Source organism: Sabethes cyaneus, chromosome 3, assembly GCF_943734655.1.
Source record: "Sabethes cyaneus chromosome 3, idSabCyanKW18_F2, whole genome shotgun sequence".
Classification (NCBI taxonomy): Eukaryota; Metazoa; Arthropoda; class Insecta; order Diptera; family Culicidae; genus Sabethes; species Sabethes cyaneus.
In genome coordinates this window covers 84,008,514-84,563,636 of record NC_071355.1, presented here as the reverse complement: position 1 = coordinate 84,563,636, position 555,123 = coordinate 84,008,514, and the positions used below count along the sequence as shown (strand labels likewise).

The window sequence follows — 555,123 nt, the reverse complement described above, 5'->3', positions numbered from 1 at the left end:
TCTGGGGAATCTGAACACTTCAAATATATTTTCATGAACAGAATTTTTGTCTCAAACAAAAAAACTGCTTTTGAAATTGGTAGAATTGATGACGACTAATTTCACCTTAACGACAATATTGAACATGATTTCCAAGGCTCTAATAAAGTTCTTTCCGATTTGTACCATCAATTTTCATCTAAATCTATACCAATAAAAATGGATTTGTGTCTGTTCTGTCTGTCTGTCTCTCTGTCGGGGTGTTCCTTATAGAATCGAAAACTACTGAAAGAATCCACGTGAAAATTTGCCTGTAGAGGTTTTTGGGGCCAGGGAAGGTTCTTATGATGGTTAGAGACCTCTCCCCCCACTAAGAGGAGGGGGCTCCCATACAAATGAAATACAGATTTCTGCATACCTCGAGAACTGATCAAGCAAATGGAACAAAATTTGGCATGTGGGTGTTTTTGGAGATAAGAATTTTTTCTATGGTGAATTGAGACCCCTCTTCTCTTTAGAAGGGGAATTATGACTCCTCTCCCCTTTAAGAGACAGGGCTTCCTTACAAATGACATACAAATTTCCTCCCAACTCGAGAACTAATCAAGCAAATGGAACCAAATTTTGCATGTGAAGGTTTTTGGAGGCAAGAATTTTTTCCATGGTGAATTAGGACCCTTCCCCACTTAAGGAGGGGAGTCTGCTTCCACAGAAGCCGGTGCTTCTGACGGCGGGTTGCCGGCAACACTCGCGGCATGCGGCCGTCTCGCCCTGAATCATCTAGTGCTACTATTGATAGTTTTGCGTGGTCTTGTTATTGACTAATGTTTTATGGAAGAGTCTAAAATTTCTCGAGTTAGATTAGTTTTTAAGTTACGCAAAAATTTCTGTTTTATTTCTATGAGAGTCCTTATCCACCACAGGGGTGAGGAGTCTAAAACCATCATAAAAAAATTCCTGCCTCCAAAACCCTCCACATGCCAAATTTCGTTCCATTTGGTTGATTAGTTTTCGAGTTATGAGGAAATTTGTATTTCATTTGTATGGGAGCTCCATCGGGAGGGGTCATAATTCCCCTCCTAAAGAGGGGAGAGGTCTCAATTCACCATAGAAAAAAATCTTGTTTCCTAAAACACCCACACGCCAAATTTGGTTCCAATTACTTGATTAGTTCTCGAGTTAGGAGGAAATATGTATTTCATTTGTATGGAAGCCCCCCTCTTAGGGGGGAGAGGTCTCTAACCATCATAAGAACCTTCCCCGGCCCCAAAAACCCCTACATGCAAATTTTCACGCCGATCGGTTCAGTAGTTTTCGATTCTATAAGGAACATACGGACAGACAGACAGAAATCCATTTTTATAGAATAAGATGAGAAATAACTCATCTGACTTTGAATTTGTCTGCATGAGTTATAAGTAAACTTTCTAAAAAGTTATACCCAGATTAAGCAGGACCCCCGCAATTACAGAGTACTTTCAGGAGTACTGCGTAATACTTTCAGGTTCAGAGTTAAAAAAGCGGCAAGTGTCGGATGATAAAAAAAATAAAGCCTAGGGTGCTACATTCTATTATCGAAATTTAACCTTCTGTTTCTAGTAGTAGTAGTAAGAGGGAAATCCACCATCATTTCAAGGACTTGCCAGTGTATGTGGGTAGACTTACAGTAGATCCAAATTTGATTATCAAATGAATATCACACTAATGCTGTTATAGAAGGACCAAAAGGGGTTTGGCGGACCCACAAGCAGAGACACTTGTGCGCATTTGAGATTTTAAGATTTTCCTTCCAACATTAGGATCCTTCCATGTAATAATCAATTTCGCTGCACCAGCTTTAACCCACGTGATGGCTTGTTTGTGAGAAGAAGAACTTGGCATAACTGTTTCAGACCTTAATGACTCCGGTTGGCAATCCACTCCATCATCCAGCCTTCCACAATTATGCTGTTCATAACAATGATAGCAATCATAACAATTATAATATGATATATAGTAAGGTTATAATAATATTCTGGTAAAAGTTCTATATCATACCTTCATGTTTGAGTTTTACCTACAACCCGTTAAGTAATTTCCCGTTTTGTAGTCCTCTCATCCTTCCTGTCCTCGCCATAGTTCTCTCCTCTCCACTTGAGCTAGCACTAATCTACAAAAAAAACCGGAAATCCCTTGCCGGTTTTCGTCTGGCTTGTTGTTGCAGTATGCAGATGTTATTATATTCTCGTTTGTACCGATATTATCAATATTTTGTATGTATTTGGTAATTTGGTAATTTTCAATAATATAAAAAATTTACATGTGATTGAAGGTGAATTTAATATGGATATTTTGCTCACCAGTACCGCTGATCCAATATGGTTATTAAATATTATTATTAGAATAAATACCTGCATGGAACGTATCAACGATACTGGCAACACTCACCCGCCTTGCTATGCCAGTTACCAATACTTAAAAATACTTCCTCACCACTCCGCTATTTAGCGCCGTCTTAGCTGTCGGTGCCGCGCTCTTTCGTTTCAACGCCTACTGTGCGAGCGCAAATCAACGAAATCGGGATCCGATCCGATATGTACGTGATTTATTTGCAGTTTTCCTTTGCATATATAAACCAGCCTCTGCGCCGGTTATGCCACCGCACTTCGATGTGTGCGCACAGCCAGTATTCTCTTCACTCTCCCTCTCTCACTATCGCTCGAGCTCGAGCAAACTTTAACCTTCTGTTTCTATATGACAAACTTCGTAGCTATCTGTTAGAAAATACAGGACAATTGCGAGGCTAGTGCTACGATGCTAGTAAACCTAACAGTCTCTCGTAGCCGAGATTCGAACATTCGACGATTTGTTTGTTAGACCAGCATCATACCTCGAGGCCAACTGGGAGGTGTGTTGGTTGATGCCGATATTCATTAAATAATAAAGAGCGGGAGGTGGGACAGTTGAGACAGTTGAGATCGTGATTGTGCGTAGTTCACTACGAGTTAAGTACACTGCCCATAAATGCATAACAGTCCCATCTGACTTTTCACCACTTTTGAGATTAACCTGGGAATCATCTCTAAATTAACTGTTCTTTCAATATTTCAAACAAAAAAGTTATGTTTGTTCCCAAGATGTTGAAAAAAATATCAAACTATGTCAGTCCCATATTACAAATAAACGCATAAACAAAACAAACAAATAAACAGTCACAGTAGTAAAAATATATCAATAAGCATCTGTTTTTGGGAAATGCCTGGACCGATTCGCCTGCAGCAACTATCAAACGGAAGATTTTATGGCCTAGAAGAACACTATTGAGGAGAATTTGGATCGGATGTACGATTCTGAAGTTACAGTAGTAACAAGTTCCGGAATATATGGGACTTGAACATAGAAGCACCATGAATCACAACAAACCCATCATGTGACACCTATAAATACACGCATATGCAAATCTAGACTATTGGGAGTCGTATCAAGTGTTCAAGACGTCATTGGCCACATCTAAACATGTCCGTGAATGTTCCAGATACCTCTACGGGGATCAATTTCTGAATTTAACTAAAATACCACATCTGACATCTCTAAGTTGGTACTCGAAATTGCAAAACTAGTTTGAAATAGTTCATTTGTTGTCACATATAGTGTCCAGGATCACATTGGTCATACTCGGACACGTTCTGGGAGTGTTCCGGACACACCGGAAAGCGACCAGCTTCTGAGATCTCAAGATAACAAATTACAATACAGTAAAACAACAACGACACGTGGTCTTGAAAATAATGCCGAGTCACCGACAACGTTATGTGTTTATTCTTGCTTATTCAAGCACAAATAAACGCATATCAGTAACTTCGGCAGTTTTTCTAAGTTTTGGAACAAATTTTAGGTCGCTTGTAAACAAATTGCTTGTAAAAGTATACTGTTATGTACATTCAAGTGATTTTAAGACGATTTGGACGATTTGTTTCCAAAATCGATTCAATATTAAACAAAAATTGTCGTGGCTTCAACAGCGTTTTTTGCAGTTGCACGTTTTTGCAGATGTGACTGTCTTCCATTTATGGGCAGTACAGCAGTTTTTTAGCTACTCCAGAATTTGGGTGGATATACTGTAGAGCAGCGGTTCCCAACGCCCATGTGTTCGCGAGTTCCTGTAGAACGTTGTTTCTTCGTGTGATGGTTACTGTTTTATATTTTTCATAGTTGAGGTGTATGCCGTTATTATCACACCAAATTTATATAGTTTATATCTTCAGTTAAAAGCAGTCCGAAAATGATAATATTACTCGAAACATTCTCAAATCATCAGGGAACGAAAGTACGGATAATGACCAGTTTTTAGTACCGCTAATTCGCTAACCGACCAATCGAGAAACGCTTATTTATAAACTCGACAAAGGTGCACCCAAGTCCTTTGCAAGAATATTGAAAAACAATGGTCCGAGCACGCTTCCTTGTGATACGCCGGAATCAATAAAAAACGTTCAAAGGGAGCGGAGCTCAGTATCAACGAATGTAGTGTGCATCATCAGATGTTCGAACAATTTGACAAGTATTGGTTTTGATCCGAGAAGAGCTTTGTAATTGTTGTTGTAATTAATCCATTTTCAATCTTAAATCTAATATTATAAGCGACTTATTTAGGCTGTAACCAAAACCAGGCCCTTGTCAACACGCTCTATTTTCGTGGTAATAATCGCAGCTCGCTCCCTACACGCCTTCTTCAAAGCTGAAACTAATACATATCTGGGGCTGCATTCGCTATGGGTCCGAAAAAGCAGTTATAAATATAACAAAATTCCTGGAAAAATGATGTACAGATGTCAGTGCTCTGGGTAAAACCTAAAACCCCAGCGCGGAGTAAGCGAAACCTCAATCCAATTATACCAGATTGCAGTCAAGTCAAGCATAAGCAACGTTGTTGCATATATCATTAGAGGTACATTTAGGTGCTTTGGTTATACATTCCAGTTATCGCCATTATTACAGATTCTCTAGATACAGCGAGCGAGGTGGTAAGACCAGGTGGAGCGAGATCTGGCGAGCACTGGAAACCCGCGGAACTGGAGATCAGCTGTCATGGACCGAATTAGATGGAGGAATTGTACTACGCAGGCCTGGTCATACGACTTAAGACCAACTAACTAAGTAAGTACGATTAATAAGCATAAGCAGAAGCATAAGCATAGGATACCACCCGTGTGCTGCTACTCCGTTATTGACAAGGACCGATGAAAATTGCAAAATGATGGCTGGAAAAAGCATGCTTGGGATAACACACTGATCAATACCGACGTCGGTCACGTCCGAATGCGGGTCCTGGTGGGATGGGAAGGAATGTTAGTCCAATACTTGTTACTACTAAAGACCAGGGAATCCTCTTCATCTTCACAAGCATTTCGGGAAAGTAATTGTTGTTAGTAGAAGGGGGAGCTAGATTTCTAGAGATAGAGAAGATCTAATTTAATTGAAAAGTAATTTGTCGAAAACTATGCGCGGTTTCAGTGTGGAATAATGCAACAAACGAGGCACAAAAACAAACGATGCTAAATTGCCATACCAAACGATGCTCGTTATGTAAACACCATTTATTTGAAACTAACCTGGATATTCAATAGTTTTCTTGTAGTCAGTAATTACGAAAATTAAGATCACAAATACACCTTTTTTGTAAATTTAATAAATTTAATATAATGTAAAGGTACTACATAAACAACCATGATTTGCTAATTTATATCGAAAAATACTATGCACATGAAAGATTCATGGTGGTTTGAAATCTACCTGAAAATAAAAAACAGGCACAATAAAACGATCCAATACAGTCCCTAAGTTGATAAGCATTTCCTTTTATCAACGCTAATATGCAGTGATATAGCGCCCTACACGCTTAAGCAAGTATGATTAATATAGTAAAAAGTGTTCTTTCATCAGAGTTATAGAAAAATTGGTTGAGAACCTCCAATTCGCTCTCTTTTAAACGCGAGGCGATGCACGTAAGCTACTGTCAGTATTCTATAATTATTTTATGCTTCCGATGTTGGGAAACAAAAGGGCGAGGGCGATTCGGGGTTGTTTGACAAGAACTTTAAAAATAATTTCCAATGGCTTTAATTGATAGGAAAAATGATGTCATATGTCTCCTCACTAGTACGTAGCGTCGAAAAAAGAGAGCAAGTCGACACTGTATATGTGGACTTCTCAAAGGCCTTCGATCGTGTACCGCATAGACTCGTCGTAGAAAAGCTGAAACGGAGCGGTTTTTCCGATTGATTGACAACGTGGATTTCTTCATACCTGAGTAACCGAAGCGCGTCTGTACGAATTGGAGGCATCTTGTCGCAACCGTTTAATATCTGCTCTGGCGTCCCACAAGGCAGCCACCTGGGTCCGCTGCTTTTTGTTTTGTTCGTCAATGACTTATGCAACTTACTCAAAGCACCGAAATTTATGTTCTCCGATGGTCTCAAGTTTTTCCGTGGGATTACTTCAGTTGATGATTGTATCGCACTCCAGGAAGACATTGATCTGCTTGTGGAATGGTGTGCAACAAATGGAATGGAAGCTAACGTTAAAAAGTGTCACATCATAACGTTCACTCGCCAGCGCAATCCAATCTATTTTAACTACACTATGTCATCAACTGACCTGGACAGAGTGCAGACCGTCAAAGATTTGGGAATCACATTGGACAGTAAGTTAAGCTTCTCGGAGCATATTTCATCATGTGTGGCAAAAGCATTCTCCGTGTTAGGTTTCATCAAGCGCAACACTCAGCAATTTAGCAACATATACTGCTTAAAGTTGCTATATTGCTGCCTGGTACGAAGCATCCTACAGTACGGAGTTCAAGTTTGGGCACCATACTAAGCCATCCACATCAACAGGAATGAAAGAGTTCAGAAAATGTTCATCCGCTACGCACTTCGTTCGCTTGCTTGGAATAATCCCATTGCACTTCCACCGTATGAACAACGTTGTCAACTCATCTGTCTGACTACTCTCGAATCCAGACGGTTGCTGCTTCAACGGCTGTTCATTTTTGACATTAATCGGATCTTCGCCTGAGATAACAAATTCGAACGTCACTTCATGCAATCGAATCACAACGGATATTTCCAGATTTTATTTAAAAGAAAACTTACGGAAACGATGCAAAAAATGACATCGGAAGCTGTTATAAAAACAAATTTATTTTTCTTTTGGTATGACAGCTAGTGACAACTGTCAAACTTGCATAGTAGGCCGGTTTTATCGAATTTTAAGGTTTATCGTTGGTTTTGCATTTCAATTTGTGCTAGTTTAGAAATAAACGAGCTGGGGCATATTGCCCAGCTGGGGCACATTATACACATGTCCCCTATTTTTTTCTTAAAAAAGAACATTTTTGTGTACGAAAAATAGGATTTAAATTTAAATTTTATGTCGACAGAATTTTATAACTCGCTTTCGTTTCTAGTTTGCAAACACACACTATTTATAGGTTTTTTTCGTTTTCGGGAAATATGCATACCTTCAGAAGCAGCATTCCGCGTTCAGATTCAGGCTTATTTCAGTCTACAACAACTTAATTCACAGTTGATGTTAAATTATCTGATTTCTGCAACTGTATTTGTCTACTGAATTAAAGTACATTCCAGCAAGTGATTAATAACTACTCCAACAGCTATTAATATAAACAAAAGTACCTCACTTATTCAGATGACGACGGGCAATGGATTTATTCAATTTAACGTTTGAGAGCATGCTTCACTTTGACAATGCATGTGCTGTGCAAAAAGTGTACTAGCACAAAACTAAAAATGCCCCGCGAAATATTTAATTCGATTAGCTTCAAGAGGATCGCTTGTTACCACCGACCTTGATAGCAACGCTTGCCGCCTTTTGTTACGTAGACATGACATCTTCTCCAAAAGGGATTCGCGAACATAGAAGGGTCCTTCAAAATGGACTCGGATGAGCATTTGTATGAGGTATTTTAACAATTCTATCTTGAAGATCGGTGTGACATACCCGGCTGACGTCAACGGTGACTGTAATTTGTGTCCAACCATTACACCCTCGTGCTCCGTATAGGTTTTAGCCGGAGTAGCATGTACACAGCTAAGCCCATGCTATCACTGCGTGAATATAGGTAGTTAAGTGTTTAGTGGAATGGCGAAAAAATTGCGTTTATTCTATTATGTCTACTTTAACAAGCAATTGCCAAAATTGCTCACCAGTTTTTGACGGCGCTGATCGCGATTTCAATGTTGCTAAGCAGAACGCTGATCATCCCTAAGTGAGATAGCATATTATCACCTTGGGAGCATGAATCGATATGTGAAATGTCAATTTTTGCATGTATTTTTATCAAAAATCAAAACTGTTTCTAAAAATAAGATGAAGCATTGGAGTATGATTTCTAAATAGAAATTAAATAAATGATAAACTTACACGGTGCCAAAAAGCTAAGTATTTGCTCACTTATATTTAGTATGAGGTTGTTTATATTCCCTTTTGGCGGAGGGTGACTTCGCGGCTAGGGCGAAAGAAATACCGTGTGTCAGCAATCAAACAGAGATATAGGTACCAAAAATATCACCAATAATATTATTGGAACGCTTACACTGTAACAGTAACGATGTAGTGTGACTGACGATGGATCTTCGTACGGTGTACTTGTGTGTAGAAGCTACTGAATGGAGAGAGGCGTTTAATTTTCAAAATTGCTTCCATGAACTGTCTGAGGTTTCACTGCGGTTATTCGTTCATCGTTCGCCGTCGAGTGTAGGAGACGTGAACCGCGGCAACCAACTGTGCTGCGAGGACCTTCGGTCATAGTCGCAATTTTCCGGTATTTTTGAGGAGCACATGTCCTGGAGAAACGAGGGGTGGTTTTAGTCAGCGTTCGTTATCGGCACCGGTGTTCTGGATTTTCCCTAGCGGAGTTTAAATTGTTTATCCATTAAATGTTCCTTAACACTAGCCGGCAAGAAAATGGGTGCAGAATCTAATATCGAAATGCGTAGCCAGTCGGAAAATAGCGGTGAGTAGAAAACTAATTGATATAAACAGGCTGATATAAACACCGAAGCGGTACGCGGGCAGGTGGGTAATTGCAAATGTTGAAGTGGACTGTTTATCCTAGAACTGATGTGCTGATGTGCCATTGTGTGAGCGTAATTCGTTGATTAGAATCAGATAAAAATATTTAGCTTAGAGTTTAGACCAGCCAATTATCACCATCACGTTTTAGTTATTTATCTCAAAAATCGTGCCAATAAATTAGTTTTAGCCACAATCAACGATCTGAAAGTGGTTGCGACAGTTGGATCGCTTGTGTCATTAAAAAAAGTAAATAAATATATAAATAAATAAGTCTATTAATGCTATTTAAAGTAAGTTTATACATGTTGTAAGGAAAGTACCGGCTATTTTTTATGTTGATGTTTAGTATTTTGGTACACAATTACGCCTCTCATTTGTATTGTTCTTTCAAAACTTTCTCACATCACGACATCTACAGTAGCAGTTTATTTACAATTGATAAACAGTGGGGGTTTCCAAGACAGCTTGAAAAAATTGGAATATTTTCTGGCAACATTTCTGGGACTTGTTGATAAAGTTTTTTGCATATCGGGTCGATCGACTAGGAAGCAGCACTTATTTTACATAAATTAGTTATGTCTTGATTTTAACATAGTTTGTATTTCCTGATTTCCTCTACAGTTTGGATTTGAAGCTTTGAAGTTGGCTGTTACACGGTAAAAATAACAATAGGTGTATTACTATAGTTTTATAGTGATTAAAATGATCAAATTTGGTTATAGAACTTCAATAAAAGTACAATAAAAATCAAATGGTACTTGATAGCTGTTTTCTTTACTCGACTTGACAACTGTTTTTACTCGGCTTGAAAGTTGTTAGTATATCCGTTCACAAGGCATTTATATAAGCCTCAGATATGTCAAGTATATCTGTTCTTCGATTTTAAAAACTTTTTTGATGTCGTTTAATAGTACAGTTCTGCGTAGGAGATGAAACAACTAGGTAGCAAAAAGAACGCTCAACGGGGTAGCAGCGACATATAACCATGAATACAAATGATTAAACTATACTTTCTTCTACTATACTATACTATTAACTATACAATTGCCCCCTACACTAGTTTTAAAAATTCTGTTTCGTTGAGGCGCTGTAGTCAAATGAGCATCTACTGAGCAAAAAACCAAAAATGAAACCTGATGATAACCCCTACGGTGCGCTTTTTTTGTTAAATTATAGTGATTTTAACAGCTTGGGTCACTTGTGACTTCTGCGGGCTTGATTCTGGATCGGCGTGAGAGGTGTGTACTGATCCCTACAGTGCCATGATCACCGACTTTTTGATGCCAAAATAGATTTTGGCAATGTGGAGTAGCTGTGATTTCAACAAGACGGCGTAACGGACCACACAGAGCAAGCAAAAACTCCTTTATTGAAAGGTTTAGCGGATGAAAAATTTCACCTAGTGGACCTGTGTGTTGGCCTTCAATATCATGCCATTTTAAGCCATTGGACTATTTTTTGTGGCGCGATGTGAAGTCTCTGGTTTACGCCGTTAAGCTGCATACTATTGATGCTTTGGAAGACAACATTTATCATGTTATCAATAATATACGGCCTTGATTGCTGCAAAACAATGCTTGAACTTCCTTGAAATACCACGAGCCACCCCGGTTCTATGCTTTTTTTGTTTGATTATAGTCACTTTAACAGTTTAGGTCATTCGTGACTTCTGCGGGGTTGGGATATGAACCCGGGTCCTCGTCGTGAAAGGCGTGAATACTAACCACTACGCCGGGATACGCCGGGACCCCCGGCTCTATGCTGCTGATGACGACGATGACGACATTAGACCTCCTTCATGCCAGCCAACGTAGTAATAAACCGGAAAAAACAGCAATTTTCATTCAAAACCAGAAAAAAATCAAATACTTGCTGAAGGCTTAATTACTCATGTTTCTGTGTCCGCCGGTTTAGCTGAACAAAGGGATGAAGTCAAATTTCTTCACTGTGGTCGGTCATTTTCCATGGTTTTCGCCGATCGCAGCCAAAATCTGAATATAGTTGGATAAGTTACACCGCCATTAGTAAGCCTCTTCTGCGCTGTCCCTATTTGCGGATTCCAGTTGAGTGTCATTCTGTAGATTTCGTTCGCTCCTCTCCCCAAAAAATGCCCGAGTGACCTCCTCATACGCTCCCGAATCTCTGTTTTTATCTGGCGCTGGTTATCTTGAGGATGGAGTTCTAAATTGGAAATGCAACTGTTTGGCCACCAAGCCCTAAGGACGTCCCGTAGGCAGCGGTTTACGAAGATCTGAAATTGTGTCCAGCGGAATGCATCGTAAGTAATAGAACGGATTTCACGATTAAATTGAAAATTCGTGTTAGGGTCGGTAAGGTGATTTAATTTGAGAGCCGACCATTCGAAGATCCAAAATGTCACCTCTAGCAACCTCTGGTAATTCGTGTGTTTGTATCAGTGTTGTTATCACCGTATGGGGTTGTCTTGCTACCAGGAAAATTGAAAAGCTATTGTCTCGCTTCTGTGAAATTGGAGTAATCTTTAATGTTCACTCCCACTGACTTGGTGACTAACTATGATACCTGCTGCCTTGGAGTAGAGATCATCAAGCTTGCTCAGCATATCAGATCGCCGTTGGGAGAGCAAGGGAAAGTCGTAGGCCAGGTCGAGGTCATTTAATTACTCCATTGTAATCAAAGGGTTCCAGGGTAATCCTTGGTTTGATTTATTATCAATGGCACCAACTACAGTCTCGTTCATAGCGAGGAGGGATGGTAGCAGTGAAAGTATGCAGCCTTTTCTTACTCCAGCATCAGCACTGTGGCATTTTGCGCGAAACGCATTATCAGGAACTTCTCTGCTTCTTAACGCGCCTCAGATGTTTTTGTGGTTTTGTGATTTGCTCCAATATACCTAATATGGAGCGTCGTAATATGACCGACACGTTTCAAGCCGGCACGGAGTCCAGCTTGCTACCACCGGAGAATTCTTTACAGTTATTACAGAGTACAGAGTAACATGAAGCCGTCCTAGTTTCAGATAGTACGTCATGCGTAATGCACTACTCATTTTGTTGCCTTGCGACACATTTGTGAATCGGAAAAGTTGTTTAAAATGTTCAATTCAACGCTGAAACTGGTCTGTATAATCAGGCAGTAGCTGGCCTACTCTGTCCTTAGGTGGCAAATTCGCACTGGTCCTGATACCACTAAGACAGCGAAACATATCTACAATAACTGCAATGTTCATTGACAGCGGTCCTTTCTCCCTTCTCAGCTAGGTAGTTGACGATCGAATTTATTATTTATCGGTTTCCATTTCATTAAAGCCACGTGAACCCCTGGGTTCACAGGAATCAAAATCCTCATTTCCGAGTCGCAATACCTCGTGTACCAAAATAATAAGACCTACTGAGACAATGACTTATATTCACCAGTGTCCTGGCAACGCACCTCGCTCAGTTCTGGTATTTGGAGCTTCAGGTGGCCAGCTTTTCTTGTCAATTGAGCTAACTTACCTTGCATTGCAAGGATGTATAAGAAAATCTGCAGCCACATTCCACTGAATTTAAAAAAATAATAGAAATCTTTCATTTCGAATCGTAAAACAATTTAGGTTTGAAATAGAAGTGAGGAATCGTATCGTAAATGAATTAATCGTACTAGATTAAGGAAACTTATAAGTGAAATAAGTGTTAAGTTACTCAAATATTTTGTTCAAAGTGAAAAGATAAAGGAAGCGACCTCTGACTATTCATGCCCATAATAAAATATAAAATATGCGGCAGCGAAAACCAAGCCTGGTCCTTACACCAGTATTGTTCGCATCTCAAATAACAATATAAAATCACATTTATCATGGAACTGTGAATATTGTCTCTATTATAGCAAACATTCTATTCATTGTGCCTAAAATTTGAAATAGAAGAAATGGCCTATTCGGCAAAACGGGAGGCCCTGTAGCCACAAGGTCTGCCTATTACCAAGGAAAGTGATAATAAAAGTGGTACTTGGTTGAAGCGCGAATGAAGCCTCTTGTTCAAGGGAAAATTATGACTAGTCTCCGTATTTCCTGGCTCTAGAGTGCGTGACTGGTTGAAAAGTAGTAAATAAATTTGAAAAATAAAACGGACACTTGAGCATGGATAATAAGCAGCTCTCTCACTCCATAGCGATGTACTGCAAAAAAAAACGAAGTGTGGAATACAACACTTGGACGTTATTACGATAGATCAAAATACTGATTGCAGTGATATTGTACACACAGGAAAATAAACACGGGAAATAAGTCATTCTATAACATAACCTTTTTGCAATCCGGCTGATCAATTCGAATTTCAAAATTATATTCGATAACTATTTGCCGTTTGGTATCATATTGCACATAAACTTAGGCTAATTTTGAATTGTAACTCAGCTAATGGTAAAAGAAAATGTTCAATATCTGCGATTCACAAGTTTACACGAATAATTTAAGGCTTTATGTCTTTAGAATTTGATTTATAAATCGTTTGGCGTCGAATCTTTACTATAGTTAATTGGTAAAGGATGATTAAGATCAAAATATTTCAATTTTTTATTTTTATTATCACTATTTTTAATATATTCCTAATAATCCTATTATTTTCACTTAATTATACCTGAAGTAACAATATTCCTCCTTCCCATTTAAATATTTGATAGCAAAATACCTGCGACTGTTTGTTTTGCCCGAGTTCATTTGTTTTGTAAAGGTTTACCATCTCTTGGGATTGAATTGAAGATGCATCTGTAGCAAATTGAATTGATAACAAACGGTATGCCAAATGACCGGACGGTCACTTCAATCTTGTCCGTTGTACAGCATTTTTTGTCGAGATTAAATGAGCTGTCGCGCTTAGAAATCAACCGTTCGACTTTTTTTCAAGGTGAAGAGTAAGCGATAACATTTTGTTTGGTACCAAATGATAATGTTGAATAAGGCTAACATCATTTAAAAAAAAAATAAACAATTGTGTCTTTTTGAGCCTAAGCCTCGAGCTATGTCGTACTTTTTGTGCAACACATTGCTGATAGTACAGTTTCTTCATGTCGCACCGTGTCCTGTTTCTTGGAAAATATTACATGAAAAACAGTTGTTCTACAGTTGGCTAATGATTTAGTATCAGTCATATTCAAAACAAAGTAAATGTTCGCTTACCGTCATTTCACAGCTGATATATTACAGCGACTTAATGATATATTTACTATTGACCGAGAATTGTTCAAAGCATGTCTATTTAACAATTTAATTTAATTTTGAGCGCATCATCTACTACTCACGAAACAACTATTACCCACATCATTAGATGCTACTAAACAAACATAACGTGAAGCATCCGAAGCATGGAAAATTGTAGGCTAATTTACTTTTACTAGCTATCAATTTAAATGACAGAATGACAGAACGTAACGCCATGAAATTGGCTACAGAAAGCAATAGGCCGTATGAATAAAAGAGATAGAGCAAATGCTCCCATACGATTTAAACGAGAAAAGCAAAGTATACTGTTTTATTCATACGGCCTAATGACAAAATGTACCTAAATGCTAGATTTTCTGCAAAACTTGCTAAAATATGGTCTATTAGAGACGATGGGATACCTACTGATGCATGAACCGGTCTAAACTGAATGTGCGCTGCTAAGATTGCCTCCTGTCTTAAGAATGTCGAATTAGTTTATGTATTTTATAGGCTACTTATCACAGTTGACGGTCAATCTCTGTCTAGACCATTTTGCCGCAGATGTTGCTTATCCTAATGCACATGGTTACTGATAGGCCTCGCACTCGTATACGTGTCACTCTTCCCGGGGCAATTTCAAATTTCCAGCATTGTCTGCCTGTAAGTGGCCACTGCTTAAGTAATAATTGACCTCATATATACCGCGATAAACGTATCTAGCAGCTGTTACAAATGATGGAATGTGCTATTTAATTTATATAGATTAATTAAGTCATTTGCCTGGTGGGTTGTATTTTCCCTATTCTGGGTTGGGAGATATAGTTTATGAGTGGATTAGGTGCTGAATTATTGCCTGTTTTGAATGAGAGTGTTAGAAGGGTAGTCAATTCATCTTTCATTCATCACTGACTGTTTTCATGATAACATTTCAGTTAGTGGTTGTTTGTCATTTTCGAAATAATACTGCGACGTGAACTTAGTATTAAAAGAGAGTTTTAGAATAGTTATGGATTATTCTGTTATTCTGATTAAAAGAAGAAAAGCTCACAATGAAAGCATTATTGGCTGACATTTTTTTCTGTAATCAACTTTTTTTGACTGTAAATTAATGATCAGAGTTCAGGTGTTACTCCAACTGTGAAACATGCGCCCATATACGTTGGAATATTATTTTGTTGAAAAATAAAGCGAGTCTCTGGATGTAGGTATAATATTATTTTCCTATATTATTTTACTGTATTATTTTCCATCAAGTAGCCGAATATTTCAGTTTGTATCAACGTGTGGTACTCAGATAAGTCGACCGCGTTATTTTTTCTAGATCATCTCAGCTGTAGACCATCTGGATGATCCCATTTTTTGAAACACGTAGTGTCGAAACACAACTGAGTGTCGAGAGACTTTGTGTTCAACTTAGTTAATTTGTATATGAAACTTGGTTTTCGGCCTTGCATTGCTTTTGTAATTTGTTATCAATTTTAATTTTTTTATTGTAAAGAAGCAGTCCTTTGAAGCTGCTCTGTACAGGGCAATTAAGGGGTTAGCTTACTTACTTACTTACTTACTTATTCAGCCGAGAGCCGGGGTGGCTCTTGCCGTATCAAGAATTCCTCTCCATTGTACTCGGTCCTGGGCTACTCGTCGCCAATTCGTTGCGCGTCTCGACACACGCAAGTCGGCTTCAACCTGGTCAAGCCATCGTGCACATTGAGCCCCTCTATTTCTGGTGCCGGTGGGGTTCTTGAAGAGAATGGATTTCACTACACAGTCGTCCGGCATCCTTGCGACGTGGCCGGCCCACCGTAGTCTCCCAACTTTCGCCAGGTGTACGATGGGAATCTCTCCAAGCAGTGCCTGTAGCTCGTGATTCATACTTCTCCGCCACTCTCCGCTTTCCGTTTGCACTCCGCCAAAAATAATCCGCAACATTTTTCGTTCAAAAACGGCAAGTGGACTTATGTCTTCCGTAATGTTTCAAGTCCGTAGAGGACTACCGGTCTTATTAGCGTTTTGTACATTGTCAGCTTTGTGCGGCGGCGTATGCTCCTAGATCGAAACATCTTACGGATGGAAAAGTAGTCTCGATTCCAGCTTGAATGCGTCGTTGGATCTCCTTACTCGTATTATCGTCGGCGGTGACCAGAGATCCCAAATATACGAACTCATCAACCACTTCCAGTTCATCGCCGTCAATAATCACTAGCCGTAGGAGGCAAACGTTACTTTTTCGGGAGTCTCTTCCTTCCATATATTTGGTTTTCGACGCATTAATTTGTAACCATATCCTCCTAGCCTCCATTTTTAGTGTGGCATAGATTGCCTCCGCCGTCCCACGGTTTCTAGTAATGATGTCGAGGTCGTCTGCAAAGGAGTTTGGCTACTCTTGCTGAAGATCGTTCCTCTCGTTTCGATGCCCGCTCGCCGGATCACACCTTCAATAACGATATTGAATAACATACAGGACAGTCCATCCCCTTGCCGTAACTCTCTGCGCGATTCGAAAGAACTTAAGAGTGTCCCGAAACGCGCACGTAACATACCACTCGTTCCAGAGTAGCTTTGATCAGCCGCGTCAGTTTGTTCAGAAAGCCGTACTCGTGCATTATCTGCCATAGCTGTTCGCGGTCAACAGTATCGTATGCTCTCTGAAATCCACGCAAATATGATGCGGGAGTACGTTGTACTCTCGACTTTTCTAAAGGATTTGTCGGAGAGTAAAAATTTGATCCGTAGTAGCATGGGCCCCCATAAAGCCCGCCTGATACTGCCCTACGAAATCTCTTGTTATTGGGGATAGACGACGCAACAAAATCTGGGAGAGCACCTTGTAGGCAGCGTTGACCAGCGTCTAGCCGGTCGCCCTTTTTGTAGATGGGACAGACTACGGCTTCCATCCACTCCTCCGGTAGTTTCTCTATTTTCCAAATCCTTGAAATCAGCCAGTAAAGTGCCGTTGCTAGCGGTTCTTGGCAATTTTTATAGAGTTTAGCCGGTAGTCGGTCCTTTCCGGCGGCTGTATTATTCTTCAGCAGACCGATTCTCGCCGGATCTCTTCGAGATCGGGAGCCAGTACGCTGTTATCGTTTGTAGGTACTCCGAGGTTTACTTCCATTGCGTCTCATATAGTAGCAGAGGTCGCCGTTGCGGTGCTCATCGAAGAACTGCTTCCACCTGTCGACCACCTCGGGCTCGTTTGTGATTAAATCCCCTCCCTTGTCCCTACACATGTCAGGTTTTGGTGTGTGGGCCTTGCGAGTTTGGTTCACCTTCTCGTAAAACTTGCGGGTGTCATTAGTCCGGAATAGTTATTCTAGCTCCTCATGATCTCTGTCCCCCTTCTGGCGCTTTTTCCTCCTCAGGATCGTGGTCAACTCATTGCTCGCTCGTCGATACTTGGCCAAATTCTCTCTCGTGGATATGCTCAGATAGTTTTCCCAAGCTCTTTTTTCCTCTCTATCGCTTCTTGGCATTCCCCGTCAAACCAATCATTCCGTGCACTCGAGGTTTCCACACCTAGCGCCGCGGTTGCGGCCTCGTTGACAGCCGAGCGTATCCTACTCCATCCGTTTTCGAGGTTCGAAGCATTTAGCTCCAGAGAGGAAGGCAGAGCTTCATCCAGTACGCGCGCGTAGTTTTCGGCAGTTCACGGGTTGTCTAGTTGCCGAATGTTTAGCCGAGGAGAGCGATTTTGTCGCGAGGTATAAACCATCGATAGTTTTGAGTGCATATGTACTGCTACTAGGTAGTGGTCCGAGTCAATATTCGCACTCCGTAGGGGGCGTACGTTGGTGATGTTCGAGAAAAACCGACCCTCGATGAGAATATGGTCGATTTGGTTCGAGGTTCGTTGGTCAGGTGATCTACGGGTGGCCTTGTCTTTGTGGGGAAAGAAGGTTCTTTGATCACCAAGCCTCGGGAAGCCGCAAAGTTGATGCATCACTGGCCGTTATCGTTCGTGTCAGTGTGTAGGTTATGGGGCCCGATCACCGGTCTATACATTGCTTCCCTGCCGATTTGGGCGTTCATATCCCCGATGACGATCTTGATGTCTCGTGGTGAGCAGCTGTCGTACGTTGCTTCCAGCTACGCATAGAACGCTTCCTTCTCGTCGTCGGGTCTACTTTCGTGCGGACAATGCACGTTTATGATGGTATAGTTGAAGAAACGGCCTTTTATCCTCAACACGCACATCCTCCCGTTGATCGCTTTGCAGTCCATTACACGATCCTGCATTTTGCCCAACACTACTAAGCCCATTCCCAGCTCGTTGGTCGCTCCACCACTTTGGAAAAATTGGGCTTTGCCGCCACGGATCCTCCACGCCTTCTCGCCTTTGCGACAGATCTCCTGCAGTGCCACGATGCCAAACTTTCGGGTTCTAGCTGATCGAGCAGCACCCTGTCGCCACCAGCGAAATTTAGCGATCTGCAGTTCCAGGTACCAAGTCTCCATTCCATGTCCTTATTTCGTCGCCTTGGTCCATGCCGAATATTCCGAGAAGATGTTTCTTGACTCTTGTTGTTAGTTGTTTGGGTTTAGATAGGTAGCCGTACTAGGACTTACGCTACCGAGTCTCGGGATGGGGCTGCCATCTTTCAGTGTCGAGACAACACTGTGCCTCCTCCCCTGTTAGTATCCCAAGTAACCATTTGGGTTTTATTACACTCTTATGATGGCATTTCAGACTAAAATTGGTCATGAAAACCACAATAAGCGTACAATAAAACTCACATTGTTGCTTGGGATACGACCTTAGTTTCCACCGGGGTTGGTTACCCGATCTCCGCTAAGGTTGCTCGTATTCCGGCTGGTACCACGTGGAGGTAGGGGTCGGAATTGCTAGATAAGAGGCTAGAGACCACAATGGGGTCTGTTTTACACATTATCCAACCATTTACCAACCAAGTGGTTCAGTGGTTCGAAAGTTCTTAATTTTACAAATGTCTGGTCTGAAGGCAAAATTGTGTAGAAACGGAAACTTTTAGACCTAGCCTAACTTGAACAGAGTACCCTAAATACAAAATAAAAATTCGAGTGTAAAATTTACAGTGAGTGACAAGTATATAAGTATTGAATAATATTGGAACACTTTTATATTCTAAAAAGATACTTTTTCATGGAATTGATGCAAAAATAAATAAATTTGGTAGTTTAACTGTTTGCAGCATCGGGACTTCACTCAGGAATTCACTCTCCACATTCCGGCTTCTTAAACACTGTCCGAAATTAAGTATAGCGTCTATTCGCGTTGATAAAACAAAAATGTTGAACTTGATGTCTCTTCTGGTTCCCTCCTTTGCTGACACAATACCCACGAAAATATCAAACTTAAACATCGGCTTAGCAGATAAGTTGCAGAGCTGCCAAGAGAAACCCATTCCATTACTTTTGAATTACAACAATGGCGTCAATGCTGGATATACAGCAAAATTAATTTGCAGTTTTTCTTTAAAATCTCAACAGCGGTGGCGAGCTTCACTTAGTTTATGATCCCTTCGTGGGTTGATGATAATAAACAGGATGGCACCTAAGAGAAGCCACCTAATGGTGCAATGACCTTAAAAAATATTACTGTAGAATAAAATCTAACAGAACGATCAGTTCTTTTTTATTGATGCGCAACAATAATTATATCTTTGAACGAGGTGAGATACAAGACATATTTGGGCAATGAGTGTTCATGTTCAAGTATAGGAAAATGAGATCGAAGTCCTGTCAAAATTTATCAGAAAAGCATAATTTTTTTTTACTAAACCGTTATGTCTTCGATAAAGATTGCACTTAAACGTGAAATAGTTTGATTTTTTTTCTTAATTTTTTTACAGTTTCATATATTTAGAATAAAAAAAAATTACGTTATTGTGCAACCGTTGGCAAAATACCCTACGTTACAATTTACCGTAACAGAATACTAACCGGTTCTGCTTTGCGGCAATAGCTGCTGGTTGGGCAGTATGCAAGATTTCCCAGCAGCCACCAAATAGCACCACATTACCGCCTGTGTCAAGTGTAGTATCCAACAGGTTTTCATTGGACTCACCTAGCAAAAGCTGAGTTATATTTAAGGGAGTTTGAGGTACTGCTTTGTGGTTCACTGTTTTAACGTATGAAGAAATGCACGTTTTCTTGAGAATTCAATTAAAGTTCGTTTAAAGTTTTTACAACTCTAGCATGTTTAAAAATTAAAAATTTTAAAACTGAAATAGTTCCGTCGTGTTTGCCCAATTTTCCCTAATTCATTGCTTAACTATGCTATATACAGTGAATCTATAGATCCAAAAAATAATCAAAGACTGACGGTTTTCCCCGGTTGATTTCCTCTCTCACCTGGTTAGTACAGCGTAACTGTCATGGAACGCGACGTTCAGCGTTCAAAATCGCTCGGCCGTGTGTAGCGTTCACATAGAGATCGCACGTGAGAGTAGAATGTTTTTTTGGAGAAACATATGCAGCTATAAAAGTAAAGGTAAACAAATTGATCGGCCGCAGTGTTGTGCCGGTTCGGAGCGCGATCGGATCGGAGATTCGCGGATTGTGGTACCTATGCTGTGAATTGCCGCCCCCTGAATGCCGCCAAGAAGCGTTCCCGCAAGTGTTGCTCCACCTGTCGCAAAGAGTGGTGCGCTGGAATAGTGAAGTGAACTGTCGGTTGATCTCACTTATGCGGGCTTGAAACGTGTGAAGGTCGTTCCAGTAGTACGATTCGACCACTTGATTAATGTTTATGCATTAGCTGGAAACGAAAGTATGAGTACATGATTGACGTTTTGTGCAGTCACCTGAGGACTGAAGCACAAGAAAAAGTGTTCATCGTACGATTTGATGTGATTTAACCGGCTACTGGCAGTAAAGAAACGGAAGTGCTCGCGTCTTGCAGTATTATTAGTTATAGTTCAACAGTGATTAGTAATATTAGTGGAAAACCAGGAAGAGTAAGTTTAGATAAGTGTAATAGAGTTGTATCTGTTGCCAGTTTTCATGATATAATTTTAATTTTTTTTGTGATTTCACAATCACTTTACAGAACATGATTGATATTAGTAAAAGTGGAAAATATATTTAAAAGAACGTTAATGTATCGATAGGAGGCATGCACTGTTGACACTTGAGTTTTAGTTTTTTTGAAACGGGGGCTCTACAATTAATGAAGGGACGGTATGGGAAAGTAATAATTTTTTTTTGGAATGGATGGAAAGAGTGTAAGGGAGGGGGGGGGGGGGTAATTGATCAAGACTAAAAACCTTGAGGTTAAGTTTTGTTTTTTATAAAAAAAACTTCTTCATTGTGATCACATGTTATGAACTTTTTGCTAATATTAAATCTTCGTTTGACAAACAGTAATGAAAATGACTGGGAAGTAAAATTAAAGAAAAAAATAAGAACTAAAACTACAATTGATGAAAATATTTCAGAGCAATATTTTACTGAGCTGTGATACTAATTAACGGACGTTTTGCAGACTTTTTGTTTCTATAAATTTTTACATATATCTTGATGAATTAAGTTTTAATCTGTGGTTATTTATCTACCTACATGTGGTGGAAAATTTATTTCTGGAGATTAAAGTGCACATATAAACAATATAAAACATTAGGATAGATATATCTGATTGGATTGGAAATTAGTTTGTTTCTTTAGTTTATAACACAATTTAAAAATAGTCTATAGAAAAATGATCACCGTAAAATGCCCATGTTTAACATTCAACAGTTCAATGGATTGATTCAAAAAGTTTTGGAAAGTTTTTATTTTCGCACTTTGTGAAGGTTCCGCGAAACAATAATTGAATGCGTAAAGCATAATTGCAAAAATAAACACTCGCTTTGCGTTCCGCTTCGTGAATGTACTCAACTGTGTATTGCAATGTTTACGAACGGATAATATAATAGACCAAACCGCGGATCAATTTGTGTATCCTCAAGCCAATCCTAATAGATCGCTACCATCGGTAATAGACCAAGCTTCAATTAGCACTCCCGAGCTTCAAGTGATTGCTCCCGCATAAGTCGGTCAGTTCGGATAAGATGGTTTGCGGTACACGTGATGTTAGCACGTTCTTCCCACTGCACACCAGTATCCACTGCCGAGCCAAATGTATTCGTTTCCCATATCAGGTGTTTTTCCCATCAATCCCTGCAATCAACTTGTGGAAAGGTTCGTATGAATGATGATGAATAAAACAACATTCAACGTTAGTATTGCTAAAGCGGAAAAACTTTCCCCACGCGAAACAACTTTACGGTTGTCATATCTCTTCGTTTCAATCGATCTGCCACCAATGATTGTGGAAGTCATTATCATCTTTCTATTTCATTTAGTTAAAATCCGAAACGATTGACCTTGGATGAGATTTGCGACTAAATCAAGTGGTGGCATCTACACTTGAATGGCTGAGTCAACAGCATCTTTGACGTCAACCGTTGCAGATTACATAAAGTTTTCTTTTTTGGAATGCAAATAACGTATTTGGAAATATTATTGTGTGTCATATTTCGATGACATATGGTTTTCGATCTTCGGCAAAATTTAGTACATAGTTTATGCACAATTTAACTTGTATTATTGATTTGTGCAAATATTTTCAATTATGTCGTTAGCGTGTACAATATCATAGTTATGTGAATAATAAAATTACGAAACGGTCTCTTACTTTTTACTTACTTATTTATTTCTAGCAGCATAGAGCCGGGGTGGTTTTGCCGTATTAAGAATTCCTCTCAACTTCACTCGGTTTTAGAATACTCGTCACCAATTCGTTAAGCACCTCGACACACGCAAATCGGCTTCAACCTGGTCGTGACATCGAGCACGTTGGGTCCCTCTATGGTTGGTGTCGGCGGGGTTCTTGAAGAGAACGGATTTCATTGTACCGTCGTCAGGCATCCCTGCGACGTGGTCGGTCCACCGTAGTCTCCTGGTTTTCGTCAGGTGTAGGAATCTCTTTAAGTAATGCATGCAGCTGCAGCGTGGTTCACACGCTTACGCCACTCTTCGCTTTTCGTTTGTTCTCTGCTTAAAATAGTCTGTATCACATTTCGTTCAAATTGGCAAGTGTATGTATGTTTTAGCAAAGTTACAATCATAAGTCCATAGAGAATTGCCGGTCTGATTAACGTTTTGTACATCGTCAGCTTTGTGCGGTGGCGTACTCAACTTCCTTCCAACGTTTGAAAGCGTCGTTGAATCTCATTACTCATATTGTTGTCGGCGATGACCGGAGAACCCAAATATAGGAACTATTCACTACTTACTACTTCCAGTTTATCGCCGTCAATAGTCATTGTCCATGGCAGGTGAATATTGTTTTCTCTGGAGCCTCTTCCTACCATATATTTGGTTTTCGACGCATTGATTTGTAACCAAATCCTCCTAGCTTCCGTTTTTAGTCTGGTGTAGTTTACCTTCGCCGTTCCAAGGTTTCTACTAATGATATCGAGGTCGTCTGCGGCGGCTAGGAGTTGGCTACTCCTGCTGAAGATCGTTCCTCTCGCTTCGATGCCCGCGCATAGGACCACACCTTCAATAGCGATGTTGAATCGCTTGCCGCAACCCTTTGCGCGATTTGAAGCGACTCGAGAACACTCACGCAGCACATTAGCACGTCAGTTTGTTCGAAAATCCGCTCTCGTGCGTTATCTGCCATAGCTGTTCGCGGTCGACTGAATCATATGCTGCCTTGAAATACACAAAAATATGATGCGTTGGCGTATGGCGTATATAACTACTTCCCACATTCGCCATAACTTTCAGATAGTCTTTACAGTATTGTTTCGTTTTGTATTAGTTTCCGATTAAATCTGTTCAGGATTAAAACTGGTGTTTAAGCAATTCTTTTAGGATTATATGAACTGCCTATAGAATTTTTCAGGCTTTTTATGCCTTTGTGGATTGTGGTCTGGAACATTTGGAAGGACTTAGAAAATCACCTGGTCACCCAATTTTTGGGTACTTTTTTTCAAACGGCCAGCAAGATAACGAGAGTCACTGTATTTAAGAAAATTTTCATAATTAATTCAATGCATTAATACTTTAATAATTTAAGAAAAATGTCATAATTATTCAATGCACTAATACTTAAAATTGTTGGGAAAATAAAATTGCAGCCATTTTACGAGTCCTACGCAAATTAATATTTGAATATTAACTATTCCGGTCTCACCAATACATTGGAGAAATGCTTGTCAAACAAGGAAGTGTACAGAGATAAGGCCATGATGAAAAACTAATGGTACATTGCTAAATTGTAAATGTGTGTGTGTGATGCGCAGAATACAATCACGCTAATAAATGGCCCGTGAGACTCCAAAAAGATGGAATCTCCACCATATTTTTTTTGTATTTTTTCTATGAAACCAAAATAGTGTTTGATTCAAAAACACAGACATAAAATTTTTTTTATTTTTAGATGAGAGGTTTTTCACCAGTTTAGTTTAATAGTTTTTCAGTTTAAAAAAATAAGACGAAATTTATTACTATGAATTAAGAACGTGCTCAGAGATGGAAAAAATCGCTTCTAGCGAACAAGAACATAGGAGCGATTAGCGACTTGTAGGCGACAAATACTTTGTCGCGATCTGTACAGATTATGACAAATGTCATACCAGATCACATTCATTGATTGATTGCGTTGAGAAACATAACAGATATAGACGATGAGTTGTATGTTATGTGTGAATTTCAATACAAACAACATGAGTAAACTTTTTTCTTGTAGTTAGGTGAAATTAAACGCTGCGATCGAAAGCTACGAGTTGTTAAAAGAACAAAATCTTGTGATCAAAGCTAAAGATTCACTGTTTGTTATGGTCTGTACGAATCGCGATCTGTGCTTATGGCGTAAACTCACAGATCTGATCAAAATCACTGGTTTTCCATCCCTGAACGTGCTTGAAGATGAAAATATGATGTCATGGTTGGTCAAAACATGACCAATGTTTTAGTTACGTTTGATATAAAGCTAAATCTTTTATTGCTCCGGCGCGTTCCCTGTCTCCCATTCCAAAATCACAAATTTGTAATAGCATTTGCGATACATTTTTAATAGAAGCTTTTCTAAAAGTTTCACCTGATCCACGAATCGACGCCTTAAGGCCCGCGTAGAATTGATACTTCATGGAAGCGGTTTCGTAGATTTGACAGATTATCTGTCAAATTGTATGGGTGAACTATCAGATTACACCAAAGGAAACCGTAAAGTACCAATTCTGCGCGGGCCTTTAGTCGCAGTTTGTTGGGATGGAAAACAAAACCAAAGCTTTTCGTAAATGATACCATGCTGCATCAATATCCGGACACTTAAGCAGGTCATATGTTTGATATGCTCCGTAAACAATAATTTCGCAACATTCTAGTAACTGCTTTGTACTATAATCAAATGTAAAGCTTAAATTCGCAATAACACGTCAATTTTACAACGAAAACTAAATAAAATACATTAAAATAAGAGAAATAAACTGGCTTGTCTTGTTCATAAATTCGAACACCTCACATCTCAGTGAATCAATATCCGGACACTTTGGAATCATTTTCCGGACAGGCAAAACTTTCTCATGTTTTGTTTAAGAAATGTATGCCTATAAGTAAACAACTAATCACTTCTAAAATGTAGTATTAAAAATCATAACTTTATACATTTTTTTTACTTTTAATGCCACTTTGGTGTTATTAATGGTACGATTTTAGTCAAGTGTTACACTGACCCTTACATAACCAGAGAACGAAAGTGATTAAGTATTTCTACATTAAATGCCTTAAAGTATTTTGGATTACCAAATATTTTGACGGTTCCGTGGATCGAGCCTCTTTCTCTTATCACACCTTCTACCTTCAACGTGTCCTTTCATTTTCTAAGAAAAACATAAGGTAGTCACCATCATACATGTCCGGATTTAAAAACATGGTTTTAAACCCGGACAGCGTAATTATTTATAAAAATACACTTTATTTCACCACTTTAATCAATGACACCGTCTCAATTAATTAAAACTAACCTTCTTTGTTGATACAAAGCCTAAAAAGTTGGTTTCTTCGTAATAATAAGTTCCCAAAACCTTAAATCGCGAAAGCACTACTTTTTAGTAATATGAAGAAACTCGCAGAAAAAAGGCACTGTTTGACACCAACGTTACGTTTGGATTTATTAAAGTTATTTCGCGCAGCCTACTTAACCACCGATTATGTTGAAAGGATATTAGATATATTTGCAAAGTAATCCACATAGCTACACCTCATAAATTGTATATATTATTGCTTATTAAGGATAAAATAGTGAAGGTGTCCGGATATTGGTACCGTCCGGATTTTGATGCAGCATGGTACTAAATATGAATGTATCCTAAATTTCAATATTTATGTCCACTTAAAATAAAGGCACCGATAATAATAATAAATCACAAATATTAGGCGGATGAGCACTTGAAGAATGTCAGTTGTAACTGAGTTAGTGCCATCTATTGAGCATTTGAACTCTTGCTATTGCTATGCATTAAAATTCACGGTCGTGGCATCCACAAAAACTGCCATATCCGAAGTCCTACGGCATGCATATTTATACTATCATTTCATTACCGGTGCCTAATTATACAGTACCTTTGCTGTTCATTGGTTTTCTAAAGCGGCGTTAGTGTTAACTTCGAAATGATTGGCGGTATTCAGCAAAGATTTATAATATTAGTATAAGGTTAGCATTCCAATTATGTTTGCTATTTTCGTAATTTGCTTGTTTGAGATAACACAACTGTTTTCATAAAATTAAAATGTTTTTCTTTGTATATTTCTGTGTCCGCCTAAAAATACAAATACTATCAGCATTATTTCACTCGTTGAAGGACAAGTAAATATGCAAAAGAGTTTCCTATAAAAAATAAGGTTTAAACTTGGTGCAATGATTTGAATTAGGTAACCTCCCAGTTTGCCTCGAGGTACGACGCTGGTCAAACAAGCCGACGCTGGTCACAGCTGGGAGAGTATGTTAGAATCAATAGAATCGTAGCACAGCACTAGTCCCGCAATTGTTTTGCACTCTAACAGCTGGCTGCAAAGTCTGTCGTATAAAAACAAAGAAGGTCACGTTTCGATACCGGAATGTAGCACTTAGGTTTTGCTTTGCTTTTGATTTGAACTAGGTTTTGAGGTGGGATCTTATTAATTTAGTATGGATGTTTATTATTATTGTGGGATCCGAAAGTTTAATAATTGATTGCAAAACACCACAAATGTTTCCAAAACCGTGTCACCAGACGGGGACGGGAAATCTGTAGTAAAACACAAGAGGTGTGCTAAATTTTAAATACTTTCAAATTTGGCCCTGTATTAACCTTGATGAAAACGGTAATCAAATATCGCGGAGCAAAATGCAAACTTTCGAGTGTAAATCCGAGACATAAAACGGATGTTTTCAAGTTGTTAATTGCTGTGATCATTGTACTGTTGGCAAAACCAAGAGCTCAAAATTTAAGTCAAACATTCCATTGAGAATGAGTCAACGAGTGTTGAGGAACGCAACATTGAGTTTACATCACTTTTTTAAACCATTTAAGCGATATAATGGTGCTAACGTTAAGTGTGATAAAATGTATAATTGACAAACGAATAAGAGGTATTTAATTTAAATCAAAGCTATAAGTAAAAGATTTATGTAAACAATTAATTTATGTAAGATATTGTAAATATCTCCCTTTTTTTAAAAATAATTTATGAAAAATGACGCCTGTTTTTGTATTACTATATTCTCGCTACTCAGTATTTACGGTCTCTCAGGCAAAGAAAGTTACATCATTACCTTGGACGTTTGTCACGTATTTTAGTTTTCCTCTTACCCACGTGAAATCAATTACTCTACGAGATCGCGTGACACGTAAATCACCGGTTGCGTTGCTATACTCAATTTAGCTAACAATTCTCATCTGATAATACAGTAGACACTCTTTACAACAACTATCATTATAGCGACAGAATCTCTCTACGACATTTTTCAGACTGCCTATTTATAAATCCAATTCTATTTCTTCGCAATTTCTCTAAGAATGCATCCCTTGTCACTGTAAAAAGTTCCGATTTTTTATAATGTTTAATACCCGAGGAATCATCGATCGTATGTTGGAGTTTTGTAAAAGTTTTTCACAATAAAGTAACAAGGGACATACCACGATATTTATTCATGATTACCGTTTTGTAAGCCATTGATAGCGAAACATGTGTTTTTCCAAGCATGCAAATCACGAATTGTATGGAATAACAATTGACAAGCAAGTCGGAAGGGCAGTCTAAAAGTGTGTTATATCGGCTTTGCAACGGATTGAATTATAGTGTGGAAATTGATGTTGACACAAATATTACGGTGATATGTTGAACTTTGAATAAATTAAACAATTGTAGGGCAACTCACTTAATAAATTGGGTTTATCTTGCCACCATCGATTAAAATTTTGAAACCCTATGATATTACGCAACGAAAAATATTGAACTATAACCGTGATGTACGACTCTAGAATAGCCTTTGCCATTTCTCGATGGTCTTTGCAAGATGAGCGAGTACAGTGTGGTTCATGTATGCCTTGAAACATTTTGAAACAGTAATGTCTCCAACCGTTTTATACCCGGTTGACATGTGAATAAAAATAAAAGTCAAGTCCGTCTGGTTTTGTACTTGCGGAGTTTTTTCCGCTTAATATGTTCGCATCATTACATTAAAACCGGTGTTTGGTCTGGGGCACGTTTTTGGCACGTGTTTTGATCGGGTATTCGGTACTTTCACGTAATCGGCAAGCGAACTGGATCTACAATTGCACATTTATGTCGAAAATGGGGATTTTTCAATGAAATGCAGTTACCGTAGGGTTAGTTTATCTCTCCATTGTGAATGTCGTACGCTTCATCGTTGCATCAATATACGGTAGGGGAGACTGAGGTATTTTGAAACATGTATGGAATGATAGAATCTGTGTGATTTTTTTTAAATGACAAGAGTATGAAGATGACTTATCATTGGCATTTTGTGGTAAAAATAGAATGGAAATAATAGAAAATGCGGATGAGACTATATCGTATGACAGTATTCCGTATCCTCGCGAATGTACCATCATTGCCGCAATTACTTTACTGATTGTACTCTTTACAAAAGCTCTCTAAAAACGGTCTGTAATTTATGTGATATCAATCGATTTTCGCATGTTTGTTTTAGTATTCGATAAGTTTTAATAATGTAGTGTTTGTCGTTCACGAAATCTGCCTATTCTATCCTATTCGAAAGCAACAATTTCGTAGCAACTTTGTAATCTCAAAATAATTTATGCCCATGTAATAATAATTGTTCAAATACTTTAGATTATGTAATTTACCAGTACTACCTCCCAAAAAAAAGTTCACTTCAAAAAAATTATTGAAAAGCATAAAACATACGTCCTACAAAAAATATATAAGGGTTACTCCACGTGTACAAGACCCGTGTGATCGTCCTTCTCGGATTTGAACCAAATTTTGTCGGCTTGTTTGTTTTAGGTCAGAAAGTGAAAATTCAAAGTTTGGTATCAGTTGGATCTCCCCTCAATTAATGGGAGTATCTCATTTGTTGAATAAAAGACCTGTTTTTGGCCACTCCTCTTATTATTATTATTATTATAATCTTATATTTCGCTTATATCTCCGGAAATATTAGGTTTGGAAAGAAACTACTTTCAAATTTTCAAATTAAATTGTCCAAAAAATTCGATAAAAAATCTTTCTTGGCGGTAGTACTGCCAATATTTTTTAATTCACTTTGAAAACAAAATTTACATTTTTCTCTCAAAGAGCATCTCAAAAATTCCAACACGATCGGGATTCTTTTGTAGTAGCCCCGTTTACTGGGTAACTTGCAACACCTCTATTTTCGGTTCATTCTACAGATTCATTTAGTTTATATTTTTTCTCATAATCATAAATCAAAAGTACAGACCACTGTTCAAGTTTTGGCCCCTAACGCTTGCACCTAAACGGTATACACTAGAGTGTCCCAAAATAGCACTATGTCAGAAAATCCGGGGGCTCACCCCTCAAATGATAGCTTAGGGTGTCACAATAAAACTTTTATATGACGTCAACATTGCTTGCCGCGATTTAGGGGTCGCACATTTGAGTTTTATGGAAAAATGGAATTTTTCAGGAGTAAATTCAAAATAATATTTTTAGAAATGTTATAATAGATGAAACAAGGTACCTAACTATTTTTTTCACAATCATTGGGATCTCATACATTCATAAAAAAATTATGGTGGCATGTCTGGAGTCATATTTGGTTGCAAAAATTTATTGAATTTGTCAAAAATTTAAAATTTTCGAAATTTCATTTAAATAAACGTCAAAACAGGGTATCGAACACTATCTCAGAGTAACGTACCTATACTGTATAGATGGGAAATTTTATGACGAACAACTTTGCCGAAGAAAGTATGGACGTATCTTCAAATCTCGCTGAGGTATTCACGTTTTTCTGAAGGCGGGACCAAACATATTTTCGTAATTTTCAAATTTTAGTAGTTCCACGTCAAAAAGGTAAATGATAAAACTTGAAGTATGTCTTTCAAACGTTACCTACGTGTTGGATAGGAAGAAATATGCACCTTCCACAGAATTTGGCACCATTTAGGCTCAAGAATCACTTTAAAAAAGGGCGTATTTATTTTAATAGGTACTATGTTTGAAAAATTGTATCTCGAAACTAGGGTTGCTGCAAAATGATGCCTAAGCGTGAGTTGTAGAAAATTGATTTTTCAAACTGAAAAAATAAACACTGAAATTTTTTTTGACCCTTTTTGTACTATCAGTAGATGGTAGAATCAGCAAGGTGTATTCAGGCAAATATTAATTCTAGTTGCTAACATGGTAATATAACGCGGATAACATATGAAAACGGCACGTTTATAATAAAAATATAAAATATTTTAAACTTTTTTTTAAATATCCTAAATACGGCTGCATTTAGAAGCTAATTACAACACAAGTGAACGTGAACGTTTAGAAGCTAATTACGACAACACGTGTTGTCAAGCACATATGAAGTTGTTCTAAAATTCAAATTACATATATGTATAACGAGAAATATAAGAATAGTAATAAGAAATATAATAAAAATCTTAGGTTACAAAATATTCATAAAAGTCGTTGTTCTACAAAATCCTTTGATAAATGTTGCTCCATTTCAGAAAAAGTCTCAAAATGTATCAAATCACCACTATTTTTCCAAAAATAAATCGAGGTTACCATTTCCTGAATATTTTAATTTTACATTTTTTCCTGACTTTGGAGCATAGTGAATCTTTTTTCAGTCTTTATTTTTTCATGTTTAAAATTCATTTTTCAAAAACTCACGCTCAGGCTTCATTATGAAGCAAACCTAGTTTCAGGAGATACAATTTCTCAAACATAGTACCTATTAAAATAAATACGCCCTTTTTAGAAGTGATACTTGAGCTTAAATGGTGCCAAATTTTTTGGAAGGTGCATGTTTCCTCTTATCAAAAACGTAAGTGACGTTTAGAGTAAACAGTTCAAGTTTTTTCATTTACCTCTTGCACCTGAAACTGCTAAAATTTGAAAATTACAGAAATGTGTTTTGTTCCGCCTTCAGAAAACGGTGAATATCTCAGCGAGATTTAAAGATACATCCTTACTTTCTTCGGCAAAGTTGTTCGTCATAAAATTTCCCATCTATACAGTATAGCTACGTTGCTCTAAGATACTGTTTGATACCCTGTTTTGACGTTTAATTAAATGAAATTTTGAAAATTTTAAATTTTTGCCAAATTCAATAAATTTTTGTAACCAAATATGACTCCAGACATGCCACCATAACTCTTTTATGGATGTATTAGGTCCCAATGATTGTGAAAAAAATAGTTAGGTACCTTGTTTTATCTATTATAACATTTCTAAAAATATTTTTTTGAATTTACTCCTGAAAAATGCCATTTTTCCATAAAAGTCAAATGTGCGACCCCTAAATTGCGGCAACCAATGTTGACGTCATATAAAAGTTTTGTTGTGACACCCTAAGCTATCATTTGAGGGGTGAGCCCCCGGGTTTTCTGACATAGTGCTATTTTGGGACACTCTAGTATACACTCAAGTCGCTTTTTACGCGAAGTATACGTCCCGCGTAAATCAAAACCGTGTAAATTCCGAAATTTGTGTAAAAATAGTCGCGGAAAAACCAAACCGCGTAAAAAGCGACTTCAGTGTACTTCGAAAGTTATACTAAGTCAAAGTTCAAAAGTGTTGCAAGTATCCCCGGATGACGGTAGTTAAAAAGCGTCAGAATCACAACGATTTTACCGTACCCGACTGATATCTATGCCATGTTCAGCTTGGCGAATTCAGATCGTTTATCTTTAAGTATGGAGTTAGAGTTGGAGCTCTGTACACTTTAGAACGAATAATATTTGCGCTGGTGTGCAAAATGTTATGAACCATTTCTTTATAAACTGTTAGATTCGGAGTAATCTATAACTTCAATAGTGAGATAATTTTTAGTCAATTTTACAACGGATTGTTTAACTCTCGTTGTTACCTTCGTATTTTGATTGTGGCATAGTTTTCTGAATCCTTTAAATAGTTACTTATCACTTTATCCAATCTACATAGCTTACGTTTGATTTCTCGAATTGATACACCTTCCTTCTTACAGGTTTTAATCATTTCCTTTTTATTTTCATTCAAAAGATTTTTTTTTGGCTTTTTTAAGCGGTCGAAACGAGTAAATTTCCAAAACCAAACCAGAGCAAAAATGTGTCAAACCACTCCGTGGGGTTATAATGGCGAATGGGCACCTATTTTTATTGCAGATACGTATTTGCAACGAATACCTACACCCGTGTTTAGTTAGTGCCAATGCGTACCTAATTTTATGAATGTTTATTGTAGTATTTTTTCTCTGCCTTCTAATGGTGGTGCTTAAAATGAACATCGGTTGGGGGCTCACGACGAAAACGGTGATTTTTTAATAAAATGGCCACCAAAAGTTGTTTACTCCATTTGAAAGCCCTTTTCTTCTTCATTACAAAACCATATGCCATTTGTTAATTGGATACATCACAAAAAATAGATCTCAAGGTTCAACTGTTTTCAAACTTGCCCTAAGCGAACGAGGAGTCTTTTGGGTTGAGGTAATAAAAGTGAAATTCTCATTGTTTAACCATTTTCATCCATTAAAGTACAAAAAGTTTCAATAATTGAAAACCACGTGTCAGTAGTGGCCTCGTTTGAACGAGAAATACTCACTATTGGCTATACATGTTTATTGATTGAACCGTAAACAGTGTTATGTGTATTAAAATAAGGTGCGGTTATAAAAGATATTCGCAGTGTTCGAACTATAAATTCCACATCAAAAATGTCGTTGAGGTAGTGTTATGTAATATTTTATAGCAATAAATTGTATATTTTCAATCACTAAACCAGTTATTTTGCACCTGTTCTACAAAAGATACAATGCTACAAAAAATAATGATAATAATAATTAATAATCAACAGCTTTCTGATAATACGTAAGTAAGTTCCCAAAAAAATCGTGAGTAATGACAGCGGATTTAGGTAACCAGGTCGGTCCCATCCCATCGGAATAGCCCCATAGTCCCCTACACTTGGATGTCGTTTACGTAACAATGGAAAGCCTATCAAACGGGGATATCGTATGCAGCAGAATGGTTCAATTAATTTTGTCATTGTTTGATCTGGCTTGTTCCAAGGTTAGTCAAGAGAGGTTTTCTGATGTTCAAATTTGTTTTTCACCCCCGCTGGGTTACCCTTGACGATCACCGAAATTTTCAAAGCGGAAACTGTTGAATGTATAAACAACGTCGATGGTTGCTAACCAATCGTTCCGCGTACTTCTGCTCTACAAACTGTGAAAACTAGATCACCTATTTTAACTCACCTTTTTATTGTTCAACAATAAAACTCTTCGAAATGATTAAAAGTCTTGCAATTCAGAAGATTTATTTCAGGTAAACATAATTTAAAAAGACTCAAATACCTGTTGAATATAGCAGAATAGATAATCCGAATCATTACGATTCATTCTAATAGATATAATGAGACGATAACAACAATGTGACCGAATTGTAAACTCCCCGCTTTTGGTCATTCTAAAACCAATTAACGGAAATCTACTGCGAGATTCCCTAGATTTTAAATCATTTTGTGTTTATTTTACGATTGCGGTAATTTACGATGGTCAATTCCGAGTAACATACAAAGAACCTACACTTATCTAATTTAGAGGAAAACTGAGTGTTACTTCGCGTTTTACTTGGTGCACCACGAAATTGGGAATTGCCTTCATGTAAAAGAAAGCATGTTAGAATACGTTATCAGTTTCTCACAGTTTGAGCCTGTCCTTTATTGTGTAATGTAGTAATATTTTGTAATAACGCCGTGCCTTAAGGAGAAATGAGTCGTCATTGATTCTGTGAATTTAACAGAGCTTTTGTTTTGGGCCCAAAGACTAGCTTCCGAAATTCGAGAAGTTAATGGCTGCTCATTTTCCCTTAAGGCCGTCACAATATGCTCATTACCTCCGCTAGAAGTATAACTGTCCCATGTCACAAAAAACGAAAAAGAGAAAATCGCACTCAAAGTTGGAAAACTGGATTTCCTAAAATTATTTATTTTGCTTTCATTATTTGTTCCTCTTTGAGAATACGTTGAAAAACATTACCCTCTGGTGCCCAATTTTTTTCTTAGTTTTCATATTAATAGTTTTTTGAAACGATGGTTCTGCAATTGATGAAGGGACGGTAAGGGAAAGTAATGAAGAAGGATTTTTGAGAATGGACGGGAAGGAAGGAAGGGGGGAATAGGTAGCTACGCTTAACAAGTTGTCGTTGTGACTCCTACTTTTTGTCCAATGCTGGAAGGTGCATGGGTCGAACCAGGCTATAATCTGACATTATAACCGGATTCGAACCCACAACACCCGCCAGGGCATGTGGCTCGCTGGTACCCGTGTACCTATGAACCACAGAGGCGCTGGACAAAAGGAGTCTGCACAACGCCCCTTATTAATGTAGCGACGGGTTGGGCTATTTTTAGACACAAATTGTGTCTCTTCCTCCACCTAACTGTAGAAACCACCGACAGAGAAGCTTAATCTATCTTTATATTGATACTTTGGTCAATATATTCCTGACCGCATTTCAAAGTCATGACAAAAATAACGAGAGTTGGTCAATTAGTTTTCATAAAATTTGAAATTTTGCATGAAATGTTTCAGATGAACGAAATAAATCAAACTGTGTATTTAGTTGGATTGATTAGACTACAATAAGAAGGTAAGAGAATAATACAACAGGAAGAAGCATCTAAAATTAACAGCGATTTATAGAGATTTACATCCATTTACATAGGAACTGGGCACCAGAGATTAATTTTGTAAACAATTTGATAACATTTTGCAAGAAATGATATATGCAACGACAACCATGCATCAATTTTTTCCAGTGGGAGAGTCTTTTTCCAGTTTTTCTAGTTTCTAGTATTTGGTTCAAATTATTCGATTCGAAGGAGCATCACATGTTATTGGCTCAACTTGGTATACACAGCCTTAATCAATGATGGCTAACATTACCACAGTTTTAGAATAACTATGAAAGGCGCAAGCGTGCTCAATTGGATAAGTGTGTGTTATATTAAATTGAATCAAAGCGGGTTACTGAGAGTTCGATGGTACCATGCTCAAACCATAGACATTACGGCCAACTCGATGAATATTTACTGATAAAATTTAAGCATATTTACATATTTTCAGCATATTTTTGCTGATCATTTACCTTCAAATAAGATGAGCTAATTGAAAAAATATGAGGGTTTGTTGCTATTAAAGATTTATTCAAAGACTTTTCATTTTTTTAACAGGACTTACTTAAACTCTTAAATAGCAATTGCCTATTTAGCATATTTCTGGAGGATTTTGTAATTCTCATAGTAATATAATAATACATACGGAATTGTATTAACATGTATTTTTATTTCCATATTTATTCAACAGTGACAGTTACGGCAGCGACTGCGGCGGCGGCGGCAGCGACGGATGCGGCAAAGAAAAGCGATTCAAAATGGAACCTGGATCCGGTGCAGCGGGCCATGGGCCAACTCGGCTGGTGGCACATCATGGTGTGCGCGGTTGTATTTCCCCTGAAATTCCCCGTGGCGTGGCATCAGATGGGAATCATTTTCCTGGGAGCTGCCATGAATTATTCTTGTTCTTCGAACACAACACTAGACAGGTGTTCCAAGAGTTGCACAAGTTGGGAGTATGATACCAGTGTGTTCAGTTCAACAATAGTCAGCGAGTGGGATCTGGTATGCGAAAAGGCCCACCTGGTGAATCTATCTCAGACGATCTTTATGTTTGGTATCCTGATTGGTGGTGTACTATTTGGAACGCTGGCAGATAAGTAGGTTTAGATGACTAAAAATTATTATTATTTTTAATAACAAATGCTTGTATTCAATAGATTTGGTCGGCGACCACCTCTGGTGTTTGCAGTTATGATACAGCTCGCTGCTGGAGTTGCTGCTGCTTATATTCCTTGGTTCTGGGGCTTCGTGATACTACGTTTCCTCACAGCTGTAGCTACCGGTGGAACAATGGTTACAAGGTATTATAAAAGTATAATAAAACGATATAGTACCTAATAAATTAATTCCCTCTTCAACGTTTCAGTTTCGTCCTGATTATGGAGATCATTGGACCGAAGTGGCGTGAATTGTTCTCCGTTCTATATCAAATTCCATTTAATTTGGGACATCTTACACTCGCAGGATTTGCATACTTCCTACGCGACTGGCACCATCTTCAGTTCGGAATATCTATCTATTCGGTTCTACTTCTGACCTATTACTGGTTGGTGCCGGAGTCACCGCGCTATTTGTTTACTTCTGGAGACACTGCTGGTGCAGTGAAGGTTTTAGAAAAAGCCGCCAAATGCAACAAACTGCCTAGGGATACAATTCAGAACGATCTGGAGCAGTTCGCAAAGGCAAAACACACTGGAGTAATTTCCAAGGGCAATGTGATAGATTTGTTTAGAACACCAAATATGCGTGCCAAATCTCTGTTCATGTGCTTCAACTGGTTCGTGTGCGGGTTAGCATTTTTCGGAGTAGCCCAATATGTCGGACATTCTGGTGGTAACATATATGCTAATGTCGCGGTCGGTGCCGCGCTGGAGCTCCCAGGAACGGTGCTATGTATTTACATGATGAAAACCTATGGCCGACGAAAGACCTTGATCATCTCCAACACACTCACAGGCTTGACCATGTTGGCGATTGCATTCGTTCCGGAGAGCCTCACTTGGCTAAATGTCGGTTTTGCTTCGATTGGTCTGGTCGGAATGAGCATTTCATTTCCAACAGTTTATCTGTATGCCGGCGAACTATTCCCGACCGTGGTTCGTAACGTCGGAATTGGAACGGCGTCAATGATTGCCAGAATAGGTTCAATGATTGCGCCATTCGTAGCTGGGATGGGAGAAGTGGCCCATTGGTTACCGCCCATAATATTCGGTGTTGTTCCTCTGATAGGTGCCTTCTTTGTATTTTTCTTGCCTGAGACGCAAGGTTTCCCGTTGCCAGAAACTATTGAAGACGGCGAAAATTTTGGCAAGCGGCACAAAAAAACAGATACTGTTGAGGACGCGAAATAAACGGTTAGACTATAACCCCGTCTTCGTTAGCCTCTCTCGTAAGCCGTTTGTCCAAAACTGTCGAAACGTCAGTCTTCTGTATGGCCTACTTCATTTTAATTGTATTATTTAAGTAAAAAAAATAGCATGACCATTGAACAGTTTGAGCAAGAATTCTTCTCTTCTAAGCGTACAAAAGACAGTCCAGATGAATAGATAAAACTGATAAACCGTAAATTTTTGTACGTGTAGACACTTTTCTACGTGTTTTGTTAATAAAATACGATTTAACAATTTTAAAACAATTCTGATTGTGTATTTTAAAAAGAAAGCCTCCATATAATAATAGGTAATAGATTGAAATTTTGAGAATAAAGCGTCATGACGTTGTTCTTTTAAAATCACTAGGTACTTTATCGAGTTTTGTATCTGATAAATCTGATATACGCCCTTTTTTGCTGAACCTCCTGTGTTGTTCTTGAATAGGTAGGGTTTATTTCTAATTCCCGTCGTAGTAAGTAAAGCCATTCTAATTTTCATCATTTATTGGATGGATTTAATGAATACTCCAAAAGTTCTTGTGCTGATTTGACTTAAACACATTTACCTTCCGATCCGTAAACTTTGAAATCACTGAAAAGTGATTATTAAAGCATATTATTAAAATCACGCAACTAACTTTATTTCTTAAATTCGTCGTACCGTTTTAAAATCCGTCCATCAAAATTTTTCATCGTCCGAACTAAAAATCACAACAATGTTTACGAAGCTAATGCGCATGTATTAATGTAGGACGACATGACAAATGTTATTCTGCAAAATTTCTGCAGGTCAGGTAAGTTTTCCTGGCTGTAGAATAACGACAATGCCTTGCTTGAGTTATTTTTATTTATGAATGACGGAAATCAAAAGAATTACTAGAAATTTTCTCCTTCGTCGCACGAAAAAACGTAGGAAATTTGGCTGGTAGGACTTCTTTAATGATAAAAAGCATTTAAATAGATCTCAGCTCACTTTGATTGATCGCGTATGATAGACAACAAACTAAAATATTAGGGAATAACTAGTTTTGCATTGTGTGTCATAAAAATGCTGATATTTTTATATAATTTGTGTTGGATAGGACGGGAATAGGCAATTACGACGAAGCAGCCACATACCCTATATGCGCTTCTTTCAGTTCTCTACCGTCATTCTCATTGTTGATACAATTACATATTTTCTTTGTACTGTAGAAAGTATAACTGCATTGGACAATATTTCGGTTTTGACAAACTACTCAATAAATTTAAGGTAATATGCTGGCTAAAACAAACTTACTGTAAACTAGTGGTTTCCTAAAAGCGATCTGACCGATCTGATATCTGACCTAAAAGCGTGGTTTAACCATATTAGTTTCCTGTCTTGCTTCTCATTGTTCATCTGTTACCAAAAATCTCGACAATATTTTCTCTCGTGCCGATCCCCACCAATCACTTTTCTTTTCGTTTCATTTCATTCTCATAAATCCTTGTGAAGTGGTCGAGTTATGATCAAAATTCACTATGCATGAAACGCAGAAAAATCTTTTGAAGATGCTTGATAAATCCAGCAGCTATCTCATTTTTCTGGTAGCAATAGTTTGTTACTTCTTACGATTACAGCAAATACGCTGAGAAAGAACCAAAGTAGATCAATCAAAATTGATTCGTTTGTTTGAGAAACCCCGCAGGTGCCATTTGACATGAGTCAAATTTAGTGAGTTTTTGGCAGTTTTGATTACTCGAGGATTGCTGGATTGCCTATCAAATTCTGGAAAAAGGTTAGTTCCATAAACCCCTTTTAGTTGGGTTTGAAAATATTTCGAGAAAATCCGGTTTTAGTTATTTTCCTTCGATTGTGTCAAAAGCGCAGGTGGGGTTTCTCAAACAAACGATTCAATTGGTCTACTCTTATAATTAGAATTATTATACTTTCATAGTGTCTTTGAATAAAACGTGTAAGTATTTTTATAACACACGATATTTTGTTTGTGAAATGATGTTAAACAACGTTTAGATGTGAATTTATACGAATATTTTTTTGTTGAAGCTGATATTACTTGCTATCGAACATAGAAGGTATATTTAAAATTTGCTTATTTTTGTTGCTTGCATAGTGTAAACGCCTGAAGTTAGGCCGCCTTTCAACGGCTTTATGATTTATCGTAAGATGCTGCCACAGTCGCGTCGCATTGCTGTGCTACATGTAACATGAGAACAAATATTCATGCCATTCGACACTGCAATTGCTTTAATTCACAAGTGTAGAAGCTGCACATATGTACAGCTTCGTAAAACTGTTATAATTTTTTAAATTTATAAGCCGACCACAGCCTGAAAAACAAAATAAAGAAAAAATTGACGAAAAAATACAATTTTGTTCACAAAGCTCAAATGCTATAAATGTGTTCATATTTACCAAGAAATTTTTTTCTAATAAACCGTTTATTTTCCTAGAAAAAGGTACATGAAACTCGAAATATACGATTTTACAGAACAGGCATTTTGTTGCATAGAGTTTATTTAAAACTAGTTGAGCCCGAATCTTACGATCCGGAAAATATAAATGTCTGTTCAGAATTTCGAAAACTGCGGATGCATTCCTTTGGCCAGTGTTTGCGAAGATGTTTAATCTTTGTATTAGTTCTTTGAGTTCTTATATTGCATAATATAGCTCTAAGATGTTGTACATAAAAGAGTCATAGCCGGAAACTGAATAAAAACTTCTGGTTGTTTGCAAGATTTATGTAGTCTGATTAGAGTAAAATGTTGCTTAGAAAATTCTTGATCGTTTGCTATAATTAACTCATTTTTTTTTAAATATTGCGACTTGGTCCGGTCTGATTTAACACCGACCATATGATATCGCGCCAAGCAATCGAGTTGAGCTGGCGAGTGCACGACATAAAGCAATTGGGTCGAGCAGTCAAGCTGTTCAGTCAAGCAGTCCAGCCGAGTAGTTGCATCGAGCAGTCGAGTTGGGCAGTTGAACCGAGCAGTCGAGTCGAGCAGTTAAGTCGAGTAGTCTAGTTGAGCAGCTGAGTCGAGCAGTCGAGTCAAGCAGTCGAGTCGAGTAGTCCAGTCAAGCGGTTGAGTCGAGTAGTCCAGTCGAGCAGTTGAATCGAGCAGTTAAGTGGAACTGTCGAATCAAATAGAAGTCAAGCAGTTGAGTCGAGCAGCCAAATCGAGCAGTCTTATCGAGCAGTTAAATCAAGCTGTTCAGTCAAGTAGTCCAGCCGAGTAGTTGAGTCGAGCAGGCGAGTTGGGTAGTTGAACCGAGCAGTTTAATCGAGCAGTTAAGTCGAGTAGTCTAGTCGCGCGGTTGAATTGAGTAGTCTAGCCGAGCAGTTGAGTTGAGCAGTCTAGTCGAGCAGTCGGGTCAAGCTGTTCAGTCGAGCAGTTAAGTCGAACAGTTGAGTCGAGCAGTTCAGTCGAGTAGTCCAGTCGAGCAGTTGAATCGAGCAGTTAAATCGAGCTGTCGAATCAAACAGTTAAGTCGAGCAGTTGAGTCGAGAAGTCGAGTTGAGTGGCTAAGTCGAGCAGTCTAGCCGAGCTGTTGAATCAAGCTGTCAGTTGGGTCGAACGATCGAATCGAGTAGCCTAGTCGAGCAGTTGAATCGAGCAATCGGGTTGAACAGTTGAGTCGAGCAGCCGATTTGAATAATCCAATTGAGTAGTTGAGTCAAGCAGTTCATTCGAGCAGTCTAGTCGAGCAGTTGAGTCGAGTAGTCCAATCGAGCATTGGAATCAAGCAGTTCAATTGAGCAGTTGAGTCGGGCGTCGAATCGAACAGTTGAGTCGAGCAGATAAATCATGCTGTCCAGTCAAGCAGTCCAGTCGAGCAGTCGAATCGAACAGTACAGTCGAGCAGTTCAATCGTGCAGTTAAGTCAAGCAGTCGTGTCGAGTAGTAATTCAAGCAAATGTGTCAAGCAGTCTAATCGAGTAGTTAAGTCGAGTAGTCTACTCGAGCAGTTAAATCGAGCTGTTCAGTCAAGCAGTCAAGTCGATCTGTCTAATCAAGCAGTTGAGTCGAGCAGTCGAATCGAACAGTTCAGTTAAGCAATCCAGTCGAGCAATCAAATCGAGCAGTCTAATCGAACAGTTCAGTCGAGCAGTTTAGTTAACCAGTTGAGCAATCGAGCAGTCCAGCAGTCGACCAGTGAGGTGACTGAGAATACAATGCATTGCTACGAAAGCATGACGTCCTGTCAGGGCCCTGTTTTTAGTTACCGATAAGCCTCTTATGAAGTCCTGCCAGAGACCTGGTTTTCGGTACAGATATAAGCCTCTTATATAAATAGATTCTCTCAAAATGTCAGACAGAAGTTTTTATAGGAAATAATACGGAAATCTAGATGTCTGTGAGATTAGAGCAAGTTGCATTTGATTTTACTACGAAAATAAAAGCGTCGAGCTCGGGTTTATTATACTTTTCTAACATTCTAAGTTGTCCCATATTATTTTTTGTTGTTTATGGGGTTGGAGAAAGCACTAAGCGCTTAGTGTTCGCAGTATAGCTACAAAGCAGGAAAAGTTTTCTTAATAATTCAAACTTATGTACCAACTTATGTATCTTCCATGACCGTGATATGTACACTCCCCAAAATAGAACAAAAGACGTAAATGATATTACTCCTTGAAAAATCAAATCTATGTCTTGATATTTTCTGAAGCCTGCCTATGCCAATATTTCAATAGTTACAAGTGAATCCAGTTGACAAAAAACACAACCAATTTATTTTTATTTGAAAAATAAAAATTTGCATGTAGGGGTTTTTGATGCCAGGGAAGGTTCTTATGCTGGTTAGAGACCACTCCCTCCACTAAGAGGGGGCGGCTCCGGTACAAATGAAACACCAATTTCTGCATAACTCGAGAGCTAATCAAGGAAATAGAACAAAATTTGACATGTGGGTGTTTTGTAATTTTTCTGAATTCTTGTTTTTTAAAGATGCTAATTCTTGAACGCATGGTAGGGTTTATTTCTAATTCCCGTCGTAGTAAGTAAAGCCATTCTCATTTTCATTATTTGTTGGATGGATTTAATGAATACTCCAAAAGTTCTCGTGCTGATTTGTGCTTGTGCCTCTTGTGTTCTTGTGCTGCTTTGTCTTGTGCTTCCGATCTGTGAACTTTGAAATCACTGAAAAGCAATTATTAAAGCCTATTATTGAAATTACGCAGTCGACTTTATTTCTTAAATTCGTCGTACCGTTTTAAAATCCGTCCATCAAAATTTATCATCGTCCGAACTAAAAATCACAACAGCTAACGCGCATGTATTTATGTAGGACGGCATGACAAATGTTATTAAAGTTTCTGCAGGTCAGGCAAGTTTTCCTGACTGTAGAATAACGTAGAATGTAGAAAAAACGTAGGAAATTTGGCTGGTAAGACTTCTTTAATGATAAAAAGCATTTAAATAGATCTCAGCTCACTTTGATTGATCGCGTATGATAGACAACAAACTAAAATATTAGGGAATAACTAGTTTTGCATTGTGTGTCATAAAAATGCGGATATCTTTAAAAATTTGTGTTGGATAGGCAATTACGACGAAGCAGCAACATACCCTATTAATATTAAAATATCAAAAAATCTGTTATAAACACATTTTTCTTATTGTCAATTCAAAACAAGCTGCGTATTTGGCTCTGAAGCCCAAAAGTAAGGCCCGACTGTAGAACCGTTAGGTCTGCAAAAATTATCGTTTGTGTTATCATATATGTTTCTATCAATCACATCAACTTACAAACTTATCCAGCCGAGAGCAAGGGTGGCTCTTGCCGTATCAAGAATTCCTCTCCATTGTACTCGGTCCTGGGCTACTCGTCGCTAATTCGTTGCGCGTCTCAACACACGCAAGCCGGCTTCAACCTGGTCGAGCCATCTAGCACGTTGAGCCCCTCTATTCTATTTATCAATCACGTGAATATTATAAAACTAAATAAGGTGTTCATAAAGTAAATTAAATGACGTTTACCAGTATTTACGCACCCTAGGAAAGAAAATATAATTATTGTTCGCAGTACGTTGGGATAAGGTAGATAAGGATTTTGAGGAATAAGGAACGCATATTTAAATATATAATCAATTAATTATAGATATTCCTGAGAAATTAAAAAATATAGGGGCAGTAGAAAGGCTAGGTCACACCGCTAGATGGATTAATTCGGGTTTTTTACCTTTGTTATACAATATAACAAAGGTTTAGGAATTGGTCGAAAAACACGAAGTCGATCTGAGGCCCGGAGGGCCGTGTCTCATATACCAATCGATCAGGTTCGACGAATGAGCAATGTCTGTGTGTGTGTGTGTGTGTGTGTGTGTGTGTGTGTGTGTATGTGTGTATGTGTGTGCGCTTCAATTTTCAATCGCCTATTTCTCGGAGATGGCTGAACCGATTCGTCTGCTATAACTTTTATTTGAAAGGTATTTTTACCTAGTATATCACTATTAAATGGTTTCGTGGTCTGACTTTTAGTTTAAAAGTTATAAGCAAAAATGTGAAAATTACGTGACACGATTTTCTCCGGAACCACATAACCGATTTCATCGATCTTAGTACCAAATTAAAGCTCTTACTATTGCTAAACTTCACGCCAATTTTTATTGAAAACAAATAAGTGGTTGGAAAGTTATGCTTAAAAAACCAGTTTTGACAAGGTTCAAATGATCGCCTGTTTCTTAGAGATGGCCGAACCGATTTACGTGCTATTAGTTTCATTTGGCAGGTAATATAGCCGGATAGATCACTATTGAATGGTTTTTTGATTGGATGTTTAATTTGAAAGTTATGAGTAATTCAATACACCACACCAAAATTAACAATAATTTATAATGATTTTAACCAAGAAAAATAACCTAATTTCAATTATTTTAATATCAAACGAGAGGTTTTCACACTACGAATATATATGCAAAATTTCATAAGAATTGTTTCTACCGATCAAAAGATATTAACTCTCGAACACTCGCGCCAACTATATTAACACGGCGTACTTGCGCGCACAATAGCCCCAAACCGAAGAAAATGTGTGCGCTAGAGTTTTGACTAGGAAAACTTGGTTTTAAGTTTATCGAACCTTTGGAAGAGTTTCTTGAAATTGAAAGCTCTATCGTCTGGTAGAATTCGTATTTTGATTAATCCCCCTAAAAGTGAAATAAAAAAATTATTTTCCTTCAGTTTCAATATAACACATTCATGTGTTCTGCAAAGTTTTAGGTATACCTCTATGTTTCCTTGTTTACGTACTGTAGAACTTTGATTATAAAAAATACCCTGATTTTGACCCCGAATTACTCGACTACCAACAGACGGATACATTTTAAACATTTTACATTTGCTGGTAGTTTTGCTGCACATAGACACCATTTTTCCATATGAAGAAACGAAAGAAAATTCCAGTTGGGGCCAATTGCGGTACACCTCACATGCTACTTGCTTCGTTTATGTGATGTCGGTTTATGCTAATCTATTTTCCTAACAATTTAAAATAATAATGCATTGAATAATTCTGACATTTTGCTCAAAACAAGTTTATTGAAGAATATACGTTGGTATATACGTAATATACGATTTGTAACTATATAACAATATGGCATTCAAAAACCTACATATGGTGTACAAAATACAACAACGTGAGTAACCGAAGGTTCATAAAAATTGATGAAATTTATTCAAGAAAACTTTATTGTTGTGAATCAAATAGAATGGCGTTACAGGAAATTATGCATAGTTCAAAAACCTATTAACTAGACCTTTACTACGCAATGTATATGTTAAAGAATTATATTTCATCTTACAACTTACTTTTACTTGCACTTACCCTCATTAGTAACAACTTACTCAGCAATTTCATGAGAAAAGAAACTATCAAAATTTATAAGTGCTTCTATTAGTTTCAAATTTTGTAAACTTATTCAATTTCGAAAAATTTCATGTAAACCAATCGTGTCGATTTCTATCTCAAATTGCAAGTAAGACGGTATAACAAAGGTTCCTTTCACCACTAGGTGGATTAAATCAGGTTTTTTTATTAGTTACAAGATTCTAATTTTTACTTCCTAAAAGACTGAATATTGGTCTCGTTGTTGATTTTTAGGCAACCGAAATTTCTGATTAATACATACATTCGTATTTGTGTAGGGGAGTGTCGTCGTGGTTGGGCCACGTTTTGGAATTCGCCCATAACATTCGTTTCAAAAGAAATTTTGGAAATCTAAATACATCGTTGCAAAGGTCTAAGAATAAGGTATATTTTTGGAAAGTTTTGAATTGATTGCTTGAAAAATAAAAAAGTTATAGGCATTTACGTGAAGACAAAAAATGTTGTCATAGTCGGGCCATGTTGTAGAGGTTGGGCCACCGCAGAAAATCTAAGACATACGTATTGAAATTCTATATAGAGACATGAAAAGTATGAATTCCGTGAACAACTGCTCATATAGGTACAAATACCCTATTTTTAATTGCATTTTTGCGAAATTTTGGCGATCTTGTAAAATCAGTATTGCTACAATCGCCTTTTCCGAAGTGTACAACTACAATGAAAAAAGCAACAAAAATGTAGGTTTTTATCGCATTAATTTTGTTTTATTTCATCAAATTTTACGTGACTGACATTCTCTAGCGATTATTGCGCTTCTGCGCTTAAAATTATGGTGGCCCAACCATGGCTACTTAAGTAGCCCGACCTTTACAAATAGCGCTTTTCTAGTATTTCACCTTAGCCTTCCCAAACACCTTACTGGAGGGGATTTTTCTATAGTCTTAGTGTGCAGCATAACACACTTCATACATTTTCAAAATTTCTCTCGATAATTGCATTTCATGAACCATTTCTTGAAGAAAAGTTCGTTGCGCCTGGAAAACTTTTTTTGTAAGATTTAGTCACTGAATTCAGTACGGGTGTTTTGAATACACGATTTAATCTCGCAATATTGTGAAAAGTTAGCTATCACAGTAAGAAGTTTTACAATGGTTGTAGCATAGATATCATGAGTTACTAAAACTGTAAAATCGTGATGGCCCGACCATAACAGTGGCCCGACGATAACGACAATACCCTACAAAAGATATTGATTTGATTTTTAAATTATTAGCTCAATTCAACATATGGCAGCCATAAGAGCTATTGCGACGTTATGTATAAATTATTTCGAAAACAAACCAATAACTGTCCTGTTCCAGTTTAGTCCACAACACCGCTAGTTTGTCTGAGCAGACGTAGCACTATAATTCTCGCCAAATCATTATTGCCGTATGCGTGCACCGTAACCGGAAGAATCATTCACATATGTAAATCAACCGACTGATGCTCCAATCTGATTCGCAAAGCCCATCCGTTTAGTCTTTCCCCAATGTTTGTTTTATATGCAACAACAGTTTACAACAGCTAACTTTGCATCCCCCTTCGATGGGGTGTACCGACACGGCAAACAACTTAGTATACTCACGTATTTATAAGCGCGCTTCTACTGCACCAGCCGGCTAAGCCCAAATCAATTCCTGGTAGTTTGAGCGCAGTTTTATTCTACACCTCTCCGCGATGTGACTCGGATATTAAAAGCGGCGCCTGTGTTCGAAAAGTTTCGCCGAATCGCGATTGAATTGCGTATTACTATTTATCGGGAACGCACATATTTGCCTTAAATTGGAAAATTCTCTGCATTTAATGTGCATGACTCTGAATACTATAGGATTGCAAAGTAAGCTGACTGATGTGAGTTGACCATCAAACTATAAATGAATTTTAATTACCGTGAACAATTAAATCGCCGACGTAGTCTGCGGTAACGACGCCGCCTTCGCGTATCGTCTTCTTTTCTCGACCTGTTGTGAATGCTTGTGGTCAGCGAAGAACGGGTTAACGATGAATGGCAGCCAGCAGCATAAACGGTGTCAGAGTGATCTCGTGAATACGATATTGAACAGGGTTGTTGCAATGTAACCAGCTACGTCCTGCGAGACTTTTCAACGGCTATCAGCAAATAGTTCAAGTGTTAAATTAGTTCAATTACTGGCAATTAATAACTTTATTTTACTTGGCAGCCAGCGAGCAGTGAAATTTCAGTACTCACAGTGTATCGAACTTATTCAGGAGGTCTTTTTTGCTACACGCCAATGTGCTAAAAACGTACGTTCAATTTACTCAATGAACTTAGATTACGGCTTCCTAGTGATTGGCTCTCGCCCAGCAGTGTTTAAAAAGCCACTCCGGAAATCGCCCCTTCTGGTCTATCAGGGCAAGTCATTGTATGTATTGTTTATACAAAGTGTTCAAGTCCCGCGCTACTTAATCAGGTGGAGCAGCCGCCAGAGTTTCACACCCGTTTGTTCGTGGCAGTGCCAGTGTTTTCACCGTTCAATGGGAATCAAGGCGAAATCTAAGTGGTAATTCAATCACTCTAAACTGGCTGATAAGCTCCACTATTTTGTCTCGGTTGAGGCACCCGACGTGCCGTTGACGACGAGGGCGGTATCGCACAACGGGTAAATCGAAAAAATAAAAAAAGATTTGAAAAGTCGCCTCACATGAAATAGGTACTTTCGAGTGAAAAAATCATGCCAGGTAGCAAAATCTTAAACATGAATAAAGGAAAAAGCACATCTAACAATCTAACAATCACAACACAATTCAAAGTTTTAGGTTAGGCTCGAAGTGTATTTTAAATAATTGTAATTTAGATTGAAAAAAATATCAATTCAAGAGTAAAGGTATTTCCACAATTGATTGCGAATTTAGAATCCATATTCTTTTCATCATAGATTTGAGATTCAATAACTATAACATCTATAACTAACTCAATTAGAATCAAAGGTTTAGAGTAATTCAAATTTACGAGATTTGTGCGAGCTTTACAGCTATCATGAAAATTTACATACGATCAGGATACATATTGGTTGTTGATACAATTCAGCGAGAAGTAATGCAAGCAAGTTCTGAATGCATCCTGCTACGATGAATGAATTCGAAATTCAAACAATTGTATTTTGATGTGCAGTTGCATGACACAACAATGATTAATTATATTAATTATAATAATCGCGTCAGTCGATGTACATTCTCAGAATAGTTTAGAACTAAAAGTTCTGGACATGGCAATCGTGAAGCAGCTGTGCTGTAAACATGCCTCTTACAGTAAGTAAAACGGTTTGGGATAATCTATTCATGAATACACGCGTGACTTTTCAAAAGGTCCAATGTAACAATGAGAAATTCGACAGAAGGTGAGGAGCAAACCTTTTACAATCTATATCGGATTCATTACATGTATAACCCAACAGTATTGGCTCCATTCGATACAGTAGTCTATTAGTGATTATTTTATCTCGGGCTTTATATTTATCAAATGTTTTCGATTCAGTTTTTTGGACTGTCTCTATGTTATATGTTCATCTTTATTTTCTTAATTACGTGTCAACTTTTTGTCATTTTACTCAAATTTGTGTGACATAATTTTAATAGAATTGATAAATAACATCAATTTTTTGTACAGATCCCGTACCGTTACCAGCGCTTTTATCTGTAGTGATATGTTTCGAATACTTGAAATATAAACATTAGTTATTACTAAACCTCAGTGACTACCGTCCAGAAAACTTTCGATCCAAAAAAACGTACGCCGGATCAAGAATATAACCTGATGTCAGTACAGAACAGACTCTACTGTTCTGTAGTCCAGTGAGAAAGTTGAGTCGACAGCTATCACTAGCCACAGAGATACTGAATAACAAAGGATAGTAAATGGCATTTCTTCCTTTTTTGCAAACTTAGAGCCGGGGTAGCTGATACCGTATCAAGAACTTGTCTACATTTTACTGGGTTCTGGGTTATTTGTCACTAATTCGCTATGCGCTCACTCGATACTCATAAGTCAGCTTCGATCTGATCGAGACATTTAGTAGGTTGGGCCCCTCTATTTCTGGTTCCGGTGCGTTTTTGAAGAGAATCACTGTTGTTCTTGGCGACGTGGTCGACATTCGCCAAGTAAACGAAAGAGAAGATATAGCTGTAGCTTGTGTTTCAGGCGCTTACGCAACACTCCGATTTTCCGTAACACCGTTCTTTCGTATGCGGTAAGTGCACGGCAATTTCGTAATTTGAAGAGAACGGATTTCACAGAAGAGTCGTCCGGCATCCTTGCGACTTGGCCGGCCCACCGTAGTCTCCCAATACTAGTCAGGTGTATGATGGCGATCTCTCCAACAAATACCTGCAACTCGTGACTGTAACGTTCTCGAGACTGTAGTTTCTTAGCATCATATAACACGAATGCACAACAGACAATGATATTGTCTCTACTTCAAAATGTTGGGACAACATATAATGACAGTTTGTCACTATTGCATGAAATTTAGGACAACAACAAGATATTGTAGCTGTTTATCTTGGATATAAATGATTCATGACAACCATGCTGTTGCTTGCGGAAGAGACACACTGTTGTATGCAATACGTATTTTATGCATCAAAAGCAAACCTAGTCATGTCACACTGTGTCGGCAGTGGCAATGTCTGGTAGTTACCAAAGTAACGTTGGTAACTTACCAGTGGTATACATTGTACGCCAGAGTTTGGGTCAAAGCAAGTTAGTCTTTTTCTTAAGTTTTTTGCTGTTTGTTCCTTTTGTTCAAGTTACTGATAAAGTATTGTCTTTAGTCGGCCGGCTTGCTACAAACACATAGTTTATTGTATATCTGCTACACGAAACCAGGCGCTTGTGAGAGCGAGAATGTATCAAAATATATTCTCACCGAAAGTTATCCTGCTCATACCAGTGAGGTAACATTTGTTTGTCCTGTTATTTTGTTATGGTAATACATTCTGGTTGCTTCGTACGTTTGTCTTATAGGCAGAGAATAACTGGCTTATCGCTTTTCGTTTTTGTCGTTTATTTCTGAGTATGAACAATAATATTCTGATTCCCTGCTCTTTTTTTTCCTGTATGGACTCAACACTGCGACAAGTATCGTCATATCGCCGGGGTATTTACTGTATAACCCGCACTGCATTTTTATTTTTGCTATAATCGCTATTGAGTGATGTGCTTATTGAATTGTATGCGTGCTTGTGTGTAATTGGGTATCCTTCCTTCAATGTTTTCTCTGCTTTACCCACCTCGTGCCATATAATTGGGCACGCTGTTCCCAGTTGTAGCCATCCCTGGCGCAGCTAAACCAGTGCATTTTACTTTAAGGCTCATTTTTGCACTGAATAAACCCATGCTAAAGTCACTTTTGACATCGAATGGCACGATTCTACTAAGATTCGAACCCATGACCATTCGCTTGTCAAAACAGACTCGGTAACCTTGCGGTTACAGAGCCCCCTTCTTTATTCTTAGTGCAATCCTCCTAGCCTATCCTAGCCTAGCGTGGGCATGTTGTATTCCCAGAGCCGGCGTTACAGCTCGGGAGGCCCTGTGCAGATTAAGCAGCGAGGCCCTCCTTGTATGCTAAAATGGCATTGTGTTCAAAGGCCACCGTGGCAGTCTTAATGATCATTTTTTGGGGCAGGCTTCGATTGCTGTACACAGTTTAAGGACCGCTTATGCTCATTGATGAAGTTCAACTAGATATAGTTGTAATCCTGTGTCCCAATTCGGTACTCACGGTTAATAAAATCAATGATCTTTTGGAATTTGAGTTCTATTCTCGGTATGGAGTAAGAAGGAAACTTTCGTAGAAGTTATACCTCGATGAAGCAAGAGCCCTGCAATTGCAGAGTAGATGCGCTACTACTACTACTACTACTACTACTACTACTACTACTACTACTACTACTACTACTACTACTACTACTACTACTACTACTACTACTACTACTACTACTACTACTACTACTACTACTACTACTACTACTACTACTACTACTACTACTACTACTACTACTACTACTACTACTACTACTACTACTACTACTACTACTACTACTACTACTACTACTACTACTACTACTACTACTACTACTACTACTACTACTACTACTACTACTACTACTACTACTACTACTACTACTACTACTACTACTACTACTACTACTACTACTACTACTACTACTACTACTACTACTACTACTACTACTACTACTACTACTACTACTACTACTACTACTACTACTACTACTACTACTACTACTACTACTACTACTACTACTACTACTACTACTACTACTACTACTACTACTACTACTACTACTACTACTACTACTACTACTACTACTACTACTACTACTACTACTACTACTACTACTACTACTACTACTACTACTACTACTACTACTACTACTACTACTACTACTACTACTACTACTACTACTACTACTACTACTACTACTACTACTACTACTACTACTACTACTACTACTACTACTACTACTACTACTACTACTACTACTACTACTACTACTACTACTACTACTACTACTACTACTACTACTACTACTACTACTACTACTACTACTACTACTACTACTACTACTACTACTACTACTACTACTACTACTACTACTACTACTACTACTACTACTACTACTACTACTACTACTACTACTACTACTACTACTACTACTACTACTACTACTACTACTACTACTACTACTACTACTACTACTACTACTACTACTACTACTACTACTACTACTACTACTACTACTACTACTACTACTACTACTACTACTACTACTACTACTACTACTACTACTACTACTACTACTACTACTACTACTACTACTACTACTACTACTACTACTACTACTACTACTACTACTACTACTACTACTCGGTTGCAACCTGATCGACACATCTTGCGCGTTGGGCCCTTCAATTACTGGTGCCAATGGGGATGTTGAAGAGAACGGATTTCACTGCATGGTCGTCAGGCATCCTTGCAACGTGACCGACTCACCGTGGTCTCCAAACATTCGCCAGGTGTACGATGGGAATCTATCCAACTATTTAGTCTACAACTATGTATTTGATTCTAACAAGATAACAGCATAATCTAGGTGGGTAACCAAGTTCAGTTTTGACGTAGGACTACGTCTTTATTTATATGTCGTTGGAAAGATAAAATGGCCAGCAATTTTATTGAGGGGGCGAGAAAACAATTTAATGGACGGCGTAAGAGGGGGGGGGCTCCTATACAAATGAAACACAAATTTGCTCCTAACTTGAGAGCTAATAAAGCAAATTGAACCAAATTTGGCATGTGGGGGTTTTAGAGGGTAGGAGTTTTCTCTATGGAGTACTGAGACCCCTTCCCGTTCTAAGAGGGGGGGGGGGGGGGTTTCCCATACAAATGAAATACAAATTTCTTCATAAATCTACAACTAATCAAGCAAATGAATTCAAATTTGGCAAGTGGGGGTTTCAGAAGGCAAAATTTTTTTCTATAGTGAATTGAGACCCCTCCTCTCTTTAGGAGGGTGGGCTCCCGTACAAATAATATACAAATTACCTCATAATTCGAGAACTAATCAATCAAAAGGAACCAAATTTGGAATGTGTGGGTTTTTTGAGGCAAGAATTTTTTCTATTGTGTACTGAGACCTCTTCCCCTTCTAAGAGGGGGGCTTCCATACAAAAGAAATACAAATTTCTTCATAACTCGAGAGCTAATCAAGCAAATGGAAACAAATTTGGCATGGGAGGGTTTATGGAGGTATGAATTTATTTTATGATGGTTTGAGACCCCTCACCCCTGTGGTAGGAGGATGAGGACTCTCATACAAATAAAACGGAAATTTTTGCGTATGTGCCATATTTTCTGCTATGTAACAAGCGGTAAGCTGTGAAAGTAAACTAGTAAAACCTTTTCGGAGCAAAACACAGTCAATCGAAGCCGTTAACTTTCGTGCCTCTTGCCATTCATGTCAAAAGAGAAGGACATTCGATTTTTTTTTACTATGCGATGAACGTGCTTTGGCTTTAATGTTATATGTAACCAATGCCCCTTTTAAAGGCCACAAGCGAGTAAAAGTAAGATTTTTGAAACATGTCAAGCTGCGCATAATCATATTTAATACAATAATCTGTGGGCTGGTCAGTCATTACTACTACATTACTACACACAAGTGATTTTTTAAAGGAATCTTCTATGTCTCAATGGCTGCAGGCGTTGTACTTATGAACCCCCGTCCACGTATTTTCAAAGCCACCATTGCATTCAATGAAGAATTGAATCTGAATATTTCGCTCTTCTCTTTTAAACAATGGCACTCATAGATTCTTATAAACGTATAGTCCTACGTCACCCATTCGTACAACCCTTAGGGCTGTATACCTTGTAGTTTTTTATCCAGAATTATTCCGAGAAGTTTGATTGTATTACTGAAGCTCAGCAGCCACCAACTAGTATAGGGGGAGTACCAGAAAGTTTTCTTTGCCTAGTGAACGGTATAACGACTTGTTGCGGTAGAAAGCCGCATTGTAATATTCCCTGGCAGTTAGCTTCTATTGTCCTGCCGAATCTAGTCACAAAAAACTAATGTCCGTTCGACCGAACGGGATACGCAGGAGCTATTGTTCTGAATGTGGAAGAAATCTATTTGCTACTAGTGTATAAAAGGCGTTCAATAAATAGCAATCAGTATTCAGTGCAGTAGCAGCCACCTCCGCTGGCGGATGGTACGCACGGAAGATTCACGAGAAGTTTTAGAACTCGCATAAAGATTATGTGCCACCTGTGCAACACACGGATATATTGTCGAGATTTGAAGGAAAATCTTCTCACTAACGAAAGATCGAAGCTCCACTACGATGACGAGGAGTGGATGAAAAAGGCAGTGGGCGAGTGGGAATTGGTCTTTAAAATGGCCCTAAAAGTTACGCTTACGCAATGGGAAAGACGGATCGACCAAGTCGGTAGTCGGCTTGCAACCGCTACAATATTTCGGTTTTTTTGTTCGAGAAGCTTCACAGCTTGACTTGTTACTGTACAATACAATTGCGATGGTACAATCCTATTGACTCCAAAGGTATCTTTCAATCAAGCTTCGCTCATAAACCGACTGGTTTGTTAGACTAGTATCATAATTTAGAGTCAACTGAGGATCTTCACCTGATTAACCAAGTAGGTAGTGGGTGTGAATCGAGAGTATTGTATTTATATCCATCTATTTTTCCAGTTCATTCATTTTTCCAATCTTGCTAACTGTATTGATTCTTCCAATAAATAATGGATATTAGCTGTTGACTTATATTATGAGCGATAAAAAAATGAAGATTTAATATTTGTCCACATCTTAGTTGTTGATGTTCCACTGTGCAGTTAAGACAGAAGCGAAAACAGAGAATGCAAATATTTAGGTTCGTAACAATCATCCCTGATTACACTACTGTGGACATCCTGAGAACATGGTAGCAGAACCTATGTAGACGGCATCCAGTATTCAAACCAATTATTGCATGCTGACCGTAACTGGTCAATGAAACTCGGCATCGTCAAACAAACGGCTGTTATAACGATTTGTGATGCGGATGATAAAGTTTATGCCCCCCGCTGGGGTGATATTGGGGAAGCAGATTCTGGTTGGCTGCAAAGCAACGATGGGCGGTTCGGGACTAGCTATCAGCTATAAGCATCATCATATAAGCTGTTGATTGTTGTAAATTGTTCGATTCACATGCAATTTCTTAGAACTTAGAAAATCTTATTCCGCATGGCAAATGATTACAACTCTGATGATGGCATCAAGCACTTTGTTGCAGTTGAAGCATTTTCCAAACTGATAATTTCGTTGGAGTAGTTGAGCATTTCATGCACCGTTTACAGCTATCTGTATCACTAGCTAAGATACTATAATCGGGTCTTATCTGCCTTTATGCATCACTAAATTTACATTTTGTTGGTTATGTTGCTCGGTCGTACGGTTCACCTTAGTACGTTTGTTTCCTTGGGTATGTCTGCCACAATGAAACCAAGTGGAATTGCACAGTTTTGCACTGAACTCTGTGAGCATCACATGCAATTTGGTTGCACGATTTCTGTCGTCGGTTCGGATGTCGTGATTAGCATGTGACGTCTATGATTAAATAATGATCACTGTTTGTGCTCGTTCTCAATCCCGTCTCTCGATGCCATTTTGCTAGCAGCTTCTCCTTACGTTTTCTCCCAGCCCCAGCAGTAAGAGGGGTTAATTGATTCGACTCACCGCGAGTGAACCAATATCGTGGATATAATTAAATTTGATCATGTGCGCAGAAATCAGATTTGATGTTTGAGGGGGATCGTGCTATGATTAGTTGTGGATGTTATGCCAAAATTTTAAAAGCTAAAATCACGCGATGCTAGTGCTGTGATAGGATTGAAAACGATCCAAGCTTGTTTATTAGTTTAGAAACAGTTGGTGATCATGACCTAACCTAACTTCTTTGCTTTACGTTCTATACAATCACTAGTTAGTATTTGTTGGGAGGTAAATATGCATTTAAGTTAGACACAGTTTCTTCGAATAAAAATAAAACAAGTAATACGCTATTTGTTTCGTGCTTATACAGATACACTCTCCTATACTGTAAAATATGTTCTCCAAAAGGTAAATTTAGTTAATTATATTGAACTTGATTTTTGTTTTTCAATTTTTGAGCACGGTGAACATAGTAATAATAACTAGTAAAAATGTGTGTAATTTCTCTATCATATAGCATTAACTCCATATCATCTAATACAAACTAGTGATGGGATAACTTTATAAATAAAGTTAGCTGCATTACTAAAATTTATTTTTCATAAAAAAATAAATATTGATTAAGTTGCATAGTGTCAAAGTTAGCATGAACGGAACGAAATGAATGAATGAATGTTAAATTAAATTGGAATCTTTTGCAGCTTTTGCAGGTCGATATTAAATTGTAAGACTTTTTTTGTTCCAGTGGCTTTCCATAAATAGAATTCCCTAACTATATTAACACCCATTAGCGTTCATATAAACACTTACTTCTGTCGACACCTCTTAATAGTAAACAATGATTTATTGGTATGATGTGACGATTACTAGCACGTTGGCAGAATGGATCGAGAATGTAACAGACAGTGAAACGATTCAACGGGAGAAATATTTGCGCATTGCTAAGAAACAAATAATCTATAAGCGCTAAAATTTAAATGCCGATTGCAAAATTCGATTTCGCAGCGTAAAGCGTCGAAACATTGATCGCGGCTGATTAGCTTAGGGGTCGAGGATGATCACAATGCTGACGGATATTATTATTATTATTATTATTATTTTTATTGCCATTATTATTATTATTGCTATGCATGTTTTCAGTCCCGCTCAAAAGTAAATATTGTGATGTACAAATTGAATAATGCGAAAACAAACCGCGAATGACGTGACTTTGCACCGCGCCGATTCATTAATCAATGCCGTGTTTGATCAGAGCGCTCGTTGTGCATATAAAGTCGCTCCTTATTCAGTATGTTTTAGTGACGAATTAGGTAAATATTGTTGGCAAAGTGTTGTCGAGCAGCTGGTTGGCGCTTCCGATAGTGATGAGTGTGGAATGCACAGTTTTCATTCTAGAAATGGTGTCTTGTTTGGCATTTGTATACACGGTATGTGCATTTAGCATATGAATTTACTTGAGCTTGTGAAAAAATATTAATGAATAATAAATCCTAAATTGTGTTAAGGTAAACGAAACAGCAATATGTACCCATAACAAACGTCATGCTAATTATTGCGCATTCATTTGTAGTTTGCCAAATAATATTACATAATTTATGATATCGTTGAACATTTTTTTAATTTGAACCATTGCTTCAATTTATTTGCAGGATTCATTACTATCTCTTCGAACTTTGAAAATAGACAGTGATGAAGCCTGCAAGTCGTATGCAAAATACGTTTGTTTATTAGAGACACTTAACACCTTCCGGTGCATTCGTATCTGATAGGGTTAGGTGAATTTCAATTAAGACCGTATGAAAGTCGCGCCCAATTCTGAGCTTACCAATCAACTGGGTTACACTGTGTTCTAGTCATACATATGTTGGCATGTTTTTTCGCTTTCACAATATTGATAATGCTCACAAACACATATATTTAAATTTTGGCCTAAATTTAGTTTCAAAGGAAAGAATAATGTATGCTGACATGAGGCGCCGCATACTGAGTGGTGCACTCTCATTTCAAACTGGGTGGTGCGCAGGGAGCGCTCTTGGTGCACTGCCCAGTGTGAACTGGGAGTGCGCCGTAAATACTTAAGATAGAGCAATAGCACAGAGCAATAGGGTTTATTTCTAATTCCCGTCGTAGTAAGGAAACCCACTCTAATTTTCATCATTTCTTAGGTGGATTTAATGAATATCCCAAAAGTTCTTGTGCTGATTTGACTCAAACACATTTACCTTCCGATCCGTGCAATTGGAATTCACTAAAAAGCGATTATTAAAGCATTTTATTGAAATTACGCAACTGACTTTATTTTTTAAATTCGTCATACCGTTTTAAAATCCGTCCATCAAAATTTTTCATCGTCCGAACTAAAAATCACAATAATGTTTACGAAGCTAGCGCGCATGTATTTATGTAGGACGGCATGACAAATGTATTTCTGCAAAATTTCTGCTGGTCATGAAAGTTTTCCCGGCTGCAAAATAACGACAATGCGTGGCGTGAGTTGTTTTCATTTTATGAATGACGGAAATCGAAACTAATAGGGTAAGGAACGAGTTAAGCAGTGTCACCTATTTTAATCAGTTGAACATAAATGAGCCGAAAATGCACTTTTTTATTCATATTTTCAAAATCTTTTGATAGGATCATCTTCACAAATTACTTAACCATACATTTGATTCACACAAACACAATTTATTGGGTTTCCGACAAGAAATATGATGAATTAAAAATTGTTGTCCAAAACGTACATTTTTCAGCTGCTGAAGGCAATCGCCACCTCGCTACTAACGAATCCATCACATTTTTCAGCACTGATTACAACCACTCTAAAAGTCAAGCACTCAATTGTCACATACCATATTATTCACTCTCTTTTTTTCTATTATGTAAGGCTTTGTCACTAGCCGAAAGTTTTATTATTTTCTAACAAAACTGAAAAAAAATTCTGAATTGACGGAACCTGTTCACCACTAGCAGCAGCTGCAGCACAACCGATGAGCTATCGTATCAAGACACTGTTTCGGTTCTGGAAATAAGAATTTTAAGTTTGAAATTAACTGAAACCTCCTATGGTGAAAACGTGGTTCAATACTTTCAAGAGAAATGTATGTTCATAATTAATTTTTCTTTATTAAAAACAACACAAAAGACAGCTTTTTCAATAATTTTCGAAGATTTTCTCAGTGATTTAATAAAGCAACGATGTGTTTCAATGTTATTTGCTTTGACAACACTGTTCTGAGTCGGATCGTTTGTACTGCTATATGTTTACCTCTTTTGTTCTCCCACCATCCTTATGAACAGCGAGTGAGACGTCAAACTCGCAGTTTCCCATAAGAACACCAGAGAATAAAAGAGACGACGAATACGGTTTGCCGAACGGTGCGGTGAGTGTATGCCCCGATAAACAATTTAGACAGATGGCATTTTACGCATCTATGCCGATTACTCATCAGATGCCGATTAGTAGGTCGCGGATAGGGACGCGAACTTACTGAATAGGGGGAAAAGTTCGAGGGATTTTTTAAGGGGACGTAAAAAAAATCAGATTTCAGGATTGCTTAAAAAAGCACCTTGCGGGTGAAAATGGGTTCGGTCTGTTCAAAATTAGTTCCGCCGCTCCAACTTTTAAAGCGAAAAGTCAAAAGTTTAGCTCAACAATAGTGTCTTCCTATGGTAACAGCTTGAAGAACTAAAGATAGCAAGAAGATTGGTATGCTGATATCCCCCACTTAGTCAACCCATCGCTTGTAATAAGGTAAAACAATCAGTGACCCGCTTAGACTGCTTAAAACTAGTTCTTTACCCTAGTTGATATTTTCTTCTTCGTTGCACGAAAAAACGTAGGAAATTTGGCTGCTAGGAATTCTTTAATGAAAAAAAAGCATTTAAATAGAACTCAGCTCACTTTGATTGATCGCGTATGATAGTCAGCAAACTAAAATATTAAGGAATAAGGGTGTGTCATAAAAATGCTGATATTTCTAATAATTTGAGTTGGATAGGACGGGAACAGGTAATTACGACAAAGCCTCAACATATCTTCGTTGATTTTCGCAAAGAAACCTCGAATTTTATTTAAACCTTTTACACCATATTGATATATGTGTAGCGTAAAGTAAGAGCAAACAACATAGTCTTGCTTAATAAATTGTATCATATTTTTGGTAGGTGAGCTATTTTGTAATATCAAAACAGAATATTTTTACCAGTGCCAAAATCGGAGTATTTCAGGATAGAAATCTGCCTCACGCATCCAGCTACTAACAAAGTTCTAGGAGGAAACATAATTGAGGACTTATGTTATTGTTATAATAAGAGAACAGGCATTAATAAGATAATCCGTAACTGCACTGTCGCTATCGTTTTTTTGCAGCGTTAGAAAAGCAAAAAGTCTGAGCCTTTCAGTTGGCCTCAGGGTACGGCACTGGTCTAATAAGCTAGACGTTCAAATCTCGACTGAAAGAGGCTGTAGGAGTCAAAGGATTTGTACCACTAATCCTACAATTGTCTTGTACTCTCCACAACCGTCCTTATTAAGTGTGCGACGTGGAGTCTCTTTTTTGTACAGTCCCCCTGTGGTTCAAAGGATCATCGTTTGTAATGCTCCGATTCATCTTGGTTAGATCCTTGAATCCCCCAGCTTGGATAAAAGATTGCGGTACACAGCTTCTTAAGCGCTGCTTCAACGGGACCTCTCTTATCCAGTCATCTTTTGCTCTTACACCTTCTTGCCTGATCTCAATCTGTTAGATCCTTTAGACTATGTATTTCATTACTTTCTTCTACCGTTCTTTCTGTTAGTTGTTAAAAACTACCGTTATAAAAACTTAATTATATGCCTGACCTCAATTCAAGATCATGACAAAACACTCGAGGTTGGTCTATAGTGAAATTGACCTGTTTATTTCTACAAAGTTGGCTACAAAATTGGCTTAATGAACGGCTGGATAACACGCAACACAGACTCTATAGTGGTCCTTAGCTACTCTTATCCCTATCCTCTATTAGTATCATCCAGAATACGAGCAACCTTAGTGGAGATCGGGTAAGCAAGGGGTAAGCTAAAGTCGTATACCGACAGAGTAGGAGGCACTATGTTGTGTCGACATTATAAGACGTGATGGGCATGCAGGATCGCGTGATGAACGGTCAAAACTGGTCAAAAACAAGCGCGAGGTGTTCGATTGGTGAAAGCAGTTCTTCGAAGGCAGCTCAATGGCAATATAACAGAGGCGAGAAATCGTGCAGCTGAAAACTTATAGAGCCGCCGGAAAGAACCGACCGGAAAGAGCAACGGTACTTCACGCTGGTTAACGTCGCCTACAAAGTGCATTCTCAGATCTTGTTACGTCGTCTATCCCCAATAGCAAGATATTTTATAGGGCAGCATCAGGTGGGATTTATAGGGGCCCATGCCACTATGGATCAAATTTCCTGTCTCCGTGAAATCGTCCAGAAATGTCGCAAGTATAACGTACCCACGCATTATATTTTCGTAGATTTGAAGGCAGCATACGACACAATCGACCGCGAATATCTGTGGCAGATAATGCACAAGGTTTCCGGACAAACTGACGCGGCTAATAATAACTACCTGCGAGCGAGTGATGTGCTACGTTCGTGTTTCGGGAGCACTCTCGCGTTCTTTCGGCAAAGGGTTCCGGCGCGGGGATGGGCTGTTCTGTATGTTATTTAATATCGTTATTGAGGGTGTGAATCGGCGAGTTATTAAGAACGAGGAACGTTCATCTGCAAAAGTAGCTAAATCCAAGCTTTCGCAGATGACCTCGACATCGCCACAAGAAACTTTCGGACGGCGGAGGCAATCTACGCCAGACTAAAAACGGAGGCTATGAGGATTAGGTTACAAATCAATGTATTAAAAACCGAATTGGTAGAGTCTCCAGAAATAAACACTCATTGCTTTCCGTGGACAGGGACTAAATAAATTGATGGCGATGAACTGGAAGTGGTTGATGAGTTCATAAATTAGGATCTCTGGGCTGCCCTTTAAGTTGGTCTCGAGGTAAGACGCTGGTCTAACAAGCCAGTCGTCGTATGTTCGTGTCTCGGCTGGGAGAGGCTGTTCCTGTTAGAGTCGTAGCACTGGCCCCGCAATTGTCCGGTATTCTAATATCTGGCTGTAAATCTGGCTTTCGGTAACAGAATGTTGGTTACCGCCGACAAGTACGAGTAAGAAGATTTAAGCTGGAAGTCGGGCCTACTTTTCCCACCACAAGACGCTTCGATCAAAGAGCATACTGTTGTGAACCGAAACGACTGGCCTGTGTCTTCAAACCAGATCTCTCGTTCTTATCCACTGCTGTGAAGCAGCAAGTGGAAGATTCCGGCGCAGCTGGTGGGTCTCAACCATCTTTCGCTGTGGTGCTTTCGGTCCGAAAGTGCACTCGACTTCCCAGCCATCGGTATTACCACCGATTTTCCCTTTTGCTGCTGCCGCTCTAATGGATCCCAACAAACATTTATGCTGTATAATTGCTTATTAAGCGCTTAATTTCTTAACATTGGCTATATAACGATTGAATAATCTACTGTTTAAATAAAATGTTTGTTGGGATGTCCTTTCTGCTGCCACCTTAGGTCCAGTTTTTGTTGTTCCTCCAACGTTCGTCACAAGAATGAGGCTCCGTACGGCCGGCTTCTGTTTATATAGTATCGCTCGGCAGCATTCTTATTGGATTTTTTTCCAATTGACGAGCAGTTGCCATGTTGGACTATATTTTGCACTGACAGTGTTGTCAGAACACATCAATGTGACATGACTATTATTATTGTAATTTTTAAATTTTTTAACGTCACCGCGCAGAGCTAACGATACATCTGGCGAAAGTCGGAAGGCTATGGTGGGACTATACAGTGAAAACTGTTCTTTTTAAATACCCCACTTGCACCATGAATAGATGGGCCTACGCTCGACTAGGTTGAAACCGACCTACGTGTGTTGAGATGCAAAATTTATGTCAAAAATCGATTTTTTTAGTTTGAGAAGTTGCCGTTTATTATTGATTTCTTTTTTGATTTTTTTTATTTCAAATGGGTCCATGGATATCGTGCTCGCCGCAAGACGCCTTACTGAAGAACTCGCAAGTTCGAAAACAGACACTGATGAAGCCTGCAAGTCGTAAGCGAAATACGTATCAGGCGGGAATAAATGCGGAATTTAATTTGGAAACAGTGTTCTTCTTTTCTTTAATTTCATAGAATATTTGTAGAAGATTAATGCAATTCTGAATATTCATTACTGCTTAATGGTAAATGTCGTCGAACATTAACGTCAAACTATTCTGTAATGCTACAATTATTTTTGTACACATTACAGAGCCACCCATTCCCATAGTTATCTAATTAGATAACAAACCAAAGGACCTTTGGTTCAACTATTTGCCATTTGAAAAAAAAAATCTTGCAATGTTTCAAAGACATTGTCGGTATAATATATTATCCTGCTGTCGCGAGAGCACATTCTTCTCAATCATCATGCAATGGAGGCTACATATGGCATCCGTTCCGTCCGTTGTCGTCGTCGTCGTCGTCGGTACAGTGTTGCAGTTATGTTTGGTATATTTACGTGCACGATCTAACCACACGGTATGTGTTAGTCGCTACCGTTTGGTCCGACATGATGCAATGCTCACTGCCCCGCGCACCGACAATCCGATTAGTCAATATCTAGGTAGATGGGCGGGAATCGGCACCAATCGCTACATCACACTTGCAAAATCAGCCGCGCATCCCAAGTGTCGTCGTCGCGAGTGTATCACCATGATGCCGGTTCGAATTCAGTTTCGTTGTGGTTTGCCATCGTGATGGACGGAGCAGGAAATTTCGCGTGACGAACGTCGAGGAACAAAATTGAAAAACTATTTGAAGTTCGATAAAGTATTATAATTTCTTAATTTCAATCGAAATAAAACGCTACTAAACCGCGTGTCAGTGTTGGCCTGTGTACTAGCCGTGATTTGTTTCGATGATTATTGCTACGCGGCAGGTTAGAGACTAATAAAGACATTATTGTTTAATGATCGTCGTGCTTTGCAAGATTAATTGCAATCGGAATCTTGATAAAACCGGGACTAGCGGTGATCGTGAGCGAGCAGACGGTTAGCGCATGAGCATGATACAATCCGAACTGCAACGAAGGGAAGAATTTGCCGTGCGCACCAAAGATTCAGATCGATTCGATAAGATAAATCTAGCTGCATTGAGAGCTGTTTGTTTTGAATTAGTGAAATATTTGTGTTGACCCCCTTGTCGCTACGACAAACGAGTACTTGCGCGAGTGTTGTTATTCTAATACAAGTAGGTATTCCGATCAAATGATCTGGGTACAATCGATCAGAAAATAGTGCAGCGAGGGCAGGTTGAATGATCTTGCACTTGGATCGTTAGGTTGAGATAAATCACTGATAGATTTCAATTGATGAATAATGTGTCTAATTAAAAGATTCTAGAGATAATGTTTTGATATTGAGTTATATTATCATAGGTTGGTGATTGTGTTGCAATCCAGTTCGTGGAGCATTTATACTGGAAACTAAAATCTTTTCTCATTTATTATCAGCAGCAAAGTTAAAGTAAGAAGTCCAATTTGCGATAACAAAAAAGCAGGTTCGAAATTGATAACGGAGAAACCTTTTTTTAGAGTGATTAGTCTTCCGGGAAAATCGACTGTGTAGATTTTTTTTATGTTACAATGTATTTATAATTTTCAAACAGGCCGCTTAGTTAGCGGCGTAGAGATACGATGGTGGTCTAACAAGCCAGTCGCCTTATGTTCTAATCTTGCCTGAGTGGTGCTGCTAGAGTCAGTAGGATCGCCACACTAGCCTCGTAATTGTCCTGTACTCCATTAACCGGCTGCGAAGTCTGTTCATAAAGAATCATTTCAAGAAACAATCAATATAAAATTAATTGCAAGGCCTTTTGCTACATATTTAAGAATTCTTTGCAAAAAGTATGATTCCATAATTAGCAGATGATCTATAACATAATCATAATCCCATTTTATTTTGTTGTTTTTCCCTTTATGTAGATCATCACCCGAATTTGGCACCTCCAAGTCAATCAGTCAGCGTTTCCTAAACCGAGATATCCAGAATAAAATGACATCGAACAATTATGCAAAACTGGGCAAAGCCGCGAACGAATGTTTGTCCCAATAACGTACCAACTGGAACATTTAACTGGCCTGTTCAATATATTCACGGCTTATCCCGGCACACTGTGAGCGACTTTGCATACAATTGCAACTGCAATTAACTCTAATTAACAGCGTATGACGACGGGTATGCCAGTGACTAGACTCTGACGCCACGACGCGATGGTTTGGTTCAAACGTTGTAGGAATCGGAGAGACATTGTCGGCTGAGACCCGGCCCTGCTCGGCGTACCTGCTTAGTGGCAATTTTCAGTGCACAATTATTATCAACGGATTCCCGTTTACGTTCCCGATGTGCATGATTTGCGTGCGACAGGAGCGAACTGACGCCCTTTCTGCATTACATTAGGTCATTCGGGATCAGTGTTTTGAGTGAATAACAACAGCTCAATGAAAAGCAACAGTGCACTTAGTGTTCCGAAAGAGTGATTTAACCTTTATCGTGGGTGCTCAGTCGGTTGAATTCACAAGAGAACTAATATTTGTGACCACTTGTGATTAGTGCGCTACTGAGAAGAACATAAATTTTCAGTGTTGTTTAGGGGAATATAAAAATTCAACCATCAAAATAGATCAACCGCCGTTGGCAAGTGTCCTAAATAAGCTACAATGTCAAACAGGTGGTCGTTGAAAGGTACTGGCGGGGATAGTTCCGCCAGCAAAGAATGTGGTGATGAGTTTGAAATTACGGTTCTACTGGATAAATCGGAATCTGCGTCCTCTTCGCTGCCCGCTCGAGTAGTGTTCGTGCGCACTGATGACGGTGATAGTATCGGTGATTTGAAAAGGGAGATGGTCAGCGATGATTGCGATGAGGACGTTGTTGATGGCAACGATGATGTTGGCACTAACTGCCATGGCGGATTCCACCAGTGTCGCTCGACTAATGATCAAGCTTCCGGTGCCGAATGCGGCACCGACAGCAACGACGAGGACCGGATTATGATGCTCGACGAGTGGTCGCAGCGGTGCAAGCGAAATGGAAATGCAAAAGGTGAGCCATTTCGGTTGATATTTTTTACTTAGTGTTGCGATTTGAAATTTAATGAATGGCTAATAATTAGATGTCGAGGTTTGTTTTTATGCTCAGATTTTTTTAAAATACTTTTTTAAGTTAGCTGGCGCTAGAGCCCAGCCAACAAGCTTGAAACTAGCATACGGGCGGTGGGCACTAATACGCTTGAAGCTTGACACGGTGAATTTTTTTTCATGTAAGGAAGTTAATCTGTGGCGAATGACCAAATGGTCAAAGCATAAAAAAAAAATAAAAATATAAAAAGAGTTGGTGCGGTTTGGCATTTCTTAAAAATATGTGTATGTAACGATGTTTGGTTCGAGAGAAAAAACCCTTATCGTGAAATTTTAGCATCGAAATTGGATTTTTCAATTTTTCCAAGGAAGTGTTTTTTTATTTTACATGATAGCCGGTCGTTTTCTGGATGTAGTAGTATTTTATTTGTTACAATTAAGTCAACATGGTCAAATATTGATGACTATAATTATAAATTCAATAGAAATCAAAAACAAATATATTTGCTGTTTGACAGATATCGAACAAACTGATCAATCGATACGATGTGAGAAGTCTTCCTTTCTTCTATCCTTTTGATTGACAGAGCTTTTCATTTTGATCGACCCCCCGGCACGTCACCAATTTTCTGTAACTGACTTTGTAACGTCAAAAACATTATATCACTTCAATGAATGCGACGGCCATTGTTGTTTGGGGTTCAGTATTGAGGGGTTTATCTTATTGGGTGTACCGTGGACCCCCGTCCGTTTGCCCGTTTTTAATCTGAATACTTTTTAATTTGAACCACGCTGGTTTGCACAACGTGAAAATTAAAACTTGTTCAAATGTCATTCTCAACATGCCATCATTTGCTTATGCAGACAACGCACATAAAAACCACTGTCCACTCTACTGTTAAACTGTGTAGACCAAGATAGAGATTTCGAGGAAGTGATTTTGATCTACCTTCTAACAGCTCTCAGTTGAAACACGAATCACACGAAGACCATGGTGTATCTGTTCAACTGTGTCGTTTCACGCGTGCTAAGGAGAAAAGTCTTTCACTTACCAATTTTGTCAAATTATTCTTACCCCCATCGCACTTTTGCCCCTTACTACTTACTTCTACCCTAGGACAAAACGTGCCGAGTGTCAACCGTGGTGTCGACCCAAAATTGACCCGATTTCTGATTGGCTGACAGTGATATGCAACCGTTGGCTGGAAAATATAACACGGTATCGCTTTCAGTGCTGCTGAAACTCTGTAGTTGTATGTAAGTTTTGTTTGTAAACGAATTTTAATTTTCAAAATAAAATGCAAAACATGATTTTAGTAGTAACGTTTACAAAGAATTTTCAATCGGGATGGCGGTCATAATGAAAAGAAGAGTAAGAAGCCAGATGGTACATCCTGCCATAGTTTCTACCAGCATAGACTGGCTCTTGCCGTATCAAGAATTCCTCTCCACTGTACTCGGTCCTGGGCTACTTGTTGCCAACTCGTTGAGCGATAGCTCCGCTATCCGTTTGTACTCCACCAAAAATAGTCCGCAACACCTTTCGTTTAAATACGGCAAGTGTACGTATGTCTTCCGTAAGCAAAGTTACAGTCTCAAGTCCATAGAGGACTACCGGTTTGATGAACATTTTATACATCGTCAGCTTTGTGCGGCGGCCCACCGTGGGATGAAACCCAAATCTAGATGGACAAAAGTAATTACGCTTTAACTGTTAGTCCTAGATATATAGTATGTTCGGAGTAAATTTGTTATTTTAACTTCCGCATTTTTTTATGTATATGACATTAGGGTGACCATCATAGTAATCGAGTGCAAAATATAAACTTTTTTATGGTTTAAGTTAGCTGCATAAAATGTTCAGCAAAGTTAAAGAACATTAAATTTTAAGTAACTTATATCTCTTATGGTTGATGGATTGGAGCTATTTAAAGTTCTTTGGTTGGGATGGACCTAAAAAATCCGTTTTTTCTTTATATCTTTTTTCGTGTTTATTTCTCACAATTCATGTCTTCTGAGCACTTTCACACGCATGGAAAATGCACATTTTGTTAGAAGGAATCAAGTTGCTATCTCCTTCGGTTCCGAAGCTACAGGCATTTTTTCTAAAAAAATATGGTTTTTTCAAATGTCAATAACGTAAAAACTGCTCAAAAGCAGCAAATTAAATTTTGTATAAATGTTTAGTAGTATATTGGTCTCCGAAATTAATTGAGATCACATCGGTCCAGGTCGGCCCTTTTTTGCTAGACCGTATTGAATATTGAAGTAAAAATTACCATTTTACTTACCAAAATCACAATTTTTACGTAAATGGAATGGATTATAAAAACGAAAATAAGTCTAAATGCATGTTTTTATCCCCATTGATCAAAGCGCCTTGCGGAAAAAAGTAGGTTCGACTTCCAGCTTAAATGCGTCGTTGAGTCTCGTTACTCGTATTATTTTTGGCGGTAACAAGAGATCCCGAATATATAAATTTATCAATCATCGTTCATCGTCGTCAATAGTTATTGTCCGTGGGATGCAAACGTTGTTTTCTATGGAGCCTCTTCCTACCATATACCGTGTACCCCCGCTGGAATGACCTTCCTTAATCTGAACATTTTTAACCTGAAGCCCGTTGGTATTAATGGGTTCACATTAGAAACTGATCAAGCGTCATACACAATTGACGGTTAAGATGACCGGGCAAATTGAAAAAAAAAGCAAAAAAACTTAATACGTTTCCTCTTGCTCAGCAGCTTTGGCAATATAGCTCATATGCAACTTATTTCTCTCCAGCACTCAAAATAGACCATTTTAGTTGATACTGTCGAGCCAATTCCCTCTTCTACAATCTGGATGTTCAGAATTCGTGCATATTTGACATGTTTTCAAAACGTTTGTTTTCGTCAAATCGAAGCAACAAGGACATAGGGTGCGTGCCTTGCGCATATGTGAAAGTAAATAGAGGTACAGCCATCCGGGGTGAGATTGTGCCACGGGGGTGAGATTGTGCCAAAAACCAAAAATGTTTATTTGTGAAAATTTATTATATCTATAGAAACTGGTGACCTAAATTCAAAATGATGATGAACATAACATATTTATTCATAACTTAGAATGGAATACAGATATTAGCAAATTATTTAGCCTAAACAGGGTTTCAAAGTTCGCGATCAAAAATACGCGGAAAAAACGCTTGTAAAAAATGTCCCGCCTAAAACCAACCCAAACAAGAAATCGCATCAACTTGCTATCTTGATGTATAAAAACTAATCATTTATAATGTATTGAAAGGTTATTATGCATTGGATAAGTTTAGACTACGAAAATAATATTTTTCGAAACTTTGTACTTTTCGAGCTTCACGGGGGTGAGATTGTGCCAAGCCATAATGATCGATCCAATTTGTGGATTTCACATACACAACGAAAATACGTCAGTATACACCAACACACTCACATTCTTTATTATTGAGCACAATATTTTGACAGATTAGATTGCATCATCCATTTTGGAGCAAACAGCATCATAGGTCTGCTAAATAATTTAAACTAATTTTTACTTTTTCTCTGGAAATTTCAGATACTTTGAATAAACACTCTAATATAAGACGAATATATTATACTGTGTATAAACTACAAGTTTTAAGGAGGGGGAGGGGGGTGGGATAGGCCACATGTTCTGCGGCCGCGGGTTCTCGAACGAAGTAATGGTTACTTTTGTTAAATTATCAAGTAGGTATGCCCCCTTAGGATACACCCCTTCATATGTCTCCCACTTGTTAACCCTAGAAACGCTACTGGCTATATAAAGGCTGTCCATTGACTACGAACTCCTTTGTAGTTATTTCAGACCTATCCGGGTTATTTTCGTTCATACTTTTTGTATGATGCGTTGTTTTTGGCCGACCCCCTACCCCTAGTTGTCCACTTAGTTCATGGACGGCCCCATGTGAACTACTTTATACTGATATTTATGTGTATTGTTTATAAACATGCAAATGTTCACTGTTTAGGGTTTTAGCCTAACTTTATGTTTTTGGCACAATGTCACCCCCTAGAAGTGGTGAGAGTGTGCCAAAGTGCATGCACTTCCAGTAAAATTAGGTTTCATTGTAACTAAACCATCTCTACGGTAGTTGTTAATTGAACAATTTAGTATATATTGACAGGTTTGAAATCAACTTAGTTCCTAAATTGTGTGTATACTGAGCTAAAGAACAAAAATATATGCTTTTTTGGCACAATCTCGCCCCGGATGACGGTACCAAATATTCAAATTAAATAATAAAAATAAATTCGCCTGAACGAGGTGTTTTTCATATTAGCGGGGGTTGAGTGTATTTGATTTTGGCGTCTGGCGTAGATTGTCTCCACCGTCCCAACGTAATGATGTCATCTGCGATGGTTTGGAGTAGGTTACTCATTTCTCTCGCTTCTATGCGTAGTTAGGCGTAGTAAGAAATCCTGTTTTCAGGAGCTATGCCGCGATGCGGATTCGAAACCCTGGGGTGGTGCATGAAAAAAATGACGGGTGCAACCACTCCGCAGGAAACCTGTCCCCCAAAAGCTGAAAGTCATCGTGGAAGGGCTCTTCCCGCAACACGATCCAGTTTGGTGGCCTCCGACCCCGTACGGTCAATCGAATGATGTTCTCATTCCGGTCACGAATTGCCAGGGGTTTAAAAACGAAAAAAGCGTCCGGTCCTGACGGGATTCCACACAAGGCACTCAAAGCGGCGATTCAAGCATATCCCTATATGTTTACAGAGTCGCCTAGAGGTATGCGAATTTCCAGACAAATGGAAAGTCCAAAGATCGGTACTGCTGCCGAAGCCGGGGAAACCACCTGGCGATCCCTTATCGTAGAGGCCAATTTGCCTATTGGACACGTTTGGCAAATTGCTAGAGCGGGTAATCGTAAACAGGCTGACGCCTGTGGTGGAGACTGATGTCGGGCTGGCAAGCACGCAGTTTGCCTTCCGTAAGGGGAAGTCCACTGTAGACGCCATAAAGTTCGTGGTAGCACCTAGGCTTTGCTTTGCTTTTTTATACAGTAGAGTGAAGGTGAAGTCCTGTATAGCCGAACAGGCCTCTATGCCCGGACACTGGCGATTTCTCAAAAACAAAAAAATGATATGTATCGCCAAATTTTCATTTGCTTTGTACCTATACATTTAAATATTCTCACTTATTAATTGGTTGGGTTTACCTAACACTTGGTTGAAACTATTCTGAATCCTCCCAAAGCGTAACTAGCCAACCAGTCGTTTTTGCGACTATGGATTCATCTAACTTGACTCACTGTGGCACAGAATTGAATTTTGAGACGTTATCGATCATAGCAAAGCATAGTATCATAAGTAACATACGCGATTCGAAACATCTCTCAAGTAATAAATTTCAACCTGGCCGTGGCTGTATTTTCTATCGCTCACCTTCATTCTTAAAAAATCATACCCACCGAAAGTCACCGAGCCGAAAGGCAAACGACATCGACTCTGGTTGGTGTTGCGTAAAAATATGTACATATTGAATCACATTTATGCGGTGATTATGCTAACTCGTTGTGCATTATTCGCATATCAACAGGAGAAAATCATCACAAGACGCTGGTTTGCTTCATTGCAGTACCATGTACATGCTCAGTTTCTCCTCTGCTCTACATAGGTGGTAAATAGACCTGAAGCATCACCAGCGTTAGGAGAAAACTGAAAATCTATTAGGGTTGAAAATGTTTAGCTAAAGAATAAATTTGAATATGCTCTTGGATAGAAATCTACTCATCGTTTAATGTTCGGATATGCTTGAGATTACATTCAATTCGTTATTTTGCAATTCCGGGAAAAATCACCTTATAATTCACTAAAACCGCGACACCGTTCGTGATTAGATAACCTTTACTGGCACCGCGATGGTAGGGAGATCGTCACTTTCCGGACCGCGGCGTTGGTTGCTAGAGCAAAGTTTTGCAGCGTTGATTTACCGCACACACATTTGCCAAATGATACAGCGGTATGGCCGATTGGTACATACATACTAATGGATCGCAACCACCACTGATCAGCTGATTATTTTCTGTAATAGAATAAACGCCCTTAACGTACTTCTATTAGAAGATTGGACTCCGCCCCACTGGTATTTCCGTACTATCATCACATGCGCCGTTCGTCGTAATAATACAACGAATTATGCGTAATGTGACACTTACGAGTTGAGCCGATGATAAGGCATATTCTATGTAGCAATAAACCGACAATAAATAGTGGTCATTTTCGCTCATTACCAGATTTAGATTAACATGCTAATCTCCATCGGAAGACTCTGTTTTAAACTTCGGTGAGCACTAGCAGAGTGGTAGTTTTCACAGTACATAATTATATTTACGGTATTAAGGTACGGTATTTACAGTAATTAAGTTTACGGCATTGTAGAACTTCTCATTTGCAACTTCATTTAAAACTTTAAAATCAGCATACTTCAACACATACTGATGTGTCATATTGTACTGGTTCTCTACAAGTTATAAACGAAAATCTAATCTACCTCTACCCAATAATGTCTTGTTAGGTCTAGTCTAGCTTGTCTAGAGTAAAAAAACTTCTTTTCTATTATCAAATATTGCGGTTTTCGACCAAGTGCTGAAATTAATGTATATTACAGTGGATTGTCATCAACTTGGTGATATTGACAAGCGTATTATTTAGTTTGTATATTTTGAAAACGGACTAACTGATGATTAATATTTGCTACAATTTGTACAATGTAGAAATTATATAAACATATTTATCAAATGATCTCTTCATCTAAGAAAGCTAACGACTGCAACTTAGAAACCTGTTCGGCATATGTTAACCTACAATCGAGTATCACTTCTCTGGAATGCAACATTGCGTTACTGTTCGGTTGAATAAATTATCACTTGCAACTGTTGCCATTGAACAAGCACGTTGCACGACACAATTTAGCGTGTATCATCTATTTGCATCGCGTCTGTTTTTTTGCAATGCGACACAGCACTGTTTGATGCGTTGCAATACCCTCCCCTATCACTATTTAAACCACCCCCGTCTTCCTCATTCTCACGATAGCCACGATGGGTGGTAAGCGATTAACGTTGACCTTCTGAAAACTCACTCCAATTTTTTGTCCGTTCGCGCCGTCCATAAATCAACTGATAGTGTTTTGGTTTCATCTCGCTCTCCTGTACCGCGTGTTGGCGAAAACCACATGCAATCGGAATCGGTTTAATTTGTTCATTATTCGTTACAATGTTATTGCTCTTGCTCTTGCCACTCGTGGAAATCCGGAGAGCTCTCTCGAGAGTTTTACTTTGTCTGTCGTGCAGTGCTGCAGGTTGGAGGGACGCGTTGAATATTTTGTACTATTTTAGCTGAGCAAAGTTAAGTAAATAAGTTGCTATTTTTTCAGACAGTTTGGATTGAAATATGAATTACTTTACATATTTTCAATGTTCTTCCTGCATGTGTGCACACATGTGGTTTAGAGAACATGCTTTTTTTCAAAATGACTGGTTTTTGCATGGACGATGGAATTGGCGCAACTGTCTCGTCTATTTGTATGTGCTTATACTAAACACTTTTGATATACAGTTTACATTGCTGCTGGATCAGTTATGAGTAAAATGATTTTTTTTTAAATTAAATTGGATATGAAATGATTAAAACTAGTGGATCAAACAATTTAATTGTTAATGGCAGCATTTTTAAAAATAGGGCAAAAACTACCGACAAGATTCAGTTGTCGTGAAATTCAACTCAATACTATGCTTTAATTGAACGCTAGGACTGTTTAAGGGTTTATATAGAGTTGAAATTTTTAAAAAATCTACTTCCTTTTTTTCAGATTCATAGTATACCTATATTTCAGTATGCTCAATACAAATTTTATGTCAATCCAACAAATATTCATGAAGTTACAATATGTTGAAATGCAATTGAAAGTTACTGAAACATATATAGAACTTTATACTTTAATCTGTCAAAGTGTTTTCTCTAAAAATGTATGTAACCTCTTAAGGTACTGATCGACACAGGAATATTGATGTTGATCAAATATTAATAAAATATAGAAAAAGTGATGGAGCAAATCCGACCTATTACTTTTGGGTATGTACTTTTTTCGCATTATACTAAAGTAAAGGTTGAACTTAAAAAAATTTGGACTCACAAAAATGCTGCTATTTATTTATTATCCATGTTAATATTTGCGAAATTTCATATTATTATAAATTATATTGAATCACTCATTTGTTATCAGGATAATTGTATCCAACTCTGTTTTATTCTCCTAATTTCTATCATTCCACACACGCATGTTTGACCGCATACAAGGCATCAAAGACAAGTAAAAAAGAAAAAAAAACACCGATGGTGGTACGACGTTCGGCACCAGACTGCCTGTTTCTATCGCACTGACCGAGTAGATAACAGTCTATAATATTGAAACAATTTTGTATAACAAACAATAAAATACGACGAAAAATGCAACAGAAATAACATGAAAACACGATGAAAAGGCGACAAAAACATGCCGTAATAGGGACAACAAAGAAAAAGACGACATAAAAAGGCCAAAAATATCGACTGAAGTTTTTTGGAGCGTCTTAGTAGAATACGAAACCTGAAATTAAATTAAAAAGAAAACTTTCCGATTAAATTCTACTATGTATTCTTGACAGATACGTATACGAACTTAGTTCGAGAACAGACACTGATGAAGCCTGCAAGTCGTAGGCAAAATACGTATCTGTCAAGAATAAATAAACATAGTAGAATTTAATTAGAAAGTTTTCTTTTTAATTTAATTTCAGGCCAAAAATATGCTCAAAAGCGCCGGAAAAATGCGACAGAGAAACGAAGAAAAAACAGCAGCAAGACAACATTTTCGTCAACGGAGAGTGACACTAAAATGGCAAGCAATAACGAAAAATGGCGCATCGACGACAAAAGATGATGATTAGATAGCAATAAGACGAAAAGAAAATGATAACAAGACACCAAAACAGCAACAAAAAACAACAAAAATGACAAAAAGTTGCGGAAAAATGCGACAAAAATACCAAAAACAAAAAACGACAAATAAGGCGATAAAAAATGCTCAATAGCCATGAATAGACGATAAAGATACGATAAAAACATGACAAAACACATGAGAAAATTTCAAAAATACGACAGAGAGGTGGCAAAAAGATTACGAAAAACGCCAAAGGAGCAACAGTAAAGCTCCAATTAAAAATGAGTGAAGAAAAGGCGATGAAGAGATGATAAAAAGAAAGCAAAACAGATCTTGTCCCACAAAAAAAAACTACAAATGACGGTAAAAAGACGCCATTAAGAGCAACTAGAATCGCTTAAAAAGACGGCATTGGTCTAACAAGCCAGTCGTCGCATGTTCGAATCTTCTGTAAGAGTTAATAAGATCAAAGCATTAGCCTAGGACAAATGCGAGTCCTGTACTAGCTGTTAGGGCTACGAAGTCTATCGAATAAAAACAGGTATCTTTTCGAAACCATTTTTGTATTATTTTTCTTTTCTATGTCATTATTTTTCCTCTCATTGATTTTTATATAATTTTGTGCTATTTTCCTTTAATTTTTCTAGGCATTTTTGTATCTTTTCTGTGTCATTTTTCATTTTTATGTCAGTTATACTTAGTTAGTTTGTGTTCCATTTTCATTATTGCCCTGTTTTGCGCTGTTTTCATGTTACATTTGGTATTATTTTGTATCATTTTTGAATCATCTTTACGTTATTTTAGTATCATTTTCCGTGTCCATGTCATTTTTGGACTAATTGTACCCTTTGGAATCTTTTTTGTGTCTGTTTATTTTTCTGTTGTTTCATTTTGTGTTATTTATGTATCATTTTTGAATCGTTTTAGTGTGATTTTCGTATAATTTTCAAACAATTTTTATCAATTCTGTACCATTAGTATTCTTTGGGTAATTTTTTTGCTTTGGTCTTTTGCCTTTTTTGTTTTATTATTGCATTGTATGGATTGTAAAAACTTTTGTATTATTTTACTGTATTTTTTGAATCTTCCCGGGCCAACATAAAACAAAATTGACATCTAAATAGAAAATGACACAAAATTTTCTATTAAGCTGTCAATTTTGTTTTATGTCTTGTGCCTTTTTGTGTTTATTATAATTTTTCTGTTTCATTGTTTCACTGTTTTAGTTTTGTATTATTTTTTTAAATATTTTCTGTCATTATTGAATCACATTTGGTCATTTTCTTGTTATTATTATATCATTTTAAGTCTATTTTTATCATTTAAATGCAATTTTAATTTTTTTGGCGTCATTTTTGGATCTTGTCTTGGTTCTTTATCGTTATAATGTTATTTTTGTTGTATTTGTCGTAATCATTTTTTGTAATTTTTTATCATTTTTGTTTTCTTTTTGAAACATTTTTCTGTTATTTTTGAATCATATATATGTCACTTTTTATTTCGTTGTCTCCTCATTTGTATGTCACTTACGTATTAATTTTTTATTTTTGTGTATTTTTTGAGTCAGTGCTATGATGTTTTCGTGTTATTTAATGTAGCTCGCATGTAATTTTGCTAAAGTTTTTTCCATGAGCGTTTCGATAGAGTCCGTAGATTGGAGAAGATGACATTTTCCCTTTTAAACCCAACACTTATTTGTTATTTTGACAGATATGTATTTTGTCTCCAACTCTGATAAAGTAATCAAGCTCGACAGAGGCGAATGCCAAAATAGGCAAAGTCTCTATAAAAAATCAAGCACGTAGCAGGCACATCTCTAAACTCTCTGTTTTTTATTAGTTTAGGTCCAAAAACCGTATATAAAATTCTTAGATCCTTCGATCCAAACTGTATTCTAATTTTGAAAAATGATGTTCGTAGGTTTTACAAAAAGCTAGTTATCAGGCATAAACAGAATGTGGGGTACGAGTCCTAGAGTAGGACTCCTAGTATGCCCCAGCCCCAAGACAAGCCGAGGGCTGTAATACCCAGGTAATACCTATTCATCGCATCGTGGGTATGCTTGTTAGAATTGCTAATTGAGGTTTTCTCCAGCTCGTTTACCAATTCGCTTATCAAGTTACCGAAAGCAGTCTGCAGCGACTCCTTCCACTGATAACCAGTGAATGCTCAGCTGTGTCTTCCTCGTTAGTTTCCATTCGAATAGCTTGGCCAGCAGGAAACGAATCTTAGGACACTTTTGAGACGACGTGCCTACAGGTCGTAATGGAGAGAATTTTGCTGCTGTATCGGACTGCTCTGACAATTTTGCTCTACCTGATTATAATTTCTGAATGAGATAATATTTCCTTTATTTCTTTATTCTCTTCTACCATTCCTTTCATTTATTGGAAAGACTAACGTAAGAAAAATAAACAGAAAAATATTTTAGTTTACAAACAACAATACGATCGCGTTTATTTTGGTCTGGCTGTCATTAGCCTTGACACAGAGCGATAAAAATACAATTGAATTTGTATATTGATAAGTAGTAACAATGCACTTGGAATCTATTTGTAAGTAGGGAACATTATGGATTCTCTTTGATTCTTATTCATATCTCAGAAAACACCACCGCTGATAATGACTTGATACTTATCAACAATGAAATCGGTCGTGCATTATTGTGCCAAACAAATGAAGGTAACTTCTTTGGACGGCATAATTTTGACATAATCGACAGAACGGTTTTCATAATGATAATGATAAACAAAACGTTCCACAATCGTAAGTAACCGTTTAGCAGCGCAACATATAGAACTAGTTTACTATGGGATTCCAGCAACACTGTACCGACTTTAGAACATTTTCCGCGTGAGAACGTTGATCCCCCTGTGCAGCGTGGAGCAACGCGTCTAAGAACGCGCTCTCTTCTTCTCTCAATGTTTCCTTTCGAGATAATCCAGACGGTGGGGTTGAATATTTGGATGCTGTGGCCTTCCACGGGTACAGCAAAGGAAATAGCGCGCCTATCTCGTATTGCTAAAATGTTGCAAAACAGCGAGGGTAACGTTCAGTTCACGCTGTGAATTTGCTCGGTTACGACGTGCTTTTCACCAAGTTGCTTCGTGGAAACTGTTTCGGTGAGGTTGTATTCTTGAAAGTCTAGTTGGAAACCGGTGCTCTGGCTGTGAGTGAGTTCTTGACTTGATCACTGGCTGCCACAGGCTAATCGGTATGATAAGTGAGCGTTAAGCAGACGCGTGTTGCAAAACCAATTGAATCTGTCCTAAACGAAACGAACAGGAAAATCGTAATTTCAAATTGTTCGCGTATACTTGAGTGTTTTGATTTGATATAAACCGCCTCTTGATGTATGGTGGAACGTTAGGTGATTTGCGGAAAACAGGAATGCAGCTTTATCCTCTTTATTAACTCGCTCGAATTCGACGCATTTTCTGATTGACGTGATCGTCAGAGTTTCGGTTCTACGTTCGTTAGAGTGTTGTTGGCTCAGTGTCAGTTAGTATTTGGCGAGCTGCACGTGGGAGTGAGGCTTCCATCAGGATTTTCCAAAATACAGACAAGTGGCAGAGAACGGCACACGGTTGAATATTCGAGTATTTCTAGCTCTGCCAGTAACAAATGAAATGATTTGTGCGATTGCTGGAGTGGAAAAGTGAGTTTGGGCGAATTGGATGCCTTCGGCCGTGACGGCTATAAATTGGTGATATCTGCTTGGGGTTACGGTGAAAAAGTGATTACGACTTGACGTGATTTGGTCGCTGCAGAACGAGGAAGCAATTTGCAATTCTTGTCGAAGGAACACTTTGTGGTTCAGTTTCGTCTACTAATAGAGGTAACGTGATAGATTTTGATATTTTAAAGTTTACAGCGATAATAAATTTTAATTTTGATAAATTATTGCGATTTTGTTGATTAGAAAAATATGTATTTTCAATGACGGCAAGCCTTTTTCTTCCTACGACATGCATTACCTCCAACTCCTTCAGAGTTTGTGAAAATTAGATTGAGTTACTGAGAATTTTAAGTAGTTTATAAACCATGTTTATCTATCTTTCTAAGTAATAATAGAGATCCAAGTGTTTCTAATTTTGTTTTTATTGAAAGGTACTTAAGAAAATTAATAAAAGTTGCCTTCAACTTCTATCTATTCTACATTCTATGCTTTTGTTAAAAGGCTGGCAGAGAAAAGACGAAGAGACATTTCCCACGAGAGTTTGTTTTATTTGTTTAGATCAACCTCACGCTTTTGTGTTGACTTTTTAATGAAATCAGACAATTGAATAATATTTTATAACGGCAGCCTTTTAAATAGACGAACGAAATGGTAGAAGAAAGCAATGAAACATTGTGGTAATTTATAGTATTCCCAGATCTGCATAAGATATGAATGGGAAAGAGCGAAAAATTAGCTCAGGGGAGGGCCATTGAGGCAGAACTCACCAGGTTCATAGTTCGTTTCTTTTCACCAATGACGTTCCTCTGATCTATTTTTCCGCTGTTTCCCCTCTACGTATTATCCCTCTTTTTGGATACTATAAAAAACATGTTTCATTATTTTCTTCTATCACCTCCTTAGTCTGTTTAAAACCATCATTATAAAAAATATTATTGAGAATTACCCCGAATTGGTTACATACTTCTTCCATGAAATATTCTTTAAGCCTTATATATAGCTAAGTAAATTTCTATAAATTCCGTAAAATTTAATATTTTTACAGTTTCCTGCGCTTCTAACCGGTCGCCAAAGAAATTTCTTAGAAATGTGGGTGGTCAAATTACTTTACTAATCGTTTTCGCAATTTTTCACATGATGCCTCCACTACCGAGTACATTTTTGAGTATTTAAATTGTAGCATACCCTTAGGGTAGTGTTAACTTTAAAACAGTTAAAACGGTTAGTATTTCAGCTGTAGTTAGGTTTAGATTTAGGACTGTTTTAGCCGGAGATAATTTAGCTACCGGATGATGATTGTGCAAGTCTTGGATCAATTCAACTAACTGTCGTTTCTTCATAGCTTGTGTCCTTACGCAAAAAGCATTTTCAAAGGCGCCTGCGATATCAAGATATGCACATTATGCTGTTTCTCTCGATAAAAATGATTTTTCAGTCTCAATCACAAGCATGTTCAGCACTGTGATTGTAGATTTGTCATCATGGTAGGCTAATTGATATTCAGATAATGGACTTCTATAATAATAAAATTGGTGGACAAGACACAAACACGTATCACTCTTACAACATTTAAAGATAAAAACAATATTAACAAAAATTATTTTTACCTACGAGTCGACCGGTTTCAGGCATTCTATGCCTATCATCAGGACGATGCCGATGTCCAACCCATCGGCTGGACATCGGCATCGTCCTGATGATAGGCATAGAATGCCTGAAACCGGTCGACTCGTAGGTAAAAATAATTTTTGTTAATATTGTTTTTATCTTTAAATGTTGTAAGAGTGATACGTGTTTGTGTCTTGTCCACCAATTTTATTATTGTGGTGCTCTTACGGTGGCGCGAAAGCAAGAAAAAGTGAATGGACTTCTAGTCACGCATTGTATTCTTACTTAATGTATTCTTATGATACGGATGATAAGCTAATTGGTTATGCTTTTGGGAGTGTTTTAAAACATAGATTAGAGATATGATTAGCTGTGTACACCCAATTCTTTTTTATACGGGGGATGCGTCCCGTGTAAAAAAAACCGTGCAAAAATAAACCGTGTTATTTCGAGAAACCGTGTAAAAAAATCCGTGTTATTTCGAGAAACCGTGCAAAAAAAGTCGTGCAAAAAAATCCGTACAAAAAAAGAATTGGGTGTATATGCTGTAGAGATATGATTATACTTGTAAAATTGAAAAGTTTTTACAGAAATAGCTTCGAAGTGAATAATAAAAATGCATAGGGTAATTGATCTTGAATGGACCTATTTAGCGCTTTTTAACACCACCACTCGCACTCCTGCTCAATTTACTCGTCATTTATAAATAATATGTGGTGATGTTACTATTTGTTGGAAAGTACCACCTTTTTTCTACATTATCAGTACTTTAAAAATGTATAATTGATGAAACTTTTATTAAATATATCGTTTTTTGCCAAAGCCTTTTTTTGATCTTGAATGGACCCAACATGATCTTGAATTGGACCTATTTTTGATTTTGAAATGGACCTAAATTAGGATTGTCATAGTTTCTTCCATGTAAATGAACAAAATAATAACAAAGATTTTTTTTAATAGTACAACTATACTACTGTTATTTATTAATAGGACACAACGTTGAACAGCTTTTACCTTTCTTATACTCTGTTAGAAAGGTATGAAAGTCGGTTGAAAAATTTGAAATCGGTCACAGTCACCGAGGGTCTTGTTTTTATGTCAGCCCAACAATTGAACAATGTTTCAGTGACTTGATATGCGTTGTGTATGTATCTGTGTGTGACATTTGTATATTGGGAATTTATTATTACCTGTTGTTCAGATATGGTTGAAACGATTTCCACGTCATAAAAAAATTATGTCGCCTATTAGTTTCAAAAATTTAAACCATTCATTAAAAATATGTGATATAACTTGTTTTAAACGTAGTTTATCAAGTACAGCTGGGTTCGAGTTTTTATTTAGTGACTACATATTTCGAAAGGTCAGACTTTTACTGACGTAGGACTACGTCTTACTGCAAAGCATCTAAAGGTTTGCGACAGCCCCTGTTGAACATTTTAAATATAAAACCGTTGCAATCGTGAAAAATTCGTTAATTAGTGGTAATTATTCAATTTTTGACACATTTATATGCAATTTTTTCAGTTGAAAAATGGTCTAGATTTTGCCACGGTTTCGATTTTGGCAACATAGGCGACACGCATTTGTCGTCAAATTCGAAATCATACTGTAAATGGTGCTTGAAAAAATTAGACTTGGTAATTCTACTAGGTTTAAAGGTAAGCTTAGATACCAGGTTTTAATTTTAAATGATAGTCGATGAAGAACTGTACCAGATAGAAAATAGGAAGATTCAAAAATGAATATTTTAGATCTCAGAGTCACTCAATTTCGGTGGACAAGGAAGTATTAATTTTGTTACAAGTCAGAGGGAAGAGGTGCTAAAAGAAAACTTTACATTCCCCAAGAAAAAAATCAGAGGGGTTGTGTATAAGATACGACCACGGATGACGTAGTACAACGTTAGTCCGGTTGCATGATTTTGAATATTTTACTAAACTGATTTTTAATCTATCTGTCAATCGACCAAAAGGTGATGTGAAGTCAACCTGCTTACTTATCGGCGGCCTTTGCAAAATATTTTTTAAGTTTTTGTCACCCCCCCCCCCTTTGGAAATTGGCTTGAAAAATCGGGGGGCTAAAAAAAATTTGTAGGATATGAGTATAAAATCAATTGTCCGTGGGCTCTACAGCCTGAAAAACTCGAAAAATGAGTGTACTTAACACTTCTAGCACGAAACAGAAATGGAAATTCGAATTCGGAGTTTCCGAATTCCATTTTATACTAATATTTGCAATTTTGTTTTCATAAGGGAACCTCTTCCCCTTGCCCCTACGGCTCCTTGAAGATAGTCGTTCAAAAAAACCATGAATTGCGTTTACCATGGATTGGCGCTGGGGGGCTTATCCGAATTGAAAAATTCCAAAACGACATGAAAGAACATTAAATTATCCCGTGTTTGATCCATCCTTTTTTAGAATTCGAACACATAACAAAATGGCGGACATTGAAACATAAAAGTATGGTTTTTAAGCGAAAAAATTGACTCTAAACATTTCTAAAAAATTCAAAAATTACACTATCAAGAAAAGGATGGGTCAAACGCTAGATAATTTTGTTGGCTTTCAAACAAAAAAAGAATCATAAGAATTGCTTGAGCCGTTCTTGAAATACTTATGGTACCGACTTTCAAAACCTGGTTTTGAGAAAAACGACGTTGAAGTTTTTACTCGTTGTTTAATCGCTCCAGACATGCGCGGTACAAATAGCTGTAACTTTGTCAATATTTGGAATTCATGCAAACGACTTCAAGCACATATGGTCAAAATGTTAATCTTTCGAAATAATCAATAAAAAAATTTAGGTTTTAAAAAATTGAAAAGGTACTATGCCCCCTTAACAGAAGGCAGTTAGTATCCATCTTATCTTTTGATCCATCTTATCTTTTAATCAATGATGGTTAAAATTTTTGTACAATATTGAGAATAAATTAAGTTTATATTGTTTTAAGCATAAAATGACATATGTTAGCTAACTAATTAGGAAGACTTTTTAGTTTCAAAACTAGAGGCTACAATGTACAAACACTATGAAGCAACTACGAAAAAGGATGAGTGATAGTTAGTTTTATCAATATAATTAAGTTTTTATTTAGGCTATAAATCAAGCCTACTTTCAATATCCCGCGCTTATAGATTAATTATAAACGGAGATACTATAGTGACAACAAGCAGTTTTATGGAATATACAACGGCGTATTCGTTAGTGGTAGGCAATGATAGCTACCGCCAGTGATGTCTCGGAGCGCAAAACTAGGTCCATTCTAAAATCAATACTAGGTCCATTCAAGATCAAAAAAGGGGGTTAACATTTTTAAGGAATTTGAAGATTTTACTGGTTTTACTGAACTTTTAAATACCTAAATTGAAATTACACATATTTTAGCATCATTTTAAGAGTATTGTTTTATTTCAAACCAGAAGGGTTCCGGGTAGTAACAGTTTGAAAATACTCTATGGTGACTGCCAAAACGCTGAAAAACAGCTACTTTTAAATACGCGGCAATAAAGTGGTTTTGGCTATAATTTTAATTTAATTTTAGTATATTTACGTTCAGAAATGATTAAAGATAAACATAAAAGCTAATTACATCACAAAGACTTGATAATTATATCCTAAAATTCTTATTTAAAAATAGGTCCATTCAAGATCAGAATTCGACTAGGTCCATTTCAAAATCATTTACCCTAACCCAAACTGATTTTTTTCAATATTCTTTCCGTCTCTTCCATATTTTGAACACGTTTTTTTCTTCGAATTTAGGATGCACATTTACGGCATGAACAAACAGCTCTCGACAAGCTCTAAGGAAAATTTACATACCAGATTCCGGGAATGACACGGACACCCCCCATGTTTAGAATCTATTAAAAAAATTCAAAGAAGAAAAAGAACAGCAACTTAGATTGTCTGTAGCTTTTGTTATTCCAGCGACAACGTAAATCTTTACGGGTGTAATGGCTAAATGGCTTTTTTGACTGATTCAACCATTAAATGTTATCACAAAAACATTATATTTAGTCAATGACTAGTATCTAGGCAGTTCTTTAAAAAATCATATATACCACTTATTAAATATTGCTGGCTTCTCTACAGTTGAAAGGCAAATTATGCGCACGGCTATGCATCAGGCTCGTATATTGTATGGATTTCTATTGCCGAACATGAATAATCCAGAATTTACAACATTGTACGTTTACCATCCGGGTGTCGTTTACCTTACACGATAGAGTTTTATTCCCAAATGGTTATCACATTATTCCCATTATGTTTTGGCATGTACCCCCAATATATTCTACTTTACATAGTACTGTTCTGTGGACCACCGCATCTGTAGTCGTCTTCTTTAACACCAGTCAGCGGAACCAACATTGGCAACATCATCATCATCATCATCATCATCATCACCATTATCATCATCCGAAGGTGTAGAAATGTTGCTGGTAAGATTTGTTCCTGTTCCTGTTCCATACAGAATTTTCCACTTTTTCATGGAATGGAACAATCAACACCGACAAATTGACTGCGATTAAGTAACCCGATCAGCTTGATGGAATACACCAAAATAAATTTATGATTTCAGCAGAGATAAAGGCTCTACTTTTATTGCTTACTGGGTGTCTCCATAAAAATATTCTGCAGGTGTACATTATCGCCACAAGGTTTCATTATTTCAACACGAAACGGCTAGATCAAGCATTTTTGTAGTTTGCAGATGTTTTAGTCATCTTACAATGTTATTAATTAACAGTCATCGTTTATCTGCCGATACTATTTAGTCAAGTAAATTCCCTTTTATTACTTGTTTTGTACATTCAAATACTCGGGTTTTCGTTTTCACAAACTGCAAACGCAGAGAAGACTGACTACAGGAGATGAAAAGAAAGTTTTTGTATTTTGTTTTCTTTTAACGATGTACAACACCTTTTCGAGGATTCGGTTTTGCTTGCGGTGCCGTTCGGTCGCCTCTGGGAGTTCTCCTCTTCCGCAAACCGAGCGCTCCTTATCGCTTGCAGGACGTATCAAGCGAGAAGGTATCTTCGTGTGCTTTGGAATTGGCAAATCCCATTAAGTAAATTGTAACTCCCACCGAGACAGGCGGCAAGCTGTTTGTAATGACTATCGGTCTGGTTCTGGAGGAATTTTGCAGATTTTCAATGGAGAGTGCTTATCTGCTTATGTAGAGCACAATTCTAGCTTGACACCGATGCATGTAGTTGATCGAACAGTATATATAAAAAACCGCAGAATAAATCATCCACTACTATTGCAAGCCAATCTGTAATTAGAAAAAGAAATATAAAGCAACCAGCACTGGTAGTTCAATTCTGCAGATCTTTTAGATAACATGTTTTGCAAGACTGACGCTAAATCTGGTTTCTTGCTTTTACTGAATAGATATAAATGCCGTTGCCATCATTGACCAAAGAAAAAGCTGAAAAGATATTTACTTGGCATTTCAGGAAAAAAAAACTAAGGGTATCCTTCTGTTGCGATAGGATGAAAGGTGAATCTATTTGAATAATCAATCTAAAATGATCTGTGTCATTTGTATTCACTTTCCTATCTATACAGTATAAACAAATAACTACGTGGTTGCTACTAAAAGCTGAAAGGATTCAGAAGTCGCTTGAATGTGTTTGTCAGTGTTGCAAAGTGTGCATATCTGTGAAGAAACCAATGCGAAATTGAATAAGTCAATGCAATTACTTTCTATTTACTTTGGGCTCGATTTGGTATATTTTTGTTCGAATTTGTGCTACAAGGTTTGAGTCAGAAAACAAATACAGCGTTAAAATATGTGCAATTCCAAATGTTAGGTCAATGCAAATAACTTCAGGAAAATTTTGTTTAAAATTAATAACCAATTAGTATTACGCACTACTCTGCATCGTTCAAACTTCACCTATAAATACAATTATTGGGATCTAGAAACCTGTTTAAATGTTTACCTATTTTTGTTCGGCGATTTGCAGTGGCCACTGGCACATACAGCTTTAAACACCTGTTTTTCGTCCCGCTCTTGGCAAATCCTCATGGGTAGTGTGTGTTTAAATTTTCTCAATAACTGATTTCGCACTTGCAGGTGCTACTTCTACCGTTTAGTCGAATAAACCAATTTTTTTGCACATCTGGTATGCTGGATTTCGTTTCTCACTTGAATTTCTATTTGTGGTATCATTGTTTCAACAACGTAGCTTACGAGAAGTACACTGCCCATAAATGCATAACAGTCTCATCTGACTTTTCACCACTTTTGAGATAAACCTGGGAATCATCTTTAAATTAACTGTTCTTTCAATATTTCAAACAAAAAAGTTATGTTTGTTCCCAAGATGTTGAAAAAAATATCAAACTATGTCAGTCCCATATTACAAATAAACGCATAACAGTCACAGTAGTAACAATATATCAATAAGCATCTGTTTTTGGGAAATGCCTGGACCGATTCGCCTGCAGCAACTACCAAACGGAAGATTTTATGGCCTAGAAGAACACTATTGAGGAGAATTTGGATCGGATGTACGATTCCGAAGTTACAGTAGGAACAAGTTCCGGAATATATGGGATTTGAACATAGAAGCACCATGAATCACAACAAACCCATCATGTGACACCTATAAATACACGCATATGCAAATCCAGACTATTGGTAGTCGTATCAAGTGTTCAAGACGTCATTGGCCACATCTAAACATGTCCGTGAATGTTCCAGATACCTCTACGGGGATCAGTTTCTGAATTTAACTAAAATACAACATGTGACATCTCTAAGTCCGTACTCGAAATTGCAAAACTAGTTTGAAATAGTTCATTTGTTGTCACATATCATATATTTGTTGTCAGGATCACATTGGTCATACTCGGACACGTTCTGGGAGTGTGCCGGACACACAGGAAAGCGACCAGCTTCTGAGATCTCAAGATAACAAATTACAATACAATAAAACAACAACGACACGTGGTCTTGAAAATAATGCCGAGTCACCGACAACGTAAGGATCAGAGCTTGCTGTGCCTGTGACTGTTATGCGTTTATTCTTGCTTATTCAAGCACAAATAAACGCATATCAGTAACTTCGGCAGTTTTTCTAAGTTTTGGAACAAATTTTAGGTCACTTGTGAACAAATTGCTTGTAAAAGTATTCTGTTATGTACATTCAAGTGATTTTATGACGATTTGGACGATTTGTTTCCAAAATCGATTCAATATTAAGCAAAAATTGTCGTGGCTTCAACAGCGTTTTTCGCAGTTGCACGTTTTTGCAGATGTGACTGTCTTCCATTTATGGGCAGTACATCGGTAAATGAAATTTGATATGTAAACAAATCAGGGGGCACGTCGTCGCAAGGTTACAGAGTCTGCGTTGATAAGCGATTGATCTTGAGTTCGAGTCTCAGCAGAATCAAGATCATTCGTTCGAAATCATGTGACTAAAGCACGGGTTAATTCTCAGGCTTCCTAATTACCGTTCCTTCATGCTGAAATCTATCTTACCCTGTTGGATTCTCTTGACTCTTGACAAAAAGGTCACTGAGCGAGCGTGAAGTGGTCGGAGGGGAACCCAAGCCCTCACAGGCAATCAAAGTTTAATAAGCAAACAGGCAGTTTATAGAACAGAAGTGCGCGAAGAGAATGTTTAGCAACCATCGACTTTGTTTGTTCAACAGTTTCCTCTTTTGAAATTTTCTGGTCCGAAAAATTTGATTCGCCAACATTAGGACTGTGAGGTACATACAGGAAACCGGACTCTATATTTGAGCATTCCTTCCCCCCTAACAACGAAAGTCTTGGTAACACTGTCATGTAAAGCTGGTACATGCGCAATTATCATTGGCAACACTGCTCGTGTATCTGCCTCCTTTCCAGCCGACTCTTGGACAGGTAAGACTAGAAATACTCAGAGTAACAGATACGCGGAAACCAATGCCAACGATTCGGCATCGGTGTACAAAAACTGCCAGCACTTGCTGCGGAGCAAACTGATGTAGCAGTGTGACTTGATTGTTTTCAACATTCAACATCCGCTTCTGTTTTGTTTACATAAATTTTCACACAATAGAGCGATATATCTTTCAACTTATTCAATGTGAAGTGCATTGCAAAGCATTATACACACTATCTCTGAGTATAATATTCAAGATGCGTGACAATAACTTAGTAGACTTCAAATCGATTGGCTCACTTTTGACAATTCTCTCTGCTCGATTTGCTGTCAAGATGGTTGCTTTCGCGTATCTCTCATATTCTGAGTAATCCTAGGTAAGAGGTACTTTAACCCTCTAACGGGTAAGACCGTCTGTAGACGGCCTTCCCTTTTGGAGCTCCAGAGCCGCATACGAAATTTGTTTTCAGTTGGCAATATCGAAAATGTGTTCTGAACAGATTTCTTGACATTTTGATACTAATATCATAACATTCTGATCATGCATTCAAAAGTTATCATCTTTCAAAAACAAAAATTCCGTAAAATTCCGAAAATAATTAATGCGCGAATTTTTCCTTTTTTACTTTTGTAGAAAAAGTACATCTAGAACAAAATGATTGACCTAAAAAGTTTTTCTATGGGTAAATTTCATGCATTATTTTAATTTTGTAATATATCTGAATTGAAAAAATATCTGGAAAGAGCGTAAGACATGAAAAAGGAAAAAGAGAAATTGAGCTTTTTCTTACCTGGCGCTCCTCCAGATAATTATTTTTGCATGAAAATCAGAACTTAAGGTTTTTTCGTGTGTACTTTCATGATAAAATAGTCATTAGCTTGATCGCATCGTTTTTACGGTGTTGCCCGTTAGAGGGTTAAGACGTACACTTTTCGTCGAGGGATTTCTATAATGCGATATATAATGGCATCTGGAATGAAACCCTCCTGCCATCGGTATTTAGAAGGACAACAAAGTTTTGTGCGGTAAAAGCGCGTGCATTCTCTGCAAAGAAGAACGTTGGGAAAATCATTATCCCGTTGTATCCAATGAATGAGAGAGTGAATGGTGAAGAAACGGAATATTTACCTATACTTGGTTAACAAAGTCGGTGATCGTCAAGAGTAATACCACAGAACAGAAGTGGAAGTCCGAACGATTCGGCGATCAAAATTGGTAACAGAGTCTTTTTTGTTTTTATTTTTCTTCGGGAAGATTTTTGCATAGAAGCGAATAACAGCAATATAAGCAGAATGCTGGCTGCCAGTCGCATAGCAGCTTTCACATGCTTTCGTTTGTTTTCGTGGAAAAAAGTGACTCGCTACCGCCAGGTTCGCTAGTATCTGTAGCAAGTAGCATGTACGTGTTTGGATTTCCACTTCCACTTCTGTTCTGTGGTAATACCCTGCAGGGGTGATAAGCAAATTTGAACATTAGAAAACCGCTCTTGATTAACTTTGGTGATTACTGCAAAAAAAAATGCAGTGCAGAATACAGAATACAACTTCTCGATTTATTCCTTATTTTGATGGTAAATCTTAAAATCTCCGGACTAATGGTTCTTGCTAACTCTCACCCAAAAATTAATATGTGATAAGTGTGAAACGACGATGTGTAAAAGGGCAGAATAACGAACTCTTTTGGATTAAGCGGAATGGATTCTCGGCTAATTTCTTAGTTAATGAACACATTGAATTGATTTACTCATTTGACAAGCAGTGGTGGATTGTTTATACATGCGTTTTATATATTCTAATGAAATAACTAAAAATCCTTCGAAATGAAAAAACTTTCTACTGCTTCAGTTACCGTAACCGAAACTCACACTGACCGTTTGAATTCATATATTCTAAATCCCTGTAAACACATCACAGCTAGATGTCAAAAAAGTGAAGTTTAATCCGTACAGTACTCTATTGCTAGAAGAATTTAATTTTAAGTTACCTAGCTGCAGATGACGTGACAAAAATTTGTGGCAACGTCAGGGATGGTTCGATCACTTTGACTTAATTTTGATTCATTTTACAGTACCGTTTCAGCCGCGAAAAATTTTGCAAAATTATATATGGGACATTTGTAGAACTAATTATTATCGATAATTTTGCTGAAAAAAGTTTTGCTGTATCTTTTGTATTTACAGTGCAACAATTCAGGTAGCTCATTAGTAGCAAAGTGAACGTAATGGATTATCAGCTTTGTGCGGCAGCGTGTGCTCCTTGATTAAAGCCTCTTGCGGAGGGAAAAGCAGGCTCGACTTTCAGCTTGAATGCGGCGTTGAATCTTCTTACTCGACACATTGTCGGCGGTGACCATAGATGCTAAATATACAAATTCGTCAACCATTTCCAGTTTGTCGCCGTCTATCCAATCATCCTTGGCACTCGGTCCTGGGCTACCCGACGCCCATTCGTTGCGCGTCTCGCCAAGCGCAAGTTGGCTTCAACCTGGTCGAGCCATTTGGCACGACCAGGGACTCTCAATTTCTTGTGCCGGTGTTCTTGAGAATAGATGCACTGCACAGTCGTATGGCATCCTTGCGAAAAATAGTCCGTAACGTATGCCTTCCGTAAACAAAGTTGCTGTCTTAAGTCCGTAGAGGACTACTGGTCTGATTAGCGTTTTGTACATCAGCCTTGTGTAGCAGCGTATGCTTCTTGATCGAAGCGTAAAAGTAGCGTTGCGAAGCGTTGAAAGTACACGGCAAGTACTCTTATGTCTTCCGTAGCAAAGTTACTGTCCATAGTCCATAGAGGACTACCGGTAAAAGTAGGCTAGACTTTCAGCTTGAATGTGAATCTCCTTACTTGTATTATTGTCGTCGGTGACCAGAGATCCCAAATATACGAATTAATCAACCAATTCCAGTTCATCGTCGTCAATAGTCACTGTCCGTGAAAGGCAGACGTTATTTTCTCTGGAGCCACTTATATAGAGTAGGGCGGGGCATAAGTGCGATGTTTGAAGTTGTCATCAATTTTCGCGAGATATAAAGAAGGACAACAACAAAATAAATTTTATTGTGATGCAGCTACTCAATGTCTTTACATTCAACTATAAATCATCTGGAATAATAGTGTTATTGAAAATAAATTCTTCATTCTTCTGATCAAGTGCCGATTCGCACTTTTACCCCACTAGCGGGGCAAAAGTGCGAAGCTCGAATCCATGGAATTAGCACAGCAGTAGCTAACAAAACCATATTATCGTCAATCTGTGGTATGTTTCGGTAAGCAATATTCTCAATTTACATCTTTCCTATTTTGTGCTGGTGTATTGCAGCCTCCGACATATCGAAACTTTCCCAAACGTTTGTTTTTTGTTTCATCAGCGGGAAAACATTGTTTTCCATCGACCAACATCTGTAGAGCACAGTTTTCTGCAGATCTTCCATTTCTAGTATCTGTAATATAGTGCCAAAAGCTGTATATAAGCTATACATTTTTGCTTCGTACGTGAATCGCAATTTTGCCCCGTCCGTGAATCGCACCTTTACTCCACGAGGCGCTTGACAGGGTTTGATTAAATTATGGAAAAGCGAAATATATTTTGTAAACTATTGCAAAGTATGGTGTCGACTAATTATTGTTTGTAACTTTTTGGAAAATGGCGTATGTAGTCAAACCAAAATCGTAACAAATTTTCAGTTACTCTCCGTAACTGTTACTCAGTTACTCGGAGAGTAACTGAAAATTTGTTACGATTTTGGTTTGACTACATACGCCATTTTCCAAAAAGTATTTTGTAAACTCTTTTCACCGTATTTTCAAAACAGATATGCGAGTGATGTAAAACACTGCTACAAATTTTCAACAAGTAATATCCTCCTGTTGATATCGTATTACCCATATAACAAAAAAATTACATCAAAACCGCCCTAAAATAACATTTGCACATAACTCAGCAACTATGCTTCGTAAGCAACCAAAGTATACGTTAGATTCAAGCAGTCAAAGTAGTCACCCATTAATGCCAATGTAGTCAATTTACTCGGAATCTGCACCGATAAATCATCAAATCGCATCCTTACTCTATAACAAAGGTAAAAATGAAGTTTGAACCACATTTATGGTTGTATTCTAAACGGATATGTATGATTAAATTGAAAATATTTACCTCGAAAACTCATTTTGAAAATACTTTATTTTTAATTCAAAACTGTTATTTTCTTGATTCAAATACAATTTCGTTTTGAAACAAAAATATTTTTAGGTTGTTATAAAAATTTCGTTTGAAACAAACTGGAATTTTTTCGCTCCGTGATAGAAACGAAACCTTTCTCCGAAGCCCGAACAACCCTGTTAAGAATCGCGGCTATAACACTGACGGACGAACAGCGTCGCGCGCGGTACCTTACAAGTCGCAAGGACTTGCATAGTGTCGTCGTCCCGTCAGTAAAATGAGTTAGATTCTCGATCCATAAATCGAACTTTTACCCCGTCAATAAATCGAACTTTTGCCCCGCTAGGCGCTTGGCGAGGTTTGATTAAATTATGGAAAAGTAAAATATATTTTGTAAATTCTTCTTACCGCAATTTCAAGAGAGATATCTGAGTGATGTAAAACGCTGCTACAATTTGTCAATAAGTAATATCCTCCTGTTGATATCGTATTTGCCGTACAACGAAATATTACATCAAAACCATTCTAAAATAACATTTACCCATAACTCAGTAACTATGATTCGTAAACAACTAATGTTTATGATAGATTTAAGCTGTCAAAGTACTCACCCATCCATGCCAATGTAGTCAATTTACTCGGAATGCGCACTGATAAATCATTGAATCGCACTTTTACCCGTATCGCACTTTTACCCCTCCTTACTCTATATATACTAGAAGACCTGGCAAACTTCGTACTGCCACAAATTGGGCTAAATATACGATATGTAAACTTCAGATGAACTCCTGATGCGTTTTAGAAAAAGGGATATTTTCTAGGTATAAGTCAAGTTTTGCCGTTGTCTAAGGAGTTCTGCGTTTGGTTTATTAAACGCTGGGATTTCAGAGAATGTCTAAATTTAACAACTGTATTAAGTCATTAGTAAGAAATGCATATCGGTGTAAAAGTTGGTTTGCCAATCCCAGCAATATCAACAGTCGTGTTTGTGGTAGTTGCATTGAGTCTTGTTTTATAAACTCTGCTGGTTAAAAATAGTAATACTGGATGTTAATATATTTGTTGTAAAATTTGGTACGACGGCTAATATCGTCTGCTGCAACTTTGGAATTTCTCGATAATTTAAGGGCCAATTTTATATTCTTATATGTATACAATATCAATAGTCATCAGATTTTTATTTTTTTTGGTTCATAAATCTATTGATAAGAATTACCCAAAGGAATTGCATCGCTGAATCTCGATAACTGTTATTCTCAATTCTCAAAACAAACTAAATTTTATTATTCCACAAAATCAATTGATCGCTGTATTGTTCCTTTGGTAATTCACGCACTAAAACAATTTAACATAAAAGCGTCATTTTATAAACCTTTTGACGTAGGACTACGTCTTTGTTTACTATACTGGGAGTGGGTAGCAATTTGTAAAAACAAAAATAGAAGTGTAACGTTTGAATGAAAGATTTCAAATGCTAATAACTACTAAACTACTGAATGAAACTGAACAATTTATATGTCGTTGAATAGATAAAATGACCAGCAATTTTATAGGCGGGGGGGGGGTTAAAAAGGAATTTTAAGGGGGCGTAAGAGGGGGGAGGGCTCCTATACAAATGAAACACTAATTTTCTCAGAACTCGACAACTAATCAAGCAAATGGAACCAAATTTGGCATGTGGTGGTTCCAGAACGCAGATTTTTTTTTCTGCGGTGTACTGAGACCTCTTCTCCTTCTAAGCGGGGGGGGGGGGCGCTCCCATACAAACCGGGGGGGAGAGGCTCCCATACAAATGAAATACAAATGTCCTCCAAATTCTTGAACTAATCAAGCAAATGGAACTAAATTTGGAATGGAGGGGTTTCTGAAGCCAAGAATTTTTTCGATGGTGAATTGAGACCCTCCCCTCTTTAGGAGGGGGGCTTCTATACAAATAATATACAAATTTCCTCATAACTCGAGAACTAATCAAGCAAACTGAACCAAAATTGGCACGTGGGGGTTTTGGGAGGTAAGATGTTTTTCTATGGTGTACTGAGACCCCTTCTTCTTCTAAGAGGGGGGGCTCCCATACAAATGAAATACAAATTTCTTCTTAACTCGAGAACTAATCAAGCAAATGGTACCACATTTGGCATGTGGGGGTTTTTGGGGCAGAATTTATTTATTTTATGATGGTTTGAGACCCCTGACCCCTGAGGTAGGAGGCTTAGGACTCTCATAAAAATAAAACAGAAATTGGTCATTCATTACCATTTCAACTTGTATGATGCACACAAGTGATTTTTAAAAGAAATTTCTATATCTCAAAGGTTGCAGGCGTTGTACTTATGAACCCCCGTCCACGTATTTTCAAAGTCACCATTGCATTAAATGAAGCATTGAATCTGAATATTTCGCTCTTCTCTTTGCTTCACTTTTAGTCTTTGATCTGATGATCTGATATAGTCCTACGTCACCTTTTCGTACGACCCTTAGGGCTGTATGCCTTCTAGTTTTTACACTTCTAAAGAGTCTAATACGAAATGAAATCGACTGAAAGTTAAATACGATTGTTTTTTGTTTTGATTATAGTCACTTTAACCAGCTTGGGTCATTCGTGACTTCTGCGGGGTTGGGATTTGAACCCGGGTCCTCGGCGTGAAAGGCGTGAATGCTAACCACTACGCCGGAACTGATCCCTTAAATACGATGTATAACAGTTGCTTCGTTCACTTTTTTTTTTAAATTCTAAATCATATGCTCTTACTGTTGATTTATTAGCTTGATATTCACTTAAACCGAATATGCTCAAAATTCGTTAACATATGCAAAATGTATTCTTCATTTGACGATTGGGAAGTGGCAATTTAGTGAATTTAGTGCTTAAACCTTTTGTTAACCTGCATCTTCTGGCTACGCAACCGATGTAAAAAGGAATAAAAATGATTCGTGTTTGTTTCATAAATTTGATAAATGAATGAACGAATGAATGAAATTAACGAATTTTATTGCTAACACTTTAGGCTTGAGTTTAGGTTGATTAATAAGTTGGACCTATTGATTGGTTATTTTCTAAAATTGTAAACCCCCAAAATGTTTAATAGCATTGTTAGATGTGGCGATTCCAATGAAGGTAACCACGTGTTTGTTTGAATACGACAACGGTGCTGCAAAAAATCGTACGATGATCATAGCAGCCAACGACATGGCGCATACAATGCGTTGCTGGTTTTGTATGGAAAACTAATTTTTCGAGTTTTCCTATCTTCCGAGTAAATTTTTCAACTTTTCTCGCCGTAAAAACATAGCGGTGGTGGAAACGAACACAATAAAGAAAAGACGGCTCAAGTGATGCGCGGTCGAACTTTTTCACTTCCATTTTTATATATAAGATATTTAGTTTTCGTCGCATTGATTTGTAACCCAAACCTCATAGCCTCCGTTTTTAGTCTGGCGTAGGTTGCCTCCGCCATCCCACGGTTCTAGTAATAATGTCAAGGGCGTCTGCGAAGGCTAGTAGTTGGCTGGCTTGTTACTCTTGCTGAATATCGTGCCTCTCGTTTCAATGCCCGCTCGCCGGATCATACCTTCAATAGCGATATTGAATAGCATACAGGACAGTCCATCCCCTTGCCGCAATTCCCTGCGCGATTCGGAAGGACTCGAGAGTGCCTCCGAAACACAGACGTAAAGGGTGTCGCACATCAAATTGCATCACGGAAGAAACGCTGTAGAAAATTACCTAATTGACCGATCCTTTTCAAACTTTCAGACAATAAAATATAACTCATTAGTAAGTTTTTGGTTTTTGAGGGGGGAGGGGGAGGTTTATATCCTTGGGTACGAAAGTTACCCTGTTGGCTTCGTACCACTCCATCCTTTGAATAGTGGCACGAAGCTAAACCCGGCCAGAAGATCGTAAGGCCCTCCTGTTGCTTCAACAGAGGATGCAGATGCTTCTGTAGACACTCCTTGAGGTAGATCTGCCCGTTTACAGTCCTGGTAGTCGCGAATGACGCACTCCGTTTGCCACATAAACCGTTCGCTTGCCAAATCATGTATTTCTTGGCAAACTTTGACAGTTTCTGCTTCCTTTCTTCCTCCGGAACATCAAACTTGTGCTGGACGGTGAAGTACAGTAGTCCCGGAAGCTGCCGGAAGTCCACCTTGTTCCGTCCACCGTTAGTCTTATCATCAATGATGAGAGAGTTGAGAATTTTTTGGGTGCCTGCGCAAAATAAATTCGCGACGTTGCTTTCCGGGAAACTGACCGCGATAGATATGTAAACAATACACTCTAAACTACATTTATTGAAATTTTCAAGAGAATATACCCAATGGGTAATTTTCTACAGCGATTCTTCCGTGATGCAATTTTATTTTATTTATTTAGTCGTCAAATCATAGTAGATTAGCACATTAGTAATTAGTAAATAAATATTTCTACAATACAATCTACTAAGAAAACTGAACAGTGTAACTTTTTAATAACATAATATTGCCTACTTTTTTGTATTTAACGCATAGAATTAAAGTATTGTTTTAATTTCAATTTAGACATGCATGTGGGACTCTCTTTAACAATCAGTCGCTCCAGGGTAGTTTTGATCAGTCGCTTCAGTTTGTCCGGAAAGCCGTACTAGTGCATTATCTGCCATAGCTATTCGCGCTCGACTGTATTGTATGCTGCTCTGAAATCCACGAAATCATGAAGCTCCGACATTTTTGGAAGATTTGTTGGAGAGTAAAAATTTGATCCTTAGTAGCACGGGTCCCCATGCTGGAGAAGAAGGATGAAGTTGATGTTCATTTGATTAAATATAGAATAAAATATATAAATAAACAAAATATAAAGATATTTCGGATAACAATCAATTGATATAATTGCTCACAAATCATTTTATGGCTTCAAAAGGAAGATTTAGGGTGAGAGTATTGCTGGCGATCCGCCGTCGGTAACCTCCCTGCAAAAATCACCACTGTCTAGGTTTATTTGTTTTACTAGCTTCACTAATTATGAGGTATTGTACTTTAGTTCTCGCATTCCATTGATTCGTTTCTTGTGAACAACAATGCGACGCATTGTCAATGTAATTGCTTCTTATAAGATTTGATTTAGTTTGTCTTTATTGATGTGTAGGCTTTCCCCGTTATTAGACTTAAAAACTATATAAATACATACGAAAACTGAGTTATCAACATTACATAGAATTGTTAAAATATTGCCTAAGATTAGATTTTAATTGAACACTAGACATAACAGAAATAACGGGATGAAGATAATTGTAAACAGCCATTTTTCGATACATGGGCTCGTTCCGGGCGTAACTCTGCGACCTGTTTGATAGGTGAAACGGCTTAACCCTTCTTAGGTTGGTTATCGGTTCTACCTTCATGCTTCTTATAAGAAAGCACTAAACTACAAAATCTGGCTGAATTATTAATAATGGCAAAAAGTCATTGAGCTAAATGACTTCATGCCAAAAATGGTGGCCCCACATTGGTTATGCATATTGATTTCACCGTAAACATAATTTTGTGTATAAAAATGAGGTACTGCTACATAAAATAACTGCATTTTATTATAGGTACTGCACCAATAAATTCACTAGTTTGCAAGCATCATTTGTATTCTCTTCTTTATAAAGAGATGAAAGATAGTAAAAACTCCGGACTAAGTAGTTTTATTTAGTCGTCATATTGCAATTCGTTTACAGCGTGTGTCTGTTTGTTTATCAATCTGAAACAATTTTAATATCATTGTCGTCGGGACTAGAACTGTCTGTCTGATACGAGCTGAGCAGAACTAAAAGGGGCTTAAACCAAGAGTTCAATGAGTTCAAGAGACTCTAGCGCCAGTCTATCGTTCATCATTGAGCATTTGCTTAATGTTTATTATTTTCGTAGCAATGCTGAGATAAGGCATTGGTCTAGCAGACTATGTTTATCGTAGCTACTTGGAGGTAGTGAATGAATCCATTATTATGTTTTGAATTGCTAAAGTGTGTAGCTCGACACAAAATTACGGTTATTACCCTTTGCTGGCACGGGAATTCGCGTGCTTTCTTCGCAGGATTGCATCACCGTTCATGATTAATAATTTTTGAATGGGTATGGGTGGGAAGGTGTAATCTGGCATTCTGACAAACGAAGATAAAGAAATTCAAGACAATAATATTTAGTGCTAAAAGATTTTACATAAATAAATAAGTATATCTATAGGTAAATAAGGTTAACCGCAGCATATAGAAAGATTTGTAAAGTTTCGTTTGCTATTTAACATTGCTGCAGAATTCAATTCGTTTTATAAGAAGTTAGTTATAAGTTATAATAATAAGTTATAAGAAAATGAGATTGACCTTTAAATGGTTACCGTCCGCACGATCAGCTTAAAATATCAAAGCTTTAAATTTATTTTTATAGTGCTTAATATATATAGAAGTAAGGTACGTCGGCTATTTCCTGCCTACATGTCGAAGTGTGACTGAATGGCAGTAAATTGTTGTTTGTTTCCAACTAATTTTTCGCTTTCCAATAGATTATAAACAGATAAATAGTAAGTACAGCTGTAGATGCAATTTCACGCATCGTTAAGTTTTACTATTTTTAGCTGTCGATCGCAGGCATTTTTTGCAATTTGCAGCTACTGAGAACGTGTTGACCTGGGATGCTACTAAACTGGCGTGCTCACAACTTTTGTAGCTCAATTTAAAATTTACGAGTCGTTGTTGTGATTGTAGTTTAATGACGATGTTATTTTTCCGTTGGTTGTGCAATCTTGTAGCAAGAGAATTACTGAAAGTGTATTGATTCATTTGTTAGCAGTAATGAGTTAAAATCACATTAATCATGAAAATCTCCATTATGTTATACCGAGAGAACGTTCACAATAAGGTTAATTAATTATTTACATATGTTTCACATACTAGTGTTTTGTGTTTTGCAACAAGCTAGATAGCAATTTGCGCTTTGCAGTCTGTATTAGGGGAAACGCCCAGCTTGACAGTAAAAGTAAACACATTGCCAGCCGGGCATCGGTGCATCGACACATCTAGGTGAAACATTTGTCGTTATATTGCATTTCCTTCGTTTTAAAAAGCAAGGTCGAGCACGGTCCCTATCTGTTCGCAGTAGGTAGGTACTGGCCAACCAGAGGGATGTTGTTTACTCTGTTCACTCCATTCAGCTTGACCGGATGACTGTCCCCAGTTGCTCCCCGCAATGGCTGAACCGAACATGCTGCTTCCCATTTCCCGGCGACGGCAGACAGTACTGCTGTCGATGTGACGTTGGATCCTTCAATTGCACCATAGCAGACAGAAATGTGATGTGAATATTATTGAATCACAATCAGGCAGGGAATGGCCTGCAATGTATGCAGCACAGGACTTCCCACGGACCAGACGAGCCGAGCTCTACGAACTGCTAAAGACCGTTCATGTTCGTGGGTGATTGTTGGATGTTGCTGTGCTATTCCAGTTGAACAGGAAGGGGGTTCAATTCACACTCAATGTTGCAGTTTGATGAAGCTCATCAAATGACGACGATTGTAGTGTTGTTCGTGTAGACCAGAAATAACTGACCTTCGGCCGAGCGAGTGTCGTCTTGATTGAATTTCCCCCTAGGCTGGATGCACCTAGGAATACGTCTGAGGTCGATTGATGCTGAAGGTTTCTTCAATTGGCATTGAAAATAGTGCTATCCTGATCAGTTACTGTTGACTTATAAGAAATCCAGTGCACGTTTGTTCATGATTGATAGATAGTCGCTTATCGTACATTGGTTAAATTGAAAAAGTACGATATGTCCAGCCCTTAATAATTAATTTTAAATGAAAATAAGCGACCGATGCTATATTTTTTGTGTACAAGTTTGAACCTTTTTACTTATATTTTAACAACCCAACATGTTTGACTTTGACGCATTTGGGAAATCTTGACCTTCTTGCGGGTATATCCGAAATGCAATCATCTCAAAATCGCCGATAAATTTTCCTATTCCTATTATTAGAATGATTCCAAGAGCAGCCATGTGCTGTCGTTACTCTTTTTCTCTTCAAATGTGATTGATTGATTGAATCATTTATGGCAGTTTATTATCGTGCAACTCAGAATGTAGCGGCAAATCTTTGCTTTATTTTACTACCGTAATATAATAAAACCACTTTATTTTCTCAAACCCCTTTCAAAATTTATTACTTACATTCAAAACATTAGAGCACACCTCTTTAAAAATGATAGTAAAATTGTGTATAACATACCGCTAAAAGTTATCTGAAATATAAACATAAAAGATGAATCATTTGTTAATAGACACATTCCGCGGGCCGGTATACCAACCAGACATTTTATAAAGGTTGCTTTTAGCATTGTTGACTATTTTTTCATGATTGGGCAATGTTTGAACCTTTCAAAACTGCCTTAATTGGTATTCTAGCATTTTCGGAAGTTATATAAAACGTGTATCGAAAATAAATGAAATTTACAAGAAATAAATGATTTTTCGTGATATTTTTAAAAATACTGCTACAGTGCGCTAAAACATTTCATAATATCATTTGTTTTCGACCAACTTACAAAGGAATATATGCTGAATCCATTCCAAAAATAATTTGGATGTAATTTTGCAGTTATTTTGTATTTCAAGTGGATGAAATAGGGCCATTTTTTTGCGTTGTAACGTCACGAAAAAGGTGTACTTTTTCGCTTTCGCAGAAAAGTACAAATACGAACAATCTAATAATCCGTATTCTTTTTGTACTCAAAAATACCTTTAAAACGGTGCCTAAAGAATGATGATAAGTTAAGTAGAACCTAAGTTACAACTGATTGAAGCTCGCGTTGTAACGTCACGGCGGGCGGCCGGACGGATTCAAAACAAGTGAGACATAAGTAATAGCATGGAAACCTTAAGATATAGCATTAAAGTTGCTTCAGAAAAGTTTCTTCATTTAAAAAGCACTTTCTAGTGGTGAAAAAATATTCGGACATTAGGGTGTCCTCAAGCAGATACAAAAAATATTTTCTCTATTTTAATTCAGAAATGATTGCTGTCTACAGAAAGTTTGTAAAAAAATTAATTTCAAGAAACTTCGTTTAATACTGAAGATTTATATTTCTTACATGAAAAAAGTTATAGAGCAAAACTTTTAAGGACACCCTTAAAATTTTTTTTTTCGATCTAGTTCTCCAATAACGCTTCGTACGCCTTTTAGATGTTCTAAGAAATTGGTAATCGAGTTAAATTGCACATTTTCGTCGAAGATAGTAGAAATCTATCTTTCTTCCTTAAAGAGCTATCCCTTGTTTCTTTTATTTATACATGTTCACCTACGGTTGCCTTCATAATATTTTTTTTTAGATTTTCCACAGTCTTCTACCCTAAGTTGTACATGGTGGAATACAGCATAAATTAACTCAAAAAAAAACAAGTGAGATTAGCTGCTCATAGCTGCTCTCCCTCGAGATACACCCTCTTAAAAAGTACATATAAAAATAAAAAAGCCAGTGATAGTTTCTAAAGGGAAAAAGATAGCGCTCTACTATTTTCGACAAAAATGTGCAATTTAATTAGATTACCAATTTCTTAGAACATTTGTAAGCCATACAAAGGGTTATTAAGGAGCTAGATCGAAAAAAAAATTTTTAAGGGTGTCCCTAAGAGTCCCTAAGTCTATAACTTTTTTTATGTAAGAAATATAAATCTTAAGTATTCAACAAAGTTTCTTAAAATTAGTTTTTCTACAAATTTTCTGTAGACAGCAACCATTTCTGACTTAAAATAGAGAAAATATTTTTTGTATCTGCTTGAGGACACCCTAATGTCCGAATATTTTTTCACCACTAGAAAGTGCTTTTTAAATGAAGAAACTTTTCTGAAGCAATTATTATGCTATGTCTTAAGGTTTCGTTGCTATCACTTATATCTCACTTTCTTAGCATCCCTCCCACAGCGCGACGTAATTTGTGAACAACCCCACAATTACGTAGGCGAAATAGTGAAAGACAAATTAACAAAACATTTTTGGATTATCCCTTATGTACAGAGGGCAGCAACAGCGATAATTAACGAATATTAAATGAACAGATTTTTCGTGACGTTACAACGGAGCTACGACCCTCTCTGTGCAAAGCAGAGCGTTGTAACGTCACGAAAAGTAAAAGCTGTTTAAAAATTAACTTCACTAACTATCGGAATTCTGAAAACGGCAAGTTGTTCAGTATTCATCTCTTATCAAATCGTAGAAGAAAATCTTTAGATAAAATTTGAAAGAGAGCAGAATTTTCATGTTTTTTAACAGAAGAACCAAAAGACGTATTTCTGGCGCGTTGTAACGTCACGCTACATATTTGCTTTCCAAAACAATCTGGGCAAAGCAAATGCTATTAATTTGTCCACTTTTAATAGGAAATTTTATGCTCTTTCCAAATATATAATAATATTTGGGGGTTTCTCAACGATTTTCCCAGCTAAAACATAAATACTGTGCAAAGAAAAGTCAAAACGTTGTAACGTCACGGCGGAATATGTCAATACCAGTTCACCGTACAGCCTTACTACGCGATGATTCGATATAAGACGGTCACTCGGTACTCATTTTCATGCAAAAGTGGAAATTATTCTAACCATCCTTGATGTTTTTGGGTGACCGAACCCGTACCGCAATTGTCAGATCTTCCGGTGCTTCGGAATTGTAAGTATACAATACTTGAACTTGTGGATGGTTAAAACTATCCGTTGCACTAGAACTCGCTCGGTGGTTAGTCGCTCCTCGGGTAAGGGCACCCTTGCTTCAATGCAGTTGACCGGAAACATTTTCTCACAGCGGCGCCGATTCCGTCCGAGCGACCAATCCTCATCTAATCTTCTTAGCAGGTAGATTTCATTACCCGGCAGCACCATTTTCTGTGAAACAAAGAAAAATGAACTGAAAAATAATTATAAGTCGTTCAGATATTCAATACAGTTAGGTATTTTAAACGAGTGATGCGCATCAAATTAACGGGTGACAACTAAAATTTTGGCATTTATTTATCAAGCTGAGTAATTCTCGTTGAAACGGGGCCACTATTGACATGAGGTCTTCAAATATTGAAACTTTTGCACTTAATTGGTTGAAAACGGTTCAAAAATGAGAATAACATTTTTAATACCTCGAAATAGCGGATCCCTTGTTCGTCAAGGGGTCTAACAGCTTCAAAAAAGTTGAATTTTCAGCAAACCTTGAGATATATATCTTGTGAAATTTCATAAATTTGCAATGAAACAACTAATAAATTGCCCGGTTCTGTAAAGAAGAAGAACTGGGCTTTCAAATGGAGTGAAAATTTTTTTGGCGGCCATCTTTGGTCGAAACAAAGCTGAGAAAAAAATGCTAGAAGAAATATTCATAAAATTGGGTGTGCAATGGCAATAACTGAATAAAATAATCAGCTAGCTGTAGCAAGGTTCATAAATTCCATTTTGAATTCATTTATGAAACTAATGAACGAAACAAATAGAGCGGCAGTGAAATTCCGAATTCACTTTGCTGGATTTTGTTTCTATCAAAAGTATCCCTTTTAGGTAGATCCTAAAATATGCTAAAATGCTAAATATGCTAAAATGTGGTTAACACTTGGAAAATAGCATACGAACCGATTTTTTTTATAGATAATAGCTTTAATTGTTTAGGAAGCAAATTTTGTTTTGTACATGGGTCGAAGTCATGAAAAAAATCTTATTCGAGATTTTATTGCGCAAACCTGTCCAATGACCATGCGGTCGGGTCTTTTTTGAGAGAATAACCATGCGCTCTCTTTTCATCTGCGAATGATGGAGGTGCTTTGTTAGCCACTAGTTATACAAGGGTAAGGGTAAGGATGCCCTGGGAAATAGGGATCTGTAGCAGATAGGGTATCGTATATATTTTGGCCAGAGCGTTACGCGGTATCTGTTATTGACCACCTACGGCAAAATCAAATGGGAGTGGCCAATAACATATACGCCTAACGCCCTGGCCAAAACATATACGTTACCCTCATGCTTTGATAGTTCAGTTTCATTTAAGCACTTTATTAAACAAAACTTGCATACAGTTCCTGATAAGCCAGATAAGCCATAAGTTCCAGATAAGCTAGTCCATCTCATCGAGGCTCAGTACGAGGCGTTCTCGTGGAAGGTTTTGCACGACGGTGTCTTGTCCGACTCCATAAGGGTTACTGCTGGCGTGAGACACATATTTTAGTCAGTTTTCATTTTTGAGAAATCGCTAGTGTCCGGGCATTTAGAGGGTGTGTGTTCGGCAATACAGGATTTCCTCCTGTATGTTCTTAACGAGCGCGTGGGTGCAGATTTTCGAGTATATTTCGATTTTGATAAGAATAAAACGCGATTCATACGACGGAAGAGGAAATGAATTCCAACCTATGTTCCACAGTGGGTAAATAAAAATGGTTTTTGTATAGATTCATTACGACTGGAAGGCACGTCTTTGTAAGGGGACCAAACTACACTGCAGTACTCTAAAAGAAATCTTGCATATGCAACATAGAGAGTAGGTTTGATAGTCTGAATGGTATGAAAGGCCAGCATCTGTTGAATCGGATAATCTGCAGCTTGTTCGTCAAGTAAGGTACTATTCATTCATAACCGCCCAGTTAGCTTCGAGGTACCATGCTGCTCTAACAAGCCAGTCTTTGTATTTCGGCTGGGTACTGCTAGAGTCAGCCCCGTAATTGTCATGTACTCTAATAACCGGCTACGAAGTTTGTCGATAAAGAAGGATTAAGTCTTAAAGGCGTTTATAACTCAAAACTTTACTTTTTTACTATTCATTTTAGTAGTTTTTTTGCAAAACCTAAACCGTTAGGCTTGAATATTAGCATACCTCTTGTCAAAAGCTTTACCAAAATCAGTTTGCAGAATTTCAACGACATTACCTTTGTCCAAAGAAGGAAGGGAAAAGTTAACGAATTATATTGGCCTAGAGCAGTGATGTCCGAACTGTGGCCCTTCGAGATGAGTCGTGCGGCCCGCGGACTGATTTGAAAGATGGTGAACTTATGACAAAATTTTTTGATGTTATGCGAGTCCCTCAGTTTAGCCGTAATGCCTCGTGCATATTGTCAATCTGAAGGTTTTTGGTTTAAATCTTGTGGTGATTCCTAGAAAATAGGTTGGTGTCGCATGTTTTACCTTTTGTTTTGCACAGAAATGGCCAGAGATTATCGCGGCCCGCGGCATACATGGGCGATCTGATTTGGCCCGCACCATGCCTATGCCTGGGGACCACTGGCCTGGAGGAAGAGACAGAATCTATGTTGATTACAAGTTATTCGATTTTTTACCTAAATGAATATTTTCTGATAAATAGTAACTTCTAAAATGGCGAATGACCATCTAGGGTTAAAATAAATTTAATAAATTAAAAAAAAACTTCTAAGTTTTTAGGTAAATGAGATCATTGCAATCCTACGGTAATTCTTAATGTCTGATCGTTTCTCCGATTTAACAATGAAACGACTAAACGGTCATTTTACCAAAATTTTACTCCTTGCTTTTTTGGTTCATTTGAAACATATTGCAATAGCTGCTCTATTATATATCTTTTTGTAAAAAAAATTGAACGCTACGTTATCGACAATCGCGGTATTTTCGATCTGTTGGCGAAAAATACTCGTACAGTTCAATCGGTACTTGTAGTGTTAAATATCGGAATGAGGAATATTTTTTTTTACGTCGACGGGAACTTAAAGAGTAAAATCAAAAAACTAAAGTAATAGTTTAGTGAATGCAGTTACTAAATTCTGCTGTGTTAAAGCTGGCCCGCTGCTTCTTTAGATGCCCCTTGTTCTTTGAGCGTTGTCAAAATTTCGTGGGCTTAAATATTTTTTTCCGAGGTGTTATTTAATGATAAAGCAGGTATGAAAAATAGTCAAAATCTCGATTTACATCGTAAGTCTTATAAAGCATTTGAAAAAAGTCAGCAAACTGGTTGCCAGTTGGATTGGAATCAATACTGACGAAGTCCTTATGTTGCATTTGAGAAATTTAAAAAAAAATATTTGGGATCTGATTTAATATTGTTTTCATTCTTATGTTACAATCCTATGGTTAAAAAATATAGGTAAAAATATTTCAACATCCGTCTCTTAAGATATTTTTCTATATTGCTTTAAATTGTTGCTTTCAAAGGCTTTATATTATTAGATTGTCATGGTTGGGTCACTTGCGAATAATAACCAAGCGTCTCCTTTGCTTTAGTATCAATGCATGCGCTTTATCAAGCACTGTTCTAGTGATAGTCTTTGTTACCTCTGTCGTAACATCATCGCTAGGTTAATTTGATGTAGATTCAATTTACTTTTCCAATCTAATCTAATCTCACACTAATGCAGCCAATACTTGAAGGCACCCTGAAAAATGACGATTGCTGGAATCAACCATTTTTTTATGTATACTGAGAAAACTTTTCGTATAGTTTCCATGTGTCCCACACGTAGATTTTTGCAATGTGCCAAGGAAATGATTTTTATGTGCCACGCAGTTATCATTTACATGTACGCGAAACATTTGTATATATACTATTCATATGCGTATAATTTTTATGTGCATTTCTGGGCGGATTGTATTTATATGTGGTACCTGAGAATTATATGGTATTTCATATGGAAATTTACCATCAGTTATGTGCAGAATATTTTGAGTGTAGATTTAATTTGCTTTTATAAAAAATCTTAGAATCTAGGAACGTTGAACAAACCATGTTTTTCGAAACTCAATCAAACTTAAATTTTTATCGTTATATTGTCAGGTTGAATTAAAAATTACTATGAATAATTCGTGCAATCTTTAACAAACGAAGACGAATTCCCAATATTTTTCTTCGTACAACTTAAACCACTTATTTCCTTTGACTAAATCTTAGCAATAGGATGGTGCTGATGTTTTGAAAGACAAATATCTATGAAGAATACTTTACTACGCAACTAAGGCGCTCGTGAGTGCTGCATGCAGTATTAAAAATTAGCGTATCTGTAGGTGATAGTCAAAAAATATTATTTTTTAAATTGAAATCTAATATAATTTCTCCTAGCGTTAAGTGCCATTAAGTGCCAACAGCAAAAATCACATTAGAATTACTACATTCTAGTACAATTGAAACTCTTTATCTTGGCTCACGGTAAGACGTGTGGTGACTGAAAATCGAAAAACAGAATTTAAGATTGAAGCACTCATTTTCTATCCTGCAGATAGAGCATTCATCGCCGCAAACGATGAGTAATGGACCGTCTCGCTCCAATTGTTTGTTTTGCTACAAATTACTTTCGGCTTAACCTGTTGCGATGGGCCGGAGCGCCGACGACGACGACGAGTGGTTCATTAAAAAGCATTAAAAACCAAATTACAAACACCACAAATCCCACTGACGAGAGGGAGCACAGCTTGCTCATATTTCATGTTCATTTGGTTTTTCCCCTTTCTGGTAGAATGATATGCCGCAGTGCCACCAGGTGGGTCCTCTCACCAGTGAAGCGACAGAGCGCCGTGCGGATTCCTAATTTAAATATCTCGCATGAGCATCGTCTGACAAACGACTGCTGTGCAAGTAAAATGTAAATCTGTATCCTATTTCACCGTTTTACCATCGGCGATAACGCTGGCGAACGCGTTTTTGATTTATGGTGTTTCCGACAAATGCAAATGATTTTTCTCCCCCGGAGAAACTGCGGATCGATTTATTCGGTCGGTTGGTTCGGTTCGAGGAAACGCGGATTTGAAAAAATCCATTCTGAGTTGCATGACACATGTTTCTGCTGGTAGAAAAACGTTACTTTCGGATTGGGCAATCAGGCTTTGTCACATTGTTGATGTCTTTTATGCGGTTCGGTTCGGTTAGCTTCTACGGTAGAAAGGAATTGGTAAAATTTTAAAATCTATGCGGAATTCCTTCTAGAGATAGTGAAAGTAGAACCAACTTTTTTAATTGTTTCAATTAACAATTTCAATATGAAAAGGCCAACTGACCAACAATTAACTAAAACAGCCTAAAGTTATATAATATGTTTTTACAAATACGGTTGACCGTGCACAATAATCCAACCCGTATCATCGTAAGGCATTAAATTCATATTACACAATATACGTTTGTAATATAACAAATGATGATGACATCTTTCCCATTGGTTACACTCCTACATAACTCAGTGAGCAACAATTTCGAGTATAATTCCTTATGATAGAAGACAGCTCTATGGCAACTAGAAGTAGTAAACATTTTCTACAGGCGAATACACTTTCTCTGTCGTGCAAAATCTTCCAGCTGACGTGTTTTCGCAAAAGACAACATACGACTGTGATGTCTATAGTATGCACATACTATACTACGCTCGTGGCTGTATCATTTCGCCCCATCAAATCACATTTCACGTCGTTACGCCGCACGGGCCGTGTAAACTTACTCATCGCCGCCTAAGCGATTCCACGAGCACCAACCATGACCAGTCTTCCGCGCGTTTCGCCGGCTTTCACCCAACCATGGCCATCATCACCGGTACGTATCCCATCACAATACGTATCAAACAACAAAATATCTGCGTGTCAGCCCTAAGACGTGATCCGTACTGCGTTGTGTCTCATCGTCCTACATTTGTGGTACGAAGGCCACATGCACCAAGGAGACAGTTTATCTTGAAATCTCCACCGCAATCTCCACGATCCGAAGCATCCGGCCCGCTCTTTGGTTTGTCCTCCGTATGCTTCCTCTTCTCCGGCTAGAACTTTTCGTGTTTTTGCAAACTTCATTACCGTCTGCTATGTGATTCGTCGGTCGTGATATGCCATTTGGCCGAGAAGTTAGGTTTTTCCTTCTGAGGCTGAGCCGTGCCTCCAAAATCACCAGTGTGCCCATTTTTGTTCCGCTGTTCTCAACTGTATATTATGCATTGTAGTTGTTCAATAATTGCGATTGTATTTTTTGATATTGGCTAATGTAATTTGAAGTTTGTGAAGTTTTTTCTATTGTGATTTGACTAAAGGGTTACGGTCCAAATTTGATCGATCAGAACTTGACGCATTTCTTTTAATCGAACATTTAAAACACTAGAACAACCCTTAGGTATTTTGTATGTGTATTCGTGAAAAATGATGCCTCAAGTTTGATTTTGACATTTGCTCGTCAATCATCAAAATGGCATCCAAACAAGAGCATTACAAGCATTGCAATAGCGACGCATTAAAAACTTTTTCGCATCGTGAAATGCTAAGTTCGCGCACGTCGAGTTAACGAAATCGTCAAATATAGCCAAATCAACTATCACCGACGCAATTAAAGTGTTCGGGAAACGTTTGTTGGCAGCCAGGAAGTCTGGATCGGGAAAATATCGAAAGGGTAATGCCTAAAGACGGTTTATACCCAAGGGCTTGCTTCTTACAATTGTAAATACATCGAGCTTAAAAACGAGCCGGACTCTCTACTTATAAGAAGGTAATGACTCCAAATCGCGACGATAAATACAATAAGATGACCAAAGCAAGACCACGGAAGCTGTACAGGACGATGCTAGTGAAGTTCGATTGCGTGATGATGGACGACGAAACCTACATCAAGCAAGACTTCAAGTAGCTTCCAGGACAGGAGTTTCATACGGTAACCGGAAGAAGACAGGTGACATTTCCAAGCATATGAAATCGTCGATCGAAGTTCGCTAAGATATGTCTCGTTTGGCAGGCTGCCTGTACTTGTAATTTAAAATGCGACATTTTCATTACAACCGGGACCGTCAACCAGGAAATTTACGAGAATGAGTGTTCCTGAAGCAACATGATTTTTCACTGCTCTTTTGACTGGATTTAGCATCCTGCCATTACCGCACCAAGGCCATGGAATGGTATTGCGCCAACATAGTACAGCTGGTGTCCAGGAACAAAACTCCTCTTAACACATCAAAGCTCCGCTCAATCGTCAAAAATTTGGCGTGAAGCAGAACCTGGGGTACAGGACAATTGCAGGGCTAATGCAACAACCTTACACTACCCATCCAAGATTCGAACATGCAACGACTGACTTGTTAGGCCATCATCGTATTTCGAAGGTACCTGAGCGACCATTATAAATTCTCCTACAAAATTTCGAGTAGAAAAGTATTCTGGATGGTGATCGTTTCCCACCTTTTAGACAAATTTGCAATTTTCTGACCGAACATTGACGAAAAGATTTGAAAGTGATATAACTACCAACCAAACAATACTAAAATAATTACATAATTAAAGTATTTTTGCAAAAAAGGTAATTTTCAAGAGGTAAATAAAATTTTAAACTATTCATTAAGATTCGAATTGAAAAAGTGTTATCCAACACTGTTTGCAGAAGACTAGAAGGGCTCGTCCCGGCCACGTGCTTGACTCGTTACAGCGTCGGTCGTTGACGATTTTATCTGTGTTGTAGAGCATTTACAACGAAATTTACATGGATACATTTCCACTTGACACACCGGGAAGGGGACCTTCGGGAGAGGAGTGTTACCAAATGTAATTTTAATGAAATTTGAAAGCATAAATAAAATGCTACCCCAGCGCGCTTGATAACGCCGTCACTCGACGACTCGACGGATGCTGCGTCCTAGCGGCAAGACAGGAACCGACGAAGGTCGTTGATGTGGTTTGCCCTTGCTCCACCGCCCGCCCGAGCCTGCTGTGGGTGAATAAATGGTGGTGATATTTTTCGCTGGAAGGTCAAGCTCACGTGGCGAAAAAAGATGACGTTAATATTGTGATGAAGGTTGAATTCTTCCTTAGTGACTGTGTGGTTTGGGTCGAAAAACCGATAGGAACCAGAAGAACTGATATTCTTTAAGGTAAAACAACCAGTATTAGCATCAACTGTCTAATACTTACTGGTGAATGAAAATGTTAATTACTGTGTTTGAAAAAAGTAAAATTTACATTCTGGAAAAGTTTTCAAAAGATTCTGCATTTGGTCGATGTTCGCTAAACAGGGTCTAAGATTGCATCAGTTGCCCAATGGATGGGGTTACAGCGGAGTTCATCGTGTAAGAGATGATAAAAATTTCAACAGGATTGATGTGGTTTTCTGCAATTTTGCTAAGCAAATAGGTACACACGAGCGTAATAAAAGTATGCTTGTATGGCATTCCGAAGACCGTTGTTAGGGAGGAACTAAGTTGGTGTTTTGATGGGAAGCTTAGATTATGGTTACACAAGCTGCCACATGTTCCGATGCTGCCCGTAACTGCATATCGTTAGCATGTATGCTAGACTTTTTTTTTATTAAACTGCAAACAAACGAGCAAACATCGTGGCAAGTAACGTATTGCAGGAACTTTACCTGACGTACCTAACCGTCTATCAACGATGGATGTCAGCTGTTTGGACTACGCCTTTTGATCTTTACAGTTGAGGCTGCGGTTGTCGAGTCAAAGTTTGATGGAAATCTAAATTAATTTCCTTCAAAAATTCTTGGTACAATTTGCTTTTTAAATTGAACGGATTCCAGGAGTTAAATGTCAGGGGTCGGAGGATATACATTACTGTCGTGATAGCATAGGAAGTTTCATATTGAAGGAAAAAAGTCTGTTTACATAATGTCTTCTCTACGTTTATTTATTCATTGAAATGACTACCACTCAACTCAACAAACTTTGTGCTTACTTGATAGTGGCATCTAAATATAGCCAATATTATTCCTTATCGTACCGACTCTCATCAGACGGTAACCGGTTTAGCTTTTTGGACTGTTAACTCTGATGAACCTAATTAAAGTAAATTGTAATTATCTCACTTGACGCAGTTCAATAAATATTCCACGAAGCGGGATTTCAATTTAACGTTCTCCCTTACGTAACATATTTTGTTCAAAAGATGATTCTATTCGTTTATGTTTATTGATTTATCGAAAAACAATCTTATACAAAATAATGGTTCCGAAATTTTAAAAATTAAGAATAGTCCAGGGGTCAATCCCGGCGTAGTGGTTAGCATTCACGCCTCTCACGCCGCACAGTGGGATCATTCCTGAAAAAGGCGGTCAAAAGTCTTTTCTCACTTTTCCTGACGTTTTCGAGCTTAGGTGTCTTAGGAGAAGTTTCATAAAAAAGTATTCTGCATCTAATGACATTTTAGTATAATTAGAGATTGAGGGAATAACAAATTTGAAAAAAATTAATTTTTTCTAGGAACTAGATGGCATGGTCATGTGTTCAAAATAATTTACAGAAAGGTCCACAAATGGTTGATTTACCCTATATCAGAATAATAATACTAAATTACTCTTGATATACAGATTGCAATAATTTGTATAGGAGGTCGTCCAACTATCAATTTCGACTACACCACTGAAAAAAATTTGTTTGAATATTTAAAATATGTATAACTTGATTCCCGTAAGTCACAATTTTGGTATATTTAGTAACTTTACTTAACTTTACAGGACAAACAATTTTTCTGAACACAATATTTCTAAAGTCATTATTTAAAAAGTTTCAACGCCATCTGTAGGAATAAAAATACAACTACTTAAAATTTACAAAAAGATGCGAAATTTTTTAACAAATAATGTTGCTGAAGACAATAAAGCTCTACGACGCATATGAAAGAAGTTTTGAGGTTTTGTCCGAGCGCCGGGTCAATCTGCTCCATGGTGCACCGTAAATATAAAAGACTATTTTCGGCAATATTGTAGATAATATCTAGTCCTACAAATGTTCCATATGTCACCTTTTAAATTTTGCTTGGGTGAGACGATACTGGTTTTTTGTTAGATTATAGTCACTTTAACACTTTTAGGTCATTCGTGACTTCTGCGGGGTTGGGATTTGAACCCGGGTCCTCGCCGTGAGAGGCGTGAATGCTAACCAATACACCGGGACTGACCCCGGTAGTGTCAAATGGATCAAAGTTGAGTCAAAGTGGTCGAACCATCTTCTGGCAATGAGTATTAGGATGACTTTGTTGTAGGTCTCTCCACTGTTTCTTGCTTAGAAAATTACGTATATTTTTCTCATCATCTTCAAAAATACTTTCGAGCAAGTAAAGTACACAGAAGATTGATAACTAAACGATGAACGTACTAGAAAAGTTTGGAAGAGTGCTCACAGCGCATAGAAAATCGTTATCTAGCTCAATAAAAACACAACATAACTTAACATGACTTAATTTGATGTTTTGGTTGGGACCACCATTGTTCCCAATGATAATCATAACATCCCAAGCGTCAGCAAATTTCAAGTTTCGAACAGTTTCTGTGGCATCCTTTCTGCATGCATTTAGTGAATGGTAAAAAGCCTAATCCCTAACATCCAAAATTAGGGTAGGGACTTGGACACTACGGAATCAAACGACCAATTTGGAGCCCCGAAAGCACCGATAGCTGATATTCCAGGGTGTCTAATTTGTCGTATTTCTATTTTTATCTTATCCTTCCCCTCATTAAGATGGGGAGGGGGGCTCCCATACAAATGAAACACAAATTTCTGCACAACTAGAGAACTAACCAAGCAAATGGAAGCAAATTTGGCCCGAGTGTTTTTGGAGGCAAGAATATTTTCTATGGTAAATTTAGGTCCCTCCCCACTTTAGAAAGGTAACTACGAACCCTACCTCCTTTAAAAGGGGGCTCCCATACAAATGAAATACAAGTTTCCTCTTATCTCGAGAACTAATCAAGCAAATGGAACCAAATTTGGCATGGTGGGGTTTTATGGGGCAAGATTTTTTTGGTGCATTAGGACCCCTCCCCTGTTTAGGAGGGGGGGCTCCCATATAAATGAAATACAAATTTCCGCAAAACTTGAGAACTAATCAAGCAAATGGAACCAAATTTGTCAAATGGGTGTTTTTGGAGGCAAGAATTGTTTCTATGGTGTATTAAGACCCCTCCTCCTCCTAAGAAGGGGGGGAGGTGGATGCTCCTATACAAATGAAACACAAATTTCCTCATAACTTGAAAACTAATCAAGCAAATGGAACTAAATTTGGTAAGTGGGGGATTTTGGAGGCATTAATTTATGTTATGATGGTTTGAGACCCCTCACGTCTGTAGTAGTGTGATATTATCATCCTTAAAGGACTCTCATACATATAAAACAAAATTTTTTGCGTAACTCAAAAACTAATCGAACTCGAGAAATTTTTGACTCTTTAGTCTCTACATTTAGACTCATTAGTCAATTAGGCTATTACAAATATTGTATAAAGTTTTTAAGTCCTCCCAGTGTTGAGAAATTTTTGACTCTTCCATAAAACATTAGTCAATTAGGCTATTACAAATATTGTATAAAGTTTTAACGTCCTCCCAGTGTTGGGAAACTGAAGGGAAAGTGAATTTTTAAATCGAGCAAAAATAATGCATTTTTACCTAAAGTTTAAACGTGAAAACCAAGTCTATTCTTGCTTTTCATATATATGTTATTATTTAGGATGCAAAAACATACGAAAAGAAAGAAAAATTGGTGATTTGTTTGAATTTTCATTTCTGTTTGGTCTTAGACGCGTTAACACACCCGTACACTCATTTTTCGAGTTCTTTCCGATTTTTCGAGCCAATTTCAAAAACTTTAAAATTATTTGGAATGGCCTAATAAGACCACCGAAAATTATCTATAGTAACACTAGATAATTCAGGGCCAGACGGCCGTAGGCAGCGAATGTTACCGGTGACCCACCGTCGGAAGCGCCAAAAAATCAAGTCATTTATACAAGATCAATCAAATTGAAATCCAAGCATTATGATCTCTAACTCAATCTTTATATGAATGGGTGCATATTCAGCTTTATGAATTATTCTTATTCTTATTAATACCATCACAGCCACAATAAAGGATTCCTGGAAAATGGGTGCATATTCAGCTTTATGAATCAGTATAAACGTAGATTAATGAGTTTTTCTTCTCGTTGGTCAATTTCGCCCAAATCGACGGTAGAATATATTGGTAAGAATTAGTGACGATTTTCACCCTAGTTTGCGGAAAACGGAGGGAAGTAAGGAAAGTAATCAACGTACTGGAACAAACCTTTATTTTGTTTTGTTGGTAGCAGATTGGAGAAAAGTTTTGTATCTTTTGGGCATCGCATCCTTTTGGTCGTGATGATAAAATTTTGCATATATTTTGTCCACCTGTGTAAATGGAAAGTCGAGTAAACATCTGCTTCTCATTGACCGTTTAAAAAATTAAAGAGAAAAATCTGGGTAAAACCCTTTCCGGCCACTCCTTCCTGGGCATAAAATGAAAATTTGTTATGCGGGTTGTTTTTCAAGCTTTCCTGGTACCTACCGATTCTTGGTAAGGGTGTGAGTTTATTGTCCAGCTGGAGAGTGTAGCTTTTCCAGAGTAAATAATTACAAAACACAGTTACGAAGGTGATAGATTTGAACCATCTACAGTTCTCAGCAAGATACAAAGTTAATCACGATGATGTTCTTACTCACTTTCAGATTACGGGTTTATTTCCTCCTGCCGTTCACACATGCACAGTGTGCAAAGAGAAATGAAAAATTTAGTGGCAATTCTGTCAGTATAAAACACCAAAACAGGTATCCATTCTAATGGATATTATTAACTTTGATTGTACTGTACTATTCTTTAGATTATGAAAAGATCCAGCTTATCATCCAGTTTTGTGGTGATAAATGAAAAGAATCCAATTGTGGGAACAAATAAACATCCCGTGTGTCTCTCCTATGGAATGGGCTATAGTTCTATAGTTAGGACCTTGAACTTAGCACAAAGCGCCTTTCGGAGAGTGCAATTTTCTTTTCAAATACTGCCGATTAGTAGCAATTCAGTCGATCATGGTACTATACCTTATACGAGCAACCAAATTGAATTAAACTGGTACGATACCTCTCCTCACAACGCAATTTCGCATTCAATTGAAGAGCAAATCACCATCGTTCGAGCAGAGCATATGCTTACTAAAGCGTACAGAATTGGTCGGTTTGGTCGATCCAGTGGAGAGACATGCGGGAAAGACAGCTGCAAATTACCATAATATAATCAGATTACTTAATAAAGCATGTAGATTGAAAATATTTACATCGGAATAAGATTTATTGGCATTGTGCAGGTTCGTTTGCACCGCACCGACGTCAGCAGCACTGATAGGGCGTACTGGTGAATGTATATGGAGTTTATTCGACTAACACTGGCAAATCGGTCGTATATTAACGCTGGACTGGCACTCAGAATGCAGCTAGTAAAATTTCACTTCTTCAGCATTGATAGGGTTGTTGAATTTTTAAAGGTCGCGTTCGGAGTCATTAGATTATGGAGCTGAAGTAGTTGACCCAGAACAAGCGAGACTAGATTCCGGTTTTGCAGTGTCCGGTTAGGTTGCATTCTAGACGGAGAATGGAAACGATAGTTACTTCGTTGTTAAGAGCATTCCTTGTTTTATCTAATCCACAATAACAGAAAACGGGTTATGAATTACGAGTCGTGATTTTACTTTTAAAGACTCTCAGCGTTTGTTACTGCAATCTTTCGAAGGTTCAAGGCCTCTAAATAGAATGTTTAAAGATGTCCCTTTCTTGGATGAATGTTTCGTGTCAAATGTGGTACAATTATATTTATCGTAATGATGAACCGGTTATACAAATGTGCCTTTAATCCGTAGGTACATCATAAAAAACTTAAGTCTATTCAGTGTGATCTTCCACCATATTGCAGCTGCTTACGTATCTAATACAGATCTATCAGTAATTAACTCATTCCCAGTGCCACATGCTATCATCTCATATTAGTCTCGAGTTTGATTGCATCGCAATGTTTGAGAAAGGGATGTCTGAATTAATTGAATATTTCATACAATTAGTAAATTCAATAATTCATTGATATTCCGCATGACCACTCTCAGCGGACACCCATTAAGGATCTATACCTACCTATCGTTATTATTTGACACACAATGCACGCATTCACTGTTATTATAGTGAGCATCGCTTCAACTGCCAGTTTCATGTTGCATCGTGGCTACGACGTTTTAAACTGCTCCGCACTTGGCTGCGAGAGAACACTCAGTGTCAATTACACGCAAAAGATCAACGATAAATTAAGCTATTTGTCATAGTGCCTTACACTGTGCATGCATTTTGTACATTTGTATAAAACACATCATTGTTTCGAGATTTATTAAAGATTTATTATTTATTTATCACTATTTTTGTTCCACATGACGAGACTAGGTAAAATTTTCTCAAAGTGTGTACCACCTAGAATGGGGTTTGTTGCTGTTTTCGCACAGGTCAGCTTTTGCGTGTGTGTTATATAGCCTGGAACATCACAATGCGTAACGTGGGTGGACAGATCCGTGTTGGACGACAGGCTACCGCTGCCGGTTGATCGGGGCGGACTGTTTACTCTCACGATTCAATTAGTTTTATCCGACTGAAAACATGTTGGCGAGCGAGAGGGTGATTTTTCTGCAACTCCCGAGAAAGGGTGAACAACCCAGTTGTCGGCATGTAAGTTAATTGTATTAAATGTAACTTGTGCACGATGTGGCAACGAAACTGTTCAGAGTAACTTGTTATTTCTAACTAACGTTCAGTTAAGTAAATATATTGACAAACATATCTACGAACTGATAAAAAGTGTGTGAAATTAAAGTAAGAATAATTCTCATAGGTTTTTCTTAATGGAAGTATAATAAATTACAGTTTGGAAATGTTAATACTTTGCAGATTCAGGATTGGATTGTATGTGCGGTAAAAGGGCCCACATCGGACGATGCCGTATGCTATACATCTCGAGAAATAAATTAATTATTGTGTGAGTGTTGTTAACAGATTTGGTAATCAAGCTGCCTTGATTTATAGTAGGGATGTTTAATTTCGGCGAATTTTTAGCGCATTGCATTTTTGTTTATGCTAACTGGTTCATGACCTCATTAAAAGAGGAAATCCCACTACACTGATTCAACCATATCTATACCTATAAAAAGGATTTTAGTCTGTCTGTCTGTCCCTATGTTCCTTTTAGAATCGAAAACTACTGAACCGATCGGCGTGAAAATTTGTATGTAGGGGTTTTTGGTGCTGGGGAAGGTTCTTATGATGGTTGGAGATCCCTCCCCCCACTAAGAGGAGGGGCTCCCCTACAAATCTATACCTATAAAAATGGATTTCTGTCTGTCTGCCCGAATGTTCCTTATAGAATCGAAAACTACTGAACCGATCGGAGTGAAAATTTGCATATATGGGTTTTTGGGGCTAGGGAAGGTTCTTATGAGGATTGTAGACCCCTCCTCCCACTAAGAGAGGGGGGGGCTTCCATACAAATGAAACACAAATTTCTGCATAACTCAAGAATTAATCAAGCAAATGGAACAAAATTTTACATGTGGGTGTTTTTGGAGACAAGAATTTTTTCTATGGTGAATTGAGACCCCTCTCAACTTTAGGAGGGGGGGGGGGGGGCTCCTATACAAATGAAATACAAATTTCCTCATAACTCGACAACTAATTAATCAAATAAAACCATATTTGGCATGTGGGTGTTTTTGGAGGCATGAATTTTTTCTATGATGAATTAGGACCCCTCTCCCTTTTTATGAGGGGGGGCTCCCATACAAATGAAATACAAATTTCCTCATAACTCGAAAAGTAATCAAGCAAATGGAACCAAATTTGGCATATGGGGGGTTTTGGAGGCAGGACTTTATTTAATGATGGTTTGAGACCCTTCACCCCTGAGGTAGGACTCTCATACAAGTAAAACAGAAATTTTTGCGTATCAGGTCCAGCCTGACATCCAATCCTCTCTAGGAGGAAAGTCACTTGAGAAAGTCCTATACGGGAAAGTACGCATGAGCGTTACATCGCTAGGAGCAAGGGCAAACTTGTCCTCAGCAACAATTTGCGACCACAATCGAGTATGACCAGTGGAACCGTCCACAGACTGCCAAAGGCCAATCGCGTGTAGTCGATAAGCACATATTAGTGCCTCTTGCTTCAGGTGGAAGTGTAGAGGTTTAATATTGAAAATAGCTTCTAGGGCGGCAGTAGGAGTTGTAGTAAATGCACCAGACATTGCCATTAAACACATCCTTTGAAGATGGTTTAGCTTTGTCTGGACAGTCACAACTTCCCCTCTCTGCCACCATACAAGACAACCAGTATTGGTCTGACAACGACCGTGTATAACCAGTGTATGTATTTGGGTTTAAGCCCCCAAGAGTTGCCAATTGCTCGTCTACATTGCCCAAAGGCCATGCACGCTTTTTTAATTCGGAAATCAATATTTGTGGACCAGTCAAGCTTGGAGTTGAGAATCAACCCCACGTACTTCACTTCGTTCACAACATCAACATGCGAATCGTAAAAGCGCAGAGCGCAAGCTCCATTGGTATTTCTACGTCTTGAAAATAAGACGATAGATGTTTTGCTCGGATTTACCGAAAGTGCAGTTTCTTGGCACCACGTTTCCACGACGCGTAGTGCCTGCTGCATTAAGTCAAATAATGTGCTTATGCACTTTCCAACTACTAGGATGAGATAGTCATCCGCAAAACCATATGACGGATAGCCTAAACCATTGAGTTTCCTCAATAGGCCGTCCGCCACAAGGTTCCATAAAAGAGGCGAGAGAACGCCACCTTGTGGACATCCACAAACACTTTGCTTCCAAATGCTTGCTTGCCGTAAGGACGAAAAAAGCAATCGGTTACTAAGCATTTGTTCTATCCACTTTATGATTATTGAAGGCACATTATGATAACGAGCAGCCTCCAAAATGGAAGCGAAAGATACGTTATCAAACGCGCCTTCAATATCCAAAAAAGTTCCTAAGCAAGATTCCTTTTGTGAAAAAGCAACCTCAATTTTATCCACCACATCATGTAATAAAGTGGTTGTAGACTTGCCACTTTGATAAGCATGCTGTGCTGAATGAAGAGGAACTTCTACTAAGCTTGTTTCGCGGATGTGGTGATCAACAATCCGCTTAAGTGATTTAAGCAAGAAAGACGTTAGACTGATTGGTCTAAAACTTTTTGCTTGCTCGTATGTCGCGCGTCCACCTTTAGGAATAAACTTAATGGTTATTTCACGCCATTGAGTTGGGATGTACCCAATAGCAATACTACACACAAACATCCTTCTCAGAATGTGTTTGAAGTACTTGAATCCTTTTTGCAGTAGAATAGGGTATATTCCATCTGTTCCAGGAGATTTGTATGGAGAGAAGCTGTTCACGGCCCACTCAATCGCTTCAGTTGTGACAAGTCTCCGAGCAAAAACCCATGAGTCTAAGCCACCTAAAACGATTTCTGGATCGTTTCGAACTTCAGGTTCCACACAGCCCGGAAAGTGACTATAAAAGAGACATTCCTGGATTTCATTGTCATTCGAACAGTATTCACCGTTCAAACTTCGAATGTTATTAACCTGATAATCTTTCGATTTTGACAGTATTTTATTAAGTCGACTTGTCTCGCCGAAACTGGAAACGTTGCTACAGAACCTGTGCCAGCACGTGCGTGCTGAAGATCGTAGAGCCTTTGCATAGGCTTTCCGGGCCTGCTTGAAAGGCTCTACGCCATCCCTCCGACGTCTATTCCAGGCTCTCCTGCATCGTTTCTTTAGTTCCGCGAGATGAGAGTTCCACCACGGTGTTCCTCTAATCGTTTTAATAGTTTTTAGCGGGCAAGCTACTTCAAAAGCTTCCGCAATAAAAGATGTTGTGACATCTACAGCCACATCCAAGTCGATCGATGACTCAATCGTCGGTTCGAATCCTTGAAATTTCGTCGCCAGTTCCTCCTCAAAGAGTTCCCAGTCAGAAAATCTCGGATTGCGAAATGTTGCAGCGTTCAAGGAGACACCCAAATGATCAAAATATATAAAGCAATGATCAGATATTGGTGTCTCATTTGAAACATGCCATTGTGCCAACTCATGACTGATCCTGTTAGAGCAGAGTGTTATATCTAACACTTCCTCTCTACCAGCTCGTATGAAAGTTGGACAATTGCCAATGTTGAGTATTCCAAGGTTGGTACTACTCAAATATTCCATCAAATTAGAGCCTCTCAGATTGATATCCGAGCTGCCCCAAATGATGTGATGGGCATTGGCATCACTGCCTACAATGAGCGGAAGCCCATTAGATTGGCAGTATCTCACCACATTTCTGAAATCGTCGCTGGGAGACGGTTCATCGTGTGGTAAGTATGCAGAACAGTAGACATAGCGCCTATGGACAGCATCCACGACGAGTTCTACTGTGACTGCACAAATATCTCGAGTAGTCAACTCAGAGATAAGGCATGCACTAATTGACCTATGCAACAATATGCATGCCCTGGGCATCAAACGAGGATTTGTCATACCAGTTTTGCTGAAAACAGCAAAGTTCTGGTTTCCAATATCCGTCGAATGAAAGTACCCCTTGCGAAAATATGGCTTCTGAACCAATGCGATGGTGACAGAGCCATTAAAAAGTTTTTCGCATAAATACAAATTTGCTGCCCGTTTGTGTTGAAGATTTATTTGTGCGACTCTAACTATTTGACTAGCGGAGTATATGCACAAACAATCTCCAACACAGATCAGACAGCAAATTGTAAGCGAAGCCAATTAAGTTGGCCAGAACGCACTTGGCGTAAAACCCATAAGGGAAACTGGGCAGGACTACTATGCTGTTCCCACGAAACGCAAGGGACAACAAAGATCGACCGTACCAGAGCCCCGCATGGCACGGTAGGGGCAAGATGCCCAAAGCACTCCGTTCGCGACTGGCATGTTTTCACCCCTCCAGCCATTCAGTCATCGGCACGGAGATAGACCTTGACTTAGGGGCACCTGATTTGCCGACTCCCGGCAGGATCAGGTCCCGTGGCTCAATTTTTGCCCAAACGTACAATTCGGCACCAACCGCCAAAGGGCCTAAGTGTAGATTGTGTAAAACAGACCGATTAAGAATCTCTCTCTCTCTCTGTGCTAAGCCAGCTGAGAAAATAAGTCTCTTTCGGTGTGCTCACACCCCGCAGCCGCGCCCTCCGAAAATCCTGCGCCGAACTGCATGATTAGGTAGCCGGAAACCACACGGCGAGTGTTCCACCTTCTCTGTCTGCATACGACAATCAAAGTTGCGTACCACCAGGTGCGCAACTTTGGCTACCGTACCCCAGCCGGCACCTCGTGGAGGTAGAGATAGGAGTTAGAAAACAGAGGTGATATATTTGCACATGTTCACTCATTTGCCAGCCGTTAACTTAAACCGACTTTAACCGGTCTTGTAAGGACTCTCATACAAGTAAAACAGAAATTTTTGCGTAACTCAAAAATTAATCGAACTCGAGAAATTTTAGACTCTTTCATAAAACATTAATCAATAACAAGACCACCAAAAACTATTAATAGTAACATTAGATAATTCAGCGCGAGACGGCCACAGGTCGGGAGTGATGCCGGCGACCTGCCGTCGGAAGCGCCGGGCACTGCGGGTGGCAGCCCCTCGATGAGATCACCTCTATCTAGGTTTATTTATTTTCCTAGATCTACTGACCTCTAATACTTTCCTTCAGTTGGGTCACCCCTGCGAAATGATACTTTCTATGAAAAGATTTTCCGTGAAATGGTACATCCCGCGTAACGTTTTTCGCGAAATGGTATTCTGCGAAACTCTATATTCCGCGTTATGGTCAACCGAGAATTGGTGTTCCGCAAAATGGTATTCGGCGAAATGGTTTGTAATGATGGCGAATATTTAAATGCTATCCGCTTTATTTTATCAGGCTAAGCACTGAGAGGAGTTGTTTTCTACTTCACTGTGAGGAAAATTTATATATTAAAACACCCATGAACTTCCCAGAAACTTGCAAAACTCAAGATTGTTACAAAGGTCATCCTAGATTCACGAATTCACGATTTATGTACAACACAGTTTAATTTCTGGCAATACGAAGTTTATCGGGTCAGCTAGTATTTCAATAAAATGTAAAGTAGAAGCTCAGCGTTCAGCTATCTTTATATAAAATATTAATCGTGAAAGTATTTGGTAATAACACATTTCATTCCTTTTCTTATAACTAATTTTTTGTTAGCATAGAAAATGATTCTACGACTCTTAGTTTTCTACGAAAACTTCAAGGCACATCCACATAGAATAGGCCTTCCTTTGCTTGTGATTATTCGTTTTCTGCTACTGACCTCAAGTTAGTTCTTCCTAGTCCTCGGGGGACGTTTTTCAAAGTGAGTATAGTTGGCTAAAGACCGTGAGCTAGTTTCAGAGCTTTTACCGTGCGCAAATACATGTTTGCTAATAACTCCTCTAACTTCCAGTCAAAACAAAATATAAGAGCGATTTATTCTATCCACGAAACTGATGGTATTGTTTGGTTTTTGTGTGAGAATGACAAGAGGGACTTTTTTTGGATTTTGTCATCCATGAGGAAAACTTTTTCACGAGATTTTGTCATATAATATTATATGCTAAATGCTAAAATAATTCACGGTGCAATTATGTCAATTCAAAAAAGCATATATTGGTCACTTTTTTTAATGCACACCGTGTATTCGCCGCCAGATCTCACTCGACTTGGTCTCGCTCTTGCTTGCTGCATTTCTGGTCATCTTGTTTCTACCGGTTTGAAGCAAACACCATCTTCGCAGGGTAATTATAGGACATTCTCGCAACGTGCTCTGCCCATCGTATAACGGGTGGCAACTAAAATTTTGGAATTTTTTTCTCAAGCCGTCAAAAAAAGACAAAGATACATGCAGAAGATCTGATTTACCGAAATTAAAGATACATTATCCATAGTTTCGTGGCTCTCCAGTCATTTTTGTACATCAAGGAACTCAAAATCCCGAAGAAAACTTCGATTGGTCGCACTGAGACAGATTTTTCGGGTTGTGGTTTTTGGGTAAAAATGGGAGCGAATGGGTATTCAGGAACGATTGTGTTTTTTGGCGTAATGCGATGATGGTCTATCCGGCCCAAACACGTATTGTCCATCTGCATGATGTTTTTGTAGAAATGGGATCAAAATTTTCTTCAAACATTCGTCTGGTGCATCTTAATTGATAGCCAAACCAGAGGGCTTGTTGTTGAAGAACCGAGAGAGAGAACGATGTCCTTCTGCGTCCATAGTTTTGACTGGTCTTCCACTTGCCTGCGAATAGTTGTTGGGCATCTTAGGATATTGGAAACAGTCGAAGCCGCAACATATTCGCTTATTAAATGTTGTACCGTATACTTTTTACCGAGATTTCTGTTGCAGTTAGTAGAAGTGTACAACGCGTTCTCGAAACGCTTCTTGTTTCGGCGCCATTTTTAGCAAAACTGGGCAAGCATAAAAAAAACAACAAATATTAACAAAAAGAGGAAAAAGAGAGAGTTAACACATACATCTCTCATTTCTCTCTGAGTTCGTTTGTTGTTGAGCACAAGGGCCGCGAAAAAATTCCAAAATTTTAGTTGCCACCCGTTACTTCCAGTTTTAACCGTTTTATGAATGCTTGGTTCGCCGTATAGCTGTGTGAGTTCGTGGTTTATCCTGCGCCTCTATACTCCGTTCTCCTTTATGCCGCCGAAGATCGTTCTTAACACTCGTATTTCGAAAACTCGAAGTACTCACAGGTTTTCCTCGAGCATTGTTCACGTTTCATGCCGGTAGAGCACAAACGGTCTAATGAGCGTCTTGTACAGGACACACTTTGTACGAGGCCTCAGTCTTTATGACTGCAGTTGCTTCTGAAGCTAATAGAAAGCATAGCTTCCGCCGATAACACGCCCCCGAGTCTCACGGTTGGTGTCTTTGTCCGCCGCCACCAGTGACCCAAGGTAAACAAATTCTTCAACTACTTGGAAGCATCGCCGTCAATGCTGTCCTTTCGTTAGATAAATTTATTTTTAACCGAAGCACCCGCTTACAAATATAAAAGTTGTTATTACTATAAACGTTTCAATATATGTAAAATTATGCAAATAACAAGTATTTGAAGGTTTCTGACTATATTTCAAAAGGAACAGTTCGAGACCTGAACTCGAAAATTTCGACATAGGCACAGTTGTACCCGGTTGATCAATTGAAGCTTAGCATAATCTTTTCTGCTGCGCGCTTTAGTCTTGTGTACTCACCACTGATCATCAAAGTTTGATTTGATTTGATCATCGAATTGATTTGATTTGTTGAAGATCGTGCCCGCATGCCAATATCCACTCGGTTCATAACACCTTATAGCGCTATGCTAAAAAGCAGCATGAGAGAACATCCCCATCATCAGAGATTCGAATGACCGCAATAACCTACTCGAAATCCGCCCGTAATACTGTGTACCATCCATCGAAATTTAATCAGACTGATAAACTGCCTGGGAAAGCCGTTTCCATTTCATGATTTTTCAGAGCTCTTTTCGTTTGATTGTATCATATGCAGCTTTGAAGTCAACGAACAAACGGTGCATGGAAACTCTGTTTTCATCTTTCCATCCTTTCTACATTCATCGTCATATTAGCGGATCCACTGATTCCGTGCCACATATTCGATGATGCTACGTAGCTACGTAGTAGCGTTTTTATGACATTTCCATGGTTCTTGAGAAGATCTTGGCTCTGCTCATTCTGAGTGCGCGTAATTCACGGGGAGGCTGGCGTCGGTATCGCACACCTTGAGGAAAAAAGCGAACAAAATCTACAGAGAAGCACTCGATTGGAATCTGCAAGGACAGTGTAGAAGAAGTAAACCCAGAGGCTCATGGCGACGCAGCTTAGCCAAAGACATCCGGGACATGGACACATAAGTAAGATAATAAGTGGCGTCGGTATCGAACGTTGTTCACAATGGAGAGTTTTAGGCGCATTTTAACCATCACTAGATAGTGATCCGAGTCAAGATCTGCCATCAATGATGTTTGCAGTCGATCAAAACGTGGTCGGCCTGTGTTTCTGTTTGATTTGGTAACTTCTAGGTGTACTTATGTAGGCACTAAGTACCGCCATGTTCCTTGAGGCGGTAAAGTCGACATGTTTTGGACCAATTTCATTGGTCAATGGGCGTGCGCTGAACGCTGTAATCAGCGGTTTGTATTCCTCCTCTACGTTGAACGTTGAAATCGCCGATGACGATCTTGATGTCATATTTTCGGCAGCGGTCGTAAAAGATGTCCCACATGAAATTGCATCACTGAAAAAATGCTATAGAAAATAACCTAGTTGAGCGATTCTTTTCAAACTTTCAGACAATAAAATATATCCCATTAGTAAGCCTTTGGCATATTTATTTTATTCAACTTCAATACCACAACCGTATGCTCGCACCTTACGCTTAACTGCACTTATTGGGATCTGTACAACATCTGGAGGCAGCTTCTTTTGTACAGAAACCCACTTTTTCTTCATGTCTTTTTCGTATTTTACCTCATTGGGATGCTTCCGTAGTGCCTGCTTGGGCCTTAGTTCAAGCACAGAAAACAGAGGTAACACTCGTTTTCCATTCTTCGTATCGATTAAACCGTCATTTCAAATTTGTTCTTAGTTGGGAATGTCTCCGTTTTGGTCAAGTGGCGCTTTTTGACGAAAGAATTCCCCATAAAAAATACTTGCTACTTCGAGGGATACCCGTGTTGCTGTTTGATATTTGGGAATGTCGATCATAGATGGTGCCAGTGTTCAGGCTAAATGTGAGGTACGATAATTTTTGTTGATTTTTCTTCCAAGAGTTATGTCTGTTTGTCTGTGGTTCAAGTGCGTTGAGGGGGTTCATGTCCTTGGGTACGAAAGTGACCCCGTGGCTTTGTGCCACTCCAGGACATCCTTTGAATAGTTGCACGAAGCTAAATCCGGCCAGGAAATAGTACCGTGTTGCTTCAACAGAGGAAGCAGACGCTTCTGTAAACACTCTTTGAGACAGAGCTGCCCGTTTACAGTCCCGGTAGTCACGAACGGTGCACTCCGTTAGCCACATGAGCAGATCGCTTGCCAAATCATGCATTTCTTTGCAAACTTCAAAAGTTTCTGCTTCCTTACTACCTCCGCAACATTAAACTTGTGCTGGGCGGTGAAGAACAGTAGCCCCGGAAATTCGTCTTGACGTAAGTCTCATCACCCATGAGGCTTCATCAGCATTTGGATGTACAGTTTTCGGGCCCGTGACTTTCCCACCGTATTTTGCCGTTCATCACGATTTGGAGCCTTCTGCACTTTGTACGTATGCAATTCCATCCGGTCTTTGGCTCTCTAAACGAAAGACTTGGACCGATTTAACTTTTTGGCCACATCCCTGACCGAAGCATTGGGATTCAGGTTAAACGACTTCACGACACGCTTGTGACCCTGATCACTAATAAACAGAACATCCATCCTGACCACCTTACTCCTTCCGTTCGATGCTTAGAGTTTCGTAGTAACGTATATTCTCACCACTCACCGTTGACTGCACGATTTCGAGTTTTTTCTGATGTTACGATGAGAGAGTTGAGGATTTTCCAGGTTCTTACCCAAAACTAATTCGCGACGTTGGTTTTCGGGTGACGCCATTTTTCCCAATTTTCGAAAAACTGACAGCGATAAAAATATCAGTCTAAACAATACACTCTAAACTGCTTCTGCCCAAATTTTCTAGAGAAAATACCTAATGCGTTTTTTCGTGATACAATTTGATGAGGGACACCCTTTATTCACGCCCCAACTGCGCATAGGATTCCCCCTTTCCAGCATAGGCACTTCCGAGGTGAGGACTGTAAATTCGAGGATCGATTGGCCATCAATAAATTACCTGTTTCAGAATCTCAGGTCCTGTAGTCCACATCTCCGTAAAGTGGCAAATTATCTAGATTTCGACAAAGAAGATGACGAAAAACCAGCCGAACGAATATTCTTTATACCCGTCCGTAAGATTCAAGTAAATTGCTTCGCAAACCAAATCAGACTACAGTTCTCCAGCAGAGGACGAATTAGGGCCAAGGCCCGATTTTGCTGCCTTGAAGGACTCCAGATATATTGGTAACTGCCGATGAAATACTGAAATACTCTGCCGTTGAAATAATAGTTCGATCATTTCTTGGGAAGCATCAAGTTGGGAACATTTCCGCAAAAGTAATAGATGGTTATTCAATCGAAAGCAGCTTTTAGGTCTGTGATGACATCAACTTGATTCATGTTAGACTAATCTCATTGATTAGTCATTATTGATTCTTGTTTTCCATTTGCGAAATGCACATCGAAGTGAAATACAACAGATTAGTACAAACCGATCGATCAGGCATGAAACCATGTTGAGCCGTTGAAATGTAGTATAACATTGCTCGCGATTATTTCGAACAATTTAGATGCCGCACAGAGACGGAAAGGAGTTTTATACATATGTACCTTGATCATTTCAAAATTCAGATTACTGATATTTCAGCATGTCTTTATTTTTAGCTTTTAATTTTTTATTCAATTATTGTTGCTGTTTAAGGCGCGGTAAAAATGAATTGTTGCTTAAAAGCAATACTCTTAGTGAGGTTAGGGATTAGATATTTATATTTAAAAGTTGAATTAATAAATCAACGTAGCTAATATCCGACCGTATGTATTTCCCATTTTTCCAGTGAAGATGTCCAAGCCCAGGAATATATCGGACTATCCACCGAATGACGAGCCAGCAGCAGCCGCTCCGAATCTCAATTCCGCGCCGTCTCGTTTGGGAGACACCACCACCACCAGTAGCCATAACAACAGCCGAAACAGTCCGTCTCCGTTGGCCACAACACCAACGTCGATCAGCAACAACAGCAACAGCAAAAGGACACCGAATGCCACCAACAGCAGCAACAACAATAACCACAGCACCAGCAAAGTGGCTCCAGCGTCCAAAAAGCACAAAAATCCGGACGATGAATGTGATGCAATCGGCAATCTAATTGGCGACTACGGAAAGTGGCAGTTTGTGATGACATTTCTCCTGTCCCTCTTTCAGGTCCCGAACACGTTCCACATATACTCGCCAACGTTTCAGGTGCGTTATATTTATTTGTTTTAATTAATCCATGTACGATAGGGTGACTGCAACCAACAGTTATTTCTCAAAAGTTTTTCGATTATAACTATCTAGAGTTAAATTTGAGTGGGCCAAAGCACAGTTATCAGGAATTATGGATAATTGGTGATAGCATTTATGAACGCGACCCAATATATACCGACCGCAAATTCTTTGGTAATGTCCGTAATTTTTAATACAGGGATACGACTATCATTGAACGGTTTTCAATCGCTAAAAATTGTATTCAAATAATTTTAAATAACAAACAACCATTTTGAGCACAACTAACATAATAAATTAGGCATTATAATGAACAATTTAAAAAAATGTCTTGCATATAAAATTTTTACCGCCAAGAAAACTCCTCGAAGGTACTTCCCATCGGTAATAACGATCCTAGTTTTCCTATTCTTTTTCTGTATCGTTTTCAATGTCCCTTTGTCGGCTGGCTCGTGGAACGTGGCAACGGACCTACCGCAAACCTTACGTTTGGTTTCGTACCAGGCAGCAGAAAAAGGTCACTGGTGCCAACGGCCGCCGCATTTAAATGACACCCCGGTCGATCTCTGGCGAAACGTGACCCGGGCGGAGGAAAACTGCCGAATACTCAACTACGACTGGAGTTCAGTCGCATCGGAGCAGATGCTGGTAGGTGTTGATTTCGGTTGCTATGGATAGGTACGCGATTCGCTAATTAGCGGTGTCCTTATTGGTTGTGAATTTCTTTTTTTCCCGGTTGATTCGGCATATTCATCGAGCAGGCGAATTTGAGCTTACCCATGAACTTGTCCCATGTGACGTGCAGTGCGTGGGAGTTCGATAGTAATGATAACCTCGGGAATACGTGGGGATCTGAATGGAGCCTAGTGTGTGACAAGGGCTATCTTAAGGATGTAGCGGAAATGTTTTTTCTAGTCGGTGTGGCTACCGGTGGTATTACGAGCGGAGTTCTGTCCGATAAATTCGGTCGTAAGAAAATGCTGTTTATATCTGCTGTTCTGCAATCCTTTTTTGGTGAGTATCTGAGAAATTTCTTTAAGAGGTTGGCAGTTTGCATCGACATTGTTGATTTTACTATTTACAGGTATTGCATTGTACTTTGTGGATTCGTTAGAAATTCTTTTAATTCTGCGAGCATTGCTAGGGCTGGTATCAGTGTCGGTTACTTATGCTGGCTTAATTCTGGCCATTGAATATGTAGATGGAAAATGGAGGACTATTGCTGGCATGTACAACCTTTTCCCGTTGCCGGTATCGTATATTATGATATCGGGAATCGCCTATCTGACACAGGATCATCGCAAGCTTCAGCTTTGCATAGGGTTGCCAGGCGTTTTGCTTTGCTTTTTGTGGTAAGAAGCTTGTTTTATTATTACGTTAGTTTTTTTTTAAATTGCACCTAAATAATCTAATAGTTTTGTGCCGAGAATACAAAAAAACCATAGTCGAACTTGTTACTTTAGCTAAGTTGGAACATATGAATATAATTACCAAAACATTACTAAGTTTCGTTGCTTGTTTTCGTACTGTCAGTTACGTTCACAATCTGAAACACGTATGAATTAGTTTATCACTCAAAAAACAATGTAAACATCGTGCTCCCTCATTATTTGACAATCAATCAGTAAAGATGGGCTGTCAGTGAGCCAATTAGCGCCGAAAACACTAAACTACGGTTTGAAACAAGAAAAGATTGCATGCCGAGAGACACCCAAATCTATTCATTTGAACATACTAGTCACACTCTCAGTGCTAGGCGAAAACAAACATATGTATATACACTCTGTAGTACGGCAATCTATTTTTACTCCCTCGTGTCCATTCCCGCTCTTTTCACTTTTAGGTTTGTGCTTCCGGAATCCCCCCGGTGGTTATTGTGCAAAGGCCGTGTTGCTGAGGTCAAGGATATCGTTCGGAAGGCAGCTGCTTTTAACAATCGATCTTTGCCGGATAATTTGGACAAACTACTTAAACCGCCGGTAAACGACGATGATGCAATGGCCGGGGCATGCGATCTATTTCGGACCCGGTACCTGCGTCGAGTAACATTCTGCTTCCTATGCATCTGGTTTACTATGAATCTCGTCTATTACGGACTGGTGCTAAACATGAACAGCTTCGGAGGCAACATCTATCTCAATTCGGTAAGTGCCGACAATGCGATGTCACGTTGAAAGTTCTTCATACTTGTGTGGCGCGGTTAAGCTATACTCCTAAATTTATACCATGCAACATTTGATCTATTGTTGCATGGCCCGTATGCACCATCACGCATTAATAAAATTTATTCTTTTTGTATCGTTTATTGTGGAAAAAGGCTCTGGCAGGATTAGTTGAGATTCCAGCTATTGCATTAGCGATGTATATCATCAACAAGACTGGTAAGAAATGGCTCTTCTGTGCTACCTTTTTCGCTGCGTCCCTTGCGTGTCTTTGTGCTGCGGTTGTCGAAGGAAAAATAGCATATCTATCACTGAAAATTACGTTTGTGATGATAGGTAAGTCCTTGGGTGATGTTTTTTCGTAGTTTTTTTTTCTTTTCCTGGTCGAGTAGCAGTCAAAGATTTTTCATCCATTAAAAATGTTTCATGTTAGCCAGTTAGTTTAAATGGATTATTCAAACAAACGCGATTATTTACGATTTAACTTTTGAAATTATAATGACCTCAGTATAACGAAACAAAGTATTACTTTTAAGACCCTTTTTTAATGTCTACAGGCAAATTTACCATTAGCGCTGGTAATACCATCATGCCGGTCTATACTGCAGAACTATATCCTACTTCGATTCGCAACGTTGGTGTAGGCGCCTGCAATGTCGCAGCCGGGTTTGCGTTAGTTTTGACACCGTATCTCTCTTTACTGGTAAGTATAACTTTTATTTAGACCACATATTACTTAGTTGGCCTTCCGTCTTATGACAAGGCCTGCGTAGCATAGTTCTTCCATCTAGTTCGGTCTATGCTAGCGGGCACCCAGTGCTCGTCAGATCTCGCTGCACCTGGTTTTGCCACCTCGCTCGCAGTGCCTCTCTTTGTGTTGTCACTACCGGATTCGATGCGAAAACCATTCTTGCAGGAAAGTTGTCCGGCAATCTAGCAACGTGTTCTGCCCATCGTATCCGTTCAGCTTTAACCACTTTCTGAATACTGGGTTCGCCGTAGAGACGCGCGAGTTCGTGGTTCATTCTTTGCCTTCATACACCGTTCTCTTGCGCGCCGCCAAAAATGGTTCTTAACACTCGCCGTTCGAAAACTCCGAGTGCTCGTAGGTCCTCTTCTAGCAGTGTCCACGTTTCGTGCCCGAAGAGGACAACCGATCTAATTAGCGTGTTGTCCAGTGTGTACTTTGTACGGGGGCTCAGGTTGTTCGACCGCAAGTGTTTGTGGAGTCCGTAGTTTACATTTATTTATTCGTCTAGCATTTGTAAGCCTGACTTCCGCTGATAATACGTCTTTTAATCTCACGGGTAGTATTGTTGTCCTCTGTTGCCAGTGAGGCAAGGTATACGAACTCGTCCCCGTTGATTACCACGGTACTATCTAAGCGAGCAGAGCCGGCGTTACAGCTCACGAGGCTCTGTGCAGATTAAGCAGCGAGGTCCTTCTTTGTTCTTTGTAGGGCCACTGTGGCTGTCGTAATGACCGTATTTTGGGCTTCGATTGCTGTACACGATTTACGGAGTGCTCATATTCATTGATTAAGTTGAGCTAGATAGTTGTAATGCTGTGCCCCAATTCGATACTTACAGTTAAAAAAATCAATGATCTTTTGTGATTTGAGTTCTATATTCGGTATGAAATAAGAACGAAACTTCCGAAGAAGTTATGCCTCGATAAAGCAAGAACCTCGCAATTGCAGAGCAGATGCGCTGAACTTTCAAGTTCAGAGTTACAAAAACGGCAGGTGTCGGTATCATCCGATATTCCTTAAATGAAAAAGAACGGGACTATGTCCAGTTAGGAGTCCCATGATTGTGCGTAGCTCACTGTTTAACTATTTAGTCTACTAGTACTTTACCAGCCGAAAGCCGGGGTGTCTCTTGCCGTATCAAGTATTCCTCTTCTTCTACTTGGTCCTAAGTTACTCGTCGCCAATTTGTTGTGCGACTCGATATACGTAATTCGTCTTCAACCTGGTCGAGTCATCTAGTACAATGGGCCCCTCTATTATAGGTGCCGGTGATGTTCGTGAAGAGAACGGATTTCACTGGAAAGTCGTCCGGCATTCTTGCGACGTAGCCGGCCACCGTAGTCTCTGAACTTTCGCCAGGTGTACGATGGGAATCTCTCCAACTATTTAGTCTACAACCATGCATTTGATTTCAACGAGATAACAGCATAACCTAGGTGGGCACCCAAGTTCAGTTTTTTATCCAGAATTATTCCGAGGACCTCCCAGTTGGCCTAATAAACCGGTCGTTGTATGTTCGAATCTCGGTTGGGAGAGGCTGTTAGAGTCAATAGGATTGTAGCAACTAGCCTTGCAATTGTCCTGTACTCTAACTCTCTAACTACTCTAACCTGTACTCTCTAAGTTTATCGCATAAAAACAGAAGGTCAAGGTTCGATAACGGAATGTAGCACCAAGACTTTGCTTTGCTTTTATTCCGAGGAGTTTGATTTCATTACTGAAGCTCAGCCTGCCACCAATCAGTATAGCGGAAGTAACAGAAGGTTTTTTTCGCCTAGTGCATGGTTTAACGACTGTTTTTGTGGAGTTTATATTAAGCCTCTCTTGTATACGTCATAATATGGTTGTGTTGATAGCTCCTAGTTGCACTGCATCAACCTTTCCTCTGACAATAAGTACAACGTCGCCGGCGTTAGCAATAGTCTCATAACTAAGCTGCGATAGCTTGTGAAGTAATACGGTGCCACCAAAGCAAGGGTGAGAGAATTCCTTGTGGATTGGCTTTCATCGCAGAAATTGTGATTTCTCTACTAGAATGCATTGCTTAAATATAACTCATTGTAGTTGATTCCGTTTTGAAAGAAAGCCGTAAAAATTGGAGCAAAGGACGCGTTATCGCAAGCACCTTCAAGCAAAACACAAAGTGCCGGCTCTAGATATTTGAGCGATTTCTCAATTAACGTCATAACGCACTGCAGTGCGGTTTCCGTAGATTTACCGTGTTGGTATGCATGTTGATTTCCATGCAACGGAGAGTTTTTTCAAAATTCATTGCGGATATAGTTATCCGTGATTTTCTTTATCAATCTGAAAAGCGTTGATGTCAGAGTTATTGGTTTGAAAGCCTTTCGGTTTTCTCTTTTTTCTCTGCTTTAGGTATGCCTATATTTCGCCAATTCTTCAGGATATGTCCCAACATAAAAATTTCTCGAAAACTGTTGATAAGCTCGGACATTATAACGTTGTCCATTTTCAGTAAGAAAGCGGGTAGAATCTTATCCAAATCAAGCAAATATTTTTGAACAGCCAATTGTGTTGTATACAGCCAGGGATTGTTCACTAGAATTCATAACATTTTTCTAGCGCGAGTCCCCCCTGAAACGCGACGCTCTGTTCCACCGCACAGGTTTGCCGACCTAAACGCCGGCTCCGTAAGCGAGCCCTGTTCCGCCCGCCAGCACATACCTCATTTCAGACATGCTTATCTCTTCTCTCAAATTCAAACTCAAACAGCAAACTTACCATCTGTTCATGGATTTCAAGGCAGCGTACGATTCAGTAAAGTAAAAAAAATTGTCGTGGGTGTCGTTAACCGGAGGCAATGGCCTAACAAAAGTGCCAGCTGGCTGCTGCACTTCTGGAAACTACTTCGGACCCCGTCGATTAAAGCGATCGATGGCTTACACAAGAGCAGTCCGCTTCCTCCCTTATCCATCCATGTCAGAATTCTACCACTGAAACCGCTATCGCTGCCAAAGCTGGAACCGCTAGTCAAAACTAGTCAAAGTCTACCGCTGCAGAAAACTGCAGCTGTTGCTGGAAGCTGCTGCAGCTGCTCAAACTGCTACCGCTGATGAAGCTGCTGCATCTGCTTGAACTACTACCGCTGATGAAACTGCTGTCGCTGCTGACGAATTTCAACCGCTGCTGTTGTTGCGTCCTCGTCGAAGTGCGTCAGTGACGCAGCGTCACAAGCAGGGACGTAAAATGTACTGGTTGGTGACCAAAATCTGAAGACATTTGACATTATTTCTGGCGACCAATCGTTCGGCATATTTCTAGTACACACGCACCAGAATAACGATAACATCGCTTGCTCGTCGTGTCGTACACACTTTGGAGCGGCAAAGACACGCTTCAATATTCTAGCACCATGCATGACAAAAGGTGTACTGGTTTTTGGTATTCTCGTTTGCTGCTTCTTTCATATCCCTACAGCTTTTCCCCAAATAACGCGGATTCAAAGAAGAATGTTTCCAAAATTGAAAACGAACTCTACTGCATCTATTCTTACAAGATCTTTATAGTGATTAGCCACAAAACCGTACTATAACGCAACAATTTTCATTACATAAAGTTCAGGTGAAAAACGCATCAATAAATACAACTTATTCTCTATCGCTTGTCCATACTATTCCGGCTAGCACTGTAAGCAAAAAGCGGTGAATGCCTGTCATTTTTATACTGTGACATTTTCTGCGACTGGTCACATTAAACTAAGAATGTTTGTTTATTATCATGTACGTATTCGAGCTAGTTTCAACGCATCAAGAGATAGGCTCTTTCGATACAGAAACAATACGAAGCGACGGCTTTGTCTGAGATTTTGATATGGCACTGCACACTAGCAAATATATAGAAAAAATGTAACCGTTTCGTTCCCTGGTCACAAGAATGCGCTCACGCAGGGCTGTTGTGCACTCAGTGCACCTATTTTGCTTTTTTAGCTGTAGCACCTCAGCCAAACAAAATTCGTAAATGTTTTGTATGGGGCATTTATAGAGTCGATTATTATCCACAAGATTGCTGAACTAAGTATTGCTCTATCTTAAGTATTTACGGCGCACTCCCAGTTCACACTGGACGGTGCACCCAGAGAGCTCTGTGCGAACCACTCAGTGTACAATTTACGGTGTAAAGATTTGTATAACGCTCGGTATAACGTTATACGTTATACCCAGCGTTACACTAATCTTTACACCGCGTTATACAAATCTTTACTGTATACTGACTTCCCTGTAAACATCTTTATGTGTATAAATAAAGTAGTAAAAAAAAGTAATAAAAGGTTGCTCAAAAGTAATAAAGCCTCTTCCTGTTTAGGAACTAGTCAGATTATATAACGATTGGATTATTGTTTTGGAATATATTTTCATATAATTGATAACTTTTTAAAACTTATATCTCAATTCTAAGACTGTCCTGATAACCTTTTTTTTCTTTTTCAACAGAACAAAATTGAGGATCATTTGCTAATGAGTTTACTGACAGCTTGGTGCATCTTCGGTGCTATTGTAATCGTGTTCCTACCAGAGACTATGCAACACCAGGATCACACGGAGAAAGATGAGGAGAAGTGAGTGACCAAATCGGGTACGATTTTACAGTTTATAAAATGTTTTTTTTTTTTGCTCAGAGACCCGGATACTCAAGCGATGACCTAAAGCCACTCATTGGATCGATAACTTAAGATAAGCTACTACTGCCATATCTAGAAGTTGTTAAATGTATTCTCGGCTGAAAATCTCATAATTAGTGAGACCGAACGATTGTTTGGAGCGTGCCATTCAAGATCAGCAAGTAACTAATGAATGTTTTGGCATAAATTCATCTAGGTACATGAGTCAGTTGGTGAAACACTCATTGAAAATTGTCAATTTTTACATAAGTATTGAAAACTCATACACCGTGAACGTTAGATTACTGTTCCTTCTTTGTAACACATATACTGTATGCGGAAAAATTGATGTTTTGTGAAACTAACTTTATCTATAGGAGCATTTATTGCATATACCCAGGAAGAAGATAACAGTGTTAGGCGCGTCAACTCGCTGTAACTTATGCCATATTGAACAAAACCAATAGTCATTACCAATTTTAACTGATAACACAGGAATAAAGTTTTAAACAATAACTAAACATAAATAGCTGACGAATTTTAGATTGTTCATCTGGCTGGTCCAGAGAACTGTTTTTATATAAACTATTTGACCACTACTGTACACATGACGATTATTTACACACATTCACACAACCCTCACCAGTATAGTAGAAGCTGTATACGTTGAGCGACATACAACCACATATTAGTACCTAGTTATCGTACATATTTATAAACGAATATCTGTACTGGAATATTTCGTGTCATTCAAATAAGTTGCTAGCTAACATACGGTTGAAACAGGACTGCTTGTCACATGCTTCTATATTTCCGTTTAGGTTGCTAACAATTGTTTGGTTTTTGTATAACAATTTGTATTTAAATTCAACCGGTAATTTGTAAGTAAGCTTTCAGAAAATGTTTAAAACGGATACCAATTAAATACCTAATGTCAAACGTGAAATTTATCAATTCAGTAGATTAGGAAATTTGTCAAAAAGTGTTGTCATCTCATAGATAATATTGAACCATGAAAACGTCCCATGTGACAAGCACCGCGTTACAAATTCCGAAGCCACTACATGTCATAAGCGACGCTACATAAACATAATGCATTTAGACGTGTCGTTAGCCCTCTCAATAGTAGAGCTGAGCGTCACAGAAAAATTGGTTGCTGCATAAGGAAGCGACCGATAGGCAAATCACCAACTATATCGTAAAGTAGAAACTTATCGAATGGGTGTCGCAATGTGATAAATCAACAAATAACATATATGCTAATTAACATGCTTTCGTCGTTTTATGATAGTGAAAAAAATATCCAATGATGGATTTTATCCCAGCTAAACCATTTAAATGTACTTAACAGTTCTATATAATAAATAGGCTGTACACCAATTCAGTAGATATTCAGAAAGCACCGCTTGAATTAGATATATTTCTACCAACGAACTACAATCAAATTTAAATAACATAATTATATCGGAAGTTGAGGAAGGGTTACCATTTAATGCATGAGCTAGTTTTGAGAGTTATTCTGGATACATCGTTTGGACAAAACAAAATCGTTACAAATATAATGAACTTCTTCGTTTCGAAGCAGAAAAAAAAACAAATTATAATCGATGTTGGGCTTGATAGAGAGCATTTATTGAACCACTAAACACGATTGATAGAGTAAGCTAATGAGCGAGTACCCATGTTGAATTTTTGTACATTTTCATGCGTTAGTACTTAATAGTAGGAATATTGTATAATAGATGATAATAATAGTAGATGTAAAATAAAAGAACCAGATTCGTACACCTGTAACGTAGTCGGATAACATGAATGGAAAAGGTAAAACATTCTCCGGTGAAATGCCACTTCATCAAATTACTCAAATCCTACTCCAATACTGCTGTGTATATAACTTCCCTTTTTTATTGATTGTAATACCAAAAGATCCAACAATTGGTACGAACAACTAATGCGACTAGGATAATGTTAATAAATGTGCTATAATGGAATTTGTTCTTTTTTTTTGTAGAATTCATTGAAATCCTTCAAACCTACTCCGCTATCGTTGAGAGTAATTTAAAATTTGGTTTTTGAAATAATTCCAACAGATATTTTCAAGCATATGAAATTAACAAAGTTAGTTAAGAAATATCTGATTTGGAATACAAACCTGTGGCTTAAAAAGCGACATTTTCATTGCAATCGCGACCGGATCAGGAAGTTTATGTGAACGACAGCCTGAAAAAACTCTCTATTACCTTTTCTGAAGTAACATGAGTGCTCTGTGCTATTTTGACCGAATTGTGCCATTGCAGAAAAAGGGCATGAAGTTGAATGCCGCCAGCAACGTGGAGGTGGTGGCGGAACTCTGCCCAATTAGGAAATATTGGGGTATCAAAACCTGAAGAAGACTTAAAAAACTGTTGGAAGCGAATAGCAGTTGGAGGTAAACTGGCGCTTTGCGGTCAACAAAGCGGATGAGGTGGCTGCACATAATCTGAATCAGGAGTTAAAAAGTGCCCGGCAATTCGTACTCGTTCGTTGCTGTATGTTATACTATTTGAGCCTTAATAATTTAAATACTTTAATTTTTATCCGAAATTTACATGTGTTCTTGTGTGACCAAATTTTGAACGTAACACCCTTTAATCTGATAAAAAAAAGGATTCGTGATTGATGATTTATGTTTTCAAATACATATATCGATTAAATTTCAACGTGAGGTTATGTGAGAATGCCTGATGACAGTACGGTAAAATCGTGGACCCCTCGGTACCCGAATTAGAGGAGCCTCATGTGCGAAGTGGTTTTATCAGGTCTATGCGATTGTCTAGACGTGTTAAAATGCGGCTAGGATTGAATACCAGAGACGACAAAATTGCTCACCAACACTTTTCAGCAAGAAGTACTACGCTGCCTTCGGAGGCTTATTTGAATTTAAAATTGAATATTAGATATTATTTCTCAAACGATCTAATTCACTAACACAGCTTAATGGAGTACCCTTCTTACTAATAAAAAGCTAAGTTTTCTCTTTCAAAAGCTGTATACATTACTTGGAAACTCATTCGGGTTTTCAACACAAAATTTAGTTAAAGTCACATTTCAAACTGCACAGTAGAATGATAAAATTTATTACCAATCATTATGATGATCGATACTTACAGTATATGGGAAAAGCATATATTCACTATTAAGTAAGTTGATTTTCGTAATAGCACTTTGCTTTAGAGTGTGTTGGAGTGATTCTATGTCACTTTAATTGATCGATAAGTAGCAGCTGTTCAACAGCGACTTGTACAAGACTATTAATAAATAAGTGACTGGATCCATAACTATTGTTGTGGTAGAAGATATAGTTGTTCCGATGACAGGCCGAGATCAACAACAGCTTTCACAGAAACTGGTGCTCCGTTAGAGCTTACGAACGGCCGACGGTGGCTCATTACAGCGCAACTGGAATAGAGTCGTCAGTACGATAAGGTGGTTTTCAGTGATAAATTGTGCCGGTTGGCGGTTTGATAACGACCAGATTCACCCCACCTTACCGGTATCTTAAACAGCCGGGGGTTGCAGTGACAGTTGACGTTACACATCGGCCCATAGTAGGCGGTGGTTTACCGGTGCAATTGCACGCCTATATATTGCGGATCGTAGACGAATTGATAGAATTTAGTATACGGCAGCACCCCCTTGCACGCGTATTCCAAAAAATAGTTTAGTTTTCTGCTGGCAGAAGTTCTTAAGAGAAAGAAAATAAACTCTACCCTTTTTTTCATCTACTGGAAATTAACTAATATTATTGGAAAACTAGAGATTAGTGATAAAATAATAATGTAAAGTGAAGATTAGTGAGAACAGTTAGCGCTATGAACGTGACAACAGGTGATAATCTAAAGGAATATGTGATTTAGATCATGTTATGTCATTGATTTTCAAGTGACATATAAAGAAAATGTAAATGTTTAAATAGACCCTTTCCGGAAATACACCGATAATCCCGCTCTAAGAATGGATACATCAAACCACAACGAATCCGAAGAGGTTGCCATTATAGATTGCTCTACTAACAACGATAGAACAAATGGAATTACAAACGCTGCGTTCGATAGCGGCGGCGAGGTGGGTCGCGTCTTACAACCATCTTTGGATTATGAGATAGCCACTACTTGCCAGAAAGTAGGCGGAAGTACAACCGTTTTAGACGAAACTCTCCAAGACACTAGCACTGGCACAAACTACAATGGAAGCATTGTCGAAAACGTCCCCGATGATGACAGTGATATTATTTCCGACTATATCGGACACTACGGTCGATGGCAGTTCCTATGGACTTTTCTTTTATGTTTGTTCCAGATTCCAACTACATTTCATTTTTTCTGTTTGGTCTTCCAGGTAGGTGTTGATTACGATAGCAACGCATAACAATCATTTCACCACCTGGTAAAAGATAATTTGCATTCCTCTTGGTTCACGTATTGATAGAAATGCATGGAAGTGTATATAAAAAAAATTGTTAAAAAGAGTGTTTTAACTTGAATTTCTGAAGTTTGAATTGTGAGTTTAAAGGTTCTTTAATATTTACTGGTTGCGTTGGTAACTCAGCAATATGCTTTAGTAACTCAGGAATTGTTTTGATTGAACAGATCCCGGGGGTAAGCATACACCAACACCTACATGCTACATATGTGCTGTGAATGTGTTTGTGTTATCATAGAAGGTTAGATGGTTAGATACATACATGGTTGTGTTTGGAGACAGAGCTTGAAAAGGGATCACAAGTTGACTGTGACTGCGTGAATGCGTACGCTTTCTGCATTCAAATTGATCATATGACGCATTTTCAATCGATGGAGTGGAAAAAAAGAGCTGGGAAAAACTATCTAAGCATACCCACGAGGGAGAATTAGGCCAAGTATCGACGAACGCGGAATGAGTTGATTACGATCCTGAGGAGGAAAAAGCGCCAAAAGGAGGACAGCTATCGTGAGGAGCTGGAACAACTATTCCGGGCTAATGACACGCGCAAGTTTTACGAAAAGGTGAACCAAACTTATAAGGGCTACACAGCTAAACCTGATATGTGAAGGAACGAAGGAGGGGATCTAATCACAAACGAGCACTAGGTGGTCGACAGGTGGAACCAGTTCTTCGATGAGCACCTCAACGCCGATATAGCAGAAGGAGACGCAACGGAAATTAACCTAGGAGTGCCTACAAACGACAAAAGCGTGCCGGTTCTCGATCTCGAAGAGACCCGGCTGGAAATAGGTCAGCCGATGAATAAAAGAGCCACCGGAAAGGACCAACTCCCGGCAGAACTCTACAGGAATGGCCAAGAACCGCTAGCAACGGCACTTTACTGGATAATTTCAAGGGTTTGGGAGCAGGAGAAACTACCGGAGGAGTGGATGGAAGGTGTGGTCTGTCCCATAGTTTAGGGCGATAGGTTAGATTGCCATAATTCTAGAGGCATTACGCTGATGGTCAACGCCGCCTACAAGGTGCTCTCCCAGATTTTGTTGCGTCGTCTATTTCTAATAGCAAGGGAATCCGCAGGGCAGTATCAGGCGGGCTTTATGGAGGCCTTATACGGGCTTTATGGAGGCTTTATGCGGCTGCCGAGGTAACCAATAAGCATTAGTATAAGCAGTAAATCAATCGTTTATTAGCATCCCTGGCGTTTTATACTGCAGGTTGCTGTTTATCAGCCTTTTGGCTGCATAGATGTTGTAAATAGGCATCCACAATTCTACTTAAATTCTTCTTGTCGGTAAGTAGCTGCTAATAAGCATTGTCAGCACTATAAGAGTGCCAGCAGTAAAATAGCCGCATATTTTGCCAAAATAGCATTTAAGTAGCATTTAAGGCAACTTAAATGCTTATTGGCTTGCATTTAAATTGCATTGGAAATGCTTATTGGTTGCCTGGGTACGGATCAAATTTTTGCTCTCCGACAAATCCTCCAAATCCGGGGGCACTCTCGAGTTCTTTCGAATTACGTAGATGGTTGCGGCTAGGGGATGGATTGCCATGTATGTGGCTATTGAAGGTGTGATCCGACGAGCGGGCATCGAAACGAGTGACATGATCTTCAGCAAGAGCTGCCAACTCCTTGCCTTCGCAGACGACCTTGATATTATTATTATTAAACCTTGAGACGGCGGAGGTAATTTATGCCAGACTAAAAACGGAGGTTAGGAGAATTGGGTTACAAATCAATGCGTCGAAAACCAAATGGTAGTAAAAGTGGCTCCAGAGAAGTACCTCTCACAGAAAGTGACTATAATACGAGCAAGAAGACTCAACGACGCATTCAAACTAGAAGGCGAGCCTACGTTTCTCCCCGCAAGACGCTTCGATCAAGGAGCATGCGCCATCGCACAAAGCTGATGATGTAAAAAACGCTAATCAGACCGGTAGTCCTTTACGGACTTGAGACAGTAACTTTGCTTATGGAAGACATACGTGCACTTGCTGTATTTGAACGAAAGGTGGTGTGGACTATTTTTGGTGAATTACAAACGAATAGCGGAGAGTGGCGTAGGTGTATGAACCACGAGTTGCAGACACTACTTGGATTTGGGAGACTATGGTGGGCCGGCCACGTCGCTAGGATGCTGGACGACTGAGTAGTGAAATCCGTTCTCTTCAAGAACCCCACCGGCACCAGGAATAGAGGGGCTCAACGTGCACGATGGCTCGACCAGGTTGAAGCCGACTTGCGTGTGTCGAGACGCGCAACGAACTGGCGACGAGTAGCCCAGGACTGAATACAATGGAGAGGAATTCTTGATATGGCAAGAGCCTCCCCGGCTCTCGGCTGAATAAGTAAGTAAGTAAGGGTCAACCAGACCACCCCAGCTCTCGACTAGTAGGAGAACAAGAAGCAGAAGACTGTTTTTTTAAATGAAATGCCTCTTGCGAAGATCACCGACCTACAATTCATGTGGGCTTTCAAGAGAAACCAAAAGTAGATGTTACGCCTTGCGTTCATATTGAAGAGTGTAAACTGCAAACTGATCGAGAGCATAAGGTGACCTATTTTTTCGTTTCTTTTTTTCTCTCCAAATCGGCTACCCATAGTAAGTTCGTCGCCTGGCGATGGTCCGACACTAGAAAAATGTTCCTATGTATCTGACGGCATCCGACCTGCTTCCTGATATCAAAAAAGATCAGAACGCATTCGTTTTGCTGTACAATCGGAGGTATGACTGCTGGTTGTATTTGCGTTGAAGAAGTTACGTTGTTGCTGCTTATAAAAGTTTACAATATGAGTGAAGCAAGGATAAGAATTTGTTAGAATGCTAAAGATAGAAATAAAAATGGACAGATTTTCACTCATACGCCATTTGGGAAGATCCTGAGAGTTTAAGAGATCGCGGAACTCCGTCTTCGCGAATTATGCACAACATTCGTATACCCGTATGACGGTATGCGGACAGACGGTATGAAACTGAATGCGCAGGAGGAGAAAAGAAAAATAATGTGCAAAGTCACCTCCAAAATCCTTCAGTGTCAACTCGGGGAGAGGCAAAACTGTTAGATTATCCTAATTGGCTCGAGTAATGGAAAAGTAGTGAAACTCTTATGACTACCTGCAAAGTGGAATCCTTGATCGTCAATTTCGATTCTCAGTCATTCGCAAAGTCAATCTTATGGGAGAGTTTGCTCCAACTCTTTTGTTCATATCTCGGAGATGATTTGGCCTAATGCTGGCAGCTGTACTGTGCGGAAAATTCGTCTCCTGGAAGCCTATAAGTGTTACCGACCAATTATACAACCCAACCGGAGGTTCAAACAATAAAGAGTGAATAAAACGCCGATGTCAACCAATTTCTGGGGGTGCTTTCGCTTACGGAAAGGTTCCTAGCAGATCCAGTGCGTTTTAACGGATAAGTTCTGTACCAATGTCTAGAAAACCAGCATTTTTGTGATGGATAATACCATGAATTTAAAAGTATATAAAAGGGAGTGCCTTGGTTGAACTTCCTGGTCAAGACCGTGACACGGACGGTTGATGAGCGAATTTCTTCGAAATTACGATGTATAATTGTGTCAATTTTTTTTAAATGAAATATGATTCAATTTTTGAAAGTGTTACGCTTGAAAGAAAGGTTAGAAAACATCGGTGTTTGTCACAACTGGCTTGTTAGTCCAATGCAACGTCGTACCTCACGGCAAAATGGGAGGTCTTTGTGTATTATATGTAATGTAAAAGCTGTGTGAGAACGTTGTGCATATGTGAGTATTGTGTCTCATGTACGTGCTTCTTCTGTATTTTTTTCTGATGAAATACTGTGCGTAGTGCGTGCAATTTTTATGCTAAATTATTATACGTTCTAAATTAAACCATTGCTTAAAAACTCTTCTAATAAAATGTGTATCCATCCGCAATTTGCTTACAGTATGAGTAAAAATTAGACTTATACTCAGTTTGAAAATGTGCGCTTAACAACTATGTATAGTAGTCCCCCGAATAAGGTGGTGGGTGGTGCTGTGCGCCCACGACGATTTCTTAGTTGGCCATTAATCAATAAAGTTGATTTTTGGTTCATTGTTAGTAGGTATCTGCTATAACTACTATACTATAATTACTAAAAATCAACTTTATTGGTTAATGAGCAGCTGAGATATCGCGGTGGACGTAGAGCACCACCCATCGCCTTATTCGAAGGATTGCTGTAATCTGCGATTTGTGACGATAGAAGGGAAATTCAAATGCAATATAATCATCATAACTTAGACTCGAACAAGAAATTAAGTCTATAATAAAACGAAAAAATCTTCATAACTTTATGATATAACAAAACTTCATAACAGATGAATCAGAAATGAAAATTCAGGAAATACTTTTTCGCGACACTGCTGAAATAGTCATTGTAAGGATCTGCACGAATTCAATCACTATTTTCTCGATGCAGCTGTGCACAGTAATTTTCTGTTGTCAATCCCAAACCTGATCTAGCTTTACAAATCAGTATGTATTAGTTAATGTGATTAGTTAATTGAAAAAAAGTACCAGTTAAGTGAACGGCATATAAACGGACTAACGAAGTAATTAAAATGTGGATTCTGAATAATCAATCTATCAGAGTCGTCATTGTCTCTGGTTACTTAACCAAAGAATGAAAATATTACTAGTACTACAACCACAAAATTAATATGCAAAAGCTATACATATTGTTCGTCAATGATGATGAAGCAAGCTAATATGTGTTTTAAGTACAAAAGTAATAATATTCAATTGGGTATAAATGTTTTACAGATAGAAATTGAATTAAATTGGTGATGGCTCATAAACTCCGGTATTATACACTGGGCGGAGTAAGGGTTGATTACGGTACTGATTTTTATTACATTAATAACATGTGTTTGATAATGCGATTAGTTAATCGCAGAAAAGTCCCACTCGAGTGAACGGTCTATTAATCGATCATCAGAGTATGATACACAGGTAGCGTGTTCAATTTCTGCTCTTACGTTTTTTACAAAACTTTAGTTCTAAATAAATTTTAACAAAATGGATTCATTGATTGAAAGCAGGGAGTGTCATGCTTTTTAGCCATACCATGCATTTTCAGGACATCGATTTGGCCTAGATTTAAAGCCTTTTTATCCTGTGGAGACGAGTGGATCCTTTAGTTATATTTTTGTTGTATTGTTGTCATGTTAAATACTATCATTTTTATACTTGAGATCTTTTTGATACTGAAAATATACGATTGAGAATATCTTGATGATAAATTGTGTTGATGTCGTCCATTTACGATTCAAGTATGTAATTTCCATTTTCCGACACACTACATTGCTGTCAGCTTCTATCGCAGTTGTTACGCTTCCGGTTGACAATGTACAATACCGTCAGTAACTTTTTCTCTCTCTCTCTTAATAGATGCGAAAAATAAGTAACTGTGTTTATTTTCCTTCATGATCTGACAACCTTCTAACAGGCCGCCAATCGCGAACACTGGTGTGCGCGTCCCGCTCATCTGCGCACATTACCGCTGGAGTTGTGGCGTAATCTGACGCAGCCAGATGGGGGTCGATGTTCGCTCGTCAACGCACCCTATCGTCAGCTGAATGTGCTGAACTTCACCGACTACTTCCTAACGGTAAATGTGTCCTCGTTGGAACGGATCAGCTGCAGCGGTTACGAGTTCGATTCGAACGTTTTTGGTTCTACCATTATCAGCGAGTTCGGTTTGGTCTGCGACAAGGATCACCTCAACAGCATTGTAGAAATGTGCTATCTGGTTGGAGCTGCGCTGGGCAGCGTGGGAAGTGGATGGATATCTGATCAATTTGGTCGACGACATACGTTCATGGCATTCGCAATTATACAAACCAGCGCAGGTAAGTTTGTGTCTAGAACTGTGGGACTGAATGTAATGATCTAAGTACTTACATACACGCGTTACTCAGTCTAAGTCGAGAACGTGCATACTTTTATTGACCCGTCGAGGCATACAACGTGATAGAGATAAGTTAATAGCCAAATATCACGTTGTAACGGTTCTAGTATGCTGTCATAATATCCGAACGGTAAATTATTGTGATAACAACGAACAACTTAATGATGGCGTGATGGCAGCCCAAGTATTAAAAGTAAGAAAAAAAAATTATTTACATAACACTTTGCTTTTTTTGTTTAGCAGAATTTTGTGGTCCACTTATGGGATTAGTGGAAAAGTAGTTAAGTTTTATCCATATAGTTTACGTTACACAATTTTGCAGGTAATCTCGATGTTTCGCGGATTATGTCAGTCATGTAGCTTATTCACAATCATTTAAATAATCAATGCTTTTATTTCTCTTTTAGGCTTCTTTATCGGTCTTGTTAGCTCGCTGGAAATGTTCATGATCGCACGGGTGGTTATCGGAATTACCTCAATGTCCGTGACCGTGGTGGGTTTTGTGCTGGTCGTGGAGCTCGTTAGCGGCAAGCCCCGAACAATAATCGGCATCCTTAATATCCTGCCTGTGGCAATTTCCTATACACTTACCGCCGGGATCGCATTCTATACACGTGAATGGAGACTCATGCAGTTTATTATCACCACTCCTGGAGCTGTGCTACTTCCGATATGGTACTGGCTGCCGGAGTCACCCAGGTGGCTTTTGGCGAAGGGACGTATCGAAGAATTAAAACGACTAATCGATACTGCAGCGAAAATGAACGGTCGCAAACTTCCATTGAACTACGAGCGGACATTAAACATTCCTAACTCCGAATGCAGCAAAGAAGTGGTGTCCATTCTGGATATATTCCACAAAAGGTTCATTCATACAACTCTAACAATGCTAGTCATATGGTTTGCCATCATAGTGCTGTACTGTGGTATAACGCTCCATGTTGGTCAACTCGGGGGAGATATTTATCTGAATACGGTAGGCTTTAACCGTATGTATAAAAGAAATAATATAAGTTCTCATATAAAACTTGTCCTTCAGCAGTCAACCACTCTTTTTAATAACAACACTTCTTACACAATTTAACTCAATTCTGAGTTGATCAACTAGCTTGCATTTTATTTTATTTATATTACGTAAAAAACAGGCTCATCGGTTCAATGACCAGTATTTTTCTTCATTCAACTAGCTTAAAAAATAAAAAAAAGCAGGGCAGTAGGTATAAGACATCTAATCCAATTTTCTTTTGTTCCATCGCCGGTGACATACAGGTCCTTGCCGGTGCCGTCGAATCTATTACCATATGCCTTAGCATCTTCGCCGTATTGAAGCTCGGATTATGGGTTAATTTATTCCTCTACATGACCGTTGCCGGTCTGTCGTGCATTGTGATGAATCTCGTTCCAGACGGCAATCTTTGGGTTATTATCATGTTGGCTATGACGGGTGAGTAATTTCTTTCAACCCAATGAGTAGTAGACACGATTATGTGTGTAGCTAATTAAGCATAAGCTTGGCTAATCCTTTGTCTGTGGTGGAACCACTTTGAGCAGTTTCGAGTTCCTTAGCTTTGAAACTATATAGGATCAAATAGTGTGCGATGAAAGAAGATGAACCGGATCGTTTGTACCGCTTTCCGCCACAATAAATTAATTACCTAACCGCGGGTGGAGTGTGGTAGCGGCTTGCTATTTTTACAACTAGCTGACCCGACAAACTTCGTATTGCCACAAATTAACCTGTGTTGTACATAAATCATGAATCTCGGATGATCTTTGTCACAATCTCAAGTTTTGCAAGCCCCCCAGTGGGCGGCGCTACCGACGGCGGGTCACCGGCAACACTCGCGACCGTCTCGTCCTGAATGATCTAGTGTTACTATAGATAGTTTTTGTGGTCTTGTATTGACTAATGTTTTATGGAAGAGTCTCGAATTTCTCGAGTTCGATTAGTTTTTGAGTTTCGCAAAAATTTCTGTTTTATTTGTATGAGAGTCCACATCCCCCTACCACAGGGGTGAGAGGTCTCTAACTATCGTAAAATAAATTCAAGACTCCAAATCTCCCACATGCCAAATTTGGTTCCATTTGCTTGATTAGTTCTCAAGTTATAAGGAAATTTGAATTTCATTTGTATGGGAGCTCCCCTCTTAAAAGGGGAAGGGGTCGTAATTCACCATAGAAAAAACTTCTGCCATCTAAAATTCCCACATGCCAAATTTGGTTCCATTCGATTGATTAGTTCTCGAGATAAGAGGAAATTTGCATTTCATTTGTATGGAAGCCCACCCTCTTAAAGGGGAGATGGGCCATAACTCGCTTTCTAAAGAAGAGAGGGGTCTCAATTCACCATACAAAAAAATCTTGCGTCCAAAACCACTTACATGTCAAATTTGGTTCCATTTGCTTGATTAGTTCTCGAGTTATGAGGAAATTTGTTTTTCATTTGTATAGGAGCCCCCCCCCCCTCTTAAAGTTGGGAAATCCATAGAAAATATACCATAGAAAATATTCTTGCCTACAAAAACACCCACATGATAAATTTGGTTCCATTTGCTTGATTAGTTCTAGAGTTATGAGGAAATTTGTATTTCGTTTGTATGAGAGCCCCCCCTCTTAAAAAGGTAAGGGGTCCTAATTCATCATAGAAAAAATGGTTGCCTCCAAAAACACCCACATGCCAAATATGGTTCCATTTGCTTGATTAGTTCTCGAATTATGAGGAAATTTGTATTTCATTTGTGTAGAAGCACCCCCTCTTAAAGTTGGGAGGGGTCCTAATTCACCATAGAAAATATTTTTGCCTCCAAAAACCTCCACATGCCCAATTTGGTTCTATTTGCTTGATTAGTTCTCGAGTTATGAGGAAATTTGAATTTCATTTGTATAGGAGCCCCCCCTCCTAAAGTAGGTAGGGGTCCCGATCCATCATAGAAAAAAATTTTGTCTCCAAAAACACCCACGTGCCAAATTTGGTTCCATTTGCGTGATTAGTTCTCGAGTTATGAGGAAATTTGTATTTCGTTTGTATAGGAGCCCCCCCCCCTCTTAAAGTTGGGAGTGGTCCCAATTCACCATAGAAAATATTCTTGCGCTCGAAAACTTTCACATGCCAAATTTGGTTCCATTTGCTTGATTAGTTCTCGAGTTATGAGGAAATTTGTATTTCGTTTGTATAGGAGCCCCCCCTCTTAAAGTGGGGAGGGGTTGTAATTCACTATAGAATATATTCATGTCCTAGAAAACTGGCACATGCCAAATTTGGTTCCATTTGCTTGATTAAATCTCGAGTTGTGAGGAAATTTGCATTTCCTTTGTATAGGAGCCCCCCTTCCTAAAGTGGGGAGGGGTTTCAATTCATCATAGAAAAAAATAATGTCTCCAAAAACACCCACATGCCAAATTTTGTTCCATTTGCTTGATTAGTTCTCGAGTTATGAGGTAATTTGTATTTCGTTTGTATAGGAGCCCCCCCTCTTAAAGTTGGGAGGGGTCCTAATTCACCATAGAAAATATTCTTGCCCTCGAAATTTTTCACATGCTAAATTTTGTTCCATTTGCTTGATTAGTTCTTCAGTTATGAGGAAATTTGTATTTCATGTGTATAGGATCCCCCCCTCCTAAAACGGGTAGGGGTCCCAATTCATCATAGAAAAAATTTTTGTCTCCAAAAACACACACATGCCAAATTTGGTTCCATTTGCTTAATTACTTCTCGAGTTATGAGGAAAATTGTGTTTCTTTGGTACAGGAGCCCCCCCTCTTAAAGTGGGGAGGGGTCCTAATTTACTATAGAAAATATTATTGCCCTCGAAAACCTTCATATGCCAAATTTGGTTCCATTTGCGTGATTAGTTCTCGAGTTCTGAGGAAATTTGTATGGAAGCCCCCCCTTTTAAAGAGGAGAGGTGTTATAATTCCCCTTATAAAGAGGGGTCTCAATTTACCATAGAATAAATTCTTGTCACCTAAAACACCCACATGCCAAATTTTGCTCTATTTGCTTGATTAGTTGTCGAGTTATGGAGAAATTTGTGTTTCATTTGTATCGGAGCCCCCCCTCTTAATGGGGGGAGGGGTTTCTAACCATCACTAAAACCTTTCCTGGCCCCAAAAAACCTCTACATGCATATTTTCATGCCGATTGGTTCAGTAGTTTTCGATTCTATAAGGAACATACGGACAGACAGACAGACAGACAGACAGACAGACAGACAGACAGACAGACAGACAGACAGACAGACAGACAGACAGACAGACAGACAGACAGACAGACAGACAGACAGAAATCCTTATTTATAGGTATAGATTGTATAATTTTAGCTTGACATGCGCCACGCGAACATGATATGGTTAACGGGCATAAACATAAATCATCTACCTCATATGCACTACGCTTTCAAACTATTTCGGCAGATAAAAAATCGTAATAGAAGCTTCAAAAAAGAAAGGAAAGTACGAAAAAATTCACTTTTGAATCGATTATCATTGGATTGATTACAAAATATACAATAAGCATTTATAACATACCGGTTACAAGCTCTCCCAAGCAGCAATGTGAATCTTATTGAATTCTTATGGTGGTCTACAAGACCAATTTTGGTCTTAAATGCCATCGTAAGAGTGTAATAAAACTTAAATTGTTATTTGGGCTGTGCAATATTTTAGGTATCAGCGGTTTATAATTCATAATTTGTGGATTTCTATTAAGCTTTAAGGAAAAAAAACTACGCAACGTGCCGTTTGAGCACGGTATTTACATTCGATTTTGAAGATTTGTGAGTCTCCGGTGATCTTTCTTCCTGACCACGTTGAGTTTTCAACATGAGTGTGCAGAATTTTGTCACGTCTCTCGCGTTCCATTTTCGATAATTTTTCAACGCGTGACTGATGAAGATTTCACCACTAAGTAAACATTTCTTCCAGAGGCTGTCCGCTGACATTAGTTTCTTGGCACCCCAACTAGAGACGCTGCAGTAACTAGAAAGAAGCGGCGAAATACTAACTAGTATAGGCTTTAATTTATGAACCTTCATGGCTGTTGATGATAAACAACCTACTTGCTTCTTTCACGAAATAGAAAACACTCCGGTGCTTGCCAAAGTCAGAAACCGACGTCCCCTGTAACTTAAAAAATCGGGCAGCGGTATTGGAAAAAAATATATGACTTGCATGGTGTGCAAAATAAAATATTTGGTTACATGTTTATTTATTATAAATGTGGGCATTGACTGATAATGTTTGTAAAGCAGTACTTGTACTTGTACTTTAGGTATAGTTTCATCGTTTATTATTATTTTTCCTTTTCTTTTTGTCAGCTAAATGTGCTACAGGTACCTGCAACGCAATCATCTCTACTTTTACGGCACGCTATTATCCAACTACGATGAGAAACCTTGGCGTTGGCGCGGGAAATTTCGCCGCCGGAATAGCGCTGATTGTAGTGCCCTACGTGTGGTTACTCGTAAGTAGAGTCAATGATTCCTTTCGTTCGAGACTCTCTTCTTCGATTCGGTTAACAACTGCGTAAAAGTTGCATTTACAAAACAGGAAAGGTTGCCAAGACTTTAGGTCACCGACGAAAATCAGAATGTGTTGAAATTATAGATAGTGACATATAAAATGTATTTTATAACAAAAAACTGACTGACTGACAAAAAGCTAATCTAAATATTGCAAATTTGACACATATTTGATAACTCAGACAAATAGAATTTGAAAAAGTTATGTATATGAGACACTTACAGAGTTAGTTATTACATGCAATATTACTGAATTAAACACTGTTTTTGTCATTTGGTTATAACCTGAGAGAGAGGAGCCAGCTCAATGACAGATTGATTGTTTTCGTTTTTTTCTTCTTATATTTGATGCAGCAAATTCACATAAGCGCCATTTAAATCAAGTCAGCATGCTCAGGTTTGCGACGGGTTTGAAATTTCGTCGCAAATAAATGCTTCCCCTGTTTTATTCAATCAAGCTAGCCCGGTTCACAGTGACAGTTCTTACCCGGTTTCACCCAATAGTTCGATGCACAAAAACAATCCCAGCTGGCTCCTCTCTCTCAGGTTATAACCAGAGAATGCATTTTTATAGTATTGTAATTATAAATGATAAAAATGCTCAACCAAACAAGTAGGTAGTAGAATTTAACCGGAAAATGTTTCGCCTTCTCTTTCTTTATTTTTTGAATTCTACTAGGCCGAGAGTGTTGTTCTGCTTATTAAAAGCATTCAATGTTTAATTAATAGCTTTTTTCGTTATTTCTACAGGAACGGACGTATAAATATCTGCCACTAACTGTCATGGGGATGTGTAGCCTGCTAGGAGCTGTGTCACTTCTAATACTCAAAGATAAGCGACCAGTGCGTCAAAAAAGTGAACATAAAACGTCGTCCAGCGTTATCAAAGCGCCTGGTGATCATATTGGATAGTATACAGAAGCGCCATATGATTAAAGTAAAAGATAGTTTCCTTTTAAATCGGAGTAGCGTTGTATTATAAGATTGCTTAGTAAGCTAGTAACAACAATAAAATCAGAATTGATTGAGATTGTAGCATTAGATACAACTGTGACTGGTATGACTGTTTATTATGTATCCGCAAAGAGAAATGATAGAAAACAAATTATGCGAAAGAAAATTTCTCCCTTTTTACCTTTGTTATACTATAACAAAGGTTTAAAAATTGGTCGAAAAACACGAAATTGATCCGAGGCCCGGAGGACCAAGTCACATATACCAAACGATAGGGTTCGACGATTTGAGCAATGTCTGTGTGTGTGTGTGTGTGTGTGTGTGTGTGTGTGTGTGTGTGTGTGTGTGTGTGTGTGTGTGTGTGTGTGTGTGTGTGTGTGTGTGTGTGTGTGTGTGTGTGTGTGTGTGTGTGTGTGTGTGTGTGTGTGTGTGTGTGTGTGTGTGTGTGTGTGTGTGTGTGTGTGTGTGTGTGTGTGTGTGTGTGTGTGTGTGTGTGTGTGTGTGTGTGTGTGTGTGTGTGTGTGTGTGTGTGTGTGTGTGTGTGTGTGTGTGTGTGTGTGTGTGTGTGTGTGTGTGTGTGTGTGTGTGTGTGTGTGTGTGTGTGTGTGTGTGTGTGTGTGTGTGTGTGTGTGTGTGTGTGTGTGTGTGTGTGTGTGTGTGTGTGTGTGTGTGTGTGTGTGTGTGTGTGTGTGTGTGTGTGTGTGTGTGTGTGTGTGTGTGTGTGTGTGTGTGTGTGTGTGTGTGTGTGTGTGTGTGTGTGTGTGTGTGTGTGTGTGTGTATGTACTGATTTTTTCTATCGCCTGTTTCTCAGAGATGGCTGAACCGAATGGTTCGCTATTACTTTTGTTTGAAAGGTGTTATTGTCTAGTAGATCACTATTGAGTTGTTTCGTGATACGACGTTTCGTTTAAAAGTTATAAGCAAAAATGTGAAAAATACGTGACACGGGTTTCTTCGGAACTACATGACCGATTTCAACGATCTTAGTATCAAATGAAAACCCTTATTAAAGCTAAATTGTAAAGGAATTTTCAATTGAAAACAAACAAGTAGTTTAAAAGTTATGCTTAAAAAACCTGTTTTGACAAGGTAATAATTATCGCCTGTTTCTTAGAGATGGCCAAACCGATTTATGCGCTATTAGTCTCATTTGAAAGATAATATATCCTAATAGATCAGTATTGAATGGTTTTTTGATTGGACGTTTAATTTGAAAGTTATGAGCAACCGTATACACCACACCAAAATTAACAATAATTTATAATGATTTCAACCAAGATAATTTACCTAATTTGAATTATTTTAATATCAAACGAGAGGTTTTGACACTACGAATATATATATGCAAAATTGCATAAGAATTGGTTTTACCGGTTAAAAGATATTAACCATCGAACACCTGTGCCAACTTTTGTAACACGGTTACTCGCGCGCACAATAGGCCTAAACCAAAGAAAACGTGTGCACTAGAGATTTGACTGGGAAAACTTGGTTTTAGGTTTATCGCACCTTTGGAAGAGTTTCATGAAATTGAAAGCTCTATCGTCTGGTGGAATTTAAATTTTAATTAATCCCCCTAAAAGTGAAATAAAAAAATTAGTTTTCTTCAGTGTCAATATAACACATTGGTGTGTTCTGCAAAGTTATAGACCATATTATTACAAGAAATTTTCCTAAAGACAGTAACCTTCTATCTCTGCAGCGAAGATAGAAATATCTTATTTATTGTATATGAATTTGTAAAATCAGTTTTTCTATTTTTGCTCTTTTTGTAATTGTGGTATGGCTTTTTCATGTACTACAAAATTGTATAAATAGTAAAAATTCACAACTTTGCTGAAAATACTATAGCTCTATGTTTGGTTGTTTAGGATCTGTGGAACTTTGATTATAAAAAATACCCTAATTTTGACTCCGCATTACTCGACTACCAGCAGACGGATACATTTTAAAAATTTTACATTTGCTGATAGTTTTGCTACATAAATTTTTCCAACAATTTAAATTATTAATACATTGAATAATTATGATATTTTGCTCACAATAAGTTTGTTGAAGAATATACGTTAGTTAAACAACGATTTGTAACTTTATAACAATATGGCGTTGAAAAACCTACACGTGTTGTATAAAATACAACAGCGTGAGTTAATAAAAATTGATGAAAATTATTCAAGAAAACTCTATTGATGTGATTCAAATAGAATGGCATTACAGGAAACTATGCATAGTTCAAAAACCTATAAACTAGACCTTTACTAGACCGTATACATTGTCTAAAGGATAAGATTTCCACTTACAACTTACTTTTATTTGCACTTACTCAGATTAATAACAACTTACTTATCCTTACTCGGCAATTTCATGAAAAAAGGATCTATCAAAATTTAAAAGTGTTCCTATTTTGTTCAAATTTTGTAAACTTATTCAATTTTCAAAAATTTTATGTAAATTAACGCACTACGCAACGATAACCAATAGATGAATTATATTCCGAAGACGTGTCGATTTCTATCTCAAATAACAAGTAAGACCGTATAACAAAGGTTCCTTCACCACTAGGTGGATTAAATCGGGTTTTTAATATATTAATACTTTACTTATGTATTAATACAATATAATAATGAAATCCTTGAAAAACACATTCCCGTTGGATATATAAGAAAGCGTGCAAAACTTCGGAGGTAGAATCAAAACTTAGCTGTACAAATCATTATAACACAACTGTATCCAAGTAAATAACATACTGAACTTTATAAAACCAAGTAAATAATATACTGAACTTTATATAACAAATTCTGGAGTGTTAACTGGTCGGAGAATTCGCAAAAAAAAGATTATTTGATTCGATGAACATTCCTCTAGAACATAGACTATTTGACTGATTCGCCGAAAATGTATCCATCAGCTTTTGATTTTATCACGAACATAGTGATAGTCTCATTGTGAACATCGGAATTCGTTCAGAAATTGTATATTTTACCTTGAATGTAATCGATTTTTTGCAAAATTATTGCTACAATACCGGAATTTTAGAAAATAGTTAATGGCGAGTTTCCCGCTTTTAACTATTTTCCAAAATTCTGATATTGTAGCTTACAGGCATAATAAATGGTCCGGTCTTTTCACGAATTTTTCCTCCGTCCTTAAACCAGAATACTCTTGCATAGCGTCATCTTCTTTATAATCATTCACAGAAAGATATCTGATATCTTTTTTGTTATTAATCGCATAATTCATAGATAGTGGCTTAGAGATTTCATCTGCTTATTTAACCTTCCTAATGCATTAGAAAAAAGTTACATATTATGCATTCGGGTCGAAAACGACCCAAGTTTTGAAATTGCTCTCATTCATCCATTTTCAATCCGAATTTCGTTTTCTTTACCTCGTTTGAAAGCTATGGCTAAAAACTGGCACCCTAGGTATGTTAGGGAATATTTGTTGACTAATTGCCACTTCTACGTCGGTTGCGGAACACCCACCACCAGGTCCCGGGGGACATTTTTATATTTTGAGATAATTCATTTTGATTTTATTTATTTATTTCCTGGTTTTCGATTATATCGTACAGACAGTTCTTAATGTAAACTTATTCTATTTTTAAAAGTTGTTCTAGATACATTAAACTCATAACAGTCAGATACAATATTAAATTCGCGGGAACAAACATCAATCGGGTTATTTTGGGCGAAAAGAGTACGGTGTAAATGTCTCCAAAAGCCGGGTACCGGATGTTCCAGGACCGATGCTGATGTGGCCATTTGCCTTCAAAATGTCTTTATTACACTTTCAATAGTCTTATGTTATCAATGTGATGAAATTTGACGTGCCGCAATATAAATCGTCCAAAAATTCAAAATTGTCCTCAAAACCGGGTACCGGAACCGATGGGGAAGTGGCCATTCGGGTCCAAAATGTCCTCATTGTACTTCTATTAGTCTTATTTTATCAATCCAATGTGATTTGATGTGCCGCAAAATGAATTACCTCAAAGTATAAAAATGTGCTCCGGGACCTGGTAGTGGGTGTCTCGGAACCGACGCAGAAGTGTCCATTAGTCAACAAATATTCCCTAATATACCTAGGGTGCCAGGTTTTGGCTACACCTTTTAAACGAAGTAAAGAAAACGAAATTCGGATCGAAAATGGATGAATGAGAGTAATTTCAAAATTTGGGTCGTTTTCGACCCCAATGCATTTTTGCTGTGGCTCTTCTAGATGTCGCTGAAAGCTGAAACTCCCCCACAACACTAGTTTCCCAAAGTTAAGAAAAGTCAGAAAATTTCAAGTCTCTAGCTCGTTCCGTTACTGAGTTTCAAGCTTTGTAAGTATGCCGATGGGCCGAAAACGACCCCAATGCACTAGGAAGGTTAATCAATGTATTACTCGAAAGACTTGAAAATTTGAAAATTTGAGCGCCAAGAGCTCCGTATTCTTATTTTGTTTCCTAAATTAGTTATTTGAGAGCTTCGAATAATATGGTGGTTTTGAATATCATGTTGTTCAAAACTAAATTTAAACGCGACGTCTATCTCATACAATGAAACATTGTTACAGCAAAAATGATCTACTATGTCTCAAACGGGTTCAAGAACTTCAATTATTTGACCCACAGTTTTGCCCTCTTCATTGCTAGTACTAGAAAGATCTCTGCAACATTAACACCAAGTTGTTTTTCTATGAGTTTTATAATCTCCTATCAAACTAAGTTGTTCTTCTATACCGGAGCAGACATATTTTCGAATCAAAATTACCGGAGAAAATACCGGTGTTTTACTTTTCCAAAACCTGGTCGGTATTACCGATTTCGGTACTACCGGTAGTTACTACCGGTTAGACAGCCCTAACTGCCATGAAAAAAGCATAGTACTCTTACTACTTAGTGCTAATAGCTTTAGGCATTGCAAAACGTCCATGTTGAGGTACCAGTTTTCAACCTCCCCAAGATTCAGTTTTCGTTACTCTTAGACACCAGTTTTCGATACCCCCAGAAGCATTCTTTGTATCTTTTTTTTTATTTTATAGTCATTTTAACAGCTTTGGTCATTCGTGACTTCTGCGGGGTTGAGATTTGAGCCTGAGTGCTCGGCGTGACTCACGCCGCGTGAGAGGCGTGAATGCTAACCACTATACCGGTATGACTCCTCGTTTGTATCTTGTTCTAGTCTGAAAATTCATTCATATTTATATTTTATCTAAAAAGTACAATCAATTTTCAGTTGAATAATGAATAGAGAATGGAAATCCCCTACAATAAAAAATCAATTCATATAACTTTTAGGTACCATTTTGTCGATAAACATTAACCAAAATAGAATAGTAGGAATACCTTCTTTTAAGGTGAAGGTCGTCAGAGTCCAGCTGCTTTCTTACTGATTTTAGTACTTGTTGCCACTATCGTTTTATTTATGCTGAGTTGCTAGCAGTAGGTAATAATCTGTTACACGGTGTTACACGAAAAAAATACTTTTCAAATGACCTAGTGTACGTTGTCAGTCACACCTAGTACATCATGAAAACACATTTGAAATCTTCCTAACACCCCCAAAATTTCAAGTTATTGCAAAAAATCGTTTTTTGGCTAGGTATACACATACTATCATAAATAACTTAATCATTTTCCAAGCAATTTTAAGTTTTTTATATATTTTTGGAAAGCTTAGAGGACAAGCTTTCAGGATATATACACATTCACGATGGTTCTACCAAACTTAGGCGAGATTTTTTCAATTAAATATGAAATTTAACTAAAAATAGAAATTTTTCACACTTTAGGGGTCCTGAAAGTGACCTTAAAATGACCCACATTCCTCAGCTCAACATCACTTGTTTTATATTCAATCCTTTGGTGAAAATTTCAGCCAAATCGTTCAACATTTGCAAATTTGAGACCATTTTTAAGAGTTGTAGAATTTGTTGCTTCTCATATATCACCCGCCTAATCTTACATCATGTACGAAAAAAATCGAAAAAAATTAATGAAAAATCGACGGCGAAAAAGTGAAAATATAGTGATGAATTTTATTTGGGCAAAAATTTAGTGTAATTTATGCCCCAAAAAGTAATAGAACCTATAGAATACAATGTTTAGTGCTTCGAGTTGCAAGATCTTATTGCGGCTAGCAGGTTAGTTGAACTAGGGTAAACGCAGCAGTTATGGTTTACAGTTAACATGATATGTCACTTTTAAAGTTATTTTACTATGATAAAATGCTGATTTTTGTTACTTAGCATATCTATATAGCAAAATTTGAACGGTTTTTATTCGTTGTATATTGAAAAACTGTTGATCTGGACGTAATTTATTGTTTAAATGCGACCCGAAAACTAAATTCTAATATCCCAATTATGGCTATAGTGTTCTTTTATTCGTCATAAAAAAGAACCAGTTATGGTTATACTAGAAACAAGTAAAAAATCCATTTTCCCCATAAAGTAGAGGATTACTCTTTGAAGATGTGTAAAAAGATCAATAAACCTGTTTAAACCGCCCTGAAATATAGACATGTCTTTCTTTTAATCCTTGACCCTAGGTCGCGCGGGTGCTGGTGTTTACTGCCTTGAGCTGGAATTGGAAGAATCCTATTCGTTGGGTAGTTACTGCACCGTTTTTCAAGCTGAAATCTTTGCAACTATGTGCGGAGCTCAGTTTGCACTTCAGAAAAAAAATGATAGGCAAGATTGTCTACTTCTGCTCTGATAGTCAAGCCGCTATAAAAGCCCTTTGTGCGGCTAATTCGAAACCTAAAACAGTCATTGCCTGCCACACTCAATTAGAAGAACTAAGCATTCTAAATGCCGTTCATCTGGTTTGGGTCCCTGGTCATTCTGGTATAACCGGAAATTCATGGGATGATGAACTGGCAAGATTTGGAGCAGAAAAGCCGGTTTTCGGACCGGAACCTGCTTTACCAATTGCGGCATGTTGGATAAAACAAAAGATTCGATCTTGGTTTTCATCTGAACATGAGCGTTATTGGAAAAATCTTGAAACTTGTCGTCAAACGAAAAGTTTCATTGTTAAGCCTTGTGAGAAGGTTGCGAAATTTCTTTTGCAACACTCTAAGGTAAATTCTTGTCAGTTCCCTGACTAGTCACTGCAGACTTAATTATTGTATGGCTGCGATTCAGCGAGCTGAATCGTTTCATTGTAATTTATGTGAATCCGACTACGATACACCATATCATGTAATTTGCAACTGTCCTGCAGTAGCACAATTGCGTCATAGGATCTTTGGATCCTACGTCTTAAATGAATCGGATTTTAGGAAACTAAAATTACGAGACCGAAAGCGGTATTGAGCTATAGGCTCTTATTTATGAGTATACCCCCCAGGGGGTGTACTATTGATAAGTTAACTACCAAGGATTCCAGTATCCCCTCGGGGGTACAAAAATCTCTCGGTATGTATGTGTTTGTGTTTGTCCAAATCCTTCATCCACCCCTTCCTATTCCTCTTGTTTTCCTTCCCGTCCTCATCAGGTAAATGATGACACGGACAAGATGGGCAAGACAAAAATCATCCACATGATTGTAAGGAACGTGCTGTTCGAGTTAAAGATGCTGATACCTGAGAAACTGACCGGTGGTGTAATTGGAAACGCGCTCGACGCGAGATTGAGGGTTGTTTTTCATAGTTCATCCAATGTTTGCTCTTCACAATAAAAAACCCATTTACTAGTTCATGGTTCTAAAAATAAGAAGGTACAGGTGTATCGGAAAAATCTCATAGAATTCACATCTAACACTAGTAATTTCAGGATTGTTTTAGTTAATTTATTTTATTTATGTTATTAGCCCATATGAATAAAACATTTTTCTCTGCTTCTCCCGTCCAAACCTTAGGCCGACGTAAAGCATACTTTTTAATTCATATGGTCTATTGCTTGGAAACATCGAGCAACAGTTTGGAAAAAGTTGCATGCCACATGTTGCCAATCTAAAGGCACCTTAAGTAAAATTTTCTGAATTTTCCAAGCAATGTGTATAGAATCGCAGTAGGCATTTGTTGTCAGGATTGGCCAGTAGTAAATTTGTTTATATCAAGGAGCCGGCGTAACTTTTGTAATTTCTAGAACCATGAACTAGTAAATTTATTATAAAATTGAAACCTTCGAAAGAGGTTATTGGATTTTTGGATCAGCGGTTATTACATTCGATCAACCACCAAAGAATAGTATAACATAACTGGGTACTATAATACGTGAGTGCTACTACGTTCATGCTACTATCGTATTTAATAACAATATTCATCCAATGTAATAACCATCATGATAAAACAAAGAGAAGCATTTCTCGCTATCGGCACACTCAAACAATGTATAGTTTATTGATGGGTTTTCTATATGAGAATTATATCCGCTAATTGACAGGGAAACGCGACATAAACAATATAAGCGATCTGACCTCTGTCAACTTCACTTGACAACTACTGCTAACCTACATGATTTTAATAGTTCAGCAGCACCCTCGTGTTTACGCAGGTCTATTGCCGCCGCCGCCGTACAGAGGACCGTTCGGAACGCCTTATTCCGAAGGTTAATTAGCCGAGAGCGCGAGAAATGTCGTACTACGGGTCGTACTTTGATGAATGCGGTAACTGTCTATGTAGGTACGTGACAAAATCAAGTGTCACAGTCGGCTCGAACGATATCATCTAAAATAATTATCATACATACAATGGTGGTTGAATTCAGATTTGAGTTTACGCACTACCTAGTTACTTTAGTTTTCATCGGAAAACATTTAAGAGTTTAGGCTGAGAGAGTTGTATATAATAAGTAATCGGCATGCAAGTTTGACGTCAAACGGAAATGAACATTTCGTAATCAAAAATCGATTTATACATATTTACCTGATGAGCTGATAATCAACTGATAATAAGATAAACTATCCAAAACTGGTTGTCCATTTATTTCTAATTGTCCTTGCAATTTGCAACAATCGAATCATTTACATTGTCCACACGCGAAGGTATGCTACATCTTTGGACCGGGAGACGCTACGAATATTGCTCTATTGCAACATTACACTGAATGCAACAAGTTTTTCAAACGCTGTTTGAGGCTCATGCATGCCTATACGGGTAGGTATACATTTCCGGTAAACATAAACGCGTTCTATTAAATGAAAAAGGAACTGAAAATGCTGTTGCACGGTTCTCAGCTCAATTGGTCAGCGTTTTTATCACTGAGCTGTGCTGCGACAGCGTTGTATTTTTTTTTGTTTGATTTGGTTGTAAACATCATGAACATGATCCGACTGCTCACGAATGATTTCTCATTCGTGCCGTTGGACGACGATCGTTTCGATGATCGCGTGTCTGGTGTTTTCCGCGTTTTTCGCTTTCGGCTTCACATTTGATTCTATACAACCCTATTCAGAAATTAAATATTCTTGCCTGTAGAATTACAGAATCCCGATTTTTTTGCCCTCAAGGCATCCATTAGTTGAACTATATAAATTTGCACTTAAGTAAACTCAACCGGTGTAGTGCAAAGTTTTATTCAACGGTTGAACGGTTCGTTTATTGACTGATCACGAAGTATCCCTGCAGGTGCGCATACTCTACCTTAGATACAAACAAGCATTTGCTACATAATTCTGTGTTCCTGCAGCTGCGAACGGCAGTTATCTACCGGTGTACCAACAACCAATGTATCAGAGCATTCAATTTTAAACCATCGAACAATCAAAGAAAAGGGACTGTCGAGACGATTGTTTCTCCCTGAGACAACTCGACGGCGATTGCGTACTGGGGTGGTTCTATTTTATTTGAATTTTTTAATATTTTATATTTTTTAATTTTATTTAGAACAATGAGACTTTCATAGCGTTCTATTTTACTGAAGATGAATAAAGCTACTGTATGGAATCATATTGGAAAAGTAACGATTACACGAACCTATCATTCTTTTGTCAATTACCATGCCTACTGAACAACATGTACCTTTCAGGTGCAATGAAATTGTCTTTAAGAAATAATTTAACAAATTCAATTGTCAAGACGTATTGAGTATGTTGTGCTTCACACAAAGATCATAGAAAAATCCCGGACGATGACGGATGCGTTGACACAGCACCCCTTAAGGTGGGAGTTTGGCCCTTAAGGTGAAATTAGTCGTCATCGATTCTGCAAATTTCAAAAGCAGTTTGTTTTTTGAAATAAAAATTTTGTTCATGAAAATATATTCGCTGTGTTCAGATTGGCAAGAAGATGCAGTGAATACATTTCTATAAACAGAACCCCGCTTTTGGACACGAATACTGCTGTTTTTAGGGAAATATCCCCATACTATCACCCTGGAGAACCTTTCAACACTCAGTTTGTCTTGAGGAATACCTGTAAGAACAACTGCATATATTCGATCACTTTGTTTGTTGCAGCAGGAATATGTTTTCGTCTGAAAACAGAATTTCATAATCACCTTGAGCAACTGCCGGCATCTTTTGACTTTTGCAAATTGCAACCTTCTGCATTTCAGTCAAACCGTGCACCCGTTGTTTTTTGTATGGAGTCAACCAAAGATCATCTTTCAAAATATTCCTCATTGCTGACTGTGAAATTCCCGATTCCTCGGCCATCTTATCTCCAGACTGATCTGGTTTCTGTCGAATTTGTTCTCTTACTCGTTTAAAGGCTTCCGGTGTCCTCACAGTACGTTTACGACCAGATTTGGAAGTATTTTTCAAAAATCGGTTTCCTTGTAACGCTTGATGGTAGGGTATATGTTTTTTTTTAAATTTTTTTTTTAAATTTTTTTTTATTTAGATTATAGTCACTTTAACCAGTTTTGGGTCATTCGTGACTTCTGCGGGGCTGGGTCCTCGGCGTAAGAGGCGTGAATGCTAACCACTACGCCGGGACTGACCCCTAGGGTATATGTTGTTGTTGCGTCGTAATTGTCTATTTCCGTCCTATCCAATACAAATTATTAAAAATATCAGCATTTTTATGACACACAATGCAAAACTAGTTATTCCCTAATATTTTAGTTTGTTGTCTATCATACGCGATCAATCAAAGTGAGCTGAGATCTATTTAAATCGCTTTTTTCGTGCGACGAAGAAGAAAATGTCGACTAATCGTTTTCATTTCCGTCATCTATACCTATAAAAATGGATTTCTGTCTGTCTGTGCCTATAAAAATGGATTTCTGTCTGCCCGAATGTTCCTTATAGAATCGAAAACTATTGAACCGATCGGCGTGAAAATTTGCATATAGGGGGTTTTGAGGACAGGGAAGGTTCTTATGATGATTAGAGACCAAAAGGGGGGCTCCCATACAAATGAAACACAAATTTCTGCATAACTCGAGAACTAATCAAGCAAATGGAATAAAATTTTACATGTGGGTGTTTCTGGAGACAAGAATTTTTTCTATGGTGAATTGAGACCCCACCCCGCTTTAGGAGGGGGGCTCCTATACAAATTTCCTCATAACTCGAAAACTAATTAATCAAATGGAACCATATTTGGCATGTGGGTGTTTTTGGAGGCAAGAATTTTTTCTATGATGAATTGAGACCTCTTACTTTTTTAGGAGGGGGGGGGGCTCCCATACAAATAATATACAAATTTCCTCATTACTCAAGAACTAATCAAGCAAATGGAACCAAATTTGGCATGTGGGGGGTTTTGGAGGCAGGAATTTTTTTAATGGTGGTTTGAGACCCCTCACCCCTGTGGTAGGGAGATAAGGATTCTCATACAAATAAAACAGAAATTTTTGCGTAACTCAAAAACTAATCGAACTCGAGAAATTTTAGACTCTTTCATAAAACATTAATCAATAACAATACTACCAAAAACTATCAATAGTATCATTAGATAATTCAGCGCGAGACGGCCACAGGCCGCGAGTGTTGCTAGCGACCTGCCATCGGAAGCGCCGGCCACTGCGGGGGGCAGCCCCCCGTACAGATCATCGCTACCATCTATGGTCAGATCATCTATGGTCAACCGAGAATTGGTGTTCGGCAAAATGGTATTCGGCGAAATGCTTTGTAATGATGGCGAATATTTAAATGCTATCCCCTTTATTTTATCAGGCTAAGCAATTGGGGGAGTTGTTTTCTACTTTACTGTGTGGTCGTAAACGTACTGTAAGGACATTTGCATATTAATAGGGTATTGCCGTTATCGTCGGGCCACTGTTATGGTCGGGCCATCCCGATTTTACAGTTTTAGTAACTCATGATGTCTATGATACAACCATTGTAAAACTTCTTACTGTGATAGCTCACTTTTCACAATATTGTGAGTTTCAAACGTGTATTCAAAACATCCGTACTGAATTCAGTGACTAAATCTTACAAAAAAAAAGTTTTCCAGGCGCAATGGACTTTTCTTCAAGAAATGATTCATGAAATGCAATTATCGAGATAAATTTTGAAAATGTATGAAGTGTGTTGTGCTGCACACGAAGGTTACAGAAAAATCCCCTCCAGTAAGGTGTTTGGGAAGGCTAAGGTGAAATACTAGAAAAGCGCTATTTGTAAAGGTCGGACTATTTTATCATGAAAGTGCACATGAAAAAACCTTAAGTTCTGATTTTCATGCAAAAATAATTATCTGGAGGAGCGCCAGGTAAGAAAAAGTCCAATTTCTCTTTTTCTTTTTTCATGTCTAACGCTCTGCCCAGACATTTTTTCAATTCAGTTATATTACAAAATTGATATAATACATGAAATTTACTCATAGAAAAACTTTTTAGGTCAATCATTTTGTTCTAGATGTCCTTTTCCTTCAAAAGTAAAAAAGGGAATATTCGCGCTTTAATTATTTTCGGAATTTTTCGGAATTTTTGTTTTTGAAAGATGATAACTTTTGAATGCATGATCAGAATGTTATGATTTTAGTATCAAAATGTCAAGAAATCTGTTCTGAACATATTTGGCATATTGCCAATTAAAAACAAATTTTATATGCGGCTCTGAAGCTCCAAATGCGAAGGCCGTCTGCAGACGGTCTTACCCGTTAGAGGCTTAAAAATTCCAACTCCATCGTATTCTTCAAATATTGTTAGATAAGAGTCACTCAAAACCACGAGGTGTTCTTTGCCGATCCAGAATTCTAGTGATTTGAAAATAAAAACAATGATTTTTCATAAATAATCAATACCGCCATCCGGGGTGAGATTGTGCCAAAAACCAAAAATGTTTATTTGTAAAAATTTATTAAATCCTTAGAAACTGGTGACCTAAATTCAAAATGATGATGAACATATCATATTTATTCATAACTTAGAATGGAACACAGATAATATTAGCAAACTATTTAGCCTAAACAGGGTTTCAAAGTTCGCGATCAAAAATAGTCGGAAATAACGCTTGTAAAAAATGTCCCGCATAAACCAACCCAAACAAGAAATCGCATCAACTTGCTATTTTGAAGGTATATAAACTAATCATTTACAATGTATGGAAAGGTTATTATAAGTTGGATAAGTTTTGATTACGAAAATAATATTTTTCGAAACTTTGTACTTTTCGAGCTTCACGGGGGTGAGATTGTGCCAAGCCATAATGATCGATCCAATTTGTGGATTTCACATATACAACAAAAATACGTCAGTATACACCAGCACACTCACATTCTTTACTATTGAGCACAACATTTTGACAGATTAGATTGCATCATCCATTTTGGAGCAAACAGCATCATAGGTCTGCTAAATAATTTAAACTAATTTTCACTTTTTCTCAGGAAATTTCAGATACTTTGAATAAACAACCTAATATAAGACGAATATATTATACCGTGTTTAAACTACCAATTTTAAGGAGGAGGGAGGGGGTGGGACGGGCCACATGTTCTGCGGCCGCGGTTTCTGGAACGAAGTAATGGTTACTTTTGTTAAATGATCAAATAGGTATGTCCCCTTAGGATACACCCCTTCATATATCTCCCCCTTGTTAACCCTAGGAACGCTATTGGCTATATAAAGGCTGTCCATTAACTACGAATTCATTTTTAGTTAATTCAGACGTCCCCAGGTTATTTTCGTGCATACTTTTTGTATGATGCGTTGTTTTTGACCGACACCCTGCCCCTAATAGTCCACTTAGTTCATGGACGGCCCCATATGAACTACTTTATACTGATATTTATGTATATTGTTTATAAACATTCTAATGTTCACTGTTTAGGTTTTGAGCCTAACTTTATGTTTTTGGCACAATGTCACCCCCTAGAAGGGGTGAGATTGTACCAAAGTTCATGCACTTCCAGTAAAATGAGGTTTCATTGTAATTAAACCATCTCTACGGAAGTTGTTAATTGAACAATTTAGTATATATTGACAGGTTTAAAATCAAATTAGTTCCTGAATTGTGTGTATACTGAGCTAAAGAACAAAAACATATGCTTTTTTGGCACAATCTCGCCCCGGATGACGGTAGTAAAATTACATTTTCTTGAAGCATTGAGTCTCTTGTAAAAATGTGCAATGTAAAAGCACTTTGTATTATCGTGAAAGCATGTATACCGCATATAACAACAACAAAGTTTTTTCTTAACAGTGTAGCAAACTTTTTAATTTTTCGCATAATTGTTAAAGCTAGTTATGGGTAGGGTATAAAAGTGGGAAGGCAATGAAGATGCGTACCTAGCACCTCCACGTGGTCATACCCAGTAATGCTCTTTCCTTAAGATTGAGCAGCTAAGCTAGGAGGTGCAATGCTGGGTGAATCCCGGCTTCCTGATATCAAAATTGTGGTTTTGGGCAGACGGCTGATCCACTCGGCCCCGTTGATAGGTAAGCCCCAACATGCAATTTAATTATTTGTTTCGTATTAGCTCTTCAAACACCTACTATACAATGGAAACATTGACCGTAAAACTTTCCAATAATGTACATGGATATTGTTGTGTTCTTGTACATGTAGGACTGATGGAAACTCAAATTATGCAGCTATATCTGATTCAAGGGACTGGTGAGCTCGTTCTATTTTTATCCATATTAATTTCATTTCATTATATGCATTATATGATAAATTCATGCATACAGAGGCATCATATGAGTGGAAGACTGAAGGATGGAGTGAGTAGTCAACCGGAATCACTAGGAGGAAACTCCTGAAGGTCTGTAACAATATTTATGTTGCACTCTTCGAACAAACAAACAATCACGTGGGTTAAAGCTGGTGGTTTTTATTTTTTTCGAATTTAAAAGTATTTGGCAACACTGCCGCTAAAAACTAATGTTTTCTAGGATTTCTTGGACAATTTCCTTTGGAAACATGATAATATTGTCATTACAAACCCATACCAGTGAAATGGAAATACCAGAGATATAAGCTAAAGAAAATAAGAGGATTTTTCAAAAACGTGGAATGACCCATACGGAAAATCCTCATTTTCGTATGGTAATATATTCTTAACGCCCTATTGTTCTTATGGTTACTTAATGATTAACCATAACTAGTATACTTGATATTACACCAGGGAATAATTTGCACTATTTTTTTTATTCTATATTAGAGAGGTTTTCAGCCTGCGGCTGGTTGGCCTCTTCAATACACTATTTTACAAATTGTACTAGATTGGAAGATAGGTGATAATATGTATGGTTAGAGTACTATTTACGCCGCAAAAAAGCATTTGCATAAATCGGCTTTATGAACAGTGTTGTTAGGTCTTACAATAAGTAAGTTACATAGCTCGTTTGGCTTGGTATTACGTAAGATCATAATAAAAATATAGGTTATGGCTGCAATTTGCAGATTATTGGTGTTCGGAAAGAAACTGAATTTTAATGTCTGCATTGCAACTGAAACGCGGACTGTTACGACTATTGTAACCGATGTTTAAAATAAAATCATTCGTAGGGTAATTGATCTTGAATGGACCTATTTAGCGCTTTTTAACACCACCACTCGCACTCCTGCTCAATTTACTCGTCATTTACAAATAATATGTGGTGATGTTACTATTTGTTGGAAAGTACCATCTTTTTTCTACATTATCAGTACTTTAAAAATGTATAATTGATGAAACTTTTATTAAATATATCGTTTTTTGCCAAAGCCTTTTTTTGATCTTGAATGGACCCAACATGATCTTGAATTGGACCTATTTTTGATTTTGAAATGGACCTAAATTTGGATTGTCATAGTTTCTTCCATGTAAATGAACAAAATAATAACAAAGAATTTTTTTTAATAGTACAACTATACTACTGTTATTTATTAATAGGACACAAGGTTGAACAGCTTTTACCTTTCTTATACTCTGTTAGAAAGGTATGAAAGTCGGTTGAAAAATTTGAAATCAGTCACAGTCGCCAAGGGTCTTGTTTTTATGTCAGCCCAACAATTGAACAATGTTTCAGTGACTTGAAATGCGTTATGTATGCATCTGTGTGTGACATTTGTATATTGGGAATTTATTATTACCTGTTGTTCAGATATGGTTGAAACGATTTCTAGGTCATAAAAAAATTATGTCGCCTATTAGTTTCAAAAATTTAAACCATTCATTAAAAATATGTAATATAACTTGTATTAAACGTAGTTTATCAAGTACAGTGGGGTTCGAGTTTTTATTTAGTGACTACATATTTCGAAAGGTCACATTTTTACTGACGTAGGACTACGTCTTACTGCAAAGTATCTAAAGGTTTGCGACAGCCCCTGTCGAACATTTTGAATATAAAACCGTTGCAATCGAGAAAAATTCATTAATTAGTGGTAATTATTCAATTTTGACACATTTATATGCAATTTTTTCAGTTAAAAAATGGTCTAGATTTTACCACGGTTTCGATTTTGGCAACATAGGCGACACGCATTTGTTGTCAAATTCGAAATCATACTGTAAATGGTGCTTGAAAAAATTAGACTTGGTAATTCTACTAGGTTTAAAGGTAAGGTTAGATACTAGGTTTTAATTTTAAATGATAGTCGATGAAGAACTGTACCAGATAGAAAATAGGAAGTTTCAAAAATGAATATTTTAGATCTCAGAGTCACTCAATTTCGGTGGACAAGGAGGTATTAATTTTGTCACAAGTCAGAGGGGAGAGGTGCTTAAAGAAAACTTTACATCTCCCAAGAAAAAAATCAGAGGGGTTGTGTATAAGATACGACCACGCAGGGGCGGACTGGCCCACCGGGCAACCGGGCAAATGCCCGGTGGGCCCCAGTAAAAATTTCGTCGTTACACAAAATGAGATTTTCCAAAATTTTTATTTCAGTTAAACTTTTTCTACGACTCACGAATGTTCAATTGCTGAGGCCCCATAATTTATGAAATCAACCGATTTGATGATTTCAAATTCAGCTTCAAATGGAATTATTCGGGCCCCAAACTTTAAACCAAAATTTTTCTTTCAATTAAACTTTTTCTATGACTCACGAATATTCGATTGCTGGGGCCCCACGATTCATGAAATCATCCGATTTGATGATTGAAAATTCAGCTTCAAATGGAATTATTGGGGCCCCGAACTTTAAACCAAAATTTTTCTTTCAATTAAACTTTTTCTATGACTCACGAATGCTCGATTGCTGGGGCCCCATGATTCATGAAATCAACCGATTTGATGATTTGAAATTCAGCTTCAAATGGAATTATTGGGGCCCCAAACTTTAAACCAAAATTTTTCTTTCAATTAAACTTTTTCTATGACTCACGAATATTCGATTGCTGGGGCCCCACGATTCATGAAATCATCCGATTTGATGATTGAAAATTCAGCTTCAAATGGAATTATTGGGGCCCCGAACTTTAAACCAAAATTTTTCTTTCAATTAAACTTTTTCTATGACTCACGAATGCTCGATTGCTGGGGCCCCATGATTCATGAAATCAACCGATTTGATGATTGAAAATTCAGCTTCAAATGGAATTATTGGGGCCCCGAACTTTAAACCAAAATTTTTCTTTCAATTAAACTTTTTCTATGACTCACGAATGCTCGATTGCTGGGGCCCCATGATTCATGAAATCAACCGATTTGAAGATTGAAAATTCAGCTTTAAATGGGACTATTGGGGCCCCGAACTTTAAACCAAAATTTCTCTTTCAATTGAACTTTTTCTACGACTCACGAATGTTTAATTGCTGGGGCCCCGTGATTCATGAAACCATTTAAGTTGAGCTGTTGGGGTCCAAGCTCAGAAAATATTACCAGCTTCAATTCTGAGTAATTAAAAGTAGAATTAGTATTTCATCCACAGTTATTTGATTACTTATAAATATCGAACTGTCGGTTTAAGCTCCATACTTAGTTTACTTCAGTGGCGACGGTCCGTTATCGATCCTGCGCCGAATGAATTATGGTCCTTCAGTACTCAATCCTGGGCTACCTTTCTTCAAACCCCTCGAACACCAGCTGAACGTGCTTCATCCTCGATAGCGCACATTTATCAGTGTGATGTCTACTCCGAAGTATCTGGCCTCTTCTTGATTCTTTGCTTAAAATAATTTTGGCTACTCTTTCGTCGGGCATTCTAGACACGTGACCAGCCCAGCGCAGACTGTCACACTGTACTATCTTCATTATAACAGCATATTTACATTCTTAATACAGCTCGTGGTTCATGCGTCTGCGCTACACGCCATTTTGGATTTTGCAATATTACGCTAAAACCCGAAGCATTCGTCGATCAGCTTCTTTTAGCGTCCATGATTCATGTCCGTAAAGGGCCACCGAAAGGATTAGTGTTCTCTAGAGCATCAGTTTATGTGAACTTGCAAGCTACGGGACTTCAGCTACAAAATGTAATGCCTGCGTAAAGGCCAATTCGCAGCTGCAATTAGTCGTTTTATTTTGCGACTCACATCGTTGTCACATATCACGAGCATACCAAAATATATTCAGTTCCTCTTCGACACCAACAGCATTTGGATTTCCGCGCCATGTACTTCGTTTTGGCGGTGTTAAGGGTAAGTCCCAATTTCTCAATAAATGATCTAAAGGCTTCTTTCGCTGCTCTTCTTTTGATTTCGGTGATATCGACGTCATCCGCAAAATCAAAAAGCACGTGAGGTCTCATTTGCTATTCTGAGTCATAATTTTTACTCATCCAGCGTCACACGAATCAACGTAACTAGTTCTGTGGGAAAATCATGTCCTAGCGTTAACTGTCACAGCTCATTTCGTTTTACTGAATCGTATGCCGCCTTGAAATCCATAAAAACATGATGAATCTGCAAGTTGTACTCCCGGAACTCGTCAGTTACTAGACGCAGGGTAAATATCTGATCCATCGTGAAGCGACCCTCATGAAAACCAGCTTGATACTCACCGACGAAGAACTCAGCTAACGGACTCAGCCACACACGATAGGGAGAGCACCTTATAGGCAAAATTGAGCAACGTAATGTCTCGATAGTTTTTACTCTCAAGTCGATGTCCGTTTTTTAAATTATGGGAAATGAGGCCAATCAACCACACCTCCGAGATTTGTTTTCCTCCCATATTCTGTTCGTGACAATAAGGGGGTGCGAATTGTTTCGTACAGCTGCTCGCTCCTCGTTTTTAGAAGTTCAGCCAGGATAGCATCCTTTACAGCAACTTTACCGTTTTTCAGCTCACTGATTGCTCTTTTGACCTCCTCCTGTGTTGATGGTTCCACAGTTTTGCCGTCGCTCAAAATTCTTATCCTGTACCTGCTGATCTTCGTGTTTACTTCTCTATTCAACAGCGTCTGGAAATACTCTTCCACCTGGCTGCTACCGTCGTTTTGTCAGTAAGCAGGTTGCCAGCACTATCATTGCACATCACAGGCATGGCAAAATTTTTGCACCTGACCGTTTTGTAGAAACTCCGTGTGTCGTTGCTGGCGAACCTCTCCTCTGGACTGGCGAGCACGTGGTCTTCGTACTGACATTTTTAGACGGTGGGTTCTTTCTTCCGCAGTTCTACCAGGACGAACCAAAAAGATTCGCGCAGAGTTTCGGGCCTTCCTCTCATCGGAATCGTGTAAAGAAATTCTGCAGGGGATTCGCACAGAATACCTTGCTTATAGAAGCAGAATTCTTATAGGAAAATCCAAGAGTTTAATCCCAGGGATAGCTACAACTCGGCACGGGAATCGCCTGCACTATGGACTGTTTTGTTCTGATTTGAAGACGCAGTAAGCTACTCATATATATTGAACTGTTTACATCCCATCATTTATAAAATCAGCTTATTTGATACTTGCAATTTTGCATGTCATTAACCCTATAACATAAAATCTGCAGAAATATAAATGGGTGATAGATGAGGAAAACGTTGCATTGCTGGCAAAGAAGCACAGTGGCACTTATCAGAATGTGAAAAGTTCTCTTCCGGGTTCGCTGAAGCACGGTCAATAAAGAATCAAATATTCACGCTGCGGCAGATCCTCCAAAAATTTCATGAATACAGAATTCTACGCACAATTATTTCATTGATTTCAAAGTTGCGCATGATTCCATCGACCGTAAAATCATGGCCATTCTAACCGCGCAGTGGACTTTATCAACGTGATGGTCCCTCATGCGGGCTGTTCAACATGCCGTTACAGGATGTTATTAAAGGAGCACACACAGGCACAATCTTCAGCAAATCTAGTTAGTTCGTCTGCTTTGCCAATGAAATGGATATTGTCGATAGAACAACATCTGTGGTGGTGGCTGAAAAAACTAAAACTCAAAGTAGCGAAGATTGGGTTGAAGAAAAATGCGTCCAAACTAAAGTACCGTGAACCGCTAATATGCCGAACACGCTAAAAGTTGGTAACTCGGTCCTAATAACGACTGAGTTTGTTTTGTTTCGAGCATCGAGCCGTTATGCTGCCCGTTCTCCTGATACTCGACACTCGACAGTGACTGAGTCGAGTCAAGTTGCACGGGGCCCCTAATTTCAAAGGCCCGGTGGGCCCTTTGGCTCCCAGTCCGCCCCTGCGACCACGGATGACGTAGTACAACAATAGTAGTACAACGTTAGTCCGGTTGCATGATTTTGAATATTTTACTAAACTGATTTTTAATCTATCTGTCAATCAACCAAAAGGTGATGTGAAGTCAACCTGCTTTGCTTACTTATCGGCGGAATATAAGGCCTTTGCAAAATATTTTTTAAGTTTTTGTCAACCCCCCCCCCCCTCCCCCACTTTGGAAATTGGCTTGAAAAATCGGGGGGCTAAAAAAATTTGTAGGATATGAGTATAAAATCAATTGTCCGTGGGCTCTACAGCCTGAAAAACTCGAAAAATGAGTGTACTTAACACTTGAAACAGAAATGGAAATTCGAATTCGGAGTTTCCGAAAATCGTCCAAAAAAAATTCTCTCGTTTTTGTCTTCTTTTCGTACATTTTTGCATGGAAAATAATAACGTATATATTAAAAGCAAGAACAGATTTGGTTTTCACGCTTAAACTTTAAATAAAAATGCTTCAACCATGTTTTTTGCTCGATTAAAAAATTCACTTTGTTCCCCCCCCCCTTCAGTGGCCCAACACCGGAAGGACAAAAACTTTATAAAATATTTGTAATGGCCTAATTTTACTTTATTCTGAGCCTCATAATTATTTTAACTAAACTATTTTGAAAATCATAAAATACAATATTATTTTTTTAGACATATCCAGTTCGAAAATGGTCCAGATATTGATCCAAATTTTATATTTTTTGCACCAAATCATTATCCAGGCCTTTACCTAATTTCTAAATCCTCCATTGACGCACAGATGATTTTATTGCCAAACCGGGTAATTTTGTAGGACGGTTGGGCATCACAAGGTTTCACGAGGGTGAGGAAGTTGGCGTTCTTAACCATCAGAAGTGGCTGCTTCTTTTTAGTCAAACGAGTCTGATTTTGTGACTACAGGATCCGGTTGAATTTTATTGGCCTTAGGGTTTTCGGTCAGTGCGCTAAAGGTGTTTTGAAGCTTTGGTATATGCTTGATTAACGTGTTTAAACTATTTCTCATCTGAGTTTTGTCAAAACTTAAACTTACAGCAAAACTTTTTGCTGTATTTATATGGAAAATCCTGTTTATTTGTCCAAAATATATAAATCTTCAGAATTGTATTCTCAAATAACTTGTTTCATTCTTTTGTGCATTACTTTTAATGATACAAGAATTGTCCCGTGTAGCATAATTTGGGATTTTTTTTTACATAGGGCGAACAAATTGGGAAAATTTTACTCTATTTATATAGATTACACTTTTGCTTCGTGCTCAAACAAATACGTAAAATCCAATTGAAAAATTTAAGTGTAACTGGTTTTGTGCTAAATGCAAATGAAGCAAAAATAGCTCTTTTTTAAAGGGCATAGTACCTTTTAGACCATATTTTTTGCCTAATTTCAAATAATTTTTTCTCGATAACGCGAAAGGCAAATTGAATCGGGTTTTTTGCATTCGAAACATTGCATTTTATACTAATATTTGCAATTTTGTTTTTATATGGGAACCTCTTCCCCTTGCCCCTACGGCTCCTTGAAGATAGTCGTTCAAAAAAAACCATGAATTGCGGTACCATGAATTGGCGCTGGGGGACTTATCCGAATTGAAAAATTCCAAAACGACATGAAAGAACATTAAATTATCTCGTGTTTGATCCATCCTTTTTTAGAATAACAAAATGGCGGACATTGAAACACAAAAGTATGGTTTTTAAGCGAAAAAATTGATTTTAAACATTTCTAAAAAATATAAAAATTACAATATCAAGAAAAGGATGGGTCAAACACTAGATAATTTTGTTGGCTTTCAAACAAAAAAAGAATCATAAGAATTGCTTGAGCCGTTCTTGAGATATTTATGGTACCGACTTTCAAAACCTGGTTTCGAGAAAAACGACGTTGACGTTTTTACTCGTTGTTTAATCGCTGCAGACATGCGCGGTACAAATAGCTGTAACTTTGTCAATATTTGGAATTCATGCAAACGACTTCAAACACATGTGGTCAAAATGTTAATCTTTCGAAATAATCAATAAAAAAATTTAGGTTTTAAAAAATTGAAAAGGTACTATGCCCCCTTAACAGAAGGCAGTTAGTATGCCTCTTATCTTTTGATCCATCTTATCTTTTAATCAATGATGGTGAAAATTTTTGTACAATACTGAGAATAAATTAAGTTTATATTATTTTAAGCATAAAATGACATGTGTTAGCTAACTAATTAGGAAGACTTTTTAGTTTCAAAACTAGAGGCTACAATGTACAAATACTATGAAGCAACTAGGAAAAAGGATGAGTGATAATTAGTTTTATCAATATAATTAAGTTTTTATGTAGGCTATAAATCAAGCCTACTTTCAATATCCCGTGCTTATAGATTAATTATAAACAGAGATACTATAGTGACAACAAGCAGTTTCAATGAATATACAACGGCGTGTTCGTTAGTGGTAGGCAATGATAGCTGCCGTCAGTGATGTCTCGGAGCGCAAAACTAGGTCCATTCTAAAATCAATACTAGTCCATTCAAGATCAAAAAAGGAGGTTAACATTTTTAAGGAATTTGAAGATTTTACTGATATTACTGAACTTTTAAATACCTAAATTGAAATTACGCATATTTTAGCATCATTTTAAGAGTGTTGTTTTATTTCAAACCAGAAGGGTTCCGGGTAGTAACAGTTTGAAAATACTCTATGGTGACTGCCAAAACGCTGAAAAACAGCTACTTTTAAATACGCGGCAATAAAGTGGTTTTGGCTATAATTTTAATTTAATTTTAGTATATTTACGTTCAGAAATGATTAAAGATAAACATAAAAGCTAAATACAGTACAAAGACTTGATAATTATATCCTAAAATTCTTATTTAAAAATAGGTCCATTCAAGATCAGAATTCGACTAGGTCCATTTCAAAATCATTTACCCTATTTGCTTCATAAAAATAATTTTAATATTTCCTTACTGATAGATAGCCCTTGTGCACAGAGCAGTCAAATACACACTCTAATTTTGTAATAACAATACAACACTCAAAGATCCACCCCATCTTACCGGCAACTTACTGAGCCGAATGCTTACTGCCACTGCTGCTGCTGCTGCTGTTAACGCTACACAGCGTCGCGCGGTGCACATTCGGCTTAGCTGGCTCTCGTCGTCGTCGTAGCATTACCGATTTGCCTATACCTGCCATTGGTTCACCAGCGCTATTGTACCGCCGTGGTATATTACGGCTTGCTGACGAATTGACAGAACTCAGTGTACGCTAACGCTTCCTTCCATGTGCATACACAATAGCCGGAGTTCTCTAGTTACCTACAAAACTTAAGTTGCGCGCTTGATGAAATCGGCGGAAAAATAAATTCGCGAATCGCTTCGAGTTTTATTTCGACCATGTAAATTGGATCGTTTCATTCGTTAATTTATAATATATTTCCACGATAGTGAAAATTAACAGTCTGCGAAATTGTGATGTCACCGGTCGTGTCTCGATGTGTGATGATAAGACGCGTTTGCAGTTGGGTTATTAATTTTTATCGTATGAATCAAGTTCTTTGTTGACACTTGATAGGACGAAGGTTGGTGGCAATGATCGTTTTGTTTAACGATCGACAACAGTGAATTAAGTTTTGGTTGATATTTAAGATAAAGATTATAACACCAGTGTTATTACGTGATAAGGTTTAATTGATAAGATCCTGAGTGAGTGAATATCTAATCGTATAACTTAAAGTGCGCTTTCGAAGGCCTAGATTATAACGAGCAAAGTTCTCTACATGAAACGTCACTATTTTGTTCAACAAATGAACACCCGTCAGAGAGTTGACCCAGAAGGGGTATCCACGATTAGTGACAAAACTAAAAACGGTGGGTCAAAAGGAATGGCTAATATTGCATTTGAAGGAATTGACGAAGTTGGAGGCACTATTTATGGTCCTCCAGATTTTGGAATAGTGAATATCTATCAGAAAACATCCGAGCGTTCACCTGTTGGAGGTAAAGCGCTGTACAGTGGCGGCGATGATAGAAGTGATAATGGAAGTAATGTGACAGCCTCCGACGATGATAGCGACATAATTTCCGAGTATATCGGACACTACGGCTGGTGGCAGTTCTTCTGGACTTTTTTGCTGTGTTTGTTCCAGATTCCGACAACTTTTCATATATTCTGCTTGGTGTTTCAGGTAAGAGTCTGGGATTTTTCGAAATGAGCAGCTCAGCTGTTCAACTGTTTTCATTAAAATAAATTAAATAGTAGGAAGGAATCACTCTATTTGATGATTAATATGGATTTGTGGGCAATAAAAGGAAGTTTGCTGCCGTGCATTTGCCGACTGAAGATACTTAGATATTTGTTATTTTATAATGAGATCTGGTTTTACAGAATAAGTGTAGCCTCAGCTGATTACATAAATAATATTAAATAATCTTAAGAAAATTTACATGAGTAAATTGATTTCGATGGTTTTGAAATAATGTACAGCTCATGTTAATTTTTAACCTTGATACAATGAGAATTATATTCACATCGTGATAATGAACTGAATCCGTGATCAGACATGCGCTGCATATGATAAAACCATCTGTAGAATTATGTGTTCATTGATAAGTATGGTTTGAAACCATTCCCGGAGTGTTGCACAACTCGTAGAATGCTGTGCAGTGCCTGATAAGTAGTTAATAATCAATTACAATTCTAGTCGTGCACTTTTGCTCCTATCCGCAATTAACCCAGCCAGAGTGACACATATTAACCCCTCTAAGGTCTACATCATTTTTAACACCGCAAAATTTACTAAAATGGCCGTAACTTTTTTATCTTTCAATATTTTTTCACCAAATTTGGGAATTTTGCCGAAAATATTGTCTATTTTCATAATATCTATAGATCATGGCCATATGTCATATGGTCCCGGAGTTATTCCGGAGATCCTTGGGGGACCGAGATATGGCTTTTTTAGATAAAGTTGCCAAATATCTAAAATTCGTTTGAAATCTGTTGATTTTTGTAAACATATCATCGACTGTGGACATATCAGTTACTTTGCCGCAGTTAGGAGCCATGGTGCGCGCCATCCGGATCCGGGGGGACACTATAAATCCGGAACCGGTTCCCGTAACGGGACATTTCAGCATCAGTAAAGCATGTCGTGTCGCGTATCAAAAAACATCAGCATTCAACAAAATAGCGATTGGCGATCATCTCATGTCTCTCAGAGGCCATATGGCCGATTCCAGGTCCCGGGCAAGTTCCTCCGAAATCCGTTCCGTGCTTGAATCACAAAAGAAACCCTCCCCGGACCCGGAACCGGTCATACGGCCTCTGAGAGACATGAGATGATCACCAATCGCTATTTTGTTGAGTGCTGATGTTTTTTGATATGCGACACGACATGCTTTACTGATGCTGAAATGTCCCGTTACGGGAACCGGTTCCGGATTTATAGTGTCCCCCCGGATCCAGATGGCGCGCACCATGGCTCCTAACTGCGGCAAAGTAACTGATATGTCCACAGTCGATGACATGTTTACAAAAATCAACAGATTTCAAACGAATTTTAGATATTTGGCAACTTTATCTAAAAAAGCCAAATCTCGGTCCCCCAAGGAACTCCGGAATAACTCCGGGACCATATGACATATGGTCATTATCTATAGATATTATAAAAATAGAAAATATTTTCGGCAAAATTCCCAAATTTGGTGAAAAAATATTGAAAGATAAAAAAGTTACGGCCATTTTAGTAAATTTTGCGGTGTTAAAAATGATGTAGACCTTAGAGGGGTTAGTCTTAAAATAAATCTTTTTTGCGGGATAGAATCACCGCAATTAATATTCAAATTATCTACTTTCACTTATTGTAGACTTTTGACTTTCACTTTCGAGCAATTTACATGCAAATCATGTTTCTATGAAGGAATTAAATGGTTATTTTATCAATATTTGCAATGTAAATATTATTGATCAAAATGATTTTGACACATTCCGCGGGCCGGTATACCAACCAGACATTTTATAAAAGTTGCTTTTAGCATTGTTGAATATTTTTTCATGATTGGGCAATGTTTGAACCTTTCAAAACTGCCTTAATTGGTATTCTAGCATTTTCGGAAGTTATATAAAACGTGTATCGAAATAAATGAAATTTACAAGAAATAAATGATTTTTCGTAATATTTTTAAAAATACTGCTACAGTGCGCTAAAACATTTCATAATATCATTTGTTTTCGACCAATTTACAAAGGAATATATGCTGAATCCATTCCAAAAATAGTTTGGATGTAATTTTGCAGTTATTTTGTATTTTAAGTGGATGAAATGGGGCCATTTTTTGCGTTGTAACGTCACGAAAAAGGTGTACTTTTTCGCTTTCGCAGAAAAGTACAAATTCGAACAATCTAATAATCCGTATTCTCTTTGTACTCAAAAATACCTTTAAAACGGTGCCTAAAGAATGATGATAAGTTAAGTAGAACCTAAGTTACAACTGATTGAAGCTCGCGTTGTAACGTCACGGCGGGCAGCCGGACGGATTCAAAACAAGTGAGACATAAGTAATAGCATCGAAACCTTAAGACATAGCATTATAGTTGCTTCAAGAAAGTTTCTTCATTTAAAAAGCACTTTCTAGTGGTGAAAAAATATTCGGACATTAGGGTGTCCTCAAGCAGATACAAAAAATATTTTCTCTATTTTAATTCAGAAATGGTTGCTGTCTACAGAAAGTTTGTAGAAAAATTAATTTCAAGAAACTTCGTTGAATACTGAAGATTTATATTTCTTACATGAAAAAAGTTATAGAGCAAAACTCTTAGGGACACCCTTAAAAAGAATTTTTTTTCGATCTAGTTCTCCAATAACGCTTCGTACGCCTTTTAGATGTTCTAAGAAATTGGTAATCGAGTTAAATTGCACATTTTCGTCGAAGAAAGTAGAAATCTATCTTTTTTCCTTAAGGAGCTATCCCTTGTTTCTTTTATTTATACATGTTCACCTATGGTTGCCTTCATAATATTTTTTTTTAGATTTTCCACAGTCTTCTACCCTAAGTTGTACATGGTGGAATACAGCATAAATTAACTCAAAAAAAAAACAAGTGAGATTAGCTGCTCATAGCTGCTCTCCCTCTTAAAGAGTACATATAAAAATAAAAAAGCCAGTGATAGTTTCTAAAGGGAAAAAGATAGTGCTCTACTATTTTCGACAAAAATGTGCAATTTAATTAGATTACCAATTTCTTAGAACATTTGTAAGCCATACGAAGGGTTATTAAAGAGCTAGATCGAAAAAAAATTTTTAAGGGTGTCCCTATGAGTTTGGCTCTATAACTTTTTTTATGTAAGAAATATAAATCTTAAGTATCCAACAAAGTTTCTTAAAATTAGTTTTTCTACAAATTTTCTGTAGACAGCAACCATTTCTGACTTAAAATAGAGAAAATATTTTTTGTATCTGCTTGAGGACACCCTAATGTCCGAATATTTTTTCACCACTAGAAAGTGCTTTTTAAATGAAGAAACTTTTCTGAAGCAATTATTATGCTATGTCTTAAGGTTTCGTTGCTATTACTTATGTCTCATTTTCTTAGCATCCCTCCCACAGCGCGACGTAATTTGTGAACAACCCCACAGTTACGTAGGCGAAATAGTGAAAGACAAATTAACAACACATTTTTGGATTATCCCTTATGTACAGAGGGCGGCAACAGCGATAATTAACGAATATTAAATGAACAGATTTTTCGTGACGTTACAACGGAGCTACGACCCTCTCTGTGCAAAGCAGAGCGTTGTAACGTCACGAAAAGTAAAAGCTGTTTAAAAATTAACTTCACTAACTATCGGAATTCTGAAAACGGCAAGTTGTTCAGTATTCATCTCTTATCAAATCATAGAAGAAAATCTTTAGATAAAATTTGAAAGAGAGCAGAATTTTCATGTTTTTTAACAGAAGAACCAAAAGACGTATTTCTGGCGCGTTGTAACGTCACGCTACATATTTGCTTTCCAAAACAATCTGGGCAAAGCAAATGCTATTAATTTGTTCACTTTTAATAGGAAATTTTATGCTCTTTCCAAATATATAATAATTTGGGGGTTTCTCAACGATTTTCCCAGCTAAAACATAAATACTGTGCAAAGAAAAGTCAAAACGTTGTAACGTCACGGCGGAATGTGTCTTTTATAATATTATGAAAACATATATTGCGATCTTATCATTACCTTTATAATTAATTTATGTGATGCTAAAAGTCTCTTGCATTTCGCAAGGAAATTACTCTTAATGATGAATGTAGCATACCAGATAACAATATATGTTGTTGTTGTTTGACATCGGAGTACGGTGCATCATTGTGTTTATCTTACAACAAAACGTGCCAAAAAGCGCTATCTAAATCCTCGCAATTAACTTAGATTGTTGATCGTGCGTGCAATGCATCTTTTCTCTAGGCACGAAGTATTGTTTAATTTTAAAAACAATTTATATTTCTTTTAAGTTTTATTTTTATAAAAAAATTCTTTCTGGTAATTATAAATTAAAAAAAATGTTATCGAGATATTTTTCAAAATTATATGACACAAATATTATAGTATAAGTATTATAGTTTCTTGTTTGTAAGTTATGATAAAAAGAAAGGCTGAACCAATGGCGTTACAATAAGATTAAAACCAAGTAACGTACCCTTTTGATTCAAACTTAAAACAGTCTCAAACTTCGAACACTTCAGAATAAAAGGTTCTTAGCATCGTTAATATGATAAAATATTATTCTTGTTGTATACCACCGGACAGGGGACATGCTAACGAACACGGTGGAATACAATAGGCATAATATTTTATCATATTAACGATACTAAGAGCATTTTATTCTGAAGTTTTCGAAATTTGACACTCTAAGTTTGAATCAGAAAGGTATCCCCGATACATTAAAACAATAAAAAATAAAACAAATAAATTTCACCCTAAGAAGACTTTTGTGTCGGAACTTTTCATGATCAATCATTAAGCGAGAGTTTCGCAGCTGTTAGCATTACATTTATTAGCATTCCCAGCAGAGTAGCAGACTTATGTCGAATTTGTTTATTCAATCCGGATTGGAACTGGATGAACTTTTTGTGTTCATTTGCTCCTATCTGACAGATAAAATTCATCCAGTTTCAACCCGGATTGAATAAACAAATTCGACATTAGAAATCCGCGAACTTCATACACAGAGTTACTGATAACAACCGTTTCTTATGAGCAGTATATTAGAATGAATCAATAGCCAACATCTTGGTGTACGATTAAATGTCAATTGTTAGTTCAGTCACGCTTCATAATGAAGAACTTTTGAGCCTTCGTTCCGATCCAGGAATTACTTGCCAATCGAACCAATTTTTCGCTTCATGAACGCCTTTAATGCTCAGTTTATGTTTTAAAGGGTAAATGGATTTATGTTTAATTTTATTTTCCATGAATATGTTGCTTGATATTATCATAGACAAACGAACACATTTCTTTCAAAAAGATTAATAATAACGTAATGGATATTTTGCGTGGACATGAACGCCCTTGATAATCGACATTCCCAAACATCAACTTACAACAGAAGCATTCCTAGTAATACCATGTATTTTGCTAACAACAGCATTCGGTCCTTCTACCGAAAAGCGCCATCACAGCAAGTGCGGAGACATTCCCAATTAAAATCCACTTTAGAATGACTGTTGAAGCATGTGCAAAATTGGGCAGTGAATGTCCTGTTTATTTGGCGTTGGTATTATTTTACTACTATTTACTTACTATTTTATTCAAATCAAATTTCAGACGGACGTTATTGCATAACTTAATTTATATGTTATTAAAATTATTTTCGTATCTTTCAGAAAGTGTACCTATAAATAGTTGGCTATAATATTTCTCATTTTTTCTTCGGAAATTTGAGCTCATATAACGGGTGGCAACTAAAATTTTGGAATTTTTTCGCGGCCCTTATGCTCAACAACAAACGAGCTCAGAGAGAAATGAGAGTATGTATGTGTTAGCTCTCTCTCCTCTTTTTGTTAATATTTTTTGTTTTGTTTATGCTTGCTCAGTTTTACTAAAAATGGCGTCGAAACAAGAAGCATTTCGGGAGCGCGTTGTACACTTCTTCGAACTGCAACAGAAATCACGGCAAAAAGTATACGGTACAACATTTAAAAAGCAAATATGTTGCGACTTCGACTGTTTACCATATCTCAAGATGCCCAGCAACTATTCGCAAGCAAGATAGTGGAAGAGCAGCCAAAATTATGGACGCAGAAAGACATCGTTCTCTTTCTCGTTTCTTCAACAACAAGCCCTCTGGTTTGGCTGTCAATTAAGATGCACCAGACGAATGTTTGAAGAAAATTTTGAACCCGTTTCTACAAAACCATCATGCAGATGGACAATACGTGTTTTGGCCGGATAGAGCATCATCACAATACGCCAAAAATCACAATCGTTCCTGAATACCCATTTTTACCCAAAAATCACGACCCGAAATATCTGTCTCAGTGCGCCCAATCGAAGATGTCTTCGGAATTTTGCTTTCCTTTGTGTACAAAAATAACTGGAGAGCCACGAATTGCAAACAGTTGATTGGTAGAATCAAGGGATGCATTCGCAAAGTTGACATGACGGCCGTACAGCTTCGCCGAACAGCCGATTACGGACCGTTTCCAAATGTACACTTTTTTTCAACAATGGATAATGTATCTTTAATTTCAGTAAATCAGATCTTCTTCATGTATCTTTGTCTTTTTTTGACAGCTTGAGAAAAAAATTCCAAAATTTTAGTTGCCACCCGTTGTTCTGCAAACTTTCGACTGGTTTCTAGTCAGTTTATATGTTATCAAAACCGCCTCCAATACAGTTTTATAAGGATTTGCAAACGGCTCCCGAAAGCGGTTCAAATGAACTGGTTTTCGAAAATCAAAAAAAAAAGTGCTCAAACAAACGACTCTAGAGAGATAACCACGGCTCTTCGAACGCACCGAATATAACACGAACTTTGGTTAACGAATCGTTGTTTACCGAGCAGTCAGTTAGTCGATGTCCTCTTAGTACGCCAGGCAAATTTTGATCAAAATCAACTCCCCTTCCTTCCCTTGTCACATTTTCACACACACTCAAAACCTCCCTGTAATAGTACGTCACGTCACGTCAACTCCCTTCCCCTCTTATAACAAAAAAATAAAAAATAAATATACATTCCAACTTTTTTATTAATTAATTAAATTTATTTCAATCAATTCATAAAATAACAAAAATGAACTTCAACGAATTTACCACGTGTAAACAAATATACTTATTTATACGAGCTTTTACGTCATCGATCCACGTATTTTGAACATAGTCTCCGATTGCTACGATCGGATACGCTATAGTAGTCACTGATGTTTCGTGCATATCCACGTCATTTCAGCCACTCAAATTCGTGTGTTTCGGTTGGAAGATGTTGACGTCTTGCAGCAACACGCCTCGAAAGGTCTTTTCTGACGTATTTTGACATTTTGTTCCCTTCACATTACTGCCAAACTGCATGAACAACACCGACCGAGATCCGAGATCGTTGCTATTCAGGAAGTTCGGTGGCCATATTTCGGAGAAAAGGAGTTGCGTGCAATAGGCCCTATTGCAAGCTTTTCTTTTAAGTACAACCATTACTACAGTGACAGTAGAAAGGCAGAACATGGAGTCGATTTTGTAGTGTTGGAAAAATAACAGCGTCTACAGCGTCTACAAATTCTACAGCTACAGCCTAATCAACGTATTCATACTGACAAATAATAAATCCGATGATGCTGAGGATGAGTTCTACGACAGACTCGAGAGGACCTATGGAAACATGAAATGACGCGAAAATCATCATCGGAGATGCAAATGTGCAGATCGGAAGGGAGGAATTTTTCCGTCCTGTTATTGGAGGACATAGTCTTTATCTGTCGACCAATGGCAAAGTTCTCATAAATTTAGCCGCGGTCAGAAGAATGGTCATCTGACGTCTGATTATTCGGAAACACACCTGGAGACATCCAAATAGAGACTCTAGCTTTTAGATTGATCATGTCTTAATTGACGGTCAACACTTTTAGGATATCATCAATGTACGGTCTTTTCGGGGACCAAATATCAACTCTGACCACTATCTCGTCGTGTGTAAGATGTGTAAGCGCGCAAAGTTATCGAACGCGTCGAAGGCTCTCACTGAGGGGATGCTACGTTTTAACATGCAGTGGTTGACGGCAGATGGCGCAGTAGCGCAATACGTCAGAAAGCTTCATCGATGAATCGTAGAACACCGGGTAGACAGGGAAGAAGATATCAGTGGGCTGTGGAGGAACCTCCATGGTGCCATTGGAACAACTGCGAGAGAGGTGGTAGACAAGACGCGTGGAAGACAGCGTAACAGGTGGTTTGATTCCGAAAGCCCGAGAGTGACAGATGAGAAGAAACAGGCCAAGAGTTGCATGCTCACTGCGGCTGCTTGTCAGACAAGAGAAAGGTATAGAGAGAGCTGCAGAAAAAAGAATCCACCGTCTAAAAAAACGCGAGTACGAGGAGAACGTGCACGCCGGCGTAAAGGAGAAATTCACTAGCAACAACACACCGAGTTTCGACAAAATGATGAGGTGCTGGAGCTTTGCCATACCTGTTATGTGCAATGATAGTGCTGTCAACCTACTTACTGACAAAACAGCGGTAGCACTGTAGCAACCAGGTTCAAAGAGTACTTCCAGATGTTGTAGTATGGAGAGGTAAACACGGTGATCAGCAGGAACAGGATAAGAATTGTAAGCGATGGTCAAGCTGTGGAGCCATCAACACAGGAAGAGGTTGAGAAGGCAATCAGTGAGCTAAAAAACGGTAAAGCTACTGGGAACGAGGAGGAGTTAAATGGCCTCACTAGTCCTATTTTCAAAAATGGAAATCGACTCGAGTATAAAAGCTTTTGAGGAGTTACGTCGCTCAATTCTACCTAGAAGGTATTTTCCCGTAACCTGTTCTGCAAACTAAGGCCGTTAGCGGAGTCCTTCGTCGGCGAGTATCAAGATAATTTTCATGACGGTCGCTTCACGATGGATCAGATGTTTACCCTGCGTTAGTTACTGGGCAAGTTTCGGAGTAAAATTGGTTGACACATCATCTGTTTGTGAACTTTGAGGCGGCGTACGATTCAGTCAATCGAAATGAGCTGTGGCAGATAATGCTAGAACATGGTCTTCCGATGAAACTAGTTACGTTGTTTCATGTAACGCTCGATGAACCAAAATCAGGCATCAGAATAGCGAGCGAGATCTCAGCCGCTTTCGTGACGTTAGATGGACTACAGTAAGGGGATACACTCTCGAACCTGCTATTCAACAGTGTAATACAGGTGCAATACAAAGGGCAAACGTGGAAAGGAATGGGACTATCATCATGAAATCTCACGTGCTTCTTGGTTTTGCGGATCACGTTAATGTTATTGCAATCAATTGTAGAGCAGTGGAAGAGGCCTTAAGGCCTTTTAAATGGGAAGCAGCGAGATTAGGACTAATCATTAACACCACCAAAACGAAATACAGGTTTGCTGGCAGAGAAATTGGGAGTCCAAACGGTGTTGGTGCCGAGATAGAGCTAGATGGGGAACAATATGAAGTAGTGGAGGAATTCATATAGTTTGGTACGCTCGTGACATGTAACAACGATGCAAGCAGCTAAGTGAAACGCCGAGTTGCAGCCGTGAATCGAGCTTTCTACGGATTACGTAGCCAGCTGAAGTGCCGCAGTTTGCCAATTCTCCCAAAATTGGTGCTCTACAGAACGCCAATCCTCCCAGGCGATGGCCGTTTACGGACATGAATCATGGACGCTAAAGGAAACTGATCGACGAGTGCCTGGGGTTGGAGTGCAGGGGTGGCTGGAAAAATGGAGCGTGGTACAGGGGTATGAACCACGAACTGTATCAAGTATACAAATCTGCTGATATAGTGAAGGTAGTACAATGTGGTAGGCTGCGGTGGGCTGGACACGTCATCAGAATACCCTCCAAAACTATTTTCAACAGAAAACCAGGAAGAAGCCGTATACTTCGCGTTAGACCCCGCATACGGTTGATGTGCGCTATCGAAGACGATGCATGTTCAGCTGGTGTTCGAGGGGAATGGAGAACGGCAGCCCAGGATTGAAAGTGTAGGAGGACCATAATTCGATTGGCGCAGAATCGATAACGAACCGTTAAGTAAAGTAAGTACCAGGAGTCCGAAGACGTCTTCGATCTGTTCATGCAATGTCACATGTGTGGTCCCTCGGTTCCGCTAATGGTACGATAGAGTTCTCCCCAAGCAGTGTGCAGTGGAGATTTTTTCGTAATATCCACCGATCCTATCCGTAGTTACCAGCAATCCTAAATACACGACCTCATCATGTGGCGTGGCACCTGGGACTTGTATTTCGTCGTCATCAACGATTATTTACCGTCCGTGGAAGGCGGACATTCGTCTCCTTTGAGTCTTTACAAACATACATTGTAAAGGCTCAAAGGAGACGAATGTTCGCCTTCCACGGACGGTAAATAATCGTTGATGACCTCCAACGTAACTATTTTTAGCCCAATTTAGTCCCTGAAACGCACACGAAAACACCTCACTTAATCCAATGTTACTTTGTACAGTCACGTCAGTTTATTCGAAATGCCGTATCCGTGCATTATCTACCATCTCGGTCGACTAGACACGTTATATTTCTGGTATTTGTTCAAGATGTGTTAAATGATAAAAATTTGGTCTGTAGTGACATGAGCTCCCATGAGGTCTGCTTCGAAGTTCCTTACGAATCCTCCAGCTATCGGTGATAACCGGTGTCACAACATCTTGGAGAGTACTTTGTAGGCGTTGTTTATTAGCTTTATACTGCGATAGTTGCAGCAGTAAAACCGATTGTCACAACCCTACGGGATGCGACGCACCTTGCGTTCATGTACGTTGTTGAAGACCGCGCAACCCTGTTACGAATTGCCAACTGTGTTCGTTTGACTGGTGACAGATCGTAAGTAGGAGAACAAAAAGCAAGTCATCCGAGTGCGATTGTAAACTTGCAGTGAGCTCGTCGAGCCGAAAAAGTGATTGGAAATGGATTATCACTCCATAAATACTAAAATTGATTATTCTAATTATTTAATATTAAAACTTACGCTAAAAGTGTTTTGCTACTTATTCTAAATTGATTATTATATGCTAATTAATACAACTTACATGCAAAAGGTAAAATTATAACAAGATGATATTGTAACCTAACCTAAGCTAACACGTGCAATTACAGTTCTTAAACCTACAATACGGAAATAATATGGACATTAAGATAGAAGAAGACTAAACGTGAGTAGTTAACATGCACTTAACTATACGAATATTTGATTATCATATATTGTACCTACATTTCTAAATCGTTAGTGTAACTAATGTTATATTGTTTTTCACCCACAAGGGATTTTATAACCCCTCCTTCATCAACACGAAATATACATCGGGTTACGAAACCGGAAACGATTCTTCTCTATCCGTCCAGTTGCTACTGCAACACCGATCACCCACGTTTTGTAGATGAAAGTAAAAAAAATGTTTCCATCTGCTCCTCCCTTTCCCAGGTCTCGGAGATTGCCCTGTGTAGCAAAGTGTAGTTAGTTTGTATATTTATTACATAAAAGCAATTGTTTTAATTACAAACCTATAATTAAGGATAGCAAATAAATTTTCAATTACCACAGGTAAGCTCCCACTATTATTTAAATTGAAAAGTTAAAAAGAAAAACAAGAAGATCACAATAGAAGTGTAATGCACGCTTTTTTAAATGGCTACACCTTCGCTAAAGATAGCATTTGTAATCAGCTGGTCGTTCTCGAAGTAGGGCACGGGAGGGTATTTCCAGCCCATTAAGCGATGGCATTTATTTTTTCGGCCTATGGCCTAGTTCTAGTGGAAGGACAGGTGGTTTTGACGTTCTTTGAATAAAAAATAGTAGATTAGTTACAGTCTTGAGAAAATAGCTATAACATATTAAAACTGTATGTCGGCAAAGTATTTTTATTGGCGAAAGAAAACGCAAACAGGCTGAATTTAACCTAATGAAAATACCCTCCCGTGCCCTTATCACCTTATGCACCTTATCAAAAAATAGACACTAGGTAATCAAAACGGCAAACTGTGTGGAATGTCATTTTAGTCATGGTGAACTAGTATGTCAATTTTTAGCTAAATCGAGCAAGATTGATATGAGAACTTAATCGGTTGTTATAAAAACCTCCTGAGGCAATATTTTTCGAGAGCTTTATATTCATATGGTGCCGGAAATAATCGTTCAAAAGCAAAAGAAAGAGCTAAAAATATTCGCTGATCATGTGTCCTAGATTTTCCATTACAAAAAGTGAAGTATTGACAGAAACTAAATCGATTGTTGCTCCTTTCCCATGTAATTCTGAACGATTATGACCAATGAATAAATAAAAACACACTCCGCAAGTGGTTTCTTTCTGCTTATGCCGTTCAATATAATTTCCGCGTTCAATGTTTTTCCACTTTCGCTTCGTTCAGCTTAAATCTCGTGTGTACCTTTTGCCGTTACAGCGTGTACTTTCGTGAAGACAGATTGGCCGTTCGATGATTTTCATGACCGCGTCCTTGCTAATTGACAAGTCACATCTATGCGGACCGACTCGCACGCAAGGCATCATACCGAGCAACAACGTGTTGGCACAGTCAGGCCGGTTGGCGAGTTGGCATTTGTGGACATTTCAAGTTCAGCAAGAAAAGCTCACCACACCGCCGTCGTCGAAGGTGAATAAACCCATTGCTCAGTTGCCGTAAATTCGCTGCGTTCTCAGTAGATACTGGTCTTGTGTGAGACGCGAATAAGCGAAAGTGTTTTTTGTCCATTCTTTCATCTATGCATTCGTACGATCGCGGCCAAAAACCCGGTAACACATATGCGGATGCGATAATCAGATTAGATAACTATCGTTACACACTTATGTTGTGCGCCTATGTTCGTAAATCAGTTCCACCTTTTCTGCACGGGTTTGCTACATTTAAGCGAGATTGGACCGAAAGTAGTTGGGAGTTGGGATGGTGTCAGTTGTAATTTTTGCAAACTCTACAAATATTAAAATAAAAAACTGCGCAATTTTACAAATATTCTGCCAAAAGTATGTGAATTTTTTAAATCGGAGGAGTTTTTGTTCGTTCCGAAAATTTGCTTAATCCATTTTCAAAAGAAAGATCTAGCAACTCTCGTGGGGCAAGTATTTGTTCCAGTTTAAAAAATTACAAGCGAACGTTTACGAGTGATGTATGCAATACATCATTAGATAACTTGCAACTATAGGGTACGCCATCAATTTACTTTTGGCTGGATCTTTACTGTAATGCTTGTGGCAAATTATGGAGGTCATAGTTTACTAATTCGCATATTTGGAACTTTCAATCTTGCCAAGCAAAGAGATTAGACCTATGGTTTTCTTGACATTGTTAGTCATCAGTCATACAGGGAACGCTTTACCTGTTACCCTATGTAAATATTTAAATGCATGATAATTGACCCGGTGAAACCCACGCCGGAATTGAATATTACCGAAGGTAATCTTTGACATCTCCCGAGAAAAAAAATCACAGATCGTTGTGCTGCGAGAGACCTGGTCTCAGGTTGATCTACGATGTCAAGATCACTTGCGGCGTTTAGTTGTGCACGAGTGAATGCCGAATTTAATTTTCGCAAAGCGTGATTATCTGGGTTGCTGGGTTGAACCGATGTGGAAGGTAGTTGAACCGAAAAGTGAAACGTTTAAGCACCCGCTGCTGGTGGTGCGGTTTTGCATTGCGACCGGCAGGAAATGGTTTGATTGTTATTACAACTTTTGTCACGGCATGCTTATGTTGCAGAGTTTTAAGTCATGGCTATAGCAATATTTTGGTTAACCTGCTCGCACAGTTTCACGTCATGCGATTTTTCTTTATAATTGGTATACGCTATATTTACAGATTTATAGTTCATATATGTTTTGTTGACTATCTTTCATGGTCAATTGGTGAATGGATTTTTTTCATTTCAATACTGAATGATGATTATGGTGTTATGGTTACGTAATATCAGGCAGAAACCTGCTACCGAACATTAATTTATTGTTCGTTTCCTCGAAATCGCGAATATATTTACACAGATGAAATTTTTCACCAAGAATAAGTAAAAAATTTTATCTGTTTTAAATTATTAAACAATCAACCCCATTATTATCTACTGCCTTTCGGATTTTCGCTCCCCGATTGTGAGGACCTAACAGAATTGTTATGGGCTATATTGCTTTGTTACAGACTTTTCTAATTCCGGTTTTTTATAAATTAGATACCAAAATTGTTGTTATACGTTACTGTAAATTAGTATCCGTAAGGGGTAAACAACACGGAAATATAACGTAACTTCTTCTAATTAATACCTGATTTATAATAACTCCTGAGATGGTTTTCTGTTAACTGTAATACATTAAGTCGTATGAATAAAATAGTTTGTCTTATGGGAGAAGTAAAGTCAACCCTTTTATTTATACTGCCTATTGTGATACACACAAATTATAAACCTTTTTCCGCTATTTCAAAAATATGACAGCAAATAAAAATATATATCAGCAAGTGGCTAGTTGGATTACTTTCTAAATAATGATGGTAACTAGAATATTTTGTGTGTATTAATTACATGTGAATTTCATTATAAAATCGATACGCAAAGTTTTTATTGGTGGAGCCTATATTGCTTTTTTAAAATTCGTAGAAATTCTGGACGCAATCAGGAACCGTTACCATTTCCCAATCCTTTATATTTAGGTCACTTACTTTACTTTAGTGCTGACGATCCGTTATTGCTACTGCGCCGAATGAATTATGGTCCACCAGTACTATCGGTCTGTGCTGCCTGCTGCCTTTCTCTAATCCCCTCGAACACCAGTTGAACATGCGTCGTCCTCGACAATGCACATCCATCAGATCTGCCCCGAAATCTACGGTCTCTTCTTGGTTCTTTGCTAAAAATAGTTTTAGCTACTCTTTCGTCGGGCATTCTGGCCCAGCCCACCACGGCCAGCCGCATTGTACTACCTTTAAGGCCCAGACACAATGCATACGGATTTTACTACGTTGCGGCAATTTGACAGTTTTTTCATGGGTTTTCTGTCAAATAACCGCAACGTAGTAAAATACAGATGCATTGTGTTTGGGCCTTTACTGTATCAACATATTTGTATACTTCATACAGCTGTATGCGCCTGTACCATGCTCCATTTTGCCACTAAGTATTGATCACAGAATTTTACGCTGAAAACCCACATGCACTCGTCGATCAGCTTCCTATAGCGTCCATGCCACTGGGCTAATCCTGCCAGAGCGTTCAGCGAATCTTCCCAGTTCTGCAGAGCGCCAGTTTCGTGCGAATTTGCAAACTATGGGAGCTGGCTACGTAATCCGTAGGAAGACTGATTCGCGGCTGCAATTCGTTTTTTTCACGTCGCGGCTTACATCGTTGCCACATATCTGATATCACATATCACAAGCGTACCAAGCTATATGAATTCCTCCACTACTTCATGTCGTTCCCCTTCCAACTTCATCACGCCGTTAACACCCTTGGGACTCCCATGGTCCCATGGCAGTCTTGTACTTCATTTTGACGGTGTTAAGTCGTAATCTCGCTTCTTCCGGTTTAAAAGACCTAGTTAAAAGCCTCTTCCACTGCTCTACGGTTGATTCCGATGAAATCGAAATCATCCGCAAAACCAAGAAGCATGTGGGATTTCGTGATGATAGTTCCATTCCTTTCCACGTTTGCTCTTCGTATTACGCCGATGTTTACGGCGATGTTGAATAGCAACTTAGAGAGTGCATCCCCTTTGCTGCTATTCAACATCGATAGAGATTTCATCCAACGTCACGAAAGCGGCTGACGTCAGGTCCACTATTCTGACACATGATTTTGACCTATTCCACAACTAATTTCGTTTGAGTGTATCGTACGCCGCCAAAAACTCCACAAAGTGATGATAATTCTGCAAATTGTGCTTCCAGAACTTGTCTAGCAGCTGACACAGGGTAAACATTTGATCCGTCGTGGAGCGATCCGCACGAAAATGAGCTTGGCACTCGCCGACGAAGAACTCTGCTAACGGTCTCAGTATGCAGAACAGAATACGGGAAAACACCTTATAGGTAGAATTGTGCAGTGTTATGCCTCGAAAGTTTTTACACTCGAGTCGACGTTCTATTTTGAAAATAGGGCAAATGAGGCCATCCAACCACTCCTGCGGTATTTGCTCTTCCTGGCAGATCCTGACAATGATCCGGCGAATTACTTCGCTCCCCGCTTTTAGAAGTTCAGCCAGGATATTGTCTTTCTCGGCTGCCTTACCGTTTTTCAGCTCATTGGTTGTTTTCTTAACCTCATGCATTGATGGCTCCACAGTTTGGCCATCGCTCACAATTGTTATCTTATTGCTGCTGATCTCCGTGTTTACCTCTTCATTAAACAACGTCTGGAAGTGCTCTTTTTACCTGACTGATACCGCCGTTTCGTCAGTAAGCAGGCTGCCTGCACTATTATTGCACATCACATGCATGGCGAAATTTCTGCACCTCACCGTTTTGTAGAAATTCCGTGTGTCGTTACTGATCCTCTGCGCCGGCGAGCACGTGCTCTTCGTACTCGCGTTTTTAAAGGGCTTCTTTTTTCCGCAGCTCTAGTCTCTTTACATTTCTTTGTTCTGATGTTAGCCCCAGTGAGGATGCGACTCCTGGCCTGGTGCTACTTATCTGTCACTCTCTGGCATTTGGCATCAAACCAGCTGTTATGGTGTCATCCAGTGTCTCTTGTAGTTGTTGGTAATCCGAAAAGTGTCGACCGTCAATCAGGACATGATCAATCAGAGAGCTAGAGTCTCCGATTTGAATGTTTCGAGGTGTGTTTCCGAATATTCAGACGTGGAAAGTAGGTGCTACGGATGGCCATTCCTCTAACCGTGGCAAAGTTAGTGAGCCTCAGACCGTTTTCACTGGTCAAAAGATGAAGGTTATGTTTTCCAATGACAGGACGGAAGAATTCCTCCCTCCTTCCTTTGTGTATTTACATCTCTTATAATGATTTTCAAGTCATATTCTGGGCACCAGCTCCCAGGATGACTACAATTGTCACTTTAACAGCAATCTGATTACTGTTAAGTTGAGGGCATGACAAGGTATTGGAAATAATATTTCGATGTGCATCAGGGCGAAGGAACTAGTGGTTGAAAGAAGCAGGATAGAGATTGGGGTCTTGGGGATGACTAAAGAAATGACATCGGAGCTCAGTTACTCGCGGCCTCCTGTCATAATTAAATCTAATTTGCTCAACGATGATTGTTGTGCGTGACTCTGTTCAAAGTTGCTAGAAAAAGTTCTAACAATATTTTTTCGAGTTCAACATTAGGGCGATTTTCTGAACTGTACGCTACAAATTTGATTGCCTGGTGATTTCGTTAGGCAGCACGGATCGATTTCGTGATGATACGATGATATTTGTTGCCGTTTGCTTGCATTCAATATTTTCTTCCGCGCTCATCGACTGATACTCCGCAAGTTTTCGAGCAAAAGATTCAGAAGGTTTCATCGAGATTCAGGCGCACTTGGTTTCGACGAACCGAAAATGAGTGACCTGTCACTTCTTTAGTCAGTTTCTTTAGGGATGACGGTTAAGCTGGAAGCTGGTGAAGTAAACAGTAAAAAAGTTGAATCACAGCAAGGTTGTTAGGATGTATGGTATACTCACCGAGTTTTTGAAAGTTTGGAGCTTACGTTCCCGATAAAGAATTATCTACCGATTGATTGTAGGGCCTCAGATATACAAGAAACGCCGCCGCCTCGTAATTGCCAAGGCATAACTTTCCTCGACTATGCATACAAAATTTTCTCCCGCATACTACCCAAACTGAGGACGTTGCAAGAAAGTTTTGCTAATGGTTTTCACTGGTGTTCTCCTTCCGACAGATCATTAATAAATTTCTTCACGTCTCACTTGGCGCTAGGCTATGCGATCTACATTAACGCCAATGATTAACGTTAGGCGTATAATTGTGGAAGAGAAGTCCATTGCGGGTTTTCAAATCATGAGCTTTTATTGCCGTCGTGTAGTATCTGATTGAAATGTCTTGCGAAAGATTTAATTCTTTGGAGTTTATCTGTAAGTAGATCTGACTTTTGACCATAAATAAATGAGGTATGGCGTTGAGACTACATTATAATGATAGTTAGTTGTGTTAATTATGATTGCGATCGACATCAGACCGGCAAATTACAAAGACTCAACATTCAGCTGCTTGTTTTATTGTGTGCTATGCTTTGACTCTCAAATAAAACACTATTAGACTGGTATGCATATAATAAACATAAAACTATGCACTCACTATGCAGTCAAAAAATGCTTACAAAAAAAACCATTACGATCTATTCTACGCTTTGTTTCTATAATAGATAGAATGTACAGGGCTTGGACAAATGTGCCCGTTCAAGAATTTTCAAAGAACAATAACACAATGTGTACAATGCTCGATATTGATCACAAAAGACCCGACACGAATGCGCTATCAAGTGACAAGTGTCGCTAATAAAAACCAGCATCAACAACAATCATAAATGGCAGGTGTCATTACCTGAGATATGAGGAAACATTATACTACAGACAATCATTATTTATTGACGGGTGCATTTGCTAGCTAACAAACACTATTTTACCAACAGGCACGATCGGCACTACCATCAAATTTTTACAGGAGAGTGCAATGCCTATTGTAAAGCGTTATTCATGTTGGCAGTATTTTGGTACTCACGTTGCTTTTTGGATGAAAAAAAATCATAAGATCCAAGGTACTTTTTCAAACCGACATGAATAGCAATTCGCGACTACAAAGCTACACGATCTCTTTTACCCTCATAAAAGTGCTCATATGTGAGTTTGTGTGAAGAATGGTTCAAAATCTCTCTGTTTCTTGCACTCCTTAACAAATTCCTATCCTTGCTTCACGTATATACTAAACTTATCCAGGTTGCAGCACCTTAACTTCGTAGTCCCGAATAAGAGATTTGTCTGATGAGTTTGCAGATCCAAATTTTGTTCTTCACACAGTGTCTACAGCTTCTTTTATTTACGGTACATTGCAACGATATACTAATTCTACAAGATGAATCAACCACGACAGAAAAACTCGAAAGTAATGAAAAAGCATAGCTATTTTATTTTGTTTAACGGGTGGCAACTAAAATTTTGGAATTTTTTCGCGGCCCCTATACTCAACAACAAACGAGCTCAGAGAGAAATGAGAGTATGTATGTGTTAGCTCTCTCTCTCTCCTCTTTTTGGCAATATTTTTTGTTTTGCTTATGCTGCCCAGTTTTGCTTAAAAGGGCGTCGAAACAGAAAGCATTTCGGAAGCGCGTTCTACATTTCTACGAACTGCCACAGAAATCTCGGCAAAAAGTATACGGTACAACATTTAAAAAGCGAATATGTTGCGCCTTCGACTGTTTACCATTTCCTAAGATGCCCAACAACTGTTCGCAAGCAAGGTAGTAGAAGACCAGCCAAAATTATGGACGCAGAAGGACGTCGTTCTCTTTCTCGTGCCTTCAACAACAAGCCCTCTGGTTTGGCTATCAATTAAGATGTGTACCAGACGAATGTTTGAAGATAATTTTGATACCGTTTCTACAAAAACATCATGCAGATGGACAATAAGTGTTTTGGCCGGAAAGAGCATCATCGCATTATGCCAACAAAACACAATCGTTCCTGAATATGTACCCATTTGATTCCATTTTTACCCAAAAACCACGACCCAAAAAATCTGTCTCAGTGCGCCCAATCGAAGATTTCTTCGGGATTTTGAGTTCTGTCGTGTACAAAAATAACTGGAGAGCCACGAATTGCAAACAGTTTATTGGTAGAATCAAGAGATGCATTCGCAAAGTTGACATGACGGCCGTACAACGTTCCTGTTCGGACATCAAACGGAAGCTTCGCCGAACAGCCGATTAAGCACCGTTTTCAAATTTACACTCATTTTTTTTCAACAATGGATAATGTATCTTTAATTTCGGTATATCAGATCTTCTGCATGTATCTTTGTTTTTTTTTTGACAGCTTGAGAAAAAAAATCCAAAATTTTAGTTGCCACCCGTTACAACATTCAATAAGGTCCTCAAAAGTAAATTCACATCTCTGTTACTGATCAATGTCAGCAACTTTTCAATATTCTACCATTCAATCTTTTTTTGGCAAAACCGTAGAATTGAGTTGAAGACAGGAAGAATTTGAATTTTAAATTCTCACGTTCTGAATAAAAGCAGCTGTGCGGAGCAGAAAAATAGTGGTGGCGAGGGTGGAATGCAAGTATCCGACTCAATGCAAACCGGTGCCGATCTGCCCTTATTTGCAAATCGATATTAAGTAGCATTGGTAAAACTTCTCCCATTCCAGGATGTGAACCGTTCCTTTTACCCTTATGTTTGCACAGTAAGTTCTCGCACAGCCGGATAGGTTTCACACCTTATGCAAATTTTCAGCGTGCCGTGCTGTAGATGGTTACCTTTGGAAGGGTTTCTTATGAAACTATACGGCAACCGAAAGAGATGTGCACACAAAAAAAATCTCCACTAAATGTTAAATATGCAATTTTATGTTAAAAGACTTCAAAATATGCAAATTCTTTATCTATCACTTCATGTTACATTCATGTGCTGTTAGGATACGTGAATTAGTGCAACTAGAAAACCAAATGTTATTTGAGTTCCATTCTGTAAGAATGTAAAACTTTTTGCAGTGTAGGGTCAAGGCGGAATGGTCAGCGCTTTAGTTTTGTAACAATTATCGTGGCATGGCATGTTTAATGACAGAACCCTGTATGGCTGTCGCGCTATTGATTCGCAACCTGAGACACAGCTGTGTGTATAGACCCAGTAGAGAATGTATCTCCTATCACGATACAGATAATTCTAATTGCACAAAAAGTAGGTATTCTCGTCACATTCTGTATGTACCTAAGTGCTTTGAGATTCTGTCGGTTGTAAAACTTTGTGAAGTTATAATTTTGCTTCCATCCATTCACCACCGTGACGCTCTCGAGCCGAGCTAGCTTGACCCTATATGTCTGAAACATGGCAGCTAGATGAAACGGTACCGCATTCATCGCATAAAATAGATTTCTTTTCCATAAATATCAACTTTTATGAAATTATCTGTACTCTAACAATCTAACAATACTTACTGAATGCTTAAAAAATTATTTCATGTCCTATTAAAATGAATTAAAACAAATTCAAGGTACAAAACTGTTGTCCGCGAGGTTCAAAGCCAACACATCTAACACAGCTTTAGGCAAAGAGACTATAGGTATGGATGTAATTTCAAATAATGGATATTGTGAAGCTTAGAAATGCATACATTATCTGCTCTACCTATTTGTCCTGAACGACTAGACTTAGACGTGGTATGATTGACGTAACGATTATAGTTCAAAAACAACTCTTAAGATATTAAAAAGGGACACTCTTAGAGATCGTAGCAGATCTCACGTGAATGCGTGTGGTGAACGGATTGTTTTTTCTCACTTTTATAAATATGTCGATGAATGGTGTCTTTGTTGGCTGGCAGCGAAACTTTTTTATTGAATTAATGCATTTACTCAATGATTTACTAGTTTGTTCTGAGCTGAAGTAGGTAATGGTTTCAAAGCTTGACGCGTTAGATGACTGTCAGCTGAGAGCAAAATATCCTTCCTGGTTGTCAGTTAAAATAGGATCTTGCAGGGCAGTAGGTACTACAATCTTTCCGCGTGTTTTGTTCAACGTCGCGCTGATGGTATAGATCGATGACTATCGACTAACAGTACATTGACAACAGACAACATACAAATGGAATCCAAACACCTATTACGGTCTAGCAAATAAACTATATTCCGATTAGTGAATATTTGCAGCAAGGTCGAACGATAGAGCCGTAATGTTTTTATTGTAAATTGATTTTCAAGTTGCCGAAGTTGATAGGAAAAAATGTGGTAGATCTGAGTACTATTGTCGAAAGGTCACGACAGCTGGTATATTTACAACCATTTATGCATGAGTTATGGACTTACTTGTTTAAATTAAATTAAACTTGTTTAATAATGACTGGTTTTTTGGAATTTTTTTGCAAAATTATCCGAGCATTGCCACTAGGGAGAACTTGGCCAACTACTGACGAGCAAGGAACCAGTTGATACCAATCCTGAGGAGTAAAAAGCATCAAAAGGAGAACAGAGATCGTAAAGAATCAGAACAACTATTCCGAGCTAATGACACACGCAAGTTTTACGAGAAGATAAATCAGACTCGTAAGGGCTTTTCAATGTGCAGCCCTTACGAGTCTGATATATGTAGTGCGAGGTGCTCGACAGGTGGAAGCAGTTCTACGATGAACACCTTAATGGAAAAGTTGCAGTAGGAGGCGGAAAGGAAGTTAATCTAGGAGTGCCCATGGAAGATAGTAATGTTCCAGCACCTGCGTTACTGCACTGGGTTACTTCCAAGATTTGGGAAGAGGAGAAGCTATCGGAGGAATGGATGGAAGGAGTGGTTTGTCCCATCTACAAAAAGGGTGATCGAATCGAATTCTGCAACTATCGCGGCATAACACTGGTAAACGCCGTCTACAAGGTACTCCCAGGTGACTTTAATATCATAGCCAGAAACGACGGCACTGGCAATTTACGCTAGACTGAAAGCGGCGTCTAGGGGGATTGGGATAATAATAAATGCGTGGAAAACCAAATACATGACAGGAAACAAACGCGTACCTCCTACGGAAGGTAATAGTTGACAGCGTCGAAGTACAAGTGCTAGATGAGTTCGTATATTGGGGATCGCTGGTGAGGTGACTGCGGAAAAGAACACTAGTAAGTTGGTCTAGTGGCGCATTCAATCGGAAAATCGGGCCTACTTTGCCCTTCGCAAAACGCTAGGATCAAGAAGCATACGCCGCCATACAAAGCTGCCAATGTTTAAAATCCTTATCTGATCGGTAGTTCTTTATGGATTTGAAGGCGTGACGCTGCTCACGGAGGACATACGCGTTATTGTCTTGTCGCCGATAAGAGTACAAACTGAAAGCGGAGAGTGGCGGAGGCATATAAAACACAAGCTTCAAGTACTGCTTAAAGAGACAAGGATGCTGAACGACAATATGACTTCAACAATTCCACCAGCACCAAGAACAATGTGGCTCAACACGCCAGGTCTCTCGGCCGATCCGAAACACATGGGAAATAAGCGATAAGTGGCTCAAGATCGAGTTGAACGGAGGCGACCGCTTGAAACAGCACCAGCCATCCCGGCTCTATGCCGCTGACGAAAACGACGATTACGTCAAATCATAGTTGCCACAAATAGAAGTTTAAATTTTCAATGTTGAGCAACGAGAAAACTATGGTCAACTAAAAGGTTGTTGAGTGCGTATGAAATTTAGTATTTTATTACTCTAATTTTAAAATGAAACGCAGTTTGGACTTGACAATAACAATGTTGCTATAATTATCACAGTCCGTATATCGATCTTTAAAGTTTTGCTCCTTCGACAAATCCTCCCTTTCGTGGTTTTCAAGGCAGCATACGATACAGTCGAGCGCGAACTACCATGGCAGATAATGCATGAGAACGAATTTCCGGACAAACTAACGCGCCTTATCAAAGCTACCCCGGAGTGAGTGAAGTGCTACGTGCGTGTTTCGGGGGCACTATCGAGGCCCTTCGAATCGCGCAGAAGGTTGCGGCAAAGCTTTGGATTGACGTGTATGTTTTTTTTTCTTTTTTTATGGGAGCCTGAACCACTGCGACCATTAGTTAGATCTATTGTGGTATACTGCGATTTGCTGTTTGCATAATCAGACGTGTATGTTATTAAACATAGCTATTGAAGGCGTAATCCGGCGAGCGAACATCGAAACGAGGTGAACGGTCATCAGCAAAAATAGTCAACTCCTAGTCTTCGCAAACGACCTCGACATCATTACTAGAAACCTTGGGAAGGCGGAGACAATTTACGTCAGACTAAAAACGGACGCTAGGAGAATTGAGTTACGAATCAATGTGTCGAAAAGCAAATACGTTCGCCTTCCACGGACAGTAACTATTGACAGCGGTGAACTGAAAGTGGTTGATAAGTTTGTATATTTGAAATCTCTGGTCTCTGGTCTCTGGCGACAATAAGAATAAGGAGATTCAATGACGAACCCAAGCTGGAAGTTCTCCGCAACACGCTTCGATCAAGGAGCATACCCCGCCGCCCAAAGCAGATGATGTATAAAACGCTAATCATACCGGCAGTTCCGCTATGAACGTGTGATTGTAACTTTACTAACGGAAGCCATACGTGCGCTCGGCATATTTGAACGAAAAGAGTTGCAGACTATTTTTGGCGGAATACAAACGGAAAGCGGAGAATGGTGGAGGCCTATGAACCACGAGCTGCAGGCTCTACTTGGAAAGATTCATCACGCTTGGCCACAACGCAAGGATGCTGGACGATTGTGCTAGATGGCTCGACCAGGTTGAAACTGACTTGCGTGTGCCGAAATGCTCAACAAATTGGTGACGACTAGCACAGGACCGAGTATAGTAATTGTAGGATCTTACACTTTAAAACAGCATTATGGTCATACGGAGTGCACTTTTAGCTACTAACGAGGTAGCAACCTTATAGCGCCATAAATACAAAAGATATAGCATTGCTTACTTCAACAATATTGTAGATAATAAATCATTCTTCAATTGCCCCATATATCACTTTTTCAAATGATGTAGTAATCAAAAGATCAAAATCGAAGCGAAAAGAACATGCCAAGCCTTTGATATGAGTGGTTGTGAAAAAATGGAACAGCTGATTGTGAGGGTAACTAAAAAGATGGGGGTACGCTTAAATGAGGAAAAATGCTTTGTTTCTTGCATTATGAAAACCTCCGAAATGAAACAGTTTTGCTGACAGACAAAAGGGGGTTGCCTCTGACAAGAGGGGGGTCCATATCTAACCATTTATAAGGGGGTAGTTTCAATTGAGGAAAAACGCTTTTTTTCGCGTTTTGCTCTTTCTTAGTTTCTGTACAGGGATTTCCGGAAAGAAAACAGATGTACAATTGGCTTGGGGAAAGGAGATGACAAGCAGGGATGAGGAAAAACGAATTTGTTTCTTGCGTTATGGGAATTCCTGTTACGATAGCAGATGTGAAAATGGCTGGAAGACAAGGTGTCCCGAGTAGGATCGGACTCTCAGCTAGTCATTATCACGCAATTCCAGTATTTTGCTTAGTAATAATGCCTCCATAATAGCTGCAATCGATGGGCCTTCTTGCAGATCTGGCATGTTATGAGAGATTTTCTTCACGAAATAATTTCCGTTTCGTTCCGTTCCGACGTAATTTTGTTAATTTTTTATGTTGATTTTTATGATGAGAACTTTTGAACACATGAGTAGAGTATAGTTTTATTAATATCACAATGTCACCAAATTAAAAGTTTCGCACTGCACTGAGCACTTAAAAGGCAAAACCGTCTTGAGATCTGTTAGTAAATGGTTGATTTCTCTTTAGGTAGCACAATGCCGAATGCAGAGTACAGTTTTCGCAGCTTTTAATCGTTAAAAGCAATTATTTGTCCATTTCTAATCATCTAATTTGTAGTTTCTAGTAAACTAGAAATGCACACATATAATAATTTATATGTATGTATATTAAGTTTCTATAAACCGATTAGCTGTGTGTTTTTTGCACTTTTTGCAACATTTGCAAATTTTGAAAAGCATCATCATCTGTCGTTGTAAAGGAATAACCTGTCATGAACTACACTTGTTTTGGACAAGAATCATCACTGCTATTAATAGATACGTGCATCTTAATTAAAGTTTGCAATCTGTCTTAGGGTCTCAATTGACCAATAAAAGGTCAATTAAAATGCTACAGAAGATTGTCTGTCGTGACTGAAATATGCATAATCTGATCGGAACCTATGAGTTTTCAATATAAATATAGAACACACGTGATGTGCTCAGTGAATTTAGTGAGACAGTCAACTGTTGTTCAGTTTCGGGTGAATTGGCTCGCCGCTTGTCACGATTTTATAATTGCCTTGACCGATCGATCGTATAAGATCGTTTGCCGAATTACGCGGTGTCCTACGCGAATAAAATTCTCTAACAACTGGAGGTTCAAGTAAAACTAATATATTGCAGTAGAAGTGGTACCAAAATCAAATGGTCATCCACAGTGAGGATGAGTCTGATACAGCAGCCAATTTCGGGTGCTCCTTACAAGGTTCATTCGAAAATATCCAAATCTCGAGTGGGACTAGACAGTGTAGAGATAATTCATAGTCGTGATAAATCATAGCAAGGGAATTTTCAGTAATTAACTGTATTTTTTGGTCCAAATGATTATCCCAGTCAATGCAAACAACAGAAATAGCGCTTTTACTTTTTAGTTATTCGAGAAAACCATTGACAGACTACAAAATGGTCTGTTACTTATAACGATATTCTCTAGCCCTATGATTAATTTATTAACGCAAAAAATTCACTCCATTCGACCTTGGTGCATTCTAGTGCCTACTGATGCCATTAAACTTTACATAAATTTTTGCTTCAACCGGCAAATTTATTCTGTTTACTGACAGCATTATGGTCTTACGGTAAAACGTGCCTTTAATGACATCTTCGACACCATGAAAATGAATTGTCCATTATAGTTAAGCCCAAGCTATTGACCTTGGAACGGTCGCATTTTTCGCATTGGTCGAAGTGTTACTACAGCTGGACCTCATTTGAAGGCTTATTTTTGATGCAACAACCGGCAATTTGCAAGCGTAACTGAATGGTTATAAAATTTCACAAAAACAATCAGGTGAGCGTGCCCACCGGTGACAATTCGCTAAATGGAGTAATCATTACCGGCACGGCGACGAACAAAGGCAAAGCAAGGGCAACATAACAGTATTTTCAATTTCCTTCGGACGTTGTTGGTACCGTACGAAAATTGCATTAGGTTTGGATTTCATTTGTGAGAAGGGGTTTCCCCTGGTAGTACTCGGGTAATCTCGTGGCCTAGATTTCTAATCTAGCTCGTATTTGGAATGTACATGATGCATATGCACTTGTTTCGTCCAAGCCAGTCTATGTAGCCTCGGCATAATAGAATTGGTTATGCTTCTTAGTAAGTCTCGTGAAGCAAGCTGGTGCCTAACAGAAATTTTCCTACTTGCACGTTGAGGCTGATGATTTTTTCACGATTTTTGATATTCTGAGCTTGCCTAACTGCAACCCATTAGGTTACTATTTTAAATCGTAACACGAGCTGACAGAAATTGATTTAATGCGTATTAAATATTGTTAACCTGTCGAGTTATTACGCTTTCCATTGAATAATCTGCGCATAAAGGGGTAATCAGTGAACGGTAAGCTGACTCGATTAGCAATTTGCAAGCTCATAATCCAAACAGCATAGTCCATGCCTGTAACAAAGCCAAAGAGAAAATCATCAAAACAATATAGACACTTAGCCGGTATTGCGTTGCTGTGGAACTAAAGCTCGCCATACCCCAACGGCAACGGCAATCAGTCCATTCTCTCTTTGGCAACTAATTGATCGACCAGAACAGCGTAAACAAAATAGCCTCAAGTCAGTCGGTTAGCCGGTATAGTAAAAGCTTTTGCACCACTAACGGCCTTCAACTTGCGACTGATTCTACAGTTGATCACCCACCCACCCACGATTTCACCTTGAAGTGTACGGGTCTGATAGATTCTTGTGGTGTTCAAGTTCTTTACCGCATAACTATGCCTGATTGCGAAACGGTTTGCTAAACTAGAAATTTAAACGAACGACAATAGAATATTTTCATATACCGTTCTGTATCAATATCCGGACACCCAAGCATGCTAATACGCTCCGTAAAAAAATATTGACAAACAAAACGATAATAATTTTACTGTGATCAAATTTAAAGGTTAAACTTGCAGTAACACATCAATTTTATAATAGAAACTCAATAAAATACATTAAAATAAGAGAAATATAATGGTTTGTCTTGTTCATAAATCCTGACACCTCACATCTCATTGCATCAAAATCCACTTTTGAATAAAAATGTACAGATTAAATAAGGTCATTCTAGCGGGGATCACGGTATTACGGATTTTACTCCAGAAATTTATCACTCCACTGCGCTAGTGTATGAACCAAAAATGGAAGTACGTACAACACGGCTCGGCGGTCAAAAAGTATTATCAGGTAACGTCATATTTTTCGACTGATTTTAATATTTTTCTTTCTATAACGCGAAAGGCGAACATCGCATTTTAAGATTAACATTAAAAATTATTAATATTATTTGGAACGGTGGTTCTACAATAATTAATGGGTAAAGTAATGATTTTTTCAGAATGGTGGGGAAAGAGCGGAAAGCTGAGGAGGAGGAGGGGGGGGGTTTCTGATGGCTACGCTTAACAAATAGTCGTTGTGACTCCTACCTTTTGTCCAAAGTTGCAAGGTGCATGGGTCGAACCAAGCTATAATCTGAGATTATAACCGGATTCGAACCCACAACATTCGCCAGTGTTCGAATCCAGTTATAATCTCGGTTTATAGCTCGGATCGACCCATGCACCTTCCAGCATTGGACAAAAGGTAGGAGTCACAACGACTACTTGTTAAGCGTAGCTACCAGCTACCTCTCCACACCTTTCCGCTCTTTCCCCCTATTCTAAAAAAAATCATTACTTTCCCCTACCGTCCCTTCATCAATTGTAGAACTACCATAAAAGTGAACGTGAGTTTGTATGTCCCACCGTAACTCCAGAACGCCTTGACGGATCTCCACCAAACTTGGCACACACATTCCTTGATATAAGAGAATTAGCACTGGGGGGTTGATAAGAGGAGGGTCGTAACAGTGGGGAGGCCATAACTCCTAAATGCCTCACCAAACTTGTCATACATGATCCTTGACATAAGGGAATCAGCACTGAAGGGTTTTCAATAGGGGGGGTTCATAACAGGGGGGAGGCCATAACTTCGAAATGCCTGGACGGTTCTTCATTAAACTTGGCACACATGTTCCTTGACATAAGATAATCAAAACTGGCGAGTTAACAAAAAGAAGGGGGGTAAGGTTTCCTAATAGGAAGGGGGAGGTTCCCTAATAGGGGGAAGCCATAACTCCGAAACGCCTTGACCGTTCTTTATGAAACTTGGCACACATGTTCTTTGACATCAGAAAATCAGCACCAGGGGTTGACAGAGGGGGGCTAATAAGGAGGAGGAGACCATAACTCCGAAACGCCTTGACCGTTCTTTATCAAACTTGGCATACATGTTCCTTAACATAATGTAATCAGAACTAAAGGAGTTGACAACAACACTTAACAGTTTCTCTGTTAAGAAAGAGGGAGGTCTCCCATAAGTGACGGTGGAACAAAAGCGGGAGCTGATGACCAGAGATTGCTGACAGGAAGGGAGGAGTAACGACCACATGACTGTAACAATTTATCCGTACAACAGAAAAATTCAGAATACGAAACACTAAACTGCAATACTCGCTGTTGTAGATTTGTCAAGTGTAATTATGCACCAAATCAAAGTGACACGTAAAAAAGTGTTCGATCATTAGTGGAACGACAGGTTGGAAGAAACACTGTTGCTCCTTCTACTTTTTTTCATTAGGATAGCTTAGTACTAAACTAATGAATAAATGAAAATTTGTGGCTAGAAAAGTACAATAACAAAACTATTCATTTTCTCTATGGGTGGAGTGGCCATTGTTAAAAGCGGAAGGTGCAAATAGGAAATATGTCTTTGTTTCTCTCTCTTTATAGGGTTTTATAGGGATATCTGTAAACAAAACAGATGTGGTAGCATGGATTGGCGCTTATGGGTTCATCTGAAATCAACAGTTCTGAAACGACATGAACGCTGGCATCGCGACTGAACAGGATTTACTCATTTGACATCTATTTGGGGTTTGTTTACTATCTGTTAGCCGAATTTCGCGAACGCGACATATATAAATTCAAATTAAACGTCTCAAAAGCGTATTATCCAACAGTGTTCCCCTTCAAACTACTTGGAATGGCAGTTTTCGTGCTTTTCTGACCTGCCGTAAACGCCTTTAACAACATTCACTTCCATCATTTTAACCCGGATTCTAAGTTCATGTAAACAAACCACCGATGTAAAAGAAGCGAAGTTATGTACGTTGGTGCAAAACTCTATTAGACGCATCCTTTCATTGAAATTCGGACACAAAATGGCGTGCATTCAAACTTAAAGTGAGTTCTCTAGCTAAAACAATTGACATGAACCTTCTCTAAAAATATAAAAAGTGCAGCATCGCAAAAAAATTAGATCAAACGCCAGATAATTTTATAAGCTTTAAAACTTAAAAGAAGTAAGTGAATTGCTTGTGCCGTTCTTGCGATGTTGCGATATTTATGATACCGACTATGAAAACCTGATTTCGAGAAAAACGGCGTTGCAGTTTTTATTCCTTGTAGATGCTCGAGACGCGCGAATTCATGGTTCATTCTTCGCCTCCATACACCGTTTTCTTGCACAGCGCCGGTTCTTAGCACCCGCCGTTAGAAAACTCCGAGTGCTCGTAGGCCCTCTTCCAGCAATGCCCACGTTTCGTGCCTGTAAAGGACAACCGGTCGTATTAGCGTTTTATAAAGTATACACTCAGTATAGGGGCTCAGATTATTCGACCGCAAGTGCTTGTGGATCCCGTAGTAGGCCCGATTTCCGCGGATTTTATTTATTTATGACTGTCGCTACATATTACTTATTCTAAGTTTAAAAGTTATTTTACTCATATTAAAATCGTAGATATGTCAAACTCTCTACAATAAACATTAAATGAATTGTTTTGGGCATACTCAATATTATGATACACAGGAACCCGAAAGAAATGAGGCTGGCGGGTAGGCCTTGGAGGCACGTTGATTGGAACACGACTCAGCAAGTCGGGGCAGTCGATATTATTACCAAGAAGGTCGAAAACTGGTAAATGGCTTGGTAATGCGTACCATCGGTGCCTTGTGCACTGGGCATAAAATAGACCCCACAGTGGTTCACAGCCTCTTACCTAGCAACTCCTACCCCAACCTCCTCGTGGTACCAGCCGGGATACGAGCAACCTCGGTTGGAGATCGGGTAACCAACCCCGGTGGAAACCAAGGTCGTATGCTGACAGGGGAGGAGGGCTCCTTCGAGCTACGTTGGCCCTCCGGCGATACTGTGGGGTTGGTTGCGGGCTTTGCAAGCCTGAACCACTAAAAAAACCAAAGCAATGGACTCCGTAAGTAATAATAATAACTCTAATAGGAACAATCGGCAAAGACCCAGGCGACGAAAACGGACTAACGATTGGAAATTAGGAACATGGAACTGTCGGTCTCTAAATTTCCTCGAAAGTACCCACGTGCTTTCTAAAGAAGTGAAGAGCCGCAAGTTCGACATCGTAGCGCTGCAGGAGGTATGCTGGAAAGGAACGATGGTACGTACGTATAGAGATGGTCATACCATCTACCAGAGCTGCGGCAATACACACGAGCTGGGCACAGCTTTTATAGTGATGGGCGAGATGCAGAAGCGGGTGATCGGGTGGTGGCCGATCAACCCCCGAATGTGCAGATTAAGAATCAAGGGCCGATTCTTCAATATAAGCATAATTAACGTGCACAGCCCTCACCTCGGAAGTACCGAAGATGACAAAGACGAATTCTACGCGCAGTTGGAGCGTGAATACGACCGCTGCCCAAGACATGATGTCAAAATTATCATCGGGGACTGTAATGCTCAGGTTGGTCAGGAGGAGGAATTCAAACCGGTGATTGGACGGATCAGCGCTCACCCGCAAACGAACGAAAACGGCCTAAGACTTGTCGACTTCGCCGCTTCCAAGAACATGGCCATACGTAGTACCTTCTTCCAGCATAACCTCTACCATCGGTACACCTGGAGATCACCCAACCAGACAGAATCACAAATCGACCACGTTCTGATAGATGGTCGGCACTTTTCAGACATTATCGACGTCAGAACCTATCCGGGCGCTAACATTGATTCGGATCACCTAGTGATGGTAAGGATACGTCAAAAACTATCTGTTGTGAACAACATACGATACCGCCGCCCGCCACGGTATAATCTAGCGCGACTGAAGCAACCAGAGGTCGCCGAAAACTACGCGTTATCTCTCGAAACCGCGCTGCCGGAAGAGGGAGAGCTGGATGAAGCCCCTCTTGAAGACTGTTGGAATGCCGTGAAAACAGCCATTAACAGCGTAGCGGAGAACGTCCTAGGCAGTGTGGCACCGAATCGACGTAACGAATGGTTTGACGAGGAATGCCAGCAGATATTGGAAGAAGAACGCAGCGCGGGTACAAATGCTGCGTAGAGCCACCCGTCAGAATGTGGAGCGATACAAACAGAAGCGGAGGCAGCAAACCCGACTCTTCAAGGAAAAGAAGCGCCACCAAGAGGAGAAGGAGTGCGAAGAACTCGAACAGCTGTACCGCTTTCACGACACACGGAAGTTCTATCAGAAACTCAACGGATCTCGCAAAGGCTTCGTGCCGCGGGCCGAAATGTGCAGAGATAAAGATGGAGGTATCTTGACTGATGACCGTGCGGTGATCGAAAGGTGGAAGCAGCACTACGATGAACACCTGAATGGCGTGCAGGCGGAAGACCATGATAGCGGAGGAAGTGACCACGTTGGTGCAGCAAGCAACGAAGATGTGCCACCCCCATCGATAAGGGAAGTTAAAGAAGCCATCCAGCGGCTGAAGAACAACAAAGCAGCGGGAAAGGATGGCATTGGAGCGGAACTTATTAAAATGGGCCCGGACAAGTTGGCCGGCTGTCTGCATCAATTGATTGTCAAGATTTGGGATACGGAACGACTACCGGAGGAGTGGAAAGACGGGGTTATCTGCCCTATCTACAAGAAAGGTGATAAGCTGGATTGTGAGAACTACCGAGCCATCACTATCCTGAATGCCGCCTACAAAGTGCTGTCCCAAGTCCTCTTTCATCGACTATCGCCAATAGCCAATAGATTTGTGGGAAGTTACCAGGCCGGCTTCATGGAGGGTCGGTCTACAACAGACCAAATCTTCACCCTGCGGCAGATCCTCCAGAAGTGCCGCGAATTCCGAGTCCCCACGCACCACCTGTTCATCGATTTCAAAGCCGCATATGGTAGCGTAAACCGACAAGAGCTATGGAAAATTTTGGACGAAAACGGCTTTCCGGGTAAGCTTACTAGACTTATCATGGCTACGATGGATGGGATCCAGTGCTGTGTGAGAATCTCGGGTGGATTGTCGGACCCATTCGAATCTCGCAGGGGACTTCGACAAGGAGATGGTCTTTCCTGCCTGCTATTCAACATTGCGCTTGAAGGTGTTATAAGGCGAGCGGCGATCGAAATGCGGGGCACGATTTTCAATAAATCCAGTCAATTTATCTGCTTTGCTGACGACGTGGATGCTGTCGGCAGAACATTTGAGGCGGTGGAAGATCAGTACACCAGACTGAAACGCGAAGCAGAGAAGATTGGATTGCAGATAAATACGTCTAAAACGAAGTATATGCTGGCGGGCGGGACCGAGCGCGACAGGGCTCGCTTGGGCAGCACCGTGGTAATCGACGGGGATGAGTTCGAGGTAGTCGACGAGTTCGTATACCTTGGCTCGCTGGCAACAGAGGACAACAATACCAGCCGTGAGATTAAAAGACGTATTATCAGCGGAAGTCGGGCCTACTACGGACTCCACAAACGCTTGCGGTCGAACAATCTGAGCCCCCGTACAAAGTGCACATTGTACAAAACGCTAATTAGACCGGTTGTCCTCTACGGGCACGAAACGTGGACATTGCTAGAAGAGGACCTACGAGCACTCGGAGTTTTCGAACGGCGGGTGCTAAGAACCATCTTTGGCGGAGTGCAAGAGAACGGTGTATGTAGGCGAAGAATGAACCACGAGCTCGCGCGTCTCTACGGCGAACCAAGTATTCAGAAAGTGGTTAAAGCTGGACGGATACGTTGGGCAGGACATGTTGCTAGAATGCCGGACAACTATCCTGCAAAAATGGTTTTCGCATCAAATCCGGTAGGAACAAGACGAAGAGGGGCACAGCGAGCGAGGTGGCAAGACCAGGTGGAGCGAGATCTGGCGAGCACTGGGTGCCGGAACTGGAGATCAGTTGCCATGGACCGAAACAGATGGAGAAATTATACTGCGCAGGCCTTGTCATAAGACGTTAGGCCAATTAAGTAAGTAAGTAAGGTCGAAAACAAAAAGCCGTTGCAGTAGCGTTCTTCTAGTTCTCAGCGTCGGTAGATGAATAAGCGCGCATCGGTTTTCGTAACGTGAACTCCAGTATGCTCCGTACGAGTGCACAATATAACGACTTTAGGCAGTAAACATTTTTGAATTGCTTAGTACTTCGTTTGACTAACCCTGTGAAACTTAATCTGCTGTCTAGTAGAATACCCTGATCCTTCACTGTATTTACACGGTTGATACTTGCTGCTGATATTTTGTAATCGAATGTTATAACGTTGTGTCTTTTTCTGCAGAAAGAGACAGCATTACATCCACTTCCATCCCGTATAGTGTGCACCAGTTTACTAAAGCGTCAATGTCAACTTGAATTGCACAGCAGTCAACCGCTAACGTTACTACACGAAAAAAATTTACATCATCTGCGAGCATGTATTTAGGAGACTGTATAGTGGTGCAAAGATCGTTCACAAATAATATAAACAGTAGTGGACCTAGGTGGCTTCCCTGAGAAACACCCGATTCGATCTTAAACGGAAGTGAACTCGTTCCATCTATGCGGACGTATGCAGTACGCTCGGTGAGATACGACAATATCCACCGTGTTAGCCATTCGGGGAATCAATTTTTTTTTTCTAATTTGGTACTACACCTTTGAATCTCACGGCTGGTATTATTGTCCTCTGTTGCCAGTGAGTCAATGTATACGGAGTCGTCGACTAACTCAACTACCTACCTCGTAAACTCATCCCCGTCGATTTCCACGATACTGCCCAAGCGGACCCTATCGCGGTCGGTCCCGCCCACCAGCATATAGTTTGTTTTAGATGTATTTATCTTCAACCCAAACTTTATGCTTCGCGTTTTAGTTTGGTGTAATGATCTTCCACCGCCTCTAGTGTTCTGCCGACAGCATCCACGTCGTCAGTAACGCAGATAAATTAACTGGATTTAATGAAAATCGTGCCCCGTATTTCGATCGCTGCTCGTCTTATAACACCTTCAAGCGTAATGTTAAATAGCAGGCAGGATAGACTATCTCCTTGTCGAAGGGGAGGGGGGGTTTGTCAATCCAGCCGAGATTACCGAGGGTCCCACCCATCGTAGCCATCATAAGTCTGGTGAGCTGACCTGGAAAGCAGTTTTCATCCAAAATTTTCCATAGCTATTGTCGGTTTACACTATCGTATGCGGCTTTGAAATCAATGAACAGGAGCGATTGTAATTGTGGAAATTCGGCACTTCTGGAGGGCAGGGTGAAGATTTGATCCGTTGTAGACCGACCCACCATGAAGCCGGCCTGATAACTTCCCACGAATCTTTTGACTATTGGTGATAGTCGATGGAAGATGTCTTGGAAAAGCACGTTGTAGGCGGCATTTAGGATAATGATCGTTCGGTAGTTTGCATAATCCAGCTTATCGCCTTTCTTGTAGATATAGCAAAGACGGGGTTTTCCACTCCACCGGTAGTCGTTCCGTATCCGAAATCTTGACAATCAATTGATGCAAATAGCTGGTCAACTTGTTCGGGCCTATTTTTACAAGTTCCGCTCCAATGCCATTCTTTCCTGCTGCTTTGTTGTTCTTCAGTCGCTAGATGACTTTTTAAACTTTGCTTATCGATGGGGGTGACACATGTCTGTTGCTTGCCTCACCAATGAAGTCACTTCCTCCACTATCATATTTTCCACCAGCACGCCGTTCAGATGTTCATCATAGTGCTGCTTCGACATTTCGATCACCGCGCGGTCGTCAGTCAAAATACCTCCATATTTATCTCTGAACATAGTATCCCGGATGGTACCGCGAGGAGGTAGCGATAGGAGTTGCTGAGTAAGAGGCTATGGTCCACTGTAGGGTCTATTTTATGCCCAATGCGCAAGGCACCGATGGTACGCATTACCCAGCCGTTGACCAACCTACGGCTACATATTCTTAAAATATTAATCTTTCGAACTAACCAATCCAAAAATTTCAAATTTCTAAAGTCGAAAAACTGCCCCTTTAAATATCGTTACCAGGCGTTTCAAATGTTACTAAATTTCCGATTAGTTAGTAGTATCAATTGAAATGCTTTCATTACCGTTAGATTCAAATGATATTCTTGTGATTGTGATTTCTTCTACTGCCAGATGAACAAAACACAATTGTTCAATTTTTGTTTAAACGATAAAAGTTTAAATTGATTGATTGGTGATTTTATTTAATAGGAAACTGAACTTAAGGCTTGATTGGCCGCCTATTTTTGCATGTGGTTTGTGGTTCGGAACACCCTTCACGGAGGATTGAATTGTTAAACCATAATATTATGCGCTTACTTTTGTATAATTCGCTATATATGGCAAACCCGTCCTTTGCGTTTGGTTTGTTACAGTAGAACGCGAAAAGTCAACGTACCAAACTTGATGGCCTAGATTTGTAGTCATTTGTCATTTGTAGTTTTTGTGCATCTTTCGCTAGTTGCTAAATATAAAATCCTGAAAATAAATCACCATCAATACCCAGTCTCGCCGTCAATAAACTAGTCGCTGTCGTTTGACTAAACGTTCACATCAATCGTGGAGTAGTGGGCAGGAACGGAAGTAAAATTACTTGAACAAAAAATACTGAGAAAAAGTGACCGACACTGAACTTATACCGCTGGAAGTATTCCTCCGTTCGGTTAATAGTTTTGCACGGATTTTCGATTCGGCAAAATAAGAGGATGAAGTTAAACACAGAAGTAAATAAATACCCACGCAGCAAATAGTCGCGAACCGGTTCTAATTTTATAGTCTTGACATCTACCAGCTAAACGATACGCAAAATAGTAAAATCGTTAAACTACTGTTACAGTACACATTGGAACTGGATTTAGTAATTTGAATTTAAATAGCACGCGCCTGAGAAAACTTAGTCTAGACGTTTGCTCACAATGTTGGAGCCCGAAGGGCGGCATCGACAAGCCGCGAAAGATTTTCCTGATGCAACTTCCTGCGGTGATTTCACGATGTCACCGTAGAACCTGTCCCGCGTTCTATAGGTTGATCGAATACCTACGAGAGTGTAATAATGCGTAAATATACCGCTATAGTGAACAATTCATAAATGAATAAAATGTGCTTGTTATATTGTAGATATATTTGTTCACTAAACATTCACTTACCTAACCGAGGAATGGATAGGTCACAAGTGGTGGTTATCCGTTAGTTCGACAATTAATTAGTTTATAGTGTTTACATCATTATTGTTTGTTTTGATTTGTGTGCTCTTCAATGCTATACTACTCCATGGCAATTCTTTTATTATTTAATTTTACCGAAGCTTTTAATTATGAACCATTACGCTGTAAATGGTAGATGTAACTGGAACATTGAGCTGTACAATTTATTATCGCATATTGCTAGGTACGTTGTTGAGGCTGCCAAACCAACATTACCTAGCCTCTTGCATCATATTCCAGTAACCGAACTCAAATTATATTTACTGCACGAAATCTCCACCAAACATTTAACAACATTTGCACGCTTCTTCGTATTCGTTTACCGGCAACTAAACACCCAATAAAATAAAATAAATAATAGTAGCAATAAATTGTTCCGTTTGTCTTCTATTGTACAGTCTACGAGGCGCGTTAATTAATATCCTGCTATTGGAGACTAACACAGTTTTCCCATTGAAAATTATTTGCAAATATCATTGACAGATATTATTGCCTGCAATCACTAAATATTGCTAGCATAGTAAATGCAGTTTATTGCACGTAATTGTTAACGACATAACTGCTAGTGTCATCCAAGGTGCAATACTGCTCCAGGTACTACCAGGTTGGTGAATATAAAGTTACTTGTTCAACAGGAAATTAGACGAATGATAACTTGAAGTTCACCTACTGCTCAGGTGACCTATGCTTTTAAATGTACTCGCTACAGATTCTAATGACTTAACTAGTTAAGTAATCTTAGATTTTTTATGGTAGGTTTTTTGTGAAAAGCGGAAATTTAATGAACTGGAAAAATGATATACATTCATATCTAGTTATTTATGTTTCACAAGTTGCATATCATTTTTCTCAGTACATTCAGTTTTTTCAAAATGCGTTTCACAAAAATGCATTTACTACATCTCTTAATTTTCTATGTTTGAAATATAATATTTTTGGAAATAAAAGTGGGACGCATAATGTTTTATTCTTGCTTGCCAAGGAGATATCCGGTAAGTAAACGTTTATTTCGTTTCTACAATAAAATTGACAGACTTTTCCCGTCCCAACAGGTCAGAAACTATTTATTTATATTAAACCTAGACGAAGCTGGTCTCCTGAAAGTAAATCGTGTTGTAAACATGCACAACTTTCGCTTATCCTCAATCGATTTTATCGTTTGAACATTGAAACTTCTCTTCCCTTCAACTGATTATATCGATATACTGTAGGAATTTATTTGCTACTGATTTTTGTATGCAAATGTAGTAGACGAAATGGGTGTCCTACATGTTAGTTGAAATATACTTCAAATTAATCTTTCTCAATAAATAGTGCTTTTAACCATTTTCGAAGAAATGTATGAATGCAAATCAGTGATAACTTTTATTTACTTACTTAATTAGCTTGCCGTCCTAAGACATAGGCTGAAAAACAAAATTTCACCAATTCACTCGGTTACGGATTACCGGTCTCTAATTCCTTAAAAACCATATACTCTCCGCCAGATCACGACGCTTCACCTGATCTAACCGTCTTAGTCACTGCGCTATATATTCTGCTTCACATTTTAGTCTGGTCTAGTCTTAGTTCAGGCACTCGCACAGATGTTATGCTGATAATCTGATAATATCCTAGTGTATAGAAGTTTGAATCAGTTCATTCAGCTTCCTGGGAAAGCAGTTTTCGTTTATGATTCACAATAGTTCTTTTCTGGCGATGGTATCATATGCAGCTTTGAAGTCAACGAACAAATGGTTCGTGGGAATTCTGTAATCACGGCCTTTTAGGAGAAGTGTAAATATTTACTCCGTTGTTGACCATCCCTTAACGAAACCAGCTTGACGAATTGCCACAAATCTGTTCGCAATTGGCGATAGTCGGCGGAAAATTATTTGGGACAGTATTTCGTAGGTGAGTTCTCACACTCGGCGTAGAGCGCGTAGATAATCACACCTTTCCAATCCTCCGGTTGCTATTCTGTTTCCCAAATTCTAACAATTAGTAAGTGGCTAGTTTTTCTGTGTGTTTCTGTTTAATAAGCTCCGCTCCGATGCCATCTTTCCCAGTCGATTTATTGTTCTTTAGCTGCATGATGGCCTCAACTTTGCCTTTAGTTGGGCCTGGCAACTCTTCGTCGTCGTCGTCGTCGTCGTCGTCGTCGTCATCAGCAGCTTAGAGCCGGGGTGATTCGTGCTGTTTTAAGCTTCATTCAACTCGAACTTGGGTTATTTGTTGCCCATTTCCTAGGGGTTGTTATATTTTCAGTTTGTACTCACTCCACCAAATACCGTCCACAAGGGCGCGTATGTCTTCTGTACGCATTGTCAAATCCCCAAAAACTACGGGTCTAGAAGGGGGTTTGTACATTGTCAGCTTCATATGCCGGCTCATACCTCTTGATCGTGCCGTTTTACGAAGGGTGAAGTAGGCTTGCTTGAATACGTTGCTGGATCTCCTCATTTGTGTTGCCCGTGGCCACTAGCGATCCCACATACACGAGCTCATCTACCACTTCGGGTTCGTCGCTGTCAACAATTAACGTCCGCGAAAAACGCACATAGGTCTCGTTTGAGTCTCTACCATACATGTATTTGATTTTCGACGCATTTATTTTAAACCCAATCCTCTTAGCCTCCGCTTTTAATCTAGCGCAAATGGTCTCCGTCGCACAATGGTCCAAACAGCGAAATATGTGATCGTTTGATATTGCGCCAAAACGTAAAGTTTTTCGCATATAGTGGTTTTAGGAACATTTTTTGGTATAACAAGCCCCTTCTTGTGAGAGAAATCTTTGGGTGATTAATTCCCTTAAAAGTGAGATACGAAATTTATTTTCTCATATATTCGCTATACAGGTTTAGTACTTTCGGTAAAGTTGTAGTAAATATTAATGCAAACAACTTTGTCAAAGACACCATACACCATACAACCATCTCTTCATGGAAATTATCTATGAATCGTTATTCGTGGACAAACCCTTTAAAACAATTTTTAAACCCTGACTTATTCTGGTCAACTTTTACGTGTTAATAGTGTTCTAGAAAGTTGTTTAACTTGCTAAAATCAACGTTTTTGTAGAACATTATTATACGTGATTTTCTGAAATTTCGGAGATTTTGAGCTTTTTTGATGAAAAATAGTACTTCTTTGAGCTTAAATATTTCCCAAGGTGGCAAATGGTGGCAGATCAAACAACTCGTACTTAAAAGTACAACAAAACAAACGTAGCCTGCGTAGTTTGCTACATTTACTGAAAATCCTCGATCCTATGAACTCTTACAGCCTCTCCCAGCGGAGATTCGAACATATAATATACCTCGATGCCAACCGAAAGGCAAAATTTTAACATATGTCTTATTTTACATCAATTCGATTTTTTTTTGACAAATGAAGAACACTCAATTTCAACCTAAATAGCTTTTAACTGAAAATAATTCTCCATTTCTTGAATAAACTGCTTAAGCTTAGGCTATGTCCGATTTATTTATGTAAATACGCATGGCCGAAATAACCAACGAATCACTAATGGCCGAATCACAAAAGGCCGAAACACGAATGGCCGAACGTTATATTGGCCCAAAAATATTCACGGTCGTCAACCTGCACAAACGTTGGGTACATGCTGTCCGCTGCCGTTCGTTCGGACATAACTAAGGGATAATCCCTACTAGCCAGTAGACCTAGGAAAATGCATGTACCTAAATAGAAGTGGTTTCTGCAGGGGGGCTGCTCCCCTCCCCCTTCAGTGGCCGGCGTTTCCGACGGCGGGTTACCGGCGCATACTCGCGGCCTGTGGGCGTCTCGCCCTGAATCATCTAGGAAACATGAGCAACAAAAACTTTGTTGACGCAGTTGCTCTTTTGTTAGGCACTAAACAAAAACGTTCTTGAAGCATTTTTTTGTTTTATAGTAAATAGTTGTGTTGCTTATTTTGTTTCTTGTTTGATCAAAGTTATTTGTTTTTAATTGAATAATTATTTAGGGATTCCGAGAAAATTCGACCTTTCGTGATTCGGCCTTCTGTGACTGTTGTTGAAATTCGGCCATTTGGATTTCGGCCATTCGTGATTCGGCCATTCGGTACCAGCCCGTCAGAATTATTCATGAAAACAGAGATTTATTTGTTTTTATCTAACACCGATCGAATTGTTATGTTTCGGCTAATTTTCGGATCAGCATTACAGTATTATTCGGTCGAATAAAATTTCGAATTTCACGTATAAAATATATTTCATTAAACATTTTCCAAGCTCCACAAAGACATTCAATTCGTTAAAAATATAGATTGTACTCAGTGACCCCGTCACCCAGTACCGAACACCGAGCCGACTGTTAAGTGTCCAGTACTGGGTGTCACAATTGTTAAATACCGTCATCCGGGGCGAGATTGTGCCAAAAAAGCATATATTTTTGTTCTTTAGCTCAGTATACACACAATTTAAGAACTAAGTTGATTTCAATCCTGTCAATATATACTAAATTGTCCAATTAACAACTACCGTAGAGATGGTTTAGTTACAATGAAACCTAATACTGGAAATGCATGTGTATGTGAAATCCACAAATTGGATCGATCGGCTTGGCAAGTTTCGAAAAATATTATTTTCGCAATCGGATTTTTATCCAACGCATAATAACCTTTCAATACATTGTAAATGATTAGTTTATATTCATACCTTCAAGATAGCAAGTTGATGCGATTTCTTGTTTGAGTTTGTTTATGCGGGACATTTTTGACAAGCGTTATTTCCGCGTATTTTTGATCGCGAACTGTGAAACCCTGTTTAGGCTAAATAGTTTGCTAATATTATCTATGTTCCATTGTAAGTTATGAATAAATATGTTATTTTCATCATCATTTTGAATTTAGGTCACCAGTTTTTATAGATATAATAAATTTTCACAAATAAACATTTTTGGCTTTTGGAACAATCTCACCCCGGATGGCGGTAATGATTTTTATCGATTTCTCATTTCACTTCTAAAATGGTTCATTAGTGATGTAAGTGCAGGTTACACGCATTTTCAATGGAAAACAGTTCTAAATTACACTTCTAGTGAATAAAAACTGAAGATATGTGTTGATTTTATATATGTCGAAAACCTTAGGTGTTCGGTACTGGGGCACTTCCCCCTATATTTTCTTACTTTTATTTAATTAGACTCATTATCTAGGCTTCACCGATTTATTATTAACAATTTTGTTCCAAATTTATTCTATAATTGAATCGTTTGTTCGAGAATCGAGAAATCCCACTAGTCCACTCCACAACAACAAAAAACTGATTTTCTCAAAATTTTGAACCAATCCTTATATTTTTTGGTATGAGGTTCTATGATAGTATCTAAAATACATTATGTAGACTTATCTTTTGATCAAAATAATGATTCTAGCTAAAATTACAAAGCTTTAAAGTTGATGGATATTTGGGGTTTCTCAAACAAACGAGAAATTGACAGTGCACTTAAGTAGTTTTAGCCCGATTCTATTCAAACTTGTGATCTTTCCATGTTCATAGTGTGTAATTTGCTACCATATATCACTGGGGATGTTAATTTAGTACGTACCGCTAAGAAGAAGAAGAAGAAGAGGGGAGGGGCGCTAAATATTATTTATTAAAATTTTTAAGTAGAATAATACAGGTTTTAGGAAAAGTTTTGTACTTTTTTAATCGAAATTTTAATCACGGTTTGCATTTACCTATTAAAAAATAAAATATAAATGGAATAACGGCGGCTTTTGAATTGCATAAATGGACCAGAGTAACACGAATTCACAACGAATAGAATACCTTGATTCTTTGCTAGTAGTAATTAAAGATAGAACCAGAAAATAAACTACTATGATTATGGAGCAAAATCTGAGAATAAGGGTCTGTTCTCAAATTACGTTATTCCAAAATGAAACGGAGATACGTGAACAGCACCTTAAATACTTCGATGTGAAAAACGAGTTTGGTCTCTACATCCAACTAATGTTTTATGGAAGAATCTAAAATTTCTTGAGTTCGATTACTTTTTGAATTATGCAAAAGTTTCTATTTAATTTGTATGAGAGTTCCCCCCCCCCCCTTCCAGAGAGGGAAGGGGTCATAAACTAGCTTAAAAAAACTTGCCTCCAAAAACTCCCACATGCCACATTTATTTTCAAATTTATGTTCGATGTTTATGTTTATGAAATTTATGTTCCATCCCCCCACCTCTTAGAGGTAGGAAGGGTCTCAATCCACCATCGAAAAAAATTCTGTCTCCAAAAACCTTCACATGCCATGTTATGCAGAAATTTGTATTTCATTTGTATGGGAGCCCCCTCTTCTAGAGGGAAGAGGGGTCTCTAACCATGCTAACAACATTCCACATACCATACGCAATGTATATACACTGAAGTTGCTTTTTACGCGGCTATTTTTACGCGAATTTCGGAATTTACGCGGTTTTTTACGCGAATTTCGGAATTTACGCGATTTTCGGAATTTACGCGGTTGTTTTTTACGCGGGTTTCAAAATTTAAGCGGATGTGCTCAAAACGTCTATTTTTTCGCGTAGTGTTGAAATCCACAAAGTTTTTACGCGATTTTCGGAATTTAAGCGGTTTTTTACGCGGTTTTCGGAAATTACGCGGGTTTCGAAATTTAGAAACCTGCTGAAAATACCCTCCCGTACTCTATATAGATAGATTTAAGATTTATTTTGGACTCGCTTATAGTGAAAGCTGAAATATTTACTTCCAGTAATAAGAGTGATTTGTGCCCATTATATCAATATGGCAGCTGATAAGGTAAAGTTCAGTAATATGAGTCACGTACCATATTCTTTTTACTGGTCTTACTACATACAACTCTAGGTTAAGCAAAACAGTTAAAAAGTTGGTCAGTAGTGACGATGTTCAAAATATCACAGCCAATCTTCTATGATCAGCTATTTTAATGAGACACCCAAGCAAACGACCAACTTCTCTGGGCTGAATGTTGCTGCTTATCGGCCTTTGCTTGCGTAGCGAAGCCGGCCGGCGAAAAAATAATTACCATTTGGAGCTTCCGCCACTCGATACTGCCCGTAGGCTTTCTGACTGAATGGATATTGAAAATTTACGCATTTAATTTTTATTTACCTACCGCGGCGCGGGTACAGTAACATGAAATTCGATGTTTTGTCGGTTGAGTTGATTTAATTTAATGAAAATTAGAGTGGGTGCTCCATCTTCGAGCAATTAATCATTTAAGGTTTATATCAGATTTAATTCAGAAGAGATTTGCGTGAAATGCAATTGATTAGTGCACAATCAGGATCATATTCTATCCTATATCTGGTCTATTGGAAATTTCACATCAGCTTCCGTCGCGACACTTAATTATACGACTTCCGCTTATCGATTTATAATAAATGCAGCAAATTTACTTCTCCATTAGTGTGATGATTAATTGGTTGTTTTTTCCTCCCTCTCTCACTCTTCCTCTGCATTGCAACCCTTTTGACAGGCTGCCGCTCGCGACTACTGGTGCGCTCGCCCCGCTCATCTACGCGCAATACCACTGGAGCTGTGGCGCAACCTGACGCAACCGGACGGGGGTCGATGTTCGCTCGTGAACGCACCCTATCATCAGTTGACCGAGCTGAACTTCACCAATTATTTTCTAACGGTAAATGCGTCCTCCCTGGAGCGGGTCAGCTGCAGCGGGTACGAATTCGATGCGCGCATTTTTGGCCCTACCATTATCAGCGAGTTCGGTTTGGTCTGCGACAGGGACCACATGAACAGCATCGTGGAAATGTGCTTCCTTGCTGGAGCTGCGATGGGCAGCGTAGGAAGTGGATGGATATCGGACCAATTTGGTCGGCGACACACGCTTATGGCTTTCGCAACTATTCAAGCTGCATCAGGTGAGCTTAACTATAGGGCAGTAATCAGTTGTCTATGTACTCATGTAACTGAGTCAGATTCACTTTACTAGCAGAATGGGTATATTATGATTAGCCAGATGGCGAGTGCAACGTGATGGTGACAAACCGAGGGTTTATGCATGAACCAAATATCACGTTTTAATGGTTTCAGTTTTTTCTACAGGAATGCCTCGACGATGCATTTTTATGACGTGATGGAATTAGTTCATGACGATTGGTAGAACAATTCAAAGAACTAGTATACCACAATGGAAGAATATTGCTTATACATTCCTTTACAAAATTAACAGCAAACGTGATCGGCGAGTTAAAGTTCCAGAAGTCGATGCAAAACAATGCACTAACGTTCTTTTATTCGTACCAATCGATCATAATTTGTCCCCCGGTCATGCCGGACAATGGACATGTAACAACATGTAATTTGCACCTGACGTTGATTGATTAAATTAAACATTCCCATCAGTCAAAAAGATTCTCAAAACTAAAAATGCCCAAGTGGAAAACTTAATGACTCTCCGATCAGCAGTACTCAACAAAATGTGTCAGAATTGCGATTTCAGGGATCACAGTTTGATATTCAGTATCTATTTGTTGTTTCATTTTGACCGGGTAGACATAGTGTCAGTGCTTTATCACTCATCAAACGGGACGTGTTGTGTTTAATAAAATGTACCGAAGCTGAATGAATACGAGATACCTACCTAGATGTACATTAAAACAAAATAAACATTCTTTTCACAATTGACTCACAGCTACCGTAAGATATTACCACAAAGTTCTCACGTTTAGTGATTAAGTCGCCCGTTCGTGACCATACACGAGGAAGCATTGCAAATTGATTTTTAGTATCAGCCGACAAAACACCTTTCGCGGCATTGCGGTGGTGGCCGTTTAAATTATGTGGTTAATGCTGCGAATTAGAATAGCCTTCAATTGGTTTCATCATTAAGTTGATCATCAGAAGCGGATATAAAATTTAATACTCCCAAACAGTTCCGCGTGACCGATCCAACGACTACCGGAGGCATTAAAAATATTAATGTGAAACGCACGACTCACTGATAAGATCGGACACACAAATAACAGGCTTAAAACGGTACAATGCAAGCTGTCCACGTGTTTTTCGTAGGGCACTCAACATGAATAAAAAATTACTTCGACTCCAAATATATCGAAGAAAAAAATGAAGGACTTCCTGCTGTTGGAATATTTACCAGCCTTAAATAACCAACAAGAAATTTTGGCATATTATATATAGCACATCAGCCTGAACGCGATATTTACATTCTCGCGACCTTCATTATTCCATCGTAATTTTTACATCCATAACTTTGGTTCACCTCCATAATTCCATAACGCAAATTAATTACTTTTTAGAGGGTTTTCCTAATGACTACACACGTAATAAACAATTATTAGGTCATAAAGCGGCTCTTGGAAAAATGCCATAAAATCAACTGATAATAACCTTTTATTAGATAGGTGCTTCTACATGATATAAAAAATTATAATTAAAGCTTAGAATTAGTAGCTAAGAAAGGTTAATAATTGTTATTTTGATGACGATGACGCATTTTTATGATAATAGTAATTGAGCAAATATAATGAGCTTTTATTTTCATTAACACAAAAGTAATTAATGATTGAATGAAGCTGGACAGACATAAAATCAACAAACTAGAAACATTTACCACTATCTTCTTTAGGACATCAATCCAAGCCGTTGAATTGATGGAATTTTTGAGTAGAACTAACCTGAGAATACTTAACGCTGGAGATTGTCCAACTTTTTTACGATCTGGCAGATTGGAAGTGTCAGACATAATACTCTTAGGATCATTCACGAGTTAGCTCAATGGCATTTTTCAAACGTGGCATTCATATATGATCATTGTTCTATACATTTACTATTTATCACCTAGGAGTGTCTTTGAATACTGCAACCTTTCGAAATCCAAGATTTACTGACCGGGAACTCTTTGAAGAGGAATTTGCGATAAAGCTTCAAGGATTCGAACCGACTATTGAATCGTCATTAGACTTTGATGTGTCTGTAAATGTCACTATTAAGTATTCAGTAAAAACTAGAAAACTATCAACGTAATGTAATGGTACTCCCATCACAAAGAACTAAGGAAACGGTGCAGAAGAGCTTGGAACAGACGTGGAGCTCATCAAGCAGAATCGTAGAACTGAAGAATCACTCAAAACTCAATGTTTCCACTGCAGAAAATATAAAATTCAAATACTTCACAAACATTCTAATAAGCATTTTTGTCTTCAGTGTTACTGTTAGATGCAAAGAACGAGAAAAACCATAAAGTTTATTCCTAAAGGTAGCCCTGGCACATACGAGCAAGCTAAAAGTATTATACCAATAATTCCAACGGTTATCTGGCTTAAATCACTTGAGTGCAATATTTACCACCATATCCGCGAAACATTTAGAAGAGTTAGCAGAATTTTTTCTTCATTCAGCACAGCATGACTATCAAAGCGGCAAGTCAACGACCACCTGTTCCATAGCATGGTGAATGAAATACAGGGTATTCAATAAGTTCGAATACAACTTTTCATCGTTATGGAAGTGCGCATCATAAGCATTCTGTGAATTGGTATTAGTGTCGATTTTAGCGTTATATATATAGGCTAACCGACGCGCAAGGTGTCGACTTGATGTCATTTGTTATTTGTTTAACGCACGCGATGCAGGAGTACCGCAACGTCGTAGTAAAGTTGTTTGCGAGAGGTGAGAGTCCCGGCGACATATTTCGGCGGTTGAAATCCCACGGAGTGAAGCGGAATTTCATCTATAACACCATCCGTCGGTACCGGGAGACGGGCTCGGCCAAGAACCATGCTAGATTCGGGCGGCTGCGTTCCGCGAGGACGACAGCAGCCACCAAGGTGGTGAGGGAGCGGGTTCGTCGAAAAATGAGCTGATCGATCCGGAAGACCGCTGTTGACCTGGATGTGTCGATCGGGACTGCCCAAACCATCATGGGCAAGGACCTGCGATGCAAGCCGTACAAGAAACGCAAGGTTCACGGGGTAACGGAGGCTACAACGAAGAAGAGGCTGGACAGAGCAAAACTCATACTTTCGCGGCACGCTGGTCAGGAGTTCGTATTTTCTGATGAAAAGCTCTTCATCTTGCAACAGCCGTACAATGTCCAAAATGATCGGCAGTGGCCGCCGACGTTGGCCAGCATCACCCCGTCCAACATAAATATCCCGTGGTTCCAAAGCGCCGCGTCGGTGACGGTTTTGAAGGGCCTTATCCAAGCCTGGAAAGCTTCCACCGGTGTTTATCGAGAAAAACGTGAAAATCAAGTTCGCTTACTATAAGACCGACGTTCTGGAGAAGGTTGTGATCCCGGCACTTCATGACCTCTACGGGAAAGATCATTACGTCTTTCAACAGGACGGCGCACCAGCCCACACGGCGAATGTCGTCCAAGAGTGGTGTCGCGAGAATTTGACTGATTTTTTCGATAGGACTTTGTGGCCTCCCAGCTCCCCGGATTTGAATCTTCTGGACTTTTATGTATGGTCGTACATATGTTGGCCAAGCAGAGCGAACATAAAGTGAGCACAATGGACCAATTTAAGAAGCTCATTTCCAAGATCTGGGACGAGATGCCCATGGACCAGGTGCGTGCCGCGAGTGATTTTTTTGAGAAACGTCTCAAGCTCGTTATAAAGCACAAAGGGGGGGGGGGGGGGGTGCTTCCACCAAATTTGTCGTAAAGGTTCTCAATAAACACTGCTTCAATAAAAATTGACTCAGAAAAGAATATCTTGTATTTTCATTTTTTAAACACATTTTTTAAGTGTATTCGAACTTATTGAACACCCTGTAGACTACTTTTTCGCGTGAAAATCTTGGTTAGAAACTCTGCTGGATATAAAAGGCGCTTTAGATAACGTTTCTTTTGCCGCTATTCTAGCCTTAGGCGGATCCTGATAGATCAATTTCATTTGATCGTGTCAACGCCACTAACTCACTGAATGCAATAGGGATTCGCTTCAATTTGATAAAAGTCACAGTTAGTTAGTTTCACGAACTTTCCTATTGCCAGTGTTGATTAGTTTACTACAGGCTAAAAGCGATGCACGCACATAATGCGCTCACTTAACTTCGCAATCGGAGGATGGTTTAGAAACATAAACAGCAGCAGTAAGTATATTTGATATTCCGGTTTGCATCCGAAGATCAATAATAATCAGTGATCAGAACATAATCGAACAAAAAGTGCCAATGACAGCAGCGACAGCGCCAAAGTCATTTCGACAATTGTTTGACGATTTCTATGGAAGATTTCAATAGCCTGCGGCAAAATGGCTTCGATAATAGAGAAAAACCAGATTCGCCTGGAAAGCCGGTCCAAGATGTTTTTTCGAAGCAACTCGTTCCAGAAGTTGTGCTCATTGGTCCTATACATGAAACCAAAAGGTTTCAAAACAAACACGTGAAGCTTTCAATTGGGTCTTCGAAACGTTTAATGTTACGACTCGTGATGGCATCTAGTCGGTGACGTACAGCATTTTGTGCTATGCTCTGATGGAAAATTTACTGTCACGATCATATCCTCCGATAAGATTGGTGAAGAATGCAATAAGCAAGCGGTGGTCGCGGTGGCAGCAGCGAAGTGAGAATTTCCACGGACAGTAGATTCACGCGGAAGATGCGACTTCAGAGGAGAGCGCCAAGGAAGAGTTATTTTTGGATGCCAAAAAAGATAACAGTTCACTGCAGAAGAATTTTCAAAAAATCACGGTGTTCAGATTCCCCGGCTATACCTGCCCGGTCAAACTGTCTGCGAACTTTTGTTTTTTTTTAATACGTCCAAAAAAATTACAACAGTCTTGATATGTTTGAATCTCGACTGTAAGATGCAATATTATCATAGCCTAGCCCCACAATTGGCGAGCAACATTTCGAAAGGTCCAATGTACAAATGAGAGATTCTCTTTGCGTTTCCTCTTTTACGCTCATGACGGTATGAATGCACTTGAATTCGACTATTTTGCAATAAACGGTTGCTGGCGTTATTGGCTGGCTAATCCTTAAGAAAAATTGAGTTGAAATGCATTTATGCCGCCATAATAATCTAAACCAAAAGGGTTCTGGCGTTATGTTAACGATTACCGAAATTACCGAATTACAACCTTATGAACCTTATCCTGTAAACTTTTGTTCAGTAAAGTAAAGTCATATATTTCAATAGCACAACACGCCTTTTATCCCAAGCGCTCTATTGGCACAAATTTATCACAATTTCGGCCATATGAAGGATGGTGCCCAAATTGATGCAGTGTATACCGATCTTAGAGCCGTTTTCGATCACATTGGTGGTCAAATTCTTCTACATAAGCTGAACCGACTTGGAGCTTCTAACGAATTTGTTCGCTGGCTCCAAACATACTTAATGAATCGTTGCCTCTCGGTTCGGCTGGGCACTACCGAGTCCAGCAATTTTCGCAACCAGTCCGGCGTTCCACAGGGAAGTAATTTGGGCCCATTACTTTTGCTCATATGTTTCAACCACGAAGTTTATTTTGTGATACCAACTGGAAGCAAGTTATTATATGCGGACGATTTGAAGATATTCCTCACTGTAAGATCAGTTGAGGATTGCAAAGAATTACAAATTTTGGTTAACCGATTTGCAGATTGGTGCAGCCTGAACAATTTCACTTTAAGCGTTTCCAATTGTACAGTTATCACGTTTTCTAGAGGCAAACACCCAATCATACATGCATATGGGATTGAAGCGACTCTTCTTGAACGTGCTGCGTATGTTAAAGATTTGGGAGTGGAACTGGATTCGATGTTTACTTTCCATAACCATTATTCCAACTTTATATCAAAAGCAAATCGCAACTTGGAATTTGTTATGCGCATAGCTAAGGAGTTTCGTAATCCGTACTGTCTGCGCTTCCTTTACTTTTCACTGGTACACTCAATCCTTGACACAGCCTCTATAGTGTGGAATCCAGATATACAACTCAGGATATCAAGAATCGAAGCTGTGCAACGGAGATTCGCCAGGCACGTATTAAGATTCCTTCCCTGGAACGATCCTTCAAATCTTCCACCGTGTGAGGATAGATAAAAACTGCTGAACATTATTACTTTGATTAAAATAAGAGAGGTTTCTAGAGCCATCATCGCTGCCAAACTATTAACAGGGTAAAACGACGCGCCAGAAATTTTGGCCATGCTGAACATCAATAACGCGCCTCGAAATCTCCGAATCCACGACTTTTTCCGACCTGCATTTCACCGTACTACATATGATAACAATGCACCGATCTAAGCCATGGGCCGCACTTTCAACCGTATGTACCATCTCTTCGATTTCACGCTTTCATGTGACCAATTCAAGCTAAGAATTTCTGTGATATGTGATATTTTAGGTTAAGCTGTAAAATTCTAACTCTGTAATTGTATTGTGTAATTATGGTGTATGATTACTATTTATGTAAACCCTATTTATGTACAAAGATTATGGGTTTTTATGCCAATTTGAGAATGGTTGTAATGTGACCAACTCAAATTAGCTTTTCCCATTAGCCTCAATAAGACACTATGTCAATTGAGGATTATAAGTAAATAAACAAATAAACATGTGATATCATTATAGCAGCAGCAAAACGTTTGACATATTCTTCGAGTGCCGACCCCGATATAGAATTCTAGCCATTATACTAAAGAACTGCAGCAATAATATTACATGTCCACTTGCTTCAATATTTGATTGCTCATTATCCTATGGTGTTTTCCCCAGCTGTTCTACACAGTTCTAAACAAATAGATCGAAAATCAGAATCTGTCACGTCGTGCCATCGGTAAAAAGTTGGGAATCCCAAATTCTACCTAATGCAAAGAATAAGTTCGATGGTCCAGAGAACCTCCGAAAACAGAAAATGTCGAACTTTGCCAAGAAATTCATGAGTAAGCGATTTGTTCATATAAAAAGCGGAGTACACCTTTCGCGACCCCAGATACCATACACATAGACAGGTGTGTTTGAAAGAGTGTCTCCAAAAACGATTTCTTCCTCTTCTGAAGTCTCACAACTGTCCTTCGATCTTCTGGTAGGATTTGACAGCATGCCATTGTGCAAAGCATAAGCGTGCTGGAGTGACATACGGCAAATAATGTCAATTTCGCGCTGAAAGATCAAAACCCCTCAAATGCACCGGTGCTGCGGCTAATCGAAAAATACTAGGTTTTTTTTCCGTGTTGGGTATTTTTATCACTGCGACCATTTGTTTGATCTATTGTGATATATTCCCCGTTTTATTATAGCTATGTTGTCAAGATGACGCACCACTAGGAGAAGTGATTGTCATTGTTTGACTAATATCATTTGTCCAGCCCGGTGATGCACTTCGGATGAAGTGCACTACTGCGCTGGGAGTTGTTCTCCAAATATCAGAGGGTTCTAACAGCCCTCTTTCGAAGAACCTTAATCTTTTATTGAGAATTGCCGGACATCGGCATAACAGGTGTTCCGAGTCTTCTTTTTCTATGCCGCAGAAGCGACATATATCATCATGAAGTTTTCCCATTAGCTTCAGATGATAGCGGCTCGGACAATGTCCTGTTATAAGACCAGTATAAATGCTTAGATCTTTCTTCGAAAGCTCCAGTATTTTGCGAGTAATTGAAACGTTTGGAGAGATGAAACGTTTCGACTGCCTAGCATTGAAAGTGTTATTCCAATTTGATTCCACTTTCGTACATTCCCATGCTTTTAGCTCCATTTTTAAAGCAGAAGCAGATAAGCAACAGAAGGGCTCAGGTCCTACAAATTGATGAGATGATCCGAGTCTTGCTAGTGCATCAGCTCTCTCATTTCCATCAATTCCACAGTGACCTAGGACCCAGTACAAGTTGACTTGGTTATGACGAGACAATTTTTGGAGTGATTGAATACATTCCCAGACAAGTTTTGATGTGCATGTCGCCGACTTTAGAGCGTTTAGAGCTGCTTGGCTGTCGGACATGATGCATATATTTGAATGTTTATAGTTCCTGCGCAAGCACACAGTCGTACGTTCTAGAATTGCTTGTATTTCAGCTTGGAATACAGTTGGCCATCTGCCCATAGAAATTGACATGTCTATTCCTGGGCCAGTGACTCCTGCTCCCACTTGATTGTCCATTTTTGAACCATCTGTATAGAAAACTGTCGAGCCTGGACGAATATCGGGACCACCATCTTCCCAGGAATCACGTCTAGGCTCAAATACACGAAATATTCGGTTGAAGTTGTATTTTTTCTCCATCCAATCTTCATTACTGGTTACAAGAGGATTTATACTAATAGTTTTTAGAATACTGAGATGACCTGTTAAGTCCCCTTCAAAAAGGTTCTTTGATCTTTTGATCCTCAGAGCACTTTTTTCAGCTTCTAATTGTATAAACTGATGCAATGGAAGTATATAGAGTAAAGCATCCAATGCCTTCGAAGGTGTACTTCTCATTGCACCTGTTATTGAGAGAGTGGCTAGCCTTTGAAGTTTTTCCAGCTTTGTTTGGGTAGTTTTCTCTTTCGTTTTTGGCCACCAGACCAACGAAGCATAGGTAATCCTGGGTCTGACAATGGCCGAATAGATCCAATGGATCATCTTCGGTTTCAGTCCCCATTGCTTACCAAACGTTCTTTTACATATCCATAGAGCATTTGTTGCTTTGTTTACTGCTTGCTCTAGATGTGTGTTCCAATTGAGTTTTCTGTCAAGAAATACTCCAAGATATTTAACAGTGTCTGAAAGTTTTAAAAGTGTTCCTTTCAATCTGATGTTATTTAATGTAAATTTTTTCCTTCTCGTAAATGGTATGATAGTAGTTTTATTGGCATTTATGCTGAGACCCTGCCTATCACATCATGATGAAATCAAATTTAAAGCCATTTGCATTCGGTCAGCGATAATAGAATCAAATTTTCCTCGAACAATTATGACTATATCATCTGCGAAGCCAATTATTTCAAAGCCTAGCGCCGTCAACTTTTGAAGAAGATCATCAACTATTAAAGACCACAGTAGAGGTGATATTACGCCTCCTTGTGGGCAACCTTTTACTGCTCTAATGCTTATAGATGAGCTTCCAAGGCTTGCTGATATCTCCCTTTTTGATAACATTTCGCTAATCCAGTCGATAATGGATATATCGAAACCACGTTTCGTCATAGCCGTAATCATTGAATGAGATGAATTATCAAATGCGCCTTCTATGTCAAGCAAGGCACCTAGTGAAATTTCTTTCGCTTCAAAAGACTTTTCTAGTTTTTTTACAACAGTTTGTACTGCTGTTATTGAAGATTTGCCTTCTTGATATGCGAATTGATATTCGCTCAAAGGATCTTTGGCTAAATATGATGATTTTATATGCTCATCAATTATTTTTTCCATTGTTTTTAACACAACGGACGATAACCTTATCGGCCTGAAGGATTTTGGTGAAGTCTTATCCTTCTTATTAGCCTTCGGAATGAACGTGACCCGTACTTGTCGCCATACTGCTGGTATATGACCTAGTATCAGGCTTGATTGAAAAAGGTTTGTTAGAATAGGTGTTAAAAACGCCTTGCCCTTCTGTAGTAGTACAGGAAAAATTCCATCCCTACCCGGTGATTTGAAGGGTTCAAAAGTGTCAATCGCCCATTCAACCTTGCTTCTTATAAAAATTTTTTTGGCCAAAGTACAAGCATCATTCCTGTTTCTATCTAACCCAGTCATTTCACTCGCTATTTCGAGAATGTCTGTCCTGGTTTCAAGATTTACAGTTCTCAATGCCGGTGCACTTTGGTCTTCGCATGTATTAATGATTGAACAGGGAAAATGTGTTCTCATCATTAACTCTAATGTTTCCTTAGTTGAGTTAGTAAAAGAGCCATCCTCTTTTTTCAAAGTACCTAACCCATTAGAATGATCTTTAGCGAGGATTTTCTGCAATCTAGCAGTTGCTGGAGTATTTTCAATGTTTTCACATGTGTGCCTCCAGTGAATCCTCTTTGATCTTCGTATTTCCCTATTATAGGCAGTGAGAGTTTGTTTATACTCCTCCCACTGTTGTGTTCTTTTTGCCCGGTTAAATAATTTCCGAGTTTTCTTTCTAAATTTCTCCAAAGTTTTGTTCCACCAAGGTACATCTCTATTCGTAGAGCGTTCCTTTGCAGGACAGCTTTCGTGATAAGCTTGTTGGATCAGGTTTGAAATGTCCCTAAAGCTGGCAGTACAAAGTTAGCAGAACATTAGTAGCAACATTCAGTTAATTGATGCTCAATTAATGCTAATTAATGCTCCTAATGACGAATTTAATGCTCCATTGTTTCATAGGAAAAAACAATGCACTGCTAGCTTTAGATAAAGTTAGCAGGACAAAGTTCGGAAATGGCACTTCCGGTGCAGATAGAGCTACCCAAGTACGACCATCATTTAATGCTCATTTAATGCTCCAGGAAAAATATAACTTCGATAACTTTGGACGTCATTTTCCATGAAAAATTGAGCAAAAAAGAAAATGTACTGCTAGCTTTAGATAAAGTTAGCAGGACAAAGTTCGGAAATGGCACTTCCGGTGCAGATAGAGCTACCCAAGTACGACCATCAATTAATGCTCATTTAATGCTCCAGGAAAAACATAACTTCGATAACTTTGGACGTCATTTTCCATGAAAAATTGAGCAAAAAAGAAAATGTACTGCTAGCTTTAGATAAAGTTAGCAGGACAAAGTTCGGAAATGGCACTTCCGGTGCAGATAGAGCTACCCAAGTACGACCATCAATTAATGCTCATTTAATGCTCCAGGAAAAACATAACTTTGGTAACTTTGGACGTCATTTTCCATGAAAAATTGAGCAAAAAAGAAAATGTACTGCTAGCTTTAGATAAAGTTAGCAGGACAAAGTTCGGAAATGGCACTTCCGGTGCAGATAGAGCTACCCAAGTACGACCATCAATTAATGCTCATTTAATGCTCCAGGAAAAACATAACTTCGATAACTTTGGACGTCATTTTCCATGAAAAATTGAGCAAAAAAGAAAATGTACTGCTAGCTTTAGATAAAGTTAGCAGGACAAAGTTCGGAAATGGCACTTCCGGTGCAGATAGAGCTACCCAAGTACGACCATCAATTAATGCTCATTTAATGCTCCAGGAAAAACATAACTTTGGTAACTTTGGACGTCATTTTCCATGAAAAATTGAGCAAAAAAGAAAATGTACTGCTAGCTTTAGATAAAGTTAGTAGGACAAAGTTCGGAAATGGCACTTCCGGTGCAGATAGAGCTACCCAAGTACGACCATCAATTAATGCTCATTTAATGCTCCAGGAAAAACATAACTTTGGTAACTTTGGACGTCATTTTCCATGAAAAATTGAGCAAAAAAGAAAATGTACTGCTAGCTTTAGATAAAGTTAGCAGGACAAAGTTCGGAAATGGCACTTCCGGTGCAGATAGAGCTACCCAAGTACAACCATCAATTAATGCTCATTTAATGCTCCAGGAAAAACATAACTTCGATAACTTTGGACGTCATTTTCCATGAAAAATTGAGCATAAAAGAAAATGCACTGCTAGCTTTAGATAAAGTTAGCAGGACAAAGTTCGGAAATGGCACTTCCGGTGCAGATAGAGCTACCCAAGTACGACCATCAATTAATGCTCATTTAATGCTCCAGGAAAAACATAACTTCGATAACTTTGGACGTCATTTTCCATGAAAAATTGAGCAAAAAAGAAAATGTACTGCTAGCTTTAGATAAAGTTAGCAGGACAAAGTTCGGAAATGGCACTTCCGGTGCAGATAGAGCTAGCCAAGGACGACCATCAATTAATGCTCATTTAATGCTCCAGGAAAAACATAACTTTGGTAACTTTGGACGTCATTTTCCATGAAAAATTGAGCAAAAAAGAAAATGTACTGCTAGCTTTAGATAAAGTTAGCAGGACAAAGTTCGGAAATGGCACTTCCGGTGCAGATAGAGCTACCCAAGTACGACCAGCAATTAATGCTCATTTAATGCTCCAGGAAAAACATAACTTTGGTAACTTTGGACGTCATTTTCCATGAAAAATTGAGCATAAAAGAAAATGCACTGCTAGCTTTAGATAAAGTTAGCAGGACAAAGTTCGGAAATGGCACTTCCGGTGCAGATAGAGCTACCCAAGTACGACCATCAATTAATGCTCATTTAATGCTCCAGGAAAAACATAACTTCGATAACTTTGGACGTCATTTTCCATGAAAAATTGAGCAAAAAAGAAAATGTACTGCTAGCTTTAGATAAAGTTAGCAGGACAAAGTTCGGAAATGGTACTTCCGGTGCAGATAGAGCTACCCAAGTACGACCATCATTTAATGCTCATTTAATGCTCCAGGAAAAACATAACTTCGATAACTTTGGACGTCATTTTCCATGAAAAATTGAGCAAAAAAGAAAATGTACTGCTAGCTTTAGATAAAGTTAGCAGGACAAAGTTCGGAAATGGCACTTCCGGTGCAGATAGAGCTACCCAAGTACGACCATCAATTAATGCTCATTTAATGCTCCAGGAAAAACAACTTTGGTAACTTTGGACGTCATTTTCCATGAAAAATTTAACAAAAAAGAAAATGTACTGCTAGCTTTAGATAAAGTTAGCAGGACAAAGTTCGGAAATGGCACTTCCGGTGCAGATAGAGCTACCCAAGTACGACCATCAATTAATGCTCATTTAATGCTCCAGGAAAAACATAACTTTGGTAACTTTGGACGTCATTTTCCATGAAAAATTGAGCAAAAAAGAAAATGTACTGCTAGCTTTAGATAAAGTTAGTAGGACAAAGTTCGGAAATGGCACTTCCGGTGCAGATAGAGCTACCCAAGTACGACCATCAATTAATGCTCATTTAATGCTCCAGGAAAAACATAACTTTGGTAACTTTGGACGTCATTTTCCATGAAAAATTGAGCAAAAAAGAAAATGTACTGCTAGCTTTAGATAAAGTTAGCAGGACAAAGTTCGGAAATGGCACTTCCGGTGCAGATAGAGCTACCCAAGTACAACCATCAATTAATGCTCATTTAATGCTCCAGGAAAAACATAACTTCGATAACTTTGGACGTCATTTTCCATGAAAAATTGAGCATAAAAGAAAATGCACTGCTAGCTTTAGATAAAGTTAGCAGGACAAAGTTCGGAAATGGCACTTCCGGTGCAGATAGAGCTACCCAAGTACGACCATCAATTAATGCTCATTTAATGCTCCAGGAAAAACATAACTTCGATAACTTTGGACGTCATTTTCCATGAAAAATTGAGCAAAAAAGAAAATGTACTGCTAGCTTTAGATAAAGTTAGCAGGACAAAGTTCGGAAATGGCACTTCCGGTGCAGATAGAGCTAGCCAAGGACGACCATCAATTAATGCTCATTTAATGCTCCAGGAAAAACATAACTTTGGTAACTTTGGACGTCATTTTCCATGAAAAATTGAGCAAAAAAGAAAATGTACTGCTAGCTTTAGATAAAGTTAGCAGGACAAAGTTCGGAAATGGCACTTCCGGTGCAGATAGAGCTACCCAAGTACGACCATCAATTAATGCTCATTTAATGCTCCAGGAAAAACATAACTTTGGTAACTTTGGACGTCATTTTCCATGAAAAATTGAGCATAAAAGAAAATGCACTGCTAGCTTTAGATAAAGTTAGCAGGACAAAGTTCGGAAATGGCACTTCCGGTGCAGATAGAGCTACCCAAGTACGACCATCAATTAATGCTCATTTAATGCTCCAGGAAAAACATAACTTCGATAACTTTGGACGTCATTTTCCATGAAAAATTGAGCAAAAAAGAAAATGTACTGCTAGCTTTAGATAAAGTTAGCAGGACAAAGTTCGGAAATGGTACTTCCGGTGCAGATAGAGCTACCCAAGTACGACCATCATTTAATGCTCATTTAATGCTCCAGGAAAAACATAACTTCGATAACTTTGGACGTCATTTTCCATGAAAAATTGAGCAAAAAAGAAAATGTACTGCTAGCTTTAGATAAAGTTAGCAGGACAAAGTTCGGAAATGGCACTTCCGGTGCAGATAGAGCTACCCAAGTACGACCATCAATTAATGCTCATTTAATGCTCCAGGAAAAACATAACTTTGGTAACTTTGGACGTCATTTTCCATGAAAAATTTAACAAAAAAGAAAATGTACTGCTAGCTTTAGATAAAGTTAGCAGGACAAAGTTCGGAAATGGCACTTCCGGTGCAGATAGAGCTACCCAAGTACGACCATCAATTAATGCTCATTTAATGCTCCAGGAAAAACATAACTTTGGTAACTTTGGACGTCATTTTCCATGAAAAATTGAGCAAAAAAGAAAATGTACTGCTAGCTTTAGATAAAGTTAGTAGGACAAAGTTCGGAAATGGCACTTCCGGTGCAGATAGAGCTACCCAAGTACGACCATCAATTAATGCTCATTTAATGCTCCAGGAAAAACATAACTTTGGTAACTTTGGACGTCATTTTCCATGAAAAATTGAGCAAAAAAGAAAATGTACTGCTAGCTTTAGATAAAGTTAGCAGGACAAAGTTCGGAAATGGCACTTCCGGTGCAGATAGAGCTACCCAAGTACGGCCATCATTTAATGCTCATTAGATGCTCCAGGAAAAACATAACTTCGATAACTTTGGACGTCATTTTCCATGAAAAATTGAGCAAAAAAGAAAATGTACTGCTAGCTTTAGATAAAGTTAGTAGGACAAAGTTCGGAAATGGCACTTCCGGTGCAGATAGAGCTACCCAAGTACGACCATCAATTAATGCTCATTTAATGCTCCAGGAAAAACATAACTTCGATAACTTTGGACGTCATTTTCCATGAAAAATTGAGCAAAAAAGAAAATGTACTGCTAGCTTTAGATAAAGTTAGCAGGACAAAGTTCGGAAATGGCACTTCCGGTGCAGATAGAGCTACCCAAGTACGGCCATCATTTAATGCTCATTAGATGCTCCAGGAAAAACATAACTTCGATAACTTTGGACGTCATTTTCCATGAAAAATTGAGCAAAAAAGAAAATGTACTGCTAGCTTTAGATAAAGTTAGCAGGACAAAGTTCGAAAATGGCACTTCCGGTGCAGATAGAGCTACCCAAGTACGACCATCATTTAATGCTCATTTAATGCTCCAGGAAAAACATAACTTCGATAACTTTGGACGTCATTTTCCATGAAAAATTGAGCAAAAAAGAAAATGTACTGCTAGCTTTAGATAAAGTTAGCAGGACAAAGTTCGGAAATGGCACTTCCGGTGCAGATAGAGCTACCCAAGTACGGCCATCATTTAATGCTCATTAGATGCTCCAGGAAAAACATAACTTTGGTAACTTTGGACGTCATTTTCCATGAAAAATTGAGCAAAAAAGAAAATGCACTGCTAGCTTTAGATAAAGTTAGCAGGACAAAGTTGGACAGAACTGCCGGGTTCTGGGAAAATTCAGAAAAACAAAGCAAAAACCGCATGTATAGCAAATTTAAAAAATAAAAAAAAAATGCTTCCCCGCGTCTGGGCAGGGATTCGAAACTATGTCATGTCGCATGCTCTGCAGCTAGTGTAGCCAGTGAACCGTTGACGCACTTATGTAACTGCGTGCAGAATGCGTATTTAATTTAGGTCTGTCAGTTCGAGAAGTGAATTTGTGCGTACCATCGGCAACAGTGAGTTTAGATTTCGCGCTTATTTTTCGCTGCGTCTATGCAACATGTAGGGGAACAGGTGCTAAAATGCCATGTCGGAACAAAACGCGCCACTGTAATAAATTTTTAATTTTTTGTATGATTTATGTAATACAGGAAACTTTTATGATACACACGAGTTAATAATGAGAAATAGAAGCGAATAGCACCATAATTACTGTTGAAAAGTGTATAGATATGCGTATAATATTGCAGTGGCGCGTTTTTCCCCAACTGGGAATTTTATCCAGAATTCCCTACTAATTTTTGTATGCTTGGCGACACTCTTGGTTGTAGGGTAGGTGGGGGTGATTCTGACTATGATGTGATTTTAATTTTTTTTTCTCGAAAAGTCTAGCAGTTTGTCTGATTTCTCACCAAACTCCACTCGTTCGTTGTCTAGTTGTACCATAACTAACGTTAACTAACATATTGTGCTTTGCTTCGACAGTGTCGTAAACAAATCACCTACCTAAGTGTATTGCTGATGTTAGTTTGCCCTCTGATGTTTTAATATTTTTACAGTTTTGCCCCAGTCTCGAGAAACAAAAAGTGGAAAGTTGTTTTCAAGACACCGCATGTTTTACGTAGGACTACGCAACGTTGATGTAAGTTTACGTGAAAACATAGGTAATTCTCATCCATCACATTTTTCATGTAACATATACGTAAATTATTGGTAACTCGCACTCATACTAACCAGTTTACGTGCGATCCCGGTAGATTTTATCAACGTTCCCATTAACTAGTACATGAAGTTCATGTAAGTTGCTGTACAGAAGTTTACATAATTTTTCACGTGGATGCGATGTGTCGATTTTTTTGAGTGCAGACGATCACGAGGTGGTCGATAGGTGGAAGCAGTTCTTCGATAAACATCTCAAAGGCGATATAATAGAAGGAGACGGAACGAAAGTTCACCTAGGAATACCTACAAACGATAACACAGTACAGGCTCCTCATCTCGAAGAGGCTCGGTGAGAAATTGGTCAGCTGAAGAACAACAGAACCACCGGAAAGGCCCGACTTGCTTCATAATTCTGCAATAATAGCCAAGAATCGCTAACTTCACGTCACTGGATAATTTCAAGGATTTGTGAGGAGGAAAAAATCAGAGAGGTTGAGTACAAGACATGACCGCATATAGGTGACGTAGGACTACGTAAGTCTATTTGATTTGATGAAATCGAAAAATTGTTATGTTAAAATGGTTTGGTTGTGCTGCAGGTTGGAAAATCTAAATTTTTGCAAGTCGATAATTGTTTACAGCGTTTTATTCATTCTCATGATATAAACTACTAAATACTAAATAAGTTAAAATTGTTTGCAAAATGTTTTGTACCTTACTGCCTTATACTGAGTTGACAGTCAAATAAACATTTGCATCACTACGGGTCCCTCTTGCCTTGTCTTGTGCATCATTTTCGAAAGAAAATAATCTAAATGTAATGCTTGACTATGGAAACTATGTAAAGAATTGCCAGCAACTAACTGATGCAAAGCAGCAAATGAAACGTTTAAAACTATTTTCGGATAAGAGAGTTACCGATTTTCCTCACTTTGAGAATTCTGTGTCATGTCATATGCACAAATACCAGACAACAGTTTGGAACAAATTCTTGCAGTGCCTACACAGAGAACAGACTACCAGGTAATTGTCAAAAAGTGTGTAAAAGGTTTTTAAGTAATCTACGAGTAATTCTTCAATAGAGCACCCCTTGAGCAGTAAGTGGCAAACTAAATCTTGATGTCACTGCGATCGCTGCTATGTAACTCCAGCACAAAGAAATACTGATAAAGGCACATGGATATTTTTTATGCGTTTGGCAAACTATTTCTGGAGGGCGCTACCGACAGATTTTACACACAAAAAACCGATTACTTCCTTCGAGCTTGTTAATCTGTTCTCTGTGATGCCTATATGGATACAATCTGGCAAAAGGAAAGTATGACCGTTCACTTTTCGAGGACGTTTTACCTTCAGGACATCAATTTGGACTAATTTCAAACTTAAATGTTAAAGGCGGTTGAAGAAAAGGGGTCGTTTTATACTTTAAGAAAATTATTTACCTTCAGCACATCACATTGGACTAAGTTTAATGCTGAAACGATGAAATCGATTGAAGAAGAGGGGTGGTTTTGCACTCTGAGGTACTTCCCAAGCACAGATATCAAATTGGTATAGGTTTAAGCGACGTAAAGAATCTTCAACCTATTGGAACGAGGAGTTTCTGTCACTTTGTTGCAAAAAACACGTGCAAACCATGATGACGTTTTTTCTTCGAGCAATCGGGTTGGGAGGATTTCTAGTTGGACAATGCTTCATAATTTTCAGTTTTTCAATAGTGTACACTTATGAAATAATAGTGTTCTTCATTTGAGCCAATTCTTAGAAGATGTTCCGATCAATTGGTACAAAAATATTGAAAATCGATTGGAAAACCGCTATACTATTAGCACAGACAAACAGACGAGACACTCGCGAAAATTCCATCGTCCAATCAAAAACCACTCATTTTTCAAAAAAGCATGTTTCGCAACATGACCACACCGCGGCGCGCGAGTTTTGCTTCGAGATTTCAGTATAAAACCATACAAATGTAAAAACCCTACAGCATAAAACCGTGCAAATGCAAGCTACTCCGCGACATGCATAACAGAGGGTGCTAGTGGCCAAGCAAAATGTGTAGGACGATGGTTTTAAAAGGATTTTCTTTTATGTGTCATGTCAGTTCGTCAGTGCTATTAGCGTTCAAAACCTGACCACTTTTCGAGAATGATTTTTTGGAATGACACCCTTCCCAGCCAAAGCTTGCCGTAAGACGTAGTCCTACGTCAAAACTACTGGAGGAGTAGAAGAAAGGTGTAGTTTGTCCCATTGACAAAAAGAGCGATCGGCTAGATTGCTGTAACTGCGGCATTACGCTGGTCAACGTCGCCTACAGGATCTTGCTCAAAACATTAAATTGTTTGATTTTGTTACGTCGTCTATCCTCAATAGGAAAAGAGTCCGTAGAGTAGTATCAGGCGCGCTTTATGGAGGCCCGTACTCTTTCGGATCAAATGTTTCACTCGCCGCCAAACCCCCAGAAATGTTGGAAGCGTAACGTGCCCACGTATCATATTTTCGTGGATTTCAGGGCAGCATACGATACAGTCGAGCGCGAAAAACTCTGGCAGATAATGTACGAGAACGGTTTTCCGGACAAACTGAGGCAGTTGATCAAAGCTACCCTGGAGCAAGTGACGTGCTACGTGTCAAAATCCCAGCAAATGCCATAGGAAATAGTTGCCGCTTAGTTTACACCGATGACTTACAGATTTATTAGATTCAGATTCGTTTAACCATTTTAAAAAGACAAATAAAATCACCGAATGCAGCGATTAAATTGTTTAAATAGCTAGAATTAAGCATTGTTTTGAAACTGGTGCTGGCTAGGTATAAAATAGAAACAGACTCAAGAACTAGTGTTCCAACCCTACTAGGTCGCTACTATCGCTATTCATTTACGGAATAGATCCAATCAATTCATAGAAATGACTGAAATTTTTTGAGGATTGAACGAATACAATGTTACTGCATTGATAATTGTAACATACAACACATGAGCATGATTTCATGAAGAATAGTATTATTACATGTATGGATTACTTGCAATTATTGCTACAAAGAGACTTACGTAGTCTTACGTTAACGATGTGTAATGGGTTGTACACAACCTCTCAGATTTTTGGTATGATGTTAGTTCTCATCTAGTCAATTACCACAAATCAACTTAATTGGCTTACCAAACCGGTGATTAGAGGGTTCAACGCACACCAGCTTACCAATGAAATAGGCCTAAAACTTATCGACTTTGCCACTTCCAAGAATATGGCCGTATGAAGTATTTTTTCTAGCAGACAATCCTACACAAGTACTCCTGGAGGTAACCAAATCAGATAGAATCACAGATCGACCACGTTTTGATCGACGGCCGGTACTTCTCAGACTCTTTCGACGTCAGATGGTATCGAAGCGCCCTACGCTGATTCGGACCACCGATGGTTAAGTGATGGTTAAGATGCGCCCTAAAATCTGCGGTACAGCTTTCGGTACCGACGCCAGTCTCGGTTAGATCTCGCGCGACTGAACCAGCCAGACGTCGCCGTAAACTACGCGCATTCACTCGAAGCTGCGCTGCCGGAGGAGGACGAGTTGGACGGAGCCCCTCTCGAGGACTGTTGGAACACCATCAAAACAGCCATCAGCAGTGTAGCGGCGTACACTATTAGGCATCTGGCTCGGAATCAGCGGAACGATTGATTTGACGATGAATGGAGGAGGGTGATGGATGAGAATAACGCTGCGTGGGCAGCCAAGATGCGCAGTGCCACACGTCAGAACATGGTAAGACACAAACAGAAGATGTAGCGAAACCAAATCTTCTGGGAGAAAAAGCGCTACCCGGAAGAGGAGGAATATGTAGAGATGGAGCTGCTACATTGTTCTCAAGAAACGCGAACGCAAAGTGACCGATAAGTGGAAGCAGCACCTGAATGGCGTCCAGGCGGAGAACCATGGCGGTGGGAAAAGCGATTTCGACGATGCAACAAACGGGAAAGAGGTGTCAGCCCAACGATAAGCGAAGATAAGGAGGCCATCATGCAGCTAAAGAACAAGTCAGCTGGGAAAGATGGCATCGGAGCGGAGTGTATTAAAATGGAACCAGAAAAGCTGGTCGTTTGTATGCACCGGCTTATTGTTAGAATTTGGAATACGGAATAGTTACCGTAGAAGTGGAAAGATGGGGTTATCTGCCCGATCTAGAAAAAAGGAGGCAAGTTGGACTGTGACAACTGATTAAATCGGATCCGATTAGAAATTGCGCTTCGATCAGAACACAACGTATGCTATAACACAGGTCGATCGGGACGTTTCGGAACGGGCCCGATCGAAATGTAGAATCGAGGCGATTATCGGCAGAACATCTGTGGCGGTGGGTGAACAGTACACCAGACTAAAGCGCGGAGCTGGTGATGTCCGTTAATCGTTCGATTAATTCAACTAATCGAATAACACATGGAATATTCGAATAACTTTTAATCGAATACTGCCAGCACGAGTAGTTAATTAATCGAATAGTTCAATGAGTACGAATAATGCCCGAACAATGCTGTTTAATAGTTCATAATCGTTCGATTAATCGAATCAAAGAAATATTCGAATATTTTTAATCGAACACCACTGACACGAATAATTGAATTAATCGATTAGTGCAGACAACGCGGCACCGCGCCGTACTGACGCCGCTTGGACAGTAGTATAATAATCGATGGCGATGAGTTTGAGGTAGTCCACGAATTTGTCTACCTTGGTTTACTGGTAATGGAGGACAATGATACCAGCCGTGAGATTCGGAGGCGTATAATCAGCGGAAGTCTTATTTTGAAGCAATTGCGGTCGAGCAGACTAAGTCCCCGTACAAAGTACACCCTCTACAAGACGCTCATTAGACCTGTTGTTCTCTAAGGGCATGAAATATGTACAATGCTCGAGGAGAATCTGCAAGTGCTCGGAGTTTTCGAACGACGAGTGGTAATATCGATCTTTGGCGGCGTACAGGAGAACGGAGTATGGAGGCGGCGGATGAACCATGAACTCGCACAAGTCTATGGCGAACCCAGTATCCAAAAGGTGGCTAAAGCTGGAGGGATACGATGGGCAGGGCATGTAGCAAGAATGCTGGACATCTGCCCTGCAAAGATGATTTTCGCCTCAAAGTCAGTAGAAACATGGCGACCGGCAGCGCAGCGAGCAAGATGTTTAGATGGTGTCCGAGAAATTGGGGAACGGTAGCCCACAACCGAGTTATATGGAAAAACCTTGTTCAACAGGCTTTGTCTAAAGACAGCAAACCACTTAAGTTAGTAAGTAAACATGGTGAGGAATCGCAACAGGTTTTGACGGAGGACTACGTCTTTGATTTCTATATTGGGGTGCACTTTAGAAAAACGAAAAGGGAACATGTAACGAAAGGTGGTTATAGTTTGACGCTTATAACCAGGGAAGGCACAATCACTTTGACACAATTGTCAATGAGACTGTAGCATCTCAGTCACGCAGAATTTGAAAAAGTTATGTATCGGACGATTGAATAACTAGTTATTACCTACAACTTTTCTGAATAAAGTATTGCTGTATCTTTTCTATTTGTGGTGCTACAATGCTAGTACCTCTTTAGTGACTAAGTAAACGTTCATTTAGTCACTAATGAGTTACTAGCATTGTAGCACCGTAACTACAAAAGATACAGGAAAACTTTATTCAGCAAAATTGTAGATAATAACTAATTCTATAAATAATAAAATTTAGTCAAATTTTGCTTGGCTGAGACGGTACTGTCAAATGAATGTGAATTGAGTCAAAGTGATCGTGCAATCCCTGCTTCCCTACAGTCCCCTCTCGACCTAACAAAATTTCAAAGGATAGCTATAAACTTAGACCAATTCGATGTCGGTGTTAGGAAAGTGTCCCAGAAAAAGTGACAAGTCTCTTCTTTCCAGCAAGACTTCGTAGGACCACGACAAACCTAGTCCAACTTGATGTCCTGAAAGTGAACGGTTATAAAATAGTCTGCGACCAACCTTATTCGCCCGATTGTATTCATATACTGAAAGTATTTAACTGATTACTGATGTCTTAGGTATATGAAAAAGGGATTGTGGGAATATTCATGCATGTGACGTGATGCAGCAATTTTTAAAGTCTGTCTGATCCGAAAACAGAGTTTACTCAAAGAGGCACAAAGCCCAGTATCTTTTACATCGACATACAATAAAAATATATAGTACAAAATAAGTAAAAAACTAAACTTGAATCAGTAAATTTAAAATTGCACAAAAAAGTAGCTAAAAGTCCATGCTATTTCCGCGACGATTGTTCTCCAAGGCCATACGTCGAACTGGCTCGTGAAGTCCATAGTTAGTGCGGTGCGAATCGACGCATAGGAACTGTCGGTTCCGTTGAGGCCGAAGAGGACAGTATAACTGAAGCTGCGACAGAACAGCGGACAATCAAGAACACCCAACAGTATCTTATGAGCGTCTTAGCAGACAAAGTTCTTCATAAGGCGGAAGAGCATCAGGGGTTCTCAAGGTTATATATCAACTATCTGTAAGGAAATTGACGAAAGTGAACCAGTGGTAAATGATAACCCAGATTATTTATTTATTTTTTTCGTTCAACCACAAGTTGTGCGTTTGTTTGAAGCTAGTTACCTAAAGTTAACTAGTGCTACAAGTCACACAAAAATTTTCATAATGCGACATCGTCGCTAATCACCATAAAAACTACAAGGTATACAGCCCTAAGGATTGTACGAAAGGGTGACGTAGGACTATATCAGATCATTAGATCAAAGACTAATGTAATCTGCATTTCAGGCATATGCATGTTTATAAGAATCTGTGAGTGCCATTAAGAGAAAAAGTGAAATATTCAGATTCAATTCTTCATTGAAAGCAATGGTGGCTTTGACAATACGTGGACGGGGGTTCATAAGTACAACGCCTGCAACCATTGAGATATAGAAATTTCCTTTAAAAATCACTTGTGTGCATAAAGGTTGAAAGAGTAATGAATGACCAGCTCACAGATTATTGTATTAAATATGATTATGCGTAGCTTGACATGTTCCAATAGTCTTACTTTAACTCCCTTGTGGCCTTTAAAAGGGCCATTGGTTACAAGTAACATTAACCTTTACGTCCCCGACATCAAAAATGATGGTACTTGCAGTTACACTTTTGGCTCTATCTGCACTTATTTTCATTCGATTTTTATTCAATTAGTCTTAAAAGAACCTCATTAGATTGGCTTTAATAAAAAAAATAAGGTAATAAATTATGGTTCCCTTTTCCCGGAGATATTCTAGATCGCAGTGGGATTTTTTTGACGTCATACGTAGCATGAGATATAAAACTCTGAAATCTGCTTAACCGAGTACGCAAAAGTTATACATTTCATGTGTAGTCAATAAGAATGAATCTTACACTATCCTGTTGAGCGCAAGTTCATGTCCCACACTCCGGAACATCCGGTATGGGTTCTACCGGAACTGAAAATTGACCGTTTTAAATTCTCTTCAGTAATATGACAAATGGGGTATCAAACCAAAGGATTTTTCAACGCAAGTTCTTGGGTGGACTTTAGGATGCATTTTGAGCCGATCTGGACATTCCGGAACATCCGGTACCGGTTCTACCGGAGCTCAAAATTGGCCGTTTTGAGAGAATTCAAAACGGCCAATTTTCAGTTCCGGTAGAACCCATACCGGATGTTCCGGAGTGTGGAACATTAACTTGCGCTCTACAGGATAATGTAACATTCATTCTTATTGACCACAAATGAAATGGATAACTTTTGGGCACTCTGTTAAGCAGATTTATAGTATTATTTCACATGCTACTTATGACGTCAAGAAAATCCCACTGGGATCTGGAATATCTCCGGGAAAATGGAACCAAAATTTATTACCTTATTTTTTCATTAAAGGCCAATCTATTGTGATTCTTTTAAGACTAATAGCATAAAAACCAAATGAAAATAAGTGGAGATAGAGCCAAAAGTGTAACTGCAAGTACCATCATTTTTGATGTCGGGAACGTAAAGGTTAAAGCCAAAACACGTTCATCGTAAATATGACGTGCCATTCGAATGTCCTTCTCTTTTAACATGAATGGCAACAGGCACGTAAGTTAGCGGCGTCGATTCACTATCTTTTGCTTCGAGAATATTTAACTATTTACTTTCACACCTTACCGCTTGTTACACAGCAGAAAATATGGCACATACGCAAAAATTACTGTTTTATTTGTATGAGAGTCCTTATCCTCCTAGCACAGGGGTGAGGGGTCTCAAACCATCATAAAATAAATTGATGCCTCCAAACACCCCCACATGCCAAATTTGGTTCCATTTGCTCGATTAGTTCTCGAGTTATGAGGGAATTAGTATGTTATTTGCAATGGAGCCCCCCTCCTATAGAGGGAAGGGGTCATAATCCACCATAGAAAAAATTCTTGTCTTCTGAAACCTCCACATGCTAAATTTGGTTCTATTTGCTTAATAAGTTCTCGAGTTATGAGTTTGTATGGGAGCCCCCCCCCTCTCACAAGGGGAAGGGGTCTCAGTACACCATAGAAAAAATCCTGCCTTCTGAAACCTCCACATGCCAAATTTGGTTCCATTTGCTTGATTAGTTAGTTGAATAAGAACCCCCCTCTTACGCCCTCCTTAAAATTGCTTTCTTGAAATTGCTTCCCCATAAAATTGCTAGTCACTTTATCTATCCAACGACATATAAATTGTTCAGTTTCATGCAGTAGTTCAGAAGTTATTACAATTTGAAATCTTTCATTCAAACGTTACACTTCTATTTTCGTTTTTACAAAGTGCTACCCAGTCCTAGTATAGTAAACAAAGACGTAGTCCTACGTCAAAAGTGTGATTGTGGCCTGATGAAACTCTTGGTGAACCTACGAACTCTAAGAAATGGATATAACAGATATACAAAGCACGAGCATTTAGGAAATTTGAACTTGTCTTCTGATATCAAATTTATTGGAATGTTTGAGTGCATTTATTACAATACAGTAAATTAAAAATTTACGTGACAAACTTTTGCAAAATGTCAAGCTTTGTCGAATTGAGTTTTTTTCGGTGAAAATAAAAGCTATGATGCTTTCAGCGGACGTTTCGACTTACTATCCTTTAGTCATTGACTACGCATTAAACATCTATTCTCACTTCTCACATTGTTCTATAACTATAACAGTTAGTAATAGTTATAGTGGACGACGCAGTGAGAATAGATGTTTAATGCGTAGTCAATGACTGAAGGAGAGTAAGTCGAAATGTCCGCTGAAAGCATCATAGCTTTTATTTTCACCGAAAAAATCAACTAAAGTTATACATAAAATTCACGGTGACGAACTCTAACAATATTTGTTGAATTGAACCGGCATTCGTGGTCCAACGTGAGGCCCTAGTTAGTGAATCTAGGCACAGACCTTCATACTTTTCGTGATTTCTACCAGCACTTATTACTTCAACGTTGCGTAGTCCTACGTAAAACATGCGGTGTCTTGAAAACAACTTTCCACTTTTTGTTTCTCGAGACTGGGGCAAAACTGTAAAAATATTAAAACATCAGAGGGCAAACTAACATCAGCAATACACTTAGGTAGGTGATTTGTTTACGACACTGTCGAAGCAAAGCACAATATGTTAGTTAACGTTAGTTATGGTACAACTAGACAACGAACGAGTGGAGTTTGGTGAGAAATCAGACAAACTGCTAGACTTTTCGAGAAAAAAAAATTAAAATCACATCATAGTCAGAATCACCCCCACCTACCCTACAACCAAGAGTGTCGCCAAGCATACAAAAATTAGTAGGGAATTCTGGATAAAATTCCCAGTTGGGGAAAAACGCGCCACTGCAATATTATACGCATATCTATACACTTTTCAACAGTAATTATGGTGCTATTCGCTTCTATTTCTCATTATTAACTCGTGTGTATCATAAAAGTTTCCTGTATTACATAAATCATACAAAAAATTAAAAATTTATTACAGTGGCGCGTTTTGTTCCGACATGGCATTTTAGCACCTGTTCCCCTACATGTTGCATAGACGCAGCGAAAAATAAGCGCGAAATCTAAACTCACTGTTGCCGATGGTACGCACAAATTCACTTCTCGAACTGACAGACCTAAATTAAATACGCATTCTGCACGCAGTTACATAAGTGCGTCAACGGTTCACTGGCTACACTAGCTGCAGAGCATGCGACATGACATAGTTTCGAATCCCTGCCCAGACGCGGGGAAGCATTTTTTTTTTATTTTTTAAATTTGCTATACATGCGGTTTTTGCTTTGTTTTTCTGAATTTTCCCAGAACCCGGCAGTTCTGTCCAACTTTGTCCTGCTAACTTTATCTAAAGCTAGCAGTGCATTTTCTTTTTTGCTCAATTTTTCATGGAAAATGACGTCCAAAGTTACCAAAGTTATGTTTTTCCTGGAGCATCTAATGAGCATTAAATGATGGCCGTACTTGGGTAGCTCTATCTGCACCGGAAGTGCCATTTCCGAACTTTGTCCTGCTAACTTTATCTAAAGCTAGCAGTACATTTTCTTTTTTGCTCAATTTTTCATGGAAAATGACGTCCAAAGTTATCGAAGTTATGTTTTTCCTGGAGCATTAAATGAGCATTAAATGATGGTCGTACTTGGGTAGCTCTATCTGCACCGGAAGTGCCATTTCCGAACTTTGTCCTGCTAACTTTATCTAAAGCTAGCAGTACATTTTCTTTTTCGCTCAATTTTTCATGGAAAATGACGTCCAAAGTTATCGAAGTTATGTTTTTCCTGGAGCATTAAATGAGCATTAAATGATGGTCGTACTTGGGTAGCTCTATCTGCACCGGAAGTACCATTTCCGAACTTTGTCCTGCTAACTTTATCTAAAGCTAGCAGTACATTTTCTTTTTTGCTCAATTTTTCATGGAAAATGACGTCCAAAGTTATCGAAGTTATGTTTTTCCTGGAGCATTAAATGAGCATTAAATGATGGTCGTACTTGGGTAGCTCTATCTGCACCGGAAGTGCCATTTCCGAACTTTGTCCTGCTAACTTTATCTAAAGCTAGCAGTACATTTTCTTTTTTGCTCAATTTTTCATGGAAAATGACGTCCAAAGTTATCGAAGTTATGTTTTTCCTGGAGCATTAAATGAGCATTAAATGAGCATTAAATGATGGTCGTACTTGGGTAGCTCTATCTGCACCGGAAGTGCCATTTCCGAACTTTGTCCTGCTAACTTTATCTAAAGCTAGCAGTACATTTTCTTTTTCGCTCAATTTTTCATGGAAAATGACGTCCAAAGTTATCGAAGTTATGTTTTTCCTGGAGCATTAAATGAGCATTAATTGATGGTCGTACTTGGGTAGCTCTATCTGCACCGGAAGTACCATTTCCGAACTTTGTCCTGCCAACTTTATCTAAAGCTAGCAGTACATTTTCTTTTTTGCTCAATTTTTCATGGAAAATGACGTCCAAAGTTATCGAAGTTATGTTTTTCCTGGAGCATTAAATGAGCATTAATTGATGGTCGTACTTGGGTAGCTCTATCTGCACCGGAAGTGCCATTTCCGAACTTTGTCCTGCTAACTTTATCTAAAGCTAGCAGTACATTTTCTTTTTTGCTCAATTTTTCATGGAAAATGACGTCCAAAGTTATCGAAGTTATGTTTTTCCTGGAGCATTAAATGAGCATTAAATGATGGTCGTACTTGGGTAGCTCTATCTGCACCGGAAGTGCCATTTCCGAACTTTGTCCTGCTAACTTTATCTAAAGCTAGCAGTACATTTTCTTTTTTGCTCAATTTTTCATGGAAAATGACGTCCAAAGTTATCGAAGTTATGTTTTTCCTGGAGCATTAAATGAGCATTAAATGATGGTCGTACTTGGGTAGCTCTATCTGCACCGGAAGTGTCATTTCCGAACTTTGTCCTGCTAACTTTATCTAAAGCTAGCAGTATATTTTCTTTTTTGCTCAATTTTTCATGGAAAATGACGTCCAAAGTTATCGAAGTTATGTTTTTCCTGGAGCATTAAATGAGCATTAATTGATGGTCCTACTTGGGTAGCTCTATCTGCACCGGAAGTGCCATTTCCGAACTTTGTCCTGCTAACTTTATCTAAAGCTAGCAGTACATTTTCTTTTTTGCTCAATTTTTCATGGAAAATGACGTCCAAAGTTATCGAAGTTATGTTTTTCCTGGAGCATTAAATGAGCATTAATTGATGGTCGTACTTGGGTAGCTCTATCTGCACCGGAAGTGCCATTTCCGAACTTTGTCCTGCTAACTTTATCTAAAGCTAGCAGTACATTTTCTTTTTTGCTCAATTTTTCATGGAAAATGACGTCCAAAGTTATCGAAGTTATGTTTTTCCTGGAGCATTAAATGAGCATTAAATGATGGTCGTACTTGGGTAGCTCTATCTGCACCGGAAGTGCCATTTCCGAACTTTGTCCTGCTAACTTTATCTAAAGCTAGCAGTACATTTTCTTTTTTGCTCAATTTTTCATGGAAAATGACGTCCAAAGTTATCGAAGTTATGTTTTTCCTGGAGCATTAAATGAGCATTAAATGATGGTCGTACTTGGGTAGCTCTATCTGCACCGGAAGTGTCATTTCCGAACTTTGTCCTGCTAACTTTATCTAAAGCTAGCAGTATATTTTCTTTTTTGCTCAATTTTTCATGGAAAATGACGTCCAAAGTTATCGAAGTTATGTTTTTCCTGGAGCATTAAATGAGCATTAATTGATGGTCCTACTTGGGTAGCTCTATCTGCACCGGAAGTGCCATTTCCGAACTTTGTCCTGCTAACTTTATCTAAAGCTAGCAGTACATTTTCTTTTTTGCTCAATTTTTCATGGAAAATGACGTCCAAAGTTATCGAAGTTATGTTTTTCCTGGAGCATTAAATGAGCATTAAATGATGGTCGTACTTGGGTAGCTCTATCTGCACCGGAAGTGCCATTTCCGAACTTTGTCCTGCTAACTTTATCTAAAGCTAGCAGTACATTTTCTGTTTTGCTCAATTTTTCATGGAAAATGACGTCCAAAGTTATCGAAGTTATGTTTTTCCTGGAGCATTAAATGAGCATTAATTGATGGTCGTACTTGGGTAGCTCTATCTGCACCGGAAGTGCCATTTCCGAACTTTGTCCTGCTAACTTTATCTAAAGCTAGCAGTACATTTTCTTTTTTGCTCAATTTTTCATGGAAAATGACGTCCAAAGTTACCAAAGTTATGTTTTTCCTGGAGCATTAAATGAGCATTAAATGATGGTCGTACTTGGGTAGCTCTATCTGCACCGGAAGTGCCATTTCCGAACTTTGTCCTGCTAACTTTATCTAAAGCTAGCAGTACATTTTCTTTTTTGCTCAATTGTTCATGGAAAATGACGTCCAAAGTTATCGAAGTTATGTTTTTCCTGGAGCATTAAATGAGCATTAAATGATGGTCGTACTTGGGTAGCTCTATCTGCACCGGAAGTGCCATTTCCGAACTTTGTCCTGCTAACTTTAGCTAGCTAGCAGTGCATTTTCTTTTTTGCTCAATTTTTCATGGAAAATGACGTCCAAAGTTACCAAAGTTATGTTTTTCCTGGAGCATTAAATGAGCATTAATTGATGGTCGTACTTGGGTAGCTCTATCTGCACCGGAAGTGCCATTTCCGAACTTTGTCCTGCTAACTTTATCTAAAGCTAGCAGTGCATTGTTTTTTCCTATGAAACAATGGAGCATTAAATTCGTCGTTAGGAGCATTAATTAGCATTAATTGAGCATCAATTAACTGAATGTTGCTACTAATGTTCTGCTAACTTTGTACTGCCAGCTTTAGGGACATAGGTTTGAAAGTTGTTTTGAGTTGTCCTCAAGTTCTTTACATGTCCTTGAGCAGCCTTTCAAGTTCTTGACTCTAACCTTCAGTTTCAAATTATACTGATCCCAGTTTGTTTTCCTGGGATCTCTTATAATTTCCTTAAGTTGCTGATTAGCTTCGTAATCAAACATGATTTGCTTGTGATCGGACAAAGATTCTTCATCCGATACGTGCCAATTTTTTATTTTATCAGTCATCGTTGGACTGCATAGTGTTAAGTCAAGTACTTCTTGCCTTATTGCGTTTACAAAAGTTGGCTCTTCCCCTTTATTGCATATATCTATATCTATATGATGGACGTTTGCATCACATCCAATTGCTTTGTTTTGTTTCTTGCAGTAAGAAACCAAATTTACCACTTCTGGTGGAGGTACTTCAACCAAATCTCCTGGAAAATATGCAGATGCTACGTAAATTTCAGTCGTGCCATGGGTCGTTGGAACCTCCATCATTATTGCTGTGAGATCTTTTGTAATCAATTCTGTAATTGGAAAATTTTTTATGTTTTCACTTACTAAAATGGCAGCTCTTGGCGTGAGCTCACCTTCGGCGTAAATAAATTTACACGACTTTGTAGGAAATACTAGGTTATTATGAAGCAGAATCTTCTGACACATCCTGAAGTAGTCAAAACAGTTGAAGAAATGAAGAAAGTATGGGTAAATATGCAAGACATGCCGATTTTGTGGCTGTGCAAAATCTTATTAGAGGAGTTAGGGCCAAAGTACGGGCATTCGGATACGGAGGCGAAATTTAATAAAATAAAAACGCTAAAACTAAGTGAAACAATTATATTGGATGCCCTGAAAGTTTGATGACAATCGGATAAAATCTCAAGGTTTGCGAATTAATTTTGTGTGTTGCAATTTTACCGTGGACACCCTTTATATCAGCTTTATAACTGCATGGCGGTTCTAAATTGGCATCTAAAAGTCTACTCAAATACTTTTTATACGTATTAAACTGTAAATTAGCATTGTCAGCACTATAAGAGAGCTAGCAGTAAAGCAGCCGTATATTTAATCATTAATTTAATTTAATATTTAAAATAGCTTTTGAGTAGCATTTAAAGTAACTTAATACTGCTTACTCGGTTGATATTAGAAAAGAAAGAAGTTTGGTTTGCTGGTTGCTATTGTCTTGTCTTCCCATTATTTTCGAAACAAATTGGTCTAAATTTAATGCTTGATGTTCAAAAAATACTATACAGTGGACCCCTGTTCGTTTGAACGATTGCTCATGCAAACTAACGGGGTTAGTTTTTAATTTGAACAACTAGCAACCCTAAATATGCTGCAACTTATATGAACTGGCCGCCCTGCTCTTTGTTATTGTTTTGGTGGTTTGATTTAGTACGCAGTTGCAAGCAGCAAATATTTCATTCCCCGATTGGATTTCTATCATAATCGTTGGAAAAACGGAATGTGAAACAGATTAAACACGGTAGGTCAGTGCAAACAAATGATATTTATGCGCATTGTCTGCACAAGCAAATGAACTCATGTTGAATGACATTTGAACCATTTTTAATTTGCACGTCGTGCAAACCAACGGGGTACAAATTAAAAAGTGTTCAGATTAAAAACGGCCAAACGAACGGGGGTCCACGGTATATACAAATAAAATGGATTTTGTTTTCATATTTGTAAATACGAAAAAGTTATCAACCCGCAGTAACGATTTTTTTCGCAAATTTTTAGGACCTTCACTAGGCCTATTGCTATGATTGGATGCTCTGCTAAAGCAGATGGTAGTACCATTCATCAAAGAAATTAGTGATACATGTCATGTGAATTATAATAAGTCGAAAAAAACATCGATTTGGTCGACATTCTCTCAGTCTCTAACGCAAAACCAGCCCCTGGACTGCTTTGTAAAAAATACCTTACCTACGCATGCTTACGAATAAAAATAATGTATGACTTTGAATTGGGCTAAAATAATAAATTGTTATTTTTTCACAGGCTTTTTCCTCGGTTTTGTCAATTCACTGGAAATGTTTATGGCGGCACGTGCAGTTCTTGGATTTGCTTCAATGTCCGTTACCGTGGTTAGTTTCGTGCTGGTCGTGGAACTTGTTAGCGGTAAACCCCGAACGGTAATCGGCATTCTCAATATTCTGCCCGTGGCGATCTCCTACATGCTTACTGCGGGAATTGCGTTCTACATTCGAGAGTGGAGATCTATGCAGTTTGTCATTACTACTCCTGGGGCTGTGCTGCTTCTGATGTGGTACTGGTTACCGGAATCACCCCGCTGGCTGCTGGCTAAAGGTAAAATCGAAGAACTCAAGCGCCTCATCGATACAGCAGCAAAGATGAACGGACGATTGTTACCTTTGAACTATGAAAAAACCCTAAGCAGCCCTAATTCCGAATGCAGCAAAGATGTGGTGTCCGTTTTCGATCTGTTCCAGAGAAAAATCGTTCGAACGACGGTGATAATGCTGATCACATGGTTCGCTGTCGTGGTGCTATACTTTGGCATTACACTTCATCTCAGCAACCTGGGCGGAGACATTTATTTGAATACGGTACGTGTTTTTTTAAACAAATAATAATTAAAACGTTCTTGAATTAACAAAAAACTAGTGACATACTGAAACCAAAACATCAAGCGAAACGACTGGTTTAACATCATCAGCATTTTCAGAACTGAACCAAATTAATATATGCAGTGACACATATCTCCAATCACGACAAAGCTTTGTAATTACTGAGGTTTTGCAATGACATAAAGAAATTAAATGATACAACAAACCACTAACTTAATTAGACATTTATGATGATGGAGCTGTTTTAGATCAATACATTTCGACATTAATCAATTTATTTCATCCTGTGAGTACCTAGTTTCTAACCCGAATCTAATTAATTGTGATTACATTTAATCCGGCCGTATCCGTTGGATGAGCAACAAATTTCCACCTGCCACAGTGGACTTCTACGAACGCGTTTTAACACCCAGCCACGATACCTATAAGACTGCTAATCACGTTTTCTTCTGTTTCGTACCCTATGGCTTGTTTAGGTCCTTGCAGGTGCTGTTGAATCGATCGCAATCTGCCTGAGCATCGTGGTCGTGCTAAAGCTCGGATTACGGGTTAATTTATTCCTGTACATGGCAGTTGCTGGCTTGTCGTGCATTGTGATGAATTTCGTTCCGGACGGCAATCTTTGGATTATTATTTTGTTGGCTATGATAGGTGAGTGAATTCTTTTGAAGCGGTCTAGAGACTAGCAGGTAGCGGATGCTGCTGGAAAGCGTAACTGTTCAGGCAGAATAACCCCAACTAACCCCTTTCGTTACTATGTGGACGTATGCGGTGACAAAACCGTTGAAAGTTTCGAGCATGTAACCGACCGACTAAGGCACAGTTTCAGGATATATGCAGAGGAACAAGTCGATTCTAAACATTTCCCGCTCACAATAAATTGGGGTTTTGCTGACGACAGACGTGACACTGCTTGCCATCTTAATTAATTAATTACCTAACCACAAAGAATAGTGGTTGCACGCTGGCACGTTAGGTGGCTTGGCCACATTTAACATTTGCAAGACTGGCTGAATACTTCTTGACATGCAACACACGGAATGATTCTGTCGTTATAGAGATAACCAATTTCAAGTGTGAATTCAATTTTCGCTCGTTAGACTAAAATCTTTTTTTTTCTTGTCTTTTCTTTGTTTGTCTAGCAAAATGTGCTATCGGTGCCTGCAATGCAATCATTCCGACGTTCACGGCCTACCAGTATCCAACGACGATGAGGAACCTTGGTGTTGGCGCTGGCAATTTGGCCGCTGGGATCGCGCTCATTCTCGTGCCGTATCTGTGGTTACTTGTGAGTATTTTTGCAATATTAGATAAGTCACAACGATTTAACTATAGGCAGAATTGAGCTTATTTAGTGAATTTGTCCCGTTTCTTAACATAGTTTCATGAAGTACATATTAATATGTTGTGAGAAAAAAAAACATTTTCCATTAGTTTATTTTTCTGAGCGTGTTAAACATCTTTTTACGTTTAGTCAATGAAATAGACAATAGCAAGAAGAAGAAAAAACATACTGGAAACAAACTCCATGGTTTTGCGCTAATCGTCGGTAATCATGTAGAACGGCAACCTAATCCACAGCTGCATATGTGGTGCATGATTGTGTTCGATGGCTGCGTTATCGAATGGTACTAATTTCCTGCGCCCCCAACAAAACAAAACAATGCGACTAGACAGCCCTTGAATGACCTATTTTTTATGGCTAAGTCGCTTGAACGGTTCGATTCCAGCTGTACCCGGTATCATGCGCGACTAGTAAGCTATACTAAGCTGGGTAAATAAACAATCTGTTGCGGATAATTAATTCAACGGATATAACTACACGCGATTCAATTTCAATGTCCGGACAGACACGGTTTGCTCAACAAGATTTTTTCCCCGGTCATAACGAAGCAACCAAATAGGCATAAAATTAAATGTGATGCACTTTTTTGAGCTTCTCCAATGTAAATACTGTTAAACAAACTGTTTAAAAGCTGTTAAATATTAATCGTCATAGTGACGTTGCTATACTATTAACGTTGCAGTATATTAACACATACAATTTTCTGGTATATTATGCTTTTTAATCAAATTTAAATATAGGGCCCACTCGCCCCGATAAATGAGGCTAATGAGACCTATCGCCACTATTTTGAAAATTTTCGTTAGATTCGTTTCATGAGGAAAATTTTCCTTAGATTCGTTTCATGTGAAACGAAAAGTCCTTTTTGTAACTAAACCTTCGAAGTGATACTACTGAACAGTTTCTGTGCTGCAAGAATTTTAAAATAAACGAAGGAGTCGATTACACAGTCGAATGAACCCCAACTATACAATTTTTAGGTCCGACTTGCGCAGGGGCCTTACAAAATATTAAGTAACAATTAAACATTTAACGTTTTTTCGGATCACCAAAGTTGAAGATAATGTTGTAGTTTAAAAATAAATCATTGAAAACATGGTTGAATTTTTTGTTGAAATGAAAAACCAAAAATCAAGTCATAATTTGTTTCAAAAGATACAAATTTTTATGGAGAGCAATTAACAGTGTTATTTTTTCGGGACTACTATGGTTCGATCTTCCTTGGTTATAAATAAACTGTTTATGTAATTACTTAATTAAATTATTTTATCTGTCTTTTTTCATCGTTCGGTGCTGGTCTAAAAAGCCACTCGTCGTATGTTCGAATCTCGGATGGTTGGTACTGCTAGAGTCAGTAGAATTGTTACACTAACCCCGTAATTGTCCTGTACCAAGGATCAAATCTTAAAGACGTTTATAACCCAAGGCTTTGCTCTTTTTAACTGTCTTTGTTCTACCTTTCAAACAAATATCCACAATATAAAGTCAATGCTTCTACGTATCTTTCACAGGAACATACGAACCAATACTTGCCGCTGACGGTAATGGGAGTATGTAGCGTAATCGGTGCTGTATCCCTGCTGGCACTGGACGATAAGTCCAGCAAGAAACACCAACGGCAGCGCAGTGGAAGTGAAAGTGTGGCCAGTGTTATCACGACATCCGCCGACGATCAAACAAGGTAGGCGAATGAACTATCGAGCCGGTTGGCTTTCTTGGTTCGTTTGTGTACTCATTTGCCCTTCAACTTACTAACGAATTGAATACAGGGACTTAACATTTATTTTTTATCAAATCGCGATTTTGTGACCGGTAAATACTTGCTTATTCTACCGGTGACTAAATTATCTATCTAGCTTTTTATTTTAAATCCTTAGTTGACCTAACATTATACAATGAACGTTTTGCGCAGTAAAGCTATGTAGATTTTTTCTTTAAAAATTAACGGAAAACTCAACACACACATGGTAGCCAGCAGAAATAAAACCGCTCGACTCGAATTCATACCGCGTGGATCAGTGAAGTGCTCGAAACATTGAAACCACTGATTTATCTTCTTGTCTACTTGCAGGCGCATTGACAAACATTTTCCGAAAGACAGCAATGAAGCTGGTATAACCAACATTGGATTCACACAAAACGAGAGCATGTTTCTGTAAGATACGGTATGGATATGAATTTCTTTAACGTTATGGACTAAGCGTCAGCTTTTCCAGAGCAGGGCAGAAATGGGTGGTTTCTCAAGCACAGGTTGAGCACAGCGGTTGTTTATTAGCGTAGGTTCTTGCGTTAGAAATGCGTTGTTTGAAATTGAAGCTCGTCGAAAATTGACACTTTGAACCTAGATTTAGTATCACCTCACAACAACTGTACAATTTAGGTGATTTTATCACATTAATAACAATTTGCAGTTTGCAAATTTTGTCGAATTGAACTAATAATACATTATTTCAAAAGTTAGTTACAAAGCTAATGTACAATTCCTAAATACAAAGTGTCAATTTTTGCGGATTGTTTTCAATTTTAATATTGCTGATTGCATGAAAAATTTTACATTCGAAAGTGTGCAATCGCTCATAAAAGTACTATTTTAGATTGAATCGCTTCGGTATCTTCGGAGCACTTTTTCGTTACATTCCAAGCAATAAGTGCGTCGAAGACACTGAAACGATTCAATCTAAAATAGCACTTTTATGAGCGATTGCGCACTTTTGAATGTAAGATTTTTCTTGCAATCAGCTGTACAGCTAAACTGATTTAAGATTCAAGTAGTCGTCATTGAGTTTTTGAATAGTTTGAATAATTCTGCTTATGAAAATATATTCACTGCATTGTTTCTACCTATCAGAATCAGAACACAATAAATTTTTGTATACAGAATTATTATTTTGAGCATTAAAACTGCCTTTGTGATCCAAAAATTTAATGACGACTCTTTGAACCTTAAAAGCTAGTGCACAGAAACAATTTCAAAATGTAAGATGCCTCATTTATGTATAAAACTCCACATGATACAAAGTACAAGTGAATTAAGTTGGGATGATAGTATTCGTAGCCTTTTCGTCATACATAGCATATTTATATCATCTCACAACAGTAATATGTTAAGAACAATTTTGTTTTTCGAATAGATTTAAGTTGTGCTCTCCGTCCACAGCAGTGTAGCGAGTGTTCAATAAGTCGTAGTATAAAGCTGTAGTAATCAGTGAGGAGAATTTCATTGAAACGAATTAAAAACTTGTATAAATAACTACTGGATCCAAGTTTGTAGATGAACCGTTGGTTGAAGAGGTAGATGAGTTAGAACATGGGCAGTTAGTAGAATAGTGAAGATACTTCGGCAAGGATTCGCGAATCTGTTGCCTCATCAAGTATTGTTTGTAGATAATATGTAATTTTACAATGTATATTCAGAAATATGTTACTTCGTCGAATATTATTTGTGTATAATATGTATCTTTACATTGTATATACGTTAAACTATATTATATTGTTGAATAAATCGATAAGAAAAAATATATTGTAGCGAACAATATAAAATTTATTGAACCTAATGAAAACCTCTCTTCACCAGTTAAACGAAATATTCTACTTCTTCTTGAAGTGCTACATAGGATAAGTGTCATTTAAAATAAGACCAAACAAGATGTCCAAAGGTGGGTCAGGGTATCGCTAATTGCTCACCTTTTTGTAAGCGAATAGCACATTCACTAAGTTCTATTTTGCTGCTTTCATTAGCTTCCGCTATATTGAAGTACCTATTTTTGGCGGAGTTCAGACGGAAAGTGGAGAGTGGTGGAGACGTATGAATCACGAGCTACAGGCACTGCTTGGAGAGATTTCCATCGTACACCTGGCGAAAGTTTGGAGACTACGGTGGACCGGCCACGTCGCAAGGATGCCGGACGATTGTGTAGTGAAATCCGTTCTCTTCAAGAACCCCACCGGCACCAGGAATAGAGGGGCTCAACGTGCTAGATGGCTCGACCAGGTTGAAGCCGACTTGCGTGTGTCGAGACGCGCAACGAATTGGCGACGAGTATCCCAGGACCGAGTACAATGGAGAGGAATTCTTGATACGGCAGGAGCCACCCCGGCTCTCGGCTGAATAAGATCTAAGATAAGATATTGAAGTACCGCTAAATACTACGAGCCACTAATTTTTGGTAATAATACAACTATTTATGTTTCAATTTTATGTTTTAGAAAAGGCTTAAAAGAAGCTTCACTCCAACGGGCTTTCCTTCCCTAGAAGAAATAAATAAAAAAAAAAACTATATTTACTCGCCGTCGTGACCTTCAATGGGCAATTCCATCAGTATGCAACAAATCGCATGCTTATTTTTGTTATTCTTTTGCGAAAGGACGTTGTAAATGCCGGATCAGCCTATATCCGGTGGACATAAATTGCCTCACGATGTTCAAATGTTCTTCGCTCTGGGGTGAAGCTGACAGTACGAACAAACCATCGAGCGTAGATAGTTGACTGTTTTCGCCTTAGCTGCCACAAATCAACTGATAACACTGTAATTTTTTTCTGTACTTGCAGAAATGTACGATTCAAGGAAATTTGGTTCCAGCCATGCGTCAAAGCATTAAGAAGTACAGGGAGCAAAAGGTACATAACTGCATCTTAAGCATTTGTTTCCTGAATATTGGCTATGTATTGGGGTAGCCGCCAGCACAGAGTACAGTTTCGCCAATAACAACGTACGGAGCTTCTATAAAACAGCCAACAGCAAAAATTTTCATGTGCCGATAATGTTTAATGATAACAACGGCAATCTGCTTACCAACTGTTGTAATAAAATAGAAGGAATACATTCGGCCATTACTGTATAGTGGGAAACAAGCGGAGCAAACGACGAACAAAGTGTATTGTACTGCGTGGCTTTATATTAACTTAAACTTACTATTTGACATAGACAACGAAAGTGCCTTTCGCTGTACCGTTATCCCGCATAAAGCTAGCGCTATATAGTAATCTGACCCTCCTAATAGCTTTTCACGAATATGAAAGTTGATCGATGACTGCTCGAAGTTTTTGGGCGAAAAATACTGCACTGCAAATTAGTAGAAGGAATGTAGCGCAGGCAAATGAATCACGAGCTGCAGCCTGCATATAAATATTGAAATATGCAGAGATACTACACTGTGGATACGACACCAGAATTAACTTAATATATTTAATATCATCAACAGGTAAATTTAGTCTTAATCTTCATAATGTAGAAGTTATTTGAGGGAAATATGCTTTTTTGTTTTAAATTTTGTTGAATGAAAAACTTTTGCTGGGTTCCTGTTTTGGCCACCCTGCTGGAAAAGTATCACAAAACATGTTAAATTACTAAGTAATATATTTAACTGAAGTAGTTATCTTTTTAATATGCAATTGCAACGGATCAGTATTGCTCCCAGAGTTTTAACCTTTTCTCGCCTTCATTATTTGTATCAAGATTGCAAAAATGAGTTTTCGAAAGAAAAAAAAACAAACCAAGAATCATTTTTTCTTTATGCTTAAGTTTATTTGAAATTTTTCTATTTGTTTAACCAGTTTTCAGTTCTAAATCCGTTTTTGTAGCAATATAAGCAAGTATAACAAATCTTTTGGATAATTTTCATGGCCGGTAGTTCAATACCTTTTGCTTTACTTTATTGCTTGCTACGGGTGCAATCAGTCGAACAAAATTATCCGATTTATGGCACCGTAAAACAAGAACGTTTATAATAAAGTACAACTGCAAACAAAAGGCTTTCAGCTTTACATAGAAAAGATTCTTGAGATATCGTAATATACTGATGTATTACCTTCAAACATTATAAAAGTGTGTAACAGCCTTTAACATCTGGATTTCGGACACAGTTTTCTTGAAATCTTCTGATCATGAAGAGTAATTATCACTAGGTATAGCAAGGACAGTAAAAAAGTAATTGTTTGACTATATGTATTATTTAATTATTCCAGTATTTACATGGCTTTCATATGGCTTTTTAAATGGTCATCCAACCTTGTTCTTTTTGACCAAGTCCTCATGTAGCAAGAAAAGCTTGAGCGACTTCTTGCGCTGTCCTGGGAGTATAATCAAACCAATTATCAAATCAATAATGATTCCTTCGTGGTTTATCCACGTTGAAACTTCCATGTCAGCTTCGCTAACTCGGGCATTGACTGAAGTCACAGTTTCGGGAGCTCATATTGGTAGTAGTGGATAACGGGCCATGAAAGACGAGAACCATTTCCTGTCTAACGTAACCAAATTTACCAAATTGTGAATATTTTGAGCAATATGAAAATTACATGGAAAATTGTTTTTGAATGGAGTATCACGAGGATTTTTGGTTAAAAAATTCTTCACATTGAAACTACGTATGGGGCTCCGTAGCCGTAAGGTTACCGAGTCTGCTTTGACAAGCGAGTGGTCGTGGGTTCGAATCTTAGTAGAATCAAGCCATTCGATGTCAAGTGACTTTAGCATGGCTTTATTCTCAGGCCCCTCCAATTTACCCTTCCTTCGTGCTGAATTCTATATTTACCCTCTGAAGCCTCTTGACAGTGCAAATGTCCCTCCTATAGTTAAGTGTGCTGGCTACTGCTCAGATGTACGAATGAGTCCTCGCCAGGGACGGCTGTAATATGGGATAGTGCTGGCAGCGAGGAATACGTGGGTAAAGTAGATCAAGCTTTAAAGGAAGGGTAAACCCCAATACACGCAAGCACGCATAAAATTTAATAAGCATATCGCTCACTCAATAGCGATTATAGCAAAAAGAAATGCAGTGCAGGTCATACAGCAAACACCCGGGCGATATTACAATAGATCAACTATACTGGTAATGAGTCCACACATGAAAAAAAAACTACGTACGGTGCTGCACTGGAAAATCACGACATAGCATTTCAATAAGCCAGGAAACAATCTTTTCCTCCTCCTTGGACAGTCCCGTTCCGGTACACCGTGTTGTAAACCTTAGATACCGTATTTTTACGGGTTGCAAATTCCAAAGACGTTGATGTATGCTGAACACAGGATTGAATCGTACTTTGATTGTACGCCTGACAGGCCTTCGTGAAATTGGTTCATACACACATTATTAGGGGAATTGGGTATTTTAATTTTCCCAAAAAAGTGGATTTTTCTATCTCATTTGATAGCCCGTCGTTTCCTGAATCTAGCAGTTCTTTTTATATTTCAATTAAGTCAATATTCGATTAAAAAATTAATAAAAATCAAAACTAGAATGATTTGCTGTTTGACAGATATCAACCAAGCCGATTGATTGACTTGATGTCAGAAGTTCTCTCCCTCTCTTCTATCTCTCTGATAGAGCTCTTCATTTTAACCGAGCTTTTAAAGCTCTCATATGAAACCTGGTATCGTTCGATGACCATAGTGTATCTATTCACTGTGTTGTCTAAGACGAGCTAAAAAGAAAAGTGGTTTACTTGTAAGCTATCGTCTTATTCCAAAATTTTTTTCAAATATAAAAAAAATGTTTTTTCATTACTTCCATTAGTCAAATTCGGAAAAGTCTTCATGTAGCGATTGAATGGCACCATATCTTGTCAGAATATGCGGAAATGTATACCACTAAAATACCCAATTGTGTATAATATGCCCCACCTAAGAATAAATGGATATATCTCTGTTATGCTTCCCCAAACTAACGTGACAACTACGAGTATATGTTGGTATTTAAGCTGACAACCAATTGCAATTGTTTATTTCATTTAGTATTGTAGAATAAATATGCTAGGAATTATTTAAGAAAAGCACCGAAATGTGTTTCTCGTCTGCGCGGGGTAAAATGCCCCACCTGCGGTATAATATGCCCAATGCGGTAATTTGAGTATTTCTACCAGTGACAGACCAACTCTACTTTGCAGAAAGTAAAACTATTTCCTTTGTTTTCAAAATATCGTATTTTTATATAAAATAAACCTAGTTTCGGCCTTCTGGTGCACTTTTTCTTTTCTGCGTGGGGCACATTATACCGCAGCTGTGGCAGTTCGCACCGCGTAGTTGAATTACCTGGAATTTGGACGTTGGTAATAAATTATTCCCACCACGGTTACTCTACAATACTAATTGAATTAAGTAATGGCAATTGACTTCAACTTAGATCTGTTTACATATGTTTATAGCCACATTTGCCAGGGGGTCAAATTGCACCACCGCAAGTGGGCCATTTTGGCCTGCTTTTACTTATTTGAAAAAATATTAAATGCTAAAGCAAATAAAGCGTTTCAAACCGTCATTTTTGGCAGGGATGTCTTTTTGAAGTTCACTTCACACAATCGAATCGCAACTACTAGTTATTTACAGATTTTGACAAGAAAATAGCTTATGGAAATGACGCCAAAAGTTACATCGGAAGCTGCTCAAAAACAAATTTATTTTTGTTTTGTTTTTACAGCATGTGACAGCCGTCATACTTGCATAGTAGGCTAGTTCCATCAAATACTTTGGTTTCTGGGTGGTTTTGCATATTAATTTCGCTTGTTTAAGGAAAAACGAAGGGGGGCACATTGGCCGGTTGAACGAAGCAAATGTAATTCACCTGTTACACAATTTAGAACAATAGAGTAATTGATCTTGAGTGGACCTAATTAGCGATTTTTAAGACCACTCACACTCCTGCATAATTTACTCGTCATTCGTAAATAAAATGTGGTGATGTTAGTATTTGTTGGAAAGTACCAGCTTTTTTCTATATTATCAGTATGTACTTTAAAAAAGTTTAATTGATGAAACTTTTATTAACTATATCGTTCTTCGCCAGTCTTTTTTTGATCTTGAGTGGACCTATTTCTGATTTAGAGTGGGTCTAAATTAGAATTGTTATAGTTTCGTCCAAGTAAATGAACAAAATAATAATAGATTTTGTTTTCAATAGTACAACTATACTACTGCTATTTATTAATAGGACGCAGGGTTGAACAGCTTTTACCTTTTTTATACTCTGTTAGAAAGGTATGAAAGTCGTTTGAAAAGTATGTAGGACGCTTGAAGGAAGTCGCAGGTCCAGTGCAAAAATAGTTTCACGAACATAGTATTATTTTGGGCATAAAAACTGCTTTTTAAATCCAGAAATCAATGACGCGTGTTTGAACCTTAAATGAAATATTTACCTAAGCAACGTTTCAATTTCAATAATTTTTTCTTCCATTTTCAAAATTAAATGTAAAAGAAAAAATACAACAACAAAAAAGAGATTTGAACCGTGAAAGCTCTGAAGTATAAACATATATGTAATCCATTTGTAGCCTCCATTGTAGTATAGCTCTAACAATTGGCATAAACATCTTCAATTTATTCCAACACTATGCTGGTAGTCAATTACTGGAGACATTAAATCCATTTTCTGTTATTAACCCTCTAACGGGCAACATCGTAAAAACGATGCGATCGAGCAAATGATTACTTTATCATGAAAGTACACTCAAACGAAGCTCGAGTGTTGATTTTCATGGGAAAATGTTTATCTGGAGGACCGCTAGTTATGAAATAGTCCAATTCATCTTTTCAGTTTTTCATACCTAACACTCTACCCAAATATTTTTTCATTTCAAATATATCACAAAATTGAAAACAAGCATGCAAATTACTCATAGGAAAAATTTGAGATCGAACATTCTGTTCTAGATGTCCTTTCTCTTCAAACGTAAAAAATATTCGCATCATAATTTTTTTTCGAATTTTTCGGAATTCTTGTTTTTGAAAGATGAACTTTTGAACGCATGGTCAGAATGTCGTGATATTAGTATCAACATGTCAGGAAATCTGTTCTGAACATATTTCTCATATTGTCAATTCAAGACAAGTTTCGTATGTGGCTCTGAGGCTCCAAAAGCGAAGGCCGTCTACAGACGGTCTTACCCGTTAGAGGGTTAAACGCCAGAAGCAAAGGAAGGAAGGAATTATGTCAGTGAACTAAAAAACATAACATTAAATCCAGAGATTTGCTGAGTGTGAGAGATGAAACTAACAGCTGTACAGCTCTTTGTATAAAGGAACGATCAGCCAAGGGTCCCACACGCACTGGCTGATTTTGCATTGCTGCTTTGAGTGGGAATCTATCCGAAATGGTGAGCAAGTTTTCTGGGCTAAAATACAAACTGCAACCCACTCGAAATATGCACCATCATTACATTAAGTGCAGCAAAGAACTCGGCTTAATTTTTGCATATATTTCAACATCGGCAGACCATCTAGCTTGGCTAATGTATTCTTATGCACACATGCACTGCGTACACTTACCATCAGATCAAGAATCTGTTCGTTTTTCCATGAATCATTCACAGCTTACCCTTGTAATCAGGGTGTAGTCATAGGTAGGTACTTCTTTCACTCAGTAAATCTCGCAACGCAGACCAGACAGTGAGCTGATCCGGTTTTTACTGAGATTCAGCCAGGTCGGCCGACGGCTGGCTGTTGTTATTACTAGCGCATTCCGGTGTCGAGTCAAATTAATCCCAATATCGCTGCAATCCGTTACTACATGCAATTTGTACACCGGGCTGCCAACCGTTGAACAGTGCTAGGAGGAGTTTTAGATTTTTATTTTACTCATAGAAGAAATCTTGCAAGTTTGCCTAAAAGTGAAGACTGCAAGGAATACTGGCAGAACAAAATCACATAGAAGTCATTCCATGTCAACCAAATGTTGATTGACAAACCTTTATTGCAACGGCACAGATCCTATTGTTTCGAATAATCAAATTCTAATTTATTACTCAAAAGGATCGGCACGTTAAACTTACGTAAAAATATACGTGATTCTCATCCATCGCACTTATCATGTAACGTTCACATGAACTCTCAATAGCTCACACTCATACGAATCCGTTTACGTTAACTAGGAACTGAAGTTCATGTCAGTTTGCTATACAGAAATTTACCTACATGATTTTTAACGCAGAAGGGACGTGTCGATTTTTTTAGAATGTATATTTTTTAACGAGATTCTTTTTAATTTGAAATCACAATTGAATTATCATCCTGGTTTAAATGTGTTACAATTCCATTCGGGTCCTCAGCCACAATGAATAGAACAGTATCGTTAGCAAACAAAGTCATGTCGCAGAACCGTAAAACTCGTTTTATATCGCTTGTATAAATTATAAATAAAATGGGCCTTAATACACTTCCTTGCGGTACACCAGGAGCATTAGCAATCAGAATTCAAATTATCAAAGCGAGTCTTCTGAGTTCTATCGCAGTTCCAGTTCCAGAATTTTCTTAAATGTGTGACGATACTCTTCGACTTTATCCGTCCCATTAACTTTGGGAATAAGAATCACAAGAGACTGTTTCCAAACTTTAGACACGTGCCTACTTTGCTACGATTCATTAATAAAGTCCAGCAAGTCGTGTCCAATGACATGACTTACTTACTTACTTAAGTGGCTTGCCGTCCTAAGACATAGCCTGATGAACAAGGTTTCCCTAGTTTACTCAGTTTCGGGCTACCAATTTATCGGACATCGTGTACTCTCCGCCAGATCTCGCTCCACCTGCTCTAACCATCTTGCTCGCTGCGCTCTTGGCCATCTTGTTCCTAGCGGATTTGAGGCAAACACCATCTTTGCAGGGTAGTTGTCCGGCATTCTTGCAACATGCTCTGCCCAGCGTATCCGTCCAGCTTTAACCACCTTTTGGATACTGGGTTCGCCATAGAGCTGAGCGAGTTCGTGGTTCACCCTCCTCCATACTCCGTTCTCCTGTACGCCGCCAAAGATCATTCTTAGCAAAAGAAGTTTTCATCTTGCGAAAACTCCGAGCACTCGCAGGTCCTCCTCGAGCATTGCCCATGTTTCAAGCCCGTAGAAAACAGGCAGTCTAATAGCATCTTATACAGGGTACACTTTGTACGGGGGCTTAGTTTGCTCGACCGCAATTGCTTGTGCAGGCTATAGTAAGCACGGTGACCGGACGAGAGCCATAAATACGATAGCCATACGGACGGTTGTCATACGTACGAATGCCATAATGTATGTTTGCCATAATGAACGGGAGCCATACAGACGGATGCCATAATGTATGTTTACCATAATGGACGGGAGCCATACAGACGGATGCCATAATGTATGTTTACCATAATGGACGGGAGCCATAATGTATGTTTGCCATATTCCATACATTCAACGTTTTCTAGATGATTCAGGGCGAGCCGGCCGCAGGCAACAGCCAGTTTTCGCCGGTGACCCGCCTTCGGAAGCGCCGGCCACTGCGGGGGGGTCAGCTCCCTCGCAGAAATCACATCTGTCTAAGTCTATTCGTTTTCCTAGGTTTATCGTCCTCTAGTTAGTTTTCCCTAGTCCTCGCATCGCGATACCCTTTATAAAATGAAAAGCGGCAAAACCGCCTTTTTTAGACTGAATCAATTAGGCCTCTTATGACTTGGTCGCGCTGGTCCTTTAAGCTTTGAACTGGTCGAAGTGTAGTTCGGAGCTTCCATAGCGAAAATATGAATTATGGCAAACATACATTATGGCATTCGTCTGTATGGCTCCCGTCTATTATGGCAAACATATATTTTGGCAATCGTACGTATGGTAACCGTCCGTATGGCAAACGTATATATGGCTGATGGGGTGTCGTCGTTGCGTCGGTCGGCCTCGGTTTCGCTGGCCAGCATATTATTTGTTTTAGACGTATTTACCTTTAACCCAATGTTTTCTGCTTCGCGCTTTAGTCTGGTGTACTGTTCAATTACCGCTACAGATAATCTGTCGATAAAATCTATGTCATCCATGTCCATGTCCATGTCCAAAGCAGACGAATTGACTAGATCTGTTGAAGGTCGTGCCCCACGTGTTGATATCCGCTTGGTTCATAAAACCTTGTAGCGCTATGTTGAACATCAGGCATGAGATACCATCACCTTGACGAAGCCCTCTGTGTGATTCGAATGAACTTGACAGTCCAACAGAAACCCGAACACGGCACTGTGTAGCATCCATCGTAGATTGATTCAGTTTGATGAGCTTCCTGGGGAAGCTGTTCTCGTCCATGATTTTCCATACTCTTTCCGGTCGATGGTATCATATGCGGCTTTGAAATCAACGTACAAATGATGCATGAGAACTTTGTATTGTAGACCTTCGACGAAGCCGGCTTGATAAGGTGTAACGATTCCAAGAGATGGGAATCGACTGAACTATCACTAGCCTAGTAACCACCCCGACCGGTGTATTCAAAAATCAGGATCACTGGAAGTGGAGACAAGGCAAGTGAGAACAGAACCGGAGACGACAAACCAAAACCACCGATCACGATCCCATCCTATCCTATATCGAACCTACCGCCCATCAATCAACCACCAGTTCAACAATTGCAGGTTTAATGCTCTCTGTGAGCTTTTCGCCCCACAGCATAAACACACACGTCAGTTGACGATGTGCTGAATATTTCCGCCATATTAAGGAAACCCGTAGAACGCCATCGCCGAGACTTTTATTTCTGAAGTGGACTGTGAGCGAGTCAAGACGTACCATAAAGTACGGAAGTAAATTTGTTCGTTCTTTTATTATAAAGGTTCCGCGAGTGCCAAAGTGCCGAAGGGACGCTACACTGGTCGTCGTTGACCGCATCCTTTGATCCAGCCACCCAGAAGAAGCCGTGGGGGAAAGGCAACAGATAACCGCCAAAGAGCCGCGTTACCTGAGGTGTCCTGAGCCGGCGGGATTGGTGGAGAAGGTGAGTCAGACCCGTTCTGTGATCCGAGCCTCTGCCTTTACGGAAGGTGTGATAGGTGGCCGGATACACCCATTAGGGGTGCATTATTGGGTGAACATAGGTTCACCGATCCCTCTTTTGTTTCGTCACAGACCCGCCCTAACCTCATAGCTCTACCGACCAGGGTTATCACATGCACAGATTATTCTGTGTTTAACAGATATTTGAAAGAAATCGCCTGTACAGAATCTGTATGCATAGAATACAGATTTTCGCCAAATTACACAGATTAAACAGATTTTTGAGCTTTTACACGAGAGTGAAAGAGACGGAAACAGTCAGCAAAATGACTCTCTATCTCTTTCACTCTCATTGTTTTGCATTGAACAGATTTTTGCACAGATATTTTTCCTCGCCGTACAGATTGTCAGATTTTTCCACAAAAAACACAGAATTATATGTGGCATCCCTGCTACCGACGCCATCGAACGCTGAACAAACGAGGGGGGTGTTTCACAATAGACTCTGAATAAAACAAAACTACTGGTCTTAAACATTGTTTTATTCCCGTAAGCGGGCCAATTCACAAAAATCCAGTTACAAAGTTCCTGCAAATCTGTTCGCAATTGGTGATAGTCGGCTCGGATAGTATCTTCTATTACTTTTGCGTTGAGATGGCTTTCACCATATTAAATGTGTGTTGAAGTTTCATAGAAAAGTTTGTTACAGAGATAGAATGCATACTAGCCAAGACTCCTCGTTATCACGTAAGTATACTTGTTGGCCATATGAATATTCCTGTCAATTTAAGAAGCAATAATATTGTAACTCGTTAGTTCAAATATTTTGGAACATATACTGTGATCCCCACGCATCACATTTACGTGGATTTTAGGGCAACATACGATACATTCGAGTACGAATAGCTATGGCAGATAATGTCCGAGAACAATTATCCGGACACTGACGCAACTGATCCAAGCTGCCCTAGGGCAAACGATGTGCTACGTGCATTTTTCCAATTGAAACCAATTTGTAACAATCTAACGGATGACAACAACAATTTTAGAATTTTTCCAGGCCCCTATACTTAAGAACAAACGTGCTCAGCGAGAAATGAGTGTATGTATGTGTTGGCGCTCTCTCTCTCCTCTTTTTGTCAATATTTTTGTTTTATTTATGCTTATCCAGTTTTGCTTAAAATGGCGTCGAAACAACAAGCATGTCAGGAGCGCGTTGTACACTTTTACGAATTGCCACAGAAATCTCGGCAAAAAGTATAAGATGCAACATTTAAAAAGCGAATATGTTGCAGCTTCGACTGTTTACTATATCCTAAGATGCCTAACAACTATTCGCAACCAAGATAGTGGAAGCCAGCCAAAATTATGGACGCAGAAGGACATCGTTCTCTTTCTCGTGCTTTCAACAACAAGCCCTCTGGTTTGGTTATCAATTGAGATGTGCGCCAGACGAATGTTTGAAGAAAATTTTGATCCCGTTTCTATAAAAACTTCATGCAAATGGGCAATACGTGTTTTGGCCGGAAAGAGCATCATCGCATTACACCAATAAAACACAATCGTTCCTGAATACCCATTCGATGCCATTTGTACCCAAAAACCACGACCGGAAAAATCTGTCTCAGTACGTCCAATTGAAGATTTCTTCGGGATTATGAGTTCCGTGGTGTACAAAAATAACTGGAGAGCCTCGTATTGCAAAAAGTTGATTGGTAGAATCAAGAGATGCATTCGCAAAGTTGACATGACGGCCGTACAACGCTCCTGTTCGGACATCAAACGGAAGTTTCGCCGAACAACCGATTACAGACCGTTTTTAAATGTACATTAATTTTTTTTCAGCAGTGGGTAATGTATCTTTAATTTCGGTGAATCAGATCTTCTCCATGTATCTTTGTCTTTTTTGACAGCTTGAGAAAAAAATTGCAAAATTTTAGTTGCCACCCGTTACGCTTACAACTATGGTTTTAGACAACAATCTGGTACGACATCGGTACTTGTGATCTAATGGAAGACATATATAATATACAACAGTAAACTAGCATCGACGGCCTTGACTTAAAGAAAGCTTTGAATATAATTGATTATGAGTTGCTACTAAAATTATAAAATTCTAGCATATGGAAGAAGAGGTACAGTGCTATAGCCAATTGATAGTCTTTTGTTTAATTGATCGCAATAAGTAGCCCTTTTGCATTTTTAAAAGCTCTACGACAACCATATCAACAGGTGTACCCCAAGGCAGCAAAATGGGTCCAACTATCTTTCTTTTATTTGTAAACGATCGTTCTCGACTGCATTTACATGGCAAAGTTTGACTGTGCGGATTTATGAATCATGTGAACGTGACTTGTGAATCGCATTAGCATCAAGCAAAATAACAATTTGGAATTATTAAATCGTTATTTCGAAACAAATATACTGTCGTTGAATCTAAGTAAAACCAAGTTTATTCTGGAACATTCACCAAGAAAACGCATCCGATTACATGAACCAATTGAAGTTAGAAGCCATGTTACTGAGGAAGTTATCGAATTCGTAGGCTTAACTATACGGTATTACACGGAAAAAATACTTCTCAAATGATCTAGTGTACTTTGTTAGTCACACCACGTACATCATAAAAACACATTTGAAATCTTCCTACCACCCCCAAAATTTCAAGTTATTGCAAAAAACGTGAGCATCTTGTACACGATGTAAGATTAGGCGGGTGAGATATGAGAAGCAACAAATTCTACAACTCTTAAAAATGGTCTCAAATTTGCAAATGTTGACCGATTTGGCTGAAATTTTGACCAAAGTCTTAGGATTGAATATAAAATAAGTGATGTTGAGCTCAGGAATGTGGGTAATTTTTAAGGTCACTTTAAGGACCCCTAAAGTGAGAAAAATTTCATTTTTGTAGTTAAATTTCATATTTAATTGAAAAAATCTCATCTAACTTTTGTAGAACCATAGTGAATGTGTATATTCTGAAAGCTTGTTCTCTAAGCTTTCCAAAAATGTATAAAACAACCTAGCCAAAAAACGTTTTTTTGCAATAACTTGAAATTTTGGGGGTGTTATGATGATGTCATATGTGTTTCAATGATGTACTAGGTGTTACTAACAACGTACACTAGGTCATTTGCAAAGTATATTAAAAAAAATTTTTTGTCACACCGTGCTATTGATTCCGCCATAGGCTGATTGACACTTATTCACACAATGCAAAAGAAACTGATTGCTTACTGTAGAATCCTGAGTTAAAATTCTTCTTTGTATCACGAAAATTGTTGATAAAGCTATACTCTAATGGTATACTGTATAATAATACTATTCGATTATTCCCTACCAGCTTCCAATACCTAACTGTGAACAGGAGCATCATCAGTTGTAAGCTACACAACGATCTTTCAGTTAACTGCAGAAACTGCGCCCTCCATTCATACAACACCTGCCACCCACCCACAACATATCAATTACCGTCGTATGCTGCTCAACCAAAATGTCAAAAACGCTTGTGATGGCTGAGTAAGTTGTACAAAATCGCGAAAACACACCTGCTTAAAAGAGTTATTGCCCACCGGAGATTATTTGCTAAAGGTGTACAGTGATGTAGCATATTAAAAAGATGAGGAGGTGTCATGTCTGTTGGAGAACAAACCTTAAAAGGGTTTACACAAACGGGTCAATTGAAAATACATGTAAAATGCATACATACATAAGTTACTCACATGGTTGATATTTCTAGGAAAATACGATTCAGCTAATATGCATTTCCGGGGTTCACGGTTACTCGAAAACCATGGGACAATGTCAAGTACCTTTTTGCTATATGCCATTGTCATTCTCATTAAAATCAACAAGTTAGTTTCACCAGAAAATAAAAATTAGACAATTAATCAAGCACTTCCTGAACAACATAATCATAAGTTGAAACATAAGTTAATTAAAATTTCCTCTCACCAACGCAAATATGTAGAAAATACAGCGCCCTACGTACACCTAATAAATGCTGTCAGCTATTCCGAGATACAAAATTAAGGTAACTATAAGTGAAGGATATACATTTGATGAGCCTTTCTGAATGTTTTTATAATAAAATATTATAGTCACTTAGGTAAGTAAACACCTAGTAATTATGAAATAAAAACAAAATAACACTAAATTGCAAGCGGCCATCGTTATAGAGAAAATTCACAATAAATAATTAGCTTTCAACGTATGTGATTTTAAGAGCAACTGGAAATTGTCGTAATAAAGATATGTCGCTGTAAAAACAGTCGTTACTATTACTAAAACATATTTTTCATTGAACCACACTTATATATAATGCATCATGGCGTTTTTCTTCTTTATACATTTCAATTCTGGAGGTACGATTGTGTGATTGCGTGTCCATGATGCTACCTAGTGATAGCAGCATTTTTATTGCGCTGAAAAGTTTGTGAACAATCCACTTCCAGGCGAAATAAATTGTGTGCTGGTCCCTGATCAGTAGTATCTGTTCATTCTACACACAATGCATAAAACCAATCGTAAATTGATTGCGATACGACGCATTAAAAAATTGGTAACCGATAATTGGAAATTGATAATCCGAAATATTAGGAACAACATGCTACTGAAAACTATATTTTAATAAAACATAGGAAAGGTTCTTTTCACTACAGAGAGAGTTTTCCTTTTCATTTTCCATTCATTGCTGTGAGAGACACAAATAAACATTTAGAAAAAATCGCAATTTCCAATTTGCATTTAAAACTCAAACATGAATGGTTTAATATACTGCTGCATATTCGTAACTAAAAAACATGCCAAATGTATTCAAATTGGTATTTAGATCTCAATCTATAATACATTTGCATTCCAAACATATATATTCCGGTGTAATCCGGTACTGTATGGCAACCCTTCCCGCGTTGGGGTGTGCACCCATTGACGGTTTCCGCAGAGTCAACGTCGACGTTGAGTCGAGTTCACGTGGTGTGCATACATACACTTGGAAGCCCGATCCAGAGCCGAAAGAGAAAGACACGCCGCACGGCGATCCGAGGCGCGTTGATCGGCACACCGCACCGGGGGCAAAGACACGCCTGAATAAAAATACTCTCTAGTATAAGACCCACGCGTTCCGGGCCTCAGTAGCTTATTTGTTTTCGAAAAGTCTTGACGATCGGACGGATCTTGGTCCGACGCGCATTTTTCCCTAGTGATACTCACCTCCTGGCATTACGTTTACCTTCCACTATCGCATAATATTGCAACGTCTCAAGGATTCAGTGCAGTTCGGGATCGTCGCGAGTGACTTCGAGTGAAGTTGAGTTCGCGTGTAACAGATAGTGATCTGGAAAAGTGTCAGTGAATTCTGAAGTAACTATAACAATCACCGCCGAGGTCAGAGAAAAACGGGTTATGAAGCATACATTATTGCTGGTAGGTTTACTTTAGCTTATTTTTCAGCTGTTTTTATCTGTTTTATAAATAAGGAAATGTCAAGCTTAATGTTTGCTGTGGTATTAAAAACCAACGTTTACAGCCTCTCAGAAAACATTAAAACGACTTCAATACAAAGCCTATACCGTGGGCAGAAAGACCACCTTTGAAAAGTAATGAATCGTGGAGAAAAGCGAAAGATGATTAATAATCTCAAGGATACAGTACCGCCCTGTGATCGCGATTGGCCTGATATACAGAGAAAAAATGATTACTGGTTTAACCAGCTCGACTGCATAGTGGCATAATTTCAATCATCGACAGTAGCTTAAGGAAATCAAGCATGACAACAATCCAGCTGCTATCGAATTAGGTGAATTTACAAGTTTTTCTGTTTTTTTCACCCTTCACCCCAATATATAAGCATCTGTGTAGACCGAAAAGTTATCTAATTTCAAAATCTACACAAAATATATTGCAAATGATTGACATGGCAGTTAGGTTGTTAGCTACTTCGAGACATAATATGGCTTGCGGAATTTCGAAACGCAGCAAAAAAAACTTCACGATTGGGCTCACACACAATCTACGATTAATTTATTTCAGAATCAACTTGTCGCTTGCTTTTATTTAGCTTTAGAGAATCGTTAAAGAACTCGATTTTGATAGGCGTGAACGCGTCCAGGGAAGGTTGACACATAAGCGACTGCTATTATTGTAGGTTATTTATTTTAAAAGTACACAGATGTGAGCCACTAAACTACTGATCACATTCACTTTTCTTGGTCAACTGGTTGCATGCGTTTCACTCACAGTCGAACTTACTGACAGAACGAACGAACGAGCTGTAATCAGTGTTATGCTCTGTACCGTTCATGCGAAAACAATAATGCATGCTAAAGTGATTGTTAATTGGTACATTCTATTAATTAGTTGAATAAAGCCGCTTGTTATGTGCTTTTAAGCGATACTTTTGCAAGGAGTTTTGAATTAATGTGATTTTGTACACCAATTTTGGAATTTACGTTCCATGAGAATGTTCCATTTTTCCTTACTAAGTGAACTGATTTTAGTGCCAAATAATCAAAAAACACTATATAAGAGAAACCAGGCCAGTGAAGGTCACTTCTTCTTATTTTGATATACATATATGTGGAATGCGCTTTCAATTTTAAAACATTTGTCTTGATAAACTTGGATCAGATAATTCAAGTTCAACAAGTTAAATACTTAATGTGTATAAATACCAGTACCCTGCGTGCGCCATCACGCATCCAACTGAAAACAAATTGAAGGCTAACTAACAGTTGGCCAAACCTATAAAATCATAGCGCAATCTAACGGTTCTCTGACATGCTTCTCGTTGCTCATTGTTTCTAAAAGTCGTAATGACAATTTCTTTTTTTGGCTGAGATGATCAACCGATTCGTTTGGGTTGCATATAAAACATAAAATCTTGAAAAATACGACAATTTATACCTACTGGATGGTGATACGAACTGGTTAAGAGTTCTACAGATTATCTGTGAAGAGCAAAAATTTTAGTCGAAAATATATGCATTTGAATTTTAAACTGATTGTGAAATTTGAACTTGTTCAATTTATCGATTCACATTTGGGCCACAGTTATTGACAGTCGCGAAGTTAAAATATCAGAGATAAGAACACAGCGCTGTAGCATGCAGTTGGCAATAGGTGCTAACTATTGGGGGCGCCAACAAGGATCTGAACATCAGCAGGGCACTCTAGCAGTAAGTGTTGTGAAGTACTGGGTGAATTCTGGTCCTTTTATTTGAAAGTAGAGAAAATTTTGTTCTTAAATTGTCCTTTAACTGTCCTATTTGTCCTATGGAATTTAGTAACTTTTCAGAGGCAAAAAGCTTTGAAATACGTGTTTCTCAAGGCGTTTTTGTCAAATTTCTCCTAAAAAAGCGTGATAAAGTTGATTGGTTTTAGCGGCCTAATTAAGCTCTGATACCGTTCTACAATTCGTTCTTTGACGTGAAACGCCTATCTCCTATTTTTTTGTTTCGTTGCAATTTAATTTTAAACACGACATGTTTTGGGTGTTGAATAAATATGTGAAAACTACACGAATTCATCACGCATAGCACATTAGATCATCGCGTGCGACGGACACGGTCTGACTCGTATGGAAAACAACAACGAAACAGACTTCCCGGGTCTCTCTAGGACGTTTCTGGAAACGATTGCAGCATAAAATATGTATTCTCCGGAAGAACTCGCGAGCATTCACCTTTGCTATGACGGTGCTAATTGTTAAGCAATGACATTCCAGTAAGAGTATGGCTGTAGATTGTCACAATCGATTAACGATACTGGTCGCAGTGATGAGTCTATATAGGCAAAAATGGTTGTAGATTTTTCGACCGTCGACTACTTAATCTTCGAGAAGTGTTCGTTTTGTTACAAAATGATTTTAATTCAGGAACTTTTAAGACAAAGCACCAACGCTTCCGAGCAGGAACGTTGTTTTCAACGAGCCTTCGAGGAGAGCAACATCAGCAAGTCACGTCAGTGATTGACCATGAAATGTTGCGAATTGTGCGAAATGATCTCAAGACAAATATAAGACAAGTTGCGCCACAGTCCCATGCAAACTCGAAGGTGTGGAGCGTGCTGAACCAGGTAAAAATACAACCTTTCCACAGTACAGGTTCAAGCGCTGCAGTCTGGAGATAAACCTAAGCCGCTTAACTTTTACAGAATTATGCAAGAAGTGGAGGCGAATCCACAATTTATGAAAAATATTGCTGCTGCCATTGTTGTTTTTCATACGTGTCAGACAGTGTCCGTCGCACGCAGTGATGTAGTGTGCAATGCGTGGTGTATAAATTCGTGCAGTTTTTAGGTAATACACTCAACAAACACTGAACGATACGTTTAAAATTAAATAGAAGGTTTAAGGACAATTTTCATTACAAAATTTTCTCAGTTGTTTAGCGAAAAAAAAAAGAAAAATAGCTTAAGTTTAGAAGTAGCTTGAAAATACCTTTCCGTATCCCATAAAGTTTTATTATTATTATTCTTTATAGAGGTTTTCAGCCTGCGGCTGGTTCGCCTCTCCATAAAGTTTGATCAGCCAGTTAGTTATACAAGACAGTGCTACGATCCTATTGACTCTAACAGTTCTAATAATCTGATGTGTGACCAACTGATTTACGTTTAATCATTACATAATAACTGAAGTAACATTTATTGGAATTGAATATTTTTAGGTATAGGTATTAGGTACATCATTAATTTTGATTGGTGTTAGTTTCTTCAATCTTCGCATTTAGATACACGAAATTCAATTTTTTAAGGGGCTTTAACCGCTGAACGGTCATTCGCTCAAACAACGAAATTCAATGTATTTGCACGCATAGTTTGTTACAGTACGCCTGTTCGGAATGAATTATGATCGCATGTGAAGGTAATACTTATTTATGTATTCAACTTTTTATTGCTTTACTTTTAGGATAACAACTTGGTTCAAAAGTAGGAAACATTTGCTGATTTGTTTGGATGAGAAGATGTTGACAGATATTTTATTTCAGTATCGTTATAAACCGAGCGAAAAGACAAATTTTTATTAAGGCAACTCTTAGTAAATCTAAATCTAAAGCCTCCCAGTTGGTTTTGAAGTACGATGCTGGCCTAACAAGCTAGTCGTCATATGTTCGAGTCTCGACTGGGAAAGGCTGTTGGAGTCGGTGGGATCGTAGCATTATCGCTGCAATTGTCCTGTACTCAATCCAGCTGGCTGCGATGTCTGTCGAATGTCTGTGGCCTTCATAGTTCACCCCAACCTTTATTATGTGTGATCTTAGTAAATTACTAGCCTAAAATGAACGTAGCATATGGAAAGCTGTAATACTGTCATAAAAAAAACCTACATATTTGTGATGTTCGTGTTTACTTGCTCGATAAATGGTATTTAATACATTGAATCAAAGAATTTATTTCGATTTCGTGCCTCATAACATCCAAACAATCCGAAGCATTACAATTATATGAAGAAGCTCATTTATTAGAAAATCTTTAACCTTGATTTTTGACTGCAGCTGCAGTGCTCAAAACAGAACCGTTGGTTAGGCCGGTATACAGGTGCAGTCCCACGGAGCCTCGCGCTTGGTGATGATTAGAGAAAAATGTTAAAAATTAGTAGTAGTAGATAATCTCTAGCTGTATATGTACAGCACAATTGGCTATTCAGAAATATTTACAAGATTTCCAATATTTACTTTCCTTTATTGTTTGAATGGAAAGTGTAAAGTGTCAAAAAATATCGATGAAATCAGGCCTCGGAAAGGTCCGATTCCCGGCAGAACTCTACAAAAATGGCCAAGAACCGCTAGAAACGGCACTTCTCTGGATAATTTTAAGGATTTGTGAGGAGGAGAAACGACCGGACAAGTGGATGGAAAATGTGGTTTGTAACATCTACCAATAGGGCGTTCGGCTAGATTGCGGCTGGTCAACGCCGTTTACAAGGTGCTTTCCCAGATTGCGAAAGGTTCGTCATGAAACTCTCACGTCATTCGATTCGACTCCTCTAATATCGATCGAATTGCGAATGTCAGCGCATTAAAATTTGCCGTGTCACGTCACTCGCCGTGCAAAATAAGCCCCGATGCACGAGAACTGGGTTTCGGACAAACTGACGCGGTTAATTAAAGTTACCTTGGAACGAGTGATGTGTTCCGTGCGTGTTTCGAGGGCACTCTCGAGTCCTTTCGAATCGCACAGAGGAATGCGGCAAGGAGATAGACTGTCCTGTAGTATGTTATTCAATTCAACATCACTATTGAAGGTGTGAGCCGGTAAGCGGGCATCGAAACAAGAGAAACGATCTTCAGCAACAGAAACCAACTCCTAGCCTTCACAGACTACCTCGACACTATTACTAGCGGGTGGCAACTAAAATTTTAGATTTTTTTGAGGCCCCTATGCACAACAACAAACGAGCTCAGAGAGAAATGAGAGTGTGTATGTGTTAACTCTTTCTCTCCTCTTTCTGCCAGAATTTTTTTGTTTTGTTGATGCTTGCCAAGTTTTGCTCAAAATGGCGTCAAAACAAAATGCATTTCGCGAGCGCCTTCTACATTTCTACGAATTCACAAAGATCTCGGTGTATTAGATATGGCGTGAATTGGTATAAAGCTGATGTTATAAAGTTGCAATGTCAAGAACCATAAATTAGAGTGTAGGATTATACTGCCGAAAGTTTAAATCTGGCTGAGAACACGGTTCGAGTATTCGCGCAATATCAGTGGCCTAAAGTTCTTAGTTAGACTGAGAGAGCGCGATATCGGAAAATGATTGATGGTTCCTTGAGTGAGAGAGTGAGAGATATTCGAAGTGAAGGGAAACGAATACTCATTCTCAAATAGTGATTCAGATTCAGTCTGTTGGATATGTTAGCCGATGTAAGTCCCGCTTACAAGTTACTCGTGATGTGCGAAAGCAAAAAGCATTACAATGGCGCACTCGGCAAAAAGTTTACGGTACAGCATTTTAAATGCGAAAATGATGCGGCTACGGCTATTTACCATGTCCTAAGATGCCCAACAACTACTCGTAAGCAAGGTAGTGGAAGACCAGCTAAACTTATGGACACAGAAGGACTTCGTTCTCTTTCTCGTGCCTTCAACAAGGACTTTGTGAGTCAAGCCAACGGGATTCCGCAAAAAAGTTAAACTGTTCCCACCAGTACATCTGCAAAACAAGACAAGAGCCCCGGAATACACTGAGGGACAATTTCGATGCTGAAATCCCAATGCCGTTGGTCTACAAAACATTATTTCGGAAAATGCTTTGTTTTGGACGACGAAAAATACTTTCCTCTTTCGAAGACGCTCATTCCCGGAAATGATCGATACTATTCCATGGATAGTCGTACTGCATCTCCGAACATAAAATACAAGTTTAAACATAAGTTTGAACAGGAAGTAATGCTGTCAAAGGGTCGGACACTCAGTACATTGTGCCGCGGCACTCCAGAGATATCAAGCGGCACACCTCCGGTTCGATTTTACATATGAAATGGGAGCACTGCCAGTTGTCAAAATCATCTCGCACGGTTGCCAGATCTATCAGATTATAACGAACTTAACAAATCTTGCAGTTCGGCAGTTGCGGTACAGCATCGGCACAGTTCGGCTCGCTTCAAGTCGCCTAACATAAAAACGGCTGTGCCGAGTAACCGACCCCTGGGATGCTGTACATTGCCATTTCCGAGAAAGTTATTTCTAAGTCATGGTTCAAGCCATCTGGTTTGGATATCAATCAAGATGTGTACTAGAACGAATGTTTGAAGCAAATGTTGAACCCGTTTCTACAAAAACATCATGCAAATGGACAATATTCGTACGTGTTTTGGCCGGATAAAGCATCATCGCGCTAAGTCAAAAAAACGCAATCGTTCCTGAATACTCATTCGATCCTGTTTATATCCAGAGCCTGCCACAGTGTCCCACAATCGAAGGTTTTTGTAGGATTTCGATAACTAAAGAGCCACGAATTGCAAACAGTCGATTGGTAGAATCAACAAACAACGGATACATAGACAAATTGCGTAGATACACGTTTGTTTTCTACACGTCTCTGTGCTATATGACGATGTCTGGAATCAAGAGATGCATTCGCAAAGTTGATGTGACGCCCGTACAATGCTCCTGTTTCGACATCAAACGGGAGCTTCGCCGAACAGTCAATTACGGACTGTTTACAAATCTTTACTGATTCTTTTTTCAATAATGGATATATTCAATATATATATTGAAATGGATAATGTATCTTTAATTTCGGTAAATCAGATCTTCTTCAAATATCTGTGTTTTTTATTGATAGCTTTAGAAATAAATTCCAACATTTTAGTTTCCACCCGTTAGAAACCTTGGGCGGCGGCGGTAATCTACACTAGAGTAAATAGAAACGGAGGCTAGGATGATCGGGCTACAAATTAATGCGTCTAAAATTAAATATATGATTTGAAGAGGCTCTAGAGAAAACGACATTTGCCTCCCACGGACAATTATTTTTGACGTCGATGAATTGGAAGTCGCTGATGATTTCATATATTTGGGATCTCTGGTTACCGCCGACAGTAATACGAGTAAATATGATACATACCGCAAACACGGACTAGTGATCATTTCTCCACCTATCTAATCATTCAACTCGCATGGCAAAGCTTCTTAATTCTTCTTCAATGACGTCGACGTTCACATCTAATACGGGTCATTATGCTGTATGCAAAACGCCCTTGATATTCAATTACGTTTTTGATATGCACAGATACTTCGGACAACTTCTTCGGATAAACTTCTAAATGCTTGCTTGGAAACATTAGCATAATAAATAATGTTATTCTTGGATTTTCATGGTTGGTTTACCTTTTTTTTGTGTGTAGATATCACTACGACCAGCATTTTGATCTATTGTGATCTTATCCAGGTGTTGTTCCGCACTTCGTTGTTATTGCAGTATCGCTATAGAGTGAGCGAACTGCTTTTATTATCCGTGCTTGAAGTGTCGGTGTGTTTTCACCCCTTTTTCCCTCTACGCTTCTTACTACTTTTCAGCCAATCTAGCTCTAGAGCCAGGAAGTGCGGAGACTAGTTACAATTTGTCCTTAGACAAGAGGCTTCATTCACACCTCGAGCAAATATCATTCTTATAACCAGTCCCGGCTTATAGTCGGTAAAGCAGAGTTCAGCACAGAGTGAGGGTGTGTATGTGTGTATGTATGTGTTCCCTACTACTTATACATTACCAATCTCGTTCCTAGAACCAGGAAGCGGAACAAGCTATAATTTGCCCTAGAACAAGAGGCTTCATTCGCACCTCAAGCAAGTACCACTCTTATAACTTGCCCTGGCAAGGGGCTTTCATTGTTAGTAAATGCAGAATGCAGTAGGAAGGATGTGGAGGGGCCTGAGAATAAACCCATGCTAAAGTCACTTAATATCGAATGGCCTGATTCTACTATTATTCGAACCCACGACCACTCGCTTGTCAAGGCAGACTCGGTAACCTTGCGGCTACAGAGCCCCCCCTTGGTTTACCTTATGCAAACACATTAACCCATTAGGGCCCACACTTTTTCCAGCAGGGATAGAAAGTTGGAACTTTCAGGAAAATTCTGTTTTAGGTCAACTAAGAAAAATCCGATGAGCGTTAAGGATATACCGTTTTTGCATACCTTCATTATTGTGCATATAAAGTATTTATATGCACAATAATGATACCAATTTTTACCTTTAAATCAAACTTGGGATTTTGAGTATTAATAATGATTAAATGAACGAATGAGAATATTACATGTTATGTTTTATGCTATATATCGAAACATTTGAGTATGCAGTTTGATTGCTATATGCACGGTGTTTAAAGTAGCGAATTCTATGTTATTTAAACTTTTATAATGTTTCTGGGATATTTTGAACAAGCGAAAGTTAAGATTTACATTCATTTGTTTACTAAAAAGCAACGACATCAAATAAAACACCGCGATGAACGGACGAAAACAAACGTTCCCGTTGCAAATTTTGAATATGCGTTTTCGCAACACAAAGCTTAAAACCTATCCTAAAATTACAAAAATAATCAAAATTATGAAATAAAGCTTTTTGGCAAGTAACCGATTCTTACTAACACTGATTAATAGATCAGGCGTTAATAAAATCGAGTTTTAGGAGCATTTTTCATAAAAATAGCAAAACCTGTTGTTTTGTCACAGCTGTAATTATGTTACATGTATCATCTGACCTTTGAGCAAAAACAGGTCGGTTAGATTTTTTTCCAATATTTCTTTGTTTCTCAGGGTCCAAGTTGATAGCTTAAACCGGACCTTCTCTAGAATCGAGTGAAAGTGCGTTGCGTTTTCGCTGCTTTGGCAAAAAATGCGGCTACTTTACTCTCTTTCAAAGCTGACTATGCTTATATCGAGCCAATATACGGCAACGTGCTGAATAAAATGCCAGATATGCTAATAAGCGATTGATTTACTGTTTATGATAATGCTTATTGGTTACCTGGGTAGAGATTGTTAGGTATGAGCGTAATTCCTAAATGCTCAAAAATTTAGATTTCATCAGGTTTACTAACAGTTACTTAAATACTTAAACCGTCGGCCCCTTGGACGCAAGACGCAAGATGAAATTAATTATAGGCTTGACCTCAATGGAAGGTCAAGATAAAAACACGAGGTTGGTCTACTACAACATAAATGTTTGTTCATATCTCCAAGCGGGACGAAAAAGAGTCACTCACCGTCGCTTTATGCATCAAAGAATAAATGATGAAGTTTCAAATGACAAAAGTATCAAAACAAATGAGGCTGCAACGATGTGTAACTTATTAGTGGAAAAATTGAATAGACTAATTGCAGGCAAAGCGTCACGGTTCCTGCGAAAGACTCTAACCACCAAGACACGACATTGACTGGCATGTTAGATCAGAAACATACCCGAAGGCCAACTACAAAGTAAATTACTAATTAGCATAATTGGTAAAAAATAACAAAATGGAAAAAGGATCATCCCCTAAAACACCCGAAGGGTGGCTTGAGACTGTTAATCATTGTTTATTCGAAGCATGTCCATCGCCATGCCAAACCGATTAGATCAATTGAAGCCATTATGTAACTCTGTTACATAATTGCGCGAATTAACTTTCACTTTTCTTTTGTGCAAACAACGACCAGCTTTCTAAATATACATACCTATATTTTCTGTGCACGTATGTAGGTATCACATGTGGCACTGTAAGAAAAACAAACCAGTTTTACCCGCCCCTGGAAAACCATAACAAACATGTCGATAATGCCCGTTCACCGTAAGCCCAAGGTTACAATACCGGAAAAGCTTCTTTTTTATCCCTCTCCGGCATCCACGGAATCAGCAGACGCTTGAGAGACGGCGGCGGTGCTGCATGAAGATCGCCCCCGATGCAATTTCAAGTATACGATACAACAGCTGCATTGCTGAATCGGGGTGGGATGAAGCGAACCTCAGGCTAGCGATTTTATACGGTTATGCCGGAGTGCTCCGCACATTTGCAGACCGGCAGAAGATCGATATTGTACCATCGGATCGCACGAATAGCTTTGGCAGGCTGTGTAGTTAATTAGCTGTTAAACCTAATCATAGCATGGTCTATTTGACTGCGATGCGACTCGTCTGGCCGAGACCGAAGGTTTCTTGATGCGAGTCGTTATGTTATGATTTATAAACCTATAGACCGTGTAAATTTAATTTAGCTAGCAACTGTAAATAAAAGGAAAAAAAATACAACCATTTCACCAATAATAATTTACGTAAGTTTTCGTCCATCGTCGAACAAGGTAATTTTACCATCCATCAATTTCTATCGTACTGATCTGGCATTCTGACTGATTGAACCTTAACGGTTCACGAGTTCGAAAGTCAATTAAAAAGCTCAACTCTTGACTCGTTGTAAAATCATAATCAAAGATATTTAGACAGCTGAGATTTATTACATTATTTTTTAACTTTCATAAAGGCTCCACAAACAAGAATGAGGCAAATTATAAATCTTATTTTGCAAATCTAAAGACATTTCATTACTTAATCAGTGTTTTATCAACTTTGATGAAGAAATAAATATTTGTTTTAAAATCAAAATTATAGGAATAATTATGAACGTTCTCTAATTTTACACGTTCCATGGCCACTAGCGTCCAGTCCCGCGGGGACCCAGTGCTCGCTAGGACTTGCTCCATCTTATCTTGCTATCTCGCTCATTGCGCCTCTCCTCGTCTTGTTCCAACTACGTAAACTCTGAGTGCTCGTATGTCCTCATCGAGCAGTGTCCACGTTTCATGCCCAGAGGACAACCAGTTTAATTAGCATTCTGTGCAAGGTGCACTTTGTACGAAAGCCCAGATTATTCAATTGCAAATGAAATGCTTGTGGAGTCCCCAGTAGGCACGATTTCCACTGATAATACGTCCTCCAATCTTAGTATCGCAGCCATTGAGGGAAGGTACACGAGCACATAGATCGCCTCAAACTCATCTCCGTCGATTACCACAGGCTCGGTCGTGCTCGTATCTTCAACCCAGTCATCTCTGCTTTCGGGTGTACTGACCGGTTCGTTTCAAGTCTTCTACCAGCAGCATCCACGTCGAAAATTGTGCCTCGCGTATTGGTCACCACTCGCCTCATGAAACCTTCTAGCACAAGGTACAATAGCAGGATGTTGTCTTACCGAAATCTCCTGCAATACTAAAATTCGGTCCGTTAGACAAACCGGCACCCAATTCCCTCCATTGCAGCCGTAATGAAGCTGGTGAGCTCGCCGGAAAACCGTTTTCGTCTAATATGTCCTATAGCTCTTGTCGGTTGATGCTATCATACGTGGCTTTGAAATCGATGAATAGATGATGCGGAATTTGCTGCACTTTAGGAGGACACCGCAAGGTAAAATTTTGTACTATTGCAGACTAATCGTCCTTGAAGATGGCTTGGTATTTAACTTCCCACGAACCTATTGGCTAGTGGACAGTCGATTAAAGATGATTTGGGAAAGCACTTTGAAAGTACAATGCAAGATAGTGCTCGTTTGATAATTCTCACTCTGAATCTTCATTGTACTCTTGTGGCTTCGCGGTCAGCGTAATCGGTCGGCTAGCTCTCACAGTATCACGGTAGCATCGGGTTCGACTGAAGTTTTTGGAGTGTTTTAGTAGAATACGAAACCTGAAATTAACGGGAAACTAGCAGTCATTAACTTTTCGTCGGAGAGCCCAATTTCGGAAGCAGTTTTGGGCCCAAAAGTGGGGTTCTGTTTATAGAAATGTATTCACTGTATTTTTCTTCCCAAACTGAACACAGCGAATATATTTTCATAAAGACAATTTTTGTTTCAAACCAAAAAACTGCTTCTGAAATTCGCAGAATCAATGACAACTAATTTCACCTTAAATAAAAAGAAAATTATTCCAATTACATTCTATTATCTTTATTTATTCGCGACAGATACGTATTTCGCCAGGGACTTGCAGGCTTCATCAGTGTCTGTTTTCGAAAACAGACACTGACGTGGCCTGCAATTGGCAGGCGAAATACGTATCTGACGCGAATAAATATAGATAGTAGAAATTAATTGGAATAGTTTTCTTTTTATTTAATTTGAGGGATCGGGATCGACTCCTGATCAAGTCGAGTATTTTTTTGAGCTAGATATTTTCAACATGCTGTTTGCTATTTTTTCATTAGAGCTATACTGAATCAGTATTAGTATTACTAAACACGTTTCAAGCATTTGACATAAACAATATCTAGATTTAAACGTGCGTAATATTATGTATATTTTTTTGTTTTATTTCTTGAAGATAATTTTGATCAGATCTTTCTAATACATGGTCGGTGTTAAAGCAGACTGGACCAAGTCGCAAAATTTTAAAAAAATAGATAATGACAACAAACGATCTACAAATTTCTAATATACATTTTCCTCTAATCAGACTACATAAATGTCGGAAACAGCCAGAGTTATGAGATGATTTCAAACGATTGATAGCTATAAAACATACAGAGCAGCAAACTTTGATCGCGTTTTTCTCGAAATTAGAATTTTGTGACTTGGTTCGGTCTTACTTAACACCGACCATATTTTGGTTAGATTACCAGAGAACTTAGTCCTAATCTAAGAAAAGGTGGACATAACCATACGTACCGAGTACAAGGAAACAACATGAGCATTTGACCCGCACGGAGAAAGGTGACGAACACTTGATCTCGCAACATATGGTTCGACTAACGGATACCGCCAATCAGATACCTCCATATTCGTAACACGTCCAGAGAAATGCACTTCTTGAGCATAGTTACAGTGGCTATTACGCTGTGTGTCGTTCAGATTATAAATTACACGCCCCTTACGTGACCATTGAATTAAGGGAGGTACGCAGTGGCGACGAATGGCGGCACCGAACGGTGTCTGTCTGCATTCCTACAATAATTTTCCTTCGAAGTTTATTGCACAGCTGCAATCCTCGATTAGTAGGCGTCATGCCGCATGTGAGTCAACCAGTGGGTAACTTAAACGCTCGATTGGTGCGGCATGATTAGTATCTTACGGGAAATAAACGCCCGACGCCGGTGTGAACTGAAAACCAAAATCGGTGAACCGGCAAACGCCACCCAAAAGCAGAAGTTTTGTCGTTCAATTAAAAACTCCGCACACGTGTGTTCCCATAAGCACGCACGACACGGTTACGTTGGGCCGTCGATATGGCGCACTTTCGGTTTGGTAACGGTTCATTGACCGTAGACTGGACACTGAATACGTGCATCACTATCTACAGGCAAACAATAAAAAACTGCTAAAATATACCTCATTGTATCAATAGCAATAGGAAGTCTACGATTGTACAGTCCTTAAGAGTGTAGGTACGAATGATATTTAAAACATGTCGGAAATGTGTCAAATTTGAAAATAAGCATGATGGATAGACGCCGCGAAAACACTTAGGATATCATTGCCCTAAACACTGCTTTGAAAAGTTAATTGAAATATTGACGGCACTAACTCAACCCATCATGACTTATGGCAAAATAATAGCCTTATAGTCGGTACAGGGCATCACGCTTGTAAAACACCAGCGTTTAAATGTTTAACAGTGAATGCAATAACGTAAAAACATGCGCCTTGTATGTCGATCTGGAGCAATGAAACACTTACAACCATTTTCGCATTAAAGCATAAATCACTGTACTTCAATCACAGTAATGTCTTCTAGTTAAATTACACGGAAGTTGTTAGCTCTAGAATCGAAATCTTTTGAAAATGATAGGTGTACCAGAAATAATCTACTTTTTGCTTACCACAGATCATATATGTTCAGCGAAAGGTGTAGTCAATTCGGATAGCTAATAATCATTTCTAGATTTCTAGAATCATTTCAAAAACAAATTGCATGCCAAACGGCTTGAAAATGGTCAAAAATGGGTTATTTAGGAATGTAAAAAACTTTCCATAGAATCAGTTTATAACTAAAGTCAGTTTACTTTGCAATCATTCTTTAGATCCAAGTTTGAAACATCTTGTTGATCACAAATCACAGCATCCAGTAATACTAATCGAATGACTACCAATATCCAGCACATCCTCCTGTTAGAGTAGAGGACAATTGATGGGCTAATGCTGTTATACGCGTTCGATGAAAAGCTCTCGTTCAACTGCCATATCGATAATTTAATTAGGGAATGTTAGTAGATGTTTGCACCAGTGCGTCGATTTGACCTCGAATTTAACGATGCGCATGGTCTGCTCGCTATATTGCCCCTTGTATGACTATTTAGACTACTGTGATAATCATTTAATGAAACATCCCGCATTTTGCACTGTTAATCTGACACTTGAGTGGCTTTTAGTTTAATCAACTTATGTGTTTGACTTCTTTTTCACTTCATTTTTCTTGAGCGAAATCGTGTGCGAGATTCGACTGTGATAATCGAGTAAATCGGGGTAGTCTAAATAGGGGCAAATGTCGCAATATTTACTGGTTTACCTTGATCCAAACTGGGAGTATCGTCTGGATGCCGCAGCTTTTCTATCAAATTAATCGGTTGGAACCCATTCAGAAAAAAATGTAAGATTTGCTTTAAGAAACTTGGTCCTGAACAACAATCAAATTTCTCCGTATGAGCAGCATTGTACGCTTGTTGATCTGGGCACCGTGACTGCCAGACATCAAATAACAGATGTGGTCTTGTTTGTGAATATCTGGTCGAGTAAGAAGCCAGGTGTTAAGAGACAAATTGAGCCTGATTAGGAGCCCAGCTATCCTTCGTCGGCGCAAAACTTTTGAACCTCCTCTATGAAACAGAACTTATTCTCAGAAGGACACGACATGTAGGTTCATGGACAAGTTTACCGGGGTTCAACCGAACTGCGTTTACCGTTTTAACTTTAATATACATAGGCCATGAGAATTTCCCGGCTCAAACTTCTTACATCTTACTTTCCCTTCGATGCACTTGGATGTGCACTTTAACGCAACGGTAGCCGCCAACCTTGCCGCACTGATCGCAGATTATTTCTTACGATCTACTCGTAGATCTTTTGACGTCATGATTGGTGATATTTCATGATTTTCTGCCCTCCGCGAATGGTTCGCAATCCCGTTTGCTCGGAAGACGGAAAGCTCTTAGCCAAACTCCTGTCTCTTTTTCGTGGCCAGTTAGAAAAATGCACTGATATGGTATAAATACCAGGGCGCCACACTGCCTTTGCAGGAATTCGTGCAAGTGCAAGCAGAAAAAAGTGCTCCCAGGCGTAATAGGTGCAGCAATATTTCGAAGGATCTTTCTGGCCCCATAAAAATTTGCTGTGGACGTTATTGAGTACGTGCAAGAGAGTAGCAAAGTCCTCTTGTTTTAAAATACAAAATATGTCATCCATATATCTCCACCAGCGATCTGGTAAAACATTTATCTCATTTCATTTGTTTTCCATGTTTGCCATAAATAGCTCACATAAGAAAGGTGACAGGGGGTTCCCCATTGGGGCTCCCTTCATCTGCTAATAAAAATTGCCTCTAAATTCAAACTAATTTTCCTCCATACAAAGTTGGGTTAATCTTATGTAACCCTTAACCTTTGTTCTCCACTCATTTCCACTACGTTGTAAAAGTAGCCAATTTTCTAAAAGTTTTACGGCTTCGTTCACCGGAACACGATCGATGAAATTTCGATGAAATCTCCTGTGCTCTTAACCGATCGACTGGGAAACTTCTTTGGCATAGCTTGAAACTCTTTGACTAGCCACTTTGCTACTTTTTCGGCTGGGGATCGTACTGCAGAAATAATTTCCCTCATTTCATTACCAGGTTTGTGGATTTTCGGAAGGCCCTTTATTCTCGGGAGAACAGGGTTAGAAATACGAACATTTTTTCCAGGTATCACCAATAATATTCTTGTGATCCTGGATAGTTCTATTCACATGTCTGACCATTTCGGCAAGCGGATTAGTCCTCCGTTGCCTGTATGGACCGTTATTAATTCATCTGATTAAAGCATCTGATCGTCATAGTCAATTTTGTCCATTATGACGATTTTATTACCTTTGTCCGCCTTTAAATAGTCTTTTGTTTAGTTTTTCTAAAATATTTCAAAATCCATAGTAGCCGGTGGACACCGAAGATATTCCGGGTTAAGCGGGAGTATGTCAAAAAGTGATTTTTTCATTACTTGTATCTTTTTCTCTTTTGGAAATTTAATAGTATTCATATTCTATCCCGAAACTAAACTTCATTTCCAGTCAATTGGTGATAAAAGAACGGAGATCCGTCGAATAACAACCGAGATATGGCCATTTCAGTGAAATGAGTGCTGGAAATGTTGCCAGTGACATCTCACCTTTATGACCATTTTCAAATATGATCGAAACCATACCAATATGGATGCCAAACTTCAAGAATTAAACAGGGTTGAAAACCCTGAAGTTTGACGCCCATATTGATATGATTTCGGATATCCCTCATACGACCATTTCCGTCGGGGTCTCTAGAACGTGCTACAGGGTTGGACAACCTGCGGACCTGGAAATGCTTCCAGCATCAGTGGCTCATAAAACTTTAAAGTTTGAGGCTATTATTGATATGGTTTGTGTCATGTCCCAAAATGGTCAGAGCAATAGATGTTACTTGGACTAATTCTACAAAAATGGCCGTAACTTAATTGTTTCTCGACGGATTTCCGCCCTCTTTTTACCAATCGACTGGAAATGAAGTCAAGTTTTGGGATAAAATATGAATACTATTGAATTTTCATGACAGAAAAAGATACAAGTGATGGAAAAGTCAGTTTTTACCTTACCCCCGCCGGTAATCCACTGTCCATCATCATCCACTGTCCGGTGTCCACTGACTACCGCCAATCATGAAATATTTTAGAAAAAAACTAGAAAAAATTCCCCGTTAAATGCTGTTGGTTTCATATAAAAATGTCATATCTTGTAGAAGTTATGGCCGTTTAAATTTCGTCAATATTTTGCCTGTCCCCATTATTTTGTCTAACCCCTGTAAATATCTGAATTTTCTCTGATAGTCGAGTAGCATTGAAAGCGCTAAGTAAGTACAAATGTACATCAAAACTAGTCTGGGATTGCATCCATTTGTAGCGGCAGCTATGCCGAATGAACTCAGTCAATTTGTACCGGGTTCAAGGGCGTTGCGGCGTTGAAGGCAATGAAATAACAGACGACTTAGGAAAAGCGGACTAAAGCAAAGTCATGGGTATTAACGTCTTGTTGAGTTCGCAGTCCTGTTGACTTCGCAGCCGGCTATTAGAAAACAGGACAATTACGGGGCTAGTGCAATGATCCTAGTGACTGTATAGCAGTAGCGCCTCCCAGCTGAGATTTGAACATACGACGACTGGCTTGTTAGGCCAGCATCGTATCCCGAAGCTAACTTTGCTGCAAAAGCGGACGCCAAATAGGAATTAGTCGGTCCGAAGTCCTTTTGGCTTGCGTCGCATGTAAAGTACCTACAAAAGTTTAATATAATGGACTATGGAGTCCCTCAACAACAAAAAAACATGTGCTTCTTGAAGGATACAATTTCTCCAATCCAATCACCAACGCAAATACGCAGAGTTATAGGACCCTGCACATTTTATCGTTTGAATAGAGAGAGAGATAGAGTTAATAAGAAAAACTGTATTCAGTTCTGACTCGGGTTAAACCTTTCTGACCAACGATACAGATTTCGTAAGCGATAACAAATCATAATGATAGTGCATTATGCAACGAATTATGTACCGTACACCTAAAATCTGCATCGATACATGATTTGCGGCGTGTCGAACCGGCACCTCGCTGGGGCTATACAATGTGGGCCATAGTGGATGCGAGGAATGGATAACGATAATTGAGTAATTGGTTGGTTGTTTTCTAATTATTTTTTTCCTGGCAGTGCGCGAAAAGTGCTATAGGAAAATTGTACTAATAGGGTAGTTGTGTTTAATTCGATAGCAGGAAAATTTTTGGAAGAATGTTATACTGTGTTGCTAAATTTACATAGTAACTATTGCGCTCTAGTTGTGGTAAACAATCGGCTGGGTAAATTGCATAATTATATAAATTTTCTTGCGGGACCACTACGAAACTAAGTGCGCCGCCTGTGAAACGCACTAGTGAAACCGGCTTATTACTTTCGTTTTTCTACAACTTTGGTCGATCGGTCGCATCGAGCCCCAGCTGAAATTTGCTGCAATTTTCTACACCTTGACAGTCCATCGAACCGGAAAATGCAAATCGGCAACGTCGCCGTACAAAAACATGAATAAAATAAATAGAAAGCGATCTTCAATTGCCATTAAACCGCTCTTGGGCTGAATATTAGTCAACCAATGGCAGCCGGCCGTTGGATGCCAAATTGATTTCGCCTTTTTTCCGATGCAACCGTCGCGAATCAATAAAAACAACAAAGTCACGTGCGGTGAATGTGTTCCAAGGCATGGAGAAGTGATGAACTGCTTTCGGCTGTGAAATGAATTTTAAATGTGGCACCTACACTTTGCGGTCTCTCCGACAACAATAGATCAATCTTGGCAGATAATAAAAATTTCACCGAATTTGCATTTGAATACATGGTAGCTTGCGCATTTGTATGGATACCTAAATAAATTAATAACCAGCTGTCACAGCGCACATTTTAACCACTCTATTGATGTGGTACTGAGTTAGGCTGAACAGATGTCCCGGATTATGCGGGACTGTCCCGGATTTGGATGGCTTGTCCCGGATAACTAAGCGTCCCGGAAAGTGTCCCGCATTGATTGTTTTTTAATCGAAAAAGTTTCTAAGGATGAAACATAGGAAATTATGTTACATTGCATGAAAAAAAACCTAGTGCTATCACCGCTCGTCAGCCGCTGCATACTCTCCCCAATCACGGCCCCGGCCAGCTGGCACTTCGAACTCCTTATCTGACCAATGCCGCTGGTGACTGTTCTCTTCATCTTCAGTTTTCGCTTCAGTGTCCTCCAGTATTTCAATTTATTTATTCATTAATTTTTTTTAATGAGGCTTTCAACCTCATGGTTGGTTCGCCCCAACAGTATTTCAATACCGGTCGAACTTAGTTTACTTATGTGTCCATGTCCGCCGACCCGGCAGAATAAAGGGATGAAATCAGATATCTCCACTGCTGACGGTTACCCGCCGTGGCTTTTACCTGTCGCCAGGACAGGTTCTCGTCTACAGCCCGGATGTCATTGGCTAAGCTCCGTCGCCATGAGCCTCTGGGTCTGCCTCTTCTACGCTGTCCTTGTGGATTCCAGTCGAGTGCTTCTCTGCAAACCTCGTTCGCTCCTTTCCTCAAGGTGTGTCCGATCCACTTCCACCTACGTTCACGAATTTTTGTGGCTATCGGCCGTTGATGACACCGACGATGAAGTTCCTCATTGGATATCCAGTTATCAGGCCACCAGGCACGAATGATGTGTCGCAGGCACCGGTTAATGAATACCTGCAGTTTTTGCGTTGTCTCCGCTGAGACGCATCACGTTTCGCAGGCATACAGCAGTACGGGGTGAACGTTAGAATTAAAGATTCGGCTTTTCATACGTAGAGTGATCTGGTTTGAGCGCCAAATGTTTCGCAGACCTGCAAAGGCACCCCTGGCCTTCCTGATCCGTGTGGCTATATCAGTCTTGGTACCACCATCGGGCGTTGTTTGGCTACCAAGATATTGAAAGGCGTCTACCTGCTCAACTTGTTGTCCCGCTACTGTAATGTCGGTGGAATTGTCAGTGTTCACTACCATAGACTTAGTTTTCGCTACATTGACTGTGAGACCTGCTGCCTGGGAGGTCTCGGAGAGGTCATCTAACTTGCACTGCATATCGTTTCGGCGTTGTGCGAGCAAGACAATGTCGTCGGCTAGGTCGAGGTCATTTAGCTGCTCTATCGTTAGAGGATTCCAAGGCAATCCTCGATTTGGTCTACTGTCAATTGCTCCAACTAATATCTCATCCATAACGATGAGAAACAGAAGCGGTGATTTTTTTTCCATGTGTGGACTCATCGCTGCGACCAGTGTAGTTGATCTATTGTGATATCGCCCGGGTGTTTGCTGTATGACCTGCACTGCATTTCTTTTTTGCTATAATCGCTATTGAATGAGCGATATGCTTTATTAAATTTTATGCGTGCTTGTGTGTATTGGGGCTTACCCTTCCTTCAAAGCTTGATCTACTTTACCCACTTTTATTCCTCGCTGCCAGTACTATCCCATATTATAGCCGTCCCTGGCGAGGACTCATTCGTACCTCTGACCAGTACACTTAACTATAGGAGGGACATTTGCACTGTCAAGAGACTTCAGAGGGTTAAAATAGAATTCAGCATGAAGGAAGGGTAAATGGAGGGGCCTGAGAATAAACCCATGCTAAAGTCACTTGACATCGAATGGCTTGATTCTACTAAGATTCGAACCCACGACCACTCGCTTGTCAAGCGAAGCGGTGATAAAATGCAGCCCTGTCGCACGCCAACAGTAACCCTTATGGGGTCGGACAAGACGCCGTCGTGCAAAACCTTGCACGAGAACACCTCGTACTGAGCCTCGATGAGATGGACTAGCTTATCTGGAACTCCTCTACGCCTAAGTGCGCCCCAGATGTTTTCGTGGTTGAGTCGGTCGAACGCCCTTTCGAAGTCAACGAACACCAGCAGAAGAGAGTCCTGGAATTCGTTGATCTGCTCCAATATAATGCGGAGCGTTGTGATATGGTCTACACATGATCGGCCAGCACGGAATCCAGCTTGCTGCCGTCGGAGAGTAGCGTCGATCTTCTCCTGGATCCGGTTGAGGATTACCTTAGAGTACTTTGAGAGTAATACAGAGCAACGTGATGCCACGCTAGTTACCGCATTCAGTTAGGTCTCCTTTCTTAGGGACTTTGTCCAATATGCCCTGCATCCAGTCTACCGGAAAAGTCGCGGTTTCCCATATATTGCTGAAAAGGTGATGCATCATCTGGGCTGACAAAGATGGGTCAGCTTTGAGCATTTCGGCTGAAATACAGTCTATCCCTGGCGCTCTATTGGATTTCATACTCTTGATGGCTGCTACAACTTCATCCAGCGATGGCGCCTCCGAGTTGACGCGGTTAATTCGACGAACTGTAGGCGTCATACGCTGCTGGTTTTGCTGGTCTCTGACATTTGAAACTCGGAAGAGTTGTTCAAAATGTTCAGTCCATCGCTTAAGCTGTTCTGTACGGTCAGTCAATAGCTGACCAGCTCTGTCCTTTAGCGGCATCTTTGTATTCATCCTGGCACAACTAAGGCGGCGAGAAATATCGTACAACAAACGGATATGACACATTCCAGCGTTACGGGACACTATCCCTACTATGCAGATTAGTTCCTGTTTCATCAAATACCTGGCATTCTAGTGGGAAATGATGTACTTTTTAAACAACTATTTTACAAGATATTTGCCAAAACATTGGTGAAACAGGAAGCGATTCACACGGGAACAATGGATGCTAATTGTGTCCCGTAACGCTGGAATGTGTCATATCACCATTGGCGGCGGCGGTTTCTCCTTGTTCGGCTAGGGAGTTAGTCCAGGCTCTCTTGTCCCGCTATTTCCACTTAGCACAGGGTTATTTCAGATTGTCTTGGATATTTAGATTTATGATTAGAATGATTACATTTTTGTAGCTCTAGTTTTCGGTAAAGGCACCAACTATTTCTTCCATCTATTTCTTTCATTATTCGCTGAACTAATTCAGCTGTAACCACTATCGTACTATAATATTCACTGTGATATATATTTGAATCTATAAAGTTACGCTAGTCTAGAAAGTAGATCAGTAAAAAACCTCTAAAACTATTTGAATAATAAAATTTAATTACTTTTTATATAAACATCAAATTTGACTATTATTTATTATTGCACATGAAAAGAATTTGACCAGCAATAAATGACAAAGTTAGAAAACATTCTCTAACCTTATCATTTAAAAAATCAAAGCAAAACCTAGGTGCTACATTCCGTTAACTAAACTTGACATTCTGTTTTTATACGACAGACTTCGCAGCCAGCTGTTAGAGTGCAGGACAATTGCAGGGCCAGTTGCTCTCCCAGTCGAGATTCGAACATACGACGACTGATTTATTAGACCAGCGTCATACCTCGAAGCCAACTGGGAGGCCGAGAGACCTTATCATTTATGAGTGGCGAATGAACTCCTAGGTTTAAAACCACTCTCTAATAAAAATCAATACCAATACCAATACCTTATCATTTATTACTGGTCAAATTCTTTTGATTGCCAGTGCATCGAACGACTAAACGTACAATATTCCTTCTCATTGCAGATCCCTCTCGTGGGGTTCCTGTCGCTGACCGGTGCCCAATATGGACCTCCACCACCGCGAATCAACATTCCCGGCGCCATTCCCCTGCCCATAGTACGTGGTCTACCGATCCGTGAGGAACGAGTGCTTTCCCATCACCAGGGCCCAGTGCTGCAATTGCGCCGCCGACCGGGTGCTATCCGTCTAAACCCGATTCCAAATGCGATACCAATTTCAACCCCTAAGTTTTTCGAACCGGAACAAAAACCTGTTACCGAAGACCGCGAAGAGCACGAAAACTCCCAACCTTTCGTCCCGATCATTCATACCTCCCCTGCTCCCCAACAGCACTCCATTCCCGAAGAATTAGACGAACGTGAAATTCAACAGAACATCCTTTCCCGCTTCAACTCACAGGAGAACCGACCTGCCCCCGTCCCCAGGACTCAAATTCCAGAGCGATTCTTCTCGACGGACAACAAGGATATACAATCCAACGCGCAACGCTTCGCCATATCATCGGAGCGTCCACCTGCACCTGCTCCAGCTCCGAAGCAGTACCGGCCAGCCCCGCAGCAAGTCATCTCGAGGCCTGCACCCAATCGCCATCAACAACAATTCGATGATGAGAATCGTCCCCACAGCAGCAGACAGCAACTGGAAGACGAGCGTCGGCGTAAACCGGTTGCCCAAATTTTGCGCAAGTGGCGCGAGGAACACGAGGACGGTTCCATCACATGGGGCTTTGAGAATGACGACGGTTCCTTCAAGGAAGAAACCATCGGAATCGATTGCGTTACCCGGTAGGTTACCTGTTTGCTTCCAATAAATAATGTTCTGTTGTATTCCGTAGTTGACCAGAGGCTTGTGAATTGCTCGACAAACCAACTTTAAGCCGCAAAGAAGGACTATGACCTTATGTACTTACAAACGCTCTTGGGACAATACCGAGGCTAGCCGTAATTAATAGCTTTCCAGTTTAGGGAAAGGAAGGAGTATGGGCTGAATCCGTCATTGGAGATAGACAAATGGCCTGCATGTCAGCAAATGCAAATGCAGGAGAGTTGCTAGTATGAGAGGAAACATATCTGGGCAAACGACCACTATGAGACAAATTTGAATATTACTAATTACTTCGCGAAGTCATCGTAGCGCTAACAAAGAATAACAACACCCATTCATAAATTTTGGTAAATGACGATCCTGCAAAAATACACGCGAGTACAAGCCTTTAGTTGTTTATAACAGAAATAATAATTGTTTAATTGATTTAATTTGCAAAAACCTATTGCAGGATTTTTGAGTAGGTCCAATTGACCAAATAAAACCAAACCGCATGAGAGTTCAGGGCTAAACGGATGCGTTGATGCAGCGATCTAAATTACTCTCATGGGGTTTGTTTTCGTTTAATCGAGAGGACCTATTTGAAGTTAAGCTTGCTTAATTCTTAGTAGATCTTACGTGGAAAAAAGCCATCGCGCATTAAAATTGTATACCCAGATCGCATAAAAAATATCAAATACCCATTAGACTAATCTCGCATGACAGCATTACCATGGTTCTTCAAGAAGTTAATAATTCGTATCATGGTTTCATTATACAAATTAACCCGCGCGTGAAGTTTCCGATCACACTTTCCCGTTATGAAACAAACCCGAATATTTGACCATCCCCTTTCATTAAATACACGCACGGCACGGGCATCAATCTTTGAAAATGATATGCTAAGCACCATGAGACAAATTCCGAGTTCGTCTGGGCTGCTATTGGTATACTCACTGAGTTAGTTTAATTTGTTGCAATTGTAAAAGTAAAACAGGCACAGATTTAACAAAATAAAATTTCTCTGGTGATAAGACCACGCATCTCATATGTGATCTTGCATTTGATGCTCAAGTGCATTTCAAGATTATTAGTAATAAGACAAGACATACATATTTCACTTAATACTTATTCGCAAGTTCATCACCAAACCCAGGAAAATAACAAATTGAAATCTGGGGTCACATTGCGATTCTCGTTTCGAGTGATCTTGGTTCGAGACGCCCATTTGTTTAACGTGGTCGAAACGAACCAAAATCACTCGAAACGAGATGCGCAATGTCACCCCTGTAAGGGTCCTACCGGGATCAGGTTAGTTGACATTTCTAACAAACAGAACAAAACGCATTACATCGTTACTTTAGCGACCTTTTTAACAGTTATTTCCTTATCGAATATCAAGTAGAAGAGCACAACTAATCGCTAAATTTCTTTTTGTAGCGGCCGCTATGGTTATGTGGATCCCGATGGTGAAAAGCGTGAATACAGCTACGAAACCGGTATCCTGTGCGACCCTAACAAGCGCGACGAGGAAGACGAAGAGGAACTGGAAGAGGAAATACAGCTCAGAAAAACAAAACGGCCTGTACAACAGGGCCAATTTAATAGAAACTGATATCTCTAATTTGTCTCTCGTCGACAAAGCGCTTACTCTATTGGAGATTTCTCTTCGAAAAATTCACTCGATCTATTTGAATAAAGTCAGGCTGCTGCTACATTCGTCATTAGGACTGTATTTATTATAATTGTACGACTTAAGATTTCTAATAAAAAAGTTCACGATTGTGAATAATTTTCCCCAGTAGAAATGCATTCTATTTATTTCTCCCGACTGTCGAGCCGCCGACCCAACGAAAATCGGGCTTTTGCCTGCCCTAGTAATGGCGTGGCCGTCTCATTGGTGGTGGCATGCGATTCGGTGGGGTAATATTGATATCCATGTAATCTCCGATAGTGAACTTAGATTGAAACAATGTTTTTCCGTCATCCGCACCTTTTTGACCAGAGCAGGTAACTCCGATTTCGCGCATTCGGTACTGGGAGCCACGTTCAGGCGAAACTATGGCGAAATCAAAGTACGTACCTTTTCGTCGAGTTTCCGGATTTACATCGCGCACCAAAGTCGTCAACTCTCTTAGTGTGGCATCCAACCAGGTGTAAATCTGCAGTTCATTGCTAGGAACATTACCGTGATTATACTCGCTAGTCGAATGATGCCGACCAGTTGAGCAAAACACCCGTAGCAATAATGGGCAAGTCTGCAAAACAGGCATAAAAATCCATTTACCTAATGTACCAATATGGCTTTTTTTAGTTAAATGTGATGATTGTTTCCAAGTGCAATATTGAATAATAACGCAAACGAAATTTTTACATACTACAGCAATACAATACATTAACAACGAACGAAAAAGCCCGATCTTTAAAACAATCTTTTACTTAAAAATCTTAAAAACAGTCACTATTTTATATTGAATTGAATGACGCTACGCTGTGGATCGAGAATCAACACCAAGAAATTACCTTTTCACGATCGACTGCTTTATGAGGCTGCGTTTTATCCTCAACAATCATAGATTCTAGTCCAGCCATTATTGTACACTTTCAGAATTGTTATCGGGTATTATTATAACTGAAAAGTTGTTTAAGAAACTGCAAAATCCAGACTAACTAAAAATTTTAGCTTCACCGGGACCGGCCTACACAAAACACTGTATCGGAAATTTGGCGTCTTGACGTTTGGGTTGACTTCAGAGATGCCATATTTTCTAAAAAAAATGTCTGCAACTGCTCGAAAACCGGAAAAATCGAGCAGTTTTCCGGCTACTCGAATTTTCTGGTTTGAAAATAATCTGCGAAAATCTGCACACTTTTTTAGGAAGTCTGTGAAAGTTTAACGAGCTTCGAACAAAAATCTGCAACAAAACAATAAAAGTCATAAAAACTGCAAATATCTGCAAATTTATAATGATCTGCAAGACCGTTCCAAAAATCTGCAATTTGCAGACAAATCTGCAAATCTGGTATCCCTGGTTGACTTGACATTGACGTTAGGTAACGTGTACACGTTCTTTCATTTCAGCTCCAAACAGAGTAAAATCTATATTTTAGGGATCATTTAAAAATTACACAACACTTTCTTAGAAGAAGAAATGAAGATAGAATTATTGCCCCTCTTATGACTATTTAGACTACTGTGATAATCATTTAATGCAACGTACCGCATTTTGCACCGTTAATCTGACACTAAAGTGGCTTTTAGTTTGATCTTCTAATGAGTTTGACTTCTTTTTCCTTCTTCCTCTTCTTTTTCACTTCGTATTCTTTGAGCGAAATCGTGTGCGAGATTCGACTGTGATAATCGTGTAAATCGGGGTAGTCTAAATAGGGGCAAATGTCGCAATAACAAAAGGGCGAATGTCGCAAGCGTAAACAAACCGAGTGCGGGTTGATTTTCCTATGCTGGTCCAGCAAAAAGTAACTCTCACTCGTTTTGTTTACATTTGCGACATTCGCCCTTTTGTTGATTCTATTTAGAAATGGAAGCAGAAATCATATCATGTCGACCAACATTTGAAAAGGGCGGATAAGCCAACTGTCAAACAGACCGAGCGAGAATTATGTTTTGCTGGAGCAGCATAGGAAAATGAACTCTCACTCGTTCTGTTTGACAGTTGGCTTATCCGCCCTTTTCAAATGTTGGTCGACAAATAGAGCTCTCCCACAGAGATGTTTGGCCCATGCGTTACGTGGTATGTGGCCCACTATAGGATTGGGCAAAATTACCGAAAGTATCGATAATTGAATATCAATATCAAATCCGCCGCTTTATCGATACCGTCAATATATCGCTCGTGAAGCATCGATATTAGATTTATCGATACTATTTAAGGCGGCATGCTGGGATTAGAAAATGCTACTCAAAAAAAGGGATTCATAAAAATTAACCAATAAAAAACATGTTGAGCAAAGAGAGTGCCCCCAAAACACGCACGCAACACATCACTCGCTCTAGTACATCTCTATTTCGGACACGTCGCTTTGTACGAAAAACCGCACCACAGCTGTTCACGCCCGACTAAATCGTATGCTGCCCCGGAATACGCAAAAATATGATGGGTTGTACTCCCGACACATCTAGATGACATGCCGAAGAGTAAAAATTTGATCTGTAGTTGCACGGGCCTTCAAAAGCCCACCTGGTACTACTCTACGAACTCTTCAGCCACCGGGGATAGACGACGTATCAAAATCTGTTGGTGGCTTTGACCAGCGTTATGCTGCGGTAATTACAGCAATCTATCCAATCGCCCTTTCTGTAGATGGGACAAACCACACCCTCAATCCACTCATCCGGCAGCTCTCTCCCAAACCCCTGAAACCATCCAGTGATGTGTTGTTGCTGGTGCTTCTTGGCCATTCCTGCAGAGTTTCGCCGGGAGCTGCTCCTTTCCGGTTCTAGCTCTGCTCGATCTCTGTCCCACCTCTGCCACTTTCACCGCTATTATGGCGCGTAAAAAGCTGGAAAGTCTGTTAATGCCTTCAACGCCCAATACTACTCTATGTGCTCTCTGGTCAGCTTTGAATTGCTGAAAATCGCATATCGTACGCACTTACTGTTCAATAAGCGTTAAACATGTAAGTGACATTGTTCAAGGTTTTGCATAGGAGTCATTTCCAAGGGGTCGGACACTCAGATCGATAAGATTATAACGAATTTAACAAACCTTGCAGTTCAGCACTTGTACCGAAATTGGCACAGTTCGGCTTGTTTCAAGTCGTTTAACATAAAAACGGCTGGGCCGAGGTCATTTCCAATTAAGTAAATTTGAGAATTAAGCTTAGTAGCTACCTGAAAAGAAAACAGCGCGAGAAAAAATCCTAAAAATTTTGTTTTTTTGAGCGTTTGTTGGCCTAGTTTTAGTCTATATTTTTTCAGCTGCATATCAAAACAGTATCGGGATGAAATTATCGATTCAGCATAATATCGACGTGGTATCCCAAGTAACAATGGTAGCTGAACTGCAAGAGCAATGGCTGTTTACGAGTTGGTTTGAGGCGATCAAAGCTGCATAAAGTAAGCACTCAAATGGTGTTTAAATAAGCGATGTTTAAGCTACTTTAAGTTTTTCAAACCAGTTCTCTCCCAAAAGCTGATAAACAAGCTTAATAGCGGATTTTTCTGCTAAACAATCTGCTTCTAAACAGCCATAAACATCAAACCGTTTTAAGGCTGCTTAAAGGTGTCAAAGTGTAGAGTGGAAGCTTTCATTAGACTCACAGCTTTCAAACTACTTAAAGGCTGCTTAAAGGTGTTAAAGTGGCTTTACAAACTTCTGCCAAGTTTTCTTTCGGCTCACAGCACACATAGTGTCAGATCATAGAATTTCGCAATTCGGCTGACAGCAAAAGTTTGTCAGTTATCGACATTATCGACTGCTTCACGCTAGGCGGGCTAGACTTCAGGTGTAAAGATATTCTCACTGTCGGTTTTGCAGATGCAAATGGGGCGGATCATACGGTGAGTGCTTATGGATCAAAAGATGGCGGGTTCAATTCCCGGAAAAAAGACGCATTTTTAATTAGCTAGCTTACTTATACGAATTAAAGTTATTCGAAATTAAAAAATATCGCGCTCGACAATGTTCACGGCAAAATAAAAATGACGCGTTCCATTTTTTAAATTTAAAAAGATTTTTTTGGCTGTATAAAGATTGATGAATCGTTGATTAAGCGGCTGGAAGGGCATATTGCAAAACTATTTCTCGTTCTAAAAATAGAATTGACAGCATTGCGCAAATTGGCTATTAAAAAGCGCGCGAAAACCTTTATTAAGCTTCATCGCAGCTTCAAAAGCAGCTTTTAACAAGTCTGAAGCTTGATAAAATCACCAGATTTAGATGTTTAAGAGCTGAAAAAAGGTTTTTATTTCTAAACCTAAACCATAGTTCAGCCACAGGTTGAATAAAATCAGCTATAAAAGCGTTTGATCAGCCTGAAATTGTTACTTGGGATGTATCGATGAAATATATCGAAATATCGGCCTTCGAGTATCGATATCGCGGGTATCGATACGGTATCGCCCAATCCTAGGCCCACAACATTTGATGTTGCCGGACACGGTGCCGTGCGAGGCGAGTGGCGTGACATGGCAAATTTTGATTTACAGCCATTCGCCTTTCGTCCGGTATTAGTGGAATCGAATCGAATGTTGTAAGAGTTTCAAGGTGAACTTTTCGCGGTATGGAACTCGATTCACATAACACCGCAGTTGGCAGTTAGTGCGAATGGCAACGCAATGAAAGTCGGCCTGTCGCATCATCCGCCTCGCAGAATAGGCACCATGATGTTTGCCTCATTTTGTGGAACAGCTGTAGCCGAGGGATTGAATATGTAAACAAACCGAAAAATATCGATAGTTATGTTGCTCCATTTGCTTCACATTGTAGAGCATATATTTCGGTCAAACTTTTTTATCCTGTTGGCCTGGCAAAGCGTGAACATATGCAATTCATCTGTGTTCGCAAATATCGTTACCCCCACGTGGTATCGGCTTGGGTACGCAACTTCGGTTGCCGTATGTAAACAGAGAAGAAGGCACAATGGCTCACGCCCACTCCAAGACAGCAGCCCGTCATCGGGATATGGACCTTGGGTTAACAACCCACTGTACCCGAAAATCGTATGTTACAGAAAATGAAAAAAGAAATCGATCTGGATTATTGGCAACGATCTTTAGCATGAAAACACGGACACGACCCAAGTAACAATTTCAGGCTGATCAAACGCTTTTATAGCTGATTTTATTCAACCTGTGGCTGAACTATGGTTTAGGTTTAGAAATAAAAACCTTTTTTCAGCTCTTAAACATCTAAATCTGGTGATTTTATCAAGCTTCAGACTTGTTAAAAGCTGCTTTTGAAGCTGCGATGAAGCTTAATAAAGGTTTTCGCGCGCTTTTTAATAGCCAATTTGCGCAACCCAAGTAACAATTTCAGGCTGATCAAACGCTTTTATAGCTGATTTTATTCAACCTGTGGCTGAACTATGGTTTAGGTTTAGAAATAAAAACCTTTTTTCAGCTCTTAAACATCTAAATCTGGTGATTTTATCAAGCTTCAGACTTGTTAAAAGCTGCTTTTGAAGCTGCGATGAAGCTTAATAAAGGTTTTCGTGCGCTTTTTAATAGCCAATTTGCGCAATGCTGTCAATTCTATTTTTAGAACGAGAAATAGTTTTGCAATATGCCCTTCCAGCCGCTTAATCAACGATTCATCAATCTTTATACAGCCAAAAAAATCTTTTTAAATTTAAAAAATGGAACGCGTCATTTTTATTTTGCCGTGAACATTGTCGAGCGCGATATTTTTTAATTTCGAATAACTTTAATTCGTATAAGTAAGCTAGCTAATTAAAAATGCGTCTTTTTTCCGGGAATTGAACCCGCCATCTTTTGATCCATAAGCACTCACCGTATGATCCGCCCCATTTGCATCTGCAAAACCGACAGTGAGAATATCTTTACACCTGAAGTCTAGCCCGCCTAGCGTGAAGCAGTCGATAATGTCGATAACTGACAAACTTTTGCTGTCAGCCGAATTGCGAAATTCTATGATCTGACACTATGTGTGCTGTGAGCCGAAAGAAAACTTGGCAGAAGTTTGTAAAGCCACTTTAACACCTTTAAGCAGCCTTTAAGTAGTTTGAAAGCTGTGAGTCTAATGAAAGCTTCCACTCTACACTTTGACACCTTTAAGCAGCCTTAAAACGGTTTGATGTTTATGGCTGTTTAGAAGCAGATTGTTTAGCAGAAAAATCCGCTATTAAGCTTGTTTATCAGCTTTTGGGAGAGAACTGGTTTGAAAAACTTAAAGTAGCTTAAACATCGCTTATTTAAACACCATTTGAGTGCTTACTTTATGCAGCTTTGATCGCCTCAAACCAACTCGTAAACAGCCATTGCTCTTGCAGTTCAGCTACCATTGTTACTTGGGGAATTGAAACATGGAATATACTGACCCTTGCCCAGTAGAGCAAACTGGCTCAACTTGCAAGGGAAAATGAAATTAGAAGTTTGAAATTCTGGGGCGAGGTCCGTTGCCCGGGTACTGACGAACACAAGCCATCTTCCGGGCAACTCTTGGTCTACTCAGGCATACGAGGTAAAACTGATACTTGAGAAAATGGAGTTGAATTCCTACTGAGTCCTGGTAGGTTGTTGGCTCAAACAACGCGGACCATGGGGCACCATGACTTGGGACAGATAAGCGAAAACGGGGAGCTGTTTACAGAATTTTGTGATAATAACAGCATGGCCATTGGTGGATCGCTCTTTCCCCAGAGACCAGCACATAAAGTCACGTGGGTTTCTCGCGACGGCTGACCAGAAAATCAAATCGTAAAACAAATCACATAGTGGTCCTTAGTCTCTTATCCAGTAACTCCTATCCCTACCTCCACGTGGTATCAGCCAGAATACGAGCAACCTTAGCGAAGATCGGGTAACCAACCCCGGTGGAAACTAAGGTCGTATACAAGCCTAGATACCAACAGAGAAGGAGGAACAGCGTAGTCTCGACACTATAAGGTAGTAGCCCTATTATGAGACTCGGTAGCGTAGGCCCTAGTACGGCTTCCTATCTAACACCAACAAACTAAAGAGAATCAAGAAACTCGGAACATTCGGCATGTAGAAAAGCGACGGAATAAGGACATGGAATAGAAACTTGGTGCCTGTAACTGCAGAACACTAAATTTCGTCCGCAGCGACAGGTTGCTGCTCGATCAGTTAGAACCTCGAAAATTTGGCATTGCAGGGGATCTGCCACAAGGCCGAGAAGGTGTAGAGGATCCGTGGCGACAAATCCCACTGTATTTAACCAGAGCGCTGGAGCTGGGAACGGGCTTCGTAGTGATGGGCAAAATGCAGGTTCGCATAATGGACTGGACAGCCATCAACGAGAGGATGTGTGTGTTGGGTATAATAGGCCGTCTCTTCAACTACTTCACCATAAACGTGTATTGTCCAAACGAAGGTAGACCCGGCGACGAGAAGAAAGCATTATAAGCGCAGTTGGTGGCAACGTACGACAGCTGCTTATTACGGGACGGGACATCAAGATCGTCATCGGGGATATGAAAACCCAGGTCGGCAGGCAAGCAAGATATAGATCGGTGATCGGACCCCATAGCCTGCACACCGACACGAACGATACCGGCTAGCGATGCATCAACTTTGCAGCTTCCCGAGACTTGGAGATCAGAAGCAGTTTTTTTCCCCACAAAGGTATACACAAAGTCATCTGGAGATCATCTGACCAACGAACCTTGAACCAAATTGACCATATTCTCTTCGAGGGCTCCTTACGGGGTGCGGATATCGACTCGGGCCATTAGCTAGTATAGTAGTACGTGTGCGCTCAAGACTTTCGACGGTGTATACCTTGCGTCGTCCTCCTCGGCAATTAGACAACCCACGAGTTACCGAAACTTCACCTCGCGTACTGGATGAAGCTCTGCCTTCCTCCGTGGAGCTACGTGCTTCGACCCTCGAAAACGGATGGGATTGATACGTTCGGCCGTCAACGAGGCCGTAACCACGGTGCTAGGCGAGGAAACCTCGAGCGCACGAAAAGAGAGGGAAAAAAAGAGCTTGGAAAAACTATCTAAGCATATCCACGAGAGAGAATTTGGACAAGTAGTTATCGACTCCTCCCAGTTGGTTTCGAGGTATGACGCTGGCCTAATAAGCCAGTCGTCATATGTTCGAATCTCGACTTGGAGAGGCTGTTAGAGTCAATAGGATCGTAGCAACTGGCCCTGCAATTGTCCTGCACTCTAACAGCTGGCTGCGAAGTTTGTCGTATAAAGAACAGAAGGTCAAGTTCCGATAACGGAATGTAGCACCTAGGCTTTGCTTTGCTTTTTAGTTATCGACGAGTGCGGAATGACCACGATCCTGAGGAGAAAAAAGCGCCAAAAGGAGGACAGAGATCGTGAGGAGCTGAAACAACTATTCCGGGCTAATGACACGCGCAAGTTTTACGAAAAGGTAAACAAAACTCATAAGAGCTATACACTTAAACCTGACATGTGTAGGGACGCGGGAGGAGATCTAATCACAAACAAACACGAGATGGTCGACAAGTGGAAGCAGTTTTTCGGTGAGCACCTCAACGGCGATATAGCAGAAGGAAACGCGATAGAAGTTAACCTATAGGAGTGCCTATAAACGACAACAGCGTGCCGGCACCCGATCTCGAAGAGATCCGATCGAGAGCCGCTAGCAACGGCACTTTACTTTATAATTTTAAGGATTTGAAGAAACTACCGTAGGAGTGGATGGAAGGTGTAGTCTGTCCCATCTGCAAAAAGGGCGACCGGCTAGATTGCTGTAACTACCGCGGCATTATGCTAGTCACAGCCGCCTACAACCTGATATCAGATATCAGGCATCAAAACGAGAGGTACGATCTTCAGCAAGAGTAGCCTACTCCTAGCTTTCACAGACGACGTCGACATTATTATTAGAAACCTTGGGACAGCGGAGGTAATCTACGTCAGACTAAAAACGGATGCTAGGAGGAAGGGTTACAAATCAATGCGTCGAAAACCAACTATATAATAGGAAGAGGCTCCAGAGAAACAACGTTTGCTTCCCATGAACAGTGACTATTGACGGCGATGAACCACTGGAAGTGGTTGATGAATTCGTATTTTTGGGATCTCTGATCACCACCGACAAATAATACGAGTCAGAAGATTCAACGACGCATTCAAGCTGGAAATCAAACCTGCTTTTCCCTCCGCAAGACGCTTTGATCAAGGCGCATCCACCGCCGCAGAAACCTGACGATGTACGCTAATTAGACCGTTAGTTCTCTACGGACTTGACACAGCAACTTTGCTGATGCACTTGCCGTATTTAAAAGAAATGTGTTTTGGCGGAGTACAAACGAATAGCGTAGAGTGGCGTAGGCATATGAACCACGAGTTACAGACACTACTTGGAGAGATTCCCACCGTACACCTGGCGAAAGTTGGCAGATTACGATGGGCCGGCCACATCGCAAGGATGCCGGACGACAGTACAGTGATATCCGTTCTCTTCAAGAAATCAACCGGCACCAGGGATAGAGGGGCCAAAGTGCTAGACGGCTCGACCAGGTTGAAACCGACTTGCGTGTGTCGAGACGCGTAACGAATTTGCGACGAGTACCCCAGGACCTTGTACTGGAGAAAAATTTGATATTACATCCGACCATCACCTTGTTATCATGTTACGACATCCACCGATTGGAGAATCCCGAAGTAAAAAGGGCCTTTGTCAAACAACTTGAATCCCGAGCCTCGGAGTTGCTGGTGGAACCGTCGAAGAGCAATGGACCGGCATCAAGAACGCCTTCGTTACGACCAGTGACGAAGCATTTTGCGAGCTTCTCGATCTAAGTCACCCCATAGAGGCTCGATGGGGTTTACATCCGACGATTGCGATGGCCGTTTTATTATTTTCAGCACTCAGCACCACACGACGGATTTGCGAAATCTCGAAATTGATCGATGACTAATTAAGATACCGGCAAACCACTGCACTGAAGGTCGAATATACTCCTTGGTGCCGACTCTGCAGTACCGCCACTTTTTATTTCAAATATTCTTGCGGAGATCCACACGGTGTTTGTTGACGAAAGATTCAGCTGGTCTGCGACACCATCGATAGCTTTCTGAATACCTAAACGAGATAATCATCCTAAGCACCTTTTCGGAGCAAATAAAATGCAAGGTAAATTCAATATTACAGAAAATTTATATTTACTTGATAATAGCATAATATTTATAGTTGCATCATTATTATTTTTAGTATTCATATATAATGCATTATTTATAGGGCTTTATTCCAAAGAATTTTTCCAAAAATTATACATATAGCATTTTTCATTACTTTATTTCCCCTACTGCTCCACTGATTCCGTCTAATTTTTGCCAACGAACATTGATAGCGTTCCAATATGAAAACGGGAAATCATGAAATAAATTAAGCTGTTCTCAGTTATATCACTAAAAAAAAGTTATGTAATATTTATTATGACGATAAATGATCGAATAACTAGCGATAATAGAGGAGAGTAGCGTTTTTACACGCTTGTTGTAATGATGATCATAGAAACATACAAATGAGGCAAATGAGCAGAAAAAATGATGCGCAAGTCTATACTCTGTTTGATTAACTGCTATAAACTATAATAGTTTTCCCTAATTCTATGGGTTCAGTGAAATACCTACATTGTTTACAAGTTGTGTATTTGAAGGAAAGAGGTCTCCATGCATTCTCTCATAAAGTATTGGAGCAGCTTCGATTGCAAAAATGCGTTTACCGACAAATCTCTATTGTGAACTAAAGTTAAATTGGAAAATCTCAATGTTTATCTGTTTCTTCTGCTGAATCAACTGGGAATCGTGTTTCTTCGTTCATCTAGTTTCTTTTTATGCTAAATAAAATCCTTATCATCGCCTCACTATCAGCTACTGTCAGCAGATGACCATCCGTTTGAAAAATGAACTAAAAATATCCGCACTCGTTTCGTTATTTGGTTTCGTCTATAAGTAGTTTGGGCTTCTGCACTTAAACCTACCCCGATGTCAAATCAATGCGGAAGTTCAATCCATAAAATTGGGTTAAATCAGATAAAATCAGAAACAAGGCATATTGCTGCTGCTACATTGGCTAATATGTATTGTTGTAGTTCTGTAACGTTTCGCTCTGTTTACAATTATCCTTGCAAGTGGTGGCAGTTGTGGCTTAAAACGTGACCTATTTCTTGTCTAAAAATTTCTGTTTTGTTTTTCTGTTTTTCACTGTTGTTATAAATCAACGGGAATAGGTTCCCACTGTCACTATTATGTACATCGCTGTTTAGTATCTTTATTTTTGTATGCCTAAAAAGTAAAATTCACAAAATTGTACATTTTATCTCGCAAGCTTGCAAGCATGTCCTTATCAGAAAAAAGGTTCAATAACGCAAAAAATTGCGTAAAGCGGAATGAAAATCAAAAAATATTGTCATTGACTTCTTGGTTGATCGTTTGTGTTAGTGTTTATACGTCGTTTATTCGCTTCGGAAATGTTGTAACCTTTCCCAAGCGGGTCCGTTATCCGCTAGTTTGTGTGTATGTTTTTTTTTTCATTTATACAGATGATATTTTCACGAAAATGTACAGTTTTTGTCCTTTCTCTTGCGCTGCTTTGGGGCTCTATCTGTTCAGTTCGCCTTTTTGATTTTGCTATAATTACAAATCAGTGAGATTGTAAAACAAATTTACACGTTTATGTTACAAAGCATAATTCTCCAGTCCGAACCGTGTGTTTTGTGTATAAAATTTACCGTTTTTCTTTTCTATACAAAAATATTTTCATATTCTGGAAACGCATTCACTAGAATGATCTATGCTTCAAATTTAGCCAACACGACACATGGGTATATGGGATAAAAAATCACTTGTTTCACCTGTTTGTCACTCTCTTTTATGTCGTCCTATGGATACTTGAAGGCGCGGAAAAAAACGTTCAATTATTCTTTTCGGTCAATTTTAAAAATAGCCTATTTATAAAATTGTACACATTTTACAGCGAACCCATTGGGTCGCACTATGTTCAACGTTGGTTGGTTTCTTCTTTTTCTATGAACAAAATACTAAAAACAGACAAACAAAGGACGTAATTGAAAAAGAAGAAGTTAATCACAGATCGTTTTTTCCTTTTTTTGTATCGAAAATATCAACGAAATTCCACGTTATACCTTAGTGACGGGATCGTATGCGTATGGGTGTCTTTCACGCGGGTGTTGAATTGATTTATTTTTTTTTTGCTATGAGCCGTCCTCTTGCAATCCAGATTGTGAATTGGTTGATGATAATGTTTTCTTCTGTGGTTTTCCGGGGTTAGTAAAAAAAGCATTCTCTGTACATATCACGTTTTTTTGCCTTAACACTGGATGATTACTGTTTCTTTTAGTTTTGATGACTTGTCTTTACAGATTCGCGTGGTTTTGCTTTGTTAAAAATATATCTATAGAAAAGTCCGATTTACAAACATATTACAATTATTTCATTACATTTTTATACATTTATTTTCTCACAGGCTGTTTCAACGAACTGTCGGGTTGATACTTGGTAATAGAGTGCGCTCCCGATTGCTTTAAATGCGGATTATCTTCAATGACAATATTTTATCTTTGTTTTTCATTTCAATTTGGGTTTCACCCCGGTGCGTGTACAACAATAGATTCCCCCTATGGATTAAAACAAATAACAAATTGCGTGTTCTTCAGTTACCTACACAAAGTTGGACCGCCGAGTCCTAGAATTACATCCACACTGATAAGATACGCTCAATCGAGCACTAAAAGAAGCGCTATCATTACTTCCTCCCTCGATTCAAAGACTGAGAAACGCACTACGCTTTTATTGTTCTCGTTTGCTTTTTAAATTTGAGTTATATACTTTTTTCAAAATCGAAATGAAAGAAAACTTTTCGCTTACATTTTTTTGAATTTTGTACATGGACGATATTGTGAAGAAATAATTTGCTTGACGAAATAAAGCTTTCGCACGTTCTATGCCGGACTTTAAATGAATCCTTTATAATAATGAGTACCACAAATACTTCTAGTTTTTAAGATTTCATTAGCGAAAATTCATCATTGGCCGCAATTTTAGGCCGCAAAACAAATCAAATCAAGGTATCTAATATTGCTGGAAATATGTTCGACATTGCTAGCCAGGTCAATATCTAAGACTACACTAGAAGTTTACATCTACTACAGATGGGATTGCGTAATGACGGGAGCAACGGAATTAAACAGATACATACTACCATCGGTAGTATTTCTCAATTGTTTTTGTGATTTCAATACACGAAAACGTTATGGATGCTCTTTCACATGAAAGTTGTATCAATTCTTCAAATTTCAGTAACTGTTAATTTTCACTTCAAGTACAAACGGTGGAGGAGGCGATGTTATATCCAATTTTTTTAAATTCTACAAGAGTTCTATCGTACAAGTAGGTTTACCTTCAATTTTGTTCTTTCGTATTGTTTGTTTGCTAAAAGATTTTTCGTTTTACCTTTGTTCAGTATAAAATAACTATATAAATTTTGTACAGCGATATACAACATTACCTTCGTTCACATATGTGTGTGTTTTGAATTATTTCCTTTTTTTTTTGCTAAATCCACTAATTAAGTGCCGGATGCAATTGTTTTAGTTTAATAGAAAATTTTATTCTAGAGTTTTTGTCTACAAAAAAAACTACTATTCCAATAATCAAGGTTTTTTTCCATCTTAAATAGTAAAATAGAATAGTTTTCAGAGTCCAAACCGAAGTCAGATTATTGTGAAAATAATCTCTCCAATAAGTGACAAGTTGCGTATTCAGTGCACTAAACAGCTGATAAGTGACCGGCTCTTACAGCAGCAGTCTACCGAGGCCAGAGATTCGAGTAAAAAAGATGAGTCGTAAGGACACTCAGTTCGCATGTGTATGTATGTGTGTGTGTGTTTGTGTGTGTGTGTGCGTGCGCGCACTTATTCTTATCAGATGTTCCGTGCACTGTCCGTAATTGTTTCATGTGCATTTTACAATGCTAAAACTAAGACAGTTATTTATCAGAGGAAAAAAACAGAAAAAATTATATTATTTCTATACGATATACTTACTAGCTATTACTATTAGTGAGAATAGCCGATATTCGACCTAAAAATACCGCTCTGGGGTTTGAATTAGCTGAGAGAAGATGTTGTTTCGATAATGATTTAGTGAGGAGTGGCCTATGTTTTCTCTGCTGTCACTGTTGACTTTGTCGAGGTTGTTATTCGAAAAAAAAACATTTGTTTTGCATGAATGAATTTTGATACTGTTAGTTTTATACGCTTATTGAAAATCTGATATTGAGTTTCTGTTAACAAATAAAATTTCGGCTATTTTTTGGGAAATTTTCCATCAAAAAAAAGGTAAAACCTCAGAGCTCAATCAACAGTGACGTTAGAAGCAACCTATTCTGTTTTATAATAAGGACATCCACCCACTTATCTGCAAATTTTGTGGTTTTAAAATAGATGCCGTTTTCTGTTTCAGAATCCAGACATTTTCTTATTTCGATAACTCTTAATTTATTCGTACGTACAGTAACCTACAGTTACAGTCAGCTTAGCTGCGAATCGCAACTTCCATCCGGAACAACAAGTAAGACGGAGAGGATTTTTTTTTGCTCGCTCGCTAGCTACTTGCGGAGACCAAATGAATACACATTGAGTACACTCAACTGCTACTACTTCTAGAACTACGGCTACTACCTACTATTACTACCGCCACTATCACTGCAATAACAGTTTCACATGCACACACACACACTGTGCTTTAGTTTTCGTTCACATTCGTGTGTGTATTCTGTCTATACGTGCGAAACTCCCTGCGGTTGAAACACTGGCTTACGATATTAACATTTCACAATTACATGGAAAATTGACAGGAAATGAATGCTTGCAAAAATCAGGAGATTTGCTTCGCTGTTATACATTACTAAGGATTGACTTACAGATAGCTGTTACTGTTTATGTATTTATTAGGATTAATTTTTAGTATTTTTATTTTTTCCCTTTTGCTTACTTTAATCCTGCATTGAACACTACCTTCAAATATTGGAGAGGAAAAGGTTCGTTATCTGCAACTTTACGTGTTTCGTAATAAATGCTATCATGTTTCATTTTATTTATTCTTTTATATGCTTACATTTTCGTTTTTTAGTATTGTGTTTTGAAAAAGTAAACGAAATAATCAAACATCTTCGTTAAAGACAAGGTGTCGCTGCACACTTTTCCTAAGATTTTTAGAGAGTTTGGCCAGTGGGTACTGTTTCCAAATTCATTAGTTTACTATTGGCTAACATTTCACAAATGCGGGTCATGAAAGTGTGTTCTATTCAAAGCAGTCCTTGTTCGACGATGGTTTTTCCTGTTTTCAAGTTTGTTCGTTTGAACATTTGGATGATTGTTTTTATTAGCTAGAATAAGAGTAGTTATTGCAAATTTTAACGAAATGAACAAGAGTGGGGTACCTGAAACATCCGAAAGACGTAAAGCGAAATCGATAGAGAGCATTAACAGGAGACTTTCGTTTTTTTCTTGATTGTTCAGGCTTATGCTCAGATAAAGTACGTTTAGCACAATGCACATATTTTGAAAAATTATGTTAGCGATTATTCTTTTGTGTAAAGTGTGGTTCAACCCACCGTTTGCAACGCCTGTGCTTGCGTGTATGCGTCGATATGGAGCACAGTGGCATTACTCTTATTCAAAATTCTTTTTATATTCTCCGAAAAAATGATCCCTATGCCAGCTTTTTTATCAATAAAATAACTAATCAATACTTTGTTGCTTCCTATGTAATGCATTTTAACACCTTTTATTCCTTTTCTGGGTAGACAAAGTTGAAAAACTCGTTTGGTTACTTTTGCTTTTGAGTTGATTCTTTCTAAAAACAAAGTCTAATTCACAAAAAATTTTCAATGTCATTTAAAATACGTGCTTAATCACTGGCGTCTATGAACTTAAATCGATAACGCCCTTCAACAAGGTGGAAAGCTAGCTTTCTTCGCAATGTGAACTTTTTTTTGCATGAAACAAGCGAAGAAAGATTGTTTTCCGGCTGACAGGTGAAACGCACATTTTCAAAAGAGATCAGTTCACATTGCTTTCTGCATTTTACTACTTATTGGTCGTACTCGGGTGAATAAACCGGATAAGCGGGTTCGATCTCTAGTGAATAAATAAATCTCTCCTGTTGTGCTGCTTTGAAGGTTCGACTCAGTAAACTCGTGGTATGTTTTACGTCTGCATTGTAATCTCCTCGGCCGCGAAGCAATGTTTCTACACGTCTATTGAATGAGGCAAATTACACATGCTGGCAAACACATAAATTAGCATTTTCCGCTCGCATTGAGCCTATTCGATAAGCTCGTAATAGCGAAAGGTGGATGATTTAAATCGTTTTTATCCTTTCTTAGTCGTCATCGTTGTCGTTGGCGCGTTTTTTCTAGACACAAGAAACAATCGCACGTGTATGGATGAGATTATAATAATTATAAATATTGCCTGAAGCTAGTCCAACGTTTCGCAGTGTTGGAAATTTCTCCACTCAATTGAGCGTGTAGTAAGCACTGTCAACACCAAATTATGACATTTTTACCATACCTTTAACTTTTAATGCAACTCAACAATCAAATGATACAAATTATACAGAATTTCATTTTATACTTAGTCTACAATACTAACTCTGCGTGCACACGAAAACGCTTCGAGTGGTTCGATCGCGTGCTTTCCAGATCGGGTTCTACTAATAATCAACTATTTCAAGTGCGTTAGTTTTCATAAATCCAAAGTGTACAAGCTTCTGCTTCACTATCATCATAATTTAATCCATGGTTTCGAAATTGTTTCTTGTTCGGTATCCTGTTTCAACTAAATGGGTTATATTCTGTCTTCTATGGCGGTTTTGCAAGCAGAAAAAAAAAATTAGATTGATAATCCATATCATGCTGGTAATCTCCTACGGAATGTGCTTTCATCGCGTAGAATATATATAACATTCTAAAAAATATAGTATGTTTACCGCTAAAATCACACACGGCCAATGCGAAAAACTCTTCGTTCCGAAAACCGATCACGGTTTCTTTGCTAATATATGTTAGTATATATTAGGATTGAGATCCGCCTGTCTAAAGAATGCCTTAACAGCTGATCTGGGAAACAATAATATGTGTACATCTCGTTCGATAATAACGAATTAGTTTGTTCCCTAAGTATTCAAAGTCTTTCGGCTCTGACCCTGTCACTAAAAAAGCCTTCGTTATTCTAGAACAAAAGCATTGCGAGAGAAAAAAATCTCTGTAGAGTTAAAAAATATTTACAAATGCTCTATGTTTTCGTTCTTTACAAAAAGATTACTTTGTTCATCTTCCTACGCTGATCAAAGACACATTCCGCAGACAGATTACAGTGCAAGTTTTCGTTTTTCTCTTTCCAGAAAAGTGGCTGTTTTTTAGCTTTTCTCCAACCCTGTCAACCTCCTGGATCTGAAGGTACCATCAGAAGGTTGTTAAACTTAGTTTCCCCTACTACACTCCTATTACATTACCCCATTGGTAGGGGGTGGCCCAATGGGTCCCAAAGTGGTAGGTCCTCCACTGTTGTTGCTACCAACTCCACTTCCATTACTAGATACGCTACCTGGACCTCCACCGTTAGCAGTGGCAACCTGTTGTCCGCCAGAAACGTTTCCATTCGCTCCAATGGCACTATTGCCATCCGAAACATTTCCACTGTTTTGACTCGCATTAACTACCGTCGCTCCGGCCACTCCCGTACTTCCAACGCCCCCGGCGTTTCCAGTGCCGATCGTGTTGGGTGTTTTGAGCGTGAATTTATCTAGCTTGGCAATGATGTGCTTACCATAAGTATACTTCTTCAGCGAATTCATGTGCGGACGAATTTTATGCAGCAAAACCTTTCGCTGCGTAGGTTCCGATACGTCAATCATCTTCTGCACGACGTAGTTAGCGTACTGGTCCTTCATCATCACGTGCAAACCCCTACAGCACAGAAAAGTATACATTTGTAATAAATTGTTCAAAAAAATCTTCTCAATGGTAAAAAATGTTGTTGAATTTTAAACAATACTTACGCGTCATTAAACGAGCAAACTTCCTCGATCAGCAGTGCCCGTTCGGCTCTGGTGGCGTGTGTAACGCACTTCTCAACCACGTTTGAAGCAAACTTGTGCTGCGAAAGAATCAGCACTTTTCCCCGTACAGCTGCAATTAGTACCGATTTGTCTTCCGGTTTTCCATGTTCTGTAAACCAAAACAAAACGTAAATCAACAAGTTCATCAGAAAAAATGAAAGCGCTATTTACCCAACACATGCTGAATAACATAGTTGCCATACTGATCCTGAATCAATTGTTCCGTGTTGGCATGCAACTCCGCAAGAATTGGAGCGGTTTGCTCCGGCGTACAATGCTCGAGTATCCTCTGAATTACTCGACACCCGTACGGGTGTGTGCTCAGCGAGTATACTTGGTTGCGGAAAGCATCTATGATGAACTGCAGTGCCGTTGGTTCAACGCATTCGATACATTTTTGAACAACATGATTTCCATTTTGATCCTTAACGCATTTCAGCACGTGTCCATCTAATTCTCGAACGATTTCTTGTTGCTGCTCAGCTGGAATACTCTCTAGCGCTTTCTGAATCACGCGACAGCCATACATTTGCAGTGCTAGTGGCAGAACATGGCCTCTTACTTGTTGCGCCAAGGCTTGCTTCTGCTCAGGAGATCCATACTCGAAGAATTTCTGAATGACATAGTTACCAAACACATCGGTCATTAAACTATAAGCGGCACCCAGGATTTCGTTAAACACCAACTGCTTTTCGGCAGTCGTTGCACGTTCGAGTTTTTGTTGAATAAACCTGGAACCGTGCTGGTCCTGGGAAAACTCAACGATGTGATTTGTCAAATCTCGCAGCTGTAAGTTTGGATACCGTTGGTTGCGGAAATCTTCTAAGAGGCGCGAGCGTCCCGGGGGTCGATCAAGTCCGGGTGCACCGGATGCAACAGCTGCTACAGCAGCCGCTGCCGCTGTAGTGGGTCGTACTACGGATCCGGGCAATTTGGAGAATAACGAGTTACTCGAACCGAACATAGCATTGGCTGAAATACCCGGTGCAAGTTGATTAACCTGCCGATACTTGGTTTCCGCTCCCGGGGCGCGACTAGTTACAAGAGCACCCAGTCCAGACACCGGCGGAGGTGTGATGGACGTTCCTAGCGGGCTGGCCGAAGCCGTTACTGCGCTCAGACCACCATAGCTTCCCGCACCGACAGGCCACTTCCTGGCCGCAGCAGCAGCTGCGGCGGCTGCATTGCTTACCACTGCATTGGTGGACGCCGACGTGTAATCCAGCGATGGGCTGAAAGCTGAGGTGTTACGATCGAACGAATCTCGCCGTGCGGTCAGTGACGATGTGCTCAGTGCGAGACCTACAAAAAAAGCGGAAAAATTGGATTCATTTAGAGTAAAACCGTTGTATAATGAGATTTTTTTTGTTACGGTTAAAGCTTTCGCAGGCTTGACAAAGAGAAATCGCACGACATACGAGCTCTCGTTTGAAATGGTTCGAATTCGATTTGAGATGTTTCGGTATATATTGGAAACGAAAAAAGGTGAGTGACAAGTTTTTGACAGGTAATCAGTTAATTGAGCGTACAGTGTAACGCAATGCTTTTTTTTAATGACAAGTGCGTATAGTGAAGACCACAAATAGGGTTGAATGCAAATTCATTACACAATTTGTCCCAATAGTTGGATGATGATGAACAAAATTTGTAGTAGATTTAATCTACTCAATAAAACCCAATGCGCGTATTGAATGTTCAAGCAAGACATTCGCTGAAGATAGCTTGAACCTCTTCTTCATAAATCAAAACAGATCGCCGACGATCGGGGTGGGTGTTGCCTGTTTCGTTGGCTACCTTTTTTCGTCCGTAATTTTCCTTTCTGTGTACTTACTTCAAAAAAAAAAAAAAAAAAAAAACTATCGAGGCCGGCAATCAATTGCTTTGAACAGTTCTTTTTACAAGCTATATCGCGGCAGGTATACAAGAAAAAAATGCCGGAGGAAACTAACTGCATCTCCCGCCTTGAAAATTGCATCTCTTCTAGTTGTATGTCCGTTACTAAACGCAGACGAATAAAACTAACAATAGAACTGGTAAAACTGGAACACAGCAATTTGATTGCCTTTCTGAATTATGTATATAATTCGAAGTGAAGCAAAAGGAATGGCGAATAAATAAGATTAATATCAGTGTTTTGACCCAGTTAAGCAATTTCGGAATGCATCGGATGCTGTCTGGTTTGAGAAAATTTGCCGAGTTCTCTTTGTTTGAATCAAGCCCTGATGTAAGCATGGTTATGTGTTTAAAGAATATCAACAAATCATGTGTACATGCAACGGTGCAATATTGATCGGAGAAGTAATCGAAAATCATACTCAGTGACGTGAAGGATGAAAGCATAAAGTGTGATACAAGCGGAACGGAGTCTCATAGATCAGCAGAAAAAATCAATTAGATGCCGGACCGACTGTTGTAAACAACTGAATAGTGAATACAAATCTGAATGGCTATTCGTTTGCGTTTAGTTTTGATTTAACTTCAACTTTTCATAATTGCATTTTGAAAAAATAATTACATCTCGGACTAAACTTATCGTATCGATGCTCGTGAGATTCTAAACTGAAACTGTGGTTACCGTAAGTAGCCAGTAATCCAATAATAAACCTTGAATCATCGGGACACATGGCTTTGAAATAATTTTAGGAAATTGCTGAAGACTTAATGGAATAAAAGTGACCGTAAAATCAGGTCTAGTATTTTAACGAGTGGGCCAAAATAGCCAAAAGTTTAATTCAAAATAATTAGTAACACCTACTAAGTCACATTCCAATTGATCTAGTAGTTTGATATATTCAAATCAAGAGATGGTATTTTTGTCACTATATGGCTATCTATACCTATAAAGAAGGATTTCTGTCTGTCTGTCCTGTGTTCCTTATAGAATCAAAAACTACTGAACCAATCGGCGTGAAAATTTGCATGTAGAGGTTTTTGGGGCCAGGAAAGGTTTTAGTGATGGTTAGAGACCCCTCCCCCCACTAAGAGGGGGGGCTCCCATACAAATGAAACACAAATTTCTGCATAACTCGAGAACTAATCAAGCAAATAGAACCAAATTTGGCATGTGAGTGTTTTCGGTGACAAGAATTTATTCTAGGGTAATTTGAGACCCCTCCCCTCTTTATAAGGGGAATTATAACTCCTCTCCCCTTTAAGAGGGGGGGGGGGGTTTATTCCTGTATGGACTCATCACTGCGACCAGTAAGTTAGATCTATTGTGATATCGCCCGGGTGTTTGTTGTATAACCCGCACTGCATTTATTTTAGCTATAGTCGAAGGGGGGGGGTTTCCATACAAATTTCCTCATAACTCGAGAACTAATCAAGCAAATGGAACCAAATTTGGCATGTGTGTGTTTTTGAAGACAAAATTTTTTTCTATGATGAATTGGGACCCCTCCCCACTTTAAGAGGGGGGGGGGGGGCTCCTATACAAACGAAATACAAATTTCCTTATAACTCGAGAGCTAACCCAGCAAATGGAACCAAATTTGGCATGTAGGTGTTTTTGAAGGCAAGAATGTTTTCTATGATGAATAAGAACCTCTCCCCACTTTAGGAAGGGGGGCTCCTATACAAATGAAATACAAATTTCCTCATAACTCGAGAACTAATCAAGCAAATAGAACCAAATTTGGCGTGTAGGTGTTTTTGGAGGCAAGAATTTTTTCTGTGATGAATTAGGACCTCTTCCCACATTAGGAGGGGGGCTCCAATACAAATGAAATACAAATTTCTCCATAACTCGAGAACTAATCAAGCAAATAGAACCAAATTCGGCATGTGGAGGTTTTTGGAGCCAAAAATATTTTCTACGGTGAATTAGGATCCTTCCACACTTCAAGAGGGGAGGCTTCTACACAAATGAAATACAAATTTCCTCATAATTCGAGAACTAATCAAGCAAATGGAACCATATTTGGCATGTGGGTGTTTTTGGAGGCAACCATTTTTCCCATGATGAATTAGGACTTCTTACCTTTTTAGGAGGGGGGGGGCTCCCATTCAAACGAAAGACAAATTTGCTCATAACTTTAGAACTAATCAAGCAAATGGAACCAAATTTGGCATGTGAGAGTTTTAGATGGCAGAATTTTTTTTCTGTGGTGTATTACGACCCCTTTCCCTTTTAAGAGGGTGGGCTCCCATACAAATGAAATACAAATTTCCTTATAATTTGAGTACTAATCAAGCAAATGGAACCAAATTTAGCATATAGGAGATTTTTGAGTCTTGAATTTATTTTATGATAGTTAGAGACCTCTCACCCCTGTGGTAGGGGGATATGGACTCTCATACAAATAAAACAGAAATTTTTGCGAAACTCAAAAACTAATCCAACTCGAGAAATTCGAGACTCTTCCATAAAACATTAATCAATAACAAGACCACAAAAACTATCTATAGTAACACTAGATCATTCAGGACGAGCCGGTCGCGAGTGTTGCCGGTGACCTGCCGTCGGAAGCGCCGCCCACTGGGGGGCTTGCAAAACTCGAGAAGTGACAAAGATCATCCGAGATTCATGATTTATGTACAACACAGGTTAATTTGTGGCAATACGAAGTTTGTCGGGTCAGCTAGTATTATATATTTTAACGACACAACCCAAGTAACAATTTGGGTTTTATTACACTCTTATGATGGCATTTAAGACCAAAATTGGTCATTAAACCGCTCTATAAAACTCACATTGTTGCTTGGGAAAGCACAACTTTTATCGAAAAATTAATTTGATTTATTTGTTACCTCAAAGTGCTACAAATTTTTAAGGTCCATTTTCTGTAAATATTTAATTAAATCTTTTTTGTTAGAACTGGCAAGTTCTTCGCATATTTAGAATCGTCAAACTATGTAACTTTTCTAAAGAAAGTAACTTGTTAATAAGTTTACAGTTCTGTATTCGCAGTAAACTGTAGTACTGAGGAAAATTCAACACTTTAGGTACTCACGAAGCAAGCTTACTATAAGAATAGCAATGCAAAACCCTAGTAAAATAACAATGTATGTTTTAATACAGTTTTATAATGGTTCTATAAATCAAAATTGATCATAAAACCGCAATAAAACTCCAATTGCTTCTAAAAATGTCAATCAACAAGCTGCCGTGAACTACGCATGCCTATTGGATGATGTTCTAGTTTCTTCTGTGGAACAAGGTGCTTCAACCCTCGAAGGCGAATGGGGCAGGATTCACTTCCTAGTAAGAGAGGCATCAAATTCTGAAGTTTGAGTGCAAAATTCGCGATAATAAGCATTGAAAATTTCGAAAAGATACATCATAATAGTTAAGCAGAACACAAATCCGTAAACTAAAAAAAGCGTCAAAATAATTACCGCGGAAATCACAACCGCATTAGAAACCACGGGAACTCTAAAAATAGCGTAAAAACGCGTAAAAAGTGACTTCAATGGATGAGTATTAGGCCCTATGAATAAAACAGATTGCTTTGCTTTTCCCGTTTAAATCGTATGGGACCATTTGCTTTAAATCTTTTATTCATACAGCCTATTGTCACAATCAATGGGGCACTTGTCCAAGTATCGACGAGCGCGGCATGATTTAACAATGATCCTAAGGAGTTGAAAGCGTCATAACCTGGATAGATCGTAAACAAATAGAATAACTGTTTTGGACTAATGACACGCGGCTGTTATATAAGAAATAGCAACAATTCGGTAAGGACACTCCGAAACCTGATTAGCGTAGGGATGTTAAAGAAAACCTAATCACAAACCTGCGTGAGATGGTAGCACAGAGGTGAAAGAAATTCTTCGAGGAGAAGGGTTGATGTAGCGGAAGGAGGCGGAACAGAAGTTAACCTAGGAGTACCTATAGGCATAACAACTGGTACAGCCGATAACAACGTCCCGGTTCCCGATTTCGAAGAGGTCCGGCAAGATATCGGACAAGACTAGTAGAATCACCGGAAAGGGCCGACTGCCGGCAGAACCACTAATTTTACGGATAATTTCTCGGATTTGGGAGGAGGGTAAACTACTGGAAGAGTGGATGGAAGGTGTGGTTTGTTTCATCTACAAAAAGGTGAACGAATCGATTGCTGTAAATACCGCGGCTTTACGCTGACCAACACCATCTACAAAGTGCTCTCCTAGATCTTGTTAAGTTAAGTCGTCTATCCGTAGTAGCAAGAGACTTTGTAGGGCAGCATTAGGCGAGCTTTATGGGGCCCGTAACACTACGATATAAATTTTCACACTCCGACAAATCCTCCCGAAGTTTCGGAAGTACAACGTGCCCACGGACCATATATTTGTGGATTCCAAGGCAGCGTACGATACAGTAGAGTGCGAACAGGTACGTTATCTTCGATTTCAATAAACAGAAGCGATTGATCAAAGCTACTTTGGAACGAGTGATGTGCTACTCGCGTGCTTCGGGGATAGTCTCGGGTCACTTGAGATAGCGGACACGGTATGCGGTTGGATTGTCCAGTACACTCAAGTACTTTTTTAACACGGTTTATTTTTTCGATTATTAAGAACGGGGCAACTTAGGGACCATTCGTTTATTTCTCAATATATTTGGGAGAGACCCGACATTCGTCACGTAGTAAATACGTTTGTAAATGGTCCCTAAGTTTCACCGTTCTTGAGTAATCGAAAAAAACAAACCGTGTAAAAATGGCTTGAGTGTATGTTATTTAATTGAATCCAGTATGTCATCAACATTGAAAATGTGATCCGGCAAGCGGGAATCGAAACGAAAGGCACAGTTTTTAACGACGATAGTCAGCTCCTAGATTTTGCACACAACTTTGATGTTATTACAAGAAACTTTGGAATGGCAGAGACAAAGTACGTCAGACACAAAGCGAAGGCTAGGAGGATTGAGATAAAAATCAATGCGCGGAAAACCAAATATAGAAAACAACGTCTGTCTCCCTCGGGTATTGATTACTAGTACTTGATAAACTTGAAGAGGTTGATGAGTTCATATACTTGGAATTAGGAAGGAGGAGAAGTCCCAGATGCCCCCCAGATGGTCTCGAGGTACAACGCTGTTCTAATAAAGCCAGTCGTCGTGTGGTCGAATCTCAGCTGGGAGAGGCTGTTAGAATCAATAGGATCGTAGCGCTAGCCCCGTCATTGTCCTGTATTCTAACTGCTGGCTGCGAAGTCTGTTAAAAAATACAGGTCAAGTTTCGAAAACGGAATGTACACGGAAAGAAATTTGATTCCGATGCCATGAATGAAATCATGGAATCATGAAGTTTGAATTGCTGTCAAATCATGACTGAACTGCCACATCAGACAGCACAAAATCATGAATAATGGTTCATGATTTTGTGTTGTGTTGTATTGCAAGAAGCTCGTGATATCATAATTATTATTCATGGTGTATTTTTATAAACCATAAGCTAGAAACCTGGAATCATGAGTCATTTTGTTAGTTTTGGAGATTAAATTTCTAACCGTGTAGCACCCAGGCTTTGCTTTAAAAATTAGGAGTAAGGAGCATACGCCGCCGTATGAAGCTGAGGCTAATGACCAGACTGATAGAAACCTGAGACTATAAAATCCCCACGGGCATTCGTCCATTTGCCGAATGAATCGAATGAAAGGTGTTACGGACTATTTTTGGTGAATTACATACGGAAGGCGGAGAGTGGCGCAAGCATATGAGGTTACGGCGAGCCGGCTACCTGGCGAGGATGCCGAACGAAAGTGTGGCACATCTAAGAACTAGCACCTACCTGATCAGAGTGAAGCTGACTTTAGAGTGCCAAGACGCTTGAAGAATTGGCGATGCAAAGGACCGAGTGGAATTTCGAAGGGGTTGTGTACACTGAAGTCGCTTTTACGCGGTTTTTTACGCGACTATTTTTACGCGAATTTCGGAATTTACGCGGTTTTTTTACGCGAATTTCGGAATTTACACGGTTTTTTTACGCGAATTACGGAATTTACGCGGTTTTTTACGCGATTTTCGGAATTTACACGTTTTTTTACGCGAATTTTGGAATTTACGCGATTTTTTTACGCGATTTTCGGAATTTACGCGGCTGTGCTCAAAACGTCTATTTTTTCGCGTAGTGTTGAAATCCACAATGTTTTTTTTACGCGAAATTTTGGTTTTTTACGCGAATTTAGGAATTTACGCGAATTTTGGAATTTATGCGGTTTTTTACGCGATTTTCAGAATTTACGCGTTTTTACGCGATTTTTGAAATTTACGCGGTTTTTTACGCGAATTTCGGAATTTACGCTGTTTTTTACGCGAATTTCGGAATTTACGCGGTTTTCTAACGCGATTTTCGGAATTTACGCATTTTTTTACGCGAAGCGAAGCGAAATTTGAAGCAAACGATGCGTTCAATACTCATTTTAACATCAAACTAATGCTCACTTTGGTAATATTTGCATCTTAAGTAAGTAATTAAGAAATATTTCAATGTAACGTAAAATCCTATGAGTCATCTTCAGTGCTCAGAAATTTCATATTCAGTTTATGCAATACACCTGAATTGATGTAATATTCTTTGCTTTTTCTAGTACAGATGCAATGAACTCAGCGTTGCCAACCTGAAACCGACGACTCGAGTGAATCACTTGCGTTCATGTTCGTGTTGTTCTCTTCATTCACTCATTCTCGACAATAGTGAATGAAATCAAATGTGAATCATTCATCCATTTTGAACTGCCGACAATGGCAAACGAAACTATAATAAACGTAAACATTCGGAGCAGTGTTAATAAATTTCTTTCAACCAGGTTTGGGTTGATTTTAAAAAAAAACAGGCAGTTTTAAAAAATAAACTTTGAAACCAAAAATATCAGTCAAAAGAAAGAAAATTGATTGACAGCTTAAACGAGCAATCATTGAAAAAGATAGACACTGCCAGCAGCTCAGCAATCATGTCCATGGGCTGTTAGATAAAAGAATACTACCAGGGGTGAAACCGTATGCGCTGAATTCATTTTATATTCGCCTTCATGCAGGGCTGTCAATTTTTTCGAGCACTGCTCATGGATACACTCTAATATATTTAAAATACTGCTAAGATATTTCGTGAAAAAAAGATAAAAGCATTTGTTCCGTTAAATCGTTGACAAATGTGAGCGGAATGTAAATGTCCCTTTTGGATCTGTGCTAGCAATAATTTTTTGATTAAACGGTGAAATCTTCAGCAAATTTTTTGTCAAGACATCAATATTAGGGCATGTGTGAGATCAAAAAACCTACACAATGTAACTTTGTGATGTCTGCGTTTGGGAGTTAACATATCAGCGGGAAATTAAATGAAAAATTTTCACGTGTAACGTATCTTCAATTTTGAATGAGACCATCGGTACTTAATTCTACTCAGTAAACGATTTTGAGTATTGTTTGCTTCAGTTTCCACGAAATGCACTCATTGTAGTAAATTACTGGTTAATATGGGTTTTATTGGATTATTGGTTGGCTCAGGCAGCTATGAGATATTTTTAGTTGGCATTCCAGCAAGTAAAGATAATAAATCTGATTTTTGATCAGCAGATGGATCTTTTTCTCCATTGATACTAAACTGTTGCTGTATTCCACAGAAAATGGACCAAAACGATAACGAATTCCTCTCAGATATTAGCTGACAGCTGATCGAGACCGCAATAATGTCTCGATCTAAACGATATTTATGAGGACATTTTATATTTACAGTGAACTTGCTTTTATTACATAATTATATAATAAGCTCGGTTTTAAAACTCATTATTTATGTGCATTAACCTATGTACATAAAAGTTATAAACAGTTTTCATAGGTACATTTAGAGAAGCTAAAATGTATGCATTATGAACAAATGAGCAGCACTTTTTCCTGCTGCTTAGCAACTTTATCAACATATCTCATACATACAGTATCCGGAAATATGACTGAATATTGGTCAAAATCTAACGAAGCTTTTCAACACATAAATACAAAAAAAAAAAACTTACAACTAAGGACCGTTTCTAGAAACAAACTAACAAAATACATTACCTCCAATGTTGGATCCGTTCTGAGCGGAGTACATGCTCTGCTGGGCTGTCTGGGGCTGCGGCTGGTAAATAGTCGGGGGTGCCTGTGGTGCGCGCGGTCCACCCGGCGGAACTAGCACCGGTGGTGCTGGACTGACCAGCCGCATGGGCGTCCCTGTGCGTGGGCCCATCACCAGCGAACCGCTCTGATCGTAGAAAGCCGATATCACCTGTGTACACAACAGTAGTGGTGCGCGGGGTAGGATAAGTGTATCACGAGGCGCCGCATGATGATGCCGAGAGGGTGTGATTGTTTTTTTTATGTGGGTAAATATTTGGAATGTCGTGTGTTTGTCGTGATATGCGAAGAAACGGCAAAGAGAGAAAGAAATAATGTACAAACATACATTAGGGAATTATTGACATTATATACAATCCTTAATTACTAACTTAGTACTAGAGGCATTTGACCTAGTTTGAACCATATATACTATACATATAACATAAATGAAAACAGGCTGACATTATCAAGACTCAGATTTGTAAACAAACAAACGTCAGCAGCTTAAATCATAAGACAAGACAATACAGTATCCGATGTTAGAGATCTTTTCACGACACAGATGATTTAAACGGTTTATCAAGACCCTACCAGGGTTTAATATGTCAATAATTATAATACATGTTTGACAACAATTAGTTATTAAAAAAAATATACAATGATACAACAATAAAATCAATACCACGAAACAAGGCGTTTGCATCTTTACATCTGGCAATTAAAAAGAAAACAAATACGATAGCTTTCAGTGGTATTAAACGATTTCAAGTTAAATTTACAGCAAATTTATTTCGGATTAATACACTAAACATTTTATAGTGCTTCAAATACGTGCTTAGGCTGATAAACGAAATCATTTCCGAGACCTGGATTTGCACATAACAAGTTGCTGGTTATTTTCTGTTAAGGGCCTAATTACTAAGCATAATAACCAGCTTTCCCTGTTAGTTATTCCCGGTTGTAAAGAAAACCACGAAGTGTGCATTTGGGTTTGATTAAGCTTACGTGGTAATGCACCTAATTAGAAGCAAGCGTGCCTTCTGCCAGGTGGCACGCTTCTTCAGCCAACTGCAGAAACTGCCAGCCAGATATGCAGAAAAAATTACAGCAACTGGTTCTACTTATTGTGCATTGGAAAAAAAAAATATCGCGTGTCTATTTGTATGAAGCCGGCATTATTACACGATGTGTTGTGGCGGTGAAACTATGATTGGCTTTCGAAGGTGATACAAGGAAGCCTCCACTGGTGTACGCATCATCGTGTAGGCTCTCTTGCCGGTGAAAATGGGTAAACAGGAAAATATGCGTTGCATTGCGCGGTTTGACTATGTTTGGATTTTCTAGTTTAACTTAGAAATAAAAGGCTAAACAATGTATTATTCTTACACGGTTGAACTACCATGCAATTAACGGATGCAAGACGACAACTGAGTCAGAAGGGTTTTCATTTCTGTGAAAACCACGGTACAATTATTTTATCATGCATCGAATGGTAGTTGAATAGACTTGTTGAATAGAAAGTAGTGGTATTATATAGTGGTATTATAAGTAATTTTTCTAGCTAAAATGAAAAGGCAAGATAATTCACAGAATACAATTTAAAACGTCAATGTTCCATTTTACCACTAGATTGTATAAATGGATAAATGGATAAATAATTTACCACTAAAAATATAATTTGAAATATAATCTTCGCAATGGAACCTCTCATCTAATTTCAGGATCTGTTCGACCACAGAATTCGATTAAATGATAGTAAATTATATAAATAAAATTGAATCAAATCTAGTCTAGGAAATAAAATCATCGACTAAATACCAGCGTTACAGTCAACGCATCTATAATTAATCACATTAAAGCTGAAACGAAAGTTGAGTTGCCTATAAAATCACGTAGCATCATAGTGCAATCAACTTTAGCGCTGGCTGGTATAAACAGCGCCGCACGCAAGCGCCCGCCAGTTCAACAGCTTTAACTTTCAAAGAGCGAAAAATTGCAACTACATCATCATTGTTACTGCATCGTAGACACTTGATTGTGATTCGATATGTTGAGGTGGTTAAATAGAACAGGAGTTATATGTATGTCTGCCATTATAGTCATTATTTTCACTATTTAGGTAATTCAAACCTACTCGATTTATACAACCAAGTTTATTTCATATGCGAAGTGAGAGTTGACTGCGCCTTTTGATGGGTATCATGGGTGATTGAAGGTATTCGACATGTTTGATATGTCTAAAACTTTGTTTTCAATTTCTTGTACGATGGAAACCGTAACCGTAGCCGATTGATTAGTACACGAAATTTAGAAAAAAAATTGTATATCAATCTGAATATCAATGTACCAATTTGAAGCAGCAAAATCAATGATTAAATGAAAAGCTTAATTCAGATAGACCAAATCTGAAGACCAAAAAATCTGTTTTATTGCCAGAAATATTCATTTCGTTGCAAGTTAAAACTAAACACAATCCCAAGAAACAATTTTAAAGCCGCTTGTCTTTTTTTTTAATTTTAAAAAGGTGTTATTGCGGTATGAATCGTTACCCTGGTTTTATTATGGTATTCACGCAACACCAAGATGATACAAGTCCAGAAATGCTGCCTATAAAACTATAATAAAACTGCTAATAAAGCTAATTTCTAGGTTTTCATGTCACAGGAAGCACTTAGAATGATTTCGCTAAAAATCGAGATTTACTAATTAAATATTTATATTTATTTTGTTAAAACAACTATTTTGAAAACTATAAGTTACAGCATATTTTTGTTCCCAGTGCTAGACCATGCATTTGAAGGAAATACCTACACACTTAGAAAACAGCACTGAATTCGGTATAATTTTACAGAAACCTCAACAGCCGGCCATTCGGTAAAATATTTTATGTTACCAAACGTTACTAAAGATCCGTAAACATCGATCTGCACCATCGACAGTTTTACCGATCGTTCGGCTGTTCACATTTTAGTAAAATTTTACCGAATTCGATGCCTTTTTTAATGTGTAAGTCATTAAAAGAAGGCAGATTTTACAATTACCAAACTTAGCCAACAGCATGTCGTGCCAGCTTGTTGAAATCATAGATTTTACAAGTCCATGTACACAATTCCCGGCCATAAAAGGACAGCTGCCACGTCGTAGCTCTTTTTGCCGAATGGCAACCCAAATATGATCATTTCATTGATTCACATGCACTAATAAAATTGCACCTTATTAGAAAGGATGCTTTTTGGGACCAAATATTTGACAATTGCCAATCAAAACTCCAAGACTTAAACTGAGAAGCAACAGCATGGTAGGTTGCGCGATGCGAACAAGCGATCCATGGCGAATTGTAGTTCTAGGCTGAATTGTGTGTGCAGTTTTATTGTAAATTGTTTGTTTTGTTTTATTTGGTCGGCCACCAGCACACCGAAAGGCTATTGGGCTATTGTAAATTGTGAATTGTTCACTATTTTAACCGTCTCTCGAATTTTAGCATAAATTCGAATTTAGCAGAGAAATGGTGTTTTAAACACATACATAATCTAAATGCTTAATTTAATTTCGAAATTTTCGTGCTAAATAATACCGTCATAGATTGAAAATACAATTGATCCAGATTAAATACACGCTTAAGGTATAAAATTTGAGAAACTTTCGAAGGTTTTCAAACAGAAACTTAAAAAAGAAATAAAAGGTGTGCTTTAAAGGAATTTCGCTGCCATAAAATATAGAAAGAAGCCATTTTTGGATCAAGGAGATCTATCTTTCAAAATCCAATAGAAGAGGAAATCCGTCTAAAGGTCTTAAACGTCCATAAATATATGTAGGGTAGACTGCTGCAGGTTGAGAAAATTCGATTATTTTTAAATAAATTTAAATAGCGCCCCAAATCTTACGCAAAACATCAAACCTAAGCCTTTCCTTATATTTGAATTGATTTAGAAGAAACTAAATGTATGTTTTCTTTAAAAGCCGAGTGGGTCATAAAAAAGTGGCAAAAATAATTGTTAGAAACTTTTTCGAGCCAAAAATGTCTCAACCTGCAGTAACAATTTTTTTCGCAAATTTTTACAACCTTCACGGAAATGACCACAATTTCTTTATTTTTCTAAAATCAAATATTTTTCTATTTTTTCTGTATAGACAATAAAAATACCTTTCCAATGATGTAGAACACTCATGATTAAAACATTCTGATGAAGTTTTATGGACCAAAAACAAAATTGGTTTCAACCTGCAGCTACCTCCCCTATAATCGATAGGGAACTTTCAAAATTAACGGGTGGCAACCAAAATTTTGGAATTTTTTCGCGGCCCTTATGCTCAATAACAAACGAGCTCAGAGAGAAATGAGAGTATGTATGTGTAAGCTCTTTCTCTCCTCTTTTTGTTAATATTTTTTGTTTTGTTTATGCTTGCCCAGTTTTGCTTAAAATGGTGTCGAAACAAGAAGCATTTCGGGAGCGCGTTGTACACTTCTACGAACTGCAACAGAAATCTCGGCAAAAAGTATACGGTACAACATTTAAAAAGCAAATATGTTGCGACTTCGACTGTTTACCATATCCTAAGATGCCCAACAACTATTCGCAAGCAAGGTAGTGGAAGACCAGCCAAAATTATGGACGCAGAAGGACATCGTTCTCTTTTTCGTTTCTTCAACAACAAGCCCTCTGGTTTGGCTATCAATTAAGATGCAGCAGACAAATGTTTGAAGAAAATTTTGATCCCATTTATACAAAAACATCATGCAGATGGACAATACGTGTTTTGGCCGGATAGAGCATCATAGCATTACGCCAAAAAACACAATCGTTCATGAATACCCATTCGATCCCATTTTTACCCAAAAACCACGACCCGAAAAATCTGTCTCAGTGCGACCAATCGAAGATTTCTTCGAGATTTTGAGTTCCTTGGTGTACAAAAATAACTGGAGGGCTACGAATTGCAAACAGTTGATTGGTAGAATCAAAAAATGCATTCGTAAAGTTGAAATGACGGCCGTACAATGCTCCTGTTTTGACGTCAAACGAAAGCTTCGCCAAACAGCCGATTACGGACCATTTTCAAATGTGCACTAATTTTTTTTTCAACAATGGATAATGTATCTTTAATTTCGGTAAATTAGATCTTCTTCATGTATCTTTGTCTTTTTTTGACAGCTTGAGAAAAAAATTCCAAAATTTTAATTGCCACAGGTTACACATACAGGTTTGTGTTGAAGGATATCAAAATTTCATAGAATTTTGTATGCTGCCATAGTTTATTGTTTATTAATTAATTAACATTTGTTCTTTATATTTTTTTTCCTGTTTGCCAATAGTCATAGTGTTTCAGTGGCGAAATTTCAAGTCATTTTTCCGATTTTTCTTTTTGGAGTTTTTCAGCATCGTGCAAAACTTCGTGACAAGGATTTTGCAGATAAATTTTTTTGTGGATTGTTGAGAAAATCTGTTTGCATTCACATTAAAAATATTTGTTCTACGATGCTTAGTACTGGAGTTATGAATGTTCAAGATAAACGACGTCCTAGAAAGTTGAGTAATTTTCTTTGGATTTTCCTGTCAAAATAGAACACTTGCTTCGTATTTTTTAAATATCTTTTTGATGTCTTGATCAGGCGTTAATTATTTTTTGTTAACGGTAGTCTTTCCAAAAGACGGAGGATCAAACAGAGTGGGACAAGACGTGATACAGGAAAACAGCGGAAGATTAGGTAAGGGAGGGTAATTTACTAGGTTCGTAGTTCGTTCCTTTTTACCAGACTGGGCATCCGTAGATCGAACCAATTATAATAGAAGCCGATCATAACCGGATTCGAACCCAACTTTTTCCCCAGGCCCTGTAATTTGCCGATTTTGTGCATTCGTTGAACCACAACGGACTGGTCCAGACACCTTCAAATCACAATAGCTAGCGGAAAAGTTGGATTCGAATCCGGTTATAATCTGCTTCCATTACGGCTTGGTTTAAACCGCGGAATAAACAACGAGTAATAAACTACGAACCTAGTAAGCGTTACTTCAATGAACTTCTCTTACCTAATGTTACACTCTTTCTCCTTCACGTCTTGTCTAAAACACCTTTGATTTCATTACTTTCTTTAATCGTTCCCTCCGTCTATTGAATAGACTACCGTTATAATAAATTAAATGTTTTCGTTCATGTACAAGTACACAATTTAATAAAATTCTGAGGTCTTTCTATATGAAACTCATAGTAACCATGATTTATTTAGGCGCCATTTTTACTCTACAGAACAATAGAGACAGAAAGCGTATTCGGCATTGTGTTCAACCAATTGGAGCGTCCATTCATTTTACGGAAGATTTTACGGAAAGATTTGTGTTTTGAGGACTTTAATTTAGCTCAAGCAAGATTTGAAGTGAGCCGCAACGACCAAAACTGCCGCATGTCGCAACACGCTGAAATCGCTGATCCGTTTTGTTTCAAAAATGATTCCGACCAGGACGCCATACTCAATGGTAACCACTGCACGGCCAAGAACACCGACTTTTTGTTTTTCCCACCACAATAGACTACTTTCGATATGGAGGAGCTGTGGTTGCAACAAGATGGTGCAACATGCCACAACGCGTGAGTCACGAAAAATTTTGTGTGACATGACCCATTGATTTGACTTCCACGTTATCACTAACATACGGCCTTCAATGTTGTGAAAAGTGATTAAAATTTGTACTTCATCGAGCCAGCCAAGGTAGCCATAATTAACTTTCAAATAAATTCAAAACTATAATTTGACTTTCTTCAAAATCCAATCTATGTTTTTCTTTAATTTAAAATTCCACTAAAACGTCCATTATGATTAGAGCTTCAGTACATCTTACAGGTAAACGCAAAGCAAAGCCATGGGTGTTAAACGTCCTTCAGAACTTGACCCTTCTTTATCGACAGACTTCGCAGCCTATTATTAGAGGACAGGAAAATTACGGGGCTAGGCTAGGGGCAAAGATCCTATTAACTCTGTAACGGCACCGCCCAGTATACGACAACTGGATTGTTAGGCCAGCATCGTATTCCGGAGCTAACTGGGCGGGCGTTATCTTACCGGTAAGTACAAGTAAGGAAAGTACATGATTTCACCTATCGTGTTACGAAGGTTGTCAAGTCTTATGCCAAATAGTTTTTGACATATTATCACGTTCAACCGTAATGTAAGGTGCGTTAAAATAAAAAAAAAGTTACAAAAACTTGAAACATCAAATGTTTTCATCTACTTATTGCATAGTTGAATAGAAAATTGTACATTGAAGCAACTTTGTAATAGGCCTAGGTACTACATTCCGTTTTCGGAACTCGACCCTCAGTTTTTATTCGGCAGACTTCGCAATCAGTTGTTAAATTACAGAACCACTGCGAGGCTAGCGCCACTATCCTGTAGATTCTTATGGCTTCTCTCCGTCGAGATTTGAACACGTAGCGACCGGTTTATGAGACTGGTAGTACTGTTAAGCCTAGTTCGATATATACTAAGTTAGATATCATACTGAGTAGCTGGGGACAATATCACAGCATGTTTTTTTATGCTTTCATTCTACTACTACTATCAGTTTGACTTAGCACAGCGACGCTCGTTGGTTATTTTCCAGTAAAAATCAGCGGCTGGCTCGAAAAGTACGATTAAAAGCAACGAAAATTGTACTCTGCATTCGGCATTATGCTTCCGTGAACAGGTTTTCCCAACGACACTCATTGGTTCCATCTCCATGGATATGCAGGCTGCAAGCTGAACAATTATCACATAGAAGCTGCAAAAATCATGCTCCGCCTTCAACAATGAGCCCCTGCAGAGAGACGCTCTTTATTTTTCTCCATTAAACAGCAGCAACCGGTCCGTCAACTACGGTTAGTAGCAACGAGTTTCATTATGCCGCCGCAAAAAGAGCTTGAAGCAACGAGGCTCACTAGTGTTTCTATAATCCTCGTATTTCAAAAACTCTTTCGACGGTGCGAGATTTTTTTATTAGAAACTGAAGCATAGACAGAAATATGTTTAGATACCTCAGATCTAAAGTGATTAGGCAAATCTTTTCTCTATTTTTTATAAGGAGTAAACAAGAACTTAATTTTCTATGACGCTCATCAAGATGGCTCGTATGAGAATTTTTAAAATGGCAACTATAGTAACTATCGTGAACCACCAACCACCAAGTAAAGGTTATGGCCACTAAATAGACCGGGCTGGGTACCTATTCTCACATATAGATGATTCATTCCAGGTATAAGTTCTCCGCTGCTGGGATGCATATCATCCAGTAGCTGTAGCAGGTTGCGTGTAGACGTTAGACTCTGGTTCGACCCGTGCGTGCATCACCAGAATGCAATTAGCCATTGGGCAGTGACCGCAAAATACGCCATGCTCGGTTTGTTTCCCTTGCCCTTGGGTGCTGTATCATGCTTGGCCTTGAGCCGGTGAGGGGCTAAATACTTGAGCAATGATTTCAGCTGATATGTATGATACGCTTATTAGCGAAGCTTCTACGGTTGAAAATCAGGAAGTTCGTGTGATGGTGTGGTGGTTCCTAATTGGAGGAGAAAGAAGTATGCCTACACGTGCACGACGCTATGCTCGTTCTCCATCTCACTTGGTTATCTGTAGTCTGAACAGACCTGCTAAACTAAAAGTTCAAATTGGCATTCACAATGTTTTCGTTGCAGTCGTACGAAATCCTATAAATTTGAAGGAATTCGAAAACAATTTAAAAACGAATCCTCCAAGTAATACCTTGAATAATTCAAGAATATTCATTTTTTATCAACCAAACCCCGATTAAGGTTAATATGTGCAAGGCACAATACGGCAAGTTGAAGCTCGGGGGATTAAAGCCACCCGATATGGTACCGCGCCGGCAAGAGCCAAAGGGTAAGCATGGGCTGACGCTTTTATACAAATAAAGGCAGATACATATTGCGCGACACCTTCCAGCCAAAGGTGAAAGTGCCGGTCGGTGTTAACAACATACGGGGGGAAGGAGGACTGCAAGGGTATTTTATTTATGCATAAACGTAAATGTTTCGAATGTAATTTTAGCACGAAAATTGACGATAAATGTGTGGACCGCTGGACGGTGAAAAGTGCTTAAAACTAAAACAGTCGGAAAATGTGGTTGCCCCCGTTTTCCGTCCCGTAACATGCTCGAACGAAACGTTTAAAGTTCAAACGCGATTATTTAATTTTGCATGGATAGCATACGTCAACAGGAAGCAAAACGCCAGCGGGTAGATATGGAGACTGAAAGAAGAGCGACTAAAATTGCTTAATTGGTACAAATGGTTAAACGTTTTCGTGCAAATTTACGGTCCGATGTGACGGTATGCATTGGTGGTAATACAACTAGGTGCTATTTTTTTTAGCGGTAATAGACTAAGACTAGCGGCGGTGATGAGATTTCTCGGCTAACCAACTCACCTGGTACGGTTGATTTTCGGCACCCTGCTGTGAAGGCGTCAAAGGCCTTCGGGGCTGTGACTGCTGCTGCGGTATCAGGTTGGCAGGATATACTCCCCAGGGTGCGGGCACTCCATAGTACTGCGGTACACCGGCTGTGATCAGGGCACCCATATATGGTGACGGATCCTGACCCGGATTGATGACGTACGGAGCCGCTTGTTGCGCTGCATACGCTGCATTGTGCTGCGCTAGAAACTGTTGCTGCTGTGCTGAAAGCGAGAGTGCTGACTGTGGCAGTGGCTGTCCGTTCGGGGCCCCCGGAACGGCCGAGTTGGCAGCTGTGAGACCAGGATTTGATCGGAAAAGTTGCTGTGGGGAAGGAGAATGAGAATGATAAAACGATATATATATATAGTTTAGTATAAAACAAAAAACATCATTGTAAATAACACCAGTAAGTTTAATACTTTTCGTGGATAAAATATGCATATCCAAAGACCATGGTTTAGGTACAGTACGATCGATTTTCCGTGAATAGAAATCCGCTTTCACTGCATCCGATCTTGTGACAATATCAGCATTCATCTGCCCACTGCAATGCTATTATAAACCGAATGGCCGGCTGCAATATATAAGTCGTGTGACATATCTGTTGTTAGATAGAGATGGAGCAACCGACGGTGGTATACGGTAGTTAGTTACTAAATGGTTCGCTTTTACAATGTATGATACATTACTGCTTATCAGAAGAAGGTTCCGTCTGGCTGATGGACCGATAGTGCCGAGCAGATTTTTTTTGGACGTTCGGAATTACAATACTAAAAGTTCAACATATTCAACGTTGTACAAAGGCATAAGACTGTCTTGATTTCAAATAACGTAACGTATCAAATACTTTGTAGAAATTCCTACAACCTATTATATTGTTTCAATTATCTGAAATCTATTATCAGCCCGCAGTAAGATCATTTACCACTCTGATTCAAAGCCATACACAGGTGGTGCTCTACATAAAAAGACAGAGAGATAGGCATATTCAACCACGAAAGACTCGCTCTCGGTCTGGCAAGGTATTCAGATCGGAATTCATATTGCGCTGGTTCATTGCCTGGTTCTTCGCCATTTAATGATAATTAAAATTCCGGCCAACCGTCGGCTTCTGCTGGTTATGTGCGGTTTCTACGGTGCATATAGTGAAGGTATGGTTCGCCGGTCAGCAATGTCAGTCTGCTTCTTCATGCAGTGCCCACAGCAGCTGGGAGGCAGATCAAAAAATATTTAATCTAGGGAAGGTTTGTCACAGGGCTCGGAAGAGAAACTAACGGAAGCGTGAGAAATTCAATGCATGTGAGCCAGAGGACAAGTGTTTGCTATAAAATTTGATTGGATTTTGGGACGAACCGAAATGTTTAATTTAAATTATAGACGATCTACCTCAGCCGGACGACCGGGAATCGTTCCGAATGTGGTTGCCATTAAAGGGTCATAAATCTCACCATAGACACGTTTGTGCTCCAATGTAAGGAGTTTGAAAGTTTTCATTAATGTTTGAGCGATGAGGATACAAACGGTGACACATTGTCACAATCTACGTTGAAAGCGGCTGGCACAGAACTATCTCATATCAAAAGGCTAGCCAAACCAGACTTGACAAGTCGACGGAACAAAAAGCACTTCAGTAGATTGTCTTCATCGCACCCACTTTCGCCATTTACCACATTTTCTTATCCTGGCTATACTCAGTCGTGTCTAGCTGCGATGACATTGTATGCAGTTGGGAGGAAGTACACATGAAAGCTGCAACTTTGCGGGCGGAAATGTGAAATCAATACGTAGCATGTAGCTATAATCACACACTGTAGCATCAAAATATAATGTGTTTACAGGCATGCCTTGGCATCTTCCATGACGCAAGGATGACGAACAACAATAAGTGCTTTCCTCTGTTTTGACGTACCGTCTTGATAATGTATGAACTTCTCCACGATATTGTTTTTTTTTTTTGGGAGGGGGAGGTAAGAATCTCAGTGCCACTTCTGTGTTCCTTTCTTCGTCTTTTGTCGGTGCATGCACAACAAATGGCTGTCATGTGGCTATCACTGCGGTCATCCGAGGTGAGGGCGTCGGAAAAGGAAATGAAAGCACATTATCGTTCTGTTCTACGTGGCATGGAGCGGTTTGATTGAAAACTAACGCCCATCTCTAGCTGTCGATTATTTTGGTGTAAAGAGAATTAAACTGATAACGAACACAAGAAGTGAAAATTCAGTAAATTGGGTCGAATTTGTCATTCATTTACAACACGAATTTATGTCCCTAAACAATTAGAATCAATAGCGAAACAGCCCAGCAAACATTTTCGTGCGTATATCAAAGTAACCAATATGATATATGTACCATATATCATATCGCATATAGCACATGCGTACTGTTTTGGAGGCGATATACGTACTGCAAATTATATGAAAACAATTCACATTCATAAGTACTTGTATACGATGAAATCCGACTCAACATGATTAGTTCCATAATGCTATACAATTCTGTGACGAAAATCGTATGTGAATCAGTTACTATAATTTTGTACGAATAAATGTAAACAAGGGTGCGCTTTATTAAGCTTTATGTACGATTTCGAGTTTGTTTAGCGATATTTAAGACGATTTTCACACATTATTATACGATTTGTGGTTTGCTGGGAGCAAATTATACGATCATGAATCTTTTCCACAATGAAATGCTAAAAGATTTGTAACAGTATCCAAATTGATGATTGTTTAAACGATCAAACGATCAAAATAGTCTTACACACACTAAATCAATAGTCAGAGTATTTTACGCAGAAATATATTACTATTAATATTTAACATGTGCACCAAATACCAAAATAGGGCGAAAACTTTTTGATGATATTCTAGTTTCATTTTAAATTTTCTGCCGTTCAGAGTTCCACAGGGAAGTACCCTGCGACCGTTACTATTCCTTATATTTTTCAACGACGCTGCACGTTGTTATACAATGACGATCTTAAAATATTAATCCCTCTGCGTTCCGCTGAAGACTGCAAACAACTGCAAGATATTATCGATAAGGTCTCAGGATGATAAAGTTTAAATGGCAATGGTTTAGATTTCCAAAGGACTGATTTTAATGGCTTAGTTACTGTCTCCTGATGCTTGCACGGCTGTTGATTAATTCATTCGCACTTTGAATAATTTGGTTGCCGATTTTGTCTCCATACATCGAACCGCTCGCAAGTCTCTGTGGGGAAACGCACATCTCAGTCATTTGAACCGTGCAAGATCCTTTGTTCTGCGCGCATTTCAAAGATGCCAACCCACCAAGCGAAACTTTATCGCCAAGCCTGTAGCGATTTTCGAGCGTACAACCGTTTTCTGTATAAACAGTATAGTCTACAATGCAAGGATACCTTCGCAGAAATCCGAAGAAGATTAGGTCATTTGTCAACTCTAAGAAAAACGAAGACGGCCTGCCTGTTGATCTGTTTCTGGACGATGGTGGTATTCCATCTTGCGTCCTGAAAAAGTTTTCTATTGTTCTCGCTAGACCTCTTTCATTATTGTTCAATGCTTCAATCCAGTAGTGTAAGTTCCTTACTCTATGGTAATGTTCCCTATACACAAGAAGGGTGATAAGCGCAACGTTCAAGACTATCGAAGGGTTACCTTGTTATGCTTCAATTCTAAAGTGTTTGAGATAATCGCTAGCTGTCAACACTACATTTCCACCATGAATTTTTTTACAAAACGATCAGTTCCAACAGTTTCTCGTCGATTTTGTGTCGTTCTGCCTGCGCAACCATGACTGAAGGGATGCAAATTGACAGCAGTTGACACGGATCTGAAAGCAGCGTTTGATCGGGTGGATCACGGCATCCTCTTTGCTAGGCTGGAGAAGCTGAGAGTTTCCGCACCGTTATGCAAGTGGCTACACTCGTACTTCACTCACCGTACGCTGAGTGTGAAGCTCAGATCTGAATTTTTCAACTCGTTCAGCAACATCTCTGGCGTACGACAGGGGAGCAACCTTGGACCCTTGCTTGCTCTTTTCTCTTTTTGTAAATGAACTATCAACTCTCCTCCCGCCAGGCTGTCGGTCTTTTTATGCCGTCGATGTAAAAATCTTTAGGGTAATTAAAATGTATTCCGATTGCATTGAACTGTAACTCCTTGTGGACAAATTTGAAGATTGGCGTTCGAATAACATGCTTACCGCCAGTATCTCGAAGTGCTTCGCCATCTCCTTTCACCGAGACAATAAGCATATAGCTTTTAGCTACAACATGGCGGGATATTTGTTACAACTCAAAGAAGACATTCCCTAAGAAAGGAGACGTAACTGAATGCGGTAACTGGCCTGGCATCCCGTTACTCTGTATTACTCGCAGAGTACTCTGTAAGGTAATCCTCAACCGGATCCAGAAGATCGACGCTACTCTCCGGCAGCAGCAAGCTGGATTCCGTGCTGGCCAATCATGTGTAGACCATATCACAACGCTCCGCATTATATTGGAGCAGATCAACGAATTCCAGGACTCTCTTCTGCTGGTGTTCGTTGACTTCGAAAAGGTGTTCGACCGACTCAATCATGAAAACATCTGGGGCGCACTTAGGCGTAGAGGAGTTCCAGATAAGCTAGTCCATCTCATCGAGGCTCAGTACGAGGCGTTCTCGTGCACGGTTTTGCCCGACGGCGTCTTGTCCGACCCCATAAGGGTTACTGCTGGCGTGAGACAGGGCTGCATTTTATCACAGAAATTCGTGAACGTAGGTGGAAGTGGATCGGACATATCTTGAGGAAAGAAGCGAACGAGGTTTGCAGAGAAGCACTCGACTGGAATCTACAAGGACAGCGTAGAAGACGGCGCAACCTAGCCAACGACATCCGGGCTGTAGACGAGAACCTGTTCTGGCGGCGGGTAAAAGCCATGGCGGGTAACTGTCAGCTGTGTAGATCTCTGATTTCATCCCTTTGTTCTGCCGGATCGGCAAACATGGACACATAAGTAAGTAAAGTAAGAAAGAAGACATTCGTTACAACTCGAAGATCACTTATTTGTGATCTTGGTGTCGTCCTGGATAGCACAATAACTTTGCATATACACTACAACGACATTATCTCCAGAGTTAATAAGCCATTTGGATTTATTTTCAAAATCGCTAAGGATTTGCGTGACCCGTCCTGTTTTCGAACTTTGTACTATGCACTTCTAAGGTCTGTTTTGGAATTCGTATCAGTGATCTGGTGTCCATAACAACAAATTTGGATCGCTAGAATCGAAGCCGTACAAACAAAATTTCTACGGTATGCTTTATGCAGTCTTTTATGGCGCAACCCCAGAAAGATTCCGCCATAGGAGGAACACTGCCGTTTGCTTAATTTGGAGATTCTTGAAAGAAGACGTGCCATCGCTCAAGCCACGTTCCTGGCTAGTTTGCTAATGGAAGATATTAACAGCCCCGCTCTTCTTAGTTCAATTGAATGCTCCTGAACGATTAGGGATTTCCTGCACCTGCAAGGACGGAATGCAACCTACGGACTGTACGACCCTATTCGATTTATGGAAATGCGGATCTACGAACTCTATTTGACGGCTAACAACTTTCAACGACGACTCTCTCGTAGATGATAAATTTATAATTGTACTAAGGAATCCCGGGGCAAGTGGAACCCAAAAATTGCATAGTTAGAGTTTATTCGACCGTGTAATCAACACCTATGATAATTTTAAAATTCTAGCCGCACAGAAACTTTTCGGTGGAATCACTTCCAAGGTTTAGTTACAAAGAAGGACTATCAATTTACATAAAATGAATCTGAAGAGAATTTTTTAAAAACATGCAATCGGTTCCACTTACCCCGGTAAATGAGGCATGTGAGACCTATATTCAAATTTGATTAAAAAGCTTAATATAACAGAAAATTGTGCATGTTATTAAACAGCAACGTGTAGGCATTGAAAAAAGCAACCAAAGACAATAGGCCGTATGAATAAAAGAGTTAGAGCAAATGTTCCCATACGATTTAAACGGGAAAAGCAGAGTAAACTGTTTTATTCATACGGCCTAATGTTTCCACTAATGGTTCATCCAAAAATGCCGTAACAAAATCAGATCACTATCAAAGCACAACGGGCGATTTTATAATTGATATGAAACACAATTCGTGAGAAATTACGCAGTAATGCAGTATTGTAACGCTATGTAGTTGAACATGTAGTTGTATCCAATTCATGCGAGACGTAATTTTTGTTTAACCATTGTTTTCTGTTTGTTCTATCATGCCCAATACGATAGAATTACTAGTGAAACTATCATAAGAAATAGTTACGTTATAACAACTATAACGCTTTAATGTTTGACATCTAGTTGCAGAATTGCTTAATTATATCTACTCTGCCTTCCAGGAGTCAATTAACATCGTTTATGAATCTTCAAAATGCGTCCAAACAGTTGGCTCTCTCATAAGCCATTGTGATGGACTTTCTTTTTTTGGGATCCTCTTGGTTTAGTCCTTTACGGTTTTATTTTAAAACTTTACCGATATAAATATTATGTAATTGAACTGAAGATGTTCGGTAGTACATCTGAAAAATGTATTTAGAAAGGAAGTTTTGTTCTGAAACACTTTATTTATATTAGGTACCACTTGCCCCGGGTGCTTTGAAATGCCGCCCTTATTTCGATTTCGATTTTCGATATATGTAATGCCGTTTGTTAAATTATACAACTAGTTTTCAGGTGTAGCTTGTTAATACATTCATTATTTTTACCTACTGTCAGAAAAACATGTAGGGTTTATTTCCGGTCGTAGTAAGGAAAGCCACTCTAATTTTCATCATTTCTTAGGTAGATTTAATGAATACTCCAAAAGCTCTGCTGCTGATTTGACTCAAACACACTTATCTTCCGATCCGTGACCTTTGAATTCACTAAAAGCAATTAATAAAGCGTTTGATTGAAATTACGCAACTGACTTTATTTCTTAAATTCGTCGTACCCTTTTAAAATTCGTCCATCAAAATTTTTCATCGTCCGAAATAAAAGTCACAATAATGTTTACGAAGCTAGCTCGCTTGTATTTGTGTAGGACAGCATGACAAATGTTATTCTGCAAAATTTCTGAAGGTTGTGCAAGTTTTCCCGGCTGCAGAATAACAACAATGCGTTTCGTGAGTTATTTTCGTTTTATGAATGACGGAAATTGAAACGATTAGTCAACATTTTCTTCTTCGTCGCACAAAAACACGTTAGAAATTTGGCTGCTAGGAATTCTTTAATTAAAAAAAGCATTTAAATAGATCTCAGCTCACTTTGATTCATTGCGTATGAGAGGCAACAAACTAAAATATTAGGGAATAACTGATTCTGCATTGTGTGTCATAAAAATCACTTATATTTTTAATAATTTATGTTGGATAGGACGGGAATAGGCAATTACGACGAAGCACCAACATACCCTACTATTACGAAAGTCTGCGACCAAACCATCATTTATAGAAAGGTGCGTTCAACTTGCAACGCAAATTGAAAATGACGCCCAAATTAAAAGTTCAATTTTGGAATTTTGAAAGCCAATCATAATTAAACTATAATTCTAATGTGTGCGTTGGAGTTGTATCTTCCATTTATAGAAAGGTTCAGTTGGAGAAAATGAGGTTGAAGGGAGTTATGAGCATCGTTCACACTTACCCCGTATTCCCACTTGCCCCGGGGTACTTTATTGTATGTATTTACTGTCATATGTGTTCATATCATGAAGAACACCAAGTGTCCGATGACTGTTTACAAATAAACAAGTAGTACGTAGTAATACGAAACATCTGTGTAGTATCGAATCGTTTAAGGCTTTGGCCTTAATGGCTCACGGGAGCGTGCCTCATCTATTCTTGCACTCTTCTCCGAGCACGACGAATCAGGAGGCGATATCGTCGCTAATGAATGAATTATATGAAAAGTAACAACAACGTCATTAAACTAGGGCGGCTATTACCAATGAAGCGAAAATTTAGGAAATGCGAAATGGCCCCATTATAGCAGGCAGGACACTGTGAGAGGCAAATTTTCTCAAACGGTAACTCAAGCTAGAGTAGATTTCAGAGAACAAAAAAAAGTTAATATTCGGCTCGAAATTTATATGTCTGGTTTGTGCTATTGTAAGTACCGGCAGATCTACATTTACGAGATTTTTCATGTCGGGTTGGTTTGCATTTTGTGAACCGGCGCTTCGTCTACGCAAAAATGATTTACTATGATCTTAACTAGCTAGCTAGGAATGATCACATTTTCCCGGGAATCATAATTCCCTGAGTCGTAGGATGTGCCAAACCATTAAAGATAAACATTGACAAACAAACACTATGGGATCAACAATGAAATTTTCAAAATTATTGAAAATTTCTAGATCTTGTGTTTAGGTAATTCGCAGCATAATTCGATTTTCACACGTAAGGGTGTAATGAAATCAGTAACATGTACTTGTTTTTATTTTCCATTGAAATCCATTCTTTTTTATTGTAATTTGGGTAACTTCAAAATTACCTAAGAAATCCAATAGCTCATGCGCTCGTATGAAAAATATACTTTGTAAGGACCACAACGCTTAACCATTGTGCTGAAAACAACACATCTTTACAAGCAATACAGTAACAAGTTATGAGGATTTGCCCGTGCGCCAGGTCGTTCGGTCTGTGCATTGTTAGAACGACGCGACGCGAGATTTAGCCTTGGTCATACTCAAGGCTATTAATTTAGACATAATTTGGGATTGCAATGCAACCGGTAGCAAACCAGCAAACCGCCAACCGACACCACGTGTTTAAAGATGGATCCCCGGGCTGCTACCGTCACTGCACTGTCGCCATCGTCACATCAATGGCAACGGTTGTAGTGAGTATGTAATTTTATGAATTTAGGTTGAGATGAAACTATTAAATGCACATCTAAATCAAAGTGGATATATTGTTTTGTCACTTCTCTTTCGCTATACCGAGAAATCCGCCTGTACTTGAGTGAAAGTAGCTCGAACGAACTAGTGCTTCAGGTGAATTTGCCAACCCTTGAGCATCATAGTTTTTATGAGCCATTGGGCGCCATGTATAAGCTAAAACAAGATTATGATTGTTTCTCTACAGGGCACATGGTTATGCGATTTGATTCATTTGAGTTTCTACGATTTAACTGAAATTTTGCAAAGAGTTTTTATTAAACTTTCTGTTTTTTAAAGGAAACGCAGAGAATGAAACTGAAAGCTTCGAAAGTTGTTACCCTGCCTTGACTGTTTTTACCCAGAAAGCCAAACTATTCCCCTGAAGCGAAGCTTTATTAATAAGTTAATTTTGATATAATGGTAAACCTCAATAGAATATATAGTAATAGAACTAAAAGTAGTCTATAATGCGAGATAAGTTTTACTAACTTTTCGTTATATTCCTTACATGCTTTTCAGGTCACTGAGCTTCCAACTTTCGTACGTAATAACTAAACAGTACTAGGATATATATCATCTCAGCAGGATTCACGGGTAGCAATAGCAAGCTGTGCACCTTAACGATCAGTTTATATATAAACTTTCATCCTCACCTGCTTGGCGCAACTTTGTTGAAACGAATAAGGCTTTCCTCCTAAGACTTGCTTGCCTGTACGACGATGGCTTCCCATCGTTTTAATAAGCTTGGCCCCCTCCTGACGTTAAATTTCATTCCGACAGTTTATTGACGACCAACGGACAATACGCGAATGATTAGCATCGACAATCTATATCATGGATAATCGCATTTCTGTGATGTTCACCTATCAACGGTTTCAGTTTGACAGCTCTACGTCAGCAACGTTTGGCTGGAAAAACCGAGGATAAAAATCTTCATTAAGTTGATTAAGCTGCATAAATAAGGACTGAGATTAATACAATCAGTTTGACACCATATTGTATGAATATAAGCCCATGTATTTTGTTACAATGATCGATTATCGCTCTTCATAGTAAATCTTACGCGGAAAAAGTTGGTAGCGAAAAACTTTCTCAAAAGATAGCAAGTAATACATAATCTAACAATGTTAGCAAATTACATCCTCATTATGCTTTTAAATTTGTACACGTGTAAGTTTGACATAATGCAAATTTTAGATATAACTATTCACAGTTTCTGCTGTCAATTGTAAAAGAAACAGCAATTAAGACGTCCAACATAATCCTAGGATAGACCGACATAAAAGATACGATGATTACTAAGCAATTTATTCAGTAACAAGCATTTTAAATATATAACGAACGTTTGAGCTTCCCTTGGAAATCCTACCGAATGCTAATTAGATATTTTTGAACGCGTAGAACTGCCCGTTCAGCCATTTTATCAATTTCGCCCGGCCAATTTCTCTTTGTTCTAAAGGAATTTTCTTGACTAGCACAATCATTCCGGAAGAATCCAACGTATTCAACTAACTTTATTACTCGCTTAGTCATGCCACAATTCAAACGAAAGTAGGACATTTTTCCATTGGGAAATAAAATTGCCGTCAATCGATAATGTTCATCCATTATAATCCAAATTAAGCACCGTCTTTCGAATACAAAATTTGGTGACAAATACAAATAAATGAAACAAGGAAATTTTTACTTGCGTAACTTCCCACGAACAAATATTTTTAAAGCAGACTTATTTTCGGATATTCAAAAAATTCAACTGATAACTAACAAAACCGCTAAAAATTGACATGGTACTGATTGCTTTCAGCGAAATTACTTCCCGAGCGACCTCGTGATGGCGGCTGAGCTGGCGGATTGTGCTAAGGCAAACGACACGGCCGAGCTCTAGTCAACGCAAATGAACATTATCGCAGTCGGTACCTATGCTATGTGGGGAAACATTAGAGCAGGAGCGAAACAAAAGATGAGGCCCTGACATGTCCATCAAATAGTTGTTGCTGTTGCTGCTGCGGTTGCTGCTCTTGCTGTTGACGAAGAGCGATGCGTTGTCATCTTGGGCCAGGCCGGTCGATATATATTTTTGCTGACTACCGACAGTGTTATCGGTCGGGTCGGAGAAACTCAATTTACGCTACGCCCGTATTGGACCATTTTCACAGGAAGCTGTTGAGTAATGAAACGAAGTTCATGCCGACAAGCTTCGAAAAAGAGTAAAAAGATGGGTATTTTTTACTGCCCAATCAATTCCATGAGAAATAATACGAATGTGTAGTGTACTGAATTCATTAACCATTTAAATTTGCACTAAAATGGCTTCAACGTGGCTCAAAGAATGAAAATTAGAAACTATTTATTGCTAATTTAAGAAACAAGATTTTGAATCGGCACTTGTTGAATACCATCAATCGGGTCATTTCGGAATTCTATGTGTCTGGCACATTATTTAGAATTTCTGAAGATATTTTAATTTTTTCAGTGGAGACACGTAGCACTTAGAAACGTGACCCTTTTCCAAATTACCCCAGGTGGTTTATTTATGCATTCGTTTCGAGTATGATTGGTAAAACAAAACTTTCTGTTCCTTTATTTCTCATGCAACGGGAAGTACTAAAAGGGTACTACGTAATTAACATTGCGTTTATTCGTAGAGAAATGCAGAAATCAATAGTATAATACCAGATTTAATCTATTCAATGTTGGTGCTATAAAGGGTGACTGAATATCTAAATATTAAACGTCAAACCTGTCAACCGACGGACCCCCGTACCGCGTTCTCATTTCGGAAATAGCATCGAATTAATGATTCATCCATCAAGTGTATAGTAGGACTCAGCGGACGCACTGAACCGGCTCAGCATTGTAATCTATATCCACACGGGTAGGATGACCTTTGGGCGTCCTTTGCGCTGCTGTTGATTATGGAGAAAAGAAATGCCACATTATCGGGCTCTTTCTTTTCCCTCCATCAGGGTCGCCATAGCTATTTGTAATTCAATATGTGCGCACATATTTAATAACTGCAAATACTTTTTTTCCCCGTTGCCGTGCGGCGAGTCGGCGAGTCGCAGTGAGAAATGTCACCCGAGTGAGCTAACTGAATTGAATCTGAACGTTATTGAGATAAGCTGAAAAAAAGGCTACCATGCCTCGGGAGAAATTGATCACCTATTCAAGAGTGTAGTTGTGGGAATACATAGAGGTTCGTACTAACGAAACGAGCTTTTGGAGTAGAAAAAAGAATGTGATAATATCCTTTGTACATGATCTGATTTGCAGTGTGAACAAGAAGTAAAATCAGTAAAATGTCTTACCAAATGTATTAGACATTCAAATTAGAGCTCGATTTGTAACTAGTCTCGTGGTTGCGCATTGAGCAAAACTTTCATTTAATCTAATGTAAAAATAGTTTGCACTCCAAGAAATGAACTTCAAAATGGTTTAAGAAAATATTTTTAAGCCATTATTACCAATATTTTGCGATTAAGTTGTGTGCTTAAAAATCAATTTGACTTGTTTTGAAGTAATGCAGTTTCCGACATATATTCCAGTCATTGTCGGTAATCAGTCATCGGAAACAAGTGAGCCATAGCGAGTAAGGACAACATACATCCATTTGCCGAGCCGATCGAATGTTCCCGTGTATTTATTTGTGAGCGTATTTTTCCGACCTGACTAGCCTTAATGAATGATTTTTTTTCTATTCATTTTGCCCACGTCTGATTGAAGATGCAGCTCATGTAGACACAGTATATACAGACCTTAAAACTGCTTTTGACGGCATTGACCACCATATACTGCTGTGCAAACTGAATCGTTGGGCGCATTTGATGGTTTCGTGTGCTGGCTTCAGACGTACCTTACAAATCGTAAGCTTACAGTAAAGTTGGGCTCCGTTGAATCATGCAGTTTCTGCAATCAATCTGGAGTTCCACAGAGAAGTAACTTTGGACCGTTATTTTTTATATGTTTTAATGACGCCTGTTTTGTTATACTGCCTGGTTGCCAGTTGAGGATCTTAAAATATTGCTTGCTGTGCGGTAAACTGAAGTCTGCAAACAACTGTAAGACAAGTTTACAGAATTGTGCCGCTTAAGCAACCTCATCATCAATGTTCAATTATAACCTTCACTCGCAGCAAAATTCCGATCTTGTGTACTTGCCAAATCGAAGTCTGGAACGCGTTAGTGTTGCTGAAGACCTAGGAGTTGAACTAGATGCTAAATTGACCTTTCAAAACCATTACTCACTTAAAGCAAATCGCAACTCGGGTTTTATCATGCGTGTGGCCAATGATTTTCGTGATCCAAATTGTTTGCGTGCTCTTTACTTATCGCTTGTACTTCGGCTCGATATGTACCGCACACAATGCGGACAACACGAACCAATCCAGGAAATGTGCGCTGTATTTAATGATGTTTACGACCGCTATGACTTTTCTAGAACGACGAATGCTTTTAAAGCTAGACAAAAATCTAACTTAACTTTCTTAACGAAGATTTTATGTTTTATTTTGTGAATTTTATGCTTGTTCAATTGGATGTAATTGGATGTAAAAATACAATGGAAAAGATAATGGGTTTTATGCCGATTTGAGAATGAGCTAGTAAATTTCAACTCAAAACGGTTTTCCCATTCATAGTCATTAAAGTCATTAAAGACATAGGCTCAATATATCCGAACGCTGCCGAAATATGCGGAATCAGGGCGCACGAACACGTTGGGATTCGCCAACCTGACCATTTTACGTCTGTGGGGTCGATTACTGCCGACCATTCTGCCTGAGATCCATCATGCGTAACCGAGGCCCAACCAGAATTTATTTGGTCATCTTCGTTTCTCTGCGGAGGCCGTTCACGTTAAACTATTGAGTGATCTGTCTACGCCTGCGCTCGTTTGTTGCATCAATCGACCACCCGCAGAGGAAAACTAATGGAACTATACTTTGGCAAAACACCATTCGAAGTTATCACATACTGAAATTCCAATAAACAAATCGAATGTTCATCCCTTCTCGTGTACCGCATTTTGGTGGCCGCTGGGAGGCAGCGGTCAAGTCAGCAAAGACACACCTATTAAAAACAACCGTAAAGTCAATTACCGATGCGCAGATTGCGTCTGTGTCGGATTAATGGAAGCAAAATTCTGATTGTTTGCGTTGTGGTGACTACCGGTGCACCAAAGTTTTAGCTCCATAACTCTTTTGTACTTTTAACAAATCTTTCGCGCAAAGAACATTTCCGGACATTTGGAAGCATTCGTTCATCATGTTTCCGATATTCAAGAGTGGAGAACGCCGAAGTGTCAGAAACTACCGTGGTATTTGCAGTTTGTCTGCCAACTCCAAATTGTTTGAAATAATCGTGAGCGCCGCTTTAATTTGTTGCACTAAACACTACATTTTTCCCAACCAACATGGATTAATAACTGGCCGCTCCATGACGTCAAACTTACTTGACTTCGCTTCTAATTGCTTTACTGAAACGGAATGCAATGTAGAAGTAAACGTGACATATATTGGTCTCTAAGGTACCCTCGATCACATCAATCATTGCATACGATACTGCTTGAAAAAATATCACAACTGGAAGTTTCGTAACAGTCCCATGGTTGCGCTCGTATTTGTGCGACAGGATTTTGCAAGTGACTTGAAGGTATCGTCTCCGTTCACGAAAAAATCGGATGTACCGCAAGGCAGTAATTTGGGACCACTTTTGTTAATATTATTTTTTAACGTTACTAGTTCTGCCCTTGGAAGAGGTTGCAGACTGGTATGTGCTGACGATTTCGAAATCTACTTGACGATTCATTGCATCGAGGATTGTCATCACCTTCAACGTCTTTTAGATACGTTCGTAAATTGGTTCATAGTGAATAACTTGACTATTAGGGGCTCTAAACGCGAGATTATGACGTATGATAGAGTCAGAAGGATCGTTGCACTACCCTCGGAATTGGCCCTAATCTCTTAACAATCGGCTGCGAAGTCTGTCGTCTTTGAAAGACGTTTAAGCGCAAGGCTTTACTTTTAGAACCAGATTTTAAAGATTCACACTGCCTTAAAACAATGTATTTCGCATTAGTTCGTCCCCTTCTCGAAAATGAGTGCCTTATTTAGACCCCGCTCCGGATCAACTTTATTGGAACCTTCGAATTGAACGAGTGCAGAGGAGGATCATACGATTAGCCCTGTGTAGTTTGCCACAGGACAGAAACAGTTTGTTATGAGATTTGGCAAATGGAAATAATTCCTGCTTTCTTAATAGTGTCTGAAGATACTTCAAGTTACTTGGTGTGTTTTGATTTCTCCGAGAAAAGTCAGCAAAACCATGAAATGAATTCATAGTAACCCGAAAACTTTTCAAAAGGGCCTAACTGCAAAATGTAAACAAACCGAGTGAGGGTTTCTTTCCCTATCCTATCCTATCGTAGTCCACCAGAAAGTGCCTAAAAAATTAATATATGTCATCAATAATAGATGAAAGTGAATGTTAGTAAAATTAAAAACATCAAATTACGTACCAACTTACAAAACAATAGTAAAACTTTGAAACTTTTCTAATATACCAAAGTTTTTACATGTTCAAACCGATTTTTACGAACTTTTTCGAATAATATACATTCGATGCTGACGATTTGAACTGTAGCTTGAATATTTCTTCGTGCAGTACATAGTTCTTCTCGTAAAAAAAATTACCTGCAAAAAAGAAAAGTACCACTGAAAGTCACGATTGCTTTCAGAAGTTTATCCTGAATACGCAGCAAGCACCGCGATACAAACATGTCAACAATGGGGTTTGGAAGTTATGGCTTTTTCACGAAGGGCAAAGACCACCAGGGTTGCTCGACCCAAAAAAACGATGACGACCAATTGGTGGCATCACTGAGTAACAGACCCATATAAAGCTTAAAAAGGACCATTAAATTGTACAAAATTTTTGGGATTGGCTTGGTTACAAAGAACAAAAGCATCCATAATAATTTATGAAATAAACAATTGTGTAGAATTCGAATATTGCTGTGCTGATAAATGTTATTAACAACGACGTTTTTAACTCACAAGAGAACGGTTTAAGATTTTTTGAAATGTCAGCAGTATTTAATAAGCAGAAGTTTTTTATTTCATATTCCATCCGTCTTTCCACTTCTTATCGGTCCTTATTCGGAGAGGGATCCAAACAGGAAGCGTACAAACATAGATATCTATGTATACTAAATTTCCATTTTTTTATGTTCCCAGATAAGCTCGGTTGTATGGGACCATGCCATTGTTAGAAACTGCGAGTGGTTCCAGTCAGTGGTGGCGAAAGCTCGAGCATGCCCCACGTCGACCACCAGATGAAGGAAAACTGATGGCGACAGATCCGGCAAAATTGGCAACTGTAAATAGCATTTTTGCACGCTGCGAACCAGCAAGGAAGGAAGCCCGAAGACAGATTTTATCGCAGCTGGAAATATAGTTTAACGACAAGCTGTAAACAACCAAACACGGGTGTTGATTTTTTAATGGAATACCATGTAACATATCCTTTTACTTCAACATAGCTAGAAAAGAGCGCTAGAAAATTTTCAGTCCTGAAATCATGGATTTTTTTAAGCTTAATTGTTAATTGCTTGCTTAATGACTAGCAGCACATGCGACCCAGCTTTTAGATGGGGATTATCAGGTATTTCTTCAATATAATTTTACAACTTATCCAACTTTGGTTGGAATAATAAAGGACAATAGCATTATTCCTAAAGACAAGCACATAGTGCTTAACTTATCGCACGTTATATATCGCTATTGACGAGGATTTATCGCTGAAAATATTGCCATAATATGTATTATGATTGGATGATGCCATCTATGTTGACTTGAATTTTATTCTATTCAACTGCAAGCAATACTGAACAGATGGTCATTTGATTTATTTGAAACCCTTACAAAGTTCATCGACTTCTTAGTATCGACAGTTGATCGAAAACAACCGTTAAGCAGAAAACCAATTGATACCTTCCTGGGCGACTATCAGAATCATTACCTCTCACTTCAGTTTGTTTCGCTCTCTCTCTTCCTATTGCTCATTTTGCCGCCTGAATGCACATTCAAATTATATGTATCTTCGCATGACTGATGCTGTAAACCGTTTCCGTGCAGACTTGCTCTACAACGTAATAAGAGCTTGCATCAACCGGCCAAACTGGCGCGTGGAACGATGGACATCGCCATGGGCAATAAAGTGCAGTATGATGTACGGACGAACCGAACCAGGCGAAAACCTGTCGAATGATAATAACAAGTCCGTGTTGATTAAATAAAACTGCAACCGAAGTCGCCGAACATCGGGAAGTAGAATGACGACATTCCATAATTACCCGGAGGACTACCGTTAAACTTTGGGGCATCCAGTTCGGGAATAACGGCAGAACCCTTACCGTTTGAAAATCAGGAACTCATTGAGTGCTATTATTGAGTTCGTCATGAATACTAACTAATTGATTTGTGTTATGTTTCAGTGATAAATGTCAAAGAGCACGTCATACTCATAAGTTAATGGAAATAACAAGAATTTAGATGCAATTAAATTATTTTGATTATTGGGTTAATGGTCTGTGAAATAGTCACATAAGATACGACTATGAATGTGAAAATCCTATTTTAATAAGAGTTGATTTTGAATAAATACAACTAACGCACATAATCTCTTCACGTCTGTCAAGCGATCGTCAGAAACTTTACTTAAAAGTATGTAGAACTGTCAAAATTTAGTAGTTTGAGCATATGTAACGAAAAGTGTTTTGTCAGGATTTTGCCAGCTTTTCAATCGACCATTTTTAAAACAGATTTTAATGAATTTGCATCAATTTATCAACTATCAAGCAGTTGATCAATTAAATCAGAAAATTTACACTACGTAATCGTCACGCAATTTTAAGAGGGTGCTGCCAATCCAATATATATTTACTTCCAAGCGGATTAAATTCAATCCGCATGACAATCTATCAACATTGAGTTTTCATCCAGCTATGAACTGAATTCTGGACAGCAAAAGAACGTGTTTACGTGTTTACCCGAGAAAAACTCAGCATGAGCTTATCCGAAAAAAATCCGTATCATTTTTTAACCAATGATCGGTTTTTCGTTGCTGCCGATTTTGGGGCGGATAATACTTCACATCTCATAGTGACACGCTGCTATCACACAAAAAGGACCAATGTTATCTCCCCCATGGAGAAAATCGAAATGTACCTGTACTTTCCGTCAGTAACATCATCTACCCTCGTCGTCGAAGAATGAAAAATTGGTTGATGGTTCAGTTCGATAGCTCGATTTGCCCCTGAAGATAAGATACGAAAAAAACGAACTTTCCAACTTGGCACAACTAGATGAAATCGGATCGAAATCTCAAGGAAAACAAACATACTTTTTTTCTGCTTTCTTGAATTACAGTGATGACAGCGATGGTGATTTCACAATCAATATTCGTTTAAACAGTTGAAGCTTTGCTTTTGTTTCAGATTGTAAATAATTAGATAACAATACTTCAGCACACTTGATTGATAAAACCACAGAGTGTGCAAAATAATGGAATCAGCATTATATAATTTACTGAACGAATGGGCAGGGCACGTAAATTGATTTCAATTATAGAATCAATTTATTTCTGTTGGTACACCAGCCATAAAAAATGATCGTATTACAATCAAACTAAAACTCAAAAATTAATTATGTTAAAGCTAACAAAATGGTTTTACCCCCTTCCAACGGTTTTCCAACGGTTGAGATCGTTTAATTTGAGAATTTAAAAAATATTTTGCTCCGTTTTATTGCAAAAGGTACTCCACTAACGTCGTCTCTATTTGTAATTTGTGCATGTAACTTACTGGTGTTATTAAGGATTTTTATGACCAAAATTAGATTCTGCAAAACATACCTGCAACGATAGAAAGAAAAAGAAAATGTAAATGAAAAATATTCCATTTGTTTTCACATAAAATATATTTTCAATTCTAAACCCCGTTAAGAAATCAATTGGAACTGTGCTATTTTTTCAAAGCAGCTGCTTTCAGCTAATTTCAAATAAATTTTGATAGAAAAAATATCAGTAATCCCAATTAATCGTTTCACATACGACGAACCGAGTATCGCCAGCAGCCACTGCAAGCCATAAAAAGTAGAAGAGAACGGGGTAGACACTCGGGAGCCACAAAACTTTATCTTAAACTATTGCCACCGCCGCAGCGCCGCCGGTCCTGCTACCGCCAATGACATGCTCGGAAGGACACGGTTCGCCTACACTTTCGAGCATGGCGAAGCATGGCAGTTTTCGCTACGCACGGACCTCTAACCTAGCAAATGTAGCGTAAAATGTTAATGAATGAAAAATCAAGAGATGACTTTTCACATCAGTATGTAAGATATTTTGGAGTGAATTTTTCACCAGGGAAGCTTCCTCGCATAGCTGTAGGCGGCAAAGCTTCTGCTGCGGAAAAACCCTTAGACTATGACAATGACTTTGCCAGCCAACTGCACTTCGCACAGCAACCGGCCGCAAAAGGAACGACTGATAGGCGGAGACCGTTTGGCGGAGGAAGGATATCCTATTGTTATTTGTGCCTACACCACCACAGTCCGTGTGCTAAAACAGCCATTCGCAGTCCGAGTTTCAGACATAAACGGTGGAAAACTCGAAGAACGTGCCTGTATGGTTGTCGGCAGAGTCGCGACGCGCAGAGAAATAACCTTAAGTTATTTGAAATACAAGAGCGCCTAAACGGCTCTTGCAATCTTTTGGCTGGAACCTATATTTTTCCCCAGTCGAGCTCTCAACCCACCACGGTCTGCTTGAAAATGGCCAGATTTTGAAAAGATGTTTGTAGTTTTCGAAGAGTTATGATAATTATTTTTACGAATAAGTTGATTCGGTTGATTAGAATCGACTGGGGATCGATTAAAAGCCTTGTAGAACGCTTCAGAAACCATATAAAAATGTGGTGAAATCCTGCCAACTAACATTACCCCTGTTAATGGGAGTACCCTACGTCAATTTGTAACTTGATGAGCAGCAGGATAATATATTCGGATTTTCCAACAGTACCGCATGGTAGTCGCTTAGGTCCACTGCTATTTTAGCTTTTTCATAAATGATACATCATATAAAATATAGATACACTACATATGTAGATAACGGTAAATTTGTCTCCTACGATAAGTAAGAATTCAACTTCAGTTATATAAATATTTCATTAATTAAGGCAGTTTTGATTGATTCCATTTAAACCATATGAGTTTGGTCTGTTACAAAATAGTTATTTATAAAATTATAATTTTCCAGAAACAACCCGTATTATTAACGTATATCTTTTCGTTATGGATGAGATACTAGTTGTAGAGCCATTGACAGTAGGATTGCCTCGGAATCTTTTAATGAGGGAGCAAGAGTTAAGTGACCTCGACCTAGCTGACGACATTGTCTTGTACAATGTACTCAGAAAGCCGAATCGATATACAGAGCAAAATAGATGACCTCTCCGAGAGTTCTTAAGCAGCACAGGTCTCACAGTCAGTGAAGCAAAGACTAATTCTATGGACAATCCAACGATCAAACACATTCGAACGGAACGGAACAGGATTGAACAGCATCAAAAGTCGTTGCCAGTGCACTGGGGACAAATGTACACTCAATAAAGAGTTGTTTGAACTTTCGTTACATTTTTTGAATTCTTTGTCAAGAGTTATTTGACATTTTCTTTAGAAGTATTTTCTCCATGATTTCTTAGCTTCCCAAACACAGATTTTTGATTTTTTGGACAGATCTCAATTATTGAATTAAACGGAATAGGAGTGAAGTTTCAATTTTGGCTCGGCCCGTTTGGCACTGGCAAAAGTGGTTGTTTTGGCAATACACAATAGCTTACCTACTAAATATAGGTAAAATGCTAATAATTTGTAGCATACGTGTTCTAAATGACATAAAAGTATATGATATTATGATGATAATAAAATCGGAATAAGATTTTAAATATTTTATGTTGTTTATTTTAAATATATTATGTAGGTTTTATTTCTTTAACCGTGTTAAGATGAAATGATTCAACATTGACATTTTGAATTTTAAAATATTTTTAACAAACAGAATAATTTATGACAACGGTAACAAAGTTTTTTCTTCATTTATATATACAAACAATTATTTTTTTGCATCTAAGACCATCAAAATCGCAGCTACAATAATTATACCCATATATTTATACATTGCATTACTTATGTGTATCTTTCATATGGGAATGGTAAAGCAAGTACAGCGAACCCCGTGTGTTTACCCGCTAACTTTCTCATTTCAGCTTTCTACACCATCATTAAATATTGACGATGTTCTGATTTGCATAAACTGTCAGTCGCAACATTGTTTGCGAAATAATGTCGATCGTGTTTCACTAGTGCTAGACAAGCTTTTATTAGTCCAGAGATTTTATCGAAAAAAAAATTGCATGAGTTGTCTGAGGATAATTTGAGCTATTCAAAGAATGTGAATAAAAGTCATTCACAACTATTATGCTACATCACATCTAAACAAACATGACCACATCACCATCCAAGGAAATCTTTTTTTCATGACGATGATTTCTGCTTCCAACCAGTAGTGGCAGTATGTTTTGTCTGTCTAGGTTCCTTCAACTCATCGCTATGTAAATTTATGCAATAGTTCCACTTTTGAATCAACCGCCATGGTTGGAATATAGTAGAATAATTTCGCTTTCACCGTGACGCTGAAACGCGTTTTCTTAAGCGGGCAAAGTTCAAACACATTTTCATGAATAAATTTCCGAGATCGTGTTTCTTAGCAAGGCTTCTTCTATCTTGACCATCGTTCACACTGCTCACAACACATTTGATTGAGGTATTCCGTAGAAAATTGGATCAAATATTCATAAACAGTTGAGAGATCGATGGAGCTGCTTGTGGCATTGTAAATTCATTAATTTACTATCTCGCAAATTTTACCATTTTTTGTCACAACTCTATTTCCTGAAAATTCGTCTCGCAGGATGAATATACAAGTATAATTAGTAACATTTTCTGTATACAAAACAAAGATTATCTAATTATTTCATGCTAATCAGTTCAAAAATCTCCCACTGTGGGAAAACAGCAGTTGTTGGCAAGATGCTTCATCCTCGTTGTTCCAGTGAGCCATCGTCGAAAAGAAGAAACACTCAGCTTCAAATCTCCAATTCCCTATCTGCTTCATGCAATCAACCGAATTCAAACCCAACGTTGACGCTGGATGTTAATAGCACTGTTTGAACTACTAGACGATGATATCGTGAGTTTCCGTTCCCAGCGCTTTCTGGTATACGACGGTAAACCCACCAAATCCCTATGGATATTTTGCCGAATCGAATCACGACACCGACAGCAGCTAGGCACACGTGATTTCTAGAGACACAAGAACTGCTGGGTAGCAAAATACGTAAGGAAGACGGAGTACAGCTCATCTTCTATTTTAGCCTTTCCGTGAATCTGTATTATTGCTATTTTATTCGGGACCTTTTTGTGGAAAGCGTGAATATGTAACACATTTTGGGCCTAAGTTTGATTCAAAATTAAGAACTAATAACTTTGGTTCAATTTACACAATCAGTTCTAGTTCTAGTTGTTATGTAACACAAAGGGGCACACCCAAGCCTTCATAGTAACTGTTGTAACATTTCAATCTGTCAATCTGACTTAAAAGTGATGTATACGTCAAGTGAAGTAATATTGTGAAATAGCAAACATTTTTAATGGTAAGCCTAATACAGCACCTAGTCTCCCCTAAATACTGGTAAACTGCATCGTTCATAAACTGGAGAACATCACAACACACGCAACTCGATCTAGAGTATTCCTACCTGAAACTGTATCAGATTTCAACCACCGCCTACGAGTATTCCTTTCGTGTCACTGAAATTCAGAAGGAATTGTGTTTTTGTCATGCCTTCTCATTGGAGAATATTTAGTTCTTCAAGGGTGGGAGAAAAACAAACTTTTTGAACTAAAATATGCTTTTAAAGCTTAAGTCTCCCTTTTCAAACAATTTTCCAACCTAATTGTTAGCGTACAGAATAATTTCCGTTGCACCACTAATGCAGTTCGATCCTAAATGATGGCAGGTTTGTAAGGCCAACCTTACGCTTCGAGACCAACCGTAAGCAGACAGATGAATGTCATAAAGAAAGAAAAAACTTGCCAATAGTCACCGGAACACACGATAACTTTCGGAAATAAACTGATTGTGACAGCAGTGGTTAAGTTTCAATGGATTAGATTTGATTGACGTAGTATAACATAATTGTGCAATATTGCGGTGAGCTGCTTGCAAAATATACTTGCATCGTTTCACGTTCGTCAAAGCATTTTTATACCTAATAATTACAAATCTCTTTGTTAGGAACAGGTCGGGAAACTGCGGCGTATTATCTATCGCAAAATGGTGTATGAGTTTATGAAACTTGATCTATATAACCACGATTATAAACAAGCTTTTTGTAGCTCGATGAAAGCCTCAGTAAAAAAGTGTAAAAAGTTTCTTCAATGCAACCAAGTCTACAAAAATGACGTTTATGAGAGTTATACAATAACGTCTATTTCAGCACAAGCTCAAGCCTTTATCCGTGCGTACAAAACGGATACGGTTTGTCGACTGTTGAGCTTAAAAAATTTTTTTTTCGACTGTCGGTATCTAGATTTATTGACAGACCGACAGTTAGCGAAAAAATATATACGAAAATACTATTCAAATTCAATATATTGATGAAAAACTTTCACATTTCTATTTTCTGAATAGAAATTCAATTGTTGTATAATTGTTATTATGCTCAGATCGTGTAGGTCAGGTAATGATAAATTAATTATTATGCCTTAAAATATAGAGCCCGGAACTTGTAATAACGGAACAATCGAAATAAAAAATTTTCTTTCTACTCTAAAAACTCTCACTAACAACAGTTAGGGAATTATTTGGGATTTTGTGTTTCTAAGGCCAATGAGTCCATCATTTCTTGAAGTCGCTCGTACATGACCAGGAATATCCAAAAGTCGTAAAGGTTTAATAACAGATTTTCGAAAAAATCGACGACTGTGGAAAAACGCATAAAAAATTTCCTTGAGATAGAATATAGTCTTTGCGACAGTTAGAGTTTTTCACCATTTTACCATAGATTTATGAAAAACTTTTCCAAATAACATTTTTCCTGAATTGCTAAAACATAATTATTGCGTTTTCATGAATAAATAATTGTTCTATGATGTTTGGTTTATAAGACATGAATTTTTGAAGCAAGTAAAAGTTGATTTCCTACAAGAATAGCTTAAGGGGAAACCAAAAGTGGCTCAAAGATGGCTGGATAAATGGCTACCATTCGAAGTATGTATTGTTTTGCGCCTTAAAAATGCATCTGTATTGGCAGAGCACGCTTTCGCCACGTAATCAGTGCTGCCAGCGCTGTTATAATTTCCTAAAACTTGTAATTCAATTTATCGATCTGCTATGTATCAATAAATGCTCAGCAAAACATAATTGCTAATGGAAAATAAATTTAACTGAACATATCGATCATTACGTGTTCATAAAAGCGACCAATGTATAATTTAGAATTAGTTATTAGATATTTGGTTACGCACATATTTCGTTGAACTAGCGATTTCCGAAAAAGCAGCACCACAGTATCAAACTTTCGTCACATCAATGAGCTTTTAAAGAGCTTTCAACTTTCGCCGCATCGATGAGCTTAGAGTGAAATAAACAAACAAAACGCAAACGCAGGAATCAAAAACGCAATCCGATGCAAGCGGATTAATTAAACATCCTAGTGATCCTACGCATTATTCAGTTGCTGCTGTTAATTTTGATTGAATCGGAATGCCTTGATAAAGAAAACAAACCCTTTTTCGGGATGTTTGTAGTCAGTGCGGTTGGCTGCGAATCAGCTGTTTATGTTTGCAAGCTCCGCTATTTGACATATATTACCAATACTAATGCAATATTCAAATAAACGTTTAGAATTTTAACGAACACATGAGATGTACAGTACAGTGTTTGTCGCACTAACACAATAACGTGAGCCACTTTCGGTTCCGCCTTAATTGTGTCTCAATCGATGTGCATTGAGTCTGTTTAACGTTATCAAAATGCCGGAAGCAGAGCCGTAGCGTGATATTGTGGCGCCTTTGGCGAAGACCCGATTTAATACACCCTCGTTTCTTAAATCAGTGTTCCTTCTAAGTTTATTATTTTTGATAAGATTTAAAACCACCAACCAGATTCTGAAGCTGGATTTAATTTTGGACCACATTTTTCTGATGTTACAAATCTTGAATTAATTTTGGAACAGATTTTGACTAGATTTTAGATCAGATTTTGCAGCACATCTTTGACACAAATTTTATAACAGATTTGGACTAGATTCAGGACCAGATATTGGACCACATTCTGTACTAAAACGAGATATTGGACCTGGATCAAATTCTGGATCTGCACCACATTTCGGTCCACATTTTTTTTAATCAGATTTCGAGATTTGAATCAAATTTTGAACCACATTCTGGAACTGAACCAGGTTATAAAACATATTTTGGACCACATTCTAGATCAGATTTTTGGCCCAGAATTTAGACCAGGAGCAAATTTTAAAACACAATTTTCTAATGAGTTTCTATGTCACCAACCAGATTGAACCAAATTTCAGACTCGGACCATATTTAGAACCTGGACTACATCGTGAACCTGTCAATTGGTCTCGAGGTATGACGATGGTCTAACAGGCCAGTCGTCGTATACTCGAAGCTCGGCTGGAAGAGGCTGTTAGAGTCAATAGGCTCGTAGCACTAGCCCCGCAATTGTCCCGTACTCAAACAGCTGACTGTGAGGTCTGTCGTTTAAAAAACAGAAGGTCAAGTTTCGAAAGCGCAATGTAGCATCTAGACTTTTCTTTGATTTGCTACATCGGCACCACTTTTTCTAGAAACTTTTGTTTCAAATTTGGGAACAAATTTGAACCAGATTCTGTACCAAATTTAGAACTACATTTTCATAGGATCAGATTAGATTTTTGACCAGAATTTGGATCAGATTTTGAATTAAATTTTAGATCCAGATTCTAGACCTGATCTGGACCATATTCTGGACCTACATCAGATTCTGGACCAGATTTTGTACCACATTTTTATCAGATTTGAACCAGATTTTGGATAAGATTTTGGACTACAGTTTTTAATACATTTTGGACCTTATTTCTTATTAGATTTTGGATCAGATTCTGGACCTGAGCCACATCCTGCACCTGAACCAAATCTTAGAGCTACATCAGATTGTGGACATCTAATACCACATAGTTTACCAGATTTTGGATAATCAAGACCAAATTTTGGATCTGGATCACATTTCTTATCAGATTTTGTCCAGATTTTGGATACAATTTTGGACCAGATTCTCAAACAGGGCCAAGTTATAAACCATATTTTGGACCAATTTTTTAATCAGACTTAAAGTCTTAAAGCTGGTTTAAAACCAGCAACCAGATGTTGGATCAGATTTCGAACCAGGTTTTTGGACCTGAACCATATTTTGGACCTGAACTATATCGTGGACCACATTATTTTTATCAAATTTTTTTCCAGGTTTTGAAACAGATTTGAACTAAATTGTGGACCAGGTAGGATTACATTTTTATCAGATTTTAGAACCCAATTCAAGACCTGATTCCAGAACCGTAACGAGACATCATGGCGGCCCTGAAGAAGGCCCGATTTGGCACCCCCTCGTTTCTTAAACCAGTGTTCCTTCGAAGTTCATTATTTCAGTTCAGTACTTCACTACACTTGAGAGTGCCTTACGAAGGTTCAAAACGTTTTTGGCACCCCTAGAGCTAGCGTCCTTGGCGAGAGCCAGTTTGGGCAACTGCACACTACGTCGCTGGTTAGACTTTTCAAAAAGGGACAACGACTCGAGTGTAAAAGCTATCGTGGCATTACATTGCTCCATACTGCCTATAAGCTAGTTTCACGTATCTTTTTCTGTAGACTGAGACCTTCGTCGGCGAGTACCAAGCTGGTTTTCGTGAGGGTCGCTCCATGACGGATCAGATGTGTAGTCTGCGTCAGACAAGTTCCGGGAGTACAACTTGCAGATCATCATCTGTTTGTGGACTTTGAGGCGGCGTACGATTCAGTCAAACGAAATGAGCTGTGGCAGATGATGCTAGAACATGGTTTTTCGACGAAGCTAATTACGGTGATTCGTGTTTCCAAGCCCCTACCTAGCGCCTCCACGTGGCCATACCAGGAAATACTTCAATTCGTACAAATGAGTACTGTAGTACTGTAGTCTTTCGCCAATTTCAGCCTGGCTTCTGGTCTAGATGCCATTAGTTCATCTCTGAGGGTCCGGAGTGTCACTTAACCTTTACTAGCAAAGATGCTCCCAACGACTGTAAATAAATCATTATTTATGTATATGGGAAGCGTTTGGTACGGGAGGTCCACGCTTTCTTCCTTCCCTTTGATTTCAAGGAGTTCAATGGAATTATGTATTTTTTCTGATTCCACTTGATTCCTTGGAATTCTCTCTGCGGTACATGCTGCGCAGTTGGTCTGGCCGTTGACAAGACAAATGATTGATTCAAGTAATCGTCATTTCCAGGATGCCTTCTAGAATTGGCTGCGTTAGTGTGAGATTAGATTAGATTAGAAGTTAATTACGCTGATTCGTGCGACGATGGATGGGTCAAAATCATGGTTCAGAACGTCTCTTTCGTAACGTTGGAAGTAAAGCGAAAGTAAACTCTCTAAGCTGCTATTCAACATTGCCTTGGAAGGTGCAATACAATTATCACGAAATCTCACATGCTTCTTGCTTTTGCGGATGATAGCGATATTATCGGAATCAATCGTAGAGTAGTGGAAGAGGCCTTTTAAATGGGAATCGCGAAATTGGAACTTACCATTAACACCGCCCAGACAAAGTGATTAGTTGCTGGTAGGAAACGTCCAAATGATGTTGGTGTCAAGGTAAATCAGGATGGGGAACGATATGAAGTTGTGAAGGAATCCATATAAAGCCGCGAAATAAAACGACGAATTACAGCTTCGAATCGGGCTTTTTACGGTTTACGTAGCCAGCTGAAGTACCGTAGTTTGCCAATTCGCACAAAACTGGCGCTCTATAGAACACCAATCTTCCCGGGGACGAAACATGCTGGTGTTATCCGTTTAAGAAAGTATTCAACCATCAATACAAAATTATATATCCTACGAAAATAAAACTAAAGCACTGCCAACCGATTACAATTAAAGCCACGAACATTCATGAATATTGCATCCAATCTCGTTATATTACGCAAATCTATTCACGAAAGTCCGATGGATATGATAAGGATAGATATTTCCATTGCTGCTCCGATGGATAAAAACATAAAGTTTTCTCAAAGTAATTAAAATTTCAGAAATAATTTTCTGGACTACGTATCAAATAATTTTGAACTACTTGACTTAAATACCAGACCAATTTTGGGTTCATGATTTTCAAAGGGACAATTACTAACGATAATGAGAAAAAAAAAAGCTCTGAAGTATGTGGGTGCTACATGTTTGAGATTTCAATTATCATGTGCGGTGAAAGTTTCTAATCAGCATCCAACTACACAGTCTAACGTGTCAGAAAAAAGCCCTTTCTCATTACAGTGGCTTTTTTCTGGCATCGTTAGCTCGCAAAGACTGACCTTCCGACCGTGACGACACACGGTTTGCCAGTTTGGAGAAGGACGCTCATTTCTGTCACATCATGCTACAACGAAAGAGGCTCGATTCCACTCCGGTAATCACAAAAGTTGCTTCACCATACACAGAGGCATAAAGAAAGTACATAGAGAAACCACAGCATCATTAGCATTGCCACTTCAAAATGTGAGCAGAGACAAGACCCGGGACCGACATTCAGTAGCCCGTGTCTCAATCGCTCGTATCATTCCAGGGCAGGGAACCATTGAACGGGAATCCTCATTTAAATTAAAGCACCCATTAACCGCAAAATAACTGTAGTTGTGTACTCCCCGTTCTCGTGTTGTTTTGCTGACGCTTCAGCTACAATGCAAAGCAAGAGTATGTGGCTTCTTGCGAACTCTGCTTGGCTCTCATAGTAAGCACCCAATCACTGACAAATCACCCTTGTCGTGGGTCTCAACCACAGACTCCAAGTACTGTTGCGAACTCCATGCGGGTAAGTTCCCGAGAGCTTCCAGAGTAGAGTATGAGTGGTTCCAACGATCTACTGAGAGGAACATCTGTTCAACGGATCGCATGCCCAAGGAGGAAAAAAAATGCAAGAAGAGACCATCACAACAGGATTCGAAAACTGGTTCTGAATGATTGGTTAATGTAGGTACCGCAACTTACCATCACCGACTGTCCGGATTCCGGCGCCGATGTAAATGCTTGGGGGGTTTCCATCGTGGGACAGTAAGCATGGTGAACGTTTTCAGCAAGCAAATTCACACACACACTATTGATTGAATTAGTAGGGCAGCAAAGCAGGTTTTACTCATGCTTCTTCGATCAACATTGTGGGTTGACATTATTGGGAACTCGAAATGTCAAACTGCGAAACGGTACTTTTTCGCTTTGCTTTAGCTGTGTCTGATTATAATCGGTTTTACAAATAATTAAGTTAAATAGCGAAAAATTGGGTTTATGATTTCCTACTGCTTTTTATGATTTCTCATGATCACTGCTGATCTGCGAAAAAGAGTTCCAACATTATCCACCATCACTGTATTGGCCGACACGTCGGACCCATCCTTCGCAGCAAAACCAGTCAAGTCAGGAGGCTTGTTTACCTTTGGCTCGTGAGTCACTTAAGTGGCGACCGCGAAGCTACGTCACACGATTCTTGCCGGCAGTACTCTTTGCTCCGGTCGAATCCGAACCAGCACCAATCATCTGGAACGGGTGGAGCAAGAGGTAGAGCAGCGCACTGCTGAACAACGCTCATACATCCCACCTCTGCATGACACGACTGTTGTTGTTCCATTCTCGCAAGAATCTGTGACGATGAATTCGACGACACCGCCGAACGCGAAAGAGCACAACCAACGCCGCCATAAGAGAATACCGTTATTTTGACCGATTATATAACGGTTGTGTGAAAAAATTATGTTTCTTTTCTTTTCCGTGTACTCGTTCGCGGTGCGCTCTACGGTGTGGTAGAGTCGCGCTGGATCTGGTACTATCTATCTCCTCCGGATTCCCGGATGGTTTGCTTTCTTCGCGTATTTGGTGTTTACAAGCCGGGCTCGCCTCTTTCTCCGACTTTCTTCGCTTGATCCAATTCTTCGGTCGCACGCGGTGAAAGAGACTAAAGAGGCGTAAAGGAGGTCAAGTTTTTATTCATTTTATTTATTTATTTTTTAGTTTGAGGCAGCCAAGTTTGGTGAGTTTTTTTGCGGAAATCAGCACAAAAATTGAAAGCCTAAATAGTTGGATTAACGTTGATTTATGTTAATGTGCTATTCGATTGCTACCGGTCGAACTGAGACGTGAAAGTTGAATTGATTGCGGTTGCTTAGGTTTACATTATCGAAACATATCTTGCTGAGTGCGAGCAGGTAAATAATTGATTGTACTTACACTTAACGAAAGCTATGCTATGTCTATCTACCGCTGATTTAGTTTACCACTAAATTAAGTGGAACTGAGCAGACTTTTTAACCTTTATAAATTTTATTTCGATTTATTCTTTAAACAAAGTTCTATGGCATTTCATATGAGAATATTCTATTTACATCTACATCAATAAATAGGTGACGATATATGACTTAAAATTTTTAATTTTTAATATCATTTAATATTATTTCTTTTTTCACAAAATATCTTTAAGAGACTTTTGAGATATGCCATGCATGAAAGATACAAATTGCTTTTTAAAGCCAAATCCAACCAAAGCTTTGGGCTTATAATACATCTTTCGAAGACTTGACTCTTTTTTATCGAAAGACTTCGCAGCCGGCTGTGTGCTACGCTGTAGTGCTACGATCCTGCTGACTCTATCTAGCAGCAGCGCCCAGCCAAGATTCGAACATACGACGACTGGCTTATTAGACCAAAACCGTACCTCGAACCTAACCTGACTTTTGGCTTTTAAACTTTTGAGTTTTGTAAACGAAATACAGCTTGAGAAAAAAGAAAAAGAAGACAAAATTTTATTTTTTAGCCATTTTTTCATCTTCTTTTTCGTTTTTCTCACGCTGTATTTCGTTTACAAAACTCAAAAGTTATGAAAGTCTTTTCCAAGCTCCTACCAACAAAACAAAAAAAAAGTTTGTTCCAATACGTTGTGTAGTTTCTGAGAAAAAGGTACATAAAGTTTGAAAATCGTGGTTTTTCAGGATCGGCGTTTTATTCCGTTGAGGTTGTTCCACGCCGCATTGGAATGCTTATGTGTGTGATAGTTTTTCGGTCACTTCCCGTGATCGGATCATTACAAAATTAGTATCAAAATAAGCGGAAAAGATTGCAGAATCAAAATCTGAAATAAAAAAATTATGAATTTTTCAAAAATTTTAGTCGTTTATGTCCTCGTAAGCCAGGAAGAAGCAGTGTGGTCCAGGGTGCATTGAAGAGCCAATAAGGAAAGCAAGTCACAATGCCGCAATGCCGATGGACGGGCAACAATTTGAGATTAAATTCATTCGGTTAATAAGACTGCTTTTCACCGAGCGGTTCATAAATACCGGTGCGAAGTCCAAACCACGCATAAATTTTCAAGTCTAGGGCGAAAAAAAGAGATGTACAATGCTTTCAAGTAATAAAGATCATTGAGGTTCTGTCTTATTGGAGCGAAGAACCCACGTGCCACGTTTACTAATTGTTTCAGATACGATCGCCGTTGTTTAAAGTCATCATTTACGTAACATTTTTCTCAAAATCTTGAGGTTTTTTGTAATAGTTTTTCCTCTATTGATTCTTAAAATTATTGTACAATCGTGCTTCGACATAATAAATATTAATTACTTTGTTGTAAAGTTTGCTGGTCACAAAATCACAAAATAAAATGTAAATATGTACACTATGTAACTTAAATTACTGATTAATAAATTGTTGTTGTTTGTTTGGTTTAAAGCCATCGGCGACAACTAGTCTACCACCATTGTCTGTATATCGCATGAGCTAATAAAAGAAGTGGCTCAACACTGCTACCCTGCGGTACATCTGATTTGTTTGTTTTTGCTGATGATAAATCTGATTCCGAGGTCAGTCCCGGCATAGTGATTAGCATTCACGCCTCTCACGCCGAGAACCCGGGTTCATATCCCAACCCCGCAGAAGTCACGAATGACCCAAAACTGGTTAAAGTGGCTATCAAATCTAAACAAAAAAAAAACCTGATCCAACCCATTGAAACTCTGTCACACAATAATCATTTCAGCCACGTGAAAAACCGCTATTAGGTTCCAAGCGTAAAACTTTGGTAAAAGCCTATATGCTGTCAGATCAGTTAATTACGAAAACTTGTGCTTTAGGTTCAGTTTCCAAAATGCAGTTCGAAACGAAATCTAAAAGGTTCATTATGACAGAACGACCAGGGACAAAACCGTGTTGTTCGGAAGCTATGTTTTTCTTCGTGCAACTCAAAACAACAGTGCTTACAACTATTTAAAAAAAATTGAATGTTATTGATAAATTAGTTATCTTTTGGTAGTATTTTCTTTCGAACCATTTGACATAAAAGGTTTGAATTTGGAGCTTTTTTGCCAAGCTCTGTTAATTTGACTCGATCTTTGATTGCGTTATGGGTTTTATCCTCTGCATATTCCTAACTTTTACGGTGCTTTCAAAGCAACAAGCATTTTATTAAGGGATTGTCCCCTGTGAACTTCGGTGGTTATTTTTGCCCCACATAAGCTTTATCCCCTTAATTCCTATCAAAGATAACAGCATTCGATATAAAAATGCGTAACATCATCAGGGTTCGAGAAGAGTATACATCGGCAGAAAAATAAAAGGTTGCATTGATTGGATCGGAACCAATCGAATGGTCAGCAATACGGAGCCTATCATATACGATAGATTAAAGGCTTGAAATCAAATTCCTTTCCAGTTAAAATACCGATTCAAAAGTCCATGCACGCCGGAAAGTTTATGTTGACACAGCATTCTGCGGTTGCCTCTGCCTGTTTGTGGGATGATGTACGACTGCTATCGTTGTTTTTTCTCACGTTCTTCTTCGGACCATATCCACCGGATGTTCAAAATTAAATAATAAATATGTTTAATCTGACATATACTGTTTCCCGCGAGCATTTTCAGTTCCGTTCGGGCGATAATAGAGTATGATGCTATTTTTGCACAGTTACTCTGTTCCATTTTCCTAGCATGTCGCGCATGCTTTGCATACACAAAATAGCGAATTCTACTAAACTCATATTACATTATTTTGTATTCGCACTGAAAAAATAGTTGAAAGTTAAGTCGAACGTTAATCGTTTTGGCTGTTGGGCTTAGTGGATAAATAAAAAGTCACATTAAATGGGTCAAATATGGAGAGCGAATAGTTTACTGCAAAGCTTAATTTATAGCTTATCTTATTAATTATTTCTAGTTATTTACTACACCACAAAATCAGTCAAGCGGTCACCATGGATAGTGGATGCATAGGCCTTTTATATCTACTTTCGGTTTCCAACTGAATTGGCAAACAGATAACTAAATTACAGTTACAGTTACGATGACAGTGATAAATGATTCGTTTTTATTAGTGATACATTGACCAAGAGGTAATATATTGTCATAAACATTCTTGTTGATTTCGAACAAATAGGTCGTTTAAAAAAAATAAACCTTTTTAAACAAACGATTATTCAAAAACTATCAGAAATTTGTTTCATTCTTCCTTCTGTGTTGAATAACAGTTGAAGAAAAGGAAAAATGTTACGGAACACAGTAACAAAGAAGGAAATTACTGTACAAAATTTGTGCTCCGAATAAGGGCCGTCACGAGTGATAAGGGTTCCATTCTGCGGTTGATTTGAACAAAGCGAGGAAAACAGCCACGGCAACAGCAACGCCAACATAAAACCCGTTTTTCTTCCTATACAAACCGGCTATAAAACGCTGTATTGTGAGTGTGGCGTTATTTGGTCTAACGGTGAGGGTCGAAAGAAATGGGTCCACATACAAAGTGGCCGGATGGGGCTCTAGGCATCGCAGCTGGCCAACCCCCGCCGATATGGGCTTTATGATACATTGTTTCGCTGGCTTAGTTGCGGAAAAACGATATAGTTTTGGTTATAATTGTGAGTTCATCTGCAAAGGAAAGCTATCTTAGAAAAAATATAGACTAATGTGTATTCTGTCAGAAGCGGATGATCTTTTTCGGCGAAAAAGAAAAGAAATGAGTTCACAATTTGATAAAGGATCGAAGAGTAGGGTTCTCAGTGGGAGTAGTTGGTGAAATAAAATAAAAAATCTTAATATCCTCAGGAAACCCAGTCCACTGATTGAACATAACAAGAATTGCGAATAAAAATAGATATAAATAAAAGAAAATCATTTGATGGACAAATCGTTCTTAGAATTGTTTACCACTGGTAAATTACCAGTTCTAGTATGTAGAAATTCTGAAAACTAAAGATTTGTTTAGAATCTCGATATTTTTAACATAAAGTAAACTAAAGTTTTTTAATGACCAATGTCTCGAAAAATAAATTTTCAAGAGCTCAGTCACACACTCACATCTCGCATCTTGTCTTTTTTCAGTTAAATTAATTTATAAAAGCATAAAACACGACAACATAAATAATTTAATTAATTTAAAAAGTTTTATACTTTGATAATGAGCCAAAGAAATAAAATTTTCTAAAATGAAAATATGGAAAACGACCGAAACGAATCTTAACCTCGATAGGTGAATGTTGCGTCAACAATTTAAAATTATTCCAAAATATGCAATACAATGTACTTCTTAGTAATCCACATTTTAGAACTCATTGCCCGCCTAATGGTTCCTGTATTCTACCATAACTTTAGCTGTAAATTGAAAAAAATTGTTTATTTAAAATCATGATAAAAATTTCACTTTACAATAACCCCTTTTCCCCAAGAAGAACCATTTATGTACTTCGGAAGTAATCAAGAACCCTGCTAGCGTCAGCAGAAAACAAACCAAGGAGACCGGTGGAGAGCAAGAAAGAAAAAAGAATCCTGCTCAGCATCAATAATAAACAAGTTCGACAGACTGGTTGTGAACGGAGTGTCGACGTTGCATCTCGATACCCACGAGAAATGGAACGATATGTTTATGTACAGAGCGTTCGATTGGGATAGTATATAACGTAAAACCATTGGATCAATTTTTGTACAGAAGTTGCTGAGTAATATTTCAATGATAAAATAAAACATTGCTCATAAATTGAAAACCTTCACGTGCAATAACTTTTCCTTACAATTTTATTTTATCAAATATGGAAAATGGTGTTATTGTACACACTTTTGTAACTCTAAAAGACTATTTCTGTGTTGAAAATAAAACTGTGGAAATACACTCGCTACCATAAAAGAACACTCAAGTGTAAGAGTTATAATGAAAGATAACCTTAATCCATCTAACGATAAAAGATTCTTCAAGCACACTTTTAGGTATAGTCAGAGCCTTACATTCTTTTCAAATGCAATCAGAAATTGTTTATATTGTTTATAATTGTAGAGTTCATATACCTATATGAGCAAAAAGTAAAAATCGGTATTGCCAAATCTGAAATACATTCAGGAATCCGTAACAAACTCATAAACATAAACATAAACAAACCGTATAAACTCATCAGTCCATAGAAATCTTATATTAAATTTATGCAATACGCCTGAATTAATACAATATACTGCTCATTCTTTGCTATAAGGGGCATACAGATACTGTACAGATAAAATGAGCTCAGCATTACAAACCTGTAACCAACGGTTCGAGCGAATCATTTGCATTCATGTTCCTTTTGTTCTCTACATTCATTCATTTTCGACCACTAAATTCCTTCAAGCAGGTTTTGTTTGATTTAAAATTCAATCATTCAGCAGTACAATTCATGAATGAATTGTTTTGAAGGGTAGCAAACTGAGAAAGACAAACACTGTCAGTAGTTTAGCAGTCATGTCCATGAATTGACATAAAAACATACCACCAGGGGTAAAACTACATGCGCTGAATGCGTTTTATATTGGTCTTCATGCAGTACTGTCAATTTTTTCGAACACTGAAACTTATATCTGAATGAAAACTTGGTGCCTAACGTTATTGGTATCGAACTATTCGAGTAATATTTTGCTGAAGCGAACTTGAGGGATAGTTTTGTACTTGATATTAGATACAATTTTTTCACAGTTCAGGGTATTCCCCTAATATTGCTTACGATTATACGATTTGCTTCTAATTGCCTCGATTCTTCAATTTGCCTCTTGTTTATTGGACCAGAAGCTGCAACTTCTGATCTAACGAATTTTCATTTTATAAAGTGGACACTTGTTTTTCAATGGTCCACGGCTAATTCTTAACAAAAAATTATGAAACCTGTGCATATAAAATGCTCATAATATAGAATAAGTGCAAATTTCAAGAGCGTGCGCCGAATTAGCATGTTGACACGCAAATTAATTCTGCATCATCTTCTTCTGTTTGGGTACCCTTACCACTGCATCCATTATTTTGAACTATTGTGGTATGCCCCGTTTATTACTTTTTCTGTACGCTTCAAGCTGACCTATTACTTATTAAGGAAGTAATAGGCTGTTAGCTGAAGCGAGGCAGGTGCCAATCAGAGGTGACTTGGTTTTGAACCTTGTTACCCTGATCGGCGACGCAGACCATATCTCCCCTTTTTGAGATGTTGCAGTCTGCGTGCAGTTTGTGCTCCGCAATTGTAGAGTAAAATTCTCAAAAAGGTCCCGGATTTTGTATAACCTTTTTTTGGAAAAGTTCGATCGATGCGTTTTGCTGAACGACCAAACGTATGTCAAATTGGACACAATTACACATCCGGGTCCACCATTTTCTACCGCTGGACAAAGGACAAGTGATTCTGGTTACGTACGATACATCAGTTTCAAAAGGTCTTGGTATGGCAAGCAATCTGCACGTGTCTCGTGTCGATTGAAAAGTTCTTCGTCTTTCACAACGGGCACGATCAACGGCGAAGACTACAGAAAGGAGTTCATTAAAGAACTACTCCTGCCCATTTATCGAAAGGAAACAGAACTCCTTCATTGCTTTGACTGGATCCAGCATCTGCTCACTATGCTGCTGAGACCTTGACAGTGCTCCGAACTACAAAAGTTGATATTGTTCAAACACGTCTATACCCATAACAAAGTCCAGAACCGCGGTCCATTGGAAGATATTGGGATATAATCAAAAGGCCCCTACAGAAGCTAACTCCATTAAAAGTTTTAAAGAAAACTTTGGTGGCGCGAAAAGTGAACGTTATGCGAAACAACAAAACGAAGGGCATCGTCAGATAGGTTAAAATTCTGTCGTAACACACAGTTATTTTCATATATACAACCCAAACTTATGAATTTGTACAAAAATAAACATTTTCCCACTAAAACAGGTATACGAGTACTAGTACGAGTGCAAATTTGGAGTCCATTTTGCTGTGGCTCGGACGTTCAATCCAGAGTCGCTCGCGCAAGAGAGATAACAAAGTATCTCCCAACGAGTGCTTCAGTTAAGTAGTTTTTTTTTGCTTTAATTTTTTTATTTGTGCTAGTGGGTATATTCAAACACTTTTGCGCTTGTGTTGCGTCTTCAATACGGATCAAATTAAGCTTTGTGTTCCAGCGCCTGATAGACCTGATTTTGTAAAATAAAAGTGCTAAAGAAAAAAAAACCAACCTCAGTAGCCAATGTCGTGTCAAACCCAGATAGATCATCGACTAGACCGTTGGTTATATTATCCCGGTCTAGAATGAAAGCCTAGAATATTTTGCAAATTTCATAGGATCAGACCAAGCAATATTCTGCTGTGGCCATGATTCTGAAAGTCAATCTACTGTATGTTTCAGCCTTGAGTATCAAGCGAGGAAAGGAGATTGCTGGTTGTAAGCTCTTTACGCAGCAGTATCGCGTGTATATTCCTGCTCAAATAGAAGAGAACAATAGTAAAGCCAATGAACCTAGCCAGATCGTCAAGGGCTTGCTGGACTTAGGAATTGACCGATTTAGGGATTCCAATAATCCAGCCAATAAACATACCGGACCGCTAGCAATTGCATAAAATATAATTTGACTCCCAGTTGGCCTCGAGGTATGATGCTGGCCAAATAAGCCAGTCGTCGTATGTTCGAATCTTGGCTGGGAGAGGGTATTGGAATCAATAGTATCGTAGCAACTGGTCCTGCAATTGTCCTGTATTCTAACAGCTAGCTGCGAAGGCAGTCGTATAAAAAACAGAAGGTCAAGTTTCGATAACGGAATGTAGCACCTAGGTTTTGCTTTGATTTTATAATTTGACAACGATATCACAGTGTATATACCGTCAGAATCGTTTCGGGTGGCTTTTGGAGTATCTTCTCTGTGACGTATGCGCACGTAATATTCGTCAACATTTGATGTCGCGGATTCTGTATTATTTGCAAGCAGTTTTTAATTCTTCTTCAGGCATTTTTACCTACAGTAGGAATATTTTATATGTTGGTCATGTGACCAGAGAAAGATAGGAGATATAATATAAACTCTGAAGAAAATTTCAATCAAGAGAAGGATCACTTCTATGATATACAGTTTCCTAAATTCCTAAATACCCCCAAGCGGGTGCGTTCATAGGGTGATTGGAGAAGAATTCGAAACACACAATCTTTAGCTCTATTCGGAAGTTCGTCTACCAGAAGACTACCGAAGAGCATATGGAGCGCCATATCCGGCATTAAAATTATAATCATGACATGAGCAATAAAACACAACAAAAACGTGCAAAGCACCAAAAAATTACTTCAACTAGTTTCTATCTAGTCGGTACAGTACACAGGCCATGTTTGCCGCAATAAACTATTATGACAAAAGTTTTATCGTATTCGTAGTTGGATGACAATGGGATGTCGATAGTAAATGGATTTAGTGTTTCATACATACTTCTCAATTACCACCAGGATATATACTTCCCGCTTCACACACTCACTAAAGCTCATAATTATTGATAATTGGACTAGAAGAACAACACTAATATATCATAATATATTAGTTAATATAATATATATTACCAGTTTTGGGACGACAATATGTTTGATTTGCTATAAAAGACGTCTATTCAGTATCGATCAGTCTCAGTTTTGCCAGACTATATTAATTTTCATCCAATATAGTTATAGTTATAGAATCAGTACTACCTAGGGTTGGAGCTTTTTGTGGTTTAGATTAAACGGCAAACTTCATGTGTGTGAATCTGAAATAGAACGATACCAATTGGCTATAAATCAATATTCACATGGTACAAAACACTAATCGTCGTGACTTGCAAAAGATGTAAACCTCAAAACGGGCACACAACTAGCGTGTCAACCGCTGCTGAATCCAGATAATCCCGTCTATTCAGATATCCGATTTCCTAAAAGGGCACTCAGCTCAGTGTAAACCAGTTACTAGCGAATGCGTCAAGCGTCACATAATAAAACCGTCTGGTAGGGCGGTAATTGACTAGTAGGAAAATACAACACGGAACGTGAGAAGTCATTTTCGACTTCACATTTAGCTAGAGTAGTAACGCAACTGTAAGCAGGCAGAAGTTGGGTCATCCATCCGTCAGTCCATCAATATTGGTACGTCCCAATATCATGCCACCTCTTCCGTCTGGTACCTACGTACAGTTGCAAAGGTAGACGATCATCTATGATGAGAGGAAGGAGGGGCAGAACTGTCGAAATCAACATTGAAGAAAAACACAAGCTTCTCACTCATCCATACCGCTTACTATCTTTTCAGATTCCGTCCGACTAAAAACCAACAAGACATCAGAAAACTCATTTTCACCTTTTCATTTCACTGCTTGAAACAGCGTGCGTCGCTAGTCTCTTTACGTTTTTGGGAACTGCAAGACAGGTCGTACTCACACGTAGGTATGAGTACGGTGAAAATGATTTTCTGTTCGGATCTAGTTGTTTTTAAAAATAAATTACTGCGTCAAGCGATGGGTGCAAAGGAAAAACGTAGATAAAATATGGACATAGTCTCTCCAAGAGACCCCGCCGCTTGTTGCTGCGTGCTATAGGCAGACCGTTAGCCGGAATAGCGTGTTGCATGAGGTGGATTGGATGCCGCCTTTTTGGCACGCTAGTTCCTGCTTTCGAGCAGAATCTCTATAAGTGGTGTAAGTAGACAAAGTTTGGTCTAAGTTTGCAGTGCCCGTTTTGTGCCAGGAAAGTTTACCTACAGCAGATGTTGCCGTGCGAGTGGGACACACTTCATTAATCGTGCCAAGTTTCGCCGCTTCTTGCAGGTAGGAAGAGCTGGGGATGAGGAAAATTGAAGCGAGTTTGAGGCACAGGTACTAGCAGAGCGCAGAGATGGATCGAACAGGTTGTATAAAGCATTAGAGCGGATGGATTGTACCATTTTAATGATGATCATAAAATTTTAGGTTATTAGTTTCTTCCGCCAGATACGCTGTTTTAAGTTTGACCCGGTAAGATGTGTTTTGTTATGGCTATTGAGGTAAAACGAAATTATCGCAGAGAGGAAGCGACGGAAAAACGAAAACCGATGGGGTAAATAACAATACTGAGAACGCTTTCGAAAGAATTGATGAAGAACGAAGTAGTGTGTGTGTGTGTGTGTAAAGAGCTAAAGTTCAAAATCAGAGGAATGCTGAGCTTTTGCACCCGATATTAGGTTTATAAATCAAGACCCACAATCATTCTGTTTATTGACCTATCATTTTACCGTTACGTTAAAATACTGCGCAAATTTTCCTAACAATACGTATGACAAATAAATCTTTCTTTTATGATCGAAGTTAAATCATTATTACCTGTATTATCTAGAAAGCATGTGATAATAGTATAACAACCTAACTTTCATCGTAAAATTGCAGTTCAGTGATGCAGGTCTACTACCGTAGATTACGGAAGTTAAATTCAGAGCCAGAAACTATTTTCCAAACGGGAGCAAATGTAGTGTAAGTATGCTACTTCAGTACAAACGTCAGGTCGCAGACACGAAAAGCAGTTCAGCAAAGCGAAAAGCTTTTCAGCGCTACATTTGGCTCGTTATGCAAACTATAAATGCAACTCGAGCCATCATTGGAATCAATTAAATAAATCAAAATGCAGTAGAGTTACCATCCGTTGTGGTTGGTTGTGACAGATTTTTCCTGTTCGCGACGTCCCGTTTCATTTCTTTCTTTATTTCCGTTGGTATTCATATAAAGGATTCAGGCAGGGTGAAAAGTATGACTTTCGGCATACGGTAGAGGTTCGTATAATACGACTTTATAATCCCTGGACGTTGTTGGCTGGCAGATTCTGCCTAATAGCACTGAATATGTGGACCATTATGCATATACTTGACAGTTTTGGCAAAAATGCTGCTCCTTTTTGAGCAGATTCTATCTAAGCCTGGGACTTGGTAATATTAATTTTCGTAAGCATCCATTACATCCGAATTCTGATAGGAAGGGTTTAATTTTCTGTTCCAATGGTTCACTACAATACTAATTTGATGAACCCGAATTTCTTCATTTGCATAAACTACATTCCAAGTTTTTATCACATGAAAGATGAAATCAATATTTCCTGTTACCATGGCATCGATGGTATTGTTATAATTTAACTAAAATTTTATTATACGAAGCTTCAAACCTTGCCGTTAACGTCCATCTTTAATCTTTCTTTGCGATGTTAGCTATTTCCTTGCAAGTGTAAAAAGTTTCATATGTTCCCGGTGTACAAGAAGGGTGTCATACGTCGCGGGATTTCCTGTTTGTGCGCCTGTTCGAAAGTTCTTGAAGCCACTGTCTATGATTATCTAAATAATTTTTCTCTGACAGACCCGTTGCTACTAATTTATTAGAATTCACTTCGTTTTACTTGCGTGGTATGGACTGAAGCATTCAGATTAACGCCGTTCAGGCTCACGCTAACCCAAAGGCTGCATTCCATTATGTCGATAATGTATAAGTGTGATAAACTCGATGCTTCCATCACAATACTGGGAATCATATTGGCGGGATTACCAAATTGCCGTGAAGTTGGATACGTCACAATATGGCTGGTTTAGTAACAATATCGGAGTAACCCAAGGCAGTATCTTGGGACCCGTGATGTTTTCATTGTACATCCTTATTATTACAAATATATTACTACAAGGTACACGATTTTTGTATACGAATGACACATAAATCTACCAGTTTATCGATGCTTTTATTAGCATTTTATTAATTAATTTATTTACTTTTTTAATGGGGCTTTCAACTGGTAGTTGGTTCGCCCCAATAAATTAAACATTTTCAAATGCACTGCGACCAGCTTTCACAGCAAAAATTTCTTTGTTGTGTGATTATGGATCACACAACTCTCTGGAACGTAGGCCAAATTGTCGCTGACCTTGGTGTTATTTTGGATGCTCAATTGTCATTTAGACAGCATTGTTCCAAGATCATAAACAGGAGGAATCGACAACCTGGCTTTCGTAACTTTTGAAACAACAAACTAGGACATTTATCGAAAGGAGTACCCTCCAAAGGTTGCTACATTATCTGAAGCACCATGCTAGTGATTCCTTTCTTTGGCTGTCATTATTTAAATTCCAACAAACAAGGTCAAGGTGGTTTCCAGGGAGTGGAATTTCGCCAATATCCTGGAGCAAAGGCCGATGGAAGAAGACCAGTCGATTGTAAAAGATAAACTGAAAAAGCAGAGTGGAAATGCAAGGATGAAAAGCAGCTCATGCGAATATGGAATTCGGCAGCTCCAGCAGAGCATGTTGGGTTATGCCTGGAGAAAAGCTCGAGCAGTGTTCTACGTCTGTGGCAGTCTTACAATAGACAGGAAACCAAGTTATTTATACCCGATAAATAGAAAAATGAATACCCATAACTTTAACTCTAACAAGATTTCCGTATCTGATGTTTCTCGTGTGCAACCTTTAGCAACATTTTTTTATTAGGTTATGTTCATTTGCCACCAACATCGCAAAGATCAAGTTATTCAATCTCGAGAGAGGTAAGTGAAATTTTGTTTCCACATACCCATACATCCTCCGAAGCGGACAAAAAGCGATGATTTTCCAATCGGTAGATTGGTGATGCGAAACCGAATTTTACCGGTAAGCAAAAAAAAACTAACAGCACTTCCGAAGAAAGTTGGAAATTAAACTTACGTTTTCAAGTACATACCTCCATCGCTATCTCCAGAGCTTCGATTACCGTTTCTTGCGTAAACAAAGTGATGCATAGTGAAATTTAAAGAGCTAGATAAACAACCATTCGTCGCAATGAATTACGCTAAACAGCGTCAAATAATACACCAATAATCCACTGCTGTATAGAACGCTATGTCTAGATGCCGGAACTCGAACTCACCCTTTCTCTCTCTTGCCCGAAAACGACATTCGCGTTGGATTTCACTCTACAAAAAAAAATTAGCACAAAATGGCAAAAGTTGGTCAACAACAGAGTGCTGGAAATTTGTCCGGGAATTCGTTTGGAACTTTGGTTTTACATCCCGCGGGAGTGGAGATTCGGAACGGATGCGATAGCAGCGCAGCATGAGAACGTTGTAAACAATTTCCACCAGCATTGGTTCGCGGGTTCAAAATGTGCTTTGGGGGGATCTGTGCACTAAAATCGCTTTTTTATGGGTCAATTTCACAGGAAATTGGATTTATGGAGTTTAAAATGGTTCTGCAAGCAGCGAACGGATGTGCGATAAAACGGTACTGCATGCCACCCTGCCGGGGAGCGGCGGAAAAGATTGGTGCTCGACCTTGACGTTTGTTTGAAATGGATTTTACACTTTGTGTGGTCAAGCGCAAGCAGTTTTCTTTTCACCAACGGCAGCGAAGCAATGCCTGCTGCTGAGATGAATTGCGTTTCTGCTCTAGACTTTTCCGGTAATCACTTTGCTGCGGCGGAAGTTGTAGAAAAGCATCATTTATTCGCGCTCTGTGATACGTACACATTTAACTCTCAGTTTTTCGGAACAACAACAAGAACAAGAGTTTTTGTACGGATTTTGTTACGTGTACCAACAATTTCGTGTAAAACAAACCACGTGGAAAGAGAGTTGGCAGTAATTGAACAGCTACTAGAGCATAAACTAACATTTTTCAATGATTAATTTGTCTGCGAGTTTTTCAATTTAGAAATGATTGTTGATTTGCAGTCGTTATTCCAATTGATTTGTCATGCTTGTCATTTGATATTTGCCATGTTCAAATGATAACAGCTAATTCATTTTGATGCTTCACACGCATGTGGCATGTGCATGAGCTGATAACGATAAAAAATAACTTGCACACACCATAAAAACCAAGAAAAAGTGACATTGCAATGTACCCATAAGTTGATTTTATTTGTTAGTTTAAGGTGATGAGAGTATCACTTTTAAAAAGTCAAGTACTTGACATACGCATAGAATTAACGAATGTATTTTGGATGAACAACATAAAAGATATGTTCAAGATGAACATTTATATTATAATAGAATAAACCATCTATTTTTCACAGATCACTGTAAAATTGTCGTTTAATTATTTTTTTACCTATATAAACGTAAATACTGTTATCAATCTTAAGGATTAAACTCGAAATTAAAATATATGTGACTTCATAAAAAACAAAGAGACAATGCCTCTGTACTGTAAGCCTGTGAAAATCAAGAAACACCACAATCAGAACCAATACCATTAGGCGGCTGCAGTTCATTCGATGTTGTGTTTACGTGGTATGTAGTATAGTAATGCGGTTGAGTTCAGCCTCAAAACGATAAATTTTTACCTTTTAGCTACATATTCCATTACCCACTCTCCAGTCAGGGGCGAAATGGGACGCCAAAGCTATCCACTAGCACTAGCAGCCGGTTGGAAATAGCTTGGAAAAACTGAGCAGCAGAAACAAATCAACCCATCCAGGTGTGCTTAACAGTACAGATGGAGTTTAACACAGGCAAATCAATAATCCATTTCAACTTAGTTTTTTTTTGTTCGTGCCTCGATACCTCACCGCACAGCACCGTTTGGCGTCAGCAATTTATCACACAAAAAAGGCCATCTACGTGAGAGCCACTTTTCCACAAGGCTTCGAAGCCGGGGCGCTGTTGCAAGTAGCGATGATTCAATTCAATTTATCGAATTTTTTTTATCGAATGGAACAAAAGCTTGTCCCAGGAGGAAGATATAAAACAAAACCAGCATATATTCGGCGACTAAACGACAACCTACGTCCTTCTAGTTGTTAATTAAATTTCTTGAATGAACTTATGTCCACCTGTCCGTTACAAGCTCATAGATAGCCATTTAGATTACTTCCGTACCAACCTGCTTCATCAAAAGCCTGTTATTTGAAGCTGCGAAATAAACACGCGCCAAACGCCTAGCGACGGTTAAAAAAATGCGGTGACACATTACCCAACGGCACCCAAGGATTCCTCTTGCGTGTGCCATAACAACATAAACATGAAGAGTTAATTGGGAAAATGGGCAAACCGGACAGCTTTCTATAAGGCGAGGCCCATGTCTGGTCAACTCGGTTCGTGTGCGGCTCACTTGCGGTTGAAAATTTGCGACTACTTCTGAGCAGATTGCGGGCATAACTTACCTGAAAGGAAAAAGAGAAAGAGAAAAATAATAAAATACTTGCGGTAGCTAATTGGAGCAGCCCTGCTGTAAACCTAATGTCGGTTTATGGGCTTCGCAGCCGGGCAGCGAGCAATGGTGCGTATTTAGTGTGTGATACGGTTTTACGAAGTGAAACGAACGACTTTCTTCTACCACCTAGATGATGTTGTGTGTGTATTAACTCAGCACGGTTTGGAGGAAAATATGTAAGCCTCGAATTGAATAATTGAGTGAAATAATATTGAATTAATTTCTTATTGCCACAAATCGACGCAGACGCTTTTTTAGGAACAAATAACAATGCGTCTCCATTAGAAATTAAAATTTTGGATGTCGGTTCACAGCCCTTTCTTCATACATAAATTGGGGTTTTTCTTTTTTTCTGTATAATAAGTATATGTACTTTCAAATAAATGTGTGCATATATTATGATTGCATAAATCTCTTCAACAGAGAAGTCATAACTTTTCACTGTTGTTCAAGCAGTATTACGACAAGTGAATGCATAATCGTTGAGCTTCATGTGACTCGAATTTGATCCATATTCAACTCAAAGAATTCTTTCCGATCACTTGGTAAATATCACACGAAGCATTTCGTTACTTGCGCTACATTTCTGCCACTTATTTGAACCACAAATAGGGTTACTAAGTGGCATATGGTGGCTTTGATGCATAAAAGAAAAATAATTTCTTCCGTTAATACTTAACATTCAATCTACTTAGCTGTTCTGTGGCACAATATTCCTACAACCTGTGTAAAATTCAAATAATTCTTAGAATGCTCCCCAAGTCAACAACATGTTGTGCTGATCCAAATTTGTTATTGCCTTCATTCCATAATGCCACGATTATGATGACGATTGCAATACAGGTGACGAAAATTGAGTAAGCATAGATGTCAGCACATGCCCAATTACGCTAGGCTACACAAAAAACTGAAAAAACTGCATCTGTTTACATTAGGGGTTAGTCAACCTTTTAACGGGTAACATCGTTAAAATAATCCGATCAAATTAAAAAAAATAAATCTAAATAAAGTCAAACGAAGCTTGAGTGTTCAGTCCCAAATTTCCCATATACAAATATATACTTTCAAGATTTATGATGAACAATATTGAAGCAGAAGTCTATTAGTAGCATATGATTGAAAAACTTCTTAAAATTCTTCGTTACAAACATAAAAAATATCTTAATATCTTAATCTTAATACAAAATTAAGTCAAATAGAGCGAAGTCCAGGAAACTCAAAGAAAAAATCCATATACTCTATCAGTGAAAACAGCCGGAATATTTTAAAACCGTTACACTGAGCACATTTTAGACATTTTTTTAGATTTTTTTATAGAACTATATTCACAGCTAATAAACGAAATCCATGCCATTCAACATTCGTAAGGTTATTTTTATCGCCTATGTTATTATTACGAATGGTTCGTATACGGTACGAGAACACATTCGTAGCACATTTTGCATTAGAACACGTTTGATGCACGGTTATTATCTGGTATCGATATTGACAAGATCAGACAGCGAAGATTGTATGCAAGAGAAAATAGTTTTTCCAATTTTTTTCGGAGTCGCCTACTACAGTGAAATATTTTGTGAAAAGCTTTTTGCAAATATTTCCTCTGGATTGCTGTGAAAGTGCGCTCAAATCTACAAAACGAAATAATTATTCTAAACGATGCATGGCTTAAGAATTCTGAGTTCTTGAAATGAGTTTGAAATTTTTTGTTTATAAGTCTATTTCACGACACACGGAAGCTCTATCATAGACTCAACGAATCTCGCAAGAGTTTTGCGCCGCGGGCCAAAATGTGCAGAGGAAAAGATGGAGCTATTTAGACAGAGCGGGATGACTTTGACATAGTCGACGAGTTTATATACCTTGGCACTTAACCGCCCAGTTAGCTTCGAGGTACGATGCTGGTCTCTCAAGCCAGTCGTCGTATGTTCGAATTTCGGCTAGGCGATACTTGCTAGATAGAGTCAGTAGGATCGTTGCACTGGCCCCGTAACTTTCTTGTATTCTAATAGCCGGCTGCGAAGCCAGTCGATAAAGAAGGGGAATGACTAAAGACGGTATAAACCCAAGGCTTTGCTTTTCTTTTTTTTATATACCTTGGCTCACTGGCAACAGAAGATAGTACTACCAGCCGTGAGATTAAAATCAGCGTATTATCAGCGGAAATCATGCTTACTTTGGACTCCACAAACGCTTGCGGTCAAACAATCTGAGCATCCGTACAAAGTACACATTGTACATAACGCAAATTAGACCGATAGTCCTTTACGGACATGAAACGTGGACGCTGCTAGAAGGCTCGCGAGCACTCGGAGTTTCCAAATGATGAGTGCTAAAAACCATCTTTGGCGGTAAGAGGACGGTTAATGGAGAAAAATGAATTGCGAACTCGCGCATTTCTTCGGCGAACCCAGTATTTAGAAAGTGGTAAACGTTGGGCGGATACGTTGAGCATGACATCTTGCTAGAATGCCTAACAACTTTCCTACAAAAATGGGTTTTGCATCAAATCCGGAAGGAATAAGACGAACAGGGGCACAACGAGTGAGATGACCAGGTCCAGGTGGAGCGAGATCTGACGAGCAGCGAGTGTCCACAGAACTGCAGACCAGCTAACCATGGACCGAATCAGATGGAGGAATTGCGTTATGCAGGCCTAGTCTAGTCATAAGACGTAAAACCAACTAAGTAAGTAGTAAATCTATAAACTATGCCCAAATAAAACACTATAAAATTCTAAAGCTTTTCAGCACACTTTTTATGGCAGTTTCAAAATCACGTGCTAGCACTTAAAAACTAAATCTAATATTTTTTATTGAACATACCTATAAAAATGGATTTCTGTCTGTCTGTCCGTCTGTCTGTCTGTTCCTATGTTCCTTATAGAATCGAAAACTACTGTACCGATCGGCGTGAAAATTTGCATTTAGGGGTTTTAGGGGCTAAGGAAGGTTCTCTCTATGGCAAAAGACCCCTCCCCTCACTAAGAGGGGGGGGGCTCCCATACAAATCTATGCCTATAAAAATGGATTTCTCTCTGCTCTATGTTCCTAATAGAATCGAAAACTACTGAACCGATCGGAGTGAAAATTTGCATGTAGGGGTTTTTGGTACCAGGGAAGGTTCTTATGATGGTTAGAGATCCATCCCCCACTAAAAGGGGGGGGGGGGCTCCCATACAAATCTATGCCTATAAAAATGGATTTCTGTCTGCTCTATGTTCCTTATAGAATCGAAAACTACTGAACCGATCGACTTAAAAATATGCATATAGGGGTTTTTGGGGCCAGGGAAGGTTCTTATGAGGGTTAGAGACCCCTCCCCCCACTAAGAGGGGGGCTCCCATACAAATGAAACTCAAATTTTTGCATAACTCGAGAATTAATCAATCAAATGGAACAAAATTTTACATGTGGGTGTTTTTGGAGACAAGAATTTTTTCTATGGTGAATTGAGACCCCTCCCCACTTTAGGAGGGGGGCTCCTATACAAATGAAATACAAATTTTCTCAGAACTCGAGAACTAATTAATCAAATGGAACCTTATTTGGCATGTGGGTGTTTTTGGAGGCATGAATGTTTTCTATGATGAATTAGGACCCCTCACCCAAATTTCCTCATAACTCGAGAAGTAATCAAGCAAATGGAACCAAATTTGGCATGTGGGGGGTTTTGGAGGCCGGAATTTTTTTTGATGATGGTTTGAGACCCCTCACCCCTGTGGTAAGGAGATAAGGACTTTCATACAAATAAAACAGAAATTTTTGCGTAACTCAAAAACTAATCGAACTTGAGAAATTTTAGACTCTTTCATAAAACATTAATCAATAACAAGACCACCAAAAACTATCAATAGTAACATTAGATAATTCAGCGCAAGACGGCCACAGGCCGCGAGTCCGCGGCGGAAACGCCGGCTACTGCGGAAGGCAGCTCCCCGTAGAGACCACCTCTGTCTAGGGTTATTTATTTTCCTAGATCTACTGACTTCTATTACTGGTCCTTCAGTTCACCCCTGCGAAATGGTACTTTCTACGAAAAGATTTTCCGTGAAATGGTACATCCCGCGTAAGGTTTTTCGCGAAATGGTATTCTGCGAAACTCTATATTCCGCGTTATAGTCAATCGAGAATTGGTGTTCCGCAAAATGGTATTCGACGAAATGGTTTGTAATGATGGCGAATATTTAAATGCTATCCGCTTTATTTTATCAGGCTAAGCAATAGGGGGAGTTGTTTTCTACTTTACTGTGAGAAAAATTTGTATATTAAAACACCCATAAACTCCCCAGAAACTTATAAAACTCAAGATTGTGCCAAAGGTCATCCGAGATTCACGATATATGTACAACACAGTTTAATTTGGGGCAATACGAAGCTTGTCGGGTTAGCTAGTCGTCTATAAAATTACCTGAAACCTAAAATTTTTTAAGAGGAGGTGAGGTGTTTTTTGTTGTTTTTTGGGAATATTCAATCAAAATTTCAAGCGCGTTATAATAAATTCAAGTGTTGATTGAAACAAAAATAACACGGGGCCTGTTCGACTTTAAGCCGTTTTGCTAAAATTTATTAGGTTTGAAGTCCGAGTTTGAAGAAGCCTGAGAAATGGCGATGAGCAAATAGCACCACCCAGGGGCCCATTCGATGGATTACTGTCCTTCAACAGCAGATCAAAAGAGAGTCAGGTGGATAACGTATTGGTGTTGCCTACAACCGGCTCATTGAAGATAACTAGTTTTGCCGTGACCAGTGGCAACAGCTTGCTTCTGGCGCTAGTGTATCATTGAATCGTGCATATACATTAGCACCAGAAGCAAGTGCTTGTTACTGAAAAACTAGTTTGATAGAAGAGTTTCAGGCGCATCTGCCTCGCATATTTGTAGTAGTTTAAATAGAGCACCTTATTTTATAGGCTGAAAATAAAAGCAAAATGCTGCAAATTGCTAGTGAAAGAAAATTGATTTATATGTTCATATCAGAGGGGAATTTTTGTGTTCCTCCGTGATAAAAAGAAGTAGAATTGTTCTGTGATACCGTATTAACAGCTGTTTAATTTCTAGAATAAGTAAACGTAACCATAATTGTGTGTTTTCCAAACCATCATCGAGAGCGGATACACGTAAGCGATTGCTTCTATTTTTTCGGTACGTGCTAGTGGAGAAACAGTTTTGATGTTTATTGAATAAAAATTAGCCAAATTACTTACATGTTTATGAAAATAGTTATAGCACATTAAAGCCTACGAATGATACATTCGTTTCAGTGTTGTTATATAGTGGCAATGTTTTTATTTGGGAAAGCGCAGCAAGAGAAAGGGAATGTAGGCCGAATTTAGTAGCGTGCTAAGGGTACCTTCCAGTACCCTATTTCGCAAAGCAACTTCCAAAAATCTTAGAAACAGATCTTCCCGGTATTTTCCAGCTAGAAGATTTTCAACTTGACGAAGTAGCTAATTCATTTTATTCTTTATCCCTTGAAATGAAACACGAATGTTGCCAACGAGTAATGCTTGAGGAACCCGATTGCTCTAAAGTGACAAATAATAATTCTAACACCGAAATATTTTCCTAAACGTCGTAAAATATCTTAATGGTAACAAACTGGCAATTTTTCTCAATCGACTAAAAATACGAAACAAACTTGGGGCGTGATAAACAAATCATAGTTAAACGTTAAACGCTATCGTTCTACCGAAAACTAGTTTTCGACGACACTAACACATAGGGGAGTGCACGAACTTAATGATGATGCATGAATTTTAGAGCATTCTAGAAATTTAAGAGTATAGGAAAAAGAATGCGATAAAACTTTTCCACAGTAGTACGAAAAGTCCTTTCTCAACGGATCCTCAGTAAACACGGCTCACCTATCAATGAAAATAGTCTTGAAAGGAATACTTGTAGAGCTGATCGTTATCTGTCATACAAAGTTATTGTTTTCATTAGCTAAACTTGCTGTATCAAGAAAAACTCACTCTTTTTTAGATAGTTAGTGACAAAACCGGTTTTATTCTTTCTAATGCAACTAAGTTAGAATAAAAATTATAATTTCAAAACAATTTTGGTGTTCATATTGAGCCTTGCTTCTGAGAGTGTGACACGTTGTTAACTGTGGTCATCCTTTTATTTTTTGAGTTGATAAAACACACTTTCACATCTGACAAAATATTTTCGCGATTTTAAAATTTTCAAATCTTCAGTATCGCTGAATCAATATGTAAATTTTCAGCCGAATCGGAGAAGATCGTTCCGAATCGCTTCAAGAACTCGCATGGAGGAACTCAATTAATTTCTCAAAGTTTCACACCTTTAACCCACTAATTGCTTTTAATTAAATCAAATTGAAAATAAAAAGGCATAACGATATGTAAAAAGGGAACGAACTTTCATTGTAGCACCAGTTGTTCGTAGCACACCTCGTTGGAAATATTTATATTATTATTAGCTTGCTACGGGAAGAGTTTGAGCTTGAGTAACTGCTTGCATCAGCACGAAATATTTCCCCTTCCATCATAAGCGACAGTGGCGAAGACGGCGACGACTTATTTTTCTGTTTTCGGAAGACGTAAGCATGGATTCTGATGATGTTTCTTTTTTCATGCTACAACCAACATCACGCTGTTGTGTGCCTGGTTGAGAAGGAAATTTCAAGATATCGGCTTTCAACGTTGGTGACAACGCCGGAATATTTAGTGAAGCATAGCGCTTACGTAGGTAGGACTCTTCTAGCAAAACAGCACCGGCAAGTCGAGTATGTTTTGATAGATAAGCAAAATGAGGTGTACGGTTTGCCGTTCAAGAGCTGTTCAATCCGTACGTAGCCGCTACATTCGTACACCGTATGAGTATGATCGACATGTTTTCGAATCGAGTACCTCTGCTGGTGACAGCCATTGAATGCTAAAGTAAAATTTCCATTCACTATTGAACTGTCGGCAATAGCGGGGAAATGATGTCAGTTTTTAAGTTTCAAATAATGAAGTGTATGCTAAATGTAATATTTTCCTGGTATTGAATCACGAATAGATTTTTTTAAATGTCGGTACTTGAACTAGAATTGAATAAACTAAAAGAGATTATCACAGTAAAAATAATCGAACTTTGTTGTGCATCAACGTCGAAAGACAAGCAATATAAAATTAAACAATCTTCATCCATCATCTTGAGATCTTAATCCGGTCGATCCGTTATTTAATACAGTGACGAGTGACATATCGATTCTATCCAGCTTACAGAAAAATATAACGATAGAAGCTGTGCACTTTTCCTTGAGCGAACTGCAGTATACTGAGCATAAATGTTTAGCTGTAGCCATAGCTTAATTTTAGCGCGGTTGCAACCTTGTATAGCACATTCATTCTATAGCGCGGTTGGAAACTGTTGGGATTCAATCGCGACTTCTGAACCTCATCAAAACCATCGCTTCCTTACAGCAGGAAACGGAAAAGGAGCGTCAGTCTTATCTGAAATTATGGTTTACGACGCACTTAACACTAAACATGAAATTTATTAAATGAAACTCGTCGCGTGAAAGCGTCACTCAATTTTCCGCTTTGGGTAAAAAAGAGCTTATGCGAGGGGAGTTGAGATGCTGACATCCTTATTTTCATGTACTATCGATTACCAGGCGATGCCTAGCTCGACGACGATGAAGACGACGACGGGTGGCTGTCGGAGTATATGTAAGGTTGAGAGCTTTTTATTTTCATTGTACACTGTATGTCATTAGCGAGAGCTTTCGCTCGGCTAAACGACACTATATGCACATGTTATATTCACAGGATTTCACCACTAATGACGTCGTACCGAGAGTGCCATCAGCGGAACGAGTGCCGTATCATACACATGAGTTGGTTGGTTACGTCGTCAAGCGGTTCCGGTGTCAAGCGAATGTCATTGCTACGGGTGGGACAAGGAGAGCGTAGACGGCCTTTTTATAAAATTAAACGTAAAATTGCTAAAGTCATTGATTTTAAATGCCGAGTGCTGGCAGCAACAATCTTCTGCACGGCAATGTTGGAAAACTATCACCCTACACATGTATGGGCTATAGAATTCAATAGAACTCTGCCTATTTTCCATTACGCTTAGATGAAAAAGTTCATCTCGGTTGAAATGTCAGCCTTTCACTAGAAAGAACCATTTTTGTTGCACAAGGAAATAGTGCCGTCCCATCCGGAAAATTATATTTTAGAATGGATGTCGAAACTTTCATTCAAATCTTTGTTAACGTGTAATCCTCTGCGACACGATTAATTTTATTCATCATCGTCATCATTAAAAACTGCGAGGAATGGGTTAAAATAGAGTTTTTAAATAATGGGGATTTTAAATGCAGAATTGAACAATATGCACTTTTGTTCAATGTGAATCAAAATTTATTCATGTCTGCATAATGAAAACTTCACTATCAATAGTATTAATACCTGAATAAAAATCTTGTTGAATGTATTTGTAATATCTGGTTTGATTGCGCTTAATAATATCTTATTTTATGACGAATCTTGATTGTTGCTATGTCTTCGAGAGCAGAAAAATAAACAGCAGAACTAATTAATCTGTTATAAATAAGATGATGAAACCGCCCTGCTGTAATTAACCATCTGATGCTTCATCATAACGCTCCTGCCTCGAGCTAGATTATCGGTTATAGCTAGCATATTGAGCTGGAATGTCATTTATGAGAAATAAATTGATTTGAGAAACTGATTAATGACGAAAAAATACATTAAAAAACAGTATAAAAATTAGTATCATTTAACATGATTAATTTGCAATATGAAAAAGATACTTTATTAAATAGCGCATCCAAACGAGTTGAAATAACGCCCACTAAAATAAAACCAAATCCCCATGCTCTGGAAACAATTTACATAGATTATGCCAATATAACGTTCAATTTTCACACCCCGTGTCGTAGTCAAAAAGTGTTGAATACAAACCATAATCGCCCGTTTCATTACTACTACGCCGCCCGATTCGATACATATTTACTTCTCCCAAAAGCGTCACTTGTTTCGACGGAAGAGTTTCGCCATAATCGTGTCATCGAGCACAGAGTGGAGCACACTATTATCACCAGTAGCACCCAGCACTATCCTGAAGGCACTCCTCGCGCCCTGCCCTGTGCAAACGATCCGTTTCGACACATATATGTATACCGTAACACCGACCGTGATTCGTTTGGTGCACTCTAACCCATATGTATATTGATTCGATCTAATGTCTACGGGCATAGTCGTAATAACTTTCGACAAAAACATCAAGAATTGTACGGCTGACGGCAACAAGGGCGATATGCTGCAATACTGAGAAAACTGTTCGGAGTTGCACAGCAAGAAGTACTAAGTGAGCGAAAAAATGTGTACACAGTACACATATATGTACGTATAGTGGTGAAAAGAGGAGAAAAAGGCGTATCATCGTTACGATGAATGTTGAATTGTTATGGCGTCCGTGTTACTTCGAGTGCTGTCAATATCCAACGCCCTTTCGGCAGTTGTCTAGTCAGGGTAGTATCTGAAGGCTACCTTTGGCTCTACTATGTTTGATTTCGAAGATACATTTGATGTGGAGTAATCGAAGCACATCGTTTTAAGGAGAATATTAATATATAATTAAAACGAAACAATAATATTCGGGAGTTAAAAATAAGTTATGAGTAAAGAATGAAGTATTCTATATAACTCTATGCAAGTAGAGAAGGAGGTTGAAAGTAACAATTAGCATTTGTTTACCTAAATGTTATATCAGTACGCAAGCGAAAGTCATCCTAGAAATGTTCGAGATATCGCAAAGATGGCCGAGTCTATATTTAGGGACAACCGAGTTATACCAACTGTTAACTGGACACCGCTTACTTAAGTATTAAAACTCTACTCGAAAAAATAAAACACAATACCTAACTGATTTGTAACTTTTTAGCGTGTGTAAAAATTGCTGAAATTTTGACTGAAACTGGTTAGACATGTAATATTTACGCTGGCAGAATTTCATTACAATCTGTTAAATCAGCGGTTCCCAACCTTTTTCCGTTCGCAAACCCCCTGGCGGATTTCCCTATACTATTCTGCAGCGAACTAAAGTTTTAGCGAACCCCCATTTGGGAAACGCTGTGTTAAATGGATATTGAGATGGTATGGGAGTAACAGCAGCTCAGCGAAAGAATCATGTGCGTTGCCATGGAACATTCGACTGCTTCCCATAGATGTATCGAAAAACACCTTGAAATCCGTCATACGACGGTTCGGGTTGTAAAGTAAATCAACGAAACCCAAACGACCCCGCTCTGGTCAGGCAACGGCAGAAAACCAAAGACTGCTGATGCTGGCCTGGTAAAGGCAAGGAACGTGCTAAGCCTGTTCAAGCGTCGGTCTAAACTTTCGACTCGCGATGCACCAAAAGCTGATGTTTCCACCAGATTCTCCAGAAAGCGATGAAAAGTGTTAGCCCCCACGTCTTCAAGGTCCGGAAGGTACCGAACCGGAACGACAAACAAAACACGGTGGCCAAAACTCGCGCAAGGAAGCTGTACTGAAAGTGACTGACGAAAATGAGGTGAGTCGTGATGGACAACGAAAATTGCCGGAACAGGAGTTTTGTGTTGCCACAGTACGGTTGGCCTAAGGAGGTAAGGAAGAAGAAGGTGGACAAGTTCGAAAGTTGTTGGTTTGGTAGGCCTGTAGGTGTGGCTAGATCCGCGTCAATTCCAAAAATCGCGTAAATTCCGAAATTCGCGTAAAAAACTGATTAAAACAGGCGACCCCTGATTTATCGGTTCCTTACCTTATATTGACATTCATGACAACGGAAAGATAAATTAATTCACCAATGCATTGGTGACAAAGTGATGCAATATTTTTATTTGATGGCTTATTTACCTCATTTTCTATCACATTCAAACCGTACAAAAATTCTCAGTACCAACGTCGCTTGAAAGGTGTACGGTGTATTGGTGATCGAAGTTGCAATGCGAGAATAAGGAAGTGGCCAGGACAGAACACGTTAGAATGCGAATGAATAGGATTGGAGGACAGTATCAAAATGACGAGCTTGGTTTTAGAGATCGTTATCAACGCGGACAGAGATACGCAAAATAAAATTCGATTTTTTTGCAGATTTATTTGATTTCTCAAAAGAGAGCAAAGGATGTTGATTAGTCAATCATCTTTCGAGATGGTGCCATAATGGTTGCAGCTCCAGAATAAGAAGTAGACAGTTATTTTAATTTTGCTAAAACCCAATCAAGCAACAGGAAGATTTGTTTTTCCTCACAAGTTTTTGCTAATCAATTATACAATGTAACGGATGAAATATAGTGGAGGCGAGAATTCGATTTAATTGTTAAGGAAGATTAACGTTTTGATTGTTTTGTTTAGGAACATTATAAAACTGTTTGTAAACAGAAATTTGTAAACAGAACATAACATGAAGAAAAAAGAGCGATACAGCTAAAAATAAGAAAAAATATGCTTTCTTTTCTTTTTGACGTAGGACTACGTCTTTGTTTACTATATGGGACTGGGTAGCACTTTGTGAAAACGAAAATAGAAGTGTAACGTTGGAATGAAAGATTTCAAGATTTCGAGAACTAATCAATCAAAAGGAACCAAATTTGGAATGTGTGGGTTTTTTCAGGCAAGAATTTTTTCTATGGTGTGCTGATACCCCTTCATCTTCTAAGACGGGGGGCTCCCATACAAATGAAATACAAATTTCCTCATAACTCGAGAGCTAATCAAGCAAATGGAAACAAATTTGGCATGTAAGGGTTTATGAAGGTATGAATTTATTTTATGATGGTTTGAGACCCCTCACCCCTGTCGTAGGAGGATAACGACTCTCATACAAATAAAACAGAAATTTTTGCGTATGTGCCATATTTTTTGCTATGTAACAAGCGGTAAGCTGTAAAAGTAAACTAGTAAAACCTTCTCGGAACAAAAGGCAGTGAATTGAAGCCGTTAACTTTCATGCCTCTTGCCATTCATGTCAAAAGAGAAGGACATTCGAATGGCACGTCATATTTGCGATGAACGTGCTTTGGCTTTAATGTTATTTGTAATCAATGGCCCTTTTAAAGGCCACAAGTAAACGTAAGGCCACGAGTAAAAGTAAGATTATTGAAACATGTCAAGCTACGCATAATCATATTTAATACAATAATCTGTGGGCTGGTCATTCCATACTATTTCAACTTTTATGATAAACACAAGTGATTTTAAAAGAAATCTTCTATGGCTTAATGGCTGCAGGCGTTGTACTTATAAACCCCCGTCCACGTATTTCCAAAGCCACCATTGCATTCAATGAAGATTTGAATCTGAATATTTCGCTCTTCTCTTTAAAAACAATGATTAAACATAGATTCTTATAAACATATAGTCCTACGTCACCCATTCGTACAACCCTTAGGGCTGTATACCTTGTAGTTTTCTCGGATTGTTTACAGTTTAGGAAGACCAAAAGTTATAAAAGTTTTTTATAAACTTTACCAACAAAATAAAAAAGGGGGGCTCCGTAGCCGCAAGGTTACCGAGTCTGCTTTGACAAGCGAGTGGTCGTGGGTTCGAATCTTAGTAGAATCAAGCCATTCTCGATGTCAAGTGACTTTAGCATGGGTTTATTCTCAGGCCCCTCCATTTACCCTTCCTTCGTGCTGAATTCTATATTTACCCTCTGAAGCCTCTTAACAGTGCAAATGTCCCTCCTATAGTTAAGTGTACTGGTCAGAGGTACGAATGAGTCCTCGCCAGGGACGGCTATAATATGGGATAGTGCTGGCAGCGAGGAATAAGTGGGTAAAGTAGATTAAGCTTTGAAGGAAGGGTAAACCCCAATACACGCAAGCACGCATAAAATTTAATAAGCATATCGCTCACTCAATAGCGATTATAGCAAAAAGAAATGCAGTGCAGGTCATACAGCAAACACCCGGGCGATATTACAATAGATCAACTATACTGGTCGCAGTAATGAGTCCACACATGGAAAAAAAAACAAAATAAAAAAAGTTGGTTCCAATACATTGTTTGGTTTGTGAGAATAATGAACATGAAATTTGAAAAACATGATTCAGCATTTTATTAAAGACGTTGGAATATTTATGTGTAAGATTACATCGTTATGAAATTACTATTAGTAATGTTCACAAACGAAGCACTCTGGCAAAATTTTACCGAAAGTGTGTATTGCATAAAAGCTATGATTCTAAATTTCCCACAAACACCTTTATATTTACCAATTAGGTTTATTCTATACGAACGACACTGTATATTAAGTTATGTTTGACCATCCTAGAGATAAGACTATAAAGGGTGTCCCACATCAAATTGCACCACGGAAGAAACGCTGTAGAAAATTACCTAATTGACTGATCCGTTTCAAACTTTCAGACAACAAAATATAACCCATTAGTAAGCTTTTGGCACATTTGTTTCATTCAACTTCAATACCATAACCGTATGCTCGCCCCTTACGCTTAATTCCACTCAAAAAGTTTTGTACAACCTGGCTGCAGCTTCATATGTACGGAAATCCACTTTTTCTTCATGTCTTCCTCAGACTTGACCTCCTTGGGATGCTTCTGTAGTGTAGCTTCATAATATCCTAGTATTTTTCGATGAGCCTTAGTTCCAGTGCGTTGGAGGCGTTCATGTTGGTTTCGTACCACTCCAGGACATCCTTTGGATAGTGGCACGAAGTTAGATCCGATCAGAAGTCCGTAGGGCCCTCCTGTTGCTTCGACAGAGAAGGCAGATGCTTCTGTAAACACTCCTTGAGGTGGATCTGCCTGTTTATAGTCCCGGTAGTTACGAACGGCGGACTCCATTTGCCACATGATGTATTTCTTGGCTAAATCATATATTTCTTGGCAAACTATGTAAGTTTCTGCATCTTTACTTCCTCCGGAACATCAAACTTGTGCTGGGTGGTGAAGTACAGTAGTCCCGGAAGTCCGGAAGTCATCATTCATGATGAGAGAATTAAGGATTTTCCAGGTGTTTGCGCAAAATAAATTCGCCACGTTGCTTTTCGGGTGACGCCATTTTTTCCAATTTTCGTAAAACTGATCGCGATAAAAATAGAGTGTAAACAATACACTTTAAACAACTTCTACACAAATTTTCAAGAGAAAATACCCAATGGGTAATTTTCTAAAGCGTTTCTTCCGTAGTGCAATTTGATGTGGGACACCCTTTAGTATAAAAATTTCTTAGAGATTTCACTTTTGATATATTTTTACATTAATTTTCTTAACAATTTCGTAAGTGTGAAGTGGTTGTGTAAATTGTATATTATATATTTTAGGTCATGCCATGTTACGTGGTGTGTATATTGTATTCTGCATTGTAGCCTGTGAAGCGTTTTAATGTGCACCGACAAACGAAACTTGGAATGAATCGAATAAATTCAATACCAAACAACAATGGCCAGGCCATAACCGAGAGTATCATGAAGACTCACCTGTTAACGGAAAGCTTTTGAATGCCATTTTATAACGATTTTAATTGAAGAAGGATTAATGTTTAAAATTTCCAAACGACAGTACTATTTTGTCTTGTTTCGGATTATATTGCATTATTAAAATGATATACGAGTTGTCTTTTATATGCAAATATACGCAGGACAGCTCAGGACAGCATCACACCTATACTGCCCGCTTCTCGCATAACAGTCCCATTTTCAATGTTGTTTCCTATAGAAATGGGACTGTTATGTGAGTAGCGGCAGTATAAAAGTAGAACAAATCGGTTGCTGGAGCACAAGGATGATAGCCTGTTATAAGGCTAGGCTAAATGGCCGGCACATATATGGCAAATCGGTTTCCAGAGCATGCCAAGCATGCGTTGCAACTGTTATTAACCTTTCAAACGAAAAAAATTAAAACGCTGGAATTCATTTAATTCGAATAATTTTGGTGATTCGCTAGAATATTGGCATTTATAGTTGGCATTAGGTCTCATTTCGACAATCTTTTTCGAGAGTCTTCTGTATGTAAATTTTCAGCCGTTTCGGGTCGATAGGCGAACTTACGTAAAACATATCTGGAAAGCCTCGTATCATAAATATACGACGAGATAAACAAAAACTACAAAATTTCCCTATGTATCGTGACATACCGTAATAAATAACTATTTGATTACAGTGACGGTCACATAACTGGTGACTCCGAATGGCAAATTTTCGGTACCTATCATGCCTAACTGACTAACCTGTTCAGCAACAGAGTTTCTGAGCATCAATTTACACTCCCAACTTTAAGCTTGTACAACCCTCATCCGCTACTCGTGCCACAGGGGGAATATAAGTGAAAGAGATCCCTGGGGCACAATTCATATATGAATGCAATGAAAGTTTATAGTGTTACCGGGTGTTTTTCATCGCACCATCGCACTGCATCAAGGGGCGTTATAAAGAGCTTGCTCACGAGTATGTTTTTGTGTTATTAAAAAGCTAGTGTAGAGTGTCTGAAATAGCGTAGCAGTACACTCTAGCGGTGCCTACTACAACGTGAACACATTTGCACGATAATGAAAAAAGATTTTTTTAATGTTGTACATCCATCACTACTGTTTGATACTACATATAACATTTCAATTATTTGTATCGACGGAAAATTTAACTATGGTTAGTAACAAACGAAATAAAAAAACTCGATTCCGCACAATTTCATTCATTTCGACTCGGCAGGTAACAATAAAATTCCACCCTAAATCAGTTCATTATGGTAGCCGAAGCGATGACCCCTGGGTTCCGCCGCGACCGACGACGGTCCTCCGCGGTACACAAATGTCGCCGTACAGTCAAATGAGTTTCAGTGACATTTCGCTCAAGCGCCACCCTCTTGACCTTTTCGCAGAGGGACGACGAAAGAAAGGCGCTGAAGTACCTCGTTAAAATATGAACTGGATTCTGCTCAGTGTACCGATTCAGGAGCGGAGCTCATTCATTTGTTGCTATTTAGACGACGACGACGACGACGGCCATAAAGCTTGTTTGTGATATTTTGACAAAAACATCATTGAAAAGAAATTATTATACTGGATTACGAAATTGAAAAAACCGTAAAACCGTAAAATGATGGTAAATATTTCAGCTAATCATAACAAAAAGTTACGTTATGCGTTCGTGATAAGAAGTTTTACTGTGAAATAGATTGTTAGTTAGAATAGTGTCATTTTCTAAAACTGAACTTAACCTAATTCGGGAAAGAAAACGTGTCGTTGATTGGAATTGAGGACGGTGTAATTAGGTTCCTGTTCCAGCTAAGAAAGGCTTCACCGGCTTTTATTACTGACCATCAAAGACCTGACGTAGTAATTTACATTTACAGCCCTTTAGCTTTCGCTGGTTCTAACGGAATTTCGTTGGAAGCAGCGTTTTACTCATTCATTACCCTCATTCAAAAACTTCATTGAACTTACGAGTTCTTTGATGTCCTTAGTGGCGCACAACGGACTAAGCCACTGGTGCAGTCCGAGGAAGCGCTTCGGGATAAGCTTCAGTGCCGGGGCGCCCTGGGCGTACGGTCCGCCCAGCAGCGCGGTCGTCATTGTTGTATGTTCCAGCACTACCATCCTATCCGCCGTGGAGTTGACACAATCGGCACCTCTAGTGCTGCAATCGTACTGTTGTAGTGTTTCAATTTTCGATCAACGATTCCACCGCGGCAACTCGGAGCGCTATAAGAACAGCCTGTGTCTTTTATTTTTTTTTAATTTCGCTACTCTTGACAGCACTTTACACTACAAAGAGGGCTGAGTGCCCTTTGAAACCACAAACACTGGGGCAGAATGTGGAGTGATTTGATCTACCTTAGATATATAACACTTTTTTCATCATTTATTTTATTGGATTTTTATTATCACCGCACTTAGCTGCACCTCTTTAGCGTTGCTTTCACACACGAACTATTTGAGGTCGTCCTTACGTTAACCGTGGCAGCGCTATCTCAGTGCATCCTTTCTCTTCGTTATACTTTCATCCAATACACATAAAACAAAACGGAAATTTTCCCTCTTACTCACACGATACTCTTTTACTTTTACGATGCGCTCTGATTGCACCTCCTACACCGTGGGACGCAGCGCCCTAATGTGAATTGTTGGAAGAAAGTGTGTTCCGTCAGGCGTGTCAAAATTTCACGCTTGTTACAATTGTGCTGTGTGTTCGGCTGGTGTGAGCTATTGAAAACCGGTGGGATTGGGGTTCGTTTATTCGTCCGTGGTGGTTTTCTCGGACTTCTGGCCCAACTGCTTCCTGAGTCCTTCGAGTGACGACGATGCCGACGACGAGGACTACGGACTACGTCTACGATGTCTGTAGCATTCTTATTATTTTGATAATTTGTTCGCTCATTATCTTTTATTAGTTTCGCCACTGGGCCGTGTCATGCTATCGTTCACTGACTGGAATTGTGTCCTTCGTCCGACGCCGAGAGCACTGCAAACCAGAAATCACCCGCCGATCGACGACGACGGCGCGCGCGTGGAAGTGAATGAAAAAATATGCTTTGCGCTTTGTTATTGTGCTTCCCTCTTATTTTATATCGTCCTCTGTACGGATTGTTATCGTAAATTATACATATTTTGCATAGAGTTATCTCGAACCGTCACACGGACGCCTATGAATATGTATGTTACCCGCTTGCTTTCACCACATTTTTTTGTTGTCGACAGAAAAACTAATGCAGCACAATTGTCGACTTGATTCGGGTACTGTTTCCCTTGATAACAGTAATGATATCATTTCACCGGAAGCTTCCCGTCGTATCCTGCATGAGTGTGCCTTTGGCGGTTTTGAGATTGTTAGCTTTGCCGTCAAAGCACGATATAAGGCTTTCCATAAATACTAATTTTTTTTATAACAATGCGTATAAATCTATATATTGTGCTAATTGTTCTGTTAGAGGCCACTGGTGTATATCCTTTTTTTCGCTAGTAACTAGAGATCGAACGAGCATCAATAGAATCAGGAAGAATCTAAAAACTATAAAACTGGTCCCCAGAGCCTCGCAGTACCGTCAAAACACACGTGTTATTTGTATCAAGAAACTAGCCCGACTAAGGTCTGTTTTGCGGCAGCAGCTCGTAGCGCACTTATCGATGAAGAGTGTCAATATATATCTGCTGATGCGTAATTATTGAACCACACAATGCCTTATCAGGGTTGCTGCTCGCATGTCGCCGACGATATTTGTTTGATTGGCCAATGTAGGCGCACACACACACGAACGCTCACTATGATGTCTTCCGTTATCGATCGCAGCGGGTCAGCATTGGGGTGTTAAAACACCGTTCTCTTATCATCAGCCGTATCGATGGCCACCAGCCGAATAGCCTGTGAACAACTCAGGTACTGCCACCACAAGTGTAAAGCGTACACGCAGAACTGCTAGCAGGGAGAAAAAAGAACAAAAAAAACAGTTTCAATTAGAAAGTAGTCCCTTTGTCACCCACGGAATCCAACCAGGATACCGCCAACTCCCTACCAACCAAATCATACTTCTGTGTATCGAAGAGCTTCTCGTTCTCGTGCCTGCCCGTGTGGTAGGTACTTGGAAATCTATTTGTTGCGTGATAACACCAATTACAAGACCATAGAACACAACGACCAATACCGAAAGAGACAACAGACGGTATCGTTAAGAGAAACGCGGCTGGGGAGGTGGAACAAAATGAGCTTTTAAGTTAATTAAATATCACTCTTCTGTTTGTCTGCCTTGTCGACCCATGAGATACCGCTTAGCGGCGGCAGCTAGAGAGCCCCACAAACCGGCAACCAACCAAACCGATGGCGATGGCGTCATTTTCAAACGAATACACCAGAAATTCACCGTCAGGCGTTTTAAATAACAAAAAAAAAACACCCAGTCTAACGCTGGAACTGATAAGATTTGTTACCAGTATAGTTATATATATTGGATTTAATTTTATTTTGGGCTTGCGTCAAAGGTAATCAATGAGAAACATCGTCCTCAGCGGTGGTAGTGAAAATGTCACGCTACCGATCATTACGTTTGATTATTTGTTTTTATTCGGCGAGGGCGTGCCGTAATAATTTCCGGTGAATACTTTCCACTGTAAATAATTAAGTAACAAATTTAACTTGGAGAATGTGTCGGAAAAATAACAGTCATAACACTAGCTATAAATAACTTTACTGTAATTGATTTAATAAAATTTAATGTTAAACTGTTAAACGAAACTTGACGACTAAAATAAAAAATAGAGTCAAGCTTGCTCAACTAGAAAAGCCAAATAATTTGTTGTAATATTACTGGTTATAGTCGGTTTATATTATAGTAAAAGCAAATGGATAAAAAAAACTTCTCTACAAATATCGTAAACACGCAAGACACGCAGTTACCGTTAGACACTACCTATATTGATCAACGAAAAGTCTATTCATTCCATGAAAATTCTACATTCCATAAAGTAGCTTGAGTTGAAATTCATTTTCCGGGAGCCAGTACTCATTGTAAAAATTATTACGTTGTTACTAAATGTTACATTCTTTCACTAACTTTCACTAACGTCGGTTTCATAGAAGATTCCAGTTTTGGCTAAGTTTTAATAGCATAGCGATAAATTCGATTAAACTGTTTACTCTCTGCACAAAAACATAGCCTAGCTTCAAACAAAGTAAAGTCTCCGACCTGCTGGTACGAGGAGGCTCTCCTAAGTAACAATTCTAAGTCCACTTGGTTTTATTTGTGTTTTATAACGGTTTTATTGCTGTATTAATAAATACCTCTGGTTTTAGCATGGTCAATATCAAGATGATACAAGTCAAAAACTATTTGCAGCTAGCTATAAAACTACAATAAAACTGTTAATAAAGCAAATTTATCGTGGTTGCTTATACTACGAGGATAAAACTAGTTGGCACCCTGACCAAACAGATTTATTGTTACTATTCTCATGAATATTAGTGTTCAACGTTGAAATCATTTTTTATGCGAGGCCATATTAGCGTTTTTCAGCATTTTTTAGTCGCCAAAAAACAATTTATCAAAACCACACTGTGAGTTGAACAAAAGAAGTTATTTTAATCGGTTTTCATATCAGAATGCCAATAGATTGATTTTGCCAAAAACTAAGATTAACTGATCGGACATATTAGTTTTGTTTAAACAACTTGTTTTTGACAATTGCACAATTTTGATGGCACGTTAATTTTAGCCACTCATTATTCACGATAAAATTTAATGCACATATGCTTCACAACTGCGAAAACTACTGAAACTTTATTATTTATTCTTTTAGATATTTTATTGTGGTCGTTATGTTTCAAGTCGATTGGGATGATCTGACAGCGAAACTTTAACTTTTCTGCTTTTTTTGTCGGAAGATTTGACCACTGCGACCAAAATTTTGCCGAACTCGATGCTATTTTTTAAGTGTGTTCATTAAATATTGGAGGTTGCTGTCACTTAGCAAAAAGCATAATCGGTTTTATTGCTGTTTTCAGCGGAGCGTAAAAACCCTACTTGAGCATATGGCCTGACTCCTCAAGAGGTTATACAAACCCTCTGAAGAGTGAGCCTCTTGCTGCGGTCATCAGAAGGTTCTAGTGGAGCCCATATTTTTATTAGCGGTTTATCGAAATTGGCCTTGAAAACCACTTGAGGAACATAATAAAACTTAAATTTCTACGTGGATTATTACTTTTTTTTAAATTGCAGTACAAACACGAACAAAAATATCCATTTCATTGACAGGAAAAGCAAAACACCATGCATCTCCATTGCATTTTTGCAAATTTTTCTTTACGTTTTTGCAGCGAGGCACAATTTTGAGCTCAACATCAGTATTGTTCCCAGAAAGCCCACTAAAATACCTCTCTTTTGCAACGTTAATGCATATTATCAGTCCAGTAGTTCAAAAGTGATGATTTTTCAATGTTAAGAAAGTAGGTAAAATCGCGTTTTTCAGACCACCCTAACCAGAAAGGACACCCTTAGAGGCCAAATAAGAATTACGGGTCAAATTATACTTAAACCAGAAAAATACAGATAATTTGATCAAAAGCGGAGAAATTTTTTCAATGAAACTGATACAGTAAACGCAAATGTAGTTCTACGTCACTACGTCGTTTTGAACGACATCATTTTGTTAATTAAATTTTTTGCAATTTTAGTATTAAGAATTGAAAATCAAAGAGATAGCAATTTCAAAAATTCGTATCTTTTGTAAAATTTGAGTTGATTTCCTATAACATAAATCCTACAATAATTTTTCGATTGGATATATTCCAGTTAAAAATCATAATTAAACAAATTTTGCTCTTTTTTATGAAAATTGGCCAATTACTTAGATCAACAATAATTCTATGGAATGTAACTTATTCCACTTTGGAAAATTTTAGTATTTGCCTTTTCTTTCGCCAATAAAAATACTTTGCCGACATACAATTTTAATATGTTATAACTATTTTCTCAAGACTGTAAGTAATCTGCTATTTTTTATTCAAAGACAAAGACTTCAAAGAGAAACCACCTGTTCTTCCACTAGAACCAGGCCATGGGCCGAAAAAATAGATGCCATCGCTGAATGCGCTGAAAATACCTTCCCGTGCCCTACTTACATCTTTTATTTGGCACTCTTGATAACCCTTTCCGAGTTCAAATCATTCCAAAAACAATAATTCTTCTTTTAGACCTTTTTTTAATAAAAAATCATAACTTTTGAACTACTGACTCGACTTTAGTGATTTTAGTAGTAAATGAAAGTTATTTCAATGACATTTTCAGAAAAAATGACAGAATAAAGCTTAAATGTTTTATAATTGCTAAAATATCAAACATATTCGTTTTTAAGATATAAGAACCTTTAAAAGACGGAGAGTTTTCTCTCTGAAAAACTCTTGCTCCGATCCTGACAAGATTTGGGACACTCGCTTTATACATAACATATAAGAGCTAAAAATTTTCCATGTTCTTCACAGCTATTTTCACGGTGATGCGTATTTCGAAGGAAAGTCGAAAAAACTGTGTCTCAGCCCCCCGGCACAGCTATTGGGGATTTTCGACCTTAACTCAAGGATGAAAAATAATGTTACTGTGAAATTTTCGCTATTGATACATTGAAGATCGGTGAACAAATAAAAAAGTATTTTGACGTTTATTCATCGTTCTTTGCACCATCGATGAAAATTTTGTAAAAAAGTTTTCCCAAATAAAGTTGTTTCTTGATTGCCAAAAAAATTATGACAAAATATTTTCTTGTCTTGTTTTAATTAATGCTTTTCGATAAAAACCGTTTGAAGGACTAAGTTGAAAGTTCTGCCTACTTATTTCGGCCATCATCAGAAAATTTCATAAACATTTGACACACTAAATTTTGGATATTAATCATAGTTATTTGTCACCGTTATTCATCCTCTGCTTATAGTCCATTTACGACGACAAAACTTCATGAGATTCTGAAACTTTTCGACCTAAATCTGTACGACAATTTTGAAAAATACTGTGATCATTTTTCACAAGATATATTTGAGAATTATAATATATTTCTAAAGGTTTGACTTTCAGATTCTACATCTGCCTGTTATATTTCCATTCTGTTTCGAGTTTTGCTAAGGGTTTTCAAAAGAAGGACGACAGAGCTTGTTAAACTTGGGAAAAGATAAGGTGATGACTTTAAACTAACCTCTATAGAGGGGAAGCAGAAGATTCAGCATACGTTCACGTGTATGCTCTAAGGCAGTTTTCTGTAACGTCCACGTAATGCTCACGCGGGAGTGATGGTCTATAGGCATTCTCAATAATTCAGATTCTTCTTTCAGTTTCGTGCTCATAGTTCTTTATGCTTGCATGTTTGAGGTAACCCTTCTCTCGCCCCTATCGACCGACTTCCAGCAAACAAGCCGTTCGCTGCAGCGATGCATAGAAGCTTCTGAGCCAACAGACTTGTGCTTCGAACTTGCATAGTCATTGCCGAGAGTAATGAAATCCTTCTTCACAGAATTGAACTAACATTCAAGAGTTCAAGCGCTTATAGTTACTTGACTGGAATGTAGTACAACATGGGGAAGTTGTGCTTATCTATTAAATGGTAAAGTAATCCGGGTGTGTCATTTCAAATTACAATCTTGGTGATGTTATTCACATTTTCATTGCAACAGAAAATTGTCCAAGGAAATGAATCGCATAATGCTAGCAAAAAAAAGTCTGTTCCGGTAAACGTTAACAACGTACTAATTTGAACATTCAAAAACCAATACTAGTCAATTAGCCAAAGCTTGATTATACTCTTCAGCCACAAATTTTCCCTTTAATGAAGGCCGCCTTCTTCCCCATTCAAGTGGAACAGCACGCGATGCACACGCTCTAGTAAAGGATAACGTCTAACGTCGCGTGAACCAAATTCGGTGCGCTCTACAACTGCAAGGAAAACTTTCCATGCAACCTGAAAAGCAACAGAGTAAACCGTGTGCCGAAGAAGAACCAACTTAAAACGTACGGTTGTCTTGGGGTTTGTGGGTACATTTAACCACACTTCGTAATCATCAATTAGCGTCATTCTAAAACAGGGTGACGTAAACTATCATTTATGTGCAATCAAATCATTCTGCTTCCGTGTAATTGATCCTATAAAAATAAAATACTAAAGTTTGGAACGTTAGCAATTGAAACTGTAATTGCCCACATTTAATTCACCATCTACGTGACACCCTGTTTGAAGTCTAATGATAGAAACGGCTAAGCCGGTGGCGCTTCTGTTGAGAAAGCTCCGCAACCGACACGGGTGGGGTTGGAAATCCACTCGTACCTTAAAATATTGATTGCTGCTGAATATGCCGAAAGAGAAACTCCGTCATGCCTGGTAGGTTGCACGGTACAGAAGGGCAGGAAAATCGAGCTGGACTTTAACCGGCTAGGTGGGCGGTGGATGAAAGCAAATTATGAAGATGTGGGTATGAGGAAAACCACGCACTGATGTAGAACGCAGTGATAACTGTAGCATAAGTAGGTACAGTACTACTGCCTTTGTTGAAAGTTAATCGAGCGCGGATCATCATCGCAGTGTGGCGAAATGATTTCAGGTTGCTCTTTTTTCGCAAATGTTTTCTTTAGAATTATCGTTTAAAACTGCAATGTTGACATTTTTATCAGATAGTTTACTTGCAAATGCATTCTCTTCTTTGCGACTAAAAACGTGCAGTTAAGAAGCTATTCATCATTTAAAAAAACGGAGAATCAGAGAAAATCAGAACTTCATTAACATAAACGTAAATTGTTATTGAGAATAACCAACCACACTCACCAGTAAATACAAATTAGAGATGCTTAACGGCGCTAGTGATGGAATGCTAATGGAAATCTGAACGAAGCTTTGGTGCTTTTTCTCTTGCATCGGATCAAGCTATTTTCCATCACTCTTGACTCGACAGTAGACCGGGAGGATGGGCGCAGAGATCGAGATCTCGCTTGTATTCTCCTGTGCGGTACGTGGGTTTCATTCTCTTTCTGTACAACAAATTGTATGGTTGGTAGATGTACCAGGATGAATCAATAGTCTGGAAGCGGGTTTCAGTATTCTACCATTTGAACCGGAAAAATCGTAGAAACTACATTATAAGCAAGCATTTGTTCAGTAGAGAACAGTAAAGGGCAATTGAGAAGAGAATACAGTTTTATTCCTCTAGCAGTGTGTGATAATATCATTTTTATTAAAGACTACAATCTATCCTTTAGGATTGATTATGCTTTATCTCCTACGATGTTTCAACCATAAAAGAGTCGTTTCCTTGATCATTTTCAACGAATAAAATGAATAGACAGTTTATGAAACCTATAACTGCCGAGTATGTTGAAATTTCTGTGAAAGAAATATAATTTGTTGTTGAATAGCACAATTTTCTTTCACATCTAGCATGTAGGGCGTTAGTAAGAGCATATGCTTTTCAACTTCAAGAAGAGCTGTATCCCAGGTAATGTTGCGACCAATAATTTAATAGGTTTATAGGTTTTAAAACTATTTTACAATTATTTTCATGTTATTAATAAAAAAGTTGACCACAAACATATTATAAGAAAACTCGAAAAACGAGGATGGTTTTACAAGAGCAGAAAACCTCTAATAATCCAGGTTTTTCAATACCGAAAACCGAATCAAATTTAAACAACAACAATAAAGGATACACATTAGCATTTAACATCACGCAGTAGCAATTGATAAACAAATACATCATCAGTAATTTACACACTAATCGCGGTCCGTTTACACTATAACATTCCCACCGAATCGATTCGTGAAAACTCAGTTGCATTTTCCTTTTCATCCTATAAAAGGAATAATAACGAAAAGACTAATGAAAGAGCACCGTCATTCACTTCGCTACATGTAATAAAAAGTCATGGACTTTACACTAAATGGATCGTGACTAACATCCAATCGTATTTATATGTCATTAATAACAATGCGTTTTTGGGAAAACATTGTTTCGTGCAGGGAAAAGGACCACCTGCGTCATCGATTAAAACTGTGAAATACTGGCTGGATTACGAACTGCAAAAATGCGACCACACCAGCCCCATTTGTAACTACCATGCCGGAAAACATAAAAAAATCCATTTTAGATCACTTTTCACGACCGGAAAGCAACGTTCCGTATGATAATAGAACTCGGTAGGCTCAATGGTTCAGTGTAGACAGCATTTGGCAGCAACATTTAAATCTGACGAACGTCGGAAAATAAACCAGCCGGACGGAAGTCTTCGTGATGTTGGCGAACATTAATAGTATCATTATTTTGATTAACCATGGGACTACATTCTTAAATAGTTTTACCTATAAATAGGTTGAGGATATGTAAAATTTGGTCTAAACCACTCAGAACAGTGGCGAATCATCTGCATGTTATCCTCTTTATAGGACAGACTGGTAACAAATGGCTTGCGCTTCGAACCCATTTTTACCTACGAAGCTGATGTGCAAAATGTTCAACACGATGAGAGCGTTGGTTCAGCGATCTCATTGAACAAGCATACTAACACATAGACTAACCTCGTGATTTATGTTTTGAACCTTGAATGAGGTCAGGCATACAATTAAGTTTTTATAACGATAGTTTTTACAATTTACGGTAGATTAACGGTAGAAGAAAACAATGAAACAAACATCCCGGAAACAAGCTCTATCGAGAGTACAATATTTTCGGAACTTTTAAAAGATCAGATTTGCATAAAAATGAGTATGAAAATCAAAACATTGGGATAAACTGCTCCTCACGAATAAACAATTTTCTAAACTAATTTGAGATCCCTTAGAAAAAATGAAAACTATGTCATGCATTCTGCGTTATGTTGCCGTGAAGAACGAGAGGCACAGCGACACACGCTGGTTTACTTTTATCGAACATCAGCAGCCGGCTGAAAAACTATCATCAACTAAGCATCAACTAGAGGGCGTTTCGTGGAAACTATTCTTTAACATTTTAATATTCTGACAAATTTAAAAGTACATATGGGAACTGTGGGCAAAACCCGACAACCCTAACTATGTCAATGTAAATCAAGTAATGGAAGCTGCAAGATACGTTATTATTTTCTGCATTCGGCATTGTGCTGCCATGAAAAGAAAGATAGACTTGACACAACGATACTCGCAGATTGCTTTACATTGCATTTTGCAGTGTGCTGTGGTAAAGGAAGTTTGACATGAGGAATCTCACTGATTTCAATTCAAAACACATTTCCAACTTATTAAACACTTTGTAGGATTAGGCCATTGATACAATAAGGGCTGACTGATATGTGAATCTACTAATCAACCGATGCCGCTAATAACAAAGTAAAGATACTTCTTCCCTATCGGACACATTTTATTAAATATCCAATAATGAATGATTTTCAATCATAAACCTTATCACCGCAGCGATACATCGCTAATCCAACGTTCTTGGAAACGGATTATAAGCATACCTTTATCACCAGTATCAGTATGAATAGTACACAGCAGATTTTTTTTTTGTTTATATCTTTTTCAATCAGGATTTATTGGGGGTTAATTTAATTATCGTCTGTAATGGATTTACCTCGCAGATTTTGTTATTTAATCAGTTTGAAAATTTATTTAAAAGAAATTATTCCAAACAACAAAACTATATTCCATTGCTTCTATTTAACTGCTCAACTTTTGCTTACCGATGTCTACGGAAGAGGCACAAATCTTGAGGTCAACTGCCTTCTCCATTCCGGGGAAAATTTTAAGTAATTTTCTTTAAACTACTCTCCACCCACCTGTTTTATTATCTTTCCACCGACACAGCCGATGGATGCAGTGGCCGGTTTCGTTAATGATAGCATACCCAAAACTGCGATGATCTATACTGTGAATAGATTAACAGCAAGTATAGCAACCATAATAAGGAAAGTGCGAAGCCGACGAGAGCTTTGCTCCGCACGGTGCCATTTTTCTGCCTTGTAGCAGCCACACTCCTGGTGATGCTATATATGGTTGTAAAAGTCCATTGAACTTCGCATTTCATGGTATACTTTTCGATGAAGCATTTTTTTTCTCTCTCGTTATTCAAACCACCTCCTCTTCGAGGTTCATAAGCGCGAAATCGCCGGTCGAGTCTACGTGAGACTACCGTCGAGGTCGTTCGAGTATGCGAGGCTCGCCGCATAATAAAGCTGCGCGTGTATAGCGAACAGGAAAGCCGAAGAAAATCTGTGTACGTGTACTGGTATGGTTGCTATCCCCCCGGGTTGTCAGCTACTTGATCAAAAGCTACGCAAGTAAATGATTTTAGTGGGGTGGGTGATTCAATGACGGATGATGGTGCGTCATTGTATGTTTAGCCTGGTTATCTACAAAATATTTCCACCACCACAGGCCAATGCTGACACTGCTGACGGGCTTTAGCGAAATTTTGTTTCTTCCTACGAAACATTGTACTACTCAACTGACTTTGCAAACGAATCGAATAGTGTTGAGCGGCACGAGGGACATAGATAAGCTCGTTTATGTCAATTAGCATCCATTTGAGTCACGAGAGTGTAAACAAACTGGTAAAAAGGCCTTTGAATCGTTCAATTCGTTTGTTGCACAGCTCTGTGAGAATCGAAAATGTGGACATTGCAAAGAGTGAAAATTTGAAAACATAGAAATATAAATGGATCTGACGCATCTGATGTGACTGTACGCTTTCAATCGTGTCCGGAACAAGAGAAAGGGGGAATACGGTTCTTCCGCAACTAGACCTATTCAATAACCCATTTCTACACTCTGTTGCGAGTATATGGGAAAGCAACCGGTATAACCTTCAAATGGCGCAAGGACAGCCCTAAGCTTAGAGGGATTGCAATAAACATTACACACATCTGCCATAAGTACCGTCTACCCACATCATTTGATCGTCATTTACCTGTACGTCGTAGGAATCATACGAACGCTTGATTTTTCGCACAACCTCACACCAACATTTTCATCGCCTTCATCCGCAATATACTCTATCTTCGGTAGAAGAAGCACCTAACGACCGCTGCACCATGAAAATATTTACGAAAAACGCCGTTAGCAATTTGGAACCGTTCCGCAGTCCCATCATCCTCCACTTTCACTCACAGCCGAGCCTCGTCTCGCCGGTTCAACGAAAACCAACGAAATTCTTTCGCCCCGCGTGATGTACCTGTCACATCATCATAATAGCGTCATCAGAATGTTTATTTTTAATACGCTCTATTCGGTGTGTCACTTGGAAGAAATGAGGTGGCCGCACTGCAAGTCAGTCAGTCAACTAACCACAAAGCGCGATGAACGGAATTCATTTTTTATTCAGCAGTTTTTGCATTTCTGCTAGACGTCGTATGCAGTTTCACCTCAGGCGGGTTACGGGTAGACAACGCCACCGTTCGGTTTAAGTGGGTAACAAATCCTTATTCGGTGGAGTGCCATTTCCCACCGAGGCCACCGCAGAGGGGCACCGCAAACAGAGGAAAAAGATTGTAGCAAAATAAAGAAAATCATTTATTTCAAGATCCGAATGCCTCGCTTGATTACCCCAGGTTCCGCGCATCCAGTCTACACTTGGAAAATAGAGCATACGATAGTGAAGGAATGTCTGAGGCTCGTCATGAATGTAGCTCAAGTGGAGAAAATATACACTTCAGGGCGCAGTCCCGTGTGCTAAGTAAAGCATCGAATGATGGAAACTATTTTCCACCGGTAAAATAAAATAGACTACCCGTCCCAGCCCCCACCCACATCTACGTGGGAAGTCTCACGTGTCTTCACGTGCAATAAATGACTTCTTATGGAGCTGCTCGGCACAAGTAGGAAACTATCGTCCGCTTCGCATGGCAGATCCTTACGTGCCTTGAGAAGAGTGCTCATGGTTGTGAGATCTGTAGTACCCCCCACTCGGCGCGGAATGCTAGACATGCTCCTTAAACGTCGTTGGGTAGCGCATTTCCGATGAATGCCAAAGGTAATCATGGGACAGAAAAGTTGTCCTCTGAAGCGGACATTTCGGTTCCGCAAGTGCTTCGTTGCTGTTATGACAAATATGCCAGTGACAGCCCGGATGACAGCTGGGGGTCAGTGTTGCAAAGCTGGGAGGCTTTTATCAACTTTGAGGCATTAGAGGCGCCTGCTAAGTTCACCAAGCAAGTGTACCACTACTAGGTGGTATTTTGCATTGAGTGTTGCAGAGAAAGTTTTTTATTTATGTTATCGCTTGAAGGCGCTAGGTGGAGGGGTTCGTTCTATATGCACACTGTTGCAGTCAACAAGTGTTGTTTGATATTTTCACCAACCACTGTATTGCTCTTTCATATGCATCAAAAAGTTCATGATGGTTTTCATTCTTTTCTAAGTTGCTCGCACAAGACTTTAAAAATTGGTGCTAGACGTTTGATTTTAACTAACCAGTATTTCTAAAATAATACAATTATACCATACAATGAAGCATAAAACTCCTTCAATCAAAAAATTGGATTAGATCGTCACATCAAAGCTATACAAATTGGAATTCTTTAAATTCGGAAACAATTCACGCTTGATTTATTTCGAAGTAACGTCACGTAATTATGTTATCTGAACACATCACCCCGTCGGTGTGAAACGAAAAGTTTTTCAATTTGTTCAGCACAATAGAAGCAGTAGTGATGCACAGTTTATCCACAAAGTACTAATGCATCCGACGCGCGCCGAATAGAACAACAGAAGAGAAGCTTCTCAGCGAAACTTTCAATTTATTCCGAGAAGAAATTTCAATGGTTTTCCGACTGCAAACTTATGTAATATGCCGTTCACGACTATAGAAAATTTTATTCCTAAACGCCGTCGAAGTATTATTAATCGTATATTAAGTTATCAAATAATATTAGTACGATCCACTGAAAAAGTGTTAAAAGAAAAACCCATTTAACTTTTATTAAAATTAGCTACTTCCTGCGATTAATGACTGCCACAGAAGCGGAAGACAGCAAATTTTCAGGATAAGGGCGATCTGAAATATGGTTTTCTGAGCAATCGGATGACAGGCGCGCATTCAGGGAGGTCACAATTTACGATGCCCCGTTCGCCTAGACAGGAAAGCTTCTTCGCGGATGCCAACTACACATAGGTATAAAAGGCATACAAAGGCGTATTCCAGAACGGGGACGAATCATCATTTATAACTCGGGACGGCGACGGTGTGGCATAGGAGCGCATCGAAACCGTCTTTTCATTCGACCGCATCCCAAAGCTGCTTCGATCGATTTCTTTTGTCGGATAGTTGGTTTACTATACAACAATCTTGCGACTGAAGCAAACTATGTTGAGGCACTTATTCACACCCTTCTCTCTCGGTGTTATCGGCCACCGGAACACCCTCCATGCAGCTAATGTTGGTCTGTAATATCAAACCAGAAAAAAACGCCAACATAAACAAGACGAACGTGGTGAAAAATAGCGTGCTCTCTTGTGCTACTTTCGTTGCCAACTGCCCTAGCATCCACACTGCGGACCGATAAAGGACACTATCGCATCGACAAACTAACGCCCACATAATAAGACTGTAAATAGAAGGCTTGTGCGGCGAGGAAACCGAAGGCAAAATGTGCGATTAGCATGTGATGGCCACGTTGGCTGCCAGAAAGGAGTGTCCTACGAAAACGTTTTAGTGTGATTATATTTATCCGTTTATGTGCGTTGTTGTTGTTTTTTTTTGTCTTTTGCCTTCGCAGCGCGAGCGGTTGTTTCCGGTGACCACTGGCTTACAAAGCATTGTCCGGATGGAATTGCTGGCCGAAAGCGTCAAGCGGAAGTCTTGATAATGAAGAAAAATAATCAAAAACTCAGATGCTGAAGATGGCTTTTGCAAGTAGGAATGAACAGAAGTATATTAATTGGACGACAATTTTTTTAATTTACTAGGCATCTCTCTCGCTGTACTAGTTTTCCCGCAAATTAAATACTAACTTCAAAGAACGAATGGTGATGAAATATTGCTATTAAATAAGGCTACGAAAATCCGATGAGATCCACCTTTTTATGAAAAACTAAATGATATTTTTATCGAGACATAAAATTTGAAATTGAAATAAAACACAGATAAATGCAATCAATGATCATCAATTTGACTTCATACGAAAGATAATTCTTTGCCATTTTATTTGAAAATGATTTGCTTCAATTTTCGACCACTTCTTGCTTTTTGCTGTTAGTTTCCAAAGTGTAAAATTGCATGTTGTATATGACCAAACACTTGAAAGAGAAACACAAAAATAGTTAAATAGTTACGTCATGATTACGTACACTCAAGTCTTTTTTTACACGGGGGATACGTGCCGTGTAAAAAAACCGCGTTAATTCGAAAAATGTTGTAAAAAACCGCGGTAATTCAAAAATCGTCATAAAAAAAACCGTGTTAATTCAAACATCGTCATAAAAAACCGCGTTAATTTAAAAATCGTAAAAATAAACCATGTAAAAAAAGACTTGAGTGTACAGCACTCGTGCGCTAATTGCACGTCCTCTAAACGCACTGTCTTTTAATTGCACGTCCGCTAGTTGCAATTAAAAAACAGTTATCTGTCAAACTACACGTGGTTTCCTAGGTGGTTGCTATAAACAAAAATGCAGCGTTGCCGAATAAAAACTCTCTCTCTGCATTACGTAGATATATTAGGGTAGTTGATCCAGTAGTTGTGGTAGTACCAATAGTTGCGCTACTATTCATTATTAATGCATATTTTCGTCACCGTAGCATTTTAGATAAAACAATTACATTCATTATATAAAACAGGTTTTTAGAAGTATTGGTAGTTAGACTACACCATTTAAAATTAAAGCATTATTTGCTAAAATGCCAATTTTCCAAAATATTACGCACAGTTGGAGCGCACAACTATAGGCGCTCATCTATAGTTTTGCTACGATGTTTTTTCACTTAGCAACCTAGCAATGTATATGGAATAACACAATTAAAGGAACATCAAACTTAATTAAGGAAACATTAGCGCAACTGTTGGTACAATATAATTGAATCGGAAAATTCATTTTTTCTTTATAAAGCTTCTCGTACAACGAAAGCAATTGTCTTGCCTTGTGACAAATACCTTGTATTTGATAAATTTATATCCCACAAGCAATAATTGAAGCATATACCTCAATAAACAAGCAAAATGAAGGTATATTGTGCTTAGTGGCGCAACTAATGGATCATCTACCCTACAAACAAATTATTACAAATTTTGCTAAACTTTGACGCATTGGACACCTGTTCATTAAGCTTTTGGTTCGTTTGTAAAGATTTAAATGTTTTTCCAAAAATCTAGTTCACTTGTGAATGCCTCTGAAGAGTTCTTTAGGGTGATAACGCATCACGTTTTACAATAAATATTGGCAGCCATCGTGCAATTAAAAAACGAAATTCGCTAGTCGCATCGCCTCATTCGTGCAATTAGCGAACGAATGCTGTATAGTCATATACAAGCAAACAAGAACGAAAAAATACACCCGTCGGTAGATTTAATTCCAGACTTGCCGTGTAAACGTCGACAACGTACTGGTTTGCTTCTGCCGCACTGACCGAGTAGATAACATAACAGTCTATCTGCTCGGTGGTAGAAATAAAACACAGGCATACAATTTGTATGATACAATAATATCGCCGCATGAGGAAGTGTGTGACGTGTACACGGGGAGTGAATTGGGAGAATAAAACACAATTAGGTTTTAGGCTATATCTAATATAGCGGGCGGTAGTAGTTTAGTTAATAAAACAATCGGGTTCCAACCGAAAGGGTATGAGAAATGAGGAAGGCAACTAGAAAAAAACGCCCAACATAGCACTAGGCACAGCTCTAGCTCATAGCACAAGCCCCTACCTAGCGCCTCAACGTGGCCACGCCTAGAAATACTTCAATTTGTCTAATTGAGTAACCAAGCGAAAAGGTGCGGGGTCCTACGGTTTTCAGTTCCTAACCTGACAACTGTAGTTTTAGGCAACCATTGAACCACACGACTTTATTTTCAAGTGTTATATTATTTAAACTAATATTTTATCTATTTTCAGAGAGCGAAATAAGGTGTTATATCATTGACCAATTGCAGCCTGGCTACTGGTCTAAATGCCATTAGTTCATTCCCGAGGGTCCGAAGTATCACTTAACCTTTATTAGCGAAGATACTTCCAACGACTGTAAATAAAACACTATCTATATGGGAAGCTATGGCAGATAATGCACGAATACGGTTTTCCGGACAAACTAACGCGACTGATCAGAGCTACATTGGATCGAGTGATGTTTCGCACGCATCTCTGGGACACTCTCGAGTCCCTTCGATATTTGGCGGAGTACAAACTGAAAGCGGAGAGTGGCGGAGGCGTATGAATCACGAGCTACAGGCAATGCTTGGGGAAACTCCCATCGTACATCTAGCGAAAGTTAGCAGTCTACGGTGGGCCGGACACGTCGTAAGGATGCCGGACGACAGTGCGACGAAAACAGTCCTCTTCAACAACCCCACCGGCACCAGGAACAGGGGGGCCCAACGTGCACGATGGCTCGACCAGGTCGAAAGCGATTTGCGACTTCTGAGACGACTAGGGAATTGGCGACGAGTGGCCCAAGACCGAGTTGAATGGAGACGAGTGCTTGAAACAGCACGAGCCACCCCGGCTCTATGCTGCTGAAGAAAGAAGAAGATTTGGGAAGCGTTTGGTACGACAGGTCCACGCGTTCTTCCTTTCCCTTGATTTCAAGAAGTTTAATGCAATTAGGTATTATTGCTGGTTCCATTTGATTCCTTTGAATTCTCTCTGCGGTACATACTGCACAGTTGGCCTGGCCGTTGACAAGAAAAATGATTGATTCAAGTAATCGTCACTTTCCAGAATGCTTTCAAGAATTGCCTGTGTTAGTGTGAGATTAGATAAAACAATCGGGTACCAACCGAAATATCGTGGATGCGAACCCCATCTACCATCACCCGATATATCTTTTGTCTATATCGAAATTTTCCAGTTCCTGCAATCATTCTTCGCATCAGACATTTTCTCACTTTCCAAAATAGTCAAGTAAAGTTAAATCACATTATCTTGGATGTCAATCACAAATCATTACGCGAAATTATTCATTCACGTTACTTTCAAACAAGCAATTATGGTACTCATAGTGTGGCATGTTGCACCGTCTTGTTGAAACCACAGTTTCCCCACATAATGACCGCTTAATATTGATACAAGAATATAGAGGTGATCATTTTTTCATGATGCAGTGGTGATTCGGCAATGACACGAAGATGCCCTTTGCCCCAAGCGCAGCAGTTTTGCGAATTGACATATCTGTAACAAAAAATGAGCCTTATCGCTAAACCAAATTTTCTTGGGAAATTCGGAATTAATTCTTGAATAAGTTGAATTTTGTAATCTCCAGAAACTATCCGCAAAAGCCACCATAAAATCGATGAACACGCTCCAAAATTCAGCATGATGCTGAACGGACTCATTTGATACGTTTACACGCATACGTTTACAGCAACAAAACTATAAAGGAATTGAAATTTGACATAAGGGGATTTTTTCAAATCATCGTATAGGTTTGGTCCAAAGGGTCTCAGAATTCTGAATTTGGAAATTTCGCAAACGAGTATAGTTTATTGACTTAAATCAAAACAGTATTTGATTTTTTTTGCGATATTTAAATACCCTTTAGTGAAAAAAATTATCAGTTAATTTGAAAACAAAACTAAAAATTATGACATCAAAAATATACCATTTTTGATTTTTTTTTTAATTTTTGTGGAAAAATAGATATAGGCCATTAGTTCCATTGCCAGGCTTTTAAAAGTTATTTTGAGATAGAGCAACTTTTATGAACGAACTTCGTACAACAACGACCTTCATAAATTTTTCAAACTAGAGATTTTTCAAGTAATATATGAGTTTTCAAAACAAATATCAATTTTTATGTGATTTACAACAAAAATGGACCATAATTCTAACTAAAAATAAGCAAAAGAGCATAATCAAATGTCGATGCAGAGGATATAAAAATTACATTCAACGTGGCGACTTTGTTTTCGCGTTTTCCAGCGAATGAAAACATGACTATTTTACATTTATTTCATATTTGAGGGTAAATTTTATAAACAAACGACAGGAACACCCACGGGAAGCCCTCTTCCACCTTTTCTAAGCGAGCTGTTTATGGCAAACAGAGAATAAATTGATACAAAGAAATATTCTACAAATTTTCCATCGGCAGTCGCGATATTTATACGATATTTGTCTCTTTAGGCTTATATAAATTTGAAAAAAAGTTAATGCCCCCCCCCCCTTCCTTCAAAAATTTTCGAAATATGAAGGCCCTTCATTGAAGGAGCAAAAAATAAAGTGTTATATTATTATGTTACATTCTTGAGTGATAAGCAGATTTTTTACAGTTCAACGAGTTTACATCTCTAAATTATCCAATATGTGCAAAGTTAAAGTAATTTTAGTTTTCCTGTTAGTCTTGATCAACTTTCTTTCACCAACTAAGCTTTCTGGTTCCTGATGCAAGTCAGAGGCAACTATTTTGCTTAACCTTTATGTTCCCCACGTCGAAAGTCGGGGTGCTTGCAATCAGACTTTTGGTGGCATTTGCTTTCAATTTCGTTCCATTTTAATTCAACTTGTTGTACCCCAATTTTTGATGTTGGGAACGTAAAACTCAAAGATGCAGCTTGTTTACCATGCATGCAGAAAGGATGTCACTGAACTGTTCGAAACTTGAAATTTTCGGAACGGTTTTCATCCTTAATATACAAAGGTAAACATGTTATTGTTGGAGAACAAGCATCAGCTGAGCAATGGCCTGATATTCATGACTAAAAGGTTGACCAAGAAACAAGCGGTTTCAAACCCGAATAGTTTCAGAGATTTGTTATGTCGATAGCACAGCATATGCGTTCCAAGTAAAAAAGTGGTAGAGACCTAAACTGCCATTTTCACACTATGATTAGATTACAATACTATTTCGTGGTTACCGAGTTATAGTAAGTGTCACGGACAGGGATGGAAAAAAATCGTTTCTAGCGATCAAGATCATAGAAGCAATCAGATTCAGATTCATTGGCATCACTACTTGTAAGCGACAAATACTTTGTCGCGATCCGTACAGATTACGACAAACCTCATGTCAGATCATATTCATTGCATGATTGCGTTGAGAAATATAACAGATACAGACGATTGGTTGTGTGCATCGTATAAATCACAATACAAACAACATGTGTGACCTTTTTTCTCGCAGCTAGGTAACACTATGGTCGACTGCTGAGACTGTTTAGAGAACAAAATCTTGTGATCAACGCTAAAGATTCACTGTTTGTCATGATCTGTACGGATCGTGATCTGTGCGTGTGGCGATAATTCACAGATTTTATCAAAATCACTGATCTTCCATCCCTGGTCACGGATTTGGATTATTCAAAAAAAAAACCAGAAAATTGACTGAGTGACATAAAAGTTTAAAGTAAAATTCAAATAAAGATCAAGTTATACGTTTGTGGTTCTCTAAGGTGATCCTGTGGCACTTCACTATTATCAAATTGGTTCATCTCTACCAGGATGCTTACTTTATGGTCGAAAAATATTGAAGTTTGGTTCGGTTTGAACTAAAATTTAAGCACTATACAAAATTTTTGTATTAAATTTTTAATAATATGTAAAAATAAACGCTGGTTTCATGTCTTTTGTTCAGCTATTGAAGGTATGATATATTTTTTTTTGAGACCAGGACATTTTCAAACTTGTATAAGCCTTATTGAAGAGGAATTTGAAGTTTATAGAAAATCCTCGAACACCAGCAATTCAAGCCTCAGCAGCCTCTCAGTTGGGATGTTTTTCTTGATTTTCAATTTCGTACACATATTTTTGTTTTTTAAATCCGATTATTAGTTTGTAACAGCACATTTGGTCGCAGACAAAAATTGTGTAAATTTTTGGTAGAATCGGAGCCAAGGTTGATTCGGATCGATTTACGTATTTGGGCTTGGAACGCCCCTCAAGTAAAACGCAACACCTCTATGTTTGGGCTACCTACCGTCCGTACAGTCTCCTGCCGTGCATGAAAGTGAATCGAATACAAGACATTTCATTTTTAGGCGTTTTCTTAAACTATCATCTAACAGCAGATCATTCGCAATTAGAAACTCAGAGACTCGAGTTAAATTCCCAGTAAAAATAGCCTCAAGTCTCAGCTACACCGCAACTAACTTGAAATTTGACGGAAGTTACAATAACACATAAGCAAAAAATTTGGCACAAGGTCATTGAACGCCTAATAATTATTTTAGTCTATATCGGATCAAACTACGGCCTTCGAGAAAATTATTTCAACGTATAACGGTTATTTGTTATTCAGAAAAAAATCGCGTAAAAGCACTTCAACATATTGAAAAGCTTCTCCCTCGTCGGATATTTGTGGTTCATCTTTGCCGGAAATAAGTACCTGTTTCTTTTCAGATAAAAACAAACCATCATGCGTCTCCATTGGATTATCATCATTTTACTTCTTTAACACAAGGTTACTAGCGTCGTTGTATTTTGTACAGCGTCTGTGGCCAGTTAACGCCATCTCGGTATATCTCGGAATTCTGGTAATAAAGAAAATTATTGTTCTCTGCAAGGTTGATCCGCAGACCAAGATTTTCCTTTCGTTCTTCGGGATTAATGGAGGCGCCTGGTATTTTAAAATTAACCATAGATGCAGCGGTGATATGAAAATTATGAATCAGATTTTATAATTTTTCTGAAACGAAAAATTCGCCAGTTTTAGCAATCAGTATCACATATCCGATAATGATTGACTCACAATCGCTGAGTGTGTCTCATAGTGGCTGGACGCCCAGATACACATATTTAGTTACACAGAATAACATTTTTCGGCTATAGAATTGTAAATTACTGAAAAAATTTGTTGACTAATGAGTGCCTTAATATTATCGAGACAAAACATTTGTTTGGACTGATTTATTAAATGACCGAATAAAACCGAAACCTCTGCTCTTCTATGTCACACACAAAATCAGTGTGACGGATAGAGCGAGTCGACACTGTTTCAGTGTAAATCTTCAAATTGGCATGCTCTCGTACTCTGCTGGAAAACACAGTGTAGAACAGACTTTTAACACGCAAGCAAACGCTGGGCGATATTTCAAATAGACGGCATAACTGCGATGCAGGTATTCGAAAAATGGTGCTCCCCATGGTTGTCTCTATTACCCCAATTGAGGAGTCAGGTGTACATAAAATTGATTTATAGCTTTACATTCCGGCGCCCGACAGGTGGTGAGTCATCGGAATCGAAATGGTAACACGCCTCCGGGGTTCGAAAACGCTTTAGCCATAAGCTCTAGAATGTTGCACTATTGAATGTTTTTTGTAGATGTAGGTACATGTAACTAAGCTTAACCATGCTTACATACGTGAGGTTTCAAAACGATACAATGAAAATTTTGCTCCCCCGCCTGCAGCTACTTTTCACCGGTGTTTACGGTCGCTTTACTGCACGTTTCGCCAGATCGGGATGTTGATTTTCTGCACTTTCACGGTCGATTACACCGTAACGAAAGTATGCCATCTGTGAAAAGGGATTCATGGGGGTCGTCGGTAGCACGCACGCACACACGTGCGCGCAGAGGGAACTGGGGAAGATCAAACAACTTGAATCACAAGCCAAGGTGCGAAGATCATGGCAGTAAACTGCGCCCTCGGCAACATAACTTTACGGGGAATCATGCCATCGCTATTTAAGTTCACTACATGCTGTGCTTTTAGCAGTAGGCAAGATGAAAAGCGAAGGAAATCGACTCAAAAATTTATGCAAGAGAGAGAGAGAGAGAGAGAGAGAGAGAGAGAGAAAGAGCGCGCGCTTTATCCGCGAGGGTTTAGTTTGGGCAGATGTTTCGAAATGTATTTTTAATAGGACATTGATTGGAATATATGATTATAAATTGATTGAAACGAAAATGGTATTTTTATTTCAGCATAACTCTACTAACATTTAGAATTTATTCTTGATCAAGGAACAGTATAGGTTAGACTAAAACACTAGACTTTAGAAAGTAAAGAGTAAGAGCCCTTTCACAACTTTCCTTTGGGTGGGGTTTCAACTATTTATTTCTACCACCTTATATAAAACAAAGAGCAAGGTCTGGTACTAAAAAACTGTTGCAATCACTTTCAACATTCCAGAAAATGAAATTATAAGCGCTGTTGACCAATGTATCACCGTATCGCCACGCCAGCCACCGTGCAGCGGTCCAGTGAGGGAAAATCTAACCACAATTTTCACCACATTGCGGACCAAGCAGAATTATTTATTTCGAAGCTGTACGAAAGCTCGAAGCATTCAGCGCTGGCCGGCTGTCGCTCCATGTAGTCAGCTAAAGCGATCCAATCTCGGTCAATCTTATCTTGTGTTATATGTTCATTCAATGGGACAGTTGGCCGTCCCATGCGATAGTGAACGAGACACAGACTAGAAATCTAAAAAAAATCCAAATAAAGGGGAGCTTTTCCATTCAATTTTTCCCTACATTGCCTATATAAATAAGAGATGAGCGCACACCCATCAAAGTCGAGCACACTAAAGCCCATGGCTGAACGAGGATCGACGGACGATATAGAAAACACGAGCCAGAGGTTTGCTCGAGTTTGCCGACGTAGAAGATGGCCTACCACCCATCGTAAACAAATTTTACACTGAACGAAACCAGCACCGTAAACGGTTTTCTGATGTATTATTCAGATTTTTATCGTTGTTGTATAGCACTCATGAGATTGTGAATATTTTTTGTTTTGAGTGCGAACAAGCATGTAGTATTTCGTAGGTGTGCTTTTATCAAAAACATTGGGCAGCAGTGTCCTGTCCAATATAGTAGAGCGCCAAAAGCGTCTGTAGAATTGTTTACATTTAGAGTTACTATCGATTTTTCATGCTTTCATGAAACCTTCAACTTTTTCTCTAGCATTCCATTACGGACATAGACGTACAAATAGCGTACGAGTTACGAACTTACTGGCTGGCCAGGCTGGTGTATATTTAGAATGACTATTTCTATTTTCCGGTCACGAAAAGTCCATGTGAGCACAATTTAACTTTTTTTCAGACGGCGTAGAGTTTCACTGCTCTGCTGTCTACTCTGAAGATAAAACTTTTTCGCAATCCATTGTGTTTAATTGCCTCAACAGGCTGTTGCTGCTGCCAAATGTTCATGAAAGCTCTAAACGTGATGCGAAAGGAAAACTGGATAATATCATCTCCTCTCGATGCACTTGCAAACCTTGAATCCGGACAGCAGCAAGAGCTTTCTCGCGCAACCATCGACCCCACATCTACCACTTTACTATGCTACGCAGAAATGGTAAGCTCCCCTATTCGGGAGAGTTAACTACCCGCACTGCTGGTAGACATGTTGCATAGCAATCAATGATGCATTTGAGAGTGAATCCTGATGTTTGTCAGATACCAAAGCGTGTGTAGATGCCGCTTTTCGACATCCGGGTGCTGCGGCGTGTGAAATGTCAATGAACTAAACTATGCATACCTTCATTTAAATTTGTTTGTTACGATGAACATGATGACAGAGCAGATAAGGCTATTACAAGTTGCAATGTGCATAGTAAAACAGATGTAAGAAAATATATACCTCGCATCAAAAAAAGTCATAGCTAAGACCGTCAATGGAACTTTACGGTTTTTACTAATAAAAATAGAAAATGGTGCCTTCAAATTTTGTGAGATGAGGAAACGCGCAAGCAAAAAGTCAACAAAAGATCGTTGAACCTGACGTACGATACCCATTAATGCCGGCACGTGTTCAATTTGTTTTCAATTTTGGCTGCCATGAAAAAGAAAAAAAATGGTACAAACAAAACAAGCGAAGCAACACCAGATGTACACGTATCACTGCAGAAACAAACATTGTGCCACTACATGCGGAAAGAAAGAAGCTTGTTGACTGTCATGCTTATCTTGGCAAATAGCACAGAGAAAGTACCGGAATCAACAGAAACCCATCCATAGGGTAGAGATAACGAGATCGCCGCAACAAAGCAAAGGGTTGATACTGCGCTTAGCTCGGTGGAAAAATGGAAACCTTTTTTCCGCTTTATATTCTTACCTTTTTCATGGACCCAACAGACACACATGCGAGACGGAGTTGTAACGGCATTTCCATGAATACATTATGCTTGGTTGTGCAAAACAGACAGTATAGCACGATCAACCGTGAACCATTTCTACTTATTTTTTTGCAAAAATATGTGTAATAGTTCAACTGCAGTGAAAATTTCGTATTTGCAATTAAAAATTTAGTGATGTTTTTATTCAGCACATCGTTAATAAAACTGGTTAGGAAATCATTCGAGATATGAAAATGGGAACTAGAACCGCGCCCTCTTCCTAGAACATACTTAAACTCCTGTAGTGCAGTGAGCGCGTTGCGCGTTCTATTTTCCCCCTTGGACAGACGATAAGCTGAGCCGCGTGAAGAGCAGGCCGAGGAAAAGTGACACAAATGTGTACGACACACTTTCACCGACCTTTCGACGACCAAACCAATCCACAAGACCAGCTCCAGCTTCAAGCCATAGTGCTCCCCTATGACCGGTTGTGAAGATAAGCGCGGCGTGGGGCGGTTTTTTTCGAACGGCAACGAATAGAAGGAGTTTAGTAGCGTAAATAGACCCCGCAAGGTGTACCGTTCGTTCTTCAAGATTCGTTCCACTTTCCGGAGCGAGATTTTTCAACCGTGATTTGCCGGCTCAAACACACGCACACGCTCGCACGTACACTAACTAACTATGTCTTGTCGTTATGTCTTGAGCCATTACGGTAAATTAATTGCGTCATGGACCAATACATAATAGCGATCCGTGCAAATTGGCAGGCTTTTTCTTTTTGATCAAACTACTAAAACTACACAACGGCACGGTTGTGGTGAACCATACCGAGCGGCAGAATGTTGTCAATTTCTTAATTTGCGGCTTTTGGTATACGAAACAACGGGCATACCTTGCCTATGTTAGCCTATGCCTAACCAACTGTGACAGATAGAGCTGTGCGGAAAGTTATAGTTTATTTTGTTGCACATTGTTGAGTAACTTTTTTCTAATCCCAGCCAGTCCTAAACGGATTAACTACTGATTTAACGGACGATTTAGATCATTCTAATATTGTAGGTTCCTGGTGTATCAAATTTAATTCACGTTGCAATATTACCTATTTGTATTGTATAATGCATCGTGTAATGCAAACAAAAAATGTTGAAATGAAAGATGATAAAATCATTTCTGGATAAATATTCGAAAAGATATATTGATGATCAACACAGTTTTTTCGATCCTGAACTCCAAGTTCATTATCATGGAAAAAATTTCCTGAATTGTTGAGAAAATTTGCGTGCATTTTCATAAAATTGTTCTACAATGCCCAAGCATTCACGAGTTATGGCTTTTTGAAATGAGCAAAAAATCGGATAATATTCATCGAAATTTGCTGGGAAAAAATGATAACTTAAACTTTTTGAATATTGTTTTAAGTCATCCATAAACTATGCTTGTGCCTAAAATTATATAAAATTGGCTATTTGGCTCAAATCTATGCAACGATTTTGATTATTTTATTTTCTTTTCATAGACTTTGTGAGCCATCTAAAAGCCATCTAAAAAAAACTAATATGATACAGACGGTGAAAAAAAATTATCTGGAGAAGTTAGTTATTTGGAAGTTTTTCTCTTATTAATTGCGTCAAATAATTTTAAGTCTACATTCATTTTCGAATCGGAAATAGGCGAAAAAATTGCTGGTAACCTAACTTGTTAGAAAGCGATTGTCAACGTAAACAAAATGGCGTTTATTGCATCCGAAGTACATTTTAATTGTTCTGTAAACATGACTGAGGTGGATTTTTAAAACAACTATAACTTTTGAGGATACAAACAGATACAGACAATTGACACTTGCTTTAACAGGTTTTTTGTTGTACTTTTAAGCAGGAATTGTTTGATCTGCCTCCATTTGCCACCTTGGGAAATATTTAAGCTCAAAGAAGTACTATTTTTCACCAAAAAAGCTCACAATCTCTGTAAGTTAAAGAAATAACATGTAACAATGTTCTACAGAAACGTTGCTTTTAGCAAGATAAACAACTTTGTAAAACACTATGAACACGAATAAGAATAAGTCAGGGTTTAAAAAACTGTTTTAAAGGGTTTGTCCACGAATAACGCTTAATAGATAATTTCCATGAAGAGATACAAGTATGGTGTCTTTGACAAAGTTGTTTGTATTGATATTTACTACAATTTTGCCGAAAGTACCAAACCTGTATCTCGAATATACAAGAAAATAAATTTCGTATCTCACTTTTAAGGGAATTAATTACCCAAAGATTTCTCTCACAAGAAGAGGCTTGTTATACCAAGAAATGTTCCTAAAGACACTACATGCAAAAAACTTCACATTTTGGCGCAGTATCACACGATCACGTATTTCGCTGTTTGGATCACTGTGCAATGGGTGAAAACCGACTTGTCGGATAGATGCTGATAGCAGTCGAGGGGGTTCCTTAAGGAGCTAATGAAAACGCCCTCATTTTATAAACTTTATGTGATAGAAGAATTTGCTTGTAAAAGAAAGCGTCGTATTCCGTTGTTTATATTATTTAAATATGTTTGTTTGTTTAATGTTTTAAATATAGAAATGCGATAACAAAACAATATAAAAGCTGTATGTCGATTTGTATTTTTCGCTGTTTAAACATGTAAACTGCACTTAAGTCGCTTTTTTATGTGAAGAATATGTTCCGAATTAAAATAAAACTTAGTACGATGAATAAAATTGGATCGAGAGAGTTCCTTTGAGGCACCCCAAGATATAAATGAAAGTTAAAGCGGTTAAAAATTGTCCATGGCGTGCTTGGTTCAAATGATTTTATATATAATATTTATTTGGAACCATAATTAATGGGAAACTAGCAGTCATTAACTTTTCGTTGAAGAGCCCAACAAAAAACTGCTTTTGAAATTTGCAGAATCGATGATGACTAATTTCACCTTAAACAGATATTTTTGGCAAGAAAAACTAGATATATCCGTTTCCTGGCCAGAAATATCGTAGTTTGAAATAAACACTACACGTCGACATTACAATATTGCAACTTTATTTCTTCATAAAAAATGCTTCTCAAAAATAAAAGAATCGCCATTTTAACTTTTTAATGTTATTGTAAAAACAACCTGAATTGTCCAGCATAAAATTACATGACAGCCTCTTTAGTCCTAATAACGTATGCATTAAAAAACGGATGGCGACGTAAAAAAAACTTCAAAAGATAGTTCAATGGAATTTTTTTCCTTGAATCCTACGTTAATTAAGCATGTATAGAAAGGGGGGCTCCGTAGCCGCAAGGTTACCAAGTCTGCTTTGACAAGCGAGTGGTCGTGGGTTCAAATCTTAGTAGAATCAAGCCATTCGATGTCAAGTGACTTTAGCATGGGTTTATTCTCAGGCCCCTCTATTTACCCTTCTTTCGTGCTGAATTCTATATTTACCTTCTGAAGCCTCTTGACAGTGCAAATGTCCTTCCTATAGTTAAATGTACTGGTCAGAGGTACGAATAAGTCCTCGCTAGGGACGGCTATAATATGGGATAGTGCTGGCAGTGAGGAATAAGTGGGTAAAGTAGATCAAGCTTTGAAGAACGGGTAAACCCCAACACACGCAAGCACGCATAAAATTAAATAAGCATATCGCTCACTCAATAGCGATTATAGCAAAAAGAAATGCAGTGCAGGTCATACAGCAAACACCCGGGCGATATTACAATTGATCAATTATACTGGTCGCAGTAATGAGTCCACACATGAAAAAAAGCATGTATAGAAAAAAATTGACAGTGTTGCCGGTTTATTTATGGCAGCCAGGCTGAAAACGGTCAAGCAACTACGCTCAATGCTTTGTTCATAATGAGAGCTCCGCCCCGGAGCGAAGATATCGTAAGGCACTTCGTGTACTCCGAACATATAGGCCGATCCGGAATCAACAACGTCCACTCTATTCTGGAGAAAGGCGAAGGCGTCGTACGGAATCCTGATTCTGGTTGCGCGACCGTTAAGTGTAGCAGGAGCTGAAGCTTCAAGGTGGCCTTATCGTTCCGTGCATTGTCCATGGAGTTCGGAGCAATTGGTTATAAAGTACTGTGTATTTAAAGGACTGAAATGGATGAATGAAAATGGGATGTTTATACCAAACGTTAGTCGAGATCGACCGTATCTGAGTAGCAGGAAATCACTTAGAAGGAAGCGTTGAAGGGATTTAGTAACTTTTTTACATTCCCCATCAAGGAGCTAAATGATGATGACAAATATATCACCCACACCAAGTTCTAGGGTTCGAGGTACGATGCTGATCTAATAAGCCAGTCGTCGTATGTTCGAATCTCGGTTAGGCGGTGCTTGCTAGATAGAGTCAGTAGGACCATTACACTGGCCCCGTAATTTTCCTGTACTCTAACAGCCGGCTGCGAAGTCTGTCGATAAAGAAGGGTAATGTCTAATGACGGTTTAAGCCCACGGCTTTGCTTTAAATTCTAGGGAAGGGTGGAGCTGGTAATACGAACGAAGCATCAAGCGTAATCGCTTCACTGTTTTGGCCACGGCTATCGCAAATCAACTGATAACGCAGTTAATTTTTTCTGTGCAGGCTTAATAAACGTAGGATTCAAGGAAAATTTGCTTTATTAAATTATCTTCCGTAGTTTTTTTTAATCACCATCCGAAATAGGTCTATTTTTTATTTCATACGTTACGACGGAATTACAAAAAAGAGGATATTTTCAATATTTTACACTCTCAGAAAAAAATCAATTTCGTGATAAATACATCAATGTGTATTTATCGTGAATAAAACTAAGTGAAATTTATTCGTAAAATTTTTTGTTCATTTAAATTTGTTTGAACATGAGAAAAAAGAACTGATTTTTCATTTTAAAATTTTCCAATGACTGCTTCTTCCTATTTGGAGTAACAACATTGTAAAAATTTATTATCGGTAAAAATAATTTCTAAAAAAGCACTTTTTGAAAATTTTTCTGACAGATTTTTCGAAAAAAATTATTTGCACAAACAATCGCTAATAGCAAATCAAAATAGAAAATACCGAGAACCCACATTTAAGCACCTAAAGTATTTCAATTTAACCGGTAATGCTGTTAGGCAGGCCTAATAATTCGAACAATTATTAGGGCAAAAATCTGATCTTTTGCTGACGTTTCGCAACGTGGTTTGTGTCTTCTTCAGGGTTAGTATTGTTAATTGTCTCTTAACGATATTATCATCTGTAAAAGCGAAGATTTCTCTACCAAATGTTAACCACCATATAATAATATTACCTAGTCGTTGAAAAACACAATTTCACCAATTTTTCTTGTTCATTTTTATAGTGACGATTTTCCTTGAATTCAATCGATTATTACTTGGCATATTTATTCTGGTAAGTGTTATCAAGACATTGATGATTTCAATCATCGAAGTTAATAATTTAAAACTGTTATGTTGTATTCGAATGAATTTTAGACAAATCTGGTACCACAAATTCCTTCCGATGTTTAAGAAGACGAGCTGCCAGATTGAATTTGAATGCTCAGCAATGATTGATAGTGACCAAGCACATAATGTACAAACAAATCTTTCAAGGTCAACAATATATTCAACTTTCACGAAGCCGCAATTCAAAACAATGAACACATACAAAGATTTTATGTCGTTTAGCTTACCCCCTAAATAATAGAAACAATAACTTATTTGAAGGTGCTCGGTAAAACAATGTCATTAAAAACGAATTGAAATAGCATATAATAACATAAATCGCCTCCCAGTTGGCCTCGAGGTACGACGTTGACCTAACAAGCCAATCATCGTATGTTCGAATCTCAGCTGATAGAGAGTGTTACGAGTCAAAAGAATCGTAGCATTGACCCCGCAATCATCATGTACTGGCTGCAAAGTCTGTCGAATAGGAATAGAAGATCAAGTCTCGAAAACGGAACTGAAGTAACTGGGCTTTGCATTTTTTAATACCATAAATAGCACACAGCTCCTTGAGACACACTAAGAGAAAATAGCCAGAGATACTCAAACTACTTTGAACACAACGGACATTTGTAAATATAATATTTTACAAAAATTACAGAACAAAAATTACAGTACAGACATTAAAAAGTGCATGTTTCTTCATAAACAAAACATATAATATAATAGTAGGTATCGACTCCCAAGTAACAATTTGGGTTTTATTACACTCTTATGATGGTATTTAAGACCAAAAATGGGTTTGAAGACCACCACAAGAGTACAATAAAACTCACATTGTTGCTTGGGCTACGATTTTTGGCATGTCTGGGCACGTGCATGGAAACATCCTTCAAATCCTGTTGAATCTCCTGTAACTGCATGCGAGTCCCACAGACACAGGTTTGTCAATTCGTTACAACTCCGGCCGTCTCATTCAGCAAAACAAGGTTTTAATTTTAAATAATAGAGCATTATTTTCGTGCTATTGGATTTGATAACACTATGTACCAGTTAATAGAAAATGCGGCTCACGTTACAAATCAACATGCGTTGTTGGTTTCCTATCATTATTATTTCTTATGTGATAGGACAACCAGGTGATAGCTTTTTTCACACTATTTTTTATATGTTCACTAAATAAAAATATAGGTAATTACTAAATTTTTAGTCAAAAACTTTACTAAACATAAATTGGACCGTTAAAAAGGAAATTTAGAACTCTATTAAGCCTGAAACCATCATATTTATACGCGATAAACTTGTGTTATGTAATGTAAGCTACGAAAGTTATGTCGTATGGTAGTTATCGATATTGCAATGTTATCAATAGCCACGCGAATAAAATGTCATATAAAACGCGAAGTTGGTAATTGATTGGACGATAATTGGCAGTTAAATAACAAACGTAGCACTTAAAGCGAAATCAATCTGTATACACCTAGCATAATATGTGTACGTATCACTGAGATAGTGGCGTGCTTGGGTTTTATGTGGAAACTAACGGCCAAATCGAACCACACAGAAAAACGGTTTTAATAAATCATCCGATGATTTACGAGCTTTGATCATGACGATGCTCGACACAATTGTTGGTGTGAAAGTTGCTGAACTGAAAAGTGAAATTTCTGCATGTCCCCGGCAGGGGGCAGCAGCTTTTCCTAGCGGCATGATGCCGCCACGATCATCGGCAACGCAATGGCACGACGCGACGATGGAACGTCGTCGTAACCGAAATCGGAGCGCAATCGCACTAATGTCTCCGGTAATAACTTCGTTACGCTAGATGGCATTGTCAGGCTGACAGGCATTGAAAGCCGCGAAATCGCTGACGTTAGACAACTGTTGTGGGCTCTTACACGCGTGTTACGCTCTTGCTGGCGGTTCTGTTTCTTCATCTGGAGCACACTGGCTTGGAACCTGTTGATGTCGATTATCTTTGCAACAATTGGTAAGCCTAACAAAGATCCCGTTTTAATTTGGGATCAGGAGAGGTTGATGACAGTAAATTATGAGTGACTAGCGGTTGAATAATTTGATAGTTTGAATGATTACTTTACAGGTTTTAGTTCTACCAGGTACTGTATTTACCTAAAAGGCTTAAAGCTTAAAAAAAACCATTGGCATACGACACTTTCCAGCATTAAAAAATATTCTTTCCCTCAACGGCATCCGCTTGCGTAACCAAAAAGCACGAATTTAGCATCTTTTCGTCAAAACAACCTCAGATTTTGCTTATACTGCTGAGTTTTAAATAAAAGGGTCGAAAGGAAGCAACCCTTAGTTTATTGATATCTTTCTTAATTACACATTATGTTAAAGAGGCAACAATTAATTTGAAACTGTCCCCAGAGAAAACTATTTAGGTTGCATGCATCATTATTTACGCATTATGGTTATATTCTGAAAGGTTAATGTTGATTGAAAATTGATGCTGTTTTTGATGGTTAGTTTATCGAACAGCCGAAAAGGACTTCTGCCGTTAGACATTCGACTGCCAAACAGGTTCGAAACAAGCGAACGATATTTTTACTGTTCAAAACGCATGCAAGTTTCAGTGTTTACGAGATAAACATTTCAGCAATACTATTCCATTAACGTCTTCATCGATAAGTGTACCACTTTGGCTGATATGATCCACACTTGTCAATAACGAAAGTGTGCCGAAACCCCCGCACATGGCAGCAAAAAAAAAATGAGAACGCTCCATCATCACCTCACCACCATCAGACAGGAAATCAATTTGTCTCGTAGCATCACAAGTCAGCCGAAACGTGAAGACAACATGAGTTCTTTTCCCCCTTTTCCCCCGGCACGACCCGAAGTTGCCATCTCTTTATAAGGTCACGCTAAACGTAACGCGTTCGTTTTCGAAATGCTTGTTAACGTCGAGCGGCTTTTTGTTCGTACAAAACAGTGCCACCACCGGCTGGCAATTTCCGAAATATGCTACCGAGTGTTTGATTAATTGGCGAAGCAATTTTTCTTATAGCTAGAGTAAATTGGTTTACCCTTTTAAGTAGGTAGCTGACATAGAGCAAATTCGCAAAAATTCGTGAGTTAGTGTGCTTTAATATAATTGGTGATAACAGTGACACCAAATTTATATTACATTTGCTATAGTTAATCAGAAATACATTAAATACATCAATTTCGATCATTTTTTCTTGTTCTGCGGCAGAAATGCGAAAGAAAATCTCAGAAGTCGGCGTGATGAAGTTTTGCAGCACGCTTTACTTTTGGGATATCAACTTGATACAGGATCAAATTAAGCAAAGCACTCCCAGTGATCGCAAGCTGATAAACAGTTTGCAATGAGCGAGTGCCACATTAATCCAACTGATCCCAAGACTGATTTAATTTTTAAAATACGTTTACCATTTTCGGCGAAATTTCTTCATTATTTGCAAGTAAACATTATTTCTCGAAATTTTATAAACATCATTTATTCATTTGAAAAATAGTCTTTACATTCCAATAGAAATTGGCATATTGCTTTTTTGTTCAACAAACTTCACAACCAACTGCTATTGAAAAAGACGGGGCTAGTTCTACGATCCTATAGAATGAACAGTGTCTGCCAACCGAGATTCGATCATACGATCGAGTTCTAGCTCAAGATACGGCGAGTTCAAGTGAAAGGCATAAATGTAGTAAATTCCTTAATCTCAGTAATTCATACTAGAATAGTTTGCTTGCTCATAACAAGATAAAACATTCAAAGAACAGCCTTTCTAATTGTGCGTTTTTTTTGACAGCAAAAAAAAACTTTTAAGATAATGCACATACTCTGAATATCTCATTGTGCGCTGACTGCTTTTTTTTACTTCCAACTAAAATGATAGCACCTGAACATAGTTCCACTCGGTTGCTGATAATAAGCTAGTCTATTATAGGCCTTATAAAGTAGACCGATCCAGGCAGGCCCAAATCCGGCACAGTACAGCGAAATCACGGCCAACCGGGGGAAATGCCCCATGAAAGCCTCTTACTGATGTACATATAAATACCTTTCTTTGCGTCTGCACTCTCCCGTACCTCCCCGGATACCATATACCTCTGGCCAGAGATAAATATTCATGCTTTCGGAGATTCGCTTTTGGCCCCTGTTTCTTCTATCTTCGCATGCCTATGATTTTTTCTTGACGTTTATGTGAACATCGCCGGGCTTGTATTCCGAGCACAGACGGACGTTTACCTCCGACTGGCCGCCACCGGAGCCACTCGGTTCAGCTGGAGAACAAGAATCGGTGCACACTCCGCGCACACACCGCGTTGAGGTCGCTAGGGCGGAAGGAAGCACGAAGAACTACATTATTCTTCCTGCCGCACCTCTTCCCGACGAGTGGTGGTTGAGAAGCTACCCGGAACCCTGCAGCAAACAGGCCCTGTCTTGCAAACTAGTTGCATAATTTTAATTTTTTAGATAGCTTTCCCCCACACTTCTGCCTCCTCTTGCAAACCGCTGTACACAATTTCTATCTAGTAGCGAATGCTGCGTTTGCGTTAGCTTGCATTGAATTTGAAAGTTCTTCATTTCTCTGGTCAGAACAATAACGCTGATTGTGTTCTAAATCGCAATAGAGAAAAATTGAATGGTTTCTTTCTTTATGAAATTGCTACACAAATCTGGGACACTCCCGTTTTCAGAAGCCAACTAACTTTCCCGAACTTCGCAACATTATTGCCAAGTTTTGGAGAACACCCATTCGTTTATGACAACATGGTACGACCGCGTATGTCAATTAGTATGAAATGTGTAAGAAAAATCACCATGCGAGCCATATTTTTTTAAAGGAATAAAATTTCATTCCTGATATGATCGAGACAAAACGTCATGCTTCATTGCAGTGCTAGTTGACATACACAACCCGATAAGACTATTTACACAATGCGGACGAGCGTTGTTTGTTCCATATTTGCCGATAAACGAACGCTTTTTCCTTCTACCCGTTTATGATCAATTCCAAGATATTGGTATTCTCGCCCAAGGGCGAGAGAACAATTTCTAATGGGGAAAAAGTGGATTGTAAAGTGAGTTAACCATGTGGAGTATTGCAAGAGGATGAAAAAATTAGTTATTTACAGGGCAAGACAGTTTAAGAAAGTAAATGCAAAAAATCTATCAATTTAAAAATCATCCCGTGCATAAAGTTTTTTATTTTACGTCATAAAAATAATTAAAATAATGTAAAATAATATTCAAATAAAAGCTACGCAGTTTTACAGACGAATTTGTTTGCAAATGCAAAACGAGTTTTACCGTTAGTGAATATCTGATCGTCAAGTTTCTGCTTTTTAAATCCCAAATTGGAGCTAAAAGCAGAATTCCCACCGGTTAACCTAGCCCTCGGATTATATACATCTGCAAGATGTAACGGCCCCGTTAATTCAACGTCACAAAAACATCGAAAAGCTGAACCTGAAGCCTGAACATCGGTAGGTAAGGTACCTCGGGAGAATCCCAATTTCATTTCTCCGCTGATCATTACACTCCCCGGCTGAATCTAATGGCTGTTTTGCTCGTGCGCCATCTTTGGCGGTATAAAGAAAACACAAACCATTGCCAAGTGCCCACTCGTGCATTCGTTGCCTGCCTCTGCGGAGTACTGTTAGATTCAATGAACTTCACACTTTAATTCCTCCCGTCGGGCGCGGTCGGACGGTGCCGGACGGATGGACATACAATTTCTACTTCTGCTTCTGGTGGTTCTCCTTCGCTTAATTCGAGGGTTTCATACTTTCCACTTCTAACGCACCGAGAGCTTCGCACAGATGAAGTATGATTTGGAAGTGGGAAGAATTAATACCAGGAAAGAAGAATAAGCAGAAAAATAATCACCTTTTCCGTAGAGCGTCTCTCGATCGCTGGAAGTTACTTCAATACCGGCAAATGTTGATCGGGTACATATCGCATTTCAGATGAGAAATTTTAGCACTTGGTGTTCAACACGCCTTACAACTGTATATACACCGGGAGAAATCTTATGTTTACTTAATCTTCACAAACGGATTTCCACGTAGGGCCGCTTATACACAAAAATTTTCAACTGAGTTGATTTAGAGCACTTGATCAATCACTTTCCATTTGCGCACACGCAGAGTATGAACAATGTTGCGGTTCTTCAGCACAGAATTTTTCTAGGATGACTTTTCAAATTGTTAAATTATTTCAGTAAGGATATCCTCTGGTTTTTACGATATATTGGTTGCAGTGGGTGGTTTTAAATTCCGGATTTTCCTTCCAGAAGGTGGTGCAAATGAGACCGGTGGGTAAGGTATTATACGCTAAGTAAATAGTAACGGTGTTTTCCGTTAGTTTTCTACTTTATAGATCACTATGACTTCCTTGCAAAGCACATAACTGTATACATCCACCTAACAATTTTCCTCTGACTTAAAAAAGTAGTTTGATAATTTCGTTACAAGGCAACAAACGAGAAACACACGGCCAAGTTGAAATGTTTTGTACGAGAACGCGCTTTACTGTTTTTTTATATTTCACTATGTTCCGTAGAAAGAAGTTAATTCATTTCAAGTCAGATAAAGACTAACTGGTACGGTTACCAGATGGGAGACCGCAGACCTGCGGGTTCACATATTCTCTAAGACTCGCGTTTGTTCATCAACAGTGTTTCAAAGCTTATTTTACTTTGCACTTGATTTCCACCAGCTCACCGAGCTCACTCTCGCGGTCAAAATTGAGCACTCATGCTCCGACTGACTGCCGAACGTACATACGTATAAACAAACAATCCATTCGGCGAAAGCTCTTCGGCTTTTCCTTTGCCATTCAGTGAATGGTGGTATCCAGCGAGTGGAAAATAACACATAGGATAAACAACTAGTAAACATAACAGAAAGTAACTCCTGAGAAAAATTGCCCGATTTCTCCGCTACACTCAGAGAGCGCGTAGAGTGTGAGTTACCGCTCGCGCTCGCGCATGATCGAGATCTACCAAAACAGAGAGCCAGGAAATTATAAAAGAAAGTAAATAAGTGTATCGCCACGAAGAGAAACGAAAAGAAAACAAGGAAAATCGGAATCAAAACTTTTATGTGCATATAAACCGCTCACACGCTCCGAAGCTGGTGGGCCGCTGTGGGCGCGAGAGAAACCGTTAGATGGAAGTAGGCTGATTGAACGCTACCGGAGAGTGTGTTCGGGAGTGTGCGCGTGGCGAAGTGTCATTCCGGCACACACATCCCGATAGAGAAATACATCACCAGCATAAAAATGTAGTTCGACTTCCTCTCGTGTTATCCAGCAGCTCCCGCCGGCGGCGGCATCAACGCTTTTCTCGTGTGCGATCGTATACTGTTCTCTCTATCTCACTATCACGTCGAACGCGAAAAAACGGGTCCGCCGCGGATATAATGAATTTTAATTTATTTTGATGAGGTTGCCGCCATCATCTGTTCGTTTGGCTTCACAGAAGCAGAAGAAGGCATTTTGATGGAACGGTAATAGCAGGACCTGCATGTTATGAATTTTGTATTATTGATGTGCTTCGTGTCTGTAAAACGGGTTCATTAGAAGTGACACCATAATTTGAGACAAGATTTTCAGGAAAACAATAATAACGCTGCCATATGGTGGGCGGATAGTGACGTTACTACATTCTCTCGCAATTCTACGCTCAAAAATCAGGCTGTGAGTGACCAGCCCACAATCACAGTTTTTCATCTCCCAGAATTGAGTTCTATGACAGACCAATTGTATTATGTAAAAAAAAACTACAAGCTCCTTCCCGTCTGAACGACTGTGAACAACATTTAAATCTATCAACCGTAACAAAACCGAACCAAAAGCAAAACATATTGTGGCCAACATCCATGTGTCTACTATCACTAAGATAATTTGGAAATCGAACATTACTACCAAGTGCTAAACGATTTATGCACACTAGCGCGATTTCACTGTACTACAATTCTTGGCACAACGTATATGTATTACAAAATTACGTAAACGCCTACGCAAGGTTTGCATTTTCAATTGGAATGAAAACCGCTATGCATCACTGTCAGAGAGAGGAAATCAAAGAGGAGGCGCAAAGGATCGCCTAATGACGTCATTATGATATCATCGATTGTGCAATCGTTAAGACATACCTATCAAGCGGGCCTAAATTTGTTACAGCTAATAGAATGTAGCTCGAAAATTTTGTATGTGAGCTTAAAAATAGTAAGGTATCATAAGATCCTGTTGCTTTATGCATTTGGTTATCACACACGGTAGCTCAGTTCTTTGAACTGCATGCAGCTGTAGAAATGATACATTTGATATAAATAGTTTTCACAGAACAAATTCTGGATGACGTACCCACATTTTGATTGACGTTGCCACAAATACAGCAACGGATCCAAAGCACGAAAAACCTAGTAAAGTTTACTTCGCTTCGAATCTGGAGCTAAGAAATATCTTGGGAGTGATTCGACGTAAAAAAAATTTTCAAAAATAAGGTATTTTATTGCACCTTTATAAAAAATAATTAAAGTTAATCCTACAGATTACGGTTATCTGAGCAAATTCTCCAATCTTATTTCCTGCCTTCTTCAACTTTCTCTTTTGTAATTAGCCAAAAGATTGTGATGGAGCAATTAATTTATTAATTAATTAGGTTTATTAAGTGATGAAATGCACCGTTCCACGAGTGCCTTCCGACTGCAGAGGCAATTTTTTAAATCTGTAGGGTAAATTGCCAATTGTTGCATAGCTAAGCAGTCGTTTAGAGCAATTTAATGATTTTGAACGAATGAAATCGGATTTCTTTTGGTAAAATAGCGTACTATGCCGATAGACTAATATAAAATTTGTTCCCATAGCCATCTGTATGAAATTCTTTACAAAAACCCTGTAAAATACGTTTTTGCATAGCAACTCTGCGCCCATTTATTGTGCACCAAAATAACCTTCAAATCTTATTATTGCACACCTTACGCACAATTGCTGCACAGCTTTTGTTTTAGCTTTTCTTCATTATTCCAATTGTCAAGTTGATTTATCTGTGAACAACATAACTTACATATACTTCAGGATTTTCTTCACATCAACTATGGACCTGAAAACCTGGCAACAAACGGTGAAAAACGGAAAAAATCCCAGGGCGCAAAACTTTGGCTTCTACTGCTTGCGTTGATAAACAAAAAGCAACACCAGAGAGAAGTGAACTGTCACATCACATACACAATACAAAAATAAAGGGGTTAGGAAGTGTGCAATAAAATTGAAAGGTCGTTCGTTGTTCCAATTATTGAATTTACGAATTTATCAGCATTTTGTGTTATAAAGACCCAATTTTATTCATTTATTGAGCATAGTTGGCTTCTATCAATGCTAATAAACCCACAAAATATTCGGTGAAAGCTTATTTTGTAAATCAACTTTTTTAACAATTTTGACAAAAAAAGCGTCTGGTGATGGCGAAACTGGCACACATGTTACGAAGCTTATTAGTACGCTTAAGAATCACGTTGATTCACATTCTGATGGATAATGAAATTAATTATCTAGCCGATATGGTTGTTAAATTACATTTAACAAAAAAAAACCGCCGAGAAATAGTACAAAAACTACACAGTGGGCAATAATTGAGTGGTATGCAACAATTGGTAAATTACCCTAGTTTTCGTTTTCGTATCATCGAAGGCAAACTTGAACTGCTACTAGAGACATTATTGTTGATTGGTTTATTGTACTAGGGCAAATGAAACTCTCATCTCGTAAGCCATATTTTCTTACTTTAAAAATTACTGATTTAAAAATGTTAAAAATGGTATATCCCGTCCTCTGCGTTTACACACAAGACTTCAGGTTAGAATAAAATTTAACCGCATATCGATACAATTTTACAAGATGTTTTACTTTTAAGACATCAACAAGGTATCCCATGTAACAATTCTAAAACCACTTAGTTTTATTTGAACTTTATAAAGCTTGTATTACTGTATTATTCATTCGGAACAAACCCGATTAGAATGTAGAACCGAAATAAATAATTTTGCTTGAAATAAAGATTGACTAATTGAGCATAACTATTTTGATAAAACAACTAGTTTCGAACAATTTCGATGGAGCGTTGATTTTATCCATATGCACGATAAAATTTAATGCGCATATGTTGCACAACTATAGAAACTGCTGGAATTTATTATTTATTCCATCAAATGTTTTATTATGATCGCTATAAAAAAAATCAATCAGAGTGATCTGAAAGTATAACTTTGACTGGTCTGCTATCAAGCAATGAAAAGTGTAGCTGGTTTTATTACTGCTTTTAGCATAGCGCGATAAGAATACTTGAGCTTATGACCTGATTCTCATAGAGGTTATAAAAATCTTCTGAAGAATGGGTCACTAGATCGGAAGGCAGTTTTATAGCGGTCATCAGAAAGTTCAGATGGAGCTCATAGTTTTATGAAATGGGTCATGAGAACCATTAGAGGATACCATTCGTAATAAAACTTAACATTGTTACTTGGGATAGGTTCAATCTGAAATCAGGCTTTTGTTTGCTCGCCTTTGAAGTAAAGAGACAGATAGATCTGCTTCTCGCAGCACACCAGTGTTTTCAGTTGAACCTTTCTTTTACAATAACTTATCTTACGCAATACTGGGTTCAATACCCAGCTGCAAATAGAGCACTCCACAATCCGGAGACCTTCTGTTTTTCCACAACCTAGAGATCAACTATACGCTAAAAAGAATGCCGGGAAAGCAATGTACCAACTGCAACGGTTTGCTCAGTTACCTTCCCAAGTGAAAAAATTAGTTTTGTGGTGGCCTTACTACAGTTTTCATGACCAACTTCGGTCATAAAAACCTTTATAAATTTATAAATAAAGGAGCAAGCATTCTGTAATGCTAACCAGAAGAAAAATGTCAGCACTCCATTACAGGCAGAACCAAGAAACATATCGGAAAAAGTGAGTGAGTAAGAGCAAAACTGCTGGATTCCTCTTCGGTGTTTGCAGTAAATGCTGAAAAATAAATGCTGAAGTTATTGATATATTCAGAGTATCCAGTACCACTCATATAACTTGTCCTGGCAAGAGGCTTCATTGTTAGTAAATGTAGATAAAATTCAGTATAAAGGAAGCGTGTGGGGGGCCCCTGAGAATAAACCCATGCTAAAGTTACTTAACATCGAATAGCCTGATTCTACTAAAATCCGAACCCACACTCATTCGCGTGTCCTAGCAGATTCAGTAACCTTGAGAGTGCCTACTCTTTTTACAAATTTTATTTGTATTCTTGTATAGTGCACGTATGGCTAATTTGAACAAAAAGGAAATATTTTTATTGCCGTAGGAATACGTCGTATCGCAGTGTGACAAAACTTATTTGCATCGGCTTTTTAAATATAAAATGATTGCAATTGTGGAAAAATCGTTGATTAGTGATAATTAGTCAACTTTTGACGCATTTGTTTTTGGGTCTTGATTTTGGCAACATAGGCGACACGCATTTGTTGCAAATTCGAAATCCGCAACATCCGCAAAGTTAGCTGTAATTATCGGTCTTGAAATAAATCCATCAAATTTTATAAGCCGTAACCCAAAAAAAAGAGGAGGATGCATTATTATTTCACAAAGAACAAATATCACTCTCGCACAACAGTAATCTTGCCAAATGTACATTAAAACCAGAGAATCAACGGTACCCACGACAATACGCGCGGAGAAAGGGTCAAGCAACTTTCACGAGAAAAAAAACAAAAATTGAAGGACCCACGGTACAGGTTTCCTGTTCAAATCAAACGAAATCAAACCCATCATCCGTCGACAAAGGCAATCACCGATAATTACAGGTGCCGAAAGGGAGCCACGCAATACCGCCGGTGGCTGATAATTTATCTCTCCCTGCGTGCATCCCGGGTTCAAAGGCCGTCGATCCGTCCGGTTAGCCTGTTCGCAGTTTAATTGACCAGAGGGCAATTCTAAAGGAACGTTCTTCATCAATTCGACTTTCATTCCGGTGTGGCTACTGTTCTATCTCGTACGTTTATACATGTATGGATAAACTTGCTTTAAATGTAGATATTAGGGTGTTTATTTATACTCTGCGATAAAAAAAACATTTTCAGTATTGAAACTAGGCATGCCCTTGGTATAATAAGTGTTAAATAGTGATATCACTTTGTGGGAAAAAGTAATACAATTAGGCCTTGTAAATAGATTTTAAAGGGACGGAAAAGAAAGTGGATAACAAGCTAGGGACCTACAGATATCATGGTTTGCTCTTTGGTTGACTGGGGATAGACCAAGGAAACCGTTATATATTTCTAAATCGATCAACACAGCCTTTCCAGCGCCCTCAATGCTCACCAGCAGCAAGCATGATCCACTTAACCGCAATACACAGTTGCGATGATACATTTGTGACAATTTCTATCGCCTCTCAGGCACCTCTTCGCTTCTTTCATGGTTAAACATTCGAACTCGCCACCACTTCTATCAGACGTATCCGTCTGGCGGAATTGGAAACGATGACACAGCAAACCGACGCCGGGGAATCTCTATTAAGCGAATATTCTTCGTCGCGTTGGAGGTTGTCGCTTGTAACTCAAATGTTCCTGTGTGCACAGTGCAGCTACAGAGTGGAGTAAATCTTCACAACAAGCTACTATTCAATTTATACTTTTATTTAATAACGCTTAATTGAATAAAACTGAAAATATGCTCCAGCTCCCCCGATACGGCAGCTACAGTAACAACATCGACCATCTAGCTCGTGTCGCTGTATGTGTCGTTGTCACTGAGTGTGAGAATGAAGCGATATCTGTAAATAACAACCTTTGATTGCTATTTTTTATCGCGCAGAGCTACTACACAGAGTCACTGCAACGCTCTGCGTTAAACTGAAATGGGGGAGGATTTCTACTACATAGATTTGATTTGTTTGTTTCAATATTCTAGATTGTAAGCAACGTCTATGCAAACGCATAGTTCGGAGTTAATATCCACAATTTCGAATGTATGAAATCTGTCAAACTTTGAACTTGATGCCCTGAAAAATTGGGTAATTTTTTCGTCTCTTACAAAATAAATCATTCCGCATTCATCAGCATATCATGTAGGCCTTTTCACCCGGTATTAATTGCCTCAAAATAAAATACTGTTTGAAATTGAAAATTTAAAAACAGAATAAAAACTGACCAGCACTTTTCTTCTAATCAAATAGACAGTTTTGCATTTGAACAAAGACTTTTGTGATAAATGACTATGTGGCAGTGATAAACAACATCTGCGAGTAACTTTCTCCCAGCGATTTAATCTTCGATTCCGGACTTCAGATGATGTAGCTACATTATTTCGGAAAACTTTATCATGTTTTCCTCGCTGGAACCGACCGACAGAACCAATTAGGAACGATAAAATCAGGTTTCGTTACGATACGCTTCAGTGATTTCTCTTCCGAGAAAGGCCCTTAGGGTTAGAGAAGCTGCACCCTCCAGTGGATGCCAATTTACACTTGATGCTAACAAAATTTAGAGCCAATTCGATTACCTAGCTGCCGGACCTGAACGAAAGTGCAGCAGTGAGTTACAACCATGGCTCGAATGTTCGAACGATTACAAAGTTATTAACGCATCTAATAGGTCTAGGGGAAAATGCAGTTATTTCACGGCAAATTTTGAACAAAAACGGAGCTCTTTTAAATTTCGTTCTAGGGTCCTTATTTTGTGGAACTACTATTTAAAAATAAGAAAGAAGTTTGAACTTTAATGTAGGTACAGAGCATACGAACCACCCGAACTACGAACCACGACCAAAGAAATTCAGGACGGAACAATCGGTATAGGACACGGCAAGGGACAAGGAAACGATTAAGGGATAACGATTGGAAACTTGGTACCTGGAATGTCCGAACTCTCCATGAACGGGCACGGGCTGGCTTGCTTGCTCGAGAGCTGCATCAACTCGGAGTGGAGATCGCTGCTATTCAGGAAGTTCGGTGGCCAAATTCCGGAGAAAGGGAGTTCCGTGCAGTAGACCCTATTGCAGGCACTTCTTTCAAGTATGTACCACATCTACTACAGTGGCGGTAAGAAAGCAGAACATGGAGTCGGTTTCGTAGTGTTGGAAAAACAAAAGCAACGAGTTATCCGGTGGAGGCCCGTAGATGACCGTATATGCGTGTTGAGGATTAAGGGCAAATTCTTCAACTATAGCCTAATCAACTTATACGCACCGACAAATGATAAATCCGATGATGCTAAAGACGAGTTTTACGACAAGGACCTGTGAGAGGACCTATGGAGAGTGCGCAAAACACGACGTGAAAATCATCATCGGAGATGCAAACGCGCAGATCGGGAGGGAGGAATTCTTCCGTCCAGTTATTGGAAGACCTAGCCTGCATCTGCCGACCAATGATAACGGTCTGAGGCTCATAAATTTGGCCGCGGCCAGAGGGATGGCCATCTGTAGCACCTACTTTCTACGTTTGAATGTTCGGAAACAAACCTGGAGGCATCCAAATGGAGACTCTAGCCCTCAGATCGATCATGTCTTGATTGACGGTCGACACTTTTCGGACGTTATCGATGTACGGTCTTTTCGTGGACCAAATATCGACTCTGACCACTATCTCGTAGTGAGTAAGATTCGCGCAAGGCTGTCGAACACGGCGAAAGCTCGCACTGAGAGGACGCTGCGTTTCAATATCCAGCGGTTAACGGCAGACGGCGTAGCAGTGGAGTACGCCAGGAAGCTTGACCAGCGAATCGCAGAACAGCAGGTAGAAGAAGGAGATATAAATGGGCTGTGAAGGAACATCCATGGTACCATCCATGGGACAGCACAGCAGCGAGGGGGACTGCAGCGGGAGAGGTGGTAGGCACGACGCGTGGAAGACAGCGTAACAGCTGGAGCTGGCCGAATGCCAGAGAGTGACAGACGAAAAGAACCAGGCCAGGAGTCGCATGCTCACTGCGGCAACGCGTCAAAACAGAGAGAGATACAAAGAGACTAGAGCTGCGGAAAAAAGAATCCATCGTCTAAAGAAACGTGAGTACGAGGAGCACCTGCTCGCCGGCGCAGAGGAGCGATACGCCAGCAACGACACACGGAGTTTCTATAAAACGGTGAGATGCAGGAATTTTGCCATGCCTGTGATGTGCAATGATAGTGCTGGCAACCTGCTTACCGACAAAACGGCGGTAGCAGCCAGGTGGAAGGAGCACTTTCAGACACTATTGAATGGAGAGGTAAATGCGGAGATCAGCAGGGACAGGATAGAAATTGTAAGCGATGGTCCAGCTGTGGAGCCACCAACACAGGAGAAGGTTAAGAAGGCAATCAGTGAGCTGAAAAACGGTAAGGCTGCTGGGAAGGACGGTATCCCGGCTGAACTTCTAAAAACGGGGAGCGAGCGGCTGTACGAAGCAATCCACCGGATCATTGTCAGGATCTGGGAGGAAGAACAAATGCCGGAGGAGTGGTTGGATGGCCTCATTTGCCCAATTTTCAAAAAGGGACATCGAATGGAGTGTAAAAACTATCGAGGAATTACATTGCTCAATTCTGCCTACAGGTGCTTTCCCGTATCCTGTTCTGCAGACTGAGACCGTTAGCGGAGTCATTCGTCGGCGAGTACCAAGCTGGTTTTCGTGAGGGTCGCTCCACGACGGATCAGATGTTTACCCTGCGCCAGTTGCTAGACAAGTTCCGGGAGTACAACTTGCAGACACACCATCCGTTTGTGGACTTTAAAGCGGCGTACGATTCAGTTAAACGAAATGAGCTGTGGCAGATAATGCTAGAACATGGTTTTCCGACGAAACTAGTTACGCTGATTCGTGCGACGCTGGACGGATCCAAATCATGCGTTACAATAGCGGGTGAGACCTCAGCCGCTTTCGTGACGTTGGATGGACTGAAGCAAAGGGATGCACTCTCTAACCTGCTATTCAACATTGCCTTGGAAGGTGCATTACGAAGGGCAAGGGTTGCTGGTAGGGAACGTGGGAGCTCAAGTGGTGTTGGTGCCGAGGTGGAGTTAGATGGGGAACGATATGAAGTAGTGGAGGAATTTATATACCCACTCGTGACATATGACAACGATGTAAGCCGCGAAGTGAAACGACGAGTTGCAGCCGCGAATCGGGCTTTCTACGGATTACGTAGCCAGCTGAAGTCCCGTAGTTTGCAAAGTCGCACAAAACTGGCGCTCTACCAGTTTCCGCATATCAGTCCCATACGGAATATTACTATGTTGAAAAAAAGACGATTGAAGTTATTGATCCTTGCAACTAAAATTAGGAGTCAATTTTAATATTTTGTTACAGAAAACAATGATTGAAACAGATGGGACTCGTATGTGTTTAGGGTGTCATTTAAAAAAATTTGTACATGAAAAGTGGTCAAATTTTGAACGTTAATAGCTCAGTGATTTCCTGGTTTATTTTCAATATTTTTACTCCAATTGATCGGAAACTCGTACCTACGCATTGATCCGATCCTTTTTGGCATTTTACATTATTAGCACAGAACAGAAGTGAAAGTCCGAACGATTCGGCGATCAAAACTGGTGACAGAGTCTTTTTTGTTTTTATTTTTCTTTGGGAAGGTTTTCGTATAGAAGCGAATAACAGCAATATAAGCAGAACGCTCGCTGCCAATCGCATCGCAGGTTTCACATGCTTTCGTGTGTTTTCATAAAAAAAAATGTCTCGCTACCGCTAGGTTCGCTAGTATCGCTAGTAGCTAGTGCTATAAGTAGCATGTACGTGTTTGGATTTCTACTTCCACTTCTGTTCTGTGTTATTAGTTTAACTTGCGATCGAACGATCGAACTGCATCACATACGTCTAAGTCAATAAATCGGTAAGTGGCAAACTAAACGAAAACTGTCGTGTTAAGTTATAACTATTATAAGTATGATAGAGAGTTGAAAATATCGCAACTCTACCACCGAGAAAGACGAATTCGTCAATTATGGATAATGTTGAATTATTTTTTTCTTCTTTCACTATCCCTTTTGACTTGTCAACATATCAACTGAATGCATTTCATAGCCCCCGCAGATAAAAATCGATGAAATAATTAATACTTTTACAACCGTTGGATCATTATTTTTTCATTATCTTCTTAGTGCGCGACAGATCTGTTTTACCGTTCGTCTTAATTATGAAACCACTCGAGTGAAGAAAAGCTATTAAACAGCCACCAAGGCCGCTTCATTCAACTTCACTATAATCAGCTCACTTGAAACTGCAGAAATAAAAACAGCCATAGGTACCGGATATATATTCTAATTAATGTTTACCTTTGATATCTAACAGACCAATCCCTAATTAGGATTAAATTACCGAGCGTTCCCCATTGACAATTTCATCACTCGGATGTGCTACGTTGTAAGCAACTGGAATGATGCAGAACTTTCCAATCTGTTGCGCGTCGTTGCCTCCCAATGGCAACATCACTCGGCGAAACGGCACGGACTGCTGTACGGGATTATATAAGCTTGCTACCCGTGCCAGCCAGCTTGACAATCCGTCATTGGAATGGGGCCAATTTAGCCGATAGATATCCTTCATCGGCACTAAGCGAATCAAATTGTTAGTGGGGGTGTGGGTAAAAAGCTATAATTTAAGGACGAAATGATGACCGCCGGCTACGGGGATAAATTTCAGTCGAGAACTGGCATTTAGAGCCGGCTATAGCCAGGTTGTGCTTTGTGGAATCGCTTTTTGTCGAACATTTAACATTCAGACACAAAAAAGGTATGTTGGATATAAAATACTAAATAAATGAGGAAATAGGGAGTGATTTAACTGATAATTTGAGTTACCAGTTGTTTTTAAAATCAATCATTCCAACCATTGGATTTTTTTATATTGCACCCTAAATAGCATGCGTTATCTGACAGCAAATAAATTGGTACAACATTGTAGAGCACAGGTTAAACTTGAAGTATCTTATCTTATCGTATTGATGCTCGGAAGGCTATTTTACATTTTGCTCCAAAAAGGCGAAAGAATTGCTCGTCAAAATTGGTAATAGCACTTTTTAGACTATCCCTTGCGCCACAAGGTAATCATTTTAGCCATATATGCTTAAGAATATTAAATGGATATTGTGATAAATGAAATTATCTTTACCTGAATCTCTTCTTCATAGCCAGATTGTAAGTTTTCTTTGGAAATTTTACTGCGACAGTCAGTTAATGTAACCGATTAACGTCTGTGATCGTAAACAAAATGACCAACTTGTATTCTGCTTCTGCTATCAAACCGTAGACAGAATGATAAAAATGCATGTAACGACTGCAAACATCGCTCTAGTGACATGGGAACAGAGCTAACTAACAGTATACCGGAAGAGTGATGTTGACGAAGGATGTGACCTAGTTTCGTCATGTGTGTGTGCATTATACGATTTTCTCACCTCCAAAGAGGAGAGGCACAAATTGCCGTTTTGTCAAGTGATACTTCTATGGTTCATAACTAAACCAACGAAGCGCCAACAAATATAAAAGAAATCAAATCATTTTTGCCGTTTTTATTGTTGTAATTCTCCTGTGCAAGGCCAAATTCTTGGAAGTAAAATCGAAACTTTTGTTGTGACCGGTTTCCGCTTGCAAGCAGGAAACTAAACTTTTACGTATTTACGTCATCGCCGGCTGCTTACAAACAATTGTAAAGTTCTTGTATTTGCAGCGGCCTGACGGTAGCAACAAAGCAGTGCACTGGAGAGCATAAATTAAAGGGTGGGACCTTTCACCAGTCCACGTGAGCAAGAGTGGCACCAGACATAAATTCGCGAAAGGAGGCCATGTCAGTCATCAAAAAGGACAAAAAGGACTAACCTTTGCGAGCGTTCCGTTTGTGCGACTTCCACAGTACACTCCAAGAAAGCGGGAAAGCGTGCTTCACAACTAAACTATAGCCACTTGGGTAAGCTAAATACACAAGAACCTGTTTATATTTCCACATGACTAGAAAAGAAACGATTTCATTGCACACCCCCCGCGTCAAGTGAGGGAGGCAATAAACAACTATGACTTACTTGAAAGTTCTACATCGTAGTGAGAATACAATTTGTCTATATTTAGGCGGTTAAAGGTTTTACTGGGGTCTAACGTGACAAGTATGTACAGCGGGTTGCATACACATTGTGAAACAGCTAAGCGCGCGTGAATGCGGTGGGCTCATGGTTTGGAGGCGCACAAATCATGGCGCCACCGGACTAGACTATATAGTTTTATTCGCGCGTGTCATTCTACACGGCCAATGATTCACAGCCTGATTTATGGAAACCACATTCTGCAAACAGACAGGAAAATTATGCGCTTATATTGAGTATTGGATTTCTGATGGATGATTGCTGCTTGTGACCATGCTATAACATTCCCACCTTCATCACGCCACTTCGTTATGCGTGCCCAATGCCTGTGATTGAAACTATTAACTGTGAGACACAATAATGTTTGCACAGCCTACAGTAGAAATTGACAAACCGATAAACCAAATTTTAGTTCAATCGGATATTCTATGTATGTATAGTGGGTGCGCATGTAAAGAACCTTATTTTTCGTTGGTTTAAACATGCGAAAAACGACAATATCAATTTAAGTTTAATCAGAAAAGATTTTCACACGGCTCTTTTTTGCATCGGACAGCACAACTGTATATTTGCGTAACAGTTTTCCGCACTTGGTATTTTGTAATTTATTAAAATCTACTTAAGCTGCACGTCTTCGCTAAAGTAATCCGCGATTAAGAAATTGCTGATATTTGTTCGGTTTTTCTGCGAGAAAAAACAGGAGGAACTATTTTTGCGTTTTTTTACCCAAGTTTTGACAATTCAGCACGGGATCTCGTGTAAGCGCGAACAAGCTTAAAAATCTCTTTTAGTTTCGTAGTCACGAATGAGCATAGTCCTATGAAACCGATTACTGTAGGAAAGTGTCAAGGTAGCAAGCTAGGCCCATTATTATTTTTATAGTATAGCAATGATATGACAAAAAAGTTGAAGGTTGCACTTGAAACACTACCGCTGTACAGTACTTGAAAAAAATCGACAGCCCTGTAGGGCGCACGCTATGTCCGAAGGCAATAAGAAGGCAATTTAACTTTCGTGCACCTCAGATTTCTCTTCACAGGATGTTAGTATCGATGAAAACGATTAATTTAAAAAACGTCTTAAAACATTCTATCTTGGCATTTTTTGAAAAATTCAATTTTTAAGTTTATATAGGGGTCCCTTTCAAGTGATCTTACCCATTTGTATGAATTGATCAATACTCTTTGCAGTGCCGCTTCTCTATTTGTCTCAGATTTTCGAAAAAACTTATTTTCCACTGCATGTCACTCCAAGGGAGATTGATCAGTCCGTACAAAACTTTGACAAATTGAATTTGGAGTTGGAATGAGCTATTATACCAAATTTGGTTGAAATCGGAGGTGGTCAATTACAACGGGGAAGTTCACTTGAGAGGGAATGACCCCTATATAAACTTAAAAATTGAATTCCCGTAAATAAAAACGTAAAGTGACTTATTGTCAACCAAAAAAGGAAGAAAAAGACTAGGTGGCTACCACCGCAGGGTGCTATTGATGGGACGGCAACCACGATTCACCGTTCTCATATGCTAACCGAATAGCAAACCAAGCTATCAGCCAAAACAAAACGAGTCGGTAAACAATACTCCCGTTGTGTAAATGCGTGATAAAATCACAAAGTTCGATAACGCAACAAAACTTGATGTTAGACTGTATGATACCAGGCGGCCTGGTTGGTTAAAGTTGGTTAAACAACACGCTCAACTAGAGATTGAGAGCTGTGAGTTCGACTCTCACCCTCGCTTAGTCGATATTTTTAGTCTAAGATCAAGATTTTCAGTTCATCTTATTTTTGATTTGTCACATTAAACATTTACTCTTGCCGTAAAGCATAAAGAAAAGTGACTTATTGTCAACCAAAAAAGGAAGCTTAAAAATTGAATTTGAAAATTGAAAACCCAAGATAGAATATTTTAAGACCTTTTTTAAATTAATCGTTTGGACCAATAGTAAAATCATGTGAAGAGAAAGCTGAGGTGCATGAAAGTTAAATAATAAGTGCCTTGGGACAGAACGTGGGGCGCCGATTTAAAACGCATTCAGCGCATACAGTTTTACCCCTGGCAGTATTCTTTTATCTGCCAGTCCATGGATTCAAGGTCGTTTATTTAAGGTCGATAATGCTGATTTCATTTCATATGTACTACAAACAACAAAGAATGAACAGTATATGGCGTCAATTAAGGCGCATTGCATAAATTTGAATATGAAATTTCTAAGCACTGCCGCCGTGTTAACGTAGTACTACGCAAAGTTGGTTTTTATATAATTAGGAGTGTGCCTATTCAAATTATTTGCATGAAAATAATAATATGACAGCTTTACTCAAGAAAATTAATAAATTTAGCTGATGGGTATGAAATAGGGACGGCAACTTGGAAAGGCACCCAACGTAGCTCTAGTCATCCCAAGCACCTACCCAAGTAGCACAGATTTGGCACTTCTTGTTGCAGCAACTTACTTATGACTGAAATTAGTTATATATCGGTTGCTACAACTGGTTTGTAGTAGTAGGGTACCTAGCACCTCCACGTGACCATACCTGGAAATACTTCAATTTGTATAATTGAACAAATAAATTTTTGTGCAACGTAAGAGCACCACAATCACTAGACACAATCGCGGACAAGACACTTCTAACTCTTACAAAATGTTAAAATAAAACAAATTACTTTTAACTTACACGTCGACCGGTTTCAGGCATCATATGCCTATCTTCAGGACGAGAGCCGATGTCCAACTGATCACTGTGTCGTTATTGTATCATCATCGATGCAACGTCGTAGAGAGAGTGAGAAAGATGTCACAGCTTAATTTTTTCTTATAAGATTGAAGAGAGGCGAGATTATTGGTGCGTCATCATCATTCATAAGCGGTTTCGTTGCATTGGAAATGAACATTGATTCCCAAGCATTAAGCAATGAAACCTTCTTCACGGTTTTAATTAGTTTAGCACTCTCCCAGCTACATAAAATCGATTGGGAGAGTGCTAAACTAATTAAAACCGTGAAGAAGGTTTCATTGCTTAATGCTTGGGAATCAATGTTCATTTCCAATGCAACGAAACCGCTTATGAATGATGATGACGCACCAATAATCTCGCCTCTCTTCAATCTTATAAGAAAAAATTAAGCTGTGACATCTTTCTCACTCTCTCTACGACGTTGCATCGATGATGATACAATAACGACACAGTGATCAGTTGGACATCGGCTCTCGTCCTGAAGATAGGCATATGATGCCTGAAACCGGTCGACGTGTAAGTTAAAAGTAATTTGTTTTATTTTAACATTTTGTAAGAGTTAAAAGTGTCTTGTCCGCGATTGTGTCTAGTGATTGTATAATTGAGTAGCCAAGTTAGGAGGTGCGAGTGGAATAATGGAGGGCCCGATCTTCCATCTGGAACTATCTGTTTTTTTACAGATGGTTCAAAAATGGGGGCCTGCCCAGGCTCTAGAGTCTACGGACCATCGTTTTTCAAGCAGAAGTATATGCGATAAACATCTGTGCAGCAATATGCTTGAAACGAAAGTACAGGCATGCGAAAATCGGTATCTTCACGGACAGCCAAGCAGCACTACTGGCACTTAAGTCCGCCAAATGCGTGTCCAAATTAGTTTGGGAGTGCAGCACATCATTGAGGGAACTCTCCCACCAAAACGAAGTTTTATTATTTTAGGTGCCCGGTCACCGCGGAATCGAGGGCAATGAATTTGTTGACAACCTAGCAAGACAAGGATCTGCTCAGCAGTTTATTGGTCCTGAAGCGTTTCTGGGTACCTCCACATCCGCCGTAAAAGGCGAATTGATGACATGGGAAAAGCTAGAAATAGTATCCCGTTGGAATCAAACACAGAGTTGTAGACAAGCTAAACAGTTTATCTACCCAAACCCTGCAGTAGCTAAAAAACTACTCCATTTAACTCGTAGTGAACTACGCACGATCACGGGACCCCTAACAGGACACAGCCCCGCTCTTTATCATTTAAAGAATATTGGCAAGGTATCATCCGACACCTGCCGCTTTTGTAACTCTGAGCCAGCAAGTTCAGCGCATCTGCTCTGCAATTGTGGGGCTCTTGCATTATCAAGGCAGAACTTCTTCGGAAGTTTCCTTCTTACTCCATATCAGGTATGGAGCCTAAATCCCAAAACGATCAAGCAAAGCAAAGCCTAGGTGCTACATTCCGTTATCGAAACTTGACCTTCTGTTTTTATACGACAGACTTCGCACCCAGCTGTTAAAAGTACAGGACAATTGCAGGGCCAGTTGCTACGATCCTATTGACTCTAACAACCTCTCCCAGTCGAGATTCGAACATACGACGACTGGCTTATTAGGCCAGCGTCATACCTCGAAGTCAACTGGGAGGCAAAACGGGCTTTATAAACCATGTAGTACCGAATTGGGGCACAGGATTACAACTATTCCGCTCAAATCCATCAATGGGTATGAGCGATCCGTAAACTGTGTACAGCAATCGGGGCCTGCCACAAAAGACGATCATTAAGACTGTCGCAATGGCCTTGTAACCCAATGCCCTTCTGGCATACAAAAAAAAATAGGAGGTGCGAAGTCATGTGGATTCAGTGCCCAACCGTACAACTGTAGTTTTGGGCAACCATTGAATCACGCGACTTTATTTTCAAGTATTATAATATTTAAACTAATATTTTAATATTAATTTAATTTATTTATTTTCTGAGAACGAACTCCATTCGGATATAGCACCTTATCTACTCTGCCACAACACAATACACTCAAGTCGCTTTTTACGCGAAGAATACGTCCCGCGCAAATCAACACCACGTAAATTCCGAAATTCGCGTAAAAAACCGCGTAAATTCCGAAAATCGCGTAAAAACCGCGTAAATTCCAAAAATTGCGAAAAACCGCGTTAATTCCGAAATTCGCGTAAAAAACCGCGTAAATTTCGAAATTCGCGTAAAAAAACCGCGTGAATTCCAAAATTCGTGTAAAAAAAACTAAAATTTCGCGTAAAAAAAACTTTGTGGATTTCAACACTACGCGAAAAAATAGACGTTTTGAGCACATCCGCGTAAATTCCGAAAATCGCGTAAAAAAACCGCGTAAATTCCGAAATTCGCGTAAAAATAGTCGCGTAAAAAACCGCGTAGAAAGCGCCTTCAGTGTACATTCTCTTTTCACTCTTCCAATGAAATGGCAAACATGCGCATCGTAGATATGAAATTGTAGAATCATTTTTAACCAAGAAGTACAGCTGTGGCGAGCTTCCCCAAAACAGATATCAAATTGGCCCAAGTTTAATCGTCGTAAGGAATCTTCTACCTGTTGGGACAAGCAGAGTTTGTCACGTTTTTGACGCACTTCTCCAACACCGACTTGAAATTGGTCTAGGTTTGATCGCCGTACGAAAAAAATCTCCAACGTGTGGAAATGAGGAGATGTCACCTTTTCTAGCATACTTCCCAAGTACAGACATCAAATTGGTTTAGATTTAATCGTCGTAAGAATCCTCGTTCTGTTTGGGCGAGGAGACGCTGACACTTTTTTCTCTAAATGTACTTGACCTAAAACACTTTTTTCTCCAAAAGACCTTGAAACTTTCCGTTAATTTTTACTATTTAGTGATTGAAAAAAAAATATAACAAAAACAACATTTTGATTGTTATGTTAGTTCATTAAGACAAATTTTGTCAGATGAAATAAAATAAATAAAGAAATAAAGAAACATGATTGCATGATCAAAACGGCGAGCCAAACGTTCGATTAATGGTATTGGAATTTTGGTAAAGCCTTACCATGCAACTGCTTTTATGATATTTCCTAATGTTTTATTTTGAAGATTTGAATTTTCTACTAAAGATTTTATGGCAGAGCTCAATTATTCAATTGATCGGAAGCAGGCAGAGTATTCAATTGATCGGAAGTAGTAAAAAGATTGCGTTTCTGGCTCGCCCCGATTCAACAATTCAGGTGGACTTTATGGGAGCAAATACAAAACCATTCATACAGTAAAAAAAGCTTTATAGAAAGAGCCATTATAGTGCCTTCATAAAATTTAAATAACACCAAAGACTCGTTACTGATGTATGATTTCCTTAGACTTCTCATGTAGCACACCTTTAATACAGTTGTAGAAAATTTTAACCATCTATCCGATCGAAAATTAACGAGAAACACGTATTGGCAATAAGCAAACGTTCGCTATTTATAGCTAAGGAGAGTGAAGCAAACATTTTTAAGTTACAGTCCAAATATTACGTCCAAAAAGAAATGGAATAAACTCACATAAACTACAATCCATCAAGTATCACCGGATAACCGCTCATTAAAACATTCCCACTGCAGTGTCAATGCCAGTATTTTCGCAGAAAAATGTCTATAGGATGTCGATAAAGCCGGCTAGTCGCTAGCATGTTACCTACAATAAAACGCTGGAATCAGGACTTCTACCGTAAGCTGCTAGGACTAACTTGAAGCCGTCCTTCGCTATACATAGTCAATAGCAGTACCGAATGTCATTACGGTTGACGGTTGATTGCTATCGCCTTCCAGTGTGGGGCGTCGGTACCTTTTGTATAGCCGACGCTGTTTGTGAGACAGAAACTATAAACACGAACACACCATATTTTTCATAAACAACTAAAAGCCCTCCCATTTGTTGCCTTCGCGTCAGGTCGGCTTTCGTTATTTTGGATTTGAATTCTGCTCGATTACTCGATATTTCATGTATTCGAGGGGAAATAAAAATTGAATATTTTATCTGGCATTCGCTTTCAGGGTGTTCGCCGAGTGGCTGACTTTTATACTGCGATTATACTTCCGTTTCGCCTCGTCGCTCAACAGGAGAAACAGTAAAGGTTAGGCCGTACCATTCGGAAGGGCTTTCTGTATAAGTATAAGATAACAGCAGAAAATTTAAGCAAGTATTTTATTTATAAAACATAATGTATGGGATGACACCACTTTCACTTTTATTTACACCTACAGTGGTACCCTAGAAACGACTAGTTTCGGAAACATTAATTTCATGGTTAACTACATTTCTACAGTCAAACTGTCAATCACATAGTATATAAATTTCCCAGTCGTCTATTTTCCGTTGATTTATGTACGTTAAGCTTCGAAAATAAATTCATAAGAAGGAAATTATTTCCAACAATTCTAGGAAATCGTCTTTTGCATTTCCATTCCAACAGATTAAGACGATAATAAAGCAGAAATCTAACCTAAATCGTCAAAATGACGAATGTGACGAGGTAAACAAACCGAATGAGAGTCGATTTTCTTTTACTAGTCCGACAGAAAATAACTTTCTAATAATGGTAATATTTTCACGTATTTCCTTTCGTCAATTTTTGCTGCAAATGGCTAGTGCACAAAAAATAACTTCTAAGCACCAAAGCTCTCTATTCGGGTGGCATTCGATCGGTTTCATGATTCAGTGGCTGATTAGAGGAGTCAGTAGCGTTTGCTGCTGCATAATTTATGAAAACGCTGGCCGATTTGTATCGGATTTTCTACACGAAAGATTGTATGTAGGCGGAGGCTATTAATGGTCATTTTAGTGGTCGGTCTAATAGAATGTAATTACACGTTCATTGGCGAGAGAACTAAATCCCGGGAAAGGACATTCCTAGTATCAGCGGGGTGTACCGCAGTAGCAGCAGTGTTGGCTTTATTACTTATTCACCACTTCTGTAGATTTATGTTCGACAGTTCGGAACAGACTAGAAGAACAAAACGATAAAAAAAAACGCTGACCAAAATCTACATAACAGTGGATGGATTAGTACTTCGAAGGTCGAATAGCTTGAAATCATGTCAAACCATGCTGAGTCTACTGCACCAAATAATAAGAAAGAAGTGTTGTGAAACCTTGGAGAAATCGGAACGGGTTTCAATTCATTTTAAAATTTTACTCAGCTTTCAAATTGAATATCGTAAAAACACTAGCGATCAACTAGGTTACACCAATTTTGTAAATGAAATTAATTGGGTGCAAATTAAATGGCCAATTTGCGTATATTGAGCCGCATGAATTTGCTTTGCTTTTCCCGTGTAAATCTTATGGAAGACCTTGCTCTAACTCTTTTATTCATTGGCATTTATGCTGTTCAACATAAAGTTTTAGCAGAGAACTCGGTTGATATGAAGCATAGTAGCAACCTTTGCAATAATAAAACATTTTATGTGATATTAAGGTCGTTGAAATAGACTTTTTTGTTCAGAAACGACTGATCGCATGTTTTTGAAAAGTATGAATTCAAAGTTCAAGCGGTAGAACCTTGGGCGAAGCCAAATTATCACACTGTTTTGAAAAATCAATCAATCAGAAAAATAGTCGAGCTTGCAAAACAACATTTTGCCACCGCAATTGATGCTACAAGCTTTACCTACCGCTACATGCCGAATCAATTACAACTGGAATAGGAAGCTCAATTCAAGAGCAATCCTGACGCATCCGTACTGCTGCACCACCGGCCAGGCCAGCAGCTCTACTCGTTCAACCGTGTGTACAGGTAGTAGATCCACATCAGATTGATACTTCTATGTCATTTGCAGGATTCATCGCAAACAATAACAGGCAGTATAGTAGCAGCACAATAGAAGAACGAAAAAATATAACCACCGCTCCAACCTGTCAGTGTCAACTACAGCAACAGCATCATCAATATCAGCCTGTTCTTCCTTCCGCTAACGCTTAGGGCCGAGCAACCAATGATGAAGCCTGGTAAAAATTAATTTCCCATTCCCAGGGGGCAGAACCGGCTATCTCAGCGTTATTTAGCGCAATGAATTGCAAAAGCTTTCATTTGCATTCGCTTGGGAGCTGATGGGGAACGGAATAGTTAGCTACCCATCGATACATCGATATGAAAACAAAATGTGCAATTCCTGGTGCTTAGACAATGACATGGACGTTCTGACAGACGATGCTCATAACTGTTCAGCACACATCACGGTAACGATTCTATCAAATATATGATTTCGATTATTGTTGTTGTACATCAGCATGTGTACTCCTCTATTACATCACGAGAGGACAACTGATCCATCCAGGAAAAATGCAATAAAAAGAGGATACACTATGTTCACTGGAAAAAGATTGTCTTGTCAAACAAACTCTTCCGCCAGCAATCTGCAGAGGCAAACTAGAGTTAAGAGTTTGTTTGATGATAGTGCAAAACGATCATCATAAACCACAACACCTAGTTGTAGCAAGCAAACTGAGCTGGCTCCGTTGGCAGATAAATGCAAGCCCGCATTTCAAGAATTGCATAGCAGCAAAATTTCCAAGAGTACCTAACCACTCGGAAGAAGTAGGTGGGCGCTCGGTACGGCAAGCTCAAACGATGCAGGCCAGTTCGTTTCTTGCTTCAGCAATGTGAACGACAATGAAATTAGATTCCATTGCAAAACGGAGATGGAATCCATATTTGAGCTGTAAACAAAACAACATTCATTCACAGGGTACTGCGAAACATTACGATTTGGTTCTAAAAGTTTGAACACTAATAGTATTAAAAATAAAAGGATATAAAGTACTAGATACAACATCAAATTGTTAAATTTCGTAGAAAAAAGAATGAAGTCACACAAAATTGTAGGAGTTAAGAAAAAGTTGATTATCACAAAAGGCGTGGAAATATTTGAGGCATAAAGTCTGACTGAAAGTAAGTCTGGACGCTCTTCGTGCGTTCCTCATACGTCACCGGCACATCGCTTGTGGTAGGAACTGGAACTATTTGACATAATTTTGTTGACATGTTTATAAAGAGCATCTGGTGCAAGTTTCGTCCAAATATTCCGTTGCGGAACAGCACAGAATGGAACTCGAACAACGTAGAAAAATCTTGCACAAACACCAAGGAACAAGGGACCAAGAGCTGAGGAGGAAGATATTGAGGAATATTAAGCCCAATTCTGGTATCTCCATTTGGGATCTGACATGAAGATACGATGCCAACAATTAAACCACGCAAAGTATCCTTACTCGAGACAACTATAGATGTTGCAGTGCCAATAAACAACCGTTCTTAAAAACGATACGCGTCGTTTTGATGCTGTCCAATCTGGTTCCGTTCCGTCAGAATATATTCTTCAGCGAGCTTCCTTATTGCCGGTCTGCAGTTAGGGTTTATTTCTAATTCCCGTAAAGTAAAGCCATTCTAATTTTTATCATTTGTTAGATGGATTTAGGGAATACTCCAAAAGTTCTTGTGCTGATTTGACTAAAACACACTTACCTTCCGAACCGTGAACTTTGAAATCACTGAAAAGCGATTATTAAAGCATATTATTGAAATAACGCAACTGACTTTATTTCTTAAATTCGTCGAACCGTTTTAAAATCCGGCCATCAAAATTTTCCATCGTCCGAACTAAAAATCACAACAATGTTTACGAAGCTAACGCGCATGTATTTGTGTAGGATGGCATGACAAATGTTATTCTGCAAAATTTCTGCAGGCCAGGCAAGTTTTCCTGGCTGTAGAATAACGACAATGCCTTGCGCGAGTTGTTTTCATTTATGAATGACGGAAATTAAAACGATTAGTCGACATTTTCTTCTTCGTCGCACGAAAAAACGAAAAAATTTGCCTGGTAGGACTTATTTAATGAGAAAAAGCATTTAAATGGATCTCAGCTCACTTTGATTGATCGCGTATGATAGATAGCAAACTAAAATATTAGGGAATAACTAGCTTTGCATTGTGTGTCATAAAAATACTGATATTTTTTTTTAATAATTTGTGTAGGATAGGACGGGAATAGGCAATTATGACGAAGCAGCAACATACACTACCAGAATTTTGTTTTGCAATTTTATTTACTCCACGATTTCTCTTTTTCTCAAGCACGACGACAAATGCATATTTGGACTGGCTGCTGTGAATCAATTATCGTGCTTTGACTGTTGCAAACCGGGAATAAGAAAGCTGAGGAATACGTTCAGACGGGACGGAACAAGACTGGATAGCATCAAAATGACGAGTTTCGTTTTTAAGATCGTTGCCAGCGCGAACAAATGTACGCTTGATGAAGATATTTGAATTTTCTTGAAGATTTACTAAAAATTATGTGAAGGTTTACTTGGAATGCTTTTTGACGAGTTATTGCTGTTTTTTGGAGTTATTTTCTCCATGATTTCTCATTTTCCCAAATACAAACGCTAAAGGCTTCACGGACCGGCTACTGTGAATCAATTTTCGCGCTTTTGCGTTTGTGGTAAAGACCTTTCGGTTAGTTTAGAGGTACGATGCTGGTCTAATAAGCTATTCGACGAATGCTCGAATCTCGACTGCGATGCTGCTAAATAGAGTCAGCAGGATCGTTGCATTAGCCCCGTAATTGTCCTGAAGAAGTGTCAAGCGTCAATAAAGGCATTCACCCTTATTTTTGTTTACCACCATGTCCTATATTCGCACAAGTAAAGGGTGTCCCACATCAAATTGCACCACGGAGGAAACGCTGTAGAAAATTACCCATTAGGTATTTTTTCTTGAAAATTAGGGTAAAAGTAGTTTAGAGTGTATTGTTCACCTTGTATTTTTATTGCGGTCAGTTTTTCGAAAATTGGAAAAAATAGCGTCACCCGAAAAGCAACTTCGCGAATTTATTTTGCACAAACGCCTGGAAAATCCTGAACTCATCATGGATGATGAGATTTACGTCAAGGCGGACTTTCGGGAGCTTCTAAGGCTACTGTACTTTACCGCCCAACACAAGTTTGATATTCTGGAGGAAGTAAGGGTGCAGAAAGTTTCAAAATTTGCCAAGAAATACATGATTTGGAAAGCGATCTGCTCATGTGGCAAACGGAGTGCTCCGTTCGTGACTACTGGGACTGTAAACGGACAGATCTACCTCAAAGAGTGTCTAAAGAAGCGTCTGCTTCCTATGCCGAAGCAACACGAGGGCCGTACAATCTTCTGGCCGGATTTAGGCCACTATTCAAAGGACGTCCTGGAGCAATACGAAGCCAACTGGGTTACTTTCGTACCCAAGGAAATGAACCCCCCCAAATGCACCGGAACTAAAGCCCATCGAAAAATACTGGGCTATTATGAAGCAGGCATTACAGAAGCATTCCAAGTATGCTGTCAAATCTGAGAAAGACATCAAGAAAAAGTGGATTTCCGTACAGACTGCAGTGTACAGCTGCAAACAGATGTTGTTCAAAACTTTTTGAATGGAGTTGAGCGTAAGATGCGAGTATACGGTTATGGTATTGAAGTTGAATGAAATAAATATGCCAAGAGCTATTTCATTTCTGAAAGTTTGAAAAGGATCGGTCAATTAGGTAATTTTCTACAGCGTTTCTTCGGTGGTGCAATTTGATGTGGGACACCCTTTAGTACAACTCGAGCTAAAAACAAGAATACAAATTGGTGATACTTTTGAAAGAATATGAGAATATGATTTAAGTGAAAACAAGAATAATGGTGATTCAATGTTGCAAGCAACGGTTATAAGCAATTTGGTTCAGTGTAAATGTTAAAGTTATGTACGGTTTTATAACTTTAAAGAGGCACGCCATTGCCATACAAAAATGGGCCCAAAGCATGTAGGAATAACATGTTACAAACACGCCAAACTATACGAATCTATACATTTTGCAAAATATTTCAAAATCTAAATGGTTTCATTTTTTTCTGCTATATGTATTTTATATATTTCATTCATTAACTAAATTGTCTAAACCTTAAAAATGAAATGCTGCTGTTCGAATCAAAGAAGTCGATTCAGATTCAAACTACGTCATTATCTCTGCTTACCTAAGAGCAAAAGATGGGTGCTCTGATTTGAAATTTCTTCGAAATACCGAAAATACCTTTATCCCTCGTTCGGTGACGCTCGTCGAACGCTCGTAATAACATGCATATTCAAACAAACGTTGGATCAAAATCTTTTGTGCGACATTACAGCTTAAGCCAATCATCGTCGTGTTACTAACTAGTTGAAACACCACCGCACCTAGGCTTACATTCTGCCGAATTTACATTTACATATCAGCAACCAACTACTTTGCATGAAATGCATACATTTACGGCTTCATGTTAGATAGCTACATTTCATGACAAGATAATGCAAAAAAAACCAAACTGAATCTCGAAGAGGATAGCTCCACCGTTGGCAAAACAAACTAAAAGCTTCACTGAAGCAACAATAAAGGCCCGTACGTTGGAGGAACACGAAACTACATGTAGTCGTACACCACCTATGTGGGTGATATTATTATTCCAGGTATGAATTCGAAAAACAACTTTTTTTCTGCCATTCCATTGTTGAACTTTGAACTACAAAGGTGAAAACGATTTGCAATAACGCTCAATAACACCGTGCACCGAAAACAATAGCGTCGCCGAGGCAGAAAAACGCTCCAACCGGCAACGTTTTATCGATTTTAAATGTGCGCTCGTACCAAAACAGCACTCACACGGCACACACAGGGATCAACTTTCCCGCTGGAGACGCTTGATACTTTACTACGCTGCTGCCCACCCACGCGAAGAGAGCACCGTGAAAGATTGTGTTTTATAGTGCCCCCAACACATTCAGACGATTTTCAACAAACAAGCGGCCCAACTTGGCGCTAATAGCGTGAGACAAACCCCACGAGCAATCATCATTAGTAATCGTCCGGCACATATGTTAGCGATAATCGCCGGCTAGCGCTACAACGCGGCGGCCGTAGAGCAAGGATAAGGGTGTGGCAGAGCGCGTTGCAGTGCAAAGTGTACCTCTCTAATACATCTATGCTCATCATTCACTGTCAGAGGAAAGGTGTCCAACTGTTACATCATTTTCTATAGGTGTCATTATCATTAGCTCTGTCATTGTAGAATTAAAGTAGATTGTTGCTGCTACCATCATCATCGTTGGCACCACCAGGGACTGATGTCTAATGCCAGCAGCAGCAGCCCGTTGAGCTATTCACCCACACCCAATGGTCAGACGGCAACAGAGAGGCTGGCTGGCTGGTTGGCTTGTCCTTCGGAGAAAAAAGGGTTGATAATTTCCACCAGCGACAAACACTCTCCGGTTCTAGGGAAGGACGTGACTTATGCATTATTCTGTCCGGTTCTATTTTGAACAATTCATCTCGTTTTGTTTGCTGATATTAAGCAACGTGTTGTCACCAGCAAACCATAAACAGATTAGCCAAAGGCAAACCTGTCTACCAACATTATTTACGTTATTGAAGCAACACTGGAATTGGCACTGGCAGTGGATTTTTTTATGCTTGCATTTAGTTTTATAACGGCTGTACCACGTAGAAAGGTAGAAAACTTCAGCGTAAATTGAATTGATATTTATAGCTGTTCTGAGAAATGGAACGATTGACGGTTTAGGAAGTTTCAAATCCCATAGTAATCGTACATATATATATTTGAAAGTTATATTGGACCGACCGAAAAGTTTTGTCCATTGAGCACTACTACTGAGTTGCTAAGGGCACCGTACGATTCAGTTTTTTGGAATAATATAAAGCAACAGTTAGCTGTAGTTCTCTGTGTATCTTTAAAGCACAATCATAAACATTTAATTGGCGTATCAATTAGGAATAGCTGTAAAATATTAAATGATTATTGGCATGTTCTGCCAGTCTAAATGACAAACTATTTACCTTTTGGAACCACAGAAAAAAACGCAGTTCGGTAGATATGAACAACGTAATTACCCGGGCATTTTAGACATTAGACGTAAAAAATTATGATTTTAATTGAGCTGGTCTTTCAATTTTATCAGGACAGTCAATTATCCAACAAAAATGTATTTCCCCTGGTTTTTCAGGTTTTCCAAGTGCATTACAAAACCATCTCGGCACTTTTAATTAAAAAACAATTTAATTTGTCATAAAGAACAGTTTTCAGTAGAGTTATTACCATTTTTAATAAATTTATAGCCTTTTCAATGACAACTTTTTTCTTGATTGTTTCTCTTTGTCTTGTTTTGCTTCTTTCAAAACAATTATTTTTAGTTCTAGCTCTAACTAACTAGTTTTCGCTTCGCGCAATTACGTCTTTAATTTACTTTATTCGTGATTTCATTTAGTCAATGCCGCTTTCAGTAAAAACGGAGACTGACAACATCCGCTTCAATTAAAAGTAAACCGTCACATAAAGATGAAGCATTCAACAGAAGTGGCTGTGATTCATTTTAAAAATAAATTCTATCAGCGTCTATCGTTCCAATTTTAGTATATGTCCAGATGAAGCTTCATTTGAGTCTAATTTGACAAGCGAGTGATCATGGTTTCGATTCATAGTAGAATCAGGCCATTGGATGCTACGAGAGTCAAGTGTCAAGGCCTCTTTATATGCTTCCTTTAGGTTTGCTTCTATATTACTCCGACAAAGCGTTTTGTCCTAACAGCCGTGGTTGGAGAACTCGCGAAAAAATGATTATTTGAATCGATGAACATCCCTCATGAACATACACTATTCATCTGTCTCGCCGATAATGCATCCATCGGCTTCGAACATAAGTTCATTGTGAACATCGGAATTTGTTCAAAAATTGAATATGGCCGATTTAACGGGTATAGGATGCCCGGAGACACCGGAAAGTATTTAACATGACACTTCCACGAAAAGAAAATACTTTAAAGTAGAATTAGTTGCTTTAGAAGCAGCTGAAGGTGTTATTTCGCAGTTTTGCGTTGCACACGATATTCGCATATTCAGCGATGCTATGAAGCGTGAGTGTATGTGGCTCATTAGTTACAGGCGAGCTGAACCATCCGCTTCTCTGTTTTCTCATTATAAAATCGAACTCAATATCCTGAAGATATCCTTTTCGGGTCGTGGTTTTTGGGTAAAAATGGGATCGAATGGGTATTCAGGAACGATTGTGTTTTCTTGGCGTAATGCGATGATGCTCTATCCGGCCAAAACACGTATTGTCCATCTGCATGATGTTTTTGTAGAAACGGGGTCAAAATTTTCTCAAACATTCATCTGGTGCATCTTAATTGATAGCCAAACCAGAGGGCTTGTTGTTGAAGAAACGAGAAAGAGAACGATGTCCTTCTGCGTCCATAATTTTGGCTGGTCTTCCACTACCTTGCCTGCGAATAGTTGTTGGACATCTTAGGATATGGTAAACAGTCGAAGCCGCAACATATTTGCTTTTAAAATGTTGTACCGTATACTTTTTGCCGAAATTTCTGTGGCAGTTCGTAGAAGTGTACAACGTGCTCCCGAAATGCTTCTTGTTACGACACCATTTTTAGCAAAACTGGGCAAGCATAAACAAAACAAAAAATATTAATAGAAAGCGGAGAGAAAGAGCTAACACATACATACTCTCATTTCTCTCTGAGCTCGTTTGTTGTTGAGTATAAGGCCCGCGAAAAACTTCCAAAATTTTAGTTGCCGCCCGTTATATTCATTTTGTGAATTTTCCAGAATTCATATAATCAAATGTAGTGGTCAGAAGAACGCAGTGGATCCTCGGAAGGAATGGCTGGCGTGGATAGTACTGGCGTGAATGACGAGGTGGGTAAAGTAGAGCAATCTTTCTCGAAAAAAGACAAAAATGAATAATAATATGTATGTCGCTGTGTGAATATAGGCAAAGAAAAATACAGTGCATGATATAACAAACGGTCGTGTTATATTATAATAGATCAGCGATAGTGGTCCACACAGAGGAAAAATAACAAGCTAACAGCTTAAAATTGTAATTGGCTAATAAATCCCTACAAGTTTGCACATCTTCTAACTAATCAAGTTTACAAAAAAGGTGCCTGATTCACAAAATACATCTAAAGACATTTACCTTTTGTTTGTTTGATTAAAAACGTGCTTCTTCATCTGCACGCCTCCATTTGTAAACGGTATTGCCGTAAGAGTACGGTCGTTATACCTACAAGAAATTCATTTGGAGCACTTTGATGATTGAATCAAACGATTAAAAAAATGTCACATTAGGTTCTTGAGGCGTTTAATAAAATACAGAGACTAACTTGTAGTTGTGTTAGAGACTGATTTCAACAAAAATATAATGAGAAATCGCATCGCATAAGTACCTTTATCACAAATACTTCTCTGCAACCTTATTAGCAAGTGGAGTTAATATATAGAAACTATTTATAGCATTTCTGCTTCCGTAGTTGAACCAAAAAGGCCTCAAATGACGACTGATGGAAATACTGTCAAATGATGCGATGCAGATCTTTTATCTGATTCAAAAGAAACGTACCCAAGTTCAAAGGTTCTTCTAGAAATAGCTTGTCGAACATTGATATGATATGATATGATATATCGCATCATATATGTTTATAGCTACAAATTAAACAATCAGAAATGGTGTAAGCTTACTTTTGGTGCCTAATATAGCATCTTTCTTCAATTTATCTACCTAGCAGTGTTAATTAACCTTGTACATGGTCAATATTCTAACTATTTCGGGTTATATAAATTCAAATTTTTTACTTTCTTCGGTCATATTCTGGAATATTGAAGCATTACAAGTAGTACAGATGTATTTTTATTGTTAATCTTTTTCACTTCATCTACCTACCAGTGTTGAACAAGCTTGTACATTAATAATAATAATAATTAATAATCGCATGTTATAATTTTGACAGGAAGAGACTGTAAGAGTCAATAGAATCGAAGCACTAACCTCAAAATTGTCCTGTATTCTAACAAGTACCTTCGGAGAAAGACAGAATTTACATTTAATTTCAGAATATTTTCCAATGGATCTTTATTGATCCATTGGAAAATATTCTGAATATTCTGAATAGCTGCTTTTGAAATCACAACTGTGTTAACAAATAATCGGTCATACACCGACATTAGTCATTGATTTTTGACCTAATTCAGGAACAAAAAAGAATGCTAAATTCCTATCGTTAAAAGACTAGAAATCGGCGAACCGAAAAACTTTTTTAAAAAAATTCAAAAGGTGAAGCATACTTTTATTAAATATTATTTTCGAATTATCGCGAACTAATTAGAAATGAATTCTTTTTAGTTCTACTATAATTTATGCAGAATTTTGCCACGCTGATGAAGGTGGCAAGTCGTAACAACCGAAAAATGCGTATAAAGGGAAGTCCAATATGGCCGGACAGGCCTCTATGCCTGGACACTAGAGATTTCTTAAAAATAAAAAATGATAAAAATATTTGGAAAGAATGGAAGAATAGTACTTTAATGGCACTATTGCCCTATTCTATCGCTAGTGTCCGGGCACAGAGGCCTATCCCCAAGTAGCACACGTTGTCACAATTGAGTCGCAGCGGCTGATATGCGACAAATTTAAATGTAAAACTTCGGTTACAGTAACCTAAAATATAACAGTTGTGTAACCGAAATAGCGCAACTTATGTAACTAAATCTGGTTGCATTAACAGTTACTCAATAACCAATATGTAACATGTATAGTTACAAAATGGTTACTATTGAAGTTACACATAAACTGTAAATTGACTTTCAATTGGTGGCAAATTAGTTATCTTGTAACTTTTACTGCATAGCGAAAATGTAGCAGGTTTATTATTTCAATCTATGGCTGTCAACGTCAAGCAGTAAATTTAACTGTTGAATATAGAAGAGTGTATAAATTATTATTTCAACACAAATTTTAATGCAGTTTCAAATTTATGGTGAAATGCATGATTCTAGCTTTGAAAAATTCACGCGCTCTTATTTAATATAGCTTTTCGTTACTTACTTCTTTGAAAAATTGATGTTTTGTAAATCAAATATAAAAATTTAAATTTAAATTTTTTGATTTTTTAAATTTATTCTTAGCAATAATGAATTAGTGGAGCATTCACCTAGAAACCATTGAAAATCAAGTTGTTTTCGCTATCACTTCTATCACAGTAAAATTCATAGCCATTTTGCCTTTGGTTCTAACTACTACACCATCGTCCTTGAAGTTTTGTATCGTTTTCGGCATATTGCATGAAATGATTTTAAGCAGCCATTGTTCATTGTTCACATTGTTGATATCGGGAAAAGGTATTTTTTAGTGATTGTTGTAAAAAGAAAGTGTTAATTTAATATCAAAGAATAGTTTCAGTTTGTATAAAACAGTTACTACCAGTGTTAATCATAGAAGGTTACATTTCAGTTACATTCTAGTTGTACGTAACCTTAGCCTTCGACCTGGTTACGGTATCGGTTATACGGTAACCAATATTAAATCTGTTGTAGTCACTTATTTCTTATGTCGTCATTTCTAAGTTACACTGTAACCTATTTTCATTGCCGGTTTCGTTTCGATGTAACTTGATCGTTTTGACGTTTGAGAATAATCATCATTTGTTTACTTAATACCAATGTCTGGGCGGAGAAGATTCCAAGTACCATCAATTAAGTAAATAAACGCATTTACAAGAGCATTTCACAACCCGTGTACCAATTGTTTATCTTTACCATTAGCAATATTCTTCAGGTCTAGTTTTTCCTTAATCCGTTGTGTTTACAAGGAACAGTGAACAAATTGTTGCGAAAATGTTACTAGCCGACTTTTTTTGACTTCGTAACTGCTCGTAACGGAAAATTAACTGTTTTGCGACCAGCAAGTTGATGACAGTTTGGAAAAAGGTTTCATTTGTGTCACTTGATAACTATTTGGTAACTCGTAACTGAAAGGTGACTGTTTTGCGACGACCAAGTTGTTGACAGTTCGAAAAAAAGGTTTCAATTTGGTCATTTGGTAACTACCTGGTAACTTTTTGAGATTTTTGTCACTAGAAAACTAAAAAGTAACTATTTTTAATTTTATGTAACCTAACTCGTTACAAGTATCCTACATGTAACTGCTGTGCAACCTTTTTGTATTTTTTTATTTTTATGATTAGTTACAAGTGCTACTTGGGTCCGGCCATACAGGACTTCCCCCTAAGTGACTTAAGTCAAATTATAGTAGAACTGAAACGAATTCATTTCCAATTAGTTCGTGATACTACTGTTATTGATTTTTCCTTGGAGTTTCACATAATTATGAAGATTTTGTGGAAATTTTGTTTCCAAATATGTAGTATTTTTTTGGATTGTTCAGTAAATTTGCTTACACCACCATTATTAAAAAATATATATTTTACAATACTTGGCTCAACAGCTATGAATTTTTGAAATAGGGGATGTACATGAAAATCGGAAAATTTCCATTTGAGTTTTCTAGGAAAACACGATACAATTTTTTAAAAATTGTTTCAGGCACAAGCATTGAAGCCGTGTGCAAGGTTGCATAAAATTCTGAAACATTACAATCCAGTTTGTACGCTACTTTGGAAAAAATACTCTCATATTTATTGTTGTTAAGAAAATCTCAATTTTAGGATGTTAATAATTTTGTTTCTGAAATGCATAAAATAACAAAATATGAAATAAAACACAACATTTAGATTTAACACGAATCTTACGTGCAGCCAGAAATTGGTTAAAACGTGGGCGAAGCGCGCCGCCACTAGCGGTGATTTAGTGAAGCTGATAGGCCGAACCACGATCATTGGTAGGCCGAACTAAGTTCAAAAAATTAAAATCGTATTATCTCAATAAGTCGTAATTTCGCTTTTTGTTTGGAATAACACGTTCCAATAATAAAAGAATGTAAATGAATCTATGTTTTAAAATTGTTTTTAACCTATACTTCACAGACTAATACATTTTCTAGGTGTTTAAAAAGACAGCTTTGATGACGACATTGGAAGCCGCTTTTACGTATGTTATGAATTTAATTATCTGAGCTAGTTACATTAATTTTCATGGCAAATAAATGAAGGCAATGCATAGGAAAATAATATAAGCAGCTTATAAAACTATTTTGCATTTGAATCTCGAATATTCAATGAATTATCGATAATTAAGCTGATGGGCCGAACCAGGATCAGTTTTTGCATAGGCCGAACCACGATCGATAACCCTATACATAGTAGAATTAAATTGGACTAGTTTCCTGTTCATTTAATTCCAAAAAAGTGACAATTATTTCAGCGAACTTTGCAGCACTAAAAATGATGTACACCTTAAACAGAAAGTGTCTCACTACAGAGCAGAAAAGTTGGCAACACTATTAAGGAAAACTTTATTATATAAGGTAACCCTTATATTTAGATTTAGATTGCATGGAGACTCAGTATTTCAAGCAGATATGAATATATAATATCTCTAATTAACAATACTCAATACAAGGTCCAAGTTGTTAGAAACGCTAATCAGTAAGCAGTTTACACAAGCCGTCAAATCTTATATATCAACCGATCAGCACGACTTCTTGCAAGATCTATTTCTATAAACTTAATATAATTTACGTCACACTGCATAGTCAGCAAGAACGTCAGAGTTGATACCTTTTTCACGGATTTGAAATCAGCGTTCGACAGAGCCAGCCATAAAATTTTAATCGCCAATCGACTAGTTCGGTGCACAAACTAGCTTTGTGCAAGAGGTAGCGCCATATCTCGTCAATCGCCGATTGCGTGTGAAACTGGGCTCCCACGATTTGAATGATTTTGGAAGCGTTTCTGGTGTACCACAGAGGAGTAACCTTGGACCGCTGCTTTTGTTCATATTTATCAACGATTTTTGCTTCACTATACCCGTTGGAAGCGGACTGTTCTATGCTGTTGACCTGAAAATTCTCTAAAGGGTGAAGTCTTTTAAGGTTTGTAAGTAGCTACAATGGATAATAGACTTGTTTGAAGATTAGATCTCTGCAAATCGCATGAAAATCAGCGTAAAAAATGTGCCGTAATCTCATCCACTACACTGGCAGTACAATAATAGGAATGAATTGATCGAGAGAGGAATTTTGTTTGATACCTAACTTTCGTTTAGAGACCACTACCCCTATACTGTAGCAAAGGCTAATCGTAACCTTGGATTCATTCTGCGGATCTCTAAGGAATTCAATGATTTTTACTGTCTAAGGGCACAATTATACTCCTTATACTAGTGCGATCAATATTTGAAACGGCACCTGTGGTGTGGGGTCTTTATTATGATATCTGGATCAAAAGAATCGAGTCAGTTCGAAAAAAAATATTCGCTACCCTATGAGGTTTCTGCCTTGGAATAATCCAAACGACTAGCCGCCTTACGATAATTGATGTGCGCTGTTTGGCATGAATACTGTAGAGCAGCGTTTCCTAAATGTGTGTTCGCCAAAAATTTAATTCGCTGCAGAATAGTGAGGGAATTCCGCCAGGTGGTTGGCGAATCGAAAAAGGTTGGGAATCGCTGCTCTCGCGCGAAAAAAGACGCGATATTAGGGTATCCAAACTATTTTGGATCCCATCAGCAGCTGTACATAATTTGGACACTTCCATTTGATTTTGCTGTAAGTGTCCAAATTATGTACAGTTGCTAATAGTATCCAAAATACGTTGGTTACCCTACCAAATCTTCATCGGAAAACTACTGCCGCCCAAATTTTGAGTCATAATAATGAGAATGCTTTTCCGGAAACTTCCAGCTTCGGCAATTTATTAGGCTCGACTTTCATCGAACACGTAGAACAAACCTATTAGAGAAATGTGTTTTGTTCATTTTTGACAATTTCAATAATTTTAAGTTTATGAGACCTATGTGTTCGATTCGAATTATAAAATATAATTTTCCTTGGGATCGGCGTGAAATGCCATGTGGTAGATAATAAGCGACCTCAATGTAAAAAGTGCAAGGAACACGATGGTGTTGGAATTTTTGAAAGAAAATTAGGTATACTTATCGGTATCATAATTCAAGCTTATTTTGAATTTAAACCATTTTTCGGTCACTGGGAATTGCCAACATAAGGGTGCGGGAAAACCCTTATGTTGGCAATAGAACAAATAATCCAGTGTGGTCAAAAACACAATAACGGCGTACCTATTTAACTGACAAGATATTTTTCCAATTTGAAAAGTTTGTAAAATACTTTGAATTCTCACTTTAAAAGCGAATCAAAAAAGAAAAAAAAATGCGAATAACGAAGAAATTCTTCCAGCAAGATTTACATTTGGGGGCTTTTATCTGTCTTTTTAGATACTGCTGCCATCTATGTGTGAAATACACATACACACACACTTCCATGCTGAATGCGCTTTTTCGTGTCATGCGCAATGGGACCGATTCCTGCCGATGCTGTGTCATCATTCTAATCAGCTGTTGAACTCGAAGCAGACAGCTGATTCAGTATCCAATGGTATTAGTGGCAAACCGTTCGTTTCACTTGTAATATCAATTCGATTAAGTTATACAAACTGAAAAAACTTCACTTACCTGTACATCGAAGTTGTGAGGTTGCTGCAGCAGATTGGCAGGTGATTCAATTTGGTTAGGTCCCTGGCCGGGTTGGCTAACCATTTGACTCTACGAGGAAAAAAGGAGCAATTTAAAATGTGACTTCAAGAACGACCTAGCAACAAACTAACGAACCTGCGTGATCTGCGGGATTCCTCCGACTCCGTTCATCACGTGGCTTTGCATCTGGTTAAGTTGGTTCATTTGATTCATCTGACTAAGCTGATTCATTTGACCCATCTGATTGGGTATCATTTGAGGATGATATGAGCCTAATGCGGCTGCAGCTGCCTGTTGGGCAACGTCGTTAGCACCGCCACTGGCACCGGCTGCTGCAGCAGCGACAGCGGCCGCCGCAGCAGACCCGAGCATATGGTGCAATGAGGGATGCTGTGGAAACCCGGTACTATGGTGTGATGGGGCGTCAAGCAGATTCGATCCTCGAGGCAGCTGCTCCTCCGCCGGTGACGGCTGGCGTGAACCGGGAGTGCGACTGGAAGTGAAAACATAACTACAATGCAATTGCCGACGGTTATTCATAGTGTACTGAGCACATACTTAAATCCTTTGTCGTCATCAATTCCGTTTACGATCACAACTCCGTTGGTTGAGTTTACTTCCTCTTTCTTTAAGCCGTTCGATTCGAACGGTGAGTTGGCTTTGTCTTTATCGTCTGATGCCTGAAGAGATGGAGGGAAACAGCAGGTTAATGCTAAGATGTTATTTTAAATTAAAATATCCTCGAGATCAAAGTGCGGATAGTGTAGAGAACTAAGCAACGATAGTTCTTTTATGAGATTCAAATTTTAAAGTAAGAAAATAGAGCTTTTGAATAGAAATTTATTTTATTATAAATATGCACAGTGCAGATTGAAGTACGGATACAGCTTATTTTTTCGGTTCCTATCCTTTAGGGGCATAGCTTATACCTTCGCTTTTTTCTTCGTCAATCTCATCTATTTCTACTCTTGTCTAGCGTACTTAGAGTGATTTCTTTGCTACATAACTTGCTTCATAAAATCAGAAGAACCAAATGGAATTCGAAAAATTTCACAAAATGCACGGGTACCTAACCTCCGGCGCACTATCGTCTACGGCTACGCTATTCACGAATTGCGCATTTCCTTCTACTAAAAACCAAATCTCTGAAAATTCTTGAAAATCTTTTAAATTTTGAGAAATCTACTGACATTTAGCAGAAGTTTTTTTTGAAGATATTATGCGCCGCATTTACAGAAAGGACGATCGACTAGAATACAATAACTATCGGAGAATTACTCTCGTTAATTTTGCATACAAAATTCTCTCCCACGTCCTGTTTCATTGAAGCTGTTGCAAGAAAGTTTTGTTTGTTTTAATTTTCGAATTCATGAGTTGATGGCGAATTTAATAAATTCTCTTTGTAGTCAAAAATACCTCTTGAAACTAGTTGAAACTCGCATTATAATACTACGACCGTACACGGAAAGAAATTCAATCGCCATAATGAGAAGACTGACATCATCAGGAATCTAGTGTACTTTTTATGAAAATACACAATAATCTTTCTTGCGGTACAAAAATCAACAAAAAATCATGAATTATTATCTAGCATCTAGATCTAGCATGATCTTGAGTTGCCTGATATGTCAGTTTAGTCATGATTCAAAACTTTATTTTTATTAGGGTACTTGATCCAATAGTTGTGGTAGTACCAATGAATAGCGCTGCTATTCATTATTAATGCATATTTTCGTCACCGTAGCATTTTAGATAAAACAATTACATTCATTATATAAAACAGGTTTTCAGAAGTATTGGTAGTTAGACTACACCATTTAAAATTAAAGCATTATTTGCTAAAATGGCAATTTTCCAAAATCCAACGCGCAGTTGGAGCGCACAACTATAGGCGCTCATCTATAGTTTTGCTACGATGTTTTTTCACTTAGCAACCTAGCAATGTATATGGAATACCACAATTAAAGGAACATCAAACTTAATTAAGGAAACATTAGCGCAACTATTGGTACAATATAATTGAATCGGAAAATTCATTTTTTCTTTATAAAGCTTCTCGTACAACGAAAGCAATTGTCTTGCCTTGTGACAAATACCTTGCATTTGATCAATTTATACCCCACAAGGATTAATTGAAGCATATACAATAAACAAGCAAAATGAAGTTATGTTGTGCTTAGTAGCGCAACTAATGGATCATCTACCCTATATGATTTTATTCACGCAATCGGATTTTTTCTTGTGTCAAACGTACTAACGGTTCTATACTAAGGTCATAGAGCTGACAGGAAAAAGCACTCATGCGAATGCTGAGTGTAGCAACGAGAAATAGCCTTGTGCGACTGTTTCCATGTCAGGGGTGGCTCTTGATGGCTTGACGTTTCCTTCTACAAAGTGCGCGGCGGTACTTCAGACTAGGAGCAGCCCACGACAACGTTTGATCCGGAGCGGAGCGGGCATTCTGAAAGGTATTGTCTCGGCACTACACCTAACATAGCATCCCCATCACGAAATTCGGAAGTGGAGCCCAAGTAAGGCAACCTACTTAAACCCATCTTACTACGAAAATTCAAGCAAATACGTGACGAAACATGGACAACGAATGGAAACTTGGTACTTGGAACTGCAGATGGAGTGATGATCGGGTGCTGCTTGAACAGCTTTAACTCCGCAAACTTGGCATCGTAACTCTGCCGGAAGGAAATTTACCGAAAATGAGAGAAGTGTTGGAAGATCTGTGGCGGAAATGCCCAGTTTTATTATAGAGGTGGCACTACCAATGGGATTTATATGGGTAGAATGGGATTTATAGTATTGGGCCAAATGAAGGATCGCGTGATAGATTGGAAGGCGATCAACGAAAAAATGTGTTTATTGAAAATAAAGGGCCGTTTTTGAAATTACAGCATCATCAACGTGCACTGCCTGCACGAAAGCAAACCCGACGAAGAGAAGGAAGCGTTTTAACTATATGAGGTTGGAGGCAACGTATGATAGCTGTTCGCCACGGGACATCAAGATCGTTATCGGGGATATGAACGCCCAGGCCGGTATGGAAGAAATGTATTGACCGGTGATAGGACCCCATGGCCTGCGATGGCGAACGATAACGGCCAATGATGTATAACCTTCGAAGCTTCCCGAGGCCTGGTAATCCGAAGGACCTTTTTTCCATGGATATCCACAAAGCCACTTGTAGATAACCTGATCAACGTACAATGAACTAGATTGACCACGTTCTCGTAATGACCGGCTTTTTTCTAACATTACAAAAATACTTTTCGCGGGTATTGACTCTGACCATCGCCTAGTAGCAGTATATGCACGCTCAAAACTGTCAACCGTATACCAGACACGTAAAAGCCGTTCGCCTCGGCTAAATATTAGGCAGTTAGATAACCCGCAATCTGCCGAGAACTACGCCCGGATACTGGGCGAGGCGCTACCTTCTTCCGAGGAGTTAGATGATTCAAACTTTAAAGACGGTTGGGGCTGAATTCACTCGGTTATCGGAGAGGCCGTTACCGCACTACCAGGAGTATACAAAATAATTGGTTTGATGAGGAATGCCAACAAGCGGCGAAAAGAAAAAAAAATTGCTTGGAAAATTATCTGAGCATTGCCACTAGGGAGAAGTTTGCCAACTACCGATGAGCAAGGAACCGGTTGACCACGATCGTTAGGAGTAAAAAACGCCAAAAGGAGGACAAAGATCGTGAACAATTGGAACAACTATTCCGAGCTAAAGACACACGTAAGGTCTACGAAAAGATGAACCAATCTCGTAAACGCTACACACCGAAAACTGACATATGAGGGACGAGGGTGGGAATCTAATCACAAACAAGCACGAGGTGGTCCACAGGGGGAAACAGTTCTTCGATGAACACCTCAATGGCAAAGTTGCAAGTGAAGTGGAACGGAAGTTAATCTATGAGTGCCTATGAAAGATAGAAATGTCCCATCAACTGATTACTCAGAAATCAAACGAGAAATTGGCTTGACGAGCCAATAACAAGATCAATAACATCGTTGGTAAGGACCGCCTACCAGCAGACATGTATAAACATGACCGAGAAACGTTGGCAATGGCTTTACACTACGTCATTTTCAAGATTTGGGAGGAGTAGAAGCTACCGGAGCGATACATGGATGGACTGGTTTGTCCCATCTACAAAAAGAGTGAGCGGTTCTACCGCAGCAACTATGTAACGCTGGTAAACGCCGCCTACAAGTTACTCTCAGATTCTGTTACGCCGTCTATCACCGATAGCACAAGGTTTCGCAGGGAATAATCAGGCGGTCTTCAAGGGGACAGATTTTGTAGAAATGGCGGGAGTACAGCGTGCCCATGCATCACGTCTTGATTTCAAAGCAGCATACGATACAGTCGATTGTGACCAGCTATAGCAGATAATGCACGAACAAGGTTTTGCGGACAACGCGACTGATCATTACATATTGCATCATCATAGTTACATTGAACCGAGTGATGTGTTTCATGCGCTTCTCAGGGACAGTCTCGAGTCAACAACGCTCTTGAGGGGGTGATCCGACGAACGGGCATCGAAATGAGAGGCACGATTTTCACCAAAGGTGGCCAACTCCTAGGCTTCGCAGATAACTTTGAGATCATAGCTAGAAACTTTGTGGCGGTGAAGTCTACTAGGATTGGGCTAAAAATTAATGTGTCAATGGTCAAAAACATGCAAGGAATATGTTTAAAAAAAGACAAACTCCCCAATTGACGACGGGTGGCCTAAGATCGTGTTGAATGGAGACAACTGGCTTGAATCCACCCCGGCTCTATGATGCTGACGACGACGACGATGACGCAACGATCCAGAGGTAAACCGGCATAAGCCAAAAAAAAGCCTTGAACTCAAATGTCTTTCTAAGACATGAACCTTCTTTATCGACAGGCTTCACAGCTAGTGCAACGATCCCACTGACTCTATCTAGCAGCACCGCCCAACCGAGATTCGAGCATACGACGACTGGCTTGTTAGGCCAGCAGCGTACCTCGAAACTAACTAACCGGCATAAGCCAATTGCCGCCATTCAATTCAGCGAGTAATTGTAGCATGTATAAAACAGTTGAAATAATTTTACTTTCTGTACAAGCTGAAAACCTACCAAGTATTGTCTCCGCAAATGTTGCATCAGCTCTTCAGCAATATTTAGGATATTGCGACATTTCCGCCTTGCCAAGGCGTCTTGGTAAAAGTCACCAAGAAAGAGGACCTATCTGAATATGGAAACTAGGGCGGCATCATGTTGCTCTGTATTACTCTTAAAGTACTCTGAAAGGTGATTCTTAATCGAATCCAGGAAAAAATTGGCGTTACTCTGCGGTAATAGTAAGCTGGATTCCGTGTGTGGATCAGTACACGGCGCTCAGTGTAATATTAGGACATATCATCCAGTGCTGTCTTCTTCCAGTGCTTGTCGATTTCGAAAAAGCATTCGACCGACTAAATCACGAAAACATGTGGGCGCACTAAGGCGTAAATGAGTTCCTGATAAGCTGGTCTATTTCATCGACGCTCAGTATAAGGCGGTTTCGTGCAAAGTGCTGCACGACGACCTCATATCGGACCCTATAAGGATTTCTTCTGCAGGAGTAAGAAAGAGTTAGGTACATACCTTTACCGCTACTGTCATTCGTCATTATGGACGAAATTTTAATTGCATCCATTGATAGTAAACCGAACCGAGTATTACCCTGGAACCCTTTGACAATGAAGCAATTAAATAACCTCAATTTGACCGACGATATTCTCTTGCTCTCGCAATGGCAATACGATGTGCAGAGATAGCTTGAATGTCTCTGCGACAACTCCAAGGTAGCAGGTATCATATTCAACCTCGCAAAGACCAAGTCAGTAGGATTGAACATTAACAATCTAGGTTGAGGAGGTGGAAGATTCTCAATATCTTGGTAGCCAGACAACCCCAGACGTTGATACCAAGACTGATATAGATTCTATGCATCTTTGAAATATTTGGCGATATCAGATCAGTTTACCGATCCTAACACGAATTTTCAATTTGAATGTGAGATTCGTTCTATTGCCTACGAGACGAGATGCGTAATAACAAAGATAACTGCAGCAGGTCTTCGTTAATCGTTGCCTGGATACATTATTCGGACTTGGTTGCCTCACACTTGCATTTCTAATTCGAAACTCGATCGTCGATAATCACCAGTGCCAGATAGAAATAGAGATTCGGAAGCGCAGATGGAGCTGGATTTACATGTCTTGAGGAGAGAAGCGAACGAAATTCACAGGAAAACACTCAACTGGAATCCGCAGGGAGAGCAGACGAGGCAGACCTAGATGCTGATGGCGGGCTACTCCGTCAGCTTCAGTCAACTGTATACAGACTGCTTATGCGAACCACCCCTGGCGACAGGTAAAATCCATGGTAGACGACCGTCGACAGTTGACAGGAAACCAGACTTTTTTGTTCAGCCGAACCGGCGGACGTGTACACATAAGTAATTAAGTCATTAGCAAGCACCTGATTTTTCCGGATTTGGATTAAACTCCTGGTTTTTCTCGCTTTTTTCGGTGAAAAAAAATCCTGATCTTTTCCTGGTTGAGTTGCCACCCTGCGCTTGTTTCTCAACTCGTTTCTGTCATCTTTTTATAATTTGATACAATTTGATTGGCAATTGATTCCAAATTTCGACAGAAACATGATTGGTATACAGTCAGTCCACAATCATGGGTCACACACAATTGTGGGTCATTTTAGCTTTAGCTGCTAATTTCCGTTTAAATATCACCTAATGATTGATCAAATCACTACTTATGAGTAACAATTTTATCAATCAATTAATATAATATTCATTCATTAATAGGCAGATAAAGCCAAAATGGTCCATAATCGTGTATGGCCCATGATTGTGGACTGACTGTATACTTATTTAAATAAATTTTCAAACGTCAAACTAGAAAAAGATGTAAACGACGAAAAAACAGTTTTTGACATAACCTCTTGAACACTCAAAATATTTCCGATGTCTTCTGGCCACCTGGACTGTCCTGCTCCTAGAACAGTGATTTTACTTATTTAACTCTAACACCTCAATCAAGCAAAATACGAAAATATTATGTATAGGGCATTTATAGAGCAAATTGTTATCCACAAGAATGCTGAACTAGGTATTGCTCTATCTCAAGTAGATATTTACGACGCACTTCCAGTTCGCAACGGGTGGTGCACAAAGAGCGCTCTTAATCTTATGGATAGTAATTTGCTCTATAAATGCCCCATACATAATATTTTTGAACTTTGCTTGGATGAGATGGTACAGTTAGCAAATCGCATCGGTGCTGCAGGACAGCCCTGCTAACCACTACTACAAATCTCCGAATATTCGAGAAAAATTTCCCCATCGATTGTAAGCGGTTGCATATAAATATGTCTTTTGTAAAGAAGTTATCGCCATTTGAACCTAATCATTTTGTCTACCTCTTGTATCTCTCTGTTATATTCCTTCTAGCATTCTAAGTCCTGAACATTTTCATTGGTGACCTAATATTTAAACTTTCACGAATGTATTACCAATCGTTTTCGTTATGGTAGAAATTTTCTGCGTTTTCTTCATAGGCCTTTTTTAATTAAATATTTAACTCGGATATTGCACTATGGGCAAAACCGACAGAAAAAAACGGATGCAATTAAGATACGACCTGCAGGCTGATAAAATATACGTGATCCTAAGTAAAATTTTCCGGAGAATCGCGTGGTGCCGACTCCTTTCCTGTTTATCATCGGGAAGTGCCCCATTTTCCCCTATTTTTAATATTTTTCACCCTTATTGGACTGTTCCAAGCACGGCTTTGAGAAAACAAAAGTTGAAAACCTAATAATTTTATGTAAAAACGTCCACAGAATCGAATAGGGCTTATCTCATTTAGTTTAGAGCACATTATTTTTTTTTGGCTGAGCTTCCGTTATCAAACCGACCATACCAATTACCATACCAAACGGGAATTCAACCAAAAAAATTAATGTGCTCTAAAATAAATGAGATAAACCCTATTCGATTTTGCGGACGTTTTTACACAAAATTAGTAGATTTTCGCGGTTTGTTTTCTCAAAACCTTGCTTGGAATAATCCAATAAGAGTGAAAAATGTTAAAAATAAGGAAAAATGTACAAAATGGGGCACTGCCCGATGACAAACAAGAAAGGGGTGGGCACCACGCAGTTTTCCGGAAAATTTTACATGAGATCACCTATATTTTATAAGCCTGCAGGCCGTATCTTAATTGCGTCCGTTTTTCTCTCATTTTTACCCATAGTGCATTGTTTGCAACGTTTCGGTGATAGCTCAATTAGTTGTTTTAGTTATTTTATATTTCTTCCGTTTTCTTACCTTGTCATTATCATCGAATTTCATTCGATTAAATCGAGGTTCTAAGCTAGCAAGCGGACTTTCCTTGTTAGTGGGTGACCCACCAAGTACATACTCGACCATTTTGACACCGAGACCGCCAGTCGAGTCGCGTGGGCTAAAATAGTAGAGAAATTGTCATTAAACAACCTTTAACTAATCTATTGTTTTGTATTCTAGCCTACCTTAGGATTCCCGTAGATCCGGTTGGATTCGTGTCTGGAGCGTGTGGAAATATGCGCCTCGAGGCCAGTATCGCATCACCCTGCGTAGACCAAGTGGAATCACGCCATACCTGATGGTCGGTACTTCCGTGTAATTGCAGCGGAGGCAGCGGCCCGGTCGCACCAGTGGCCACTTTGACATCGTTGCTGCTACCCTTTTCCCAGAGTTTTTTCGTTGCTGAAGTGGTAATCTAGAGAAAGAGAAAAAAACATTCAATCATTTGATCAAAGAAAGTAGCTCTGGCAGATTGACCCCGTAATCATAGTTGTGACCGGAGTGTGAATATAAAGAAAAGTTATGCTACTGACGTCATTGGTGTAAACGCAACGCAAAACAATATCAAAATCGGTTTTCTCCGAAAATTCGACCTCGCAGATAGGTTTCTAATCCAGAAATCGATCAATTGAATTTGAAACAGTGAAAGACCCCTCTTAAGAGGAAACAGATAATTATCCATTGAACAAAGCGACCTACAATTTTTGGAAGCCTCATGTGATGTTTACACTCAGTTGTAAATGAGCGCTACAGCGGCGGACGGAGGAACGCAACAGACAACCTCGAAACAATCCGCGCAAATTTCGTGCCTCAATCGAGACAGTCAGCGTCAGCGAATTGGCACAGCGAGAGCCGAGGGCACTTATGTACTGGATGGGAAAATGAGATCGGATAGAACACCTTCGCGCCACCGAATTCATGTGTAATTACTTCGATTCCGCGCTTGCTGGTGCGCTCTTCCTATTTATTTCATTTTCTTCAATACGACGAACGCCGGCCAAAGAAAATCGAAGATACGCTCCACGCTGATGACTGCCGCCTAGGCCTGTCAGAGGGAGGTGATCTTTTGAGTGTTCGCGGGCATGTGCAGCTTGACACAGTATTGCAGAATTGGAAAGTGCTCGAAATGACTGCGCTTAGTGTGCCAAGCTACACTGTATTGAGGATATTCTTCACGCAGCGGCATGTAACAGATCCTTTTTGATTTACTGAAGTGTGTAAAAATTATATTTCAAACATCTATCGTCGTATACTTTAATTTTTATGTCCACTGGTTTTATTTAATATTAAACAATACATCGTCATCCATGCAAAATGAACGAAAATCAGTGACAGATTATCAAGCAAATCGGATAATGATAAACGCATATGCATGAGGTTCAAGTTCGCTTGAAAGAGTACGAGGAAATAGAAGCAGTTAAAAAATCACTGCGAACGATAAATAGAAGGTTTTCCAGACATTACCCACCCAAGCCGAATAATGAGTAAATGTGCGCCCTGCTTTAGTAGCACAGAAAAATACTGAAATGCACTCTACATATTAAACCCTATATGTTACCGTCAGCTCTACACCATAACGAGTGGCTACCAGAAGTGACGTGAAAATGTTCGTACCGTGTTTATGCGACGATCATACGGGATCAATTTAGCTTTGACAAGGGGCTACACGCCAACAGTTGGGTTGGTTATTGAAACAGTCGGTGTTGTTATGGATAAGCGTTGCCGTGCATATAACAAACCAGTTCCGCAACTAATGGGAGGTGTTGTCAGTTTGCAGCAGGCAGTAAACTGCCGGTAATAATTTTAAATTACGATCAAATCTGTTATCCAAAATGAAAAAATAAGGGCATCAACATACAGAGAAAACTTAATCAAATGAAGAAAGTCCATAACATGGAGTTTATTAGGGCTTTGCATTGCTACAGTTTTTTCAACATTTGAACGACTTCATTGCTCTCGATAACACTTGCAAAATTGCCAGCAATGTTGAATATGTTCTTAATTGTATGTTTAGTTTGTAATTCATACTAAAAGTAATTTTAAAGGTGAGCGCCTGGTGCTTTGTAATCTTGCTAATTAAAAAAATTCAAACTTTTCCTATTGCCCCTAAGATAATGTCGAAGCCCTAACTGTTAAGGTGAATGAAGATTTTTCCATAGCAAAAATATAAAACTCAGCTAATAGCCAAGGGCAGATCACGAAACACTGACAGGTGGAAAATAAATTCGTGGGAAAACAAACAGCACATACATTTGTCCACGAATTCGTGTGGAACAAACGGGAAACAGTACTGGTGGGGAACAAATTCCTGCAGTTTTCTCTCCTGACGGAGTATAATTAACAGGTGCTGTTGGAATTTCAGCAATAAAATTCGCATAAGAAAAACGTATAATTTTGATGCTCGGCTATCAATAAAACACGATGCTAGCTAATATGATAGGATACAATATGCAAATGCAGTGCATTCCTTGAAACTTGTTTTCTTTCTTTTTAGGAACGTAAAAGAAAATCCAATATCTTTTTAATCGAAGCAAAAGCTTTTTACCTGTCTCATAATAGCTTGTTGAATCAAGCAAAATCGTGGAGCTTTTTATGAATGTTCTAAAATCTATTAGTATGTTTTTCTCTTCATAGCACAATTACAAAGATAAATCTATACTTTACGAACAAACACTTTTGCCGGTACCGCTGCCCCAAAACAGAAACCCAGAAAATCCGGGCTCATGCAGCAATCTCCCAACCTAAATCATGCATAATCGTCCATCAACCCGACAGAAAATCCCATCTACGAGTCAGTGGAGCACAGCAAAAATTCGCACATATTTTGTTCTCCGCTGCCACTCCGCCACACAGCTACAGCAATCGTGCAACCCAACAGCACTCCGGCCGGCACTCCCCGGAGCAGTGCTGTACAGTATAATAGGCAAGTGTTAGAATTTCCGCTTTTTTCGCCTTTCCCGCAATGTAAAAACCTCATTCCATCGATGCGGTGCCGGTGAGTGTACCCTTAGCCTGAGATCGATGCTCAGCGTAGCGCGGAAAATTGCAGGCAAGCAGCAGAAGAAACAGCACATTTTTGTACCGCCGTTTGGCAATTTTTTATAAGTTTACAAAAAAATTCAAATAATAAGAAATAAACCACTATAACCGCAACCAGAATGAGAACACTTTCATAATTCACTGCTAAAGAAATCCTGTTCTTGAAGGAGAAATTTCGAAAAAATAGATAATTAGTAAACCTAATTACAGTCAGTATCTCGAAGTGCTTCTCCTTCCACCGTAAAAATAAACTTGCCACTTTTAGTTACGACATGGCGCGACATTTGCTACAATTTTTTTTGTATGAACGAACATTACCACTGCGACCAGTATTTTGATCTATTGTGATATCATCCAGATGTTTTTTTTTGCGTATTCCGCATTACGTTCTGTTGCCGTGGCTCTATCGAATGGCAGAACTGTTGTAGGATAAGACGGGACGGCTAGTTGATCCGTTTTTAAAATAAGCGTACATAACAAAGTAAATGAACCATTATTATTTACTACTGTTATATGTCACAACCTGGCTGGTAAACGGGCGAGATACGGAAAAGGATGATTGACTGGTGACCAGTCAATCTTCGAATGTGCAGGTTCTGAATCAAGGGCCGGTTCTTCAACATAGCCATACGCATTATCGTCAACGTCCACATCCCTAACCTCAGAAGTACCGATGAAAGGAATCAGAAGTACACGATAAGGAGGAATCCTATGCGCAATTGGAGCGTGAATACGACCGCTAACCATAACATAAAGATGCAGTTCGACTCCTGCTTCTCCTCCCAGTTTACCAACCTATCGGGTGTACCACAAGGTAGCAACATGGGACCGCTTCTGTGTTTGCTGTTTGTGAACAATATTGATTCGATGCTTAGAATTGGATACAAGCTAATGTATGCTGACGATTTGAAATTATATTCAGAAGTTCGTTCCATAGACGATTGTATCCGGCTTCAAAGGCTCTTGGATGTGTTTGTTGACTGGTGCAAGAAAAATTGGCTTGTTATCAGCATCACAAACTGTCAGTCAAGTGATGACTTTCCACCACATCGCCAGTCCGGTTGTTTTCAACTACCAAATAAATGAGTATGTACTCACACGAGTCGATCAAGCCAATGACCTTGGGGTACTGCTTGAAACCAAACTCACTTTCAGCTTACATCGTACCACGGCAATATCGAAAGCCTCCCGACAGCTCGGTTTCATCGCTAAAATTGCACGTGACTTCAGTTATTCTCACTGCATGAAGGCGCTGTTACTGTTCATTAGTTCGCCCGTTGATTGAAAATGCTTGCTTGGTATGGTGCCCCTATCGAAAGAGTGCATAAACGTTTCCTGAGGCTTGCGTTGAGAGACCTACCATGGCGCGACCCAATCAATCTACCACCGTATGCCGATCGTTGCCGTTTATCGGGTCTTCAGACACTTGAACAGCGTAGGAAGGTTGAGCAAGCAGTGTGTGTTGTAAAGATCTTAAATGGCGAAATCGAGTCACCGAGCATCCTGTTTCTCATCAATTTTCGCGCATCGCAACTGCCTGCATCCGGACGTTTTCTATTGTGGAAAGCTTATTTGAATTCAATGAACCATCACATAAGTTTACTCAAAAATTTTCAAGTATTAGCTATTTATAAACCGACCAGAAATATTCGATAAGACAATTAGACAGTTGATTTTTACAAATAAACAAACAAACAAATAAAGATCATCATCGGGGATTTCAACTCGACTTTACCGTCTTCAAAAACATGGCCGTCATAGTATGTTCCTACATAAGTAAACCTCGCGGTCGGTCACTCAATCAGACAGAATCACTACGTATTCATCGGCTCTCGGCAATCCTCAGACATCATTGACGTCAGATCCTATCGAAGCACTAACGCTGACATGAACTACGTTGGAGTAGGTGCATCGTTAGGAAACGCGAAATTCTACCAGAAACTGAGGGCATTCCGCAAAGGTTTTAAGCTGCGAGCCGAAATATATCGGGATAACAATGGCAGTGGCGGATAACGGGATAACAATGACAATGTGCAATGATAGTGCTGGCAACCTGCTTATCGACAAAACGGTAATAGCAGCCAGGTAGAAGGAGCACTTCCAGACACTGTTGAATGGAGAGATAAATTCAGAGATCAGCAGGGCAGGATAGGAATTGTAAGTGATTGACCGAACTTTTTGGAGCGTCTTAGTAGAATACGAAATCTGGAAATTAAATAAAAAGAAAACTTATCCAATTTAATTCTACTATGTATATTTCATTCATGACAGATACGTATTTCGTCTACGAATTGCAGGCTTCCTCAGTGTCTGTTTCCGAACTCTATTTATTTAATTTCCAGATTGTAAGCGATGGTCAAGCTGTGAAGCCACAAACACAGGAGGAGGTTACAAAGGCAATCAGCGAGCTGAAAAACGATAAGGCTGCTGGGAAGGACGGTATCCCGGTTGAACTTCTAAAGGCGGGGAGCGAGCGGCTGTACGAAGCAATCCACCGGATAATTGCCAGGATCTGGGAGGAAGAACAAATGCCGAAGGAGTGATTGGATGGCCTCATTTGCCCAATTTTCAAAAAGGGACATCGACTGGAGTGTAAAAGCTATCGAGGAATTACATTGTTCAATTCTGCCTACAAGATGCTTTCCCGTATCCTGTTCTGCAGACTGAGACCGCCAGCGGAGTCCTTCGTCGGCGAGTACCAAGCTGGTTTTCGTGAGGGTCGCTCCACGACGGATCAGATGTTTACCCTGCGTCAGTTGCTAGACAAGTTCCGGGAGTACAACTTGCAGACACACCATCTGTTTGTGGGCTTTAAAGCGGCGTACGATTCAGTCAAACGGAATGAACTGTGGCAGATAATGCTAGAACATGGTTTTCCGACGAAACTAGTTACGCTGATTCGTGCGACGCTGGACGGATTCAAATCATGCCTTAAAAGAGCGGGTGAGACCTCAGCTGCTTTCGTGACATTGGATGGACTGAAGCAAGGGGATGCACTCTCTAACTTGCTATTCAACATTACCTTGGAAGGTGCATTACGAAGGGCAAACGTGGAAGGGAGTGGAACTATCATCACGAACTTTCACATGTTTCTTGATTTTGCGGATGACGTCGATATCATCGGAATCAACCGTAGAGCAGTGAAAGAAGCCTTCAGGCCTTTTAAAAGGGAAGCGGCAAGATTGGGACTTACCATTAACACCGCCAAAACGAAGTACATGGTTACTGGTTGGGAATGTGAGAGCCCAAGTGGTGTTGGTGCCGAGGTGGAGTTAGATGGGGAACGATATGAAGTAGTGGAGGAATTTATATACCTTGGTACACTCGTGATATGTGACAACGATATAAGCCGCGAAGTGAAACGACGAGTTGCAGCCGCGAATCGGGCTTTCTACGGATTACGTAGCCACCCAGTAAACCATTTGGTTTGTATATCTCGATTGCAACTGAGGTATACGAAATCATACCGAACGAAAAAGTTATATTTCACGCCATATAAGAACATATATGTGCCAAAGTGGAGGCGATATACATGCGAAAATTTTGACAACTATTTGTAATTCTATTTTGCGCAGTTTTTATAACACGCAACTAAATACTCCTGAATATATGATTAAGATATAATCAAATATTTCAATTGTCTATCCTGTTTTATAATTCACAGTCATGAATTGTATATGAAGACACGCACGACTGCAAAACAACTTATTGTTCACTTCGATTTGACATACCCTAATCATTATACAATTCCAATGTGAAATTGACATGAAAACGATTTAATGTGAACTTTCTATTACGATTTTGTGTTATCTGGGCAGGTAAAGTCCCATAGTTTGCAAATTCGCACAAAACTGGCGCTCTACAGAACACTAATCCTCCCGGTGGCCCTTCACGGATCCGAATCATGGACGCTAAAGGAAGCTGATCGGCGAGTGCTTGGGGTTTTTGAGCGTAAAATTCTGCGATCTATACTTGGTGGCAAAATGGAAAATGTAGTGTGCCGCAGACGCATGAATCACAAGCTGTACCAAGTATAGATATATGCTGACATAGTGAAGGTAGTGCAATATGGTAGGCTGCGGTGGGCTGGACACGTGGACAGAATGCCCTATGCAAGAGTAGCCAAAACTATTTTCAACAGAGGACCAGGAAGAGGCCGTAGACTCCGAGGTAGATCTCGCACTCAGTGGATGTGTGCTGTCGAAGACGATGCACGTTCAGCTGGTCTTCGTGGGGGTTGGAGAACGGCAATCTAGGACCGATGGTACTGTAGGACCAGAATTCGTTCGGCGCAGGATCGGTAACGGAGCTGCCCCCGTGACGGGCGAACATCAGGCGAACGAAAAGTGGAAGCAGAGCTTCGATGAACACCTGAATGAGAGCCATGGCGGCGGGAAAAGTAATTTCGACGGTGCGATCAACGGGCAACTGGTGCCAGTCCCCACAATAAGCGAGGCGAAGTTAAGGAGGCTATCAGGCCTAAAATAATAAAATCAGAATAAAAAATCGGTATGGAAAGATGGCATCGGTACGGAGCTTATTGAAATGTGGCCGAAAAAGCTGGCAACTATTATGCACCAGCTAATTGTTAAAATTTGTGGGATACAGAACATCTACTGAGGAGCGAAAAGATGATGTTACCTGTCCAATCTACAAGAAAGGAGGCAAGTCGGACTGTGAGAACAATTATGCGTTCACCGCTCTAAATGCCGCATACAAAGTGCTGTCACAAATCATTTTCCGCCGACTATCACCAATTGCAAACAAATTTGTGGGAATTTATAAAATGACTTCGTTGGAGGACGACCAACAACTGATCAAATATTTACATTCAGGATGATCCTCCAAACAATTTGTTCGTTGACTTTAAAGCAGCATATAATACCATTGACCAAAAAGAGTTATGGAAAATCATGAATGATAACGGCTTTCCTAGCAAGCTGATAAAACTGATTCAATCTACGATAGATGGTACACAGTGCTTCGGATTTCGGGTCGATTGTCAAGTCCATTTGAGTCACACAGAGCATTCCGTCAAGGTGATGATGTCTCACGCTTTCTGCTTGCTCAACCTGCGCTACAAGTTATGAATGAATGTTATGAATGGGCAAATATCAACACAACACATTCACAAACAAACACGAGGTGAAGTTTCTACAGGTTACAGGTTACGCGTTCTACAGCTGAAAGCAGTTCTCAACGGTGATATAACAAAAGGAGATGGAACGGAAGTTAACCTAACAGTGCCAACAAATGACAACAGCATTCCCGCTCCCGATCTCGAAGAGATGCGACGAGAAATCGGTCAGCTGAAGAACAGCAGAGCTGCCGGAAAGGACCGACTCCAGGCAGAACTCTACAAAAATTTCACTTCACTGTACACTTTCAAGGATTTGGTAGGTGTGATTTTTCCTATCTACAAAAAGGGCGATCAGCTAGATTACTGTAATTACCGCGGCATTACATTAGTCAATGCCGCTATAAGGTGCATTCCTCGAATTTTGTTACATCGTCTATCTCCAATAGCAAGAGAATTCATAGAGCAGGAACAAGCGGGGGCCCGTGTCACTACGGATCAAATTTTCACTCCCCGACAATTTCTCCGGAAATGTCGGGAGTACAAGGTGCCCACACAACACATTTTTGTGGATTTCAGGGCAGTACACGATACAGTCGAGCACAAACAGCTATGCCAGATAGTGCACTAGAACGGTTTCCCGGACAACCTGACGAGGTTGATTAAATATACTCTGGAGCGAGTGATGTGCTATATGTGTGTTTCGGGGACCCTTCGATTCGCGCAGTGGGTTGCGGCAAGGGGTTGGACTGTCCTGTATCAACATCGCTATTAAAAGTGTGATCCGGCGAACGGGCATTGAAACGAGAGGAACAATCTACTATGGGCCAGAAATTAAAATTTCGGGACAAATATATTTGCGGTTAAACGCCATGTCTCAGCTCAATGTAGTCTTCGACAACTTTTTGAACGAAAAAATGATGCATCTTTTGAAGGGGTCGTCCAATATTTAGGTGTTACTTTAACAACAATTTAAGTAATAACTTTTTGAGTAAATTTATTTTCACCTTTTTGGTTTTAAAATATTAAAGATAAACCAATTTCAAGTATTTTTTCTGAAGATATCAAACTTCTACCTTTTACCCATTTTCAGCAATAGACCTTTATTTATAAACGACCCCTCAAATCACATTTCTTCTTGTGACATGTTTATTTCCACAGACAGCTCAATGTGATGTTCTAGACAACATTTTGCACATAAAAGAGGAATGTTTTTCCTGAAGACTGTTTTGCTTTTTCTACATTAATTAATAAGATATATCTGTTTTTAGGTTAAAAACCGTCTGATGAAAAATGTGTGTTTTTTCAAGGGTGGTGTCTTCGGAGAAGTAAAATAATAAAATATAGCGCATCTTCCTGCACTATTAGGGTGACCATGAGTTCGCCTATTAGGGTGATACAAACTTTTGTTTTAAAAAAAGTTTTTTTTCTCCAAAAGTTGCAGAAAATACTAAAATAAACAACTTTGCTGAATAAAGTAACTATCTATCTCTTACCGATTGCGAAATATAATGCTGTGAAATATAGTGCTGTGAGCACTTAAAAATCAATTATACTCAATAACTTTGCACACGATTATTTTATTGCTTTCAAATGATCTACAAAGTTATTCAGTATGTTGAAATTCATATTTTCTGTGAAGACTGTTTGACGCTAGTGCGCATATTTATTAAGTTATAAAATGTATGAAAAAAATCCGCTCTAATCCCAGGTATTCCCAGCCATGTTATTCCCAGGTATTCTCAGAAATACACATTTAGGCAGATAGTTTTAATAATTCCCTACAAATTGGTATGCAAACTAATTGCAGATACTTGCAGATGGCTAAGATATTCGGATTTTTCATCAGACGGTTTTTAACCTAAAATCAGTTATAACTTATTAATTAATGCATATAAAGCAAAACAGTCTTCAGCAAAAATATTCCTCTTTTATGTGCAAATTATTTTCTAGAACATCACATTGAGCTGTCTGTTGAGCTAAACATGTTACAAGAAGAAATGTGATTTGAGGGGTCGTTTATAAACAAAGGTCTATTGCTGAAAATGGGTAAAAGGTAGAAGTTTCATATCTTCAGTCAAATTACTTGAAATTGGTTTATCTTTAATATTTTGAAAAAAAAGGTGAAAAAAAGTTTACTCAAAAAGTTATTACTTAAATTGTTGTTTAAGTAACACCTAAATATTGGACGACCCCTTCAAAATGTTCATCAATTTTTTATTCAAAAAGTTGCCATGCCGTTTAACCGCAAAATATTTTTGTCCCGAAATTTTAATTTCTGGCCCATAGTGCAATCTTCAGCTAAAGTATCCAACTCCTAGCCTTCGCAGACTACCCCGACAACATTACTAGAAACTTTGGGACGGCGGAAGCGATCTACGAAAGACTATAAACGAAGGCTGAGGGGCTGGGAAAGGATTGGGTGACAAATTATTACGTCGAAAACCAAAAATATGGTAGGAAGGGGCACCAGAGATAACAATGTACGCCTCCCACGGACAGTGGCGCCTTTAAGCTGGATGTCGAGCCTACTTTTCCCTCCGCAAGACGCTTTGATGAAGGAGCATACGTCGTCGAAAGAAGCTTATGCATAAAACGGTAATTAGACCGGCTCTAGCGACTTGAGACTTTGACATTGTTTACGGAAGACATACGTGCCGCATTTGAACGAAATGTATTTTTGGCGGCGTACAAACGGAAAGCGGAAAGAGGCAAGGCGTATGAACCACGAGTTTCAGGCTCTACTTGGAGAGATTCGTACACCTGGTGATAGTTGAAAGACTACGGTGGGTCGGCAACGTCGCAAGGATGCCGGGCAACTCTGCAGTGACATTCGTTCTCTTTAAGAACCTCGCCAACACCAGGAATAGAAGGGTTCAACGTGCTAGGTTGAAACCGACTTGCGTATGTCGAGACGCTCTAAAAATTGACCACGAGTAGCCCAGGACCGAGTACAGTGGAGGGGAATTGTTGATGCGGCAAGAGCCACCACCCGGCTCTATGTTGTTAGAAGTAAGCAAGGGCACGATCTGGTTTTCCGATGATATGGATATTATCTGCAGAACACCTGTTGCAGTGACTCTAGTACAGTAGACTAAAGTGCGAAGTAGAAAAGATTAGATTAAACCAATTAAACAGATGATTCTACAATTGATGAAGGGACGGTAAGGGAAAGTAATGAAGAAGGATTTTTTTCCGGGAATGAAGGGGAAGGGTGGAAAGGAAGGGGGGGGGGTAATAGGTAGCTATGCTTAACAAGTTGTCGTTGTGACTCCTATCTTTTGTCCAATGCCAGGGTGGCAGGTGTTGTGGGTTCAAATCCGGTTATAATCTCTGATTACAGCTTGGTTCGACCCATGCACCTTCCAGCATTGGAAAACTCTAAGTTTGGTGCAGGTCGGACCTCCTTTTACAAAGAAAAGACCCTCTCATTTTATTTTGCTTTTATACCTGGAAATATTAGATTTAGAAAGTAAATATTTTTACATTTTGAAACGAAATTCCTCAAGGATTCCGAAAACATATTAGTTTTTAGTTGCAGTAAATTTACATTTTTTTTCTCAATGAGTACAATTTTATCACAAAAATTCTAACCCTATCGTGTTCCCCAGATTTTTTACATAAGAAACACACATCACTACGAAGTATTCTATGTCGATCAAAAATGCAGCGTTTTGAAGCACATAAGAAGACTTCAGTTAGCAGAATGATTTTATTTGCAAGTCTTTGACTAACAGTGTTTGACACTTTACTCTGTTATACTCTTTTTAACCTGACGTTTATTGCTGTCATTTATTGTGTTGTACACGGTACTGAACACTATATTGGCAAATATTTCGTTCGAGTTGTTTTTTCATATGAAGATCTTTCGTTCGAGCCGCTGTTTTTTCGAACGAAATGTCAGTTTCGAACGAAACATAAACCCGTTCGAAATACAGAATAGGGGTGACAATTTGTGTCTACAACTCAACCTGCCAAGGATTGGACCTTAGATAGAGATTATTTCCTGCTTCGAAACAATTTGCATTGTTGCCAAATTATATGAAAAATTTTCCAAGAACGATACAGTGAAGTTACAGCATAAAGTGTTGTAAACAGTAAAATTCATTGTAATCCTAATGTTTTTACATTAATATGAATACATTATATGAAAATTTTTCCAAGAACGGTACAGTGAAGTTACAGCATAAAGTGTTGTAAACAGTAAAATTCATTGTAATCGAAAAGTTTTTACATTAATATGAAAAGTGAAGTTACAGCATAAAGTGTTGTAAACAGTAAAATTCATTGTAATCCTAATGTTTTTACATTAATATGAATACATTATATGAAAATTTTTCCAAGAACGGTACAGTGAAGTTACAGCATAAAGTGTTGTAAACAGTAAAATTCATTGTAATCGAAAAGTTTTTACATTAATATGAAAAGTGAAGTTACAGCATAAAGTGTTTTAAACAGTAAAATTCATAGTAACCGTAATGTTTTTACATTAATATTCGTCATGCATTTCTATGCGGGTAGGGACATCTCGCATTTCTTTGCCTTATTTTATAGAACTTTCTAAATTGTTCAAGTGTTGCAGTTTTTGCTAAGTTGTGAGAAAACGCGGCTCACATAAACTCACCTTTCTCTCAAATGTACATGCAGGAAAGCGGTGAATGCACTACTTATGTTTTCATGCAAACATTATTTTACTTCTTAAATAACATCAACAACATTCAAACGACCGTGCATCATTTACGAACTTAGATATTATTCAGTAATAAACAAACTCATATGGACGCACTCACACACGCTTTCTCAGCGATATTATACAACCTCCGCAATGCTGCTAAATAGGGTAAATGTTTCTATGTCTAATATCGGAAGATGCCAGCATATAAGGAAACTATATAGCATATAACTAGATTTTCAACTGAAAAATTAACATTTTTAGCTTACTGCTTACATCGCAGTATTTTTAACAGATATAAGGTAAATACCTACAGGCAAATATTACAATGGTTAACAAGAAATACAATTTGAAAATTATTAAACCTGACGGAACGCGAGAGTAAAAAATTTTTTTATTTCTTTGTTATTCTTTAAATTGCTATGTTTACTCTGAAGATTGTGCTAGTTCATAGATTCAGCAAATTACAAATATCCGAGACGTTTTTTAAGTCCTCGTTGATGTATTTGTAGTACATAAGCCTATAAGCAGAATATGTTTTCAACTTCAAGTCGAAGGAAAAAGAAGTAGATATTCCATTATATTGGTATCGTTTGATAATAGCTCGCTGCATTCCCACCAGCTCTCCGGCCGAACATGTTTTATCGAGAGGCTACCAACAACAAACATCGCCGGAGAACAGTGGAAGTACCATAAAAGATAGTCACTAGAACAAATCGCATACACACTGACGAGACGAGGAAACAGCACGAAGCGAAAAGGAGAAAGATAAACTAGGTATAGGTAGGTACACCTCACCTATGTGTGCCTTGGCTTTGCAAAAGGTGTTTGGCTTTTGCGCGGTACAGTCAAGGCCGGGCAAAAATCGCCACACTGGCGCTGCTGCTGATTGCTGACCGTCGCAACTGAAGATGAGAACTTGTTTATGGAGCCGGCTTTTTTCATACTTTACCACTACCACACAGGCAAACGCTCGTTCTTAAATTATGTCACGGGCTTAGTCGGCGACTACCGAGAGGTAGGTCAATGACTTCGCAAGCTAGTGCTCTTCGGTTAGAAGAATATATCTTCTTTGCATAAGTTCACGCTTGTGCACGTATGCTCATTCAAGTGACCGGTATTTCGTACTTGTTCATGTCTGTAACCTCAAAGGTAAAATAAAAAAAAAAACTTTATGCGACAGCAATGCGCACCTGGAAGGATGCAAACAGTATTAATAGCCGGCATTACATATTTGCATTTCGTTTCATACGTTCTTGTCGATTCGTTCACTGAATACGTCTGGGTACACAAGGTTTGAAACGTAGCTTTGTTGAACATGAAGTAAAAAAAAACTGCATTTTTCAAACTTGCGACAGTGTGCAAAATAGGCAAATAAATGATTTTGTTCCATGGCTGTCCAAAAAGTAATAATCACGAACTAAATAGAATATTACAGAAATATGTAATATTACTGACCACGGTTTTGCAGTAAATACTAGATTAGTTTTGGCTTATAGAAAAACAAGTTGATGCGGTCTATTTAGTTAATTATAACAAATCAAACAAACGTTTAAGAACGTACTGTGTATCCAATAATACACGTTTTTGGCAGGGCGCCATGACACATGATTCACAAACCGGTTTGAAGAATTACGTTTCGATAGTTTAAATAATCATTTTTACGTCAACTCATTTTTCGACTATTATCACCTCGTGTGTTCTTCAACATTTTATTTAGTTCACGCCTTTGAAGTATACCCTTTCTGACGGGTGACGGTTTTTTAACACTCTCACAAGAAATTGGCAACCTCTTTCATCCGAAAACGATCCGCAGTATGTCGAAAATAAACAACTATACTTACCGCTGCATTGTTTCTGGCGATGTACTGGTTCTGGGGCGCTAGGACGCCGTACTGCTGGCCACTACCGAGAAAGACCAGCTGCTCCTGTCCCGGCGGATGCTTGGGAACCACACCGTTCACGTTCACATTCGGTGGATGCAAATGATCGTACATTCCAGCGCCCTGCATTGGCATTTGCATCGTGGGAAGACCACCGGCAGCCGCGGCAGCAGCTGCTGCGTTCCCCATGGCCGTGTGGTTGAGCATTGTCTGATTGAGATGGTTCTGGTGATTGAGATGGTTCGCCAGTTGAGAAGGATGGTTGATCATTGGCAGTTGCTGCTGCTGTTGTTGCTGAGCTTGCATTTGTTGATGTGCTTGGTGCTTATTCACAGACTGCATCGTCGGAGGAGGAAGCAACCCGCCGGTGCTGTTATTTGTCAGAGTCGGATTGTATTTCCATTTATCTTGATTCTAGAAGAAAGCATGGAAAAATGACGATAAAACATAAAACAAATAGACCAACGCAAATGATTTGTGACTTACATCGATAATTGCGTCATCTCCGGAAGCCCAACGAGACTGCTTCTGGGCGAACTGATTGAATTCGTTCTCATTGGGATGCCGCTGGAAAACGTAACCCACTGCTGCATCGTCCTGGGATCGGATCGGTGCTCCCCGTCCACCGCCGTCGTCATGGCCCCCCAGGAGCTTCATTGCGGCCGCCTCTGGCTCGAGTGGGTGGTGCAACTGTTGGATTAGATAAAGGTTGCCAATAAGTGACAAATTCAACTTCTTAAGATACGATTTTTAGGGAAAGCGGATGTACGAAACGTTATTTTACATTATTGAAGATATAACTCTAGGTGTTGAATGTCAACTAAAAAACAACGAAACGTTTTCTTTGAATTAAGGCTGTGAACCATTTCGCGAAATTCTTAACTTTTTAACCAGGACCTAGGACAGGACGTGACATGTTGTATCGCAAAAGACCCAATTTGCTGTCAAAAAAGAGCCAGCTTCCTGATTGGCTGATTTCATGCGTGCAACTGTAGAAACAAAAATTCACAAGGGAAGCGCAAAAGTGTTGCTGGAAACCACAGCAAACACTGAAACCATAAAATTTTTAACGTTACTAGGACTAGGCGTTACTAGGACTAGGATTTTTTAACAGTTTGTTTATCGTTGCGTGTTAGCATAAAACAAACTAAACTCAAGTGAAAGTGTAATTCGGCCAAATGGAATCTATTTTTGTGTAATCACTTGAAAGGACAACCCTATCCCTTTCAACAGCAACTGTCAGCAACGCACATATCGTGGGCCGTATTGAATACGGTCCATAACAAAGATTCTACATTGTTGTTTTTTTGTTTTTTTTATCATCGTGGTTCGTTCGAGCAGTTTTTTAGAATTTTTGGTAATTAGTGATCAACTAGGAAAAGTGGCTTCTATCATAAACTGCAGCTGCATTCTCGGAAACACTTTTCGTTGCCGTTGTAAATTTTGAAAGGGAATCGCCAAAACAATAAACAAGAATAATAAGAAGTCACATGTCATGTCCTGTCCTAGGCTTGGACAGGATGTGCCATGAAGTAATTTGCGGTTTCGTCACTAACAAGAATGACATTAGCTGCGGATCGGTGATGCAGGAGTGAGAGAGAGTGAGTGGAGGAGAGGATCCGGGAGTTTGATATTTGATGTTTTGATATTATTCCTACTGCAAACAGCATCAGCGAGGGCCACTGCTAATGTCAAAAAATCTTTATATGTGTGCGTGGTGGAATACTTCATCAGGCTTCTTACTCTTGTTATTATTATTACCGCCATCCCGATTGAATATTCTTTGTTACACTCTGCACCACTGTTGCCTGCACATATTATTTTAAGAATAACTTCGTTTGCCGAGCAACAGCTCCCGAATACGCCACAGTTTATCAGATCCCTGTCACCACAGCTGTCAGCTGAAGCCGCCTCCGATAGTGGTGGTAATAGAGATAGACAACAAATTTTGAAACAAAGTTTAAACGGGACAACGTATGTATTTACTGCTGCGCAGTGTGACGAATGCAGCGTGTTGTTTCCCCTCTTTTGTTTATCGTAAAAAATAAGACTATCAAAAGTCAAAATTTTTCCTATTTTACGTTGCCAATAACACAAAAAAAAACGAACATCTTTCACTATCTACATCCTACATGCAACAAATTTTCTGAAGCATAAAACCCTATGACTGCGTAATTCTTACAGCTGCTGTCAAATTTGACATAAAATCGAGCCAGCAAGCCTGGCTCAAACGGCTTCAAGAAAAATGTATGATAATGACGTTCGTGCCAGGGATGTGCAGTTTATGCGATCAAAATCATGTTTTGCATTTCATTTTGAAAATTTACATTCGTGTACAAACAAAACTAATGTAGAACCAAGCATAGAACTACAGAATACAAAAGAAATAAAAATTCGGAAATAATAACTTATTGTCGTATTCCCACTAATGAGTTTCAGCAACACTGAAAGCGATACCGCGTTATATTTTCCAGTCAACGGTTGCTCGTCGCTTTCAGCCAATCAGAAATGGGGTCAATTTTGGGTCAACGCCGCGGTTAACACTTGGCACCAATGTGATTTATACAGGTGTGGCACTGTTGGTTAAGTAGTGTTAGTGCAATGAAGAAATTTCATCATGATGTGGGTGGAATCGTAAACGGACCAATCACGATCAAGCGTGACGTCAAACTCCAAAAACAAACCCCATTATCCATCGCGGTTTGTTTTTGTAGTTTGACGTCGTTTCTTGATTTCTCGCTTCTAATACCATCAAATGTCTTCTTCTTCCACACCTTTTTAAAACTCATTGACTTGGCACGTCCTGTCCTAGCTTTTTAGTTAAAATTTGACAGTTCAATGGTTTTTCTCCTCGAGTGGTTAAAATCAGTTCAGAATGCGAACCATTTCATATTTGACAGATTGATAGTTAATATTTTTTTGAAACGATGATTCTACAATTGATGAAGGGACGGTGGTAAGGGAAAGTAATGAAGAAGGATTTTTTCGGGAATGAAGGGGAAGGGTGGATAGGAAGGGGGGGGAGGGGGTAATAGGTAGCTATGGTTAACAAGTTGTCGTTGTGACTCCTATCTTTTGTCCAATGCTGGAAGGTGCATGGGTCGAACCAAGCTGTAATCAGAGATTATAACCGGATTTGAACCCACAACACCTGCCAGGGCGTGTCGCTCACTGGTACCCGTGTACCTTTGAACCACAGAGGCGCTGGACAAAAGAAGTCTGCACAACCCCCCTTATTAACCATAGCGCGACATGGGTTGGTCTATTTTTAGACACACAATTGTGCCTCTTCCTTCACCTACTGTAGAAACCACCGACCGAGATTGATAGTTATTTTACTCAATGAGAGCAAATATAAGGTGAGGATGAAGATATGTTTCTATAACAGCGAATTTATTTATTCCGTCCAGGTTGGAATTGGATGAATTTTGGTGTTCATTTGCTCCTATTTGATAGATAAAATTTATCTCAATTCATTTCGGGTTGAATAAACAAATTTGTTATATGTCATACATCCATACATTGGTGAATAAAAACTCAAGGAAAAATCAGTGAAACACATCGAAGCTCTTTTCTCACCTGTGGCATATCTCATTGGTTCTCAGAAGCGAACCATCGAACTGTCAAAACTATCCATGCTCCCGAGCAGGGTTACTTTCGAAAAACCATCGAACTTATAACTTATAACCAAAAAGTTAAAAATTTCGCGAAATGATTCACAGCCTAAATGGCCAAATGTTAGAGCACAAAGAACAGACTACTATGTTCGAAGAAAGTAATCGATATTTTGTGTGTAAAATCTGCCGGTGACGCCCTCCAGAAATAGCTAGCCAAACGCATCAAAAAATATGTATGTACCTTTATCTATATTACTTTGTGCTAGAGTTACATAGTAGCCATTGCAGCGACATCATGTTTTAGTTTGCCACTTACTACTCGAGGGGTCCCAGTCAGCATTTTCATATGTAGGGGGCCAGCGCCGGACAACTCTCAATACCGGACACTTCTGACTTTCATAGTTCAAATGGTGCACCTTAGTAGATAATACGATAAAATCAATAAAAAAGACAAATGGACAAATTACAATGTGTAATTTTATAGACCAGAATCATTCATGAAAAAAAAGATTTGTTAGATTTTATCGACCGCCGATCGAATTGTTATATTTCGGCTAATTTTCGGATCAGCATTACAGTATTATTCGTTCGCATAAAATTTCGTTTTTTATGTATAAAATATCTTTTATTGAATAGTTTTCAGGCTCCATGGTTCATTTTTCCACATTGTTGTTTTACTTTTGAATTATTGAATTAGGCCATAGCAAATCATTTTCAAAGTTTTTGTCACCCCCCCTTGGAAATTGGTTTGAAAAATCGGGGGGCAGAAAAATAATTTGTAGGATATGAGTCAAAATTTTTTTTATAAAATCAATTGTCTGTGGGCCCTACAGTCTGAAAAACTCGAAAAATGAGTGTACAAGTCTAGCACGAAACAAAAATGGCAATTCGAACAATGGAATTTCCGAAAATCGTCCAAAAAATATTCCTTTGTTTTTGTCTTTTTTTCGAAGATTTTTGCATAGAAAATAATAACGTATTTATTGTAAGCAAGAATAAATTCGGTTTTCACGTTTAAACTTTAAATAAAAATACTTAAAATCCATGTTTTTTTTGCTCGATTAAAAAATTCACTTTGTTTTTTTTCATTTGTTTCACCTTCATAAGAACCTTTCCTGGCCCCAAAGCCCCCTACATGCAAATTTTCACGCCGATCGGTTCAGTAGTTTTCGATTCTATAAGGAACATACGGGCAGACGGACAGAAATCTATAGATTTATAGATCTAGATTTGTATGGGAGCCCCCCCCCCCCCTCTTAGTGGGGGGAGAGGTCTCTAACCATCATAAGAACTTTCCCCGGCACCAAAAACCCCTAAGGGGGGAAGGCTGCCTTACAAATGAAACACAAATTTCTGTCTGTCTGTCCATATGTTTCTTATAGAATCGAAAACTACTGAACCGATCAGCATGAAAATTTGCATTTAGGGGTTTTTGGTACCGGGGAAAGTTCTTATGATGGTTAGAGAGCTCTCCCCCCACTAAGAGGGGGACTCCCATACAAATGAAACACAAATTTCTGCATAACTCGAGAACTAATCAAGCAAATGGAACAAAAGTTGGCATGTGGATTTTTAAGAGACAAGATTTTTTTCTATGGTGCATTGAGACCCCTCCCCTCTTTAGGAGGGGAATTATGACCTCTCCCCCCTATAAGAGAGGACGCTCCCATACAAATAAAATATGTACAAATTTCCTCATAACCAGAGAACTAATCAAACAAATGAAACCAAATTTGGCATGTGGGGGGTTTTGGCGGCAGAAATTTTTTTTATGATGGTTTTAGTCCCCTCATCCCTGTGGTAGGGGGATAAGCACTCACATACAAACAAGACAGAATTTTTTGCGCAATTTAAAAACTAATCGAACTTGAGAAATTCAGTTTAATTTGAGGCAATACGAAGTTTGTCGGGTCAGCTAGTATACGATAATATCCGATTAAGCGCGACTCGCTCCATACTGCTATACAATTCTGTGCTGCAAATCGTATGTGTGTCAATTATTATCATTAAAGCAAAGCAAAACCTAGGCGCACGTTTCCGTTATCGAAACTTGACCTTCTGTTTTTTTTACGACAGACTTCACAGGCAGCTGTTAGAGTGCAGGACAATTGCAGGGCCAGTTGCTACGATCCTATTGACTCTAACAACCTCTCCCAGTCGAGATTTGAACATACGACGACTGGCTTATTAGGCTGCTATAGAGTCAGAAGGATCGTTGCACTAGCCCCGAAATTGTCCTCTACTCTAATAGCTGGCTGCGAAGTCTGTCGATAAAGAAGGGACAAGTTCTCAATAGGACTTTTATACCCATGGCTTTGCTTTCATGTATAGGTTTTACGCGTTACCCGACTAAAAAAATATACACTGAAGCTGCTCACGTTCCTCAGCGTAAATCAAAACTGCGTAGATTCTAAAATTCGCGTAAAAAACCGCGTGAATTCCGAAATTCGCGTAAAAACCGCGTAAATTCCAAAATTTGCGTAAAAAACTTCGGGTAAAAACGTCATGAATTCCAAAACCACGCGTAAAACCAGACTTATAGAGCAAAGCAGAATAAATTTCGAAAATCGCGTAAATTCCAAAATTCGCCACACCGCCAAATCGCGTGAAAAGCGACTTCCGTGTAAATAGATTCTGACAAATAAATGGTTACATAAAACACTTTACGCATACTTATTAAAATATTGCTTAACATTATGTTTCAGCTAATACTTGACATTTCAATTGAAGATCGTTGTAAACAGCCATCATTTCATATATGGGTTCATTCCGGACATAATTCTGCGACCTGTTTTATAAATGAAACTTGGCTGAACAAATATAGAGCACTGTATTTCTCCGAAATAACACCTTTTAGAAATAGAATATCGGTTAAAATTCTATTATCCTAATTAAAATTTCAAAAAACTACATTAGCATACGACTTTTTTAACACAACATATCAAAAATTGAAAAACATTGTTTGGTGATTTGGAAATAAAGTGAATTTTCAATTAAATACATTTTCGATAAGGCAATGGAGACGCGTGGTGCACTCATTTCAACTACTAGAAAATGGATATTTCTTGCCAGGAAACGAATATTTCTGGTTTTTACTCTATCTGACAGAAAAAGTAACTAGCAAAGGGTTAACCAATTTTAGCCATTTGAGCTGCAATCAATACAACAGTACCGGCAAATTCCCGTTGCAGAAAGGTACGACCAATATTCGCACAACCCGCTGAGCACCTCCAGTAACCCACTCACACAAGCACACCCCGATGTCAACAACTCACGGCACCCAGAGCTCACCACCAGCCGTGGCTCGATCACAAACACCAGCAGCGAAATCAGAACAACCTATAAAAAGGAGAGCGTGTGATCCGATCCAGAAGCAGCACACAGAAAAAAAACGCGAAACACTCAAAGAGGAAAAAGCGAGCGAACGACCGATGGAACGTTACGACTTATTCGTTTCTCCTGCTCTGCTCCCTTCGCCTATTGTAGTACACCACAAACTTTTACGTCTTCATCTATTCTCCTGGATTTGGATTTACCACAAACCAGCCAGAAGTAAATACATAGCCAACAACATATCATATCGCGTCGTCGTTCTCGCTCAGGCCAGGCGCTGCTCTGGCTCAGCTCTCGCGTAAAGTGCGTTCCCTGACCTGTGCTGCTGGTTGCTGCTGTCGTTGTCTGTGCTGTCTGGCTGCCATAAACCCCTTCCCACATACCTACAATAGCACGGATACGGACGGGCCACAAAGTTATGTCAAAATGCCGAAGCCGAATGGCTAGAGTAGAACAGTAGTAATACACAATGATGATGATTTGGTTGGAGACTGTGGGAACTCCGCTAACCAGCACCAGGCTGGTGCGGATCAATCAAAGCCAGGCGCGTTTTAAATTCATTACCATTCATTATCAGTTTGTTTACACATGTAAAGTTACTCAATTCAATAAATCTGTTCAAAACCAGAAAGTTACCGCTAAATGGTATTTTCTGCTTTTGATTGAATAACCAATGGACTATATAAACTAACGTGCCGAGTAATATGGATATTTAACATTTTTTAAACGTACATCCGACAGAAATCCCTACAGCAAAGTCTACAAAGTTACATAATAAAAGAAGATCAATTTACCATTGATACGTACCACTTCCAGATGAATTTTGAGAGCTTTTGTGGCAAATATCGGTATTTCAAAAGAGGCGATTCAAGGCCAATCCCACGCAAAGTTTTGACCGGTGCTTTGTGAGTTGCAGTCTGGCTGCTATAGGCCGATATATATGCTAATTCGATCACCTTTAACCTGCAAATAAAAGCGAAAAAGCAATAAGAAATTTATTATAACATTGTTCAGATGCAATGAGTACATAAAATTTATTTAACAAAAAGTAGAACATGTCTACGCACAATCACGTTATCGATGCTTCCATGCTTGAACTTTTTTCTTTTTTTTTTTTTTTGTTTAAAGAAACGATAAAACTTCTAGCAGCAAATCGGTCTATTTCACAAAAAAAAGAAGCGGAATGACAATTTTTGGATTTTTTCTGTACATGAAACAATGTTTCAATGTAGGTATAACAGCTAATTATTGCTGTTTCTTTGATTATTTTGATGATTACGTAAAATCCGTTGACGTCACTTTTGTGTATTAATTGAAATTCAATTTACACGTTTCACTGCACATGTGACGTTGACGAACAAAACGGCAAGAAAGGTTATGCATTTAATATTTAAATTCTGTTGCGAAACACTTGAGGACGAGTCGTTTTTCCACAAACCGATAAAATTAATTCCAAAACTGTTTTGGATTTGTTAGGACTATGAATAAGATCTAGATCTAGATGACCACTTTACTAATCCTAATATATCCGTAAATATAATCGACAATGTGGGAGTAAAAGTTTGTCGTCGCGGGCCCCGGGAAGCAAAAAGTGTGCTTACATTTGAAAGGTTGATCCGTTATTTCTCGACAATGCTCGATATTTATGCATTTCTTCAAAAGGTAAAAACACACACAGAGTCAACTGAATCTAGAGAGACGCAATCGAAACGCAGTAACGGGATATCATTGTCAGAATCATCCAGGCTAACACATTTATCACATTACTCGACTGGCAAAATATGGGCCAATAACCAGACCAATAACAGTTCGGTTATATTTTTTAACGAGATTTAAGATCCTTGGAGCTTAAAAGCAAGTAGCTTTTATACTCGGTGTTATAAACTTTTTCTAATTAGTCAGGTATTTGCGCGATCAACCACCAATTGGCCATAATTTTCCCGCTTTAGCTTTAGCTCGCTTTTCAGAACGCAATTATAGGGAGAGAATCATACCATAGAAAACGGGTAAGGTTTGGTTTGCCCCGAAAACACTGTATAATGGAGTAAAAAAAAGCGTTATTATTGCATTCATTGTCCATTTAGAATCAGCAGGAGTAATGGCCGCATTGATTTTCGTGCACGGCGTGCTACTAAATAAGGGCACAGATGGATTTGAGAGAAATTTATTCTGCTACATTCTTATCGTTCTGCAATGAAAAAGTACAGAAAATACTATACAAAGGATCAAGACCGCTTTCAAATTATCTGCTCATTCTCAAATGCTGTGATTCAAAATTTTGAAGAACGATATTTGAGTAGCAGTAGCCTTCACTTGTGGGGGTTTCAGTCGTAGGCTGATTCGCCCCAATACGATATTTTAATCGCAACAAACTTTCGCCGGCTTTCAATGTTCGTTATCAACAAGTGCCGACGACTGAATCATTAGTATGACCCAGAACCAACCTCGCTAGCGAGTTTTGATAACCATTAAAAAATCTGTAATGCTATTGATTCACTGGAGATAAGTTATTGTTTCACCGATATTTACCGTTTTATTGGTTATTAATGCTTGCGATCATTTGTTATTTTCTAATTACAACTTCAGGCGAACGAACGAGAGATCTTTTCGAAGGAAAAATATTCGATAAGTACGTTGAGTGCAAATCATTTGAATAGCTGTGTGGCACCGAGTATCCACCGTGATCATATTGTGATGGCAACCGAAGTGATTAACGAGATGGCAAAGAATAACAGATGGTTACAGTTGACTGCTAAGCCGTATAACGTTTTGCTGAATAAACTTTTGCAGTTAAAACGCTTAAATTTGAAAGCAATGGGAGATACACTTTCGTCAATTATTTTCCATGATTAAATTGTACTTTTTCTTTTATTTGAAACATTATTTCCGAAGATGCAAGCACTCCATTTGCAGTGTTCAAAACATTTAAAATCTTTCGCTGTTTTTGTAAATAAATAAAATAAAGAAAACAAAAAATTTTATTTCTGAAATTTTGGGAGCGTCTTAGTAGAATATGAAACCTGGAAATTAAATAAAAAGAAAACTTATCCAATTTAATTTTACTATGTATATTTTATTCCTGACAGATAAGTATTTCGCCTACGACTTGCAGGCTTCCTCAGTGTCTGTTTTCGAACTCGAAAAATTTTATTTTTACTCAGATAACTTGGAACACTTTGTCTGTAAAACAACAAATTCCAATGTTTTGAGCTAAAATTTTAAAAGACTCCTTAACGTTGTTAGGCTAACAAGAATTAACCCAATGATACCATACGACGCCTATCATGGATAGACTGGCCTGTCATAGATATAGACCGGGCCATTACAACGTTGTCCGGGTTATTTTCGTGTCTGTCTTTTCTTACTGCTACAACGGAATGTCCAGTTTTACTCTCCAGTATCCAGCTACAGATCCAACCAAGTAGGTATATTGCGAAGCCGAAGATTTCTACAAATTTCAACCAGACGAAAGGATAACGCAACCCCAGTATCGCTGGACTTGTCGAAAGGTTTGATTCTAATTTGTCCAGAGAAGTAATTAAAAGTTTAGCCTGGGACAGGAATTCTTATACGATTAGAGCCGCCCGGTTCTAGTAATAAGAAGTATAAAATGAGAAAAACATCTAACAATAGTGAACTGGAATCCACTGATAAAATTTAGTTTACGAAATTCAAACAGCCATAAGGCTTATACAAATTTGAAAAAAAGTTTATGTCCTGGTCTCAAAATATTGTTGAAGGGGGGGGGCAAGAAAAAAATAATAACATAAAACCTTCAATAACCAAACAAAAGAGAAGAAATTAGCGTTTATTTTTCCATATTATTAAAATTTTAATACAAATATTTTGTACAGTACTTAAATTTTAGTTCAAGCCTTTCAAACTTCAAAATTTTCCTGGAACCAGTTTGATAATAGTGGAGTGCCACAGGATCACCTTAGAGAGCCACAAACATAAAGCTTGACCTTCATTTGAATTTTGTTTTGAATTTCCGTGTCACTCGGTTAGTTAACTTGCTTTTTTTAATAATCGAAATTCGTGTCACTAGTTCAGAACTCGGTAACCACGACATAGTAGCGTAATCTAAACATAGTGTGAAAATGGCAGTTTAGGTCCCTGCCACTTTATTACTTGGAACGCTTATGCTGTGCTAGTTCAGTGACATCCTGCATGCTGCTTGCATTTAATGAATGGTAAAAACTGTATCATTGAGTTTTACGTCCCCAACCTCCAAAATTAGGGTAGTTACTTGGACATTACGCAGTAAAACGATCAATTTTGAGCCCCTAAAACCCGAAAAATTATGTTTCTATTTTCATCTTATCCAGTACCTTTGACAGAAAAAAATAATCCCGCTGCAATTCAATAATCGGAATATCTCCGTCAAAAGCTGTACCAAATTTCACAAATATATTGTTTAATTGATTGTTGCCTCCATCTAATTCGGTTATTTTAAAACAAGGTAAATTAAAATGGAATCAAGCCGAAAGTCTGATTGCAAGTACCCCAACTTTCGACGTCGGGAACTTAAAGATTAAGCACAATAGTTGCCTGTGACTTGCAGCAGAATCAGAAAGCTTAGTTGGTGAAAGAAAGTTGATCGAGACTAACGAGATAATTACTATAACGTTGCACATATTGGATAATTTAGAGATGTAAACTCATTGAAGTGTGAAAAAATCTGCTCGTCACTAAAAATGCAACAGACCAATATGACACTTTATTTTTTTGCCCCTTCACAGTTCGAAAATTTTTAAAGGGGGGGGGGGGGGGTGACATAAACTTTTTTTCAAATTTGTATAAGCCTAACTTCTACAAAATAAGACATTTTTAGATAAAGCCAGTTGTATTCGACGGGTAATTTTTTCTAGTTTCTCAAGATTCGCAGTCGCCGGTAGACACCGGAAATACTCCAAGTTGTCCGAGGGTATGTCAAAAATTGATTTTTTTCATATGGCCGATATGGCCATATCAATGAAATTAGTTCTGGAAATGTTGCCAGTAATGTGCTACCTTTATGAGCATTTTAAAACATAATCGAAAGCATACGAAAATGAATGTCAAACTTCAACAATTTACAAGGGTTGAAAATTCTGAAGTTTGACACCCATATCGATATGGTTTCGGATATTCCCTAAAACGACCACTTCCGCCGGGATACCTAGAATTTGCTACAGGGTTGCCATGGCGAGCTAGGAACCTGGAAATGCTTCCAGTGTCTATGGCTCATTAAACCTTAAAAGTTTGATGCTCATATTGAAATGATTTGGGTCATGTCCTAAAATAGTCAGAGCAGTAGATGTTGCTGGTACTGATTGACCATAACTTGGTTGTTTCTCGACGGATTTACGTTCTCTTCTTCCGTTCTAATTTTTTGGCAGTTTTTGATTGTGAATAATATGCAAGAAAGTATGTTAGAAAATTCTACATGTTAGTAGAATTCAATGGGACAAAATCTTTCTTATTCATATTTGATGTACCGACATATTTGATGTACCGATGATGTAGAACGACGCTCAAACATACTTGAATTTTCGATTCCTAGAGCAGGATCTTCTCTCAAGCTTTCAGACAAAGTTAGTTCTAAAGCCTAGCTCGTTCAGCTTGGCCTAATTTCTTCGTAGTTTAAAACTAACATGGTTCCGAGCAAGCTTGATTTGCGCTTTGTTTTTGCTCTTTTTACTACAACGCCTCAGCCAAATAGAGAAGAAAGTATTGTTGCCCAGCGAAGTAAGTTGCCTCTTTTGGCCAGTTGGCTCAATTGGCATAACCGCCTGTAGCTCCAAATACTGTAACTATTCGAGGTACAAGGAGCTCTCGCGGCCTTGATGAGATGGAAACCGTTACACAATGAAAACAACCGTTGCCTGATTCCAAATACGCCAAAATCCAGGATTGAGCGTGCACGAACCAGGGCGACTAAGTCAGCAATTTATCAACGGTATGCCATGCTGGAGAGGGCTGTTAAGAAGTCTTGTTAACAGGACAAAACAGCCGGGGTAAACTATCTAGTTAAGGAGGAAGAAAGGGCCACCGCCAACAGACATATCCACTTAATAAAAGTGGTCATGTAGAAACTTTTTACCGCCTTAGTGGTGTGCATCAATGCAAGAATGTCGCTCACGGGAAGAGCTGGCCAATAACTAATCGACCGTACAGACAAGCTTAACCGTTGAACTGTACATTTAAATAACTATTCTGAGTCTCAAATATCGCAGGTCAACAAAAGCAGCAGTGCATGACGCCCACATTACGTGGCATCGACCGTGTCAGCTCCTAGGCGCTGTTGTTAGTTCAAATTGAAGCAGCACTCAAATATATAAAGTCTTGCAGAGCACCAGGAAAATTCTGCATGTCAACCGAGATGCTGAAAGCTTACCCAGTATTGTCACCGCCAACGTTGCATCAGCTCTTCAGCAATATCTGGATTTTTCTGTGAAATGGATGCAAGGCATCTTGACAAATCACCAAGAAGGGAACGGGCGTTACAACGCGCGAGGCCCTGTGAAAATTAAACAGCGAGGCTTTTTTGGATTGAAAGGCCACTGTAACAGTCTTAATGATCATCATTTGAGGTAGGCACCGATTGCTCTATCACAGTTTACGGACTGCTTATGCCCATTGATGGAGTTGAGCTAGATAGTTGAAATCTTGTGCCTCAAGTCGGTACTACATGGTTATTAAAATCGTACTTCAACGATTTGGGCTCTAGGAAAGAAATTTTGCCTAGAGAAGTTATGCCTAGATAAATCAAGAGCCCCGTAATTGCAGGGCAGATGCGCTGAACCTTCAAGTTCAGAGTTACAAAAGCGGTAGGTTGCGGAATCATCCGATACTCTCTAAACGATCAAAAGCGGGATAGTGTCCAGTTAGTAGTCCCGTGATTGTGCGTAGTTCACTACGAGTTAAGTTGAGTAGTTTTTTAGCTACTGCAGGATTTGGGTAGATAAACTGTTTAACTGTTTAGTCTACAACCCTGTATTTGATTTCAACGGAATGCTTTCTTAACAGCATAGTCTAGGCGGTTACTGAAGCTCAGCCTGACATCAATCAGTATAGGGGAAGAAATAGCATGTTTCACCTACTGAATGATATAGCGACTGTTTTTGTGGGGTTTATATTAGGCCCGTCTTGTAAGCATTATAATATGGTGGTGTTTAGAGCTCCTAACAAACAACTTGACAGTACTGCATTAAACTTTTCTTTGACGATAAGTTCAACGTTGATGGCTTAAGCAATAAACTCATAACAGCTTGGTTATCAGGGAGAGAATGGACATCCTTTGATCGCCGAAATCGTGACCGACGTATCTTCCAATGATGTTGTGATTTCTCTGCTCGGAAGCATTGAATCTAGCTCATTGAGTGTGGTGAATTTCGTTTTGAAAAAGAGCCGTAATAATTGAAATGAACGACGTGTAATCGAAAGCTCCTTCAATATCAAGGAAAGCACAAATTGCCGTCTCCTGATATTTAAGTGACTATCTGTAAAAAAATGGGTAGAATGCCATCCGGACCTGAAGATTTCATTGGTTCAAAAGATTTAAGTGCCCATTTGATCGAAACCTCCGCAAACAATCGGCGCACAAGCTGAGCCGAGTCGTTTGGCACTTTCATCGATGTTTTCTAGGCACTCTGCATTTAAATAAAAGAAAAAAGGAAACAATGGAAATCATGCAAATATATTCTGAATAGCCAATTGTGTTGTATACAGCCAAGGATTTTTTGAAATTTTTTTAACATTGTTCTCTAGTCATCACCAAGCGCAAGGTCCCTCCGAAGCACTACCCCAAGGGTTTGCCGGTCTAAACGCCGGCTCTGATGGAACCTATCTGAATGTGGGAACTAGGGCGACATCATGGTACTCTGTATCACTCATAAAGTACTCTGAAAGGTGATCCTCAATCGAATCCAGAAAAAAACGATGCTACTCTTCGATAGTGCAATGATACTACCTGTAAATAGGTCGGATTCAGTTAAAACTTAGTTGAAACTACTCAAAATGCCCTTAAAGTGTACAATTTCAAATTTTGGGTAAAAATTTAACCAATTTTGGTTACTTGCTACCAATAATTGATTTATTCTCTGTGACAAATAACGCACTTTTAAGTTCCTACTACAAATTTTGTGGTTGAGGAACTACTCAAAATCTGAGTTTGTACACTTTAAGGGCATTTTAAGTAGTTTTAACCAAGTTGTAGCTACCAACCCATTTACGGGTAAACTCATTTAAGCAAGCTGGATTCTGTGCCTGCCGATCATGTGTGGATCGGATCACGATGGTTAATATAATATTCGAGTAAATCATCGAAATCCAAGGGTGTCTTATTCTAGTGGAGTTCCTGGTAAGCTAGTCTATCTTATCGATGCTCATTATGAGGCCTTCTGCCGGGTTGCTGCAGGAGTGAGACAGGGTTACATACTTTCACCGGAACCGATCCTCGTCATTATTGACGAAATTTTAATTGGAGGCATTGACAGTAAACTTAACCGAGTATTGCCCTGGAACCCTCTGACAAATGAGCAATTAATTGACCTCGATTTGGCCGACGACATTATTTTGCTCTCTCCAATGCAATATGATGTGCAGGGAAAACTTGATGGTCTCTGCGATGCGATAACTCTAAGGCAACAGGTCTCATAATCAATGTCGCAAACATTAACTCAGTGAAGGGAGTGAACAGCAACAATCCCTTCAATTTCACAGTAGAGGTTGAGCTGGCAGATTTTTTTTATATCCTGGTAGCAGATAACCCTAGGCGGTGGTACCAAGACTGATATAGAAACATGAATCAGGTCTTGTATTTCAGCGGACATAACCACAGGTCTTCGTCAATCGTTGCCTGGATCTGGCATGTTTTGAGGAGAGTAGAGAACGAAATCTACAGAAAGACAGTCTGGAACTCGAAGGGATAACACAGAATAGGCAGATCTAGAGGCTATTGGCGGTGTAGCCTAGTCGACTGTATTCAGACTATTGATTCGAAACGCTCCTGGCAACAGATCAAGGCCATGGCGGATTGCTGTCATTAGTTGGGAAATCAAACATTTTGTTCTGCCGAACTAACGGACATGAAGGCATAAGTAATTAAGTCGTCAGCAAGCAACAGAACTTTTTCCTGGTTTTGGATCAAAATTCCTGTTTTTCCGGTTTTTCCTGTTGAAATAAAATTCCAGGTCTTTGCCTGGTGTTCCCGGTTTTCCTGGTTGAGTGACCACCCTGGACTCTCATACAAATAAAACAGAAATTTTTGCGTAACTCAAAAACTAATCGAGCTCGCGAAATTTTAGACTCTTTCATAAAACATCGGTCAATAACAAGACCACCAGAAACTATCAATAGTAACATTAGATGATTCAGGGCGAGACGGACACAGGCCGCGAATGTTGCCGGCGACCTGCCGTCGGAAGGGCCGGCAACTGCGGGAGGGTAGCCCCCCGTAGAGATCACCTCTATATAGGTTTATTTATTTTCCTAGATCTACTGACCTCTATTACTTTCCTCCAGTTGGGTCACCCCTGCGAAATGGTACTTTCTACGAAAAGATTTTCCGTGAAATGGTACATCCCGCGTAAGTTTTTTCAAGAATGTGTATTCTGCGAAACTATATTCCGCGTTATGGTCAACCGAGAATTGGTGCTCCGCAAAATGGTATTCGGCGAAATGCTTTGTAATGATGGCGAATATTTAAATGCTATCCGCTTTATTTTATCAGGTTAAGCAATGCGGGGAGTTGTTTTCTATTTTACTGTGAAGTAAATTTGTATATTAAAGCACCCATGAACTCCTCAGAAACTTGCAAAACTCGAGATTGTGAGAAAGGTCATCCGAGATTCACGATTTATGTACAACAGAGTTTAATTTGTGGCAATACGAAGTTTGTCGGGTCAGCTAGTCATATATAAAATCAAATCAAAATCCCAAAAGTTCATATTTCTGACGTTATTTTGACAGATCGAGTAACGTGTAATACGAAGGTCCAAGGCGAGCAATATGAATAATCCAGTATGAGTGACTTTGAACCTAGCTGAGAATTGTCCATCAGTCACATTAGAATATAGTTATAGAATAAACAGTAGCATCTGTAAGCGTGACAGATATAAGGCTAGGAATCAAATACTCGTAGTGACCCGGGGAAAGATCCTGCTGTTTCAAAGGTCCCAGAAGCTTGCTTTCTGCTCTCTCCAAGTTGTTTGAGAAGTCAATCCAATGCCGGATTCTTTCGTTCGCTGATGAGAATAGCGCCTTCCTAGAGGAACAGTTTGGATTCCACAAAGGAAAGTCTATCATCCATCAACTCCATCGAGTTACCAACATAATCTAACATAAGCGATACAAGTCGGTATCCAAGACGACAGCAATGGTGCTCTTGGGCACCGAAAAGGCATTCGACAATGTGTGGCACGACGGCCTGGTGTTCAAGCTGCATCGACACAATTGTTCGATGTAACTTATCAAGATCGTCAGAAGCTATCTATCAGGTAGAGTGTTCCGGGTATCTCAAAACAGTGTCTGTTCGCAAACATCTAACATCCCTGAAGCTTTGCTTCAAGGAAGTATCCTGAGACCCGTTTTGTATAACATTTATACATATGACATCCCTGCCCTCCCATAGCGTGGTGTATTGTATGACAGCGTCGTGTCCTCACATGCCAGCTTCAAAGAGGTTTGGATACTCTGACAGAATATTTTACGAGCTGGAAAATCGCAATCAATGCGGCTAATACTGCGGCTGCGAACGTAAGGGTTCGATTCGGCGACCATCATACAGTGGTCCGATCAAGTTGATTACCTCGGACTCACTCTAGACAGGCGGCTAATCTTCAGGTCTCATATTAACAAAATTTTCAACAAATGTAGCATCCGGTCCTTGTAGCCGATAATAAGCAGAACATCCAAACTGAGCCTGACGGATCGGCTGACTGTCTACAAATAAATCATCTACCCAGCGATAGAGTACGCGGTCCCGTTCTGGTCGGGTTGCGCTAGGACACACAGGCTGAGGCGTCAGCGCATACAAAATAAATGCCTGTATATGTTCCTGAACCTGCCCCCCTGGACCAGAACATGGGCTGCCCTGGATGCCCTAGAAACTGAGTTTGATGCATACAAGCTAAAATACGAAAAGAGGTGATCCCACTCAGTATATGAAGTAACTCAATTTTTTGAATTCATTAGATTAAGACTTTAGTTAGATAAGTAAGTAGGATATATTATTAATAATTCAAATAAACAAAAATGTTTCAAAATTCAAAAATATTCGATTAATTAAACAAACTTGGGCAATGGTAAAAGCAAGAAGTATAACAAAGATGACACAAAATATTTTGATGCTAAACACTTGAAATGTAAATATTGTAAGAGGCAAAACAAACAATATCCAGTCGTCAGAATAGAAAAAGATATAAAGAGGCTACATCTGAAGAAAAAGGACTCTATAGTCGGATGAAGCATAAACAGTTTTGCTAGGAACGACATACGAAGTTTTTACAAATTGGTCAACGGTGTCAGAGAGCGTGGAGGATCTATCTCCATCAAATATCTCTACATGTTTGCGTTGGTAAAAGAAAATGTTTATCAACTATTAGGGCACTGTATGCTGCAAGAAGTGATTCATTAGTTTCACTGTGCCTGTTAAAGTAAAAATAAAAATTTGGTGCTGTTTCACGATGATCGGTTCTCTTAATTAAAGTTCGTTCTAATCATTTTTACCAGGGCAAACTACCAATATTTAACAACCATACCATACCATACCATAACAAACCAATATTCGTTGCCGGCGCTAAAGCATTCAAGCTCTGAATATTATTCACGGAAGTTTGGTTTAGTGGTTTAGCATCGCATGCTTTCCTGTCTCGTTCGTTGCAAAAACTTTGACAATGTTTGACGGAAGTCGAGGCAAGTCCGAAGTTCTTAGTTAGTGCTAGCAGTTCTGAATAATAGGTAAGATGATTGAGTTCGTGAAGTAACGGCATAGGATAAAACAGTCAATCTAAGAAATGCGTCTCGTGGTCATCGGTCTTCTGGAGGCTCCGCACGCTAAATTTCCAGTGGATTGGTGGATGGGTTTTCTTATCTACTTTGCAGAGTTTAAAACCATCGACAAGGAATAATGCGCAATGTTTCTCAAGAATATGACGAGATATTTATCGCATCATGGTCGAGTGCCGTGCGTGTCGCTCATATTAGGCTCTACTAGCTAAGGAAATATAGTCCGATATTAGTTTTGCACAATAATTTTATTTCATACATTACCATCAGGATATTTAAATTCATGATAGAGCATTTTGGTCGTGACCGACATCATTATTTGTCCGATAAAAAGAAATGAATCAATACTGTCAAGCTGTGGAGCTAGATCTGGGAGGGATGGTATCCCGGATTAGCATTTTCTGAAAAAGCAGCTGACCAAGAGTTTTTCAAATATTTTTTTCGTTTTCTCGTGCTTGAGTCCATGATATAAGCCTGTGTAAAATATTTCATAAAATTCTCCTCCTGTACGTACTGTAGGATAGTTTTGAAAAATTTTCTTTCGAAAATAACTTTTATTGTTGCTCTGTATTGAAAACATAAATGACGTGGACAATTTGCTATTTAGAAACTTTGGTTGTGCTTAATTTAGCACAAATAAAATCAAAAGGAAAACTAATATTAATTATTTGGGTTCCAAATTTTCCAAAATTCAGTGACTCGACAAATGAAGGATCAATAACTGCATCGACCGCGTCCGTTAGTTCTCAAATAAATTAAATAACTAATAAAATTCAGCAGCACGAATAAGGTTTAGAAATCTTTAGGATGTGCTTTTAATTTGTACCTACAGATGTAAAAGCTATACTCCCGTAGATAAAGGTTTAAGATGTTCTACTCGATGCTCGATGTTCAAGAAACCGAGGCTAGTAGGTAAATGACAATTTAGATATTTTTTTATGGTGGAAACTTCTGGCTTCTGGATAATATGCATATAAAAGAGACTTAATAGTTATTCTAGCGAAATCTGTTAAATGAGGTCAATAGTGAAACTGTACAATTATTTACCTGAAGTTCGTGAGTTCGCGGACTGCTTTGCTCCGCAGAGACAGTTCAAATCTGGCGAAGAGAAGATAAGACACTTCCTGCTGCGTTGTGGCGGCTGTTGTCGCTGGGTTGTTTGAAAACAAACGGGCAGATTTTGTCGCTTTATCCGTTAATCGCGCAAGTTACGGTGTGGGACGGCGCGGTACACTACCAATCGGTTAGCCAGTCAAACACTCGCACGTTTTAAAACTGTCGCTAGCTAGTGTCACTATTGAATATTGCCTGTTCCTGTTGGACACAAGGATACTAGGCTGCTACTCGACCATTTACACACAACGGAAACTTCTTCAGCCAGCCCGGGACTCTTCCGGAAGCTCCAGTATCACGCATACACACAGGAAAACAATGATTCACTCGCTCTCTCTTTTTTGCATGCAGCAGAATAGTACTCCTGTATTATCTACCTCTTTCTTGACTTGGGAACGATAGATGCATTCAGAGGTCACTTTTTGCACCAACCACTTCCACGCCCGTGGCAGCCGTCGCGTGCCAAGATATTTTCTGATGCAAAGGTAGAACCGCAAGACGGGCCCACTACACAAACACAAACACTCGCGATAGGTACGCACTTGATGTGCAGCCCGATCACTGGCGATCCGGTGTAGGAAAACCGCACTTTTACCACTATCTATTCGCGTTCACCAGCATAAAACTAAACGTTCTTTTTGTTCCCGTAGGAAATATTTAATCGGTCGGGAAAAGATTTTCTCCAGTTGCGCTTGTCGGACTATCACTCACTCCAATACAAACACGCACGGCACTACTCCAGTCGACAATGGGAAATGCCGAAAAAATGTCTATCACTAACTGTACAGGGAGCAATTTTTCCTCCCGGAAACGCGTTAACCTGAACCACAAAAAGTCGATTTACCTCTTCCGTTTTAGTGCCAGTCACACCGCGAAAGCTATGTACAATTCTGCCACAGAACTATTTCGCCGTGTCTGTCTCTTCACTGGGGATATTCTTCGTAAAAAAGTTGCACTTTACAAAATATACAGCTAAAACTTGGATTATTTAACACGCCGAATAAGATACCTATTTAAACCATTATACTACATGAAACAGGGCTCAAACGAGTTGATCTTGTTTCGAATACTGGAATTCCTATCCGAAAACGAGCGCGCTGGACTTTTTACACAAACTTTAGCTCGATCTCGTCCCGTTCCGAATGTACGATGTTACGCCATTTGTTTTTTCGCGACTTCTCCGTCTGCGGAACTGAGAGAACGTCTGATGGTGGTGAGCATAATGATCGAAAACGGATTGTGACCCCGCGTGAGAGAGCACTCTTTCCAGTGTTGCCGTATTTTTTGAGAAAAAAATATTGGTAAATAAATTTGACCGTTCGAAAATAAAATATGTTCTTATCAAACCGCCAAATTTAAACCAAGAGGTAAAATTTTTTCTCAAATGGTGCCACAGTACAGATATTGCAAATTGTATCCAGCTTTTACAAACCATAATGGCGAACGTGTTCGTAATATTTAAACGGCATTTTCGACAAGAATTATTCAGTAATACATCGCACGTCTTGTTTTCGCACGTTCACGGTAAAACTAAAGGAACTTGCGGAAAGCAAACATGCGATGTATTACTGAAATGTCAAAAATACTGTTCAAATATTACGAACACGTCTGCCATTATAACTCGTAAAACCAGCGTAAAACACACAAATTCTAGATAGAATTAACAAAAGGGCGAATATCGCAAATGTAAACAAAACGGGTGAGAGTTATTTTTTGCTGGACCAGCAAAGAAAAATCAACCCTCACTCGGTTTGTTTACGCTTGCGACATTCGCCCTCTTGTTAATTCTATCTTCAAATGTACAAATACAGTGGTTTACCGATTTTATCTACCCATCCGAAAATTTTTGGTAGATATATTTGGAAAGTAGACAAATTTGGGGAAAAATAAGTTGCTCCAAAATAATTTAAATGAACAAAAAATATTGTTAATATTGATCATTTTCTTCAATTATGTTTTATTTTGCCGTAATTTTACGCATAGGGCTCATTTTATTCATTTCAACCATTAGTCATAGTGCATGTCAACTCAGCAAAATTATGAAAGAAGACATAGCGAAATTCAAAATGACTCCGATTTTAATTTAAATTTGTGTACTTATTCCTTTGCAGTAAATTTTAGATGCGTATTTTTATTTGGTCCTTAGGGTTCTCTTTTCTGAATCAGTGTGGTCCTAAAAGTTACCATTTGTTCCACCTTTCTTTCTTTAAAAATTCATAACTTTTGATCCATTGAACCGATTTAAATGATGTTAATACCAAATGGAAAGTATTTTAATTAGCTCGCTTTTCAAAAAAAGTATTGGACCCAAACTTTTTTTTATTATCACAAAAACATTGAAAACATTCACTTTTTATATTTCCATGGTGTGTAGACCAAAGAAACTTTTCATTAAGTGTCGAGAATACAATGGAAACGCATGGTTTTTGTTTTTACTTGCAATAAAAGGGAATTTTGATAAAGAAATGCGTCTTCAAAAACTTTTTTGGCCGATTTTCGGAAATTCCGCTGTTTGAATTTCCATTTCTGTTTCGTGCTAGAAGCATTAACTCAACTTATACACTCATTTTTTCGAGTTTTTCAGGCTATAGAATCCACAGACAATTGATTTTGTGGAAAAAAATTAACTTATATCCTAAATTATTTTTTTGCCTCCCGATTTTTCAAGCCAATTTCCAAGAGGGATGGGGAGGAGGGGTAGTGAAAACATCTTTTGAAATTATTTGCAATGGCCTAACTAGCTTGCCTTTTTTTCTGAAAAGCTCATTAAAATACCTTTTGTTTGGTAAGAAAATTATTGAAATCGGAAAGATTGAAATGAAAGATTAGAATTTTTAAGGAAAGAAAGGTGATAACCATAGTTCCTAGCGGAGACGGGGTGTGCCCGTTAGCGTTACGGTGTAGAAAAATCTCACAAAGAATCATTATGAAATGTTAAAAATATGCGTTTCAAAGTAAATGGAAGTAACTTTGCGTATTTGACTTCAGCATTATTATACCCATTCTGTGTATTATTACATACCACAGATGCCACATAGTAAACTATAAAATACAAATAAATATTCTTTGTTATGAATTTATCATGAAATCTTTGAAATTTTCATGTCGCATGGTTGAAATGACAATTTAAAAAGAGGTAGATAAAACCGGGTGCAAACGGTAGACAAAATCGGGGGTACCTAAAATCGGGTGTAGATTAAACCAGGTGTAGATAAAATCGGAATACCACTGTATTGACAAATTTGACAGAAACTCATGTGCTGACGGTGGTGGACTTTGGAACTAGTCGAAAAGTGAGAAAATTCACAGTTTGCTTGAAGAATCGGAAAACAGTTCACTTTTAGCACAGACAAACAGACATAACTCTTGAAAGAAAAATCAAGAAAAATTATCGTACCTCACATTTAGCTTGAAAACCAGCACCATCTATGATCGACATTCCCAAATATAAAATAGCAACTGGAGTATCCCTCGAAGTAGCAAATATTTTTTATGGGGCATTCTTTCATCAAAAAGCGCCACTGTGACCAAAACGGAGACATTCCCAACTAAGCCCAAATTTGAAATGACGGTTTAATCGGTACGAAGAATGGAAAACGAGTGTTATTCTGTTTGTCTGTGATAATACCGTGCATAATAAGGCCCCGTGCAGAATGCACGCGACAGCGACGCGACGTGACTTCGCTCACATTGTTTTAAATGCGTAGCCCTCCTTCCAGCGAAAAATAAGAGCTGCGTATTTAAATGAATGTGAGCGAAGTCGCTGTCGCGTGCACTCTAAGATTAAATTTAAAAAAGTATGAAAGTCTTTGCCCAGGGACACGAACGAAGGGCTCACGTAGGACTACGAATGCGAGTTCAATTTGATAAAGCTTGACATTTATAGAGTCGATTATTATCCATAGGCTTGCTGAACTAAGTAGCGCTCTCTGCGCACCACCCAGTGTGAAATGAGAGTGCTCAGGCTGTGTTTCACCTAACAGCCGCTATCTCTTTTCATCCAATTGAATTCTAGAACGAGCTACGAACGATGATTTAAGAACGACTAATTACAACCCACTCGTCTATCCACCTTTTCGCGCGCTTAATGGCGACTAGTGAGTACAGTTTCCGACAATGATTATTTGCTTTTGGGAACTCCGCTCACGTTTGCTTGAAAGTTCTACAGCAACAATTAAGGCTGTATATATCAACTCGACGTGAATAAAGTTGCCAAAGGCATGCTAACGTTCTCCGAAAGTTGTACCCACTAGCCGCCATTACGCACGCGAAAAGGTCGATAACAGCTGTGGTTGAGATATCAAAGGCGCCAGCAAATAAACCATGCAGGGATGCACGCACCCAGATTCAAGTCCCATTAAAGGTAACATTTGAAATACAAAAAAAAAATCCATTCGTCGTAAATAATGGAGTAACGCATATTGCACCTGGCAGCAATTTTACGAGTCCTACACAGATCCGTTTTTTAATAACAATTATCCTGATACTTACTAAATACATTGAAAATATGCTTGTCAAGCAAGGAGGGGTGCAGTGGGGAGGCAATAACGAAAAGCTGATGGTTCAAATTGCTAAATTGCAAACATGTGTGATAAACGCAGAAAATAACCACGCTAATAATTTTCGCATGGGACTCTAAATAGGTGAAAACTCTGCAATAGCTTGAGAAGCTGCTAGAATCAGCGGACTTAAAAAATAAATATGAAAATGTATATTTATTTTTGAATTGATTTGAATTTTGATTTGAATTGAGAATTGATGTTTTTATATTTTTTTGCAAACAAGCTAAAAATAACGATATGTCGATAATGCGATGTTTAATACATGCCTTAATGGTGCTTTAGCAATTGCTATTATAATGCAGCTTTAATTTGACAATACACTCAAGCCCCGCTAATATGAAAAACACCTGGTTCAGATTGGGTGAGTTCATTTTTAATTTGAATATTTGGTAACTCTATTCATTTTCAGATACGCGCAAGACGCGCACCCTATGAACTTGTTGTTTTGATTTGATGAGAACAAACGTTTTGAAAACATTTCAATCATGCGGGAATTCTAAGCGTCCGGTTTGTAGAAGAGGCAAATGGCTCGGCAGTTTCGACTAAAATGGTCTATTTTAAGTGCTGGAGAGAGGTAAGTTCCATATGAGTTATATTGCCAAAACTCTTAAGCAAGAGGAAACGCATTAAGTTTTTTTGCTTTATTTCAATTAACCGGTCACCTTTAATGTCAATTGTGTATGACGCTTGATCGGTTTTTAATGTGAACGCATTCATACCAGCGGGGCACGGATTAAAAATGTTCCGATTAAAGAAGGTCATACCAACGGGGGTATACACAGTAGTGGCGCCCTTTTCCACTTTTTTACTGCATTTATTGTACATGTAAGAAAATAATACATTATATGATATGCTTTGTAGCGCACTGTAAAGCATTACATTGGATCATTGTAGGTAGCTTTTGCTCATGCTTACCGCTATATGGACGCTAAAGCCCCACGTGGCATATTTAGAGTAAACTTTTCCCAACTAACAATGGTAGCTGAATTGCAAGAGCAATTGCTGTTTACGAGTTGGTTTAAGGCGATCAAACCTGCATAAAGTAAGCACTCAAATAATGTTTAAATAAGCGCTGTTTAAGCTACTTTTAGTTTTTCAAACCAGTTCTCTCCCAAAAGCTGATAAACAAGCTTAATCGCGGATTTTTCTGCTAAACAATCTGCTTCTAAACAGCCATAAACATCAAACTGTTTTACGGCTGCTTAAAGGTGTTAAAGTGTAGAGTGGAAGCTTTCGTTAGACTCACAGCTTTCAAACTACTTGAAGGCTGCTTAAGGGTGTTAAAGTGGATTTACAAACTTCTACCAAGTTTTCTTTCGGCTCACAGCACACATAATGTCAGAGCATAGAATTTCGCAATTCGGCTGATAGCAAAATTTTGTCAGTTATCGACATTATCGACTGCTTTACGCTAGGCGGGCTAGGCTTCAGGTGTAAAGGTATTCTCACTGTCTGTTCTGCAGATGCAAATGGGGCGGATCATACGGTGAGTGCTTATGGATCAAAATATGGCGGGTTCAATTCCCGGAAAAAAGATGCATTTTTAATTAGTTAGCTTACTTATACGAATTTAAGTTATTCGAAATTAACGGCAAAATAAAAATGACGCGTTCCATTTTTTAAATTTAAAATAGATTTGTTTTGGCTGCATAAAGGTTGATGAATCGTTGAATCGCGGCTGGAAGAGCATATTGCAAAACTATTTCTAGTTTTAAAAGTAGAATCGACAGCATTGCGAAAATTGGCTGTTTAAAAGCTCACAAAAACCTCTATTAAGCTTCATCGCAGCTTCGAAAACAGCTTTTAACAAGTGTAAAGCTTGATAAATTTACCAGATTTAGATGTTTAAGAGCTGACAAAAGGTTTTTATTTCTAAACCTAAACCATAGTTCAGCCACAGGTTAAATAAAATCAGCTATAAAAGCGTTTGATCAGCCTGAAATTGTTACTTGGGTAAGGCTGATACAGATTACACGTCATAATTTCTTGCCGTTCCGTTGTTGTTGACGGTTGATAACGCTTAATCTGAACTGGTCTTTTTAGGTGGACCAATCAGATTGCAAGGCAGTTTGACAGTCGTCGTTCGTCGAGAGTGTTTGACAGAACATGTCTATGCTGGAGCCATCTGTGAATTTTTTTAGCTTTTTCAATGATCCATTGAATTGATATATTGATGTTGCAGTTGAAAACCGTAATAAACGACGTGCGACTTTCGGTTTTATTCTTGTTCTGTGTGTCGCAACTATGTCGCACGTGGTGCGCTGTATAGTGCATCAATGTGCGAACACAGCGCACCACGTGCGACGTAGTTGCGAGACACAGAACGAGAATAAAACCTAATGTCGCACGTCGATTATTACAGTTTTCAACTGCAACATCAATAATACTTGGGGTGCTACAAGTCACTCAAAAATTTTCAAAATGCATTATCGTCGCCAATCATCAGAAGTAGTGTGATTGTGGCTCAAAGAAACCAATGAAGCCAGTTCAGTAACAGGTTGATTGATTGAAAAACTTTTTTCTACCGTTCCCTCCGAAAATTTTAATAAATACCGTTATAAATCTTATTTGGTGAATATTTCAGCAGTGGTGCGAAAACTAGCACAGGGTCGAAAAACTAGATCTCTTACCCTATAACAGTTCAACAAAAATTACATACCTTTTATGTAGCAAATTTCGCTGATCGAGCGGCTTAAGTATATTGTAGATTGCTATTTGCTACATCGACTTGGATTCTTCTACGGGTCAAAAATCTAAAATATATGTCTATAGTGGATAACCGATACATGTACATTTATATATATTAAAATCGTATTTTTTACTTGCAACAGGTATATGTAGGATATGTAAGCAGAAACTCAATAATCAATGATTAGAAAAGAACAGAAGGAAAAATAGGTGCAATTGTGATCAGCAAAGTATTGTGTCGCCAGCACTATATTGGACTTCCGAAAAAACGGCAAACGATTTTTCTTCCGTACCGTACATTAAACCAAGTGTCTGAAGGAGTGCGCTGTATAGCAAAGGAGACGTGCTATACAGCGCAATACTTTCGACAGTAGGTTCAATGTACAATACGGAAGAAAAATCGTTTGCCGCTTTTTCGGAAGTCCAATTTTGTGCTGGATACACAATAAAACCACAGACGCAACACTGAAGCCTCATTCCATCGTCAATAGAAACGATCATTTCTAATTTTCACTTAAGTCAAGACACAAACAACAGTCGCCGCGCGAGAACGCCGCTCGCCTGCGCTGGCGCTGTTGTCAGATAATATACAGGTAAATTTATAGCATTGCTAAATTTATAGCAACCTACTCTGGCGCAGCGCGAAGCCTGCACCAGGTGATGCTAGTGTTTTTTCCAAGTATTAGGGGTGTCATTGAAACGATGTTTTATTAGAAAATTTGTTCGAAGTGTTACGTCTGTTAGTCTGTGATAAAACCTTATGGTGCCACATTCCGCATTCAGAACTTGACGTGTTAGAGTGCAAAACAATTGCGAAGCTACATAGTGCTACGATCCTAATGACTCTTACAGCCTCAGCCAGTCGAGATTCGAATATTCGAACTAGCTTGTTAGGCCAGAGTCATTCCTCGAGGCCAATAGGGAGGTTTGAGACTGATAACAATGTAGCTAATCAGTATCAATTAAAAACGAAATAAATTTTATAACAGTAATGAACAGTCAAAATTTAAGAACATTGTAAAAGAATGGCTCCCAGCTGGTTTCGTGATACGATACTGTCTTAACAAGAGTAGGAAGAGATTGTAGCACTAATCTCGCAATTGTCCTGTACAACAGTTGTCTGCAAAGCCTGTCGTATAAAAAAAGAAGGTCAAGTTTCGAAAACGGGATGTAGCACTTAAGTTTCGCTTAGCTTTTTTATTAAAACGGCTTATGAAAAAATGTTATTCAGATTTTTATTGCACCTGGCAGTAATTCCTACCAGTAACGAGTCCTACACAAATTCTTTTTTTAATAGTAATTATCCTGTACTTACTAAAAACATTGAAAATATGCTTGTCAAGCAAGGAGGGGTGCAGTGGGGAGGCAATGACGAAAAACTGATAGTTCAAACTACTAAATTGCAAACATGCGTGGTAAACGCAGAAAATAACCACGCTAATAATTTTCGCGTGGGATTCACAAAAGTTGGAACTCCGCAATATTAACAATCTACGGTTCTTATTGCTATCAGGCTTTACATAGAGCTTGCTAATCCCAGTGCAAAAGGCTACAAAAACTTATCGTTTATCACTCAAACGTATGTTTTTACCGGGGTATAACTGGGGGAAAACAAAAACAAACGTGTAAAATCAATGTAAAATATAACAACAGTAACAACAAATCGCGCGTCGATGTGTGCGTACGATAAACGTCAGCAAGCTCAATTGTGCTTGCTGGCGTTTACCGTTCGCACACGTCGACGCGCGATTCGTTGTTGCTATTGGTAGATTTTACACGTTTGTTTTTGTTTTCCCCCAGTTATACTCCGGTAAAAAACATGCGTTTCGATGAAAAACGATGAATTTCTATAGCCTTTTGCACTGCCCAGATAACACAAGATCGTAATAGAAACTTCATATTAAATCGTTTTCATGTCAATTTTACATTGGAATTGTATAATGATTAGAGTATGTCAACACAAAGTGAACAATAAATTACTTTGCAGTCGAGTGTACAACTCATGATTGTGTATTACAAAGCAGTGTAGATGATTGTAATATTTAGTTATATCTTAATCATATATCCAGGAATATTAGGTTGCGTGTTATAAAAACCGCTGCAAAAAATGCAAGATAGAATTACAAATTGTCAAAATTTTCGCACGTATATTGCCTTCACTTTGGTACACATATGTTCTGATCTGACGTGAAATATAACTTTTTTGTTCAGATATGATGTCATATATCTCAGTAGCAAACGAGATATACAAACAAAATGGTTTACTGGGTGTGCTTAAGCCTAATATCCAGCTGAAAAGAAAACAGCTCAAGAAAAAATCCTGGTATTTACCGAAGAAATTTTGACAACTGCAAGGCAAGCAATTATCTGTCATTTTTTCTTGTGGTAATAATTGCGCCGGATATTATTCCGTACGGAAAAGTGACGTTTCAATTCACTGGCATGTAAAACTGCGCCATCTGAAAGTAAAACAATATTTCTTGTGAGCTGCATACTGGTAAAGAAATCGCAAACGGAAAATCTTTTCTTCAGCATTTCTTGGCCTATCTTTTTGCCCATTTCTTTTCAGGTCGATACTAGGCTTTAGCAAGCTATATTACTGTTTGAAAAATGTAACAACGCTCTGAAAGAAATATTTTTTTGAATCACGCGTTTTACAATTTATCATGTTTTTGTATTCCAATATACCGGTACAACGACAAATGAAAATTTATGAATGAATATGTTAGTGATTTATTTTGACCACAAACATGATTCATAAAAGAAAAGCCGTTCATAAATATCCCCAGTACAAAAGATACGGTGGTTTTGACTTTTGTTGTTTACACACTGGGCGTTGCGAACTCTATGTGGAAACTCAAAAACATACCTGGTTTCTCGCAAAATATTTACCTGTTAATATAGATGATTATATTTTACTATAATATAAATTATATTATATAGTATTCCTGTCTACCTGCTACAGCAAATATGCATTAAAACAATCAAAATATTATACGCTGATCGAACCGAAGTAAAAAAACATTACTATTTAAAATATTCAGTTACATTTTTGTTGAAACAATACATATATAAATCGTATATCGCGAACCCACTTTAATAAAAAATGCATAAGCAAAAGTTGTTTAGTACATATCGAAGACACAATTGTACCCAGATATGTACTTGAATCTACTTAGTTCAAATATTGCCTTTAAAATCATTATTATTATTTAAAACATTAAAAAGTAACCATTCTCTAAGCTGTAGCACTCATTCAGTAAACTTTTATACTGACAACACTTTCGTGCTTGGGGCTGAAACACTCTTTTTGAAAGCCAATTTCAATGTGTATGTGAAATCCTGTTAACTCATTTCATTCAACACTATCCGGTTTTCTTTCATACACATTTTCCGGAACATTGCTCACTGTCTTCTTCTGCTACCACTCATTCTCTCAGAACGCAACAAAAATCCGGCGAAATCGCGTTTCCTGGCTCCATTGAACAAAGCAAATCCGGAACAATTTTCGATAACTTTTTGCTAAATTCTTATTATCTAACTGATATACAAACCTGTATTTCAATTATTTTCACTATTTACAACACTTTTAACAGGAATTTCAAGTAATTCGAACAGAGATCAACGCTAATTACAGCAATCAATTTACATTTTCCGTATCTTCTGCTTGCTAGCTGAATTTCTTATAAAAATATGCTGCTTACTTGTCTCGCGCACGAACACACACTACCTTGGGGTAGCGGACAGTGACTTGCTTTGGTTCGTGCGTGCTTCTCAGCTTGAGTTCTCAGGAGTGTTTTCTGTTATAGGGTTGAATACGACATGTAGAGGCACTGCTGTAAAATGGATAATTTTCATCCAATCAAACGATGCCAAGCACACAAATAGTTGGGGATATATTTATTTAAAATCGATCAGTTTTCAAATTTATCGCGATTTTTAAAATTTTACAGACTTTATGTTGCAATAAGCATTGAACAGAATGCAGTACGTTAAAAATAAGTTTGAAAGAAGCAATACTCCTGGTATATATCACATGATTTGAAAATTACACATAATTGTTTGTATATTTGGCATCATTGTACATAATTTGTTGAGCAAATGTACACTGAGTAAAATAGACACGGAGTAAACACGAAGAGCATCCCGACCACGGGGTAAATCCGAGGGTAAATCACTTCCTGCATAAATAATGCAGATTGCAGGAAAAATCCTCACATTGCGGTTATCTTGACAGCTAAACCAAACCACCAAAAGATAACCGCATGATTTATTATAGTAATTAAGTATTTGAAAATTTACCAAATCAATTATTTTCCACCACAAACACGTTACAAAAATGATATTTTGTCGAACCACAAACCAGAAAACCTAAATTTTAATTTTGCGGTTGTCTCACGGTTATCTCCTGAGCGCGTTACCACCGCCGCAGCAGGAGGATTTATTATAAGCGCCGCAATAATCAATATGTGATAAATATATTTATTATTTTAAATGTGTTCAACTCATCATAACAACTCTTGTCACATACTGTTATGCTTATGATGGGATTTGACAGCATCAAGATTGCTTTGAAGGAGGTGGAAACTTTCGTATAATATTTAATACCTGAGAGAGAGTCGCGAAGACGGTCTTCTTTTTCTCATAGTTTTGCTGTCCTTCTTCTTCCCATTATACGTTTGCTTTCATTTTCGGGCTAATAAATCAAACTTGTGCGTGGAATCCTCATTGGACGAGAAAAATGTGCGTTTTATAAGGATATATTTTAGTGCTAATTGTTCCACGGTTTCGCAAAAAAGTTAATTTACAATAAAGAAACATATAATACTAATTCAATCCCAAATGTGTGGAACTTGCGAAAAGCAAACGTGCGATGTATCCAGCTTTTTACTAGCCATAATGGCGGACGTGTTCGTAATATTTGAACAGCATTTTTGACATTTTCCCAATACATCGCACGTTTTCTTTCCGCGCGTTCACGGTAAAATTAAAGGAATTTACGGAAAGAAAATGTGCGATGTATTAGGGAAATGTCAAAAATGCCGTTGAAATATTACGGACACGTCCGCCATTATGGCTCGTAAAAAGCTGGATTACTGAAATGTCAAAAATACCGTTCAAATATTACGAACATGGCTGCCATTATGGCTCGTAAAAAGCTGGATAGAGATTTTTTGACATTAGCTGAGGATCTTGTTTACATTTTCTTTATCCCGCATTTTGCACCTTACTGGACACCGCAGTCTAAAAGTGCGACTGGCACAAAAAGTGCGACAGTGCGAATGCTGTGAATGGGAAAGAGTGACAACTGCAATGTCGCTGTTTTCTTTTGTCATATACATTGGCATTAGAGAAAATAATCTGGATTAATCCAGGTACAGCTGCAAAGCACAATACATCAGCTGTATAAACATTCGCTCCGGTGCAAGATTATTTTCTCTTACTTTTTAATGAAAGATTACCAGAATATTGAAAAAAATCTTGTAGTACCTAATCGCGACTGCGAAAGCTAAAGAGATTTTTAATCCTGTTCGCACTTACACGAAAACCCATTGTTAAAACTTGCCTGAAAACAAAAGCAAAAATACTAACTTCACTTTTTTCTCACGCAAAAACCAAACAAATATCAGATACTTCGTAGTCACGAATGTGGATACAACCTGGCAAAAGGAAAGGATTGCTGCTCACTTTTCTGTGACGTTTCACCTTCAGGACATCAATTTGGACTACATTCAATGTTTAAAAATAAACTTGGTTGAAAGGAAGGGGTGGATTCATGCTTTAACAAAATTGTTTACTTTCAGGACATCAAATTGGACTCGGTTTGTCACAGTCCTAAGAAATCTTGTTAGGACGAGAAGACTTTATCACTCTTTCTGGCATACTTCCCAAGCACAGATATCAAATTAGTATAAGTCTAAACGTCGTAAAGAATCTTCGACCTATTGGGACGATGCGGCTTTGTTGCTTTTTTTTTCTAAACATAAAGTAATCGAAATCACAGTAAACAGATGGTGTATTTAACTGTCGTCCCTGCCTGTGAAGCAAGGCGATCACAAAGAAAATGTACAGGATAATTTGACCTTGAAACTGTTCGGTAATTTTTACTAATTAGTGATTGAAAAAGAATGTTACAATAGAAATCACCTAGTTGCTACATCTTTTATGAGTCGATCGGTATCTAAACTATGAAAATCCATTCATAATTGGCAGAGCTATTTGCGTTCAAAATTTTTCATTCTTTCGTGACGCTGGGTTGAATCCAAATATTGGATTGACACCCTGCGGTAAGACGTAGTTCTCTGTCAATATATAGGTGAAACAGCGCTAGTTTTCTTATTTTGCGGTCAGTTTCGATTATAAAATTGTTTATATCATGGTAGGAATAGCTGGTATATTGAAGAACAGCTATAATTTTTGTCATTTCAGGATCAATTTAAATTGTCGAGTTACACCTGCAACCTTCCCAAGGAAAATCCAAATGTCTACCACGTGATTGGGGGCATAGACCCGTATACCATTAAGGGGAAACCGAAAATGGCTCAAAGATGGCTGGATAAATGGCTACCGTTCGATGCATGTATTGTTTTGTGCCTTAAAAATGCATATGTATTGGCAGAGCACGTAATCAGTGCTCCCAGTGCTGTTAGATTTCCTAAATCTTGTCATTCCATTTGTCGACCCAGTCCAGCTTTTTACGAGCCATAATGGCGGACGAGTTCGTAATATTTGAACAGCATTTTTGACATTTCCCTAACACATCGCACGTTTTCTTTCCGTACATTCCTTTAGTTTTACCGTGAACGCGCGAAAAGAAAACGTGCGATGTATTAGGGAATTGTCAAAAATGCTGTTCAAATATTACGAACACGTCCGCCATTATGGCTCGTAAAAAGCTGGGTATATATCAACAAACGCTCAGCAAAACATAGTTGCTAATGGAAAATAAATTCAACGGATCATATCCAGCTTTTTACGAGCCATAATGGCGGACGTGTTCGTAATATTTGAATAGCATTTTTGACAATTCCCTAATACATCGCACGTTTTCTTTCCGCGCGTTCACGGTAAAACTAAATGAATGTACGGAAAGAAAACGTGCGATGTATTAGGGAAATGTCAAAAATGCTGTATAAATATTACGAACCCGTCCGCCATTATGGCTTGTTAAAAGCTGGATAGATCATTACGTGTTCATAAAACGTATAATCTGGAATTGGTTAATCCAGCTTTTTACGAGCCATAATGGCGGACGTGTTCGTAATATTTGGACAGCATTTTTGACATTTCCCTAATACATCGCACGTTTTCTTTCCGCGCGTTCACGGTAAAACTAAAGGAACGCACAGAAAGAAAACGTGCGATGTATTAGGGAAATGTCAAAAATGCTGTTCAAATATTACGAACACGTCCGCCATTATGGCTCGTAAAAAGCTGGATAGATATTTGGTTGCGCACATATTTCGTTGTACTAGCGCTTTTCGAAAAAACAGCACCACGATCTCAAAGTTTCGCCACATCAATGAGCTTTTAAAGAGCTTTCTGCTTTTGCCGCATCGATAAGCTTAGAGAATGTAAACAAAGAACTCGCCTTTAATGCAAACGGAATAATTAGTCATCCTATTGAATGCATAGGATCAATAGGATTGCTGCTGCAAATCTTAGATGAATCGGAATGTCTTGATAATGAAAATAAACCATATTTCGGGATTTTAGTAGTCGATGCGGTTGGCTACGGATCAGCTGTGTTTTTGTTCGCAAGCTCTGCCATTTGACATATAGTACCAATACCAATGCAACATTCAAATAAACGTTTAGGTTTTTAACGAACACATGAGATGTACAGTACAGTGTGTGTCGCTCTAACACAATAACGTTAGCCACTTTCGGTGTCTCCTTAAATTTCAAAAACGCCCGAATTGCCTACTAAAGTGACGACGGGGAGTGTAATAGATTATTTGATTAACTTTCGGTCGCCTTACACCGCGAATATAATAAAAAAAATCAGAGGGGTTGTGTACAAGACACGACCGCGTATATAGGTGACGCAGGACTACGTAAGTTTCTTTGTAGTGATAGTAGCATGTATTCATGCTTGTAATCATTATCATGATTCTTCATGTATACGTGCTATATGCAACATATATACATGCTACATGCGTTGTATGTAACATTTATCAAAGTAGTAACATTGCATACGTTTAATTCTCAAAAGATTGTGCATTTGAAAACAATTTAACAAAATCAAGAACACAAACTATTGCTTTCCTGCTACCTTACTGAAATTGAAGATTGTTTTATTACCCATGGTTCCCCACGTTGAAGCGATTTCACCAATTCCATCCTATTATATTAACAGCACATCTTTTCATTACACTTCTAATGAAACGGCAAGCATGCGTATTCATACAGAGTCGTATTATAACCGAACACTACAGCTGTAGCACATTTTTCCAACACAGATATCAAATGCGCCGAAGTTTAATCGTCTCGCAGTAAAGAATTTGCGATCTGTTGGGACAACGAACTTGTGTCATTTTTTCTGGCACACTTCCCTAACACAGACATCAAATTGAACTAGGTTTAATCGCGTTCGTAAGAAATCTGTTGGCACGAGGGGGCTTTGTCACTCTTTCTGGCGTACTTCCCAAGCAAGGACATCAAAATGGTCTAGGTTTAACCGCGGTGTTAAGAAATCTTGTTGAAATGAGGAGGCTTTGTCACTTGTTTTGGCTTACTTCCCAAGCACAGATATCAAATTGGTATAGGCTTAGATCATCGTAAAGAATCTTCCAACCAATCACGAAGCGAGAACTCTGGTAAAACATAGGTTCATTATTTTCAATTTTTCAATAGTTCAACATCAAGAATCCATACTTTTCTTCATTTGGGTCAATTCTTAGAAGATTTTCCGATCGATTGGTGTAAGAATATTGAAAATCTATCGGAAAACCGCTGAGCTATTAACGTTCAAAACCTTTCATTTTTCGTGACACTCGCAATTTTCGATTCTTTGGAGTACCGATAACCGCTAACCAGGCACGGCTTGTTGCAACGGACCGACCGGAAAGCCTCAGCAGCTATGCGATCAACGAAACCGTTCGTGTGTGGTCCTAAATCACGATGAAATACTACTCCAAGTGGCCAGCTGCAAGTGACGTGGGATGCTTCATGCTTCTGGTCGTTTTGTTGTCGCGAGCAGCATATGTCGTCCCAATTCCAGAACTCCTGTCGCCAGATATTCCATCACGGCAGCGAAATGGAACTTCAGCTCCAACACACGGTCACACGGTCAGCCGCCGATGAACACGAACACGAAACACGAGTCGAATGTGACTCCCGTTTGCCCTGGCAAACGATGTTGGCACTAGCTCAGCTAGCGTTTGAATAATGCTGTTCGCCGGCTTACCACGTGTTATGTACCAGAGCAAGCGACAAGAAACGACCACACCCATTTTTCATGGTTCTTCATTCTATCATCTACGTGAAATAAAAAATAGAGCATTTCAATTTCAGTCTGAACAAAAGAGCAAAGTTACCAGTGAGCCGTTCGCCTTTTGCTGTCAAAGAAAAATTACGCTACGTATTATTACTGTATGGATAAATTTGTGTTGCTAAGATGCAAAAGATTACTAAAACTCTTTCATTTGATTAAATTCAATTTCATTTATTTTGACGCTTGGCCGAACACATTTACTTGGAGCTAGTATATTTGTTGGCTGCAACCAGCGCAACCAGCGTCCAGCAGCAACAAGCGAACAGCAGCGCGAGAGGTGATCGGTTAAAATTCTTTGAAAAAAGCGAACAATCAGATCAATCTAAGTTAAATAGAGTTTAAATCTGTGAGCGAAAATTCCTCAATCTTCAACACATGTTTCGTTCTTAAAAGAACGGGTTTTCGACGTGATATGCTGGAAATTTAAGCCTTCTTTTCCGTCTTCTTGGGCAGCAACAAAACAGTTTGGATGTTCGGAAAGACACTTCTCATAGCAGCGGTGACACGGGACAGCAATTTGTTCAACTCTTCGTTGTTGCGGATGGCCAGCTGCAAGTGACGATAATTCTGATCGTTTCATTGTCGCGAGCAGCATATGTCCTCCCAATTCCAGAACTCCTGCCGCCAGATATTCCATCACGGCAGCGATCATTGAGTGCTCCAGCTCCAACACCTCGCTTGGTGAATTTGCATGTCTTCGTTGCCTTATCCATGGGAAGCAGCAACAGCTGAAGCTCAACAATTTTCGATCGGATTCTATAGGGCGTAAATTAAATACAATCATAAGGAAGCTTAACCCATAGCTTATATCGTATATATTTCTGTCATCCGTGCTAGGGAAGCACTGACGAGGGACGGCAAAAATATGAAAATAATTCAAATTTTCAAAATCAATTCAAAAACAACAATTTTTCAAAAACAAAATCAATAGTTTTCTATATTTTTAATATTTTCAATCGATTTCCCGATCAATTGGTGTAAATATCTTGGAAATCTATTGAAAAATGACTGAATTATAAGCCGAAGCGTGAAAACGCGTTTCTACTTTGATGACGTCATTTGCAACAACTAATCACGAAGCGAGAATTCTAATAAAACATAGGTTCATTATTTTCAATTTTTCAATAGTTCAACATCAAGAATCCACACTTTTCTTTATTTGGGTCAATTCTTAGAAGATTTTCCAATCCATTGGTGTAAGAATATTGAAAATCGATTGGAAAACCGCTGAGCTATTAGCGCTCAAAACCTTTCATTTTTCGTGACGCTCGCATTTTTCGATTTTTTGGAATGACACCCTATCTCAAAACTTGCCGTAAGACGTAGTCCTACGTCAAAATTCGAAAATGGATTTGCGCATTCAGTAGATGGAAAGCTTTTGGGAGAAGAATACATCGTGATGGGTAAGGTGAGCTAATTTCCGCAAAAAAGTTGTATGTTCACTATTCTTTTTTTTTCTTTTACTTGTATGTGGCGGTCCTTACATAGACTCTTTTTTGGGAAGGGAGTAAGTGTTTGATGCAATTAATTTGATAAACTGGACAATTTCGATTTATAGCTCTCACCTGCCCACCAACCTAGTATATTTTTGGTCTATATATCGCAATTGAGTATTTTAATTTTCCCAAAAAAGCGACTTTTTCACCTGATTTGATAGCCCGTCGTATTCTGAATCTAACAGTTCTTTTTTTATTTCAATTAAGTCAATATTTAATGAAAAAATTAATAAAAATCAAAAATAGAATGATTTGCTGTTTGACAGATATCAAGCAAGCTGATTGATTGAAATGATGTCAGAAGTTCTCTCCCTCTCTTCTATCTTTCTGATAGAGCTCTTCATTTTGACCGAGCTTTTGACAGCTCCCATATGAAACCTGATGTATCATGCGATGACCATAGTTTATCTATTCACTGTGTTGTCTGAGGCGAGCTGAGAAGAAAGTGGTTTACTTATAAGCTATCGGCTTTCCCCAAAAAAAAATTTTAGATTGAAAAAAGGCTTTTTTATTACTTTCACTCGTCAAATTTGAAAAAGTCTTCATGTGACGATACAGTGACATCATATGTTACCATAATATGTGAAAATTGATATCCAGCTTTTTACGCGCTATAATGGTGGCCGCTATAAATTGTGTTCGTGATATGCGAACAATCTTTTTGACAACTCTGCATACATCAAATCTGACACTCTTCTCTTGCAACACTACCGTGCTCTTTCTTTCGTTTACGCCAAAGAAGGAGAGCAAAAATGTGCGAAATGTAAACAAAACTATTGCTCTCCTTCGTTTGCGTAAACGAAAGAAAGAGCAACACTGCCGTACAGGAGAAGAGTGCCCAGTTTTGATGTATGCAGAGTTGTCAAAAAGATTGTTCGCATATTACGAACACAATTTAAAGCGTCCTCCATTATGGCGCGTAAAAAGCTGGATACCGTTAAAATACCCAATTATTCAGTTTATCAAATTAATCATTCTTCGCATCAGACACTTATTCCCTTCCCAAAAAAGGTATATACATTCGCTCCAATGCCATTTTGTAAAATTGCTGTCTGATGTCTGAAGCAAATGTGTCTTAAAATAATTTATATTGAAAGTTTTTAGGTAGAATTTAGGTAATTTATCAGCAATTGTGATTAGAGCATTATCCTATTTACATTTAGATTTGTCAAGAGCTTATAACTGAGCGCAACCCGCATTGACCAATTCCCATTATAACTTATTACAACAGATTATTCATTCAATGCGGTTGAATGAATCTATGCTACGTCCTTGGATTATAATTGGAGAACCGGGCATTGCAACTGTATTGCGGGTATCAGTGAAACATGTTCACACGTAAGTGCCGTTCTTTATCCAGCTTTTCACGAGCCATAATGGCGGACGTGTTCGTAATATTTGAACGACATTTTGGCGCGTCCACGGTAAAACTAAAGGAATGTGCGGAAAGAAAACGTGCGATGTATTAGGGAAATGTCAAAAATGCTGTTCAAATACTACGAACTCGTCTGCCATTATGACTCGCTGGAAAAAGCTGGATTCGCTGGCAAACTTGCATGCCCAATGTACTGATAGAAGGGTAAATATGAAAATAAATTTCAGTAAGTTCTTTATCGTTCATTCACTCAACAGATAACGGTAACGGATATACCTGCTTATTGGCGGTAGCCACTAAAGAAGATATTTATCCAGCTTTTTACGAGCCATAATGGCGGACGTGTTCGTAATATTTGAACAGCATTTTTGACATTTGCTTGTTTCACGGCTTGTGCAACGATCAGTTGCACTTATAATAAATCCAATATCGAAATTATTTCATGCAGGCAGAAGAGAACGATAAAAGTTCACCAAAATACAGGCCAAACGTACTATTAAATCCACAACGTTCAAACCCAACCCGGTAACAATGTGACAGCTCCCATACTAATCAAACGTACCTAAAACTGCTGGTTCATGGTTCACGACAGATGTTTGAAAGCGGCGTAAATATCGAAGAAAGAGTTTATTATCATTTGTTTTGGCAAAAAATCCCTTGTGCATATAAGATCTGAATTGGTTTATTATTTCAATAGAGTATTTCACGAACTGACAAGATTATGTCAAGTATCAAAACGTTTCCGTGGTACTGACAATAGCAGCATAACTGGTTCTTCTGTCATAATAGCATGCTCTCTTTGGTTCTGTCATGTAACAGAGTGTTTTTTGTACAACTGCAACGATCTCTATCGCTTGGATTTACTCTTGAATTTTGCTTAACTTATTCTGTTAACGACAAAATCGATCCAGCAATCATGAAAGAGCATTTCATTTTGAATTGCGCAGCGGATAACTTTCAATGAAACACGCAGTATTTAAATACTTTAGAGCAGACAACTTGTACACAAGAGTGACAATCTTGTAATAAATACCGCTTTTTATCTTGTAAACAAATCAATCAAACAACCCACCAAGAATTCAAACAGTTTTACCGAAAACATGAAACAATGCTGAAATAATCAATTCGCACTTTTCAAATCGTTGTCCAGACAGCTTTTTGCGTTCACATTTAACGTAACTAAAATTAACATTTCCTTTGGAAATCGGAGGTGCGTCAATTTTGACCGGCACGTAAAAACGATCGTCGCGACATTTTTTGACACTGGCGGGTGTTACGGGAAACTGTTAATAACTGTCACTTTGTTACGGGGTAGTTCAAACCATTCCCAAACCGTCTCTTTAAGATACGTATATTTTTCTTTCAGTATTCCAATTACACTCTTAGTGATGTTAACTGCTTATCTCTTTCAATATTAAGCGGGCTCAACTGCAAATTTTTTCTGAGAAACGTTGGGATGTTTAATATTGCACCTTTTTCAGTCACCAAATCATGTATGTCGAATCCTTTGTCTGCCAGGACAACTTCACGCTCTTCTAGAAGATCAAGAAAACCTGAATACTTGGCGATAAAACGGTCGGAGCATCGTCCAGCGTATGCATTTGAAATGAATGACATAGTACCGTCACCCGACAAAGCAATTAAAAACTTAGTTGTATGTGTCGTTTTATAAGCACTGTGATGAGAATTGGCAGCTTTATAGGATTCGACGGTTTTTCAGTCCGCACTTCAAAGCAGTCAATAATAAAAATTCTCCGTTGTCCATACTTTTGCTTGAAAATCCTGGGAGTATGACAAATCGTAATTTCTTTTGATGGCATTTCAAGCGCGCGCTTTAAGCACTCATGTAATACGTATACTGTGCGGTAAAAGTATTTTGAAGCGGTAGTAGGGCAAATCGAATAATCTTCGGCTAGCACATTAAAATTTGTATTGCAACGTAGTTTCCTCAGAGTCATTACGAAAACCTGCTCTTTGGACATATTGCAGTACGGCTTGAACAAACTGCTTTCAACAAAGTTGAAAATATGCCCTAACGTTTTGAAACTTCCAATTCCGGTGTACTGGTTACATCGACGATCATTGCTTAGCCATGCCAAACCTCTATGCCACCTAGCCTTTTCCGTCTCTAGGGCTTGTGTACGTTGCTGAAGCCGTTCTAATTCTAACCGATAGCGCTTCACTATGGTGCAGTCATGTGTTTCTTGTGCCGTAGTTGATTGTGCAAAATTGTTGTTTCCTGAAATGTATCATGTAAACGTTGAATTATTCAATTTAATTTAATAATCATTTTTGACGTAGGACTACGTCTTACGGCAAGTTTTGAGATAGGGTGTCATTCCAAAAAATCGAAAAATGCGAGCGTCACGAAAAATGAAAGGTTTTGAACGCTAATAGCTCAGCGGTTTTCCGAACGATTTTCAATATTCTTACACCAATCGATCGGTAAATCTTCTAAGAATTGACCCAAATGAAGAAAAGTATGGATTTTTGATGTTGAACTATTGAAAAATTGAAAATAATGAACCTATGTTTTACCAGAATTCTCGCTTCGTGATTGGTTGGAAGATTCTTTGCGATGATTTAAACCTATACCAATTTGATATCTGTGCTTGGGAAGTACGCCAATACAAGTGACAAAATTTCTCCATTTCAACAAGATTTCCTAACACCGCGGTTAAACCTAGACCATTTTGATGTCCTTGCTTGGGAAGTACGCTAGAAAAAGTGACAAAGCCCCCTCGTGCCAACAGATTTCTTACGAACGTGATTAAACCTAGTCCAATTTGATGTCTGTGTTAGGGAAATGTGGCAGAAAAAATGACACAAGTTCGTTGTCCCAACCGATCGCAAATTCTTTACTGCGAGACGATTAAACCTCGGCGAATTTGATATCTGTGTTGGAAAAATGTGCTACAGTGCTGTAGTGTTCGGATATAATACGACTCTGTATGAATACGCATGCCGTTTCATTAGAAGTGTAGTGAAAAGATGTGCTGTAGATAAAATAGGATTGAATTGGCAAAATCCCTTCAACGTGGGGAACCATGGGTAATAAAAACAATCTTTAATTTCAGTAAGGTAGCAAATAGTTTGTGTTCTTGATTTTGTTAAATTGTTTTCAAATGCAGAATATTTCGAGAATCGAACGTATGCAATGTTACTACTTTGATAAATGTTACATACAACGCATGTAGCATGTATATATGTTGCATATAGTATGTATACATGAAGAATCGAATGATTACAAGCATGAATACATGCTACTATCACTACAAAGAGACTTACGTAGTCCTGCGTCACCTATATATGCGGTCGTGTCTTGTACACAACCCCTCTGATTTTTATTCATTAAATTATGGCATTATCTTACCGTTCTCGTTTAGTTTGGAAGAGTTGTCGCAGTCAGAATTTCCAAATAAGCAGTGGTCGAGTTTTAGTGGCGTGCTCCTTATATTTTGCCCTAATTTAACCAGTTCCAGGTTATGGAAATTGCTTTTAAAATTGTTGTAATCGTCGTAGCTCTCATCGTCCGTTCCGTTGTAATCGTCACTTGCATGATTATTTCCAATTAATGATTTATATTGGCGATTCGTGAATTTTTCGAAATGTTCGTTATTTATCGTAGTTAGTTTAGAAGCGCCACTGCCTATTTCACAATATTCCAGACTGCAATAGGAATCATCTATATGTACAATGAAAAAACTATACACGTGCGATCAATGTGCAGATCACATAGATATTCTCCTGGTGCTAACCACTACAGTTCCATAAGAATAACACATGAATGATATTGCGACATTTGCTCCTATTTAGACTACCCCGATTTATACGATTATCACAGTCGAATCTCGCACACGATTTCGCTCAAACAAAATGAAGTGAAAAAGAAGGGGAAGAAGGAAAAAGAAGTCAAACTCATTAGTAGATCAAACTAAAAGCCACTCTAGTGTCAGATTAACAGTGCAAAATGCGGTACGTTGCATTAAATGATTATCACAGTAGTCTAAACAGTCATAAAAGGGGCAATATTCAATGGTAAAACCATGAGTAAAACACTTTGATATGACCTGATATTCACATCAACTCATCGTAAAAGCCATATGAATTTCAAATAGAATGACATTTCATAAGAGTTACCCTTTGATTAAACGTGTAAAACCAGTGAAATATTTATAAAAACTTACACCTTAATTTCATGTGGATTGCAACAGGATATGATCTAATGGTGAAACACGTGGATTTGCAATGTAAAAGAAGTGACTACCATGTTGATTGAAGGTTTGTTGGAGAAACATGGTTATTTAACGTGTTTTCCATATGAAATATTTCATTTCACGTTAAATCGAAGGAAAACGCTTTTGATACCCGAATGATTGACATATGAAACAAGCTTATCAATATATGCACGTTGAAATTCATGTGTAAGATCTTTTGGTAACGCCGTGTCTATTTTTATCAGTGTATGTATCATCTGTATGTATTAGGTTCAAATTCGTATTTGGAACCCAATCGACGTTGGTGTCGTCTGTTAGCTTGGCTGCCTGCCCTAGCAAAAACATCAGATTGTTTGAAATTGGAAAATTTGAAAAAAAAAAATTCTTTAGAGACTTACCAGAAATGTAATGCAGACTGCAAATGCTAATATTTTGTGTATTATAACTATGTTTGGAACTGAGACACCGGCTCCAGGTTCCACTCGTCCATCACTCTTCGTTTCGCTAGCGCTGGTACACAATTTTTTACAGTGGAAAAAAGCGAATGAACGGGGGTTTATGAGTTGAATTACAATGCCTTACTACACAACTGCGACCCATATAGAACAAATTATGTACTATTAAAACAAACACGATAAATAACTTCCGAAAAAATAAATATTGCTTCAGCTTGTTCCTCGGCAAACGTTGGGCTGCTGACGTCACGGCAAAATACCGTGGACCCTCGTTCGTTTGACCATTTTTAATCTGAACACTTTTTAATTTGAACCCCGTTGGTTTGCACGACGTGCAAATTAAAAATGGTTCAAATGTCATTCTCAACATTACATCATTTGATTATGCAGACAATGCACATAAACACGATTTGTTTGTACTGACCTAGCGTGTTTAATCGGTTTCACATTTCGTTTTCCTAACGATTAAGATAGAAATTCGATCGGAAAATGCAATATTCGCACTTGCAACTGCCAACTAAAACAAACCACCAAAACAATAACAAAGAGCAGGGCGGCCAGTTCACACAGGTTTCAGCATATTTCGGGTTACCAGTTGTTCAAATTAAAAAGTAACCCCGTTAGTTTGCATGAGGAATCGTTCAAACGAACGGGGGTCCACTGTACTAGTGCAAATAGAGCTCTGGCATTCGAAATGACTGCGTTGATGATTACGCAGTGGGTTAATTAGAACAAATTTATGATTTAATTACTAATCGGCGCGAACATATAGGGGAACTGTGGGTAAAATGAACAGGGGGGGTAAAATGAACAGGCAGCCAAATTCCCAGTAAACCAATTAAAATCTGTGCCAGATCAATAGGTATCTTCTCCTAGAAGTATTTCAAGCTGTTTGAGACAATATGTGGTGATCATAAGCTTTCCAATGTGAAAAAAATGGAAAAAGTAAAAAAATATTTGCAGAAATCTGACGCCGATGGTAATTTTCACTATTAGTAAATAAGCTATTTTGGCGGAACAAATTAAATTTCGACTATTGGTATCATTCAGTGTTGTTTGCTTATCGATATCCTGCGGATCTGTCGAAAATTCCAAATGTTTTTATCAACTGTTTGTTTATAATAAACACTTGAAAACAATTGGTGTTTTGGGGGTAAAATGAATACCTCACTATGGTGGCAAAATGAACAGTGTGTATCATGATGTTTTACTTTCCATTTATCAGCAGCTACGAAATAATTACAATTCAAGCAACAAAAATGATCGAGTCTCTCGAAAAATGACGGAAAATGACCGAGTGCTGGAAAATCCTACGAGCTAAAGGTCAAGCATTGTATGAACGTGGCGAAGATACATTATGTTTACGTTGTGGAGTCCCATTTTAATTCCAACAGCTCTGTTGAATACCTATACGGCTTATGTAGAACAATGATATTGTAAAATAATGTTTAATTTATCCAAACTGCATGTTAACTTTAGTTTTCTATGACATGTTCATTTTACCCTCACTGCATGTTCATTTTACCCACATGAAAAAAATCAGACTCGAATGTGACGCTTTTGAAAAAGAGGAATTTTTCATGACAAATAGTCCTTTTTTAAACATCTTTATATATTGCTACGTGGAATATGAATGCAGCTTTCAATTCATATAGTGCGATCAGCATTTGGTTGATTCCTGGGGTAGAAAATGGCGAAATTGCTAAGGGTGTTCGTTTTCCCCCCAGTTCCCCTACCTTCGTCATTATGGCTCTTAAAAAGCTGCACACTTAATTCCAAAATAAAGTCTCGGTAAAGTAAAATACCGAACTACACAAAAATAGGCCTGTTTTCCTGTGATATCGGTGAACATTTCTCGTTTTACCGTAACTTGGAAAATTATTTTACTGAGATATCGGAAATGAAGCTTATTTACCGAGATACTGCAATCTTATTTGCCGAGAAGATCAGTAAAACAGTAAACCCCCGAGCTCAGTAAAATAAAGTGCCGAATCTAGGTACTTCAATATCGTTTTAACGAAATTTCGTTAAATGCTACTGAAAAAAGCCACAAGCTGTTTTACCGAGATTTCGGAAAGCAATGTCAAAAATTAACTGTGCGCGATCGACAGCAGTTTCGTTACCGGTGAAGTTAAAATGGCTATCATTCGGTCTAAGAACCCTACCAGAGGCTGAAAGCGCACGCGTGATGCAGCCGCAACACAGGAAAATCCTTTGAACGGGTTGGTGCAATGGATTGGAGTAAGTTTTTTTAATTACTGTACTGAATTTTGGAAGATAAAATATGAATAACATTTCTCTAGGTTGACGATTCTTGTGCTAATTCGTGGTGAGATGTTGCAGTGTGGAGGACAATGCGTCATCTCATGGAAAGAATACAACATCCCCGTTGGCTGCTGCCATGCAGTAGTATAAGGCTTTCTTAGACTATGCGAATGTTACGATGTATTTGCCACCAACTGCATGCCCAACGACAAGCAATTCTTTGTGTTTATCAGAGCAGCAATTTTTTCAATAGGCAAATTAACCACTACAGGTGAAAAATTTGCTCGTTCTACGTGGTTCTACCATTAACTTTGCCTTTATATTTCTTTTAACTTTGCCTTTATATTTCAATAGTTTATACTATTAACTATACTATTACATTGTTAAACTGTTAAACAATAATTGTTTAAAATAAGAAAATGCGCATATTGGTTAATTATGATAGTTTTATTCAAAATTTTATTGATTTTCATAAACTTTAAAAATACCGAGTTTTCAGCATATTAATACCGTAGTTCGGCATTTTCAGCTAGTGTTTTACAGAAAATCTCGTTAAAATTTGACAGTTTGGGTCGCTTACGCTTTACGAATATTCGGCAATTTCAATCGAGTTTCAGTATTGATTACCGGATATCTTGGAAAAATAATACCGAGATTGTCGGTAAAGTTTTGACAGTTGTTTGATGTTTTGGATTTCCAAGATCTCGGTGTTACAATGTTTTACCGAGATTTTCACCGAGATCTCAGCTGTTGGGATCTCGGCAATTTATTTTACCGTGCTCGGTGATAAAATTTAAGTGTTGCATATATTATGTACCTCGCTTTAAAACAATAAACGCGATAAAAAAGCCCTTCGATTTTGACTCAGTTGTCACTTTTATCCAAACATTAGAACATTGTTGCAGGCTCAATTTAGGGAACAGCTTACCTCATTGATTACAATTGCGGTACATTCATTTCGCATTTCGTGGCACACTGTGGCCCACCTTTTTGACATCTAAATTTTGAAATGTTAGAATTTGGCAGCACTACCAATGTTTGTTATTGTCAAAACAATCCAAACAGTCTGGCTGGGCGCAAGCGAGCTTGACAGGTTTCACACGAACAACATACCTCAGCGGCACAGTCAACCCGGTAACAATGTGACAGCTCCCATACTAATCAAACGTTCCTAAAACTGCTGGTTCATGGTTCACGACAGATGTTTGAAAGCGGCGTAAATATCGAAGAAAGAGTTTATTATCATTTGTTTTGGCAAAAAATCCCTTGTGCATATAAGATCTGAATTGGTTTATTATTTCAATAAAGTATTTTACGAACTGACAACATTATGTCAAGTATCAAAACGTTTCCGTGGTAATGACAATAGCAGCATAATTGGTTCTTCTGGCATAATAACATGCTCTATTTGGTTCTGTCATGTAACAGAGTGTTTTTTGTACAACTGCAACGATCTCTATTGCTTGGATTTACTCTTGAATTTTGCTTAACTTGTTCTGTTAACGACAAAATCGATCCAGCAATCATGAAAGAGCATTTCATTTTGAATTGCGCAGCGGATAACTTTCAATGAAACACGCAATATTTAAATACTTTACAGCAGACAACTCGTACACAAGAGTGACAATCTTGTAATAAATACCGCTTTTTATCTTGTAAACAAATCAATCAAACAACCCACCAAGAATTCAAACAGTTTTACCGAAAACATGAAACAATGCTAAAATAATCAATCCAGCTTTCCACGAACGATAATGGCGGATATTGAGCACAAGTGGGCAAAATCTTTTGACATTCATTGGAGGAGCGTCGAGTTCGCCCTGACGTCGTTACTATGGAAACATCCATGATTGTTTGTTGTTCGAGTGTAAAAATATAAACATTGTTTCATTTTGCAGATCAGCTGAAGTGGAACATAATTGAGCGGATTCAAGCTTTTGTAGTGGTTTGTGGCCATAATTTCCTGAAAGCACCGGCTCAGGATACTTTTTACAATCGTGCGAATTAAACATTCGAGTGCACTCAGAGGCAAACGTGAACATTGAACTCTAGATTGAACTTTATATTGGTCGAGCCGTGGCCAAGTTTGCTCTCGAACAGCGTCTCGTTTTGATAAGAAACTTTCCGCTGCGTATTTGGCCATCCTCCCTGAAATATTCGAAAACTGCGAAGCCAGAATCCATAAAATTTGTAGTCCGTTCAATTATGTTCCTCTAGCTGATCTGCAAAATTTAACAATGTTTACATTTATACATTCGAACAACAAACAATCATGGATGTTTCCATAGTAACTCCGTCAGGGCGAACTCGACGCTCCTCCAATGAATGTCAAAAGATTGTGCCCACTTGTGCTCAATAACCGCCATTATCGCTCGTGGAAAGCTGGATACGCACTTTTCAAATCGTTGTCCGCAGGCAGCTTTTTGCGTTCACATTTAACGTAACAAAATTAACATTTCCTTTGGAAATCGAAGGTGCATCAATTTTGAACGGCACGTAAAAACGATCGTCGCGACATTTTTGACATTGGCGGGTGTTATGGGAAACTGTTAATAACTGTCACTTTGTTACGGGGTATAGGGCACAGTAAAGTACAGACTGAACAAAATTTCTACACGGTAAAAAATCGTCACGTTCAATTCAGGTGCTTTTGCATTTGAATCAATCTGTTACGCAGCATTGCATATTGAAGATATTTAGTGTTGATTTTTGAGAGATTTCCATTTTTCGAAGAAGGGATCTTTCGTTGAATATTATTCAATGGAAATTACCATCGAATCATAATGCATATCTATTGAATTTGCAACTAATTATTTTTCGCATTTCACTACTGTCAAAAACTCGCGAAGTATAAAAGTATCCTTCAGTGATCGAAAAAAAATCATAAATCCAGATGGTGAAAATACGTTTTCGCATGAAATTATTGCTATTCTAGAGTGTGAGTACAGCTAGATTATGTATGTTGTTAAAATTAATAAATTGATATCTATTTTCAAGTTATGGGATTCATCACACCACCACGGTTATGACAACAATGAACCATATTTGGACATGCCAGCATTACAAACAATAATCCACTTTATTTATCATCAACTGAGGTTAATTTTTTTTATTTGTATTTTGTTTTTAATTAAACAATAAAAAAATAAATTAATTAAAAAAATAATAATTCAAATACAAATACAAATACAAATTTGACAGCTCAAAAGTTTAAAACATAGCGCATTGGAAATTAAAGTGATTTTCTGTTGATTTCGTTTTGCTTTGTGTTGATTCATTTTCAAAGGATTTTCATTTCGAATCGTAATGATAGGCAAGTAGTGCGAATCCAACGGTAAATCACTTCGCTTCAACGTGTTATTTTTTTACCGTGTATGAATGTTCTCAGAGCGACTCACCCTTGCTTTTATCCGTTTAGTTTCTGTTTCACCGTTGGGCCTTTTTCATATGCTACGCAAGATTTGTTTTGCGTTGTTTTATCTCCGTGGCAGAAAAGGGTGCATCCCTAGCGCAACGTCAATATGACATTTAAATAACGTAGAAACTGTCATAATTTAGACGAAGGGAGAGAGTGTAAAAAAATCTTAAAAATCATTGGATATAGCAAAAATTATTTCGTACAAATAAAGCTGCAAATTAAATTGCCAAATTTAGTTCTGCTAGTTGGTTTCTCTGGAAGCACCTACTGTGTCGGATGCTGAGCACCAGATTATATAACAAGTGTGGGTTTGTTTCACTAAAACACGGTAAAATAGTTGAATCTCGAGAAGAAAAACTATTTTCACGCAAGATTTGCTACCGACGAACGAAACAGCAAGTGCTCGTCAGATAGGATTTTTTTCCGATGGAAGTTCAAGCGGAGGACGCTTCTACGAATGGCGTCGAAAACAGTGCACATCTTACTGCTAAATGCGGGAAGAAGAAAGTTAAGAGGAAAAACAAATCTAAAAATATCGGCACAAGTTCAAGTCAGGAGATATTACCTGGACGAGAGCATAACGCAAATGCGGATGTGGCCACGTCCCCTTGTGGGAAACTTAATGGTATTTCCGAAAGTGATTTATGCGAGAATTCAGTAGATGCAGTGAGTGAGAAACTGGAACAAGGACTAAAGTTGAAAGGCCAAAATGGTATAATAAATGGAACTGTCTCTAGTACTGATGAACACCAAACGGAAGGTAAACCTAAGAATCCAACTGCTAAGAAAAGGCACAGAAACCGCCAAAAGTCGAAGTGCCAACCGCCGCTCGTAACTGCCGGTGAGCATTCAACTGATACTGCACAGACAAAGGTTGAAGTTAATGCTACTAACCCAAAAAGTGAGAACCTGTCTGTCACTTCAACTCCGACGGTTCCAGTGAAAGAAATTCCGTTGGTGGAAGAACCACCGAAGCCTGAAATCATGTATCAGGTATACGAATCGGAACTTCAAATGCCAAGCATTATGTCCTTAATTCAAAAGGATCTGTCAGAACCCTATTCGATATACACCTATCGGTATTTCATCCATAATTGGCCTCGATTATGTTTTCTGGCGCTCCATCAAGACCGATGCGTCGGAGCCATTGTATGTAAATTGGACATTCATCGGCAAAACATTCGCCGAGGATATATTGCGATGCTAGCCGTCGATAAAGATTACCGAAAGCTGAAAATTGGAACCACGTTGGTGCAGAAGGCTATTCAGGTGCAGTCTTGCCATGTGGACCAATTAAACGAAAACTCAATGATATTCACTCTATTTACAGGCAATGCTGGATGACAGTGCCGATGAGGTTGTGTTGGAAACCGAGATAACTAATCGGCCTGCCCTACGACTGTATGAAAATTTGGGATTTGTTCGGGATAAACGGCTTTTTCACTACTATCTCAATGGGGTGGATGCTTTAAGGTTGAAACTGTGGTTCAGATGAATCGATTAAACTCATTTGCTAAGCAGAATATGCGATAAACACGGCTATTTTCTCCTCACATCGGCGTGTTTGAGCATGTACTAGAGAATGGATTTCCTTTGAATATAATTTCAACGTCCTCCGTTGATGTAGGTATTGTTTTTCTCAAAAACCCGTCTGTTTGAAAAAAAAAGTCCAACGTTTTATTTTGACATCAAAGTCCAAATGATGAGAATATATTAGTCGCGGAAATCTCATCTTTGGTTTTATTGTGATTCGGGACTAATACCAAGAAAATGGCAATTTAGAAATTATATCTAGAGAATAGCAGAAAAGTCGATACTATGATAACGTGGTTAATATACAACATCTGACCGGACAAAAGATGACGGTAAGCCTGACAGTATCGCGCATCTACGGTTGGCGTATCAGGCATTGTAAGGCTGATATTTAAAAAACAAAAAAACTTTCTAGCAGATAGACACATGTGACTCGTCTAACTGCCCATAAAGGCATATCAGCTCTACGGTTGACGGGATATACTAATTGTACGGGACAGCTATGTGTTCATGGGTGGTAAAAGAAAAGAAAAAATAATCAACCTACTAAATTTAACCAATAATAGACGTACTATAACCAACCAATTTGTACTGTCAGAATAAGCGAGAGCATCAGTAAGTACTACTATTTCAAGGATTTGTACGTGTATAAAATCACATTAAAGATTATTATTTATTTAAAAAGTCATGACACACAGAAATGAAGCAAACAAACAGCACATATGAAACAAAATTTCACCTAGCTATTGATTTCAGTTTCTCGGGCGTTTCGGTAGCGTACGATACGGTTTTTAACGAAATCATGTGTGTTCCTTCGAAATCATAAATATTAAATTTTAGTTAGACATGTTTGTTCATTTGTACAGTATGGTCAATATGTAAATAAAGTTATTTGTGAGCTGCTCTGGTGTACTTTTCAAAAATGTGGCTTTTTTATTTACCTGTTTTAGCAGTTTTATTATTTTTTTGTAAAGAAACTTGCACTCTTATAGATTTTTGTCCTTGTTATGACCGAATCGAGATGATTTCATGGAAGCTGTGACGATTATATGTCTAAAAATCAGTTTCCCAAATGAAATTTTAGCAAAACTCATCTTAAAATTACTACTTTCTCGAAACAATTTTGTACTACAATTTGTAGTACAAAATAAAAAAAAGGCGAAATTGAACCGATATTCGGACAAAAATTAAACAAAACTTAAACGTTATCAATCGATATGAGAAAAACAAGACAAAATTACATTGCAGCAGCGTTATAAATAACTTAAGTTAATTAAATTGAAAACGTGTGAAAGGGGGAAGCTTGCAATTTGGTTTCATTTGGCAGAAAGGTATCGAAACAATTTTCACTACTATTTTGCCTACGACATGAGTAAGCGTCATCATCAGTGTCTTTTTCTGTATTCGGCTAAGAGGTTCAAAACCAAATTAGTTAATTTGTAAAATTGCTAAACTAAGTATTGTTCTATCTTGTGTATTTACCGCACACTCGCTGTTTACAATTGTTAGTGCCATGAAGAGCGCACTTTGGGTGTGTACTCCTACTCAGTGTAAACCGGTAAAGCGCCAAAATACGAAAGAAAGAAGATTGAACAATACTTATTTCAACAATTTTGTTGATAATAATTTCTACAGGTGCTCCACGCATAACTTTTAAGCTTAGTTTGGTTGGTACGGCCATATAATTAAACATTTACAAAGCAGGACAGCCCTGGAGGCTCTTAAGAAATCGAGCTACAATTTCTTAACATTCTATCCATTTTTCTTCAGTTGCATCTTTATTTTCTATGCGCCTAATCGCACCCGATCGTATTCGCCACGGTGATCTAATTGACACTCCCTTTCATTCAGTTTTCACAGTTTTTATGTGATAGTGATAATCATTATTGAACGATTTTTCTTAATGAGATAATCACGCTAGAAGACTTCTGCAAGATACCACATCGAAGTCTGCCAATAGTGAGTTTCTTTATCCTGATGCTGAAAACACTAATACAGTTCATCATGGCGGCTACCAAGGGGTTAGCAGCATTGTAGTATGTACTGATAATAGAAAAGATGTAACAAAACTTTGTTCAGCAATACACTCAAGTCTTTTTTTACACGGTTTGTTTTTTCCGATAACTCAAGAACTGTGCAACTGAGGGACCATTTACAAACTACGTGACGAACGTCGGGCCTCTCCCAAATGTATTGAGAAATAAATGAATGGCCCTTAAGTTGCCCCGTTCTTAATAATTGAAAAAACAAACCGTGTAAAAAAAGTACTTGAGTGTATTGTAGTTCGACAAATGTCCCATATGTGACGTTTTTAAATTTTGCTCGTCTGAGACGGTACTGTCGAATGAATAAGTGATCAACACGCACGCTTTCGCTAAAATTCTATCATGCGGGGATAAATGACGTTTACAGGCGAGTACTTCCTCCTTTGGTCATTGTTAACGAATCAATCTAAATAATCATAATTGTTATTTAGCCTTGACAGCAAGTTAAGATTGTTTTGATTCTTCGTAACATCTTCTCAATCAAAAGAGATCGTGGAGTATCAGCCAAGGCAGAAGCTTATCATAACGGACTGGAGATCAGGAGATTGGGAGGAGTTCCTGTTTTTTTGTTAGATTATAGTCACTTTGACGGCTTGGGTCATTCGTGACTTCTGTGGGGTTAGGATTTGAACCCGGGTCCTTAGCGTGAGAGGCGAAGAATGCTAACCACTACTCCGGGACTAACCCCTGGCTGATGCCGAATCTCATGCTGAATCTCCACATTTACGTCGTTGTTTTAACTGATTGTGGCTTGAGCGAATGATAATACACTGTTCAGTAGAACGTTGTAGTGTTATTGGCCGTTGCGTTTCCCAATCTTTGCAGGAGTCCATTTGAATGTACCATAACCTCTGTTCATTAACTCCTATTCCTACCTCCACGAGGTGCCGGCTAGGGTACGCAACATCGGTTGTCGTATGCTAACCGGAAAGGGGGCACAGCGGCTCCCGCCCACATTAAGATGGCAGCCCCATCAGCGGGATAAGGACCTTAGGTTAACAGCCTACTGTACCGGAACACAAAAAAGTTACCGAAAATGAAAACACGGACACGAATCGGAACATGGAATATACTGACCCTTGCCCAGCAGGGCAAGCTGGCTCAACTTGGAAGGGAAGCTAGCCGCCTGAAGCTTGAAATCCTGGGGCTGGGCGAGGTCCGCTGGTCGGGTACTGGCGAACACAGGACATCATCCGGGCAAGTCTTGCTCTACTCTGGCATACGAGGTGAAAATGCTACTCGAGAAAGAGGAGTTGGATTCCTAGGGGCCCAGGGGCACATGAGGCCCTGATGAAGTGGGAACCGATAATGAGCGAATAATCGTTGCCAGATTCAGAACACGGGTTAGGAACCTTACAGCAATCCAGTGCTATGCGCCAGCAGATGCTGCCGACCTGCAGGAGAAAGTGAGTTTTTACAGCCAGCTGAACAGCGTGGTTGAGAAAATCCCGAAGGCGGACATCCAAATCCACATGAGCGACTTCAATGCGAAGATTGGCTCAAACAACGCGGACCTTGAACGCGTCATGGAATACCATGGCCTAGGAGAGATGGGCGAAAACGGGGAGCTGTTTACAGAATTCTGTGGTAATAACATGGTCATTGATGGATCGCTCTTCCCCCATAGACAAGTACATAAAGTCACGTGGGTTTCCCACGACGACCGAACAGAAAACCAAATCGACCACATCTGCATCAGCCGGAAATGGCGAAGGAGCCTTCTTGATATACGCAACAAACGCAGCGCTGATATTGCATCCGACCATCATCTTGTTACCGCTGAGATACGTCTGCGCGTCGCACGTGTCCAAGGACGGGAGGAGAAAGTCTGGTGCCGCTACGACGTCCACCGATTAAGAATCCTGATGTGAAAAGAGCTTTTGTCAAACAACTTGAATCTCGAGCCTCGGAGTTGCCACCTGGTGGAACTGTTGAAGAGCAATGGACCGGCATCAAGAACGCCTTCATCACGACCAGTGATGAAACCCTCGGTAAAGCGCGCTACGATATTTCTCGCCGCCTTATTGGTGCCAGGATAAATACAAAGATGCCTCTAAAGGACAGAGCTGGTCAGCTATTGACTAACCGTACCGAACAGCTTAATGGAATCGATGGACTGAACATTTTGAACAACTCTTCCGAGTTTCAAATGTCACAGACCAACAAAACCAGCAGCGTATGACGCCTACAGTTCGTCGAATCAATCGCGTGACCTCGGAGGCGCCATTGCTGGATGAAATTGTAGCAGCCATTAAGAGTATGAAATCCAGTAGAGCGCCAGGGATAGATCGTATTTCAGCCGAAATGCTCAAAGCTGATCCATCTTTGTCAGCCCAGATGATGCATCAGCTTTTCAGCAATATATGAGAAACCGCAACTTTTCCGGTGGACTGGATGCAGGGCATATTGGTCCCTAAGTCCCTAAGAAAGGAAACCTAACTGAATGCGGTAACTGGCGTGGCATCATGTTCTTCTGTATTACTCTCAAAGTACTCTGTAAGGTAATCCTCAACCGGATCCAGAAGAAGATCGACGCTACGCTCCGGCGGCAGCAAGCTGGATTCCGTGCAGGCCGATCATGTGTAGGCCATATCACAGCGCTCCGCATTATATTGGAGCAGATCAACGAATTCCATGACTTTATTCTGCTGGTGTTCGTTGACTTCGAAAAGGCGTTCGACCGACTCAACCACGAAAACATCTGGGGCGCACTTAGGCGTAGAGGAGTTCCAGATAAGCTAGTCCATCTCATCGAGGCTCAGTACGAGGCGTTCTCGTGCAAGGTTTTGCACGACGGCGTCTTGTCCGACCCCATACGGGTTACTGCTGGCGTGAGACAGGGCTGCATTTTATCACCGCTTCTGTTTCTCATCGTTATGGATGAGATATTAGTTGGAGCAATTGACAGTAGACCAAATCGAGGATTGCCTTGAAATCCTCTAACGATGGAGCAGCTAAATGACCTCGACCTAGCCGACGATATTGTCTTGCTTGCACAACGCCGAAACGATATGCAGAGCAACCCAAGGAACAAAACGGCAGCACCTAAACAAGCAGGTGTGGAATAAGAGTTGTTTAATAGCATTCGGTGCTGAATAAGCGAATTTACTGAATTGTCTGTTGTTTAAACGTCATAACCTATATTTTTTCTAGCTTCTAATCAACATCTATACGTTGTTATATAAATGCGGAATAAGAGTCGAATAAACGTTATGCAAACGTATCGGCAGTACGGCTAAGAGCAGATGTGGAATAATGGTCGCTTAAAAGCTACCATGAAAATGCATGTCGAACAGACGTTGTGCAA

The 555,123-nt window shown here is 38.8% G+C and overlaps 8 protein-coding genes, 1 long non-coding RNA gene and 1 pseudogene across 15 annotated transcripts; 8 read left to right on the top strand and 2 right to left on the bottom strand.

Annotated features, from left to right (window-relative positions):
- The first annotated feature begins 8,910 nt into the window (after nt 1-8,910).
- On the top strand, nt 8,911-38,090 carry LOC128742765 (organic cation transporter protein). Of its 2 annotated transcripts, none has more exons than XM_053839216.1 (4): nt 8,911-8,995; nt 36,240-36,648; nt 36,709-36,852; nt 36,918-38,090. In XM_053839216.1, exons 1-4 carry the CDS (start codon nt 8,947-8,949, stop codon nt 37,900-37,902), a joined length of 1,587 nt encoding a protein of 528 aa, XP_053695191.1. In that variant the 5' UTR covers nt 8,911-8,946; the 3' UTR covers nt 37,903-38,090. The 2 variants fall into 2 exon arrangements, with proteins under 2 accessions (XP_053695191.1, XP_053695192.1); XM_053839217.1 differs by lacking the exon at nt 8,911-8,995 and adding an exon at nt 20,808-21,150.
- A 27,547-nt stretch (nt 38,091-65,637) lies between these two features.
- Nucleotides 65,638-137,212, top strand: LOC128742183 (organic cation transporter protein). Of its 2 annotated transcripts, none has more exons than XM_053838443.1 (10): nt 65,638-66,206; nt 129,055-129,461; nt 129,990-130,133; nt 130,247-130,499; nt 130,570-130,837; nt 131,329-131,629; nt 131,803-131,983; nt 132,205-132,350; nt 136,850-136,974; nt 137,035-137,212. In XM_053838443.1, the coding sequence occupies exons 1-10, from the start codon at nt 65,822-65,824 to the stop codon at nt 137,060-137,062; spliced, it is 2,238 nt and encodes a 745-aa protein (XP_053694418.1). In that variant the 5' UTR covers nt 65,638-65,821; the 3' UTR covers nt 137,063-137,212. The 2 variants fall into 2 exon arrangements, with proteins under 2 accessions (XP_053694418.1, XP_053694419.1); XM_053838444.1 differs by lacking the exon at nt 65,638-66,206 and adding an exon at nt 78,669-79,042.
- A 3,194-nt stretch (nt 137,213-140,406) lies between these two features.
- Nucleotides 140,407-153,897, top strand: LOC128742943 (organic cation transporter protein-like). Its single transcript, XM_053839443.1, has 6 exons — nt 140,407-141,393; nt 146,952-147,354; nt 147,821-148,389; nt 148,683-148,857; nt 152,729-152,874; nt 153,683-153,897. Exons 1-6 carry the CDS (start codon nt 141,010-141,012, stop codon nt 153,842-153,844), a joined length of 1,839 nt encoding a protein of 612 aa, XP_053695418.1. The 5' UTR covers nt 140,407-141,009; the 3' UTR covers nt 153,845-153,897.
- Nucleotides 153,898-177,931: 24,034 nt separating this feature from the next.
- Nucleotides 177,932-261,688, top strand: LOC128741941 (organic cation transporter protein). The gene is made up of 7 exons (XM_053838075.1): nt 177,932-178,962; nt 223,860-224,262; nt 256,499-257,067; nt 257,565-257,739; nt 258,231-258,376; nt 259,945-260,114; nt 260,505-261,688. The coding sequence occupies exons 1-7, from the start codon at nt 178,555-178,557 to the stop codon at nt 260,590-260,592; spliced, it is 1,959 nt and encodes a 652-aa protein (XP_053694050.1). The 5' UTR covers nt 177,932-178,554; the 3' UTR covers nt 260,593-261,688.
- LOC128741942 (uncharacterized) lies at nt 189,867-190,742 on the top strand. Its single transcript, XR_008412240.1, has 3 exons — nt 189,867-190,033; nt 190,092-190,147; nt 190,257-190,742. It is a non-coding gene; the product is annotated as an uncharacterized LOC128741942 (long non-coding RNA).
- A 15,619-nt stretch (nt 261,689-277,307) lies between the features above and the next one.
- Nucleotides 277,308-302,525, top strand: LOC128741976 (uncharacterized). The gene is made up of 4 exons (XM_053838128.1): nt 277,308-277,556; nt 299,931-300,023; nt 300,327-300,712; nt 302,172-302,525. The coding sequence occupies exons 1-4, from the start codon at nt 277,536-277,538 to the stop codon at nt 302,344-302,346; spliced, it is 675 nt and encodes a 224-aa protein (XP_053694103.1). The 5' UTR covers nt 277,308-277,535; the 3' UTR covers nt 302,347-302,525.
- Nucleotides 302,431-303,437, bottom strand: LOC128741977 (histone deacetylase complex subunit SAP18). The gene is made up of 2 exons (XM_053838129.1): nt 303,255-303,437; nt 302,431-302,989 (listed from the first exon to the last, which is right to left on the bottom strand). Exons 1-2 carry the CDS (start codon nt 303,321-303,323, stop codon nt 302,606-302,608), a joined length of 453 nt encoding a protein of 150 aa, XP_053694104.1. The 5' UTR covers nt 303,324-303,437; the 3' UTR covers nt 302,431-302,605.
- A 9,137-nt stretch (nt 303,438-312,574) lies between these two features.
- On the bottom strand, nt 312,575-529,202 carry LOC128744323 (maternal protein pumilio). 5 transcript variants are annotated; one of them, XM_053841219.1, is made up of 15 exons: nt 529,166-529,202; nt 518,201-519,244; nt 505,957-506,125; nt 498,699-498,902; nt 498,174-498,626; nt 483,727-483,956; nt 483,524-483,659; nt 475,690-475,811; nt 475,267-475,642; nt 475,111-475,200; nt 339,971-340,321; nt 330,511-330,718; nt 320,700-321,830; nt 320,469-320,637; nt 312,575-320,376 (listed from the first exon to the last, which is right to left on the bottom strand). In XM_053841219.1, the coding sequence occupies exons 3-15, from the start codon at nt 505,957-505,959 to the stop codon at nt 319,914-319,916; spliced, it is 3,936 nt and encodes a 1,311-aa protein (XP_053697194.1). In that variant the 5' UTR covers nt 505,960-506,125; nt 518,201-519,244; nt 529,166-529,202; the 3' UTR covers nt 312,575-319,913. The 5 variants fall into 5 exon arrangements, with proteins under 5 accessions (XP_053697194.1, XP_053697195.1, XP_053697193.1 ...); XM_053841220.1 differs by lacking the exon at nt 529,166-529,202 and adding an exon at nt 529,071-529,115 and having other exon boundaries at nt 518,201-519,203; XM_053841218.1 differs by lacking the exon at nt 529,166-529,202 and adding an exon at nt 529,071-529,095 and having other exon boundaries at nt 518,201-519,275.
- Nucleotides 529,203-533,423: 4,221 nt separating this feature from the next.
- LOC128739818 (uncharacterized) lies at nt 533,424-538,176 on the top strand (annotated as a pseudogene).
- Nucleotides 538,177-548,422: 10,246 nt separating this feature from the next.
- On the top strand, nt 548,423-550,662 carry LOC128742426 (N-alpha-acetyltransferase 30A). Its single transcript, XM_053838785.1, has 2 exons — nt 548,423-549,507; nt 549,569-550,662. Exons 1-2 carry the CDS (start codon nt 548,665-548,667, stop codon nt 549,731-549,733), a joined length of 1,008 nt encoding a protein of 335 aa, XP_053694760.1. The 5' UTR covers nt 548,423-548,664; the 3' UTR covers nt 549,734-550,662.
- The last annotated feature ends 4,461 nt before the right edge of the window (nt 550,663-555,123 follow it).

Bases quoted from the DNA above. Each gene is read 5' to 3' on its own strand.
- LOC128742765 (XM_053839216.1), top strand. From the start codon at position 8,947: ATGGGTGCAGAATCTAATATCGAAATGCGTAGCCAGTCGGAAAATAGC. The intron at 8,996-36,239 runs GTGAGTAGAAAA...TTTATTCAACAG, and splicing joins TAGCCAGTCGGAAAATAGCG to TGACAGTTACGGCAGCGACT. The intron at 36,853-36,917 runs GTATTATAAAAG...TCAACGTTTCAG, and splicing joins GGTGGAACAATGGTTACAAG to TTTCGTCCTGATTATGGAGA.
- LOC128742183 (XM_053838443.1), top strand. From the start codon at position 65,822: ATGTCAAACAGGTGGTCGTTGAAAGGTACTGGCGGGGATAGTTCCGCC. The intron at 131,984-132,204 runs GTAAGTCCTTGG...TAATGTCTACAG, and splicing joins AATTACGTTTGTGATGATAG to GCAAATTTACCATTAGCGCT. The intron at 132,351-136,849 runs GTAAGTATAACT...CTTTTTCAACAG, and splicing joins CACCGTATCTCTCTTTACTG to AACAAAATTGAGGATCATTT.
- LOC128742943 (XM_053839443.1), top strand. From the start codon at position 141,010: ATGGATACATCAAACCACAACGAATCCGAAGAGGTTGCCATTATAGAT. The intron at 147,355-147,820 runs GTAAGTTTGTGT...TTTCTCTTTTAG, and splicing joins AATTATACAAACCAGCGCAG to GCTTCTTTATCGGTCTTGTT. The intron at 148,390-148,682 runs GTAGGCTTTAAC...GGTGACATACAG, and splicing joins GAGATATTTATCTGAATACG to GTCCTTGCCGGTGCCGTCGA.
- LOC128741941 (XM_053838075.1), top strand. From the start codon at position 178,555: ATGAAACGTCACTATTTTGTTCAACAAATGAACACCCGTCAGAGAGTT. The intron at 178,963-223,859 runs GTAAGAGTCTGG...CCCTTTTGACAG, and splicing joins TATTCTGCTTGGTGTTTCAG to GCTGCCGCTCGCGACTACTG. The intron at 257,740-258,230 runs GTGAGTGAATTC...TTGTTTGTCTAG, and splicing joins TATTTTGTTGGCTATGATAG to CAAAATGTGCTATCGGTGCC.
- LOC128741976 (XM_053838128.1), top strand. From the start codon at position 277,536: ATGAAGCATACATTATTGCTG. The intron at 277,557-299,930 runs GTAGGTTTACTT...TTCTCATTGCAG, and splicing joins TGAAGCATACATTATTGCTG to ATCCCTCTCGTGGGGTTCCT. The intron at 300,024-300,326 runs GTACGTGGTCTA...TTCAACTCACAG, and splicing joins GCGCCATTCCCCTGCCCATA to GAGAACCGACCTGCCCCCGT.
- LOC128741977 (XM_053838129.1), bottom strand. From the start codon at position 303,323: ATGGCTGGACTAGAATCTATGATTGTTGAGGATAAAACGCAGCCTCAT. The intron at 302,990-303,254 runs GTAATTTCTTGG...CCTGTTTTGCAG, and splicing joins AAGCAGTCGATCGTGAAAAG to ACTTGCCCATTATTGCTACG.
- LOC128744323 (XM_053841219.1), bottom strand. The intron at 475,812-483,523 runs GTAAGAAAACGG...CCATCTCTTCAG, and splicing joins AATTCGATGATAATGACAAG to GCATCAGACGATAAAGACAA. The intron at 321,831-330,510 runs GTAATGTATTTT...CTTTTTTTGTAG, and splicing joins GAACGGATCCAACATTGGAG to GTCTCGCACTGAGCACATCG.
- LOC128742426 (XM_053838785.1), top strand. From the start codon at position 548,665: ATGGAAGTTCAAGCGGAGGACGCTTCTACGAATGGCGTCGAAAACAGT. The intron at 549,508-549,568 runs GTGCAGTCTTGC...CTCTATTTACAG, and splicing joins TGGTGCAGAAGGCTATTCAG to GCAATGCTGGATGACAGTGC.